Source organism: Balaenoptera physalus, assembly GCF_965194825.1.
Source record: "Balaenoptera physalus genome assembly, chromosome: 9".
NCBI lineage: Eukaryota > Metazoa > Chordata > Mammalia > Artiodactyla > Balaenopteridae > Balaenoptera > Balaenoptera physalus.
Genome location: NC_138888.1, coordinates 15,953,609 through 16,522,339, shown reverse-complemented (window position 1 = coordinate 16,522,339; position 568,731 = coordinate 15,953,609). Strand labels below are relative to the sequence as shown.

General features: G+C 41.9%; 11 protein-coding genes and 3 long non-coding RNA genes across 31 annotated transcripts; 5 read left to right on the top strand and 9 right to left on the bottom strand.

Moving 5' to 3' along the window:
• Positions 1 to 32,217: 32,217 nt before the first annotated feature.
• ZC3H12D (zinc finger CCCH-type containing 12D) lies at positions 32,218 to 58,791 on the bottom strand. The gene is made up of 5 exons (XM_082474774.1): positions 57,767 to 58,791; positions 46,068 to 46,207; positions 41,295 to 41,529; positions 38,224 to 38,330; positions 32,218 to 37,097 (listed from the first exon to the last, which is right to left on the bottom strand). The coding sequence occupies exons 1-5, from the start codon at positions 58,069 to 58,071 to the stop codon at positions 36,397 to 36,399; spliced, it is 1,488 nt and encodes a 495-aa protein (XP_082330900.1). The 5' UTR covers positions 58,072 to 58,791; the 3' UTR covers positions 32,218 to 36,396.
• A 25,070-nt stretch (positions 58,792 to 83,861) lies between these two features.
• On the bottom strand, positions 83,862 to 115,887 carry PPIL4 (peptidylprolyl isomerase like 4). 2 transcript variants are annotated; one of them, XM_082474773.1, is made up of 13 exons: positions 115,688 to 115,887; positions 110,908 to 110,975; positions 110,756 to 110,820; positions 110,240 to 110,357; positions 109,498 to 109,640; positions 108,895 to 108,991; positions 108,043 to 108,159; positions 103,579 to 103,703; positions 102,026 to 102,092; positions 97,194 to 97,305; positions 94,614 to 94,710; positions 89,677 to 89,824; positions 83,862 to 84,302 (listed from the first exon to the last, which is right to left on the bottom strand). In XM_082474773.1, exons 1-13 carry the CDS (start codon positions 115,755 to 115,757, stop codon positions 84,051 to 84,053), a joined length of 1,479 nt encoding a protein of 492 aa, XP_082330899.1. In that variant the 5' UTR covers positions 115,758 to 115,887; the 3' UTR covers positions 83,862 to 84,050. The 2 variants fall into 2 exon arrangements, with proteins under 2 accessions (XP_082330899.1, XP_082330898.1); XM_082474772.1 differs by having other exon boundaries at positions 110,228 to 110,357; positions 115,688 to 115,835.
• Positions 115,888 to 126,609: 10,722 nt separating this feature from the next.
• Positions 126,610 to 144,712, top strand: GINM1 (glycosylated integral membrane protein 1). Its single transcript, XM_082474916.1, has 8 exons — positions 126,610 to 126,789; positions 131,256 to 131,315; positions 131,487 to 131,583; positions 136,932 to 137,083; positions 137,621 to 137,777; positions 138,321 to 138,454; positions 139,857 to 140,020; positions 144,317 to 144,712. Exons 1-8 carry the CDS (start codon positions 126,670 to 126,672, stop codon positions 144,426 to 144,428), a joined length of 996 nt encoding a protein of 331 aa, XP_082331042.1. The 5' UTR covers positions 126,610 to 126,669; the 3' UTR covers positions 144,429 to 144,712.
• Positions 144,713 to 144,852: 140 nt separating this feature from the next.
• Positions 144,853 to 180,971, bottom strand: KATNA1 (katanin catalytic subunit A1). The gene is made up of 11 exons (XM_082474775.1): positions 180,831 to 180,971; positions 175,351 to 175,525; positions 173,791 to 173,948; positions 167,881 to 168,061; positions 157,626 to 157,747; positions 155,600 to 155,705; positions 154,286 to 154,444; positions 148,924 to 149,050; positions 148,277 to 148,411; positions 147,773 to 147,899; positions 144,853 to 147,282 (listed from the first exon to the last, which is right to left on the bottom strand). Exons 2-11 carry the CDS (start codon positions 175,510 to 175,512, stop codon positions 147,084 to 147,086), a joined length of 1,476 nt encoding a protein of 491 aa, XP_082330901.1. The 5' UTR covers positions 175,513 to 175,525; positions 180,831 to 180,971; the 3' UTR covers positions 144,853 to 147,083.
• An 8,771-nt stretch (positions 180,972 to 189,742) lies between these two features.
• On the bottom strand, positions 189,743 to 237,231 carry LATS1 (large tumor suppressor kinase 1). Its single transcript, XM_082474498.1, has 8 exons — positions 237,093 to 237,231; positions 223,352 to 223,825; positions 218,910 to 219,057; positions 212,191 to 213,704; positions 209,109 to 209,691; positions 206,482 to 206,664; positions 206,173 to 206,279; positions 189,743 to 193,428 (listed from the first exon to the last, which is right to left on the bottom strand). Exons 2-8 carry the CDS (start codon positions 223,691 to 223,693, stop codon positions 192,919 to 192,921), a joined length of 3,387 nt encoding a protein of 1,128 aa, XP_082330624.1. The 5' UTR covers positions 223,694 to 223,825; positions 237,093 to 237,231; the 3' UTR covers positions 189,743 to 192,918.
• A 130-nt stretch (positions 237,232 to 237,361) lies between these two features.
• LOC309666924 lies at positions 237,362 to 242,981 on the top strand. Its single transcript, XR_014267345.1, has 3 exons — positions 237,362 to 237,526; positions 237,633 to 237,757; positions 242,761 to 242,981. It is a non-coding gene; the product is annotated as an uncharacterized lncRNA (long non-coding RNA).
• Positions 242,957 to 255,132, bottom strand: NUP43 (nucleoporin 43). Of its 4 annotated transcripts, XR_014267297.1 has the most exons (9): positions 254,945 to 255,132; positions 254,510 to 254,632; positions 253,779 to 253,856; positions 251,943 to 252,123; positions 250,512 to 250,647; positions 249,329 to 249,480; positions 247,185 to 247,307; positions 245,952 to 246,259; positions 244,144 to 244,244 (listed from the first exon to the last, which is right to left on the bottom strand). XR_014267297.1 is itself a non-coding variant. In XM_082474854.1 (8 exons), exons 1-8 carry the CDS (start codon positions 255,062 to 255,064, stop codon positions 244,015 to 244,017), a joined length of 1,143 nt encoding a protein of 380 aa, XP_082330980.1. In that variant the 5' UTR covers positions 255,065 to 255,130; the 3' UTR covers positions 242,957 to 244,014. The 4 variants fall into 4 exon arrangements, 3 of the variants coding, with proteins under 3 accessions (XP_082330980.1, XP_082330979.1, XP_082330981.1); XM_082474854.1 differs by lacking the exon at positions 245,952 to 246,259 and having other exon boundaries at positions 242,957 to 244,244; positions 254,945 to 255,130; XM_082474853.1 differs by lacking the exon at positions 244,144 to 244,244 and having other exon boundaries at positions 244,251 to 246,259.
• A 2,289-nt stretch (positions 255,133 to 257,421) lies between these two features.
• PCMT1 (protein-L-isoaspartate (D-aspartate) O-methyltransferase) lies at positions 257,422 to 306,024 on the top strand. 5 transcript variants are annotated; one of them, XM_082474880.1, is made up of 10 exons: positions 257,428 to 257,671; positions 275,853 to 275,957; positions 277,178 to 277,209; positions 288,637 to 288,741; positions 290,574 to 290,694; positions 292,733 to 292,818; positions 297,079 to 297,248; positions 303,550 to 303,693; positions 304,628 to 304,708; positions 305,220 to 306,024. In XM_082474880.1, exons 1-9 carry the CDS (start codon positions 257,443 to 257,445, stop codon positions 304,653 to 304,655), a joined length of 1,020 nt encoding a protein of 339 aa, XP_082331006.1. In that variant the 5' UTR covers positions 257,428 to 257,442; the 3' UTR covers positions 304,656 to 304,708; positions 305,220 to 306,024. The 5 variants fall into 5 exon arrangements, with proteins under 5 accessions (XP_082331009.1, XP_082331005.1, XP_082331006.1 ...); XM_082474881.1 differs by lacking the exon at positions 303,550 to 303,693; XM_082474883.1 differs by lacking the exons at positions 303,550 to 303,693; positions 304,628 to 304,708 and having other exon boundaries at positions 257,422 to 257,671; positions 297,079 to 297,295.
• On the bottom strand, positions 283,227 to 284,789 carry LOC309666842 (intraflagellar transport protein 46 homolog). The gene has a single exon (XM_082474933.1). The coding sequence runs from the start codon at positions 284,537 to 284,539 to the stop codon at positions 283,634 to 283,636; it is 906 nt and encodes a 301-aa protein (XP_082331059.1). The 5' UTR covers positions 284,540 to 284,789; the 3' UTR covers positions 283,227 to 283,633.
• LRP11 (LDL receptor related protein 11) lies at positions 292,831 to 357,162 on the bottom strand. Of its 9 annotated transcripts, none has more exons than XM_082474769.1 (8): positions 356,388 to 357,162; positions 350,538 to 350,695; positions 337,264 to 337,405; positions 332,800 to 332,925; positions 331,736 to 331,942; positions 315,306 to 315,401; positions 314,656 to 314,724; positions 292,831 to 295,216 (listed from the first exon to the last, which is right to left on the bottom strand). In XM_082474769.1, the coding sequence occupies exons 1-7, from the start codon at positions 357,016 to 357,018 to the stop codon at positions 314,675 to 314,677; spliced, it is 1,410 nt and encodes a 469-aa protein (XP_082330895.1). In that variant the 5' UTR covers positions 357,019 to 357,162; the 3' UTR covers positions 292,831 to 295,216; positions 314,656 to 314,674. The 9 variants fall into 9 exon arrangements, with proteins under 9 accessions (XP_082330895.1, XP_082330891.1, XP_082330893.1 ...); XM_082474767.1 differs by lacking the exon at positions 292,831 to 295,216 and adding an exon at positions 299,502 to 301,178; XM_082474763.1 differs by lacking the exons at positions 292,831 to 295,216; positions 314,656 to 314,724 and adding exons at positions 309,405 to 311,197; positions 314,570 to 314,603.
• LOC309666986 lies at positions 332,932 to 346,214 on the top strand. Its single transcript, XR_014267450.1, has 2 exons — positions 332,932 to 335,925; positions 338,797 to 346,214. It is a non-coding gene; the product is annotated as an uncharacterized lncRNA (long non-coding RNA).
• A 4,418-nt stretch (positions 357,163 to 361,580) lies between the features above and the next one.
• LOC309666926 lies at positions 361,581 to 364,793 on the bottom strand. Its single transcript, XR_014267350.1, has 2 exons — positions 364,675 to 364,793; positions 361,581 to 364,284 (listed from the first exon to the last, which is right to left on the bottom strand). It is a non-coding gene; the product is annotated as an uncharacterized lncRNA (long non-coding RNA).
• Positions 364,794 to 364,824: 31 nt separating this feature from the next.
• Positions 364,825 to 369,728, bottom strand: LOC309666920 (retinoic acid early transcript 1E-like). The gene is given in 6 exon segments (XM_082475058.1): positions 364,825 to 365,613; positions 365,616 to 365,750; positions 366,007 to 366,096; positions 366,099 to 366,269; positions 366,879 to 367,059; positions 368,179 to 369,728. Coding segments are annotated over 6 exon segments (750 nt in total). The 5' UTR covers positions 368,206 to 369,728; the 3' UTR covers positions 364,825 to 365,467.
• Positions 369,729 to 432,969: 63,241 nt separating this feature from the next.
• Positions 432,970 to 519,484, top strand: PPP1R14C (protein phosphatase 1 regulatory inhibitor subunit 14C). 2 transcript variants are annotated; one of them, XM_082474996.1, is made up of 5 exons: positions 432,970 to 433,857; positions 498,787 to 498,870; positions 500,243 to 500,275; positions 514,414 to 514,518; positions 517,932 to 519,484. In XM_082474996.1, the coding sequence occupies exons 1-4, from the start codon at positions 433,552 to 433,554 to the stop codon at positions 514,495 to 514,497; spliced, it is 507 nt and encodes a 168-aa protein (XP_082331122.1). In that variant the 5' UTR covers positions 432,970 to 433,551; the 3' UTR covers positions 514,498 to 514,518; positions 517,932 to 519,484. The 2 variants fall into 2 exon arrangements, with proteins under 2 accessions (XP_082331122.1, XP_082331123.1); XM_082474997.1 differs by lacking the exon at positions 514,414 to 514,518 and having other exon boundaries at positions 433,018 to 433,857.
• Positions 519,485 to 568,731: the final 49,247 nt, after the last annotated feature.

The following is a 568,731-nucleotide window of genomic DNA, read 5'->3' as shown; positions in this document are numbered from 1 at the left end:
TCAACAGTATTAATGAACAGAATGGTAAGTTTACTATTTATTTCTCTGAATTGGTATAGGGACATCTCAGTCGATCAGAATTTGGTATTTCAGTCACTGTAATTCTTTCCCTCTTTTAAAGTCAAAAGGTTGATTGTTTTGCAAAGGTTACAAAGCTGACCTGAAGATCAAGTGTGTTTATATTTCTCTTGCATGTCCAGCTCTCTAAAGAATGTACGTTTTATGATGGAGAATAGCAAATTATTTCTCTAGGAAAATAAACACTTTCTTCAAAGGACTTAGTCCAGTGTTTGCACATCTGCATATTTGTTTTAAGCCTAAAATTGACCCAAGGTCCACTTCATTCTAGCCTCTGTTTACAGATCCCCTTCTTTTACCTCTTTTTTTCCCCCCCCCCCCTTCTGAGGGCAGAAATACATCTCTCCTCTGATCCCAACTGCATTCGGCCCTCCATATCTGCAGGTTCTACATCTTCGGATTTAAGCAACCACAGATCAAAAATACTCAGGAAGGGACTTCCCTGGTGGTCCAGTGGTTAAGAATCCTCCTTCCAAAGCCACGGTTTGATCCCTGATCAGGGAACTAAGATCCCACATGCCGCAGGGCAACTAAGCCCACACGCTGCAACTACTGAGCCCACGCATTCTGGAGCCCGTGTGCCACAACCAGAGAGAAACCCACGTACCGCAATGAGCCCACGCACTGCAATGAAAGATCCCGCACGCCACAAGGAAGATCCTGTGTGCCGCAACTAAGACCCAACGCAGCCAAATAAATAAATAAATGTTGGGGAAAAAATACTCGGGAAAAAAATTCCAAAAACTTCCAAAAAGCAAAACTTGAATTTGCTGTGCACCAGCAGCTATTTACATTGTATTAGGTATTATAAGTAGTCTAGAGATCATATAAAGCATAAAAAATACTACACCTTTTTATATAAGGTACTTGAACATCCTTGGATTTTGAATATCTTGGGGGCGGTCCTGGAACCAATCCCCCGTGAATACCAAGGGACGACTTACATAGTAAAACCATTACAACTTACCAATCTACATTCCAAAAATGCTTATTGATCCTCATAGCATAGTGAATAAATACTGTGGTATCTTCAACGTGGCAATGCTTTCCAGAGAGTTTAAAAACAAAAAAGCTGGGCTTCCCTGGTGGCGCAGTGGTTAAGAATCTGCCTGCCAATGCAGGGGACATGGGTTCGAGCCCTGGTCCGGGAAGATCCCACATGCCGCGGAACAACTAAGCCCGTGTGCCACAACTACTGAAGCCTGCGCGCCTAGAGCCTGTGCTCCACAAGAGAAGCCACCGCAATGAGAAGCCTGCACACTACAACGAAGAGTAGCCCCTGCTCGTCGCAACCAGAGAAAAGCCCACGTGCAACAATGAAGACCCAAAAGCAGCCAAAAATAAATAAATAAATAAATAAAATTGAAAAAAGCTCCCTCCCACCTATGAAACCACCATTAGTTCCTAGTAGGCTCAGTGCCTTTCGCACTGTGATCTAATTGGTTCTGCCTCTGGCTTCTTCCTCTCACCTTGCACCTGCAGCTAGATTGAAGAGAGAACATCATCTCCATGCTCTCTTCAGAAACCTCTACTGTTTCCCCATTGCTGACTGGGCTTAACTTGTACAATTCTGTCGTCTTTTCAGGATGGTTTGTTACTTTCCAACAGAATACTCTTCCAGCTAAATTGGCCTCATCATTTCCCTGAAGAGATCTTGCACCGCCCCACATCACCCCAATGTACTTTTGTCCATCCCATTTCCCCTGTCTCTACTTAAGTTTAACCTTTCAAGCATCAGGTCAAGGGTCAAGGTTGTGAGAACTTTCCAAACTGCACCTTCTCATGGCACTTGCTATATTTTCTGCCCATTTGGCATTCACTGCTACTTTGACCTCTCCATTTACATCCTGACAGGGCAGGTATTGTTACCCACCCCCTTTGTGTCCTCACAGTAAATACCCTATGTACAGCAAGAAGTCAATAATTGTTGATGGTGGTAATGATTCTTGAGGACCAAGTTAATCTCTAACATTTAATTCCAAGTTAATCAGTGGGTACAGCCATTTTGAACTTGATATGTATTTTCTCATAGGACCAATATCATAAGTGATAGGTTCCCAGGCCAGATCACTAATTAACTGGAATGCTTTGCATTTGAAATACTGAAATAAGGTGCAGTACTATTGGGGTAAGTAAATTAACAATGAAATTAAGTGAAAATGTTTCAAATCTCTTACGTGCGTTTCTGGAAGAGGGTGGAGAATTAGAGACCTTTGTGGATATTCTGGAAGATTCAGAAATTTGGCATTTGAAATTGAGTCTCCTGATTCTGTTACATCTGATTTCACTTTAGAGCTTTAATTTTGCCTTTTTCTTAAGTAAAGATGCTTGCGTGGCTTGTTCTTAAACATAACGAGGATCGATTTTTTTTTAATTCACAATTGAAGCAGAGAAGGACATGAGAGAATATTTTTCCTGAGAAAACTGGTCTAGAGAAGAGGAAAGAAAGAAGAAAGTGGAATGTGAAATGTGAAATAACTCCTCCCCTTTCCCAAGAAGGGGGTGGAAAGACAGGCTTCCGACTAAAGGAACAATAGCAGAGAGCAGGGACTAGGTGTATATTTGTGACTCAGGCATGTATAACCAAGACACTGCCTGTGTGATGGGCACCATGAAACAAGGGTACATTTTATTACACGAATTGGCTTGAAGTCATAATGACTATCTTTTGGGGTTTTAATAGAATTATTTCACAAACCCTTTCACTGAAGCACCAGATTCAGTATCCCAGAGCATAATTACATTACTATCGAATGGTAAAAACATACAGCAAAGTTTTTTAAACTTGTCACTGTATTTCTTTATCAACCACAATCTTATTCTTTTCTACTGTTCACAACCATTAACGTACCATAGTTGAAGGCACTGACTTCACATTACATGAAACAAATGGCCTCCACATACCAAGACAAATGAAATAAAGAATAAGCAGGACTCGCTAAAAACCTTCGGCCAACTGGCATTTTTTTCCTCTGAGCACATGTGCTCTGACATCTACGTTCGCTACAGTGCAGAAATCTTGAGACCTCCTTGAGTTGTATGAAGCTTTCGTTTTTCATGGCATTTTTTACATAGTCATGAGTCCACAAGTAAAAGGATTTTGTTATTATATTGAGTCATTGGGTTCTATTTTCTCAGGTTTCTACAAGGATACAGAGGAAAAAATGCCCTTCTGTTCTCAAAGAATACAATTCAGTAACCCTTCAGCTTTCTCCTCTAGACAGAATAACGACCTTCAGTCTTTCCTCATACACTCTGTTTTCCTTTCCTAAGGCCCCAGCTTCCTCTACCACGCTTTATGAATTATAATTGGACATAGAACCTTTGGCATCTTTATTCATTCAGAAAATGGGCTTAGGGCTTCCCTGGTGGTGCAGTGGTTAAGAATCCGCCTGCCAATGCAGGGGACACGGGTTCGAGCCCTGGTCCGGGAAGATCCCACATGCTGCGGAGCAACTAAGCCCATGCACCACAGCTACTGAGCCTGCGCTCTAAAGCCTGCGAGCCACAACTACTGAAGCCCACGCTCCTAGAGCCCGTGGTCTGCGATGAGAAGCCACTGTAATGAGAAGCCCGTGCACCACAATGAAGAGCAACCCCTGCTTGCCGCAACTAGAGAAAGCCCACGCACAGCAACGAAGACCCAATGCAGCCAAAACTTAATTAATTAATAATTAATTGATTGATTAAAATAAGAAAGAAAATGGGCTTAATGCTTGTTTTCTGGCACTTGTATGTCCTGTGCTTTTGGCTACACGTTTGGGGTATGTGGGAGGTTTCCTCCTGTGGCGTTTGTCACACAGCTCTCTGCCTATGCTCTTCAGGGTGATTTCATGGACTCAGTTGACCTTAGAATTGTGCTACCCAGTTACTCACTCCGGTTTTTGCGTTTGTTACATTTTGTTTTCTTAATCCATCAGTGCTTTTACTTCACGGCTACTGACTTTATGCTGTTGTGGTTTTTTTGTTTTGTTTTTTGGGGTTTTTTTGGCTGTGCCACGTGCCCCAACCAAGGATTGAACCCAGGCCACTGCAGTGAAAGCACGAAGTCCTAACCACTTGACTGCAGGGAATTCCCTATGCTGTTTTTATAGAAGCTTTTCTTTTCTAATGTTTTAAAGTATTTAAACTTTAATTTCTCTTTCAGTGTTAACCATCCATCCAAAATTAATCCTTTTCTACGTACTGAGCATTTTCTCAGTAGGTTTGTCTGTGACTCACCAGGAGACGAGCAGAATGGGGTGGGGATTCTTAGCCTCAGGACCAACCGTGACTCAGTCCTTGATAACATCTTGGAACATCTCTACTCGGCACGTCCTCAGACTACACAGTTCACCTGAGAGCCCAAGAACACCTTTCCTGGCTTGATAATGAGATGCCCAGGAGATTATCTACCTCATATTCCACTTCCCTGTTTCTCTTTAACAGGTAATCACGTTGATCTGACAAGGTTTGCTTCTTCGGCAGATGAATTGGGCAGTGTGTAATTTTCAAAATATGATTAACACCTGCTTTTTACTACGTTAGGCACTGTTCCAAATGCTTTACAAATATTAACTCATGCGATCCTCATAACAACCCAAAGAGGTAGAGGATATGATATTCCCATTTACAAAAGAAGAAGTGAAGCAGAGAGGTTAAGTAACTCTCCCAAGGTCACACAGCTAATAGGACCAAAATTAAAAACCGAGCAGTCTGACTCCACTCATGCTTTTAACCACTACAGTGAGCTACCTTCAGGCTCTCCTGAGGGGCTTGCAGATGGATTTTTATTGCTACTTATTCCAAGGTAGCTATAGTAAGTGATCAGCTCTCAGTCTCTGGAATCTTCTTTCCATCTGAGGAGACATTTTGCATTTCAATTTTTGCTACTCCTCCTTCCGCTAGCCTTCCTAGTCTTACTCCTGCGAGTGAGGACAGGGTCTCTTGTTCTGTTCACCACTATGTACCTGCTCCCCATGTGGGCCTGGCACATTGAGGTGCATAACAAATTTTAAGTTACCTGATAAATTTGGTGACCTAGTATAACTTTATTTTTCTATCATTTTCCCCCAAATGCTTCTCAATATCACATTCCTCCCATAGGCCAAGCATTGTGTTAGATGACATGGCAGATACAGTCACCGCCTTAGAGCTTACAAAAGGGAAATCAGTACAGTCAGTCCTTGTTATTCTTGGAATTCCATAAAATTTGTGAATTTGTCTACTCACTATAGTCATTCATGGACATGCACAGACCGATGAAAATTTTGAGTTTCCTGACACTCAGGCTCAGGTCAGACAGACAAGGTGAGGACCCTGCCTTTTTGTTTCAGCTCTCCTACTATAAACACCTGTCCTTTTTTATGGTCTATTTAGTGCCATAGTTTTTGCATTTTTGTGCTTTTTATTGGTGATTTTGCTGTTTACGATGACCCCCAAGCATAGTGCTGAAGTGCTGTCTAGTGTTCCTGAGTTCAGGAAGCCCAGGATGTGCCTAAGGAGAAGAGACGGTGTGTCAGGTTAAGCCTCGTTCAGGCGTGAGTCATGGTGCTGCCGGGGAGGTCAAAGTCAATGAGTCAAGAGTACCTATGAAACACACATAGAAACAAGGTCATGTATTACTTGGTTGATGAAAACGTTGTGACCAGAGGCTCATGGGAACATAACCCTGTATTTCCCTAGGAGTAGGAGTTTAGTATTCACTAACACAGTGTTTGTGGAGACTTTACAGAACACAACTACCATAAATAACAAGAATCGACTATAATTATAAGGCAAGTGCTGTACAGAGGGGTACAAAGTTCAGTAATGGGAGAGATGACTTCTAACGGTTGAGTCAGAGACAACTTATGAAAGGGAGGCATTTGAAATGGGACTCACGGTAAGCAGGAATCTGACAGAGGTGGGAAGACATTCCAGGTGCGGGAAACAGTGTGAGCCCCAGTGGAGTCTAGAAGCTACAGGGGCTGTGCAGAGATCTGCAGGGAACCTCGCTTGGCTGAAAGGTGAGCACAGGTTGGGAAGAAAAGACAGGAAAGGTAATTTGGACCATTCTGTGGAGGATGATTGAGAGTGTGCTTAATTTAATAGGCAATAATGAACCATGGAAGGTTTTGGGGGTAACTTGCCCAAGGAAATGAAAACAGGGGTCCACATAGCAAGTTTACTCATTATAGCCCCAAACTGCAAACAACCCACATGCCCATCAGTAGGTGAAGGGACTAACAGATGTGGTCTATATATACATTGGAGCACTACTCAGGATTAAAAAGGAACAAATACTGATACAACAACATAGACGAATCTCACATGCATTATGCTGAGTGAAAGAAGCCAGACAGAGGAGTACATTCTGTATGATTTCATTATTGTGAAATTACAGAAACAGCAAAGCTAATCTATAGTGACAGAAAACAGAGCAGTGGGATAGAATTCACTGAAAAGGGCACAAGGGAACCTTTGGGGTGATGGATGTGTTTGTATCTTGATTGTGGCAAAGTTACATGGGTGTATCCATTTGTCGAAACTCATTTAAAAATGGGAATTTTTGTATAAAAATTACACAATTTATGTGAGTGTACTTTATTGTATTAAAACAGTACATATTAAAATAAACTAATAAATTTAATCTTAAAAGAAACTTTAGGGGAGGAAACATCTGTTTTAATACCTTGGGGGGAAAGCTGATGAACAAACACCCATGAGAAAGACAAATAAGGGGAAAAGCAGAAACACAAAACAAGTTGCCAGCTAGGTGCCCTCTTAGTAATTATCAGCTATAAGGTGGAACCTTGTCACATCTGAAGTTTAAAGACTCACAGACATCATCCTATGTGAGAATTTCAATTATCTATACTGTCACTAACTTGTATCTTACTTACAAGTACATAGTAGTAGTGTATATAGGAATTCCTGTGAAAGCTATCACCACTGTCTATCAGATAACCAATATACCTGGTCAGTTTTCTTCTCAAACCATTGACTGAATTAATGCTAAGCAAGATGAGGTCAACCTGTGCTGAGGAGCATTGTGTCGTCGTCTGTTCTAGGGAGCTCAGCGTGAGATCAGTGGCCACGAGGACGCTGTGAAAGTGGCCAGGGGAACTCTGCCACATGTACACCGAGATCAGTGCTGTCCGAGGACTTTGAGTCCTCAGGTCCTTCCAGAGGATCATTCTTCGTGAGGGAGGGAGGAGCTGCCTTGTCCTGGCGGTGCTCACTTGCGTGCACCCACCACTGCATGTTCCATAAAGGGACACAGCATCAGCACCCCAAGGACACAGCCTCTGGCCTTCTGGCAGCTGGAATTCTGCAGCACAAACAGATGTTCTTCAGGGAGCGACCCGTGTTAAGCTTTCCCAGTTTTGACTGCCTTTTTCCTAAACTATTTGTTTAATTCTAGTAATTCTCTTGTATATAAAATTAGCATCTCTGGTTACACTCACTATGTAACATTTTATGCTGACAAATCCCGAACAACTATCAGATGCTTCTGCTTTCCAGAGTTAAACCTTGATTTAGAAATTTCATTTCTTTTTTATTCGTTCAAAAAATGCAGTCCTATGTGCCAAGCACTCTTCTGGTCCTGGGGACACAGACTCGGCGTTACAGTTACCACGGTGCCCGCCTGTCCCCCGGGACCTCTCACAGCCCGGGACTGCCTGTCACGTGCCTTCTCTGTATGTTGCCCAGTTGCTTTGAGAGTGGTCTTGTCATATTTTGGTTTCAGGTTCTCCCATTAGTAGCATGTGCTCAAATTCAAGAGAATACATTTCTAGTAGTTTTGGGGGATTTTTGGGTTTTTCTGTTTTGTTTTGTTCTGGCTGAGCCTCAGGGCATGCGAGATCTTAGTTCCCCAAGGAGGGATCGAACCCACGCCCCCTGCAGTGGAAGCGACACCAGGGAAGTCCCGAGAATACATTTCTAAATGTGAGCAACCATTTCTTTTACTGAAGAACGATAAACTGTGATACTTTCCTGGCTTCTGCTTCTGTGATATAGTGGAGAACCTCACTTGTCAAGACGTGTTGCAAAATGCTCCAAAAATTAGCTGTTAGTCTCTTCAGAGCGGGTCTCGGTTGTCATATTGTTGAGGCGGGTGGAGAGGAAAACGGGCAAGTGAGCAGCTCTGGGGTCACTGCTCCCGAAAGGCTGGAAAGTGTCGCTCTGACCCTACACTCGTTTGTCTCTTCATGTGCGGTCTGCTCAGCAGCAGCTGATTCTAAGTTGGATGGATTCCTAAATCTCACATCGTTTTTTGTTCGTTTCTCACTGTCTTTAAATGTTTCCTTTAATAAGGAAGGGAGAGTGGAGGGTCTCTCAGAAAGATGATGCCCTTCCCCCTTAAGCGCCATGCTGGGGAGGGCACAGCGCACGTGTGGCTTCTCCCCTTGGGCTCCCCTTTCTCGCTTTCTAAGCACATCATGAGGACGTCTTCCATCAGCTGAGCCCTGTGTGGCACGGCTCCTAACTGCTGAATAAACAGAATAGAAGTCAAGCAGAAGAAAAGCACGAATACACACAGAGGCATAATTACACGGGAACGTTTTTAAGTTTAAAACATTGCTCACTCGGAAAAAACTTTAGAGAGAGGAGTTTAAGCTGTTTTCAGTTTTCCCTTCAGAAATATTTTCTGACAGGGTTGATATTTCCATAGTTCAAAAGAAACTTTTCGAGCAGAGGATTAAAGTTTTGATTAATTCCAAAAGACAGCACAAACGTGGTAGCGGCCTTCAAAAGCACCTATGATGCTGATCATAGGAAACGGGTATCAAGCAGAGGAAGCAAAGACTCCACGGAGGGGTCTAGACGCGAGCAGAGCAGCCAGCACCCAGGACCTCGATGCTGTCACCTCCAGCTCCATCTCAGAAGGGGCTGTTTGAAAATCCACGTGAAGCCATCACCTCTACTGCCTGAGAACAAAGTCCTTCCCACAGTGAGCCTTCACCCACCACCTGTGTTGGCTGGGTTAGGGCATTTATCCCTAAGTCCCATCCCTACCCCTCTTCACAAATCATTCACGGGAAAAACACAGGAGCTGCCACAACGTGAGCACAAATTTAGTTCACGGCTCATCGAGAGAAACAGCAACAGAGCCAGGGGAACAGGAGAGCCCCCAGGAGGGGCTTCTACTCCGGTGGCTCCTCAACGCCAGGCTTCACGCTGTTCCCAATCCACGCTGATTCCTTCAGCGATCTGGAGCAAACAAAAAAATGAGAACAATATGCTGCATTTTCATAGCTGATTTTGTTTTAAAGGCTACCTTTTGTTCTAAACATTTTTAAACTTCTTTGTAGACCCTTAACCCCTTGAGAAAATGTCCCAGCAGTAGAGCTTTTAAATCCAAAAAGCCTCTCTATGGGACTTCCTTGGTGGTGCAGTGGTTAAGAATCTGCCTGCCAATGCAAGGGACACGGGTTCGGGCCCTGGTCCGGGAAGATCCCACATGCCGCGGAGCAACGAAGCCCACAACTACTGGGCCTGCACGCCTAGAGCCCGTGCTCTGCAACAAGAGAAGCCCCCGCTCGCCGCAACTAGAGAAAGCCCGCGTGCAGCAACGAAGACCTAACGCAGCCAAAAATTAATTAATTAATTAATTTTTTAAAAAAGTTTTTTTAAAGAGCCTCTCTGTGAGTTCACACCCTCCAAGAAGCCGACCCGAGGCGAGGCGAGATTAGAGATGCAAGAGATGGGGGAGGGGAGGGCGGCAGAGCACGGCGTGGCCTGAGCCCTGGGAAGCGGGGAGGAAGGACAGGGCCGACAAACTCGGGCCGCAGCACAGATCTAAGGAAGTTCCAGCCGGGGCGGTGGGGAGCCCTGAGCAGTGGCGGCCTGTCAGAAGAGCCCATGCCTTCATGTCCTGGTACCCCCTGGGCTCCGTCAGTGGCTGGAAACAGCCTCGGCGCAGATGCGGCGACGGATCCGCCGGGACAGCGGCTGGGGCCTCGGTCGCAGCGGGGCGTCTGGGCAGCTCACGTTCACGGCTGTCACGGTTCAGCCACGCGCCTCACGGACCGACTTTACCTCTTCACGTGCGTCTGGGCAGCAGCGCCTCCAAAGTTTCCGTGGGCCTCTTGCTAAGGAGGGAGGCTGGCGGTCACCCTCCTGCTCCTGTCACTGCACTTGATCTGGGGGCCACGTCGGGGGCTCACCCCGCCCTCTTCCACTACCAGTTCCCAGTTCCCCTCACCCTCAGCCTTCCCCTCAGCAGGCCTTTGGGGTGTCCCTGGTGTAACCCAGACCTCCTGGCCTGAGGGCGCTGAGTCCCGGCAAGCACAGCCTGCACAGCCCCGGGGCTGCCAGGGTCTACGAAGAGCCACGCTGAGGCGGGGAGCAGGAGGTGACCACACCGGTCACCCGGGCCCCACACACGTTCCTCCCGGTCCCCACGATCGTGATCGTGGCCCCTCACGTGCTGGGCACTGGACACGAGGGCGAAAGTGCCACAACAGTCCCTGTAGTTCAGTGGGACTTGCTGTGTACTCTAGCAAGAAGGCACCCCCTTTCTGGGCTAGGACCTGCGACCCTGCAGGGCCCGAAGTTGGGGAACGAGAAGCACACAGTCCCCCAGTGGGTCATCGGTGGTCATGGTCATTTGTGCACTTCTGTTCCACCACTTGCTTCCTAGCCCCAAGGACTCTTACTGGGGACACAGTCCCACAATAGAGATTTCTGACTCCATGCCCGAACTGCTCTCTGAAGGGTGGCACCTCTCCTTTTCTGAATGTTACTGCTAAGCTGGGGCTGCAGCTGTGCTGGTGGCCACTTCGGTGCTCCACGAGGCCAGCGTTCCTGGCTGCTGCAGTACGCGATATGACCAACATCTCATGATCGAGGACACGCTCCTGCACCTCGTTCACCGTGAAGAGCATCCCCTGGCCTTACAGCGTGCTGTGTGGGATTCTGTGCCCATGGATAAGGCATTCAGGAGGCCCCCAGATAGTGGTGCTGGCTGAAGCTCTGTGGGCAGGAAAGGCAAACCCACACCAAGAACAGGTATCTACTCTGATGAGGAAGAACTGATGGCCCTTCCAGAACAGAAGGGGCCAAGTGTAGTTGACGTGCTCCCAAGAGGTTGGCGGTGGTCCTTTGAGGAAGACTACCACATCAGGGGCTCAGCACTGGCCTCCAGGGGCCTGAAGTAGAGAGAGTGGACTTAGAGTCCATATTAGGTATGTATTAATACGTAGCCTCCCTCACTGTCACCATGGCCGCTGCATTTGTGCACCCATCATGCCAGTTCCAGGAGGTCAATGACAAAGTTTGACCGATGTCAACTGGCTAAGTCATTTTGTCTACTTGGTTGTTCAGTGCCTTTTCCATAGTGATGCTTTCTGATGGACATAATGTATGATAACTTCTCATTTCATGCCTCCCCCATATGTCCATCACATGGTCTAACCCCACCTCCTTGTCTCCCATCTTCCAATCTTTTTTATTTCAAGCCCCTGATCAGACATCCAGGCATTGGCCACTGCCCAGGGTGATGTATAGTCTCACCTTAGGCCGTGTCTCCTTCCACTGAAAGTGGGTGGCCAGGTGTACTGCTCACAGTTCCACACCTTGGGAAGATTTTCCCTCTCCACTGTCTTTCAAGGCACTCCTGAGCGTAGCTGTAATGCAGCCACCGTACATTTGCCGCTTGTACCCACATACCGATGAACCCATCCATTAACCAAGGTTGGGTCTTTTCCTCCTGGTCATATAGGACCCCCCGGCTTAAGGCCATAAGTGTGAGCTGGGGAAATGACACTGGTGGTGATATGGGTTCCGGCTACCTGCTCATGTAGCCCACCTGTGCCATCTGGCCTAGCTTAGGCTTGATTCTGGATGGACCATTTCCATCTTACAATGGACTGATGGTGGGTCCATTCAACTTTATGACTTGATGAGTCATATGATAGGACCCATAATGGACAGTCCTGCATGGTCACTTGGCACCCCATGATCAAGGCCCAGTAACATACGAGGAACTACTTCCCAAAACAACTGCATAGCATGGCCTTGTTCCAAATTTCTAGGGTCTGTGCTGTGATTCTCCCACTCGAGGGGTCTCCATAAGCTCTACCCTGCATCTTCTTTCACCACTGACACCTTCAACACCATAGGGTCTGATGGATATTATGGGCCAAGCAGCCTGGGCCAGCTACAAAACTGTTTCCTGCTCCCAACCCCACGCAAAGCTGACAAACTTTCATGTCACCTGGTATATGGGCTGGAGGTGTGGAATGTGTTGCTTCCAGAAGCCAAAGAGACCCATCAGGCATTGAGTTTTCTTCTCTCTGATGGACAATGCAAGATACAGTAATTTGTCTTTTATTTTGAAGGAGACATCTGGGCATGCCCCCGACCACTGGACCTCTGAAAACATCACTGAAGTGGTTGGTCCCTAAATCTTCATAGGGTTTATCGTCCACCTCTAGTGAGCGTATGTCTTACCAAGCCCTCTGCTTACTAGTCACCTCTTGCTCTCCTATCTGATCAGCATACCATCAATGTGACTGATGGGTCAGTGTGATGTTCCATGGGCAGTTCAGGCACTCCAGCTCTCTTTGGACTAGATCACGACAGAAGGCAGGAGAGTTAACATAGCCCTGAGGCAAAACTGTAAATGAATTTGCTGTCCATCCAACGTGAATGCACTGTTTCTCGTCTTCTTTTCTAATTGGAATAGAAAAGAATGCATTTGCCAGAGCCTCCAAACGCCTGGGTATTGTCCTTCCCGTATACAGTCACCTAACTGGCCACAGGTCCCTCCAGGGAGAGGCTGGGGGGTCATCACAGTGCGCATTTGCCACGGTGTTACAGGGTCCTTCTTCCTAAGGACGTGGCCACTCATCAGGTAATGGGTTCCAGACCTGAAAATAGACTCTGGTCCAGAAACGGAGGAGAGGATCATGACTTTATTTGGGTAAGTTCCCTTAGCTTTCCGCTCTTCCAGCCTTGCCTTGCTCTGGTTGTAGATGTTAAGCAGTGCCCCTGTTGGCTCCCCATCTACTTGGCCTCAAGGGTCACCATGCTCTAATGACCATCCCCATGACTCTTGCTGGTCAAGCCCCCTCCCATCTTGCTGTAAAATCATTGTAGCCTCCAGTTTCTGGTAGCTAAGCACTGCCACCCAGTCTTTACTACTTCATGGGGGTGGGAAATGGATATTAACGAGCCCTGCTCTGTGCCATCCCTTTTACCATCAACCCTGGGCTGCAGCAGAAAGCCACCGCTGAACTTCCTGGTGATGCTGGGTCCCTCTCCCCCATGTGTTCCTGATGGCCCCGTCTGGAACCTCTCTGTGGGTCTTCGGCCTCACATAGGATAAGCTTTCCAGTGTGGCCATTCCCCTCAGTCTCTGTTCCTTCCTTCACCATCTGTTGGGGCAGCTCAGGCCTTTTCACCTCACTCAGTGTTGGCTGCCACACTTTGGGCTTCTAACGGCCACCTCAGCAGGAGTCTGTCCCTCTTCTGGAGACCTTGCCAGGGTGTTAAACCCCATGTCTGATAAAGTGCCCCAAATCGATGCATTCTTGCTTATCCAATCTTATATTCTAGCCTCTTTGATGAAGCCCCTCAAAATCCAATCCCAGAGAGACTCCCCTGGCTCCTGCCCACACGTGCTTGCTGATTCTCCCAGCACCTTTGGAATATAATCATCTTCCTCCCTGATCAGGAACAGTCTATGTACAGCCAAATTATGCTGGAATTGAACCCTAGTTGTCAGCCTGGCGGCCAGGAGAGGAGATGAGGGCAGCTCCTGAGGGGACTCCTGCCGCCCTGCAGGACCGTGGCCTCTGTAGTGTCTTTCCAGCACAGGGAAGGGCCATCTTACAGGGGAGGGGCCACTTCCACAAGCTCTGAGGGCTTGGGAGAGGGGGCAGCAGGGGGGTCTGCAGAGCCGACATCCTCGGAGACATCCATCCACATGTCCCCATCACATGCTCATGCGTCATGTTTTCCCAGCCAAGGCAAAGACCTTAGCAGCCTGACAGACCTGCCTTGACGGAGTATTTAAACAGCTCTGAAGTTCTGAGTCTATCAGGTCCTCCATCCACTCTTCAGCTGTGTCAGTTCTTCTACTGCAGGAGGTAAAAGCCTCTTTACCAAGAGGCCTCACACCCAGCCTTTAACTGCTCATTAAGGGCATAATAATAGTAGTAAGTATTTATTATCCCTCTGCGGGGCCTTAAGGCAGCTTAGCAGTTACCAAAAGCTCCACTCCTGTAGACGTTGTTTTCCCGTCTTCACGCTGGAAGGATAATTGCCACCACCGGGACCTTTTCCTTGGATCACCACTGATGAAATCTTTAGCAACCGGGCTGCCACGGTGTGTCAGGGGCCCACGTACCACTCAGAACGGCGCCTCCTCGCCCTGGGCAGTGAGGCAGCCAGTGGGCAATCCCCCCCTCGTCTCCTGGGACCCCTCCTGGCACCACTTGTGTTGCTTCAGCTTCCCACTGAAGTGGATACCAAGATGGGTTAGATGTGTGAGATGTGCTGGGGGAAACACCAGGGTAAAGGAGAAAGGAGCAATGCAGACCTCACCGTGTGTGTGTGTGTGCGCGTGTGTGTGTGTGTGCATGTGTGTGTGCGTGTGTGTGTGTGTGTGTGTGTGAGAGAGAGAGAGCAGGAAGGAGGATGGAGTGGGGAAGGTGCGGAGCTCAGACTGCAGGTGACTCTAAGGCAGCTGGACCAGGCCAAGGGAGTGCCTGAAGGAATTAGTCCACCAAGGAGCCCTGATCCCTCAGGAAGGGGTCTGAGCGAGCGCTCCTGCCCTGTGCCCCGCCCCGTGTCATTGGCTGGGGCAGCTCTTAGGAAAAGTGGCCTCAGCACAGACGCAGCGGGGGATCCAGAGAGAAAAGCTGGGTCTGTCCGTCAGCCCAGTCGTCGGCCCGCAGAGAGAGCTCGGAGGGCTGCGTCCCCGCGGCTGTCACAGCAAAAGCCCCTCCCCCCACCGCGAGCTCCGAGGATGACAACTCCCAGGGAAGTTCCCACGGCTCCCGGAGGGGACCTCCTCCCGGCCAGCGGGGAGCGAGGCCATTCCCCAAGGAGCCGGCCAACTGCAGTACGTCAGAGAAAGACAAGCGCCAGACAATCCCACTTACGGGTGCAATCTGAGAAAGCCGAACTCAGAAACAGAGTAGAGTGTGGTTCCAAGCCGCGCAGGTGGGGAATGGGGAGATGTCGGTCGAAGGGCACAAACGTCCAGCTATTAAGACGAATACGTTCTGGGGCTCTATGCACAGCATGGTGACTGAAGCTTACAATACTGTATTATATACTTGAAAGTTGCCAAAAGAGAAGATCTTAAATGTTCTCACCACACAAAAAAAAAAAGTAAATAGGTGAGATGATGGGGGTGATAATTAACCCTATTGCGGTCATCACTTCACAGTACACTCACTGTGTACTGTGTACAGTACACTTCAATGTGATCGAATCATCACATTGTGCACCTTAAACTTACACAGTGTTATAATATCTCAGTAAACCTGGTCGGGGGGAAACCTGAGCAGGTCAGCAAAGCCACACTTTTTCAGGCTCTCTTGGTCCAGTATTAATAATGCAGTAGCACGCTTTGGGTTTTTTCTCTTGTGAAGGCTCAAGTGCACATGAGATTTAATTACACTCTGAGAAAGGCCTTCCTTAGGTGGAAGGAAGGGAGTACGGAGATGTTTAGCCACACACAGCACTGGGGGGGCCTCAGACAGCTCTGGTGCAAGCGTTCATCATTGTATGCAGTTTTCTTTTTTCTTTTCTTTTGGCCACGCCTCATGGCTCTTGGGATCTTAGTTCCCCAACCAGCGATCAAACGTGGGCCCTCGGCAGTGAAAAGTGCAGAGTCCTAATCACTGGACCGCCAGGGAATTCCCTATATGCATTTATAAATCTCATGATAGCTTGCAGCCTTGATATATATAGAAACTGTATCTTCTCCTCCCAAGTCTTACCCGTTTTTATCCAACAGGGGCTTGAGGAGATGGGGCAGACGTGGCAGGAGTTGAATGGGGGAAGGGAGAGTGGAAAGATCTAGCACCTGTGCGTCCAGCGCCTTGTCTTCGCGCCAATGAGACCACTGGGGTCCCGGGACCCAAGAGGATGTGCAAGGACCCGGGAGCAGAGAGGCTGCTGGGGGCACGTCGATCAGGCTCACAGGGCTTCCCTGAAGGGACCCTGAAGCCCCACACTCTTCTGGGCTTGGAGAGTTTCAGGAGTTGGGAGAGGAGGTCGGGCACGAGTGGAGAAAACTGTGCCTCAGACGCCCTGAGGCAGGAAAGAGCCTGGCACATCTGAGGGACTAAGAAAAGGCCAGGCAGCTGGTGTCCAGAGAGATGAAGGGGCGTGGCCGGAACGGAGGCCGCAGTGGCTGGTGCAGGTCTGAGGCCACCTTATGAGTCTTGGGCTTTGAGAAGCGGGGGGTTGTTAAACAGAGTGGATGCCTGGTCAGGGCTGCCTTTTCTAGAAGTTTGCTCTGGCAGCAAGTGCAGAGAATAGACTGGAGAGGGCAGGAGGCTATTGTGGGGGCAAAGGTCACGAGCAGGCAACTCACAGAGGAGGAAATGTACAAGGGGAGTGACACTAAGCCTCCCTTGTAAACAGGAAAGTGCAAATCAAAACCGCAGTGAAATGTGATTCACACCCATCAAGTCAGCAGCAGTGGAAAAGCTGTCAATACCTTTTTGGTGAGAATGTGGGAAAACAAGCCCTCAAACCCTGCAACAGGACAATTTAGCAGAACCTAATGAGGTTGCAGATGTGTTCTGTCAGCAGTTCTACTTGTAGGGAGGTGCCCTGTGGACACCATCTGCATATGAGAGAAGGTGAGTGTGAGAACATTTATTAAAACATGGTTTGTAATGCAAAAAGGGCGGGGGGTGGTAACTTAATGTCCACCAATACGGGAACAGATGTGTAAGTTCATACCGTGGAATCTACACAGCAATTAGAATGAACTGGAGCCACACATGCTAACAGAGCTACATCTCAAAATATAATATTAAGTGAAAAAACCAAGTTGCAGGCAGAAGGATTATGTGGCATTTGGTATCACTTATATAACACTTCAAATGCATAATACCCTGTATTTGCAGACTTACATGTATGATGGAAGTATAAAAATAGAAGGGAGGCCACCAGCTGTAGAACACTGGTTACCGCTGGGGAGAGAAGATGGGTGACAGCATTTAGAGTCATAAAGAGAGTTTCAACTATATCTCGTATTCTCATTCTTTTAAAAATGTGATGCATTTAATGGCTAATGTTAGCATTTATTAAGTCTGAGTAGTAGGTTGCATAGTTGTATAACATAACTTTTTTTTTTAATTTATTTATTCATTTATTTTTGGCTGCGTTGGTCTTCATTGCTGCACGCTGGCTTTCTCTAGATGCAGCCAGCGTGGGCTTCTCTTGTTGCAGAGCATGGGCTCTAGGCCCATGCTTCAGTAGTTGTGGAGCACGGGCTCAGTAGCTGCGCGGCATGTGGGATCTTCCCAGACCAGGTCTTGAGCCCGTGTGCCCTGCATTGGCAGGCGGATTCTCACCCACTGCGCCACCAGGGAAGTCCCAACATAACATTTTATATGTTGAAAATTCTTTATTAAGAAAGTTGGGGAGGGGGGAATGATTCAAGTAATCCAGGAGAGAATTCACAGGAACAATCACAGTGGAGATGAAGAAGGGGCAGGTAGGAAGCAGAATGGACTGGCTCTTTGATAGCATAAAGTGGAGAAGGAAGTTGGTCAAGGATGTCCCCCAGCTTCTGGCCGGGGCAGCCAGGTGGACAGTGGAGAACATGGAAAGAGGCGGGTGTGCGAGGAGGGCAGATGGCCGAACAGGGAACACAGCTAAAGGGGATTTGAGGGGCGAGTCATGACATCAGATGTGAGTGTGCTGTGTCCCAGGCACCCGTGAGTCATCCAAATAGAGCTGTCAGGGGGCAGTTGAAGCCCAAGGTGTGTTCTAGGCTGGAAAGGCAGCTACTTGTCAGTGAGGATCAAGCCCGGAGTAAGACCGCCAACAGAAGGGCTGTCGAGTGAGAAAAGGACAGTCTGACCAGTACTCCTGCCCATCACGGTCAGGCAGAGCAGGAGAAGGGGTGGGGTAATGAAGTGCAGGGTCCCCGGGGTAGATCTGCACGCCTTTTTGGAAAGCAATTGGGCAATAGGCATCAGAGACCTTAAACTATGTGTTACTTTGCTTGCGCCTAGTGATTCTACTTGGTGTAAATTCTGGAACCGTGAAAGAGCTTTATGCCAAAGATATTTCTATTCATAATAGCAAAAGAGAGGAATAAATAATGTGCAATAAATTAAGTAAATTATAGTCTCTCCACTGCAAAAAATAGGTAGTTCTAACAGATGATGTTTACAAAGTTCGTAATAAGAGGAAGAAATGCTCATGTTATAATATTATAGGAAAAAAACAGGATTTTAAATTATATCTGGAGAATGATCTCAGCTGTACACCTGCAAACAAACAACAGCAACAAAAACTTATATATTAAAAGCATATGAGAAGGAAATACACCAAAATGTTACGTGGTTGATTTGATATTTTTCCTCGTCATTTTTCTGTATCTCCTGTGTCTTCTATAGTGAATATGTATCTCCTTAACAGCGGAATACACATACACATTATTTTCCCAAGGAGAGCTGGTGTTAGGAGTTGCACTCAAGGTGTGGTGTCTGCATTGTCTGGTAAAGTGAGGAGGGGCACAGCCCCCTGCTTATGAGAAGGAGCACGAAACAGAAGAACCTGGGGTGGTGGTTGCTCCGGCTGCCATGTGACTTTTCACTGCGTCATGGTCTGGGTTCAGCTGCCTTTTTATGTCTCCCCAGGAAAAACAAGAGTCTTTATCGCATTTCCGGAAGGGCCCATGCCAGGGAAGAGAACACAGGAGATAAACCCGGAGCAGCATCACGGGTTGGCCGGCACCAGGCACGCAGCTGGACTTTGTGTAGGACAGCAGCCATGAGGCACGTGTGGCTATTTACATTTATAATTAAATTGAGCAAATTAAGTAAAATTTAAAATTCACTTCCTCGGTCACACTAGCCACATTTCAAATGCTCAATAGCCACACATGGGTAGTAACTACTCTCTTAGAGCGGAACATTTCCATCACTGCTGAAACTGCTACTGGTCCGCACTAATGGAGAAAATGAACGGGCTTTTCCCATATGCAAAGATGGCTTTGATAAATTATCAAAGAAATGCACATTAACAGATTAAAGGGGAAAATTGAATCATCTCAGTAGATGCAAACAAAGTATTCGGGGAATTCAAGATTTATTCATACAAAAATAAATACACCAAGAAGAGACTATGGGAAAATGGAAAGAAAAAAGAATTCATTTATAATAATAATAAAGACTACAAGGTGTCCAGGAATAATTTCAATAACATATGCACCCACACCTTTGCAGAGAAAATTGCAAATTATTACTAAAGGAAATAAAAGACAACCTAAAGAAATCTAGATATATGCCATGTTCCTAAATGGAAAGATTCAGTATTATAAAGATGTCAATTCTCCATGAACTAATAATCTATAAATCTATAAATTCAAAGCAATTCTAATAATATTTCCAGTAAGGATTTTTGTGGGACTTGACAACCTGATCTTAACATTTATCCAGAACAATTAAGGACCAGAGATAGCTAAGACACTCCTGAAGAAAAAAGAAAAAATGAGAAAAGAGACTTGCCCTACCATTTATTCATTCATTCATTCAACAAATACTTATTGAACACCTACTATGTGCTATAGCTTTAGATGCTGGGAATATGACAGTTAACAAAAAGGTCACTGATCCCTGCCCTTGTAGAGCTTAGTAACATTCCAAATGTCAAGACTTGCTCTAAAGCTGTAATGATGGAGATGGTGTGTACAGGCACAGGTGCAGACAAATAGAATAGAGAGCCCAGAAACAGAAACTTGACATGGACTGTGGTTTGATAGAGGAAAAAGACATCCACATGGAGAAAAAAATTCCTCACCACATACAAAAACCGATTATAGGTGGATTAAAGACCTAAAGTGAAATGTAAAATTTTTTAAATTTTAGAAGAAAATATAGAAAGATATTTTGGTGACCTTGGGGTAGGGAAATATTTCTTATAAGATGTGGAAATGTTGATAAATTTGACTACATAAAAATTTACAACTTTTGTCCGACAGAAGTCCCTAGAGTTGAAATAAGCCACAGATTGGGAGAAGATATTTCCAAAGCATGTAACTGAAAAAGAATAATTATCCAGTATATATAAGAGACTGCTACACAGCAATAGGAAAAGACAGTACTTTAGAAGATGAGCAAAGAATATGAATAGGCAATTTACGGAAGAGGAAATGCAAAAAGCCAATAAACACTGAAAGATAGAAGTTAGGAAAATGCAAATTAAAACAACAAAATAATTACACAAATCAGATTGGCAAAGAAAGGAACAAAATTAAAGAAAATAATATGGCCAAAGAAGAAGTCGAGGGCTTCCCTGGTGATGCAGTGGTTAAAACTCTGCCTGCCAATGCAGGGGACATGGGTTCGAGCCCTGGTCCAGGAAGATCCCACATGCCGCGGAGCAACTGAGCCCGTGCGCCACAACTACTGAGCCTGCGCTCTAGAGCCCACAAGCCACAACTACTGAGCCCACACACCGCAACTACTGAAGCCTGTGCACCTAGAGCCCTTGCTCTGCAACAAGAGACACCACCGCAGTGAGAAGCCCATGCACTGCAACGAAGAGTAGCCCCCGCTCACCGCAACTAGAGAAAAGCCTGCGTGCAGCAACGAAGACCCAATGCAGCCAAAAATTAATTATTTTTTAAAAAAACAAAACCATTATGTTTTTAATGGTTTCATTAAAAAAAAGTCTACACACCATTGGTAAGAGTGTAAATTGATTCAAACACACGAGGCACGATAAAGCAAAAGTTGGGAAGTGAAATACACATGCCCGTGGCCTTTGCAATTCCACTCTTCAAGGGAGAAGCTGTCTTGCACGTGAGCACAAAGAGACCTGTGTAAGAATAATCATTACACAGAAAGTAGTTAGTAGTTGCCTGGCTGGCCTGGGACTGGAAATTAATGGTAAATGGGCATGGGGCCTTATTGGGATGATAGTGAAATGTTTGAAACCTGGATTGTGGAAATGGTTGCACAACTTGGTAAATTTACTAACAATCATTAAATTGTATACTTAAAGTGGATAAACTATATGGTATGCAAGTTATACTTGAATAAAGTTGTTTTAAAATTGTCATTGCAGCCTTATCTGCAATGAGTAAAAAATTGAAAACAGCCAATAATTTTACAAATTGATTGCTGTAGAGATTCACGTGAATACAATAAAGTGGTCCAAGTAAATAAGCCAGAGCTACTTATATCAACATGAATAAACCTCCAAAATGAAAAATAATGGTTGAGGTAGTAAAAGCAACTTGCAAAACAATACACATAGTGTGAATGGTAACATTTACTTAAAAATTGAAAACACCCAGAACGATACTATATAATCTTTATGAGTACATATAAATACAGTGATGGCATAGAAATACACAGGAATGAAAAACACCAAATTCAAGATAGTATTATCTCTGGAGAGCCAGCAATGGAGATTCAACTGTATCAGCAATGTTTCATTTCTTTAAAACAAACACTGAAACAAACATGGCAAGATGTTACAGTTCAATTCAAATGTTTCTCATAATAGTCTCTGCAATTTTCTGTATATTCAAAATAGTTTACTATGAATTTAAAAATACAATATAAAAGGCTTCCCTGGTGGCGCAGTGGTTGAGAATCTGCCTGCCAATGCAGGGAACACGGGTTCGAGCCCTGGTCTGGGAGGATCCCACATGCCGTGGAGCAACTAAGCCCACCTGTGCTCCACAAGAAGAGAGGCCGCGATAGTGAGAGGCCCGCGCACGGCGATGAAGAGTAGCCCCCGCTTGCCGCAACTGGAGAAAGCCCTCACACAGAAATGAAGACCCAACACAGCCATAAATAAATAAATAAATAACAAATACTTAAAATATATATATATATATAAATATATTTTATTTGCCTGTCCTGATGTTCGTGATACCCACAGCTCTTACATCTTCCACTAACAAGGAGCTGTAACTGCCAGAGCGCAAGTGTAGTGAGTTTTACCTATATTCTATAAAGGCTGTCCACCGTTTACTGGTTACTGGCCTCAGACCGGGCACTGCTAGATGGTTAAAGCTGGAGCACTGTCAAGCGCCTGGAGTCCAGGTCAGTACAAGTTGTGTGCAACAGGGACACCTAATGGTCAGAGAAGGTACTTACCTGCGCTCTTGGGTCTGAAGGGCTGGGTAGCAACAGGCCAACGCTACCAGCTGTATTTGGAGGCCTGTTCTTCCGGCAGCTAAGTAAAACAGAACGAAGGATTCCGGATTGGAGTGGATTACAGTTGGTCAGCTCCCTTCTCAGCCGAAGCAGATGAACACACCCCAGAAGACCTAAACTAATTCGGAGAATTTCGATGGTGCTTTTCCTCTCCTTCCAGGAGCTGAGCCAAGCCCTAAGTCCTGAAGAAGCTTTCTTCTGGCATCCTCGACAACACCAAGGCAGCGTCTGGAGCCCTTTGAAAATAATGTCTTAAACCCACATGTGAAGTGAGCTTTGAGGGGAAGAAATGTTTCTGTAGTCGGGGAGGAAAGACTGCATGGGGTAGGGACGTGTACTTTTATCCATTTCAAAGCAAGCTGGTTTGTGATGTTACATAAATGGGGAGGAAGTAGTTTTCAAAAATCATGGAGTGTCAGGGCCACACAAGACCCTGGAGCTCATGTTACCAGCTCCCCACAGACAGTGGATGTCTTGAAATGTCTGAGAATGTACATGTGACCAAGAACAGAAGTAACTCAATAACACTAGTATTTCTAGCACTACACGAAGGACCAGTGACCTGTGTGTTCCCCCAGACAATACAGTCAGATGCGCCAGCCTTTCTCCTTCCACAGCCACTTATAAATCCTCTAAGTCTGCACAGTAACAGGCCACAAACAAAACTGACTGCTTCTTTGCTTTGACATTGAAATCATCACCAGCCTGAGCCTTTCAAAATTACTAAAAATCAACATCTTCATTTGAAGGTCGTTAAGTAATTAGTGCAGGGAGAGAGCTAAATTCATCAGTATAATAAAGGTTCTCCAGAGAAATAGGACCCATAGGAGAGAGAGGAAGGGAGAGAAAGAGAGAGAGGTTTATTATACAGAATCAGCTCCCACTATTATGGAGGTGGGCAAGCCCCAAGATCTGTAGGGTGAGTCAGCAAGCTGGAGACACAGAAGAGCTGATGATTTAGTCCCAGTCTGAGTCCGAAGGCCTGAGGGGAGTAGTTCCTGTCCAAAGGCCAATAAGCTTAAAACCCAGGAAGAGCCGATGTTTCAGTCAGAAGGCTGTCCAGCAGGAAGAACCAGGGGGAGGGCCAGCCTTTTATTCTTTCTAGGCCTTCGCCTGATTAGATGAAACCCACCCTTCCTGGGGAGGGCACTCTGCTTTACTCAGTCTCCAATTCAAATGTTAATCTCATCCCGAAGCACCCTCACAGACACACCCAGAATACTATCTGACCAAACATCTGGGCACCCTGTGGCCCAGTCAAGTTGATACATAAATGAACCATCACAATCAGTAAGAGTTCACCCCCCGGAGGATGAGGGTAGGAGCTGAGGGAGGCAAGTGCCCACTGCCCCACAGGTGCCCTGGCCAAGGGCCTGATTCCCTACGGTCCAGCTTCTTGTTGTTTTCTGTTCCTGGAAAATGGGTTGCCAGGCTTGTATCAAAACCCTCCTCTTTCCCTTCTCCAGGACACATTCCGGTCATTGTGGATATCGGAGCACAGGAGGGTGAAAGCCAATTCCTGTAGCATTTCCGGAGTCTTTTGACCTGGCAGTTTGCCTCAGGGGTCACGGATTTGTGAGGAGCTGGGGTGACCAGCTCTCTGGTTTGCCCAGGACTGAGGTGTTTCCTGGGGACGTGGGGCTTTCGGTGCTAAAACTGGAGCAGTCCTGGGCAAGCTGGATGACTGTCACCCAAGGAGCCCTGCCTTGCCTGAGGGCTTTCAAGTGGCTCCAGGTTCTTTGGCTCCTTTGGTTTAGATACCTTGTCAACCCTGGACACACAGAAGCGTCCAATGGTCTCGTGGTCAAGCGACTCTGAGAGCGGGGTCAGCTGCAACTTTGGACCCCAGATGTTTTCTTGATGGTGCAATAGTGATGGATGTGTGGTGGCTGCTTCAAGTCACTGCTTGATGTGCAGTCCTTGATACTGTGATGGGGCAAAGCCCTGCCCACAGCCCACAGCCAGGCTCAGGTTATTGCCAGCGAAGTGCCCACTCCTGGATGAGACTGGGCTGTGCCTGTCTCAGATCCCAGACAGGCTGCCACCACTTACTTATCTGGGAAGCATGGGGCAGTCGGTTCCTTGCAGATGCAACTTTAACAGGAACCCTGAGATGTTAGACGCAGAAGGGACCCAGGATCTCTTACAACCAAATATTTCCATGTGGTCCCTGCCCCACTGAGAGATGCAGGAAGATTCGGGATGTTACTCAGACCAGCTTTCTTTCTTTTCCTTTTCTTTTCACTTTGTAACAGCTTTAATGAGGTATAATACACAGGCCATACAATTCACCCATTTAAAGTGTATAACTCAAGGTTTTTAGTACATTCACAGAGTTGTACAACCAACACCATGATCTAATTTAGAACCTTCTCATCAGCCTGAAAGGAAAGCCTGTACCCTTTAGTGATTATCCCCTTACTTCTCCCAACAACGCCCCGTTCCCCAGCCCTAGGCAACCACTAATCTACTTTCCATCTTTATAGAAATACCTTTAGTTACATAACTCTTTCATGTGTACTGGAAAGAATGTAGCTAACATATAAACCCAGGACTTCACAGATACTGCTGCTTGGAAAATGCTAGATAGAAATGGGTAGGTATAAAAACACAAAAATAAACTCCAAATGGATTAAAGAACTAAATGTAAGACCGGATACTGTAAAACCCTTACAGGAAAACATAGGCAGAACACTCTTTGACATAAATCGCAGCAATATCTTTTCCAATCCATCTCCCAGAGTAATGAAAATAAAAACAAAATTAATGGGGCTTCCCTGGTGGTGCAGTGGTTAAGAGTCCGCCTGCCAATGCAGGGGACATGGGTTCAAGCCCTGGTCCAGGAAGATCCCACATGCCGTTGAGCAACTAAGCCCGTGCGCCACAACTACTGAGCCTGCACTCTAGAGCCCGTGAGCCACAACTACTGAAGTCCGGGCGCCTAGAGTCCGTGCTCCACAACAAGAGAAGCCACCTCTATGAGAAGCCCGCGCACCGCAACAAAGAGTAGCCCCGGCTCACCGCAAATAGAGAAAGCCCGCGCTGCAACGAAGACCCAACGCAGCCAAAAATTAATAAATAAATAAACAAACAAACAAAAATAAACCACTGGGACCTAATTAAACTCAAAAAGTTTTGCACAGCAAAGGAAACTGTAAACAAAATGAAAAGACAACCCACAGAATGGGAGAAAATATTTGCAAATGATGCTACTGACAAGGGATTAATCTCCAAAATTTACGGACAGCTCATGCAGCTCAATATCAAAAAAATATAAAAAAAAAATCAAAAAATGGGCAGAAGACCTAAACAAACATTTCTCCAAAGAAGACATACAGATGGCCAAGAGGCACATGAAAAGATGCTCAACATCACTAATTAGTAGAGAAATGCAAATCAAAGCTGCAATGAGATATCACCACACACCAGTCAGAATGGCCATCATCAAAAAAATCCACAAACAGTAAATGCTAGAGAGGGTGTGGAGAAACTGGAACCCTCCTACACTGTTGGTGGGAATGTAAATTGGTACAACCACTGTGAAGAACAGTATGGAAATTCCTTAAAAAACCAAAAAAAGAGCTAACATATGATCCAGCAATTCCACTCTTGGCATATATCCAGAGAAAAACATTGTTCGAAAGGATACATGAACCCCAATGTTCATTGCAGCTCTATTTGCAATAGCCAAGACATGGAAGTAACATAAATGTCCATTGACAGAGAAATGGATAAAGAAGATGTGGCACATATATACAATGGACTGTTAGCCATAAAAAGAATGAAATAATGCCACTTGCAGCAACATGAATGGACCTGAGATTATCATACTAAGTGTAGTAAGTCAGACGGGGAAAGACAAATATCATATGATATCTCTTATAGGCAGAATCTAAAAAAATAAGAAAAAAGAAAAAAACAACACAAATGAACTTATTTACAAAACAGAAACAGACTCAGACTTAGAGAATGAACTTGCAGTTACCAGGAGGGAAGCGGCAGGGGGTGGAGAGGGTATAGTATAGATTGGGAGCTCTGCATTGACATGTACACACTGCTACATTTAAAATAAAATGCCTTTCCATGAAAAAGAAAGTATGAGAATAAAAAATAAGAGATTAAAAAAATGGGTAGGAAAATGTAAAATAGATAGCTAGTGGGAAGCAGCCGCATAGCACAGGGAGATCAGCTCGGTGCTTTGTGACCACCTAGAGGGGTGGGATAGGGAGGGTGGGAGGGAGATGCAAGAGGGAGGGGATATGGGGATATATGTATACGTATAGCTGATTCACTTTGTTATAAAGCAGAAACTAACACACCATTGTAAAGCAATTATACTCCAGTAAAGATGTTAAAAAAAAAAAATGGGTAGGTGTAAAATCAAGTAAGGAGAAATGCCAAGTAAACACTAGTACTGGTACTCCAGCGAATGGACAGAACTGGGAAGCTGGTATTTTCTCATGCTTTCTCCTTTTCTGCTGTCACTTTCTCCTTTCCCTGATGCTCCCATTTTTCAGCTGTTCCTGGAGCACTTATTTAAGAAGCTGCCTGTGCCCCACGTTCCTTGTCTTTCCACCAAATCTCCTCCAGGGCATTTCAGTGCTGGGCCTGAAATGAGAAGGGCTGCCACCTTCAGGAACTTACCCCCCTCCACCAAGGCGTCCATGAAGGGCCAGAGAAAAAGGCCCTGGATAGCAGAGAAGGGACTGGATGGGGGTCAGGAGAGCGGTCCAGCAGCCCAGCCACAAGGGGACCTACCTGGAGGAGGGGGCCCTGGGAACAGCCAGGACAGGGCCCTGTGCTCCACAGAAGGCCCGGCAGCCCTGCGGTCTCTCCACAGGCCGCCCCCCACGTGCCCCTGAGCCTTAGATGGACCCACTTCATTCAATGGGGATACACAGGGCAGGGGCCCCTCCTGCTGGACTCTGTGCAGGATAGAGAGGTGACGGGGTGACGCTGGGACCCAACTCACAAGACTCGCAGTGAAAGCCAGTCCACATCAGACCCTCCAGAATTAGTTCTTTTGGGAACACGTTTCTATGCAGTTTTTGTTTTTCTTCTAAAGAGTTTTACCAAAATATAATTAACATACTACAAACCGCACATATTTAAAGTGTACAATTGATGAATGTTGGCATCTGTATACACCCACGAAACCATCACTGCAATCAAGATGATGACGTATCCATGGGCCCCAAGTTTCCTCGTGCCCTCCCTCCTCCCCCTCCCCACTCCCTTATCTCCAGGTAAAGTTGCATCTGCTATCTGGCACTAGAAATCAGATTACATTTTCTAGAGTTCTACACAAATGCTATCATACATTATGTACTCTTGTGTGATGCGCTTCTGTCACAGCCTCATTTGAGATTCATTCATGTTGCACATACCAGGAGTTCATTCCTTTCCCCCTGCTTAGTGGCATTCCACCACATGGTTATGCTACAAATTGCTTATTCAGTCACCTGGTTATGGGCATTCAGGTTGATTCCAGTGTTTGACTATGACAAATAAAAGCTGGTATAAAAATTTATGTGAAAGTCTTCATATGGATATATACTTTCATGTCTCTGGGGTAAATACCTAGGAGTGAAGCGGCTGGATCACATGGCAGGTGAGTGTTTAACTTTTTAAAAAACTGCCAAACTGTTTTACAAAGTGGTTGTACCATTTTATTGATGGTACATTCCACCAACAGTGACTCAGTTGCAGTTCCTCCACATCCTTGCCAACACTTGATATGGTCTATCTTTTTTATTTTAGTTGTTCTAATAGGTGTGTAGCGGTATCCCATTGTGGTTTTAATTTGCATTTTCCTAACGACTAATTATGTTGAGCATATTTTCACGTGCTTATTAGCCATCTATACATCTTTGGTGAAGTGTCTTATTCAATATTTTTATTGGTCTGTTTGTTTTATTATTGAGTTTCAAGAGTTCTTTATATTGTCTGGACACAAGTTATTTAGCAGGTACATGTTTTGCAAGTGTTTTCTCTTAGTCTATGGCTTATCTTTTCATTCTCTTAATAGATCTTTCGAAGAGCAGTCCAGTTTACCAATATTTTCTTTTATGGCTCATGCTTTTGTATCTAAGAAATCTTTGTCTTAAAGGTCAAAAAGATGTCTCTGTGTTTTTATAGACATGAAACTAGAAGTTTTATAGTCTTAGGTTTTACATGTGGGTCTACGGCCCATTTTGACTTAATTTTTGTATATGGCACAAGTTCAAAAAATGATCTCAGTTTGAGTTTTTGTTTTGATTTGGTTTGTACATGGACGTTCAATTGCTCTAACACCATTTGTTTAAAAAACTATCCTTTCTCCACTGAATTGCCTTTGCACCTTTGTCAACAATCAGCTGTCCTAAACAGGGTTTCGTTTTGTTTTGTTTTCTGTTCTGTTCTCTGGAGCTGTTTGGAGCCTCCCTTAAATCACAGGGGGTGGCAGCCCCGCACCAGGAGCAATTTGGTCTTTGCTACCTGTTGTCCAGCCCTCGTCAAGCCTCCGACCCCAGCTCTCTTCACTCCTTCAGTGAGAACAACGCAGTTTTCCACATGACCGTCCGTCCCCGTGATGAAAGTGGTCACTGACTTAAGCAAACTGCTGCAGCCACACGGTGGGCCCCTATGAAGCCCCCTCCCGCCTTCCTGAAGCTTCTGTCCACTCTTTATGGCCTCCATGTCCCCAGAGGTCCCAGCAGACAGCCATGCTTTCTCCTTCACAAAGAAGAGAACTATTGGTCCCTGCCCGGAAGGGTCCTGGGGCCGAAAGCTCCCCTGGGCCTTGAGCGAGCCTCCCAGGAAGGCAGTCCCTGGGAGTTTCCTTCCAGCTCCATCCTGACGGGAAAGCACCACGTCTGGTCCACCAGCCGCAATGGCTCCAGCACAGCCCTCACCTACAGGCCCCAGGAAGGAGGCCCGAGCCACCAGAGTCCATGGGCACCACAGGCCCTGGCTGTGCTCCCAGACTCTGTAATGAGCTGACCCATCAGAATCAATACAAAGTCGTGTGGCTCAGCTCCCGGAGAGGAAAGAGCAGGTGTGGAAGACGCCGGGGACGAAGTGGGGCTGCAGGTGAGATGCACGGTGAGATGCACCGCACTGGGAATCTCCTCGGGGGCTTCTGCAAAGGGGTTAAATGCCGGAGACTATGAGTGACGTGGTCCAGGGAGTCCAAAGGATAACTGCCTCTCCATATGAGATATGAGGCTGAGCTCCGACCAGGGTGTGAGCCCTGAGGGCAGGGGCCACGCGGTCAGGTCCTGGGGGCAGAAGAGCTAGGGAACCCTTCTTGGCACTGCAGCTCCTAAACCACTCTTGGTAAACAAGCAAAGGGAAATTTCCTCAGGGGCCCAGGCAGGGACTTGCCAACAAATCAAAGGTCAGCAGAGCCACAAATCAACCGTATTTGCACCAAATAGTTTGTGAAGAGCTATTTTAAAAATGCCTTGGCCAGAAAAATTCCCTGGAGCTGAATCAACTCAAAGAACACAAACAGAGAATGGGAAACGTCCATCTTCCTCCTCCCCCAGGCGATCAGCTGGACAGTGAGAGCTGCCCCCTTTCCCCCGCAGTCGCAAGATCCCAGATGCAAGTGTCCGTGGCCCAGGGTGCCGAAAGGTCTTCATGCAACAGCCACTGCAGCCGGCAGACATAGAGCTTGGGCGGGGCCTGCCCAGATCCTTCAGCCTTCCCGGGATCCAGGGCCTGCACGAGATGCTCTGGCCGTGGACCCAGCGTGAGGCTGTGCTCACCCGGACTGTGACGTCACTGACATCAGCCAGGTGTGACCCGGGCCCTAGCCCATGAGGATCCGCTTTCCCTTAAATATGCACGCAGGTATGGAAAGAGGTCTGGAAGGATCTACACCTTGGTATTATCAGATGTCAATTCAAGATGCCTGAATTTTCTGAATCTTCTATAATGAATGTGTATTTTTATTATTTTTTTTAAAGGCAGCATTGTTTAGCAAGAAATTGTTTTCTTGTTACCAAAGTTATTAGCTATAGAAGATTTAGAAAACTATAGCGACCAAAAAGGGGAGAGGGTCACCTGTAATCATAATCCCCCCACCCGGATATATTCTCTTGAACTTCTAGTCAATTTCCTTTGGTTCTTTTCTATAAATATAATATGCATTTTTTACACAAAAAAGAGAGATCATGTGGTGCATTCTTTTTATAATCCACTTTTCTACTTCATAATGTATGCTCAACATTTTCTATGTCATCAACGTCCTCCTACGATACCATTTCAGTGGCTTACAGTATTCTATTAAATGGATGCACCATGCTTCGTTTAATTCATTCCTCCCACTGAGGTTTTCAATCAACAAACATTTCTCTCTAAGCCACTGCAGGCAAATTGTCATAGTGCTGTTCTACAAATATGCCTACCATATGCAGACATACAATAGAATTGCATTTTCCTGCCCCTGGGGAGTTAGGTGTCGTCATGTCACTCGTTTTGGCCAATGAAACGTGAGCAGTGATGAGCCTGGGAGGAGTTCTAAGCGGCTGTGCCCATTTGAGAGCAGTCTGTGCGCGCACAGCCCCAGCCAGCCTGCAGCGGACCCAGAGGGCAGTGGGGAAACGAGCTCTGTGGTCTTAGCCATTGGGATTAGAGACCGTTTTCTTTCTGTAACGTAACCTCTCTGGCCTCGACTGCCTGGCCTCAGGGCTGATGGAGAGACAAGGTTAAAGACAGAGCCCCAACCCTCCAAGTGTGTGTGGTCTTGTTGGGGACGTCCAGCCTGAATACAAGGAGAGAGTTCAATGATGAGCCTCCAATCACCATTCAGAGCCAGGGCACCGTGGAGCAGACGGGACACGTCCAGACCCTGAAAGGACAGCAGGACGCCATCTGGGCAGAAGGTGCTGGGACGCCGGGCAGGCTTTGCGGAGGAAGCACGAAGGCTGGGGAGGTTTGCGGGCAGGGGTGGGGGGCAAGAGGTCAAGGGCAGTGGGAGAGCAAAGGCGTCATGGTCGAGCAAAACACGGCGCCCAGAGGACTGCTGAGCAGGTGATTTCGTGTGAAGCAGGGCTTCTGAGCAAATGGGGGCTAAAAACAGTCAGAGAGAGAGAAAAGGGCCTGTTTGGGAGAAATCACTGCTGCGAGGAGAGACGTTCCCATTCTTCCTTTGGAGAAAAAATGCCTCCATAACCTGCCTTATCAGGAATGGCATCGGTGAAACTGAACTTTGGAGGTTTAATAGGGCTTGTTTTAGTCAAGCATGCACTTGATTTGAAGACAAGAGTAAGGTGACTTCAGATAAAGTCAAACCTATTGTGGTTTTCAAATCCTGTTTGAGTAATCTCTCCCCACAGCTACAGGCGCTGCCCACACTTTCCATCGTATCAGTCAGCCAGTCCGTGTCTCTCAGCATCAGTCAATCCACCAATCATTGTCAGTCAGCCAGTCAGTGTCTATCAGTCAGCCAGTCAATCTCTTAATCAGTATCTGTCAGTCAGTGAGCCAGTCAGCGTCTGTCAGTCAGTCAGCTAGTCAATAAGTACAGCATTCAGCTGGTTTCTGAGTGCCGTGCCCATTTGCCTCTATCTACCCAGCACCTTTCCTGTTTCTGGCATGGGGATAGGTGTGTCGTTCCTCCACGAGGACACATAGGTGATGTTGTTTCCCCAGGAATTCAGCACAGAGTAATTCCCCAGCGGGGTCAGGCCCGCAGCCCCTCATTTTCAGCCTGGCTGCCAGCTGCTAGGCTGAGCTGCCATGATCCCGAGGCTTCCTGAGGGCATCAGCTCGGAAGTGACTGAAAGGGAACCAGGTCACCTTTGACTCTGGGGAGGCACTTCCCCCCCTGCGGGGGTTTTGGAGGCTTCTCACCTAAGTGCTCATCTGGCCGCAGTCCCAGGACTGGCAAGATGAACACAGTGATACCTCGGGTGCTGTAGCAGCGGGGCCTCCCAACTTCCTCCCACAGAAAGCTCTGCTGTCTGCTGTCTGTGGATGTGACTAAGGGGGAAGTGAATAAACACAGCAGCTCCTTTCTCGGGTGCAGCCAGTGATGGGGGTGGAGGAGGGTGGGGATGTCCTAAGTCCTGGTGCACAGGGACCTTCCCCAGTGACAGACCCCCTGTGTTCCCCATTTTCTTGCTTGTAGAAAAAGCTTTAGTCTCCTAGGCCTTCCCTGAGTTCCAAAGAACAGACCCAAGCAGTTAATGATTAGAGAAATAAAAAAGCAGAAACAAAGGAAAAGCAGTCAAGCAAAAAAGTAATAATAACCTAAATAATAGGCCAGCCACAAAAGAATCACAAGACTCCGAGTTTCTCCTTGAGGGATATAGATAAACTTCTGACTCACATTTTTAGTTGTTTTTACAGAAGCTAGGACCCCACCAAGTGAAAACTGCTGACCACAAACACGTAGACCCTAGACTGGTTGGAACAGAAGGTTGATGATTGAGATTACTGAAACATCACACTGTTACCTCACCACCAACTAATCAAAAAACTGTCCATGTATTGCGCAACCCTCAGCCCTGATGTTGCCTTTTAAAACCCTTGCCTGAAAGCCATTGGGGAGTTCAGGTCTTTTGAGCACCAGCTGCCCATTCTCCTTGCCTGGCTCCATGCAATAAATGCTGTACTTTCCTTCTCCACAGCCCAGTGTCAGTAGATTGGCTTTGCTGTACATGGGGCATTTGTTTTGTCTACCTGGACACTGTCCCCGCTTCTTTGAGGGAAGCACCTACCATCCCCAACTCCCTACAAACTACCTGGGTTCAGGTGTGAGCTGATAATCAGTGTGTGCCTGAGACCCAGTGAACCAATGGTAGAAGCTCAGAGCAACTGGTTGGGATGGACACGTGATCCAAGCCAGGCCAATCAGAATTCTTCCCAGGATTTTTCTGAGGCTGCCTCTTGAGTCCTTTAGCCAGAAGGATATGTGCCTGTCTGCCAACAGAATGGCTTTCACAGTGTAGTGAAAATCTTAAGGGAGAGAATAATGGCACATATAGAAGAAAACAGATGAGAGAGTCCTGACAGGGTTCAAGCCCCTAAATTCAGTCAACCCCACAGCTGCCTCCATCCTGGCCTCCTGCCATTTGGCTTGTGAGCCTTGCTTGTAAAAAGCCACCTTGCCTGATACAAATGAGCATGCCTGCTGCCCTGTCAGAGCCACCCCTACGTACATCTGGTACTCACTTGGAAGTGGCCAATCCAGTGTGCAGTTTGCCCAATCCCCCCGACTTCTCCTCTTCAGTCTCTTGCATCAGAGCTGGGCACTTAGAAGGGCCCCATGCTTGTTTCAATGCTCAGTTGTCAACGTCTTGAAATTCTTTATCACTTTTGAACAAGGAGCCCTGCTATTTGATTTTACATAGGGCCCCACGAGTTAATTTTGCACAGGGTCCTGGCTCCATGCGTTCCCTCATGGTGGGATTTGCGATTCCACTTTGTTGCTCCAGTTCCCAGGGCCCCCTCCCCCATCACCCACTCCTTAATAACCCTTCCACTCACTCCCTCCCCTGTGCTCTTCTCTCCCACAGGAGGTTTTTTTCCCAGAGGCAGGGAGCCATACCCGTGCCAGCTGGGAGTTGTCTATTTGCTCCCCATCTGAGCTCTGTGTAAAATCCTGAGAGCAGGGATTCACTTGATCTGGAACAATGCCGACATGAGTGGCTTCTCTTGCTTCTAGCCCTCAACCCCCAACGTTCTGCAATTGTGTCTCAAACCACCTTCCAGAGGCCTCTGAGAAAGCTACACCACATAGTAAACAGCAGCCCAGCACTGGGAGCCTCAGATCTGAGTGACGGAGGACTCCGCCTGTGTCCTTGGGTACAGCCCGCTGAACATCCAGCAAAGGCACGTCCTTGTCTTGGGCTTTGCTGCTTCTCCTGGAAAAGGTGAATTCCAGCCCTCTCCCCACCTCGCCCAAGGGGGCAATAACACTGAATAAAGCAGCCATAACCTCAGCCTTCACACCCACAATATTTAACGTGAGAAAACTGCCCTGGGGGGGAAAAGCTGACACAAGAGAAACTGACATACAATTTGACAATGGAGAGTCCAGGTGTGGGTAAAAGTGATTCATTTTTGGAGCACAGTAATAGTTATGCAACTAGGAACATTTCATTCACCCCCCATCCCATTCATGTTTTGTGTCACAAAGACATACCAAGACTTTGGAAAAAATTCCAAAGGGGTTTACATTGAAATGTGCTGTTTCTTCACTTGTTTTTGAGCTTGTCTTAATCACAGTGCACCAAATAAAACAGCTTTACAGCTTACTCAAACTCAAACTTGTCCTCAAAGGAAGCAGTTTAAACATTTCCCACTGTAAATCAGCAATGCAACGATTCCAAGTCAGGACACAGACCCAAGAGACAAAAGCAGCTCTAACATAAAGCTTGTCTTGTCAAAGGAAAAAAAACCCACAACACCATGAGGGAAATCCAATTTGCCTAGAAAGAGTGGGTCTTCTTCAGGACTCCAGTCCCAAAATATTAAGATACAATTGTGGGTGTTGTCTTTGGGGAAAATGGTGAGGAAGAGATCTGACCTAAGCCACACTAAGAATCTGGTTTAAAAAGATGAAAGGGCTCACAGGGGACACAAGGTCTCTGTATCTCCAAAGGAAGCATTTACCCCATTGAAGGGGGCAGGAGCAGATTCTCCAGGGGGGCGCACTGGGCTGTGCCAGCCATGCCCACAGGGAGCGCTTGCCAGTCTGCAGGAGGCTTGCCTGGGTTGGGAGCTGGTTTTCCACTGGGAGGTACCTCACACTCTCCTCATGAACAAACCAGCCAAGATCTGTGAGCTGGACTCATAACCCTGAGTGAATGGGTGGACGCCACCCAGAGATGCCAGGGCCCCTGAGGACTCGGGGCCCGCGTCCTGGCAGCACTGGCTCATCTCTTGTCCTTTGCAAATGAGTGGGCCCCTTCCCCCCAAAGTGCAAAGCAGAAGTTAGCTAGGAGAAACAGCCATGGTCGAAGGTGGCGAGAAACCTCCCTGACTGAGGCCCATGCCAGCTCTGACCAACCCCCCAGAGGTTTCCGAGCAGAAGTCCTGACTCACAGGGCTTGCGCTCAGCTGTGAAGGGTAGCTCAGAAGGCTTGGCCAGTACAGGGCCTGGGCTGGAAACTGCCGTGATGGACGGCTGAAAAGCAGGGACGCTTAGCCCTGAGTCAAGGGGTGTGTGTGTGTGTGTGTGTGCCATGTGCCTGTGTGTGTGGTGTGCGTGTGTGAAGGGTGTGAGGGCCCCGGGTCAGGTGCCCCTGCCACACCCCCACAGACCAGCCCAGCCACGTAATCTCGGAGTGACAAGTGGAGCCCACACTTGGAGGCTAGAACTCTGGGTTCCCCTCAAGAGGTTAGAAACAGCTCATGTGAAAACCTCCTGATGCCAACATCTGCACCGGCCAACTGACTACCTATTTCAAACGTGATTTGATGTAATGAAATTCAAGGCCATTTACCGGTTTTCCACCTTTTGGCCATGGCCCACATTCAGTTCACATGGCTGCCAAGGGTATACAGGCACACCCGTAGCTAACAAAGGAGAGTTTCCCACTTAGCCTGATTATGTGGCGTGTGTCTCTCTTCCACTCTATTTCGGGTGTCACCCACTAAATTGATCTTGGGACCCACTTGTGGCCCCCAGTCGCAGCTGGACCAAAATAGCCATGGAGCGTTCTGGACGAACCCTTGGAGCCCTAGTGGGCCTTTGTAGTCTTCAGGCACGAGAAATCACTCCCTCTACGGAAGGCAACCTTATTCTGCAGAACATGGACCTCCAGCAGCAGCCCCTGTGTGGTCAGGGAAGGTCACCAAGTGCCACCGTGGGCACCGCAGAGGGTGAGGAAGCTGGCCTCCTCCAGGGGACGGACCATCTTTAAAGGAAAGGGGGCTCCACAGGGTGGGCCAGCCCAGGTGCAGGCTGACCACGGCCACCAGCCCGGTGGGGTCGCAAGGCAAGACAGGGACATCTCATGCGGTGGCCTCGACGAGCTCCTCAGGGCTTCCCCACGGGCGCCCCGGACCTTTGGAATCTCTGGATGAGGAGCACGAGCCTGGCGATGTCGGAGAGCTCGGGGAACAGGGCCATGACGCTGTCCACGTGGTGGGGCGGGAAGGTGCTGCAGAGCACGGTGCGCGCCCTGGCGCGCGAGTCCGCCTCGGGGCCGGCAGGCTGGGGCACGGACCCCAAAGCCCCCCCGGGGTCGTCTTCATCCCAACGCGACCCCACCCAGGCCGAGCGGCCCGGGAGCCAGCCGGCCCCTGGAGGAAGGGCCCACGGGTCGGCGGGCTGCCGGCGCGGGGGGCGCCGGTCACTCTGCGGGGCGCCGGGGCGGTACCCACCCCGTAGGCCCGGCGGGCTCCGGGGGCTCTGGAGGCCGGGCGGCGCTGGCGGGGACGGCGCGGGGCCGGGCGCCACCCAGTCGGGACAGGGCGGCCTGGGCGCGCGGCCGCAGCCGGGGCCCCGAGGGGGCGCCCGGAGGGGCCCCGGGTCGTCGCTGAGGACGAGCCGCGAGAAGCCGCCTGCGAGAGTCGCCACGTCGGCCGCCCGCGCGCTCCCCCGCTGCGCCTCCTCGCCGCCCGCGCCCCGCCAGGCCAGCGTTTGCGCGCGGAGCTCATCGGCCACGGCCAGCTGCGCGTGGTGCGGCCTCTCCGGGTGGTAGAACTTGCACTTGATGCCGTAGGTGCATTTCTTGCCTGGAAGGGGCGGGCAGGGGGGAGAGGGCTCCTGGTGAGAGATCTTGGGTGGGGAGGCCCGGTGTGGTCCGGGCAGTGCCCGCCCCGCGTGGCCTTTCTCGTTGGAGATTCCTCCGGGAAGGCCCCCGGGCCTGCTGCAGACTTGTCAGGTTTGGGGCGGGACGAGGTGGGGAGAAGTGCCCTGGGGCGCAGACAGGACGAATGAGGGTACAGCACCCTACTCCTCGTGGTATTTTCCACTGGACATGGTACCCCAGTGTTACCCACCCAGCGCAGGGGGAGTGTTGTCTGGAAGTTCCCATGACCAGGGACTGAGACCAATCCACTTCCCCAGAGACGCTGTGGATCGGGCCAACCTAGTGGCGGGGGGTTGGGAGTGGGTGCTCATGACATAGGATTGTGCCTCCAGTGCTGACTCAGTTTCCCCCATTGTCCACATCCCTTGGGCTAATCATTGCCCTCCCCTTACAGACTGTTTTAACAGAGGTGATCAAATAATTTATCATCCAAACCAGGGCCCTTCTGAGAGTGGAAGGGAGCAGGATGGGCCACCTGAATGTGTGTGTGATCACCTTAATTCTAACAAGAAATGACTCTGAATATCACTTACGGCATCTTAAACTTCTATAGGCACAATAAACGAGGCCTGGGGACCTTAAATAACTTGCCCAAAGCAAGCTAGTGAAAGAGCTGGCTAGAAGGCTGGTGTCCCTGGAGGGCTCTGGGATAGAATCCTTAATTCTTAATGGATAGCACCAACCAAAGTCCCTAAGGGTAGGTAGGGGTTTAGGTAAGACTGTGGGGCAGGATGTGGGCACAAGGTGCCAGGGGAGGGGCTGAGAAAGGAGCACATGGGGTGCACACAGCATCCCTGCTCCCTGGATGTGGCTTTGCTGTGTGTGACCCCTGCATCCAGCCCTCACAAACCGCATGCAACAGGGGTCCAGGATGGCAGTTCATCATTACAATAACCCTGTCAGGAAACTGCCATCCAGAGAGGTTAAGTTACCTCCCCAGGGTCACACAGCTGATTAAGGGCAGAACCCGGGCTAGAACCGAGGCTGCTGACCACCCAGCCAGCGCTTCTGACCTGAACAGGGCCCACTAGGCGTGGGGCGCTACCCACCATAGGGGCAGTGTTGCCAGGACGGCTCTGGAGGCTTTGGCTTCCTGCTCAGGAAGTTGCTCAGGGTGGGTCCCCGACGGCCCAGGGGGTCATCAGGAGGCATGAACCTGGAAAACAAGCACAGGGGAGTGACTGCAAGGCCCACAGAGACTCGCCGCTGGCCCTGTGCGGGGAGTGAGCCGAGCCGCCTGGGAAGGGAAGGGCAGCACCAGGACTCCTTCCGTCCAGGACTCTTTCTCCCACCCAGGGGTTGTCACAGCGTGTTAGAGCAGCACAACCTTCCTCCACACTGACCCGCACAGAGCACAGCACTGACACATCCCAGGACAGCAGCCCCTGGGCCTTGTCCAGGTTTTTCTCCTGCTGAGTCAGCAATGCCAGAATCACTTAGCAACTCCTGGAAACATGCAGGCTCCGGGCTTCACACCAGACCTGCTTAATCAGAACCTCAAGTTGTTCAGGAATCTGCATTTTAACAACTTCCCAGGTCATTTTTATCCACTAAAGTTGAAGCATAATTGCACTAGGTCTCCCCTGGGACCTAGTCTGAAAGCGACTCTAAGCTGCATTCCAATGTCCTCAACAGAAGGCTGGAGACCTCCAGGGGGCCCGGGGGGGGCCTCTCTGGTCCTGGGAGCTCCATTTCTCCTGTGTTGCCCCACAGCTCTGGGCCTCTCAGGTTGGGGATGAAAATTAACAAGAGTTCAAACCGCCAGCTGGTGGGTCAGGGAAGAAGCGGATCCGGGTGCAGCCCGCACGCAGGTGCGGCGGCACACACAGCCCCCCGGGTTCAGTGCAGGCTCCACCCTCCTCCGCAAACCATGGGCGGGGGTCACTTTGTCACTCCCTGACACCACCCTGCCGCCCGCCTGCCCCTTCCCTTCCCTGGCATTGGTCTGAGGAGGAAGGGAATGCATCCTCGATGCCCGCAGCTCAAAAGGGAAAACAACATTCCTCAGAAGGAAAACTCCCTCCTTCAGCACAATCCACTTTTCGTGTGAATACTTTTGTTCCCAGGAGGCACTTCCAGATCATACAAAGGTTGCACTAGAGAGGGGTGGATTCTAATCGGGGGCTTGTTTTTACGGGCTGGTTTCCCGCTTAACGTGAAGGGTCACGCTGGGGTCCCACCGTGCAGACCACATCCACCAGGCCGGCCCGAGCTGGGTGATCCCTGGTCCCGCGTAGCCTCCGTGGCTCCGATCCCAGCTACGCAGCCGGCTTCTCAGAGTTGGGCCCCGACCAAGAATCTGGGGAGCCACCCACTGCAGTTATTAAAAGTTCCCAAAGGCTTCACCTCCTGCTCTTTCCCGGGCCTCACAGCCGGGAGCTGGGCCAAGAGGGCCCTATGGACGTGCCCTGGGCACGGGGCGAGCGTCCTTGCCCACAGGCAGGCGGCAGGCTCTGCCCTCTGGCAGTCGGGGGACCTTCGGGCAGGCCCTGAGCAGAGGCCAGTGTGTCAAGAGGACTTGGCCTGGACCCCAGGCTGTCACCAGGTCAGAGGCGGCCATGATCCATCAGACCTCAGTGAGGATTTTCTGGATCCGATGGTGCCAGCCTTGCCAGATTCCTCCGGGCCCAAGCCAGAGAGAGGGAGCCACCAGCCTTGCGAATGTGGAAATGACCATGGGGGATACTGCGGGGTAGCTGCTGTGACCATGCGCCCTGGGGCTTAGGAGGGTGCCTCTGTCTCCTTGCCTGTGGGCCAAGGGGTAGTGGGGGCAGCAGTAGCCCCCAGAGGCACATGTCCTGGCCTGGCCTGAGGATAACCGCTACCTCGAGGGGTACAGTTCTCTCTGGTCCTCACGACCATCTCAGAGGTAAGTGTGACTAATCCAAGGGCAGATTATTCAAGGTGAAGGACATTCAGCCCAGTGAGGTTGAGAGCTTTCCTCTCCACACACAGCCAGTAAATGGCAGAACCTCAGTTTGAAACCTCATCTACTGCTTCTGTGTGTGTGGTAGCTCTTTCCACCACACACACAGCCCCGCAGGCTCCAGGGTCAGGAGCTGGTCCGCCGTGTGCAGGTGGCCTGATATAGCGGCCACGTGGCCTCTCTCTCCCCATCTTCCCTACCCCAGGGCTGCAGCCATTTACACTCACTCACTCAGTAACCTACAACTAGTCATTGGGTGCCTTTAATGCGCCAGGCTGGCTGGAGCTGTGGCAGATAAGACACATACAGTCCCTGCCCTCACGGAGTTGGGGAGCTTGTCCCAAACCGCATTCCTAAAAGCCAGTGAGAGAGCCCAGAATGAGGACCGAGCTATCATGCCTGGAACGGAAATTGGAATGGGAGTGATGTCCCAGCCTGCTGTGCCCTCCCCATCTTGTCCCACCCTGTGGCCATGCCCACCTTGCCAGGCTCTGCAGCATGCCTGAGGACGCCTGCAGTGGACCAGCCATCGCGTCCTCCCCACCTCAGCTCCGTCTAGCTCCGCCCTCACCCAGCACCTGCTAACTGGTCTGTGCTCTGTGACCCTGACTTCGTCCTCCTTCCACTGTAGCTGGTTGGTCCAGGGGGGACCTGACCCAGGAGAAACGCCCTAGGGGACAGATGAACCAACCAGATTCTCTTGAAAGTGTCAACCAAGACGTATTAAGACAGAGACAGTTCCAAGATCTTTACAGCCCCAAAGAAAAGGTGATGTCGCCCACTCCCATCCGTCATTCAAAACTTTGAAAAAAAAACAGACAGAAGCATAAAATAAGTGAAAGGGAGTACAACAAAGTTCAGGTTCACCCCATGATGACAGTTCCAGCACTCTTATTTGAACTGTTAAATTCTTCTAAAATAAAAACAAAAGCAAGGTCCCCCCAAGGCCATGTCAGGCAGCTGGGTGCTGGCTCAGCTGGATGTGGGCGTGGGAAGAGAAAGGTCACAGGGCAGTTGGGACAAAACAGTCCCGTGGGGGAAATCTGGTCACGAAAGAGAGGAGACAGAGGGCCACCCGGGGAAGGGGCGCGGGCGGCCCGGGGCTGGGGGGCTCTGAGCCCGTGACTAAGCCCCGCGGGGCCCCGTCACCGCCCCGCCCCCTACCCGCCCCGGGACCCCGCGGGCCACACGCACCGGTCATTGACGAAGGAGAACATGAGCAGCCTCTGCTCGATGAACCACTTCCACTCGGGGTTCTCGCTCTGCAGGTCGCGGTAGTTGTCGTTGGAGACGATGACCCCGTCCTGCTCGTAGGCCACCTTCACGATGTAGCGGTCGTCGTAGCAGACCACGCGCTTGCCGCTCACCTTGCGGGATGGCGTGTACACCAGCACCGCCTGCCTCTCCAGCTCCTCCAGCACGTGCTGCTCTGGGGGCCGCAGGGCGGGGACCGCATGAGGCGCTTTCTCGGACGGACTCTCCACCCCCAGAGCCATCCTAAAATCCGGAGCAGCCCCGGCAGCTCAGGGCTCCTCTCTGGTCAGCTCGCCCCTCCCACCCGTCCCCGTCCCCGCTACGCCTCCCTCCCCCTACTCCCCCTTCCCCTACACCCCTCCCCCCTCTCCCCCCTCCCCCTCTCCCCTACGGCCCAGCCCAGCAGGCAAAGAGCAGGGTGGTCTCGAGAGGAATTTGCCAGCAGCCTGAGGTCAAGTGGGCTCTTGGCTTCTGTCCTGCCTGCGTCATGACAGGAGTCCCGAGGATGGTGCCGGCCAGGGAGACACACTTTGGAAGAGTGAAGCCACAGCTCTCGTCCTTGTGATGGTTACCTGCCCCGTGCCCCTACCATGCCCCGTGCCCCTACCGCGGTAGACACAGAGGCCTTCTTCTGGAGAAAGACATCCCTGTTTTAACTAGAATCCCGGCACTTAGGAATTACTAGGAGCCCTGCATCCACCTGGAAGAGTCCCGCCGGGGCCCTTAGCGGAGAACCACTGACCCCCCCCCCATGACACAGGAGTCTGCTGGGACACCTTCAGGACGGAGCAGCCCACAACTGACAGTTCTGAGGGACACAAGAATGTCACGCAGAGAGGCCGGGATTAGGAATCTGCAGCCTGCATTCCGGTCTTAGCTCCAGCTCTCGGGTTTTTCACCCCTCTCCGAACAGCAGGTTTCGCACTTATAAGATGAGGAAGATGACTCCTACACCTGCCTCACAGCATCTGTGGGGCGACTGGACCGGCGCCTGTGGGGCGAGCCCCCAAGAAGCCTGGGAGGAGGGAGTGTGTCCCGGGAGCTTCAGATGTTACAGGGTCTCTTAACAGGAGCTAAAATCTGCATCCCTGGACGGCCTACTCTTTGATCTTAGTTTTGCCTTTGGAGACAAAAGAATTCCCTTCCGCAGGAAACAGTTACTCCACATGTGGAAGATTATTAGCATATTCGCCCCTCATGTCTCAGTCCTTTCCTATATGACATGGTTCCCAGACTTTTTTAAAGTGCATAATGCAGGTATGGTACAAAGAATCATTTTTTTAAAATGCCGTGTGTGTGGTGATCATTTTGTCATGTATAAAAATATCGAATTGAGACAGGAAGGAAGGGGGCAGGGCACAACCATTGAAAGAATGACACAACCATTAAGAAGAACAGGATACGACAAAAACTGGTTAGAACCTACTAGGCGCAAGATGGCAGAAGATTAGACTTCCCTAGACCTTGAGCCTCATTATGCCCTTATTGTAATGCATTAGCTAAATGAAACTATGACAGGCACCATGACAGTTCCAAGGCTAACCATAAAAGGCCAAAAAGTAGGGGTGCCCCAATTCCTAGAAACCCCTGCCCCTTCTCCAAGACAGAATATTCCTCCCACTCGTTAGCCCAGCCCATGAAAACTAACCACTCCATATTGCAGGGCCGGCTCTCACCCTCTGAGATGGCCCACACTCTGTCTATGGAGTGTGTAGCTCTCTAAATAAACCTGCTTTCACTTTACTATGGTTCACTCTAGAATTCTTTCCTGCCCAAAGCCAAGGACCCTCACTTGGTAGTCTGTCCCAGGGACTCATTCAAGACCTGGGACATGACTATCCTCTTGTGCCCCATTTTTCCTGCAATAGAATCACTATGTTGTACATCTGAAATTAATACAATACTGTAAGTCAATTATACTTCAATTTAAAATTATAATTCATTAGTTAAATGCCATGTGTGCAGCACTCCCTTTGAGAAACAGAACACGGCCCATGCTTTGAAGTCCCCATTGCCCCTCGAAGTTTGCATCTCCCTCCACTCCCTTTAAGATAACCCAATTTTGAGAACTTTGTGTTTATAATTCCCTTGCTTTTATTTTTTTAAATGCATATATATGTACCCTTCAAAAGGACAATTTCCAATGTGATTATGAGCCTCCAGACTTCACAAATGGAATCATCTTGCACATATTCTTGGGCAAATTCTTTCCTCGTTGAACATTGTGTGCGTGAGGTTTGGCCATGTCATGACTGTCAGTTTTGCACAGAAGTCTCCTGGTACAGAAGGACAAGGGTTTCCCGAGGGTCTGTCTTAAGGAGTGATAGTGCTGAGTTGTAGGGAAAGGCACTTTACAAGGTAGTGCTGCATTATTTTCCAAAGTAGTTATATCAAGTTACTACCCAACACAGCGTCTAAGGCAACCTTGCCAGCACTTGGCATTTGCAGGTTTTTAAATTTTTCCCAATCTGGTGGGTGTAAAGTGGCCTCTTGTTGTGATTTTATTTTGCATTTCTCTGGTTACTAATACAACTGAGCATCTCTTCATATGTTTATTGGCCATTTGTGTTTTCTCTTCTGTCAAAGGCCTATTCATGCCTTAGCACATTTTTCTATATATTTGTCCCTTGCCTTGGTCTTATTAATTTGGATAAGTTCCCTATAAATTCCAACAGGAATCCTTCATCAGGGATATGTGATATATGGCCTCTCCCAGGTTGAGGCTTGTCTTTTCGTTTTCTTGTTTTTGTGGTATCCGTTAATGAACGGAAGCTTTTATTGTAATGTAGGCAAATTTATGACTCTTTCCGCTGTCTCTCTGCATTTGTTGTGGCTTGTTTAAAAATTCTTCCCTACCCCAAAGTGAATTCCCTACTCTTTACCCATTATGTATCGCACAATATATATTGCACAATATTGCACAGCTGTTGAAAGCCACCATTCTCCATGTTCAGACCATAAAGAATAATCTGGGACAACTGGTCCATGATGAACCCCCCTCCTTCTCATAATCCCATTGAAAGAGAAGGGAAGCAGTACAGAAGGGGTAGGGAATCCATAAACACATTAAAAATGGGCTTGGGGACAGCAGCAAACCCAGGATTTTGACAAATTTTAGGAAGACAGAAAGCAGGTAGGATCAGAGACTTCCCTGGCGGTCCAATGGTTAAGACTCCATGCTTCCAATGCAGGGGGTTCGGGTTTGATCCCTGGTCGGTGAACTAAGATCCCACATGCCACGTGGCAAAAAAAAAAAAAAAAAATGCAAGAAAGCAGCTAGGATCATATTGATCCTACAGTACAAAGGGAACCACAGCCCAGAATGTGCATGGAGGCTGAAGAGGAGGTGGAGCCGTTGCCTGCAAAGTCCCAGCGCTCTCCAGCAGGAGTGGAGAGTCAGCAGAAGTCGGATTATTAACTGAAGGGCTACCATGGGGCAGCTGCACCCACCCTTTCCGGTCCCTATCACTGTATGGGAAGTGAAGATATAACTAGGAAGGAGGAGGTTCCCATGTGGCCTTTGACCTCCTAAAGTAAAACCATCATCCTCGTGGCACTGGAACGTGTAGTGGGCAGAGGCGTCCAGCTGCCTGCCTGCCTGCTCTGAGCAGGGTGTGCTGAAGTGACCTCTCCTGCTCAGCACATGCAATGGTCAGCCCTACCTTTTAGGGAAAGATCCAAATGCCAGGAGAGGAAGCCCATGGCAACTGCACAGGTATGTATTTAACCAATCTGGTTCTTTGTTCACAAGTAAACACTGACAAGCAAAGGATCACCAGACTTTTGAGAAGAAGATTTAACAGCACAAAGAGAGAGAAAGAGAGAGATGAACAAAGAGAACTGACCCCAGAAAAAAATAAATATGATTCATGGAACTTCAGAGAACTTTTTAAAAGTCTGTATTAGTATAGGAATAGTCAAGAAGATACCGTATCTGTAAAACAAGAATAGCGTTTTACTTAAAAAATAGAATCAGAAAGAGAAGAAGAAGCAATTGGTAACCACTGATAGAACTGAAAACAAAACCAACAACTTTTGGTTAAAAGGCTGGAAGAAAAAAGTCAATGAAACCTGCCAGGATCACGAAGAGGTTGGCCCCAACATTGCTGACTTGGCTGAGATGATACCAACAATGGCTCAGCATGTGACTTCTTCTTACAAGAAAGTCAAACAAACAAAAACCCCTGTTTATTTAAACCACCTGTTCTATTATTTGTAGCTGAAAATATTCCTAGCTGATACAAGGATTAAAAATAAAGAATTCCCTGGGTCTCGGTTTCCTTTGTTTTTTTTTAAATGAAGAGATTGAACTAGATATTCAGTTAATAAATATCACTGGACCGAATGGATGCCTCTTTCAGTTCCTGTATTCTACTAGAGGTGGGATGCAGACCCAATCTTTCTGCAGAGTGTTAAAAGTTATAAGATACTATTATTTTTGGAACTTAATCTTTCACACTAAAAGACTAAATACTTTGTTTATTTATCTATCAACAACTATTTATTGGGCACCTGCTATACGCCAGCTGTTACGCTAGGTGACAGGGCTCTGGCAGGGAACAGTCATTGTCAGTGCTTTCATGGAGCTCATAGTCCAGTGAGGAAGACAGACATTATCAAACGAAGGTAAGCAGATAATTGACTGTAATTTTCAGGAGTACTATGGAGGAAAGGTGTACAGTACCTCTTGAGAATGTACCTGCTCCAGCATACCTCTAATCGGGGTATCAGATCTTGGTGGTTCTTTCCTCCAGGAGGGGACAAAAACTTTGATGTAGGTGTGTCCTCTGTCCCTGAACCAGTCCACAGCCAGCTGGATTCCCCGGCAAGAGAAGGCTTCTTTATTTCCATGACTACAATGAGAAAACAAAGACATCTGCAGAGAAACAGAAAGGGTTCCTCAAGAGTGATTTTTCCTGGGAATAGCCTGGATCATAGTCTCATAATCAAAGGGAATCAGGCAAATCTGCATTTTGAAAATAGGTCATTCTTTGCACAAAATATATCCCTTAATTGGAACCAATTAGCTTGTGATAATATGTAGAGGGTCTCGGGCTCCAAGGGGAGTGCATTCCAAGGATTAATGGACAAGATCCTCTTATTAACTGAAGCTAATATGGATCAAGAGAGGGTTGTCAATGTGATATTGGTCTTTGCAAGTCCAAGTAAGGAGGCCAATGTGCCCCACAAATTCCACTGTAATCAGCCATCAAAGGAGGCAGGAAGGAAAGAGTAGTGTGAGAGGAGGCTCAAGACCAGGCAGGGGGACTTCCCTGGTGGTCCAGTGGCTAAGACTCCGTGCTCCCAATGCAGGAGGCCCAGGTTCGATCCCTAGTCAGGGAACTGGATCCCACATGTTGCAACTAAGGATCCCACATGTCGCAACGAAGATCTCGCATGCTACAATTAAGAGCCAGAGCAGCCAAATACATAAAGAGAATAAATAAATATTAAAAAAAAAAAAAGACCAGGCAGGGTCTTAGGAGCTAGAAGATCTGTCTAGCTCCTAAGAAGAACGAGAAGCCGTAGAAGGATTTTAGGATTTTAAGACTGGGGATATATGTGATGTGATGAGATGTGATCTGATGTATGTTTCAGAGTTCAACCTAGCAGCACAGAGGACAATAAGTTGGAAGGATCCAGAGTAGGGGGGACACCAGTTAAGAAGCAGTTGTAGTCATCAAAGCAAAACCTGATGGTGACCTGGACCCAGCTGGCGGTGGTGAAGAGTAGGTGAACTTGAGAGATAGTTAGAAGGTAGTACCTCCAGAATGCGGTGATTGACTGGGTACAGGGGTGATAGGGAAAAAGGCATTGAGGAGGCTTCTGACTTGTATAAGGGGATGGAGGGCTCCCTGAGACAGACCCTGTTTGGGAGGAAGACAGGATTTAGAGAAAAAGATCCTGAGTTTGGTCGTGGACACATGGTGAGTTGGGAGGAGCCTTGGTGACCTCTAAGTGGAAATATTAAATAAACTTTTATTAAGGGTGTTGATACATATTGCTAAATTATCTTATGGAGAGATTGTACCAACTCACATTCCCACCAGTGGTGTATTAAGAGTACTGCGTCATTTCAACAGTTTGGTAATTTTATTGGCAAATAATGAAATCTTGCTTTAATTTGCATTTTTTGATTACTAATGAGATTGAACGTTAAAAAAAATATGTTCATTAGCTATTGTTTTTTCTCTGTGAATTTTCTATTCATGTTCTTCGCTTATTTTTCTATTGCATATCTTTGGGGATGTCTGTTTTTTCTTTTACTTGTAAAAACATTTACCTATTAATGATATTAAGCTTTTGTCATATTATTGTCAATGTTTTTTCTAGTTTTGTTGGACATGTAATTTTACAATTCTTGATATGCAGAAGTTTCAGATTTTTACATATTTAAGCGTACCAATCTTTTTCTTTGCAGTTTCTTTTTTTTTTAACTAAGTTTAGAACATTATTACTGATTCAAGGATATGATAATCAACTTTGTTTTCTTTAGTTTTATGACTGTTTCTCATATTTATCTTTTTAGTATTTTAGAATTTGTTTTGTGGTAGAATGTAACATGCAGCTCTAAGCAATTTTTTTCTTTCAAAGTAGATAGTTGGTTTCTGTACACAATTGATTGAATAACCCAATTTCGTTCCCATTGACTGGTGGCCCTTTCTTCATCTTATATTACTTTCTTATGTAGTCAAGGGTCTATTTCTGGGGCATTTCTTCTCCAATGGTTTGTAGTTTTTGTTCTCAAGTAATACATTGTTTTAATTATTACAGCAATAATACTACTTTTATATCTTCTTTTCCTACAGTTAATACCCCTTATTTCTAATTCAGTATTTTTAGTTAGACTAGGATTTTTTTTAGAAGAGTATTTAATAAAAATGGTAATAGTAAAAAAAACCACAGAAAATAAAAGAAGCCACCTGCCAATGCAGGTGACACAGGTTTGATCCCTGGCTCGGGAAGATCCCACATACCGCGGAGCAACTAAGCCCGTGTACCACAACTACTGAGCCTGTGCTCTAGAGCCCGTGAGCCACAACTACTGAGCCCATGTGCCACAACTACTGAAGCCCGTGCGCCTAGAGCTTGAGCTCTGCAACAAGAGAAGCCCCCGCTCTCTGCAACTAGAGACAGCTCGCGCGCAGCAACAAAGACCCAATACAGACAAAAACGAAAACAAATAAATAAATAAATTTATTTTAAAAAAAAATCAATGGGGCCGTCTGTGGTAAAAAGGAAGAGGAAATGGAAAGCTAGCCCCTTTGGCAGAAGTTGCAAAACAAGGAGACGGAGGGAGAATGAGGAGCCACTCACAGAGTGCTTACCCTGCCCCCCAGGCCTGCCCCACTCGCTGAGCCACGAGGGGACAGGAGGGCTGGAAACCCCGCGGTGGATGTGAACGGGAGGCTGAAGACTTGTCTCTCAGCACAGCCTGGGCCTGTCGCAAGCCTCTCAGGGAAATCCTGGTTTCAGCGGGTGCAGCCTCCCGCAGGGCTGCAGGGCTACCGTGGAGGAAAGTGGCGGATAGGTGAACCGGAAGCGACACCCCTGGATCCCTTGCTTCCCCAGGCCTGGAGGATTTTGCGCAGCCTGGGCATGGACAGCACTTTAAGCCAGCATGGTTCCCCAAAAGGCCAAATGGGACCAATGACCCTCTCTGTAGACCATTCCGGAAGCCAGGCCAGCCCATTCCTCTGCAGAGGAACCCAGTGAGGGTCCCAGACTGCTCTCCCAGACAACACCAGGTCTCAAAAGCCTCCAGATGCCATTTGGGAGAGGAGCAGGGGAAGGGAGAGGAAACACGAAGCCTGAGTCCTCCAGAAGACAGAAGACGCTGAGCTACCACAGACGGGCAAGTGTAAAGTTTGCTCCTTCCCACTACCTAAAAGGTGGCAAAGAGATTTCATCTATCATAGAAAATAAGGCCTGTGTTCTGTGCACATTGCAGCAGTGATGTGAACATCTGATGATACCCACACTCCCACCCCGCCCCCGAGCACGGGTATCTCTTGGCCGCAGCAAAGTCTGCCCACAGTCCGTTCTCAAGAAAACATATCATTGCCACAATTCTTTTAAAATTTGTTTCTCTGGCGTGCCCTGTGGCATGCGGGATGCAGGATCTCAGTTCCCCGACCAGGGATAGAACCCGGGCCCCCTGCACTGCAAGCGTGGAGTCTTAACCACTGGACCACCAGGGAAGTCCCTAAAATTTGTTTCTTGATTGCTCTCTTTTCTGTGACCACCTATCTGTCTTTAACTGTTCAAAAGCCAGCTTTCCATCCCTGATGCCTCCGATGGGTGTGTGACTTGGGGCAGGGGTGGGGGTGTAAGTCACACACCCATCAGAGGCATCAGGCACCCAGTTCCTGTGAGTGGGCAATGGTGAGCGGGGTGACAGTTTCCAGAGACTCTGGACGCAAGTGGAGGGGAGGCGGTTGGAGGTGCAGAGATTCAGGAAGAGAAGAGCTGAGGAACGGGGCCACCATCAGCTTCATGCAGCAGAAACTGGCCCCACGGCCTCTCGGGTACAAGACTCCAAGACGGCAGACCCACAACCAAGAGGCTCCAAAGGACAGATGCGTACCCCCCAGACCAGTGGAAGATGGAGGGAGTGTACATCTGCCCATCAGCGCAGCTGGTATCTTCCCTCTCTCCCTCAGAGGTGCCCTCTCTCTTCCAGCCTGAATTCCAGGCACAAGGAGGTCGGGGACTGGCCCTGAGAACCCCTAAGTTGGTCTCTCTGCAGTGGAGGATTTTTCATTCAGGTCCACCATTTTGCGCACACTCTACCCCAGCCTCATGAGCCTTCTGGTCTCTAGAAATGTGAAGATTATCTATGTTCAGTCCTTGCCATGTCTCTTTGTACCAACCTCAAAACCCCATTATGGCTGCCGTAGTCCTGGCCACGGAAAGCCCTGAGCAAAGGCAGGGTTGATGCCACAAGCAGGGGTCACCTCCTCACCACGTGGGGCTCTGTTTCTAGGAGATGGCAGAGCTCTCAGTCAGGTAACAAAGCTCAGCAGTCACCCTGGAAGCCCACACCCCACGTACAAATGGGAAGTACATTAGCCAGAGGCACCCCTTCCCCTGGGCTTCTCCTCCACTCGCTCAGCATCCAGCTGTGAACATCTCTGTCAGCAGGGCGCTGTGCTGGGGCCTGGGGAGCAGTGAACGAGGCAGACCTCACGCCAGCTGCTTGGAGCTCATTCTTAACAGAGTCCTGTGTATCTGACCACTTTGCACATGTGCCTAATTTAATCATTGCAAGAAGCCCTTGAGGAAGTGACCTTGGCCCCATTTCACCCTTGAGGAAACTAAAGCAAAGCCATGTGCTGGCTCGCTGATCTCGCAGCAGATCTCAGAGCCTAATCTGTTGGGCTGCAAACTCTTCCTTCCCATCTGCATTTATTCCTGCCCCTCTCCAGTCTCTGCTCCTGGGAGCCAGACAGCAGCTCCTTCGGAGCAAAAATTACCACCTGTCCACAACACTGTAAATCAACTGTGCTCCAATCAAAATTCTAAAAAACATTACCAGCTGTTAAAATGCTCGAGCTAGGGGAGGGACCATAGCACTTATTAACAGCCACTGAGAACCAGTTTATCAGGCAGCGAGCTGAGCGCCAGGCCCTGGGAAAAGGAAACAGGAGCGGTAGGATTTGAACAAAGGGAGGTGGTAACGGAAGTGGGTAGGTACCTGAGGCAAATTCTGCCTGCCTGACGAGTGTCAGCCTGGGCAGCCGCCATCAGCGCGTAGCCATTTACACTGACTGACAATCTAAGTGAACAGCCCTGTATCACTAACTGTTGCCCAAGAAGTGTCTGCAGAAACCAGCAGACAGTCTTATGAAGAGCGAGGTGGTGGTTTGGGGGTGGGACGAAAGGAAAGACAAGCGGTGATTCCTTTGGGGTGTGAGATGTAAAGGCCCAACACTGATTGACGCTGTTTCTTATTTGGGGTTAAACTGCAAACACTCTGAACCTGGAGTTTCTAGCCCTTCCACCAAGAGATCTCAGCTCAGGTCGGCGGGGAGATAGGGGGTGACCTCTGAGAGAGGGTACTCCCTCATCTCATAAAAGGAGAAATGGGTGCAGACTTAGGTAGGACTTAGGTAGACTTAGGTAGGAAGAGACTTAGGTAGGAAGCCAAGGTCAACGTTGGCTGGAGTCCATTCAGAGGCTGAGAAGCAGGCTGGACCCCCGGCCCAGGAGTGTGCCCCCTACACCCACTGAGAGGGGCCTGATGAAAACCTCCCGTTGCCAGCCTCAGCTCTCTCATCACTGAAGATTTGTTTCTGCAGAATACGTCAGATTCTGTTAAGGTTTTTAAGAGTTTAAAAAGGTAAACAACAACAAGTCAAACAAAAAACCCCGTACACCCCCAAATCAGGAAACACTCAAATGAAACCCTTGTCAAGGCCAGTAAGAGGATGTGAAATTATCGGGTGGTTTTTCCCCAGGCTGAAAGCCTTCAACTCACTCCTTTCCTAAATTTGCCTACAGAACATACACCACTGGTCTTGTCAGTACGTGTGTGTATTTGTGAGTTTGCCAGGCAAGAAAATGTTGGCAAGAGTTGGCAGCGAGAAACAACATTCTTCCCAAACACCACGGTGCAGCTGGTCACATGCTTTCAACGAAAGTCACCTTTTTAAAACCTTCTGGACGTTTTTCTTAAGGCCAAGCGACTCCAGTGCTCAGCTCACAGCTTCCTCTCTCCTGCACATACACACATGCACGTAGACGTACGCACACACCCCTGAAGGTGTAGGGACTGTGCCTGAAAATCCGTCTCTGTGCTGCTGGTCAAGCAGAGCCACCATTCAATGCACATGTGACCTTCTGAGGGTTCCCAGCAGGCTGGCAGCTGCAGGAGGGGAATCCTGGCCCCTGGTGAGGGAGAGGGGTCTAGCGTGTCCTGTCTGCAGCGGGCACGTCTGGAGCTCATCGTGCCTGGGGAGGACTTTGGGCAGCACAGGCAGGCTCTGGCCCCGGAATAAAAGTCTATGGGGTCAGGGTCTCCCGATCTGAGACCAAAGATACACGGAATTAGCAGCCCAAAGATACACGGTGCTGGGGAAATGGAAAGAGCACTGAATCCAGAGCCTGGCACTTATTGCTCTGGGACCTTTGGCAAGTTACTTACTCTCTCTAAACCTCTGCAGAAGAAGAGACATTCCTTTATAAGAAGAATGCATTTATTTCTTTCACACATGCATAAAATAATCACCCTGAATCCTAGAATGTTAGAGATGAAAAACTACATAAGATTATTATTATTCAGTCCAACCTCTTAACTGTATAAACAGGGCTCAAAAAAAAGTCAGGTGACTCTATTTACAATAGCCAGGTCATGGAAGTAACCTAAATGCCCATCGAAAGGCGAATGGATAAAGAAGATGTGGTACATATATACAATGGAATATTACTCAGCCATATAAAGGAACGAAATTGGGTCATTTGTAGAGACGTGGATGGACCTAGAGACTGTCATACAGAGTGAAGTAAGTCAGAAAGAGAGAAACAAATATCGTATAGTAACGCAAACATGTGGAACCTAGAAAAATGGTACAGATGAACCGGTCTGCATGGCAGAAATAGAGACACAGATGTAGAGAACAAACGTATGGACACCAAGGGGGGAAAGCGGGGTGAGGGGTGTAGTGGGATGAGCTGGGAGATTGGGATTGACATGTATACACTGATGTGTATAAAACATATAACTAATAAGAACCTGCTGTATAAAAAAATTAAATTTAATTTAAAAAAAATTTTTTTTAAAAAGGTCAGGTGACTCACGCAGAGATCACACAGTAGGTAAGCTGAGGAGCTACAGCTGTACCATCCATTATGTAGACACTCACCACATGTGGCTATTTACACTTCAAGTTAATTCAAAAGAAATAAAATTGGAAATTCAGCTCCTCTGCCACACCAGCCACGTTTCCAGTGCTTGGCAGCCCCACGTAGCAAGCGGCCACCATATGGACCACCATAATGCGGGTAAAGAACTTTCCATCTTCACAGGGAGCTGCTCTATTGGGCAGCCCTAGGCTAGAGGTCAGAACTCAGATCTTTGGACTCTAAGCCCTATGTTCTGTCCCCTGCTTCTGACCTCCCTAGCTTCCTACGTGAAATACAAGGATTTCAGCAAAACTACGGACAAGCATGAGGTCCGCTTCCCAGGTCCCCATTTACACGCCTGCCACTGCAACTTAGAATTCACATTGAAGTTGACCCACCACTTAGGAAATGATAAATGAAGCCATTGCTCCTGCTTGTAAGAACCAAATAGACTCCTTTTGTCGTTACAGCGAGGAGATGGGAGGTTTTGGGAATTGGGTGGTACGGTCCTTTTGAAATGACTTGAACAGGATGTGTGCTCCGAACAAATACATTCCCACTTATTTTAAAAAGCAGTTGGCCAGTGACCCTCACTGCCGATCTCCAGAGAACAGCCACCCCAGGCCTACTGGGTTGAGCCACTACAAATAGACTTGGGCTACACATTCTGAGGCTCTGGGGAGAGGAGCCCATGGAAACTTCTAGAGTGATGGCATGGTCAGAGCACAAGGATGGAGGCCAGGGTCTGATGGAGCCAGTGTTGACCTTGGCCAAGCCCATCTAGGCCCTTCCTGTGCTTTTTCTTCTCTCAACTCAGATGGTCAGAGGCAAGGACAGATGACCCCCTCTCACATTCTCTGTGCTAATGGAGAGGCTTAGCACCCTCCCGTAAAGCATGACATTATCTATAACTGCTCATTCTACATCAGTGGTTCTTTACATTTTGGGGATCACAGACCTTCTAAGTAGCTATTGGAAGCTGTGGATCTTCTCCCAAGGGAACCAATATATGTATACAGGTTCCACTTTTTGTAAATCATTTCAGGCCACTGCTGGCTTTGAAGATGGAAGGGGCTATGAGCCAAGGAAGGCAGGTGGTCTCCAGAAGCTGGAAAAGGCAATAAAACATATCCCCTAGAGCTTCCAGAAAGGAACACAGCTCTGCCAACACCTTGATTTCAACCCAGGGAGACCCAGGCCAGACTTCTGACCTCCAGAACTACAAGACAATACATTTGTGTTGTTTTAAGTCACTACATTTGTGTGGTAATTTTGATATAGCAGCAATAGAAACTAATACAGATTTTTTTGGTCTTTAAAGATCCACTGAAACACAACTTCCCAAAGATAATGAGAAAAAAAAAACATGGCTGAAAAGTCAGGCTCTTGTTCTCTGTGAGCAAAGGCAGACACAGTCCCAGGCTCCAGGGGACAAAGCCACAGTCGGCAAGTCGGCAAGAGGCACCCTATAGGATGCTGCTGCCAACAGAAGACACGCTTCTCACCTGCTCAGGGCAGAAAGGACACGCATCCCACCTGTCTCAGGCTCCTCCCCACTCCTTCCAGGACCAGACGGCACAGGAAGCAGCAGCATCTTCAGAAACAGAGAACGGCAATGCCTGCGATACTACAAAACCTCAGCGAAGGAGAGTTTTCAGAAACCATGTTTCTGAGGTTGACTGAGTTTTGAGGTCAGCAGATGACACGTAGACACCGTGCTGGGTTTCAGTCATCCGGCCCCTCTAAAGGTGCGTCCCACACTGGGAGGGACTGTGTCCTTTACAGACGAGGATCTGGCAGAGCCTGAGGTCAAGGGTCCTCCTGAAACTCTGGTGGGAGGACACGGGAGGTGTTATCGTAGGAGAAGGAGCGGGGCTGGAGCTGAACATCAGACCCCAACTCTCTCCCAGACGTGCCTTTGAACAAATTAAGTCCCACCATCAGGAAGCTGTGAAACTTCTCTTTTTGTTCCCCACTAAGGGGATGCAGGGGGGCAGGGGAGGGGATGTCTGTGTGTATGTGCATATATGTACGTACACACCCTGAGAACACACACAACTACATGTGTCCTAGGTATCTGAGGTGGTTTTTAGGCAGCACAAGTCTGAAAGAATTAATGTTCTGACACATTCTTCATAATAAGCCTGAGAGATGGTTTCCATTTGTAACCCACAGACTAATTACAATCGTAGGAGGTGAGGGCCGGGTGGGACTAAATGGATTTACCCAGAACACGTCTAGGTCATGTGCAAATAGAGGACGTGGTTTAAATGTGAATTCCAAGCAGCAACAGAGACTTTCATCAAAAGAAAATCCTCCACCACCACCCTATTGTAGCCATTCCTAAAAAACGTCTGGTCCCTAGGGCCTCCCTGGTGGTCCAGCGGCTAAGACTCTGCGCTCCTAGTGCAGGGGGCCTGGTTTCGATCGCTAGTCGGGGAACTAGATCCCACATGCCACAACTGGGAGTTGGCATGCCGCAACTAAGAAGATCCCACACGCCAGAACACACGCGGCAACGAAGATCCTGCGTGCCGCAGCTGAGACCTAGTGCAGCCAAATAAATAAATAAATAGTAATAAAAAAAAAAAAGTCTGGTCCCCAAAGAGAGAATGCTTTCCTGTAGCACCTGAAGTAGTTGTTTTACCCTGCAGCCATTCTGCTCTTTTGATCTGATATCGGAGAGCTCATATAATCTTAGGACTTGAAAGGTCTTCGATTTAAGCAATATCATCTTACTTTAAATGTAAGCCAGAGATTTCCTTGGTGGTCCAGTGGTTAAGATTTTGCCTTCCAATGCAGGGGGTGCGGGTTCGATCCCTGGTAAGGGAGCTAAGATCTCACATGCCTCACAGCCAAAAAACCAAAACGTAAAACAGAAGGAATATTGTAACAAATTCAATAAAGACTTTAAAAATGGTCCATATCGAAAAAATCTTTACATGTAACCACATCTTTCTACTGATGTCTAGAGGAAGAGATGCCTCATCCAGACCAGGCAGAGGCCAGGCCCCTTCTCAGAACCCAGCAGACTTTCTTCCTAGGACGCTCAGAACCTACTGGATTCTTTAAAATCCCTTTAACTCCCCCAGAGATCTTGAATTAAGCAGGATTTCAGAGTCTCACCTATCTGGTGCCTACACAGAGCATGTGTGAGATTGCTTTAGAGACCGAAGGACCAGCTCCTAGGCCCCAGGGAAAAGGCAGGGCTCCATTGCCTATTGACATAATCAAGCCCAGGGAGACTTGGCTGGCTAAAGCTTGAATGAACGCTTGAATGAACTTGTCCTACACACCAAGCAGGGCATATTGGAACTGCCCCCAAGCCTGGGCCGTCTTGAGCTAACCTTTCCACATTTCTGTCCTGCAGCGCCCAATCCAAAGTGAGCCCAGGGACTTCCCTGGTGGCGCAGTGATTAAGACGCCACGCCCCCAGTGCAAAGGGGGCCAGGTTCGATCCCTGGTCAGGGAACTAGATCCCACATGCATGCCGCAACTAAGGAGCCTACCTGCTGCAACTAAGACCCGGTGCAACCAAATAATAAATAAATAATTTTTTTTTTTTAATTTAAAAACAAACAAACAAAAAAAACGAGCCCAAATTTTCAGGGAAAACCACTCGGCCTGTCAGCCAAAGAAAACCCTGTTGACACATTCGGCGCCGATAACACTGCTCTTCTCCATCCACCGTGGCTCAGCTTTTGGAAAGGGACGTGCGTCTATTTGTAGTTGTGAGTGACCGACTTCCTATGGCTCTGCCCTTTGCTGGGCTGCAGCTAAGCCAAGCAGTAAAATAATGTGCTTGTTTGGTCAAAGCCTCCTCCGTGCCCAGTGGGGAGTGTGGGTGAGGCTGCAGAGCTTCTCTCTCAGCTGAACTTGGCCTCTCCAGGAAAGATGAGGCGGGGCGCGAAGCTCTCATCACCGAAACACACAGAGATGCCAATACACCAGTATAACACGGCCTCTGCAGCTCAGGGGCCACAAGCACACCTCCCGCACCCAGCTAGGGAGCCACTCCACCAGCAGGGCCGCCACCAGCACGGCTCACAACCCCCAGCAGAGGGCTTCCAGCACGGTTCAAGTATTACGTTTTCCCATCTGCTTCTCATAACCTTGAGGGAAGTAGAAGAGCTCTCTCTTGACCTGGGTCACAGAGGAGGAAACTTGAGATACCCCGGCTTTCCCAGAGTCACACAGCTGGTCAGGGACAGACTCCAGACAGGAAGCTGTGTTCACCAAGGCCCAGCTCTAGGCTCCTCCCCGATTATCCCTGAGTCAGTACCATAAAAGCTGCCGTTTGTTGAACACTTACTTTGTGTCAGCACTGCCCTAGGCATTTCTGTGCACTCCAGTTCTTACAATTACCTTCTACGGAGGTTGTAGACCAACGTTACAGGTGGAGGAAGTGAGGCCCAGAGGGGTTAACTGACTTAGTGAAGGCCACACAGCTACTGAGGGATGGAATGGGGATTCCAAGCCCCATCCATGGGCTCCAAAGCTCCTCGGACCGACCCACCGGGAAGAGGGGCAGTTCTCCCCACCCGCGGCTAGGGGACGAAGAAAGCTACCTCATTGCCACGTTGCTGCCATCGATCACTATGGGTCGCAAGGAACTGGCTGGGCCTCCTCTGTCCTCTTCCGGGTCCGCCCCCAGCCCGCGCTGGGCAGAGTCGGGGGTCCCACAGGAGCCCCTGGGAACAAGCAGGGGCGCGGCGCTGCCCTCGTGGGCGCTGGGCCGGCTGCCCGTCTGGATCAGCTCCTGCAGCACGTCGTTGACCAGGGCGTCCTCGCCCAGCTTGCCCAGCACCCTGACCACGTCCTCCCGGCCGTAGCCCAGCTTCTGGAAGAACTCCATCTTGCTCGAGCGCTCCATGCTGTGCCAGCTGGGCCCCCGCGAGGGTCCTGCCGCCGGCCTCCTCCCGGCAGAGCCCTACCGGCATGAGCTAGAGAGAAAAGGCATCCATCAGGTGTTTCCTGGGCAGAGGAGGTGAATTACGTGTGCTCTCTCCCCCCGCTTCTCTGTCAGGAAGTCACGTCGGGGCCTGGTCCCCTGAGGGGTCTCAGTGGCTCAGTGTGGTTGAGGGGCTGAGATGCAATCACGGTGCCTGTACTAGTGGCTCTCCCAGGCCTTCACCCCGCTCCTGGTGCCCACGAGGGGGCCAGAGGGACCCAGAGCAGCTGAGCGGGCCACCCAGCCCTGGGGACATTTGTGCACAGGCCAAGGAAATGTTTTTGAGGCTCTGCTATGGCTGAATTGTTTCCCTCACCAAATTCATATGTTGAAGCCCATCCCCCAGCCCCTCAGTATGTGACTATTTGGAGATAGGTCTTTAAAGAGGTGATTACGGTAAAAGGAGGTCAGTGGAGTGGGCCCTAATCCATCCAATAAGACTGGTGTCCATATAAGAAGAGGAGATTTGGACACAGTTGGGTACAGAGGGAAGGCCATGCGAAAGCACCAGGGAAAAAAGGCCATCTACCAGCTAAGGAGAGAGGCCTCAGAAGAAACCAGCCCCACTGACACTGTGATCTCAGGCTTCTGGCCACCTGAACTGCACGGAGGTGATGATGATGATAATAATAATAATAATAATAATAATAATAATAATAATAATAATAATAATAATAAAAAATTAAAATTTTTAAAATATACCTATAAAGTCATCCCTTGGTATTGGGGGCGGGGGGCAGGCTCCAGGACCCCTGCAGATACCAAACTCTGTGGATGCTCAAGTCCCTTATATAACGTGCCTTAGTATTTGCATACAACCTAAGCATATCCACCGGCGTAGTTTAAAGCCTCTCTAGATTACTTATAATACCTAATGCAATGTAAGGCTCTGTAAATAGTTGCCAGGGCGTGGGAAATTTAAGTTTTGCTTGAATGGCCCAGGTCTCAGGCTTTGGGAACTCTTTGAGTTTGGTTAGCTGTGCAGGGGGAACAGGGGTTAGCCACGACAGAGGAAGCAGCAGCAGGTGCAGACGCCCCCTTCCTCCGTGGGTCAGTCTTGTCCCTCAGCCAGGCCCCACCAGGCCAGCAAGGGGGACAGGTAGCGGGACAGCTTCTCCAGGGCCAGAGCTGGTGAGGGGCTCAGCCTTCCAGGGCCTGGGTCTGGGAAATTTCTGGGATTTTTTTTCGAATATTTTGAATCCACCATTGGTTGCATTCGAGGATATGGAGGGCCGATTGTATACATGTTATATGTACATAAAATAAATACCAAGTCTGTGGTGTTTTGTCATGGCAGGCCTGGCAAACTAATACAGCTCCTTGGCTTAAACAGGGGAAAACGTCCCTTGCTGAATTCTATTCCCAGAAACACAACGCTCTGACCTAAAGTCAGCTCTGTGCACTGGCACAGCTTTCCCTAGCAATTAACTCAGATGGTACTGAACCTCTAAAATAGAAGGTCCTAACCCAAATTTGATCGTTTCCACTCAGCCGTCACTGCCTGGCCTACACCTTTGGGGTAGTGTTGGGCAGTGGGCTGCAGCCTGACAGACGTTTACAAGAAAAAGATGACTCAGCCAAAGGGAACATTCTGGACAGACTGGGTCCCTCTCTCTTTTCTACTCACAGAGACCTACATCTTTCAGAAAACCTTTTAAAATATAGAAATAATCATGAAAATATATTGACTGTGAAAAATTGAAGTGATGTAGAAGTATAGCAAATAAAAAGATATAAAGTCTCTTCATACATATCCCAAATCCCACTTGTCTCTCCTGTCTCCTTCTAGAGTTTTTTCTATGCATTTACTTGCATATCTAATAGGTACACACATATACTGTTTAAGGGAGGTTGTTTTCACATAAATAGTATCATTCTGGACTTATTGTTTAGCAACTTACTTTTCTTACTAAAAAGGCATTTTGGAAATCTTTCCCTGCCGGTTTACCTGTTCTGCTGCCCACCGTGACCCCAGCATTTAGAACAGTGCCTGGCACAGCTGAATCTCAATGCATATTTGTTGAATGAATGAATGAATGAATGGTGCTTATCCATATGCCAAATGATGGAAATTTAGACGGTCTTCGATTTTTCCCTGTTACACGTCATGCTCAGCGCACATCCACACACATCTATCATTTCACCTCATCCTCTTCTCAGCATTACAGGTCCTTTACCCTCAGTTCCTAGTCTCCTGTTGGAATCCTCTGCAACATTCTCTCTTCTGGGTTCACAATATGGCCGCCCCTTCTCCTGCAGGGTCTCTTCCTGTAGTGCTGGAACCCCAGCAGGACTCACAATGCCTGGGGCTGGCAGGTCGAGGGCATTTGTAAGCCAGCCTCCTGGATGGAGAGGTCTCTGCTGCAGCCTCCACTTGTCAGCTCCCACCCACCTGGCCCACTGACTGCTGCAACACCAAAACTGCCCCCAAGGTCACCGTGACATCCTAACTGCCAAATCCAACAGCACCTTCACGCTCCTCGCCTTAGGCAAACTCTCTGCGACTTTTGACTCTGTGGACCACTCCCTTCCTTGTGATTTTTAAATCCAAAATTTTTGGACCATCTCCTTCTTGAAACCCTCTTCTCCCTTAGGTTGTACAACTTGGCCTGGGTCTCCTCCTAATTCTTTCCAGCTCTTTCCTTAGCCTCTGCTCCCTTGTTCAATGTCAGGGCCCTGCCCAGGCCATCTTCCCTCCCCCTCATGCCCTCCACCAGCCCCTAGATCAATGAGCGCACAACTGCACTTCTGGCTCAGACCTCTTGCTAAGCACCAGGCACACATAGCTGTAAATCTAGGAGATAAATGCCCTGCAGGCTATTCGATAAAGTGCTATGGGAACTCAGAATGCTGTCACTCACCAGACTTCTGCTGAGCCCGCTTCAGTGGTTCTCAAAGTGGGGTCCTGGGGGAGCCCAAGACCCTTTCAGGGAGTCTTTAAGGTAAAAATTATTTCCATAATAATGCTTAGGTGTAATTTGGGTTTTTTTCACTCTCATCCTCTCATGAGCGTACCATGAAGTATCCCAGAGGCTACGTGTCATTGTGATATTGTGACAGCTTGAATGTGGAAGCAGATATGAGAAGCAAGTGGTCTTCTATTAAGCTGGCTATTAAAGAGATTTGCAAAAATGTAAATCAGTGCCAGTCTTCTTACAAAGTTTGGGGGTTTTGGAAAATAGAGTTCTTTTTCATAAAATACATCATTTATATTAATATAATTGGTTTATTCTGATTGTAAAATAAATGAATATTTTTAAATTTCATAGTTTTAGTTTCTAATAAGGTACATATGCATAGATAGCTATAGCCCACATAAGCAAAATTTCTTTGGGGTCCTTAAGAGTGGATGTCAAACCCTTCAGCATGAGAGGCAAGGCCCCTCACAACGGCTGCACCCCTTTCTCCAGTCTCGACGGCCACGTACCTCTAGTCCGGTCTCACCTTTTCCCTGACCAGTGGCCAGTCCTTTCCTCTCAGGAAGGTTGTTCCCTTGGGCCGGGGTCCAGCTTTGGCCCAATGTCCACGGAGGAAGGGGACACTCACCCGCCCGGCAGGCCAGCCTCACAGCAGGGATTGTTCACTGTCTCTGAAAGACCCTGGTCTCTCCGGCCTGGAGGCCTCCCCTCGGGGTCTTCCCACTGCGGAGCGCCTGCCCCTCCTCCACCAGACCGAACCCCACTGTCACCTCCTCCGAGAAACCTTCCCAGTCCTGATGGCCCCAGTCGCTCCCACCTCCACCCCTCCCTGCTTACGCCTGCTCTGTAGCACTTATTTGGGTTTGGAAGAGAGAGAGAAGGGAGGCTTGAGAGGACGGGTGGAAGAAAGAAAAGGGGGAGGGAACACAAACGAGAGAAAAGGAAAGAGAAGAAAGACAGTACAGGCAACACGAACGTAAAAGTTTGTATTCACATTGTTCTTCGTTTCCACGTCGCTTTCTTGTAGAGACTCTTACTTGAACTTCCCATCATCCCTGGTGGTTAGACAGGGTAGGTAAAAGTACTCCCTTCTCACAGATGAAGAAACTGAGGTTCAGAGTGGTACAGAGTAAAGGCTATACAGCTACTAAATGGCAGAGATTGACCATAAGTAGATGCCCAAAATAATGGGTTGCTTTGAGTTGTGTTCAGGACGGAGGCAACACCTTGCCATCACAGAAATGGAAAAACCAAAATATGACTGCGTCAGGTGACTCCTCTTGGGTCACCAAGTAACAGCTACGGGGAGAGTCCACATTTGTTTTGTGACTTTGCGTGCTGGTATGACAGAAACATGAACAATTTCAAACCGAAAAAACTTGGCCCTTCCACCTGGGGCGGGGGAGAGGGAGTGGGACCTTGACCTTGGCAGCTCCCCACAGAACCCTCAAGTTTCAACAGGGCTCCCTTTCTGAGCAGACTTCTGAAAGGCCGCGTGTGGGACAGGAGGGCTGTTTTTACACGAAATTAACTGAAAGAATTCACCTACTTCAGAGGCTTGTTTTCCCCCCTTGAGACTTTAAAATAACTTCGTTTCCTCATAAAATTTCCAAATAAGGGAGAACACGGGGGTGGGAGGCTGCTCTCCGCAGCCTCAGGTCACAACCCTCCCCCTTCAGCTGTGACGGTCTTTGAGCTGCACCACTGCCAGCAGCTACTTTTTCCTTTCTATTTTTAAGACCTGAAAGTATGAACAATTTCATCTTAGTTTTCTTCCTCAATCTTGACTGGAAGTCACAAACAGCACAGATGATTAGCAACACTTTGAGAATCTTCCCAAGTCTCCTGAGCTCTGACAACGGTCAGTGTGACACGCTGCTCTGTGCTCGGTGTCAAGGCTGCGGAGGTGGGTTCAGGCCCTGACAGAACAGCAGGAAAGGAAGGGAGGGGTCCCTCACAAGTGGAACAGCGGGGGTCAGATCAGGTCTTCTAGAATCAGCCAATCCAGAGGGAGGGGCTCTGGGCCAAAAAGGCTGTAACCTCTGGCTGGAAGAGCCCCTAAGGAAAAAACTAAATGAGAAACAGAAGAATGAGCAAATGAGAGGGTGAGAGCTGTAGAGAAACGGCAGCTCACGTGGGCACTGTATTTTCTAGTTACAAGTGCCTGCTGGTATGTCACCTTTGGGAAATCCCAAAGTCCCTGGGACGTGGAAAGAGTTCCTCACGTTGCAGGTGGCAAGACTGAGGGAAAGAGAAATTTTGATGGTGTACCCAGGATCCCACAGCTAATGGATGGGAGAGACTAGACTCCCAAGGGCGTCCCAATTCCCGCCAGAGGGTGCAGTCCAGGGCCGCTCGGCGGCCACAGAGCAGGGCCAGCCCTCATTCAACACATGACACTGACCCCCAAGTCCGTTCCTGGGTCGCCTTTGCCAGCTCCAGGGAAACCTACCACAGACACCCATCAGAAGTCGCCCGCCACGCTGAGGAGAAAGTTCTACACAGAGCGCCCGCTGAACTTTTCTGGTTCAGCTCAGATCTAGAGGCCCTCAGGGAGGCTGTCAGAGCTTGAGGAAGTCACAGAGAGGCAAAGACTTCAGCCCATGAGATTTGCGGTTTGCGTCTGGCCTTTTTTTTTTTAAACGGAATTATAATTTTTTTAAATTGTGGCAAAATAGTCAAAATACAAAATTTACCATTTTAACGATTTTTAAGAGTGCATTTCAGCAGCATTAAGCAACCATCACCACCATCCATCTCCAGAGCTTTTTCATCTTCCAAACTGGAAAGTTTCTCCCCATTAAACACAAGTCCCCACCCCCTCCCTTAACCCCTGGTAACCACGGTTCTACTTTGTGTCTTTATGAATTTGACCACTCCAGGTACTTCATCTAAGTGGAATCATACAGTATTTGTCCTTCTGTGACTGGCTTATCTCATTTGTCATAATGCCTTCAAGGTTCATCCATGTTGTAGCAGGTGTCAGAATTTCCTTCCTTTCTAAGGAAGGAAATAATAGTACTCCATTGTGCGTATATAGCACATTGTGTTTATCCATTCATCCATCCACTCAAGCAACCCAAGTGGCACTTGGGCTGCTGCCACGTTTTGGCTGTTGTGAATAGTGTAGCTATGAGCCTGGGGGGACTGGCTTGGCCTTTCGTTTTCCCCTCAAACGTGTCTCCTGCTCTTGTGTGCTGTCGTAGTTTACTTCGGGTGTACACACAAGTAGTTACAGTCCTGATGGGTATCCCAGGGCAACTCTGAAGCAAAGTTTAAAACAGAACCCTCTACTAAATGCCACTCCCAGACGCAAGAGGGAGGGGATATGGGGATATATGTATATGTATAGCGGATTCACTTTGTGATACAGCAGAAACTAACACAACATTGTAAAGCAATTATACTCCAATAAAGATGTTAAAAAAAAAAATGCCACTCCCAACCTATTCACGTGCCAGGTGTTGGCACTCCCACCTTGGCAACGTCTGGCCCTGGAGAAGAGGTCATATCTTAAGGTTCATGGCCAAGCATTCTAATGGCTCCAGGGAACTGGCCAAAATTACATTCACTGACATCAGGTGAAGACTTATTTCCATGTCCTCATAGGCCTTCTTGAAGCCCACAGTGTCATCCTCTAGAGGAGACGGCATTTGGGGCCACTGCCAAACGTTCCTGATCTGCCAGGAAACTAGACACCTGCCCAAAAACATCTAGTCTAGAAGATACTTTCAAGAGCACGGAGACAGGTTTCAGATGTGCCTGAGAGCTCTAGCCCTTCTGAGTTCATAAAATTAAAACATCTTCAAGGACCACAGCAAGAGTTTTTACTTAAACTGAAGAGTTTCCTCTCATTAATCTTTCTCCCACAAAAGCCCTCTTTTTTAAAAATAATAACAGAAATCTTACTGAGAATTTTTTTATGTGCTAGACATGGTGCTCACGCTTGACAAATTCTCATTCAGTCCTATGACAACCCTTCAAGGGAGGTACACAAAAGCCCTCTTGACATTAACTACAATTTTGCTAGAATGAGCAAGATTTCACCCAAAGGAAATTAAAGATGCTTACCTAATTTTTTTCCGCTGAGCTCTCAGAGTAATTGAAGGAGATGATATTGCTAGGATGCCACGCATCCAAGAACTGCCCTCCATCCTGCCCCCGCTTCCCCGTGCGCTCTCTCTCCTCCCGCCCCTGGACCTGAGTCTGACAGCGTCTGTCACACTGAAGGATGGCCAGGGGACATGCACTCACCAGCAGGGCGTGTCGAGGGCCCTCACAGTGTACGCTATGCTCCCCTCAGCACTGGTCACACGCTGTCCTCCCAGCTGGCCAGGTGTCCCGGAGGCCCGGGGAACCACTTCAGGCCAAAGCTCCACTTCCTTTCACCAGAGTCACGTTCAGCTGCAAAGGTAGTTTTGCTTTGCACTTAAAACAAAAAAAAAAAAAAAGAAGGAAAGGAAGAAAGCAATCAGATGAGGTAGGGAGATAAAGCCTGCGCCTCAGCATGAGTCACTGAATCAAAGTTCAACAACCACATGCAAAACGCGCTCTGTGAGGGCAGGGCTGGCCACAGACAAAAGCATGAGCTCTCTGGCCTCCGACAGTGGACACAGCTGCTCCCACTCATGCCTCCAGAGGAGAAGAGCATCTGAACCTAGATGCTCCTTACGAGGGTGTGTGCTCACAACTTCACAAACAAAACTACAGCATGCAGGAGCCAAGAGGGAGGGGGCAGGGCAGGGAGACAACAGACATGGCTGTGGAGACTCGGTGCAGGGGGGTGTGGGCAAGTCCCTGCCATCACAGGGGTCCCTGGCAGGTCACAAAGTCCTTCCAGCTCGAGGATCAGGGCCCTGGCCTCTGTTGGGGATTATATGGCCCTGGGCTCCCCTCTCTGCAGCCCTGTATGGGGTGTGCAGCCGCTTCTCTCTCACTGTGGCAGGAGGAGCCCGACCCTGGACACTGTGACCCCAGCGTCCTGCAGCCCAGCTTGCTGCAGCCTCAACGGGTACAGGCAACAGACCCCGAGCTCTGTGGTTATTTCCTGCATTGGAGGATGCCCATCAGGGGTCAGAATAAGAGGAAGGAACACAATCAAATCCCACGGCAGCCCACCTGCCAGCAAATGACAATGCCCCTAAAGTGACTTGTCCAGAAATACACAGTCAGCCAGATGGTCAAGCTGAGTTTAGATCCTGGGAGTTGGTGCTGAGGAAATGAAGTCACAAGTTACCAGACTTTTGCTGCTTTTCTTTATTTATTCCCCATCTGTCTCCCACAGAAGATTGGACGCAGTCTGGAATATTAAAGTACCTATAGAATGGATCATATAAATTAAAAAAAAGTACAATCAGGGGAGGGGAGGGATAAATTAGGAGTTTGGGACTAACATCAACACACTACTATATATAAAATAGATAACCAACAAGGACCTACTGTATAGCACAGGGAATATACTCAATATTTTGTAATAACCTGTAAGGGAAAAGAATCTGAAATATATATATATATATATATGACCGAGTCACTTCGTTGAACACCTGAAGCTAACACAACATTGTAAATCAACTATACTCCAATTTTTTTTAAATGATGAAAATTCATAAAATAAAAAATAATAAAAAATAAAAGAATAAAAGTACAATCAGAAATCATTCAAAGAAAAAAAGAACATGTACTAGAAACTGGATGAAAATAGTCACTTCATTTGAACACTAATCATAGTTTTGAAATTTTGGGCACAATGGAGTTTCTAAAAACAACTGCCATTTGTTCAGCCCCTGCAGTATATTTGCTAACTTTCCATCAAAGTTTCCTAATTCCCACAATAGCTCTACGCATAGGAATTATTATTCCCATTTTTGAGATGAGGTCATCAGGGTTGAGGAAGGGTAACTAAACTGCCCAAGTTCACTCAGTAAGTGGTTGAGTCAGGATTGAAACCCAGGGCCATCAGGCTCCAAAATACACTCTTTCTTTTTTTTTTTTTTTAATTTAGGCTGCGCCAGGTCTTAGTTGCAGGATCTTCATTGAGGCATGTTTAGTTGCCGCATGAGGGATCTTTAGTTGGGGCATGCGGACTCTTAGTTGCCACATGTATGTGGTATCTAGTTCCCCAACCAGGGATCGAACCCAGGCCCCCTGCATTGGGAGCGCAGATTCTTACCCACTGGACCACCAGGGAAATCCCCAAAATACACTCTTTACATGGTCATGTGTAGCCTCTCAGCTCCCACACCCCTAGTAAAGCATGCACGGTTTTCAAGAGAAGTAAATATTTTCCTGGTACTGAATTTTAGGAGCAATCTAAGTCCTTATGTTAAGTAACATATCAGACAATATCTTCAGCTCAAGTCCCGTAGAAGAGGCATGGGCCGTCAAATGCCCCTTCTTCACTGGAAGCCGCCGTCAAAGCGGAGTTGTCACACCTCAACTCAGGAGAGGGTTTTTGTGGGGAAGTGACCTAACGTCGTCCAAGAGCCTTGTTCTCTGACTGTCTAGCCGAATAAAGCTATAGAACTCAGAGCCACACACTGCGAAGGGCTCCTTGGACCATCTCTCCCAAATACTGGGTTCTGAGCCACAATATTTTTACGTACAGAATAGAAACCCATCGAGGAAGGAATTCTCTGCGGAGATTGTCAAGTGCCACCATGCTGTGAACTTAATAAAAGATGAACCTGGGCGGTGAAACTTATGAATCCTGATCTGTAGCAACCCCAGGTGAGTGGCACCTCTGCACAGGACAGGCACCACAGTGGCCAGCAGCAAACGGTTTCGCCGAAAAGATGCCTGAATCTGCTCAACTACCAGACAAGTTAAGTATTTGGCAGAGATCCTAGAATTCTGTGTCTGAAATCCTGGAGATGTTATGTAGACCAGAAAAATTATTACTTAGCTGGCTTCCTAAGAAAAGAGCCACCATCTGGTGACTTTACATAACATAATCTGATTTAAAGAAACCTCACCTTGATTCCTCTACAGCTAAAATGACTTAGCTGCCACCACTCTGAGAAGCCAAAAGATTTGCACCACTGTTTAGATTATTTCTCCCCAGTTGTAACTTGCCAGAGGTTACCATTTTAGGTACTGTATCACTCACCCCAAACTAGACTCTGTCTACGATAGACTGAAAAGAGGACAGCAGCTTCCCACGTGCAGAGGTAACTGGGTCCATGTCTACACGTCTCTAAAGCTATTAGGCTTGGAGAACAGTGGCACACTTCCTTCTTTTGCTCTGTTTAAGATTGGCACTGAGTCTGCCCTGAGGCTATTTTTTCTGCACTCTGGCCCTTGTGGTAAGAGACAGAGGTCTGTACTTTCAGGAAGCAGCCTGGAGGTGTTGAGACAGTGTTCCTAAATGTGGGGTACAGACCCTCCCCAGGGAGGAACACACGAACGCGCGGGCAGATGGCATGGGCTGTTTCAGTGGTTCCCGGACCCTGGGAGCCTGCGGATGGACCCAGGGCAGGACCCCTGGCTTGGCTACCTCCCGTCTATGTATAGTATAGCATCAGTGAGCACCAAGAACAGTCTTTTATCGTATGATCTGTTTTCTCGGTGAGCTGCAACAGGGTGCAGCTGTTTGTAGCTAGGGCGCGCAAAGGCTCAGCACTGCGGGAGGTCACCCAGCTTCCTCCCCAGAGACTGCCCCGCTGGCAGCGCGTGGGAGTTCTTGTTTCTCTGTCACCCCACAAACGTTTGAGGCTGTGAGACTTTTTGCTTCTTGCCAACCTGATGTGTGAGAAATGGTATGTCACTTCTCATGGTTATTTTAACTTTTATTTCCCTGATTACTAGTGAACTTGAGGATTTTTTCATATGTTCATGGAGAGTACAGTTTTCTTCTTTTTTCCCTCTATTGCCCATTTTCCTACCGTGTAGTCTTTTCCTTATTAATTGGTATTAACCTTCATATATTCTTCCTACTAATCCTTTATCTTTTGTATATGTTTTGTATATGTATATCTTTTGTAACTTTCAGCTCCCAGTCAAATGCTTGTCTTTTTAGCTTTGTTCATGATGCTTTGGGGCCTGCAGATATTTTTCCTTTCATGTAGTCAAATCTACTGGCTTTTCCTTCATCATTTGTGCTTCTTGAATCTTGTTTAAGAAATCCTTCCTTGTCCTGAGATTGTAAAGATATTTTCCTATATTGTCTCTAAAGTTGTAAGTTTCTATTTTTTATAATCAGATCTTTTATCATGATCTGGATTTTTTTTTTTTTTACAAATTGTATGAGAAAAGCCCTAAGCTTATCAGGATACGCAGTTTGGTGTCATGAACTTGAAGTCAGGCTGCTCTGCCACTTACTAGCTGTGTGACCTTGAGCAAATTATTCAACCTCCCTGTGCCTCCATTTCCTCATATGTAAAATGGGGATAATAATTACACCTATCTCACAAGGATATCCTGATAATTAAATTAATTAATGCACATAGAGTGCTTAGAACAGTGCTTGGCATAGAGTAAGTGCTTAATAGTTAGCTGTTATTATCATGAGCACAAATTTTAATGAAGATAGGATTACCAGAACTTAGGATGGCAAAGTCTAGCACCCAGGGGACACCACAAAACTGTCAGAGGGTTACAGAGACAAGTAGAAGAACCCTCTGGGTCATCAACAGGGAAGTGTACATCCACTATCCACCCAGAAGCAAGTGGGGAAGCCGCTGTCATTGTTCTATTGCTTAGCCAATAATCTAACCTCAGTTGTTATTGGCTTAGCCCAATAATCTAATTTAAAACAATTGTGCATGTAAAACAATTTTTGTTATTAAATAAAATCTATGTGTCACTTTCTTTGAGTTCCACCTGAGATGTTACCATAAACAATTGCAGGGATCAAGGCAATAAAAACACTGCTAAAAAAAAAAAAAAAACTGCTAAATTCATTTCAGTTTCATTTCACACCACGCACCGGGCTGAGAACATAAACACCAGCTAAACAGTTTCTGCCCCCTGAGTGACATGATTGTCAACAAAGAATGACAGAGACACTGTCAATGTTAGTGTGAAGCAGAGTTAGACTAAAGCAACCTCGGCACCATTGATGTCATGGGCTGGATAATTCTTTGCTGTGGGTGCTGCCCTGTGCAGGGTAGGACGTTCATCTGGCCTCTACCCACTAGATACCAGCAGCACAACCCTCCACATGGTGACAACTAAAAATGGGCCCAGACATTGTCAAGTGTCCCCTGGGGGGTAAAATCGCCCCTGATTCAGAACTGCTGGACAAGAGGTTCCATCAAGGAGGAAGTACTGACTGCGTGAGGGGCAGAGGAGGCCTTGCGGGGGAGAGGGTGGCTTGCTTGACTTTGAAGGATAGGCCAGAGTGTCCCGAGAGAAGGCTGGGTTCTCTGGGATATTCCAGATGGAGGGAAATCTAGGCAGAGGCTCAGAGGAAAAAGAAGCATGACCAGCTCCCTGTGGCTGAGGCTCGGGCTCAAGGGGAAACAACTCAGCTCAGGAAAAACTTAACAAGCTTTTTTTTTTTTTTTTTTTTAGGAAGCATTTTCATTTTTAAAAATACAATTAATTGAATCATTAATATGTTCTTTCACCCATGGGTTGTTTTGTCGTGATTTCCATTTCTGGGCCGTCATGAAGCTACCAGGTTGGGAAAACCAAGTGTATCAGAGTACCCGAAGTTATCAAGAGAAGAGCCTGGCCTTTCAAAGGTCCTCTAATCTTTGAAGCATCTCAGACCTTCTTACCAACCAGAAGTAAGAAAAGTAACGGTTTTCCAGGGCACTGTCCAACTGACCCTACTCTTTCTCCAACTTTGGTTACCGAATTCGTTGCCCTATTGTTTAGTGTCTGAGTTGCTGACTGAGGGCCCGAATGCCTTTGTGTTTGGTCCTGGAGACAGTCTCTACTTAGATCGTGAGATTGCATCTATGTAATTATAATAAGTTGGCATTTTGGAAAAGCTCCCTAAAGCTGCTGCAACCACAGTTTCAGTTTCAGTTGACTCTGGGGAACCCACCTTTTCTGGAGTCCGTAGTTCTCTCACAAAAAAGCCTTGAGGGAAATATGAGATGGTCTAACACTCTAGCCATTGCAAGGAAGAGAGACCGTGAATCAAAAGGTGTGAGGTCTATGGGAAACAGGTAGAGGAACCCAGGTTAAGGGCATAGAATGAGTGACGGTACATGTGTTAAGATAAAGCATTACTGGGCTTCCCTGGTGGCGCAGTGGTTGAGAATCTGCCTGCCAATGCAGGGGACACGGGTTCGAGCCCTGCTCTGTGAAGATCCCACATGCCGCGGAGCAACTGGGCCCATGAGCCACAACTACTGAGCCTGCGCGTCTGGAGCCTGTGCTCCGCAACAGGAGAGGCCACGAGAGTGAGAGGCCCGCGCACCGCGATGAAGAGTGGCCCCCACTCGCCACAACTAGAGAAAGCCCTCGCACAGAAACAAAGACCCAACATAGCCAAAAATAAATAAATAAATAAATAAATTTATTTAAAAAAAGATAAAGCATTACTCTGGGGCTAATGACAGCAGATATAAGTGGTCACATTTGAACACCTGCAGCACATTCTACGTCTAGAAACTTGGGCTCTAAGGCTCAGCTCCGTATTCTCTTAACAGCATCTTTTCTGGCCTCTGGCCAAAGTGCTGCAGAGGCTTTTCTTGAACTTTGCAACACCTCACTCCTTGCCGTGGGTTGAATTGTGCCCCGCCCCAAAAGATATGTTCAAGTCCTCACCTCCAATATCTGTGAACGTGACTTTACTTGGACATAGGGTCTTTGCAGATGTAATCAAGCTAAGATGATGTTGCACTGGATGAGGGCGGCCGCTACATCCAGTGACTAGTGTCTTTATAAGAGAAAAGATCTGGATACAGAGACACAGAAGAGCTGCAGGGAGGAAGGCCAGGGGAAGAGAAGCAGAGATTGGAGTGATGCAGCTGTAAGCACCAGAAGCTAGGAAGAGGCAAGTTAAGATTCTTCCCTAGGTCCTTCAAAGGGAGCACGGCCCGGCTGACACTTTGACTTTGGACTTCTAGCCTCCAGAACTGTGAGAATCAACCTCTGCTGTTTTAAGCCACCCAGTTGGTGGTAATGTGTAATGGCAGCCCTAGGAAACGAATACACCCCTTAACCCCCAAAACGCCTCCCCTCGGGGCTCTTAGCCGCGGTAACCACTGACTAAGCTAAGCACACCCCTCCTGTGTAGCGGGAAGAGTTGAGTCCTTGTGCCCAAGGGCTGGCTGGCCGGCCGAGGAGCGGCTGTCTGCACATGATGCAGCAAGGCCTGTGCCTACACACGCTGGGGCTGTGCAGCGAGAAGACATCTAGACAAGCCTGAAGATCAAGCAGGTTTTACGGGGAGGCCTGTCACATTCTTTCCCATAAGCATACGCTAGGGGAAAAGGCCATGAATGTGTGTCTTTGGTTAATTTTCAGAGAATGAGTAGTAGATAATTATCAACATAATAATGAAACACCACTTATGCTAAAGTTAAAAACACATTACTGCCATCTGCTGAGATTGCAGAATCTGTGGGCTGGTTTCCCACTGAGGGGAGGCACTCTCCTGCGTGTCAGATGTGCAGAGATGAATCTGACAAGGTGCCTGTTCTCAGGACGATTCCAGGCTAGCCCTGCGCACACGTCCCACCAACGCAGTACAAAGTGAGCACGCCTCAGCCAGGGGGTCTCCGTTCCGACCCTACACCATCTCAAGGTTTTACTAAAAGCATGTCCATCTACCACCGTTCCAAAGATATTTGAATTGTTTTCTATAATGCCCAATGAGTGATTATGTCGCCAAGATAGTATGACTTTTACAAATTTTATTAGGTGGCCCATTCCACGATCTGCACCAACTTGGGTATCAAACACAGAAGGCATCAGCATATATACATCGTCTCCCCTGGGGAGCCTGCTTTGATGTAAATCTGGATTGGGGGCTGTGTGTCAATAGACGACAAATGAATCATATGCAGTGCCATCTGAGGAAATCGGTGCCAACCCTTGAGTAACTGTACACAACTCCCAGAGTAACTTTTTCAACTATCCCAGTGTCGCTTCCTTTGTTAGGAATATGTTCCACTTTTCCACTGCCTGGCAAATCAAGTCCAAGCTTCCCAGTTTTGCATTCAGCTCACTCCCTTCCCTAATCTCCTCCCGCCTTTCCATGCTCTCTGCTTCACAGCCCTCTGCTTTAGTCAGACCACCATATTACTCTCCCTCCACCTCTTGCCTTTTGACTTGTTTTCTGACTTGGAATCCCAAGCTCTCTCCACCAGATCACACTGCCTGGAGGAAACAAAATTAAACAAATTTTTTCTCTTTTTCAGGAACCAGAGGTCATTGTGGTCTTTTTCTAGGTTCACGACAACAAAGAGGCACTTTTCTAACTTCTCATTTTATGTAAGCTCTCTTACTCGTAAGTTACCATATTTTCGATTCTTTATGTATCTTGAGCATCCTAGTGTCCTAGGTAAAATAAATAATAGCAATACAACCTTGTAATTGCACATAAAACATCTCTCATAAACTCTGCCCATTCAATGCACAAGGAATAGGAGAGGAAGCAAAGATAAAATTAAACCTAATTAGCAGTCCTGGGTGGGTAAGATAGGGTAAGAACAAAGAGTGTCCCATTAGAAGGAATAATTGAGGTTACTTGCTTTTTAAAAAGGGCAATTTTGAAAATTAAGGGGATCTCCATATTCTATCATTTAACAACAGGAAGCACAAGCTTCTCTAAAATTTCCCATCAAAACATGGTTTCATAGCAACAGCTACTGAAAGGTAAGTCTTCTGTGATTTCGATTTTACTATCTATACTGCATTCTTTGTGACTCCATCTAGGTGGGTAAGAAATGTCATATTCGAGATTAAACATTTTTTATGATGAGTGGAAAACACAGGTATGAAATATATCTTTCAGTAATAAAAAGCAACCAATTTACTAAAAGACGTTTGTGAAAGTATGGACCTATTTAAAGTTTCTCTTCTTTTAGCCTTTAATAGTTCTGATCAAAATCTTTGAAAATTCAACTGGTAAGGGAGATCAAACCTGAAACTTTACAGCAAAGTTACAAGGAATGAGCAATTTTGTCCCAAAATAACTATTTCTTTCCTCTTAAAGATAAAAATATATACCTATGGCTCACTTTTTTTTTTTTTAAGCAAAAGTACGATATTACTGGAGCCTGGTTTTAAGAGTTCACCTAAAACCTAGAGAAGCAAAACAGAAGAAGCAGGAAACATGGTCACTTTACCCTACATGTTAGTAATAGTAATATAGCACCATGGCTGCCCTGTATCTAGTCAAGGTGACTTGATGGACACTGTAATTAGAGGTCATCACCATTAAAAACACTTTCTGATTAATAGGACTCAGTGTCTCCATACATACAACTTTGTTAAAACTAGAGTCTTTCATACCTAAGATACCAGCTATTGCAATTAAGGATAGTTTTTCCTTAAAACAATAGGTTCAGAAATTTTTACTACTTTTATTCTTCCCACTGAACCTATTGAATTCAAGTTTTAGTTATCAGTAAGTTATTTCTTCTCATGACTCCTGTCACAGTCAACCATCATTTCTCTCTTGCTCATTCATCTTTCAAACCACATTTTAGAATCTTCTGCGTGGACAATACTTATTTTTCTATATTCAGGGTGATAGTTTCTTATGTAATGGCATTACAGTTTTCTCCTATTGGTGGCTAAGGATTCTGTATGCTAGTGGAGAGACGTCTGCGCTTAGCAGTGTGGTGGACTGGGTATTCTGAGCTGCAAGCACTCGCATTCCCCTCTCCCTACTCCCTGTAAAACAGCCACATGCCAGAGAAATCCAGATAAGTTACAGCAGTCGTACTTTAAACGCGTTGATGAGATTGTAAGACAGTTGGGGAAACTCCTCAAGATCAAAAATATGTGAACAAAATGGTAAGCAAACCACCAGCCCTTGATGTAGAGCTTTGGGGACTAACAGCCTCAGGCCACAGTGATGACAGACATTGATGAAGACTAGGCTTTAGGCTTGAAAGAAAGTTCAGGAACTGAATCTAAGATTTTCACATGAAGCCAGGAGATTAGAAGAGCTCACCATCAGAGAAGGACTAGGCGAGAAAGAAAAAAAAAAAATCTGCAGGCATCATCCCAGCTCTGCAATGATGGAGATGGGGAGAGATCCTAATAATAGACTTATCTTCCCTAATATTTTGTAACCTCTCACTATATTCTGTGGTTCAAAAGTACACTATGTATGCACATGGAAATAGTATGCCAAGAAATTAAAATGGCCCCAGGTGAGAGCATCACCTGGAGCCTAAAAAACAAACATAAATCTTCTTTGGAGAAAAGCATCCTCAATTTAGATACCTTGGGAGTCCCAAATTATGTATCCCCCATTTAAAAAAAAATCAGAAACACACGAAATAATCCACTATGCACAAGTTAGCAGAAAAGAACTAAAGATTCAAATTCTCAAAAAATTTAGATATTGGAATTGTCAAAAACACAATATTAAGTAACCATGGGAATAAAACAGAATGGAAATAAATAAGCAAGGAAAATTTTAAATAACCATACAGGCCTTTCTCACCTTCTGGGATGGCCCACACTCTGTCTGTGGAATGTGTTTCTCTCTAAATAAATCCACTTCTTACCTATCAAAATAAATAAATAAAAATAACCATACAAATTTGAAAAAGAAGTAAATGGGACTTCTAAAAATGAATCACTGAAATCAAAAATTCGTTGGATGGATTAAATAGCCGATTAGGTTTATAGGAAGAAAGAAAGAATGAGTGACCTGGAATATAGACCTGAAGAAATTATTCAGAAAACACCATATGGAAAATGAGAGTTAAGATTCAAAGAACCGAATGAGAAGGTTTAACAAAAAACTGATTGGAATTGCAAAAAGAAAGAATAGAACGAATAGAGGAGAGGCAATATTGTGGTAGAGAAGTTTCCAGAATGGTGAAAAGTATGAAGCCATCAAACATAGAAATTATATACCAAGAATGATAAATAAAACAAATCCATTCCTAGACACATCATAGTCAAACTCTAGAATACCGAAGACAAAGAAAAACCTTTAAAAGCTGCCAGAGCCTTTTCAACAAATCATGCTGGAGTGAGTGGATATCCGTAAGAGAACCTCAACCTAAGTATTACATCTTACTCAAAAATTAACTCAAAATGGATCACAGACTTCAATTTTAAAACTACAAAGCTTTTAGAAAAAGAAAGGTAGGAGAAAAACTTCAGGATCCAGGGCTAGACAATTCTTATTCTTGACACCAAAAGCACGGTCCATAAAAGGAAAAATTGATAAACTGAACTTGAATAAAACTAAAATCTTTTGTTCTGCAAAGACCTTGTTAACAGGATGAAAAAACAAGCAATACGCTGGGAGAAAGTATTTGCAAACAACATACCCAACAAAGACCTCTTATCTAGAATATACAAAGAACTCTCAAAACTTAAAAGTAAAAAAATCCAATTAGAAATTGGCAAAAAACCATGAAGAGACACTTCACCAAAGGGGATATATGAAGATGACAAAATGAGTACATGAAAAGATGTTCAACATCGTTAGCAATTAGGGTAATGCAAATTAAAACCACAGTGAGATATCATTATACATCTACCAGATGGCTAAAATAAAACATAGTGAAAACACCAAATAGGCAATGATGCAGAGAAACTGGATCACCTATACACTGGAAATGTAAAATGGTATGACCACTCTGGAAAACAGTTTAGCAGTTTCTTAAAAATTTATGCAAGCAATTACTATATGATTCAGCAATTGCACTCCTGGGCATTTACCCAAGAGAAATGAAGATTCCTGTTCACACAAAAATCAATAGCAGCTTTATCCATTATAGCCCCAAACTGTGAATAACCTACTGTCCTTCAGTGGGTGAATGGTTAAACTGTGGTACATCCGTAACAGGAAACACTACTGGCCATAAAAACAAATTAACTATTGATACATGCAACAACCTGTAAGAATCTCTGGAGAATTAGGCTGAATGACACAGAAGCCAATCTCAAAGGGATACACACTATGCAATTCCATTTATGCAAAATTCTTGACATGACAAAATTACAGAAATTGAAAACAGATTAATTGGTTGCCAGAGGTTAAGGAGGTACTAGGAGAGGCAGGGCAATGGGTGTGGCTATAAAAGGGCAACTGGAGGGACCCTTGTAGTAATGGGAATATTCTGCATCTTCACTGTGTCAGTGTCGATATCCTGGTTGTGATATTGTACTACAGTTGTTTGGTTTTTTTGTTTGTTTGTTTGCTTTTTGGCTGTGTTGTGAGGCATGTGGGATCTTAGTTCCCTGACCAGGGACCGAACCTGTGCCCCCTGCAGTGGAACCACGGAGTCTTAACGACTGGACTGTCGGGGAAGTCCATGTACTACAGTTTTACAAGATGTTACCATTGGGAGAAACTGAGTGAAGGGTACAAGCGTCTCTGTTTATTTCTTACAATTGCATGTGAATCTACAACATGAAAAGTTTAATAACAACAAATGTAACAATGTTAAAGCATTTCTTTAGAAATGGTTGAATATGCTTCTTAAATGTGATTATAGACCACTATAATTGTTGACATTCTTTTTAGAAGTTGTGAAATGTTACAACTTATGCTTATGTAGATGCAATCTTCTCAGTGCAGTTCAATAAAGATTATTTATACTAACTATAACAACAACAACAATAGCAACAAAAGCAACCAGAAAGAAAAGACACATTACCTCCAAGGTAATGACATTAGGAATAATAATGGGCTTCTCCACAGCAATAATGAAAGATAGTAGACCATCTTCAAAGTGCTGAGAAAAAAATAACTGTCCACTTAAAATTGTGTATGTAGAAAATCAACTTTAAAGAACATAGGTGAACTAAAAACATTTTTGATAAGCAGAAACTAAGGGTTCACCATCAATAGACTGTCACTGAAGAAGTATCAAATGTCGTGTTTCAGAAAGAAGGACAATTACATCCTATGTGGAAGATCTGAGATGCAAGAAGAATGGTGAGTAAAGAAATGATTAACACATGGGTAAATCTAACAATCACCTGTATAAAAAGAGTAATAACAATAAGGTCTAATTTCTAAGGTTAAAAACCACAAGCTTAGACTAAAATACTGGAGGATTATAGCACAAAAATTGGAAGAGGGGTGATTGAAACTTAAAGATTTCTAAGATCTTCAATTAGAGAGGAAGGTGAAGATATTACCGTTACATTTTAAGTATGGATGGTAAATTCAGAAGCAATTTCCCAAAACAAAGAAGATGAGGGGGAGGAGGGTAGATTTTATTTATTTATTTATTTATTTATTTCTGGCTGCTTTGAGTCTTCGTTGCTGCACGTGGGCTGTCTCTAGTTGCGGCGAGCAGTGGCTACGCTTCATTGTGGTGTGCGGGCTTCTCATTGCGGTGGCTTCGCTTGTTGCAGAGCACGGGCTCTAGGCGTGCGGGCTTCAGTAGTTGTGGCTCGTGGGCTCTAGAGTGCAGGCTCAGTAGTTGTGACGCACGAGCTTAGTTGCTCCGCGGAATGTGGGATCTTTCCGGACTGGGGCTCGAAACCATGTCCCCTGTATTGGCAGGCAGATTCTTAACCACTGCGCCACCAGGAAGTCCCTAGATTTTCTTTTTTTAATGTTTTAAATTAATCCAAAGGAAAATGAAGGGAAAACAAAAACCAAAAAAAAAAAGCACAAAATAAGGTGATAGGAATAAATCCAAATATATCAGTAAATAATCAGGACTAAACTCATCAGTTAAGGTTAAAATTAGATTAAATATAATCCAATTTGCTATATGCTGTTTCTGGGACACACTAAAACATCAGGACCAAGTAAGACAAAATTAAAAGGGTAGTAAAAATTCTACTAGGTGTACTGTGAGCATCTTCATGTTAATAAATTTAAAACTTCAATGAAAATGACACATTCACAGAAAGATGTAGTAACAAGAATGACTGAACTTTTTTTTAAATTTTTTTATACAGCAGGTTATTAGTTATCTATTTTATACATATTAGTGTATATATGTCAACCCCAATTTGACTAAACTCTTGAGAGAAACAGAAAGGCTAACAATTCTATAATCATTGAAATCTAATCATCAGTTAAATTTTCTCACAAAAGAAATACAAATGTCAGACAATTTTATAGGCACCCTCTATCCAATATTCAAGGAAGAGATATTTAAATCTTTCTCTTCTATTTCAATAGAAAAAAAAAGAGAGATAACAGTCACTAACTTATTCTATAACATGGACATCAAATCCAGACAAGAGCAACACAAAAAAGGAAGATTACAGGCCAGTTTTATCACGGTACTAGAAATTTTAGCCAGCAAGCACTATAAGAACACCACTATCACTTATTGTCCACATAAAAGACCCAGGAGGACTTCCCTGGTGGTCCAGTGGTTAAGACTCCATGCTTCCAGTGCAGGGGGTGGGTGCAGGTTCCCTCCCTGATCAGGGAACTAAGATCCCACATGCCACAAGGCATGGCCAAAAAAACAAGAAAACCCTATAAATTTTAAATATAAGACTTTTAGCAAAACGGCTGGATACAAGAGGAGTAGTCAAAAATAAAACTTCTTAGGTCAGGAAACAGAAAAAAAATGTTTTAAGGTATCATTTGTAATAGAACATAAAAGATAAAGAAGCTAGGACATCCCTGGTGGCGCAGTGGTTAAGAATCCGCCTGCCAACGCAGGGGCATGGGTTCGAGCCCTGGTCCGGGAAGATCCCACATGCCTCAGAGCAACTAAGCCTGTGTGCCACAACTACTGAGCCTGCGCTCTAGAGCCCATGAGCCACAACTACTGAAGCCCGCGTGCCACAACTACTGAGCCTGCACTCTAGAGCCCACGAGCCACAACTATTGAAGCCCGCACGCCTAGAGCCCGTGCTCCGCAGCAAAGAGAAGCCACCACAATGAGAAGCCTGCACACCGCGTGGAAGAAAAGCCCCCACTCGCCGCAACTAGAGAAAGCCCACGTGCAGCAGCGAAGACCCAACACAGCCAAAAATAAATACATAAAAAAAAATACATAAATAAACAAGATAAATAAAATAACTCTTCTAAAACAAAAAAGGATAAGGAAGCTAGGAGTAAATCTAACAAAAGATGCTCAAAAGCTTTAAAAGGAAACTTCTAAGAACTATATGGAGGGGTATGCTATCTTTATGAATAGGAAGTTTATGAAGATGTTTCCACAAACTAATCTACTTTTGATTGCAAATGCAGCTGAAGTCCCAACAGAATTTTTTGGGAAACCTAACAAGTTGGTTCCAAAATTGCACAGAAAAAAAGAGCCATGGTATACCTAATGCAACAGATGGGGGGTGGTTACTTAAATATCAAGACTTCCTATAAAGCCACAGAAATGTAGATGTTTAGTATTAGTGCTGGAATAAACAATGAACCAATGGAGTAGAGAGCCCATGAAACAAAACCCACATATATATAGAAACTTACATGACAGATCAATGGGGAATAGATGAACCATTCATAATAGATTTTGGACAGTTGGTTGTATCCCTAAGTGGAAAAAAAAAGTGAATTTTAATTCCTATTATCACACCATACACATACACACATACAATTCAATATGGATTAAAGTCAAATGTAAAAAACAAAGCTTTATAACCTTTAGAATATGGGAGAATATCTTTATTAAGGACTTCTTAAACAAAATACAAAAAGCACAAAACACACAGGGAAAGACTAATAAATTTGACATTAAACTTAAAAATTTCTGTCTAAAATGCATAACCTAATTTCAATCAAACATCAAGACTTAACTTACAGTTTACAGAAAGTAGAGAGGATGGAGGACACCATGAAGATACTGTCGAATAATTCCAGAATGTGGAATATTCTACAAAACAACTGGCCTGAACTCTTCAAAAAGTCAATGTCATAAAAAAAATTTTAAAAAACATGTGGTTGGGGTGGATGGATGGGTAGGAAACTCTTTTAGATTAAGAGAATAAAATGACAAAAACAATATGCAGTGCATGAAGCTTGGTTGAGTCTGGGTTTAAAAACAAACCAACACATAAAAATGACATCCTTGGGACAATGGGAGAAATTTGAGTATATACTATATATTACATATTATGAGATTACTGTTTTTTTCAATGTGATAATAGTACTGTGGTGATATAGGACACTTGCTTTTTAGAAAATGCATGATGAAATACTGAAAGGTGAAATATCATGTTTTCAATTTACTTTCAAATTGTTCAACAACAAAATGTTACTGTTTAATTTGGATGGAATATGTATGGATGTTCGTTATGTTTCTGTGTTGCTACACATGTATGAAACTTTTCATACTAAAAAGTTGAGGGAAAAAAGTTGGGGGAAATTTACAACTTGTGCCCTCCCAAGGGTATCAATAGGTGAAAAAATAACCACAAACTGAGAGAAAATGTTTACAACATATAATAGTAAAAATGGACTAGTATCCACAATCTATTTTTTTTAACTCCTTAAAGAAATATATAAGAAAAAGGCAACAACGTAATATAAAATAGGCAAAAGACATGAAATAAGCTTTTCACAGAGAGCAATCAGGAATGAATATAATATACGTGAAAAGCAGCTCAACCTTGTTAGAATTTAGGAAATGCACATTCAAACAATGAGACTCCCAGTCTGGCCAAAATGGAGTAGTAACAGGGGCAGGATTTCCCTTCCCCATATTAAACAACAAAACACCCGTACAAAATATGTACAATAAAGTTTTTCAGACATTGGACAACCATGCAGGACAGTGGCTCTTGAGACGAGAACAAACAGGGAAAGTCCTACCACTGCCCAAGCTTAATGCAGGGAGAGCCTGGGCATGTCCCTGGATAGAGCATTTAGGGGAGCCAAGGTAAAATCTGTAGGGTAGAGTATTAGAGAGAGGAGCTACAGAGGGAGGATTCCAGATCTACAGAGAGTTCCCCTGAGGCTTCGGCTAATCAGTGTATGCACTTCAGAAAACTACCCCAAGGTGGGAAAGAACCAGAAAAAAATAAGTGGCAAAATTCAAGTTCATACAGGGCTCAGAATAGTTCTCGTTCTCAATAGCCAGAGTGGAGAAATCTCATAGTAAACCATGCATAAGGAAGATTATTCAGAAGGGTATTATCTCAGTAGTGAGCCAAATTAGCCTAGATTAAAGGCTGTTCTGGTCCTATCTCCTTAAGTATAAAAGCAAGCTATGAAAGGATCAAATTATTTCTAAATAACTATGTCCCAGAACAAAACTCAACATATTTAAAGGAATACAAAAAGCTCCAGCACCCAACTGTGTAAAATCCAAAAATTATCAGGCATGCAAAGAAGGAAATTACAACCCAATAATGAGGGGGGAAAAAAATCAATCAATAGCAACAGACAAGAAATGACAGATGACAGAATGGTCAAGTACATTAAAACAGTAATTATAAATATATGTCAGATGTGCCAAAAACTAGAGGAAAGCAGTAGTCTGGAAGGAGAGACATGGAAGATATAAAAAAGAACCAATTGGAACTTCTAAAGATTAAAAATATAATGTATGAGGTAAAAAATACACTGGACAGGATTGACAAGAGATTAGATACTTCAGGAGAAAAGATTAATGAACTTGAGGACATAGCAATGGAAACCAATCTGGAACACAGAAAAATAAATAAATAAATAAAAAGACTTAAAGAAAAAATAAAACAAAACAGAGCATCAGAGTGCTAAGAGACAGTTTCAAGTAGCCTAACATACAATTAGAGTCCCAGAGGGAAAGAAATGAAGGACAGAGACAGAAAAAAAAATGAAAAAGCCTCTAAAATTCCAAATTTGATGAAAACCATAAATCTACAGGTAAAGAGCTCCAGCAGAAGAAACATGCAGGGGGGAAAAAAAAACTACACCAAGCACATCATAATCAAAGTGCTTAAGAGCAGTGATCAAGGAAAACCTTAAAAGCAACTAAAGAAAAAGAAAAAGAAAAAAAAAAGTTTCACAAAGAAGAACAAATGTAAGAGTAATAGAAGTCTTCTTGCTGCAAACTACAATAATATACCACTTAACAGCCACTGGATTGGCAAAATTAAAAAGTCTGAAATTAAGAAGTATTAGAAATGCTGTGAAACTAAGGTAATTCATATAGTGCTGGTAGGGATATGATTGGTACAGCCACTGCAGAATATAACTTGGCATTATCTTATAAAGATGAAGATATCCATATCACATGACCAAGCAAATCACTCCTAGATAAAGAATGTTCATAGCAGCATTGTTTGCAATAGCAGAAACAAACCCCAAACATCCATCAACAGAAGAATGGATAAATTATGGTCTATTCATAATATAGCAATAAAAATGAATGACTTTCAAAAAACACTAAGCTGAAAAAAGCAAGTCACAGAAGTAAACGTACTTTATACCATTTATATAAAATTCAAAAACATACAAAACTTAACATTTCATTTAAGGATACATACATATGTTGTAAAACTATAATAACAAGCAAGAGAATGACAAACACAAAATACAGAATAATAATTATTTGAGGAGAGGGCGCTTTTAAAATGCCAGTAATATTCATTTCCTAAGCTGGCCAATGGGTACATGGCAGGTATTTATTATTCTTTATATCTTATATATACACGTTTGTGTATTTTTGTAGGCATGAAATACTTCATTAAAAATAAAGACTGAAAAATATGAAAGACTTTAAAAATGAAGACTACTATTTATGTATAACAATAAAATTAGTGTAAAAAAGTATACAAAGAAAATGTTCAATTCTTTATTTCTTTCCGTGCCCTGTACAATCAGTATTAATCTAAAAGGGCCATAATCCTACTGTGAAAAAAAAATAACAGGCAGTGTCTTTAACTGCTTTGACACAAAATCTGAATGTCTGGTACTCGAAGTTATACAAGAGCAAATATGTTAGCCACTCATGTCTGATTCTTCAACTTTCATCTGTACTTAGATTTTTCTTTATCTTTGGACTTCTTGGGACTCCTGCTTCGTTCTCTCTTTTTACTCCTTTCTCTTTCATAGGGATCTGTCTGGTATTTGGATTTGTGACTATTACTATAGTGGCCATCCCTTTCTCGAGATCGGCTACGACTTCGGTTTTGAGGTCGGTCTCTCTTTTCACTCTTTTGCTTCTCCCAACAACTTTCCTCTTCTTCATAGTGACCAAAGCCCATTTCCCTGTAGATATCCTGTCAAAGGAATAAAGAGAGAGGTATAAGTGAATCAGTAAAATAATCATTTTGTACACACTATCAACAAAACTTAGACAGGTCCTCCATTAGCAAGCAGTTTTAACAGCTCAAATTTGAACGCTACCACTAAGGCCAAGAATCTTGTAAGTTAAAAAGCAAAAATAATTCAGAAAAAGATTTAACCATTTTCTCATCGATCTCATTATTCTGTACTTACTATTTCAGCTGAACTGAAAGATCAGATCCAAAAACAAGGAACTGAAATAGCCCAATTGAAATAAGAAGTCTTTAGGGTGAAATTGCAATACCAAGAATTCTGGTTATGTGCGGTCACATTTCCACCTCCCCCCTCTCCACTCCCCAGAAATGTGGTTCCATCGCTGATCTACAATGAAACTACTAAAATCCCCATAAGAATCCTATAAAGAAGACATCATTTAAATAACATAGCCAGAAGACGTTTTAGACAGGTCAGTCAGCCTAAAGAGGAGAGGAAACAGATTCTGAATACTTGGGTCTGAGCAATTATTATTATTTTTTTTAATTTATTTATTTATTTTTGGCTGTGTTGGGTCTTCGTTTCTGTGCGAGGGCTTTCTCCAGTTGTGGCGAGTGGGGGCCACTCTTCATTGCGGTGCGCGGGCCTCTCACTATCGCGGCCTCTCCTGTTGCGGAGCACGGGCTCCAGACGTGCAGCTGAGCAATTACTTTTCAAGTATTTTTTTGTAACAGCTCCTCTCTAAATCTCTAAATAAACTTTCTGGTTTAGATTAAGCTGATAAATGTTTTTATTAAAATCATTATTGACATATTTCTTTAAAGTGAGTTAACAAACACTGAAATAATTCATTGCCCCAAAGACAACCAAGTGGGTACATTTAGTTCTATTCTCAGTAACTAAGGAGCAGTAGTAACGTTTCCATACAAAAAAGGGCTAGTTACAACACAACAATTCTATCTCTGCTCGTGTCTTATCCCTGATTAAAATGAGTACCTCCGCAAGTGGCTGAAATCTAAAGACACCAGAGCCAATGCTCTTTCAAGAATAGTTCATAAAATTCAACTTTTTTAAAAGATTTCTCAACAGAAAGGCAAAATTCTAAGGACTGAACTCCCAAGTGCCCAACTCTATCGCCTTAGACATTATTATAGTAGATGTAAATATCAAGGTTTAAAATCCAAGTGATGAATACCCAAGGTGAAGGACTGGGTTTTAAGCAAATGATTCGCAATTACTCCACATACTCTCTAGATACTGTACATTACGCCTGGCACAGAGATTGCAGTGAAATCTCTGTGAAAACAGACCTAACACGATTGTTATGCTCCACAGTGTTTGTGGAACACCTCACTATAAACTGACTCATCATTTCCCACACAAGACCAATAGTTCTTGTCATTCTGTAAGAGTCCTGGAGGTAGAAAATGAGTAGGTAGTTCAGCTTAACCTTTTATCAACTATTTTTGAGCAAAATGTGACATCCCTAGATAAAAGAATTTTTTGTGCTTCCTGTAACATACACAAAGTGTAAATATCTATGTACTATTCTGACTGTACACCTAGTACTTATTTCTGTACTGGTTGAGGCAATAAACTTTTTAAATGGAGAGACTGTTTTAGCTGATGTATAATCCTATAAAGTCTTCAGCACATTATTATACAAACAGGCACTTAAATGCTTTGAGTGTTTAAAATAAGAGAGAGAAAAGATTATGCAGTATTTAATTCTTTGAAAAAATTGAGTAAGCTGAAAATCTGAAATGGACTGAAACCTTAAAAACCTCTCCTACTTGGCACAGTTTTCAAAGCTACGCAAGCTTTGAAGTCGGGCAGCTCTAGGTTCACATGGTCTTTGCCATTCAGGAGATGTGTCAAACAAGAAATGCTCTTGAGGTTAGAGTCATCAGGGAAGGTTTCACAGAGAAGTTATAACGGACTTGAGATGAGCCTCAAAGGATGAGTGGCTTAGGGCTTGGAATGGCTTCAAGAAGGCTGATGCAAGGAGTGTAAGTGAAAACTGAAAAGCAAGGAAGAATGAGTACTGTATGTACGAAGGAGAAAAGTTTAGGCAGCTGGATGAAGCCATATTAGAACAGATCTAAGTATGTGCTTGCACAGTGCTAAGTGCTTTTGGAGTACAATATTATCCTCCTTCCAGATATAAGGAAACTGAGACTCAGGAGATCCCCATAGGTTGGAGATAATTATTTGATTGATCAGTAACTCTACATATAAAATTGAAAAGGGGGTGGTATAGAGTAATGAAAAAAATAATACCACATCCAACTGAATTAAAATAAATGTTAAACTTCCAGTCCTCCCACTAAACTATAAGGCCCATGGGCTTGTGGGGTCAGGACCTTCATATCTAACGTGAGGGAAACGAATCACATGAGCTCTAAGTCCTTTCCAGTATGGACTTTTAAAAATTCTATTTGTTCTACACATTTAAGACATAAGACAAGATGATTAAACAAACAAGCAGTTGAAAAAAAGAAAAAGAACACCATAAAATGGCCAATTTAAGGCACTCAACGTAACCGAGCCAATAATTTCATGTTTAGTAGTCAAAAAATTAAAAAATCAACCAAAAACTGTCCTTGCTGAGGTCTCTGGGAGTAAATCAGAGGTTTAGTTACATCTAAATCACTAAAATAATATTAAATGATTAAAATGACAACAAAAACAGAGTCCCAAATTATAAGAATACTGAACACCTATGAAATCCACAGAGGAAGACAGGCAAGTAGCCTGAGGACTTCTCAGCCAGGCAGCCCACGGCTGAGTACTCATTTCCTGTAACCCCAGTAAAACTCAAACCTCAAGAACACAGTAACCATCTCTGGAATTAAGACATGTGGTGGGAAAATTAAACAGAGATTTCGAAATTGAACAGTAAGGCTGTCATTCAATAAAAAACAAAGCACTTGAAGAAGTAAGTTAAAACATTCTTAGGAAACTAAGCTCACCAAGCAAAACACCACCAAACAGGAAAATTTGAGCTATACCTGAAAATTACCTAGCACTGAAAATTCCCTTTAACGATTACATTTTTGAGATTAAAATCAAAAGGATAAAAAGCAGAATAACAGAAAAAAACCGGGCCCACTAAAATCTTAAAAATGGATGCTATTTTATTAGAAAGAAGAGAAAATTAGTACAGCTATATTATTAAATCAAAGTACAAAATCAGAAACAATTGCTTTAATACACTTCGAAGGGAGAGATAAAGTTAGAATATTATTGCAGAAAGAGAAAGACATCTGCTACTGCTACTGTAAAGTTTTCAGTAATCAAACAGCAAGATAAAAAAGATTCACAAAAAGGCAGGGGTGCAAGGGTGGGAACCACAGACTTAAAATGCAGCCAGTCTTTGGAGTTTTTTAAGACGTCTGACCATCTCAAAGACACCAATGTGTGTTTCGGGCCCAAACTCATCGAGGAATCCACGTACGAGCGCAGGCTGAGGAGCTGTAGCTAACTGGGGGGACTAAGGGGTTTTAGGGGGAAACCTGCTGAACAGTCACAGAAGTGTGGTACAGCCACCATTCAAAAAGCTGTTGGGGTGATCTTCGGCTAAATTAGTAGAGTATAAAAACTAAGAGGGAGATGTTCCTATTGGATGACACTGGAATATTATACTATGAGACAAATTATATTAGAATTAACAACTGGAGTTAGGAAGGAAAACTGCTGACAGGAATATATTCCAGGTAAGAAGATTTAGAAAAGAAACTGACAGAAATATATTCCAAGGAAGAGGAACAGCAGTAAGGGTACAAGTGCAAATTTAAATTGTGGTTCCATTACTTATTAGCTGTGTAAAACCACTGGCAAGTGGCTGAACCTCTTTATTCTTTACTTTCTTTGCTGTGAATGGAGACAATAGTATCCACCTCGCATTATAAGGACACCAGAGATGTTACTATTACTGATTCATGTGAGAATTACTTGAAGGATTGACAAGGATGTAACTTAAAAACTGAGGGCAGGGCATAAATGATGGGACTCTTTAAGTAGTAAAAGGGCTATGGAAAGAAGAGAGATTAGATCTCTGCTGGATGACAGCAAGGAGTAGGAAGATTGGCTGTCTAGAAAACAGGGTGCTAAGAATATATATAAAATATGCATTTGCTAAAAATTTTTAAAATGAAGAATAAACCATAAAACACATAAAACGGTTACCTTTGGGGAAAGAAGAAAAGGGGGAAAGGACAAGGATGGAAGCTAGGTTTTCTATATGTACCATTTTGTAGATTTTACTTTGGATTACAATTAATTTTTAAAATTACGAAACAAAAGAAAAAATTTTAAGCTATCCTTAAACATCAAAAAGAACAAGTTAATTGAAATATGGATCCAGTTAATGGCCTTACCAGAGAGAAATTATTCCAAGTGATTTAAAACACGATTTGACTGTAAAAATAATAGTAAGAGCCAGTGTAGAAAATGTGTGCACACACATTTTTTTTTTTTCACTTAATCTTAACATGCCTGGACAATAAATATTACCTCGATTTCACAGAGGAGGAAACTGTGGCTCAAGAAAGTTAAATAATTTGATGAGGTCACATCAATGATTAGCAATGTAGAAATCTAAACCTAGCTTTTCTGACAGCAAATCCTTTACTTTGCCAATCACACTACATCTCTCCATCTCAGTGTCTTTGCTTAACATTCTCACCGTCTTGAGTCCCCTCTGCCAACTGAAAGCCTCCTCGTCTACCAGGGCCCAGGTTCAAGTGTCCTTACGTGGCAAAAACCATAGCAAGGGAATATAACGTAATCTGCTTTTCATTTAACTGAGAGCCAAAATGCAGGCTGGAAATGATTTCTTCTCTTTATAATTAATTTTCTTTGGGGAATTTTTATTATCATTGCCTTAGAAAATGTATTGTTCAGGAAAGCTCTGGGGATGATCAAGCTAATTATTAGTGCTGCTTTTATTTCATATATACCATATGGAAGGGCATAAACGTTTTTCAGGTCCTAAAACCTCAAGAGCTGTAAGTGCCGTAGGTAACACTTGGTGATAAATTAACACGATCCATTAGAAGAACTTTTTTACCATAACCACACTTGTTTTTGATGGGAATAAGTGAGTGTCCACAGGTATGAAAATCACTCTTGCTTCACAATGTGGAACTATATGATATATTAAGTTATTTCAAAAACAATCTTTTATAATCTGTTATATATATTCTTGAAAATTACAGTCCATTACCCTAGTGAAGCCATTCTACATCTTAAGAGTTAGAAACACATCCATCCCTGATCAGGACTATACCCTTATCTCCTAAATTAAGATGTAATTTACAAAGGGATGAAATATTTATTTCTCTACAGCTAAGTCTGAACATCAGTCAGTACCTGATTTGTATTTTTGACTGGCATATAGTCCTCATCTTCTTTTTCTTCAGAGCAGTGGCGGGTTTTCTTCTTGTGTTTTTTACTTGTGTGTGAGTAACTTGACTTTGAGTCTTCTGCCTGCTCATCTAGTATAAGATCATATTTTGCACTGCAGCAGCTAGTTAAGGACAAACGTGAGAACTGACACCGGTAATACATCAAAGCATAAGAATCTGGTAAACAATGGAGGCCATGAGGTTAAAGATAACTTTTTAAAGCAAGAAGCATCTCAGAAGCATAGAGTATATTTCTAAAACAAAACTAATTCACATTTTACTTCATTAGACAGTCAGGAAAAATGGAAAGAACACTTGTCTTAAATAAACGGTTATAAATTGGTAAGTGGGCCAAAAATATAGAGAGTAAAAAAAAAAAGAAAACTATAAGTAGCATAAAAAATAAGGAAGCATATTTGTCAATAATGAAAAACTTAAACTTAGAAAATGAGGCACATTTTTAACTAGAAAAAATTAAGACATTATAAACCCCAATGCCAGAGAAGCTGTACAGATGAAAAAGACACTCGTGTGACTCTTCTTTTGAGTGTAAATTAGTTCAGTCCTATAGGAGAAAATTTAGCAATGCATATCAATAGTTATCATGTTTAAATTCAAATAAGAATTTATAAAAAATAAAATAACAGTAAGTTAAATGAACACAAGCACAGCTGTCCCTCATTATCCACAGGGGATTTGCTCCAGGATCCCCTGAGGATACCAAAAGCTGCAGATGCTCAAGTCCTTTATATAAATGGCATGGTGTTTGCATATAACCTACACACATCCTCCTTCATACTTCAAATCATCTCATTACTTAAAAACTTAACACAATGTAAATGCTATGTAAACAGCTGTAAATACAACATAAATGCTAGTAAATAGCTGCCTGCACGGCAAATTGAAGTTTTGCTTTTTGGAACTTTCTGGAATATTTTTCCTGAATATTTTCCATCTACATGGATGCAGAACCTGCAGATACAGAGGGCCTATTGTATACATAACAGGATTATTTTTTTTTTAGGATTATTTTTAATAACAGAAACTAAGAACAATAAACAGCCTAGTAATAAAGATATACTTAAATACATCAGGGTATTTCAACTGATATATTACTGTAAAGGAAGTTATCAACAATGACAAATGAATGCTATTAAATAACCTGGAAGGGTGTTTATAAAAAATTAAAAGTGGAAAAAGCTTGAAGCAAAAACTGTATATACCACACAGTGATTATAACTTTATAAAGCTTTATAAAAGATCAAGGCTTGAGAGGAACAAGGAGAAATAAAAAGTATCATTTGCCTAGGCGGTAGAACTATGAGTGAATCATTTTTAAATTTCACATAAATGTTATAAAAATTGTAATAATGTATGTTTCAATTCAGAAATAAGTGTTTAATATACTATGTCTTAGAATAAGAGAAAATGTAAGACTATTAGACCCTCTTCTAAAAATAATCTTAAACTCTAAAACAGATTCTGAGGAAGGCTGACAAGGACTAGAACAGTGGTTTTCAAAAGAAAGACTAGGAGGAAGCCCAAAACGCACAGCTATTTTAGTGGCGTGTGGGACTAGAGTAACAGTAGACACACTTCCCTCAGGACTAGGGTTTCACATGCCACAGCTCTACGCTTCCTCAGCGATGTCTCATGCAGTAGGAAAACGCTGCAACTTCTGGCTCTTCACAAGACGGCTAAGGACAGCTAATCAGCCTGTACCATCCTATTATTACTCCACTATCTCCAACTTCTTTTCTCCTTTATACCATGTTGCAGTGTTTCCACAGTACCTTCTGGATGGTCTCCTTCTCCAGATACAAATTCAACAGTCCTTGCCTATGATTTCACCTCAGTGTTTGCTCTACACATGCTGCTCCCTGGCCAAAGTGCTTCAGAGTGGGCTTCCCTGGTGGCGCGGTGGTTAAGAATCCGCCTGCCAATGCACGGGACACGGATTCGAGCCCTGGTCTGGGAAGATCCCACATGCCGCGGACCAATTGGGCCCGTGTGCCACAACTACTGAGCCTGCACTCTAGAGCCCATGAGGCACAACTACTGAAGCCCGCGCGCCTAGAGCCCGCGCTCCACAACAAGAGAAGCCACCGCGATGAGAAGCCCGTGCACTGCAACGAAGAGTAGCCCCCGCTCGCTGCAACTAGAGAAAGCCCGCACGCAGCAACGAAGACCCAATGCAGCCAAAAATAAATAAATAAATAAATAAATATTTAAAATAATAATAAACTATTTTGAAAAAGTGCTTCGGAGCTTCAGAGTGTTTCAAACTACTGATCATAATCCATCAATGGGGTGTAAAATCCAGTTAGTGGGTCACCAAAAGCCAGCATTTTAAAATAACATAGACTAGAAAATAGAGTACATGGCATCTAATGAAAATATTATTTTATAACACTGTTGTTTCAATTATGTGTGTGTGTGTGTGTGTGTGTGTGTGACAATGATTATACTTGGACTGTACTGAGTCAAGATGTAAACTGTATTTAATGGATCACAGATAAAGAAAATATTGATAATATCCCACCTCAGCCCTCCTCTCCCGCCCTATTCAAGCTGTAGCTTTAATGTCACTACTTATAGTATTACTTGAGGATCCTCTGACCCCTTACCTCTATTATGAGTCCCATATCCCACAAATGCACTTCTCTGCAACACTCTAGACATATTTAATTAATGGTGATTATTTAATGTCTGTTCTTAATGTCTTTAAGGTCCAGGGGCTACATTTCATTGCGAAACTTCACTGGGCATGTAACAGATGCCAAATGACATCAGCTGATTACTTGGAATACCACCAAGACACTTGCGGTATCTCTTCCTTCCTTGCTCATCCACTATCTTCTATTCACCACTACAATCAAGACTTTTAGAAGATGTCAAATCTCTCCAAAATCCTACTTTGTGATCTCCCTGTCCTCTTTTCCCCAATTACTTCCCTGAGGTCTAGTGCAGCCAAGTTAAACTTCTCTCTTCTACTTCTGTTTTTGAATCTTATTAATAGTTTAACAGCACCTTCTCTCTCATGACCTATAAAGTACATCCCATGTCTTTCTAATTGACTTATCTGTACTTAGATTATCATCAGAATCCCCTTTCTTCACCATGGTAATAATGTATGTGAAAATATATATATATGTGCTACATATGAAGACATATGTTCTGTCCCTCTGTAATTGTACCTATAATTTGTAGATTACAAATGACTTGCTAAAATGAAACCTATCAATTACCAGGAATGTAAAGATCATCCTACTGGGTCAGATTCATGAATTCCTTTCTCTTGTTCAGTATGCTGTTTGTGAATAATGAATAGTGGTTTGCACCAGGACATGCCTGTCTTCTCCATCAACTTCAAAAGGTTAAAAGCAGCACTGTTCAATACTAGCCATGGGTAGTGGTTTAAATTTAAATTAATTAAAATTAAACAAGTTTTAAAATCCAGTTCCTCAGTCCATTTCACACGCTCGATAACCACATGTGGTTAGCAGCCATACTGGACAGTGGAGACACAGCACATTTCTATCACTGCAGGAAGTCCCCTTATACAGCACTGGCCTACAGACTGATTCTCAAACACACCGAGTTCCTTTCTTAACTCTCAGTAATCTATCATCTTGAATTTAAAACACTTTAATACTAGGTATCCTTCCTTTTCAGCCTGAACACCCGCTATGCGGGGAAGATGCCTCCTTCTACTTTATACTCCACAGCTGACCTTCCTTTCATTTGTCCTACACACTTCCCTTCTTCCACTTGCAGTTTCTAGTGGTTGGCCTCAATTTAATTTCAAAGATTTGGTGAATAAATCTCAAGTGTATTCCATCCACACCTTTTATGATTCTAAGATTTCAATCATACCCCCTCTAATGCCCACGTTTTCAGACCAATCTTAGTTTACTGTTTGGTTTGTCTGTATGTGAAAGCCTCTTTTCATGCTGATTATGTCAGTATACTCCAGACTTTATCCAACTCTAACACCTTACAATGCTTTGTGCATTAGACAGCCAATACAATAAAAAATATTTAACAGGTCAACCTGATATTCATCTTTCCTGATGAATACTTGGAAAAAAAATGTCTATATAGTATGGGTAAACAGAATCCCTAAAACACCAACAGAAACTAGGAAACAAGAAACTACTTACGAGAAAGAATCACAAAAGAAATAACCTTTGCCATGTATGGAGTGATAGATTTATAATGAGAATATCAATGAACAAACTAAAATGACATAATATGAAAAGTATATTTCATTGCTTCTTATTTGTCTCAGCCTAAAACTTGAAAGAATCTATAAACTAAAGGGTCAAGTCAATGGATTTCTTTTTAATCCTATAAAAGTCAACTTTTGTACACAATAGGAGCCCAATAAATATTTGCTGCTAGACTGACAATGTATTATGCAGAAAGAAGCAATCTAATAACGTAAAACAACAACAGGATTTTGTTATCTACATATTCACCAACTCCAAAGAAGTTAAACATATAAGAAGGGTTAACACAAAGCGTTTAGCTTAGCTATAACAAAGAAATTTCTGACTATGAGAAATTTAAAACATTAAGATTATATATAGAAAATACAACTCTTACCTGCAGATCTTCTGAGAATAAGAGATAACCTTAACCTAAGTGTAGGGAGGTAAAAGAATTAAGCTCAAAACTTCTTTCAACCTTAACTCTCTCCATACAATAGAGAATATACTGAAAAAGCAAAGTATACATATGTAAAATGGTGAAAAGAGGTAACAATCAACTAAGTGATTTCTTCACAAACCATCTGGATTCAGGAACTTGTCTTCTATAGCCTTTTTATAAGGTATCACACTCTAATCTCCAGATTGGACGGTCAATACATATTGACCAACTGGTTCTTGTGAAGGATACTCCTGTTTGGGCTTTACTTTATCTTTCAGAACCAGATTAGATGTTTTATCCTGTTCCTTTTCATATTCCTTGAAATCACTCTTGGTGTATTTCCCACCTATTTAAAAAAAGAAGAAACAGCCTAGTAAGAAAATCACCTGATTCATCAAGAACAATAATTATTTTATAAGAGGTATAATATATAAGAACTATTTTATAAGTGGCATATATATCAGGGGATAGAAAAAGGCTGAGAAGAAAACAAAAGAATCATAGTAATTCATTCTCCACCACTATTTTAACTGAAATCAGATATCCATTTTGCTAGGTAGCCAGATGCTGCCCCCTAATGACATACATGAATATTACAACACCAAACTTCCAAATCCTAAATTACGCAGTGAATACAATCACTGGAAAATAATTCAGGGTTCAAGTACAGCCATTAAGTCTATGAGAACATTAGGCCCAAAGGAAATTGAGGGCTTGGGACCTGTGTCTGAGATCTGAGAGGCTTATAAGCATCAAAGACAAGATGAATCTATTTGGCAATTCCAGAAGCTCTGTAAAGGAAAAGGGCCAGTAGGCCAAGTTTCATATAAATGTGAAACAGACAACTGTAAGAGTTAAAATACTGGTAACTGTAACAAACAGGCACCATTTCATCACTGAAAAATATGTGCCATGTGCCTGCCATTAGAAGTCTCACTATGGATGAAGCAGTTATGGTATATTGTCGAAGGAGCAACAGATCAAAGTGAGAAGTTTTGGATTCAAATCTTGACTCTAGTGGGAGGTCCTAGGTAGGACACTTCAATTCTCTGAAAGTCATTCTCTTCATTTAGGAACTGAAAATAATATCAACATTTCACAATGCTGTTGGAATCATTAAACAAGGCTATAAGGAAAAGTACTTAGCACTGTGAATGGTACACAAGATATGTTCAATTTTTTTAAATGTTAATCCATAATATACAGAATTATCTCAGGAACTTCCCTGGTGGCACAGTGGTTAAGAATCCACCTGCCGGGCTTCCCTGGTGGTGCAGTGGTTAAGAATCTGCCTGCCAATGCAGAGGACACGGGTTCAAGCCCTGGTCTGGGAAGTTTCCACATGCCGCGGAGCAACTAAGCCCGTGCGCCTCAACTACTGAGCCTGCGCTCTAGAGCCCGCGAGCCACAACTACTGAGCCTGCGTGCCACAGCTACTGAAGCCCGTGCACCTAGAGCCCATGCTCAACAAGAAAAGTCACTGCAATGAGAAGCCCATGCACCGCATCAAAGAGTAGCCCCCGCTCTCCGCAACTAGAGAAAAGCCCGCGCGCAACAAGATCCAATGCTGCCAAATAAATAAATAAATTTATAAAAAATAAATAAATAAAAACACTGCATCAGCAATCAAAAACCCGTAGTATTTCAGTATACACAGATTCAACCTTAAGTTTGTTACGCTACCACTAGCAGAAATTTATTTGACATATATATGCATATGTAGGATATGTCATATGTGTATACACAGATCTTTTCAATTTTGTACCATATGACAACTAAAACAAACAAACTTTATAAAAAAGAATTTTTTAAAAAAATTTATTTGTTTTTGGCTGCGTTGGGTCTTTGTTGATGTGCACGGGCTTTCTCTAGTTGTGGCGAGCAGGAGCTACTCTTTGTTGCGGTGCGCGGGCTTCTCATCCCGGTGGCTTCTCTTTTTGCAGAGCACGGGCTCTAGGCACATGGGCGTCAGTAGTTGTGGCACACGGGCTTAGCTGCTCTGCAGCATGTGGAATCTTCCCAGACCACGGCTCAAACCCACGTCCCCTGCACTGGCAGGTGGATTCTTAACCACTGCGCCACCAGGGAAGCCCCAGAAAAAAGAATTTTTAAGAGTTTTGCATCTAGAAGAGCCAAACCACCAAATGATAATTACTTTGGAAACATGTTATGTCTGCAATGGGTAATTATAAGTGATTTATAATACAGTCAAACATAGAAAATATATTCATCATCAGTTTAAAATACACCTATACATCAGATAGAGAAGGACAAATATCATATGATATCACTTATATGTGGAATCTAAAAAAATAGTACAAATGAACTTATTTACAAAATAGAAATAGAGTTACAGATGCAGAAAACAACCTTATGGTTAACAGGGGGATGGGCGAGTGAGATAAATGGGGAGATTGGGCTTGACATATACACACTACTATATACAAAATAGATAACTAATAAGGACCTACTATATAGCACAGGGAACACTACTCAATACTCTGTAATGACCTACATGGGAAAAGAATCTAAAAAAGAATAGATATATGTATATGTATAACTGACTCACTTTGCTGTGTACCTGAAACTAACACAACATTGTAAATCAATTATACTTCAGTAAAAATTAAAAAATTAAAAAAATACAAATACACACACTCACACACACATACCCCCATCTTATATACTAGATAGCAGCTAGGTAAAATCAAATAGCAGGAGTTACATCACTGAACATTTCTAGTTAACAGCACTGTCAAAAGAGATACACACACACACACACACACGATGCAAAGCAGAACAGAAACAAAGGAAGATGAACCAACATACCTTTTCCTTTCCATTTAACCTTTGCAACAGACTGGCTAAAGTCCACATGTATTCTTCTGTCATCTATAAGTACATTGTCCATCTTGAAGAACGCTTTCTCACAATCTTCTTCCTGATAGTAATTATAAAAACTCAAGCATAAATCTTTATAGAAAAGATTTCTGCAGCTAGAACAAATACTGAAAATACAAAAAGTTTCTTGTTACTAAAACTAAAATTTGAATACTTACTATGCACCAAATGCTGTTAAATGCTTTGCATCTATCATCTCAATTAACTCTGATAACAACCTTCTGAGGTATTACCTATTATTACCTCCATTTTCTCAAAGAGAAAACAGAGGTTTAGAGCGGTATAGAAGTTGCTAAAGGGCACACAGTTGGCAAGGGCGAGAGCCAGGATTTGAACCGAGGCAGTCTGATTGCAGTGCACATACATATACTTACCAACTGTGTTATACAAATCCATAATTCCTTTTACTCAAAACCCAAAAATATCCTGAAAACTGTTTTTATAAATTTGGTGTTAAAATCCACGTGACAGCAAAACCTAATGGAAGGATAAACCTTAACTTATTCTACTTAGTATGAATATTCATTTGTTTTCACAGCAGAAGTATTTCTGTGATTATGGAATGCTGACCCAGAAGTGTGCCACGTAACCCAGAGATATGTGTGTTGCACACACACACACACACACAAACACGCAGTATTACATTTCTAAATTCTGAAAAAGTCTGCAATGGGAACAGCTATTCCCAAGGGTTTTGGATAATGGATTGTGGGCCTATGATACCAAGGTCTATGTTACATAAGAATTCTTGTCAGTAACTTCGCAAGCCCTACATCCCCATTTCTGACATCTGAAGACTAGAAATGACACATTTCAATCCAGCACTGATCAATTTTCTCCTAGGTCCCTGGAAACTTATTTTTTGGTCTGTTCACAACTCAACTAGAAACAATCCAAAGAGAAGCAGATAAAAGAACTAGTTATAATCATATTTATTTACAATGTATGTCAAGAATTAAATGGAACATAAACTCCAAGGGACAAAACTTTATTCATCTTTGAATCTACATCATTTAGACCATCATCTGGCACATGGTAGGCAATCAGTGCATGTTTGATAAATCTGACTGATGACCCTTAGGCAGGCATAATTCCATCACTGTGCCATTTCCCCAAAGAGAAAGTTCTCAGATACTTTTTTTCAGGAGGATAATATTTGCAAATACTCAATTTACTTATACCTAAACAACAGTTAAGGAATCTCTTCAAAATTTAGATTAAACACATTGTAAATCAACTACACTTCAATTAAAAATTATAAAAAACACATGGAAATGCATGCAAAGGACAAAAATATCCAAGAAAATCTTTAAGAAGAACAAAGTTGGAGGACTCACACTACCGATATCAAGACATTATAAAGCTGTAGTAATTCACACAACTTGAGAGTGGTGCAAGGACACACAAACAGACCAGTGCAACGGTGCGGCACCCAGAAACAGACTTTACACATGTGGACACCTGATTCATGACAAAGCTGGTACTGAAGAGCTATGCGAATGGGTCAACCTTTTTAACGAATTTTGCTGGGTCACCTGGCTATCTTATGCAAGAAAAATGAAATTTAACACGACACACATAATATACAAAAATCAAATTTCAGATCTAAATGGGAAAGATAATTTCACAACAGAGCTTCTAAAGATAGCATAGAGAATATTTTCATGACTTCAGGTAGGCAAACATCTTTAAAAATAGGCAATAAGGAAGAAAAGCTGACAAGCTGAACTAAAAATTAGAAATTTCTGCTTATCAAAAGACACCATTAAGAACGGGAAAAAGGTAATCCACTGAGCAGCAGATACTTGCAATACATACAACCAAAAAAGAGTTTGTACCCAGAAAGTACAAAGAATTCTTACAAATCAATAAAAAGGCACAAACACCCAATCCCAAAGTGGCCAAGTCTTGAACAGGTATTTCATTTTTATAAAGGACGTTTAAATGGCAATAAACATATGAAAAGGGGCTCAATCAGGAAAATGCAAAATAAAACCACAATAAGATACCACTACACACCCACCAGAGTGGATAAAATTTAAAAGACAGACCATACCAAGAGTTGGTGAAGCTACAGAATAATAGGGACTCCCATACATTGCTAGTGGAAGTGAAAATTAGGATAATCCCTTTGGAAAGCTGACTGGAATTATCTCCTGAAGCTACGCCTACCCTATGACGCAGCAATTCCCTCTTGGATAAATACCCAACAAAAATGCATACATTTGTACACTGAAAGACATGACAGAAATGGTTTAGAGCAGCACCATTCATAGTAGCCAAAACTGGGAAAGACCCAAATGTCCATCAACAGCAGACTGGAAATCTAAATAATGTTATATATGCGCAATGAAATACCATATGGCAATGAAAATTTACATACACACAATAAAATACTATATGTCAGTGAAAATTTACATACACACATAAAATACCATATTTCCAATGAAAATTAACAAAAAAGTTAAAAGCTACATGCAGTAACGAACAAATCTTGCAAATGTTAACACTGAGCAAAAGAAGCTAGACACCAAAACCACACATTGTGTGTACACTGATATGAAGTTTAAAATTAGACAAAATCTATATCAGAAGTAGCATCAATGGGGAAGTTTGCGGAAGGGGACACAGGTGGGGCCTCTGGGATTCCGGTAATTTTTTTTCTGCTGGCATTTTATTTCTTGACCTGGGTGGTGATTTACATGGGTGTATTAACTGTGATTAATTCATCAAGCTGTTCACTCATGAGCTGCACGTTTTCGGCATGTATTTCATTCCTCAGTTTTAAAAAAATTTTGATCAGATTATCCAAAGCATAGAGAACTTGCATAACATGCAAAAAAGACTCAGCGATGGATACTTACAAAGAGGCTACCGCTCAGGAGAATTATGAAGCAGAATAACGTAGCTTAATCTAATTTTCAAGAAAAGAGAAAGGCTACAAAAGATTCACCTCAGGGACTTCCCCAGTGGCACGGTGGTTAAGAATATGCCTGCCAATGCAGGGGACACGGGTTTGATTCCTGGTCCAGGAAGATCCCACGTGCCACGGAGCAACTAAGCCTGTGCGCCACAACTACTGAGCCCGTGTGCCACAACTACTGAAGCCCATGTGCCTAGAGCCCGTGCTCTGCAATAAGAGAAGCCACCGCAATGAGAAGCCCGTGCACCACAACGAAGAGTAGCCCCCGCTCGCCGCAATTAGAGAAAGCCCGCGCTCAGCAACTAAGACCCAACGCAGCCAAAAATAAATAAATAAATAAAAGGTTCACTTCAAAAACTGAAATGTTGAATCATGATAAAGAATCCATAGATTCTAGAACCACTCTATGCTCTAAAGTTGACCTGAACTATGTATTCATGGCAAATGGTATACCTGCAGAAGATATTAGTCTATCTGCCATAAACAAAATGAAATTATGTTTGTAAGCAAATAAACAATATAATCTATGCTCAGTGATGGAATAACACTGTCAAGTTGACAAAAAGTATTCATAGAAAACTAAAGGTAGAGATCTCCTTTCTGCTGACACCAATGTACCTTGTAAATATTATGTCTGGTACACCTGACACAGTGTCTAGGTATAATGTGTTATGTGTCTGTCTTCCTCAACCCTCCATTATTCATCTTGTACCCCTAGGCCCTACTGCAGTGCCTGAAATATAAAAGGTGTTCAAAAAGTACTTTGGAATAACTATAACTTAGAATGAGCTACTATTGGACATACTTCAGTCCAAAGCTGCAAAAAGAAATAACATAGCCTAGCAAAATGGCTAAAAACATTGGGAACAGCATCAGACATACCTAAGTTCAAATCCTAAGAGCAAATACAAGCTTTTGTATTTATTTATCAGATGAAGAAAAGTGCAAAGAAGAAATAGAATTAATACAAATGTTCCTAGTCACTGTATAAGTCACATTTAAATTTGATGGGTTTTTTTTTAAAGAATTACAATGAATTTATGAGTATTAACAACATTTTAAATCTGAACAATTTTATAAATATGGGTGGTAGTTAATATTTGTTATATAAAATGTTAATTGAGTTAGTAACTATTTCTTTGAAAATAAAACAGCAGGACAGAAGGCTATGACATTCACTAGGTACATGATTTTAAACAAGTCACACTACCACTGTGTGTCTCAGTTTACTTATTTGGAGAAGGAGGACAGTACCTATCTCAGAGTTGTGAGGATTAAATGCAGGTCAAATAGCACAATACTTGCTTAAAGAAAATTACTTGAGTAACATAAGCTATCATTCCTATTACAGATCTAGAAAGTGCCATCTAATCTCATACTCAAGTTTTACTTATAAGGAAGATAATGCGTAGAAAGAAGAATTCTAAATAAACTGCCAAATATCATAGAATAGTTGGTCAGTGACAGAGCTGAAATTAATATCTAGATCATAACACCCAGGTTGGTTCTCTTTCTATTACTCAATTATTATATCTACCTAAATAGCACTGAAAAATTGTTTATAGAATGTGAAGAACTTTATCTAAAACTTTAAAATTTTAAAGATACATTCATGTAGGTTGAAACTGAACCTAAAGTAAAGATACGTACATTAACATTGATAGATGTTAAATTTATCCCCTATTTGAATATAACAAAGTTATTTTTCTTGGGTGCCTAAAGAAAGGGCAAACTAATTTTCTAATCTTAGAGACCAGAAAAAGTTCTATACATTTTCACACTTTAATACCATAGAACAAAAAAAATACAAATTTAATATATCTATATTATGACCTACTTTTTCAAATTCAATAAAAGCATAACACAGGGATTCTCCAGTCTTCCAATCCCGGATAACTTCACAACTGAAACAAAGTTTGGAAAAAAGTGACTTTAAAGAAAAAGCATTCACTCTTACTCTTCAAAAGTAAAAAACAAAATAAGCCAAAGTTAAATTCACAGAACTATATTTCTCCAAATTTCTTCAATAATAATTATTTTTTTAAAAATAGTTCACCAGTCTAGAAACTAAATTATCTAGATTCTACTATAAATGCCCTATCTAGGCCTACAATCCAAAATTCCCAAAACACTGAAGGAAGAATAGATAAAAATATTTAATTTTCCTTTGGCAAAGGGAAATTACTGCTAAAAATCCTTTTAAATTGTAATTTATTTCTAGTCCAAATGCAGATGAATTACAGATTATCTAATGTCACTGTAGAATAATGCACACACATTCATACATATACACATGTTTAGTAAACTTACGATTTGGGATTTTTGAATTTTAATATAAACCAAGCTCAAATGTAATCGCATATGTCTAGCTATTACACAGAACTAATCCATCTTAACCAAGTGAAAGGGCCAATAAGGTGGAATTTAAAGCACCTGGCTTAATCATTTTTCCTCATGTATCTCAAGTCTCATTTTAAACACATGAAATGAAACAGGGATATAAAACATTGTGAGAGAAAGGAAAAGTAATCACATTATAGCATATGGTTCAGCTGTTACAATATTTAAGTATACATTAAAATGTAAATATTGAACAAAGATCTAACCAAAATTATGATACAACCAAAGTAGTAGGCAGGGAGAATGAAGAGGGCAGGATAGAAATAGAGGTGAATCCGCATCTTCCTTAGCAAGAAGTTAGAATATAATGTCTCCAATTTAAAAATAAGAAGTAGCAGTATAGGAAATATTTTTATAAAGATGATATAAGTGAGTAGAGGAATAAAGTCAGGTAGTCTTTTAAAGAAAGATTTTTCTTTCAATAGAAGAATAAAGAATGGCTTCATAGAAGAAAAAACATGAAATGAAAGGAAATTCTAAACTTAAAATATTTTTTAATCAATTACAAAATATTCCCCTTTCTCATAGAAACACTAGCTTCATAAACTTTTGCATTAATAATACAAGGAAAATTAACCAAAAGAAAAATTTTAGAAAACTTAGATTCAAATTAATTTTGACATAGGTTGCTGGTAATTCTAGGGAGAATTTAAATGAGATAGATATTTAAAATATTAAAGAAGAATACTACAGAACTAGACTGAAACTGTTCCATTCACTTCCTGTTTTAGAGTTGAAAATGTCTGTGCTGGGAGTGAGAGAATCACTCAATGTATAATGCATACACACACATTACAATATATACACACACATATATCTACGCATACACATTTACATACATGTTTTTCTTCCCTACTGTCCAACAGACTCATCTGTAAAACTCACCCGTATAAAATTCACCTAGAGTTCACAGACTCATCAAAAATGTTATTAGAAAACCACCAACTAATACCTAGTTTTTCTAAATCTTTCACTAATTCTAGAGACTACCTTCTTATTGGCCCAAATCTTGAGAATATTATCTCCAGATCTTCATCTGTGGTCACTGGGTTCAATTTACACACAAAGAGCACATTTTCTGGAGGTTTAATATCTGCATCAGGTAGGTCTCCCACCTAAATGATAAATAAACAAGAATATAAATCAACTCCTTTATTTAATTCGCATTCTAAACATCCCGTATTTAGCCCACAATGCTGATTCCCTGAAATATCTAAATTTACATTATAAACTACAGGCTCAGGAAAAGAAATCTTAAAGATTTCAAAATTCAAAACTCCATGCTTCCTGGCAGTAACAATATTAATAGCCAAAATATTTATCCGACCCCTACTTTGTGTGAAGACCATGTTTGGCACTTCATATACATTACTGCCAATTCTTAAAACAACCATGCAATTTCCATTTTACTTTTCCATGAGTAAAGTAAAATTCATAACGGTTAAATAACTAACTTGCCCAGGGCCACACAGTTGTAAGCAACAGAGTTGGGATTTGAACCCAGGTCTACCTGGCTTCAAAGTCCCAATTTTATCTCCGCTTTTTCTTTCTTCAAGTATTTAATATATTTTTGAAAGAATTGATGTAAAGTATATCTAAGTTATGAAGCATGAAAATAAAAACACCCATGATGCCACCAACTAGCTTAAGAACTAAAATGTCCCCTGATTCCATTATCCCTCTGCCTCTCTCACCACAAATGAGTCTTTTGGTTTTCCTTTCTGGCCATTCCCTTACAGATCTTTATAGAGTTTTGCCACATAAGTATACACCCCTAAGTAACATACTGTTTAGTTTTACTTGTTTTTAAACTTTTGAAAAATACTGTCATGCTGAATCTAGCCTTCGGCAATAAGTAATGCCCAATTCTTCTCCACATTATTGCTCAGTATGGAACACCAACAATTCCTGGATAGTGTTTCTAGCTTTTTAATCTCACCCTCACTATCATCTTCTACTTCAGTCAAACCAAAGTCAACTTCATGGTCAACTACTGTGCTGAGCTGAGCCTACCACTTCCTACTAAAGAACTAGAGAGGGTGACAGTAAGAGAAAACCATGATATGATGATGGTGTTGTTTTCCTTGTGGGAAAAGTATGTTTACCATGAGCCTTTAGATGGGGAAACAATATTCCTTCATACATATATTCAAAAACTCTCAGAGATGATTTCAGGTAAGATTACCATATAAAGTGTTTCCTCTTGGATAAACACATTAAAAAAGAGAGAGAGAAATCTTGGAAATCATAAACAGTAAGAAGCAACTGAGCCAGTAAGATCTGCTCAGTGTCTCTGAAGTCTATCAAAAGATAGCAATAACCTATGCCCAATAAGCAGCATTACAACATATATGGGGAAGAGCAAATCAGTAAAAATCCCAAAAGGCACCTATAATGGCAGAAATACATCTAAAGGAAGCACAAATGAGAAAAAAAGTTAATGAGTTAAAAAAGAACTTGTTATACTACTTAGTCAAAGATAACTTTAAAATACTACAAGGAAATTTAAAATATTCATAACAGCTATGAAGGTCAAAACAATATTGCAAAACACTAGCTGAATTACCATTACATTATACACAAATAAAGAAAAACCGATGTTCTTAAAAAATAGAGGAAACTTGTTAATTGTGAGAATTGAAAGGACACAGGATCACGTAATGGAACAGCTAAAATCCAAAACACTGACAACACCAAGTGCTGACAAGGATGTAGGACAACAGGAAGTCTCATTCTTGCTGGTGTGAATGCAAAATGGTAATTCAATTTGGAAGAGAATTTGGCCGTTTCTTACAAAGCTAAACCATAAAATCCAGCAATTGTGCTCCTAGGTATTTACTCAAACGAGTTAAAAATTATGTCCACACGAAATTCTACACACAAATGTTTATAGCAGCTTTATTCATATTTGCCAAAACTTGGAAGCAACCAAGATATTTAATAGGTGAACAGATAAACAAACTGTGGTAGACCCATATGAAATATTATGTAACAATCAAGAGAAATGAGCTATTAAGCCATGAAAAGACATGGAGGAACCTTAAGTATACACTGCTAAGTGAAAGAAGCCAATCTGAAAAGGCTACACACTGTATGATTACAATTATATGACATTCTGGAAAAGGCAAAACTATGCAGACAGTAAAAAAAAGATACTGGTTGCCAGGAGTTAGGGGGATGAACAGGTGGAGCACAGAAGACTTTCAAGGCAGTGAAACTATTCTGTACAATACATGGCATTTGTCAACACAAAGAGTGAATCCTAATGTAAATTATGGATTTTAGTTAATAATAATTTATCAATATTGGCTCACCAACTGTAACAAATGTACCACACTAATGCGAGATGCTAATTAAAAAGGTAAACTGTTGGGGAGGGTGAAGGGAGTACATAGGAACTCTCTGTACTTCTTGTTCAATTTTTCTGTAAATCTAAAACTATTCTATAAAATAAGTTCTATTTATTAAAAACAAAACAAGAAAAGGAATCCACAAGTCCATATTGATAATGAATATATGATAAGTAGCGATAATAAAGGAGTGCTCTTCCTTACAACAGAAGGCAGGCTGACAAGTGTGGAAAAAATGGCGGAGTTGGGAAATCACCACTTTGCACCCATCAGAGTCAAGATTGGTTCAAGCAATAGTCATGGATGGCTAAGAAATCCAGAGGGACAGTTTGACAAGGAATAAGATATCTGAAGGTCTCAAAGTGCCTTGCTACAGATGGCTTATTAGTTGCAAGGGGAAAACAGAAACTATGCAGTGGAGACCCCAGACAATGGATTACCTTGACCAGGTGATCAAAATGAACACCTCCCAATGAGAGGCAGATGGATATTATCCACCTCCAGATGTGACATCTGAGAAGGATACAACGTCACCTATGTAGTACTCTGGCTATGGGTGTATATATAACCTGAATCTTAATCACAAGGCAACAGCAGATAAACCTAAATTGAAGAATATTCTACAAAATAAATGACCTGTATTCTTCAAAAATGTTAATGTAATGAAAAACAAGGCAAGTTAAGGAATTCTTCCAGATTAAAGAGATTAGAGCAACATGACAACTAAATGCAACAGATGATCGATCATGAGCTGGATTCTAGACTGGCAGGAAAAAAAAAGCTATAAAGGATATTACTGAAGTAACTGACAAAACTGGAATGTAGACTGTAATTTCTATCAATTTTAAAGTTCATGATTTTGATATCTGTACTATGAATATGTAGGATAATATTGCTGCTCTTAGGAAATACACACTAATGAAAGAGAAAAGATATCTGCACCGCAATTTCAAATGGTCCCCCCAAAATAGTATGTGTGTATGTGCATGTATAATCAGAGACAGAGTGGGAGAGGAGAGAGAGAGTGAATGATCAAAGCAGATGTGGCAAAATGTTAAAAATGGGTGAATCTGGGTAAAAGGTATATAGAAGTTGTCTGTGTTATTATTTGTAATTTTTCTGTAAATTTGAAATTATCTGAAAATAAAAAGTTTAAAGAATGTTAACCCCTCTTATTCTGGCATAAACTTTCTATACTTTGTTGATGAAAGCTCTGATGATAAGCTAATGTTCTTTCCCTTATAAGTCACTGACTCTTGCTGCCCAGGTGCTCAAAGGATTTTTCTTTTAAGTCCAGTAATTTTCTTAGAATTTGTCTTGGTGTTGGCTATTCTGGGTCAATATTCTCAGATAACACAGTGTGCTCATTAAACTGTGCATTTTTAATTTTTTTTTAATTCAGTAAAGTTTTCTTGAATTATAGTCTTTAGTATTTGTTCCTTCAGACTAGTGATGCTAATACAAATTATAAAACAGGTAATGAACCTGAAAGCTCTACTATATAAAATAATGATAGTAATAAAAACTTAATTATTATCTATCCATTCCAATATTATTGACAACCTACTACGTGAAAGGTATACCTATTCCACAAAAATAAGAAATGGAAAAAATGCCTAGTAGGTCAACTAATCATGTACTGAATAACTGTTCCCCAAACGACTTCATATTGCTAGTAATACAGAAAAGAGTATACTTTAGAGTGTTCAATTTCTGCCCAGGTTTTATCCTGTACTTAGTATTCTACTATTTAATCTCAATACTTGAGATGTACAAAGAATTATTCTCTAATATACTTAAAATTCAGTCCAAGAAACTCTTTAAAAATGAGATGAGTATAAACAACTGAAATCCAATTAATATTTGTAAGCTGGATATCTATTTCCCATTTTTTTAAAAAGGCACTTGGCACTATATTAATAGTGGAATCAAATTTGTTTACTTTCACGTGTGTTATTATGTCATACAAAATTTAATCCAGAAAAAAACTCTTAGCTAAATTTTTTAATACTTTAAAAACTATCAAAAAGTCAGAAATAAACTCACAATGAATATGTATTAAATATACTGCTGAACAACTATTTGAAAAAAGTAATTATCTTACCATTTCTAGTAGAATAGCTTGAGTTTTGGCCTCTTTTTCTGCCTTTATTTCTTCTACTTCTTCAGCCGATCTTCCTTTGAAATCATCAATTTCTTCATCTGCTCCTATTCGACCACTCTGTAAGGCAGAAGTTACTCATATATATATTTAAAGAATAGAAAAATCTAAGAAACATGAGAGACATTATGCTTTATTCTTAGTTCCATCAAATGTGTTAGAACATTTGTTTCACAAATGTGAAACAAACTTACCTCTGAAAATTGATTTAGATGAATTCAATAATACTAGCCAGACTAGGCATCTAATTTATTCTTAAATCAAAATAAACATTTGTATAGGAACTATCTGGTATCCAACTAAGTGCTGAATACAGAAGATAAATGGTCTTAGAAATTAAGCATTAAATCCCAACTATAAAGATAAATTCAGCTTTGAGGAAGCCTCATACGCAGAAATTTTTACCTTAGATCTGAGGGAAAAAGTCACATGCCACAGAAATTTCTGGGTTCTAGCCTGGCTCAAAAGTATCCCCAGTTGAAAAGTTCCTTCACAAGCTGATAATTTAATTTAGCCTTAAAGCTACACTCCTATCTAGAGTTAAGATATAAGAGAAATATTTCCCCAAGGTATTCATATAAGCTTCCAGAGCTAAGGAAAGAATATTAGGGAAATAAAAAGATAGGTAGAAAAATGAGTATCTCCCTGGAAGAGAAAAAGAACTCTAAACTTGTCCTAGTATTATTGATCAAGCAAGATAATCATTCTGAAGAAATAAGTTTTAATAAGGTAAAAAGCAAATTTTATGCAAAACATTAATATGTATGTACATTCAATCACAAGAAGACTCCTTACCTCTAGTTGTTCCCTTGTAGGTTCTGGCGATCGATCAGGAATTGATAGATCAGGAGGATCATCAAATGGATCATCTAAAATCACTGTATGATTTATCCTCACAAAATAAATCCAAGTCAAATGTTACATTTATGCCATTTCAGAATCCATGTTTTACTTTGTATAAAAATTATAACAAATATCTTAAGTATCTCTAACACCAAAAAAAAACCATAAGCTCTTAAATTTTATTGCACAAGAATATTACTAGTGTACACTTTCACAATTAGTGTTACTGTTTTTGATTGTTTGATATTATATATTATATTTATTACTCTGTATTACACTAAGATGTAATATAAATGACTAAATCTTAGTAATTTTGTCAAATCTCTCAACAATCTGCATTTTTTAAAAGCTAAAGGATTAATAATTCCTCCCAACATAAGCATTTATAATTAATACAAGTATTTTTTTAAATAAAGGTATTCTCTATTATAAAGATTCTTATAGTCACATTTTAGAATTATCCAAAAACCAGTCCTACATATGCCATCCCCATTACCTGTCAAACATCACATATAAAACATTCTAGTACATTTCAATAGTAAACTGTAACCATACCTGATATCTTGATATGGTACAAAGTCCTTATCAACAAAGGTCTCATTAATTTTCTTAATTATGTCCATGCCTTCTGTCACCTCACCAAACACTGTATGAACACCATCAAGGTAATCTAGATTATCTCCTGTTGTAATAAGAAACTATATAGAAAGACATAGAATAAATACAAATACATATATAATTCAAACTGAAATCAGTTACAAAAGACTACATTAATTGCATGAATTCTCACCTACTTGTCACTACTACTAAGTATAAGGCACAAAGCTTAAACATAAAATATCAATAAATACAGATGCTCTGATTGTTTAAAATACTTGAACAAACCAAATCTCAGTTTTTTCACATGTAAACTGTGAGGAAACAAAAGCATCTACTCCAATGGGGCTGTTGTGACAATGAATGAAAGGTGCTCAACATGACCTGTTTTGAAATAAGTAATAAACACTGAAAGGAAACGGGCCACACTGTGAACAGTGATATTCCATGAATGGTGGGATTGTAGGTAATGTTATTTTCATCTTTGTGCTTTTCTGTATTTTCTAAATTCCTCCCAATGGACATGTTTTACTTTTAAAGGAACAAAATAATAAGGATTTTTTTAACATAGGAAAAAATAGTGTCATGTTTTTCTTCTAACAAATATCTTTGATTGAAATTCTCTCATTACTAGATAGTTTACAAAGATAATTTTGTGGGTTCCCTCCAGCAAAACTCATCTCCTCACCCATTTCCTAACCTGAGATCCATGCTGATCACTGCCATTGTTCACCATGGACACAGTGCCCTTCTTCCTGTGCTTAATTCTTGGCACTTTTTCAGCATCGAAAAAGCTTGCTTGATCACCATACAGTTGACTAAAAATACATATAATAAGGTTATAAAATATAAGTATACTCAACATGAAATATAAAACTACTAGGGTTACATATAGGGCGCTAGGGTTAACAGATAAGGTTACCATTTGTTTTTGGTTTTTTTCGGCTGCACGCATGGCTTGCGGGATGGAACCCGTGCCACCTGCAGTGAAAGGGCAGAGTCTTAACCACTGGACCGCCAGGGAAGTCCCAGGTTACCATTTCTTTATAGAAATGCCACTATGATTCAAAATATTCCTTTTATTTGCTATAGACATTTATGGAACTTGGGGAAAATCTATATTTGAACCGTATTTTAAAATGCAGACTGAAATATGCTACTTAACATTGTTAAAAGGTAATTCTATTTTTACTCATTTGAAAATAAAAGAACTTACCCAAAAACTGACTCTCCTCCACGGCCAGTCCCTGTAGGATCACCAGTCTGTATGATAAAATCCCTCTATAATATATAGGATACTTTGTTAATTCAGAGAGCTTGCTAGATAGTTCCAATGACAAAGAACATGACTAATATCCACCAACTCACCTGTACATTGTGAATAAGGCAATAATTGTAATATTTTATTTTGCACAACTTCAGGAAATTCAAGCAAGCTGAAAGAAAGTAAATAGTAAATTTATCACAGTAGTTTACAAATATATTTTTAACCACATAAAAGCACAGTTAGTATAGTTTAATTTCTAAACTACCATACAGAAACTTCCTCCCCAAATGGTCAAATGTCCAAAGCCATTGAAAAAGGTAGTAATCCTAGAAAAAGGCAATATGTTTTAAATTATCACCTTATTCTCTTTTTCTTTTGATTTCTTGGGCATCTGAACTATATAGAAAACTGAAACTTATCTGGGATAAGCAATCACTTGTTGATGAATTGATTTTTTGTAAGAGGAAAAAAAAAAACTAAAGAGGACTCTATGATTGGAAAGGATCTAGCAGAGTATCTGAAAATGGGTACAGATTTATTTATATTAGAGAAAACAAAATATCTGGGACCATTTTTTTCACAATGATTAAATAGCCCTTCACAAAAATCCATATACTTATCATGTACCATGTTTTTTAAATAAATTCACTCATTTATCCAATAAACACTGATTGAGAATCTTCTAAGTACCTGTCACTGTTGTTAGGTCAAATGCCATTAAATCTTGATCTCTGCCCTTAACAAGTTTATAGACTAGTTGTAGAGAAACATGCTAACAACTTCTCAAGGCACTAAGCTAGAAACCAAACAGACAGAAAGACATATGAGGCGGTCCCTGCCCTCAAGGAGCTTACACTAAACTAGGGTCCTTACACCTGAACACAAATAGTTACAATAGTGGGCACACCTGATAATACCATCTGTGCACTTAAATGGTACAAAGTTTAAAAGTGGTTTTAAATATGCCACACAAGTTGAAAAGAGATTGTTTCTGGCTGGGGAAATGAGAAGACCTCCTGGAGGCTTAAGGGAACATTAAAAGAACTGGATTGGCAGAGAGTAGAGAGTGGGCATTTCAAGCTGGGAAGACATTATGAAATACCCTGGAAGTGGGAATTTAAATGTTTTGGGGAGGGTCCAGGAGACTAGTCTAACTTCTATAACTTCTCCAGTGACACAGAGGAATAGAGGATTAAAAAGCTGGAGAGGTAAGATGGAGCCAAGTTATTGCAGGGTCTTGAATATCAGGCTTTTGATCATTTTTCTAGAAAAAAAAATGTATTCCTGGAGTTACTGTTAAACATATAGGAATAGTCCTTTAACTAGAAAACAAAAATAATGAATCTAAGTAGTGATCAACAATGGTTGCCAAAATCTTTAGGTGAAAAGCTAATGGGAACACTATAACAGATATATCAGGTAGACAGACCTGAACCACTAACCAATTTTAACAACACAAAAAGATCCAACCAGACATCAAGTGCCTCCTGAATGTGATGCAGTTGGAAGTACAGTCTACCTGATATGAAATATTCTTGCCAAAAACATTAAACCTGAATCTGATCAAGGCTCTGGATCTAAGTAGAAATTCATGAGAAATAGAAGGGACAGAAGAATATATTAAAAGACACAACAGGGATAAAATCAGTCAAATCCAAAATTAAAAAAATTCTACAAATGACCCAGATTCTTTCTCAAAAATTTTTCAGGGAAAAAAGGGGGGCGGGGGGAACTTACAGATTAAAAGATATTTATGAGATGTATCAACCAATATAATATATGGACCTTCTTACAAGACTAGACTAAACACACTCTTATCATACAATCCAGCAATCATATTCCTTTGCATTTACCCAAAGGATTTGGAAACGGGTCTATGCAAAAACTTGCACACGGATGTTTATAGCAGCTTTATTCATAACTGCCAAAATTTGGAAGCAATCAAGATGTCCTTCAGTAAGTGAATGGATAAATAATCTGTGGTACAACCAGACAATGAAATATTATTCAAGGCAAAAAGAATTGAGATATCAAGCCATGAAAAGACAGGGGAGCCTAAAATGCATTACTCAGTGAAAAAAGTCAATCTGAAAAGGCTACGTACTGTATGGTTCCATCTGTGTAACCTTCTGGAAAAAGCAAAACTATGGAGACAATGAAAGATAAGTGGTTGCCAGGAGATGTGGGGGAGGGGAATGAACAGGCAGAGCACAGAGGATTTTTAGGGCAGTGAAATTACTCTGTATGATACTGTAATGGTGGATACATGTCACTATACATTTGTCCAAAGCCACAGAATGCACACCACCGAGAGTGTACCCCAACATAAATAATGGACTTTGGGTGATAATGATGTGTCAATATAGGTTCATCAAATGTACCACTGTAGTAATAAATGTAAAGTATGTACAATGTTACATGGTAGAAACATTACAAATGTATTACAAATGTACCATTCTGGTGGGAGGTACTGACAATGGCAGAGGCCTGTGCACTGGGGGTAGGGGGGATATGGGAAATCTCTGTACCTTCACCTCAGTTTTGCTATGAACCTTAAAGTGCTTTAAAAAAATAAAGTCTTAATTTTAAAATGGGGTGGGGGAGAACCTATAGATTAAAAAATATTTAAGAGGGACTTCCCTGGTGGTCCAGTGGTTAAGACTCCGCGCTTCCAATGCAGGGGGTGCGGGTTCCATCCCTGGCGGGGGAACTAAGATCCCGCAAGCCGTGGGGTGCGACAAAAAAAAAAAAAAAAAATTTAAAAATTTAAACATCCAGTGGAATGGGGCTATAAATGAAACATTTCACAACTGTTAAACGAAGCTGATCATCAGCACATGAGGTTCATTTACATGATTCTACTTCTGTATATGTTTCAAGTTTTCTATAATAAAAAGTTTTTTAAAAAAAGAAAGAAAAAGAAGGGAGAGAAGGAGGGAGGAAAAAAGAAAAATAAGTCTGGATATATTTACTATAAATTGATAAGTAGTTACATATAGAAGTAGATATCCAATCACATGCTTACAAATATATACAAATAGGGTGGACTTATGTTTTTAGTGTCCCAAGCTATCTTTGCAGAAACACTGCTTGGCCATTTTGTCTGTGTTAATTAGGTGACATAACCCTACCTCCCCTTTAGTCTCTCATAGTTCTACGGAAAAGGCCCACTCACTTGCCAGGTGCTGCTCCACATGGAGAGTGTCAAACTCAAAGGAAAGCAAATCCAAAAGATGAAAAATACAATTCCCTATAAAATCCTGTGTACCCCCTGGTCCTGCCATCCTTAAAGCTTACCCCAGTAACATGAGGCAATCAACTGTTTTCTTTAAGCCAGTTTGTGTTGAGTTTCTATCACTTGCACAAAGAGTCCTAATACAACACATATATTTGCATTACTCAATATAATGAACCTTTGGTGTATGCCCTCAAAGTGTCAGGCACTGCACTAGGTGCTCAGGATATAGAGATAATTAAGGCACAATCCCTATTCTCTTAGAGTTTACATTCTTGAGAGGAGACCAAGACTTGCAAATAATTCCAGGCAAATAGGTAAATCTATAACAAAATATGTACTGTGATTTATAAAAAACCTGAGACAGAACACAAGAAACCAATCGAACTCTGCTTAGGGACACTGGAGAGTTTCACAGAAGAGATCATGCTTGATCTGAAAGTTGAATAATAAGCAGGAACTTTGCCAAAAGGACAACAGTGGAGAGAAATGTGGGGTAGAGACAACAGTATGAGAAAGGCATAGAGGTATGGTTGAGTGTTGAGGGGTGGAGATAACAGCGTGGGATAAAGTGTAGCACGTAAGGAGGGACTCATGGTACCCTATTGCAGCTTGTTTCATCTTCTTTCATAGACTGCATTCCATGGGGGCAGGACCCTGGTTGTAACTAAACTCTCCTGGTCTCCAGCTTCTCCCCAGTCTGAAACATTCTCCACACTGCTACTTATTATCGTCCTAAAACAAGAAGTTTGCCATGCCTCCATCCTGCTCTTAAACCCTTCAAAGACTCTGGGCTTCAGTAGGGTACACAAGGCTATTCACGACCTGACCTCACCTAAAAACGTATACAACCAGACTCGCAGTCTGCCATTCCACGGCCAAGCCACGCGGATCTACTTTCTATTTCCAGAAAATTCCAAGCAAACAAGAAAACCCTCGCTCCCACTCATCTTTCAAAGAGCTAGTTCAAGTGCTCTCAATTCTTTGCTAGCTTTGCTTCTCCCCGCCCCCTTCCAAAATTACACCCTCCTCTGGTTTCCATGGCAACTTACACATTCTTCCACTACAACGCTTAAGAAATTAAATGGGTTGCGGCGCCTATTTCCCCCAATGGAAAATTAGAGTCTCAAGGACAAGAGGCCCATCCCACGGCTTGGCACAAAGTCTCGCATAGTGAGCGATCAATGAGTGTTTGCTAAGGTTGGGTGCACACCTCCGGACAGCCCTTCCTCCAACCACGAGGGATGCCCACACTCACGGCTCCAAGCCCATCCTCCCTGCTTTCATCAGGATATACTGATTGCACACCAAGGAGTACTGCTTGAGTTCCTCTGACTAGTGAAAAGCAGTAAAGCCGCAAAAGCTATGGGCATTGTATATGCTGCATTACACACACACACACACACACACACACACACACACGCATTTAATAACCACAAGCACCCGCCACCCGGACCCAGCACCAGATGCGGAGAAGGGCTGCTCCTCAAAAAAACTTTTCAACCAAGGCCCGCTAATAAAACAGCGCAGTCGCGGGCACCATCAGCCCAGAAGCTCCAACCAGTCCACGCGGACCGGGCAGAAAAGGCAAAGTGGGGAAAGCAGATAGCTGCCCGGCAGAGAGGTGAGCGGGGCACGGGCCTCACCGCGCGGCCGCTCCTCCGTGTACAAGTCGATGACGACGTCGCCCAAGGTGGTCTCCAGCAGAACCGCCATGGCGCCCGCTCCTCCTCCGCAACAAGCCCCAGGGGTGACAGGCGCAGCCCGACGTCAACTACGCCAAGCGTCACCCTCGGCGCGACGCCTTTTACGTCACCCCTCCGGCGACAACGCCCCCTTCCGGGAGGCTCCTTTGGGCGGGTCTGGTCGGTGCCCCGCCTCGCCCGGCTGTCGGGCGGTGCCGTGGGTCCCGCCCATGGCGCGGCCCTTTTGAAAATCGTCCTTAGCCCTTGGCGACTGGCGTGGAAGCCTGTCACTCAAAGGGGCTTCTGTGAAGGATTTGTGCCCCTTTTGTGTCCATCCGAAGAATGGGGGGCTTCCCTGGTGGCGCAGTGGTTGAGAGTCCGCCTGCCAATATAGGCCATACGGGTTCGAGCCCTGGTCTGGGAGGATCCCGCATGCCGCGGAGCAACTAGGCCCGTGCGCCACAGCTGCTGGGCCTGCACTCTAGAGCCCGTGAGCCACAGCTACTGAGCCCGTGAGCCACAGCTACTGAGCCCGCGTGCCACAACTACTGAGCCCGCGAGCCACAGCTACTGAGGCCCGCGTGCCTAGGGCCCGCGTGCCTAGAGCCCGTGCTCCGCAACGGGAAAGGCCGCCGCAGCGAGAAGCCCACACACCGCAAGAGTGGCCCCTGCTCGCCACAACTAGAGAAAGCCCGCACGCAGCAACAAAGACCCAATGCAGCCAAAAATAAATAAAATAAATAAATTTATAAAAAAAAAAATGGGGCGCTCTTGCACTGTTGGTGGGAATGTAAACTGATACAGCCACTATGGAGAACAGTATGGTGGTGCCTTAAAAAACTAAAAATAGAGTTACCATACCACCCAGCAATCCCACTACTGGGCATATATCCTGAGAAAACCATAATTCAAAGAGAGTCATGTACCACAATGTTCATTGCAGCTCTATTTACAATAGCCAGGACATGGAAGCACCCTAAGTGTCCATCAACAGACGAATGGATAGAGAAGATGCGGCACATATATACAATGGAATATTAGCCATAAAAAGGAACGAAATGGAGTTATGTGTAGTGAGGTGGATGGACCTAGAGTCTGTCATACAGAGTGAAGTAAGTCAGAAAGAGAAAAACAAATATCATATGCTAACACATATATAATGGAATCTAAAAAAAAAAAAAAAAAACAGGTTCTGAAGAACCTCGGTGCAGGACAGGAATAAAGACGCGCAGACATAGTGTAGAGAATGGATTTGAGGACACGGGGAGGGGGAAGGGTAAGCTGAGACGAAGTGAGAGAGTGGCATGGACATATAGACACTACCAAATGTAAAATAGATAGGTAGTGGGAAGCAGCTGCATAGCACAGGGAGATCAGCTCGGTGCTTTGTGTCCCCCTAGAGGGGTGGGATAGGGAGGGTGGGAGGGAGACGCAAGAGGAAGGGGATATGGGGATATATGTATATGTGTAGCTGATTCACTTTGTTATACAGCAGCAACTAACACAACAATGTAAAGCAATTATACTCCAATAAAGATGTTAAAAAAAAAAAAAGAATGGGGCGGACCTTTCTTTAATGCTCCCCTTCGCCGCAGGGGGAGCGGGGGGGGGGGGGGGTGGGGGGGCCACCATGGCGCCACCTTCCCTTGCCCTGTTGGGACAACTACTCGGAGTTTCCTAGTTGGCCTCTTTTTATCTCCCAGAATCAGAAACTTTAGGCCTTAAAGGTAGAATTTGCTACCCAGAAAGATGGTTAACAGAGAGTTCTTTCCTGGCTAATTGTGTCTAGGGAAAAGACTATACCTGTTACAGCAGCAGATGGTGGGTGGGTCCTTAGTGCAACAAGCTAAAGATGGTAGGCTTCAGCCTGTATCTCTACTGGTTTTATCAGTACTCTTGATGAAATAAGAGAAAACAATTTTAAGGCAAGACAAAGAAGTTCAAGATCAATGATTGTAATAGTGTAACTCTAAATGTGAGGAGAAGCAACAAGAGGGAACATTTCCTGGACCATAAGGGACTAGTAAGACAGGCGGTCTAGAGGCTTTGGGCTACTGTTAACAGGGTCTAGTACAGTAATAGCACATTGAGTGGCCTAGCAACGAAATCCTCGCTTGACCTGGGAATGAGCATTCCTAGCACCCTGGGATAAATTTGTCATGAAATGCCTCGCAAACCTTGGTTGAAATTAAGACCTAAAGGGAAGGGATTGTAAAATAAAAAATGTTGCCCACCATCCAGTTATACAAGAATCAAGTCATTAGCTGCTGCAGTCACTGGCCTATAATACACCTTGAAAGGAATTCAGGGCAAAGATCAGGATGAGGCACTTTGTGCTCTGGGAAAACTGACAGAAGTGGCCCTCAGTTAGATATTTTCAGGAGAAAATTTCATGAACCCGGTTTCTTGCATCTTCTCACACTTAGAAAAGCACTAAAACCGTTAACTAAGATATTGTTCCTCTCAAATAGCAGTAACCTACTAAGGTGATTGATTTCATGTACCCCTTCACCAAAATCACATATATACTGGCCTCCGCCTTTACCTCTTCAGAACAGTTCTCAGAGTTCTCTGAGAGACTATCTCCCAGGTTATAATCCTCAGGTTGGCTCAAATAAAATTTTCCATTTATTTCATAGGTTGACTATTAATTTTTTCATTGACACTCTAACTTAGAAGACTTATGAAGTCTTGTTAGAGACAAAACTACTTTTGTCTTCCTTTGAGGGTTTCCATGAAAAGTTTATTCCCCAAACTCTCCTGGTCAAGCTGACCGCTCTTTTTTATGTCATTTTATACACACTTATAACCTCCTGTAACTTCATTTCTTTTTTTTTTTTTAATGGCTGTGTTGGGTCTTCGTTTCTGTGCAAGGGCTTCTCTAGTTGTGGCAAGCGGGGGCCACTCTTCATCGCGGTGCGCGGGCCTCTCACTATCTCAGCCTCTCTTGTTGCGGAGCACAGGCTCCAGACGCGCAGGCTCAGTAATTGTGGCTCACGGGCCCAACTGCTCCGCGGCATGTGGGATCTTCCCAGACTAGGGCTCGAACCCGTGTCCCCTGCATTAGCAGGCAGACTCTCAACCACTGCGCCACCAGGGAAGCCCTCCAGTAACTTCATTTCTGACTAAAAACCAAAGTTTCTGTAGTCTACAAGGCCTTACATGATATTCTGCCACCCCTCTTCCTGTCTTTTCTCTTAGTCCCATGAAGTCACACTAACCTTTGCTATTCTTTGAACAATATGGGGCAGGGGGTGGGGTGAGGGGTTCTGCCTGAGGCCCTTTGCATTGCTGTCCCATCTGGTTGGAACCCTCTTTCTCCAGTTACTTGCATAGCTCTCTTTCACCTCCTTTAGGTCCCTTGCTCATATGTCACCTCTCAGTGAGCCCTTCCCTGACCACTATAATTAAAGTTAACCTGGGACTTCCCTGATGGTCCAGTGGTTAAGACTCTGCACTTCCACTGCAGGGGGCACGGGTTCGATCCCTGATTGGGGAAGCTAAGATCCCACATGCCTCCTGCTGCGGCCAAAAAAAAAAGTTAACCCCACATACGTACACTTTTATTTTTCTACATAGTGCTTTTTACCATCTAACATGCTAGTTAGGAATTTGTTTATATTTGTATGTTGTTACTAGAATGTCAGCTCTAGAGGGAGAGCCAATTTTGTCTGTTTTGTTTACTGCTCTATCCTTAGTGCCTATGACAGCCTGCCACATAATAGGTGAATAATTATTTATTGAATGAATGAATATTGGCAATTAATTAAAGAAATGCAAATTAAAATAACAATGAAATTGTTGATGGAAATGTAAAATAGTACAGTCACTTTGGAAGAGAGTTTGGCATTTTCTTACAAAGCAAAACATTACCTTACCATGAATTCAAGCAATCACTCACCTAGGTATTTACCCAAATAAGTGGAGTCTTATATCCACACAAAAACCTGCACACAAATGTTTATAGCAGCTTAATTCATACCTGCCAAAATTCAGGAGCAACTGAGACATTTTTTAATAGATGAATGAATAAACAAACTGGTTTAACAAGGTGGAATAAACATCCATACGATGGAATATTATTTAAAGATCAAAAGAAATGAGCTAGCAAGCCATGAAAAGACATGGCAGACCTTAAATACATATTGGTAAGTGAAAGAAGCCAGTGTGAAAAAGCTACATACTGTGTAATTCCAACTATATGACAACTACTCCTTTTCTGATAAAGGAAAACTATGTAAACAGTAGAAAGATCAGTGGTTGCCAAGTTTCTGGCAGAATGAGGGAGAGATGAGTAGTTGAAACACAGGGATTTTTAGGGCAGTGAAACTATTTTGTATGATGCTATAATGGTGGATATTATGTATTTGCCAAACCCTGAATAACTGTATGACACAAAGAGTGAACCCTATTATAAACTATGGACTTTAGTTAATAATAGTGTATGAATATTGGTTTATCAGTTGTAACAAATGTACCAGACTAATTCAATATGTTAATAATAGGGGAAACTGGGAGATGGAGGAGAGGGTATATAGGAACTCCCCATAATTTCTCCTCAATTATTCTTTAAACCTTAAGTTGCTCTAAAAAAAAGTGTGTATACAGAAAAAGAGATTTACCATTTTTCAACTTTTACTTAAGTGATTCAAAAGATAAACAGTCCTAAATATTAAATTTTACATATATACCACTTAACATATTTTATGGTTACATTTTCCATGATTATCTCTAAATACTGAGTCCCCTGAGATAGTCAGCTTCCACTCCTATCCAACGCCACTCATATAAAAACCTTAACCTTACTATAGCAGGGGCTTAGATCCAGGGGCTTTTGAGAACATTTTGGTTGGCTGGAAAGCAGGACATTCCGCCCTCTCTGGAAGCCATCTTCACCTGTTTCTTCATCTGCCTGTCCTTGTCAAAGACTTTAATTGCTTTCTTCTTTTTTTTTTTGCCATTTTATTTTTTAAATTTAATTTAATTTATTTTTTTATACTGCAGGTTCTTATTAGTCATCAATTTTATATACATCAGTGTATACGTGTCAATCCCAATCTCCCAGTTCATCCCATCACCCCCTCCCTCCCACTTTCCCCCCTTGGTGTCCATACGTTTGTTCTCTTCATCTGTGTCTCTATTTCTGCCTTGCAAACCAGTTCATCTGTACCATTTTTCTGGGTTCCACATATATGTGTTACTATATGATATTTGTTTTTCTCTTTCTGACTTATTTCAGTCTGTAGGACAGTCTCTAGATCCATCCACGTCTCAACAAATGACCCAATTTCGTTCCTTTTTATGGCTGAGTAATATTCCATTGTATATATGTACCACATCTTCTTTATCCATTCGTCTGTCGATGAGCATTTAGGTTGCTTCCATGACTAACTGCTCTTTCTTTATTGTGATTATTTTAGCATGACCTTTTCAGTAGATATTGGTATAATGTTTTGAAATGTGGGTTTTATTATTACTCACACATGGTGAGGACAACAGATCCCAAGAGGAGAGGGGACACACCATGCCGTGAAGGACCACATGGGAAAGCACCAGGGTAGGTCAGGAGGCAGAAGGAGCAAGAAGAAAGCATAGACTGAAGTCTTTACTGTGGTTTCTATGGAGAAGGCAAGATAAGGCAGCATAAGCAGGATTAGCATTGGCTGGTTTGAATAATTTCAGTGGGCTCTGGGGTTTGGAGGCTATCTCTAGTGTTCTGGTACTTGGCCCTGGGATGATTAGGGCAGAGAAATATTGCCTCCTGGAGTTTAATAAAAGCCTGATACTGGAGGTGATTTGGAGTATACGCTCTGGATTGGTTGGTTTACATATGAAAGGCAGGCTCACAGGGGAGCAGTTTACTGACTCTAGAAATTAGCTTAGCCCTAGGAGTCTCTCTTGGGTCAGCCAGGCCCCAGACAACAGAGCATCCAGAATACAGAAAATAAGAAAATGTAGTTAGGGCTTCCCTGGTGGCGCAGTGGTTAAGAATCCGCCTGCCAATGCAGGGGACAGGGGTTCGATCCCTGGTCCGAGAGGATCCCACGTGCCGCAGAGCAACTGAGCCCGTGTGCCACAGCTGCTGAGCCTGTGCTCTGGAGCCCGTGAGCCACTGAGCCTGTGTGCCGCAACTACTGAAGCCCATGTGCCTAGATCCCGTGCTCCACAACGAGGGGGGCCGCCGCAATGAGAAGCCCACGCGCCGCAATAAAGAGTGGCCCCTGCTCGCCGCAACTAGAGAAAGCCTGCGTGCAGCAACGAAGACCCAACACAGCCAAAAATAAATAAATAAAATAAATTTTAAAAAAAAGAAAATATAGTTAATACTTATAGATTATGAAGTTGCCCATAATTTTGCCACCAAATGAGGTAGAAGATGATAAAGTGCGGCTCCTGTGTTCTAGGGACTCAAATAGAGTGAAGCTTGACTCAAAAGATGAAAATGCACTCCCAAACACTGGAAGCCCAATGAAGGCAGAGAAAAGACATCCTGCAATCTGTTTCTGCTTCCACATGGAGGCCCCTTCCATTCCTAAAAAAGTCTTAAAAGTTCAAAGAAGACAAATAAAAATGCAGGCTTTTGCTTCCCGGGTGTCTGTACATAGCTTGTCTTTGTATCAGAGCACTCTCCTGTGTTCTGCTTTAACAGACAACAGCTGTATGAGGAAGACAGTGTAAATAGAATACAAATTAAACTGGATCTCTATGGCCTAGGTTTTGTACATACAGAAACTGTATGGTATTTAAATTATTGTTTGTCTCTAATGATGTATGCAGTTTCTTGAAAAACAAACCCCAAAAAAAGTCTTAAAAAATGCAGGCTTACCACAAAACATTACCTACTTAGCTGTGTTACTGAATATAAAATCATCCCTAAATAGGCTCTCAAAATGATTTCTACCTCCACCATTGAATTCTTCCTGCAATATTTATCACAGATGTCCTATATTTTTGAAATCGCATAGTATTTTTAAATATTTTGGATGTTTATTTTAATCTTTTATTTCCAGAATTTTTATCAGAATACAAATCAAACACTGATTTACAACTAATTTAACATCCTTGGACACAGATGTCTCTGCATGTTTTCAGGTTGTTGGAATCAGTTAGCTGGGGGAGCAGAAAGCAGGGACGGCCTCTTTGTCCTGGGGCCCCTCTGGCTACAGTTGTGGTGGAGAAAGAGGCAAAGATCTCCCACAATTTCCTGTTTCTTCATTTCTCTCAACCCAGATCATGTTCTTAGAAAGTCAATTGAACAGAACACTTTGTAATAATCTCTATAAACATATAACAACAAAGAAAATTATGACTTTTACTTTTTAAAAATCTTCTATGAACCAATAGAATGTATTAATTCAGAATACCAGGGTTAAAAACCACAGCTCCATCACTTAGTATCCTGTAACTCAGGGCAAAAAGCTTAATCTCTATAAATGCACAGAGAATAAGGGTACAGTAAAAGCAGTTTTAAAATATCTTAGGAGAAAAATAAGATAAAATGTGTAAATGGCTCTGGAGATGTAAAAGGAATATCTTTCTTGATTTCCTTTTTATCATCTCCTGGGGGTCTTCAGGAAGTTCAAAAATGTGTAGTTGAGTAACTCTGGAAAATAATGGAGTAGATAGACTGTGTTGCAATAGAAATGCAGTGACTCACTCTCTCCCAGAAATTGGAAACAGATACAGATTATGTCCCAGACTTCTCTTTGGTGCCAAGCCTGCTTTTGGATTACAGAAAAAGAGGAATTCAACTTTTGAGTGTGAGAATAATAAAAACAATGGGATCAGTAGTTTTTGCTTTTTTTTGCCACACCTTGCCAGCATGCAGGTTCCCTGACCAGGGATCAAACCTGTGCCCCCTACAATGGGAGGGTGAAGTCTTAACCACTGTACTGCCAGGGAAGTCCCTAGGATCAGTTGTTGAAAAAGGAAATACCTCAAAGTTTGGAGTCAAAGAGTACTATTTTGCATGAAAATAGAGATGTATTTTTTATACCTCATATAGTTATCTATGTATTAAATTTTTTAAACAATATCTTCTGCTATACGAAAGATTATCTTCAAGAAACTTAAAGCATGTAATGTACGTAGAAATACATTGGGTTTCTATAGCCAAACTGAACTCTTTTGGAGACAAACAAGTGTAAGAATAATGGATGGTCAAAGGGGAGGGCTCTGTGAGTGACATATAGACTACGTCACTCACCTTCCCCAACTAGTCTTTCTTTCAAATGTATTTTGGAAACTTATACATATATTACTAATTCAAATTACACAGATCCACATATGTCATATGTTCTGACCATTAGATTCGATTTGGTTATTTATTTATTTATTTAGGCTGCACCATGTCTTAGTTGCGGCATGCGGACTCTTAGTTGTGGCATGCATGTGGGATCTAGTTCCCCAACCAGGGATTGAACCCTGGCCCCCTGCATTGGGAGCGCAGAGACTTACCCACTGGACTACCAGGGAAGTCCCAGGTTCGATTTGTTTTTAATCCCAGAGGTCTGAAACAATGAAAAGGCCAGTGGTTGCAGTTGGAACCCACCAGTGGGTGAGGCTTCATTGCAGAAACCACTTGCCAGTTAATAATGTTGTTGGGTATCTCATCGTAGGCAAGGAATTAGTTGAATGACTGTAGTTTACCATACAACAATTTTGGCCAAAGATTTTGTGGTTTACCCTAGCTAAAAACGCAGGCATGGGGGGAGGGGTTGATAAAAGAGGAAGAGGAGCTAAGAGAGAAACAGATTTCTTTTTCATGTCAAAAGTTTTATTTTTTTTACTATTTTTTTTCAAAAGTTTTATTTTAAAGAAAGACTGTTTCTTACTCTCCCTGAATGGCAACATCTCCAAGTTCTTCTCAATCAATATGCAATCCTGTTAACCTGAAATGTCTGAATTCTTGGCATTTTCTGTGTTAACCTTAAAAATAAGCCAGTTACTTTACCAGCAAAATGAGTTTTTCAGGAATAGCAGAGCAACTGCAGTAAGGGACATGAAAACTAGATGAACCATAGGTTAAGTTGGAGGACAAAGGAGAGGGACTTGCTTTTATAGAGGAAAGGGGGGAGGTTAAGATGGACTGTTTTGAGTAGAAATCCATTGGAAGAGGGCAGGAGTTCAAACTTCTCATTGGCTGAATGTGGCAGTTTCTCATTGGCAGGCTACTGCTGGGTAAAGATAAAATCTTCCTTCTGCTGGAGTATTTCAGTAAGCCTCTTCCTTTTGGACATGCATGGTACCTCTCTCTTTCTGCTTGGGGTCTGCAGACCAAGGAGTGATCATGCATGAGAGTTCCCCCTCCAGTCCTTCCAGATTTCATTTTATTTTATTTTTAACTTTTAAATTTAATTTTATCATTTTTCTTCCAATTTTATTGAGATATCATTGACATATAACACTGTATAAGTTTAAGGTGTACAGCATAATGATTTGACTTACATACATCATGAAGTGATTCTCACAGTAAGTTTAATGAATATCCATCATCTCATATGTATACAAAATTAAAGAAATAGAAAAAAAATTTTTTTTCTTGTAATGAGAACTCCTAGGATTTACTCTCTTAACAACTTTCGTATATAACATACAGCAGTGTTGCCTATATTTATCATGTTTTACATTACATCCCTAGTACTTATTTATCTTATAACTTACTTATCTTATAACTGGATGTTGTACCTTTTAACTGCCTACATCCTATTCTCCCTCCCTCCATCTTCCAGACTTCCTTTTTTAAAAAAATTAACTTATTTTATTTAGGCTGCGATGTGTCTCCGTTGCTGCGCGCGGGCTTTCTGTAGTTGCAGCGAGCGGGGACTACTCTTCGTTGTGGTGCGCAGGCTTCTCATTGTGGTGGTTTCTCTTGTTGCGGAGCACGGGTTCTGGGCACGCGGGCTTCAGTAGTTGTGGCTCGCGGGCTCTAGAGCGCAGGCTCAGTAGTTGTGACTTAGTTGCTCCGCGGCATGTGGGATCCTCCCGGCCAGGGCTCGAACCCGTGTCCCCTGCATTGGCAGGCGGATTCTTAACCACTGCGTCACCAAGGAAGCGCCAGACTTTATTTTAAATGGGGTTTCTTTCATTTCATTTCACATTTGCTTTAGAGGGTTTCATCAAAAAAAAAAAAAATTTTTTTTAATCTGAAAGAGGGAAGAAAATCTATCATCTTCAATTTATAGATTAATAAGCTCACTAGAAAAGTCCTGAGAGCCCAGGTGGCCTGGCTTCCAGTGGAGTGTTGCTCCCTCGCGTCTCCAGCGATCCGCTGAGTGCTGAACTTAATGCGGGGTTGATCCTCAACCTTGTCACAGTAAATCACTGGGGAACTTTAAAAACTACCAGTGCCCAAGCGGCTGCCCAGACTAAGTAAATCAGAAACTCAGGTGTCCCGGAAGATACCAGACTCAGTAATTTTTAAAAGTGCTCAGGCAATTCCCAAGTGCAACAAAGGTGAGAAGTACCGATTTAATGAATCTGCCCCTCTAAACATGATATACCTTATTTTCATGTACAACAGTGTTCTGATACATTACCATTATTTTCACTTTGTAGATATATGTAAACATATACACACAGAGACATACCTATGTACACATACAGTATATACTAATTCAAAAGTAATGGCAATGAAAATGTTTACACTCTTTTAGTTGAGGAAACTCTCTCCAAATTAGAGTGCCGGTCTAATGACGAAATCAGACCTTCTGTTGACTTGACCCCGCCCCCGAACGTTGTTTCGCGGCTCCGAGGCCTAGACCTCCGCAGCTCTCGGAGCCTTCCGGGTCCCGCCCCGCCCTCTCCCCGCCCCCGCCCCGCCCCTCCAATCCCCTCCCCTCCGAAAGGCCCCGCCCCTCGGGCCAGCTTGGCCCTCGCCTCCCAGCCGCCCCCCCACCCCCCCCAACGCCTGCCGCCCGCCGCCCGCCGCTGGCCTGTCCAAGATGGAGGGCGCTCCGCCGGCGCCGCTCGCCCTCCGGCTGCTCATCGTCGCGGCCCTGCCAGTCACCGGGTGGCTGACGACGGGCACCTTTGAGCCGCCGCTGTTGCCCCGAGCCCCGAAGGTAGGGCACGGCGGACGCGGCTCTGCCGGGATCCTCGGGAGAAGCCGGGACCGGGGACGTGGGACTGCGGCGTCCCCATCGACGCCTCCCACCTCCGGCGGGCCGGCCGTGGGCTGGGGGCCGGGCCCCCAAAGCGGGAGTGGGGAGAAGCAGCCAAGGAAATGGAGGCGGCAGGGGATGGGGGAGGCGAGAGAGCAAAAGAGGCTCTTCCGTGTGAGGTTCAGCGCGGCGCAGCGAAACCGATTGTTGCGGCAGCCCAGGCAGTTGCAGTCCTGATGGGGGTGTGCCGTCGAAAGTAGCGGATCACTAGCGATCTCAGCCTTTTGTAATGGCGCCTTCAGAGCCGGGCTCTGGGGCGAGGCAGTGTTAAGTGCTGGGGAAACGTGGAAGTTGCTCCGTTGAGAGCGAGCGCGAGCGTTTCCAGGCCACCTGTCTGCTCCGGCCGGCGGCGGGAAGGAATGCCTTCTCCCGGCGCGCAGGGCTCCGGGTGCACGCCAGCCGGGTCGCTGGGCCGGAGAGGGAGGGAGGCTGAAGGCCAACGCTGACCCCGACGTCGTCCCTTTGGCGGGAGTTGTTAGAGGAGTGGATCTTCGAGCGCGGTGGAACCAGCCGCACCAGCATGCCCTGGGAACCTGGCAGAAACGGGCTAATCAGAAGCTCTAGGGTAGGGGCCCAGCACTCTGTTGCAGCAAGCCCTCCAGGTGATTCCGAGGTCGGCTAAAGTTTGGGAACCACTGCATGCTTGTCCTGAAGGGTGGCTGGTTCTTATTGCTTTGGCCGGGTGGAATTAACCAGTATTTGCCTTTCATTAATTCAATGTGTGGTAGGGAAACGTCTGAAGAGTTTAAAATGAGATTTTCCCAGAATGAAGAGAAACGACATAGGTGCGCCTTTTCTTACTATATAAGACTTGAATGCTCAAAATTCAGGGGTGAGTGACACCATAAATGTCACTTTTTTACTTTCAGTGTTTGAGAGTTACGACGTTACCCTTCCTGGGTAGAATAATAGCATATCTTAGTTTCAGTTCTCTTGGGACATTCCAAGAAACCACAGCATCCCAAGCTCTAAGAACCACTTATATCTGAAGTACGTGGACCACAGTTGCAGCTGTTCAAAAATATGGATGTGAGATCAAGAGACCAAATAAAAATGAAATAATTCCTAGAGTTCTGGAAATAGAGACATTGTTTTTCCCTTTTCCAGATTTTAAAGATTCATGATAGTTATTTATGAACCCGAAAGACGTTTGAGTCTGTTCCTATAATATGAAAAAACTACATTTATACTGCAAGCTGAAAATACACCACACCGTGGGGCTCTTAGTGAGTTCATCATTTCAGTTCTCCTTATGACTTCTTTCTACTTTTGGAAAGTCTAGATCTACACTCAGAATTTCATAGGTTAAGTGAATGCTGTGCAACTAGAAGGAGAATCTCATTCCTTGGAAAGGTGTATATGGGAAACTGAGGCCTCTTGATCTAAAAATTTTTCAGTTTTATTGTGAAAAATTTGAAATGTACAGAACATTTGAAAGAATTTTACAGTGGTCATGCATATTTGATAGGAGCTGTCCAGTTGACCTTTGTGCAGTGATTCTGCTCTCTCCATTACAGTAGCCACTAGACTACTGTGGTTACTGAGTATTTGAAATGTGGCCAGTGTGACTGAGGAACTGAGTTTTTAAAATGTTATTTAGTTTTAATTAACTTAAATGTAAATAGCCATATGTGGTTAGTGGGTACCATATTGAATAATGCCAAATTAGACTACCATTTATGTTTTACTATACTTGCTTTATCACACATCTGTTCATTTGTTCATCTTTGTATCCAGCCTGACCTAACTGTAAGAAAACTGGTTGAAGTCAGGAAAATTCTCCCTGTATCTCTTCAGTGACTCAGATTTATTGTGTTATAAGCATTTTTCTGTTGTTTTTTAAAAAATAAATTTATTTATTTATTTTTGGCTGTGTTGGGTCTTCGTTGCTGAGCGCGGGCTTTCTCTTGTTGCGGTGAGCGGGGGCTACTCTTTGTTGCGGTGCACGGGCTTCTCATTGCGGTGGCTTCTCTTGTTGTGGAGCACGGGCTCTAGGTGCGCGGGCTTCAGTAGTTGTGGCACGCGGGGTCAGTAGTTGTGGCTCGCGGGCTCTAGAGCGGAGGCTCAGTTGTTGTGGTGCACGGGCTTAGCTGCTCCGCACCATGTGGGATCTTCCCAGACCAGGGCTCGAACCCGTGTCCCCTGCATTGGCAGGCGGATTCTTAACCACTGTGCCACCAGGGAAGTCCCGCATTTTATGTTTTGTTTACATATGTAGTTGTCAGAAGTTGAGGTTACACAGATTGTGAAATAAAAAAAAAATTGGGAAAAAAATTGTTACAAAGATTGTGAAATAAAAAAAATTTACGGTGCATTCTTCTAATATTAAAATGACTTGGTCACCAAAGAGAGGGAGGCACCCAGAGGACACTTACTTTCTTATATGTGTAAATATTTATTTCATGTATTTCCCTCAGACTTATTTTAAACCGGGTATCTATTACCTTTGTCCTTAGGAAGCCATTTTATTCCAGATGGGCATTTGTGAGTGAAGGAATTAGAGGAGAATTGAAAATGAGTGGGGAGAAACTTCAGTTCTGCCACTCACTTTTTAAGCATATACTGCCCTGGCTGACAAGCCTGAACTTCCAGTTCAGTCAGAGGCTCTCAGGAAGAACGAGAAATATGACCTGGCTCTGAACTTTGGGTCTGGAGGCAGTAAGGGATGAGAGTTTCCCCTGATATGAAATCATTCAAGAGGATCAAAAGGAATTTGACTGAAGTTAGTTCTCTGGAAAATATAGTGTGCTATACAGTCTGTTAATTGTCTTTTACAAACTGCATATTTCTACTGGGCAAATGATGTACGTAGGTGCAATAAATTACTCACAATATAGTGTATGTTCTCTACTGAAAGGCAGAAGCTATAAAAAGGTTTCTCAGAACACCATGAGTGGAGGGTAATCTCTGGGCTGTTAGAAGAACACTAGTCTACAGTTTTCAAACAGATCCTCTAGTTTGAAAAGAGGAATGAATTCTTGGCTGGAATTTGGGCATAAAACAATACAGCCACCAACTTGATGATTTATTGAATGTTAGTTTGTTCTAGAGATGAGTTTATTTGTTCTAGCCCACACTTAATTCTAGATAAGGGTGGGCCAGGAGAAAGCCAGGCTGGATCTGAGGAATCACTAGTCCTAAAGCTTCCTGGGCTCCTATGGGAGTTGGGAAGTGTACCAAAGTCATCCTGAATAGATGGTATGAACTTACATTTTAGAATCCTGTTCCTCAGGTTGTCCCAGGAATCAAGCCAATCTCATAAAATCACTCAGTCTTAGTCTCTCATTTGTTAGAAATACATGAAGTATTGGAGTTGCTCACAGTGCCAAGAAATACACTTGTATATTGGTTTGATGTTTAGAATAATTTTTGTCTTTTCAAAATTAAGAATACCCTCACAAAGAAAGTATTTAAGAGGAGTCTTGTTTTTATTCTAGGATAACAACGTCTGTCTGTGAATACACTTAGGAAAGAATTTGATTTACAGATAACAAATTATAGTTCCTGTTACCCTGATTACTTAGAATAGTGCTTTCTTGTCTGTAGTAAGCATGTTATGACTAAACTTAAATATTTGAGTAGAGTGCTTTTGAGCATACCTTGAGAGGCACTGAAACTGATTGTGCACTGAAAGTCCTTGCCCATGGGCACTAGGGGACACATGTAAGGAGGGTTAGAGCAACTTTGTACATGAAAACAATAGAGTTGGAAACATTTCAAATGTCCACTGATAGGGAACAGTTAAGTAAATCGGTAACAATTTGATGGCATATTACACAATGCTGTAAATAAATGTCTACAGCTGCATATGTAACAATTTTAAATGAAAGAAGTTCCAGAAGAATACATTATAATATTATTCCACTCATATAAAGTTCAGGAACAGATAAAACTAAACAATATGTTGTTTAGAGAGAGATAATACAGGTAGTTAAACTATAAAGAAAAGCAAGAAATGTTAACATAGAAGACAATATAGGGATTCCTTCTGAGGGGCATGAGGGGAATGTGACAGAAAAGGTCATGCAGGGGACTTCTAAAGTGTGGATGACATTCTAGTTTTTAACCTAGGTAGTAAGTATTTGAGTGTTAATCTTTTCTTTTAAACTCTATATTTGCATTTTATATGCTCAGATATGTGATATATTTCATAATTAAGTGGAAAAGTATATAGTTTATAAAAAATTGGAATTGTGAAGGGTATTTAAAAGGCTGTAAGGATGAAATTGATGAGTTTTTAAAAGTGTTCTTTTAATGTTGCCATAAGTGATCATACAGTAAGTATAACTGAGGGGAGAAGAAAAAGAACTGAGTTATTCTCAGTTTGTGAAACGCATACCTGCCCAATTTGTATATTTGTTTTGCAGGACAGCATCAGAATTAATGTAACTACCCTGAAAGATGATGGGGAGGTATCTAAAGAACAGGTTTGTCTCTTTTGGTTATGTTTTTATTATATCACTTAGCTAAGTATCATGCAGCCTATTTTATTTTTTTATCTATATATCCAGTTTAGTTAGATAATGTATTTTTGACATGAAGAGTTTGTCATCATTTGTAAACCATTGGAATTAATGTATATGCTGCTTTATTTTAAGGTTGTTCTTAACATAACCTATGAGAGTGGACAGGTATATGTAAATGACTTCCCTGTAAATAGTGGTGTAACCCGAATAAGCTGTCAGACTTTGATAGGTAAGTACTGCTAAATTACTTCTGTAATTGTTCTGTTTTTAATAATACTAAATTAGTGAAACACAATTCTTTGATGTTATATATTTCCATTTCAAATTAATACTACACATCATTACTAGAGTATATAATAACACTTGTGTGTACTCTTTTCCTACTTTATATTGGTTATTTCTGGCATATTCACATTTTCTCTGTCATGAGATTGGTATTGCTTGGAACTTCATGTCTGGTAGGTTGGTAACAATGTAAGAATGTGCCTGGAGGTAGTAAATGGAGATTTACAAGCAAGAGGCAAAATCTTCAGAGGAGTGCTTATCACAGTTGTAAAAAATAAAGAGAAAAGTGAATTGTCTGTCTGATTCTTCCACCTTTATGTCCATATAATGTTTTCCTTTTTATTAAAAAAATTTTTTTTGTTTTCCTTTTTAACCTTTTAAAATCTTGAGTTGTTTAAAGACAGGCAAATATGTTACCTTGGAATGTGCCATTATTTGAATGAAATAAAGGATATGAAAAATTTGTATAGTATTCCTATTACCTGTTTTAATATATGCATTTGAGACAGTAAATGTTTCTCTGAGCAGTTGTATCCTATACTTAATTCATTATATATCTTTATTATCATTCCATTCATGGTGTTTTCTAATTATTTACAGTGATATTTCCTTATCCTGTGGGTCATTTTGAAGTATATTGCTTAATTTTCAAACATTTTGGGATTTTTTTTTTTTTTTTTTTTTTTTTTTTTTACTGATTCCATCTCTATCATCAGAGATATAATCTGTATAATTTTAACCCTTTGAAGTTAGAGACTTGCTGTATGGCTTAGCAGATGGTCAGTGTTAGTAAATGTTGCTTTCTGTGTGTACTTGAAAGAAAGTTAATTATGTAATTAGTTGGATATGATGTTCTATGTATGTCAGGTCAAATTTGTTAATCGTGTTCAATCTTTTATGGAATTACTGATTTTTTTGTTTATTTCTTTGCTTGCCCTATCAATTACTGAGAATGGTATGTTAAATCTCCACTATGTATATTTGTCTGTTCTTTCAGTTTTGTCAGTTTTTGCTTTATATATTGTGACACAATATTACTGAATCCATACATATTTAGAGCTGTTATGTCTTCCTGGTGAATCCACTCATTTATCATTATAATATGTCCTTATTTATCTCTAGTGATGTTCTTGCCTTAAAATCAGCTTTATCTGTATTATTTTACCAATAACTGCTTTTTGGCCAGGCATGGGGGAGGGATATGGATTGCTTTGCAGTATCTTTCCATTTTCTTTGAGTCTTCCTGGGTCCTTATAATTGAGGCGAATGTCTTACAAGCAGCATACACTTGTGGTTTCTTTCTTTCTTTCTTTTTTTTTTAATTCAGGCTGTCAATCTGTCTTTAGTTGGAATTTTGATTTATTTACATTAATGTAATAACTGATATATTTGGATTTAGATCTTCTCTCTTATTTGTTTCCTATTTGTGTCTCACCTGTTCTGTTTCTTTTTCTTCTCTTTTTGCCCTCTTCTGGTTTATTTACTTTTTGTTTCATTGTTCCCCTCTATCTTGTTGGTCTTCATATTATTTTACTATGGTTACCCTTGAGATCAGTAAACTAGTACTTTTATCATTTCCCAACCAATGTAGGACCATTAGAACATGTAAAGTCCATTGATTCCCTTTATGCTTTTTTAAATTTTATTTTTATTTTTTTGGCTGTGCCACGTGGCTTGCAGGATCTTAGTTCCCTGACCAGGGATTGAACCCAGGCCACAGCAGTAAAAGCACTGAATCCTAACCACTGGACCACCAGGGAATTCCCCCCTTTTTGCTTTTGTGTTGCTATTGTCATGCATTTTAACTCTTTGGGTTCTTAAACACTAAGCAACATAACTATACTTAATGGTTTTCTGTAGTCCAGTATTCATTTATGTTCACCCTCACAGTTACCCTTTCCATTGTTCTTCATTCCTTCCTGAATATCAGTGTTCCCCTCTGGGGTTATTTTCCCTCTGCCTAAAGAATTCCCCTTAGTATTTTTTTAGTGCAGATTTGAGTGTCTGTTTGTGTGTTTATATTTTTACATGTTTTCTAGTGGTTCTCAGTGAGAGAGTTGGTGTACTACAAGCTAATCCATCATAGCTAGGAAAAGAAGTGCCATTACTGGCTTGAATAATATTCCACTGATGCTGTATTTATTAGGAATTTGACATGGAGTGCAATCTGGCTGCTTTACTTGTTATAGTCATCTTTCTAGTCATCCCAGTTGCATAGAGTTTATTTCCTTGAAAGTGGAAGTAAAAGCCTATCTTATCAGTTGCAAGAATCTTTAAAACATTAAATGCAACTACAACAAAAAGTCTTCTATCCTTAATTATTCAAAAAAAAATTTCTTCTTTGTAGATATATTAGTTATACTGCTGTGTAACAATTAACCCCCAACTTAGTAGTCTGTGTCAGTATTACCTCCTAGTTCTTGCAGGTCAAGAATCTGAGCTTGGCTTAGCTGGGTTCTCTGGCTCTGGCACGACTGGCAAGGCCCGCTTCCTACCTCACTCACATGGTTGTTGACAGGATGTAGTTGCTTGTGAACTGTTGGACTGAGGCCTCCATTCCTCACAAGATGTTAGCTGGAGGCCTCCCTCATTTCCATGCCACGTGGCCTCTCTGTAGAGCATCTCACAACGTGGCAGCTGGCTTTATCAGTGAGAGTACGAGAGAGAGTGTCAGGGAGAGAGTGCCGGCAAGACACAAGTCACAGTCTTTTATAATCTAATCACACAAGTGACGTTCCAGCACTTTTGCTGTATTCTGTTTGTTAGAAACAAGTTACTAGGTCCAGCCCACACTCAGCAGGAGGCAGTTACACAGGGGCGTGAACATCAGAAGGCAAGGGTCATTGAGAGCCATTTTGGAAAGCTGTCTGCCTCAGTAGGGCAAGTCAGCATATGGAGGGCTTTTGTCGTTGTTAGTTTTATTCTACGGCAGCAGTACCCGATTTGGAGTCTGAAGAGTCCCTGCTTTGAGGTATTTATATGACTGCATTTTCTCATGCGTTCAATCTGTGTCCTAGCGTGCTGGCCTTTGGGCATACAGCTAGGCTGTGACTCCTACTGTTCCATGAGGGAGACTGACGGGTAAATAGTGAAAACACTGGCGTGGACCACGAGAGAAGGGAAGTTTTCCAGTTAGGAGCCTCAGAGGATGTGAGCGAAGTTAGGCAGACTAGAGGGAGGGCACACTGTAACGAGCCTGAAGAAGGAGGACCAGGCAGAGACCCACCAAAGAGGTCACAGGGGTGCTGCTGAAGGCGTTTGCGCAAGGAGACTGTATAATCAAAACCATGTCATGGTAAGATTAATCTGGTGCTGTTGTGTGAATGGTTTGAAGGGGGGAGGGATTACTGAAGGGGAGAATAGGTAAGTATCGTAATAGTAAGTAGCTAATGAACTAGACATTGGGTGGGGAGGTAGGTGGAGACGGAAAGGACAAATATAAGAGATACTTTGGAATGGTCCAAAGGAAGCAACTGACTGGATACAGAGGAGGAGGGTGAAGAAGTCAAAGGTAACCTAGTAATTCCTGTCCTTGGTAGGTTGGAGAAGGGTGGGTTTATTAACAGAAACAGAGAAGTCAAGGAAGAACAGGTTTGTGAACTTAGATTGAGACCAAGGGTTAGGCCACTTGTTTCTCAATCAAAATACCTGTACCTGTTTAAAAAATTACAAATGTTAGTCTATACCGCCCAGAGATTTTGATTTATTAAGATTAGAGTGAGGCTCTGGCATCTATACTCTTCCCAGGTGATTCTGATGCATAGTTAGGATTTAGAACCACTAGACCAGGTGTCTGAACATTATTGACAAGTTATGATAGGATATTTACTTTAAATTATGTATTTATAATTCTGGGTGGAATCACTGATTCACAAAGGCTATAGAACAATAAACTTGATGCATTCTCTCAAAGAACTCAGCCTAGTTGAGGAGACAGGTTTCTAAACTAAGAGCTACACTGCGAGAAAGTTAGTGCTTAAAAAAAAAAAGGCATGAACTCAGCATTGTAGGGATATGGTATCTAGAACTACCCAAGTAGGAGTTTATTAAAAATGTATGGGAGGAGAGTGAATAATGGAGAGCATTCTATAACTTTTTTTGTTTAATTTATTTATTTTATTTATTTATGTTTGGCTGTGTTGGGTCTTCGTTGCTGCGCGCGGGCTTTTCTCTAGTTGCGGCGAGCGGGGGCTCCTCTTCGTTGCGGTGCGCGGGCTTCGCGCTGCAGTGGCTTCTCTTGTTGCAGAGCACGGGCTCTAGGCGCCCGGGCTTCAGGAGTTGTGGCTCGTGGGCTCTGGAGCGCAGGCTCAGTAGTTGTGGCGCACAGGCTTAGTTGCTCCGCAGCATGTGGGATCTTTCCGGACCAGGGCTCGAACCCGTGTCCCCTGTATTGGCAGGCGGATTCTTAACCACTGCGCCACCAGGGAAGCCCATGGAGAGCGTTCTAGGTCAAGGGAACAGCTCTACAAAGGCACAGCATCACTTTAAACAGCTGGATATGCATGCAGAATATCCATCTGGGTTCCTTTTTGGCAAGTAATTCTCCGACAATAACATTTGAGGAACAGAAGCAAAATGCTTCTTTTGCGGCAGTTTTGTTGGTTTCTGTTGATTTATCTTTTTCTATCTTTTTCACTTTCTTGGCTTTATAAGCCAGCTGCAACTGCCACACCCCGTCACTGCCAGTGTGGGGCGGGGTTTCTCAGCTAGAGAGGAGCAGGGCCGGTAGATGATCCTACCCCATCGTCCATTAGTGGAGACTCATTAAGGGCTCTCGCACCCTCTTCCCCATTCCTGACCTCTCCAACAGTAACGAGTCGCTTACTGGAGACAGGATTGAGAAAAAGCCTCAAGTGTCCTTACTGCTTGGGCCCCTTCTGTCACTGGATTTTGTGAACGAATGAATGGATGGATGAACGTGCTCACTTTGCTAAAACATGGGATTGTCTGTGTCTTCCGGCCTGCTTTGTAAATAGTTAACGCCTTGTCGGTTCCTCATTGACAGTCTATATAAAAGAATAGGAAGGGTGTGGCTAGTGTGGAGTTCGGTACAAAATCTAAAGGCCATCAAGCATTTTCCCTTTTTCAAATGAGTATAAGGATTGTAAGGATTTGTCAAGTTGTCTTTGTTTTCATAGATCTGAAACATCAATATAAGGTCAGAGATGAAGAAAGGCAAGGATACTGGTATACAACTGTCTCGTTCCATGTAAATGTCATCAAAATAATCAAATTCAGTAACTGATTTGGTGGCAATTTTTGTTCAAAGCTGTCACTACTTTTTTTTTATAGTGAAGAATGAAAATATGGAAAATTTGGAGGAAAAAGGATATTCTGGAATTGTCAGTGTAAGGATTTTAGTTCATGAGTGGCCTATGACATCTGGTTCCAGTTTGCGACTAATTGTCGTTCAAGAAGAGGTAGTAGAGATTGATGGAAAACAAGTAAGATAGTATGCTTACTAATTGAGAATTAAATTATAAAGATTTGTGCTCAGTGTTATGCATGTGTTCAGTTATTTTATTATTTATTTCTGACTTAATAAGGAAAAAAGTTACGTTAGTGTTGCGTGTATCCAATCACTCAGAATTTTTTACTTGTTTAGCATTTGAAGTCTTAATTTTAAAAAAGATCATATTCATACATATTTATATCACTTTAAAATATTGTAAATATCATTAAACAGAGCAAGTAAGTGAAGAGATTGAATTTGGTTCGCAGCTCTGCTGCCGTTTCCTCTGGCTAAGTCTCTCTGAGTCAATGAAATGGAACTGAGAGCGAGCCTCTAATAGTCAGCACCCAGGAATGTGATTAAAGTTGCAAATTAAATGCCTTAAAGTGGGGGGGAAAGAAGGAGGAATTGTGTGTGACTAGGACAAGGTTTTTAGTTTCAGAAATCAGGGAGGAAAATTCAATTTTAGTTTCTTACCAGGTTGTGCCATTATTTAAAATAAAGAGTAATTGCTTATATTTTCTCATAGGCTCAACAGAAGGACGTTACTGAAATAGATATTTTAGTTAAGAATCAGGGAATACTCAGACATTCAAACTACACCCTGCCTTTGGAAGAAAGCATGCTGTACTCGATTTCCCGAGACAGTGACATTTTGTTTACCCTTCCCAACCTCTCCAAAAAAGGTACTTTAAAAGACCATTATTTAAAGTGTTAGGGAAATTATTTCTTTAGTTGGTAACTTTTTAATCATAATTAATATGTTTCGAAGTAAGCTTCTTTTAAAAATGCTTTATAACATGTATTGCTTTATATATCCATTTGAGGACTTTGCAGAATGTGATCAATGCTGATTACAGAGTGACGTTTTGCTGTAATCATCTATCTACTCTTACTCTGGGTAATCATCACAAAATACATAATAAGAATGTCGTTCACTTAAGTGCATTTAGAGGAAGAAGTATCCATTTTTCCCACTGAAACACAGAACTTTAAAAAATTTGACTTTCTATGTGACAGAATCATAACTGCTGTAGCTCCCTTTTAACTATCTAAATTTGGGGTTCCTTTCTGGCATTTAAAGCTAAACAATCAAATGTTTGTTTTTCTCCCATGGAAAAATGTATGTTCTTGCTATCTGAAATGTTATTGGTATAGTAGTCTTAGGACTAGTGGGAGAGACACCAGCATATGCCTAGCACTTTGGTAACCTGGCTCTTCCTTCTCAGGAGAAAGTGTTAGTTCATTGCAGACCACCAGCCAGTATCTTATCAGGAATGTGGAAACCACTGTAAATGAAGACGCTTTACCTGGCAAATTACCTGAAACTCCTCTCAGAGCAGAGCCTCCATCTTCGTATAAGGTAAATCAGGCGTTTGGGGTTCTCTTTATATGTACTACAAGCATTTATGGTTATGGTAAAGAAAATAAATATCAGCATTTAAAATGAGGTGGAAACCATGAGGATTGGATCCATGGGATATTGTTAATAATGAACTCATCACTGTTTTAATGTGATATTTTTAGGTATTCCTGTCTTCCTTTTCAAGTTTCACTTAGTAATGTAGTCAGATAATGATGATTAAGGCATTGGATTTCATTTTGTTTGGGATCTTCCCTTTCAGAATCTTTCTCATGTCCCCATTTGTCTGTTTATTCTGTGACTTCTAACACAAACACACATGCATGGTCCCCTCAGGACCGTGTACAGTGACTAAGCACGCTTGGTTAAGAGTGTACTTTCTGGAATCAGACTGCCTAGGTTTGAATCCTGCTTCTGCCACTTGCTAGTTGTATCATCTTGGACAAGCTCCTAGCCTCTCTAACCTTTTCCTTTATCCGTACAGCAAAGGTCCGTAAAGTGAGGCCTTTCTCGTCAGGTTGTTGTGAGGACTGAAATAAGATGGGTGCAAATGTAAATACGCATTGACACCTGTTAAGGACTTGTATATTCTGAGTGACATTATACTGCTGACTGGGAAGATATTCTGGGTTCAGAGAGAGTATCCTGGAATCTCTCTCTATGTTAGCTAGGCCCCTCGCTGGGAATAATTTACATTTAAATGAGCAGGATCTGTGGTTAGTCGAAATGGATTCCAAAGATGATTCTTTGAAGAGGTTCTCACTGAAGGTTAGGACTGCTTACGTGGGGTTGCTGGAGAAATCTAGGTCGCTTTGTGCTGCCTGAACCCTAGCGCCCTCACTGTCTGCCCCGTCTCCTTCAGAGCAAGGAAGCCCAAGGACAGAGTCTTCAGAGCCCATGCCATCAGAGCACACCTGAGTTTCTTGTCACTGTTTTAAGTACAGAAGTAGGTTTTGTGCACAGTGAATGCCCCGTCTGTTTCAAAAGCGACTGATATGTTTGTCTCTCTCTCCTTCTCTTGTCCTCCAAATATTGGAAACACATAGTTGACGGGTCCATTTTATGTAAGTGGACTAGCCTTCTTCTTGTCAATTAGCAATTATTTTCACTCGGTTTACAGTTAGACAGCAGTGTAAATAATTGTAAAGTATAGCAACATTTCTGTGCCTGTTTGGCATAATTTTTTAAATTGTAAATAACTTTGAGGTACATTTAAAAATAAAATGCACCCACTTAAAATGTACAGTTAGATAAGTTTTGACAAGTGTAGACACCCATGTAACCACCACCACAGTCAAGGTATATAATGTTATCATCACCCAAAACTAGAACATAATTTTTAAAGTTTCTTAGAGCTCAAATGAAACTTGCATATCTAATCAAAACCCTTTTTTTTTTAAAGGTGATGTGTCAGTGGATGGAAAAGTTCAGAAAAGATCTGTGCAGGTTCTGGTGTAGTGTTTTCCCAGTATTCTTTATGTTTTTGAATGTCATGGTGGTTGGAATTATAGGAGCAGTTATAGTAATAACCATCTTAAAGGTGCTTTTCCCAGTTTGTGAATACAAGTAAGTATTTCTTATTTTGGATCAATTTTAGTATTTTTAATGATTAAAAAATAGTTGTATTTACTATATTTTGGAGTGGGAAATATAAAAATTAGGAAGGATAAGAGAAGTGGGAGGGAAAATAACATCTTTTTTTTCTAGCCCATCTTTCAACTTTAGCAAAATTAAAAGACATTTATTAGATACATATTATGATCAAGACACTTGTCTTGGGAATTCATATGTGGATGGGACAAACTCTGCTGTGTAAGAACTTAGTTTATTAGAGAGAGAAAGGAAACAAATCTCTGTAATGGAAAATGGCAATGTGTATAATAAGAAAGAAATGAAACAAGAGGGCTTCACTATTTTCAACCCCAAAGTATCAATTTAAAATGAAGTAAATTTTTGAAGACTAAGGGGATATTCACGGCAGCACTGCTTGTAACAAAAAACAAAAGCAAAAGAGGAAACCTCTGAACTGTTTATTGGTGGAGGTTGATAGCTAATGGTTCACACATGCAGTGGGATTCTTTGCGGCTTATAAAAGGAAGAAGTCCAAGATGTATTAGATGGGGAAAAAAGTTGTCTAATGGTATCATCCAATTTGGGTAAAAGAAAAGTAGTACGTGTATATGTATATAAATGCACAGAAGATTTCCAGAATGACAAGGGAGATGTTATGTCTAATAAGTGAGAATGAGAGCAGGAGTGGAGAGACCTTCACTCTTTCCCCTTCTGTACAGCTTAATTTTTTTTTTAACTGTAAGAAATTATTTTATAAATTTAAAAATGAATTTATTGTTGGCATTTTTACAAGTTAAATAACTAGTCATTTTAGTCATCTTACTAGAAGTAAATCTCAATAGAGATGACAACAATTTTTTTTTTTTTAATTTTTATTTATTTTATTTTTGGCTGCACTGGGTCTTCCTTGCTGCGCGCGAGCTTTTCTCTGGTTGCGGTGAGCGGGGGCCACTCCTCATTGCTGTATGCAGGCTTCTCATTGCTGTGGCTTCTCTTGTTGCAGAGCACGGGCTCTAGGCGCGCGGTCTTCAGTAGTTGTGGCACACGGGCTCAGTAGTTGTGGCTTGCGGGCTCTAGAGCACAGGCTCAGTAGTTGTGGCGCACGGGCTTAGTTGCTCTGCGGCATGTGGGATCTTCCCGGACGAGGGATCGAGCCCATGTCCCCTGCATTGGCAGGCGGATTCTTAACCACTGTGCCACCAGGGAAGCCCGATGACCGCAATTTTTGGCTTAGCTAAATTACATTGGACTATGTGGAGAAGACCACAGGATTTATATTTTTAAAAAAAGACACAATTTAAACATTTGCTTTTTTTCCACTTGCTTGTCAAGAGGTCTTCAAAATTTCCATTTCTTCATGTGTAACACTGAACTAATGCCTCCCTTAAAGGATTGTTAGAGGTCAAAGTCATAATACAAGCAGAGCAACTGAGAGTAAAGAAATATTAGTGCACCTCCCACCTTTTAGTTTGTGTTTCCCCTGGAGGATTCCCATTTCCCATTTCTTTCTGATAATGAAAATTCTATAACTTAATAGTTTCTTCCTTTTTCCTTTGACTGCCAGGAAGCTCAGAACTTTTTTTTGATCTTTATTATGCAAATCTACATAGAAAACAGTGTTGTAAATTTTTTAATTGTTCTTTTACCAAATGTTTTATTTATCATGGGCTCCTCTGTGTGAAAAAATGCAATGTAAAATTAAAAACCGAATTTTCAATATACTTTATCATTGGCAATTGTACTGAGGATTCTTTCTGGTAGTAGAAATTTTATCAATACAGAAAGTTAAAAGTACCTTTTCACTTCCCTGTTCTTTAATTCTTGTATCTAGAGGTAGTAATTGTTAACTCTTTGGGTATGCATCTTTTATCCAAATTCTGTGTATTGATGTCATTGTATACTAGATAATTATAATTGTTTATCAATCTAGACTCTTAACTGTCCCACAAATTGTATTACTCACTTATAACAGAGGTTCCCAGACTTTCTTGGTTCATAGCACTCAGTGTGTCAGGAATTTTTTCTTGGTGCCCTTACCTAGGCCAGAAAAAAAATTGAAAGAAAAAATATTTTTTATTTCTTAACTTACTAATGGGATTGTGTACCTACAGGGCACTACACAATACTCACATCTTAGAATCAGATTGGACACTGCCACCCTTATTTCCCATTCAACATTAGTTTTTTGTACTGTATTTGCTTTTTATCACAATAACTGCCCAAAATCCAGCTTTGCAAAGATGAGACTTTGTTGAAAAAAGAATGTGTAGTACAATCTAATGTTAAAATCGTGAACTACCCTCAAGCTAGTATTACACATGAAGTCTTGAATTTTATTTTTTAACTTTTTATTTTGTATTGGAGTGTAGCCGATTAACAATGTTGTGGTAGTTTCAGGTGCACAGCAAAGCGACTCATCCATACATATACACGTATCCATTCTCCCCCAGACTCCCCTCCCATCCAGGCTGCCACATAGCATTGAGCACAGTTCCCTGTGCTGTACAGTAGGTCCTTGTTGGTTATTCTTTTTAAATATAGCAGTGTGTACATGTCAATCCCAAACTCCCTAACTGTGCCTTCCCTCCACCCTTCCCCCCTGGTAACCATAAGTTCTTTCTCTAAGTCTGTGAGTCCGTTTCTGTTTTGTAAATACGTTCATTTGTATCATTTCTTTTTTGATTCCGCATATAAGTGATATCATACGAATTTTCTCTTTCTCTGTCTGAAGAAGTCTTGAAATTTTTAAATATTCTGTAGCACCTCTGTGAGCCATGCCAGGGGTCTCAGTGCAGTTTGGTAACCATGGGCTTAAGATCTTTTCCTATCAATACATATATGGACTTACTCTTTTTATGGCTGCATAGTGTTTCACAGTATGGGTATGCCATAATATAACCATTCCTCCATTAGACATTTAGGTAATTTCCAATTTCATGTCACTTCCAATAATGCTGTAGTGTATATTCTTAAATGTTCATATATCTCTTTGCACATGTATATTTATGTAGGATAGAGTCCTAAAAGGTGAAATTACTGGGTCAGAGTATATGTATTTAACATCTTCTCAACACCTGATAGCAATCTTTTTTGCTTTTTATACTGTGGACAAAAATCTCATTTTAATTTCCATTTTCTTCTTACTACCATCTTTACTAGTCTAGGTCTAGCTAAGTCTAGCATCTTTGTGATGCTTAGCTGTGTATATTTCTCCTGTGACAAGCCTATTTAGAACCTTTGCCCATTTTTCAGTTGTATTGCCTTTTGTAATCATTAACATGTAGGACTCCTTTGTCTTATACATACATAATATGTATTGCAGATATATGTATATTTTTAAATCCCAGACTATGATTTGTCTTTTGCTTTTATTTATGGTATTCCGTGTCATACAGAAATTTTAAATTTGGGCTCAGGGCAATTCATGTTTTCCCCTTATGGCTTCTAGGATTTAATTTTTTCTCAAATAGACCTTTCCCATCTTAAAATTACATTGTTTTCTTAAAACTTAGTTTTTACCATCACTTTTGTGTATTGTTTGAGCTAGTTGATTTTGCTTCCCAGAGAGGCCATTGTTCTATTGCCCGTTGACTTGGAATATTACCATATTATGAACAAATTCCCATGTACGTTAGTCTTGTTTCTGAACTTTCTTCTTCCACTGATCTACTTGTCTATTCCTGTGCCAGTAGCATGGTTTTAATTTAATAAATAGTGTTTTAATAAATTCTCTGCTAGCTGGTTAGGGCAACTGTCTCTTCTCTGCATTGTTCTTTTTTAAAAAAATGTCACAGCTATTCTTGCAGTTTCTCCCTTGTGAACTTCAGAATCAGCTTGTTCAGGTCTATAAGCAACTAACTTCTGTTTACATTCTGATTAGGGTAATACTGAGCTTGCAATACAGGGTTTTGGATCCAATCCAAAGATCTCCCTGGTCAGGTACTTTAGTAGCAGGAGAAATGCTGTCTAAAGATCTAAGGTTGCGTTCCACTGGAGTACTGTTTAGAAAGATGCTTGGGCCTAGTCTTTTTGCCCAACTTGTGCAAATCTAGGACTCTGTCTGCCCTGGAGATCTGTAACTTAGCCTGTCATCTCCTACAGTACCAGGTAAAGAACTTCCTCTTATTCCTTTCTGTTCCCTCAGTCAGTTTGGTTAAAGTGAACTTTGGACTTAGGATTTATATAACCATCATAAACTAAATAAAATGAAGCAAAATTACCTCAGGTATATATTTAATTATAACCTCGAAGTAACCCTATCTTACTTTAATTTTAATTTTTATATTTCAGAGGAATTCTTCAGTTGGATAAAGTGAATGTTATGCCTGTGACAGCTGTCAACTTATATCCAGATGGTACTGAGAAAACAGCAGAAAACCCTGAAGATAAAACATGTGTTTAATACACCATCTCAAATCATGGACTCAGAATTAGTCTATTGGTTCAAATTTGCCACTTGAATATAATTTTCTTTAAATCGTTAGGAATCAGTTTGTACAGTAAAGAAATTGCTAAACTCCTAAAACTGCCTAAAACTTGACTTTTAAAGTGATAGTTAAAGTTCACCTGATTAATGGGTCTGGCTGTTCAGATGGTGAGTTATTCAAGAAAATTTAAACGAAATGGAAGAGAAGATGTGAAGAAACTTTGAAACTACCAAAAAGAAAAAAAAAAGGCAAGACAAAATGCCATGTGCCAATACTTTTCAAGGTGCCTTTGTTAATGAAATTATATACACTTAATTGCTATAATATATAAGACTTTATGAAAAGCACTTTATGAAATTCTAATTTAAAAGCTCAAGAACTTAACACTTATTTTTTTATTGAGTACAATGTGCCTTAATATTAAGTATGTGACTCAGTATAAAATCACTGAAGTATATCATGATTTAATTGTATCCTGTACCAAGACTACTTACCTTGAATGAACCAGGATTTTAAAATAGTGACATGTTCTCACTCTAAAAATAAATTTTTTTGAAGAAAAAAGTACAATCTTTTTGGAATAAAAACTGTGCCCATGTGAGAGTTACTTATATATAATAGCTGCTTTCACATAACACTGGCTGAAACCAAGGCTCACATCAGTTAATGAGTCCATCAATGTCACGGAATTACAACGTGACTTTGCTCTTGTGGTTCTAAATATAATCTTATTTACCCTACAATAGTGTTTAACCATCACCCAAATTGATGTATATTTTACAATGTGATCTAGGACATATAATACTTATTAAAATTCTTCTTTTGATTGCAACCCATCATTTAAAACACATTATTCAAAAAAGAAATGACTGGTTTTTAAGACCAACCACCTTAGATTTTGGCTAAATATGTGTGGAGGAAAGATGAAGGTAGTAAAGGAGTGATGATTCATTCTGCCTGGCTTTTTTTTTTTTTTAATATTTATTTTTGGCTGTGTTGGGTCTTCGTTGCTGTGCGCAGGCTTTCTCTAGTTGCGGTCAGTGGGGGCTACTCTTCGTTGTGGGCTTCTTATTGTGGTGGCTCCTCTTGTTGCAGAGCACAGGCTCTAGGTGTGCGGGCAGTAGTTGTGGCTCCTGGGCTTAGTTGCTCCACGGCATGTGGGATCTTCCCAGACCAGGGCTCGAACCCGTGTCCCCTGCATTGGCAGGCGGATTCTTTTTCTTTTTTAAATTATTTTATTGTTGGCTGCATTGGGTCTTCGTTGCTGCACGTGGGTTTTCTCTTGTTGCGGTGAGCAGGGGCTACTCTTCATTGCGGTGCGTGGGCTTCTCATTGCGGTGGCTTCTCTTGTTGTGGAGCACGGGCTCTAGGCACACGGACTCACGTGGGATCTTCGCGGACCAGGGCTCGAACCCGTGTCCCCTGTATTGGCAGGCGGATTCTTAACCACTGCGCCACCAGGGAAGTCCGGCAGGAGGATTCTTAACCACTGTGCCACCAGGGAAGTCCTGCCTAGCTGTTTTTAATAAGGAATAACAGCCCTGTAATGTGCTATCTCCATATTATAGATGAATAAATAATAGTATGCGGTTTACAATTTGATCCTCAAGTCACCCAGCTGGTAACACTTTATTTTTTTATGTCCTCCTCACTCTCTCAGTTGCTAAAAATCACCAGTTCTAACTTTAAATGATGACAGGGTCTTATTTCATCCATTAAGCATAAGCTTGAAGATTCTAGTGAGAACAATGTAGGAGGCTTTTGTTGGAGAGTGTAGACTTTGCAGTCAGCAATTCCCATCCTGACTTCTCTCCTTACCTGTGAGGCTGTTTTCTATGGTTGGGACACCACAGTAAGTGTTTTTTTTTATAAGTAATTATAAATAAAATCTTACCTAAATTTTATACCATTAACCTTTATTTCATTTATTAACTTTTACTTCCACCATTAACTATTACATATTTTATTTATGCTTTGTATCCATGAGTGACGGGTTAATGAGTTTCATTGGAGTACAGAGAGCAGCACAGGCTTAAAAGTACCTACTTGCCTACAGTGCAGCCTCTTACACAGGCAGAATAAAGTCAGGCAGGCAAGGTTTTATATAGATGTATATTGTTTTTTCATTTTAAATGCACAGTAAAATGAAGGGCCTTTAAAGCTCTCTCAGGACGAGGAGGGAAGTTACCATAACACCACGCAGGAAGGAAAGCACACTGGGTGTGGTTCATGCATCAAATGGCTACTTGTATAAAAATGTTCAGGAATTTTCAGCTATCCACTGGCACCTGTGGAGCTAGAGCCAGTCTTATTCTTTAGAAGGAACAGTGGCCGCAGGCAGTGGAAGAGAAGATGGTATACTTAGATGTACATATAAGACAGTTTTCCAAGCTAAGTAATAGCATCTGTGCTGCAACATATGTTGTCAGTGAAAGAGAAATACAGTAATGCTAAAGTAAAACAAATTTGCTTGTAACTTTAAAAAATCTCCTTTATTCAGAATCATACTTTTTTTTCACTCTTACCATTATGAAAATTTAAAAAAATATAGCGCTTGGTGCAATGAAATACTACTTTTAATTATTATTCAAACACTTAATGCAGGTTTCTCACAGTTTACATGTGAGAATTTAGCATGATCCAAACTCAAATATCCACTTCTCATATCTTTCAATGTCTGCAGCAGATACTGACTTAGAAACCTTTTTTAAAGCCATTTCAAAATCCTCCATAGTTGTAGGCATGTGCATTTCTTCTCTTGAAAGATTTCTGATTTCTTCTGGGGTCAAACCTTCAATACGCCTTCTCATTGCCATCAAGGATGCATCCCTAGGTTTTAAATTTAAAAAGCAAAAACAAAAAACCACAAAATGATGTTTTGGTTGAATAAAAACGTGTAAACAAAAGAATTTTTCAATGCGTATGTTATTCTGTAATTATCTTATTACATATACATATGTAGTACTGCACAGAATCCAGTACTGGACTATAAGGCCTGTTCTTGAGTTGTTTTTTTAGCAGTTGAATCTGAGCAAAAAGCCCAAGAAGAATTAAAAGGATATAATAAGATAGCAATTAAATTTTATTAAAAGTGTACCATAATATAAAGAATAAGCATCACAGAGACAGGAGAGAAGCTGTTAGCTAACACTAACTTAATACCAAAACTTGTGTCTCTGACTAGATTATAATGTGGGTCTTTATTCTTCATCTATCTTAATTCAGCATAAAAACTTCATAATAGAAGTTTATACCCACAAAAACCTATGCTTCAAAAAACAAAGAAAAAAACCACCTATGCTTCCAAAATAATTCATACCTGCACACGTTGGTAATGTCCGCACCTGAATAACCTTCCATGTTTTCTGCTATACTTGCAAGGTCAACATCATCAGCCAATTCCAGCTCACGCAGACTTATTCGTAATAGCTCCTCCCTGCCTTTTGCTATTGGTAGAAGCAAATTTAAAAATATAAGCCTTCAACATAAACAATGTTTTATTTTTCTCCAGTCTAATTTGAGAAGTTGTTTTCCAATTCTTAGAGCTTATTTGCTTAAAAAATTTAAGACCTATTCTTATTGTATTTACTCTTAAATTTTAATTAATTAATTAATTTTTATTTTTTAAAATTGAAGTATTTCATTGAATTTTAAATTTCCTAGTATCAAGGCTTTAGTCTCCAGATATAGCCAAACCAGTTAAAATAAGGAAAGACATCCTACATTTGTCTTTTAAAGGAAAGTTAATTAATACCAAATTTTAAAATTTCTAAGCAAAACTACCTAAGAGTTAACATGACCTTTCTGATTCAAATAAAGATACCTGATGGTAATGGAATATAGATTCTTTTTTCAAGCCGTCGTCTTAAAGCCTCATCAATATCCCAGGGAAAATTAGTAGCTGCCAGAACCATAACCATTTTGGAAGGGTCATCATTTTCAGAAGCACCTCCAACACCTTGAGGAAGGATAAGAACACAGTAAAAAAATAAAAAACAAAGCTCAGCTACTTAGAGATCATCAAATATTTAGCACAACATTAAAAGCAGGGTAATCATCAAGCCTCCCTAAGACTTATAAAGCTAACTGGTACGTATGTGAATTTGTGGTCCAAGGAAAATGAGTTTTTGCAGTGTGCAAAAAATAGGACTCAAAATAGATTTGATCAAAAGACTAGTTCAGCACAACTACATAGCAATTTAAAAACTTCTTCAAAACCATACATATCCCTCTCTAAGGCCAGTTAATCGGCATCTGTTTCAATTTCATGGCTAAAAATGAGATCAGTGTGTATGGCCGAGGGTGTCCTGTGAATACACAGCCATAACTGCTGGTGTGTCACCACTGTCAGTGCCCCCAGTTTACCGCTGGCAATCTCCAGGACCTGCTGGCCAGCCCCGCGTCACTGGGGCTGTGTGGGTCAGCACTGTGAGTGGGGCTCGCTCAGCTCACGCACAGACACTCGCATACCGTCCATCTGAATCAGCAGCTCGGCTTTCACCCTTCTGCTTGCCTCGTGCTCTTCGGAAGTCCCTCTGCGGCTACAAATGGAATCTATCTCGTCGATAAATATGGTGGCTGGAGAGTAAAATCGAGCCTAAAGGGAGAAGCCATGCAACACGAGGTTTTTATTTCATGGAAAAGTCATCTATAGTTTAGCAATTAGAAAAGAGCCGTGGAGCCTGCCACCCTGTGCCTCGCACCCCCTTTGCCTAAGACTGGGGAGAGAGGATAGAATGGGAACAGCTAAGATATAGCTTCCAGTATAGACCTATCATACACTTAAATCTTACGTGGCAATTTTTTATACTCTTCAATACTATAACTGATTATATTCAACATGTATTTGTTTATGAGTCATGTAAATACAGGATTATCCTGTACACTACAATAATATGGACAACAATGGTGGGAAGACATTTACAGATACTGACAAGTGTTCTAAAGTTCTAGAAAAATTTTTGTTAAAGAGAACCATTACCTTAAATAAAATCACATAGATTCCCTCTAAGGGATTCTAATTAAATTGCCATTTTTCATTTGACTAATACAAGTACAGCTGACCCTTGAACAACTCGGGTTTGAACCGCATGGGTCCACTCGTATGTGGATATTTTTCCATAGTAAATACTACGGTACTACACAGTCTGTGGTTGGTTGAACCGAAGGATGTAGAGGAACCGTGGATACAGAGGGCTCACTGTAAGTTATATGCAGATTAACCTTCACGTTGTTCAAGGGTCAACTGATTTTTATCCTCTTAAGTTGTCAATTAGAGGTCAATTTAATGGCCTCAGTTTTTTTTTTTTGAGATAAAATTCATATACCATAAAATTCACCACTTAAACCATTTTAAAGTGACAATTCAGTATTTAGTATATTAACAATGTTGTGCAACCATCATCACTATCAAATTCCAGAACATTTTCACTGCCCTCCAAAAATAACCCATACTTCCCTCCCCCTAGCCCCTGGTAATCACAAATCTATTTTCTGTCTTTATGCATTTACCTATTCTGGACATTTCAAATAAATGGGATCATACAATATGTGGCCTTTTGTGTCTGCCTTCTTTCATTTAACATGTTTTCAATGTTTATCTATATTGTAGCATGTACAGTACTTCACTCTTTTTTTTGTCTGCATTGGGTCTTCGTTGCTGTGTGCAGGCTTTCTCTAGTTGCAGACAGCGGGGTCTACTCTTTGTTGCGGCACACAGGCTTCTCATTGCAGTGGCTTCTCTTGTTGCAGAGCATGGACTCTAGGCGCGCAGGCTTCAGTAGTTGTGGCATGCAGGCTCAGTAGTTGTGGCTCGCGGGCTCTAGAGTGCAGGCTCAGTAGTTGTGGCACACGGGCTTAGTTGCTCCGCGGCATGTGGGATCTTCCCGGACCAGGGATCGAACCCATGTCCCCTGCATTGGCAGGCGGATTCTTAACCACTGCGCCACCAGAAGTCCCAGTACTTCATTTTTCTTTATGGCTGAATTATATCCCCCAAGTTTATTTTTGTACCTTAAATGCATTTCTTCCCCAAACCAAAGGACAGGGAAGATTGATCCATTAACTAATAGATCTAGTCAAGTATTATCTAGTAAACAGCTATGTAAGACTCAATAGTTATCACCTGTTTCTTAAGGAGACTGAAGAGGCATTTAATTTTATTTACTTATTGTTCTTTTTGTTTTTAGTAGACTTTTTTTTAATTGGAGTAGAGTTGATAAGAAGCATTTTATTATAGTAACTAATGTTTATTGTTAATCATTTTTTAAGCAAAACATCCAAACTTACAGAATCATTGCACAAGAAAGCTTGAACGTAAATGATGGCAAAGATTTCTCAAAACAGAGCTTAAGTGATCAAACAGCATTTTAAAGGTTCTTCTAAAAATGGAAGTCCACAATAGCAAGTGAACATTACAGATTTGAACACGCAATTGTACTGAGTCCATCAATTCTTTGGACCATGAGGTTATAATTCAGTATCCTCTAAGAGGCGATTAACTGTGTTGAAAGCACAGTGCTTCCAAAGTATAGATTCAGTTTTAGTCTGTTCACTTGGAAAATCCTAATCGTTAAATCTCACTTTCTTTTCTAGTTAAAAACTTGAATTCTAAGTCATCTATTGCCTCCAAAGGGATAGTAAGATAATAATAATAATAATAATAATAATAATAATAATAATAATAATAATAATAATGGATAATAATACACTTTTAAAAATTTATTTATTTTATTTATTTATTTTTGGCTGTGTTGGGTCTTTGTTGCTGTGTGCGGGCTGTCTCTAGTTGTGGTGAGCAGGGGCTACTCTTCGTTGCAGTCCACGGGCTTATTGTGGTGGCTTCTCTTGTTGCAGAGCATGGGCTCTAGGCACGCAGGCTTCAGTAGTTGTGGCATGCAGGCTCAGTAGTTGTGGCATGCAGGCTCAGTAGTTGTGGTGCAAGGGCTTAGTTGCTCCCCGGCATGTGGGATCTTCCCGGACCAGGGATCGAACCCATGTCCCCTGCATTGGCAGGCAGATTCTTAACCAAGAGCCCTACTAATACATTTTTAATAAGGTATTCCTACTTGGAACTTAGGTACTGTGTACAAAAAATTTTGTACTTTCTTTTCAAGAAACAGACAGAAGGAGAAAAAAAAAAACTGGATGGAGGGAAAGAAAGTAAAAAGCAAACATGCAAGAAAATTTATAACTGAAATTCTAGCCAGCAACCATCTACCAACAGAACCAACAACAAAAATTAAATTTCAAGCAAAAATTACTAGACTGAGTCTTCCCAAATACTGAGGGTGTGTAGAAAGGTCTGACTTAAAGCAGAGGCTATGTGACACATTTAAAATTGGCTTTGGATGACCTGAGAAAGTAATGTAGAGAGACTTGGAGAGGAAACCAATTGTTTCTGCCTGCACAGCACGACTCCTTCTGATAAGAGAAGCTCTCTTTTTCATTTGTAAATCATCTCTTTTTCATTCTTATTCCATTACTTCAAGAGAGGCCAACTCTGCTGGAGTCCCAGAAGGGTCCAGGCATAAGCATGTGACTCAAAAGAGACCAAACATTAATCTCTGGAATTTTGCTGGAGCAACTGAGATTGTTGTTCATTTGATTAGATTTCTGACACTTGAAAATGAAAGTTCCTGACAATACAACAAAAACTATACAATTAAGTTTTTATATGTGTTTGTTACCATGTCACGTGAAAAACCCTGGACAGACTTTTATAATATTTAAGTGGCCTTATTCAAAATACAGGCCCTGAGGAATGCTCACTTTGAGATTCGGGGGGAGGGGCACTCAAAGAGAGAGGCAGTCATCTGTAGTCAAAACCAAGATTTGAGAGGCAGTACAATTTTCCTTGAGAAAGTCCATATGATGAACAGAAGAAAATCAAGGTGGTTTCAAATGAGCCATAACCAAAATTCAGACAGGCAGAAGCTCCAATCTGCAGGCACTGGTTTGCGACTGAGCCGCTGCTCAAGTGGGCAACTCAAAGTAGCACGCTCCAGATAAGCCAGGATTTATTTAAAGATGGTTAAGGTTTTCCTAGGCAATACCAGGGAAGCCAGTAAAAAAGTTGTTTGATATATTTTTATAAACCGCAGTATACAAAAATATTGCAAATTACCACTTTGTAAGAGGCTTTCCCTCATAGAAGAAAATAGTCCTTTCTCCTTAATATAAAATCCTACATTAAAAAAAAATATCAAATAACTCTTAAACAGTAACAGTTAATATTTATGAGTCCTTATGAGTCAGGCTCTGTATTAAGCAGTTTACATGTATTGGCTGATTTCACCCTCCAAACATTACAGAGGTAGGTCCTAAATTATTGTCCTCCTCTTATAGATAAAGCGACTGAGGGACAGGAGAGGAATTTTCCCACAGTTAGCCATCTAGGAAAGTGACAGAAGTGGGATCTAAACCCAGGCCACCTGACTCTGAAGATGCCACACTTAGCCATTCACCCTATTTACTTTTTTTTTTTTTTTCTTTTTTGGCATGCGGGATATCTTAGTTCCCCAACCAGGGTTTGAACCTGTGCCCCCTGCAGTGGGAGCGTGGAGTCTTAACCACTGGACCATCAGGGAAGTCCCCATTCACCCTATTTAGCTTACATTTTTTTCTTAATAAAATTTTAAAAATATTTATTTATTTATTATTTATTTTGGCTGCTCTGGGTCTTAGTTGCGGCATGCAGACTTATTAGTTGCGGCATGCATGTGGGATCTAGTTCCCCGACCAGGGATCGAACCTGGGCCCCCGGCACTGGGAGCGCGGAGTCTTACCCACTGGACCACCAGGGAAGTCCCCTAGCTTACATTTTAAAAAAGCCTAGTTATTCTGGAATACTGACAATATAATTTTACCCCTGAAGCAAATAGCAAGCTAATTTTTCAAAATGATCTAAGAGGTTCTCCATTAGATTCCTACTGTGGGATGGACTATTAATAGTCCATAAGAACCTGTCAGAATTTACATCCTGCCTTATGAATTATCGAAGCTGGAGGAGAAAGAAAATGGGAACTGAAACAGGAAGAAGCCTTTACAGAAAACAAGATAACATGAAATTGTGAGGGGTTTTGTTTGTTTTATTCTCAGCCTAGGAAGGAAGATCTGGTATAATATTAGCATGGTCACCTAAGGTTTTGTCCACCATGACCAGGAATGTAAATCTTTTTCACTATCTATATAATAAACATAACTCTGTCCTCATGCATATAACTACACAATTTCTTAAATGAGGTAAGACGGAAATAGTAAGTGAAACTTAAAGTCTGAAGTCTAAAAAGCTGTTGAATTCAACCTAAACACTCAACCAGAACTTGAATTACATTTCTTCTTCTGATACTCAGATGAGTGGCAGTGGAAGAAGGAAAAAGAAACTCAAAGAAGCGAAGAACTTAATCCAAAGACTGGTTAATTAAACTCAGGGTATTTGATATAGTTAATAGACTGGAGGTATCTCAGTTCCATATCTACTTATGATTTTCACCTTTTCTCATTATTGTTCTAATACTGCATTTACTATAACTAAACCTGATTTAAAAACCCTAATAATTTCACATTCCTATAGCAGATCAGTAATGCAGATCCCGTAACATGAGCATGTCCATAAGCTAACAGAGACAGCCCTTCCTCCAGAGAAAAGGAGTCAGAGAGAAAAGCAAGTTATTCATGTTAGTAATGAATAAAAATTTTCTACCTTCAAGAGCACAGGAATGACACTCTGGGCACAAAAGTATCCTGCCTAGCGATTCTACGCGCTGTAGTTACAACTCACTTTCTCCCCTTCTAGAGGCAAAGAATCATTAGGGTTGGCTCAAGCATTCACCATTTCGAACAGAAGACGAACAAGCTTCTCAGACTCTCCTCTGTATTTGGAAGTCAGAGTTGATGAAGAGACATTGAAGAACGTTGTCTTGCATTCAGTAGCTACTGCTTTAGCAAGGAGGGTCTTTCCTGTGCCAGGTGGGCCAACCATCAACACTCCCTGTTGGGAATATAATAGCATCAGCGAAGGATTTATGTGCCATTGTTCTAATTCACAAGAATTCCATTACTAAGGATCAATTTTCAACCAACTTACACATAATATTAAGTAAAAGACAAAGATAGAAGGATACTTTATCACAAATTTACTTTTTCCATTACAAAAGTAGGGTAACTACACATTATTAAAAAATTGGAACTAAGAGATGAGAAAAAATATAATCAATATTATAGTACTGATATAATATCATACCCTAACACAGGTACCATTAGTATCTGGATATATTTCCTGCTAGTCTTTTTGCTCAAATTAGTTGTTTGGTTTTTTTTTTACATAGCTGTATGTCTATAATTTTGTATCTTGCTTATCACTTAACCTTTCAAGAATTTTTAAAAATAAGTACAGAGTTAGCCATTAGCACATTTCCCAAATCCAAGACTTTTTTGGACAGTCTCTTTTCATATCAGCACATGACTTTTAAAAAGTACTCATTAGATACAGATATACCTTATTAATTTCTTAAGAACAATTCCAAGAAATACAGATATAAGTTCTGCAACACAACACGTAAAATGGAGTATTTTTGCATTAGGTGACCTGTTCATATTTGCAAATATAAGCTCATTATAAATCTGCTATGTGTCCAACTTTCCAAATACCACATTGTACCTATTCCTTTTCTTTTAGTAAATTTATTTATTCATTCATTCATTCATTTATTTATGCTGCGTTGGGTCTTTGTTGCTGTGTGCGGGCTTCTCATTGCGGTGGCTTCTCTTGTTGCAGAGCACAGGCTCTAGGTGCGCAGGCTTCCGTAGTAGTGGCACGTGGGCTCAGTAGTTATGGCACATGGGCTTAGTTGCTCCGCAGCATGTGGGATCCTCCCGGACCAGGGCTCGAACCCATGTCCCCTGCATTGGCAGGCGGAGTCTTAACCGCTGTGCCACCAGGGAAGTCCTGTACCTATTTCTTATTCTGGAAACCTTGCAGTAGCTCTTGGTCTAAACAAAGTTCTGAATAACACAACATAGTTTAAAATTTTCTTTACCTGCTCTACTTTCTCCTCCCACTTCCCCCAACACAGATAAATATTGGCTTTCTATAGCAATGCACTTGCCATTTGCTTTGATAATGCCGTTATAGTAATACACTTACTTTCCATGGTCTCCTAATGCCTTTGAAGAATTCTGGCATCCACATTGGTAACACCACAGCTTCCTTAAGCAACTTTTTAGCTTCTACTAAATCAGCAATATCATCCCTGAAAGAGAAGATATTTTATCAACAACCTTAGATCACATATTTAACTCTATGTAGTCATTCTTGAGAATCGCTGAAAGCACATGATCTGACGTTGCTGACCGAATGCTAAGCTTCTTCCTAGGCACTAGTGAACTAACACACTGTGACGAGGCCTGCCACACCAACCAGTATATAGAAAGAGCACAATCTGAATCTTCAATTCTTTTTTAATTTTTAAAAATATTTATTTATTTATTTGGCCGCATCAGGTCTTAGTTGCGGCACGTGGGATCTTCATTGCCGTGTGCGGGATCTTCAGTTGCAGCAGGCGGGATCCAGTTCCCGACCAGGGATCGTACTCGAGCCCCCTGCATTGGGAGCGCAGAGTCTTAGCCACTGGACCACCAGGGAAGTCCCTGAATCTTCAATTCTTGGGAGTAATGATTTTCAGCTTGGTGAATGAGAACACAGGTCTACAGGCCTACAATTTAAGTATTATTATGCCATCTCATTTTAAACTTCTGCTCTTAAAATGCTCATTCCATAAATTCCATGATTTAGAAACAATGAGCCCGTTAAAAAAACCCATAAAGAATAAAAAGGGCATAAAGCAGACACAGGTTGCGAAACTGCTGCTTTGCCCCCAACCCTATCAAGAGGTAGACACCAAGATTAAAGAGTATCATAGAGATTGCCGTGACGTCATCTCCAACCACTGGAACACTACTACTACTACAACAACCGGTACACGTGGCATGATAATATATTACGATATATGACATGATAATATGTTTTAAAATATCCCTCAAAACTATACCTAAAAATAATTAAAGTTTTAACAAAAAACATATAACAGAATGTACCTAACTTTGTGGGAAAGGGAGATTTATAACTCACTGTGATAAATTACAGTTCTTTGATTAGATATAATATTTATTTTTATTTTTTTAATTGAAGTATAGTTGATTTACAATGTTGTATTAGTTTCAGGTGTACAGCAGGGTGATTCAGTTAGACATACAACTATATATATATTTTTTAATTAATTTATTTTATTTATTTATTTCTTATTTATGGCTGTGTTGGGTCTTCGTTTCTGTGCGAGGGCTTTCTCCAGTTGTGGCAAGTGTGGGCCACTCTTCATCGCGGTGCGCGGGCCTCTCACTATCGCGGCCTCTCTTGTTGCGGAGCACAGGCTCCAGACGCGCAGGCTCAGTAACTGTGGCTCACGGGCCTAGTTGCTCCGCGGCATGTGGGATCTTCCCAGACCAGGGCTCGAACCCCATGTCCCCTGCATTGGCAGGCAGACTCTCAACCACTGCGCCACCAGGGAAGCCCTATATCTATTTTTTTTTTTTTCAGATTCTTTTCCCTTAGGTTATTCCAAAGGGATTCTTTTCCCTTTAGGTTATTACAAAATATTAAGTATAATTCCCTATGCTATACAGTAGGTCCTTGTTGGTTATCTATTTTATATATAGCAGTGTGTATATGTTAATCCCAAACTCCTAATCTACCCCTTAGATATAACAGTAACAAAGTTAAGAACCACTGCTCTAATAGGATATAAAAGCAACATATACTGTATAAACCTAAAGATAACAAGCAATACACGTGCATAAGAATGACTGCCATTTTACCACTGGGACATTACCATGTCCCAAAAAGAAGATGTAATTTCTGTGATCTTGTTCCCATTCTGTATGTAGAATTTTTAATTCAATAAAAATTTTATTATTATTTATTTTATTAAATTAAAAAATCTCAGACAAAAACTGGTACAGCCTGAACCAAAGTCAAGTTTTTCATTATGTGTCATGCTCACATTGTATGTCCTCAGGTTCTATCCTCAAGGACTGATCTTCAGTACATGCCCACATTTGTTCCATTTTCTGTTCCAAAAAGCAACATCCAATTATTTTGTTGTGATATAACTTACCATCGAACATTGGGATTCTGAGAAATTATATCTCTTTCCAAAGCTTCTACTAAGTCCTTATCGTATCCAGTACTATCAAATTTATTTGTCTCTGGTTCTGTAACTGCAGCAGGTGATTTGTTCTACACAAATAGAGAGAAAAAACAAGAGCTTTTGATTGACTCAAAAATTATATTTTGTTTCTATGAGTCAGAAACAAAGATTGGACTCAAGCGACATTTTTTAAAAAGCTAATGTAATAGTACAAGTAATAAGGACAGAATCAAAGACTATAAGTCATCCTACATCAACATCAGAGTTTCATACTGAATTTTTATTTTTACATAAAAAGTATGACAACGGTATTAAAGAAAAATAAAAATATTATGCATATGAACTGACAATAGTAAAAATTAATATCGAGATAAACTGTAGTCCCTAGTGAATATTAGATATGTATGGCATTTAACTCAAAGCTTTAGAAGAGATAAGGTTATAGACAGATGGTTTATTTAGCTAAGATTATGGGTCAATCTTTAACACGTACTCGGTCCCCACTGATGCTCCCAAAACATCCCTTTTCACTATTCCCACATCCCTCCAAAAGACACCTCAGTCCTTCAGAGAGATTTTCCCTCCCACCCTCTGTGATGACAGTCATTAGGGCCGCAAGCTGCACACTAAAGCACTCCAAGGCACACCAGCGAACTCACAGGGCACTGCGGGATTTTTCAGGTTTTTGAGGGAAGTACAAAAACACCTGTTTGAACATGGGGTGAACTACCAGCTCGAGGTAGTTCACAGTTTCTACGTTAAGACTGCTGCATTCCTTTCAATAATCCCATATTTTTTGTGAAGCTGGATTTTTGGCAGCTGCTGTGATAAAACATATACTGGGAAAAATCAATGTGGAAGAGGAATGACAGTGGAATGTCCACTATGACTCCAAGGTCTGAGAAACTGTACAGTGTCCAAAAGGTGTTGTTGGGACATAAACAGTTGTTTTAACCAAATTTCAAATGGATGGGTATTCTTTTTGTCCTAGAGGTGCTGTGAAAAAACTGCTGAGACAGTCGTGAATTTTATAAGCCAAGAAAATTTATGAAACTTTATATTGGTGTAAATAATCATTTACTTGGTCTTGTACTAGGATTGTTACCCCATCTCCAAAATTCATAACATTTTTTTGCCCATAACATGATGATTTCTTTGTCACTGGTGCTGTCTAAAGTCAGTACTAATGTCTAGACTTAACCAATATTTATGATATTCAAAGTCTTACAATAGATGACCAAATAAGTGCCTGTCTCACAATGTACATGTTTAGTATCCAATAGGAATATTAAAGATTCAAGGAAGGTGTTGTATAACCTTTAGAAGAGGAGGTTATCTTTTCTTCTAAGTATTTATGAAGTTGTTATTCATTCACAGATACTTACCAAGAATCTATTCTGTACGAGCAGCTGCGGGGGATAGAAAGAAGACACTGTTCCTGACTATTAGAAACTTAAACTGCAAGCCCAGGGAAACACAGATATAAGGCACTTTATATCAACAGTTCTCACCTTATTTTCTCCCATAGAACACAGTGCTGAGGGAATGTTTGCAGACAAAGCAAAACAAATTTCAGATAGGCAGAAAGGAGAAACAATTCTATAATAGGTCGGCCAAGGGGAGCTATGGAATTTCAAATTTTGACATTTCTAAGGGAAAATACTAACAACTACCAGGAGGTAAAAGAAAGCAGTAGAGAGGTTAAAAAGAATGTAGACTCCTTTTTGGTGCTCAAAATAAATTTGACATAAATTTGACAACTTCGACAAAATGGATCACTATTTGAAAAACACAAACCACCACAACTCAACTATTATGAAAAAGATCATTTAAACAGCCCTTCAACTTCTAGGGAAATTGAATTCATAATTTTAAAACTTCCAAAAAAGATATCCAAGCCCAGATGGTTTCACTGGAAAATTTTATCTGACATTTAAACAAGAACTACCAATTCTACACAATCTCTTCCAGAAGACAGAATGAACATTTTTCAATTCATTTTATGAAGCTACCATTACTGTGATACCAAAATCAAAGAGAGCTAAAAAAAAAAACAAAAAAATTATAGACCAATATCCCTCATAAATATAGATGCATAAATCCTTAACAAAATATTACCAAATAGAATTCAGTAAGATATAAAGAGAATTATATACCATGACCAAGTGAGGTTTATTCCAAGGATGCAAGGCTAGTTCAAAATTCAAACAATAAATAAATCAATATAATCCACATAATAACAGGCAAAGAAGGAAAACTACACAATCATGCAACAGATGCCAAAAAGCACGTGACAGAACTCAACATCCATTCAGGATAAAGGGGAATTTCTTCAACTTGGTAAGAAGCACACAAAAAAATTCTACAGCTAACATTATATTTAATGATGAAACACTGAATGCTTTTCCTACTAAGATCAGGATGTCCACTTTCATCACACTTATTCAACATAGTGCTAGAAGTTGTAGCCAGTGTAACAGAGCAAGAAAAGGACATATACACATACAAATCCAAAAGGAAGAAATAAAACTGTTCTATTTCAGATGGCATAATGTTTACCCAGAGAATTCCAAGGAATCTACAAAAATTCTCCTAGAATTAATAAATGACTTCAGCAAGGTGGCAGGATACTAAATATTCATAACAAGTCAATTTTATCATTAGGGAAATGCAAATCAAAACCTCAGTGAGATACTAGTTCACACCATTTGGATGGCTATTACAAAACTAAAACAAACTAACTAACAAAAAAAACCACACACAGAAAATAACAAGTGTTGGCAGGGACTTCCCTGGTGGGTTAAGAGTCTGCCTGCCAATGCAGGATACACGGATTCGATCCCTGGTCTGGGAAGATCCCACATGCCATGGGGCAACTGAGCCTGCGCTCTAGAGCCCACAAGCCACAACTACTGAGCCTGCGTGCCACAACTACTGAAGCCCACGCGCCTAGAGCCCATGCTCCGCAACAAGAGAAGCCACTGCAATGAGAAGCCCGCACACCACAACAAAGAGTAGCCCCTGCTCTCTGCAACTAGAGAAAGCCCGCGCACAGCAGCGAAGACCCAACGCAGCCATAAATAAATAAATTTATTTAAAAAAAAAAAGAAAATAACAAGTGTTGGCAAAGATTTGGAGAAATTGGAACCTTGTGCACTGTTAGTAGAAATGTAAAATGATGCAGCCACTGTGGAAAAGTTTGGTGATTCCTCAAAAAATTAAAAATAGAATTATACACAAATACTTCTGTATATGAATATATATATATATATATACACATATATATCTCCAAAAGACTTGAAAGCAGGGTCTTGAAGAGACATTTACATACCCATGACATAGAAGCATTATTTACAATAGCCAAAAGGTGGAAGCAACCAAAGTGTCCTTCGATGGATGACTGGATAAACAAAATATGGTATATACATGCACTGGAATATTAGCCTTAAAAAGGAATGAAATTCTGACACATGCTATCAAATGGATGAACCCTGAAGACATTATGCTAAGTAGAAAAAGCCAGTCACAAAAGAACAAATACTGTATGATTCCACTCATATGAGGTACTTAGAGGAATCAAACTCATAGAGACAGAAAGTAGAATAGTGGTTGCCAGGGGCTGTGGGCAGGGGGAAGGAACAGGGAATGTGATATTATGATTTATAATGAGAAATACATACTTAGTTTTAGTCTTATTCCTGGCATATAACCCCTAAAACCCTTATGACTTCCTAACTGATAAGAGCAATGGAAGCATCTTTTGTTACAATATTCAGTTTTTGTTCCTAGCTCCTGAAATAGATCCAGAGCAGTAAAGGTAAAGAGGTGTTTTTTGTTATTCATAACAAGCCCCTTCAACTCAACCTGAGTTTACGTTAATGAGGTGATTTTTGGAAAGCCCCTAGTTAATCACAGGATGGGGACTGTTGCCAGGGGAACCAAACTTGTGATTAGAGGGCTGGAACTTACAGTGCTACCACACAACCTCTGGGGAGAAAGAGAGGTTGGAGGGTCAATGAATCACCAATGGCCAATGATTTAATCAATCATACCCACGTAATGAAGCCTCCACAAAAGCCCAAAAGGATAGGGTTTGGTGAACATGCGGAGGTGCTAGGAGGGTGGCGTGTCTGGAGAAGGCAAGGAAGCTCTGCGTCCCTTCCCACATACCTTGCCCTGGGCTTCTCTTCCATCTAGCTGTTGCTGAATTGCATCCTTTGTAATAAACTGGTAATCTAGTAAGAAAACTGTTTTCCTGAGTTCTGTGAGCTGCTCTAGCAAATTATCAAACCCAAGGGGGGAGTTTTGGTAACCTCTGATTTATACCAGTTGGTCAGAAGCACAGGTGACAAGCTGGACTTGCAACTGGCATGTGATGTGGGGGCACCCTGTGCAACTGAACTCTTAACCTGTGGATCTGATGCCAGTTGAGTTACACTGTAGGACACACAACTGGTGTCAAAGAACTGCTTGATGTGGAAAAAAATTCCTACACATTTGGAGTACAGAAATGTTTTGTAAGTAGCAAGCAGAAAGAAAAACAGAGTTTTCCTTATCAGGGAGTTATTGTTTAACGGGCACAGAGTTTCAGTTTTGCAAAATTAAAAACGTTCTGTGGATGTATGGTGGTGATAGTTCCACAACAATGTGAATGTACTCAATTGCACTTTAAGAACTGCATACTTAAAGATGGCTAAAATGGTAAATTTTACGTTATACATATTTAAACCACAATTTAAAAAAATTTTTTAAGTCACTTGTATTTCTATATACTAGCAATAAATATGTGGATACTGAAATAAAAAATACAATACCACTTATACAATCACTTAGAAAAGTGAAATACTTAGGTTTAAAATCTAACAAAATATATGCAAGAGCTGTATGCTGAAAACTACACAATGCTGATGAAAGAAATCAAAGACCTAAAGGAGATAACATGTTCATGGAATGGAACACTCAATGTAACAAAGATCTCAATTTCCCCCAAACTGATACATAGGTTTAACATAATTCCTATCAAAATATCAGCAAGATTCTTTGTAGATGTAGAAAAGCTGCTTCCAAAATTTACATGAAAAAAAGGAACTAGAACAGCTAAAATAACTTTGAAAAGGAAGAATAAAATGGGATGAATTAGTCTACCCAATTTCAAGCTTACTATATATATAACACAGTATATAACTATAGTAACCAAGACTGTGTGGAGTATTGGTTGAGAGACAGATACATATATCAATGAAACTTAATAGAGAGCCCATAAACAGACCCACACAAATATGCCCAAATAATTTTTGAGCAAGGTGTAAAAAATTTATTTTACTGAAGTATATTTACAATGTTGTATTAATTTCTGCTGTACAGTACAGTGACTCAGTTATATATATATATACACATTCTTTTTCATATTTTTTCCCTATAGTTTATCACAGGATATTGAATGTAGTTCCCTGTGCTATAACAAATCCTTTTCAACAAATGGTGCTGGAGCAATTGAACATGCATAGGCAAAAAATGAACCTTGACCTAAGTCTCACACGTTACACGAACATCAACTCAAAATAGATCATGGACTTAGATGTAAAACATAAAATTATAAAACTTTTAAGAAAAAAATAAAAAAATTTTGGGATCTAGGGCTAGGCAAAGAATTACAAACTTGACACCAAAAGCGTAACTTATAAAAGGAAATGTTGGACTTTATCAAAATTAAAATCTTTTGCCTTGTGAAAGATCCTGCTAAAACAATGAAAAGACAAGCTACACACTTAAAGAAAATATCTGCAAAATACATAACTGACAAAGGACTAGTCTCTAGACTATATAAAGAACTCTCAAAACTCAAGACTAAAAAAAAATTCATTTGCATAATGGGTAATAGACTTGAGAGACATTTCACTGAAGACACTTGTTTCTGTGCTCTTATTTCCTTTTCTTTAGTCATTTGTACAGCTACTATTTAGAGGAACAGACCAACTCAACATTGAAAGATTGTTAGGATACATTCATAATCGAAAAGAACAGGCTACTTTATGATTCCGGTTACAGTAAAAAAAAAAAAAAAAAAATCACGCAATAGAGAAGGATTAAAAACATATACCATGAGATTAACAGAACTCTGGGTGGGTAAGAATGTGAGTCTGAGTTTTTTTTTTTTTCACTTGCTCTATTTTCTGATTTTCTAAGTGAATGGGTAACAAAAGGTTTTAAATAGGAAAAAAAAAAATCTATTCATTCTTTATGACTTCATGGCTTTATCTCTTCCATGAAGCTTTCTAACTACTACCTTCTCCTTCTAAGAATTCTGCTATTTTTAGTCACTAGCTACTACCAGTTTAGCATCTAATTGTTCTATAATTGTTTGAAATATATTATTCTGATCTCCCCAAATGTAACTTTCTCAACACTGGGCATATATTACCAACAAAGACACACTGGCTGATTTGGGAAGAAAATCTATTCTATACACTTGTTCTTTGGCTGTCAAGTCCTGAGGATTTTAGCACGTAAGTCATGTCTACACTCAGCAAAGACACAGATAAGATCTCCTCTTAATGTAGCTGATTTTATGTTTATTTATTATACTTTGTCCTTTTGCCCTATTCTTGAAACAGTAGAGAATCAAAGGGTGATGGAAACACTGTATGTTTTAAACTGAAGGCTAACATACTTCCATTGGTAAATAAGAACTTTTTTTTCAAGTGAGCCTCCTTCTGGGGAATTTATTTTTATTCTACTTTTAACCTAATAATTCTACCTTTGCATTTAGATAAATTAAAGAGCATTTTCAATGTAGTCATCAACCTCTAAGATATTTCATTAAAATTTAAAAAAATGCAATGGTGAAACTGTTTAAGTCAATAGCATATATAACAAAAATCTCAGTTACCTGGAATGTTTGGGAAACAATAGCTAACATTTATTAAGCACACATTAGGTAGAAAAAAAAGTTATCTTGGGGCTTCCCTGGTGGCGCAGTGGTTAAGAATCCGCCTGCCAATGCAGCTGACACGGGTTCGAGCCCTGGTCCGGGAAGATCCCACATGCCGCAGAGCAACTAAGCGCATGTGCCACAACTACTGAGGTTGTGCTCTAGAGCCTGTGAGACACAACTACTGAAGCCTGCGTGCCTAGAGCCCGTGCTCCACAACAAGAGAAGCCACCGCAATGAGGAAGCCTGCACACCACAACGAAGAGCAGTCCCCGCTCGACGCCAACTAGAGACAGCCCGCGTGCAGCAATGAAGACCCAACACAGCCCAAAATAAATAAATAAAATAAATTTTTAAAAAAAGTTATTTTATTTATCCTACAAAAACTCTATAAGACAGGTGCTAAAGTAATTTTACATATGAGGGGATAAAATTTAGAAAGACCAAGTAGCTTATGGTAATACATCCAGAAACAGCAGGGATGGCGCTTAAATACAAGTCTACCTGATTCCAAAGCCCATACTCTTAATCACTATGCTATATTTTTGAAAAGCTTTATATCTTCCTGTTTTAACAAGCAAATCATATTAATTCAATTTAATTTATCTTGGACAACTGATTTGCTGATTATAGTACCTCAGGTTCTACACATCAATTCTCAGGGTATAAAAGTACAGATACAACATGAAAAAGGTATAGGACATTGAGCTCTACAAACCACAGATGGTTAAAAGGCTTACAACCCAAACCCTAGATGATAGGCGAGGGCAACCCTGGTATTGATAATACTGCATGAGGCCAGAGGCATTAGCCACCTTCCCCATACCCTTCCTTGTTTCAGGAACTACGATAGAACTGCTGTTGCTGAAAGTACAGAAATACGGGACTACAGAACGATGGTGAGAGGGACTCAAGGGAACTGACTATCCAGAAGTACAATGGCAAATGACCTCCAGAAACGGGGAGGACGGGGAATAAAGGTGATGACACAAAATCAAGAGCTAAATGCACATGTGTATCTATATCGACAAGGAAGGTTATATTTAAAGGTGTGGCTTGGCTGGTTACTGGATGAGGTTCTCAAGCAGAATTACAAAGTTAGACTGCAAATTTAGGAAAAAGATCTTGAAGTACGGGCTGATATGATGTTTTGAAAAGGACTGAATGGGCAGCACTGGGGGCTTTACATTTGCTATAACCCAGTTTTCACTCTGCCCAGGTGGTGTGGAGGGGTCCTTTTGGTACAACAAGCCAACAAGTGAGCCTGTACTTTACCATTTCATAGACTAGGTATGTGCCTGGGGCAAGGGACTGGGGAGGTGGAAGTAGAGAGGACAGAAACTAGGTTCTCAGAGTCCCATATGCTTCTTACTACAAGAGAGCACAGGCCCTCAAATGTTAATTGGTACTGAGATATTGGTTTATAAGTCTCATTCCTCACTAACAGGAACCAGGGTTTCCTGGAGAAATGGGGTAAATACACGAAGAGCCTGGAACATCCTATTTTGCCAGAAAATGAGGAAATGCTCAGAGAATGGTGAGTACGTGTCAAAAAGACTTAAGATCCAGCTTCAAGGGTCTCCCACTCCTCAAATCTTGGACAATTTAGGCATCAAAAAGATAGTAATAGATTTTAATTCACTGAATAAGAGTCCACCAGTCCATACTGATAAAATTAAATAAAGGGGAAGAGATAGAGCTTTTTCTTACAGTTCAATGTCAAGTAATTAATGTAGAAGAGATAATAGCATTAGAAAATGATTTTTCAATTATCAGAGGAATAACTGCTTCAGGCAAGAATCACTGGATGCTAAAGCAAGTAACTGAAACTTTAATGAGAAATACGATATTTATATAACCTCAAAGTATCTCCCCACAAACTACTATAAAGGGAAAAAGAGTAACTGTATAGTGGAGAGACTTGGCAGACACCACCCTAACCAAGTGATCCAATGTATCACAAGTAATAGAACAAATAAACATGTTGTGCCTCCTTATATGACACACTGAGAAGAACAAAACTTCACTTCAGTGGTATTCCTGCCAAAAATGCACAACCTTAAATCTAATCATGAGGAAACATCAGGCAAATCCAAACTGAGGAACATTCTACAAAATAACTCTTAAAAAAGTCAGGCCAAAAAAGATAAAGGCAGAGGAAATGTTCACATTAAAAGAGACTAAAGAGGGCTTCCCTGGTGGCACAGTGGTTAAGAATCCGCCTGCCAATGCAGGGGACATGGTTTGAGCCCTGGTCCGGGAAGATCCCATGTGCTGCCGAGCAACTAAGCCTGTGCGTCACAACTACTGAGCCTGCGCTCTAGAGCCCGCGGGCCACAACTATTGAGCCCGCATGCCACAACTACTGAGCCTGTGCCTAGAGCCCGTGCTCCGCAACAAGAGAAGCCACCGCAATGAGAAGCCCACGCACTGCAACGAAGAGTAGCCCCTGCTCACTGTAACTAGAGAAAACCCGCATGCAACGACAAAGACCCAATGCAGCCAAAAAGAAATAAAATAAATAAATTAAAAAAAATACAAAAATAAAAAATAAAAGAGACTAAAGAAACATGACAACCAAATGCAATGTATGCTTCTATATTAGGTCCTGGCATGGGGAGGGGGGTGGGGGGGGAAAGCTATAAATGACATTATTGGAATAACTGGCAAAAATTTATAAAGGTCTGTGTTTTAGATAACAGTACTGTATCAATGTAAAATTTATGATTTTTGATCACTACATTGTTTTTATGTGAAGCCATGTCCTAGTATTTAGGAAATTCACTCTAAAATATCTAAGGGTAAAAGGGCATGACTTCTGCAACTTACTCTCAGTGCTTCAGGAAAAATAAAATATATACAGAGAGTAAATGATAAAGCAAAAGGGACATAATATTAATAACTAGTAAAACTGGGTAAAGAATATATGGAAGTTCTTTTTTATTTCTTTCATTTATTTTTTTATACAGCAGGTTCTTATTAGTCATCCATTTTATACACATCAGTGTATACATGTCAATCCCAATCTCCCAATTCATCACACTGGAAGTTCTTTATACCATTCTTGTAACTTGTTTGCAAGTATGAAATTATATCAAGATAGAAAATTACAAAAAACAACCAAAAATATCTGTTGAATAGTGAGTAGGAAAAATCCTAGCCTAGGTGGGGTGTGACTATGGTTTTATTAGAGTAGCAGATTTAATTACTAAAAATTATTAAAATTTGTACAGTCTTCATTTTTAAGGTTAATAAATAACTTTTTCACTTATGAAAATCAGTAACATTTACCTTTTCCTCTCTTCCTTTATTCTGTTCTTTCTTTTCCCGACAACGAACAGCTTTCCCTCTGTCATTGTGAAGACTGTGTGCGGACGGACGGTGAACTCTGACAGTTGTACCTGGACGGTTACTCTGTGGTTTAGGGTCACTGTACTGAGACGACTGGCGTTTTCTAGGTCCTGGTGAGGGTCTAATCAAACACAAGATCATGAAAATCATAATCAACTCTTGGAGTTGGTCCACATATAGATGAACACACATAGTGTGTAAGTTAGTTTATGAACTAAAGAAGCAAAGGCAACAACTGAACACAAGATAGAACTGAATAAACTTGAGGTCACTGAAATCTAAGGTCTAGCATTTAAACCGGACATAGCTGTCTGTGGTGCAGTATGGTTATATGGTAGAAATAATAGAAGTCAAGTGAGCATCACCTCTCTTTTAAAAGGAAATAGCTATTGTATATCAAGGATAGATGAAAAATTAGTCTGATTCTTGGAAACTGAAGAGAGAACAATAATCAGAGAAGGGAGTTTTATCGAAAGAGCAAGAACAAAGCACAGGTGTAGAATTCACATTTATGTACTGATATATGCGCGATTTGGTACCATTTTATTTAGAATGTATCACAGTTCTGTTTTAATTAATAAAATTTAATCATTTTCCCATTTAAAAAAAGCTGACATAAGCACTGGCTATGGACAGTTCCCAGAACTCACGCATGGTGCTTCACCTTTATGGAGGTCACTTCATCTTTGTTTCTGCGGCAGGGTTTAGACCTCTCAAATATCTATTAGGCTCCTACTACACTTCTAGACTTGGTTGGGGCCAGTAAAATAAGCAATAAAAAAGGCAGGGGAGTCCTATCCTCAAATATCTCAAATATAGTTAAGAAAGAAGAAGATACATAAGACTAGGCAAGTATACTAGCAAGTGTGAAAGAGATCTAGTACTGTGGCAGTGGGAATGGCCTCCTGAAGACAAAGTAAATTGGACCTGGAAACACAGAAGTTGACCTAAACAAGATGGTACAATTGCAGACAAGAAAATCAGTGAAGAAAAGCAAAGAAAGCAAGATGAGCTTAATCTATGTAAAGGTTATAAAGATACTAACTGTAAAGACAATGGTAAACATTAAAACATGATACTGAACAGATAAGGTGGTTCAGTAAGTAGATCTAAATACTGCCAGTTCAAGAGGCTTGGTTTTCAGCTGACTGCCACCGAAAAGGTTTTAGAAAGATCAGTCTAATAATAAATCAGATACACTGATGAAGGAAACACAAAAAGCAGGGAGATGTTATCAAGGCATGAGATGAGGGCCTAGCTCAAGGAGCAACGATAAAAATCTAAGAGACACTATGAAAAAAGATACTCCTAGATGTGAAAGGTTGAGAATGAGAATTTGGGAGGATGATAACACCAAACCAATATATCTGTGAAAGGAATGATGAGGGTTCAATTTTGGATTTAGAAACTTGGATAGCCAAGTAGGGATACTGCTTTAAAATATATATTTATTTTTCCTCTTAAGAAAAATAATATAAAATAGACACTGAATTATAATAAAGTATAAAGAATTTGAAAAAGTCACCTTAACCCCACTATCCAGAGTTAACCACTTAACATATTAGTTTATTTTCTTATGGTTGCCTTTCATTTAAACAAAATTGGGACCATTATATACACATATGCTCATATTTTTCTCTACTCATTATATCACGAGGCATTGCCGGTATTCGTTCCTCTATCATCACCTCATAAATGACTTTTAATGGCTAGCTGGCAGTCAGTCACATAAAATGTGTCACACTTTATCCACTTTTTTTTTTTTTTTTTTTGGCCGCACCTTGTGGCTTGCACAATCTTAGTTCCCTGACCAGGGATGGAACCCATGCTCCCTGCAGTGGAAGCATGGAGTCCTAACCACTGGACCGCCAGGGAGGTCCCTTTATCCATTTCTTACTGCTATTCATTCATCCGAAAAATAATTTACTGAACTACTGACAGGCACTACTCTGCATTTAAGGTAAAAAAAATTTTTAAATAACTTTAATAAAAGCCTTTACTCTCACAGGCTCACATTCAAGTGTGTGTGTGGGCAGAGGGGGTTTCAATGAAGAAATAAACAGTACATCAGATGATGCTAAATGCTATCTAAGAAAATAAAGAATGGTAGGGTCTACGGAATAATATAGGTAGGGTGATCAGAGACGGCCTTTCTGAGGTGACATTTAAGTAAAGACCTGAAAGAAATGAGAGAACAAGCCATCAAACATGTGAGTTGAAGGAAAGGCAAGTGCAGAGAACTGAAGCACTTGTGTTTGACTTGTTCAAGAAGGCAGAGGGACAGAACTGTAAGAACTTAGGTCACAGAGGTAGCAGGGAACCAGATCTCACAGGGTGGCACTGAGGGACATACTGAAAACTTTGGGTTTTATTCAGTGAGATGAGAAGATGTTTGAGGGACATCAGCTGACTTTTAAAAGACATTTTAAAAGAATCATACCAAAAAGTTTTATTCTATTTCTAATCTTTCCTCTAAAAGGCTTCAATGAACTCCTGTACAAACATATTTGTGCACAGCACTAGAAGAATGCTGGATCAGTTAAATCTGTTCTTCAAATGGGATTAAAATTTAGGCGATGTCAAGGTTAGAATCACCACCAGAGTTGAAAGAATAAGCTCTCTTAAGCATGAGTACAAATTAAGACCAACAGAAAAATAAAGAGTTTTGAGGGATATTCAGTTGAGGAAGCAAGTAAAATAAATTACAGGAAGAAATAGAAAGATGCAGCAAATAAAGTCAAAGAGGAGAACTTTGTAGTTAATAGTAATCCAGGGCATTTAAAATCATAGACAGAAAAAAATATTGAAGAAAAGCCAGAAGCAATAAGGAGGGACACTAGGGTTCATCATCATAGACTTTTCAAGAGGAAAGACTCATTTAACTCAACTTTCCATTACCCCTAAGAGAGAACCCTCCTGCCTCCACATATTAGATTGTGGCAAACAAACAGTTCATTAAATTTGAAATCAACTGAATAATCACTGGGCACATCTATTCATTGGAAAGTTCTTACCAGTAATTGATAAAGGAGTTACAGGGCTGTTATAGACTGAATGTTTGTACCCCTCCAAAATTCATTATGTTGAATTCCTAAACCCCAATGTGATCGTTTGAAGTAAGGGAGTAATTAAAGTTAAATAAGAGTAAAAGGGTGGGGTCTATCTCAGAATTAGTGTCCTTATGAAGAGACACCAGAAAGCTTGCTGCCCCCTCTGCCATGGGAGGACACAGAGAAGACGAAGTCGTCTGCTCAGGAAGAGTCCTCACCAGGAACCAAACTGGCTGGCACCTTAGTCTTGCCCTTGCTGGCCTTCAGAACTGCGAGAAATGAGTTCCTGTTGCTTAAGCCACCCAGTCTGTGGTATTTTGTTATGGCAGCCAGAGTAGACTAATACAAGGGCCAAATGATGATTCTCCAGAAGGAGGAAAAAAAAAGAAAGTAGGAGTAAGACATATTCATAGGTAAAATAAAAAACACAACTTGACTCATCTATTATTAGTTCTACTTTTGAAATTAAGAAAAAGTAATCATAAATGTGGAAAAATATTCATTTTATTTATAACAACAAAAAAGGGGAGGACTTCCCTGGTGGCGCAGTGGTTAAGAATCTGCCTGCCAACGCAGGGGACACAGGTTAGATCCCTGGTCTGGGAAGATCCCACATGCCACGGAACAACTAGGCCTGTGAGCCACAACTACTGAGCCTGCGCTCTAGAGCCTGAGAGCCACAACTACTGAGCCCGCATGTCCTAGGGCCCGTGCTCCACAACAACAGAAGCCACCGCAATGAGAAGCCCACACATCGCAACGAGGAGTAGCCCCCGCTCGCCGCAACTAGAGAAAGCCTGTGTGCAGCAATGAAGACCCAACGTGGCCAAAAATAAATAAAATTTAAAAAAAAAAGAGGAAACAATGAATAAGAGCATGGTTAACTATGTAGGTTATATCCCTCAAAAGACTAGCAAACAACCCTTTAAAAGCAGCAGAGAATAAGGTCTAAGATGGCTTATAAATTATCAACGTTTACAATATAAAGAGCAAATTACTTAACCTATCTAAGCTTAAGTGTCCTTATCAGAAATTGGGGCTAAAAGTTTAGTACCTACCTTCTAAGACTGTTTTGCATGTATTACATGTATAGCAATTAACACGGTATTTGGTAAGTGTATGATAATTGTTGTCTACTTTTAGGATTTTTAAGAAAAACAGGGTACAAGGTTCTATATTATGGATATAGCACAACTACAACTATGAAAATAAACAATGCATAAAAGGCTAGAAGTTGCACTAGGATGACTCTAGGATTTCCCCCCTACTTTTATGCATTTTCCTACTTGTCTTTAATGAGCCTATTGCTGTACTTTTTTTTTTATTTTTAGTGAATTCTAAAATAAAACAGAAAATATACATAAAAGTACTTTGAGTAAGGGTAAAATTTAGTAAATATTCAGAAGGTATCAGAGTCAATAATAGAACATTAGTACTTTTATCTGGAGCTGAAGAAAATCAAAGTGGCTAAGAAACAATCAATACCCATCAGTTAATTTTAAACTGGAGGGGGAACACTTTGGTATGGTACTTCTCGAAGTGTGATCCATTGACCACCTGTATCAGAATCACCTGAAGACTTCTGGGCTCCACCTGCTATTACACCAGATTCTCTGGGAGTGAAGCCCCGGAATCCACATTCTGAATGAGTATCCCAGGAGATCTTTATGTATGCTAGAGTTTGGGAATGACTGGTATGGCAGAGTGCCAGCTTTGTAATCAAACATATCTGGGTTCGAATCCTAGCTCCACCAGTTATTACCTTTGTGATAATGGGAAAAAGTTACTTAACTTCCCTCTACCTCAGCTATCTTACCTGAAACACAGAGAAAATATGACTTATTTGGAAGGCTTATTGTAAGAAATAAATAAAGTAACATGTGTATCCTATATTAGCGCTCAGAACTCCGTGAGCACTCAATATCTAGCACCTATCATAAAATACAATTGAGAATTAACAGTTATAATGACAGAATCTTAAACACCTGAAAAACACCTGAGCAATGTTTTAATGCAAGGTTCTCAAACTGGTTAAGGGACAAAGAACCTGAAAGTCAGTGTTCTTTGTACAATTCTATTTTACACTAATGTATTTAAACCCACAATATAAACTAGGAAATCTGTTATGTGAGTAAAATAGATAAATGACACCCACTTGCACACCTGTCAGTTAAAAAATATGCAGTGGAACTAAGCATAATTGGCTCTTTTGCATTTCAGTAAATATCAACTTTCACTAATTGTTCATTTGCTGGCACCAGGTAATAGGAAGCTGGGGATAAAAATACCAGAGAAAAACCTATAATTGAGAACATTTTATCTTTTCTTTTTTTCTGTGAACTAAAAAGCCCATTTTTAAATTTTAGCAGCAGTATAGCTTGATAAATAGCAGTATTCTGTGATAGCTTTTTGAGAACCACTGCTTTAGTCTAATTCCCTCACTTTACATAACAAAAAGCTGAGCTCTAGAAAGGTTATGTGATTTTCCCAGAGCTACAAATAATAATACAGACCTAGAGCCTAGATATTTCAATCTCCATCCCCATATTCCTTCCATAAGATAACAGTGCCTCCACTACTTTAAGCTCATTCACAAAAGCATATTTTTGGTCTATGTCTACCTAAATTTAATTTACTGAAATGAGGCAGAGTTACATGATATACAATTTAAGAGTTACAAAAGGTATTCAGTAAAAAACCCTCTCCCATTCCTGTCTCTCAGTCCCCAGTTCTCTTCCTAGGTAGAACCAATGCTATCAGTTTTCTGTGCCAGTGTGTTTCTTAAAGGGTCTCCACTTACCTTCGTTCAACAGGTACAGGCAGGGACCAGACTTCTCCCTCGGATGCTGGAAGCTCATGCTGTGCAGCTTTTAATGGAGTGCTGTCTAGTTTAAAGCCTTCTAGTGTTTTCATGATATCCTTAACGTGTTTAGCTTCCACATTTATTTCCTGCCAAACCTGATTTCAAAGGAGAATATGGCTCTTTAAATCTCTGTAACTAATAAATCACTGCCAAGATTAAGTTGGGCCATTTATTAAAGATGTCAGAAGCCTCCATTTTGACATCAGATATCCAGGAAACCATACCAAAATATTCTGTTGAAATTTTAATAATGGTTCATGAATTCTTTACTTCTAATTGCAAAATTAATTCTGATAAAATGAATTAAGTATCCTGGCTACTTAAGCCATCATGACTGACTTATGGTTCTTATTCAAAGTGCATAACAAATTTAAAAGTTAGCTGTAACTTCAAAGTTTGGTAAAAACAATACTTTTGCAAGTTGCGCTTTGATGGTTCTTATGCTACTTAATTGACTTTAAAAATGCTGAACAGAATCCACTAATTTCATAACTCACTAATCGACTGCATCCCACAGTTTGAAAAACAAAGCTTCAGAGGATAAATGGCTCAATCCACACACAACCAATATATTTTTTTAAAAAGCAGTCTTGATTCAATTTTAAAACTATATATATATATACACACACACACACACACACACACACACACACACATATATATGAAATACTGAAATGAAGTTAGTAATATTTGGTTTTAAAACTAAATGATTTAAATATCCTTCTAAAAAAGCTTAGACTTTTTAAGTAAAAGCTGCTGGCCTAAGAACAAAAGGTCTTAAAAGTCTTTCAGTGACAAATTTAAGACTCTTTATGAAATAAAGTGTTTTCCCCTTCTAATGTAAAATATGCAGAGGCAGACTTAAGGAAAGAGTTAAGTTCAAAGAGGTAGAATATTTCTCTCTTTTAAAGAAATTTAGGACAAATATGGAATACTATGAAAAAAGCAGTTTAGTAGAATCTGAGGGATAATACTCTACCTAGAAGACCAGCACAAAAAGACTATTAATTTCTATAATATTTCTCTCCTGTGACATTGTTGAACCCTATTATAAATGCCATATTCAATTGGACCTGTTTATAGTTTCTACCTATAAACTTTTACTGGTCCTCAGTGACTAAAGTTCCTCACGTGGGATGCAAGTATGGTCTGCTTTATGATGTTCTATAGAGAATATGGTACTTGTGAGATTCAGGTGTCATCTGCAGTTTCAACAATAGCTTAATAAAGTCAATTCTAATTTTACCAGGTAAAAATGTGATCTAGAAAAAAATTTCAAAACCATTACTATTAGATTCCAAAAATTAGAATAACTGAGTAGAACTCATCATACTGATGATGGCGAATATGGACTAATATAATAATCAAGTTTTAAGAAACATTACATACAAATCCACGTAATAAATTATACACTCTTAATGTATAGCTGCAAAAGCACTACCTATTTACATCTGAGTATTTTAAACCATTAAAACAAACATCAGTCATGATTCTTACCTGTTGCCATTTCTGCTGGAGGTATGTATCTTTGACTGAGTATAGATACTTGTTCATTTGATCAAGAACTCCCTGATAATAGACCATTGCAGAGTCATAATTTCCCAGCAATGCATATTCACGGGCCAATTTTACATTCTCACTAATCATAAGAAGACTCATGCTCAATTATAAGCTAAAAAAGAAAGAAACATTTAATATTACCTCTTAAAAATAAGTACTACAAAGAGTTTTTTAAAAGTATACTTTCCAAGGATCCCTGAAGACGCTCACAATGTACTTTCCATCTCTATACATTTGTTCATGCTAATTTCCACTCCTTCAAAGAAATTTCTCAGTTCCCACAGTCAAACCCTATCTATGTGTCTAAACCCCACTCAGATGGCAATTCTCCCAGTATGTCAACCTTCTGAACTTCCCAGTTCAAAATAAGCCCTCCCCCTTCTAAAGTCCCCTGGCACTTTACTGGGGCCTTCATCTCAAGGCACTTGTCTACCTTGAACCTCTAAGTTCTTTTAGAGCAGGATTTACAGAGGAAAGGTCTGAGATGGTAACTTCAGTGTGTGACGTACAAGTCTTATTGAACATCTGCAGAACAAATGTAGAATGTTAGATCATTTTTTGGAGGGCACTGTGACACAGCAGAAAACACACGTGTTTTGAGGTTAGAAGAATCTTGGTTAGAACTGTAATTCTGCCACCTTTGTCAAGCCCCTTAACTTTAATGAGCCTTAGTTTTTAAATCTGTAATTGGGATAGTAACTATTTCCAAGAGTTGCACTAGAAGGAATAAATGGCTATTTAGAGTACCTACCGTAGTACTTGGCAAAGAGTAGGTCTTCAATAAATGCTAAACGCATCTTCCCTGAAACTTTCCATATACAAGAACTAAGCACAGTCTTTGTACTTAGTAGGATGTGGATATATGGATATGGGGTTTTTATAGGTGGGTTTTTACCCACCCTCTAGACAGAAGCTAATTCCAATCACATAAAAATCGGCCCAGAAAACAAGGGGAAAACTGATCAACTTTTTATGAGGTGAGAATCACCTCAATTTCAAAACTAATTAAGAGCAATAAAAAGTCCATTTCACTTATGAACATGATGTGGTAATCTTAAATAAAAGATTAGCTAACTAAAAAAAAGAAAAAAAACGATTAGCTAACTAACAATGTATCAGTGCGCATACACACACACACACACACACACACACACACACACACACACACTCCATGACCAAGAAGGTTTATCCCAGGAATGCAATTATAATCTAAGTTGAGAAAATCCATCCTTGTAATTCCTCACACTAACGGACAAAAGAACTTCATACAAAAATGGGTAGCGCATAAAGGCATAAAGTGTAATTCATGGAAGGGAAAACCCAAACGGTTAACAAGTACAGATAATAGTAATAGAAGAATGCAATGAGAGACCCCTTTTACATTTACCAGATTAAAAAAATTAATAAATCCAATAATACTAAGTATTGGCAATTATTTGGGAAAAAGGACATTCTCACATACAATGTGTGGGCATAAACTGGTATAATCATTTTGGAGAACAATCTGGCAGTACTTAGAGAAATTATGTATGCATATATCCTATCACCCTGCAACCCTACTTTTCTGTAAATATTCCAGAGGAAATTTCACACAGATCCACAAAGGGACTTGTTTTTGGATGTTAATGACAGAACTGTTTGAGAAATCAATAGTTGGAAGTAATCTATCTATTCCCTGCTAAGAAAATAGATAAGGAAATATGGTGGATTACTACGTAGCAGATGGAAGCAATGAACAAAATTTGCAAATAGCAACATGGATAGGTCATCAAAATACAGGGTTGGGTATAAAAAATACTTAGACATAGAACAAGGTCTAAATGCCAAGATCATTTTATAAACTTAAAATTATGCTATATTTATTGGGTTGGCCAAAAAGTTTGTTCGGGTTTTTCCCTAAGATGTCATGGAACCTGTACGAACTTTTTGGCCAACCCGATATATATGGTGAATAAAACACTCTTTTTTAAAGGACACATACACACCTAAGAATACATATTAAATATATTACAGTGTCTGTGGAGGGTGAGATAGGGAATTATGAATGAAAACAGAGGATGAAGGGTAGGGGAGCAACCAAAAATAAACACAACAAAAGAAGGGCCTTATATCCATCAGTGATCACAGAGAGCCTGTACGGTGGCTCTCAATGACCTCTGCTTCCTGGTGTCCATACCCTTGTGTAATCATCTCCCCTTGAATGTGAGCTTGTAACAAATGGAATATACAAAAATAATGGAACATCATTTCTGAGATTAGACTGGGACTTCCACCTCGCTTACTGTCTTTTGCTCTCTCGTTGGACTACTCTAAGGGAAAACCAGCTACCATGCTGTGAGCTGCCCAGTGCAGAGGCCCACATGGCAAAGAACTGATGGAGGCCCTCAGTCCAACAGTCAGAGGAACTGAATCCTGCCAACGACCATGTGAGGGAGGCAGGAAGCTGGATCCTCCCTCAGCTGACCCTTGAGATAAATGCAGCCCTGACTGATACCCTGACTACAGCCTGTGCAAGACCCTGAATCAGAAGCACCTAGCCAAGCTATGCCCAGAGCCTGACCAAAGAAACCGTGAGACAATAAATGTTTGTTGTTTTAAGCCATTAAGTTTTCGGGTAATTTGTCATGAAGCAATACAGCTATGAACTGAGGTCTGTAAGTAATTCAAGACTGAGCATCTGAGGTCCAAAAGAAAAGGAAAAAAAAATCCCATGACTGAAAAGCATGACCACTGAAAATATTCCATCTTAATAAGAGCTCTGTGGTCAGGGACCAAGGCTCTCTGTTATTTTATGGATATATCCCCAGCACCTAGAACCATGCTCCTTTCACACATCAGATACTCAGTAAATCTTTGAATGAATGAATACTGTCAGGTTTTGTCTAACTACTAAGATTTCTTACCTTTGTCCAGTTTCTGACCCTCAGCACTCTCACACTGCTTGATCCTCAACTCATCCCTACCAGAGCTGTGTGCCTGCTTTTGCTCTGAAGCTGTATATGCCCTACAGTGACACTCGTCTGAGCAATAATGTTAGAAGGGTACAGCTGCAGCTGGCTGCTGGCAGTGTATCGCTGATCTGGATAAGCAGAGACAGCAAGACTCTAACGTCTTTTCCATCTCTCTCTCTTTTCCTTAACAGACTCCCTCCAGATCTTTCTTCCCTTCCCCCAACTAAAAAAAAAAATCTAAATTAAGTTGTTACTTATATATAGGTTGTCCTTTTGTATTTCTGAGGGCCAGGGCTCAATGTTCCAAAATTCACAGAAGTCACTCCAGGCCTTCTTTGAAGGTTCCGTGTTATGGCTACTTCTTTCTAGTCAGATAAAATTCCTGAGGAGCCAATGAATTGACATTTTCTAACAAACAAATGTAAAGTCAATCCAAGGCCACGTTAAAAATGACCTGAAAAATTCTTGGTTATCAAAGAAACGATGTGTTTACTGAAAATGTATCAAAATACCATGCAATGACTAAATGTTAGAAAAAAAACAATTTTTCCTATTCTTTTAGTATCATTCTTCTTCTCAAATGAATGTCAACACTGTAAATTTATGAGATTCTTCAATTTTCAAGAATATATCTTTATCATTGCCAAAATTACACTTTAGGAAGACAGAATTTGGGTCTACCTGACACAATATCTGGCAGTACTTGAAGAAATGAATATATGTGAAGAAAAGCCTGTAGACCAAATTTTAACCACAGTGAACTGTAAACACTGCCTGTTGGTTCAGTTAATAGAACAAAAATGAGGTTATAAAATTATAAAAAATGAGACTGTCCAAAAACACACTGTTGGTTTTTAAAGAGAGATTGTTAAAGAGAAAAATAAACATAAGCATAGGTGGTGCATGCTTTATCTCACAGCAAGCTTTTCCTTTACATGATCCTTCCTATCAGAACCACCCTTTTGCTTAAGTGTACTATTTATTTATTTTAATGACTAAATTCATTCATTTAAACTAAGTAAGATGCAACATGAAATTTTAATTCAAATAACAGAGTCAAAATTTTTTTAAACACTAAAAACTCAATATTACAGCAAAATTTCTAGCAAACAATGTGATGCTGTGTGGTCCACAAAGAGTATCTTTTTAACCAATCAAACAGCTAAAAAACAAACAATCCAGAACCATTGTTGTAAACAGAAATTCAACATTGTTTTTAATACAGTAAATTCTACAAGATTCTCTAATCCTTAGTATTTGTCAGAATTGTGATACCAGTTTCAAAATAAGATGCAGATATCCGTTGTAGACTATATAATATGCCTAATACTGAATCTATAAAATGTAAAAAGGTCTTGAATAACCAATGCCATAAAGGAGCTTTATATAGCTTTTCATAGTCTAAGAATGTTGGAAAGTTGATTGGCACTGCATTTTTTTTTTTTTTTAAGATATGAAACAAGTCACAAGTTATTAATACTAATACAAGACAAAGAGTTTTGCCACTATTTCTTTGTGTGAGAACTCACTGATTACAAAAACCATCTCCTTTGGAAAAGAAAATAAGGCTGCACACTGTGATATTTAGGCCTGTATGAACATCACAAGAATCTTTCTTGATACCTTGGTGTTCTAGCATTGTGACTATGGGGCAAAGATTTATCTCACACATTCTAAAACGTTAGGAATGTCCTCAGCAGTATCTAAAGGTCTGATTTCAAAGAGGAAGACAAATGAGTGCTTTCAAGAGAGCAGCAATGTTAGTAACTGATATAAAAGTTAGTAACTGATATAAAATTGGCACTTCGCTGTTAAAAGAGAAAATTATTTTTGAGTAAATAAGGGCCTGAGACTCTCCACTGCAAGGCATTAAGGATCCACGTTCATCGCTAACTTCATCACCATATAATATACAGTATGAAACAAAGTTTCGAGGGATAACGTTTTGGAAAGGTATCAACTCTAAACAAAAAGGGCCATAGCCTCCCAGAGGACGCCCGGCTCCAGAATAAACTAAATAAGAAATAACATCCTCAACAATAGCACACCTACCTAACAAAACATAAGAAACGAAGCTGCATCCCCAAAGTCAAGGCTTTGGGTTTTTTTTTTTAGGGTAGAGGGTTTCGGGCGGGGGTGTGGACGAATTCGGGAGAGGACCAGTCAAAAAAGCGAGGAAATAAAAACAGGTTCTCTCGGCCGGAGACTTCTCTAAGGAGACAGGCCTAGAGTGGGATCGGCAGGAGCCCCCAGAAGTCTCCGGCCGGACAGGACTCCTCCGGTAGGGGGACCTTCACCCGAGCCACAGGTGTCAGCGACAACAGCAAGGACCTAGGACCTCGGCGCAGGCACCGGCAAGTTCACAGCAGAATGCGCAGTGGGATCGCATCACAGGCTCCCGAATCCCTCGCCGACCCGGCCACGTGGGTCGGGGATCCCCAGGAGACCGAGAGAGCCAACACTCACCTGTGTCTCCGAGGCTCCTCGGGAAGCCGCCCAGCGGCAGGCGGAGCGGGAGGGCCGAGCGGGGCTCCGGGCAGCGAGGAAGGAGGGCCCTGCCCTGTCCTGCCCCAACCACCGTGTTTTGCGCTCACGGACCCAGCACTGCCTGGTCCAACCGTCACCAGCCTCAGGGCGCTGCTTCCACTCGCCGAGAATTTGAAGGCAAACCCGCCAGGGTCACTTCCGGTGCTGGGGGGAAACCTCGGTGACTCCGGCGCAAGCGGAGCTATGCCCTGAGAGCGAGGACGCCGGGCGGCGTGCGCGCGCCGGACGCCGGCTGGGCGGGGTCGACGGAGGTGGGGCGGGGCCGACGTTGGAGGGGCGGGGCCGGCGGGGCGCGCCTGCGCAGTCCCGCGCCAAGCCTCCCGCGCGGAGTGGGCAGAGGCGGATAGTAATGACTCAAATTAGAGTTACCATCTCGTGTTCCTCAATATGTGTTTTGCAGTGCTTCCTCACTTTTCCTCCCACTTGATTTTCATCACTCTCTTCAGAGGTTAGGAGGTCAGAGTGTCTATTTTACAGGTGAGTGTCAAGGGTCAAACAATTCGTTTGTGACATATCCTGTTTTAGAACCAAATACTCAGAATTTGGCTGAGGCGCTTGTCACGACATAACATGAATAAAATAGAGAATGGGTAAACAAAGGTATTCGGACACAATGATGGTGGAATTTTATATTCTTGATTTTTTTGGTCAACGTTTTAATGCAACCAGACAACAAAAGTATATTCCACGATGTACAGAAACATACGTACCCGACAGTACTAGTGGCCATGCTTCCTCCAGGATCTCCATCCTCTATTTCCACCTAAGGTGGCATAGAGGCACTTAAGACACGTTATCCTTTAGGAGTGCATGGTAATTAAAATTCTGATTTTAAAGCATCCCATTAAATTTAACACAGACTTATCTAAAGGCAATTCAAGGGAAATACATCCATTCAGTCCACAGATGTTTACTGAGCAACTAATACATGCCAGACAGCGTTGTAGGCATTGGGTAAACGGTCAACAAAATAGAATGTTTCATGAAGCTGAAAGTCTTGTAAAATTCTCAACTAAGTAGAAAATAATAGTTTTGCTATGATGGATTTGAACTTAATTGTGATGTAAAGTATAATTAGTATAGGAAAGTATAATTAGTATAGCTTTTTGAAATGAAAAAACAATTCAGGGAGGTACAGGTTAATTACCCTAGTTAGACTGAATCAACCTTCATTTTTTATATGAGTGAAAAGGTATGTTGAATTATAAAAGCAATTTATAGTCTAAAAGCTTCTCAAAGGGCACAAAATAAATACATATTACATGACTCCATTTATATGAAATTCTAGAACAGGCAAAAGTAGTCGACAGTAACAGAAAGGTGGTCAGTGTTTGCTTGAGGCTGGATTGGGGGTTGGGAGAAGTGAGGGGAAGGACTAGACGGCAAGAAGGCATGCGGTAATGTTTTGAGGTGATGGAAATGTTCTATATCTCAATTATAGTGGTTAAGCAGGTGTATATGTTTATTAAAACATTGAACAGTGCACATAAAATGGATGCATTTTATTGTACATAATTTATACCTCAATGAAGTTAATTTTTAAAATTAAAAAACCTCCAAACAGTGGCTTACATTTACTACTTCTGTCTCTTCACTAGTTGTACTAGTCTAGGAAGACTAGGGTACCCTGTAGTAACCTCTATAAATTGAAGAGGTTTCAAACGCCAGGAATTTTTTTCTTCTCATTTACTCTATATGTTCACGGTAGAGTGGATGCAGGCACTGGGACCCTGGACAGTGGAAAAAAGAAAATGTGATAACTTGCATAACTTCTGCCTGGACACGAGACGTGCCACTTCTGTCCACATTTCATTGGCCAGAGCAAGTCATGTGGCCAAGCCTGATTTCAAAGAGATGGGACATTGAGCTCTACAGTGTGCCCTGAAGGAAAAACAGAATATTTGTGTACCGCCCTCATGACTACTACACTAGTCATTTCTTCTTTTACAGTGTGGCTTCTACAACCACCATCCCTCTAAAATGATTGCGTCCAAACTGGGACTCAGAAAAATTGGAGATCATTTTTTCTGGTGAATGGTGACAGTAATTTGGCAGGATCATAGGACACATACCGGGAAGTTAATGAAAAGTAGGTAAAAAGGTAGGTGCCAGTAAAGAGTTTAAATTTTGTTCAACAGGCACAAAGGAGCCATTGAAGGTATTCAAATGAAGGCATAATTTAGACAGGAAATAGGAAGATTGATTTGGCAACTGTAAGTAGAAGGGTTTGGAGGGGAGAGAGAATAGATTGGGCGACTCTTGCAAGAAATGTTGTGACTCCTGGAATTACACAGGAGGGAACGACATGCAGACCATTTCTCGACATTATGTATTTGCTGTCTTTCTTGCCCCAGTAGGTAAACTTTAATGAAGTTAGATACTTCCTCCATTTGACTAGGGCAATGTCTAGCATATTGCAGACATTAATTAGATATTTGTAGAATAAATACATTAAATCTGTAAAAAAAAAGTATTTGGAGACACTTTTTACATTTCATCACAGAAATCTAAAAGGACTTTCAGGACTAGTTTCACTCACCTGGTTTATTGCAACTGGCAGTCCTCCTCTACCTCCTTCAAAAATTTGAGCCATCTCTTGGGATACAGAGTATGTATAAAACTAGAAAATTCTAACCATGATTAAGAATCTGCTAAAAAAAAAAAAAAAGGAGAGGGAGTTCTTTGGTGGCCTAGTGCTTAGGATTCCAGGCTTTCACTGCTGTGGCCCAGGTTAAGTCCCTGGTCGGGGAACTGAGATCCTGCAAGCCACGGATCAGAATCTGCTGAATTTTTAGATTATGTCACAGTATTTGCAGCAACAAACTTGAGACAGATCCCCAGTGCTGTTCACTAACCTTATGCACATTCTTCCTAAATAATAGCTTCTGTCACAGACCTGCTACTCCCAGATTGCTGAATGCCATAGGAAAAAAAAAATCACACCACCTTGAAGATTGATGCACCACAACTGCATGATGTCTAACCCACCTGAAACATATTTTTCTGCATGTCCCACCTCAGTTATCTCTCTTACTCTTCACATTAGTTATTTCAGACTTTTACCACTGTCCTCATGCCAGCCACATACCCCTTTCTGCCCTTTCAGCAAATCACTATGTCTCCATCTTCAGAGAAAATAGAAGCTATCAGGTTGAAATTCCCTCAACTTGCTCACTGAGGCAGAGACTGCCATCTGCCCACCAAATACACATTATCCTTGGTAACAGAACCTAGCTTGATTAAATTGGGCTGCCTGGAATAAGGACTACATTTTCCAGACTCTCATGCAGTTAGGTGTGGCCGTGGATCTAACTTTTGGCCAGTGGATGTGTTATATAGAACTTTTAGGAAGGTACCTTACAGGGAGAAGCCCTGAAAATCCCCCTTCCAGTCACATCATCCCCTCCTCTCACCAGGTTAGAACAGGGAAAAAAAATGGATCGAGTATAAGCAGCCAACTACTGACCATAAATGACCTTTAGGATTTAAGCCATGTGATGAAGATAGCAGAACTGAACAGACGAAGTGTGGACTGACCTTGTGGAGCTGTTATACCAGGTGTGGACTGCCAACTCCAGATACTGTCTGTCTAAGCAGTCGTTGTTTTGGGTTTCATATGCAGCATAACCTAATCCCAATACTTTGACCCTCCAACTTAACAAATGTCTCTACTTGACTCTTGCCCTTCGGTTTTGCCTCCTATCTCAAAGAAAGTGTATCTTCCTTTGTCTAAGCCCCATTCCTCCACTTGAACTTAAAGATTTTATTTTTTATTTCCATTTTATGAATTTATATTTGGATAGGCAATGCATTTACATGGTTCAAATGCAAATGATACAAAAGCTTATATAGTGGGAAGTCTTTCTACTATTCTTGCTACCTTAGAAAGCCAGTTCCCATCCCCAGAGACAGTAACATCAAACTCGTTAACTACCTTCCAGAGATACTTTTATTATACATGCAATTAAATAATGCAATTTATTGGACCTCTCATGAGCTTTCTATAATTTGCCAGTTTATGTCTTCAATCAAGGAAAATTTCCTTTTGGTAATTTCTTATAGCTTCTATTTTCTTGTTGGGATTGCCTATTTGTACATTTATGAGAATGTTTTTCTTTACATCGTCACGCATAGTTATAAGAGCCATTGTAATATCTTTGCCAATTCCAGATGTTGGAAATAAGATCTTGGGGTGAACCTCCACTGATTGTGTTTTCTCTTGAGACTAGGTCATATTTTTATATTTCTTTGTATGCCAGGTAAGTTTGGATTGTATCATGGATGTTGGATTTATTACGTTACACTCTGGATTCTGGGACATGCCTCTGGAGGTGTTTCGTTTGCTTGGTTAAGAAAGCAATTAACTTGGTTTGATTCTCTTTCTGTTGGGCAGCATCTCAAATGTCAGTTTAGTTCTTTGATTCTTAGGATGCTTGGATTCCTCCCCACACATATGTGATTCGTGATTCAGCTAGAGATTTGGGCCATTCTCAGGCAAGATATCATAAAAATGAGACACTCATCTAATGCCATTCCTCTCTCCCAAGTGTTGACTTCCACCCAGAACCTGCCTGCTCTTGGTTCCACTTCTGCATCTTTAGTTTTTTTTCCCCCTGAATTTATAGTTGTTACATATGATAAAGTCAATCCATCAGGAGCTTACTTGGTTATACTAGAAGCAGAATCTAGAATTCTCTTTCAAGTATGTCATTTGGTTGACAGTTGGATAATAAACTTGAAGGACCAGAATGAAGTCAAAGACTCCAGTTAGGAAGTTACTACAATAATTCAGTCAAGAGTTGATGAGGGCCTTCACCAGTCAGAATGGCCATCATCAAAAAATCTACAAACAATAAATACTGGAGAGGGTGTGGAGAAAAGGGAACCCTCTTGCACTGTTGGTGGGAATGTAAATTGATACAGTCACTATGGAGAACAGTATGGAGGGTCCTTAAAAAGCTAAAAATAGAACTACCATACCACCCAGCAATCCCACTACTGGGCATATACCCTGAGAAAACCATAATTCAAAAAGAGTCATGTACCACAATGTTCACTGCAGCTCTATTTACAATAGCCAGGTCATGGAAGCAAACTAAGTGTCCATCGACAGATGAATGGATAAAGAAGATGTGGCACATATATACAATGGAATATTACTCAGCCATAAAAAGAAACGAAATTGAGTTATTTGCAGTGAGGTGGATGGACCTAGAGACTGTCATACAGAGTGAAGTAAGTCAGAAAGAGAAAAACAAATACCGTATGCTAACACATATATACGGAATCTAAAAAAAAAAAAAAAAAAAGGCTCTGAAGAATCTAGGGGCAGGAGAGGAATAAAGATGCAGATGTAGGGAATGGACTTGAGGACACAGGGAGGGGGAAGGGTAAGCTGGGACGAAGTGAGAGTGGCATGGACATATATACACTACCAAATGTAAAATAGAGAGCTAGTGGGAAGCAGTTGCACAGCACAGGGAGATCAGCTCGGTGCTTTGTGTCCCCCTAGAGGGGTGGGATAGGGAGGGTGGGAGGGAGACACAAGAGGGAGGTGATATGGGGATATATGTATACATATAGCTGATTCACTTTGTTATACAGCAGAAATCAACACACCATTGTAAAGCAATTATACTCCCAATAAAGATGTTTAAAAAAAAAAGTGTTGATGAGGGCCTTAACCTAATTAGTTTAACCAAACAGTGGGGATGAAGATGATGAATTAGAGAAAAATGCACTAGGTAAATAACCGAATTTCATGAATCATTGCATGGGAGATAGACAAAGTATAAAATGACCTCAAATTGTTTTGCAAATCAGATTATACACTAACACAAAGTACACGTTAGTTGGGGTACAAGTTCAGCAACAGTAACAAATGGTATATATATATATATGAATTTTTTTTCCTTTTAGTATTCTGCAGTTGGACAGACAGCCCTGCTTCAAGCCATCTTTCAGGTAGCCAGGTTTTATTCATTTTGTTAATCCACCATCACTAGGGTATTTTCCTAGATTTTATGGGTCAACATAAAGTCATGATTCTATGTTCCATCCTGTGGGAAGAGGGAAGAAGCAAGTGAAGGGCAAGCAATATCAACTTTAAGTGTATGAAGTAGAATTTGCATATATCACATCTGCTTATATCCCAGTGGCCAAAACCTAGTCATGTGGCCACAACTAATTACAAGGCAATATGAGAAACATGGGCTCTAGTGGGACAGTTGAAACATGAACAGGGATGGGGGCTCTATTAGTAAAAGGAAAACTGAGAGATTGGAAGCTGGAGAACAAGAGCAGCCTGTGTCATTAGTCAGCCCCTCTGGGAGTTAGGAACTCTTGAGAATCCCCCTTTTCACTACAGAACAAATTTAACCCTCCTCCAGGGAAAACAACTCAAAGCCCCACCCAGATTGTGAATCCACCAAAATGTCCAGGATCTCTGGGTGACTTTATGGAAGGGAGAAGGAAAGACTGGATACTTGGGAGGACAATAACTGCCTATGTTTCAAACATAAATTTGACATCCTCCCTTTAGCCTTCACACAAAAGCAGATACATTTTCTGTGTATTTGCCTTTGGCATAACAAGGTATGGTCACAATTTCAAGCATGCCAAACATGGATCCAAAATGCAGTAAAATGAGAGGGCTAATGAGCTAGACAGAGGGTTCCACAATGGCACCCGTCAGCACCAGGGTCCACGCAGTAGAACAAGCTCCAAAGAATGGCTGCCACCAGTGTCTGTGTTCCCAGGGTGAGCCGCAGCTGCCTCCCACCTCAACAGGAGGCTCTCCAGGACCAGCAGTGTATGTCCACCATTCAATTGTCTGCTAGAACATGGTGTGGAAGTCACGGAAAAGTAGCTTGGGCAAAGAAAGAAATTAAATTGTGATGCAGGTCTGCTGAAACCACAGCTAACCTGGCTGAGAGCTCCTGGATGATGATGATGACATATGAAGGCAAACACACTGTATTAGAGACATTTTCTCTGGGAACATATCATCAGAGCTACAGAATTAAAAGGGAACTTGGATTCCATGGAGTCCTTATCACTTCTCACCCACCAAAAATATGCTAACTAAAAGGACAAATAAATACATTAATTGGAAATCTTAAAAAAATGCAGTAAAATGAATCATAAGCATAATGCAGTTTGCATCAGCTATACAACAGCCTCACGTAGACCAAATATAATTTTACAAGTGGCACTTCCCTGTTGGTCCAGTGGTTAAGACTCCGCACTCCCAATGCAGGGGGCCTGGGTTCGAGCCCTGGTCAGGGAACTAGATCCGGCATGCCGCAACTAAGAGCCAGCGCAGCCAAATAAATAAATATTAAAAAAAATTTTTTTACAAGTAAGCGCGAACAAGAGGATAAAAGGAGACCTAAGAATGATGGTAGGGACTTCCCTGGGGGCACAGTGGTTAAGAATTTGCCTGCCAATGCAGGGGACACGGGTTTGAGCCCTGGTCTGGGAAGATCTCACATGCTCCGGAGCAACTAAGCCTGTGTGCCACAACTGCTGAGCCCATGCGCCACAACTACTGAAGCCCTTGCACCTAGAGCCCGTGCTCCGCAACAAGAGAAGCCACTACAATGAGAAGCATGCGTACCGCAATGAAGAGTAGCCCCTGCTCGCTGCAACTAGAGAAAGCCCAGGCGCAGCAACGAAGACCCAACGCAGCCAAAAATAAATTAAAAAAAAAAAGAATGATGGTAATGCTTGAAAAAGGGGGAGAAAAAACCCTAAATATTTGTTCATCTTTGTAAAGTTGATTTAAGATGTAACATCAACATATATACTTTATTTGGTAGGCAGTTCATGTGATAAAGTGAAAAGATTGTAAATAAAAAGAGATTAGCTAATAACTTCACATATTAAAAAATTACTAACTGGGCTCAAATGATACTAAATGCAGAGTTTAATAATTAAAAAAGGTTTAAATCTGTGATCTAAAGGGAGCCTTTAACATGAAATATTTATTGTACTTATACTGGACAAAACGAAAACATTTTACTGGGCTACACTAACTCTACTCAGTTTGCCTTAATTTAAGTAGGGATTATCATTAGCTATATATGCTTTAGTTTCAAAGCATCACATTTTTTTTTTAAAGAACTTTAGTACTTTTTTATTTTTTATCTTTGGCTGCGTTGGGTCTTTGTTGCTGCGCGTGGGCTTTCTTCTAGTTGCGGTGAGCGGGGTCTACTCTTCGTTGTGGTGCGCGGGCCTCTCATTGAGGTGGCTTCTCTTGTTGCGGAGCATGGGCTCTAGGCACGTGGGCTTCAGTAGTTGCAGCATGTGGGCTCAGTAGTTGCAGCATGCAGGCCCTAGCATGCGCGGGCTTCAGTAGTTGAGGTGCGCAGGCTCTAGGGCGTGTGGGCTTCAGTAGTTGTGGTGCATGGGCTTAGTTGCTCTGCAGCATGTGGGATCTTCCCGGACCAGGGATGGAACCTGTGTCCCATGCATTGGCAAGCAGATTCTTAACCACTGTGCCACCAGGGAAGTCCTCAAATTTTTAATCATAAATTTTCTCTGAGAATAAAAAGATTAAATTTTTGAATTAAAAAATCAACTTACTTAACTAAGCAGCCTAAAAGTCAGCTTTCCACACATAATTTAAAGATTTGAATTTTGCTTTTTTTTTATTATGATCCCAGCAAATGTTACACTAGAGAAAATGATTGGGGAAATACAAATAGATTCATTAAGAACACAGGCTGATTATTCATATCTACTACATTCAGAAGTATGCAAAACAATTTAGTTATATTGCAATGCTGTAACTCCTTTTCCTAACAAAGCATTATTTTATAAAACTGTAGTGTTGTATTGATTCAATTTTAATACAAAATACTTATATACATAATACAATATAAAAGTAAACTGTGGTATAGTGCCTTCACAAAGGGATCTATTAAGGCGCTTTACAAATACACCATTATGTTGACCCAAATTACTTTTTGTTTTAGATTAAAACAAACAGGCTAAATGTTTCACTTTAAATACCAAAGGGATTTTTGTTTATTTTTGTTTATTAAAGAAAAATTTCTAAAGTACCTTAGGTAACAGCAGCAGCAATATCTAAAAATCCTCCCACTGTATCCTCTAATTTCAACATATTATTAAGTCAGAAGAAAACATTTCCACTCACAGTTTTGCACTTTGCAACAGCAGAAGGTAATAACTTTTTAAAAAAGTCAATCTCAAAGTGACTTCTTAGTCATACATTCTATAGTTTCTATTACAAATAAGGTAGAAAAGATACAGCAACAGGGCCTGCCTTAGGACGTCACTGGACAATACATAACTGTATCTACAATTACATAATTATAGAACACATTTCATAAATACCACTGATATGCATAAAAGGGGTGAGTATAAGAAAGACAGCAAGTTTTTTTTTTTAATGAGTGGGAAAATTATTTTAAAAAGAAAACATGAATGATCAATGTTTTCACTCCATTTCAATTGACAGCATATAGATTTTTGACATCGTTCTCATCTTTTTGGTCAGGAAGCACCAGATTCTATACTGGAAGATCTGGATATAGTTTGGGAATAAGACAGCTAATAAGTAGATCCAAACTGCTAAAAATGCAGATACTAAAGGCTTGTACACTGCTTCAGATAAACACAAAAAGCTTATACTGTCAGAGGAAATTTAAAAGAATACAAAATTTGTAGTGTCTGTTACATTTGAGGAATAAGGGCAACACAGATTTTGGGGGGAGGGAGGAGAAGACAGCACCTTAGTTTTCCTACAATGTAAATGTAACAAAGTTGGTTTTGTTCTGTATTGCACCATAGTCCAGAAATAAAACAACTAAATGGAAATTTCAATAAATCTGACTGAGAAAGCCTGAAGAACAAGGGGGATAACTTAAAAATTTGAGTACTGAGCTAGAAAGTTCTTGAACTAATTTGTTTTGCATAGAATTTTACAGGACTAATCAAACGTTCCATGAAGCGAAGACTGCCATCTTATATAGTGCATTTTCCTACAATCCTCTGAGTAGAAGTCCTTCAGAAATATTTCTTTATTAAGCTTGTAACAAGCCAAAAATGTATTTCAGTGCCCTCAAAAGGGTGTGTTTAAAATGTCTTGGTGCTGTACCAGCAAGAGAGGCGGTCCTAAGGATATCTTATCACATGGTACAGACCTTTCACACCATAAATTATCAGTGTTTATACAAGATGTGCTAATCTGAGTACTAATTAGTAAACTTACAGCAAAGTTCCTAGTTTAATATATCAGTGTTCTTGCAGGACAGAGATCCCTAACCAAGAGTTTGTGACAGGTTTCAACACATCCAAAATCCCTAAACTGCATGCAACATTTTATGCGTATGTGTTGATGTGCATTTTTCTGGGAAGAGAGGCCACAGCTTTCATCAGATTCTCGGAAGGACCAATGACTCCCAAAGACCTACCATTACATAGTGGGTAATGCACTGGTTTACAAGCTGAGAAGGCCAACTATAGAAAGGCCACCTATGGAAAGGAGGGAAGTGTGAGCTAGTAAATCTTTTTTGCTCTCCCCAATTCAACCAGAACAACTTTGCCTTTAATTTTACTTGCATACATGATTCCATTAGCTTTTATTTGAAGAAAGCTGTAAGTCTGAAAAATCACTAAAATTCTGCTTCTTCTCCACAAATATTGTTTTGATAAAACAATTCCCTATCAGTGGAGCTTCAGGAAATAAAATACAAATTTTACTAATGTGAGAATAGAGCCCTTTCCCCCTTCCTAAAAGTTAAGCTAAATGTATTTTGGTATGAAACCACAAGTTGTCCTTATACCTAAGTATTATATATAATAGTAATGCTGAAAAACATACTGTTTAACCTTAATAAGTTAGGAGGTTTTGAATTTTCTACTAAGACCACTATGTATTTTTTCCTAATTACTAATGGCCACCTTAATTAGGAGTTAAATAATAATTTTTTTCACCAATTAATCTCTGCCCATAGGTAAAATATTGCCAAATAGCCACGTTTTCTTTTGCCAGTAACAATCTGTGTATGCATCTCTGTTCTGAAAGAGGAAAACTATAACATTACTGATGACATAATCAAAACTGTCACTATATAGAAAAAGTACTTTTCTAGTAAGTACCCACAAATAATTTCTAATTAAAGTTTCATATGAAGCTGAAAATAATCTCTCTGCTTAGGATGTGGAACTTTTTTTAAAATTTCAAAGTAAAAATATGAAAGATCTTATTAGCTTTTAGTATTGAAATTTTTAATTTATGGCAGCTTTGTTCCCTTTAAAAACTGAAAGCAGCATTAAAAATACCAAAAGAAAAATGGTAGTGCTTTGCTTCTTTCAAAGCCAGTAATTTTCTGAGATATGTTAGAAAATTAAATATCCCACAGATGGGAAAAGAAGATAAACTGCACTGTTTTTCATTTGGGTGAGCATACTGTTTCAACCTTGTATTTCTTAGTTACAAAATGTGAATTATACAGATTATCGTTAGCACGGGAACACTCACCACCATGATGGCTTCATTTCTATAGCTTATTTTTTTCCAAAAACAAATTATGGGGGAAGAAAAAAAAAACACCTCCGTAAATGTGGGGTATATTTCATATTTGGTTAAAGCAAGATAAAACTAAAACTGTCTTTCAAAAAATTTTCAAAAATTCTTGTTTTTTAAAAAATTATTTAGCATATGTACAAATAGATATCAGGCTTCTCCTTTTAAACAAAGCACTATTTTTTATTTTAAGTACTTTAAGTACCAAGAACTGACTATAATATTCAGCTCATAATTTACTTTATAACAATTTTTTTCTAAATTACTGATTAAAAAGGCTGGAATAAATTAACATTTCAAAAGGATTTCCCATAATTTAGGAACATAAAAAATTGTACACAGAGCACACATACATAGCTCTGTTACATTTGCATAATTTTACTCTCAGAGCTTCAAAAACCCCTGCGTTTTAGGCCTTTTTGCAAAGCCTCATTACAATTATTTCCTAGTGTGTTAAACATACACTAGGTCACGATTTTTGATCTCTGAGCCTGTGTGCTGATCATCTTCATCTGACTGTTGCTCTGAGCCTTGTGAATTAATATATTCATATTCAATAGGCTTTGGATAATTATATGGGTAGCCATTGTCATCAAAAAACCTCCGAAAGGTAAATTCATAGAAAGCATGTTCAGGGTGCTTTCCATTTTTATACCATCCGTTCAGAGTGTCATTTACATTTTCTTCTTCATTATCATCACTCCGTAACTTATCAGGATCAACAGGATCAAAATTTGATGTATCTGTTGGGTGTGTGATTTTAGGAATGTATGAAGCAGACTGCTGTCTCAGGTCACTGGAAAAATCAATTGTTTTAAAAAACGGATGAGCTTTTATTTCATCAGCACCATTCTTGCCTAAGCGATCTTCTGGTCCTCTGCAGAGTTTAATAATAAGATCAGAGGCTTCAGGACTCAGTTTAGCTTGCGGTGGGATATGAAGAGATGTTTGCCAGTTGATAACCTTTAAGGAAGATTTTTAAAAATTAGAAGGAAAGAAATAAATAAGAAAAACAAAAATTTCCTCCAAGTTTCACATGAAAAAATCTTACTGGACTATTAGTGTTTTCTTAAAATAAATTGCATGGTATTTCACCTTCCTTACCTCTTTATTTTACTTTATTTTTTTGGCCGTGCTGCACAGCTCGTGGGATCTTAGATTCCCCCATCAGGGATTGAACCCAGGCCCTTGGCAGTGGAAGTGTGAGTCCTAACCACTGGATCGCCAGGGAATTCCCTCACCTTCCTCACCTTTAATAATGAATCAGTGGGAAATAACCTTTCTTTCCATTCCCTCCTCTCCAGGCAACTTATACTCATATTACATGACTCACTGTAAGTTTTAGCTCCCCTGTTAAGACCTTCAACCTATGGTAGAGATGACTTTCTACTGTGCCTCCCCAGTTCTATATATTTCCTTGTAGCATAATATCTCTAATACTTTGTGGTATCTATTTATGTTTGTGTCCTACTACAGTATAAAATTTCGTAAGGCTATAGACCATGTTTTGTCTTTGCATTTCTCAGTGTTTGGCAAATTGCCTGGCACATAATTAATAGATATTCAATAAACACTTATTCTTGTTTTGAATAAAGTGGAATGAGGGAGGGAGGGAGGAAGGAAGGGAGGGAGAGAAGGAAGGGGTAGGTCTTCATAAATATTTGTTAAATAGACCAGCGAGAGTGGATTAACCAAGATGGCGGAGTAGAAGGACGTGCTCTCACTCCCTCTTGCGAGAGCACCAGAATCAAAACTGGCTGCTGGACAATCATTGACAGGAAGAACCTGGACTTCACCAAGGAGGATACCCCACATCCAAGGACAGAGGAGAAGCCACAGTGAGACGGTAGGAGGGGCGCAATCAGAGTAAAATCAAATCCCATAACTGCTGGGTGGGTGACTCACAGACTGGCGAACATTTATACCACAGAAGTCCACCCACTGGAGTGAAGGTTCTGAGCCCCACGTCAGGCTTCCCAACCTGGGGGTCCGGCTACGGGAGAAGGAACTCCTAGAGAATCAGACTTTGAAGCCTAGTGGGAATTGATTGCAGGACTGTGACAGGACTGGGGGAAACAGAGACCCCACTCTTGGAGGGCACACACAAAGTAATGTGTGCATCGGGACCCAGGGGAAGGAGCAGTGACCCTGGGGGAGACTGAACCAGACCTACCTGCTGGTGTTGGGGGGGTCTCCTGCAGAGGCGAGTGGTGGCTCTGTTTCACCGGGGGGATAAGGACACTGGCAGCCGAGGTTCTGGGAAGTTCTCCTTGCCTTGAGCCCTCCCAGAGTCTGCCATTAACCCCACCAAAGAGCACGGGTAGGCTCCAGTGTTCGGTTGCCTCAGGCAAAACAACCAACAGGGAGGGAACCCAGCCCCACCCATCAACAGTCAAGTGGATTAAGGTTTTACTGAGCTCTGACCGCCACAGCAACAGTCAGCTCTACCCACCACCAGAGCCTACCATCAAGCCTCTTAGATAGCCTCAACCACCAGAGGGCAGAGAGCAGAAGCAAGAAAAACTACAATCCTGCAGCCTGCGGACCAAAAACCACAGTTACAGAAAGATAGAGAAGATGAAAAGGCAGAGGGCTATATACCAGATTAAGGAACAAGAAAAAACCCCAGAAAAACAACTAAATGAAGTGGAGATAGGCAACCTTCCAGAGAAAGAATTCAGAATAATGATAGTGAAGATGATCCAGGACCTCGGAATAAGAATGGAGGCAAAGATTGAGAAGATGCAAGAAATGATTAACAAAGACCTAGAAGAATTAAAGAACAAACAAACAGAGATGACCAATACAATAACTGAAATGAAAACTACACTAGAAGGAATCAATAGCAGAATAACTGAGGCAGAAGAACGGATAAGTGACCTGGAAGACAGAATGGTGGAATTCACTGCTGCGGAACAGACTAAAGAAAAAAGAATGAAAAGAAATGAAGACAGCCTAAGAGACCTCTGGGACAACATTAAACGCAACAACATTCGCATTATAGGGGTCCCAGAAGGAGAAGAGAGAGAGAAAGGACCAGAGAAAATATTTGAAGAGATTATAGTTGAAAACTTCCCTAACATGGGAAAGGAGATAGCCACCCAAGTCCAGGAAGCGCAGAGAGTCCCATACAGAATAAACCCAAGGAGAAACACGCCGAGACACACAGTAATCAAAGTGGCAAAAATTAAAGACAAAGAAAAATTATTGAAAGCAGCAAGGGAAAAACGACAAATAACATACAAGGGAACTCCCATAAGGTTAACAGCTGATTTCTCAGCAGAAACTCTGCAAGCCAGAAGGGAGTGGCATGATATACTTAAAGTGATGAAAGGGAAGAACCTACAACCAAGATTACTATACCCGGCAAGGATCTCATTTAGATTTGATGGAGAAATCAAAAGCTTTACAGACAAGCAAAAGCTAAGAGAATTCAGCACCACCAAACCAGCTCTACAACAAATGCTAAAGGAACTTCTCTAAGTGGGAAACACAAGAGAAGAAAAGGACCTACAAAAACAAACCCAAAACAATTAAGAAAATGGTCATAGGAACATACATATCGATAATTACCTTAAACGTGAATGGATTAAACGCCCCAACCAAAAGACATAGACTGGCTGAATGGATACAAAAACAGGACCCATATATATGCTGTCTACAAGAGACCCACTTTAGACCTAGGGACACATACAGACTGAAAGTGAGGGGGATGGAAAAAGATATTCCATGCAAATGGAAATCAAAAGAAAGCTGGAGTAGCTATACTCATATCAGATAAAATAGACTTTAAAATAAAGAATGTTACAAGAGACAAGGAAGGACACTACATAATGATCCAGGGATCAATCCAAGAAGAAGATATAACAATTATAAATATATATGCACCCAACATAGGAGCACCTCAATACATAAGGCAACTGCTAACAGCTATAAAAGAGGAAATCGACAGTAACACAATAATAGTGGGGGACTTTAACACTTCACTTACACCAATGGACAGATCATCCAAAATGAAAATAAATAAGGAAACAGAAGCTTTAAATGACACAATAGACCAGATAGATTTAATTGATATATATAGGACATTCCATCCAAAAACAGCAGATTACACGTTCTTCTCAAGTGCGCACAGAACATTCTCCAGGATAGATCACATCTTGGGTCACAAATCAAGCCTCAGTAAATTTAAGAAAATTGAAATCATACCAAGCATCTTTTCTGACCACAACGCTATGAGATTAGAAATGAATTACAGGGAAAAAACCGTAAAAAAGACAAACACATGGAGGCTAAACAATACGTTACTAAATAACCAAAAGATCACTGAAGAAATCAAAGAGGAAATAAAAAAATACCTAGAGACAAATGACAATGAAAACACGACGACCCAAAACCTATGGGATGCAGCAAAAGCGGTTCTAAGAGGGAAGTTTATAGCTATACAAGCCTACCTAAAGAAACAAGAAAAATCTCAAGTAAACAATCTAACCTTACACCTAAAGAAACTAGAGAAAGAAGAACAAACAAAACCCAAAGTTAGCAGAAGGAAAGAAATCATAAAGATCAGAGCAGAAATAAATGAGATAGAAACAAAGAAAACAATAGCAAAGATCAATAAAACTAAAAGTTGGTTCTTTGAGAAGATAAACAAAATTGATAAGCCATTAGCCAGACTCATCAAGAAAAAGAGGAGAGGACTCAAATCAATAAAATCAGAAATGAAAAAGGAGAAGTTACAACAGACACTGCAGAAATACAAAACATCCTAAGAGACTACTATAAGCAACTTTATGCCAATAAAATGGACAACCTGGAAGAAATGGACAAATTCTTAGAAAGGTATAACCTTCCAAGACTGAATCAGGAAGAAACAGAAAATATGAACAGACCAATCACAAGTAATGAAATTGAAACTGTGATTAAAAATCTTCCAACAAACAAAAGTCCAGGACCAGATGGCTTCACAGGTGAATTCTATCAAACATTTAGAGAAGAGCTAACACCCATCCTTCTCAAACTCTTCCAAAAAATTGCAGAGGAAGGAACACTCCCAAACTCATTCTATGAGGCCACCATCACCCTGATACCAAAACCAGACAAAGACACTACAAAAAAAGAAAATTACAGACCAATATCACTGATGAATATAGATGCAAAAATCCTCAACAAAATACTAGCAAACAGAATCCAACAACACATTAAAAGGATCATACACCACGATCAAGTGGGATTTATCCCAGGGATGCAAGGATTCTTCAATATACGCAAATCAATCAATGTGATACACCATATTAACAAATTGAAGAAGAAAAACCATATGATCATCTCAATAGATGCAGAAAAAGCTTTTGACAAAATTCAACACCCATTTATGATAAAAACTCTCCAGAAAGTGGGCATAGAGGGAACCTACCTCAACATAATAAAGGCCATATATGACAAACCCACAGCAAACATCATTCTCAATGGTGAAAAACTGAAAGCATTTCCTCTAAGATCAGGAACGAGACAAGGATGTCCACTCTCACCACTATTATTCAACATAGTTCTGGAAGTCCTAGCCATGGCAATCAGAGAAGAAAAAGAAATAAAAGGAATACAAATTGGAAAAGAGGAAGTAAAACTGTCACTGTTTGCGGATGACATGATACTATACATAGAGAATCCTAAAACTGCCACCAGAAAACTGCTAGAGCTAATTAATGAATATGGTAAAGTTGCAGGATACAAAATTAATGCACAGAAAACTCTTGCATTCTTATACACTAATGATGAAAAATCTGAAAGAGAAATTATGGAAACACTCCCATTTACCATTGCAACAAAAAGAATAAAATACCTAGGAATAAACCTACCTAGGGAGACAAAAGACCTGTATGCAGAAAACTATAAGACACTGATGAAGGAAATTAAAGATGATACCAACAGATGGAGAGATATACCATGTTCTTGGATTGGAAGAATCAACATTGTGAAAATGAGTATACTACCCAAAGCAATCTACAGATTCAATGCAATCCCTATCAAATTACCAATGGCATTTTTTACGGAGCTAGAACAAATCATCTTAAAATTTGTATGGAGACACAAAAGACCCCGAATAGCCAAAGCAGTCTTGAGGCAAAAAAATGGAGCTGGAGGAATCAGACTCCCTGACTTCAGACTATACTACAAAGCTACAGTAATCAAGACAATATGGTACTGGCACAAAAACAGAAACATAGATCAATGGAACAAGATAGAAAGCCCAGAGATTAACCCACGCACCTATGGTCAACTAATCTATGACAAAGGAGGCAAAGATATACAATGGAGAAAAGACAGTCTCTTCAATAAGTGGTGCTGGGAAAACTGGACAGCTACATGTAAAAGAATGAAATTAGAATACTCCCTAACACCATACACAAAAATAAACTCAAAATGGATTAGAGACCTAAATATAAGACTGGACACTATAAAACTCTTAGAGGAAAACATAGGAAGAACACTCTTTGACATAAATCACAGCAAGATCTTTTTTGATCCACCTCCTAGAGTAATGGAAATAAAAACAAAAATAAACAAGTGGGACCTAATGAAACTTCAAAGCTTTTGCACAGCAAAGGAAACCATAAACAAGATGAAAAGACAACCCTCAGAATGGGAGAAAATATTTGCAAATGAATCAACGGACAAAGGATTAATCTCCAAAATATATAAACAGCTCATTCAGCTCAATATCAAAGAAACAAACACCCCAATCCAAAAATGGGCAGAAGACCTAAATAGACATTTCTCCAAAGAAGACATACAGACGGCCACGAAGCACATGAAAAGCTGCTCAACATCAGTAATTATTAGAGAAATGCAAATCAAAACTACAATGAGGTATCACCTCACTCCTGTTAGAATGGGGATCATCAGAAACTCTACAAACAACAAATGCTGGAGAGGGTGTGGAGAAAAGGGAACCCTCTTGCACTGTTGGTGGGAATGTAAATTGATACAGCCACTATGGAGAACAATATGGAGGTTCCTTAAAAAACTAAAAATAGAATTACCATATGACCCAGCAATCCCACTACTGGGCATATACCCAGAGAAAACCATAATTCAAAAAGACACATGCACCCGAATGTTCATTGCAGCACTATTTACAATAGCCAGGTCATGGAAGCAACCTAAATGCCCATCAACAGACGAATGGATAAAGAAGATGTGGTACATATATACAATGGAATATTACTCAGCCATAAAAAGGAACGAAATTGAGTCATTTGTTGAGACGTGGATGGATCTAGAGACTGTCATACAGAGTGAAGTAAGTCAGAAAGAGAAAAACAAATATCATATATTAATGCATGTATGTGGAACCTAGAAAAATGGTACAGATGAGCCAGTTTGCAGGGCAGAAGTTGAGACACAGATGTAGAGAATGGACATATGGACACCAAGGGGGGAAAACTGCGGTGAGGTGGGGATGGTGGTGTGCTGAATTGGGCGATTGGGATTGACATGTATACACTGATATGTATAAAATTGATGCCTAATAAGAACCTGCAGTATAAAAAAACAAACAAAACAACTAATACTAAACTTTCATTGGGTTATTTGTATGGAAATATGTTAATATAAATGTTTCAGACATTACATGAAATTCCTAAAAATCTTATATTTGTATTTGTATGGAAATATGTATGGAAATATGTTAATATAAAGGTTTCAGACATTACATGAAATTTCTAAAAATCTTATATTTGTATTTGTATGGAAATATGTATGGAAATATGTTAATATAAATGTTTCAGACATTACATGAAATTTCTAAAAATCTTATATGTTCTGGTATAATGTTATAAGTAATAATCCTAGTTATTACTTTAAAATGTATATCTCAGAAGTAACTAATTTTCTTGTCAACTGCATTATTATGAACTTTCATCAAATCTTTTACCGTGGTCATTTTTAAGTCTTTTGTCATTTACAGACAGTTCTGGGTGTACTCTGATGATTTTGCAAATATGTTCCTATAAAAGGGTTTCATCTTCAAGAAATTCATGGAAAAGACTCTGACAAGTACAGGTTTCTGGTAACTGACTGTACTGCTGAACTGAATGAATAAGCATTTTCAGAACTCTGATGAAAAACTGATGAACTCATAAAAGTGCTAACAAAAGATCAAGATGAAAAAAAACAATTAATTACATGGGACTGAGTGAACTGATGAGGATGAGTATAATTTTTGTGACTTTCTGTCTGAATTAAAAAAAAAAAAAATCCCACAAGGACTCAGAGGCAAAGAATATACAAATCAATTTTCACTGCAAAGTAAAGGAGCTGTTACAGTGGAGGATTACTGGACTGAATGTCAATATTATGACATAGTATGAGTGTGTTTCATGTTTGGTAATTGCAATCATTGTTGCTTTTGTTGTGGTCATCCATGTACAATGCTTGGTGTCAGTCTATTTATCTCTTGTAAAAATAAAATACAGTGTGTGTGTGTGAAAAAAAAAAAAAAAAAATTTGTTAAATAAATGAATAAATGAACTTCATTCTTCCTTATTCATATATGAGCTTATCAGTGCTGTGTAGGGAAGAAAATTAAACCCCCTCTTCAATAACCAAAGTAAAAACTCAATGGACCCTTTTGGCCTCGGCGTGTGACTCGCCTCAGTCCAGTTCGAGATGCTGACAAACAGGGCTGGTGCTTGAAAGCTTTTTGAGGAGATCACATGTATTTGAACATGTTATGATTGATATATACAGAGTAGAGGTTTTTGCTTACTGTCCCTTTCATGGTGGTAGCAGGGGAGAACTTCTGAAAAGGTGCCAAATATCTGCAAGAACATATATCTGCCCCATAGAGAATTTCTGTAAAATTCAATTCCATTTAAACTATTTAAAATCATTTTTCTGCCAAGCAGCCCCAGCCTGAAGCTCAACATAGTAACTAGACTAGCTATCCTAGCAATACAACTATCTTAAGACAACTTTGTCAGCTGCTTTTATTTACAAAGGTTAGTTCTAAATCCCATTCTTTTGACTATTCTAAATATTGTATGTTTCAAAGTATCCTTTTAAAAACTTGTTTTGGGCTTCCCTGGTGGTGCAGCGGTTGAGAATCCACCTGCCAATGCAGGGGACATGGGTTCGAGCCCTGGTCTGGGAAGATCCCAGAGTTGCCGCGGAGCAACTGGGCCCGTGAGCCACAACTACTGAGTCTGCGCGTCTGGAGCCTGTGCTCCGCAACAAGAGAGGCCGCGACAGTGAGAGGCCCGCGCACCGCCATGAAGAGTGGCCCCCGCTCGCCGCAACTAGAGAAAGCCCTTGCACAGAAACGAAGACCCAACACAGCCAAAAATAAATAAATTAATTAAAAAAAAAAAAAAACAGCACTCCCACAGGGATTGCCTTTAAAAAAAAAAACTTGTTTTTTTGTGCTTACAATTTTTTCTATAATAGATTATTTTGATGATTAAATTTGACCCCTTTGACAGAAGATGGACCAGTGGATTCCTAAGGGTCAGGGAGGAGTTTGCGCATAGGGTTTTGGGCGGGGGGCAGGTGTTGAAGAACTGTTCTACACTTTGATTATGGTGGTGATTGCATTTGTTAAATTTCGGAGTGAGTTTTACTGAATGTAAATTCAACGTGAATAAACATCACTTTAAAAACTTAAACAAACAAAAAACAAAAACAAAAACTCAATGGATGGGCTCAACAGCAGAATGGAGATGTCAGAGGAACGAATCAGTGAACTTAAAGAAAACTCGATAGAAATGATACAATCTGAACAACAGAGAGACAAAAAGAGTTTGAAAATATGAGAACCTCAGTAACCTGTGGGACTATACCAAAAGGTCTAACGTTGGTGTCAGAGTTCCAAAAGGAAAAAATATGTGGTACAGAAAAAATATTTGAAGAAATGATGGCTGAAGATTCTCCAAATCTGATAAAAGACAAACCTGTAAATTCAAGATGCTGTTTGATGTCAAGAGACACCAAACAGGATAAGCCCTAAGAAATCCATGCCCAGACAAATCATAATTACAACACTGAAAGCTAAAGAAAATTTCTTGTAAGTAGCCAGTGAAAAATGATACATTACTTGAGGGAACAATGATTTGAATTACTGTAGATTTCTCATCAGAAAACTATGGAGGACAGAAGGAAGTGGATACATTTTAAAGTGCTGCAAGAACTGAAAGCCAGACTTCTATTACCAAGTGAAAATATCCTAAGGAAGGTGAAATAAAGACATTCTTAGATGAAGGAAAACTAAAATAATCTGCTGTAAGCAAACCTGCTCTAAAATATTTGCTAAATGAAGTTCTTCAGACAGAAGGGATTGATATAGAAAGAATCGTAAAACATCAGGAATGCAGGAAAGCAAGGAAAATGCTATCTGGGTAAATACAAATGACTATTCTCATCTTGAGTTCTTTAAAATAAGTTGATGGTTGAAAACAAAAACTGTAACGTTGGATGAGGCTTTTTTTTTTTTTTGATGTGGACCATTTTTAAAGTCTTTATTGAATTTGTTACAATATTGCTTCTGTTTCATGTTTTGGTTTTTATTTTGGCCAGGAGGCGTGTGGGATCTTAGCTGCCCATGCTTTGGAAGGTGAAGTCTTAAACACTGGACCACCAGGGAAGTTCTGGATGAGGTTTTAAATGTATGTAGATGTGATGTATAAAAAACTAAGACACAAAGGGTAGAGAATGAAGGGGCCTATATGGTAGTAAGGTTCTACACTGAACGTTTAGTGGTAAGATACTGATTCTAAGTAGACAATGAAAATTTAGTATGTATCTTGTAATCACTAGAGCAACCTCTAACAGAACTATATAAAGAGATAATAGTCAAAAACACAGTAGAGTGAGATCTCATGGAAAATGGCAAATAGGAAGCCTCAGTGGTCAGTCCCTCCACAAAAACAATCATTAAACTGAGGAAAAAAAAAATTCAACTCTCATCATAATCAACCATTTTGGTACTCTGGAATCTGACTAGACCCTAAGAGCAACGAGGGGAGTGCTTCACGAAGGGAAAAGCTGCTACAACTTGGTAAGATAGCAGTGAGCATGAACCAACTACCATTCTCCATCCTCAGCCCCACTGTGGTTATGGAGAGGGCAGCCCATTTTCCTGGAACGGTTGTATGGTGCCAAGGTAGGCAGTAAGGACTTTGCCTTCCAAAAATTTGAGGTTGTGCATTTTGGTTGGTCTTGGTGATTCCCTGAGGGACCAGCCCAGAGGCCTGCCTTTCTTTTGACCCTCTCAGGAATACTTAAAGAGAGAGACATGCTTTTCTTTTCTGATACAGACATTTAAGGAAATCTCTATCAAGTCACTGGATTAGGCTGTTTTTCTTTAAGTTTTGAGACTTCTTAAATAGTCTAGAGATAAGCCTGCTGTTGGGTATGTGACCTGCAAGTATTTTCTCCCAAACTGTAGCTTGTCTTTTCATTGTTTGACTATGTCTTTGGCAGACTGAAAGTTTTTAATTTTTGATGAAGTCCAAATTCTCAACCTTTTCTTTAATGAACCATGATTTTGATGTCATTTCTAAGAACTCTTCACCTAAGCCCAGGCCATAGAGATTTTCTCCTACATTTTCTTTTAAAAGTATAGCCTTTATATTTTATCTAGATCTATGACTTATTTTGAGGTAATCTTTGTGTAAGGTGTGAGGTTTATGTTGAGTCAGTATTTTTTGTATATGGCTGACCAATCTTTCCATCACCATTTGTTGAAATACTATCCTTTCTCCATTTGTACCTTTGTCAAAGAACAAATGGCCATATTTGTGTGGTCCTATTTCCCCATTCACTATCCTGTTCCATTATCTGTGTGTGTATCCTCTTGCCAATATCATACTGTCTGGACTACTGTAACTTCATAGTAAGTCTTAAAATCAAGTAGTTGTTTCCTCAAACTTTGTCCTTCTTTTAAAAAACTGTTTTTGTGGGACTTCCCTGGTGGCGCAGTAGTTAAGAATCTGCCTGCCAATGCAGGGGACATGGGAAGATCCCAAATGCCGCGGAGCAACTAAGCCCTGTGCGCCACAACTACTGAGCCTGCGCTCTAGAGCCCGTGAGCCACAGCTACTGAAGCCCGCGTGCCTAGAGCCTGTGCTCCGCAACAAGAGAAGCCACCACAATGAGATGCCCACGCACCGCAACAAAGACCCAACACAGCCAAAAATAAATAAATAAATAATAAATTTATTTTAAAAAACCTGTTTTGTTATCAGTTTCTTTGTCTACCCATATGAATTTTAGAATTGGCTCACCTATACCTACAAAAATTCCTGCTGGGAATTTTTATTGGATTTTAGTGAAATCTGTAGATTAGTTTTGGGGGAACTGATAGCTTTACTATGTTGAGTCTTCCAATCCATCAACACGGTATGATTCTCCATTTATTAAGATCTTGGTTTTTTCCATCAGAGTCTGTAACTTTTAGCATTCAGATCTTGTTCATGTTCTATTAGATTTATACCTAATAGAATTATAGGTATAATATGACCCAATATTATACCTAAGTATTTCATTTTGGGGAAGCTACTGTAAATGGTATTGTTTTAAAATTTCAGTTTCCATTTGTTCATTGCTTGACTATAGAAATACAATTGATTTTTACATAGTACCCTTATATCCTACAACCTTGCTAAACTCACTTATTAGTTCTTTGGAGTTTTTCACAGATTCCCTGGGATTTTCAGTATAGAAAATTATGTCATCTGTGAATAAAGCAAGTTTTTATTTCTTTCTAATCTTTATGCCTTTAATTTTTTTTGTTGCTGTATTACGCTGGCTAAGACTTCCAGAACTTTGTTGAATAAGACTCATTAGAATAGACATCCTTGCCTTGTTCTTGAAATTAGGGAGAAAGCATCCAATTTTTTACACACACAGCACCCACACAAATATGTATGTATTTATACATATGCATATACTTACATATATATATATATATAAAAATGAAGGAAAAATAAAGACACTTTCAAACAAATCTGACACAAACTGAGAGAATGCATTACCAGTAGACCTGTAATAAAAGAAATTCTAAAAGAAGTTTTAAATATAATGTATTAAATGCAATGACAGAAGTTGTAACTTGAGGAGAGCATCATAGAAAAGAGGATATCTTAAGACATTCTCAGAGAATGATTAATATGACCAGGAGTGAACCAGAAAGGGGGGAAGGTTGTGAAACATGGGAGAGAAAGAAGGACATTCCAGACAGAGGGAATGGTATGAACAAAGGAACTGAGGACAAATTTGGACTTTAACCCACAGACAAGGCCACTAAAGAGTTTTTTAATGGGACAATTTATGGTCAAAATTGTGAGCAGCTTTTCATTTAAGTGCCAGGGAGATACAGACATTTGTTAGTAGTTTGGGGCTAGAATGTGCATGAAAGGAAACAAAGCCATCAGCCAGTAGTAAGAGTAAACTGGAATACATCTTCAAAAGGTACTAAAAACGTCTATGAGAATGAAATATTGAATGTAGTGTATGAGTGAGGAAGGATATGAGTATGGTAACAGTGATATGATGGAGATAAGAGTTCACTCATGGAATTTTAGTGGGTTCCTGTATCCTTACAAGTTCTTTCTTTAATTCTAGATTAAGATGCTCAAAGTAAAGGACTGATAAAGGTGTATGGTATTGGGACTTCATAACAATTCTTTTGGTATAGATTCTATACCTTACCTTCACTTGTGTTTCAAATGGTGTTTGTGCCAAGAAAGGAGGTTGTCCCACCAACATTTCAAAAAGAATGACACCAACACTCCACCAGTCACATAACTGTGTATAGCCTAAAATAAGATACCAAAGTTATGGTTATTCACAAGCACTTTTTAAAAAGTGCTCAGAATTAATACAATCAAAATTAATATTAAATCACCAATTTATACTGTAAAGTTAATACTTTTATTATAAGCCTGAAACGAGCCATATTCTAACGTAAGTTTCAGCTGGTCTAAAGGCACACTGAGATTTATGAAACAAACGTTTTACCTGTTCGTAACAACACTTCAGGCGCAATATAATTGGGAGTCCCAACCAAAGAATGTGCAAGACACCGCTGGTGCTGGCGTGCAGCTCTCCGCTCTAGTGGCTTCAGTCTATCTCCGCATCGACAGTTAGAGGGGTCACCCCATTCGTTACTGAAATCCATGCTATCTTGCCGTGGATGGTCACCTGTATAGTAAATAAATAAATAAACAAAAGCAACAAGAACAAGAGTAAACCTAGTCTGTTTAACCTTTTGACGTCATAGTTTAGAGTTAACTACGCTTCCCCTTGTTGACAAGCTGAGATGCAATGTATGGCAAATCACTGATGGTGTTTATTAATAATTAGAGCCTGCACTCTTGAAATATCAATAGGACAAGTTTTACACTAAGAAAGATAAGCCTAAGATGCAGTAATTTACTCAAGTGATGACAGTAAAAATCACTGAGTAGGTAGGATTGAGAATTTGGTACTCAGACTGCTCTGCAATACTACTCTGGACAAAGTTTCAAACAAATTAGATTTGTGTTTCATTCATTCAGCAAATGACAACGATAATAATAAAGACACTATTCTTCTCTCAGGCAGCTTCTCTGTAGGGGAGAAATACAACAAACAAATACATATATAACAAACAGTGATGCATTCCATACAGAGAGTCAACATGGGGTGGTGATACGGCAAATTTCTAGAGTGGCTTGGGAAGACCAACTGAGGTGACATTTGTAAAAAAAAAATAAGAGGAACTCAAACATTTGAAAACCAGAGCAAGGCATCCTACACAATCACAACAGTACCAGAGAGAAGACCAGTGTGGTTAGTAAGGGGGAGAATGGTAGGAAATGGAGCAGGAGCCAGTGCACAAGGGTGTTGCAAGCAAAAGAAATGGTCTGCTTTTTCCTCGAAGTACAGTGGGAAGATACTGGAGAGTTTGAAGCAAGAGAATGAAAAGGTCTGATAAATGTTTAAAAAAGAAAACTTTAACTGCTGTATAGAGAACAGATTATAGGGAGGACAAGGGTGAAAAAGAGATCAGGTAAGAGGCTATTACAGTTAAGTTTGGACTGTAATATGTAATGGTAATAGTGCACATGGAGAAAAGTGAACAGATTGAAGGTATATTTAGATATATTTAGAGGTGGAGTAAGCAGGACTTACTGAGGGATTAGATGTGGAGGGTATGGAAAAAGAATCAAGGATGGGTGGTGGTAGTACAATTTACTAAAAGGGAGGGGGAACAAATATGGAGGGGGAGAAATTAAGAGTTGTTTATTGGCAATGTTAAGTTTGAAAGGTCTATTAGGAATCCTTGTGAAAGGGAGAGGCTGTTTCTGAAGAGAGAAATTTGCAAGTCATTGATGTAGAGCTAGTAATTAAAGCCATGACTGGATGAAATCATCTAGGAAAAAAAATATTTGAAATTAACCTGACTGTAATAATCATCTAGGATGTTTGATTAAAATACAATTTCTACCCTCAGTGGAGATTTTCAATCAGAAGACTGGAATAGAGCCTAAGAATCATATTTGTAAGATGAACCCCAAGTAATTCAGGTGAATCTGGGGAGACATTAAATTATGTTAAGCTGAATATTAAAGTAGGTTCAGGATCTACTCCTAGTAGTATCTCAGTTCTATCCATTTAATGTCTATCTACTTGTGTCCACAAGAAGCACTGGAGGCCAGTTATACTCACCTCAGAGGATTGCTGTAAGCATTAGATCAGAAAATACGTAAAGCACCTAGTCATAGTAAGTATTCAGCGAATGTTAGATTGACTTACACTTCCGTTAGTGCTTGGAGGGATCTTGGTGAGGCAGTGTGGTATAGAAGAAATAACATGGGCCCTGTAAGCAGACAAACCTGAGTTCAAAGCCTAGCCCTTACACTTATTTTCTGTCTGACCATGGGCAAGTTTCTTATTCTAACTTAGCCTCAGTTTCTTCACGCTGCCTCACAATGACGTTGTGAAGATTAAACAGAATCATGTACACAAAGTGTTTAAGGTTAAACAAGTTGTATAACAGTCATACAACAGAAGCCTAAACAGTCGTGAAAATAAATGTTATGTGCAGGAACACAGATGAACCTCAAACAAATAAAGGAAGTCAACACAGAAGACTACATATAGAATGATTACATTTAAATAAAGGTTCAAGAGTAGGCAAAATGAAATAATAAATGATTTAGGGATATACACATATGTGATAAGAGTGTAGAGAAAAGTAAAGAACTGATTATAGAGTTCTGAAATACTCCTATGGAAGAAAGAAAAGGAAGTGGTTGTTTAGGGTCTTCAAAAGTACTAATAATCTAGTTCTTAAGCTGAATGGTGGGTATGGGGCTTCATTTAAAAATTATTTTCAAATTGTTATTTGTCTGACATATTTCAAATTAATAAAATGTAAAGAGATTAACTCAAAAATGTTAATGATATTTAGAAATAATTAATTCTAGCACACTCTTTCATTTTATAAATCTAAGTGTCTAAAGGATTCACCCACATTTATCCAGTGGAGTCAAGACCTGACCCAGGACTTCTGGCTCCCATCCAGGGATAATACCATCTTATATTTTATTGCATTATAAATCATATGAATATGTCCAAACAAATTTTATGATTTTACTCACCACTCTGATAGTACTTAGAATCATGCGTCCATCTGAAGCCAGTGCAGAGGCCGAAGTCAGTCAATTTAATATGACCATCACGATCAATCAAAATGTTATCAGGTTTAATATCTCTATGAATAAAACCCATTTTATGAACACTTTCGACCGCACAGGTAAGTTCTGCTATGTAGAATCGTGCCAGATTTTCTGGAAAGATGCCCATTCTAATTAATAGGCTCATCATATCACCCCCAGGAATATAGTCCATTACAAAGTATAAATTGTCCTTGTCTTGGAATGAATAATAAAGACGAACTACCCATTCGTTGTCAGCTTCAGCCAGGATATCTCTCTCAGCTTTAACATGAGCAACTTGATTTCGAAGCAGAACATCTTTCTTTCGAAGAGTTTTTGTTGCATACAAAGCCTTAGTATCTACTTTTCTTGCTAGGCAGACTTCACCAAATGCTCCTATTCCTAATGTCTTTATCTTCACAAACATAGACTTGTCCATTTTAGCCCTCTTAAGACGGATGTAATTAGACTCTTTTTGGCAAAGCATCTTTCTCATTTGATCTTGGGCATCTTGAGATAATCCAACCTAGGCAAATAAACTAAATATTAAATGAGGAATTATCTTCTATACTGAATATTAAGAAATCGCTTGGAAAAAATTCAGGCATATATTTAAAGGTTAAATGCATAATAATTTTTAATAAAGCATGTTAGAAATCTAGAATATACTTCAGAGAAAATTAATTATCAAAAGTGCAGCATAAGAAATAGTTAACAGGATACACAAGGTGAGTGTATATGCAGAGTCTGCTGTAGAGAGCAAGGAGAAGATGATATCAATGGTCAGCTTTCTACTCTTCTCTAACGCACTCAAAAAACATGTTCCCAGTGTGCAGTAGCCAAACATGTTAACATGCACCCTCATCTATCTCTCCATGCATATTCATCCCAAACTACGTAATCAGATTGCTTTCATCATATGCATCTCTTTGTGGAATGCCTATGCCTCAAATAGTCTTCTTCTCATTTTATCCTTCATGAAAAGAAATTCTTCCACTCCAGGTTCATTTATTCTAAAAAACTGATGTATTAAGAACAAAAGAATGTCTTTCCTAACCTAACCACTCATTAATAGTCAGTCTTTCCTTTTATCTTTCTCAGGGCATTAGAGTAAGGGTAGGACTCACAGCCACCACTAACGCAAAATGCAAAGGGTATGTCCTACCTTATTTAAAAGGGACAACTTTTTTGATTACAAGGTATCTTTTAGATATTTTGGAATGTTTCAAACAATAGTCGGTGTGACTTATGAAGATACCAAAAAAACAGATAAAAACAAAAACCAACGTCTAAGTAGACATGGAATACCTGGATTCAGAAGGAATGAATAGTTCATTTTTGACTAGTTAATGAAGAATTAACTTAAGAATTTAAATAGAAAAGGAATTTGATTTGAAAAGTAGAGCATAATTCTAGAAATGCAAGACTAAGTAAAATATAGCAACCTCATGCTTCTGTTAGGATGCGCGTTTGCATGCAAAATCTTTTAAGGGTGGCATGCCAGACTTAGTACAGAACTATTTCTCTAAAAATCTTACTTGCCTACACAGTAATGGAGGCTACAGAAGTCAGCAAAGCTTCCAACACCATAAAAGTTTAAATCAGCTATTAGTGAAAGTGAAGAGGAAAAAGGAAAAATAAACTAAGAAAATACATACAGACAGACTTTAGTAAGAAATCCTAAGAGCTAAATATGGATAAGTCATACAGGTTATCATGGTATTTCTCACCTCACAAAATTCAATTTATAGCAGGAGTAACTATACTGTGAAATCAGATTTAGAAAAATCATTTTAAAAGAATGGCTCTCTCAAGTTTCATAAGGAAGTTTAACACAAATTTAAGCCTCTTGGCTTTTGAGCACTAGATGTAAGATTAGGAGCCAAACCTTTGAACTGTAAACATAGGATAAAAATAATAATGAGAGTACCACCGTAATATCTAGTGAAGAGACCTACATGGAATCAACAACAGACATTAATCTAAAGTGTTTAATTATTCTGATCTCCTTTTTAGTAGTTTGATTTAATAATTTCAACATATTTTTCTAGTACATTATAAAAATAAAATTAGAAGGGGAAATATCTGAAAGGAGATGTGTCTGACACTTTCTAATAAGACCAATCTGATGAATAAGCCCCCAAGCCCAAAAACTACTGTAAATAAAAATGTTTCATAAGTTTATCAAGAGATGGGACCCAGATATTTCTAGCTTATTTTAAAATGTAAGATAATGTGTAAACTCTAGGGAAAAAACCCTTGCTCCAATTTCCATTAAAGGGATTATGCATACCTAAACTACACACTGTAAACTGTGTTTTTCTTAATTTATTACAACTTTATTATAAAAAATTCTGAGTAAATCATGAAATGCTAAAATAAAATGGTATAATCAAAAATACTTAATGTTTACTGACTTTTAAATAATTGATAATATATTTAGGATAAAAAGAAAGAAAAATACTGGACCACAGTATTTTAAAATAAACAACAAGCAAATACATAATCAAGTATAAAAATGGACATTTTAAAAGGTTTTATACTCAGCTGTAAAAAAGAATGAAATAATGCCATTTGCAGCAACATGGATAGACCTAGAGATTGTCACACTGAGTGAAGTAAGTCAGACAGAGAAAGACAAATATCATATGATATTGCTTATATGTGGAATCTAAAAAAAAAATGGTACAAATGGACTTATTTACAAAACAGAAATAGAGTCACAGATGTAGAAAACAAACTGATGGTTACCAGGGGGGTAAGGAGGGGGGAGGGATAAATTAGGAGATTGGGATTGACATATACACACTACTATATATTAAACAGATAACTAATAAGGACCTACTGTATAGCACAGAACTCTACTCAATATTCTGTAATGGCCTATATGGGAAAAGAATCTAAAAAAGAGTGGATATATGTATATGTATAACTGACTCACTTTGCTGTACACCTGAAACTAACACAACATTGTAAATCAACTATACTCCAATAAAAATAAGAAGTTTTTAAAAAGAGGTTTTACCCGCATCATTTCGTTCTCTAATTGTTTTTTACGATGTAGACGCTGCTGATGAGATTTGAGTACATTTTCTACATGTTGCTCCATAAAGAATTTAAATGCCTGAGGAGAATAACTTTGGATACGAGATTCCCTTCGCTCTTCATCTTTCTTGTTTTTCCTAACGGTGATAGGTGAAGTGGTAATCTGTTTCTTTTCTTTATCTCCATTATCAACATTTTCATAACTTTTCTCACTCTCATCTTCCTTGGGCAAGCTCGGCTGTTCCTCTTTGCTAGATTTATTGATTGATTCATATGGAGGAACAGATGGGTTTTGGTGTAGCAGATGTTTGGGATAAGGTGGTGGTGGACCTTGATAGTTTGGAGCTTCAGCAACAGGCGGCATAACGGTCATATTTGAAGTGGTACCCTCAGAAAAAGGACCAGGTTGAACAGTTTGAATTGGCTGTGGTATCCAAGAAGGGTGTGTAGGTGCTAAAGCAGTCTGCAGCTCTGGTTTCAATACACGTATACTTTTCACAGGCTGTTGAATGGGAGCTGGTGTAATAGCAGTGACTGTTGTAGCCGAAGGCTGAGAATTAGCAGAATGACTTGTTCTATTTCCTAATGGGTTATTAAAAGAATTTGACCTCACTGGTATGTTAGGTTGCCATGTAGGGATTTCATGTCCACTGCTCGGGGATGACTGGGCAGGAGCAGAAGATGACTGAGGCCAAGTTGTTTGCAGTCCAGGTACATTAATGTTATAAAGTTCCATGTTATGACTATTTCTGTTTGGCACCATCATAGATTGAGGAATATTCCCATTTGTGTATGATGAAGGAGCAGCAGGTCCTCCTGTTTGTAAAGCAGAAGGGCTTTGTCCGTTAGCTGGGGTCAGAGGATATGGAGGGGGTGGCTGCCGATTCACAGCGCCAGCAGGGACAACATTTTGGTGTATCATAAAATCAGTCTGGCCACTACCATTCTGAATTCCAGGTCTCCCTGGTGGAAAGTTAAATTTGTTAGCACTCTGCATGATGATTGGTTGCCTGCCAACAGGAACAGAATTAATGCCTCTCTGTCCCTGATTAGGAGGATTCATTGGGGACGTGTTAAGAGGTGGTGGAGGATAGCCCTCCTGCCAGGCTCCAGGTGGAACAGGAGAGATGCGGGAGATTACGTATTCCATGTTCCCAGAATAGCGCTTTGTTTGAGAGTTTGGTTCCCATGATGGGGGAGGTGGAGTTGTACCTCTTGGCGGGGGAGTCTGGCCTCTTGGAGGTGGTGGAGGAGTGACACTCCTGACTTGAGGAGGTGGGGGGGGGTTCACTCTCTGTCCGTTGCTAGGGTGAGCTTGAGTAAATGCTGTTATACCAGATCCTGACAAAGGTCTTCCTACATCTGTCTGTGAGTTGGGACTTTCAGAACGATAGGCCACACTTTCTCCTAGTGGTGGGCCATGTCTCTGAGGAACTAAGGATTCTTTAGAACCTTTCCAGCTTTGTTTGCGGTTAACTGATTGTTGCACACTCCCTATGGGAATAAAACAAAAACAAACAAAAAAAAACATGTTTTTTTAACCTCTTACTTTCGAAAAATTTAGCTTGGAATTCTAACACTACTAAACGATAATTCTCTTTCAAGAATCACAAAAATCAAATTTGAGTATGTGCTTTTATTTTACCTTTTAAAGTTTTATTTATTTTTGACTAGGTAACACATTCTCATAGCTCAAAATTCAAGCGGTACAAAAGGACACCCACCCCGTCCCTTAGGCAACCAATGTCACTGAAGGTAACCAATGTCATCAGTAAGATACTTTAGGAATACACAGGTAAATAGTACTAGAAAAGGGAAAGGGAACCCTCCTACACTGTTGGTGGGAATGTAAATTGGTGCAGCCACTGTGGAGAACAGTATGGAGGTTCATCAAAAAAACTAAAAATAGAGTTGCCATATGATCCAGCAACCCCACTCCTGGGCATATATCTAGACAAAACTATAATTTGAAAAGATACATGCATCCCTATGTTCACAGCAGCACTATTTACAATAGCCAAGACATGGAAACAACCTAAATGTCCACTGACAGATGAATGGATAAAGAAGATGTGGTATATATATATATTTTTATATATATATATATATATATATAATACACACACACACACACACACACACAAATAGAATATTACTCAGCCATAAAGAAGAATGAAATAATGCCATTAGTGGCTACATGGATGCGACCACAGATTATCATACTAAGTGAAGTAAGTCAGAAAAAGAAAGATAAATACCATATGATATCACTTATATGTGGAACCTAAAATATGACACAAATTAACTTACCTAAAAAACAGAAACAGACTCAGACATAAAGGACAGATCTGTGGTTGCCAAGGGTGGGTGGGCGGGGGGAGGCGGGGAAGGCTTGGATTGGGAGGTTGGGATGAGCAGACGCAAACTATTATATACAGAATGGATAAAAAACAAGGTCCTACTGTAGAGCACAGGGAACTCATATTCAGTATCCTGTAATAAACCATAATGGAAAAGAATATGTATATGCATAACTGTATCACTTTGTTGTACATCAGAAACTAACACTGTAAATCAACTACACTTAAATTAAAAAAAAAAGTATACCTCCTATATATGCTATTGTGCCTGGGTCTTTTCATTAAAAAAATTGAAGATTCTGTAGTAGTACATAAAGTGTTTCTTTACCTTTAAAAAATGTTATTACAGTTTTTCACTGTATGGATGTACCCAAATTTACTTAATCAGTTTCCCTAGTGATGGCTGATAAGGTTGTTTCCAGTCTTTTGTTTTACCCCTCCCCCACAAAAAGCAATGAAGAATTTTGTACAGATACCATTTCATATATAATGTTAAGTAGACAAATTATTAGAAATGGCATTATTGAGCCAAAGGATGTGTCCATTTGTAATTTTGATAGATACAACACTAATTTTAAATACATTTCAGTATGGCTTTTAAAACAAGAAAAGGCAGTAGGGGATAACTAGCTGAACACTAAATAAGGTAGAGATTTTACAAAGTCTCTATTTAATGGAATTTCCAAATAAATTAAACAGGCAAGAAAACATATGATACCAAAAAAAATGAAGTATTTAAAATAGTCTGGTCACTAAGAAAAGTATAATACATTTAAAAAATATATATAAAATACATTCGTATAAGATACGATACATATAAATAATACATTCCAGAAGGATTAAACATTTAAATGTTAAAGATGAAACCACACAAGTACTAGGAGAAAACCAGTGAACATTCGATAATATTGGGGTACCTCTTTATACCTCCTGGGAAGGTCTTCCCAAGTATGACAAAGGTAGAGAACATACAGTAATAGACTGATAGATTTAAATACATAAAACACTTAGCACCATTCAAAACAAAACAAGAAGCACCCACAAATTTGAAAGTTCAACATCATCCTGGGAGAAAATACATTTAATAACACATGAAAAAAACTTGGTAAATATTCAGAATGTACAGTTTAACATTCTATTGCATCTAGGCTGGGCAGCATCTTGGGTCTATGACTTCAGGGAAAGTCATCACTCTGGGCAAGCTAGACAAGTCCTCTGACCACAGGCTCAGTCTCACCTTCCTCGGATAGTCAGCTGAGGCCAAATGCACGAAGTCACTCTTCCAGCTTTTACCAGTTAAGACGAAATCTCTGCAACTCTCAAGTATACTGCCATGCCTACTGCTCTGCACCTCCCATAAAGTTCTCTGTGTTCTTCCACTTCCTAAACCCTCCCACTGTTGCCCTCTAGACATGCTCTGTTCTATAACTAGCAAATGCTTCTCGATCACTAACCTCTGCTCCAAGCTTTCCCCCCATGTCCTTAAAGCTGGTTATCGTCTGCTGACATTACTTTCCTTTCAGTCCTGTGTAATCAAGGTTTTCTTTAAAAATAAACTGGGCTAAAAGGTGGAACTCCACTTCTTTGCTCTCCATTTGTGTTTCTAGATCATTGTTATTTCTGCAAACTGTTTTTAAAAAGCCAGTTCTTTGGAAGCTCATGCTATCTGTGGGAGGCCACATTCATTCCTCTAATGGTCACCCAATGAACACCTACTTGCTCGCCCTCATTCACCCATAACTTTGGCATTCTACCCTAAGCCCTGACAACATTCTATAACTTCAACATCCACATGGACGAACCATCCATCACCCTGGTTCCGGGTTCAATCCCTGGTCAGGGAACTAGGATCCCACAAGCCGCGCGGTGTGGCAAAAAAAAAAAAAGAAGCGAAAACTGGATAAGAATTTTGAAGTACCAAGTTAGAATCCTGAACAAGTTCTGCAAAATAATGGGACATCCTCACTTGGATAACCCAATGAACCTAACTAAACCTTATGTCTAAAACCAGACTTATGATCTTTCTCCACCAAATCCTGTCCTCCCTTAGCGTTCCCTTTCATAATGTGAGGTATCACCATCCATTTTTATACACCAAAAGCCTAAGAGTCATCCCACTCCATTATCACCCACCATATGCAATCTACTGCCATGTCCTTGTCAATTTTACTCCTCCTATCTCTTTCTTATTTCATTCAATTTTCTCCACCACCATCTCCCTAGTCCAAATTACCTTCATTTCCTGTGAATTGTATTTCTTATCAAGTCTATCCAGACACCCTCCTTTGCTCTCTCTAATCCGTTCTCATCCATTGCAGCTATCTTTCTGAAACACAAAGTTAATCAAGTCATTACCCTGCTTGAAATGTTTCCATAACTTCCTGCTGCTCTTAGGATAAAATCAATAGACAGTCCTGCATAGTCAGGCCCCTATGCACTTCTCCATTCATATCTTATACTCTTGTTTTCAGCGTTCTAGCCACTTTCATTTCTTCGAATGTGACATCAAAACCTGCCAAACAAGCCATGCATAGGAACACGCTTCCTCATGAAACCCATCCCCATTAACCCTTGTCTTTCTTCAGATATCAGCTCTAGTATCAGTTTCACAGGAAGGTTTTCTCTGATCTCCTTGATCAGGTCAAAAATCCCTCTATTATATAAGTACATAGTACCACATAACTGTCCCCTCTTCATTCACACTTACATAGTTGTAATTCTACATGTATTTGTGTATCTGAGCTCCCTTACTAGAATCTCAACTCCACAAAAGGGCAAGAACTTTATATCCAATGCCAAGCAAAGGGCCTGAAATAGTGGTTGATCAAGAAAAATTTGCTGAATGAAAATATGAAAAAATTAGGCCTCTTACAAATCAATTGAAAAAGACAAATACAAGATTAAGAACGAATTAAAATGTCAATTTAAAAATAATCAATAAACAAATGTTTAAAAGCTCACCAGTGATCAAAGAAATGTGAATGTAAAATTATCGTATTTTCACAACCATTAAATATACAAAAAGGATAATACCTAGGATTTACAAATATAGGCATTCTCATATTAAACTGATTGGGACAAAATAAGTTGGTAACACCTTTCTGGTCAGCAATACAGGCATACCTCGGATGGAGATGGTTGTGGATTGGGTTCCAGACCAGTGCAGTAAGGTGAATATTGCAATAAGGTAAGTCATGTGAATTTTTTGGTTTCTCAGTGCAGATAAAAGTTATGTTTATGTTTTATATATATATGTATATATGCACATATATATACTATCGTCTAATAAGTGGGCAATAGCATTATATCTAAAAAACAATGTACATACCTTATTAAAAAATACTTTATTGCTAAAACAATGCTAACCATCATCTGAGCCTTCAGCAAGTCATAATCTTTACTGGTGGAGGGTTTGAAATATTTTGATAATTATCAAAATATGACACAGAGACATGAAGTGAGCAAATGCTGTTTGAAAAATGGCACCGACAGACTTGCTTGACGCAGGATTGCCACAAACCTTCAATTTGTAAGAACTGAAATATCTGCAAAGTGCAATAAAGTGAAGCACAATAATATGAGGTATGCCTATGAGAAAAACGTTTTGCAAGTCTTTGAAAATTTACTTTTACCAAATCATCAGGAATGTACAAAGATTTAGGTACAAGGGAATTTACTGCAGTGCTGTCCATAATGGCAAAAAAAAAAAAAAGAAAAAAAAAGGAAACAAGGCAAATGTCAAAAAATGAGACTGGTTAAATAACATATGTGATAAGTCTACCTTACTGTAGCTAAGTATTCTGTAGGCCATTTAATAACAAGGAAAGTTATACATGGTATACTAAGTGAATAAAGTAGGTTTTAGTATGACCCCATTTTTTGCTTAATCAATAAGAATCTAAATACGCACATATAAACCCACTCCAGTTTTTGACTGAGAAACAAAACATACCAAAATCTTGTGGATATTAATAGCGGTGTTTTCTTTTCGCTTATTTACTTTCTAAATATTCTATGATGAACATGTTTTACAATTAGATTATATACATAAAAAAGGAATAGTCTGAGTTATATTTATGGTTAAAAAGAAAAATATTTCAGTTGCATTATAAGCAATCAAGCAGTTCTCAACCTAGACTGCTGTTTATCAGAATTACCTACGGAACTTTAGGGCCCCATCTGCAAATTCATTTTGGTGTAACACTATAATGTTATTTTTCTAGCTTGAGGCTTTCACTTACCGTGATGCTTTTAACAATTTCTAAGACAAAACATTTTATATACTGAAATATTTTTAAGTATTATAAAACAAGAGACTAGGAAAACTTTGATTAATCACCTGGCTTTACGTTGGCATTAAGAGGCCTGGCAGCTGCTGCAGCCATCTGTTCCCGTCGAGGATCTTGGTAACTCATTTTACTAATGAATTCAATTGCAGCTTCGATACTTCTGTTATTAGTTTTCTGAAGAGCTTGTATAACCATATCCTGGTATGAAGTTTAAAAACAGAAATAAAATTTAAATCTTATAATTAGTAAGAAGGAAACAACACTATAACTTCCATTGGAGAAATTCATAATTTTGAAGAACAAGGCCCCAAGCCAAAATATTAATGTCCTGTTTGTAAAACTACTTTGGGGGGAAGGGCAAGATAAGGGTAGGGGATTAAGAGGTACAAACTACTATGTATAAAATAAATAAGCTACAAGGATATACTGTACAGCACAGTAAAACAATAAAAATCCATATAATCTCAAATTACTAAAGAAAACAAACCCTCAAATCCTTCAAATGTTTCTTTAATATTTTCACCTTTATGTAATGTATTACTGTTTTCTTCTAGGGTTTTTTCCCAGATACAATCGTAACAACATGCTTCTGAATTTCTCATTCTTAATTTCATTCTTATATAAACAAACAGAGACTATCAGATTATTAAAAAGGTATCAATCAACATACTGAAAACCACTCTTTCGTACTGTTAAAGTATTTTATTAAGCATCTTTATCATTGTGTTTACTAGTAAAAGAGCTATGTAGTTCTGGTTCCTACCTTCTTAGAGTTTACATTTTCAGAGAATTTTATTTATGAGGACACAAATATAGGACAAATGGTAGAGGAAAAACACTCAGACTTTATATGATTATTTGATGAAGACTTTAGGAGGCTACATGGTATGATAGAAAAAACACGGAGTTTGGAATCGAATGGAACCAAAGAGGTTGAGTTCCGGCAGCCCTGCATTACTATGCTTTGTCTGTCATGCTTAGAAGCAAAAATACACTCCAGTGATTGGAGATTTATGTGCCCCACTTTAGAACTGTGTGAACTCTGGTAACGTATTTAACATTTCAGAGCTCAGTTTCTTCATCTGTAATACACTCAGAGTCGATGTGAGGATTAATCAAGGAAACGTGTAAAAGCACGGAGCCTGGAGCTCAGAAACGGGTTGTCCTCCTGCTCTGTTCCGTGTCCTTCATTTTATATGTAAACATAAATTATACACTAACATGCAAAAAGTATACTGACACACATTTTTCAAGAGGGAGGCAGCTTCTTACTTGCCCTAGAGGATTTAGTATTTCAAACAATATTTTTAAATGAGAAATGGCTTAATAAGACTAACGGGTGACCAGGCTATTGATAGATGATCCTCTTACTCAAAATGACTGGTGATGACTGAGGCCAAGCAAAAAAAGGCTGCGGCAGAGACTTGTTGCCTACTCAAGACCTAGTCTCCTTTTTTTAGAAAAAGTTACTAGTATTTTTTTGAAAGAAGTTTTCCTTATAGCTACAGCGGCCACATGAAAATTCTGACCAATGAGACAAAAACCAAGGATTTCTGGAAGAATGTTGCTATCCCTGATTCCTGTACCCTGTTTCCTAGACAATAGATATGACACCTGTGCTAGAGCATGTTGCCATCAAGAAGGAAAATTCAAGAGATTCGTTAAGAGTTGTAGTTTGATATTTTTAAGAGACTGAACCGATGCTAGCTATATAAACTGAGTCACTATTTTGTTTAAAGCATGATTATTTGGATTTTCATTAAAAGCAACCAAACTCAATCCTTAACTGATAAAAAGGTACAGTGTGGTCACATTTTATGCCAATCAGACTTTGCAAATTTGTAGTGAGATACAAAGGATTAGTAAGTCTCACTTTATGTGCAAATTTAAAATAATACAAATCATCCAAATTACAATTCACCAGGGAGCGCTTAACTTTAAAAGCGGTTAAAGCAAGTGAACTGTACTGCACTTACGCTACTACCACACGGCAGTGCTATCTCAGCTGGGAAGAAAACTGACACCCACCGTTCCTTTTCAACACTGTAGGAACCATATCGTTAAATGCACTAGAAGTTCAGCCTGTGATTTTGGTGGTGATTATGCTGGCTTTTATTTTTTAATTTTATTGCTATATGTTAAAATATCTTTTACACCGGTAACAATATCAACCAAGGGTTCCTTAAGTGGGGGTCTTGGCGCCAGTGTGAAAAAGAGCACCCTTAAATCAGTAACTTTGGAATAGAAGTCCTATGTGCTCAGAACACGTTACCATGCTTTTGTTCTTCACGCTTAGAAACAAAAATACACCCCAGGGATTACAGCTTTATGTGCCCCAAGAACGCATCAATCCTTAATTTTTAACGTTTAGTCCTACGAGGAAATTAATCTTGAAATATTTAAGGTTTTAATTCTATAGAGTACCAGAAACATTCTCAAAAAATTGCAACTGCCGTGAACTTGGCATACTTAAAGGAATAGATTAGAGTTTATGAAATGATAAAAATAATGAAGTGAAAGGAATTCCCTGGTGGTCCAGTGGTTAGGACTGTGCGCTTCCACTGCCGAGGACCCGGGTTCAATCCCTGGTCAGGGAACTAAAATCCCATAAGCTGCGTGGTGTGGCAAAAAAAAAAAAAAAAAAAGCAAAAACTAGATAAGAATTTTGAAGTACCAAGTTAGGATCTTAAACAAATTCTGCAACATAATGGGAAGCTACCAGAATGAGTGATTCAGGAGGTAGAAGAAGTAAATTGCCATATTCTTTATATCACCGTGAGTATAAATAATACCATTCCTTCGTTATTTGGATAAATGAGGATTGATAAATGTCTAAATGCTTTTAGTAAAGCAACCTCGCTTAAGGGGCTATTAATGTCATAAGGTAAACAATTTTGAAATGTGTGATTGCAGTAAAGCTAACATATCTTTGTAATGCAAAGCAATTATTGTTATTATTGCCAACAGATAAAGAACAGGGCACTGACCAATGTCTTACACTTCTTAAAACTGTTTACATTAGAAAAAATTTTTAAGTTCCTTAAAGGTATAGACCATCTTTGGTATGATTCCCTATCCTGACTGACGGGTTCACACACAGTAAGAGCTCCATAAATACATATTTACTGATGTGATTTATCTGACATACACATTACCACTTAAGGGCCTTTACAGCCATGTGATTTTCTAAACTCCCTTTCCCTAGCAGTATGTAAGAGGAAAGAATAAGACCAATGATTCAGCCTTCTCTTTATTCTTTGCCTTTTGGCTAAAGGATTAGGAAGAAAGTACTCTAAGAGACTCTCCATTCAAGCCATTTCCTTAATCCTCCAACTACTAACCAGGAAAACATCCCAGGATCTCTCCTCCTCCCCCACCCCCATATATTTTCTGGTGCAAATCCAATACATTTAGAACACTTAAATATAAAATTAATAAGAAATAATATTAATCAAGTGAAGAGAATGGGCCAGAAAGAATACTTTTTTTTCTTCCTAGTTTAGTTATAAATTTCCCTTTTCAAATCCATTACTATAATGCATACTTCGGTTCTCATTTTTAAAATTAAATACAGAGATATCTGAAACCATGGTCACTAAAATATTAACAAGGTGAAGGAATTTTAAGGGTAGTTATTTTTGTGTAGTGGAGCTAATTTTTAGTTTCTTCCTTACACGGTTTAATTTTTAACTGGGAATAGATATTACTTTTATAGTAAGGAAAAAAGTTACTATCATTTTGAAAGAAAATGTAATCAATGCTTGATTATTCACATTTAGTTACAATTTCCATGGCCAATTTTTACCTAAAATGATTTCTGCTATCTAAAATATTCATCTAAACTATGTAATCATGGAAAATAAATTTTATTAGTAACCTAAGCAAAATGGATATGATTAAATAATAAACAGACTATGAAAACCTTCAAAATGAGTTCTAAAAGTAAATATTAAAGACTTAGCATAATTGACATGAACTGAAATTTCACCAAAAAAACTTGAAATTCTTGGAGACTGATCAACAAGTAAATTTTTAGTTTTTGTGAAGTTAAGCTTTGAGTCTGAGAGGTCTGTGAGCGCAAGTGCTGAATGATGTCTCTGGCCCTCTTCCTTCTCTGTAGTATAAGCTTAAACTTCATCCCCTTAGGGCCCTTATTTCTACAACAGCCACTCGGCTCACCAGGGAAACTACCGCACACAGACAGATGTCCTTGCCCTGCCCTCACTTGTGGCTTCCCTCACCTGCACTTCCACTCTGACTTCATGACTTGACTTTTTAAATCTCAGAACCACAGAGAAAGCTAAAGAAATAATAACTATTTTGTTTTAATAATTAATGAAACTGTAAACAACATTCTTTGCTGATAGAATATACAAATTTCTATACATGGTTAAATTCTCTCAAAGGAAACATCTGGGCGGGAGGTCACCTAAAAAGTGCTATGTAGCGTAAGGTAAGAAAAATCCTTTCTTTTGTTTTTAAAAATTCTTACCTCATCAAATCCAGCAGCTTGCAAGTCTTGAAGCATTTGTGGATTAACTTCTGAAGTACTTCGACTTGTTTCATTTGCAAATGGTTGTAGAGAGTTTCGGATTTCGAGCAAGGCTTTATGGTGCATCCCGAACTTGGGTGGATTCCTGACTTGTCGCGGATCTTCAGCTGACATTTTACTCAGGTTATGCTCGGCCTTAGCAGCATCGGAGGGTTTGGATAAATTCCTAAGGGATTCCCGAATTTCCTGCAGCATTTGTCGGCTGCTGCCAGTGTAGTTACTGGCAGGAAAGGTCTTAGGCCTCATTTGTCTATATCCTTCTGGCTTTTCACTCCTCTTCATGAAAACATCTATATATATAACTCACACAAAAGACTTCTTTAAGAGCTACTTGATAGATTCAGAGCTTTCCCTTGAGCAAAACTGAAAAAGATCCTTTGTAGAAGTCCCCAGGAATGTTAAAATTTTTACGATCTAAATAAAAGAAAAAATAAACAAAGCTATAAAGTGACTGATAAAGCAGTACCATGTATAGTAGTCAGACACCCCCTTAATCGCGGGGTATACCTTCTAAGACCACCAGTGGATGCCTGAAACCTCGGATAGTACCCAACCCTATATATACAGTAGACCCCTGAACAACATGGGTTTGAACTGCATGGGTCTATTTATATGTGGATTTTTTTCAACAAATAGTTGAAAAAACGGTACAACGCGACCTGGAGGTTGGTTGAACCCGAGGATGCAGAACGGAAGGCTGACTGTAAAGTTATCTCCGCCAGTTTTCGACTGCACAGAGGGCTGGCACTCCAACCCCCAAATTGTTCTAGGGTCAACTGTACTATGTCTTTTCCTTTACATACATATTTATGACAAAGTTTAATTTATTAATTAGGCACAGTAAAAGATTAGCAACTAACTAATAATAAAATAGAACAATTATGGGAATTCGCTGGCAGTCCAGTGGTTAGAACTCCATACTCTCACTGCCAAGGGCCCCGAGTTCAATCCCTGGTCAGGGAACTAAGATCCCACAAGCCTTGCGGCCAAAAGAAAAAGAAAAAAAGAACAATTATAACCACATACTGTAATAAAAGTTATGTGAACATAATTTCTCTCTCAAAATATCTTACTGTATAAATGTAATGCTTTTTCCATCTTAATTAAGCACTTATCATATACTGTGGCCGTAACTTTTACAGTTTGAGGTGTGACAGCAAAACTAGCACAAATTTCTTTTTCCTTCTACACAATTTCATGTATAGAAGATTCGTTCTTACCGTAGATCTTAAAACCTTGGCACACTATTTTTTTTTCTTATTAAATCAAGAACTTTCACCCTTTCACTTTAAGGAAGCACCTTACGGCCTCTCTTTGGCATATCCGAATTGCCAGCATCACTACTCTTGTGCCTCGGGGCCATTATTAAGTAAAACATGAGCTGCTTGAACACAAGCACTGCAATATCATGACAGTCAATCTGATAACCCAGGCGGCTGCTGAGTGACTAATGAGAGGGATACACTGGACAAAGGGATGACTTACTTCCTCGGTGGGATGGAGCCAGATGGCATAAGATTTCATCCATGCTACTCAGAACGATACACAACTTAAAACTTGTGAATTATTTCTGGAATTTTCCATTTAATATTTTCAGACCACAAGTAACCATGGGTAACTGAAACCTTGGAAGGCAAAACCACGGATAAGGGAAGACTACTGTATTAGGGGGAAAAAACTCCACTGATTTATAAGTTAAAAGACTTAGGGTTATAGTTCTGGCTCCATTAAGGATTACTGTATAGTCAGGACATGCTAGTTGTGCCTATTTCCTAATCTACAAAATTACCTCAAGTACTGGTTATGACGATAAAAAATAATTTTAAGAGTGCTTTAGTAAGCATATAAAGTACAGCTGACCCTTGAACAACACGGGGGTTTGGGGCACCGACCCACCACACAGTGGAAAATCTGGGTGTAACTTATAATCGGTCCTCTGTACCCTCAGTTCCAGGTCTGTGGATCCTGTGGTACAGTAGTATTTACTATTCAAAAATCCACGTATAAATGGACCCGCACAGTTCAAACCCGCGATGTTCAAGGGTCAACCGTATATACAAATGTAAGGGATTTCTAGTGAACAATACAATGGGTAACCTCCCATTATTATCTTCATCTAGTGGCTACAATTTTAGGTTTTACTACCAGACTTCAAGTATACGATTGCTTTAAAAGAAAGGGAACTGCCGCTTTAAAAAGGTTTTAAAATCACTAGTCCAGAAGATACCTTTATGCTTCAAAAACAGATGCTTGGATTTATTTCCCAAACTGTGGACCGGGACTCTAGAGACAGTAAGCTTATTAACAACAGGGTGAGGAAAGCACCTCTAAGGACTTGTCTAATTCGTTACTTAATGCATGAATGGCTTCTACAATGCACTGGAGCAACAGTCACCTAAAATCTACTTAAATATCCCCACTGACAGGGAAATCACTAACTCAAGAAAGCCATTCCATTTGTGATCTGCAACAACTGTTAGAAATGTTCTATGTGGAACACCATGAAATCTCACTCAGTGCATATTCAGAGCCTGTTACAGGCTGGTGCTAAACAACTTTGTCTGCATTCTTACCAATCATCATGTAATGTGACTGGTGATTACACTTAATGAGACTAGAAATAGGTGATAATTAGCAATGTTTCCTATCCCCATGGTTCCAGTTACAAACTGTTTCACCCACTCTCTGAACCTCAGTTTTCTCAGCTACAAAGGAGAGACAATAAACCTGTGTTACCTCCTCAAAAACCCTTTCCCTGGTTACCTAATTATTCTGTTTTATTTTCTTGTTAATACTTACCACTATCTAAAATTATCTTACTTGTTTACTTGTTGTCAACCTCCCCTCACTGAAATAAAAGCTCCATAAAAGTACAGGACCTTATTTGTCTCATAAACACTGTCTACCACCTATATCAGAGCCTGGCACATACTGAGTGCTCGATAAGTATACATGTTAAACAAATGAAATAAACAGGTCTCCTAAACATCCCAGTTCCTTTAACTGTTCTCCAATTCTTGTCATTCTTGTCATGCTCTTCTGGACACACTCTAGTTTGTAAAAATCCTACTGGTGCTAGAAAAGCACAGCACTTGTAATGAAAAAACAAACAAAAAATATTCAAGTATTTGTTCTGTTAATTATTAGCAATGTGAACTTGGGCATTTAATTCTCTCAAAAATTGCCTCCTGAGGCATAAAATGGTTAGAGTAAGAAGGTTTACCTTATGGCTTGAACAAGGATTAAGAGGAACAACCCAATACAACTAAAGGAATATACACACAAATGTTTAAAAATGTAGAATGCTCCTGGCAATACCATCTATAAGAGCAAATATAGACGTCATCAATCTAGATGCTCATCAGTAATTGTGTATTTATAGTACATCTATATAACGTGATGAAGCAGATGTTAAAAAGACTGATGCAGTTCATGAACAGATACCCATAATATTCTTTAATATTCTTAAGCAAAAAAGGCAAATTTCAAAACACTTTGTATAAAATAAAAGCCAATTTCTATTCTAAAATTAGATTACTGTGATGGAGAACCTAATATATAGCAAAGGGAACTCTACTCAATGCTCTGTGGTGACCTAAATGTAAAGGAAATCTAAAAAAGAGTGGATATGTGTATACGTATGACTGATTCACTTGGCTGTACAGAAACTAACACAAACGTTGTAAAGCAACTATACTCCAATAAAAATTAAAAAAAAAAGAAAAAGAACAGGAGGGCTGCATCCGCCCCAAAGGCAATGCAGCCCAGGATAAGAGCCAGGTCAGTTTCAAAAAAAGATTATCATGATGGTTGTACAGCTCTGTAAACATACAAAAAAAAACCAAAAAAACCCACTGAATTACGCACTTTAAATGAGCAAACTTTATGGTATATAAATTGTATTATACAGCTGTTAAAAATAAACCTTTTTTATTTTTAAAAATTATATTTATGGATATTAATTACATATATACACATACATGAATATTTGCAGAACGCCTGAGACAGGATGAAGTCCTGAAGCAGACCACTAGAGGCACAGTTTCCTGATGACTTCACCTCAATAATCAGTACTTTTGTGGTACAATTGCTAAATTAGTTATGAATCAATCAAATTCTACTGGACAAGCAGCCCACATTTCTCCATTTTGTAAAAACAAAAATAATGAACTTTGTCACTGTTATGTCTGTCTACAACATGACCCAATCTACTGATAATTATTTCATAAATGAAATTCGGACTGATACATCTTGTGCTTTTATGAAGAAAGCTGGTCTCTAATGATAAGCATTTTTTCCCCTAAGCCTTCCCAGAATATTAATAGCTTACTAATGAACTTTTCTAGGTTTAACACTTAGCTCACCAGTCTAAAGTTGCAGAATCAACTCTCTACCCTTTCTAAAAGGGAAGATATTTTCCGCTTCCAGTTCTAGAACCTATCATTTCTCCATCATCAAGGATTAACAACAGTGGTTGTGCAATGTCACATGTCAGTTCTCTCAGTATCTGGTTTGCATTTAATTTATAGCATCTAGGCAATCCTTTAATATCTCACTTATTTTGGGTTTCAACTCCAAGTTAGCCATCATTTTTTTTTGGGGGGCCGGGCAGTGTGGCATAAGGGATCTTAGTCCCCCGATCGAACCTGCGCCCCCTGCAGTGGAAGTGCAGAGTCTTAGCCACTGGACCACCAGGGAAGTCCCTAGCCATCATTTTATTTATTTTTCTTTTAATTTTTAAATTTTTAAAAAATTTATTTGTTTATTTATTTATTTTTGGCTGCTCTGGGTCTTCGTTGCTGCGTGCGGGCTCTCTCTAGTTGCAGTGAGCAGGGGCTACTCTTTGTTGCAGTGCACGTGCTTCTCATTGTGGTGGCTTCTCTTGTTGCGGAGCATGGGCTCTAGGCGCACGGGCTTCAGTAGTTGTGGCACGAGGGCTTCAGTAGTTGTGGCTCGGGCTCTAGAGTGCAGGCTCAGTAGTTGTGGTGCACGGGCTTAGTTGCTCCGCGGCACGTGGGATCTTCCCGGACCAGGGCTCGAACCTGTGTCCCCTGCATTGGCAGGCAGATTCTTAACCGCTGCGCCACCAGGGAAGCCCCCTAGCCATCATTTTATTATTATATTATTTTACCACTTCCAAGATCATTCTCCTTGATAGAGAAGAAAAACCAAAGTAAGCATAGTTTTGCTTCTCTCTGTCAAGATACTACATTTGTTTTCCATCCCCCTAAAACAGAAACTGGTAAACAGCAGGCAGTGCAAAAATATCTGTTAAACTAATAAATGTAGGTGACTTATTCCTTCTTCTTACTCTTAAGAAAATATAATCTTGTTTTTTTTCTAATTATAAAAAGATGGACCTTACTGAAAAATTCAAATATTATGTAATTATGTAAAGTAGAAGTCCCTCATAAGTCCCTCCTTCAACAGAGAGAAAATCACTGTAGTAGGATGAATAATGACATCCCAAAAGATTACCACTTCCAAATCCCTGGAATCTGAAAATGTTATCTTATTTGGAAAAAGGGACTTTGCAGATGTCATTAAGGAATTTGAAATGGGGAGATTATCAACAAGTATCCAGTTGAGCAGTACATGCATGAGAGGCGGGGGAGATTTCATACACAGAATAGGAGGAGGCAATGTGACCATGGAGGCAGAGACTAGAGGGTGCAGCCAGAAGCTAAGGAATGCTGGCAGCCAAAAGAAAGATGGAAATGGCAAGGAACTGCCTTTCTCCTAGAACCTCCTAAGGGAGAGTGAGTGGCCTCGCCAACAACGATTTTGGGCCAGTGATACTGATTTTAGAATTCTAGCCTCCAGAACTGTATGAGAATACATTTATGTTGTTTTAAGCCTTCAATTTTGTAGTAATTTGTTACATAAGGCACAAAAAACTAATACAATCACTATTAATACTGCATATTCTAACATACATTACTCTTAATCAAAATGGGATCATAACACACAAAATATGATGTCATTCTTTTACATTATCATGTGACTTTACAAGAAGAGAATGTCATGTTGACCAAACTTATCTGACCAAAGAACTTTTTCCCCCAGAGCATTTTATGAGATTCATGCTCTATGTAATATACTTTAGAGAATGCTGGACCAGCGAGATTCACTCTAGTCCTATATTCTATAACTCTGTACTTTGACTAACATTCCTAACATCCAAGTGAGTGCACAATGGGCACAGAAATGACTGAGTTCTGGGATACGTGTAATAATGTGTTTTAGGTTTAAATAAATGATTAGTTTACACTTAGCTCTTTCATATACACGTAGAAATACTTGTGAATAATATATGATGCCTGGTATTTCAAAATAATTTGGTTTGTGATGAAGTGGCTGGAGATTTGGATGAGGCAAAAGTGATAAACTGATGATTGTTGTAGCCGGGTGATGGGTACATGAGAGTTCACTGTACTATTCCCTTTACTTCTGTGTATGCTTGAGTTTTCCAAAACCAAAAGTGAAAAAATAAAGAAAAGGAAGTGACTATAGCGCTCTGTATCTTGGAATGGTTCTGCTACAAATTATTTATTTATTTATTTTTACATCTTTATTGGAATATAATTGCTTTACAATGTTGTGTTAGTTTCTGCTGTATAACAAAGTGAATCAGCTGTATGTATACATATATCTCCATATCCCCTCCCTCTTGAGCCTCCCTCCCACCCTCCCTATCCCACCCCTCCAGGGGGATACAAAGCACCAAGCTGATCTCCCTGTGCTATGCAGCTGCTTCCCACTAGCTACCTATTTTACATTTGGTAGTGTATATATGTCAATGCTACTCTCTTACTTTGTCCCAGCTTCCCCTCCCCACTTTACAAATTTTTCTTATTCAAATACAAAGTACACTAAAACACACAGGATTTCTTTAAAGAAACCATTACTTCTATGTAACAATATTGTTTCAACATTAGCTTTTCAAGGGAAATAACAGAAACATTATGCTTAAATGTTCATTTCAATTGTAATATGATCTGCATCACCTGATTTCAGAAATGGTGAAATGGAGGAAATGTGGCATGTCTATCCAATTGCTTTTGACTAATACCTGTGGCAGAGACTACACTAACATACTGCCCTCTATTTCCCAGCTAGTTGCCAAAGCCCCGCTAGTAGGTATCTGTAATGTGTGTCCATTCTGGGACAAGGCAGTTAAAAGCCACTGCGCTTCTCCATCTGTCACTTTCCTGCTTCAATGACAATCCAGGTCACATTTTGAGATGGTAACTTCACATTATAGGGGACTGTGGGTCCCTAAGCCAATGGATGGCTTACTAACCACCCCCATTGGGCTGTGTGTGAGCAAGATAAGAAATCTCTGTTGTGTTAAGTCATTGATATTTTGGGATTTGTTACCACAAAACAGCCTAATATTATCGTGGCAATAAAGACCATCAAAACAAGCAGAGTCTATTTATTCAGAGCTTGCTATTGGAAGGGAGTTGGCCACCGTCATTCGTGTTTAGCAGAGACTCAAAGGCAGGCAGGGAAGCAGAAAAAGACTTCAGGTATGCTCTAATTGTAGGCTGCTGCCATGAGGAAGCTGGAGGCCAGCTAACTAGAAGTGGGACATCCTATGTGATTGTTTTGGGAAGCATATTTGGTTTTCTCTGGTTGGTCCTGAGAGAAGCTGGCATCTACTGACCAAGACGTGACTGTTTGGGACTATTGCTACTAAGACTGTGGGTCAGAGTTCTACTTTCATATATGATCTAGCCATTGTCTATTTGTATACGTAGTCTCTCATTACCCTAATACAGAAATTGGTACCTAGAAGTGAGGTGCCGCTATAACATAAACCTAATATGGTATTGGCCAAGAGGTCAGGTTGAGGGCTTCAAGGCAACTGATACTGGAAGCTGGAAAAATGGAGAACCATGTTTCACAGTGGCAAAATATTTGATAAAGTGGTTTGCCTGTTATAACTTACAAGGTAACAAAGAGCCCACTGAACTTGTAGTTCTATGACAAGAGTTTAGAAAAGAGAATCTTAGAAGTATATGCTGGCTGCTATTGGCTATTTGGCAAAGCAATATAAATAAATGACAAGGTCATGAAAAAAAGCAGCTTATTTGCAAACAAAAATAGAAAGGGACAGAAAGGGTTCAGAAATTTAAAGTCTTGCAGAACTGGAAAAGCAGCTTGCTTTTAGACCCCAACATGAAGAGATAGGATTAAAAGATTCTGAGCACAGGTGCCCACTGAAACCTCTTGGCTGATTAAAGTACCTCAGTGGTTTAAAACAACAACAAAAACCAACATTAAGGGTATGGCCTTCCCTCAAATAACCAACTGAGAAGCAAAATGGGAGTTTTCAAATCTTTGGATGAGGTTACTAACACGTGAACTTTGGTTATGGTTACTGACACATGCAACTGACTGGAATTATACACATCAGAAGCTTTCTAAATTGAGGAAACTGTCTGTCAAAAAAATTTTTTTTTGAAAAACCACTCAAGCTCAAACTAAAAAACCCTTCAACTATTCAAAATTTAAAACCCTTGGGCTCTCAACTTCTATGAGCAGTAACTTAGTCAAGAAAGATTTGCACCTTCCAAAGAGGGACTATTCCCCCAAAGCTGACACTTCATAGGTGACCAAGGATGATAAAGGAAAAAGGACTCCCAGGAGGTTCTTGGAGAGCAAAGGCCAACAGTTAACAAAAAACAATGGATGAGGAGTTCCTCCCAGATAATTGAATCAAGGTCCAGTCAAGGAATCTCCCCTTCCTCCAGCGCTGGTTGCTTTCACAACATCTGCCTATGGTGGTTTAAAAATTATTTTATCAGCAATTGCTATTTCCCATTCTTCTCCTTTTCTAACAGTAGTGCTTATTATGCCCTCCTGTCCCTGTTTTACTATTGTGTAATGTGGTGAGTGAGAGGGAGACAGACAGCGAAGATAACTTCACAGGTCTCTGGGCCAAGAGGAGCTATATCCGGACCTGATGAAGAGAGTACTGGACATATGGACCACAGGACCTGTGAATCTAGCTACTGCTGCTTAGGGCCCAACATGCTAGCAAAAGAATAACATAATACTATGAATGTCTTCCTAGGACAGAAAGTATAGTGTTTTCTTGATTCTCAGATACATGCTTTTCCACATTTTAACATTTCTGAAACTGAGTATATCTTAAAATCAGTATTAAAAGGAATTTGCCAGCTCCAAAGTGGAGTTCTGAAATAGCAGACAACACACATAGCTAACTTGACCATAAATAAAAGGCCAAATTTCCTTGTCACTTCAATTGTATTATTTTCACTGGCAGCACCACGTGGTTGAATCTAGACCCTTGATTAATGCTCAAAGTGTCTTCAAAAAGATTCCACTATGATGTAGCATTATGTACTCAGAAACTGTCATATAATAGACAATGCAGGACTTCCCTGGTGGCACAGTGGTTAGGAATCCGCCTCCCAGTGCAGGGGACGCAGGTTCGATCCCTGGTCCAGGAGGATCCCACATGCTGCGGAGCGACTAAGCCCGCAAGCCACAACTCCTGAGGCCGCGTGCCTAGAGCCCATGCTCCACAAGAGAAGCCACCGCAATGAGAAGCCTGCACACCACAACAAAGAGTAACTCCCGCTTGCCACAACTAGAGAAAGCATGCGCTCAGCAACAAAGACCCAACGCAGCCAAAAAAAAAGACAATGCAATTAAAGGCATAAACAATTGCCAAATTTAGGTGAGATCACAGAATTTTCAAAGGTAACAATCTTCTATGACGTACAAGCACTCAAATACCTGTCAAACCTTTTGAGTTACCTTCAGAAGAAGCTGTTTAATTTCTAACAATAACTAACTCAACTCAGTAAAAAAAACCAAAACTAAGAGTTTAAGCAAAAGGAAAGGAAGACAAAACTCCAGTATTCTTCGATATGCCTCAAAATTATATACTCAATCAAAAAGACAATAAAGAGGTTCAAGATAATTAGCTGGGGTTATGAAAAGCAGCACGTCACCATGATGCTATGTGTTAACTAACCAAAGCCCAAAGTAAATCAGAAGAATTCTAGATTCTGAATGTGAATAACCGAGACTCAAAAAAATTGAATGGTGTACAATTGAATGGATAAATGTATTCTATTGAAGGTTAGTTAAAAACCGTGTTTATTTTCTTTCCCCTGAAAAATTGTTACTAAATAGATTGCTTGTTTTAGACTTAATGGTGTCTTGGAACTGAGGAAATATGACAATTCAACCTCATCTTTTTAAAATAACTGTACATTGAATTACATCATGTAGATGTATCATAACTTATCTATCCCCTACTGATGGTCCTTTAGGTTATTTCCAATTTTTGCTATTATAAATAATGTTCTAAACACTGATAACTTCAATTGTATTGGTAATATTCTAGTTCTGAGGATAGGTGGTAAGTTCATGGATGTTCATTTTACTATGCTTCATAGCTTACATGTATACACATATTCCTTGTACATATAAAAATTAGTTAATAAAAACTGTGGCAATAAAAATTCTTGTGCTGGGACTTCCACTACAGGCGGCACGGGTTCAATCCCTGGTCAGGGAACTAAGATCCCGCATACTGCACGGTGGTATAGCCAAAAATAAATAACTAACTAAATAATAAAGTGTATAATTCAATGGTTTTTAGTATATTTACAGAGTTGTAACCATTTAAACAATCTATTAAAAAAAAAATTCTTGTGCACCCATTATTGAGCATTTCCCTTAAGATAAATTCCGAGAAGTGGAATTGCTGGGTCGAAGAGAATGCATATTTAAAATTCTGATACTTATTGTCAGGTTGTCTTCGAGAAAGGTATACTAATTTACAATCCCTCCAACAAGGTATGGTTGACACTGGCATTAACAAATGTGAAACTGATATGTGAAAACTAATAAGCAAAGAGAATTTTTAGAAGAACTCTTTAACCCTAAACAGCTTACCTCTTTAACCCATGCTACACTGGTGCCAGATGAGTCTTCCTAATACACAGTTCTGATCATGTTACCTCCCTACTCCAGAACCCTCAATGATTCCTTTAACTTAGTAGTTAAAGTCAGAGATCTGGGTCAAAGAGCAGGGTACAAATGCCAGTTCTACCAGTAACTACAATAGCTTTGTGATCTCGGCAAGCTGTGCCTCAGTTCCTTCATCTTCAAATGTGGGCAATAACAGTCCTTTTTAAATAGCATTATTTTAAGCATTAAATAAGTTTAATACATGTCAAATGTTTAGAATAAGTGCCTGACTCAATAAATGTTAGTTATTATCTTCTTACTCTTTCCACTAGCTTACCCAGATTCTAACCAAGCCAAATTACTTGCTCTCAGCTAATGTACTTTGTGCTTCTCTGCTTTCATGTTCTTACTCTTCTTGTTCACTACTCTTGGAAGAGCCCCTGCCGTATTTCTTCTTGTAGAAATTATACCCAACTTTAAGGTCCCATTCAAATGCTTCCTTCCTGAAGTTTCCATTGAACTGGTAGTTGTTATCCTCCTCTGAACTCCAAATGCACTTTGCACAGTCAAATAAAACTTATTTTTCCTACTAGATCACAGATTGACAGAGCATAGGTGTCTTGGGGATATATATAGATATAGATAGATAGATATGTATATCTATCTATATATATGTATATCTACCTATATATATATATATATATAATTTCAGATGAGAAAATGGATCCAGAGAGGTCATGTGGCCTGCCTAAGATCATTTAGCCATCTCAACATCACGCTAGGAATGGACTCGACACATCCTGAACCAGCCCAGGGCTCTTTTTATCATACCTACATCTTGAGTTTTCCTAAGGGATTATAGCTACTCACATTCTTTGAAGAGATACTTAAACTGGTTAGACTGAAAAGACAAAACCTCCATTTCTTAGAAAGTTCAGACCTTCATCAAATGTGCAAATGTGAGTCCAAACAAATATCACTGATATCTTGTCCAGCTTAGAAGAAAAACAGATCCCATTACAATAGAAGATTTCAAAGTGTTACCTTAGGTTGAATTAGGTTTATAAGAAAGATGGCCTGTCTCAAAGCTTTGACTAAATCAGTCATGAGAATAGCAACAGTAATATGTACTGTCTTAGCACCATAGTCTTAGTTGTTCATACAGCAATATTCAAGAATCTCTGCATACTGATGACATCTTCTCCAATTCAGTTTCTAAGAATTAACTTATCAAAAGTGAAAACAATCACTGTATTTTATCTTCATGCTGAAAAATGACTGCCATTTCTACTTGATAAAAATGTTGATCAATGATTAAATAACTTTTGCGGTCTACAAAAATCCCACACTAATCTAAATATAACAACTAGAACAAAAACTAAATAACCAGAGCTGAAACTGTTCCAAGACTACATTTACGTAGAGTAACAAGGAGAAGCATTAAAAACAAAAACTCAACCTATAGAAGGATATCCACACATGATAGCAAAAATATGTAGCAGAAGTATTTTATTATTTGCTTTTGAAGAGTGGCAAGTCATATTTAATAAATATTCAGGCATAGAAAAAAATGCGCCTTCCCTGGCGTGTACCATGATCTAGTTTCTTGCAGGAGCAGCCGATCAGAGGAACACAATGCTACTTCTTTTACTGTTAAATCAGTCAAATTCCTCCACTGCCTTAGGGAATCAACTAGCTCATTTTACCTGTCTGTCAACTTATTAAAGAAATAACCTGAGTTAAATCACAAACGTAGACACCTTAGCAGAGAACATTCATTCCAATTATAATGTCCTACCGTTTCTTCCACATGGAGGAAATTTGATAAAAAATTCTTAATCCTCAATATATAATCCATAAAGGCCGGACAAGCTTCACGATTCAAATTCATTTCCCTAACCGGAGCGAAACAATATTATTTGTGCGAGATTATACTTATTTCTCACTAGATTTATGAATAACTTCTACATGACGATATATTTTGAGTAATATTAACACATGGGTCAACAGACATTAAATTTTCTTCCCTTAAAGAACTTACAGTTGGAGAGAATGGGGTTAAATCAAGTCACCTAGAGTCATTCTTTGTGATACAAATTCTTTTTGAAGTTATAATAAACAATGTCTCCTAATTTCCTTTCCTTCCTTTTCTGTATTTACATACACACGCCTACTCCACAGAGATCCCTCCATCTCTCCCACCCCTTCCAGCTATGAACAGTACCCTATGTACAGTGGACTGTAAGTAGAGATTCCCAGAATTTCTTCAAGGTATATCCAGCATCGGGTCCCTCTGGGATGAAAGAACTGCGGCTCTGTTAACTGCGAATTTCCTTCAGAACCACCTTTCGCTTTTCCCTCCTTCCTGAGCACCGCTGACCCGTGCGTGTTGGGGATAAGGGTGGAGATGCGAGGGAGTCCGCGCAGGGCCTCCGGCGACACCGGCTCTTCCTAGCCCAACCTGAACCTCCAAGGCCGCAAAGCCCGGGGCTCTTCCTCCAGCCCCGGACGCGGCCAACCCTCGCTTCCCCAGGGCAGGGCTCCGCTCAGGTCCGTGCAACCAGCCAAATCGGGCCCGCACCGGGCCGGCCCGGCCCGCCCGTCCGTAGCAGCCCCTGGACCCCCGCCAGCGGGGATGGGCGTGGGCCCCGGCGGCCACCGCCCCGCCAACTCCGGCTCGTGAGGAGAGAGTGCGCCCCACCCGCTACGCCAGCCTCGGACCTACCTGCAGGGGAGAGCGGGGCTCCTGGACAGCGGCCACGGGCCCGCGGGCGGGCGCCGAGGCGGCCGGAGCCCGTCCCGGGGACTCCAAGTATCCCCGGTGGGGCAGGGCGGGCAGAGACGCCGGGGGACTGCCGCGGGCCAGCGCGGCCCGTCGCAGGGGTCGCGGGGACCTGGCTCTCCCCTTAGCACCAGGCCGCCGCCGCCGCCGCCATTTTGCCTTCCACTCGGTGTCGCCGCCGCCGCACTCCGCTGCAGGTTTCCCGGATGTGGGCATTTCCCGGCGTCGCTTGCGCGGGGGCCGAGGACTGGGGGCTTCGGCCCGCCCGGCGACGGGGAGCGAGCGCGCCGCCTGCGGCCTCCCGCTTTCCGCAGTCGCCCGCTTCTCTGCGTGTCTGCGAGCGTCGCCCCGCGTCGCCCCTGCCTTGCGCTGCTCAGGTGACTCGCCCCGGCTGGTGGCGTCAGGTTCCCCCCCTCCCAAGCCCACTCATTTATTTCATTGTCTCTCTCTTTTCAATTGAACTCTTTCTATGGACGAATATAGAATAAAAGATGCGCATCTGGAGAAGTTGAATTCTCAGAACCTTGCTGTGGACATCGGGATTCGGGATTTCTAGAGGCTTTGAAATAAATTGATTTTTGCTTAGCACTCTTTCCCCGAGTAAATCCGTAAGTATTTTCTGAATCAGCCAGATTAATATATTCTCGAACCAGGACAGATTAGGGAGTTTAGAGATTTTTAATCTGTCAGCCGAATCGGTAGAAGAGGAAGTCCTTATTGCCGTAATTGGGATAACGGTGACCGCGAAAAGAGGCTTTATTTTTTGTTAGATTGAATTAGAAGTTTGGGACGGGATCAGTGGTTGTATGATGTTTAAAGGTCCCGCCCACCCATTGTAAAGAGCGCCTTTGCCAATTCTGCCTCTAGAAAATATATACACTTAGTATTTTCAAATATCTCATCATTTTTTACTAGAGACTGTTTTTTTTAAGACTTTTTTTCTGATGTTGAATTAGTTGCTGGCTACTGTATCCAGAAGTTCAAATGTGAAAACCTGTTAAAAGATTACATTCCACGACCACTTGGTTGAAAATCTGTATTCCACAATCACAGAGTCTGTAGAAGACATGGCCCAAAGTGGCTGACTTAATAGCTCTAGGTCTTAACTTTCTTCAGCTGGAGAACTAAGTAACCTGCAGGGTATCTTTCAGCCTCAAAATTAATATGCATGATATGAATCTAATATGTTCACAGGCCTGCTTGTCCTTTCTAGATGGATTATGTATCAGGAAGAGCAGACTGCCGCCTAAACCTTGTCACCTCTGTCACCAACCCTCAGAGCTGCTTTACTTAAGCTCTTCATCTCTCTAAACCTAAAGATGGGTATCTCCAAAAACTACTGTCTTCAGGAGAATTCCTAGATAATTCAAGGACCTCAGTGAATTGCTCTATATATTAAGAGGTTTACTCCTGTGAAGTAGGGGGAGAAAAGAGCAGGGAAAGGAGAGAAGGAATGTTCAGGATAGAAGAACCAACCAACAAGATAAAACGTGGCTGAGACTGGGAGTGGGTGGAGGTGAAAGACCAGGAAAATGCCTACTAAGGGTGCTGATGTCTAAGAATGGCAATACCTGCCATTGTGTTTGAAGGTCTTTGTGTCGCTGTGATGGAAAACCGTTGGTCCAGCTTCAGCCTATTCAACTCTTCAGTGCTTCATGGAAGAGGGGTATTTTGATTTTGTTGTAGTTGTGTGGTTTCTGTTTTGTAAGTATAGTTGAGTTACAATATTGTGTTAGCTTCAGGGATACAGCAAAGTGATTCAGTTCTAAATATATATATTTTTCATATTATTTTCCATTATAGGTTATTACAAGATACTGAATGTAGTTCCACGTGCTGTACCGCAAATCCTTGTTGCTTGTCTATTTTATGTATAGTAGGTTGTCTCATTTTGTTTTTATCAACAGATGTAAGGGGCAAGTCTCATGCTTGGATGACTGTAGGAACAGAGGCAGCACACGTGGAAAAAGTTTGGAGAGCACTGTGGTCCTGAGAACACAGGCTCTCCCAGGAATTCATACTATCTTAGGGGAAGGCTCTAAACTATGAGCAGCCCACACTTTGGAGAGAATTGTGTTCCACCTCCTTGAGAGTGGAGAATCTACATAAATTATTTGGAATTCTGAGCAGATTTGTCTCTCATCCATGTTTTTCAAACATTTATTCTTGTCAGTGTGGACTCATGGATGTTTATTTAATAGTTTGGGTATTTCTTGTTTTTGAGCAAATTGTTCCAGCTTTGGCTATTGGAGCTCTTCCAGTTAGCTTGTGTGTCCCTATAACATACACCCATCATTGTTTTTTTTTTTTTAACTTTCTTCCTTTCTGGGACTACAAAATGCTCCAAACTATCCGGTTTATTTCCTGCCCCTCCAAGGAGCCTTGGTTCCTTTCACTGGAGAATGGTATTAGAAACCAAACCTGGCTTCTTGGTGTGCTCATTGCTACTGGGGAATCCTTGCTTGTAGGATCTCTCTGGCTAATAAGTTGATTCCATACTATGCAGGAGTAATATCTGGGTTTTGATTTGTTGCAGCTAGTATTTTCAGTCTAGTATTAATTACAGTTTAGCTTCTTATAACCATGGTCTGTACAAAAATTGTTTTGACAGTTGATGCATGTCTGATGGCTATGTTAGGCTGGTCTGTCAGCTACTGTTCCCCCAAAGTCCAGTTAGTCATGACAGTTTGGAATTGACCATCAGTTTATTTTTAATTAATTAAGGTTTATTACCTGATCAGCTAGATTCTGGTCATTCTACTTCTCCCCTCTCACCCCCACCCCCTTTGTGGTTTTCTCCCTCTACTAATATAGTGAAATGTTGTAATTGTTTTGATGCTAAGATGACTGTAGTCTAGGCTGTTAGTTATTTAATTATTCTGTGTTGCCACTTAACATTAATTGTGGTTCAGAATGATACCAATGAAATAGTTTAAATAGTTGCATATCATAGTTTGGCTCTCCCCAGGTTACATTATCTGTAAAACAAGGGCACCGCTACTGCTTCAGACCATCTAATTAGTCTGAGCTAGATATCATAGATACCATAAGTTTAAATGAAGGCTTGATATAAACTGTACACTAATGAACTTAGTATGCTTCTTAGACAAGATTCTAAAATGGACTATTAAAAGGATGTTTCCACAATACTGTGAAATAGAAGTGTTATTCACAAAGGACAAGGAATTTTTCAATTATGCCAAAATTTTGATAGGATGATAGCTGTAGCACAGGTGTTTTCTCACAATAGCCTTATGAACAAGATAAATGTGGCAGAGTGTCAATAAGTTAGGTTGGTTTATAAATATTTCAACAACTGTAGCCAAATACCAATGATTCGTATGTCACTGATAATTGGGAAGTGGGCCTAAGTCCATTTAACCTATCTCCTTACCAATGGGATGAGGGTGTAGAGAGCACGCTGGGCAATTCTGAAAACGATCAGCTTCTACAGAAAAGATTCAAAGGTGATTGTTAGCTCTTTCCTAAAGTGAAACAAAATTTGTCTTCTTAAACAGGAAGGATGGACCTATAGTAAGAATCAAAATCATCGGCATTAACTCAAGAATAGGGAGGTATAGTTTAGGGAGTATCAGGTGTGAAAGTTAAGGGTTTAAGTTAAACTAGTCAGCAGTCAATTGAACAAATATCAGAATAGGTAAAATAAGCTGAGACAGCATTAAAAAGGAATATCGTACCCAGAACCAGGATGGTAGATTTCTGTCATACTCTCAGCAAAGCAGACACCACTGGAAAAGTATTCATTTTGAAAGTCACACTTTAATGATGGCCTTTTTATTTTTTAAAGGGAAAACAAAATTGTGAGTTTAGTTCAATTCAGGCTAATTCAGGGCTTACTATGTATCAGATACTGTGTTAAACATTGTTAATACAACACTCAGACATGGGCCTTGTTCTTGAACTTGTGGTCCAGTAGAGGGAGACAGGCTGCTTAGCAAATGGCTGTAAGCACAATATAAGCTCTGCACAATGGGCTTTTGATGCACAGTACAATTTAGCCCAGACTGTCAGAGGCCAGGGAGAGCTTTCTTGAGAAAATGACACCTAAGAGGAGTCCGGAAAGGTACGGAGGATTTAGCCAAGAAGGGCAAGAAAGGTGGGGGAGGGAACCTTGCCCACAAGAAACCACTGAAGGGATTTTAAAAGTTTACCCCAAAGAAGCTACAATACGTAGTTCTGAATATTTGAATATATGATGAAAAGAATTAAATTTGCTTTTTGTGGCTCCTAAGAAGACAAATGGAAGCAAAGTTCAGTTCAGTATGTGAAAATTCATTTGTTTAGTTGAACCTTATAGTAAAAAGCACCCAAAGGACTGCAAATTCGGTAAAATGACTGGTGTTTGGTTCCATCTCATAGGTTCACATGATCATTTCATTAACCCACAATAATATGATTCTACCTTTTTTTATAGGATTGTTTTGGATCCCACTCACACACTAAAACCCTGCCATAATGCAATATCAATTACAGCTGTCCAAACAAGGAGGCTACATTGGGAAATGGGACACTGTTATCATGGTATATTTTCAAGTAGAGGTTGGATGACAATTTGTTGGGAATGCTGTGGAAGTGTTGATTAAATTTAGGTTGGAGATGCCCTCCAAGATATCTTTCACCTCTGAGATCCTACAGCCCTCAAAGGAAATTCTATTTGATAGTTTCATGAATAAAAGCAGTGAGAATTAACAAATTCATAAATTAGGGTTTTATTTATACCACCTCAATCTTATGTTTCTTATTAAGTCTGGCAGAACTCTTCAATTGATAGAAAATGTAACACTATTCAAATGTACTTCCTTCTACTTATGGTTACAAATACCCTTAAATCAAATCAAAGCTTCAGACTTGTTTCCATTCCAAGCTAGTATGATAAGCCTGTATGTCTGGTTCCCTCCCTCTACCAATTATTTACTGTAATGATCAAGGGAAATTGTATACATTGCTGCTGGAGACTGAGAAGGGTGCTAACAACGTACATGTAACCTTCAAACTTTTCAGCAGCAGATAATACAGATCGAAGCAGAGGCACAACAAGTTTGCCATTCACTGTACACGGAAAATGTGTCACCTGGGAGCTAGGGTCTTCCAGGGATGAGATCAACTCTGGACCACTCAAAGCAAAGATGTTAGCCTGCTGAGTAGAATGGGAGGATGCCTGTACCGGGTGAAGAGAGGGACACTGTAGCTTAGGCTGCAGCAAGACATTCACACAAAGGGAAATATAAAGTCAGAAGAAAATTCTTAGCTATATTTTTATTATTGAATTCATGTGTTGACTGCTAGAGAATGTGCATCTACAAATATAACATGTATACTTCATTTTTACAGAAAAACTATATACATTGATGGATAGAAGACAGTATGAAAAGAATTCTCTCTTTGAGATTAAGTACTTAAAATTTTCTTTTGACTGTCTTTTCTACAGTGAATGACTTTTGTAATAACAGAAAGTTTTAAAAATTAGCCCCAGCAATAAAACTATAAACAGATTAAGAACTCCTATCAGCAACATTTTCTTTCCTTCTCTGATTCTTTGGAATTCAAAGTTACTAATTATCTTCAGTCGATTTTTTTTTTTTTTTTTTAGGCTGTGCTGTGCAGCATGTGGGATCTTAGTTCCCCGACCAGGGATCGAACCTGTGCCCCCTGCATTAACCACTGGACCGCGAGGAAAGTCCATTCAGTCAAATATTTTTGAGCCAAATATATATAAAACAGCAGATGCATATATGTATTCCATTTTTAAATGTGAACAAAAAAACAAAATCCAAAAAACCCTGAGGTAAGGCAGCATAAAAAAATTGCAAATATTTATTGGGACGGAAAGACAAAACTTCATAGTAATTATTGTTGGAATTATAAAGTAAATAAACATACACTTCAGTTGTGTAATAGGAGTGATTTGTCATTAAGGTCTTAACAGTTCAATAATGCATTTAATTTAACAAACTTAAGAAAGACAATATCATAAAATTGTCTAAAAACACTGCATGTTAGGTCATCATTAACATTAAAAATAAAGATGGCAAAACTCTATTCTCCTACCACATCATCATACTAGTCTCTGCATGTTACCTATCAAATTTTAGTTTGTAAGTCAGCTCATTATCAATGTCAAATCCTATTTTATTGCACAATGTCCAATTCAGCAATTTTCAACTACGTTGTAAAACTAAATAAAAGCAAAAATCCTTAGGAAAAATGTACTTGCCTTTTTTCAAGAGAAATAAAGTTGGGTCTAAGGAGTTGACAGTTCTGTTCAAACCCATTCTAATAAAGGAAACTGTCAAAACATTTTCACCTTTAAAAAAATTTGAACACTACAAAAATTTTGCCATTTTTGTTCTCAATTCTTTCTGAAAAAAGTTTACAAAAATTATTAAGGAAATAAAATGTGGAAGAACTGAAGAAAATACTTGTAGTAAAAAGAATAAATACTAGCTAAGGCCACCAGGGAGGGGTATACTCCACATACCGTGGATAAAAAGGATAGGAACCCATTGGTGGTTTGACATTTTCGAGCCCTACAACATCGAAAATGAAGAGTTGGTTCCATGAGCTGTCCAGAACTGTTCTGAAGGCAGTGCATTTATCAGCACAAGGATCCCTCTGATGTTCTTCCACACGGTCCAATTCTTTTGCCATCAGTCATTCATCAGACTCTAGCTACTAACAGAAGAATATTCAACTAACAAAAGCTGAAACTGGGCATCAAAATTAACAATAATTTATGGATGCTTCCCCTGCAAATTTCACATTTTCCAATAATAAAAATTTGCATAGAGAAGCTGGAATTTGAAAGGCTATAACTGTGTGTTTTACATGAAATCTTTTAGTATCTTCATGAAAAAAGTTGTCTAGTAACATAAATTGCTTCTGCATCAGTTCCACAAACAAGACAAGGACCTAAAACATCCAAACTGTTCACAGACAAAGTTCTGTTGGGAAGCAAGCTTGTGATTTCAATACGGTCTTTGGTAGGATCAGTGATGAGCCAGGAGCTTATAAGAGATTGATGAACATTAGCTTGGTTACTAATGCTGTGAGACAAAAAAGTACTATTTCTTCCTCCTGGGAAAAGAAAAGAAAAGGTGAAAACTTCTTTCAAGACTAATTTTATCCTAGTAAACATCTGAAATTCTAATACTTAAAGAAGGTGATGATATATATTGGTTTTAATTCTCAAGAATAACTGGCTGATAATTCCATTATAACACATCACCATTTTTGACTAAAGGCTTAGTCAGTGATATTAAATACTCAAATTTCCATGGGATAATATGGCTATCAAACTTGAAATCTTTGGCAAAGCACAAGATTCATTTTGACCCTGTCTTCCTGTTTATTCTTTAATGGAAAGTCTCAGAAATGTACCAAAATGCCTAGAAGACAAGTAGAATAAATGTAGATAATATATGGAAATCTAAGTTCTTAGGTAATCAAAAAATGAAAATTTCTGGATGTATTTCTAGAAGAATATTTCTAAAAATATATTTATATCTATATGTCTAAACATATAATCAACTTGCTTTAGATCTCCCTTTATTCTTCGCCTTTATTTCAGGTAAATGTTCTTAAAAGTAGAATTTAAGAACACTACCAGATTATAAACTTTTATGTCTGACAGTGCTCTGCATTTAATACAGGATTAAGTGGGGCAGAAGCAGTATATTTCAGTTTTAGCCTTCATTTGAAATTTTCTTTCAACTTTCTGCCAGATCAAATAAAGACAGATTTCATGTACTCAATAAATGGCTGAGTACCTACTATATGCCAGGCTGTGTGCTAAGTGCTGGGAATACAAGGCAAAGTCCCTCATATCTTGAAGCTTAAAGATTAGTGAGTTTAAATCTTGCTGATTCTTAAAGCCCAGCTCAACTTCCTTCTCTAAGAAGCCTCTGAAGATGACTCTAGTTCATGCTTCTCTTTTCATTCCTGGAACCCTCAGCACTTATATGCACCACTAATAACGTACTACCTTGTAACATTTCTTATATGATTTAACTTTGCATGCCCCCTTCTCCATAACTAAATTAAGTATTTCTTAAGAGCAGGTTGTATAGATTATATTTATTTTACCTTTTCACAGTGTCTAATATTGTTCCTTGTGATACTAGGCACAGAATATAGTAATGGCTCTTTCCAGTCTAACCAAGGTTCTTCAAACAGTAAAATCTCAAATGCAAGATAGTGGGGGTAGGGGAAGAAGAAATAAAAAACCAAGTGCTTAGCTAATCCTTATTATTTATTAGAAACTAATAAAATTCTTAGTTTCTCCATACATGAAGTTATTAGCATAGACGTGCCACATGCTCTACACATGCCATACTTCTCCAGAATTTTTCTGGAGACGTTTTAGATTTTTCCTTCTTAGTTTTTGTTTACCTTTTACTGCTCCTATATTTTATATTACTCTTGAATACTGTGAAAATTAACATTAGAACCACTGTGCTAAGTCTCCTCCCTGGTCTCCCTGCTTCTGCTTTTTCCATCCCTCTCCCCAGTCTATTTTCTACACAGTCGCCTAAATGATTCTTTGGAAACGTAAGACAGATCACCACACTCCCCTGCTCAAAATTCCCCAGTGGCTTTCTGTCACATTCAGAATAGAACCTGAAGCCCTTATCCCAGTCTGTAAAGTCCTGCCCCGCAACTCCTGCTACCTCCTCGCACTCCCGGCCTGCTGAATTGCAGCCACACTGGCCTCCTTGCTGTTCTGTCTCAGGCCCTTGGAATTTGCTGTTTCCTCTACCTGGCATGCGTTCCTGTGACTCGTACCTCCACTTCCTCAGGTCTCTGCTCAAATGTTCTCCCTGCCAAGCGGCCCCTCCTCCACTAATTCTTCATCCTCCTGTTCTCTTCACTCTTCTTCATAGGCATCAGGGTATTTGGTCCAGATCTTTTCCTTCTTGCTGTCGTCTCCTTTCCTACTTTGCTGTGCTCTACTATGTATTGCAGGGACAAACTCCTTTTTCCAGGCTCCCTTGCCATCTGCCTTCCAGGCAGACCCTGCCCATGGGAGGTACTCCAGTGGGTGACTGGAAGGCAGATGGGGTGGGGTTGGGGAAGGAAAAGGCTCCAGGTTCCTGGCAACGACAACACAGGCAGTAATTCCAGCCCCAGCTGAGGTGGCACCTTTTCTGCTGATCCGGGACCAACCTGGACAGCACTTCCAACAGTACAGCAGAGGTATTAACAACTGTTGATTTCTGGGCATTCCTCTTTTTTTGCTATTTGCTCTTCCAGCATCCCTCCCATTCCCTTTTGTTCTTCTAGCCCTTCTAACACACGTGAAACCGATTCCTTCTAAATCCAGGGTAGTTTCTGTTTTTCTGATTGGACTTTTACTGAGACATTATCTATTTTACTTACTGTCTACTGGAATATTTGCTCTATGTGCCTCGAGGCTTTTCTGCTCACTGTCATGGGCTCTAACACCTAGAAGAGTGCCTAGCACGTGGTAGGCACTTGATAAACATTTGCTGAATGAATGAACAAATAAACTTTTGAACCACAGACAAACTCAAAAACAAGAAGCTGAGAAAGTGCAAAAAACAGAAATAAAAATACCTCTTGATTTTAAGTGTATAGTTTCTGGCTGACCTTTACTTACCTCTGTCTTTAATCAGGAGATAGGGCCTTTTAGTCTGAGGAGAAACCAGTACCTTAATACATAAAAGATCAACTTTTGTCTTGCCATACACCCTTGACAATGTAGTATAAGAGAGCTGTCAATGCCTATCCTATGGCATGAGGGCCCACAACAACGTACTCACAAACAAGACCCCTGGCTGTCCGCAGTTAGCCAGCTAACAGCATTTCTAGTCATCAGCAGTAGAGTGGTCAGTAGCTGACAGTCAGATTTCAAGCCCTGTGATACTAGAATTTACCCTGAGGCCAGAGAATGGAAACATTTTGTCATTCCTTAATGTTAAAAATATGAGAATTTCTAATATGGTATTTAAAAATGTAATAAAATTACACACAAGAATCTTCATTAAAACTTTTTACCTTGGTAAAAGAGTGATGATTTCTCAGGTACATCTGTGGAGGCATCCCAATGCCAGAGAGATCCATCTTCAGAACAAGTAAATAGATGATCTGGGTTGGATGGGTGAAAGTGAACTTCCCACACTAAAAGATAAGAACCAAGAAGCTTATTCTTGTGTAGATTAGTTGAACAGACATCAAAACCCTGTCTCTAGGCATCACCTTCCATTAACCTCCATCACACACCTTCAAACTCCAAGCCTGTGATAAAAATCAAAGGCTTCAGGATCAAAGAAAAGACATAACTCTCCAAATGGCTAAAACATGTAGATAAGATAAAGAAGTCAAGTAAATCTACTTGTGTATTGGGCCAGCAAATGAATGAAAATAAATGCTAGTCATTTGACCTATTACAATTTTTTTATGGAAAAGTATGACAATGGAATAATTCTGAAAAGATTTTTTGAAAATTGTTAAGTTCTCTTATTTTTCAAATCCTGTGTCATTAACACATGAAGGTTATATTATTGGAAAGAGAGAGAAGACCATAAAAGTAGAATACAAATGAATTTCTAAGAGACATAGTCCAATTTTGGCTCATGCCAAGACTCTGGATACTTCTGGCCTGTATCACAGAAATAGCAACTAGCTCCCAGCAAACCAAAACCTGGAAATGCTCCAAAAATCTGGATCCGGTTTTAGATGAAAGACTTAAGAAGCCAGCTTGGAACTGGGGACTCCTCAAGCTCTAAACTTTAAGGGAACTTTGTGTGCCAACAGATATCTGGGAGCCAAGGACTGCCCAGGACTCCTTAGGAAGACAGCTGCAGCGTGAAGGTAAAACAGTAGTCTGTGAACAAGGGTTTCGTGATTCTGGGTTAGGTAACCTTAGAGAGGCAGCATAGAAGGTACTCAGAGTGTAGCATAAAAAGTGCAAGGCACATGTTTGCAAGCTGGCATTTTCATTCTGACAGTTACCACAATTCAACATGCCGCAAAACAAAAAGGTCACCTTCCTCCGGAAAGGAATGTATGCTGGGTGAGTCCCTGTGTAAAGTAACATTCATACTGTTTCATTAAAACAAAGTAAAACAAAACAGCCTATAGAGCCATTAGCAGACTGTCCAAATCTAGATTCTTATATATTTATATACTTTCAAATTAGAAAACAAACCTCTATAAAACATCTTATTTCTAGCCAAGAGTCAAGATGAATTCAAAATACACTACAAGCCACTACGCTTTTGCGTTTTGCTGAACAATACAGGCTGGCGTTTAAAAATGGGCTGGTGAGAAGAGATCTGAAAGTTTGTAATTCTAACTACCACTAGGTTAGCAACAACAGACTCTAAGGGCACACCTATTCCTTTTTATTCTTTTTTCCTGGACATAGCCATACCTGGAAGAGGGAAAAAATTTCTATTTGCTTCTTAAATATAATCTTAAAAATCATTTATCTTTCCAAAGTATTAATAATGTGAAACAAACTTAGAAGTTGCAATACTGGTATAATGTTTGCTCTTTTATAGTTTTATTGAAGCATTAATACCAACTTCTCTTAAGTCAGAATTTAAAACTATAATCCACCCTGACATGTGGTGATAAAATGAAAAATTTCTGTTCAGCCAAAAAATCTCCACCAAAATCAAATGACAAACATTAAAAACAAGGCAAGAGCCTGTATCTTTTGTTCTTGTTAAAAGAAAAAAAGAAAAAGGTACAATAATAAATTGAAGAACACACAGATTAGCAAATATAAAAAATAAAAGCCTGCATTTGCATGGGAAAAGTGCATTCTCACATACTGGGTGTGGCAATATAAACTCGTATTATTTTTACGTAGAACAATTTGACAACATGAATCACAGCTTTAAAATTATGCAAACTTTTGGACTCATCATTTCTATTTCTAAAAAACTATCCTAAGAAAAGAAGCACATAAAGATGAATATGTAAGGATAATCACTATGGTTTTGTGTATAATAATCAAACATGTTAAAGAATGTAAATTTCAAATAAAAAGGGATTAGTTAATTATTACAAATTTATACAATTCAGTCAAAAACTCTGCTGTAGAATGATCCACAGGTATCATTATGGACAGCTGCTTATAATACACTGTACAGCTCACCCACCAAAAACTTATGTATCACCACAATACTCACTTTCAGCTTCATGAGCCTTCAGTAGAGACACGGGCATTGTACCTTGTCTAACATCCCAAATACTTAACATTCCATCCTGACCACCGGTAGCTACAACATGCTGCTGGTTGGGATGTCTATCAACACAGTGGAGTGGCACTCGGTCACCAGTCCTTTAATGGGAGATACAATGACTTCACACAGTTGTAAAGTATAATTTATCTTTGAATAACCTATGAAACCTGTTTCTTTCCCGTAACTAAACGATAATTTTGTGGCTGGAGCTACTGGCTAAACTTAAATCATGTCAAAAAACTGACGTTAAATATATCTCTAAATATTAAAATTTTGAGGGGGAATTAAAGGCCAGAGTTATTCATTCTCTCTTCAATTTGGACACATAAGGAGCAAGATAATTTGATGGTAAGATATGCAAAACATTTCCATTTCTTGGCTTTTTAAAAATATTATATATCAACTAAACAGCATATTCCTTACTTCTACTCTACCTTATTTAATGCTTAGTTTATATAACTTTTTTTCCAGCTTGACACATGCTGTTTTCTAATCAGAGAAGAGAAGATTGCACACATAGAAAGGGGATTTCTGCTCAGAAAAAATATCTTGGATTGTATTTTTCTCCCGATCACATCTAGAGTATATAATTAGTAGAAGAGAATATTCTATTAATATATTAATAGAATATTCCCACTATTAATAGAATCATTGGATGAGCAAAAAGAAATTCCCCATTAAATAACAAACTTCAAAGAGATTAATATAAACTTCTGAATCAATACAACAAATATTTACCAAACGCAGCATGGTACTATCAAGCCCATCCAATTATACAGCTGACCCTTGAACAACATGGGTCCACTTACATATGAGTACTTCTCCATAGTAAATATACAGTGCTACATGATCCGAGGTTGGTTGAGTCTGGGGATGTGGAACCTCTGATACAGAGGATTCCATGTATATGGAGGGCTGACTGTAAGTTATACAGGGATTTTCGGGTGTACAGAGGGTCAGTGACTCCAACCCCCCACATTGTGCAAGGGTCAACTGTATTTGCTTTATCAAATTTAGTCAGAGATTATTCTCTTAACATGCAATTAAAATACAATATGGTTTAAAGTCAGTTGCTATAAACAGTCAAGCAAATTTGCTTCACGCTACTGAAATTACAAATCAAACTTACAGTGATAATATCTGAGAGGGCTCATTTCCTTGTTGTCTAAAATCCCATATTTTTAACTGTCCAATTGAATTTACTGTAAGAATCTCAGGAGTTCGAAGGAAGGTTACAGCATGGAGTGTACTGCTATCTGCATTGTCTACAAACGAAGAAGACAGCATTGTGTGTTAACAGGTCCCCCTTTTCCATGAAAATTTTACACTGCATTCCCTCCATTGATTGAAATATTACAAATGAAATTTTAAATAAGTCACAGTTTAATTTCTATAGAAAAATGCAGTAATATATACATGTTAAAATGGATTCTCCTTTAATAGAAAAATTATATCACTCACAGGACATCTGAACTGTGTTCCAAACAGAGGGCTAAGTTTTCACTTATTTCTCTATTTCCACTTTAGGTTGTTAACCTCCATTTCTGAGACAGCTGTTCAGGTTCCTTTATATCCAATTTTATTTCCCTCTACTGCTTAACCCAGAACCCCCATTCTATTGAGCCAAACACCATTGCTTCCTACAGAGCTCATTCTGACCTATATTATTCCGCTGACTTATCTCAAATCTATTCATCTTTATCCTCATCAGCTCCCTCCTCCTCCATGAAGTCCTTCCTGGTTGCTTTACCTGTCTTTTTCCTTTTCATAGTGTGTTTAAACTTATACCACTTAATTTACTATACACTTAAATTGTTTTGTGACCCTCCTCCAAACTGCCACCAGGCAGTGGTCCCTAAAAGCTAAACAAATAGGGTTCCTCAGAACTAAACATCATAACAACACAAAAAAAAGATTCATGGGCTCAATCCAGACGTTCTGATTTAGGAGGTCTATGGTGATGGGCTGTTAAAAATCTCCTCAGGCAAGTCTGTGCAAAGTATGGTTGAGAACTACTACACTAGAATAATTCTTCTAAAGCATGACTGGCGGTACATCACCCCTTTGCTCAAAAACTTTCAATGGCTCCATAGTTGCCCACCTAACAAAACGTAACCTCTACGGCTGTGCATTAGATTCTTCACAACCTGACCGCAATTTACCTTTCTTGTTTTATTTCTTACTTCTCCTATACAAATATCTAAAGTCAGGTCAAACTACACTTTCTGTCATTCTCTGAATGGCCTTACCCTGCCTCCATGCTGTTCCCTTTATCTGGTGTGCCACCTTTTAGTATTATTTATGGTTTGGAACCTAGATTAAATGGATTGCCACCTGCCCCTCAATTCTTTATCTGATAATCCCCTCTGACTCTCCTCTCCACAAATTTCTTTTTCTTCTAGTCACTCCTTCATACAGGCCTTATCAACATACTGTCTTGATAAAGGGATCCTGCTTTGTTTATTTTTAAATCCCTCAAACACCTAGCATTGCATTTACTTAGCACATGGTAGCTGCTCAATTACTATGCAATAGACCAAAGAAATAGGATTTTTCTTACCTATAGTTCTTATAGCTTCCTTGTGATCAGCTCGGAAGAGATTTATTCGACCATCTTCTCCAACTGTGACAATTTCTGGGTTGCTGCACACAACACCCGTGCATGGCGCACTGCTGCAGGAAGGACTGCCCGGACCCGTGTGGTGATGAGCTGCTGTCCACTGCTGGCTGACTGACAGAGTCTACGTGTCACAGATGAGGCTATGATTAATCAAAGCAAAGCTCCAAAACACTACAGCTTTCCCAAATAAAACTGTGTCTCACACCTTTCTAGAAACATAGTAACTCTTTTCCCTTTGTATTTCCAAGCATTAAGGTCTAGAAACTACTTCTATTAAAGCTCTGTATATACCGGATTAGATTCAAAAGAAACACTTTTTAATAACATCCCAAACTTATCTCAAACTAAAGAAATGGTTTTTAGGTATCAGGTAATTATGTGTTCAAAGGCAACTCTAAATTCTTAAGGGAACTGGCCTACATTTAAGAGAAAATCTCTGTAGTGCTTTCCAAATGACTCCATTAAGAAAAACAGGGGCTTCCCTGGTGGCGCAGTGGTTGAGAGTCTGCCTGCCGATGCAGGGGACACGGGTTCGAGCCCTGGTCTGGCAGGATCCCACATGCCACGAAGCAACTAGGCCCGTGAGCCACAACTACTGAGCCTGTGCGTCTGGAACCTGTGCTCCGCAACAAGAGAGGCCGCGATAGTGAGAGGCCCGCGCACCGCGATGAAGAGTGGCCCCCACTTGCTGCAACTGGAGAAAGCCCTCGCACATAAACAAACACCCAACTCAGCCAAAAATAAATAAATAAATAAATTTATAAAAAAAAGAAAAAAGAAAAATAGGACTTCCTTGGTGGCACAGTGGTTAAGAATCCACCTGCCAATGCAGAGGACACGGGTTCGAGCCCTGGTCCGGGAAGATCCCACATGCCGCAGAGCTACTAAGCCCATGCGCCACAACTACTGAGCCTGCGCTCTAGAGCCCGAGAGCCACAACTACTGAACCCACGTGCTGCAACTACTGGAGCCCGTGCTCCGCAACAAGAGAAGCCACCACAATGAGAAGCCTGCACACCGCAAAGAAAGAGTAGCCCCCGCTCGCCGCAACTAGAGAAAGCCCGCACGCAGCAACAAAGACCCAACGCTGCCAAAAAAAGAAATAAATAAAAAATAAAAGCATTGATGAAATAAACAGTAAAAAAAAAAGAAAAATATGTAACTAGATCTGGCTCTTGTATTTACTAGGCATGCCTATTAGTAAGATGACCTTTATTAATCCCCAAACTTAAATAAGCATTCTCCTCTAGCAACTTAAAACTTTTACTTCAAGTGGGGCTATTTTAAAGGACTGCCCTTACCACTATGCTCTGAAGATCAGCAGTCAGGCTTTGGCACACACAAGAAAGGCGTTGTAAAAAATGTCAAGCCTTCATATAGTATATCCTCTCTTTCAATTGAAACTTAGGTTCTATCTAAAGCAAAGTAGCTGTTCCTGTTCTCTCTCATGATGCTTGAGCTAGAAAGTGCTCTTTCTTTCTTCAAAAGACCAGACTAGGATCTTAAAAGAGAATTACAGGAAAAGTACTTGCCAGAATACCATATTGTTAGATCTAACCTAAGAGAATATAAGAGATACCCAATTTGAATGAAGGTTCACACAAACGTGGTTCTAGAATTAATCTACTAAAAGATGGGTAATACAATGATTTTTCCCCTCCATGTTTTAAGACTATAAAAGCTTTATTATTTGTGTCATTATTAAGTACAGTCTTCTTTAAACCTTCCTAAAAACAATTAAAATGCAAATTGAGATTTCAAACAAAAGTTCTTTACCTGGTTATTCGGATGGTGAAGGAACACTGTTACACATCCTGTTGATGAAGCAGCTACAATTCTTTCCTGGTCAAAAAACTAAGTAGAAGATTCTTGCTTGTTATAGATTCATAAATATTAGCAGGGAGGAAGCCATTTGTTTGACTCAATTAGTAGTATAACAATTTTAAAATGCAAAGAGCCTATAAATGCTAAGCAAATAAAATGTGAGAGTCAAAATTCCATTCCCACCACTTAACTACCAGCTTTGAGACCCTGGACAAGTTAAGTTCTCTAAGGCTTGGTAAACTTGCAAAACAGATAACTAATCCCTGCTAGGCTGTTATGAGAACTCAAAAAGCAAAAACATGTAAAGTGCCTTGCACAGTATTTGTCACATAGTACATGCTCCAAAGATCTTAGTCTCAGTGTTCTCATTAAGACAGAGATAACAGTACTTGATTCAACAAGCATGCGATGAGAATGAAATTAACTTATGTAAACGGTGCTTGGCACATAGTAGATGGTCAATTAGGCAAACAAACAAGCTAGGATTAATTCCACATCCCCTTCCCCAGTCCTGATTCTGCCATTAAGCAGCTATATGATGTTGGCAAATCATAACCTATAGGGGACTCAGTTTCTTGTAAACCTGGGGTGAGACTAGACAAACTTTAAGGTCCTTTACATCTCTAAATGTAAAGATCACTCTGTTTTTTTAAAGTTAGTTTTTGGATATTACACAGACTTACTTGTAAATCCATTACATCACCATGGTGTCTGATATCACACAATAACTGATGGTCTCCTTCAAATCCTCCATCAGAGTCCAAGTTCCCAAAATCTCCAATAGACCACAGTGAAACATAATTTTCCTGTAAAGCAGAAAATGTTATCTTGAGATGAAATATATGTCAAACTCTCCGAAATTAAAATTTGCACTGCCTTCAATCAACCTTGCTTTAAAAGCATCCCAGGCAAATGGAATGATAATCATTAAAAAACAGGAGATACGGGGCCATCGATGGCTCTGAGGTACAAGGCAACCGAGCCTGAGACGTGCATTCGGGGGACAGAGAAGGGCGAGAGGAGCCAGAAGGCAAGAGGGTTCGCGCGCCGGCGGCCGGGGTCGCGCTTCCAGGAGGGAAGGAGAAGGCAGAGGCTTCCCGGGCCGGGAGCGGGGGTACCTCATTGTCCCAAGAGCCCGTGGCGAAAGTCTCCGTGGTCTGCAGGCTCCCCGGAGGTACCGGTCGCCAGCGGGTCTTGCTGATTTTCTGTGACACAAACTTAGCATAAATTTCTTCCATGCCGAAAGCAACCACGCCAGGGGCAGCAAGAGGCACAGCGCGCGCCACTCAGTCCCGCCCCTTCCTGCTGAGCCCTGATTGGAACAGACCGTACGAGGGACGGTGGCTGCAGAGAGCCAATTCTCCTCTGTCGGCAGTGCGGGAACGAACCACCAACCCTCAAGTGGGAGGAAGTTGGGACGCCCTGCCCCACCCAGGAGGCTCTGAACCCAGGCAAGGGTGTTGCCGGTTCTTGTGCTGTAGGACCTGCTCCTAATCTGCAAAATCGGTATAGGAACACCGAGACAATACATTTGTGCAATAACTTTGCAATGTAAGACAAATTTAAGAGCAAAAACAAAACAAAATCAATGCAAGAGAAACGACCTAGTAGCCACACCTAAGCATTGTCTTGCATTTCACCGCGCATAGAAAATATTCAAAATTCTCCTGGAAGTACGTCCATCAACGTACCAATTTGTTATTCAAAACCTCTCCCTCCCCGTCCCCCAAACAAATCCTTTTCTTCAACGTTGTTAATACACACTGTCAGAAACTGGAGTTGCAATTCTGAGGACCCCAGTTCTAATTTGGACTCCCATTGCCTGTGTGACCATCCTCAATTCATTTATGTATATAATTAAGAATGATTTTTAATTGTAACGTCGACAGCTCAGGAATCAGAGCCTTAGGTTCCTTCGTGTTTTTGATTAGACCTATGATACACCCTCCCCCCCTTTTAAAAAAATTCCTGTCTCTCAGAATCCTGTCCCTCCTTCAAGGACCAGTTCTTTCCTCTATCTTTTCCTCTTACTCCAGCCCATGATGATCTAAATAAACATGTCCCTTAATGTCTAGACCACTAATAGCACTTATATTTTGCCCCCTGTTGCTAATTTTCTTTTGATGCAAATCTCCCCACTTTGAATGTAAATCTTATTACATACAGGAGGTATGACTTATTCATCTTAAAAAAAAAACCTCCTTTATACTATATTCATAACTGTGTTGGTTGTTTCTTTAAAAGGGGCCATGATTTTGTTTCTAACTGATATTGGCAGTCCTACTTCCTAGCCACAGCTAATGGAAGCACCTCATGGAAATGCAGTCCATCTAGGTCAGCTTTAGAGAGAGTTATCAGGTTCTTAATTGAAAATTGACTGGTGTCGTTTTGTTTTGTTTTTAACCGGAAGACTATTAGGAAACTGCAGAGAGATGAAATAGAAAATTATTAGTCCCAAACTGACAATTTTATTCCCAATATTGAAGTAAAGAATACTGTTTCATTTATTATCGCAGAACACAGGGAAATAGTTAATATATAAGTATATTTAGGATTGGAAGTAGACTAGATACCACATTTGCTAAGGTGTGGTTAGAATATGAAAATTGTTGCTGACGCAGTAGCATCGATGTCTTGACATAGCTTTGTTTCCTTCCTTAAAAGTTTATTGGACTAAATGTGAATGGATTCTTCCAGTCTCAGTTCTGATCAGGAGTCAGCAAGTTGGATGCTACAGGCAATGTTCCTTGTCAGCTTCTCACTCAATGTCTTGCACAGCTGATAGCAACAAACCTGGTGTCCAGTCTAACGGTGGAATTTGTGAGGCTTAAATAGCTGAAAACGCACACTTGTGTTGGGCGAATAACACATTCGCCATAGGATACTGTAGTATTTTTAACCAAGTGCGCTGTCCTAAGGAGCAAAGGATTCCCCACGCTCCACCCCCCCACCCCAGGTCTCGGTATTCTTCCACTCTCTGAATTTGTGCTTTAGAGTGGAGAACAAATCAGGGTCCCGAAGTCTCTGCTAACGAAACACTAACGTACTTGTCACAAGCCAGAGGCTGGAGTACTCGGGTTAGAGAAGACCTTTGCCCTCCAGTTCTATTAAGATTATTGAGGCTCCACCATAGGGAGCTCTGTCTCCAACCGACCTAAATATTAGTCATTCATTGGGTTGGGTGAGGCAGGACGAAGGAAGCCCACCGTCTAACAATCTGAACAGTTATAGGAGCAGACCCGTCGCTCTCAACAGCTAATCTAGCTGCGACTGCGAAGCCACCGGCAGCAGCGGAACGAGATCCGCCCTGCCATCCCGCCACCGCGCTCGGTGACCAGAGCCGCAGCGAGGCTCGCCACCGACCGCGCCAGGGCCCACCCCGCCTGACCGCAGGACAAACTCAGCAAGGAGGCGTTGCGCAGCCCGAGGCCTCAGAAAGGCCACTCAGAGGTGGCGGTGGCGGTGGCGCTGACTCAGCGGGACCAACCCGCCAGTCCCGGGCGGCCGCAGCGGCCCCTCGCGCGGGCTGCAGGGCGTGAGGCCACCCCCGCCTCCTGCCCCACCCGGCCGCACCCGAGTCCGCGCGGCGTCATAAAGCGCATGCGTGCCGCGGGGGATGCCGGGAGCGCGCAGTGGCGGCAGCGGCGGCGACGGCAGTAGGAGCGGCAGCTACAGCGGGGACGCGAGTGGGGCGGTGACCGTGTGGGAGGTGGTCTCACTCTTGGGGAAGCTGCTGGGCACTGTCGCCGCGCTGAAGGTAGTTCTGTACCTGCTCCGGGTGTGCTTAGCGATGGCCTGGAAATCCGGCGGCGCCAGCCACTCGGAGCTAATCCACAACCTCCGCAGTAAGTGCCACCCCCGCCCGGTGTGGGGCAACTGGGGAAGGCCAGGCCTGGATCGGATCCCCTGGGCCTTTCGGAACGTTCCGTCTACCCCCGTGCCTGCTGGAGGGCTTCGGCGCACGGTTGCACCAGCGGTCCGGAACGGCAAGCGCTGGCGATTGCCTCCCCCGGGACCTGTCACTCATCGGCGACGTGCACAGGAACCAGAGAGAAAGAGCCAGGGGCCGCTGCTAGTGGGGCAGGGGCAGGCGTCTCCCCGCGGGCCTGGGGAAGGGGGCGCGGCACAGGTGGTGGGCTGTCACTCGAGTCCGCCACCTCCCTGTCCGGGTCCGGCGGGCGAGGGGCGTGCCTTGGGGAGTGGGATGTTGGCCAGGGCTCGTAGAGACTGGGCTGGAACTGAGGGGACCCCCCTTCGACCCCCGCGTCTTCTCACTTCCTCCTCTGTCATATCAGTCGACCTAGCTGCAAGCTTTCTCCCCTGTTCTGCCTCCCCCGCCCTTCGTTTTTTCCTCTGGCGGGAGATGCCACCGTCTGATACTGGCGAGGGGAGGGAGAGGGAGATGAGAGTAATGTTATTGCGGATGCTGGGAGAAATTTCTGGGGCGGCTGTCCAGTGGAAAGCTTCGTGGGGGGCGGAGGAAGAGATAACTAGGGGATGCTCTTCCTGAGGGACAGCGTATTTCAGGAGCCTTTAGAGGTCCTGGGATCCAGCAAACGATTGTGTGTGTGGAATGTTCTAACTTTTTTCAGGGCTACCATATGCTTTAAAAGCCTTGTATGGAAGTTTCTTTACACCATTATCTTTAGTTATTGTATTCCTGCCTCTGATGATAATTTTAGGGTGGGACGAGTGCTGTGTCACTTTCTTGTTTTAAATCGAAATGTAGTGTCGCCGTCTGGTCGGGAGACCAGAAGGACCGCAGTCCATCATACTTTCACTCTGGTCAGAATTTATAGCACCCTTCTGTGCCACTGACTTTGCAAATAATCACAATCCTGCCACGTGACTTTTTTTTTTAAATTTTTGGCTGTGTTGGGTCTTCGTTTCTGTGCGAGGGCTTTCTCCAGTTGCGGCAAGCGGGGGCCACTCTTCATCGCGGTGCGCGGGCCTCTCACCATCGCGGCCTCTCTTGTTTGGGGGCACGGACTCCAGACGCGCAGGCTCAGTAGTGGTGGCTCACGGGCCCAGTTGCTCCGCGGCACGTGGGATCTTCCCGGACCAGGGCTCGAACCCGTGTTCCCTGCATTGGCAGGCAGACTCTCAACCACTGCGCCACCAGGGAAGCCCTACGTGATATTTTTAATTGTTAAGGATGATTTAGCTTTTCACGTGTTTGTCATGTTTCCTAATTCGATTTGTAACCTCCTTGAGGGCTGGGGCTTTTTTTTTTTTTTTTAAGCATCTTTGAATCCTCTCAAACAACTTAATAATCATTCCTTTTTTCATAAATGCCAATTAAATGTATATTATATGCTTGGATCTATACTAGGAATACCAAGATTAGTGAGAGAAATAAATAACATTGGCTGGCACATGGTTAGTATTAATACCTAATATTAGTCATTTGACTGTTTTTTTTAAACAGTATTTAAAACTTGTTTCCTTAGCGTTTAGTAATGAATGTTTAGATTTAAAAATCCTGTCAAGCATTGCCAGTATTCACTTTATGGAAGGATATTTGATTGGAAGTGGAAATTTATGTGCTGAGACAATATTAAGTGTGATTTAGGTTCCCACGGATCGAGCAGAAGCTCAATATGTTGTAAATATTTTAATAAAATTTCTTAAAATGATCTAGTGCCTGCTAGTACAGGATACACACCTGAAACATTCTGTACTTGAATTGTGATTAAGTAATTTTCCACCGGTAGGTTATCGCAGTAGACACTTGGCTGTGGCAGAAACTGTAATCAATCAGGCTCTTAAAGTCTCTCCTTTCTGGGCCAAATTTGTAGTCAGCCAAAACTAGATCTTTTCCCAGTGGTTTTATAGTTACTTTAATGTATTGCATTACTATTCTTAGTTGAAATTTCTAAGGATGTTTTCCTATCAGAAAATTTAATGAGAAATATTTAACATACATGGATGTTGATATTGTGGATATTTCATTTTATACTAGATCTGTGATTGGTAAGAGGAAATGAGTGCTCAAATTGTTTAGCCTCTTTTGTAACACTTGTGCAACTTTAGTTTCAACTTCTTGCTGAATTGATTGTAGCCAATAGATTTCATTTTTATTAGTTTGTTACAACAGTAATGTTTGCTCATGGGAAAATTTCAGTTGGCACAAATTGAAAATTTCTCACTCTTTACAGGTTATTCCACCCTTGTGTATTCTTCCTAACTTAAAGACTTCTAACTAAATCTTTAGAAAAAGATTAAAATGTGATTATGCTGATATTGAAGTGAAAAAGGGTCTGCAAATTGGAAGAGGAAGCAAATTACAGTTTTAATGGGTTTTTTTAACGAAATGAAGTTCACGATTGGTTTCATTTTAATATTACTATAATAATTTTATTGAAAATACCTACTGAGGTTTTTCTAAGATGTAATAGAAATATGATTGTTTATGATTTCATACTTGAGATATCATTTACAGATTGCCTTAGACTCTAATGGTACATCTCATAATATCTCATAGCTTATGTTGTGATGATAAATGCTCCTAAGTGACTGAGAACAGTGGTCTAAAACTTGAGCATGCTTCAAAATCTCCTGGATCATCTGGAGAGCTTGTTAAAACAAATTAAGACAGATTGCTGGGGCTCTTGGTAATTTGTATTTCTAACAAGTTCCTAAGTAATATGCTCCTGCTGGTCTGGGGACCACACTTGAGAATCACTGACATAGAGAACTGAAAATTACAAGATTAAACCCTGCCAGTGTTTCAGCTGAATCAGTTTTATGCTTTAAAATAAAATTTTAGGAAAAAAGTCTGTAGCAGTCCTGCCCAACAGAGCTGCTTGTAATGTCTGTATCTGTGCTGTTCAATACCATAGCCACCAGCTACATGGGGCATTGAGCATTTGAAATGTGGTTAGCACAACTGAGGAACTGGATTTTTGTGTTATTTAAATTAAATTTAACCACTAGCCACATGTTGGACATTACAGGTGTTTAGAAATGAAAAGTATTATTTTATAATTATAGGCTGATAAGGTACTCATGAAACAAATTAACTTAATTCAAAACAACTGTGAGCCTATTTAGTCCAGGGAATGGGACAATTCAAGTAATGTTTATATTAGAGTTTATTTTCTACTTTTGTTGGGATAATTTCACACCATGGTAAAAGGAAAAGAAGGGGGCAGGAGTGGATGAGCTTGAGAGAGGTGGTCTCCTAGAGCAGGGATGTCCAAACCAGAGTGTTTGTGGAAGGTTAACTCTTAACAGACTTCAAATGCTGCACTGGCCACTTAAAACAAAGCTAACAATTGTTCTTTTACCTATTTTATTTTTGTAAAAAAAAATTCAGTCCACTACCCTAATCCATCAGTTATTTCTACTTATATTTCCTTTGCATCCTTGACTGTGTCATTTTGCATGTATAATGTATATAGAGTTTGTCAAATCAATCAACTGATATTTGACTATCTTCTATATGCAGGACACTGGGGATACAGCAATGAGAAACAAACATCTATTTTCTCTTGTAGCTTACTTCTTGTGGGAGCAGACAAATAAAATATATGTCACATGATAAGTGGCAAAGTAAGGAAGGAGGATAGGGAGTATGGCGTAGTAGATTGGCAGTTGTAGGCAAGAAGACCTCACTAAGGTGTCATTTGAGTTAAGATTTGGTGAAGGGGAAGAAATTCAAGCCATGCAGGTAGAGCTGGGGAACAGGCATTCTAGACAGAGAAAATAGAACGTGCTAGATTTGGATTTGCGGTGTAGGAGAAAGACTGCAGTCAAGGATATGACACTAAGGTTTTAGACCTGGACAATGGGAATGATTTGCCATTTTCTGAGTTGGAAATAAGTGAGTGAGCAGCAGGGATTTTGCGGGGGTGGGGGGATGCAAGGAAGTGTGGGAGAGCAGGGGTTTATTTGGGGAGATGTTTGGTTTGAGTTGCTTATAAGACATTAAAGTGGAGACCTTCAGCAGGCACTTAAATTTGTAAGAATTATGATAATTTATAGCTTTTGTATCCTTATTTATCTCTGCAAATAAATTGAAATTATTCTTATTCTATTTAGAGTGTCAGTTCTTATCAACTAGTAGCATAAATAGTGGAACAGAGAATAGCCTATTAGTTTTATCATGTGCATTCATGGGCCAAATTAGCCAGGTAATAAAATCCTAAGTGACTTTTTTTCAGAAATTTGGGCTTCATTTAGAATCCAGAAAATACTTCCTCATTTTAACTTATATCAAGTCAGTCTTATGGGTATATACTAGTAAGTAAACTTACAGTGCATTGAATAAGATTTAATAGGTAAGATTTTGAGGGAGAATTTTAATATCAATGTGTCTACTTAAATTTAACTAAAATTAAAAATTCAGTTCCTCAGTCATACCAACCACATTTCAAGAGCTCAGTAGCCACACGAGGCTAGTGGCTAACCTGCTGGACAGTGCAGATGTAGAACATTTCCTTTATCATAAGAAGTTCTATTGGGCAGCACTAAATCTACATAATAGGTTGTATTACATTCTATTCAATGTGATCTTAGTTCCATTGTGCTGTTCCACATATTTTTATTAGTGTTGCATTTAGTTCTGGCCAACATGCTTTAAGCGTAGCAGTGAAAAACCGAAGATTATCAGACAAGAGTGGTCAAGATGACAAGAGCATCAGCATTTTATATGATGATTTGATGAGATAGAGGTTGTTTGATTTAGCAATGAGAGAGTTACGGAGAGCAGTAGTGTTTAAATACTTGAAGGAAATCATGTAGTAGAGGGTAAAACCAGGACAAATGGGAGGCACGTTTTGGCTCATTATAAGGAAGTATTCACAAAGCTATCCTAACAGTCAAAGATTTGTCTTTGAAAAGTGGTGTTTTCTGTCACTGGATATGTTGAAGCAAAGAATGGTTGACCATTTCACTGTAAGGGATATTGTGGAAGAGATTTGTCATCTGCTTTCACTGTATACTAGACCTCTCAGGAGCCTTCCATATCCAAGATTCTGTCAGTTTAATCACATCATGGTTTACATGAAATCACCTGTGGGGTATGTATGTTGGGGGTGGGTGGGTGTGTGTGTTTTAGGAGAGAGCCACAGAAGTTAACATTTGGTTACCTATATTTTAGAGTTTTGCATAACATTTTAGTTTGTCAGAGACGTGAGGAGTGCAAGGAACATCCTCTTTTGAGAAAGTGTCAAGATAGTTAATTACATGTATTTATTAAGACTGATAATGGTTTAGAGAAAGGTGTATTTTTTTAAATTAATTTTTATTGGAGTATAGTTGCTTTACCAATGTTGTGTTAGTTTCTACTGTACAGCAGAGTGAATTGGCTATATGTATACATATATCCCCTCTTTTTTGGATTTCCTTCCTATTTAGGTCACCACAGAGCATTGAGTAGAGTTCCCTGATCTATACAGTAGGTTCTCATTAGTTATCTATTTTATTTTATTTTATTTATATATTAGTTTTGGCTGTGTTGGGTCTTCGTTGCTGCGCGTGGGCTTTCTCTAGATGCGGTGAGCGGGGACTACTCTTCGTTGCGGTGCGCGGGCTTCTCATTGCAGTGGCTTCTCTTGTTGCGGAGCATGGGCTCTAGGTGTGCGGGTTTCAGTAGTTGTGGCTCACGGGCTTCAGTAGTTATGGCTCGCGGGCTCTAGAGCGCAGGCTCAGTAGTTGTGTCGCACAGGGTTAGTTGCTCCGCAGCATGTGCTATCTTCCTGGACCAGGGCTCGAACCCATGTCGCCTGCATTGGCAGGCGGATTCTTAACCACTGAGCCACCAGGGAAGCCCATAGTTATCTATTTTATACATAGTATCAATAGTGTATATATGTCAATCCCAATCTCCCAATTCATCACCACCACCACCCCCCGAGAAAGATGTATTTTTGAATAATCTCTGGTCTTAGATGATATGCTTTATCATAACTTGATATCACTTAAAATTCTTCTTTGATTATAGTGTGAATTTAAAACTAATCCCTTTCAGATTTTCTGTATGGAGAGTGTCTCAGGCTCCACTTACCCCTTATCACGCCTAATCATTCTAGATGGGAAATAAAAGGGGACCATTTTGTTCATTTCTTACTGTTTTCCCTGGCATTTTGTTAGTGGAGGAGAAATAGAGAGTAGATGATTAACAACCGTTCAAGTCATAAAACTATATAATTATGTAATATTTCTTTTATTGAGATGTAACTTTGTAACAAGTTACTTACAGAAATTTAGAGAATGTTTCCACATGACTTGAAATCCATCTGCAGCTTATTTTCTTACCTGTGTTTTCAGTGCTTCATACCAGCACAGGATCTCTTCGTTCTCCATCTCTGCCAGGATTGCTTCTAGTCTTCTATTCTCCCAGATCAAAAGTCTTGGAATAGTTATTGATTCTTTCAGACTGTCCCCAGATTAACTCAACAGTTATTACAAATACCTTTCATAGTCATGCCTTTCACTGTATTTCCATTGATGCTATCCTAGCCTAGGTTCTTAGCTGTCACTTGGAGTGATATGCCTTCAAGTGTCTGATTGGTCATCACACTTTCAATTTCTCTCCCCTCAGGTTCATTCTACACATTATACTGATTGTCCTAGTGTACTGCTTTCTGTTATGTCTCTTTTCTGCCTAGACTTCTGTTGCTTACTGTATCAATTGTAAACACCTCTCGCTTAGCTTTCAGGCCTTTTAAGGGTCTTCTACAACCTGTTGCCATACTCCAACTCCAATCCTGTTCTTCAGACTGATCTCATTTTACTCCTCAGATACCTTGTGTTTTAGGGTACCTGTTCGTCTGCTCTAATAAAGACCAAAATAACAAGGCTTAAACAAAATGAAAGTTTCTGTTTCCTATAACAATCCAAGTATAAGCAGATCAGAACTAATATGGTGGTTCTGTGGTCTTGAGGACCTGGGCTCCTTCTTTCTTGTTGTGCTTCCTAAAGTCTTTCCCTCATCTACACAGTTGAAGATAGTTTACCTCCATCATTTCCATATTCCAGCTGGTGGGGAGAAAAATGGGGAAAGGAGAAAACGCGCATTCCTTTTATGGGCATTATCTGAAGTAGCATGCATAATTTCCGCCTGTGTTCTCACTGAGAAGAACTTAACCATAAGGCTACACATAACTACAGAGAGGCTAGATAATGCACCCAGTTCTACCACTGTGAAAGAAAAGGAGCCCCTGGGGCTTCCCTGGTGGTGCAGTGGTTAAGAATCTGCCTGCCAATGCAGGGGACACGGGTTCGAGCCCAGGTCCGGGAAGATCCCACATGCCACAGAGCAACTAAGCCTGTGCGCCACAACTACTGAGCCTGCACTCTAGAGCCTGCGAGCCACGACTACTGAAGCCCACGCGTCTAGAGCCCGTGCTCCGTAACAAGAGAAGCCACCGCAACAAAGAGTAGTCCCCGCTCCCCGCAACTAGAGAAATCCTGCACGCAGCAACGAAGACCCAATGCAGCCAAAAATAAGTAAATAAAATAAATAAATTAAAAGAAAAGAAAAGGAGTCCCTGCCACATCTTACATCTTGCTCACTAGAGCAAATACACATTGTATATACATCTCTTTAGGTACTATCCATCTGTGATAACAAGGTTAGGAGAATTAAGATTAATTTTTAGTCGAGTAACCATGTGTACATGTTTAAAAGATAAAATAATACAGAAGGGTTTATAATGAAAAATAACAGTTGCTTGCCCTGCTCCTCCCCGCTCCCAGACTGAATACTGCCTCGAGTGAATACTTTTAACTGCATATTTGGGTCTTCTGGTGATTGTCTTCAGTCTCTAAAGCATATGCTTAAACTGCTATTTCTTTATCAACTTTAGACATCATCTACTGACTTCCTGCCAAGATGCATGAGTATTTACACCCTCTAAACTTACTCCCTTCCCCACATATAGTTATACCGTAATTTTTCCTTCCTCTTTTGTGGTTACCTTTGTAACTTTGAGTAATATACTTTAACCTCAATTTTTTGTTCCATAATTTATAAACTGACACTATCCCTTAACCCTTCCACTTTGTAAGAAAGGATACTCATTTTCCAACTTATTAGGGGCTCTTTTATATTGTCAGAGTTGATAGCATTTCATTTTGTTCTGAGCAGTAAATAAATCTACTGCACTTTGTTGATTTTTGTGTTGAAAATTAATAACCATCATCACAAACATTAATGACTGGGTCAACACTTTGCTGAGCTACGTAGCATGCAAGAGTTTATTCCCTGCTCTTTGTTTCTAATATCACAGTCTCCTCTAGTATTGAGGAGGAATAGTCAAATGTTTCTCCTTTTTTTTTTTTTTTTTTTGGCCGCGTGGCTTGTGAATCTTGATTCCCTGACCAGGGATTGAAAGCAGTGAAAAGCATCAAGTCCTAACCACTGGACCACCAGGGAATTCCTTGTTTTTCCTTTTTTTACACTTCATCAGTTGCTTGAAATCATGTCACAGTTTAGTATTCTTCTTATCTAAATCATGACTCTTGTATAGTATTTTTGTCTTTTTCCTGGAATTTATCTCCCTCTTCACCCTTCCCACTCCTCAGGTTGAGAAGAGGAACAGATACCTTCTTAACGTGGCTCTAATTTTTTCAAGTTTTTTAAATTATTTGGTTTATAGCTTGGATTCTATTGCATTCTCCTTTCTGAATTCTGCTAACTTCTCATTTGGATCCATTGCATATTTGGATCAACATTAGCCATTATTATAATTATTTAATTAGGGTCCTTGGTCCCTAGGGTGCAGGAAAATTGGGCATGGGTAGTTTTAAAACTGTTCACTAATTCAGAAAGCCTAACGGTAATTGCATGTTTACTCAAAATTAGGCTATACACGCAAAGTGAAATGGTAAATTACTTTGCTGTTTGCTAGAAATATTTCAGGGCACTGGCAATTGTATATGTCAGATTGTCAAAAATGGGAAAATGATTTAATAACTTAGTAAATGTAGCTTGCTTTAGGCATCTTTCAAAATATGGAATCCTGGGAAAAAGCAAATAATAAGAACCTTGTAGTGAAAATTTTGGAAACCACCCAATAATGGTCTAAGGAAGCTTTATCCTGAGCTTTATGTGTTCCACTTCTTAATAAATGACTGGTGACATGCTTTTAAAACTATTTAGGGTTTTTTTAGTAAATTCTGTGTCCCTCTGTAGAGTAAGAAATCAGCCAAAGAAACTCACATGAGTTTGGTAGATGTATATTATCTAGCTTAAGGGAAGTAATCTCTTTAATTTACTTTATTTTTAGAATGTGCCTATAGCAATATGTTTGATTTTAGATGTCACAAATATTCAACTAGAGAAGAATGAGTAAGTGAATATGATGGTAATTGGATGTATTGAGTGAGGCTGCTTAACCTGAAAAAGATAAGGCTTGAAATGGTCATGATATGTTCAGGTGTGTAAAAAGTGTTGGTTGGATAGAAAATTCAGTATATTCTTTGTGACTGCAGAGCGTAGCACTAAGGGTTTATATAAGTGAGTTATAAAGAGGGAGATTTCCTCTTAATACAGGGAAGTGTTCTGATAATTAGTATGGTCGGAATGTGCAAAGGGCTGTTCCACATCACTGCAACTCTTCAAGTAGAGATCATGGTACCAATTTATGAAGAAGTTAGACTTGATGACCCTTCTGACCTTGAGAGTCTATGAATCACCCCTCTGGAATTTGAATTGAATTCAGGGCAAATGAACCACTCAAGAAGTATTTTGGGAAATGAATTAGTAGAAGTCACTAAGCTATTTGAATATGGTAGTAGCAGTACAGTGAACTGGTCAACAGGAGTCTAACATCTCAATTTGAATGGCCCTACCCCTTATTTGCTTTGTGATCTGGAACAGCTTAGTCTTTCTGAACTCAATTTTCTTATCTGTAAGATGGAGTAATAATAGTGCTTACTTTATAGGATTGTTAGAGACAGCATAAGATTGTTTCATAGTTCCTAAGTTCGTACCTCAAAAGATAGTGTATGTAATGTGCTTAGGATTTTGTCTGGCACATGGTAAATATTTAGTAAATGATATCTCTCTTTTTTTTTGAATTTACTTATTTATTTATTTATTTTTGGCTGCGTTGGGTCTTTGTTGCTGCGCGCGGGCTTTCTCTAGTTGCGGCGAGCGGGGACTACTCTTCGTTGCGGTGCGAGGGCTTCTCATTGCATTGGCTTCTCTTGTTGAGGAGCACGGGTTCTAGGCGCGCGGACTTCATTAAGTGTGGCTCACGGGCTCTAGAGCGCAGGCTCAGTAGTTGTGGCTCACAGGCTCTAGAGCACAGGCTCAGTAGCTGTGATGCACGGGCTTAGTTGCTCTGCGGCATGTGGGATCCTCCTCTACCAGGGATCGAACCCGTGTCCCCTGCATTGGCAGGCGGATTCTTAACCACTGCACCACCAGGGAAGTCCGATATCTCTCTTATTACGCTGCTTTTAAAACTTTTTAAAAAATGCTTTCACTGTTTTATTTTAATGATCTTTACAGGTAGCTTACCTAAGCTTATTTGTGTAGAAACAGTACTTTCTATTTAGGTTAATTAATCCAAAGTTTATAATATTTTCAAATGGACAGATGATTTATTAATATAACCTAGTCTGTGACTATTTAAGTGTTTCTGTAGTTGGTATGCCTTGTTTGCTGATTTTTTAAAATATTCTTTTGTTATTTGGAGAGTCTGTATTTATACCTTTTATAGTGTCCTTAAACCACCTTTTCTTAACTATTTACTGTCTGGTCGGTCAGTATTAAGTGGTATCCTTTGATTCCTCCTGTCACCTATATGACTCAATGATCTAATTCTACTTTCCGCTTTTTTTCCTCTTCCCATTGTTTTTAGTTGCCTTCTTTCTATTTTGTCAGAACAAATAACGTTTAAGTATTATTATTCCACTGATGTCTTTACCCTTCTAGTTTTTTTAAAAAAATAGTTTAAAAAACTATTAACTATTTAAAAAATAGTATAAAATAATTTAAAAAGAGTTAAAAACAGATTTTATTCAGAAACTATTGCAGTAGGGGAAAAGAGACCGCAGTATAAAACTGGGCTCAGTTCCCAATACAGCATGAACAAGTGGGGATTTATAGCCTAGGAGCAGGGTGGGCGTCAGCGGATGGAAAATTACTAAGAGGAAACATCAGGGGTAATGGGGGATTCTGGCTAAAATAACTTGACAGGATTCTTGCTGAAGGCAGACCAATCCACCCTTTTAATTTTAGTCTTTGCTCTAAAATTGGTTATGTGTCCTTTTCTGATGTATCCCTGGTAATCTCTTGGTTAGATGAAGCACAGCTTCTACAAGATTCCTTAGGAAGGGCTTGTGTGTACAGCATTCCCTGAGTTCTTGCACATTCAAGACTTTTTTTTCCTATAACCTTGATATTTGAAGAACAGTTTTGGCTGCGTATAAAATCCTTGGCTTACACTTTTAAAAAATCAGCTTTATTGAGATATAATTTATGTAAAAACGCACCAGTTTCAGGAGTATGATTTGAAAATTTTGACAAATGTAGGTGTGTAACCACCACCCTAATGACGTAAAACAGGGGTGAGCAAACTACATCCCACAGGCCAAATCTGGCCTGCTGCCTGTTTTTAGAAATGAAGATTTATTTGAACACAGCCACAGCCATTCATTTATGTCTCGTGTGTGGCTGTTCTTGCACTTCAATGGCAGAGTCTCGTAGTTGCAACAGAGACTCTACGACCTGCAAAGCCTAAAATATTTACTGTTTGGATCTTAACAGAAGTTTGCTGATCTCTGATACAGAACATTTCTTTCACCCACAAAGTTTTCTCGTGCCCCTTTGCAATTAGTCTCCTCCCTTCACCCCTGACTCCTAGCAACTGCAGACTGGCCTTCTGACACTATGGTTTTGACTTTTCGGGAATTTAATATTAGATGGACTCATATAGTGTAAAATCTCCTGGCTTCTTTCACTGAGATTAGTGCTCTTGAGATTTGTTCATGTTGTTGGGTATATCAATAGTTTGCTCCTTTTTAATTGTTAACTTGCACTTTCTTTCCTTGAATTTCTTGAAAACTCTGCTGCTTCATTCTTGCTTTGCTTTGAACGTTGCTCTTAAGAAAGCTAATGGTTGCCTTTTTTTTAAACTCTTATTAGGTAATTTGATATTTTTGGCCTTGAGACTTGACATTTTTTCCCTTGTTTTAGTCTGATAGTTTTCTATTTTTTAATTTTTGGCCATGCCTCACGGCTTGTGAGATCTTAGTTCCCCGACCAGGGATCGAACCCAGGCCCCCTGCAGTGAAAGCGCCAAGTCCTAACCACTGGACCCCCCCAGCTGAAATGTTTTTTTTTTTTTAATTTATTTATTTATTTATTTTTTGGCTGTGTTGGGTCTTCGTTTCTGTGTGAGGGCTTTCTCTAGTTGTGGCAAGCGGGGGCCACTCTTCATCGCGGTGCGCAGGCCTCTCACTATCGCGGCCTCTCTTGTTGCAGAGCACAGGCTCCAGACGCGCAGGCTCAGTAATAGTGGCTCACAGGCCCAGTTGCTCCGCGGCATATGGGATCTTCCCAGACCAGGGCCTGAACCCGTGTCTCCTGCATTGGCAGGCAGATTCTCAACCACTGCGCCACCAGGGAAGCCCTGAAATGTTTTGATTTGCATATTGGTTTCTTTTTTTTTTTTTTAAGTTTATTCCCTTTCTCACAGTGTTCCTTTTTTTTAATTAATTAACTAATTAATTTATTTATTTTTGGCTGCGTTGGGTCTTTGTTGCTGCGCGCGGGCTTTCTCTAGTTGCAGCGAGCAGGGACTACTCTTCGTTGTGGTGCGCGGGCTTCTCATTGCAGTGACTTCTCTTGTTGCGGAGCACAGGCTCTAGGGCGTGCGGACTTCGGTAGTTGTGGTGCGTGTAGGCTTCAGTAGCTGTGGCTTGTGGGCTTCAGTAGATGTGGCTCGCAGGCTCTAAAGCGCAGGCTCAGTAGTTGTGGTGCACAGGTTTAGTTGCTCTGCAGCATGTGGGATCTTCCCGGACCAGGGCTGGAACCTGTGTCTCCTGCATTGACAGGTGGATTCTTTTTTTTTTTTTTTTTTCAAATGGTCATTTTGCTTTAATCTCTAGCCTACAGAGGTAGTTCACGTTTTTTTTTCTTTTTTCCTTTAACATCTTTATTGGAGTATAATTGCTTTACAATGTTGTGTTAGTTTCTGCTGTATAACAAAGTGAATCAGCTATATGCGTACGTATATCCCCATATTCCCTCCCTCTTGCATCTCCCTCCTACCCTCCTTACCCCACCCTTCTAGGTGGTCTCAAAGCACCGAGCTGATCTCCCTGTGCTATGCAGCTGCTTCCCACTAGCTATCTATTTTACATTTGGTAGTGTATATATGTCAGTGTTACTCTCTCACTTCGTCCCAGTTTACCCTTCCCACCCCTGATGTGTCCTCAAGTCCATTCTCTACATCTGTGTCTTTATTCCTGTCGGCAGGTAGATTTCTAACCACTGTGCCACCAGGAAGCCCCGCGTATTGTTTTCTTTTTACACTTTTTATAGTAGCTTTGACTGGAGTTTTTGTTTGTTTGTTTGTTTTTCTTTTTCCTATTTTTAGGCATTTTGTGGACACAGTTCAAGAGCACTTGTCAGTATAGTGACTTGCAGTTTCTTTAATGGATAATGATATTGGTAATAGTGGTGAGAAAAGGGGGGGAGTTGGCATATCTTGTTGCTCTTCTGTTTCTGTAGGATCCTTAATTTTCTTCCTTCTTTCCCTTCATTGTCATATCAAGAGGCACCATCCTTTCCCTGCCTGTATGATTCTCCCCCAGAAGCAGTGCTTCTTGTGTTTGCCACCCCTGGTCCCACTAAATTTTTTTAAAAAATAGCTTTACTAAAGTACAGTTCCATACCATATAATTCACTAATTTAAATTGTAAAATTTGGTGGTTTTGGATATATTTACAGATATGTGCAACCGCTACCATGGTCATGTAATATTTTCATCACCTCAAAAAGTTACCCTGTTTTGCCCTCCTATTCCCCCAACCATAAGCAACCACTAATCTATTTTCTTTCTCTATAGATTTGCCTATTCTGGAAATTTCATTAAATAGAATCATATAATATATGATCTTTTGTGACTGAGTTTTTTCACTTAGCATAATGTTTTCAAGGTTCATCTACTTAATAGGATGCATGAATCAGTACTTCATTCTTTTTTATGACCTAATAATATTCCATTGTATGGATATATACCACATTTTGTTTATCTGTTCATCAGTTGATGGACATTTGGGTTGTTTCCACTTTTTGGGTATTATGAATAATGCTGCTGTGAACATTTGTATACAAGTTTTTGTATAGACATACGTTTTCACTTCTCTTGGGTATACACATATGAGTAGAATTGCTAGGTCCTATGGTAATTCTCTGTTTAACCATTTGAAGAACTGCCAGACTGTTTTTCAAAGTGGCTGCACCATTTTACATTCCTACTTGCAGTGCATAAGGGTCTGATTTCTTCACATTCTTGCCAACACTTGTTATTATCTGACAGTTTGATTATAGCCATCCTAGTGGGTATGAAATGGTATCTCATTGTGGTTTTAATTTGCATTTCCCTGATGACTAATGATGTCCAGCATCTTTTTATGTGCTTATTGGCTATTTGTATATCTTCTTTGGAGAAATGTCTGTTCAGATTGTTTGCACATTTTAAAATTGAGTTATTTGTCCTTTTACATTGAAGTATAAGAGTTCTTTATATATTCTAGATAAAAGTCCTTTTTCAGTTGTATGATTTACAAATTATTTTTCTCTCGTTCTGTGAGTTACCTTTTTCTTGATAATGTCCTTTGAAGCACAAAAATGTTTAATTTTGCTGAAATCCAATTTATCCATTTTTTTTTCTCTTATTGCTCATGCTTTTGGTGTCATATCTAAGGACCCACTGCCAAATCCAAGGTCATGAAGACTTACCCCAGTATTTTCTTCTATGATTTTTATTATTTTAGTTCTATGTTTAGATCTTTGATCCATTTTGAGGTAATTTTTGTATTTGATATGAGGTAAAGATTGAACTTTATTCTTTTCGTGTGGCTATCCAGTTGTCCCAGCAGCATTTGTTGAAAAAGACTGTTCTTTCGCCATTGAATGGTATTGGGACCTTTGTTAACCTACTGAAGTTTAAGTTCCTTCCTTGTAGCCAGTACAGTGAACTTCTAAGTCCCAGACCTGTGTTCACTATTTTAGTACTTAGTGTTGTATTTTCTCTTTCTGGGAATAATTTTGTCTGTGCTTCATCTGCATTCCCTACTTCCTTCTACTTAGTCTTTTAAACTTCAGTCCCTACCTTTGCTTTCTGTACCCACAGGCTTGCAGCAATAGCAGAAGCTTTGTTGGAATGTGTTGTTTATTTTTCTACTGATAAGTAATATGAAGTCTGGATATTCTCTATCTCCTAGTAATGTGAAGGCATGGGTCATGTGTGGTTTTGTTTATGACCCTTCTTGATCTTAGGTTTAGGTGTTTTTTGAATGGCTATGTGGAGAAATTCAGATTCTGGTGGCCACCATTACCCTCTAGAACCTGGAGGCTCCACAGTTGATGAATACGTTAAATTCATTTGCATAAATATTTTAAACTCCTCATGATGCTTAAGTCTCATTTTAAAATAGCTGTGGCAACCTACTGAATGGGAGAAGATATTTGCAAATCATATATTTGATAAAGGGTTAATATCCCAAGTATATACAACTCAATAGCAAAAAAAATCAAACAATCCCATTAAACAAATGGGAAGAGGATCTAAATAGACATTTTTCCAAAGAAGACATACAGAATGCCAACAAGTACATGAAAAGATGCTCAACATCATTAATCATCAGGGAAATGCAAATCATAAACCACAATGAGGTACTGTCAGCTCATACCTGTTAAAATGGCTGTTCTCAAAAAGACAAGAAATAACAAGTGTTTACAAGATTATGAAGAAAAGGGAACCCTGGTGCACTACTGGTGGGAATATAAATTGTTGCAGCCACTACAGAAAACTGTGTATGGAGGTTCCTAAAAAAATTAAAAATACAGCTACCATATGATCCAGCAATTCCATTTCTGCATATTTATCCAAAGAAAACAAAAACACTGATTTGAAAAGATATATGCACCCCCATGTTCATTGCAGTATCATTTACCATAGCTAAGCTATGGAAACAACCTAAATGTCCATCCATGGATGAATAGATATTGATGCTGTGATGTATATATACAGTGGAGTATTATTCATCCATAAGGAATAATGAAATCTTGTCATTTGTAACATGGATGGACCTTGAGGCTATTATGCGAAAGGAAATAAGTCAGACAGAGAAAGACAAATACTGTATGATCTGACTTACATGTGGAATCTAAAAAAATAAACAAAAAACCAAGCTCATAGATACAGAGAACAGATTAGTGGCTGCTAGAGGCACGTGGGGTGCAAAATGGGTGAAGGTGGTCAAAAGATACAAACTTCTAGTTATAAAATAAATGTCATGGGAATGTACAGTATGGTGACTATAGTTAATAATACTCTGTTGCATATGTGAAGGTTACTGAGAGAGTACATCTTAAAAATTCTCAGCACAAGAAAAAAAATTCTGTAACTGTATGGTAATAGATGTTAACTTATTGTGGTGATCATTTTCTAACATACACAAATATTGAATCATTATGTTGTATACCTGAAACTAATATAATGTTGTATGTCAATTATATCTCAATTTAAAAAAAAGAAATCTGAAAAAAAAAGTTGTTCATAGTGTAGCCAAATTAAGCAAAGCATGTTTTGATTAAAAAAATTTATTTCTGGATCGTTAAAGTCAAGTTGATACATTTAATCTTACAGATTTTAGAGCTGTAAGGACAAGAACTGTGCTATTTTGTTTATTATCACCCTAAGTATGTAGCACCGTGTCTGGTATGTATTAGACAGACAGTAAACTTACTGAGTGAGTTAATAAGGCCTTTATTGAATAATTACTGTGTGCATGGTTAATAAGGGTTATTGAAGTTTAACATATTATATTTAATCTTAAAGAATTGATAGTTGGGGGAGCAAATACATACAGTCAACCTTCTATACCCATGGATTCTATCTCCATGGATTCAACCCACTGTGTATTGAAAATATTTGAAGAAAAAAAATTTCCATAGAATTTCAAAAAGCAAAATTTGAATTTGCCACATGTTTGGCAACTATTTACATAGCGTTTACATTGTATTAGGTGTTATAAGTAGTCTAACCATGATTTAAAGTATATGGGAGGAGATGCGTAGGTTATATGCAAAAACTATGCAATTTTATATAAGATACTTGAGCATCCACAAATTTTGGTATCTGCTGGGGTTCTGGAACCAACCCCCTATGGACACTGAGGGAAGACCATATTGACCTTGCTTTCCTTCTTGACAAATTTGTTTCTCTTGGGCTCTGTAACAGTATATCTGCTTGATTTTCATCTACCTCTGTGGCTGCTCCTTGTCATAATCTTTGAAGGCTCTACTTCCTTTGCATTTCTCCTAAATGTACACTTTTGTGTATTCTTACCTGGCCACTTCAGTTCACTTCCATTGCTTTAGTTGCCATCTGTACAACTAGTAATTTATATCTCTGTTGTAGGTTTTTCTCCTGCGCCCCAGATCCATTTGTCCAACTGACCGCTGTGTATCTCCATGTGTATGGTCCATAGCTCCTAACTGAATAAATAACTTGTCCTTTTTCTCCTTAGCTCTGATCCTTGTCTAGGATTTCGCAAATCAGTATATGACATCAACATTTCAACCATTACCCCCTTCCCACCTCCAAATGTAGTCAGTCAGGTATACATTACCTACTAAATATAACTCAGATCCTTCTACTTTTCTTCATCCTTACTTTCATTATGAAAGACCAGGTTGTGATTACCTGAGCCATTGCAACAACTTTCAGTTTTGCTCTCTTCCAATCTAGTCTCTACAGTGTAGCCAGAATAATTATTCTAAAATATGTCTGATGATGCCACTTCCAGCTTAAAATATTGCCTCATTCATTTCAGAAAATGGAATCATCAAGACAGATAAAGTATTTGAAGTAATGCTGGCCACAGACCGCTCTCACTATGCAAAATGTAACCCTTATATGGATTCTCCACAATCAATAGGTAAGCTTTGGATTTCTGAAAACGTCACAAATTTTACTCATTTACTCGGTAATCTTTGTAAGTAAAAATAGGCTGGGACCCAGATGTGTATCTAGTACCTTGCTAATTTGAGTTTTATGCCTTAGTAAGTTTCATAATCCCAAACTCATCCAGTTTAATAAAATGATGTTATATATGAAGTGTCTTTTCTATTTTCTTAAACGATACATATAAGAATTCTATAAAAATACTCTTAAAACATACTTTAAATGAAAACTTACAGTTTAAGCTATGTGCTGACTTTTCTTTAGGGTCTTCAGTGTTGACTAAGGTTGGTTTTTGCCTTAGCATCAATTTTAAAAATCAGTATTAAAGGGAATGTGTAACTAAATTATTACTGACTTCTCTGCTTCACTTGCCCTGAATTTTTTGGTTTGTGCTTGTTTTTAGAAAGTTCCATATTTAACTCCTTCTCCTGAAGCAGGTTTTGCTGAACTGCTGAGCCTTGGCAGTGGGCGCCTTTGAGGCTTAGAAGTGCCTCAGGATTCTGTGGGCCAGCTGCTGTGCTGCCTTCTTTTGAAGCACTTTAACAGTCAGCAGAGAAGATCCTGGGGAGCTTCTGAACCCCGAAGGCACCTGCTACCACCGCTCAGTGAAAATTGCTTCAGACGCAGAAGCAGGTAAATAAGTTTTGAGAAAGCAACACTGGAAGAAAAAACTAAAAGCTAAAAATGGAGAAAAGATTGTTTTAATTAACATTAGTTGATAGTGTAAAGAGTAAATTGAAGTAGCTTATTAGTCTCTTAAGCTGCTCTGATTGCCAGTTTTAGTTTTTTTTAAGGTGCCAAAAATATGAAGCCCTTTAATTTTGCAAGGATTTTGCATACTCTATGATATATGGAAGCTTATTTTCTTTTTATAAATCTAAAGAAAAAACATCATAAAATATCAACTCAACTTAATGAAAGTCTTCCTTAACTAACTATATGGGAGAAGAAATTTTTGGAAATTGTGGGACTGTTGTTCTGGGCATGCTAGCCTTTGGCATGATTATATTTTCTAATTTTAACTGTGCATGACAGCACTGTAAAGTATAAAATAAGAGTTTTATTTCTTGAGATCATAAAAGTGAAAATAATTATTATGAAAAACAACTTATGGATGTTAGAAAAGGAATTACATGGAGCATTTCATATGTTTTTACAGCTGAATGTATCAGTAGTTCTCTTCTTCTTCTGCAGGGTTCCAAGCAACAATCAGCGCTCCACACATGGTGAGTTAACTTTGGTCGTTTGGGTACAAATGGATCGCAGTTTTCCTCTAAGAGTGCTTTCTTCAGTAAAAACGGTTTAAAGAACATTTTTAACTTTTAATTATATGAGTTTTATCATCTATGAATTATGTAAATTGGTAATGAATTAATAAGAATAATCTTATTCTTAATACAAGATGTGTAGAAGGAACTCTTTTTGGTAGAAACTCACTAAGTTTTTGGTGGTTGTCATTAGTATCTAATCGTGTAAAAATTGTATATAAAAAAATTGGCTATAAAAGGTTATTTACTTAGAGGTGAGTTAATTAAGGGAGAGAATATTTTAAAAATATAATAGACATATTAAAGAAATCTCAAGTTGAATAATGTTTCATATTTTATTTGGATAATTCATTAGGGACTGGTCACGTATAGCAGTTATGAAGCTGTATAACTCTGAGAAGGACCTGTTTTAAGTTACTTAGCACTTTTAATCTGTTGCGAATTTTCTTGGGTTTTAAATGTCAGTTATTTGAATCAGTACTCTATTGGTTTTTGGTGAAAAGAACAATAGCTTTTCTGATTCTCTGAAAGTATTTGGGGTTGGAGAAACTCTTATTTAAACTTAAAGCCTTCTTTATACTAAAATAAATTCTACATGTATATTCACAGTGAACTAATAATTTTATTCAAAGAAAAAAATGGGCAATGTATTTATAAATATTTAATAAAAATGACTTTTTAAACATAACAAAAGACCTAGAAGCCATTAAAAAACCTGATATATTCAATATTTTGAAACAATAAAATCTTGGATTTCTGTAGATGGAAAATATAAGCAAAATCAAAAGAGGAAAAACTGAGGGAAATATTTGAAATACATATGACAGTATACGGCAAATCTCCGTATATTTACATATATGGAATATATATATACACATGTGTATGTGTGTATCCTATATATTAAGAAGTAAAATACTACTAAGCCCAAAAGGAAGTGGGTAAAGTACAAGAATGTAGTTCATAGAAAAAGAAATACAAATGACATTGGCATTTAAACAAATGAAAAGATGTCATCTTCACTTATATTTAGTAAATTGCAAATTAGCACTACAATAAAGTACCATTTTTCTCCTATCATCAGAAATCAAAAGTTTATTACTTTGTATTAGAAAAGGGAAACTGACAGTTAAATTATTTTTTTGGTTGGGAAAGTAAATTGATAGTGTTTTTGGAAGGCAATTTGGCAATAGCTAAAACATGTGAGATGAATATACCTTAGACTCTCCAGTTTTATTTCAAGATATTTATCCCATAAAATATTTGCACAAGTACAAAATAACTGAGGATATTTATTGGTACATTATTTATAATAAAAAATTAACAGTAATCACTAATAGTCCACTAATAGTGGATGGTTAATAAATTATAGTAGATTCATACAGTGAAATACTGTGAAGTGAAATGAATAAAGTTCTGTAAATACGAATATGGCAAGATCTTCAAGAAACATCATAAAAGTAGAGTGCAGAAGAGTATTTAGAGTTTTTCTTTTAGTTATGGAGTAGGAGTGGTTTTTGTACGCATTACCTAGTCAAAGAAATTAATGATTAACAAAAAAATTGTAGTCTTAAGATCCCTGAATACAGTTTGAAGTGCTACTTAAAAAGAAAAATGTATATGGAAGTATTCGTTTAATCATAAAAGTTATTTTAGAGAATTGGTACCCAACATGTTTGGGAAATTGCCTGGAGGGGTGTTTTTCAGCTAAATGGGAAACACTGCATGAAATTTTTCTTTTCTCTGAAGTGTGGTGCTGAGTGTCCAATTCACCACCAAATGAGACATGGCGCTAACTCCACAGCAAATGGTGCATTTTTAAACAAAAATAATAGCTTTATTAAGATGTAATTTATCCCTTTTTAGTATACAGTTCTGTGGTTTTTAGTCTGTTCAGAGTTGTACAAACATTACCACTATCTCATTTCAAAACATTTTCATCACCTCAGAAAGGACCCCTATACCTGTTTAGCAGTCAGTTCCCATCCCTCATTCTTCAGGTCCTGGCAACTACTGACCTGCTTTTTGTTTCTATGTCATTCTGGACATTTCACATAAATGGAATAATACAATATGTGGCCTTTTATGACTGCTTTTTATATTCTGCACAATATTTTCAAGGTTTATCTATGTTGTAGCAGGCTTCAGTATTTCATTTCTTTTTATTGCCAAATAATATTGCATTGTATGGATATACCACATTTTGTTTACTCATTCATCAGTTGATGGACATCTGGGTTCCTCCCACTTTCTAGCTACTATGAATATACTATGAACATTAGTTTACAGGTTTTTGTGTGCATATGTTTTCAGTTCTCTTGGGTATATACTTGGGAGTGGAATCTGCTGGGTCATATGGTAATTCTGTGTTTAACATTCCGAGGAACCGCCAAACTATTTTCCAAAGTGGCTGCACCATTGTACAACCCTGCCAGCAATGTATGAGGTTTCCAATTTCTCTACTTCCTTCTCAACACTTGTTATTGTATGTTTTATTTATTTTATCCATCCTGGTAGCTATGAAGTGGTATCTCATTGTGGTTTTGATTTGCATTTCCCCAGTGATAATGATGTTGAGCATCTTTTCACGTGCTTATTGACCATTTCTATATCTGCATTTAATGAACCTCAAAGTCACAGGTTTGGAAGTACCTACAACCCTGGAATATTTTCCAAAGTCTTACTTACAGAAAAATGTGAAATGATGTCCTGGTAGCAGTGAACATATTTAGCATCCAGATATTGAACCCCAAATTCCATTTCTTGCTAAAAGAGACTAGAGCTTCATGGAAAAGTGACTAAATTCCAGAAAGTGAAGAAGTACTCAGAGGCTAATGGGGTAATGTCAGGAGGACATAGGAGCAGGTTTAAAGAGACTCCCAGAAGCCAAACTGGGGACAATTTGAGAATCAAAAAATGGTAGATAGTGAAGATAATGGATTATAACACAGTGAATTCAGAAACAAAAATCTCTGAGTCCATAGGGATTTAAAAAAAAAATAGCAAGATGGGAAAAAAATGAAAAACAGAAGAATACCAATTAAGTGTGGAAATAATAATAGAATTTTAAAAATCAGTTCTTTGTAATTATCAGTGTAATAATTGAATTAAGCAAAGATCATCAATTAATCTAAAACCATTAAGAGGAAAGTTGTTGGGGAACAAAAATATCCATGTAGTCTCAAATTATTATTCGACGTATTACTTGTTAATTACAAAGAGAAAAATATGCCTTGAAAATAGAGTGATCTAGTGGTTACCACATTTACTGAGTGGTTGAGCTTGGCCAGTCCAGTAGTGAGATGGTCCAGTGTTATGTGCATCCTGATGTGATGCAATAGGAGGTGCCCTGCAAGCCCTGTGTGGTGTTCTTGCTCAAGTTCTTTGATCTAAATCTAACCATGAGGAAATTGACACATCTAGAATGTTTGTGGTATTTTGTAGGACAACTGGACAGGTCTGTTAAAAGGAGTCAGTGTTCTGATAGACAAAGGAAAGTGGTGGATGGAACAGAGTTGGGGGAGACTATTCTAGATTGGCACATGCAGTGCATGAACTTTGAATGGATTGGTGGGGGGAACAGCTGTAAAGGAGGTTTGGGAGACAAATGAGGAAATTTGAGTGTGGTGTTTATGTTGGATGACACTAAATTAATGAGTTTCTTGAGTGTGGTAATGGTGATGTGGTTGCAAAGGCGGATGTCCTAGTTTGGTTTTTTGGCAGATGCGTGCTGAAGTGTTTAGGAGTGTAGTATTATGATGTCCGCAGCATATTTTCAGATGGCTTGGTAACATAGTATGGCACAGTATAAATAATTGGTGACTGTATGAGGAGAAAAGGATGTTCACTGTATTTTCTGTGGGTTTGAAATTTCTCATAATTATAAAAATGAACTTTTAAAAAACTTAATTTTTAGATTTAGAGATGAGCCTGGATTATCCAGAAGAATATTAGCTGTAGTGATAAAAGCATGTAAAAAGCTAATAATTGTGATTGAAGGCCTTGACATTTTAAATCTGAATGGGACTTTAATAATAACTTAGCATACCCCTCTTTAAAAAAACAAATCTTATGCAAATGTAGTACTGAAAAAACATTCCTGAATTTCTTTTGGAATTAAGTTGGGACAGTACTGCCTATAGATTAGGGATTGGCACCTTAAAGAAGTCCCTTCTAGTCCTTTCATTTTTTGGACTCAGGAAAGCCCAGGTGTTACAGGAGTTATTTTGCTTCTTTGATTACTTCATACAAATATGATACTTGTTATTTTATTAATGGAAATTATTAAACTTTCAGGGGATACTGATCATTTTAAAAAATCCAATGAAAGCTTCTTCCTGAAAAAAGTTCACGAACTCTCTCTTATTAGAGACTCCATTCTTCGGGCTAAGCCTCTTGTCTAAGAATAATAGCTTTGACTAAATAAAATGTCCCCAGTAGTTTCCTCAGTAAAAGTTAATCCAATGTGTCTCATAGAAACCTCATTAACTAACACTTTCTTGTTCCACTGGTTGATGTTCATAATGATGATTCAGAGATAGTATTCCACTGTATCATTTTGAAGCATCAAAGAAAGATAAGGTTAGTCAGATATTTTTAAAATTTTTGAAACAATCTCAAACTTATGGGAAAGTTGCAAGGACACTGTCACGAACCTTTCTTTACTCCTTTTGAGAGTTAGTTGCTGAAATGATGCCCCATCACTCTTGAATACTTGAGGGTGTAGTGTATTTCCTACAATGGACATCCTGCTATACAACCACAACATAACCATCAAAACCAGGACATGAACACTGACACATTACTACCATCTAATCTTCAGACTCCTTTTCAGTTTTTCCAGTTGTCCCTATGATGTCCTTGATAGCAGAAGGATCCAGTGCTGAACCACTGCTCTTTTAGTCTCCTTCGATCTGAACCAGATCCTCAGCCTTTCTTTGACTTTCATGGCCTTGACTCTTTTGAAGAAGTCAGGCCAGTTATTTTGTTGATGTCCTTCAGTTTGGGTTGTCTAGCGTTTCCTCATGATTCCATTCAGGTTATGCCTCTTTGGTGGGAAGATCACAGAAGTGATGCTGGGTTTTCATTACATGGTATCACAATACAATTTTGATTTGTCCCATTACTGATGTTGTTCACTTGATTAAGGTGGTGTCTGCCAGCCTTCTCCGCTGTAGAGTTACTGTTTTTGGCTTTTGTAATTAATAATTATTTTGTGAGGGGCTACTTTGAGATTCTGTGTCTGTTCCCTATTTATTTATTTATATCAGTATGCATGGTTTCCTGTCTTTTCCCTTTCCGTATTTAACTTCTAACAGTGAAAAACATGGTTCCTTTTTCCTTGATATATTTATTTATTTGGTCAATCCGACTGTATATAGCCAATTTCCCGCTGCTGTCACTTTCTCCCCCGACCCTTCTCATACCACCCCATCCTCCATCATTTATGTCTGACACCTGGCACTGGTCCACTGTGTTGTGCAGAAATCCTCCTCGTCTAGCTTGGATTCTGACTCCTGTTTGGATCTGCTTCCCTGTGTGAACACAGATGCCCTCCTCATCCTGCTTGGGCTCTGACACTTCTAACTGGACACTGCAGCTACTCTCTCTGCCACCTGGGTATGGGCAACTACCTTACTCAGCCCAACTTAATGGCTTTAGGATCGACTTGTTCAGAAAGGGAATGGAAGGGACAGGATACCAGGAGAAAAGGGAAAGGAAGGTAGTAACCAGAATTTTTTGATTAACCAAGTCATTTTGTTCTCTAACCAAGCAAAAGAGGGAAGCCACTGATTATTTGACAGTTATATGCAAGATTTCCTAAGAGAGAGTTTTTCCAAAAATACACTAAATGGAAGTAAAAGATCAATTAACTGTTAATTTTACCTTCACAAATGACTTTGAAGTATCTTAAAGAATAGCAGCATCAGGTCATTGAGCTGTAATGGTTGAATTTTCATTAATGTGAATATTATACCTTTTTTTTTTTTTTTGAAAGATAAGAGCATTTTATTTGTAAAATCTTTGCCAACTAACTTTAAGAATGAAAGAAAATAATTCTATTGTTATCTCAAAAGAACATCTGTTAAGCCTTCCTCCCAACCTGAGCATCCTGGGATCCCAGGAATTCCAGTGCTTCTAACTCACATCCCCACAGTGGTGTAGATGCATAATTAATTTCCATGGGAAGGAACTCTGACACAGGCATTAGCCATTTAACGACCATGGGCAGTGCTTTCTGGCAGAGAGGGCAGTAAGATGTGCGCTGTCTCCGAATCAAGCTGTGAGGCAGGCAAGGCCGCCAGGTGGCTGACAATGATCCCTCCTTCTCAGATGGGGCAGAGAAGCCAGCTCAGCCTTGAAACAGAGTGACATGGGAGGTGTCTCAGCTGAAGGTTAATGTCTCTGCGTCTCCTGCTTGGGAGGTGGAGTTGGATGGAGGGGTGAATGCTTTCTTGCCTTCAGCTAGAGCTTTAAAATGCTGTGAGTTCTTGAATTCCGAGTAGAGGGAAAAGAGCAGATGGAGAGACTGAATCCGACTCTTGTAGATGGGGATGTCTAGGATGGCACAGATCATGTCTATGTACTCTGCCAGGCTGCAATCAATCTCTGCTGTGGGCAGGCTCACCTTTCCCAAAAGCTCTTCAGACTCTGGAGACCATTCCTGCATCAGCATGTCAATATCGGGCATAGGCCTGGTGTAGTGCACAGTCGCAGGGGGCTTGGAACGGTGTAATTCAGAGATGCTCTCAATCCATGTGTCAATGGCTTTGGGATTCTTTTCTGCATCTTCCAGGCTCTTTACTTTCATATGTTGTGTGACGTTGTGTTGTTTGGAATTCTCTGTTAACCAAAGTGAGAGCACTGTAGGGTCCGACTGCTTTGTAGAAGGCTCATCCAGTACCAGTAGGCCAAGGCTGTCCGTCTTTCCATCAGGACGTGGAACCTTTAAGAATGCATCAATATCCCCGACAGCTGGGATAAAATCAGGAATGAAAGGTTTCAGTTTGTGGTCCAGGTCAATCAACTGAGGTGTATACCTACTGATGTACTGGAAGAGTTCCTTAATCTCAGGAGAAGCTGGCAAATGCTCATAATCTGCAGGATCATAGGCCCCTTCCAGAGGGGCCCCGTGCCCTTCATCATCGTCGTCGTCGTCGTCGTCAGAATCAGTTTCAGATGAGTCATCGTCGTCGTTTTCACTGAAGCCCCGCTGAGGCGTGAGCTGCGAGGTCTTCTTTTTCTCCTTGTTATTCTCCTCTTCGTACTCATCACTGCTGTTGTCAGCCATAGTCTTGTTAGGAAGATGGTGGAACGACGAAGTCCTCTGTGTCCTGTGGTTGGAGCATAAATACTCGCAACCTCTTCAGAGTCGTCAATCTCTAGACGCTCATCATATGTCTGGTTTTCAATGATCTTGGTCTGTAGCCCCTCTGAATCCGTCTCCTCTATGTGGAAAGAACCCCAGCCTAGGGCTGGGGTCTCACTTCAATCTCAGGCCAGGCCACTTCAACTTGGAAGAAGGCCAAGTGCTTCTACTCGGAGCAACCGGCCTGTTGTCAGTCGCTAAGCAAAAAAAAAAAAAAAAAAAAAGCTATACCTTTTATTCATAAATCCTTTAGCATTTATAACGTGCTTTCATACTTCATCACTTTTGTTCACAATGGTACTGCTATGGAGAAGGCAGAATAGGAACAACTTTTTTCTCTCCATTTTAATGTTGTGGAAACTGAGGAACAATGAGCTAAAAATAATTTCCAAAGTCAAGGGGTAATAAATGCAGAACCAATAGAATCCAGTACTTTGAACACTTAATCCAGGATTCTTTTTCATAGTACTAGTGGTTTCCACTCATTAGGCAAGAAGCTCTTTGCAAAAGAATCTATATGAAAAATTGAAAATTTTAGTTATTTCTCTGTTACCCTTTTCCCAAACACACCAACCACTGGTCTACATTTGTGTGTTACTCCTAAAGGGGTTCTGTGGAACCTTAATGACTTTCTGGAACATGGTCTGAAAATCCTCGGATTATATGAGGCTACATCTATTAATGGCCTTCTCCCCTTTTTACGTTAATTGTGGGAAAAGATAACCTTAACGTCTTTTCTTTTTAACTTTTTAATATGGAAAATTTTCAACACCACACATGCAAGTAGAATAATATAATGAACGCTCAAGTAGCCATCACCCAACTTCAGTAATTACCAACAATTTGCTAATCTTGTCTTATATAATTGTTTCTCTTTTGCTGAAATATTTTAAAGCAATCCCAAACCTAATATTATTTTACCCCTAAATAGTATAAATCTGAAAGACTTAAAAGCACAACTACAATACCATATCATGACTAGCAATGTTCCTTAGTATTATCTTATATTTAGTCCGTGTTCAAACTTTGCCAGGTGTTTCAGAAAATTCTTTTACAGCTGATTTGTTTAAATCAGGATCCAAACAAGAGCCTTACATTGCACCTTTTTAGTCTTTTTTAGTCTTTTTAGTCTTTTTTAATTTTAACAGTCCCCCTTTTTAAAATGCCATTTATTAATTGACAAAATTTGTTCATTTATCCTATAGAATTTCCCATATTCTGAACTTGGTTAAATGTTTCCTAGCGGTGTTTAACTTGTTCCTTTTTTTTTCTTTTCAAGAAAACTCCTTAATGATTCTTCTGTTCATCACATCAGGAGGTACATAAATGTCTGATTCTCCACTTTTAGTGATTGGAATAAATAGTATTTTCAAAAAATTTTTATTAAATTATAATATACACACAATAAAGTGCACGCATCTTAAGTGTACAGCTTGATGAATGTTTACGTGTGTATGTGTATGTAACCACTACCCAGATCAAGATGCAGAACATTTCCTGCACCCCAAAAGGCTCCCTCAGTCAGAAAGGCCTCTTTTCTTAGTCAACCTCTATCCTCAAGGTAACCAGTATTCTAGCTTTTATCACCTAAGTTAGTTTTCCAGAATAGGGAGTTTCCATTCTATCCTCCATTTTGAATGTTAGCTGTTTCTGATGATTAAAAAAAAATTTTTTTTTAATTTTGGCATAATTTCAGACTTACAGAAATGTTCTAAGAATAGTACAAATGATTCCCGTATACTTTTTACCCATATTCCCCAAATGTTATCATTTTACTTCATTTGCTTTATCATTTATTCTTTCTCTCTCCTCCCTCTCTCCCTTCCCCCATATATATATATATATATATACACATATATATATATATACATATATATATATATACATATATATATATTTCCTTTTTCATGAACTCTTTAGGAGTAATTTGCATGCAGAATGCTCTTTACCTTTAAAACTAGGACTTTCACTTAAATAACCACAGTGCAGTTGTCCAAATCAGGAAATTAACATTGATTAAACACTTAGCCAATTTACAGACCTTAGATTTCATCAGTTGTTCTAATAATGTCTTTTATAGGAAAAGAAAGTTGCAGATGAGGAGTTTCATTCAACTGCCTTGTCTTTTTAATCTGGAACAATCCCTCAGTCTTTTCTTTTATGGTCTTGAAAATGTTTATGAATGTTATAGGCCAGTTATTTTATAGAATGCCTCTCAATTTAGGTTTGTCTAATGTTTCTCTTGATTAGATATGAGTTATGCATTTTTGCCTGGAATATCCCAGAAGTGATGTATTTTAGCAGATGTCATGTGATGTCAGAGTGTCCCATTATTGGTGATATTAACTTTAATCATCTGACTGAGGTCGTGTCAATCAGGTTTCTCCACCAAGAAACTTCTGAACTCCATTGTAAAGTTACTACTTTTCCCTTTTGTAATTAATAAGTGTCTGGGGCAAACACTTTGAGAGTATGTAAGTATCTTGTTACTCTTCAAATGATAATACACTAGTTTTAGCATCCATTTGTGATTTTTTGCCTCAATCAGTTATTACTGAAATGGTTGCCAAATGGCAGTTTTCTAAGTTCATCATTTCATCTATATTTAATAACAGTTGAGGGCTTCCCTGGGGGCGCAGTGGTTGAGAGTCTGCCTGCCAATGCAGGGGACACGGGTTCGAGCCCTGGTCTGGGAAGATCCCACATGCCGCGGAGCAACTGGGCCCGTGAGCCACAATTACTGAGCCTGCACGTCTGGAGCCTGTGCTCCGCAACAAGAGAGGCCGCGATAGTGAGAAGCCCGCGCACCGCGATGAGGAGTGGCCCCCGCTTGCCGCAACTGGAGAAAGCCCTCGCACAGAAACGAAGACCCAACACAGCCAAAAATAAATGAATTAATTAATTAATTAAAAAAACAAAACAAAACAAAAAAAACCCCTAACTTAAAAAAAACAAAACAAAAACAGTTGAGAACAGTTTCTCCTTATTCTCCATTTATGTATGTATGGAAGGATGTATTTACTTACTGTCACTATGGATTCATGGATATGTATTTTTATCAACCAAGATCTGATAGTGAATGTGCTTATTGCTACTGGATCTGATGATTTTTAATAATGAATATACCAGGCATTTAAGGACAGCTTTTGAGATAACATTTATTAATTCTAACCTCATATTTTGGAAAAGCACTAAAATGTAAGTTTATAAAGAGGATGGAGTAGAGAAGGCTTTATTTCTTGGTTTGGTCCAATGTATAACCAACATGATTTTATTTGATTTGTCGTTTATATATACTGTAAATATAAAAATATATATCGTTTGGCCCCCTTAATTCCACTTGGAGGAATTTGTCCTATAGATATACTTCATAAGATTATTAAAAAGGTTATTACATTATCTTACAGGTACACCTTTTAAGATTATTTTATCTCTTTTGTTATAGAAGATTGAAGCTAACTTAAATATCTCTCATCAGGTATATTTATTACTACAGTACATTCATACAAAAATATACTCTTCAGCCTTAAAAAAGAGTGAACACACTTTAAATAGTGATAAGGAAGCTCCTTCAAGGTATAATAAATTTATAAATGCATATGTATTTGCTTATATATGCATGAAGTGAATATGTTTGGAAGAAATCACTAGAAACTGGTAACATTGGTTGCCTTTAGGGAGTGAGACTGGAGATAGGGGTGAGATGCAGACTTTTCACTGTAAATCTTTTTGTAGCTTTTGACTTTGAATTAATTAAATTTAAAAAATTCGCACACTGGAGATCTAAAATTACTGAACACTTTATCTAAAACACAAGAATTTTAATCAAACAAGAATTTTCTTATATGTAATTCCTGTGTAGATATAAGTATATAATATGTTATGTTTTCATTGTTTTGGTAGATGACAATAGTAGAAAAATTGGTGACAAGTTAGCAACTTTTTTTGTATGCCATGGTATATATACTTTATAGAGTCTTGAAAAAAAAATGAATACTTGCTTTGTTTTCTTTTGGCAGCATGCATATGCACTAGAACTTCTATTTGATCAATTGCATGAAGGAGCTAAAGCTCTTGATGTAGGATCTGGAAGTGGAATCCTTACTGCATGTTTTGCACGTATGGTAAGAGCTTTATTTACCATTCTGGCCCCAACAGAAGCATATTATATGATTTGGCTGTGTATTGTTTTCACTAGCAGTTTTCGAAGGTTTTCTATGTTCCTTTTTAAATTCTATTAAGATAGCAGTTAGAATATGTATCACTTAGGATTTCTTTTTGTTGTTGTTGAAGTGACAGAACACTCAAAGTGGCAGAACTTGAAGGGAATTTATTTGGTTTATATCATGGAAAAGTCTAGAGGTATATCTGACTTCTTGTATGGCTGGATTCAGAAGAAGATCAAATGTTGTTATGGACAATGGGTTTCTCTCTGGTTCTTGGTTTGACTTTGCTTTCCTCCACATGTTGGCTTCATTTTCAGATATGCTCTTCTCTGTGATCACAAAGTGGCAACCAGTAGCTCCCAAACTTCAGTCTTCCAAGTACTCTTCTGGCAGAACAAAATACAGCCTGATTTCCAAACACTCCTACAGGTTTATTTGGGATTGAAGGAGAGCTTTTTTTACATTAAGAAAAATGCTCTTATAAAAATGCGTTGTTTGTTATACTTCAGATTTTATCATCAGAGGCTTATCTGGTAAATGACTACCCAGAGTGTAAGTCTGGAGGCCCACTCAAGCACCTTGAAGTCAAGGTTTATCTGTGTTCAGATAATCAAATCAGGTTGATTATGAAAAATCTTGTACCTGTAGGCCAGCTTGGAAGGGTATGGTTTAGTTAAGTTAGGATTTATGGATCCTTTAGGACTAGAATCCATTTAATTTGCTATGAATATATAATTGGCAGACTACTGGAATGTAAGCTCCAGAGAGGTGGGAATTTTGTCTGATTTTTTTTCATTGATGTATCCTAAGCATCCAGAACAGTGCCAGGCACACAATAAGGATTCAGATATTTCTTTTCAGTTGCTTGACTTGTTTTGTACAAGTTAAACACTCACTGCTGGGATGTAACCATATACTAGATATGGTATTTAATTAATGACTTGTTCTCTATACTTGACATGTTTATGGTTTCAGAGGCATAATCATTTTTTAAAATATCATTAGATTTCTGAGTTATCTTTTTGAAAATGATACTAATCAGTGTTTTTCACACATTTACCATGTGTTAGTCTGTGTTCTCAGTGCTTTTCCTGTATTCTCTTATTTACTCCTCACATGATTTATGAGGTATGTACCCCCTTCCTCCTCATTTTACAGTTGAGGAACCTGATGGATGGAATAACTTGTCAAGGTTATACAGTTGTAAGTAAGTGGTGAAACCTAGATGTGAACACAGGTGGTCTGACTTCAGAGTCTTTATTGTGTTAAATTTGTTTTACCATTAATATTTATACTTGGGGCCTTATGTATTTTTATATTTCCCACATGTGGCAGTAGAATCAGGTATAGAAATCCCTATAAAAAAATTTTTTTATGTAACATTTTAATATTTAAAATCACACTTTTAAATGGAATTTAAATAAAAAATGGTTGCACTAATAAGTACCATTTAATATTGGTAGCTAAGTCCCACTTCAAGATCCTGGATTTAAAAATTAGAAATTGAAGAAAGCTATCATTTTTCTTAGTATTACAAGTTTTTATAATTTATTCTAGCTTCTTAATTACTGAAATATCATTATTCATTTGAGGGTTATAGTTGAGAAAGTTGTATTCGCCAAATAATTTATAATAAACTGAGTGTTTAACAATCTAGTTGGAGGCTTAAGCTGTTTATTTGTCCTGATTTCTCATTGCAGAATATGACTTTGGATAAAGAAATACTTTAATGACGCTTTAGAAAAATAAACTTAGACCAGTGAACTATTGAATTATTCTTTCACTTCCAGGTTGGACCTAGTGGAAAAGTCATAGGAATTGACCACATTAAAGAGCTCGTAGACGACTCAGTAAATAATGTCAGAAAGGATGATCCAATGCTTTTGTCTTCAGGGAGAGTGCAACTGGTTGGTAAGTATCAGAAAACTTTTAAAATTTCCTCTCTGGAGAATTTTTATTTTCAGAAAAATCCCATGCAAGCTAAATAATACTCAGAGCTAATTATTGCACTTTTTTTTACATTCACTTTTAAGTACTAAGCAAGAAAAAGCAATTACTCTAAAATGTTACACTGGTTCTACCTTGACCATGGGTGACATGACTTAACTATTTCAGAAAATGCCATGTTGAGTTCTTTCTTCATTGCTTTTTAAGAAGTAGTATCAAAGTAACAAGTGTCGAATATAAAAAATTTAAACAGTGCAGAGATGTGTAAGATAAAAAAGCCCCTCTTCTTCCTCCTGAAGTTTTTTAGACATATAAATGTACATATGAATAAACTGCACACACACATGGTTTTTAAATTGACTCATACTCTACATATTGTCCTTTAGGTTGCTTTTTTCCATTCAGCAGTATGCATGGACACATTTCCATGTGAGCACATTTTATTTTGTGAAAAATAACAGACATCAAAATATGCATAAAACATAAATGTGAAGCTTAACAAACACCTGTTTAATCACCACACTGATCAAGAAATGGAACATTGGGCTTCCCTGGTGGCGCAGTGGTTAAGAACCCGCCTGCCAATGCAGGGGACACGGGTTCGAGCCCTGGTCTGGGAAGATACCACATGCCGCGGAGCAACTGGGCCCATGAGCCACAACTACTGAGCCTGCGCATCTGGAGTCTGTGCTCCACAACAAGAGAGGCTACGACAGTGAGAGGCCCGCACACTGCGATGAAGAGTGGCCCCCGCTCGCTGCAACTAGAGAAAGCCCTCGCACAGAAACAAAGACCCAACACAGCCATAAATAAATAAATAAATTTTAAAAAAAGAAATGGAACATTATTAGTACCTGGAAAGTTCTCTGCTTGCTTTTTCCTCATCATGACTACCTCCCTTTTCCCTAGTGGTAACTAGTATTATTACTTTTATGCATTTACTACCTAATTGCATTTCCATAAGTGATGTTTAATTTAATCTTGAACTTCAGCTAAATGGAACCATACAGTATATATTCTATGATGAATGACTTCTTTTATTCATTATTATGTCTGTAAGATTCATCCTTCTTTTTGCATATAGTGCATTTTTATTGCTGTATAGCATTCTGTTGTAGGAACATTACCAGAATTTGTTCATTAATGCTACTGTAGATGGATATTTTGGGTTGTTTCTGATTTGGAGATATATTCACAATGTACGTAAGTCCAGATGCTTACATACACTCATCATACAAGCACTCATTTCTGTAGGTGTGTTGTTACAGTTCATAGAGTGACCAAAGATACTGCAAAAACTGTTTTTTGAAGTGACTGAACCAACTTACATTCCCAACAGTAATGTATCAGGGTTCCTATTGCTTCACATCTCTACCAGTACTTGGTATTATTAGATTTTTCTTTTTGCCCACTTAATGTATGGCAGTATCTCTGTGATTTTAATTTTGTATTTTCCTATTAATCAGTGAGGTTGAACACTATTTCATATGTTTGGCCATTTGGATTTCCTCTTTTGTGAAATGCCTATTCAGATATTGAGTTACGTATATTTTTCTTTGATTTGTAGGACTTCTATAGACTAGCCCTGTGTCTATATTATCAATCTCTTCTCCCACTCTGTGAACTGCCTTTTCACTCTCATACTGTACTTTTTTGATAAATAGAAATTCTTAATTTTAATGTAGTCAGACTTACCACTTTTTTTCTGGTGCTTTTTGTATCCTGTTTAAGGTACTCTGAAATCATGAAGATATGTCCTTATATTAGTTCTCAGAAGCACTATCATTTTAACTTTTCACATTTAGACCTTTGATCTTTGTGACGTTCATTTTTGTGTATGTGTGAGGTAGGGGTCCAAGTATCTATTTTTTCTTTGAATATCCAGTTGTCCCAGCATCATTTATCTAAAAATCTATCCTTTCCCTGCTTTAAATCTCCTATAATTCTTCACACTGGGTAGTTCTGTCTGAACAGATTTTTAAAGCATTTTTTTTTCTTTCAGTGGGGGATGGAAGAATGGGATATGCCGAAGAAGCCCCTTATGATGGTATTCATGTAGGAGCTGCAGCCCCAGTTGTGCCTCAGGCAGTGAGTTGGGTTTTTTCTGTGTTTGTATGCTTTATTCAACTAAAGCTCTTAAAAATTTATAGGAAATGACTTCTATTGACGTTCGAAATATCATCTATGTTACGTTGTGCTTTTTTTTTCTTTTTGGTTGACAGTTATGCTCAACTTTTTAAAAATTGAAACGCTGTGCATTTTAGTTGCAGTTAGTAGGCAGTTTTTTTTCATATGCAGACAGTTGTATAAATGACATGAAAATTGCTAAGCCCCAGCTCATGGCTGTCTTATTTAAAGCACTGTTTGATTCGGCTAAGAACTAGTACACCAATAGAATTGGGACAGTCCCTCTGTAGTTCATGATCTGATAATCACTTGGTGTATTGTTAAATACCAGAATGTGCAAGACTATGTTAGGTGCATGGGTAAGACCAGCAAGTATTTGTCATACATTTATCCTCACAAACCTTATGTTCTAGAAAAGCTGTGTCATACATGTATCAGCGTATGATAGACATTGAAGGGAAAAGAAAACATGTACTGTAGGAGTTCAAGGGGGGGAGAGTATGTTGCATAGAATAGTCAAGGAGACTTCTTATAGGAATGGAATTTGGACTGAATCTTAAAGACTAGTAGGGTTTGCATAGTTGCAGTGAGAGGGAAGGATATTCCAGAAGTATATATTACGTAGTCAAGGAAATATTTAAGTACAAAATTGAGTTTTCGTTTTAGTAAGACTCTGATAAACTTATGTCAGCCCAAATATTCCTTGGCTTAGGTTTCTATTACATGTGATTTTTTCATAGTTCTTGACTAGATGGCAAGGAGCTAAAAGTGACACTGTCTCTTCTGCCCAGTCTCATCTACTCCCCAACCTGCAAGTGGTTTTTTTTGTGTGTTTACACAGTTATGAGAAGCTGAAAGTTAGGGGATTTGTTCTGGTCACTGACTTGTTATTCATTGGCTGAATGACCTTAGGAAAATCAACTGTTTTCTCTGACCCTGTTATCTGTTTGAAAAAAAGACCAAACCAGTGGTTTTAACATATTTTAATTGAAGTATTAACATGATGTAGAAAGGTGTACAAGTCATAAGTGAATAACGTAATGAATTTTCATATATGAACACATGATCAGTAGATTTTTTAACTTTTTAAACTTTTTTTTTTTTTTTTTTTTAAATATTGGCAGCCTAGTAGGAACAACTGAAATCTGAAACAGAACTGTGTTTAAATGAAAGGTCTTGGGTACAGGGCTCATCTTCCCCACTAAGACCGTAAGATGATCTCGAAGGGTATTTCTGGCTTTAGCTCAGAATGAATTTGAACATTTGTAGTAGCACTTGGAAGTATTGTTGGGTGGGGAGGCTCTTTACATCTGATCAAATTTGAAGATAGGCATGCTGAAGGGGCTTTCCAGTTTTAAGAGAATAAAGATGTTTATGCCTCCTTTGGATATCACCCCAAAACAACTAGAAAAACAAGAAACGGAAACACGAACTCCATATTCAGTTATCTAGGAGATTATACCTTCAATCCTGAACTCTACAGTGTGTGAAGACAGAAAGCAGTTAGAGTAATAACTGACCTGGAAGGGTGAAGGAAGTTGAACCAAAGAGACTGCAGAGAGGGGTATCAATGCAGAAGCAGTTTGCTCTGCAGAACTCAGAAAAAGCTTAGAAATTGGAGGCATCAGGACCTTGGAAACCAGAGATGACGCTTTGGCCTGAAAAGAGGGGCTGCTACTTGAAATTCTTTATGAGGAACAGTTAGCCCTAAGCCCTAAGAAAATTTCTGAGAACTGAAAGACATGATTCTATAGTTTGAAAAGATCTATTGAGTGCCTAGTACCATGAATTAAAAAAAAAAAAAAAAAGAAAGCCACAATATCACCATGAAATTTCAGAATGTTACAGATAAAGAGAATATTCCAAAAGTTTCCAGAAAAACAAAATAGATAATCCGTTTAAGGGTCAGTAATCAGAAAGGCATCAGACTATAGAAAAGCAACATTAGAATGAACAAGTCAGAGGCAAACCATCACAATTCTGAATTGAAAATGATTTCCAATCTTGAATTCTATACCCACACATATCACTAAATACATAGAATAAAGATAATTTTAGATTTGCCCATCTCAATCTCTGTCTTTAAAAATATTCCACATACTGTTTCACAGAATACTTCTGGAGGAATTGCTTTAATTATATCATCAAAAAATGAGGGTGTAGAGAGACATAGGAAAAACCGAAAAGAAGCAGCCATGGTATCTAGGAAAGTAGGACATCTTGTTCAAGAGAGAGGTGGTAAGAGTTCCCAGGATTCCAGGATTATTGCAAAGGAAGTCCCAGTATGAACGCTATGCAGCAGGCCTGGAGAATAACCCGTCCAGATTTAGAGCAGAGGAGGAAGGTACTAGAAGGGAGCCTACCAAAAAAGAAAAAAGAGCAGTTAAAAAAAAAAAAAAAAAAAAAAAGGAAGGCAGGCACTAATTAGATAGATTTGACTGTGTGAAAATTTCATTAAGAAGCTGGGAGGGTACCAAGATTTAGAAACAGTTGCAAAGAAAATTAAGTGAATGAAAAAAGAAAAACCTTCAGTTTTTAACTGCAGGGAAAACAGCTATTATATAAGAAAGGAAACAATCATTGGGTACCTCTTGGCTCAGCTGCAAATTACATTTACACAGTCATAACTGAAAATGGTTTTAATAAAAAATTATGATATTGGTTGGATTGGGGGAAAGGAGCAGAATACAGTTGGCCCTCTGTATCTGAGGGTTCCACATTCAAGGATTCAACCAATCATGGATCGAAATACTCAGAAAAAAAAATTTCAGAAAGTTCCAAAAAGCAAAACTTGAATTTGTCACACCTGGTATTTACATGGTATTAGCATTGTATTAGGTATAATAAGTAATCTAGAGATGATTTAAAGTATATGGGATATATAGGTTATATGCAAATATTATACCATTTTATATAAGGAACTTGAGTGTCTGTGGATTTTGGTATCAGAAGTAAGGTCCTGGAACCAATCCCCCTTGGATACTGAGGAACAGCTGTTTATGTATGGGAGCTTAGTCCTCATCTAGCATATGATTTGAAATAAAAAAGGAAATATTATACAGCATGGTGACCAAAGTTACTAATACTATACCATATAATTGAAAGTTGCTAAGAGAGTAAACCTTAAAAGTTCTCATCACAAGAAAAAAAATTGTAACTATGTGTGATAATGGATGTTAATTAAACTTATTGTGGTGATCATTTCACATTATATACATATATCAGATCTTTATGTTGTACACCTAAAATTAATACAATATTTATATGCCAATTATATTTCAGTTAAAAAAAATAAAAGACATGCTTTAGAAGTAAGCACTACAAAAGAAGACAGCTAAAAGGATTTAAAATGAGTGGATTTAGGGAGCAAGATTGGAGTAGGGGGAAGAAGTCTGCTATTTTTTCATTAAAAACCTTGACATTTAGAAAAATTAAAAGGGAAAAAATAAGGTAGACTTGCTGACAACAAAAATTTTAATTAAAGACACCCTTCCCTGGGATAATACTATCCAAAGTTAGGTTTCTTCCTTACTGTTTTTGAACAGTGGTCACCTGTCAGGCTACATTCAAATTGTGACATGCGGCTTAAAAATGTTCTGACTAGAGGGGCTTTCACTGAGTAGTCTTGGTTCTTCATTGACAGGGTGTCCTCGTTCTGATGCTGCAGAGACTCCAGCCCTACCTTCCTTCGTCATGTCATGGTGCCAGTAATCCTAAGTTCAGTCATAAAACCAAGGTTCCCTTATTTTTGGTTCAGTGATGCCTTAAATTCTTAGATAGGATAGGGATTCCTTGCTGATTTTCTACACTTCCCCTCCTCCCCTCCAAACTATAAAGATTCAAAATAGGCATACAGGAATTGAAATTTCCTGATTTGCCTTTGACCTTCCCAAGAGGATAGTCCTACATTATGTGGTTCAACTCAAAACATTTTGAGCACTGCAGTTGTACCAGGTACTGTGTTAGATGCTAAGGGCACAAAGATGAATAAGACACAGTCCCTGTCGTCAGAGCATTTGTACTGTAAGTAGGGAAGGTCAGTAGGTAAATGAGTGAGTGGGTAATTGAGTAACAGGTTTAACAATGGAAGTCTGTATGTACTAAATAAAGTACATTTCTGCTTTCTGCCCATGGACACTGAAAGTTGTGTATAGTGATATAAAATGACTATTAACATCAAATCTATAGCTTGGTGTGTATGTGCTTTTCTTTTTCTTTTAGCTAATAGACCAGTTAAAGCCTGGTGGAAGATTGATATTGCCAGTTGGTCCTGCAGGTGGAAACCAGATGTTGGAGCAGTATGACAAGCTACAAGATGGCAGTGTCAAAATGAAACCTCTGATGGGAGTGATATACGTGCCTTTAACAGATAAAGAAAAGCAGTGGTCCAGGTGGAAGTGATTTTATCTTCTGCTCTTTCTTCTTCCACACATGCAAGGTGAAAGGGTGTGGATTTTAAGAGATTAGACTACAAGAGCCGCTTTTTTGGTTGTCACCTTTCTGCTGCTCCATTTTAACATCAGAAATTCACTACATTAAAAACGTAGAAAAATTTTGCATGGTCTGTCCTTCTTTTGATTTAACTCATCTTTGGGAAAGGGGGGTGAGACTTGGTTGGCACAAAGGTGTTTTTCTTTTTAAAGAGGCTTTCAGCCACACTTTCTAAAATTATTTTAGTATCAGCCACCCTGTTTCTATATTTGCAACTCGTTTTTATAGCTGCTGTACGGTCATGGAAACAAAGGCTGTCATCTGAAGGGAAGGGGTCATCATTTCCTGCCCCACTTCATCTCTATTATAAAGAGAAAGAAGGGAAAAGATACTCTTGTCCCAGTTTTCAAAGGTGTCAGAATCCCAGAGAGGACATTCTCCCTCTCAGCTTGATTTCTCTCTTTCAATCAGGTTCATAGACGTCTGACAACCTGTGCCTGTTTTACATTCCACTCTTGTTTCAGAACCACTATAAGGAAGAAACTCACCATTTTATAGAACAGGCTGGCCAATTTTTAATCTACTCTAAGTTCCCGGAGAGGGGAGGGGATTCTGTACGTGAGTGCCCAGGTCTCACACACCTTCCCAAAGGGCCAGCAGCATGCAGCATAATCTTCAGTACAGCATGGCTCGTTTTAACGCCCACTTTTGTCTCTATGTCTCAACATAATCTGGGTATTTCGTTTGAAGCCAAGATTTCTCTTTTTCCTCTCTTCCTTCTTTCCCTTCCCACTCTCTCCAGTGGGAGGGAGTGAGATCAGTAAGTAAGAGTGACATTAGCCAAGACTACTTGAAATTAAATGCCAAAATAAGAAAGGCCTTACTGCTTCCTTGTTTTAGAATCTACTTTTATTTGACAGAGGTACTTATTTTAAGATGATTTCTTAATAAGTAAACTGGTGATTATAGGTTTAATAGACCTCTCAGTTTTGTTTTCTGGAAAGAGGAAAGGCACCTTTTGAATGAATGGTAATGGCAAAAGTGGTAATGACTCTAACTCAGTTTGTTCAAAACTGAGTTTTACTTTTGACTAATTTTGATTGCCCATTTGTGGGATACCTTACTAGGAATTGCATTTTAATTCTTCACCTAATGTAGTTATAGCTATTTTCTTTGAATTCTACCTGGAGCACTGCCACTTCTTTAAAAAAAAAAAAGTTTTAAAAAGCTATCAGTCTTGTCAATTAGAATCAGATATAGTTACGAAGTTCATTTTGCTTCTATTGTGGTTATATAACTACATAATTGTATGATTGCTGCTGTATAAAAGGGGCAAACATATCACTGAAATTACTGAAATTTGGTATCAAGTAAGAGTTCAGATTTTCATTAATAAGTTTAAAATTTCTCCTTTTATACACATTATTAGTACCATAATTTAATGATGAAGGAATTACAAAAAGGATTTTTGTTTTTATAACCAGAGGCGGATTTAGCTTGAAGCTAATGAAACTCAAGCTTCAGGGCCCTCACTTGCTTTGGGTCCTTCATGGCCTTATACCAAATTTTATATGCGTAGTCTTATTTTTAGTCTACCTTTTTTTTTCCTTCATAAAGAGGTTCCCCCCTTACCCAATTATATAAGCTTCAGGCTTCCACACACCTGTATTTTACCCTTGATAAGACTAAACTATTTGTATTAAATTTAGAATAATTTTTAAATCTATGGACAATTGTTCAATCATTTACCAAATATTTAAATATATATATACACTTGGTTTTCTTTTTGGCCTTCAACTTTTTAAAACATTGAGCAATTTTACATGTATGCATCATTGGAAAGTTTTCTCTAGTTGTACTAGGAGGACTTTCTAATTTTTTCTATTGCAAATTTTCTGTTTGTTCAAACACGTTTTCCTATATCCAAAGATGTAGTTCTAATTACAGAGATAATCAGTTACTTAGTTGTAAATCATGAAGTTTAAAGAATATGAAGGTAAAACAAAATCTGGAAACGAAATTGGAAAAAAACAACTGCCACATTAAAAAATAAATTTGTACTGAAAGAAATTACTAGAAAATAGGATGTTTGCAAGGGTAAAACATCAACGGTTAACTTAAAATCTTAAGAGACTATTAATCTGCTATTTCTGTTTGTGTTCATAAACTATCAGTCAAGGTCACAGGCAGGAAACAGAAAGTGTGCTCAGCTAGGATTTTGAAGTGATTTTAATGAAGGGACTATTCAAAGAAATATGGGAAAGGTTATGGGAACCAGTAAAGAATGTGACATTCCCAGGGACCAGGGGTTCCCAGGGTGATAGTAGGAAGCTATTACCACTCTAGACCTAAAGGTAAGGAAACAATTTTACTGGAACCCACTGAGAGCAGGGACAGCAGAAGCGGGGGTGGGGTGTGGTCACTGACAGGAGCTGTAGCAATAGAGGGAAGCAGCTACTCCCACATCTATGAATCACCTCAATTTTCTCTCCTCCCGCCCTCTTCTCTCTGCCAGGGCATCGTATGGGGCAGACTTAACTGGAAGTCAGAGAGGAAGAGGCCCTGTGCCAGATGTAGTCTGAAGTCAGCTCTCACCACCTCTTTCCTTCCCCTTTCCTCCCATGCAGCAAATACCTCTGCTGCTTTTTATTTTTTTTTAATTAACTAATTAATTTATTTATTTTTGGCCACGTTGGGTCTTCGTTGCTGCGTGCTGGCTTTCTCCAGTTGCGGTGAGCAGGGGCTACTCTTCATTGCGGTGCGTGAGCTTCTCATTGTGGTGGCTTCTCTTGTTGCAGTGCACTGGCTCTAGGCACGAGGGCTTCACTAGTTGGGGCACGTGGGCTCAGTAGTTGTGGCTCGTGGGCTCTAGAGCGCAGGCTCAGTAGTTGTGGCGCACGGGCTTAGTTGTTCTGCGGCATGTGGGATCTTCCCGGACCAGGGATCAAACCTGTGTCCCCTGCATTGGCAGGCGGATTCTTAACCACTGCACCACCAGGGAAGTCCCCCTCTGCTTCTTTTTAAATTTAGGTGTGGAATAGATTTGAGAGGACATCTAGTTTTTGTGTGCCCTATTTCTATCCCCGTCAGGCTAATCTATGCTTAAACTGTTCTAGACAGGAAAAAAAAAGAAAAAAGCCTTTATTTTAAATTGCCTTTGGAAAAGCAATATCTAATACTTTTCTTTGGCAATTTGTTCTGTTGTTAAATTTGTTAAATATTTTTCAGTGTGAGGACCTTCTTAATACATCATTAATTCAACAAGTGTGTGCGTGCCCACTATGTAGGCACTGCTTTAAGGCCAGGAATATACAGCTGTGAATTTGAAACTGACCATTCTCATGGAACTAACAGTCAAGTAGAGGATCCAAAAAAAATCCAAAGACAAGACAAGTAGGCAATTAGAGTGTGGTGTGTTGACTCTGCCTTGAGGGTGGTAGGGAGTGACTGTTTAAGCCAGGCAGTGAAGCAATCAGAATTCCATTTCAGAAAGATAATTCTGGCAGTGGGGTAGAGAGTAGATTGGAAAGGGACAAAACTAGGGTCAGAAATAGGAGGTACCCGTAGCAAGTCAGGGGTACAGTGATGGTGGCCTGAATTAAGGCAGTGGTGGTAAGGATAGAATGTGGTTAAAAAGCGTTGCTTACATTTTCTCAGCTCACATGAGAATTATGTAAAAAGCTCCCTAGTCAGTTTCTTGCCAGGCTAGATGATTTCTGTTCTTTCAGATTTTCTTCAGGATTAATTCAAGAACTCATCCTAGTGCTTTCTTACGAACATTCTCTTGTTTCTCACCAGCTTTCCATCCTTCTCTAACTGAGGCATCCAGAGCTAGTTGGAGTGCTCTGTGAGAGTGAGATCCAATCTTTTCTTGGAAGGTGTGATAGAAACTAGATGGAAAAAAAAAGAGAACTTAGTGGGCATGCTGAATTCTAGTGCCAAATAAAGCCCAAAACTTGAATGTAGACTTTTGTCCCTTTATACTTGGAAAAATGTTCCTTGTGATTTTGGTGGATTAATAAAAGGGGAGAGAATGTCAGAGAGATAGGCTATAGACTTAGAATCTGTGGTATTATGTTCAAGACTATGGATATGTAATAGTTGTATTAGTTGCTTTGTAAACTTAATGAGTTTTAAATTTGTATTTTATTTTATACAAGTATATTTATTTTATATATCTAGAAATCAACATTTTGTTAATCTTCTGGTAAGTTTTATTTTATTTTTGTTTTTAATAGCCACAAGAGTCAGAGGAATAAGTCCATCTCTGGTTTGTGAAACTGAGGAATGTTTCAGGGTTCTCATTCCATAAGTACTCTGTCTATCGATGTCTTCTTAAAGTGCCATGTACACATGAAAAAAATGTTATGAATTGACTGGCATTTCTAGGATTGACAGTTTAGGTCCTAGGATATCCAGCTGATCCTGTGTTCCATATTGTTCTATACTGTCCCTTTTTAATTTCTTTACATATGTTATAGCATTATGATATATTTTGCATCCTTAAAGGCAGGAATATATTCTGTTGCTTTTGGAATTCTTTTTATGTCTCTCATAATGCTTTGTACAAAGTTAATTGTACAAAGCTTTTATTACCTCAAGAAGCCCATTAATTAGAAAATATTCATGGATTTTGATTGTTACTTCCTGGTAGTACATATTTTCAGTTGTTCTTGATAAAGAATATATAATACTAAATGTTAGTAACTTAGAGTTATTAACCTAATAATTAAATTATGTATAATTACTTATTATACAATAAAGTAACAAATATATACAGTTATTAATCTAATGAAATATTAGCACATATATACAATTTTAAAGAGCCTTTTTAGAAATTTAGGATGTACTATTTTTTACTGTAAATGATCTATGCATGTAAGTCAGATAAAGAAAAATATGGTTATGTAGAATTTTAAATATTAGGAAAAATTAATAAGGTTAATGGATTTTGGAGTCTTAGGATGTGACAAGGTTATACTTGCCATGGCAGCAAATTTTTGGTTTTCCTTGGCACCCTAAATGTTACAAACTCAGGTCTGTAAACTTGATTTCTTTTCCTTTTTTTTGGAGGGAGGTGCTATAAATAGCCTTCTATTTGTTTTCAATACTGTTCCTGACTACCAAAGTAATATATATGCATTGTAAAAATAGGAAAAAAATACAAAGAATAAAAGTCACCCATAATCCCAGAATCTAGAGATAACCTCTTATTAACATTTTGTAGATTTTTTCTTCTTTTATCCATAGATCTGTATAAATCTCTTTTGTAATCCTGAGATCATATGGTAGCATTATTTTGTAATCTCTTTTTATTTAATAAAATGTCATCAACATTGTCCCACATCATTAAACATTTTTTAACAATATGATCTTTTCCAGTTATATTGAGATATAATTGACATATAGCATTGTATTAGTTTTAGGTGTACAACATAGTGATTTGATAGATGTATATATTGCAAAATGATCACCACAGTAAGTTTAGATCTTACATCCAAGTCTTGAATCCATTTTGAGTTAATTTTTTTGTGTGTGGTATAAGATAGGGGTCCAGTTTCATTCTTTTTCATGTGGCTGTCCAGTTTTCCCAACACCATTTATTGAAGAGACTGTTTCTCCATTGTATATTCTTGGCTCCTTAATTAATGGACCATATATGCATGGGTTTATTTCTTTGTTCCATTGGTCTCTGTGTCTGTTTTTATGCCAAATACCATACTGTTTTGATTACCATAGCTTTGTAATATAGTTGGAAATCAGGACGTGTGATGCCTCCAGTCTTGTTGTTCTTTCTAAAGATTGCTTTGGCTATTTGGAGTCTCTTGTGGTTCTATACAAGTTTTAGGATTGTTCTATTTCTGTGAAAAATGTCATTGGAATTTTGATAGGGATTATATTGAATCAGTAGATTGCTTTCGGCGGTATGGATATTTTAACAACATTAATTCTTACAATCCATGAGTACGGAATATATTTACACTTATTTGTATCATCTTCAGTGTCTTTCATTAACTTTCTATAGTTTTCAGTGTACAACTCTTTCACCTCTTTGGTTAAATTTATTTCTAGATATTTTATTCTTTTTAATATAATTGTAAATAAGATTGTTTTCTTAATTTTTCTTTTGATAGTTTATTATTAGTATATAGAAACAGCTAATTTTAGTTAGTTGTCATCTGCAAAGAGAGACAGTTTTACCTCTTTCTTTCAGATTTTGATGCCTTTTATTTCTTTTTCTTGCCTAATTGCTCTGGCTAGGATTTCCAGTACTATGTTGAATAAAAGTGGCGAGAGTGGGCATCCTTGTCTTGTTCCTGATTTTAGAGGAAAAGCTCTCAGCTTTTCACCGTTGAATATGATGTTAGCTGTGAGCTTGTCATATGTGGCCTTTATTATGTTGAGGTACGTTCCCTCTATACCCAGGTTGTTGAGAGTTTTTATCCTTTTCCCTTTTCAAAAAAAATTTTAAATGGAGAGGATATGTACTGTATTGCTGGGCAATAAGGATATTTATTGACAAAATCCTTAATGCCTTGCAACAGGTAAATAAAATGTAAAATTATTAAAAAACAACAATAGTATCTTTAATCCATATTTTAAAAAGCACAAGTGAATTTAATTTATGAATAGAGCACTTTGCAAGTGAACTCTTTGAAGATTAAGTACTTTAATGCTTGCATGAATTTAAGTAAAAGCTGTTTTATGAGAATTACAGTACTTAAATTATTTGGAAGACTATATTAAGAGGAACAAGAACTGATAACTTATCATTTAACAGATAATCCAGTGCTGTATGACAAACACAGCTTATGGGAGAAGTCATTTTAAAAATATTTTCTTGCACAATTCATAAATTCATATTTTATAAAAAATACTGTACTGGCCAATAATCCCTTAATTCACCGACCTGGGAAATTTTAGCTCTTTATTTACCTTCCCTTCAAATTTATTTTAACAGCTTTTTAAAAACTTAAAAAATTTTATTATAGACAAGTTGCAAGAATAGTACAAAGAGCTCCTGAATCTCTTCATCCTATTAACATTTTTCCACATTCCTTTTCACTCCCTCTTTCTCTATATATATACATACATGTAACATTTTTTCCTAAGTCATTTGAGATTTAGTTGCAAACATCATACTTCTTTACCCCTAAAGTACTTGAATCTTTAACAATGTTTTTTTTTTTTTAACTCAGATTACCCTCAAATAAGAAGCTTTTAGGCTTTTCTGGTAGCTTTATTTTTTCACTTTTAACAGCTTTATTGAGGTATAATTTATATACCATACAATTTATTTTAGACTGCATTTTTATTCCTTCCTTCCTCTCACTGGCAGTTGCTGGTACAGTGCTGCACCTGGCTGAGCGAATGGTTTCTTTTGGAGCTGATAAAGCTGCCTTATGAAATCAGCTGACAGGTATATTATACCTACAGATGATGCGTTTTCTCACAAAGAGTTTGGGTTGAGATTGACCCACTCGACAATTGCTAACAGATACCCTAAACAAAAGACTAAATTTTTGTCCAATTTTGTGAATGTAGCTGTAAAGAATTATCTGAACTCTAAATACTCGTTATTATTTTACAATAAATAGTATTAGCAAGATCCTGGATCTAAAAGTTATCATTTCTCTGAATATTTGGTCTTGAAGGAAGAAAGTTACTTTTGAATTAAAAAATAAAGAATTCAGGTCCTTTAGTTTTCATTCTTCGTTCTGGAGTAGCACAAAGGATGTCTGAAATGGCTGATTTCCATTTTTGCTTTGACTTGGATCATTTGCTCAGTTTTGTTTTTGTTTTTGTTTTTAATAATGCTTGGGGATCAGTGTATTCTTACTGATTTATTAGTTGTATCTAAATTATTAGAAAGCCAAGTTTTGTAATATGTAACTCCTACTTACATATTTCTCTCCTTTTCTCCCCCCCAGGGACGAACTGTAAAAGCAACATCAGCTTGACCAGTATATAATATTACAGTGGATTGCTCATCTCAGTCCTCAAAGCTTTTGAAAATCAACAGCATCACAGCTTGTTTTGGACTTTCTTACACTATTTTCAGCATGAAAATGTGTGGTTTTGTGGGGTTTCTAATTCTTCAAAGAGGCACAGAAGCCAAATTGGTAGAAGAAAGATGCAAATATAAATTTGTGTATTATTACTTTAACATGCCCACGTTTTACTTTAAATGTTAAAAGAAAGGGTTCTGCAAAATGGAAAACACAGTTTGTGAATTGATTTTTGAGGAGTGGTTTTTCTTTTCTTAGACACTTAATTCTGTTCAGATGTTAATTTATCAGATTGCTTTTGTGCATCAGGTAACACCACCATTCATAAGTTAAGATTCTTGGTTTTTGGGTGTATGTTAGATGCTACTAAGAAAATAGAGATGAGCTTCCTTTTTAAAGCTTTTGATGTGGTGTCATAGAATAGCATGTTGTAGATACAATCGGCTGCTTTGTTACCTTAAAACTAAGCATTTGTAAATATTAAAACTTAAGAAGATGACAGGTGATGTCCCTTAAAACACTCAGCTGTTCAGATTGGACATAACTGACATAGTTCTTCCTTTCTCTCTTTAAAAATTCTAGGAGACTTGTAGCTCAGTATTGTTTTCCTGTTTCTGATTTGCTGCTCATAATGTACATGGATTTAACATGCTGTGTAAGCTGCGTCCTAGTCACTGAACAGTTGATGCAGTGCTGCTTTGCCAAATAAAGTTAAAAGTGAAAGGCATTGGCGGTGTTTGAACATAGAAGAATCGCGTGTCCACCAGGTGCACAATGCCAAGATCACAGAGAAAAGGTGGTTTCTCTGATGCTCCATTTTGTGAAATCTGAGCAGGTTAAGAGCATTAATCTAACTGTACATTTGTGCAATGTGACTGCGTTTCTCAAGGACAAGAGCTACACCTCATTTACTATTGTTCTTTGCTTAACACAGGGCCTCTTGTAGATGTACAATAAGTGCTGAATGAATGAAAGAATGAATGAATGCACTGACTTAATGTCAAGAAAGAACAGGGTTGAGGATAAATTTACCAAAACCCATCCATTACCTATAAATAGATTTATTAATATAACGACTGTAAAATGAGTTTCTAAGAAGGCAGTAACACTTTGGAATCTTGCTTAAATGTTGTGATTTTATACCTTTATATTAGGATCTTAGTTTTTCTAAGGGTTCTAGAACTTGAAGAGATATAAGCTCTAGAGCTAGCAGAACTAGCACTCCCAGCAAAGCCCTTCCCTCTGCTGTGTGCAAGTGTGTATGATTCCGGCAAATAGATCCTTAGTGAGGGGATAAGGCACCTCTCCCCACATCTTAAGTTAAAGTCTTAAATATTACTTCTTTGAAAATGGCTTTTAAAAAATTATGCATGCATGTTTTTACCAGTGTCTCTTCTTGGGCAGGGTCTTAGGTACAGGAAACTTGCATTAGTTGGTGGCCAAAACTTGTGAATTTGTTGCTGGCTTCAGTTTGCTGTTGTTACTGTTGCTTCTGGACTCAGGCCATGAACGCTTTTGATCCAGGACTCTGTCATTTGCGGGCGGTAGTTTCAAACATCAAGTATTCTTTAGGACTTTAAATTAATTCTTCAACTTATTCACTAGTCTGTATCCTTCCTAGCCATTATCAACATTTTACTCTATGTAAGTCCCTTTTTTAGGTCTTGGGGATAGAAAAAGGCCCTTACTCTCAAGAAGTTTGCAGTCTGGTTGAGGGGACAGTTTATAAATCTGATAAGACAAACTAAGTGGCATCTGATTGGTACAGACAAATGCTATGCCAAGCATTGCTCTTGGACTTTAAACTTTTTGAATTAAAATTTTTAGGGACTTCCCTGGCGGTCTAGTGGTTGAGACTCCACGCTTCCACTGCAGGGGGCACGGGTTTGACCCCTGGTCAGGGAACTAAGATCCTGCATGCTGCGTGGCGTGGCAAAAAAAAAAAAAAAATTTTTTTTTTAAATGTTAAATAAAGAGGAATGGATTTTAGGGGAGCATCAATAAATGGGTAAAGATGGAAATAATGAATTTAATTCTATCTATGAACTTTTCTCTTGAAAAGAATTGAATTAATATATGTTCTGGTCAGAGAGAAGAAATGTCTCTTTAATCTTTAGTATTCATAATTTCTAAAATATTTTAGCATTTCATTTTTCCTTATTAGAAGGACTTCTTTACATAATATGAAGGACAACAATAAAAACATGTTTAAAAGTTCCAGCCTAGCGAGGTCCTGTTGAAACAAGGTGATTTTTACAGATTTGATTTTATTAAAGCCAAATCAAGCTCTCAATTAAGAATTAAATTAAGAATTCTATTTTCTAACGAGGGCTTCAACCCTTTCCCAAGTAGTATTTAAAAATGACATTTGGGTTAAAAGTATACATTAACATTGTACAAATATTTTAAATCCCATTGCCCTAATTTTTGAAATCTGCGTTGTTCAAAAAAAAAAAGTTGATTACACTTTTAAATTGACTACAAGCTACTTATACTAAAGCATCTTAAAAATTCAATGTATTTTAAAATACAATAACATTTTAAAATAATAATACTCATGAATTCTTTGAAGGTATTCTTGGCATCTGATTGTCAGCAAGGAATAAAGGTCCTTTAATTTTGTTTCGTTAGAGAGGTAGCCATTTCTGATTTTCAGCTAAACGTTAACAAATTTTCTAATAGTTTGGTATAGCACTAAAATAACTCATGACTATGGTAATTGAAAACTAGTATTGCAAATGAAATAACAAATATGGGTTATTTTTTAAATGTTCTAAATGGGTTCAAAAGGCTAATAACTTAGGTAAGTAGTAAAATTCTTTCAGGGTATAAATCATTTCCTACAGCTTACTGTGTTCTTAAAGAACTATATTCAGTAAAACAAACAAGTTCTAATCAGCTTTCAGTTTCCTGTCTCAATTTCTCCTACCACTTTCCAGGAAGATGACAATATTTTGTCCCTGTTGTACTGAAAGGGTGGTCCAAATAGAGTGCCACTAAAAAATCCTGCTTGAAGACAACTGGCTGGCCCATGGGGCCCAAGGAAGTTTGTGTTTATGAATTATAATGTACTAAAAAGGAAAAAAAGTCTGATAATTTCCTTTTGTTTAACCCTTCTCATATCATCGCTACAGCGGTAGTTGCTGGTTCCCCACTTTAGGCTTTATCTTTTTAACTGACTTTGTGTTGCTGGGGCCAGGACTCTGAGAAGTGCTCCCTCGCCTTAGTGCCGGAGTGCTGTGCTGGGCCAGTGAAACCCTCCCCTCTTCCTCATTCTCTCTTTCCCTTTTCCTGTTCTTCTCTTCCCTTTCCCTCCTTTCCTTTCCTTTTTCTTTCTTAACGTGAGAGGAAGTTCTACGGCTGCTGGGTCTCAAGAACTCATTCTCACTTGGGTGGAGTGTGCCAGCAGGATGGGCATCACAGGATAACACTTGTGGCCAAAGGGCAGGTGACGGCAATACTGAGGGCACCTTGAGCATAAGAGGCAGCAGTCCAAGGGCCTAGGGCAGCTGAGGACGTTTGTATTTGAATTCCATGCCCTGAACACTTTTTACTGTGCCCTTTAAAGGACTGCATCACACTGAGTAATTTGTTTTGCCAGCATTATTTGTTTATTTTAATTTTTAGGTGATCATCCTGTCAGGATTTTGCCTAGAAATTACCTTATGGATCAAAGAGCCTGCAGAATTTCCCTGTTAACACTATTGTATCAGTTTTAAATCAATAGTAAAAAGGATATTTTCTAGGGAAAAAGACCTATGCTGCCACTGTCCGGCATCACGAGAGAGGATGTACAGTAAGTACATCACTAGCCCAGGAAAAAATCCAAATTCAAAATTCCAAGTATGGTTTCTACTGAATGTGTCACTTTTGCACCATCATGAAGTAAAAAAAAAAAAGTAAGTCGAAGCAACGTAAGCCAGGGACCATCTGTACTAGCAGCTATGATTATATTAAAAGTTGTAAGAAAGGCTTAGGAATATAATAAAATTTATTAAAGAATATTGTACACATAGATATGGGACATCTTTTATCAAGTGTTTCAACACCATAGCAATACTAAATTGTGTTTAGTTTCTTCATGTATAAAAGATGTGCTGAAAGATGCATGCCTCATCAGTTTTCATTTTATTGGATATGGCTATAGGTGACATCCTTCTATATAAAAACAAACTGCACAGCATCACATATAGAGTACAGACATCTTAAGTTCATTCACACAGTCATTTCTCTAAACTCCTTAAGGAGAAACTTAAATCTTTGCTCAATTCTAAAATTCATGCTTGAGTTTCTTAGGAAATAAAAATAACCAATTTCTTTGTTTTCCTAGAACTAGCTATCATTTGTTAATGTATATCTCTGACCAAAATTAAGTCTTTGCTAAAGGAACAGCTTACATCAGGTCCAGTCTAAAAATAGTTTTCTAGAGGGTTTTCAAGTATTTTAAAAGATTTGCCACTTATGGTAAAAAAAACAAAAAACCTATTATGTGAATAGGAACATCACATCATACATTCCTCTCAGTACAATAATTTCTAGAATGTGCATAGTCCCAGCATTAAGCAATGGTGGAAATAATATGCCTTTAAAATCCTACAGATTAAAAGGTAAAAGATGCTAAGCTAGACGCTGGTTTTCTGTAAAGATGAATTTGTGCAAAACCCCCTTATGCTCTGGGAGTACATAAGCCTGGCACTAGCTGTGTGCACATTATAACATTTTAGAGCATTAAATAAATAACGGAAAAACTGCATCACTCCACTGAATGGAAGAACCGCTGATACTTAAACACGTGACATTTTTACAAAAGCTGTACCCAGAAATCCATTCAGTGTTCTGTTTTTCAATTTGAATGCAGTTTTTTTCTTCCATCAACACATACTAATGCTGAAAACCAGTGACTATATAAATGAGCTGCTGTGTTCTGGACCATCGAGCAGTGTTGAGCAGATACAAGAACTAATCATCCTCCTTGCTCATTTTTCCCTCAGCTAGGTTTCTGTTAAAATTTTTGACCTGCCAGGTTCTCTGCTTCCATGACCATGTTAGAGCTATTTGTAATTCAAAGTCTGAGTCACTCTCCTTTTGGAGAATGAAGGAGCCACCTACATGACACGATGTCAGGCATTGGGAAGAACTCATATTCACCTTCCCTAGGCCTTATTGACCTGTTCATTAGGTTTATAACTTAGATATTCCTGCCGTGGATAACATCTCATTGAAGATGTACACTCACTTGAGCTCCATCCTCAGAAATAGGTTTTGAAGAGGAGAAGAAAAAGGAGAACACTGGAAGCTTAAAGTGAGAAATGGGAGGGCCACAGGACAAGGGAAGTGGGGTGGTATAAAGTGCCAATGGCTGGCTTCTAGAAAGTAAAGAGTTAACACTGCCTTTCTCAGGAACCTCTAGAGACTCTGAATTTTCTGCCTTGGCTAATTGCAAATTTCTGTTTTTAGGGATAGCTTATGTAAATCAGAATTAGATTTGTAAAAGTCTTTAATCATATGGACTCCTCTCTAAATTTCAAAATATTTCACATACTTCCCAAGGAAAATCAATAAATAAAAACAAAGGTTTAGTATTTGCAGAATCTTCAGCGTTTTCAGTAGTTTCCTTAGTTAAACAGAAGAGGTTAAAACCAAAACAAAACAAAAAACAGAAGAGGTTATAAATATCAGAACCCAAAATATATACAAATTATAAGTGAAACATGTCCTTGCCCTCAGCTATTTAAATTACACTTATTATAGATACATCCCATTTATGAGGTAGTCAGACTCCTCAGATGTAATGGGACGAGCCTTTTTAAGTTTCTGTTTCACCAGCCGTAGTCGACAAGCAACCATGAGAAGCAGCAAAGCAGTGATAGCCAAACCCAGGGCCAGGGGTAGCACTGCACCTGTGCAAAGGTTGGAAATGAACAGGGTAGGTCAGTGGTTAATACCAATAACAGCCACAATCCACTATATGATAAGCACTGTGCATGCACTGTTTTATTTAATCTGAACAACTCAAGTAGGTACTTATATTACCTCCCTTTTGCAGATTAACTGAGGTGCAGAAAGATTAAGTAATTGGCCTAAGAGCACATAGCTTGTAAGTTGCAGGTCTAGGTCTCAAACGAAGAGTTCCTTAAAACCAAATTGTGTACCCGGTTCCTATAAAATTTATATGCCATCAGCGGGTACAAACGTTGCAGTCAGATTACCCTTATATCCAACTGTAATAGACATTCTGTAAATAGACAACTGTAAAGACATTGTGACCATAGGAAATATCTTCATTGCAGTCATAGCTTACATCTATGGATTCATACATGATCATTCACCATTAAAATAAGTATGGACTAACTCCTGATTTTTTGCTCTGGTTAGGGCTTTAAGAAATTTTTGTTTCCTAAATCCAGAGAACCTACTCTCAGCCAGTAGAACCATTATTGAAAACTTGAGGAAAAAAAATCTCTAGTTCTCCTTCATAGGTTTTCTTCCCTGTGGGATTGATCCTAGACACCTAGACTAAAAGCAGCTTTTACTCCTCCTTCAGGAGTCTGGAAGGAACAGTGTGTACCCCAGATCAGTCTTTCTTTCTTATCAAGCTCAGCAGGGTCTATTCTTAGTCTGATCTGCTCTGTAGTCAGGCCAGGCTTGGAGATGATATGGTGGAACTATTTTTAGCTACAGGGGTCTTGCCAACTGGTCGAACTACAGGAGCAAAAACCTCCATTGCATAAGCTGATTTCATAACATTTTCTTTCATTTACTTATTCATTTTGCATAAATTAACAGCCATGTGCCTGACACTGGTAATCAAAGATAATAAAGAGCGCTTTATAGATTAAGTAATTTAATTCTCACAACCACCATATGAGTTTGTACTTTTATTATCCCCATTTTACAAATGAGGGAACTAAGCATTGAGAATTAAGTGACTTGATTTCTCTCAGTATGGAAGAGTCAGGATATGGCCCCAGACAGTACTGTTCCAGAACTACTATGGTATACCACTTCTCCAAAAGTTAAATGAGATTGTTTTTTAATGACTTCAAGTCTGGGTAGACAGACATTTACATGAAAAGATACAATAAAGTATTACAGTTACTATGGTAGAATTATATACAAAGTACAGATATAAAAAAGGAGTGGTCCATGTATCTCGTTCCTAGGATTTTTGCTCGAGTGACTTAGATGTATGATGGAGCTTGCTTGGGGTGGGTGAGGGAGATTATTTTTCGACAGTTTCAAATTGAGATGCCGACAGCCAACCCAGGTAGAATTTTCTCTAGGCTCTTCGATGATTTGGGCCTGAACATGTGGGGACCTTCAGCGTTAAGGTGATGGTTGCAGGGACGAAAGTGGGTGAGACCGCCAGAGAGGAAGGGAGAAGGGGGCCAGGGACAAGGCCCCAGGGAGCACCAACATTTCAGAGGGCGGACAAGGAGGAGAACCAAGGCACACAGGAAGAGCCAGGTCAGAGAAATGGTCAGCAACCAACAGAGAAGGGAGTCCTGGAAGCAGAGGGACGAGGCTATTTCAAGAGGAAAGTGGTCAGCAGAATCAAATCCTAAGGAGAGGTCAAATGAGGTGAAGCCTGGAGAGGCCGCTGCACTTAGCAACTGGGAATTCATTTACAGGGAGATTGAAGGCTGAGGGATGCTGTTTTGTTTTTTATATGTTTTTAGAGATCTGAATGCGTCTAGGGGAATGAACCAGTAGAGATTATAAACACTGGGAGTTAATAAATGATGGAGAAACAGACGAGGAGATAAGGAGCTGCATCAAGGTCAGGGGGAGAGACTGACCTTGGAAAGAGGGGACACCTTTTCCTTCAAGTGCTGGAGGAAAAGAAGAGAGGGTGGGTACCGACAGGTGTTTACATTTGGGGATAAGTAACTGATGAAGTTCACTCCTAATAGCTTTGATTTTTTGAGCTTAAAACCAGTCCCAGGTATAGCTGGCCTTCTCTCCAAGACAAGAGGGCCTGGAGCTGAGTACATACTAATGGCATTTCAACCTCTGGTTTATTTGTGGAATCCTAGGTAAAACTCCTGAAGAAGATTCTCAGGAACAGTCTGAGAGTTCAGTCTGGGTTCAGGAGGGTGGGATGAGGAAGTTGCATTAGTGACTCTTGGTACAAGACAGTCTTTTGGGTGAGGCCAGTATTCCCATAGAGAATTATGAAAGATAAAAATCTGTGGTAAGCCAACAGTCTATAATTTGATTCTAGAGCTGGCACATACATTCCAGTTTCCTAATGGCGACCTTGAGGAAAGAAGTTTTGAAAGGGCTAAGTTTGGACCTGAGGGTGCCAGTTCCCCCTGCATCTTCCTGTACTAGCCACAGAAGATGGATATGTTACAAAGGAATTGGGCAAAAAAAGAGACTTTGGTCAACCCCCAAAGAAACCCTGGGAACCCCAAACCATTGCTTACCAACTGGAACCCAATACCCAGCCCCAGTTCTGCTTGTTCAGGGTAGGAAAATGATTAGAGGCTGCCCTTCTAAGTGCGCGCAACTTGTTAAAAACACCAGCATTTAGGCTGCAGGGGAAGAGAGCTGTGGCTGAAGACCCCAGTCCCAAGTCTGGGGCTCAGAGGTAGCTATGGCAACAATAAAACCGCATACAATCTAGGGGAATTTTCTGTTTGCCAAAGTCAGATATGAGGTTGCTGAACTGTCAAATCTGATTCCTGATTAATGCTTTGATGACAAAGAAGATGAAGTCTCCCATAAAGTACTTGCTAGGATACTGAAAATTATTCTTGACTTTTAAATACTCAGTTGGCATAGTTTCTTCAGTGTTTTTAGTTTAGGTAATTTGAGATTTAAAATTTCCCAACCCCTTCTAAAACACATCACGATAGTTTTCTTAGAAACCAGCTAAGGGGATGAATTCGGCATTCTGTTCCTAAAACTGGGAGTGACACTCAAATATGTAACAATTAGGACAGGCACCGGGCAATCAGAACTGAGGCTCTCTGGATACATCTGGGCATGGGGGTAAGGGGCAGGCCCGGTTCTCTCTGTATGTCGACAGGGGATGGGTGTTTTTATTCAAACATCCTGGGACAGGCTAAGTCCAGCAGGCCAGCAGCCTGGGCAGCATCTAGGTGCTTGATACCTGGGTTATTTTAGCCATCTATTATTTAAGAAGACTACTTCTAGGGTAAAAAGAAAGTTTTCTCAATGTTTAGATCCATAGCTTAATAATCATATTTTGTTCTCCTAAATTTTCTTTTACTAATTAGCTTGTGAGATTTAGGATTAAAACTTACCTTTCTACAGGACTATCTTGAAAGTATTTTCCTTCTAGTTAAAAATAACCAAAATTATGAAATTACAGTATTCTTCTTCCACTTACTAAATATCCCCTGTACCACCTACACCCTTTCCCCATTCCTGTTGTCTTCCGTCTTTGTCACTGGAGCACCTGGGGAGAGAATTGGGTACTCTAAGACCTCTGCCCTTGTTGATCACAAATAACAATCACAATAGCCATCATTTATATGGCTTATTGCATGAGCCAAGCAATATGCTAAATGCTCTATAATGACTGTCCCATTTATTCTCCCTAACAGCTCTGTGAGGCAGGTATAGTTATTATGTTCATCGACCAATGAGGAAATTGAGATCCAGAGAGAGAAGATAACCTACCCAAGGTCATCGAGTTAGTGATGGATGAAGGATTTGAACCTTGGCATCTGGTTCTTAACCACTATGTCCTGAGTATCACTCGTTCCACACAATGTTACACCTGGAAGGGACTGTAGTGATTATCCAGTCCAATCAACTTATAGAAGAGGAAGCTGAGGTCCAGAGATGTGAAGATACTAGTTCAAGAGTCCCAGGATGAAGTATGATATAGGAGATGAGAATATACTAGTTCTTCTGACCTATAGATCCCTGTTCTTATCATAAACTCTTGCAGATTCATCTAATAACCTCAGCTACAGGATATGTGGTTCTGTAAATGTTTCTACCCTGCAATGAATTTCCAAGGTAAACGTTTACCTGCTTCTGGGGCTGGGTGTTCCCCTCCTCCTCGATTGCTCTTTGACTCAAAAATATAATTTTCCTCTTTTCTGTGCTTCCCTGAGGAACCACTATCTGTGGAAAATAAATAAAACATATTGAAGGTACATCAGAAACTTCAGGGAACAGACAAGAAAACAGATCCTTATTTATTTATTTATTTATTTATTTATTTTATTTTTTTTTTATATGGCCTTTATTATGTTGAGGTATGTTCCCTCTATGCCCACTTTCTGGAGAGTTTTTATCATAAATGGGTGTTGAATTTTGTCAAAAGCTTTTTCTGCATCTATTGAGATGATCATATGGTTTTTCTTCTTCAATTTGTTAATATGGTGTATCACACTGATTGATTTGCGTATATTGAAGAATCCTTGCATCCCTGGGATAAATCCCACTTGATCGTGGTGTATGATCCTTTTAATGTGTTGTTGGATTCTGTTTGCTAGTATTTTGTTGAGAATTTTTGCATCTATATTCATCAGTGATATTGGTCTGTAATTTTCTTTTTTTGTAGTGTCTTTGTCTGGTTTTGGTATCAGCGTGATGGTGGCCTCATAGAATGAGTTTGGGAGTGTTCCTTCCTCTGCAATTTTTTGGAAGAGTTTGAGAAGGATGGGTGTTAGCTCTTCTCTAAATGTTTGATAGAATTCACCTGTGAAGCCATCTGGTCCTGGACTTTTGTTTGTTGGAAGATTTTTAATCACAGTTTCAATTTCATTACTTGTGATTGGTCTGTTCATATTTTCTGTTTCTTCCTGATTCAGTCTTGGAAGGTTATACCTTTCTAAGAATTTGTCCATTTCTTCCAGGTTGTCCATTTTATTGGCATAGAGTTGCTTGTAGTAGTCTCTTAGGATGCTTTGTATTTCTGCAGTGTCTGTTGTAACTTCTCCTTTTTCATTTCTGATTTTATTGATTTGAGTCCTCTCCCTCTTTTTCTTGATGAGTCTGGCTAATGGTTTATCAATTTTGTTTATCTTCTCAAAGAACCAGCTTTTAGTTTTATTGATCTTTGCTACTGTTTTCTTTGTTTCTATTTCATTTATTTCTGCTCTGATCTTTATGATTTCTTTCCTTCTGCTAACTTTGGGTTTTGTTTGTTCTTCTTTCTCTAGTTTCTTTAGGTGTAAGGTTAGATTGTTTACTTGAGATTTTTCTTGTTTCTTTAGGTAGGCTTGTATAGCTATAAACTTCCCTCTTAGAACCGCTTTTGCTGCATCCCATAGGTTTTGGGTCGTCGTGTTTTCATTGTCATTTGTCTCTAGGTATTTTTTTATTTCCTCTTTTATTTCTTCAGTGATCTTTTGGTTATTTAGTAACGTATTGTTTAGCCTCCATGTGTTTGTCTTTTTTACGTTTTTTTCCCTGTAATTCATTTCTAATCTCATAGCGTTGTGGTCAGAAAAGATGCTTGGTATGATTTCAATTTTCTTAAATTTACTGAGGCTTGATTTGTGACCCAAGATGTGATCTATCCTGGAGAATGTTCCGTGCGCACTTGAGAAAAATGTGTAATCTGCTGTTTTTGGATGGAATGTCCTATATATATCAATGAAATCTATCTGGTCTATTGTGTCATTTAAAGCTTCTGTTTCCTTATTTATTTTCATTTTGGATGATCTGTCCATTGGTGTAAGTGAAGTGTTAAAGTCCCCCACTATTATTGTGTTACTGTCGGTTTCCTCTTTTATAGCTGTTAGCAGTTGCCTTATGTGTTGAGGTGCTCCTATGTTGGGTGCATATATATTTATAATTGTTATATCTTCTTCTTGGATTGATCCCTGGATCATTATGTAGTGTCCTTCCTTGTCTCTTGTAACATTCTTTATTTTAAAGTCTATTTTATCTGATATGAGTATAGCTACTCCAGCTTTCTTTTGATTTCCATTTGCATGGAATATCTTTTTCCATCCCCTCACTTTCAGTCTGTATGTGTCCCTAGGTCTAAAGTGGGTCTCTTGTAGACAGCATATATATGGGTCCTGTTTTTGTATCCATTCAGCCAGTCTATGTCTTTTGGTTGGGGCGTTTAATCCATTCACGTTTAAGGTAATTATCGATATGTATGTTCCTATGACCATTTTCTTAATTGTTTTGGGTTTGTTTTTGTAGGTCCTTTTCTTCTCTTGTGTTTCCCACTTAGAGAAGTTCCTTTAGCATTTGTTGTAGAGCTGGTTTGGTGGTGCTGAATTCTCTTAGCTTTTTTTTTTTTTTTTTTTTTTAAACTGATTAGTTAAGCCTTTGGCTTGCCGTTTTTTATTCTTTGTTTTTTTTTTTTAAATTAATTAATTAATTAATGGTTGTGTTGGGTCTGTGCGAGGGCTTCCTCTAGTTGTGGCAAGTGGGGTCCACTCTTCATCGCGGTGCGCGGGCCTCTCACTATCGCGGCCTCTCTTGTTGGGGAGCACAGGCTCCAGACGCGCAGGCTCAGTAGTTGTGGCTCACGGGCCTAGTCGCTCCACGGCATGTGGGATCTTCCCAGACCAGGGCTCGAACCCGTGTCCCCTGCATTGGCAGGCAGATTCTCAACCACTGCGCCACCAGGGAAGCCCCTCTCTTAGCTTTTGCTTGTCTGTAAAGCTTTTGATTTCTCCATCAAATCTAAATGAGATCCTTGCCGGGTAGAGTAATCTTGGTTGTAGGTTCTTCCCTTTCATCACTTTAAGTATATCATGCCACTCCCTTCTGGCTTGCAGAGTTTCTGCTGAGAAATCAGCTGTTAACCTTATGGGAGTTCCCTTGTATGTTATTTGTCGTTTATCCCTTGCTGCTTTCAATAATTTTTCTTTGTCTTTAATTTTTGCCAGTTTGATTACTATGTGTCTCGGCGTGTTTCTCCTTGGGTTTATTCTGTATGGGACTCTCTGCGCTTCCTGGACTTGGGTGGCTATCTCCTTTCCCATGTTAGGGAAGTTTTCGACTATAATCTCTTCAAATATTTTCTCTGGTCCTTTCTCTCTCTCTTCTCCTTCTGGGACCCCTATAATGCGAATGTTGTTGCGTTTAATGTTGTCCCAGAGGTCTCTTAGGCTGTCTTCATTTCTGTTCATTCTTTTTTCTTTAGTCTGTTCCGCAGCAGTGAATTCCACCATTCTGTCTTCCAGGTCACTTATCCGTTCTTCTGCCTCAGTTATTCTGCTATTGATTCCTTCTAGTGTAGTTTTCATTTCAGTTATTGTATTGGTCATCTCTGTTTGTTTGTTCTTTAATTCTTCTAGGTCTTTGTTAATCATTTCTTGCATCTTCTCAATCTTTGCCTCCATTCTTATTCCGAGGTCCTGGATCATCTTCACTATCATTATTCTGAATTCTTTCTCTGGAAGGTTGCCTATCTCCACTTCATTTAGTTGTTTTTCTGGGGTTTTTTCTTGTTCCTTCATCTGGTATATAGCCCTCTGCCTTTTCATCTTCTCTATCTTTCTGTAACTGTGGTTTTTGGTCCGCAGGCTGCAGGATTGTAGTTTTTCTTGCTTCTGCTCTCTGCCCTCTGGTGGTTGAGGCTATCTAAGAGGCTTGATGGTAGGCTCTGGTGGTGGGTAGAGCTGACTGTTGCTGTCCTTATTTATTTTTTAAGGATGGACTTAAAATCACTGGACAGAGATGGGGGAAAAAGCACACTGTCCCAGAACTCCCTCCCCGACCCAGAGAAGGAAGGAAAGACTTCAGCTAGAGAAGTCAAGGGTAGTCTTGGACTTTATACCATGGAATGCAGAAACAGTCCAGAAACGTTTTTCTTTAGAAAATGAACGGTGAGCATACACAAGGCACTCAGACATGCTACTTCACTTTCTTACCTCAACGCTGCTTGGCAGGCATTAATAGCTGCATTTTTTTCTGGTCAGACTCAGAGAGGTTCAGCACTTACCCGGGTTCATTCAAGTAGTCAGTGGATCATAGGGCTGAGATTTAAACTCAGGTGTGTCTAACTGCTTGTTGGTGGAAACCAGCACTTCTGATTTAATGACAGGCTGTTAACTGTTTAACTGTTCTATTCAGTTATACTACTGAGAGCAAATATAAAGAAAGACCAAATCTCAGGATTTTTATCTCAGGTTCTGATGAGCCATGGCTGTGTCATTCTACTATTTGCCATCTAGGAATTCATAGCATTTGTGTGCTTATTATATTGACAGTATGGTAATTAAGGAGTTACCCTCAGGCTGTAGTTTAATTTCAAGTGAGATTTTTGCAAAATATGTTGCTTAATGGAAATGAACTGGAAATGATCTGCTGACATGAGGAATTTTATGAAGAAACAAACAAAAAAATTAAAGCTTCTTTACTCATTTGGCATCAACAGAAATGTTCATAACACCTGCAACTAAAATAAGACTATTCAAAAGTAGTACCTAAAATTCCTTGGTAATTTGTAATAAGAAGTATACATGAATTCACTAAGGATCACAAAATCAACTGCAAAATGGAAAACTGCGAAGTTATTCCAGATACCTACTAGAGCCAGAAAAAGCAATGATTTAAAATGATCATTGCAGTCACGTGTTAATGCTGTTAAACAGGAGGGGCTGTCAATACCTTTATTTCATTAAGGCATCATTAATGCTCCTTTTCACTCAGCCCTTCATGCTATCAGTCACCACAGCAAGCAAACCTCTTTTCTGCCTCTGGGCCGCACGCAGCCTTAGGTCTCCACCACCTATGCCTCGGGAACTGCCAGAGCCTCCTCCCTGGCCTTTCTGCTTTCAGACATTCCTACTGGAGTGTGTCTGCAAAGGCTACTCATCCCACTCACTCAGCATCAGTGCAGTTAGATCAGCCCATGTTTGCCTCTCTCGGCCAAGGCCACAGGTTCACTGCATTCTACTGTGCCTCTAAAAGACCATGCGTGCCAGCCTAAATATAGCCAATAATTTGGGCTTCCTTCGTAAACTCGAGCCCAACGAGGAGAGAGATGAGTAAGGCATAAGCAATTTCCTGTACGCTAGAGAACCAGATGTATCTTTCAAATTGAATTCTACCCTTGTCTACTTTACTGTAGTGGTGGAAACCCCACTCCCTCCCAAACAGGGAGGGGAGGAAAAAGAAGAGGAACATCCAGGGTGAGACTGTAAAAGAAGACAGTGACCATCGAGGAACCAAAGGGGAAAGAGACAGCCAGGTAACTGCTATTAGTGGCTGGGCTTCTCAGTCCATGAAGGAAAGTGATTGTCACCTGAGGCTGTGGATACCTGTGTCCCAGTAAGATGGGGACAGGGAATATTGAATCTAAATGACAGGGCTGCTGTAGCACTGGGGCCATAGTAAAGTTAGGCTCTTGTCCACATGGCAAGGTGTTTTCAACACCTTCGGATTTTGTGGACCAATGAAAATTCCAAGTAATTTTGGGGGCCAATTTAGGGTTGTCAATTTTTAATTTTGCCAAGTAAAGACATGAAAAGAAATGACCATTTACTAAGGCTATCACCTTCACTTCATTGTAAAGTAAGGATATGTCTAAAAGCCCAAATCATGAAGGATTTAATACATAAAAAGGACAGTTCTTTAAACTGAATAAATTTAGCCTTATAAAAAACTCATTACATTGTGCTTACTTTTCTCCTTTTGTCACGGGTGGATGAAAGCTTTATCATGGATGGTACTACTGTTCCTTCTCAGCTAGCTTTGGGTACTGAAGTCGCTAAATTCTGTTACTATCCTTTTTGACTCAGCCTGTGCAAGAACCCTTGGTCAAATCGTCAAGGCTCTCCATGTTGCCTTCTCTTCCCGACAAGCACTCATCAGTTTGGGCAGCTGGGGTACCCTGCTTAAGCAATTTTCATTCCCAATTCCATGTGCTCACGCCATGAATTGAAACCTTGGCTTTCCACTTATTCAGGTTCTTTCTACCCATACCTTGGAGCATGACTGAACGCCTACAACCATCACAAAGCCAGGGCTGACCTGTCCCCTAGGCGCAATGGGCACAGAGCTCAGAGCCCATGGTACTTTTACTTTTAGGGGCCCACAAAAAGGTTTTAATTTCTTTTCTTTCCTTTTTTTTTTTTTTTTGGCCACGATGCGAGGCTTGCAGGATCTTAGTTCCCTGACCAGGTACTGAAGCCAGGCCACGGCAGTGAAAGTGCCGAGTTCTAACCATTGGATCGCCAGGGAATTCCCTTTAATTTCTTTTAAAATCACAAAAACCAGGAAAGTCCCTGGTAGTCCAGTGGTTAGGACTCTGCACTTTCACTGCCAAGGGCAGTGCAGCCAAAAAAAAAAAAAAAAAAGAAAATCACAAAAAACAGGAATATAATAATAATAAATATATAATAGTGAATCCAGCCGGTGTCATATTCATCTCTATACCAACACAGTAATTTTACACACACACACACACACACATACATATACGTATATATGTGTGTGTGTGTTTATATATATATATATATATTTTTTTTTTAAATGGAGGAAGGGGCCCATGAAGTGCCTAGGGCCCAGAAAGTCATAGTACAGCTCTACAAGTAGCCAACCCAACTACTCCAGTGCTCATGGATCTCTTTCTTCTGTGTTTCTAATGCCCTAACAGAAAGTACATACAAGCAGGGCTCAATGGCGCTGTAGCTGCTTCCTGGCTCTGTAGCTAAGAGAGAAGGTCCTCGAGCACACAGCAAGGCTTGCTGCACAAGCCGTCCTCCCGCTGGGGCTGGTATTAGACTGCTAAGTTAAATCCTGGCTTCATCATTTACTAGCTGTGTGACCTTGTCTGAGGTCTGAAACCCTCTGTGCCTCACTGTCTTCATCTAAAGATGTGGATAACGATATGAACACGTCACTAGGTTGCTGTAAAGACCACAGGAGTGCGCAGTGACAGGCACTCAGTGAGTACTGTCACCAGTGATAAATTTGGAAGTGGAAAGATCACATGGCTGAGAACTCATGTCTAATTTTTTAAAAATAATGGGCCAGAAATAAAAACACCAATATGGGGCTTCCCTGGTGGCGCAGTGGTTGAGAATCTTCCTGCCAATGCAGGGGACATGGGTTCGAGCCCTGGTCTGGGAAGATCCCGCATGCCGCGGAGCACCTGGGCCCGTGAGCCACAACTACTGAGCCTGCGCGTCTGGAGCCTGTGCTCCGCAACAAGAGAGGCCGCGATGGTGAGAGGCCCGCGCACCGCGATGAAGAGTGGTCCCCACTTGCCGCAACTGGAGAAAGCCCTCGCACAGAAACGAAGACTCAACACGGTCATAAATAAATAAATAGAAGAACGTGAATTTCTAAAAAAAAAAAAAAAAATACTTTAAAAAAAAAAAAAAAAAAACACCAATATGTACCAGTCTCCAATTCTTTTCAGAAGATTAACTGGCTTGTCTTTCATCCAATGGAAAAATATAAAATACAATCATACCCCGAATATATTATGGGTTCAGTTCCAGACTACTGCAATAAACTGAGTCACATGAATTTTTTGGTTTCCTAGTGCATATAAAAGTTGTTTTTACACTATACTGTAGTCTATTAAGTGTACGAAAGCACATGTCTAAAAAATCAATGTACATACCTTAATAAAAAATACTTTATTGCTAAAAAATGCTAACCATCACCTGAGCCTTCAGTGAGTCGAAATCTTTTTGTGATAGTAACATCAAGATCACTGGCCGTATATACAGATGGCCAAGAGGCACATGAAAAGATGCTCAACATCGTTAATTATTAGAGAAATGCAAATCAAAACTACAATGAGGTACCAACTCACACCAGTCAGAATAGCCAACAAATAACAAATGCTGGAGAGGGTGTGGAGAAAAGGGAACCCTCCTACACTGTTGGTAGGAATGTAAGTTGGTGCAGCCACTATGGAAAACACTCTGGAGGTTCCTCAGAAAACTAAAAATAGAATTACCATATGATCCAGCAATCCCACTCCTGGGCATATATCCGGACAAAACTACAATTCAAAAAGATACATGCACCCCTATGTTCATAGCAGCACTATTCACAGTAGCCAAGACATGGAAGCAACGTATATGTCCATCGACAGATGAATGGATAAAGAAGATGTAGTACATATATACAATGGAATACTACTCAGCCATAAAAAAGAACAAAATAATGCCATTTGCAGCAACACGGATGCAACTAGAGATTATCACACTAAGTGAAGTAAGTCAGAAAGAGAAAGACAAATACCATATGATATTAGTTATATGTAGAATCTAAAATATGACACAAATGAACCTGTCTACGAAACAGGAAGAGAATCACGGACATAGAGAAAAGACTGGTGGTTGCCGAGGGGGAGGGGTTGGGGGAGGGATGGAGTGGGAGGTTGGGGTGAGCACATGTAAGCTCTTATATATATTGATAGAATGGATAAAAAGGTCCTACTGTATAGCACAGAGAACAATATTCAATATCCTATGATAAACCATAATAGAAAAGAATATTAAAAAAAAGAATGTATTTATATGCATAACTGAGTCACTTTGCTGTATAGCAGAAGTTAACACAACATTGTAAATCAACTGTACTTCAACTAAAAAAAAAGGATCACTGGTCACAGATCACCATAAATATAATAATAATGACAAAAAAAGTTTGAAATATTGCAAGAGTTACCAGAACGTGACACAGAGACACCAAGTAAGCAAATGCTGTTGGAAAAATGGCACCAATAAACTTACTCAACGCAAAGTTGCCATGAACCATCAATTTGTACAAAATGCTGTATCTGCAAAGTGCAACAAAACGAGGTATGCCTATAACTGCATTCACAATTTCCCCCCTCTGTCTCTTTCCAATGGAGATGAGAGATCGTTCATCTTAATTCTGGAGAGGAACTCAGGACTGGGACCACCCCTACACTGTTTCCATTTTTGATTTGAATTAACGGTCTTATAGGCTTGTAGTTCTCTTGCCACTGGACTTGAATGTTCTAGCAAAAATTCATATAGCGCTAGCAGTTACTGAGAGACATAAATTATATTTACACATAATATCTCATGCAATCTTTGTAGCAACACTGTGAGAAGATATTATCCTCTTACAGGTAAGGAAATGAAGTTCAGTGATGTTAATTACCTGGTTGCTAATTCAGTGGTACTAGAATTAGAACCCAGGACTGATCCAAAGCAGGAGCTTTTCCACTGAACCATACTGCTCTCAAAGTCACAGCTCTGAGAACTGATAGTCGATACCATATTTATTTACTCATATCTTAGCAAACTAATACTCAAATCTAGGCAAAATCACAAATTTACATTTCCTTAGGAAGGTCTGGGACAAGGCTCTACTAGGGATGCAGTAGAGAAATAGGTTAATTGTTCTTGGAAAGGAGACCTTGCCTTGGAGATGGGTTCATTTAAAAAACTATACAAGTTCATTTTGAATCTTCAGTTGTCACATTTGAAAAGTATTTTCTTAAATGTCTTCATTCCCTGGGGAGAGAAAGCCAGTGATACAGGATCTGGGAGAGATCAGGTATTAGGGAGAGGGCAGTGCACACAGGAGACTTCAGAAGACACAACCGTCATGGACTCTAGAATTTCCTAGGGGACTTTCCCTGCCCTCTTGGTATTTGAAATGTGAATTTCTGTTTTCTACATTTTTGAAGGAACTGACCATAATTTCCCAGACTGCCTGATTCAGTCTTCCTAGACATCAGCATATGGAATGGCACAGAAAAATGCCTCACCTCCATACATCCTATCATAGGCTCTAACCAACGCAGCAGTCAGAACAAAACAAGAAAATTCCATCATTTACTTATGCAAATAATCCATTTTGGTAATGATCCTTTTAGAAGGGTTAGGAAATTATTTTTCCCCTCTTCTGAATGATCTATTGTGTTATGTTTATCATGCATAGCTACGCATTCACAGAGAGAGCTGGAAGCTGGATGGAAGTTATTTTAATTTCATTTTCAGTCACCATAGAACAGGCAGGCATGTTCCAGAGGGAAGTTGGAAAACCAACAGGGAAAGTGGCTACCATATGGGCCTGCCTTCCAGAATGTTCTATAGCTTCCTGTGACCCCTGCCAACTAACACAGACCACAGAATTGTCCTTTCTCACTATTCACTGGTAGACCACACTGCATGTGTGCAAAACAGGTAAGAGGAAGCTCTCTTCAGGAAATGCTCTGGATTGTCCTAGGACGAGATCACAGCTAACCAGTGACAGCTGGTCTGCTCATACTGGAAATGTTATTTAGGCCTCATTATAGTCATAAAACTCATTGGCATTCTCTTTGCTCGTTTTCATATTGTTTGTACTAGGCAGCCTTGAAAAAGCCTCTACAGCTTGCCAAAGATTAGTTTAAAGGAGTTCCAAGTTCATTCTTGGAGGCAGGCTAAGAAAACTATCAGTGTTTACGAACATATTTGTATTTGGCTGGAGGGTAATATTTTAATCCTAGCAGAATGCTGCAGGTATTCAACTAACTTCTAGATAAAATAAACCATGTCATTTTGTTTAAAACCAAGTGGTTCCTTGGGACTGACCCAAGTGGGTCAGATGTCACAAAATAGAATTTACTGTATAAACCATCTATAGATTTCAAATAATAAAATTATGTAGTCCCCACTACAGTGACCAAAGCTTTTAGACTGATACCTCGTAGAAGGTAGGAGGTGCCTTTTCCAAGACCAATATTTCTCTCAGTGCCCCAGAATACTTGGGTATGCTTAAAGGCATCTGCTGATTATAGCTCATTAGATGACATTGTCCAAAGAAGTGAGTAGGTCAACGAAAGAGGACGACTCCCTTCAAAATAAGTTTGTGGAAATAACCATCTGATTATCTTCATTTGTGATAAGTACATTTCCTTTAACTGGATTTCCATTCATTTGAGAATCCAGTTGATTCCTGCCACCATGTTGGAACATAATAGACTATTCAGCTGTGCTGCTTAATAGGCTTCAACACATTCAAACCACCTTCCCAGAAGTGTTGCTATATAGTTTCAAAATGGTTTCTCAATTAGAATAAAGATAGTTCAACGGAATGAAAATATGAAATACGGGGCATGTGAAAAAATTCCTTTAAATATCCTTTGTGAGAATGTCCTCTCTGAATAAAATACTTTCCATAGTAACGCAAAGGTAGAAGTTGCTCGCTCATTACCTCCAGAGATAAGGCAAACAGCGAGGCTTTGGCATATTTAGCATGGGAATCCGAGAAAGTGCAGGCAGAAACCCTCACCTCTATACAGAACGTTGTGCGTTCTACTAAGTCCATGCCTTAATCTGGATCCTTAAAGAATTTGGCTAACCTGCTGGGCTGAACATGAATTCTCATTTCGAAAACAAAAACAAACAAACAAAAAAGCAGATTCAGTGTGAATGTGGATACACTGCCACTTTTCTAGCACTCTGCAGAGCTGGAAACCAGATTTCTTTCCTTCGGCTGGGTCAGATACAAGGGGACAGACAGCCTTTGAATGGATGACTTGGGCCATGCAGGCAACAGGCCCTGCAACTGCAACCATCTTCAACAGCACAGCCGCTGTGCTATTGCATCCCAAGCAAGCGCAAGCCCCGCTGCGACGCTGTGATCCGCTCCGACGATTCTAAGAGGCCGGAGTGTGTGTTCACTGGTGGAACTGAATATTCGCACACACCCTTAACTTCATCCTTAGTAACATGCTTGGGATAAATTCCCAAGGGCAGGATAATTGGGTCAAGGCATACATACAAAGCTTCAGAAACTGCCCTCTGGAAGACTATACTAATTTGAATCCCACCAAAAGTATGTGAGACTTGTTTCTCTGTACTCTTTTCTTTAAAGACTTTTTTTTAAAGGTCAAGTCTTATTTATTTATTTATGGCTGCGTTGGGTCTTCGTTGCTGCGCGTGGGCCTTCTCTAGTTGCAGTGAGCGGGGTCCACTCTTCACTGCAGTGGGCGGGCCTCTCATTGTGGTGGCTTCTCTTGTTGCACAGCACGGGCTCTAGACGTGCGGGCCTCAGTAGCTGTGGCACACGGGCTCAGCAGTTGTGGTGCATGGGCCCAGTTGCTCCACAGCGTGTGGGATCCTCCCGGACCAGGGCTCGAACCCGTGTCCCCTGCATTGGCAGGCAGATTCTTAACCACTGCGCCATCAGGGAAGTCCCGTACTCTTTCCTTTTTTTAAAAATATTTATTGGCTGCATCCGGTCTTAGTTGCACACATGGTATCTTTTATTGCAGCGCATGGGCTCTTCATTGCAGTGCGCGGGCTTCTCTCTAGTTGTGGCTCGTGGGCTCAGTGGCCCCGTAGCATGTGGGATCTTAGTTCTCTGACCAGGGATCAAACCGGCATCCCCTGCATTGCAAGATGGATTCTTAACCACTGGACCACCAGTATCTCCCTCTCTGTACTCTTATAAGCATTATTATTATGTTTTCGCCTTTGCCAATGTGATACATGAAAAACTGCATCTCATTACTTTCTGTACACATTATTAGTATTAATCTTAGTATCTCTTTAGCGTCTCTTCAATGAATTAAGTGTTATTTATCCTCACAAGTCTGCGGGGGAAGGAGGCAGCAGAAAAATTAACTTGTTCATATTTACTGTACTAGCTGATGATCCTTGTAAAACTCAGGCATAGGTCACAAACAATAATGCATTTTTAAGTCTACTATGTTATGCTGAATATAACATAATTTCAAATCACATGAAATTGGAGGCTGGGGATTCCAGTCTGGTGGTCTCAGGGATAACAGAAGAGGAGGGAGAAGGGGGATGCTGTCCAAACAGAAACCACGTGTTGTGGGAGCCCTTTCTAACACTTTCAAGGTTCTATTCTTTCCTTCCCACTTTCTTTACCCTGGACTTTATTTTTTTTTTATGTAATATTTTAGCTGTGCTGCGCAGCATGCGGGATCTTAGTTCCCCGAACAGGGATCAAACCCGTGCCCCCTGCAGTGGAAGTGCAGAGTCCTAATCACTGGACCGCCAGGGAATTCCCACCCTGGACTTTCAAAATTTGTGTTTTTGATGGACATTTAATAACGTATAAAAATACTCATAAGTGAGAAAAATAAAAGTTTTGTAAAAATAATATTCTAATTTTGTTAAAAGTGAATAAATGTATGTGTGTATGTATATAAGTAAAAGTAACTGGAAGAAAATGCAACAAAATGTTAATGGTGAGTTTTGCTAGATGATTTAAATTTTCTTCTTTATAGTTTTCTATATTTTCCAAATTTTCTACAGTAAATACATATTACTTTAGTGATTAGGAAAAATAATACACAGTATAAATAGTAACTGGATATTAATCTCTTTGCATCTGTGAAACTCCATTCTTTACATCTTCATAGCCCAAGTCAAAGGCTTATTATCAAAAAGAACAAAAATAGAGATGCAGGGACTTCCCTGGCGGTCCAGTGGTTAGGACTTCGCACGTCCACTGCAGGGGGCACGGGTTTGATCTCTGGTCGGGGAACTAAGATCCCGCATGCTGCTGCGCCATGTGGCAAGGCCAAAAAATTTTTTAAAAAATAGAAATGCAAAAATATTTTAGATTGGGTGTCAACTATCATTAACTGGTGGTGGCAGCCTGGAGCATTATTTGCAAAAGGGTTCTGAGGCTGAGTCCTCAACCCCCAGGAGATAAAGCTGGGATCACAGGGCAATATCTAGCACGGACAAGGGCTAATGGAGGCACGCGTGAGCGTCAGGCTTTTCATATTCCCCAAAACAGATACCAGGCTAGAAGGGCCTTAGGGGTCATCTGGTTGAAGCTTTTATTAACTGATGAGGAAACTGAGGTCCAGAGACATGAAGCAACTACTCAGGGTTCTAAAGGCAGAGCCATGACTAGAACCTAACAAAGGAGACTGGCCTTTGGTCTCCACTCTGCCTTCAGCTAATTCATTCAAGTTCATGTGTGCCTCTCGTCCACAGTGACGGAGCAAGAGTTCACCCATTGTGGCCTCCAAGAACTCAGTTCTCTCTGTCAACTTCATCCCTGCTGCCCAAAACACCTGGTCTCCCCTTACTCTGTTTCTTAGGTGACTGTCTTCTCCATACAAACATTCCATATGGAGAAAATGGATTCAAACAAATCCCAAGGTTTGGAAGGAGTGGCAAAATTCTCCCATTAGGTGGCAGTACCAGCAAGGAATAAACAAAAGCAGGCATCCGAAGGGCACTTAAACTAAACTGTCTGAAAGAAAAGCCTTTTGTAGGATATTTTGTAGACATATTTGTATCGAAGCACTTTAAAATCTACAAAGTCCGGGGGTGTGGTGGTGGTGGTGTGATGAATTGGGTGATTGGGATTGACATGTATACACTGATGTGTATAAAATTGATGACTAATAAGAACCTGCTGTATTAAAAAAAAAAAAAATTATTCAAGTCATCCAATGATGGAATGACCCAGTTGATTGTATGACTGATTTGACCAATAACAGAGTGATGTGAGTAACAAAGAGATCTGTAAGTCATTTTATTTATAGGAAATTTTTAAATTCTAAGAACTACTCTGAAGACTGATCATGAAGTTATCTTGCTTACTTGGTGAATTTAGATCTATTTTTAACAAATCACAAACCTGTAGAGTGATAGTACACATTCTGAGGGCTTTAAAAAGATCTTTCTTATGTGATTATTTAGGTGATTTTTCCCTTTACTTATTGAATGTTTGTATGTGCATCTGTATGTTGTATGTGCATCTGTATGTGAGCATGCACATGTGTTGGGAAATATAAGTAAGAATTTAATACATTTATTTTACAGGAAGCTTTGAAGAGACAGAGCATCTCAAGTTTTCAATTTCTAACATAAATACATTTTATAGATAATATATTGTTTCAGGGAGTAGAACAGATATTCTTCTTTGGTGATTACTTATTGATTTTCTTTTGTCTATAACAATTTAAAGTACTTTATTGCTTACATTTAAATAATTGCTAAATCAATAGTAAGTTATACAACCATATAGTGGATATATGTATAGAGATATTATCCAGAATACATGCCCTGGTCAGAATGGAGACTTGTAGAAATACTCACTTTAGATGACTCTTATAAGAGCAGAAATGTGAATAAAGAAAATTATCTTACATTTCATCCTCAATGCTCAATTTTTACAAGTCATTTTTGTGATCTAACTTTTAAATAGGACAACCTAAGGCAATTGTATTTTTTTCAAATTTTATAATGGATAACATTCATGGTCAAATTTTGAGATAGAGAATTAGTAATGTTAATGATGAGTCCTGACTCTGGTATTGACCTGTTTCTTTTTGAAAATTATTTGACCTTTCTGACTTTCAAAATTCAAAATAGAAATATGTCTGTTTTTGACCACATCATGATATGTAATTTAAATCAAACAAGACAAAATGCCTTGAGAACATAATATATATAGGAATGAAAATGTCTACTACTTGAGTGTTTTTAGAGTATCCTTCCTGATTTGGACAGAAACAGAATAGTTCCTAAAGAACAGAAATATCAGACCATATCTGATGGCTTTTCTTCCTTTTTATGTTTATGTGCATTTCATCTCTTTGAAAATCCCAGTGACTCTGATTCTTATTTTTCTCAGTGACTTTTATGCACAATAAAGGATGCTCTTTGTAAAGTGTGAAAAAAAATTTAAAAATTAAAAAAAAAATCTACAAAGTAGATAAACAAAAGATTGGAAGGAAATATACCAAAATATTAAAAGTTGTTATCAATAAAGGGGTGGTATTTTAAGTCATTTCCTTTTTAATTATTTGCAAACTCTGTATCTTCTATAATGAACAAAAAAGTTTCATAAAGTAGTCATTGAAATAGTGACAGATTATTTCAGTAAAATGTATGCAGAGTTTGAGTACTGAAAGACATTCACAAAAGCATACAGAAATGTGATAATCTATATTCTGTCTCCTATGTCATACAATCATGCAAATATAAATGTGTAAAAAATTTTTAAACAATAGAATCCTGTAATGCTTTAGGAGCATGCATGTATTTTAAAATATTATTAGCCATATTTTTAAAAAAGCAAAAGATGATAGATTTAGTTAAATTGGAGGCATAATACTGAGATACTAGCACATGCAACCATTTCAACATAATACAATATTTTCTTCACATTCACTTGCTTGGTGTGAAGAGGATTTACATAAATAGGTAGGGGTTATGCTGCTTCGCCTCAAAATAACCTAAAATTTAACACTTAGGGCGTTAGTTTCCTTAACATAGGTGTTGAAACTTTTAAACTCTAACTTATTTACAAATAAATGTATTGATACCTCTGGAGTATGTATATATGTACGTATGTATGAACGTATTTGGTAGGTGTTCCTTACTATAAATAATCAGAGAAAATGTCAAGTTTTTTTTCTTTTTGGCCAAATTCTTCATTTTAACTCCGTCCTTTCTTTTAAGATATTTCCTTAACACTCTTCAAATAGAACCTTATTTTGAGCCAAGTGTCATTATAGAAAATGAGACTCTTTGTGAAAATCTGCCTCAAGTCCTTACCTGGTATCCCAGGATCAATGAGACTCTCTGGTCCCCAAGAGGCGGAATGATTCCTCTTTTCCGTGGTTGATGACGCAGGTGGCTGTTTTGGGGCGGTGGCTTTCTGGGACTTTTCCCGCAAGGAGCCCCTGCCTGCATCTTTGCTTGGTCCGGTGGGTCTAGGCTGTGCCATAGCCGTGTGGGTCACCATCTTGCGGTCAAGGCTCACTGAGGGTGAAAGAGCTACTATCAGTTGTTGGGTTTCTTTTCTGAACTTTAGCTAAACTTTAGCTAAACCACTAAATTTGCAGTAGATTTAAAGTCATGGACATTTGGGAATGATAACCTATTCATCTACGATATATCAGAGCCCCATAAAAAACTATTTGTTCTTGTTTTCAAATGAGTTATCAGGTCTCTTCTAATAATTAGCTTTCTGAAAGTTCACATAAAGAGACAAAGACACAACTTAAACCTAAGGTTTTGAGATTCGTCATCCTTGCTCAAACCAGTACTTTATTAAACTTTCCACAGCTCTTCTTCGTTTCTTGCGGTGAGCGTTTATATACACGGCATTATAAGACTGATTTACAGCTCTGACTAACCACACCCTCATGTCATAAATTTTCTAAAAAATCTATCAAAAGAAAACGTTAGCTCATTTCAGTTTTTTTTTTTTTTTTCGTTTTGTTTTGTTTTGGCCGTGCAGCATGTGAGATCTTAGTTCCCTGACCAGGGTTTGAACCCACACCCCCTGCATGGGAAGCACCGCATCCTAACCACTGGACCACCAGGGAAGTCCCTCATTTCAGTTTTTAAAAAAGCATATGCTAAACAGCATTTTTAGGATGGGGAAGAATCTTTTAGAAAATTGAAAAGAATCTCTTAAAAACGTTAAGTAATATCAAAATTTGACATTTGTAACTTGCATTAAAGACATAGTAAATGCTCATTTAATTTAAGGCATAGCTCATTCACATGAAGTTATACCTGAAACAAGGCAGAAAAAGAGCACTACTGAGTTTGCATTTATTGTGACAATACAGACATCCCTTCTACCCCAAAATGTGATGCAGTCAACTCACGATTTTGACAGAAAGCTTCATCAGACCCATCAGGACACTGCTCCACTCCATCGCAAGCCAGCGTGATGTCAATGCAACAGCCGTCATCACAAAAGAAGTGGTAGCGTGAGCAAACATTCGAGCATCCTGTTCGTAAACAAGTCTCAAGTCACAGGAGTGCAGGAAAGAAAGACTTCCACCGTGTCAAGATTAACAGAGACTACACATATAATGAAATGCATTTGGATAAAGAGATGCAGATAATGAGGGAACACCTAACAGTCTGTGCTGGAGCAATAGGTTCTGGGAAGGTTAGGGGGTTTCTTCTTGACCTTCCTGACTTAATTCTTAGGAATCACCATGGACTCTTTGTCTTTTTTTTTTTTTTCCAGCTTATTTATTTATTATTACTATTTTTAAACATCTTTATTGGAGTATAATTGCTTTACAATGGTGTGTTAGTTTCTGCTTTATAACAAAGTGAATCAGCTATATGTATACATACATCCCCATATCTCCTCCCTCTTGCGTCTCCCTCCCACCCTCCCTATCCCACCCCTCTAGGTGGTCACAAAGCACCAAGCTGATCTCCCTGTGCTATGTGGCTGCTTCCCACTAGCTATCTATTTTACATTTGGTAGTGTATATATGTCCATGACACTCTCTCACTTCATCCCAGCTCACCCTTCCCCCTCCCCGGCTCTTCGTCTTAGGACCCTTCTCTAAGCCAATGATACTTAAGAGGTGAGAACAGAGAAGCAGCAGCTCTGGTCTTCCCCATCCAGCCCTGAGTTTCCTCCCTCAGGTGACCCACTCTGCATTCATTCATTCGTCCATCAGCTCCTCAGCAGGCCACCTAATACCGGTTCACCCCTTGCACAGTACTTGGCTGGCTGACTGTGTTTTATCAGAGACACCACTTTCTACGCACTATTCTTGCATTCACGTTTCCTAAGTAATAATTTTTACTGAGATCCACTTTCTACTATTGAACCCTGTTTGCTGGCCATCATAGATCCATGGTGCTGTAAAGAATAAACAGAATCTTTAGCTACTAGCTGGTGAGAATTTATTTTCTACAAATAATGAAATTCCCTTCGTTTGGGGGCTCTTAAGAGTTTTTAACCCTCAGAGCTACATGTATTTTCTTGAAAGGCATTCCCTGCACCCCCCAACTCCAGATTAAGCCAACTTTACTTTACAGTTGTTAGCTACATAACAACTGCTGACACTAGTGATGTAGACTAAAGGTATCAGGCTAAAAGTAGGTCTTAAGAATTCTGTAATTCTCCAGGGACAGATGGACTAGACAATTGTCTCAGCTCATGGGAGAGTGGTACCTGATGATATTTCTGAGACAAATGGCTGAGCATAGTATACACGCCCAAGAGAGTCTTGGAAACGTTCTACTGGAAAGAAGTTCAATTAAAATGCTGGGAGAGGAGTCCATCTGGGTGGAAGGCAATTCGAAGATACCTTGATTATGGAGGAAGAAGAGGTAAAGAAAAGAAATGGTGGCAGAAAGAAGAGGATGCAGGAAACCAGCAGTTATGGCTGAGAACTTGGGCCTAGAAAGGAGAATCTGCTTCGGACACAGGGAAGGGGTTGGGAGGAAAAGTAAAGGGAAACTCTGTGGACACCAAGCAGGATACAGCCTCTGCTTACATTTCTTAAACTCATGACATGAAAATCCTAACTATCTCGAGGCTTTCCTTACTCCTTGGTAGTTTTGGAGCTAGATCCATATTAGTAATTTACCCATCTATTTCTAGATTAGTGGTCTCCAAACCTTTTTGACTATACTTATCTCCAATCTATAAATCATATGCATGTGCCACCATATTAACATATTATACATCTTATAAAATAGATTGAAAATTTAAAGAAGATTAAAAATTAATAAAAATATAAGTTCTGGGGCTTCCCTGGTGGCGCAGTGGTTAAGAATCCGCCTGCCAATGCAGGGGACACAGGTTCGAGCCCTGGTCCGGGAAGATCCCACATGCCGCCGAGCAACTAAGCCCGTGCATCACAACTACTGAGCCTGTGCTCCAGAGCCCACGAGCCACAACTACTGAGCCCACGTGCTGCAACTACTGAAGCCTGCATGCCTAAAGCCCGTGCTCCGCAACAAGAGAAGCCACCGCATTGAGAAGCCCATGCACTGCAATGAAGAGTAGCCCCCGCTCACCGCAACTAGAGAAGGCCATGCGCAGCAACGAAGACCCAATGCAGCCAAAAATAAATAATTAATTAAAATATATAAGTTCTGGTATTTTCTTTTCTGTCTTAAAAATGTCTTGACTGTCTGTTTGGGATTCTCTATGGACACCACACATCTGGATCATCTTAGAGGTGTTTGTTGGCTTGTTCTGTGAACAGGTTATTTTTTGCAAAGCTGGAAAACATGCAGCCTCTATATCCAAAACTGAACCAACTTATCACAGAAGCAGGGGTATGTGCTTGTCTGTTTACCCCAGAAAGTGTCACCCTTGGTTATCATGAAAGCTAGTCATTAACTACAAGATCCGTATATATAATAGAGGGAACAGAAACCCTCTCAATCCCCACCTCTTGTTTTCCATGTGTCGATGTAGTATCTTATTAACTTTAATTCATAGTTGGTTATTCCAGTCTAACCAGTGAGTGATTCCAGACAGCAGTTAATACAATAGCATTCTTTTTATTTTCTGTAAAGTTACATACGTAAGACCTATACCCAACTGGCCTTTCAGTAACCAAAGGTGAATCACATCACTCACTCTCTGCATCTTCAAATACACTATATCGTCATCTTGAGAAAGGCCGGAAATGTACAACTGGCAACTGGCCTTGGGAGCCCCAGAAAACTGGCCTGAGTAAGTAAACCAGAGCAACAGGCAGCTGGTGAGGTGTCAGCCCTTTGCCTCCATTAGCTCAGGCCGTTTCTCCCTCCGATGCACCTCAGTTGTACAAAAACAACCCTTTTCTAATTTCTGCAGGGGTGACAGCTTCCCAGGAGCACTTTTGTCCCAGAACCAGCAGCTGACTTGGTCCTCGCCCAGGGAGCCCTGTTCCCGGGGGCACAGCCCTCGGGGCCCGGGAGTTTTCCACTGCTGATGATTTCAGCTGTTTGCAGCGGCCCTGGCACATGGTCAGCTTTCCAAGGTATGTTCTGGGTAACTGGCTCTTCTGTGCAGCTGCAATGAATCAGCAAGCAGGCACTGCCTGAATGTGGGCTGTGCTGCAGGGCTGGCTCACTCCCCGTGGCTGACTCACGCTGCTGCGGTGAGTGGACTGGAGTTCGGGGTCTGGCCTGCCCATTGGCGGTCACCCCTCCTTCCTCATGGTCAGCTTAAACCTTGGCTGGACGGGAGTCAGCCAACCTAATTGTGAATGTTCCTAATGCGCTGTACCCTTGTGGAAGGCAAATTATCAAGGTGGCGGAGTTCTTAGGATTCTAAAGTCTCCTTCCTCATGTCCAATATGCACACTGACCCATGTCTTTGATGGAAGATCAGTCAAAGTACAAGTAAATCCAATCTTTTTATTCTTACTCTCCCGACTGCTGGCTTGATTACCATCCAAATACTGAGCAATCAAGGATGTAGGAGACAGGCTACAAGTCTGCCAGAGCCACGGCTAGTGGAGGGTCCCCACACATGGCCGGGGATCAGGTCTGTGGAGCGCAGTACCCACGCCCACTGCCTTGCACACAGTTCCCGTTCACTGCGGATGCTGGGAAGGTATCCGCTGACCGAGTGACAGGACCCTCACACACACACTATCTCAGCACTTCTCCAGAGTGAATTGGGGGGGGCTCCCTCGGCCATACCCCTGTATCTTTAGTGCTGCTGAGTTCCATATAAGTTTTTTTTTTAACTTGATGAGCTAATCTTAGAAATGTAGATGTTTGGGAAAGTAAGAAACAGGTAAATGAGAGAAATGAGTTTACATTGGGCAACAGAAGGTGAGAAGCATTATATATATGTCGAGCTATGTTATTAACGTATCTGTGCATCTGTGTAAAGTGTCCATGAAAGTTTTTAAACAGTCCTTTTAAATTGACACATGCACTGCATATATTTTAACTTGTTTTAAATGTACTCCTTGGCTGCATTCTTTGAACATACATATCAAATAGACCACCCTCCTTTAAACAAGATCCTCTTCTGGAAAAGCCAGATGTCTTTTACGAAACTGAGTCACGGAAAGATGGAGCATCTCTCGGGTCCCGTGGCTCACACAGCCTACTCTCAACCCCTGGGGTGTGGAGTGCTACCCCACCCCAGTTCAGCAGTCTCACTTAGCCCAAAATATAATGCAGCCTATTTTTGCAATCATATTTTTAGTAAAGATTTCCCCATTCAACAACAGCCAAAATAAAATGAAAGGGCTCCTGTAATGCACAGTCAGAATATAAAATGCCAATTTAGTACCATCCTTCCATCGATAACCCGGTTTCTGTTGGCCACTGTGAATGTGAGGGAAGGACTTTCTTCTCACCTCCTGTGGAGAAGACCACGGGAAGCACGGTCACCGAGACGTTGTCAGAGCTCCTCTGCCCAGCAGTGTCCATCACCGTCAGCTGAAAGGTGTATGTCCCTTCCTGTAGGTGGGACAGCTTCAGGGTTCCGGACTGAGGCACCTGATACCCAAACAGGAAACATCGTATTTAGTTAAGAACCTGAGGCACAGAGTCCAGCATCATCCTGAACTGGAAATCGGTGTCATCCTTGGAGCAGTCCCATGACCCACTTCTCCACTCCTGGTCCAAGGTTGCAGAATACTAATCACACACAATTCTGGCAGATTGGTCAGAAGACTTGAGCTCCGGTGGGACTGGGGTCTGACACCCCCTTTCTCCTGGAAACTTCCCCTCTCACGCCCATCCACATGGTTGCATTGGAAGGGTCAGTTATGACCTCTCCTTTGGCCACGGGGGTGCCAGGCTAAGCTGAGGGGAGCCGGTGGCCGTGCAGGTGCTAAAGCATGGATCTGCCTAAGTGGAGGTGGCAGGGCGGGCTCTCACTTTCTCCACCTCTGGCTCAGAATCAGGCAGGCTGTGCAAGGTGGCAGCTATGCGACAGGTGACACCACTGTTTATCGCTTCTTGGCACTTAAGACAGGAATGCCTGGGAACATGGGAGCAGATGATGACCACACTGGAGCGTGCTGACGTGAAGCCCTGCAGCCTTGAGCAGGGTGGTGTGAGAGAGCAGCTCTGTCCTCTGTCCCAGCTGGTCTGCCAGAACATAGACCTAAGACTGCCGAAGGCCAGCAGCCTTGGGGTTTGCTGCCCTGGATGTATGAGAGGAGAGGGTAGATTGTAGGACTGAGTCAGAGTAGGGATTTAAGGTGGGTGCGACAGGGGGATGCTGAGTGTGGCCATAGGAGTGAGGCTGAGATGAAGTTAATGGAGATTTTAAGAGACCAGGGAAGCCTTGAGGCTGGAGGCTGGGGGGGCCATCCACACAAGACACATCCTCACCCAGGCCCCGGTCACATCTCTGGGAAGGCGAGTGAGGTATTGGGCTTCTGGGTGTCAACACTCAGCATGCCAGTGTCAAACTAAACCTCTGCGCGCCGAGCCTTCCCTGGGAAGCCTCTTTCCAACGCTGGGGCTGGAAGGACGGAGCATCCCTCGTCTAAGGGGCCAGTCCCTCCACCTGGGCTTTGGATGCCTCCCTCTAGCCTTCCTAGGTACCTCTTCTCTGATGCAGGAAACACCGTATCCAGATCCAGACCATGGTAATCACCTTCAACATCTTGGGTGCACTCAAATTTAGGTCTTTTCAAATTAAATATCCCCTCCCTGGTGCCTTTTTTTTGGGGGGGGGGGAGTTGGTTGATGATCTTTATTAAATGGCCACTCTGGTCGTCCTTATTCACTTGGCAGAATTAATATGGTTTCCAATGAGCCAAATTTCCACCTGGCCCTTGTGGGGCAAAAGCACTCTAACAAGTATAGCCGAGGTGTGTAGAAGTTTGTCTCAAAAACTTTTTAAGATAAATAGAGTTTGAAAAATCTGCTTATAGGGGAAGGATAGCTCTGTCAGATTTTGCAGCTCAGCTATCGATGGGTGTAATGACGATCAACTGTCTCGATGGGAAAGCTCTGAGAGCTGCTGGATTTGGACACCAACAGAAAAGGGAGATGCTGACAACTGCTGACAGAGAATGGATCTTGCCCAAAGGGCCTCGGAAGAGGGCTTTGCGTTCGGCACCGCCACATCTGCAGGCCTTGCCTCTAGGAGCAGAAACTAAGTACAGTAACTTACTACCAAGGTCTTTGTTTGAGGCTTATTTTGGTAACTGAGAAAGTCAATAAGATCCTATTAATCTCCTGTGAAATTTCTTCTACAAAAGCTCCCCTCCCCTTCTTCTGCAGTAATTTGTTTAAAGCTTTTGCTGTTTCACCTTAAGTCTCCCAGAGCCAGTGAGAAAAGGAAGTAAACACTTTGATTTTTGGATTTCGTCATTTCAAGATATTTTTTTCCCTCTGTGTTTTTACTTCCTGGATGCAGAAAACTCTTTCAGGTTTTGAAGCCATAAGAGATAAAACATTAATCTGATTTGATTTTTTAATCCCTTTCATAACACAGCTTGGCATGTCCTTTTTTTTTTTTTAAATTGAGGTATAGTTGATTTACAATTTCAGGTTAAGTTTCAGGTGTACAACATAGTGACTCTACTAATTTTTAAAGGTTATACTCCATTTATAGTTATTATAAAATGTTGGGTATATTCCCTGTGCTGTACCATATATCCTTGTAGCTTATTTATTTCATACATAGTAATTTGTACTTTTAATTCTCTGGCCCTTTATAGTTTAGTTATTTGGCTAACAAAGGCTATCTTTCCTCAAAATCAGATACTAGAATATATAGAACTGTAAGAGGGACGTTTTCCCTTCAAGCACCCAGGTCATCTTTCTGAACATCTCACATTTATATGACACTGGAAAGGATTTAAAGTATTTTACAAACATTTCCCAAGTGTCAGGATAAAAAATACACACACACACACACACACACACACACACATAAATGTATATGCAACATACCCAATTTGTAACTTGGAGAGAGATATTACCTTTAATAAAACAAAGAGCTTCTAATCTCTGCCCAAGATCTCCTATTCAGCAGTAACAGAGCCTTTGATGGCTGGCCTCTGGGTAAATCAATGTATAACTCACTCAGCTATTCTGGCTCAACTGCACCTCCCTAAAATAGTAATTTAGTGGCGAGGAGTACACGTTTGGGTTTATTTATATACCACACACACACATACATACATGATTATTATATATACTGAGTTACAAAATGAGTACTGCCTATTCCCCTACCCACACAGTTGCTTCTAAAGTATATAAGGCATTGGGCATGTGTCAGTTACAAAGTATTGACAAGATAACGTGGTACAAAATATTTCAGTAAGAAACTCCATTGAACCAATGAACCCAAACGCATTCTAGCCTTCTGCCTCGTGTCAACTAATCCAACCTGCAAAACCGGATGAGAGCTCTATAGTGATTTGAAGGCCATTACGATTCTTGTTATAATCCAACGCCATCTCCCTGCACACACACAGAGTGAAGGAGACACACGGGGCAGCTGTCCTGATCAGCAGAGGCCAGAACATAAACTGGCACCACAACTGTCTAGAAACTTCAGGTGAACATGCTTCGGTTCTGTTCTTCAGTTATATGTTCCTTTTTCTATTTACTTTTCATCATGAATATGACCCAAAGTTCCATAAAAAAGAAGCAAAATGAATTCAACTGTCTGTACTTTCCTAGTTATATATGCTCAAATGAATGCAGTTAGATCATAGTCACAAAAAACTCTGATGTGCCCATCTTTCCCAATTGTGCAGGAAGGTGATTTTAAGAGCGTTTCCTCAAGAGTTGGGGATTTCTCTTATCCTCACCAGAGGAGGATCATTCTCAAAAGAACAGAACCAAAAAGGCAGTAATTAAGACAGAATTACATTGCTTATCTTGAGGTTTCAGGAATCAAAGGGAGAAATATTTTTGGACTGGGGTTTTTCTCCTACTTTTCAAATTCTCTCAAAATGTTATGTAAATCGTGCTCCACTTATAAAACTAGCCATGATTAGAAGCCTCTAGAAGTAGAGTACAGAGAGGAAAAAGGAACTTATTCTTCCTGTTACAACACAATTTTACCTCTGTGTTATTCATTTTTTTTTCTTTTTCATTATGCATTTCTTTTTTTAATAAATTTATTTATTTTATTTATTTATTATCTTTGGCTGAGTTGAGTCTTCGTTGCTGTGTACGGGCTTTCTCTAGTTGCAGCGAGCGAGGGCTATTCTTTGTTGCGGTGCATGGGCTTCTCATTGCAGTGGCTTCTCTTGTTGCGGAGCACGGGCTCTAGGCATGCAGGCTTCAGTAGTTGTGGCTCACAGTCTTCAGTAGTTGTGGCGCACGGGCTTCGTTGCTCCGCGGCATGTGGGATCTTCCCGGACCAGGGCTTGAACCTGGGTCCCCTGCATTGGCAAGTGGATTCTTAACCACTGCGCCACCAGGGAAGTCCTATTCCTCTTCTTACCTCCAGCAGTCTTAGAACCTAAGTTCTAAGACTAGAAACTTAGTGAATATTTGATGAATGAATGAACGAAAGAGTGAACAGAATGGCAAATAACATAAAAGAAGATGAGAGAGAGCTGGAACAAGAGCAGAGAAAGAGAGTAACACTAAAGTTCCCATCCTTCCCACCAAGAGCAGGACGTTCCCTGAGAGCGTGAGCCAATCTTCTTGCACCTGGCCATATGCAGTTTCTACAGACAAAAGATCAGCACTGCTGCCCTCTTGCTTCTTCTCCTACTGCCCTTCCCTTCTTTCCAAACCAAGGAAGTTTGTAGAAGTATGTTATTGCACAGACCACTGGGCAAATGGGCAACTGTCCTCCAGGGAAAGCCATACCTGATTCTCATTTTAAAAGGATACTGATTTTCATGGTCCTAGGTTACTGTAATCAGAGGATATACATTGAACTTGAAAGCCCTCACACGTGTTCAAAATTTTTGCACTATAGAATGTGAATCTTTTCAATCCGAAATTTTCACGTCAATATAATTATGAGTCCTACTGTCAAAATATTAAGAGTACAGAGACATGTACCACAGGGCTCGCATCTGCAAAGTCTTCTCTGATGTTCCTCAGCTAGATTATAATCTCTCCCTCCCTCTGAATTCCAGGGGCACTTTATCTACATTCTCTTTTGGCCTTGCCACCTTCTATTTGGTATTATTGTTATTTTAGGGGCACATCTAATCTCCTCAATGGGAGGCAGCTCCCTGAGGGCAAAATACCCTACAAATCCTTCGTAGGGCCTTACTCCCTTGCTCCTTGCCAGTAGAAGGCTCTCATAATTTTTGTTTGTTTATATACAAATGAGTAAATTTATTCTGACTGTAGTTCAGTTAAACTATTGGTCAAAGAGACCCCACAAATAGTTTATATCCCAAGATGTTTAGAATTAGCTACAATAGTTACCTCTCCACAAGTGCTCATTCTGTGCTGTGCAATGTGCTAAGCACTTTACTTGCATTTTCCCATTTTAACCCCCAGTGGAACACTCTCAGGTAGTATTATTTTCTTTACAACTGAGGAAGCTGAGGCTTAAAGAATGAAGTAATTTTCCCAAGTTCACCCCACGAGGGAATTGGCAAAACTGGGTTTGAACCCAGGCCATATGATTCCAAATTCCATGCTCGTAGCCACTGTAGAATTCTACCTCCGAGTTAGCAGAGCTCTAGGCCTTCCAGGTCCTTATTCCAAGAATCATTTCCTAGAAAGCACTGAGTCACAGCTTATACACAAACCAGCTAGCTGTTGTGGTCTGAAAAAGCAAGATACTTCCTCATACACACACACAAAGTCCTTCAAAACCTCTAAAAGCGCTTCTCCCACCCACATCCTCACCCCACTACCCACCCCCAAATACAAGTGCCAGGACCTTTGAAGGGACAGTGACAGGAAGTCAGGTTTAAACCCAAGGGGACCTGGAAGCCCAGATCGACTGCAGATTCCTGTGATGCCGGAAGCCTATTGTGCTATAAATTTATTGTCTGGGAAGCTGAGTGTTTCTGAACAGGAAAAAGACTTCAAAGCTTCTGTTGCTATTGGAATAGAGCTTTCACAACTCAATTTACTTAGATTTATTTTTCATGAGGTACGTACTTTTTTTTCCCAGGGAGATTATTTTTCATCATTTCCTTATAAGTGTTTTCTTAAAGAAAAAAATGCAGTTAAACATTCAAGGCCCTGAGCTATTGCGTAAAAGGAATTCATGCTTAAAGGGCAGTCTACATCAAGGCTCACGGTTAATTCTGAAACACAACTGGTATGAATTATTCATCTATTATGCTCTCATGTGTCTTCCTGCTTAATTGGAGCAGTAAGTCCTAGGATTTGCTGTTGTTTTTTTTTTTCCTGACTAATAACACCCTTCATTCTTTTTTCTTTATACTTTTTTTTTTTAAATTATTTTTATTTATTTATTTGGCTGCGTTGGGTCTTCGTTGCGGTGCGTGGGCTTCTCATTGTGGTGGCTTCTCTTGTTGCGGAGCACGGGCTCTAGGCGCGTGGGCTCAGTAGTTGTGGCTTGCGGGCTCTAGAGTGCAGGCTCAGTAGTTGCGGCACACGGCCTTAGTTGCTCCGCAGCATATGGGATCTTCCTGGACCACAGCTCGAACCCGCATCCCCTGCACTGGTAGGCGGATTCTTAACCATGGCACCACCAGGGAAGTCCACACCCTTCACTCTTGAAGCAAGATACAAAGAAATACTTAAGGCCACAACGGAATATTCATTCGTATGCACCAACTTTTTTTTTTTTTTTCCAAAATAAATTTATTTATTTATTTTTGGCTGCATTGGGTCTTCGTTGCTGTGTGCGGGCTTTCTCTAGTCGCGGTCTTCGTTGCGGCGTGTGGGCTTCTCATTGCGGTGGCTTCTCTTGTTTCGGAGCACGGTCTCTAGGCGCGCTGGCTTCAGTAGTTGTGGCGTACGGGCTTAGTTGCTCCGTGGCATGTGGCATCTTCCCGGACCAGGGCTCGAACCCACGTCCCCTGCATTGGCAGGCGGATTCTTAACCACTGCGCCACCAGAGAAGCCCCATATGCACTAACTTATCCCCAGATATTACTCAGGAAATTTGCAGCCTTGATAATCTTCTGTGTCTCAAAAATGTTCTGTGGGCTGCCATAACTTTTTTGTCCTTTATTCAAAGCTTCAGGTGAATAAAATAACTGACGGGCAGTGATGCAGGTGAAATTTTGCAGAGGTTCAGATTTGTTTTGGTGCCCTGGGGTATGGTGTTTTTTTGCTTCTCCTGCTCTCCTTCTGCTCTCACCTCCGGGAAACAACTAGACCCTCTGGTTTTTCAGTGTCAAAAAAATACATTTTTTTAAAAAGTCCTTTTTTTGACTCAGACCAGACTCTGAAGGGTTTCCTCTGTAGGCACTGGGGGAGTGAGGGTTTTTTCCCTATTAAAGGCCTTCTGGGCACTGGGGAGCACATGGATAAGTATTTGGGGTTTGGGGTTCCTTGGGAGAATCTTTAAGAGAACATTACCCAGGCACCAACATAGCCCGCCTGGGTGCAAGACAAGGCTACCAGGGACCGCATGGACACCATCAAAGGAAAGATGATCTCAGAATAAACTGAATGATAACGTACTTTTTTACTGTTTACTATGTGCTGCTCACTGTTCCAGGGGTCTTATTTGCATTACCTCCTTTTATCCCAGTAATAACACCCTGAGAGGAGGGCTTTGGTTATTCCCATCTTGCACAGAGGAGGCGGTGAAGCGAGGATTCAAAAACCAAAGCAAAGTAGAAGCTGTGCTGGAAGAATTACCTATTTGATCTCTTTCATTCACTGTTAAACTGACTCACTGAGGGAGGAAGGAAATAGTTGAAATGTGATACGAAGCTTTCTCACTTATCATTTTTCTTCCTTTTTAAAATTTACAAACAGTCTACACCCTCCCTCCTCCACCCCACCCCGTGGCCTCGAATATCTAGGATAAATTTTATTGAAGGAATTTACATTTTGTTTTCATGAAGACTAGATATTGTCCAGTAGCCAAGAAAAAATAATAGGTGACATGTGTCTAGGATCTCCCTTGATGAGATGCAAAGTCACTGTTAGACAACACTTAGCAGCTCTTCCTAACATCAGTATGAGGCCAGAGTGTGGAAAAATGTTGTCCTGCCCACGTTGCTAGGAAGGATGATAAAAATTTGAGGCTTAGAAGGGCACTTTTTGAAAGGTTAGCAAAATAGTCAATCACTTTTTTAAAAAAGGAACCAATCAATTTAGCAAGTATTATTAGAATCCTAGTGAGTACAAAGTACAGTTCTAGGCTTTAGGAGAGAAAGGGAAAAAATATCAAGAAAGGAAGAAAGAAAGAAGAGAGGGAGGAGGAAGGAAAGAAGGAAGAGAGGAATGGGAGAAGGAAGTGAGGCGCAAGAGGAGGGAAAGAGGCGGCGGGGGTCGGGGGGAGAAATCCTGACAGCATCCCAGACAACTGAAATCCCTTTTCCACCCATCACTCAGTCCCCCGCTGAAAATAATTCTAAAGAAATCCTTCATAATCCTTATAAATTCTGTTGTGATATTATAAATTTTACATGTATCTTTGACCTGTTATCAACAAACACAGGTGAAAAACAGGAGACAGATGCAGTTAGCCTTTAATCTTCAAAGATCACCGTAGGTACTTTGTGTATTGGTTAAATAACCTGGCTGCCTTGAAAATCCTGCTTACTAAATTTTTATAAAGTCTTTCAATACGTTTTTTAATCATCTCCTTAACGTATATGATTCTTTCATTTTGTAGGCATTTTCAGTATTGACCCAAATTATATCCAGGGAAACTGACTGAGGAGGAGTAAATGACAAAATATCTCCTACGTAAGACAGAAGGCAGTTTGAAATTCAACATTGGTTTTGCGTTCTCTTTCCCTATGACAAAAAGCCAATATTCTTCTTTCTATTTATGTTCCTTGCCCAGAAAACCTTTTCTCTAAGGCTCAGTTTTAATATACTATGTTAATGCGTTGAGGGTGGTCTAAAAATGAGACTAATGGGGAGACGAAATATAGACCATCCAGTCTCGTGGAACTTGGGTTTTATCAAGGACTCATGTTTCTGTTTGCTCAAGACAGTCTCAGTTTATCTCTGTGGTTCTGGTGTAATTATTAATACCACCTCCTCTCACTCCCAAACATGTTTCAGTGTGGATGATAATACACCTATCTGTTTTTAAAAATTAAGTGTGTACAGCAGGCACACCAATGTGCAACTGGTTTTAAGTTAATAATGAAGTTATTGGTGTAAACAATATCCATCCTTTAGTAAGCTTCCATTACACATGGTATTCTAAAACAGTTTAGTTAAATTTTCCACATCTGATGAATGGAAATCAATCGACAGATTTATGAATTTCAAATCTCCCTGAACGTCCTCATACTCTGTTATCACGTTCCTAAATGTCATATTTTACATTCTGACTTCAGATTTAAATGTATTATGTTATGAAACTCAGTGACATCTAATGGACTACCTGAAAAATGTGTCTTCTTACATTTAAGAATGTATTATAGATTAATACCCAGTTAAACAGATGTAGAATATCCTGTTAGAGGGCAGAAAATATATGACTTTAAAATCAGAACCTCTTGGGAATGCCCTGGTGGTCCAGTAGTTAGGACTCGGCGCTTTCACTCGGAGGCCCGGGTTCAGTCTCTGGTTGGCGAGCTAAGACAGAGCAAGCTGCTGGGTGTGGCCAAAAAAAAAAAAAAAAAATCAGAACCTCTTGGTTCTGACCAATCATCTCTCTTATTCATTTTCTTCATAAATGAGGAAACCAAGTCAGAACATGAGCTTTCCCATATGTTTAGTCGATTTAAAGTGCTTGGTACTGGGACTTCCCTGGCGGTCCAGTGGCTAAGGCTCTGCGCTGCCAATGCAGGGGGTGCAGGTTAGATCCCTGGTCTGGGAACTAAGATCCCACATGCCATGCGGCCAAAAAATTTAAAAAAAAAAAGTGCTTAGTACAGTACTGGACACACACTAGATGCTAAAGAAGGTTAGCAATTAATTTTATCATAATTAAGCTGGCAGCGTAATTCCTCTTAGGGTGAGAACCTCATTGATTTTTGTTTTTTGAATACCTGATGGGTCATTTGGATGTGAAAGGATAGTCCTACAACCTGGTCTTAAAGTATCCCAAAACAAAGGGAGGGCTGACTATTCTACCACCAAAGATGAGAGGAGGGGGTGAGGACCCTGCAGACAGTGGAGAAAAGGGGAGAGGAGAGGGGAGGGCTCAAGAAGGGGTTGGGATAGGCACTCAGCGGAAAGCCTGACCAATGAGAGTTGAGTTAACTTTGGGGGCATTCATGAATGTACACCATTATAAGACAGTTGCAGTTTGATAGCAAATGACTCCTCTATTGCAGACTTTGTCACTTAGATGTTGGCTTTATAGCTTTAGGTCTATCTGCCATCGCCGTTATACACTTGGCTGGGGAATTAGTCCACACTTTCCTCCTTTTTTTTTTTCCCCTCGGCCCCGCCAGTCGGCATGCAGGATCTTAGTTCCTCCGACCCGACCAAGGATCGAACTCCTGCCCCCTGAAGTGGAAGTGCGGAGTCTTAACCACTGGACCACCAGGGAAGTCCCACACATTTTCCTCTTGATGGCATCATAGTCAGCCCTAAAAGTCTATAAGAAATGCCTAATCTTGTTACTTCTTTATAAATATCTTCAATAAAATAAATACTGAATCATCAGCATTATTTTTATTCAGCATTTATATACATAATTCATTGTTTACAGAGTAAAGCCTTTAGTAGCAACTATGAAAAGCTAGATGATAATAGAGACAGATTTGCAGCTGCCTGAACAAATATATCCCATGAGTGCCAATTAATTGTCAGTGTCATCTCAAGGGAACTCTCATAGCAGGCTGACCAATGGCTTGCCCATGCACCTTTCCTGATCAATCTTAGTTCTCAGAGATTTCAGTAAAGATACATTAATTCTGCAGCTGACACAATGCACAGAAGAATAATAAATATGATGGATGACACTCAAAGTTCAAAATTATTTCTGTTGTAGCTGAAAACCCAAACACTGAGATATAAAAAGGGTAAACATAAAGTCTTGCACTCAGGTTCAGTAAATCAATTATACAAACACAGGATGGGGGGGAGGCCATCAGGACAGCAGTTCATGTAGAAAGATGAAGCAGGTTTTAGGTGATCCTGCTAATGGAAAACTCAGCATGAACCTATGGTGTGAAGCAGCTACTAAAATAGTTTATGTAAATGAATCTTCATTAATAGAAGTGAGACAATGTCTGGATCACAGGATGTAACACTCTGTGTCAGGAAGAACCACGGTTTATGCATGGGTTTCAATTAAGGGTGTCAGATTTTAAGAAGGGCATGGATGAATCTGAGAAAATCCAAAAAAGGCTGGATGGTGGACAGTCTAAAAATCAATTCATATGAGGAACATCTGAAAGAATTGAGAGTGTTTAGTTCTGAGAAGACCATCCCAAGTGGTGACATTCATTTAAAAAAAAAAACCAAAAACCTTTAATGGCTGATACACAGAAAAAAAGATGTGTTCAGTGCTTTTCCAAAAAGAAGATTCAACACCAATGCATAGAAGTAACACCCCACTGGCCCAACAATTAGAGCTGATTAATGATGTCATGCGACGTGATGTGAAATAATGAGATTTCATCTCTGGAAATACCAGGCAGAGACTGGATGACCACTGGAAGGGATGTGAAAGCAGGAGCTCTTGTATGGATAGGAGGCTGGGTAAGATGCTGATCGAGGGTCTGGTCCAGTTCTAAGACTGTCTAATCGTTGGGTAAGTCAGTGTGTTTAAATTAGTCTTGAGGGACTAGCTGATTATCATTCTTGCCTTTGTCCCAAGAAGACAGAAGTCAGTGCTTCCGCACGGAGGGAAAAGCCTGTGAAGACATAGGCAGGAGAAGACAGCCAACTACAAGCCAAGGAGGGAGGCCTTAGAAGAAACCAACCCTGCTGCCACCTTGATCTTGGACTTCTAGCCTCCAGAACTGTGAGAAATTTCTGTTGTTTAAGCCACCCAGTCTGTGGTACTTTGTTATGGCAGCCCTGGCAAACCAACACAGATTTTCCCCACCTCCTCTGACTGAAGTGATTTGGATGAAGTTTATCTGCCTAAGCCAGGAAATACTACAAAGGGTCCTGGCAGGGTTAATAAAAAGCCACTTTCCTCACGACTCAAGACTCCCTGTGTTGATACAGCAATTCCACTTCCGGGTATTTATCCAAAGGAAATAAAAACACTAATCCGAAAAGATATATGCACTCCCATGTTCAATGCAGCCTTATTTACAATAGCCAAGATATGGCAACAACCTAAATGTCTATCAACGGATCAATGGATAAAGAAAATATGGTGTGTAAAGAGAAGGAAATCTTGCCATTTGCAACAGCATGGATGACCATGAGGGCATTATGCTAAGTGAAATAAGCCAGACAGAGAAAGACAAATACTGTATGATCTTATGCTTATTATGGAATCTAAGAAAACAAAAATACCCAAAAAAACCGAGCTCATAGGTACAGAGAACAGATTGGTGGTTGTCAGAGGCATGGGGTAAGGGACAGGTGAAAGAGGTCAAAAGTTACAAATTTCCAGTTATAAAATAAATAAGTCATGGGATATGATGTACAGCATGGTGATGACAGTTAATAACACTGTTTTGTATATTTGAAAGTTGCTAAGAGAGTAGATCTTAACAGTTCTCATCACAAGAAAAAAAACTGTAACTCTGTGTGGTGACAGATGTGGACTAGACTTACTCTGGTGATCACGTCACCATATGTACATATATCAAGTCACTGTGCTGTACACCTGAAACTCACATAATGTTACATGTCAATTGTATCTTAATTGTGTACAGGCAGCCACTGGGTAAGTGGCACATTCCCATCGGCAGCAATTCCAGCCCAGATAAGCCTGATGAAAATCAGTGAGGAGCGCTTGAATAGGAGCCCTTGACTCCAAACCCCACCTCACTTAATTAACTCAACTATCTCAGGCAGGCCTAACGCGAGGTAAGATGGTTGCTTTCTGGATCATGTGAAGAGTAAGTTCATTCTATTGTTATTTTCCTCTTTATGTTCCTTTGTATTTTTCAAATTTCCTACTTGGATTTTAACTCAAAAAAGAAGACAGAAAAAAATTTTTTAAAGTAATCTGAGTCAACAAAACAAAGCATGAGTCTTTTTCCTTGAAGCATTTTTGTGTTCTGGAGGAGTCAACAAAAAAGCAGCAAGAACGAGGGTAGGCTTCAAACCACATGGTCAGGGAATTCCCTGGTGGTCCAGTGGTTAGGACTCCATGCACTCACTGCCGAGGGCCCAGGTTCGATCCCTGGTTGGGGAACTAAGATCCCACAAGCCACGAGGCTCAGCCAAAAAATAAATAAATAAAAAAAAATAAAACACATGGTCAGGATCACTGTTTACTCAGTAGAAAAGTAAATTCATATAGTAACATTTTTTTTCAACAATCATTCTTATGCTTTCTCCATTTTACACTTCTGCCAACTTACAGACACTTGGGGAACATAAGTAGAAAGACCACTGATGGTCTAATGAAACTAATGAAAGTTTCTAATGAAACTAAAACTAATGAAACATTAGTTTTCATCACAATTACGACATGAATTACCTTCATGTCCACTGACGGGTCACCCTGCAGCAGTGTCCACTCATACTGGACGATGGCGTGGTCATCTGTGCTCTCACGGCCATCCAGAATCACTCCATCTGTGGGCAGGTGCAAAACAACATCTTGCCCGGCCTTGCTAAGTGGAGGCTCGTCCTTTTCTGTGAAAGAAAATAAATAATTCACAAGACATATGTTCCCTATTTTTTTTCTAACTTATTAAGAGAGGTAACTTGTTTGCTAGAATAGATGTAGTCCAGCAAAGAACTGCCAAGAGGATGTAGAGCAACTGAAAGTTATTTTCTTATTTTCATTGTAATGTAATAAATTAAATTTGGAAAGTTAAGGCAAGTTCTTGGAGTCACATAAAACTCACATAGAAATTTTCTAGAATCCAATTTTTCATCTAGGAAAACACAAGAGGTTCACAGCTTCTAACTAGTTTTTATAAGAGAAGCCAGCACAGAGTTTGAGATATCCTAAAATAGCGAACGAGTATGTATTTACCTTTTGTTCTTCATGGTACTAAATTTAAGGCTCACTGTGTTCACTAAATATTAATATGTGACTGACAGCTGCTCCAGTGGTGACTGATAGAAGCCATTAGATATAGAAAATATTTCTAAGAGCAGAATTGTGAATATTTTAATGGATTTAAGCATCTTATAAGTAAGCTTACGCAAATGCACATATATTTTAAAGAAACTTAGTAATTTAGCTGGGAAAAAAACCCTAGAGGTTTTTGTAATACATCTTTTTTGGCATCCACTATTTCCTCCCTCCTCCAGCTCCAAAACTTGGTCCAAATTCTGGCCTGGACTTCCTTAGCTTATTCTGAATGATGTTGCTAAGACATTGCTCTCTTTCTGCGCAGTCGAAGTTGTCTCCCAAGTAAACTTCTAAGGACCAATCCAGATGTCCAGTGCCTGAGGTTTGGGGCTAGCAGCAATCCTATTAGCTTCTCATTAGGCAACAAAGGGTGGTTACTGCAGCTGGAAGGACTCTTCCGGAATGTTAACCTGATTGGGTCATTGCCTTGCTTCAGGGGACGTTCAGAGACCTACCTGACCTACCTGTGTAGCTCTATCTTCTCATCTATCGTTCCTCTCAACGCCCAGCAACAGAGGACATGAGGGGCTTGCGGGTCTTAGAGCTGTGGCTTTTCTGAATGAGAATGCTTCTGCGAGCCTCCACGAGAGATGACTTTTTTTTTTCATGAGCTAGTTTACAAGGAATAAGCACACTTGCTATTGCCAAAGGGTACATGTGTCCACTGAGAAGATGAGTCCCATTTTTAGTCATTTAAAACAATGAGGACTAGTAACTGAATTAAATAAGCCACATAAGCAACCCCTGCCTTAGAAGACATTTGATCTGCTTTTTTCCGCCTGAGCAAAGATCCAGTGCCTGTTGACTTTATGCTGCTCCTCCCAGGTAAGGAGAGAGATGACAACTGCATTAATAATAGGCCCTTTTATAGTTTTATTGAGTATTTCCTTTGCTTCTGGAAGGTTCATCACTTTCCACACAATGTTTTACCACTTTATAATTCTGGAACCTTTTTTTTTTTTTGGCTGCGCTGTGCAGCTGGTGGATCTTAGTTCCCTGACCAGGGATTGAACCCATGGCCTCTGCAGCAAAAGCACAGAGTCTTAACCACTGGACAACCAGAGAAGTCCCATAATTCTGGAATCCTATAATTCAGCAGTAATACATTATAATTAGCAGCTATTTGCTTTAAAATTTATGTTAAAATACCATTTTAAGAAAACAAACTAAAATACACCTATCTGATATAAACAGCAGTGATACTAATAATATATTTTTAGGCCCTCAAAGATTTTTTTTTAAACGTTGCTTTTAATTTTTTTTTCTGACCTTCCACTAAGGTTTCACACTCTCTTCTCTTTTTTAAATTTTTTAATTAAAAAAAATTTTTTTGGCTGCGCCGTGCAGCATGTAGGATCTTAGTTCCCCGATCAGGGATTGAACCTGCGCCCCTGCAGTGGGAGTGCGGAATCCTGACCACTGGACCGCCAGTGAAGTCCTAGGCCCTCAAAGATTTAACCAAGAAAGATTTAAGATGGAAAAATCAGGTAAGCTCTGAAATATCCCATATACTATAAAACTAATTAATCCTGGCCCTCCTGGAAGAAAAAAATAATCGCGTTAGTCATTTATTGATACTTTTCTTTAGGTAAGCTTAAAAGATATGATTTATGAACACAGTGAAATCCTCATATCCTCTAAACTGGTCATTGTATTTGAAATAATAGAGCTGTATTTCCTCCTCAGTTCAAGTCCAGGCAAAGCTGGCTTAAGCCAGAAACAGGTCGTAAAAATAAACAAATGACAACGAGAAGAGGAAAGGAGTGTGCTATCATTCAAAAAATTTGACTTGCCGATGAAGAACAAGATTAAACGTAACTTGGAATTTTTGTTATAAAAATGTAACAAGCCAATGTTAAGTACTATGGAAACACTGATTTCTTTTGAACACTAAGCACACTTGGTAAGATCCGCAGAGGCGAACTAAAACTCATACCAATTTTGATGGAGCATATCAAGGCGGCATTTTATACAGAGAAGTATACCGTTAGCTACGCTGATTTACAACACGCTGCTCCGACCAACGCCTTAACGACAAGGAAGAGGTCTGGCATCTGGGTCTTGCTGCGTGGGTGCAAATGATACAGCCGAGGCTGAGGATATGGAAGTAGGGCCAGACTAAGGGAAGAGGCTTAGATACTACAGGTCAAAATCCATCTTGAGTTTTCTGTTGGCTTTTGTGGTCTTTTTTTCTTCCATTGTGTGTTTTTCTCAATTGCAACACGTTAGGAAAAAATGATTCACAACCCCAATATGATTATCATCATTTCTGGTGTGTACTCTTTGTCTTTCTCCATCTGAGCTGCTGATCATAATAACTAATAGTTACCATTTCTTGGGTGATTTCTTTGTACCAGGCACCATGCTTAGTGTTTCGAGCCGTAAAGTCACTCAACTTTCACAAGGCTCTGAGGTAGTGTTGTCATCTGCGTCATACTCATGAGGAAACCAGGGTCAGATTGGCTAACCTAGTTGCCTAAGACCACACAAGTGATAAGTTTGTCAGTTCAGATGTCAGCCCAGATCTGTCAAACTGAAAGGCTCTGTCCTTCCCACTATACTTTGGGGGCACTGGATGTGTATTCTGGTTACAGTAAGTATAAAGTTACATCCTGAATTTAACCTACTAATTTATTTTCTATTTTTGATATTTATTCATATATCCTACCATTGCCTGTGTCACTACATAAACTTCACAGTTGTCATTTTGATTCCCTAACCTCTACTACTGGACATTTTATTTTGTTACCAATTTTTTTCACCATCATAAATGATGCTATAATAAACTTTTTTGCTCATACTTTTTCTTTAGCATGGATCATTTTCCTAAAAAAATGCCACCTTTATAATTCACAAAGCACGTCCACCCTTGATCGTCATGACAGCCCGGCTGGAAGGCAAGGCAAGCACTCAAGTCCTAAGAGGATGAGCAGGGACCCTCAGGTAGAAGAGCTGGCTCTCAAACCCAGGTTTCAGGACCTCAAGTCCCCAGCCCTGACCTTTGCATGCAACTGCAGGCAGATTCTGTCATTTCAACACACCTCTCTAAGCGTCCTCCACTCCTTCGCACATTCTTCCATGATCCCCTGAGGCCACCTCGTCAGTCCCACCCTGGAAACCCAACCAAGGGCATCTCTGCTTCCAGGTGGCCCGATGCTGCTGGAGAAAAACATGCCAGCTGACCCAGAACACAGCTCATAACGCACAGCTCCACAACTTAGGTGCTATGAGACCCTCGGGCAGGTTACTTTCTCTCACCAAGCCTTCCAGTACGCTGGGGATTATGAAAGAACCTAGATTTGGGGTGCTGTGAGGACAGAGTGAGTTCACTTGTCTAAGGAGCTTGTTAATAGTGCTTCCCATCAAACAATAAAGATCAGCAACAAACAGGGCTGATGGGGTCCGCTATAAACGTGTGCTGTCCCATCCCACCCGGCCCTCCACCATTTCTTCATGCTCTTCTTATTCACCTCAAATGCACCCCTAACAAATTCTCTGCAAGAGCTTCTCTAAACCATTTTCATGCTCCTTTAGCCTTAAACTACACATGCTCACAAGATTCAGAAACACAAAAAACACTCAAGAAGGAAAAACTTAGTCTCAGAAGCACAGAGAACTTCAGGAGGTTAAGAATCTGGGCAGGGAAAACACAGGACATTTGGGTAGGGTAACGTTTGCCCTACCTGCAGACAGCTTCTTGGCGCACTGGGCTAAGAAGCACCCTTCCATGTGTCCATACTACTGGAGATCCAAAGAACTGTGAGCAAGGCAGTTCTTTTCCAGAATAAGGACCAAGCCCAGTGGTCATCTGTGTGTACCTCTGAACATCCACAAAACTGAATTCCTAGACAAACTTGCCCCAGGGAAGGGAAGGCCAAAAAAACCAAGTAGAAGAAAAAAATGATTCAGAAACTTCTACAGTAAACTAAAGTTTCTTTCCCCCATGGGCATATTCTTTCCTTTTTTAATGTCCTTTTGGTTTCCCCTGGCTTATAAGAAAGCTCTCCTTGGCAATGTTGGTTTCTTCCAGATGTGCAGTGAGAAAAAGGGAAAGGGATTTTGTTTCTTCGGTGCTGGGATCTTTGAGTCCCTGCTTGGGCAGAGGACGCATGTGTGTGTAACACCCACGGGCGGGCTCAGAGATGCTGGTAAGGGTCCAGGTGAAAGTGCCTCCTGCCTCCACTTCAGGGAGAAAACTTTGGGGTCCTTCCCAGTGTCTGCCTCAAGGCTGAGCAGCTGCAGGGTGAACTTTGATGTTTATTCCCCTGGAGGTGGGAAGGGAGGTGGGCCATTGTGGACACAGATTTCCAGACCCTTCTCTTTGGACCTGAAGGTCATGAAGACTCCAGAGGCTACGCCCCTCTAATCTTGCTATGGTTTCACTCTTGTGTTATCATAAAACAAACAGCAACAGAGTGCAATCAAACACACTGAGCCAACCACAGGCAGGCCCAATCAAGGTTTTATTCCCTCAGGGACCTTAATGTCCAACTGCTACAATTTTTTCCCCCCCCCGTTTGGGTCTTCTCATTCTGAGCATCCCCAGAAAGTAAAACTATCAAATGAAAAGCATCACTTTTAGCTCCTTTTCAAAAGAGAGGTGCCTTAAACTTTGTTTTCAACAAATCAAGTCCCTTCTTTTCCCTCTTTAAAAAAGAGAACCATAGTTCATGGGAATCAGTTGGACCCACTTCAAAATAACCTGACACATTTCCCTTCCTATTTTTATCTGATGAAAGCAACTTTAGGTGGAATCATGAATCCTGAGAGCCAAGCTAGGAAATAAGGGTGCGCTATGAGCAATCCGGCAGCTAATTAGATTTTGCTCTTGTAATTACCTGACACACACCATGCCTTCCTTATAAGAACCTCTGAGATTAAAATAGATTTTTTTCCCCCTGAACTTTTCTCCTCCATTAAATCGAATTTCTGTGAATCTTTTCAGATAAGCATTCCTCCCTAAGCTTAGAAAAATTCCACAAGCAGCCCATCGTGCCCGCTTCTGATCAATCTACTGGGGTTTCTCAGAAACCATCCCTAGGACTGGGAAATCAAAGCCACTCTTCTGGATGCCCGCAACTAAGTTACATTAATTTGGATCCAGGGTGTTTCATTTCTGACTTGACTGAGAAGGGCCCAGCGGCCCTGCCTAGGCGGGTCTCCCAGATGCAGCCACCAACAGGTGCAAGGGCAGCGACAGCAGGACCCAAGCGGCCCGGCCCCGGCCTCCAGGGGCGTGCTTACCCGGCCGCGGCGAGGCCCGGGCGGTGGCCGGGGCGCCAGCTTCCAGGCCTTCCTGCTCGCCCTCTCGGGCGCGGCTGAGGCTGTAGCTGCTGTAGCCGCGGTGCAGTGCGAACTTGCAGACGCTGCGGCCGCGCGCGGTGCAGTTGAAGAGGTAGCAGCCGAGCGCGGCGGCCCGGGGCGCGGGCCGGCGGGGCAGCTCCACCACGGCCACGGAGCAGCGCGGCTCGAGGCAGCAGGCCTCCAGGCACTGCCGCCAGTCCCGCACGGCAGCCGGCGCGCTCAGGAAGCTGGCGCCGGCCGCGATGGAGTCCTTGGTGCGGATGATGGCGTCCGGCATGGCGCTGTAGCCGCCGCCGCCGCCTGGGCAGCCTTCCTGGGGGCCGCCGCCCGCGCGCAGTTCCAGCTCCAGCGCCTCCTGCGGCCGTTCCTGCTGCAGCTGCCGGCGGAACTCCTCCAGCAGCTGCTCCACTCCCGAGAGCTGCGCGTGCAGCTCGGACAGCGGCGCGGAGGGCGACCCCACCGCGCGGCCGCTGGGCAGCCACAAGCACAGCAGCAGCAGCCCGCGCAGCGCCGGGAGCCGTGGCGGCGGCCTGAGCCCGGAGCCCGCGCTCTCCCGGGCGGCGGAGGCCATGCCGGTCGGCGGCGGAGGAAGCGAGCCGAAGCGGGGCCGCAGAGAGCGAGGGAGGCGGGGGAGCTAGGCCCCAGCGCCTCAAAGCCTGGCCTCCCCGGGGCCCAGCTGCGCCCCCGAGGCCGCGGGCGCTCGGTCGCCGGCAGGCGCCGCAGCAGCTGGAGGCATTGCCGGCCCGGCCCGGCCCCGCTCCTCGTCCTTTCCCGGGGCTTCTGGGCGCCCCGGCTACTCTCTGCCCCGAGCCGCCGCGAGCTCCGCGAGGATGAGGCGGCCTGAACGAGGATCACCAGCCGGGGATGAAAAGCGGCCGCGGGGGCGGGGCGCGTCAAGCCCCGCCCAGGCCCGCCCCGCCCGGCCCCCCCTTCGCTCGCAGGGACCCCGCCCACACCCGCCCGTTTTGCAGACCCGGAAAGTATCCTGGTAGTGGGGTAGCGGTCCCTGAGCTGGGCTCTGCGCCCGGGGCCCTCCGCATCTGCGCGGGGCTCGTGTCTAAGCGCGCCAGGCTTTATTAACCAGCCGGACCTGCTCAGTTGTCAGCTCCAAGGGATACGGACACCTGGGGAGAAGGGGAGGAGGAGTCTCCACAAATCCGTGTGACCTCAGGGCCGGCTCTAGCGAAGGGACATGCTCAACTGGGGAACCACCAGGCACCATGTTCAGTCCTTCACCTCCGGCGCCCCTGATTGTTTCCATCTTAGGTCCCCAAAATGCACTTGGGTAACAGAAGGCGGGCAGTGCTGTGGGAAAATACACAACTAGTAGTCCCATTCACTCAGTTTTCCACAAACTTAACTAGAAATCTGAACACAGTCGCTTATGGGGACCTGATGAGTTCACTCTACAGCGTGAGCAGAGGCCTTCAGCTGAGGTCTTGTAAGATCTAGAGGAATCGTGTTTTACGTGACTTAATAAGGTATACGAAAACGTCCAATCCAGGGAAGGCTGCACCTGAGAGTTCTAGCTACCCGTGAGCAGCTTCTGCATCTTGTTTATTTCTGGGTCTGCTTCTATTGATTCGTTTTCCTCACGATTATGAATCACATTTCCTTCTTTTTAGCACATCCAGAATTTTTTTTTTTTTTAGAAACTTGAACATTGTGAATTTTACATTTAAAAATGTCTGTAATTTGTAGGAGGGTAAGAATAAATAACTGGATTGGAAAATGGCAGTCTCTCCTGTACCTTTTATTTTCACAGATGACGTTTAGGAACCCATTGTTTTCAGGTCCAGAACAGAGTAGGAGGTGAAATTAGAAAGTAAAAATAGAAAAAAAAAATAATCTAGTATTTCTTGCCATTCCACGAAAAGGAGAAATTTTAAAGTTTCTGTGGGTGAAACTTTAAAATTTCTGGGTGGGTATTGCTTTTTTTGCAAAAGCAATAGCTGGAAACACCCTGAATCTACACAAGTGAGAGCTGGTTAAATAAATTTTGGTATAATCATGCTGTGGAATACTTTGCATTGTGTATCTCCCAGATACATCATTAAGTGACACACGGAAGAGGCAGCAATGTATGCACAGTGGAATCCCATTTGTTAAAAATATATACTCTCCTTCCTTTTTTTAAGGGAAAATTGCATTTCTATAACCTATATTAAGTTTGTTTTTCTATTTATGGTGGGAAATACATATGTTTGAAAACCACAATGGAAGGAAAGACTGATTTGCAGGTACCCCTATTTTAGAAACTATTATACATATGCAAACAGGGATTGCAAAGGAAACAGTGAAAAGAGTTCTGGCAAAGATGGACAGTGTAGTAAGGTAATGGAGAATGTAAAATACAACCGATTGTGTTTAACAACTAAAGAAATTTTAAGTGTTATTTACTTGCTAATTTTTAAAAGATATTAAAAATTTTATCCAATCTAGCTTAGGGATGAGAGAAAAGGTGACCAGAAAAAACATTTCCAGGGGAGGGGTAAATTAGAAGTATGGGATTAACAGATACAAACTACTATATATATATATAAAATAAATAAGCAACAGGAATTTACTCTATAGCACAGGGAACTATATTCAATATCTTGTAATAACCTATAATGGAAAGTAATCTGAAAAACCATATATATAAAAAACTAAATATAAATATATATACATTATATATAACTACATATACATTATATATATATAATGTATATATAGCTTTTCAGATTATTTTCCATTATAGGTTATTGTATGTTATATAAATATATATATACTTAACTGAATCACTTTGCTGTACATCTGAAACTAATACAATATTGTAAGTCAACTCTACTTCAATTAAAAAAAATATTTCCAGGGCTTCCCTGGTGGTGCAGTGGTTGAGAATCTGCCTGCCAATGCAGGGGACACGGGTTCGAGCCCTGGTCTGGGAAGATCCCACATGCCACGGAGCAACTAGGCCCGTGAGCCACAATTACTGAGCCTGCGCGTCTGGAGCCTGTGCTCCGCAGCAAGAGAGGCCGCGATAGTGAGAGGCCCGCGCACCGCGATGAAGAGTGGCCCCCGCTCGCCACAACTAGAGAAAGCCCTCGCACAGAAAGGAAGACCCAACACAGCCATAAATAAATAAATTAATTAAAAAAAAAAATTTCCAGAGTTCCCTGGTGGCCTAGTGGTTAGTAACCCGTGCTTTCACTGCCGTGGCCCGTGTCCAAACCCTGGTCAGTAACTGAGATCCCACAAGCCACGTGGCACAACCAATAAAAAAAAAAAATTCCTATGTCTCTTTTATGTTGAGCTCAGAGTTTCCATTTAAAATGTAAGCTATTACGTATACATGCTACTATATATAAAATAGATAAACAACAAGGACCTACTGTACAGCACAGGGAACTCTACTCAATATTTTGTAATAATCTATACGGTATATAGATTGGTATATGGTATATATACATATAATCTATATGGTATATAGATTGGTATATGGTATATATACATATATATATAATACATAACTGAATCACTTATTCAGTGATTCACCTAAAACTAACAAAACATTGTAAATCAACTATACTTCAATAAAATTTTTAATTAAAAAAATAAAATATAAGCTACTATTAGCACAAAGAAACAGTGCATGTGTTACCATGTGCATATTTAGTATTTTAAAATATGATATTTATAATAATGTATTTCAAGTCCACCAAGAAGAAAAAGCACCAAGGTGAATAAAGAAAAAAAAATAGTGAAGGAAAGGAAATCAGAATTTCTGTAAAGGGAGAGATTTGGGGTTCTCTAGTCAGAAGAGGGAGTAGAAGGCTTCTCTCTGGGGGTTCATGGAGATTTTAAAAGTAACTGAAGCCTTCCCCAATCAATGAAGAGAACTGATATTGGTTGAGCATCTTCTGGGTACCAAGTGCTTTGCAAATGTGATCTCACTTTTTCCTCACTGCTTAGTGAGAGTGTCCTGCTTCTCTCTCTGAGCGACTGACGAGGAAACTGAGGTTAAGGGAGGCTGCCAACTTACCCAGGTCACAATCAGAAAGGAGTGGTGAGGGGAGGGATGGGCACCTCTGACTGTGGCTCGGTTTTTATTTCAGTAAAATGGTTATTTACTTTGCAGCTCTGGAAGACAGTATGACATGTAATGTGGGTAGGAAGTGAAGTCACTGTTGCGGATGAGTGCGGGTGAGCACCAGCAGAGAGAGTGAAGTTGGGGATGATTCAGGGAGAAATCTCTCTGGACACCCTGGAAGCTCCGGATGGGCCCAGTGGAGCAGCTGTGACAGGTCAAGCCGCAGCCTGACTGCGCCCAGCTCGCCTGGCCGATGGCGCCCTCTGACATTGGCTTGGGGTACGCAGCTCCTCTTGGTCTTAGGGGAGAGAACAGTGGCTAGAAGCCAAGGCCCTCAGCTATTAGGGGCACAAGTGACTCACACCAGTTGTGTGTTGCTTCCTGTTGGTGTCTCAAAGCTGAGGCAACCTGGGTCAGATCATGACATGGTTGGCCCGTTCCAAGTCTCTCCACATCTCAGACCACACCCCACAGCTCCTTGGAAGGAGCTCAGCTGAGCTGGGAGATGTTCCAGCTGATTAAAGCGACAAGCCTAAAATGAAAGAGTTAAGCCTTTGATCATTTACTGTGAGAGCACAGCCAGAGTCTGAACCCAGAGGCAGTGCCAACTCCTCTATTCCATTTTCCCCAATGGAATGGCCTGTGTAGGGTCGCCTCACTGTTCAGAGACCAGAGTGAAAGGCTCCAGCAGCTTTATGGACCCTGAGGTGGAGGCAGGGGAAGGACTCGGAGGAGAGAGACCTGGGTCTGAGTCAGAGGGGGGACAAGGGTCTTCAAGGTTTCTCCGTCCTCTTCATTTAAGGAGGCCTCAGCAGAAGCACCAGAAGAGAACCTTGGCCCAGGGCCTGGGAAAATAAGACCTAGGAAGGAGGGCTCTGGGGCTGGGAGTGTGAATATTCGAAGAGCATGACGGGCATGGGCCCTGAGAGAGACTGCAGTGCCCTGCTGTCACCAGTCCGGGGTGGGGAGGGCAGCTCTCCACGTGAGGCTGTAAGGCCGGCCAGAGAGATCACAGAGGTTTTCAGCCCAGAGCCGGACTCTTCACCTCTTCAGGGAGTCACTTCTTTTGTTTTCCCATCACCTCTCTGTTCACTGACTTGTACCATCTTTCTCTTCCATTCCACCAGGAGTTAATTCCAGTCCCTGCCAAAAGTTTTTTTTTTTTTTTAATATTATTTACTGGGGCTTCCCTGGTGGTGCAGTGGTTGAGAGTCTGCCTGCCAATGCAGGGGACACGGGTTCGAGCCCTGGTCTGGGAAGATCCCACATGCCGCGGAGCGACTGGGCCCGTGAGCCACAACTGCTGAGCCTGCGCGTCTGGAGCCTGTGCTCCGCAGCAAGAGAGGCCGTGATAGTGAGAGGCCCGCGCACTGCGATGAAGAGTGGCCCCCACTTGCCGCAGCTGGAGAAAGCCCTCGCACAGAAACGAAGACCCAACACGGCCAAAAATAAATAAATAAATAAAATAAAAATTTAAAAATATATATACTATTTCTTTATTTATTTATTTGGCTGCGCTGGGTCTTAGTTGCGGCCCATGGGATCTTTGTTGCTGCGTGCAGGCTCTTAGTTGCGGCATGCGGGACCTAGTTCCCTGACCAGGGATCGAACCTGCGCCCCCTGAATTGGCAGCGCGGAGTCTTCACCACTGGACCACCATGGAAGTCCCCGCTGCCAAAAGTTTTGGGAGTTCAGGCAAAGTATCAGTCACACAATCTCCTCCCCTTTCTCAGGCTCTGAAGACCAGGGAGACCTACTGGGGAACCCACACCAGGAACAGGGATCTTCCAGCTTTAGGTAAGGTCCCAGGCTCACATTTTCAGTTCCCTGTTGTAGGCACTCTTGAGCTGTCCCCACTCTTCCCTACCCTACCAACCCAGCTCAGCCGTGGACACCCACATCATCATCATCTTAGCGTCACCTCTCTCCGGAGCCAGTCCTGCTGTCAACTGGTTCACTCAGAGCCCTGTAGGAGGGGTCAGGAAAGAGGCTCGCTGCCAAGAATGCAGCACCAGGGATGAGCCAGGAACTGTGGACACCCTTAACATTTTTTGTGTGTGTGATAAAATATGCATAACAGAATTTACCATCTTAGCTATTTTTAAGTATACAGTTCAGTGATATTAAATACATTCACATTGCTGTGCAATCATTACCCCCATCCTTCTCCATAGATCTTATCACTGTAAAATTGTAACTCTGTACCCATTAAACATTAACTCCCATTTCCCCCTCCCCTTAACCCCTGGAAACAACCTTTCTATTTTCATAAAATCTATTTTATGATTTTGTCTACTCTCAAATTTCATGAAGTTCAATTTGTCTATTTTCTTCTTTTGTTGCCTGCGTCTTTGGTGTCATGTCCAAGAAATCATAGACAAGTCGAATGTCGTGAAGCTTTTGTCCTATGTTTTTTTTACTTATATGAGTAGTATATCTCCTATAAGTGGAATCACACAGTATTTGTCTTTTTGTGACTGGCTTATTTCACTTAGCAGAATGTCCTCAAGGTTCATCCCTGTTGTAGCATGTCAGAATTTTCTTCTTCTTTTCTTTTTTTTTAGAATCTTTTTCTTTTTAGGGCTGAAAAATATTCCATTGTGTCTACATAACACATTATTCTTATTCATTCATCCATCAGTGGACACTTGGGTTGCTGCCACATTTTACCTATTGTGAATAATGCTGCTATGAACATAGGTGTACAGATATCTCTTTGAGACCCTGCTTTCAATTCTTTTCGGTACATACCCAGAAGTGGAATTGCTGGATCATATGGCAATTCTAGTTTTAATTTTTTGAAGAACTGCCATATTGTTTTCCATAGCAGCTATATCATTTTACATCCCCATCAAAAAATGCACCAAGTTTCCAATTTCTCCACAACCTCGTTATGTTCTTTGCTATTTTCTCTTTTTTTAATGGAAGCCATCCTAATGGGTGTGAGGGGGAATCTCACTGCAGTTTTGATTTCTATTTCCCTAATGATTAGTGATGTTGAGCAATTTTCATGTGCCTATGGTATATCTTCTTTGGAGAAATGTCTGTTCAAGTCTTTTGCCCATTTTTCAATCAGCTTGTTTGTGTTTTTGTTGTTGAGTTTTAGGAGTTTTCTATATATTCTGGATAGTAATCCCTTATCAGATATATGATTCACAAACATTTCCTCCCTTTCAGTGGGTTGCCTTTTTACTCTTTCGATACTGTCTTTCCATGTGCAAAATTTTTAAATTTCATGAAGTTCAGTTTATCTATTTTCTTCTTTTGTTGCCTGCGTCTTTGGTGTCATGTCCAAGAAATCATAGCCAAATCGAATATCGTGAAGCTTTTGTCCTATGTTTTCTTCTAAGATTTTATAGTTTTAGGTCTTATATTTAAGTCTTTTGTCCATTCTGAATGAATTTTTGTGTACTGTGTTAGGTAACGGTCCAATACAACTGGGCACACAGAGCTCTCTTTTATTTCAGGTGCTGATCCTCCCTTTGACGGGAAGGCCTATGAGACACAGTGGAGAGGCTCCTCCCAAAGGTACAGGAAGGTGGTTGGACACGTTTCCTTTCCGCTTAACTCCTGCAGTAAGAGCTCATCAACAGCCATGGAAAGCAAGGGGTTCTTTACCTTCTTGGTAAACCCACCTCTGAGTAGAAGATAATATACTAGATCAGCAGCCAGACTGTCATCAAGGGTCAGTTTTTTCCAACAAGGGTTAGTCTAACATTTCCACCTTCTCCTGGTCCAGGGAAGAAACATCAGATGATGGAACGGCTGTTAGAACATCAGGTAAACTGTTGAACTAAATCACTCTATCATCAGAGGATGGGGGAACCCTGGGTACCATCTCAGCAAGACAACAACCCCCCCCAGCCTTTTGAGATCTTAGACCCTGCCCGCCCCCTCCCCCCACAGGAGTGGATGCCTGGTTTCCCCTCCCCTCACTGCACTGTTCTGCTGCCCATACCAGCCTCTTCTACCCCAACAGCCGAGTCATCCCCAGCCCTACTGGGAACTGCGGGGGCCCAAGACTGAGAAAGTGCAGCATTTCTAGGTAGAGATGGGTCAGTGGGCAGGCGCTTGGGTGAGACCCGTGGCTCACCTCTCCCAAGTCCTTACCAGAACATGACAGGCCCAGGAGCCAGAGGCCAGCCTGATTCTCACCTGCTGTGGTCCCTGATTTCTTCATAGGTTACATGACGACGAAGCCAATTAGGACGAAGCAGGTGAAAATCAATGGGATGGTCCACTCAATTAATTGGATGGATGCAGACTGGTCATTATCCGGGGCATTTAATGGTGGTTCCAAAACAAACAATAAAGCAAAAGCCGTGTGAAACCTAAGAGTACACCTTCCTCAGCAGCTACTGTCCCCAGACAGCACATGTCCCCCCCGCAAAGTTACTGACCCATTATGTGAAACCACTGGGGTAGGAAGATGAACAGGGGTTGTGCCCTGCCCTCACGGAGCTCACATTACTGCTGAGGGAGACAGCACGTGTCCATCTGATCATCATGCAGGTGGCCCTGTTTACTGTGGGGAGTCCTTTTTGAGGAGGACACATCTGGGGGTGCTGAACTCTGTCTGGGGAGGGGGTGAGGGCTTCGTTAAGTGACATCTGAGCTGGTTAAAGGATCACTACAACAGGAAGGAGAGAAGGCCTGGAAGCACAATATGTATACAGATCTGGGGACCATCTAGCAGTGCCGGGGGACTGGGTCATTGGTTAACGGGGAAGGAGGCTCCTTCCTGTGCTGAGGGAGGTGGGCTAGGAGAGGAGGATGCTGGGAAATCCTATGCTATGCCCGTCACTGATTCTCCAGACAGGAAGTCCACCAAGAGATCAATCACTCCATCCATCCACCATATTTTCAATCACACACACATATGTGCTCACATCCACACAGGGAAGGCACTAGACATTTGAAGAGAGCTACCGTCTCCTCCACAGCCTGCTCAGTTACCCGTGGGCTCTGGTTCCAGCATGTTCTCCCAGTGTGCTAGGAATTCTCTAAACCAGTGACTGCAGTCTCCCGTTGAGATCTTCCTAAAACACTCTGCCACTTCCTGGTTCTCCCACTCCTCCTTGATCCCTGTGGCTCAGGATTGATGACTGTCCAGTTCACGTTCATCGCGTCAAGGAGGGCTGTGTGTCTGTTGATGCTGAAGTCCAAGGATGCACCAGTGCATCGCTCTGCTTCGCGCTGACAACACAGCTTGACCTGCAGGGTGGGCGGATCTGTGCCCCTACACAAAGAAGCATCCTGGACTGTCCACAGCCCGTCCTCCTCCCGTAGCTCAAGTGTGTCTCTGCACATCTAGAGGCCTGTGCGCTTCTGTCCGTGACTTGCCCTCTCCTGCCCATCAGGTCCACCAGGTCTCTCAGGTTGGACCGTGTTCCGTTCTTTCACACGAAGCTCCTTCCCTGCACATGCTCTGCTCCTTCCCCTCTCTTGCTGACTGTCTCCAGCTACCCACCCCCTTCCCGTACTTACCCCTGGTCTCCCTTTTGTCCAGTGTGATGACAGGCAGGACCATCCTGAGCTCTCGCCCCACTTCTCCCAGCATTTGGCTCATTCTGTCTATGCTTTGGTGGCATTTACCTCCTCCCCCAGGAGACCCAAAGGTTTGACCTTGCTTCTGTCACTGTCATACTGGAGGAAAGGCTTTGTGTCCACTGAGCCCTGGACTTCACACCAGGGCTGCCCAGGTCTGGACTGAGATCCGACAGTGAGGTCGAGGCAGAGAGAGTGAGCATCCACGAGAGAAAAACACAGGTGTGTCCCCGGAGACTCCCCATGAGGGGCCTGGCTGCAGAGGGAGGGGCCTCCATCCCAGACCCCCTCCATCTGCTGCGTCCTTAGTCCTGCCTCACCTTTAACTGTCTGAGGTTTAATTAAACACTTTGATGCCACCATGGACCCCTTGGGTGCACATAGGAGGATTTATCTGACAAATTTTTTTAGCGTCATGTACCAACTGTTGAGGTACCAAAAATACAAGACAGTGTCTGTACTCCAGGGACTTAAAATCTATCTGAACAGACAGGACTTTCAAAAAGGGGAAAAAGACACCATAGGATGACACATGCCACATTGATGATGGGTCCCGGGTCATCAGGAAAGGCTTCCCGGAGTAGGAGGTGGGACTTGGCAGGAGAGGGAGAGCTGCCATACGAGCACAGGTCAGGCACCCTGCCTTAGGCTGGGGTCCCCACACCTCCGGGGCAGCCAGTCCAGCTAAACCACACCCTCACCATCCTAAGAGCACTGTGGACAGGTGCCTACCACTGTGGAGCCCTTTCCATTCCTGCCCGCCTCCCATCCTGCCCCTCCCCAGCCAGGTCTCCAGATCCCAGGACACTCACTGCCCAGAGTCTTCCTGGGTTCTATCAGCAGCAGTATCAGCAAAAGAAGACCTGTAGTGTGAGCCAGCAACACTCCTCCCGGCAGTTTTAGGAGAGTAACCCGCAAAAGGTAGCCTGGCGTGTATCTGTACCTCCACCCCTGAGCACCGCCCAAAGTCTTTAGTCCAAGACTGAGGAAGCCCTATTGAAAAACAATGCAAAGAACAACTACACCAAGGGAGCATTTTGCAAGTATTCGAAATGTAATTCTTCATATTTTTTTAAGTGATGATATTTAAAAAAAAAAATTTTTCACTTTAAGGACTTCCCTGGTGGCGCAGTGGTTAAGAATCCGCCTGCCAATCTAGGGAACACGGGTTCGAGCCCTGGTCCGGGAAGATCCCACATGCCACACAGCAACTAAGCCCCAGCGCCACAACTACTGAAGCCCGTGCGCCTAGAGCCCGTGCTCCGCAACAAGAGAAGCCACCACAATGAGAAGCCCGCGAACCTCAACGAAGAGTAGCCCCCGCTCGCCACAACTAGAGAAAGCCCGTGCGCAGCAACGAAGACCCAACGCAGCCAAAACTAAATAAATAAATAAATATTTAAAAAATTCACTTTAAATGACCTACCCCCCTTCACCCGCCCCAAAAAACCCCGTTTTGTGGCGTGAGCAAAACTGCTGGGGGTTATGATCTCCTCTTCCCTCATTCCACCAACCACTTCCTCTCTAACCTTCCAACGAACTTCCTCTCCCCTTCTCCCCGCTGCCTCTTTTGCCTCCCTTTCCCATCTCTCCCTTCCTCGTCCCACATTTTCTCCCACCTCCAGTCTCCATCCTAACCTCTCCAACTTTCTCTTTAACGATTAAGATTCACTCTCACCAAGTGCACCCCAGTGTTAATCAAGCTAGCTGCAGGCAGAGCGCACCTGGTCTATCACCGAAGGCGGGTGCGCAATAGAGTCCAACCGTCCTGTTGGAGCCGAGACTCGAGAAAAGCTGGGACGTTATCACTAGCTTCTGTTCTTTGCACGTTGCAAACTCCTCCAAGGCCACTGGAGGAGCAAGCTCAGAGCAAGGGTGTAGGAATTTCATTCCTTTCTTATCAACCAGCAGCCCCCAACCTCTCCCGCCTGGCAGTTCCCCTCGTCCTCCGCGTCTCTCCCCTCACCCCACCCTCTTCGCCCCGGCCATCCCCCGCGCGGTTGGCTAAACACAGCGGTCTCAGGGGTGGTGGCTTGGGGATGGCGGGATAGGACTGAACCCTTGGGGGACCCGCCGTGGGCTCCACTAGCCGCGCACTCCTTCCCTTCTCACCCGTCTCCGGGGCCGAGCGCCTGCCATCGGTGGGGCGCGGTCCTCGCCTGCCCGGTCCACCCAACGCTGCTTTCCCAGCTTGAGGCTGTCGCTGTTTGCAAGCACAAGAGAAGTTCCGAAAACTCTCTCCTCGGGGTTTTCAGTTTGAATCCCTCAGTCTTCTCTCGAATGTCTGTCTCCCCGACGTCCCGCCGCCCCGGCTCGGCCAGAGCTCGGCCGGCTGCGTCCCGAGCGGCGTCGGGGGGAGCGGGACCCGCCGCGGCTACAAAGAGGAGCCCGGGCCGAGGTCCCGCGCTCCGGGGAGGCTCGCGGGGCCGGGAACAAACAGCCTCTGGGCGACGTGGGAGCACCCGGGCCGCGGAGCCGGGTGAGTGAGGTCTCTGCGCCGAGAAGGGACGGGGACGCGGGGCGACCACGAGCTTCCTTCCTCTTGCCAACCTGGGCGGGATTTGGGGACCCGGGACTGGAGACCGAGAGCTACTTCTCGCCAATTACTCTCCACGAGCAGCTCAGGGAGAACAGGTTACAACTTCACTGCGCGTTTCCCACGGAAGCCAGCTGACTTCCGGGTCGGCTCCGCCCCATTTCCTAGAACTCCGGCCCCGCCCCCCACGCTTCCTAATCAGACGTTCCTCCCCACCCACCTGGCAGCGGCCACAGGGCAGTCGTTCTTGGGTGGCGTTCATTGAAAGTCCAGCTAAATAAATAGATACAATAAATAAATAAAAGTGCATGGCACCGGACATCTAATTTATTCTTCCGACTGCCCCTCCCCGCTTTCGGTTCCATGAATCTCACCGCCCTTCTAGGTCGTCTGTGATCAAGGCCAGGACAAGTCAGAGGGGGCAGGGCACCACCCACTCTCTCTAGCAACATTCCCTCCCTGCTCGTCATCCACAGTGGTCCCCACATTCATCTTGAACCTCCAGGGTCCCAGGCGCACGGGTCTTCCCCGGCACACGCGCACCCCTCACTTCGCACTGACGCTGTGTATTGGTTCGATGCAAGAATGATGTAAGATACGTCAGAGTGTCGTCTCACCGGCTGTGGTTCATCAGCACTTTTTAGCTCATCTGCCGTGGGGCTCCGCTGGTGACTTGTCATGAGAACATGTGGAGAAGCCACCATGGCAAAGGGACAGTTCGACTATAAATACCGAGAATTTGCGAGGAGTATCCCAGAGTTCCAGTCTGGGCAAAAGCTACCCTTTGGTGATCTAGCTTTTCCTTAAATTGTCTGTTTCCATGAGAAATCTAGCAGAATCAGTGGTTCTGCTTTCACTCTTCCTCCATGTTATGTAATGTTTTGCTATTTGTATATATTGTGAAATGAAAACCATAACCGTTTAGGTAACAACCATCACCACACGTAGTTAAAATTGTTTTTCCTTTTGGTGAAAACTTCTGAGATCTACTCTCTTAGCACTTTTCAAATATATTGATACAATCCAGTTGTCCCTCGGTATCCACTGGGGATTGGTTCCAGGACCCACCTGGGATACCAAAATCCTCTGGTGCTCAGGTTCCATAGGCAGCCCTCAGTATCCGCGATTCCTCGATTCCTCGTTGGAGTATTCAACCAAGCCCGGACTCAACCAATGGCAGATGGAGTAGTACTGTATTTATTGAAAACAATCCGAGTTAAAGTGGTCCCACAAAGTTCAAACCTGTGTTGTTCAGGGGTCAACTGTACAGTCTGATTAACTATACTCACCATGCTGTACATTACATCCACAGGACTTATTTATTTTATAGCTGGAAGTTTGTCCTTTTTACTGTCTTCACCCCTTTCTCACATCCTCCCCAATCCCCACCACTGACAATCACCACCACTATGTTCTATCTATGAGTTTTTTTTAAAAATTCTTTTTTGGTTCCACAATCACGATAATACGATATTTGTCTTTCTCTTTCTGGTTTCTTTCGCTTGACCTAATGCCCTCAAGGTCCTTCCATATTGTCACAAATGACAAGATTTCCTTCTCTGTTATGGAGGAATCCTATTCTGTTATGTGAATATATATATCACTTTCGTTCACCATGCATCCATCAGTGGACACTAGGTTGCTGTAAGTAGTGCTGCTCTCACCCAAATTTGCCTGTTGCTCATGCCTTGTGTTCTGCTGTCTCCACACCACCCCCACATGGGCCCCTCCCAAAGGGAGAAGCTGGCTTGCCTCAGGCCTGATTTTGCAAAATCCCTTTCAGCATCAACAGGCCATAAAACTTGGTGTGGGCTTCTGTCCTTTCCCACAGGCTTTTGACGGTTTTGAGGAGTTATCAGAACTCAAAGCTGAGCTTGCCTAAGTAACTGTTTTCAAGCAGTATGAAACCTTCGTCCTGGTTAATTTTATGTGTCAACTTGACTAAGCTAAGGGATACCCTTAGAGCTGGTAAAACATGATTTCTGGGTTTGTCTGTGAGGGTGTTTCTGGAAGACATTAGCATTAGAATCTTCACAGAGAGAGAGAGTTGTTCTGTATGTAGTTGTACTTGAGGTGTGTTCATGGGAAAGGGGAGCTCAGGGCTTCCTATTCGGCCATCTTGATCTTGCTTTTGTATGATCGATGATCTTTGATGTTACCCCAGTAGTTGTTTTGGGGAGCCAGGAACTGTGCCCATATCAGATGGCAAACTTAAGCGATATATGTTGGGTGTGTTCTGACTGCTCCACTGACCTTCCCTTCCCTCATCTCTCTCCCTCTCCTCGGACCTCCTGAGTCCCTGAGACACAACAATATTGAAATTAGGCCAATTAATAACCTTACAGTAGCCTCTCAGTGTCCAAGTGAAAGGGAGAATCATGCGTCTCTCACTTTAAATCCAAAGGTAGAAATGGTTAAGCTTTTGAAGAAGGCATGTCAAAAGCCAAGGCAGGCCAGCAGCTAGGCCTCTTGTGCCAGTCAGTCAAGTTGTGACTGCAAAGGAAAAGTTCTTAAAGCAAATCAAAAGTGCTACTCCAGTGACCACACAAATGATAAGAAAGCAAAGCAGCCTTACTGCTGGTACGAAAAAAGTTTTACTGGTCTGAATAGAAGATCAAACGAGCCACAACATTGCCTTAAGCCAAAGTCTAATCCAGAACAAAGCCCTAACTCTCCTCAATTCTATGAAGGCTGAGGGAGGTGAAGAAGCTGCAGAAGAAAAGTGTGAAGCTGGCAGAGGTTGGTTCATGAGGTTGAAGGAACGAAGCCCTCTCCATCACATAAAAGTGCAGAGTGAAGCAGCAAGGACTGATGTCAATTTGCAGACGTAGAGAATGGACTTGAGGACACGAGGAGGGGGAAGGGTAAGCTGGGACGAAGTGAGAGAGTGGCATGGACATATATACACTACCAAATGGAAAATAGCTAGTGGGAAGCAGCCGCATAGCACAGGGAGATCAGCTCGGTGCTTTGTGTCCCCCTAGAGGGGTGGGATAGGGAGGGTGGGAGGGAGACGCAAGAGGGAGGGGATATGGGGATATATGTGTACGTATAGCTGATTCACTTTGTTATAAAGCAGAAACTAACACACCATTGTAAAGCAATTATACTCCGATAAAGATGTTAAAATAAATAAATAAATAAATAAAATGCTGTCAATTATATGAATGTGTAAGGGTATCCCAGTGTTTTTTTTTTGTCATGTTGGTTATTTGGGATATGTTCAGTCTCTTCACAGGCTTACTCACCATCTGTGAACTACTCAAGCATTTGCCCAAAACTTAGGAGAGTTTAACTTACTCTTATTTATTTGTAGGAGTTCATTATTTATTCTGAATATGATCCTCTACCCATGGGGAAATAAAACAACTTTTCGAAGTAGACGTGTTTGTGCTGTGAAGACTGACTTCTCCCTGGAGAAAGGGAGGTCAAGGCGGAGGAATCACAGGAGAGTCACCACTGAGGGGGACGGGGATCTGGGCACAATCGAAAGAAATCTCATTGTTTAAATTCCAGAATATACATTTGCATCCAGGGTATGTGGATAATGTCTGAGACAGACAGCTGGACTGCATGTTACTTTAAGAGCAATCCTTGCATTCTCTGTTTCCACAAGAAATGTAGCAGAATCACCGGTTATATTTAATCCTATAACATGGAGAATGGTGAAATGCCATGAATTCTCTCCTGGATTATAAAACAGAAATCTGAAGTAATTAAGTTTTTTGCAATAAAGAGATATTGATTTAAATATCAGTATAGTGTAATAAATTACTAAGGGAAACAGTCATAAATAAAATTTTGTTCTTTTTTTTTAATTCGAGTATAATTGCTTTACAATGCTGTGTTAGTTTGTGCTGTACAATGAAGTGAATAAGCTATATGTATACATATGTCCCTTCCCTCCTGGACCTCCCCTCCCCGCCGCCTCCCCGCCATCCCACCCCTCTAGGTCATCACAGAGCACCAAGCTGATCTCCCTGTACTATAAAGCAGGTTCCCACTAGCTAGCTATTTTATACATGGTCGTGGATGTCAATCCCAATCTCCCGATTCATCCCACCCTCCCCTTCCCCCCTGTGTCCGCACGTCTGTTCTCTACCTCTGCATTTCTATTCCTGCCCTGCAAATAGGTTCATCTGTACCATTTTTCTAGATTCCACATATATGCGTTAATATACGACATTTATTTTTCTCTTTCTGACTTACTTCACTCTGGTGATAATACACTGAGGTTGCTTCTCTGGACATAGAAAGAATCCCTGAAGTCCTGTAATAGCAGATGATATTTTTCTTGCAATATCATCATTTGCAAGAACGAGGTCACGACGCAGAGAAGAGTCTGAGTTTTCCCAAACTAGAAGAAGTTGGAAAGTGTCCTGTTTGTGGAGATTTCTTGTTCAAGCAGTTGAACGTTTCAGTGCAGGGATTCCATCACTTAGCACCAAGAGAAAGTGGCAAAATATGTTCGAAAAGAAAAGATGCTGAGTAAGATGTTCACCAGATGTGATAAAGGCCACGAGATGGTGCTTCTGCCGTGTCATCGGGATGGGACGGCAGACTCGGGATTCATAGGGTCTGATCTCCTGGGGTCTAAGGCAGGAACAGCAGGAGATCAAAGGTGGCCAAGCAAAGGCCAAGTGCCTGAGGGAGACAGAGCACCTGTCTGAAGGCTTTGGAGCACCGTCAGCCTTCAGAAAAGAAACAGGTGTTGGTCCACAGGGCGGAGGCAATCCTTCCTGGGGCTGCCCCTCCCCAGTCCCTCCCCACCTCCAGCCCCGCCCTCACTGAGGGGCATGTATGTCCTCCGCCCCCCACCCCCACCCTGGGTCCGGCAGCTTGTTCTCACCTCTTTCCTTTCCTGCATCACAGTCAGCCCCAGGCCCTGCTACCACCTACTTAGGCTCAAGACTGAAGCCAGTAAGGACTCAATCTGCTCACTTTACTCAGGTCCTGATCCTCCCTGAAGGAGGGCCTAAAGGACCCAGTGGCAGTTCCCGTGGAAGAGGGGCCTTGCGTCCTCATGGCCTTGGGGAGGGCTGCAGGCAAACCTCCTTCTTTTCCCTCCTCTCCAGGCCTCTTAGCCAGCAGCACACCCAGCTCTCAGTATGAGGGTCCCGGCTGCACTCCATCTCTTCCTGGGAGCGTCCACCCCAGCTCAGTCCCACCCATCTCCCGAGTCACCTCTGCTCTAGGCAGGGGCCGCTCAGTGACTGGGGCTCTGGGGTCCGCAGGAGGCTGGGGCCACGTGTGAGCAACGGGCTGAGCCAGAATTCCCACCGCTCCGCGGAGCACCGGCCCCTCCTAGTTCTGTCCTGCACGGTCTCTACTGTTGGCCTTGTGTCTTGCCTGCTGTGACCCAAGCGACTTCCTGTGAGAACAGGCCTTTGGAGTTGGGTCTGCAAAGGCCTTCCCGCCCCTTCCTCCTGGGCTGAGACCCCGGCCCCTCTCCTCTTAGCCCCCTGGATGCGTCCCCTTTGCTTTGACGCATCACGTGGAGCCGCCATGCTGCTCTCACCCAATGTGAGTCCTGCCCACACTGTGTGCGCCTGCTGTCCCCTCACCACCTACCACTGGGCCCTGCCAAACCGGTGTCCGTGTTGAGTCAGGCAGACTTTGCTAAACTCTTTTATCAGCAACAGGCCCTCAGCCTTCGTGGGGGCCTCTCCCCCTTCCCACTGTCATCTGACAGTGAGGAGCTATCGGAACTCAGGGCTGAGCTCGTCCGAGTGATTGCTCTCGAGCGATATGAGGTCTTATTCACCTGGCTTCATTTCCAGCGTGAGGAGGTTCAGTGAGGGGCAGGGGCTGGGCTGGGATTCACCTTCTCCCATCCTCACACCAGGCCAGGCGCCCCTTCCTTCCCTGTGAATTCCTCCCTCAGTGCCTGTTCTTGTAGACGACTCCGCGCAGGATGCCAGTTGTGACGGACCAGGAGAGGACGACGGGGAGGATCCAGGCGATGGGCTTGATGGCTGTGGCCCTGGACTGGGCTTGGGGGCCCGTGGTGGGTGATGCCGCAAGGACAGGAAGAGCGAAAGCCCTTGTCCAGACCCCAAACTGAGGAGATCCCGCCTTAGCCCCCCGGCCCAGGTTCCCCTACTACGCATGCCGTTCTCTTTCACCACGTGGCGGTCCCCGTGACAGGTCCTGAGGGGACATGGGGGGAAGGGATGAGCCATGTCCCCACGGGACTCAGACAGCTAATGGGGGAGCAAGGGTTCCAATATAGCCACTCACTCCTGCTGTGACAGAGGAGGAGGTGACACATGAGGATGGGAACAGAGAAGTCCTCTCACGAGCTGACGTTTGAGGTGCTATTGACAGATTTCCAGAAATGGAATAGGTGAGATTTAAAAAAAGATTCTGGAAAGAGGGAACAGTACGAAATACATCTCTGAAATCAGAATGATGCCCTCATGTTTGGGGTCAGCAAGAATCCATGTTAAATGGTCCCAAGACCTGTGCACTGAGGCAGGTGTCAGGAGGTGGGAAGAGGAAGGGAGGATGGTAGAACATGCCCGGGGCCATTGTTCTCCCAGGAAGAACCCACCTCGGATGGATCACTTTCCCAAACACAAACACACACACACACAGGGGTGGGTCCATGTCCCCTTGAGAGGACTGCCACTTCCTCCTCCTCTTCTCACTTACCCCTTGTCTTCAACATTTTCTCCCAGTGCACCAAGAAATCCTGAAGCCAGGCCCTACCGTCTCCCATGGAGGTCTTCTTGAAGAACTTGGTCACAGCTCTGTCACTCTCCCACTTCCCTTTCATCCGTCTGCTTCCAGAACGAACCACTGTCCACTGTCCATTCTCTGAATCAAAGAGGAGCCACATCCGTCCGTTGAAGCCAAACTTCCAGGATCCACTGGTGCGTCCATCGTCTTCACACCTCACGTCATCCTGCCCTGCGGGGTGACAGGGTCTGCCCCAACGTGGGAAGGAGCTCAGTCCCTGGGCTTGACAAATTCTTTGCCCCCACCTGTGTCTGCCTCCCCTGCGCCCAGCTAATCTGGCCCTGTTCTCTCCTCCAACGTCTGCTCTTTCCACTGGTCTACTAGGGAAGGACCAATGTCCAACTTTATTTTATTTTTTACCCCCAAACAATGAATGCAGCTAAGTCCCCAGTCTGCTCCTCCTGCACTTGGACTTTCTAACTCACCCCTGGCCGTGTGTTTCTCCAGGGTAACATCAGGCAGCTGCTCCTTGAGCAAGTCCCCGACATCTTTGAGTGTTTCCATGTGCCCTTGTTCAGGCCTTTGTGGCTTTCACCTCTTCACCCAGGGGACTCATGGATTGGATCTTAGTGCCACCACAATCATAGGAGAGAAAAACCTTTCCATCCACCTGGCCTTGAACCACACACCATGGTTGTCCAGGTCTGGGCTTAGGATGGACGGTGAAGTTGTAGCAAAGAGAGTGAACATCTGTGAAGGAAAAACACAGGTGAGGTTGGGGGTGGGAGAGAAGGACCCATATCCCCCCTTTACCGCAGTTATGGGACAGCAAAGTAAATCTGTAGGCCTGGGCTGGCAGAGCAAGGACTGCCCCGCTGGTTCCTCCCCCTCACCATATAGGCAGTGCCCCTCCCTTCCTTGAGGAGAAGGAGGAGGCCCCGCCTGGCAGAAATCACACATCCTGGATATGTCCCCTTGTCCACCAGGTCAGTACCCGGCATCAGTCAACACGTAACCTTTCCAGAGACGTGCCAGGCTGCTATGCGGGAAAAGCCTAGAGGCAGAGGATTGTCAGAATCTAGCTCAGTGTCCTGCGGGGAGATGGAGAATGTGTGGGGCTGCTCCCGAGGAAGCAGGATCCCAGTGGGGGTGGATGAGCACAGAACCCAAAGCTGGAGAAGGGAGCTTACAATTACGGGGCAGAGGAGTCAGCAAGGCCTGGGGAGATGCTGCTAATCTGTTACCTGGCCCACATTGCATGAAAGAGAAAATCCAGAACTTCCAAGGCGTGTGGTAGAGGAGGGGATCAAAAGGCTCAGGGAGGTGAAGCTGCCAGGGCGGACGTGGTAGGAAAGGGCAGAAAAGTGTTCAGTCCACCCCACTTGGTGGGAAAGCCTGAAGGACTCTGTCGAGCCTGTGAGGAAAGCACGGATGAGAAGCATCTCCAACAGCTCAAGGATGGCTCTTGCTGAAGGTCAGGAATGGGGGCAGGAGATGGTGTTCCCAATCGGCTTCCAGTTGTACTAGAGATGGAAAATGTGGAAATAGCAGATGCCAGGTGAGGGTGGTCTGAGTCAGGAGCAAAGCAGGTGCAATGGTCAAAGAGATTAAAGGGTCCCAATGCCAGCCAGGGCCTGACTGCAGACAGTGTGAGGCTGGCTAATAGCACAGAGCAATCCTAGAGGCGAACAGATGGGCGGCCAACCCGGATACCAACTGCTTGACTGAAAGAAATGAAACAGAGAGAAACAAACACAAGGCTGGATGATCAGAAGGCTGAAAGCAGCCATCCCAACGAAACATCCGATCCTTGCCCAGTTTCCAGAACTGAGCCGGTTGTCAGACCCAAGGAGGGTCCTTTCATCACCACAGCAAGTGCCGAAGTCCTTCGGGCCTTTCCCATCTTTTGAAGCCACATGGACATTGACTCGGGTAAGTGGACCCTGGGAAGCAGAGGCTCCTGCCACGTTCATATGGGCCTAGTTTGTGACCAACATCGTGCCCCAGATCTGAAGCATCATCTTGGCTCCCCCTGTTGTTGAAGTGATGCATGAGGGCCAGGTAAAGGATAGACATCTCTCCCAGGTCCTGCTTACAGGGGTGTCACTGGGTCTACAGATCCAACACAGTGCTCATTTCATATGCATTGGATTTGCAACAAGAATGGAAAATCTTTGTAGTCAGTAAATTACCGTGGGGTGAGGGCTACCATAGCAGTGATTTCCAAGTTCAAACTTCTGACACTGCCTCCTCATTCCCCAAATAGTATGTGTAAAACAATATCATATCCTGGAGGAAATGACAGAGATGAGTACCAACCTACAACCTCTCTGAGGCTGCAGGGATGTGGTCCCCATTCTATCTCCATTTAATTGCCAGTGTGACACATAGATTTTCTGGAATGGTACATATGAAATATTTCAGGCTTTGCAGACCATAGGTCTCTGTTGCAACTGCTGTGCTAGCACAAAAGCAGTCACAGACAATTGGTGAATGATGAGTGTGGCTGGACCTGCTTCTTGGGCAGATAACCCAGCGGAACCTATGACATTAGAGGTGTCTGTGGTAGGAAAAGTGCTGCATGCAGTATATGGCATTTCCATTTGGATGCCCACAACACAGACCCCTTGTGTCCTGAAGCACGGCCATGCCACTTGCAGTGGGGGAAACCACACCATTTAAAAGTGGCTCCTGGTATGGTTCTGGGGCCTGGTAGAGATGAGGCCTCTGGTCATAGGATGTCAAATGACCTTGCAACCCAGAGGTGTCCATTGTGATCTGGGCTCCTCAGCCACTACTCATTAGGTCAGATGGGCTCAGTGGTCATAAGATAGAAATGATTCATCCCAATTGCTATGAGCGGGGCTCCAGGGAAAAAATAAGCTGCACCAGCAGGTGGTCCAGACCCCATACCAGAAATGCTGCACTACCACTCACCCTCTGGTCACACCTTTGGTCATGAATTGTCTCTCCTGGCACCTTGGACCAGGAAGGCACTCTACAGCACACCCACGCCCTTAGCACATTCACTCCACCCAGAAGCCACAGCCAGGATAAGGCTCTTCAAACCCAGGCTGAGGACCTCCTCAGTAGGTTCACTGGCGGCGTGGCACCCATATCTGGGAAACTATATACCCTAAATCTGGGGTTGGCAAACTAGGACGGTGGCACATCTGGCCCCCCATTTGTTTGCGTGTTGTCTTTGGCTGCTTTTGCATTACAAAGATGGAGGTGGGTACAGAGACAGATACCAAAGGGTCTGCAAAGGTGAACATATTCATTATCTTCTGTTTACAGGAAAAGTTTGCAGAGTCTTTTCTAAATCAATAACCGTTATGATGTTTGTGTCCCCAGCAGGGGAATATATGGGTCTCGGACCAAAAGGTAGAAGTGGCGGGGTGCCCTTCCTCACCCTCATTCCCTGTGTCATACTTCGGGAAACTCTGCTTCCCCATCACGCCTACTTTAGGAACTGTGGGCTTTACTTTTCAGTTTAGGAACTGAATGTGTCTTCAGGCAAGGGGATAAGATGCCAGCGTTTGGGGAAGTGAGCTCCGGGGCTGCACCTGCGGTTTCCCACTGGTAAAGTTCAAGGGCAGAAGCAGTGGTGTGGAGAAGGGCTTGTGCGAGCAGATCAGATGGGGGTGTGTGTGTGTGCTTTTCAGGGTGTTTCTGGGAACCGTGGGGTGGGACTGCCTTGTCGTTCCCTGCACGGCTCAGGGGCTCCCACTTCCCGAGGGGCAGGCTGGGGCCTGGGGGGCTGCAGCAGTATTTCCTGCCACACACTCTTCCCCTCTTCTCCCCGCTCCACATCCCCTCCTCCACACATCATTTTTTGCCAGATTTCTCTTATCTGGCCTCGGCCTTGACCAGAGGGTGACAACCAGCCCCTGAGAATTTTCCGAGGAGGAAGACCCTGAGGAGGGGAATGAGTAGGGGGCGGGGAAACCACCCTGCAAGAAGGGTTCCCAAACCCACGCAGGCGGGGTGCACCACCATCCCAGTCCTAGGTCGTAATGCATTCCCAGTCCCGACACTCTAAGGAACTGGATTCTCTCAGTGATCTACATGAGGTGGGAAGCTGATTCCTCCCAAGGCCTCTGGCCACGAGCCCAGCTCTTCCACACTTGATTTCAGTCTTGTGAGGACCAGAGCAGAGAAACTAAGGAGCCAGCTCAGGCTTCTGTCCTACAGATAAGAAGTGTGTGAAAGTAAGTGTGTGTTGATTTAAGCAGTTGAGTTTGTGATGATGTGTTATGGCAGAAATAGAGAACTAATACACACACCTTCCCACTTAAATGAAAATTTGTCTGGATATAAAATGCTAGGCCCAAAGCTCTTTTCCTTCAATACTTTGGAGATAAAGCTCCTTGGTCCTCCAGGATTGCTGTTGAGACTGCTGCCTATCTGTTTCCTTCTTACTTCTGCGGTTGCTCTGGGTTCATTTGGGGGAGGGAGCTGGAAGGCTGTGCTCACTGCCAGCTCTGACCAGTGATTTTGTGCTGTACTAGGCTGCCATCTAGTCTTGTGGAGGTGGGGGAAGGTTTTAAAACCTTTTTCAACCAATAGATCAATAGATGCACTCATAGGTGTGACAAGTTCATTGTTCTTCTTTTGTTCAGCTATTGTTAGTCTTCTCTCTTTCCATCTTTTATGTAAATCAATTATTGAGGTATAATTTACAGACAGTACTCCCCTTCTTTTTGAATACAGGTAGCTTAAAGTCCTTTATCTTTGGGAGTATATTAGAAACATGTAGGCATTTGGCAAAATTATAAGGCATGTTCCCAGACTATGGAGGTAAAAGCAGATGAATGATACTATTTCAGCCATGAATCATCTTACCCACCTATAAATTCTATAGAGAATCATATTTCCAAGCAGTACTATTTTCAGGTTTGCAGAAGTGAAAAAGCTAGTGATTTTTCTCAGTGAACATGCTTGAGCTTTTAAACAAACTGAATGCCAAAACTAGGTGAAGTCACCTCTACTTACTATCATTTTTATAGTTTATGAATTTCATAAAGTTAGCCCACATAATACTAGATTTATTACAAGTATGATAGATATTTTAAATGAAATACCCAATCCCTTTTAGTTATTGGAAACACATATTAATTCTATACTTTAAAAAATAAATAGCCACAGCCACTGGTGACAACATGGATGGACCTAGATGGTATTATGCTAAGTGAAATAAGTCAGACAAAGACAAATATTGTATGATTTCATTTACATGTGGAATTGAAAAAACAAAACAAACATAACAGAAACAGAGTCATAGATACAAAGAACAAACATATGGTTGCCACAGGGTGTGGAAGCATGAAAGAAGTAGGGGAGGGAGATTAAGAGGTACAAACCTGCAGTTACAAAACAAATGAGTCAAGGGTATGAAAAGTACAGTGTGGGGAATATAGTCAGTAGTAATGTAACATCTTTGTATGGCGACAGATGGTAACGACCTAACGACTTATGGTGATGATCATTTTGAAATATATAGAAATATTCAATTACTATGTTGTGCACCAGGAACAAACATAGTGTTGTAGGTCAGTTATATTTGAAAAACAAACAAAATAACAAACTCATAGAAAAAGAGATCAGATTTGCGGTTACAAGAGGAAGGGGATGGGAAAATGGGGAGGGGAAAGGAGAGGGGGAATTGAATGAAGTTGGCCAAAAGGTACAAACTTCCAGTTATAAGTAAGTACCAGGGATGTAATGTACAACATGATAAATATAATTAACACCACCATATGTTATATGTTAAAGTTGTTGGACTTCCCTGGTGGCTCAGTGGTTAAGAATCCGCCTGCCAATGCAGGGGACACGGGTTTGAGCCCTGGTCCAGGAAGATCCCACATGCTGCAGAGCAACTAAGCCAGTGCGCCACACCTACTGAGCCTGCACTCTAGAGCCCAAGAGCCGTAACTACTGAAGCCCGCGCGCCTAGAGCCTGTGCTCTGCAACAAGAGAAACCACCGCAATGAGAAGCCCACGCACTGCAATGAAGAGTAGCCCCTGCTCACTGCAACTAGAGAAAGCCCCTGCACAGCAACAAAGACCCAATGCAGCCAATAAATTTATTTAAAACAGAAAGTTGTTAAGAGAGTAAATCCTGAGAATTCCCATCACAAGTAAAAAATATATTTTTCTTTTTTTCTTTTGTATCTAAATGAGATGATGTGTTTTCACTAAACTTATTGTGGTCATCATTTTATGGTATTGTAAGTCAAAGCATTATGCTGTACACCTTAAACTTACACATTGCTGTATGTCAGTTATATCTCAATAAAACTGGAAGAAAAAATAAAGAGGTTAACTCACTAAAAAAATATTGATAATTAAATAAAAAATAGCCACATTGTAGAAAACAGCATCCGCTAAAAGCTGAACTCAGCTGAATTAATCAGATATTACTAGATAGTTTTAGGACTCTCACAGAAGCTTAATGAATAATTTAAAATAGTTCAAAATGCATTTTTCGAGTATATCTGAACAGTGAATTATAGTAACACTTTGCCTTTGAGGAGAAATCATTAATTTTGTATTTAACATACAGAGTTGCACCATAGGAAAACATGTTAAGTCAGGAGAAGTGTACCTTTAAGAGTACAAATAAGCAATGCAAATACATATTACCAGAGTTACCTCATGGGATGCTTAGACATTCCCTTGCAATATGAGCATTCTTCTGCCTAGAAGCTGCATAATTGACTGTCAGCTCTAGTGGGCAGATACCACATGACACAGTAACAGCAGAGCAAGAAAATCACAATTTTTTTCTGCTAGAAATCAAATGATTTCAAATCTTTGGCGAAACATTTTGGTTAAAGCCCCTCCTCTCCCTAATGAACTAACAAACAAGGAACAAGGAATAAACAAGGAATAGCAACAAAGACGAACAACATTTAAACCTCTGATTTCTGCAATAATGGATGAAAATTGTCAACAGAAAGAAGTAATATTTATCTGGGAAGAAAAAGGTGTATGGCCATAAAATGGGAAGCTAGTAATACACACTTTTCATGAAAATGTTTTGCTTTATTAGCAGGCATGTGCTAAATGTTTTTTAAAATTTATTTATTTATTTTTGACAGCATTGGGTCTTTGTTGCTACACGCGGGCTTCCTCTAGTTGCGGCGAGTGGGGGCTTCTCTTTGTTGCAGAGCACGGGCTCCAGTAGTTGTGGCTCACGGGCTCAGTAGTTGTGGTGCACAGTCTCAGTAGTTGTGGCTGTTGGGATCTAGAGCGCAGGCTCAGTAGTTGTGGCACATGGGCTTAGTTGCTCCGCGGCATGTGGGATCTTCCTGGACTAGGGCTTGAACCCGTGTCTCCTGCATTGGCAGGTGGATTCTTAACCGCTGTGCCACCAGGGAAGCCCCATGTGCTAAGCATTTAATTACCCTTGTATTTAACTAATAAGATAATAATTTTGTTTTCCATTTTTTTCTGAGTTTTTTTCGTGTATATTACAAGACATTTTTCTCTTATTTTTTCCCACAATATTGAATGCTTAAAAAATTTGCTCCTGTCAGAGAATGCCATCCATTTAAATTACTATGAAAATATTTCTTAACTCTTCATAAAAATAAACCTTATCTCAAAGGAATGTACTTGATTTCTCAAAGACTCCTTCGAAAGATTCCTTTTACCCAAGGTAACTTGAATTCTCCCTTACCTCTCTCTCTTTTGGTGAGGGCTGGGTCCTGGTCTTCATTCTGAGCCATAAGATTCATCTTTGCGATTATAATGCTTAGCTTCTCTGCGTCCCCTCCTGGAAAACATTAAGCTGGTCACTGGCACTTCATGTCTGAGTTTACTGCAAGTAATGCTCATTTTCTCACAAAACCAGGTTTACTCATTTGTTCCATAGCCATTGGTGGGAAAGAGAATGGATTGGGTTGCAGCGTGAACAATCAAGACATGCCCTGGAACAGAAGAGGAGAAAGAGAAGAAAGATGAAAGAAGAGGACGAAGCTTGAAATAGAATCCTATAAGTCATAAACAGGTTTTAGGTGGTGCACTGCTGTTACTCATGTGAAGAACACTTGCCCAGGAGTTCTTTGAGTGGTTTAATGCCATCTCCATGGGCTCTCTCCAGTGTGGGGGGAATCTTCCCTTGATATTTCTTGAAGACATTGTCTAAGATTTTCTCTCAGAGCTTAGGATTTGGTGGGGGAGTGGGGGTGGAAAGGAGTCTTTTCTATTTTCTATTTTGCTGTGAATTTCCCAGGAGGGAAAGAACCCAGAAAGCTACCTGCTCAGATGGGGAGAAGGGAAGATGGAAACATATAGAGAAACATCTAATGTTTATGTTGCTACAGTAAAGTCCACTCAGCGGACACAGGTCAGATTAGATTTTATTCTCTTGAAGTTTAAGCTGGATAAGAACACATGAGAACCATTCACTGCTGCCCTTCCTATGTGTTCTAACTGGGTAAGATTCACGTTGAATTATCCATCTTTAACTGAGAGATGGGATATTTTAGTTTTCGAGTTTGGGCTCTGAGTCTCCAAAGCAAGAGGGACAGGTAACTTCTCTCTTAAAGCACAGCTGAGTTTACATGAGAGGGAAACTTATGAGGACCAAACCTGAAAAGAGAATTGAAAGGCAGAGTGGTAAGCCAAGGGGGAACACTGTGGAAAGGCAGGGAAGGCAGGTGGAGGTTGCTGGCCTCAGGATGCTAGGGGTTTAGATTCTACTCCTATTCAGGGACCTGAGACCAGCCTATGGGCTCTATCAAGGTGAGGAGTTGGAACTGTGACACCATATGAAGCTGAGACAGAGTGAAAAGATGAATTAGAAAAAGCAAAACTTCAGGGGCACAGACAGACAACAATAAAAAGAGACAGCAGGCACACTTCTCTGTCTTGGCCTGGGTGCTCTGCGTAAAAACAAAGATAAGAAACTCTCCCCTGAGAATTAATAACTATAGGCTGTCCTTGACTGGCTTTAAGGTTAGAAGTTACTCTGCCTGACCCATTCAGGGATCTCCAAGCCACAAAGTTAACATAAAAATGATTCCTGCTAGTAGAGATCCATCTGTGTCTAGCAGAATCAAGCGTAATACTCCTCCGGAAGAGCACAGTCTCAGGTAGGCTGTTGACATTTCCCATAGATAAAGCCTGGCCAGAGAAAATCTCATGGTTTAAGCTTACAGAACACATCAAGAGTCAAACCACAATAAGTGAAACAAACCAATCCAACACAGTAGGAGCTACAGATATTAGAACTATCACTAAAACTGGAATATATATATTTAAATCATAAAGGCATACAGGAAAGAATAAAAATCATTGCAAATAATGAGACACTATCAAAATAACCAGTTATCTTTCAATAGAACCAAACAGAACATCTAGCAATGAAAAATATTTTTGCTAAAATTAAAAACTCAACACACTGATGAACCAGCATATTAGACAAAGCAGGATAGAGATTCACTGAACTGAATGATTGAGCTGAAGAAATCAATCAAAATTCAGCAGAGAGTTTCATTCTGAAATGGAGAGAAAGGTATAACGATATGCATATACAATGGGAAGTCTCAACCCACATCTAATAGGACTTCCAAAAGCCGAGGAGAAAGAAAATGAGAGGGAATTTTCAAAGAGCTAATGGCTAAGAATTTTCCAGATTTTATGAAAGACATTAGTTCTCAGTTTCTGGAAGCAACAAATCCCAAGTAGGATATATAAAAATAAATTCATTATTAGGTACATTGTAGTGAAATTGCAAAATATCTTCAAGATCTTAAGAGAGAAAAACTTACAGGAGAAAAAATTTAAAAGCAACTATTGATAAAATATAGATTATCTTTTATGAAAAGACAAACTGACAAGAGACTTCTGGTCAGTTTTGAAAAATTATCAACCATTATGTCTTCAAATATGACCTCTCTGTTTTCTTTTACCTCTCCCTTTAGGATTCAAGTGAAATGTGGGGTAAACCTCACTGTGTCTGCTTTGTCTCCTACTCTTTCTTCTGTATTTCTCCACCCTTTGGACTTTCTGTACCTGATTCCAGATAATTTCTTCTGATTTACCTTCTAGTTGACCAATTCTCTCTTCAGACATGTGTGACCTGCTATTAGACACATCTATTGAATTCTTAATTTTAGTTATTCAATTCTACATTTATAGATTATTCCACACATCAAGTATCCAAGTATTATTCCACATAGCAAGTATAATTTCTAGTTCTCTATTGAAATTTTCCATCTTTTTTTTAGCTCCTTAAACATACTAAGTATAGTTAATTTAAAATTCCTGCCTGATAATTCTAAAATCTAAAGCTGTAAGATCTCATTTGGGAGTTACTAGCCACATTTGGCTCCTTGAGCATGTGAAATATGCCTAGTCTGAACTGAGATGCACTGTAGGTGTAATATGCACACCAGATTCGAAGATCTAGCATAAAAAATGTCAAATATCCCATTATGAATTTTATATTGATTACATATTGAAATAATAATTTAGGTTAAATAAAAACTTGAATTAAAATATTCTGAGTTAAAATATTAAAAAAATTAGTTTCACTTGTTTCTTTTTACTTTTTCACTGTGGTTACTAGAAAATTTAAAAATTAAAATGTGACTCACGGGACTTCCCTGGTGGTGCAGTGGTTAAGAATCTGCCTGCCAATACAGGGAACACTGGTTCGAGCCCTGGTCCGGGAAGATCCCACATGCCATGGAACAACTAAGCCCGTGTGCAACAAATACTGAGCCTGTGCTCTGGAGCCCGGGAGACACAACTACTGAGCCCGCATTCCACAACTACTGAAGCCCATGCGCCTAGAGCCTGTGCTCCGCAACAAGAGAAGCCACTGCAATGAGAAGCCCGTGCACCTCAACGAAGAGTAGCCCCCGCTCACCGCAACTAGAGAAAGCCTGCACGTGGCAACGAAGACCCAATGCAGCCAAAAATAAAATACATAAATAAATAAATTAAAAAAAACTGTGACTCACATTTGTGGGTTCCATTATAGTTCTTCTAGAGCACTGGTCTAGACCCTCTCTGTGCTTTTCTGCTTCTACTGTATATTTCTCATTCTTGCTGTCTAATCTCCTCATATGCTTGCTTTGTTTGTCTGTGTGCTGGGTACTGCATTTTTTAAATTGCTGTTGAAAGAATTAGAAGTCTAAGATGATAATTCTTTCCTCCAGAAATAACTTTCATTTGCTTTTATCAGGCACTTGGTAACTATCAATCAAGAATCACTTTCGTTACACTGCAGGAGTTAAGATACTTTTGGCCATGCAGAAGATTTGAAGGGGGCCTGCAGTCTGTTTGAGGGCTGGTTACCTGCCACTGACCTTTGCACCTAGGGTGCAGTCCCTCAGGACCTCTACCCAAAGAGCAGGGAGCTTACCAGGGCCCGTACCCTTCGCAGGCCCTGGACTTCAGTATGTGTTTGCTTTGCCCCATGAAGTTGTCCAAAGCCTGCATAAGGCACCAAGACAGAAAGATTGCTTCTAGCATCAAAAAGCTGCTGATTCTATTATCATATCACTACAGCCACAATTTGAAAGCCACCAAGAACAGGAAACGACCATACTCAGGAAGTCACCGCAATCAGAAGCTACAGCTGCTACTGTGGGCTCTTAGAACCACACTGCGCAGCCTGTGGTCCGCGCAAATGGATGCCACATGCCACAGGCCCTGCTCTCAACGCTTCAAGGCCAGTGAACAGAGCCCAGAACCTCTGCTAATGCTGCTGCAGAAAAACCGAATGTCTTCGCAACTGGGCTTGCCAGCCGGAGCAGCAGAAGCCTGGCATTGTGCTCCAATCCTGCCGCGTTGGATTGACAGAAGCTAAATCACATCCAGGACTCTGGCTGGGAAGGAGTCTGAGAAATGCAGTTTTTAGTTTCTCTGTCTCCTTAGTACAGAAAGGTACACTTGAAAGAGGATGGAATGAATGCTAGGTGCCTGTTTCCTCTATACACCCCGGGTAGATAAATTTATGATGGTTTCTTTTTTTTTTTGGTATTGCTTAATGAGTTCAATGAGCTGTTATAAGGCAAAGACCCCTGTATCCACCGTCCAGCTTAAGAAACAGAATTTTGTGGCCACCCCAACAGCTCTATCAGTGTCCCATCCCAAAGTAACCATCTCCTTCCCCCCAAAGTAACCACCACCTTGTTGGCACCCAAGTGCCAACGTTCTTAGACACTATAGTTTAGAGTCACTCGTTAAAAAAAAAAAACTATGTCTTCCAAATCCATTTCAATTCATAGGTTTCCCCTTCACTTGTTTCTCTCTCTCTTTTTTTTCATTCTAAAATATGATACTATTTATTTAAAATTTTAAGATATTCAAAATAATTCTGTATTTTGCTTATTGATATATCATATGTACATAAGTACACACATATCCGTCTATATACCTCTGTATCTGCAACTATGTATACAATTTCTATAAAGGCAGTAAGATCAGTTGTGACTTCAAGCATGGTTTCTGGAATCGTGCTGCCTGGTTTAAAAACCTGTATTTGTGTGACATGGAGTACACCCATTTCCACACTCTCTCTCTCAAACTTCTATTTCTCTGTCTGTAAAATAGGTATACCGATAGTATCTACTTCCAAACAATGCTGTGGGGCTCATAAGATAAAGCCTGTAATAGACCTCATGATAAGTACTTAGAAAATTTTAACTCTTTTCATCATATGGTGGTGAAAGATCTAGGGGCTAACCCTCATTATGTCACCTTGGCAAGTCTCTTAATTTCTCTGAGTCTTGATTTCTTTGTCTTTCAGATGATGATGTTGTCTTACATGCTCTGTAAGGTGAGTTTCTGAGCTAACAATCTCCAAGTCCATGACTGGAGAAAGTGAGGCACTGAAAAAAGTTATTACTTGGCATACTAATCAAGTAGGTTGCAGAATTTGGCACCTAGACATTCTAATTTTTAATTTCTTTTTTTTCCCCACAAAGTCTTATAATTAGTTTAGTGCTATATGCTACTTAAGAGAAACATGATGATAAAACTACCACCATGAAGCACATTTAAACAGGACTTGGAGGCCAATGACTTTAGTTGCTAAAATCAAGAATAACACCAGAGGGCACTTGAGTTAAAGAGTGAGGTGGAAGAAAGCAAAGCTAAATATTGACAGTCTTTTTAGGGGGTGAGAAAAAAGTGAGAGCAAGATGCCTGTGGTGAAAGTAGTAGGATGTTAGTCTTCCATAAAAACCAAGTGAAAAATGTTATTTAATTTCATCTTAACCTCTGGATGTGCATGACGTGGGAGAGTGGTTGTGTAGTTATTTTACCCTCATCTGGATTGTTGACATAAAGCTTAAAGGGTCACAGTAATAAAACAAAAACAAGTAACAAAGACAAAACACTTCGTAGATAGACTCATCCACCAGAGGGCAGACAGCAGAAGCAAGAAGAACTACAATCCTGCAGCCTATGGAATGAAAACCATATTCACAGAAAGATAGACAAAATGAAAAGTCAGAGGACTATGTATCAGATGAAGGAACAAGATAAAACCCCAGAAAAGCAACTAAATGAAGTGGAGATAGGCAACCTTCCAGAAAAAGAATTCAGAATAATGATAGTGAAGATGATCCAGGACCTCGGAAAAAGAATGGAGGCAAAGATCGAGAAGATGCAAGAAGTGTTTAACAAAGACCTAGAAGAATGAAAGAACAAACAGAGAGGAACAATACGATAACTGAAATGAAAAATACACTAGAAGGAATCAATAGCAGAATAACTGAGGCAGAAGAATGGATAAGCGACCTGAAAGAATGGTGGAATTCACTGCCATGGAACAGAATAAAGATAAAAGAATGAAACGAAATGAAGACAGCCTAAGAGACCTCTGGGACAACATTAAACGCAACAACATTTGCATTATAGGGGTCCCAGAAGGAGAAGAGAGAGAAAAAGGACCCAAGAAAATATTTGAAGAGATTATAGTCAAAAACTTCCCTAACATGGGAAAGGAAATAGCCACCCAAGTCCAGGAAGTGCAGAGAGTCCCAGGCAGGATAAACCCAAGGAGAAACATGCTGAGACACATAGTAATCAAACTGATAAAAATTAAAGACAAATTATTAAAAGCAACAAGGGAAAAATGACAAAAAACATACAAGAGAACTCCCATAAGGTCAACAGCTGATTTCTCAGCAGAAACTCTACAAGCCAGAAGGGAGTGTCACGATATATTTAAAGTGATGAAAGGGAAAAACCTACAACCAAGATTACTCTATCCAGCAAGGATCTCATTCAGATTCGATGGAGAAATCAAAAGCTTTACAGACAAGCAAAAGCTAAGAGAATCCAGCACCACCAAACCAGCTCTACAACAAACGCTAAAGGAACGTCTCTAAGTGGGAAACACAAGAGAAGAAAAGGACCTACAAAAACAAACCCAAAACAGTTAAGAAAATGGTAATAGGGAACATACATATTGATAATTACCTTAAATGTGAATGGATTAAATGTTCCAACCAAAAGACACAGACTTGCTGAATGGATACAAAAACAAGACCCATATATATGCTGTCTACAAGAGACCCACTTCAGACCTAGGGACACATACAGACTGAAAGTGGGGATGGAAAAAGATAGTCCATGCAAATGGAAATCAAAAGAAGGCTGGAGTAACAATACTCATATCAGATAAAATAGACTTTAAAATAAAGAATGTTACAAGAGACAAGCAAGGACACTACATAATGATCAAGGGATCAATCCAAGAGTAAGATATAACAATTATAAATATATACGCACCCAACATAGGAGCACCTCAATACATAAGGCAACTGCTAACAGCTGTAAAAGAGGAAATTGACAGTAACATGTAAAAAGAATTAGAATACTCCGTAACACCATACACAAAAATAAACTCAAAATGGATTCGAGACCTAAATGTAAGACCAGACACTATAAAACTCTTAGAGGAAAACATAGGAAGAACACTCTATGACATAAATCACAGCAAGATCTTTTTTGATCCACCTCCTAGAGTAATGGAAATAAAAACAGAAATAAACAAATGGGACCTAATGAAACTTAAAAGCTTTTGCACAGCAAAGGAAACCACAAACAAGACGAAAAGACAACCCTCAGAATGGGAGAAAATATTTGCAAACGAATCAACGGACAAAGGATTAATCTCCAAAATATACAAACAGTTCATGCAGCTCAATATTAAAGAAACAAACACCCCAATCCAAAAATGGGCAGAAGACCTAAATAGACATTTCTCCAAAGAAGACATACAGATGGCCAAGACGCACAGGAAAAGCTGCTCAACATCACTAATTATTAGAGAAATGCAAATCAAAACTACAATGAGGTATCACCTCACACCAGTTAGAATGGGCATCATCAGAAAATCTACAAACAACAAATGCTGGAGAGAGTGTGGAGAAAAGGGAACCCTCTTGCACTGTTGGTGGAAATGTTAATTGATACAGCCACTATGGAGAACAGTATGGAGGTTCCTTAAAAAACTAAAAATAGGACTACCATACAATCCAGCAATCCCACTACTGGGCATTTACCCTGAGAAAACCATAATTCAAAAAGACACATGCGGGCTTCCCTGGTGGCGCAGTGGTTGAGAATCTGCCTGCCAGTGCAGGGGACACGGGTTTGAGCCCTAGTCTGGGAGGATCCCACATGCCGTGGAGCAACTAGGCCCGTGAGCCACAATTACTGAGCCTGTGCGTCTGGAGCCTGTGCTCTGCAACGGGGGAGGCCGTGACAGTGACAGGCCCGCGCACCGCGATGAAGAGTGGCCCCCGCTTGCCGCAACTAGAGAAAGCCCTCGCACAGAAACGAAGACCCAACACAGCCAAAACTAACTAACTAACTAACTAACTAAATAATAAAAATAAAAGGAATTCCTTTAAAAAAAAAAAAAAAAAAAGACACATGCACCCCAATGTTCATTGCAGCACTATTTACAATAGCCAGGTCATGGAAGCAACCTAAATGCCCATCGACAGACGAATGGATAAAGAAGATGTGGTACATATATACAATGGAATATTACTCAGCCATAAAAAGAAATGAAACTGAGTCATTTGTTGAGACGTGGATGGATCTATAGACTCTCATACAGAGTGAAGTAAGTCAGAAAGAGAAAAACAAATATCGTATATTAACGCATATACGTGGAACCTAGAAAAATGGTACAGATGAACCGGTTTGCAGGGCAGAAGTTGAGACACAGATGTAGAGAACAAACATATGGACACCAAGGGGGGAAAGCCGTGGGGTGGTGGGGGGGTGGTGTGATGAATTGGGAGATTGGGATTGACAAGTATACACTGACGTGTATAAAGTTGATGACTCATAAGAACCTGCTGTATAAAAAAATAAATAAAATAAAATTCAAAAAAAAAAAAAAAGGGTTGAAAGTGGGCTTACCATGAGCCATTCTAATTTCAGGCGAGTGTACTTGAATGCTGTTTTGTCTGCAAGGTCTGTGGTTCGTGACTCATCAATTTGCCTCCACTGCCAAGTTTTGTTTTGTTCCTTGGTTACGGACTTTCTCCTAATTCTGGTCCATAGAAGCTAGAAATTCACACCCAGGCCCCTAGGAAGAGTAAGAGCAAGATGGAATCTCCGTCAATCCTTCCCCCCACTGCTGGGAACCCAGATCTGCTGGCGTGTAAGCCCTGGGAGTGTGGGATGCTGTCAGGCCCCGTGCTCCGCCTTGCTCTTAATCCTCTCAGAAATTTCATTAGGTTCGGGTGTGCCTTCTCTCATTTTATAAAGACATTGAGGAGTACAGAAGTTAAGTGTCTTATTCGTGTGTCCTTCAATCTTCAATGCCTCCGCCCAATTCTGGCTAGTGAACTCCTGCCCCTCCCTTACCACCCAGCTCTGTGTCACCTTCTCCAGGAGCCCTGAAGTTTAGGTACCCCTCCTGGTTCTCCTGTGATGTGGCACATGTGGTTTTCTCTCTTCCCTCCGCAGTATTTGTGCCTCTGACTCCTGAGATGGATTGAGAGATTAGGAGCTGTGCGTATGTGACTCGTGAAATCTGTGAATAAATGAGTGAAATCAGTGTATGAATGAATAAATAATATTTTAAGATACTAAGTCCCCAGATGAGAACTTCATTCTGGCTTATGTGTCCCTGGAATTTCTTATCCAGTTTCCCTCTTCACAGCTATTAACAGCCTTGGCCCCGTCCCAGCTGGCAGGGGTTCAACTATCACCGAGATAATATTTAGAAACTTGTTTTGACCCTGCTGGCTCCAACCCAATCAACCCTTTTGAAGTTGTTGCTCAACCTTGTATCTCCTTGATGGAGCAGGGTCTTGTGAAGAAACACACGGTTTGTTTAGGAATAGGCCAGTTTAAAGCAGCTTATCTGTTGGCAATTGTCTTTCCTTTAACCATAATTAATTTCATACTAATTAACTCTCTGTGCTTTTTAGAGAGACAGAGAATGCTCTGCAGGTCATGCTGGTCTCAGAGAAGATTTTGATGGCACCCAAGAGTTCTCTCCTTGTGTGGGATAAAATAACTGTGGCTGGAACGGAACCTCTTCTAGAAAGGCTGATATACATCCTTACACACAGGACTTGGTTTGCAAGGTCCGTTACGGCAGTAAAGTGACCCCTCACTGGCTGCAGTCAGGCCAGGGAGAGAAGAGCACAGCTATGCCTCTGAGACCTTACCTGTTAGCAGTGACCAGGAGGGCACATGCTGCGGAAGAGACAGGGACATGCTTTTTTTAATATATATATAAATTTATTTATTTTATTTATTTATTTTTGGCTGCGTTGGGTCTCTGTTGCTGCGCGTGGGTTTTCTCTAGTTGCTGCGAGCAGGGGGCTACTCTTCGTTGCGGTGCGTGGGCTTCTCACTGCGGTGGCTTCTCTTGTTGCGGAGCAAGGGTTCTAGGTGCACAGGCTTCAGTAGTTGTGGCACACAGGCTCAGTAGTTGTGGCTCGCGGGCTCTAGAGTGCAGGCTCGGTAGTTGCGGTACACACACGGGCTTAGCTGCTCCGCGGCATGTGGGATCTTCCCGGACCAGGGCTCGAACCCGTGTCCCCTGTATTGGCAGGCGGATTCTTAACCCCTGAGCCACCAGGGAAGCCCCACTTTAATGCTTTTGAGTTATGGGCTCCTTCTGATCTCAAACTTGGACCATTCTACGTGAAAGTGTTATTTTATCACCCATGTCATGGCTGCACCTCTGTCAGGACAAGAGGCTGATGACCTGACAGCTAAGTAACTGGAATACAAGTTCACCTAGGTCTGTTAGAAGGTCACACAGAGCCATTTCTAAGTGTCCCCCAAAGAGCTTGCCCCCGGCATCTCTTTGAGTTGTTTGGGATATACGATGTGCTGATGCTTGTCCTTGCCAAGCGACCATTGTCCACTCCCCGAATCAGGACTGGGACACAGAACTGGTTCACTTCACCTTCTGGCTCCTGCCGTGTGCCAGGCTTTGAGGTCAGGATGTTATTGACATGCATCCCTATCTTTAACGCATACAGGTAGATGGGGCCCTAGTTCCAAATCTCTGTGATTACAGATATAACAGGCAAGGGCAATAGATGGGGAGGAAACAGTGTAAAACATGGCTTCCTTAGAGACGCCCGCTCTGATTCCCGGCACACGGTTGAATCTCCCGGTTACAAGCGTGTACCTCATTACCTTGTACTAGACGTGGACTCCGTGGGGGTAGGGACCATGTCTGTCCTGCTCAGCACTGTATTTCCAGCACTCAGCACAGTGGCTAGCACACCTTAGGTGCTTAATGTTTGCTTCATTCCTGCTCCGTGTTCCTAGGAAAGAGCCACCACCCGCTTCCCTCTGCCCCACGGTACTGTGAACAGTTGAGACTTAGAAGAAATCTTTGAAAGACTGCTCTTCGTTTGGTTGGTATTTCTTACTTTACCTTCCTCTACTTTCTGATTGGAGTGAATTTATGGGTGACAGGGCACTTACCAGCTGGTCTAAGTTAGGAATCACGATTCATTCAACAAATATTTAGTGAACATCCTTGGCATTAAAGATGCAGTGTGGGAGCCACAGCAGAAAGTACAAGATGTGCGAGCCACAGGCTCTGCCTTCAAGGAGCTTGTTTTTAGTAAATAAATAACACAGGTAACATCAACAACTAGAGTGCAGTCAGAACCTTGTTGAAATCACATCTGAGGGACAGAAATGCTGCACGGGGGAGGGAGAGGTGAAGTGGGAATTGGAGGATAAGAGATGTGATGGGGCAGGGGTTCCTGCCAGAGTGAAGACACGATACCAGCAGGCACGGGGTGTCTGGGGAAGAGCTTGTAACAGCTGCTGCAGGAAAGTGATGGAAGGTGAACTTGGAAAAGGAGATCAGGGCCATACTTGGGGAGCACCGAATACCACATCTAAAAGTTTCCAAAGGTGAAATATCTTCCATAGGCGGCCCTCTAGGCAGTGGTAGGGCAGGGATTTCAACTCGTGTTTGGTCTGACTCCAAAGCATGTGTACATGTATATATACCTGTGTACACTGAGGCATGCATTAGTCTGATTCACTAAGTATTTTTGAATTAGGAGAAAAGTGGTAGAACTTTCAGGAACTTTCAATGTCAGCTAGATTTATAAAGCAAAATTTTCCTAAATGTCTAATGCAAAAGGCCTACAGCCCATTGGTCTGCTCAGAAGGAGGGTCTGTGGTTTTTCTCACGCAGCAGCATGAGAAATCTAAATGAAAAAAAATTGCAGAGCTGGCTCTTTTTTTTACTTGTAGAGTGTTTAAATTTCAAATATTTTTTTTTTTAGTGGGGGTTGGGAGAGGGAAAGGAATGGAATAGTTTGCTTTCTGTAGGAGTGACGGAGGAATAAGGAAGAAAGGGCCTCCTATCCCACAATCCTGCATGTTTGTTGAGCTGCTTTATGGGTGTTATGAATTACACCCCTGGGAAGAACCAGCTGGGGACCAAATTCCCATTGGTGGAATTGTTTCTCATCGAAAGCAAGTTCCAGGCTCTAAAATGACATGCAAATGGACTTTTGAATGCAACCTGTCTATAAGCTGAGGTTGTAATAATAATGATAATGATTTTGGATTCAAATCAAAATTTTAAATCTTGATGAAATATTTTTTTAAAGTAAACAACCCATTTATTTATTTATTTGGTTGCACCAGGTCTTATTTGCAGCAAGTGTGCTCCTTAGTTGCAGCTCATGGGCTCCTTAGTTGTGGCATGCATGTGGGATCTAGTTCCCCAACCAGGGATTGAACCCAGGCCCCCTACATTGGGAGTGCAGAGTCTTAGCCACTGTGCCACCAGGGAAGTCCCTTGATTAAATATTTATAAACAAAATGTATAGTTGGCAAGAACATTTAATAAATGGGTATGTCTGACGATGAAAAGCTAATGGCCTGACTGGGTTGAGAGAAAGGATGAATCGATACACTTTTCTAGCTCCAAAACAAATTAAATTAAAACCTGTCACCACCTGAAATGACTCTCTTCCTGCCAAATTCCTGATGTTCTTTTTATTAGGTAAGCTTTGTTTGTCCTGATACAGTGCCTCTTATGTATTCCACCTTCCATGTAGCAAGTTGGGTGGTAACAAATTAATTCCTGCTATATACAGGTGGGGCAGTGAAAGGACACCAGTGTCAGAAGAGGTGGGTTGGTTCCTTTTCTCTCTTGATCACTACTGCTGGCGGACCTTGGACAAGTCACTTGACCTCTACAAGTCAAGTTTGCTCATCTGGATATGAAATGAGGGAATGGAGCAAGGCTTCTTCATGCTCTGAAAGTGATTCCATGTATAAAGCTAAGTTTTGTTTTGTTTTGTTTTTAAATTACTGGGCTGCTGTGTTTTTTTAAAAATGTATTTATTTTATTTATTTTATTTTTGGCTGTGTTGGGTGTTCGTTGCTGCTCGTGGGCTTTCTCTAGTTGCAGCGAGCGGGGGCTACTCTTTGTAGCCGTGCGCAGGCTTCTCATTGCAGTGGCTTCTCTTGTTGCAGAGCACGGGCTCTAGGCATGCGGGCTTCAGTAGCTGTGGCACGTGGGCTCAGTAGTTGTGGCATGTGGGCTCTAGAGCGCAGGCTCAGCAGTTGTGGCGCATGGGCTTAGTTGCTCCGCGGCATGTGGGATCTTCACGGACCAGGGCTCTATCCCGTGTCCCCTGCATTGGCAGGCGGATTCTTAACCACTGTGCCACCAGGGAAGCCCTAAAGCTAAGTTTTATAGTAGAGCTTCTCTGAAGATGATTTATAAAATTATTGTTCAATGAGTGATTTTTTTCATCTCTATATTGTCATTATCAGAAATAAGTCATTGTTGATCTTTAAAGTCTGGGTTTTATTTTATATTTTTATATTGTTAAAAATTGTTTTTAAAAAGTCACTTGAGTGGCAATGGATATTCAATAACAATTGTGATTTTTTTGTTTTCTTTGTATTTCCTTTCTGATATGCAACTGGCCAGTTATTTGATTTCCAGTAGAAAACTTAGGGGAGAATGTAAGCATGAACATGGCATCTTGGAATTAAGAAATGTTGATAAGTATATAAAGTATTATCTTTTTAAATTTAAAAGTTAGGACTTCTGAGAAAAAAGTGGTCTAGACTATCTTAAGAAGGGAAGAAATATTTTACCCCACTACAATGTGTGTTTAGGAATAACTATGCTGTTTCTCCAATTCAAATTTGAGCTGCCATTCATTTTTATCAAACTACTTTCCATCTTCAGAAAGAAACAAACCTTGACATTGTGAGTTTTTTAAAAGTTTATTTTTGTGCCTTTTTTTTTTTTTTTTCTGTGAACATGTTTACATCATTCCAGGCTGGTGGGGAGGGAGGCATAAATTCACTCTTCTTACAGGACCACCCCTCTGTTCATGTGCGAATGGATGAGAATGTACACATGGTCATCTGGGATTAAGCGAAATTTCTCTTGTAATGTGTTAGCTGCACTAACTATCCACAGTGAGACCCTGTATGACATATCCAGAGCAGAAGGAAAAGAAATACCGAAAGGATACACTTTTTTAGAGCGTATGTATCAGGACAAACCACTGAAAGCTCCGTGGAGAGAGTGAATCTAGTTTAAGGAGGCAAGATTCTGCCCCGGCTCCACTGTTTGTAGGGAGGGGGCATGTCCGGGGAAATCTATACGGGATCTGCCTTCGAACTGAGCCGAGAAGAGTGAGGTAGAAGCTTCAGTGCCTTTCTGCTTTCCATCCTTCCCTCCCACAGCCATGTCTCTCATTCACAAAGCCAAACTCCTGTTTGGGCAGCTGTTCCCATGGTCGCCAGTTGGTTCTTGCGTTGCAGGTTGGTCAGGAAACATTGTTTACTCCGTTTCTTAGGTGAGGACACAGACATGGAAAGGTGGAGTGGCGGGCCCAGGGACATATTGGTTAGTAAGGGACCTTGGATTTGAACCCAAATCACTTGATGTCCAATGAAGTGCTCTCTCTGCATTCCTTGTTACTTCTGAAGCAAATTCTCAGACTACAACCTGCACTGATTTGCTGCCTTTCCATTATTAAACTTCCAGCAGAGTGTTAACATCTTTGGTGACCTGGTGGTTTAGAACCGTTCAGGGACTATGAAAATCTTACATTTTGTGGCCATAGGAAAGCACTCACTCTAGCAAAGAGCGGGTGAAGTGTCACGATGTGTCAACCAGCTTATGCTTCTCAGAGGCGGGTCAGTGTCTGGGCTGTTTGCAGGAATCTGGTAGACTTAGTGAGCCGGGGTCATCAGCGGTGGTGGGGCCGGAAGGGGAGGGGAGAGAAGAGAGTTAAAGTTATGGGACACAAACACCGTGCTCCCTTAAGCATCATAGTGAGAGGAGTGGACCAATAAGGGCAGAGGGTCTCTCTTCCAGCTCCCTGGCTTGTGGCCTGAGTCTGCTGCCTGCACGCTTCCGCCTGGGATTCTGACTCGGATGGAGTGGCCACACACAGGGAGAGTCGGGGATTACTCAACAGCAGCTGCGTGGAGCAAGGCCCAGTGGGCCTCCTTAATGGCTTCCTAAGCAGAAGACTCCTGGGGTGATCCTGGCTGGGTCTTGCTTGGCCTGGTTCCTGCAGTTTGCAGGCCTGGATCTCCAGCCCTGCCCTCTATCCTGAGAGACTTTCTTTCAACAGACTCTTTCTGCTAAAGATGGTTTCTGTTGTTTGCAGTTGAAAACCCAACTGATGCAGCCAGTAAGAGGTAGAATCAGGATTAGAACTAGGTCTGTGAAATACCCATTATTTATTCTTCTATACCCAAAAAAGGGATTGGAATCTGAGTGACTGCCCAATCTTGTCGTTTAAGCCTTCATGGGAAATAGGTTTACAAGTAGAGCAGTGATCAACTAGATCAATAAGTGGTCACACACACACACACATATATTCACGCACACACATATATATTCACACACAAGTTTAAATTGATTGGCAAGTTTTCATGAAAAATTGCTGAAGCTTTATGATGCTGGCGTTTCCAAAGGAGGGGAGCAGATGTAACATCCACTGGGTGGTGGTGAGCATAAGAGGTGATGAGTGGGCTACAGAAGTGATGTATTGGTTACGAACAGGTTTGGGAGTCAGACAGATTTGATTTCAGTCCTAGGTCTACTAACTATTTAATATACCTTTGTGTCCTTGGAAAAGTTATTTATCTTCTTTGGACCTCAGTTTCCTTATCTGTAAAATGGGGATAATAATACTCATTTCACAGAGGTCCAAAGCAGCCCAAATAAGGCACCTCACACAGTGCTTGACACATGGTGAGTGCTTAGTAGATGGGAGTTATTTTTATTTAATTATATTGCCTAGGTTATTTCTCACAGCAATACTGAATTTGTCCTTTCTTGAATAAGTTTAGGAATCTTACGTGTTGGCATATCCTCTTACCCTGTTCTAGAAGGGGACTGTGGGAGTGGGTGAGGAGAGGGTGAGATGAGGAGGAAACCACACAGCTCCTTATAAAAGTTCTGTCTGAGCCTAAGCTGTCATGTGGGGTGTCTGTTTTCAGGTTCGTGATTGAACTGTTAGTCAACAGTTAACTTGACCTATTCATTTGATCTGCCATAATACTCAAGACAAATTTGGACTTAAAAGAGGCTGTTGTAAACCAAGGACCCTCAGCATCTTAGGATAAACCATGATGAAATTCCCTTGGATTGGGTTAGCCATGTCATTCCTGGGGTCCTGACATTCAGGGGCACGAAACACTGAAGCAAGGCCCACAGCTCTGAGCATCCCCCCGAGCTCCAGATCCCGGGGAGTCTCCTTGCCCTGGAGATGCTCCTTGTCCCGGGGATGCTCCTTGTCCTGGGGATGCTCCTCGTCCTGGGGATGCTCCTTGTCCTGGAGATGCTCCTTGTCCCGGGGATGCTCCTTGTCCCGGGGATGCTCCTTGTCCCGGGGATGTTCCTTGTCCTGGGATGCTCCTTGTCCCGGGGATGGTCCTTGTCCTTGGGACGCTCCTTGTCCCGGGGATGCTCCTTGTCCCGGGGATGCTCCTTGTCCTGGGGATGCTCCTTGTCCTGGGGACGGTCCTTGTCCTTGGGACGCTCCTTGTCCCGGGGATGCTCCTTGTCCCGGGGATGCTCCTTGTCCCGGGGATGTTCCTTGTCCTGGGATGCTCCTTGTCCTGGGGATGTTCCTTGTCCTGGGGATGCTCCTTGTCCTGGAGATGCTCCTTGTCCTGGGGATGCTCCTTGTCCCGGGGATGCTCCTTGTCCTGGGGATGCTCCTTGTCCTGGGGATGCTCCTTGTCCCGGGGATGGTCCTTGTCCTTGGGACGCTCCTTGTCCCGGGGATGCTCCTTGTCCCGGGGATGCTCCTTGTCCTGGGGATGTGCCTTGTCCTGGGGTTGCTCCTTGTCCTGGGGATGTTCCTTGTCCCAGGGATGCTCCTTGTCCTGGGGATGCTCCTTGTCCCGGGGATGGTCCTTGTCCTTGGGACGCTCCTTGTCCCGGGGATGCTCCTTGTCCCGGGGATGCTCCTTGTCCTGGGGATGTGCCTTGTCCTGGGGTTGCTCCTTGTCCCGGGGATGTTCCTTGTCCCAGGGATGTGCCTTGTCCCGGGGTTGCTCCTTGTCCCGGGGATGTTCCTTGTCCCGGGGATGCTCCTTGTTCCGGGGATGCTCCTTGTCCCGGGGATGTTCCTTGTCCTGGGGATGCTCCTTGTCCTGGGGATGTTCCTTGTCCTGGAGATGCTCCTTGCCCTGGGGATGCTCCTTGTCCCGGAGATGCTCCTTGTCCTGGGGATGTTCCTTGTCCTGGGGATGCTCCTTGTCCTGGGGATGTTCCTTGTCCCGGGGATGCTCCTTGTCCTGGGGATGCTCCTTGTCCTGGGGATGTTCCTTGTCCTGGGGATGCTCCTTGTCCCGGGGATGCTCCTTGTCCTGGGGATGCTCCTTGTCCTGGGGACGGTCCTTGTCCTTGGGACGCTCCTTGTCCCGGGGATGCTCCGTGTCCCGGGGATACTCCTTGTCCCGGGGATACTCCTTGTCCCGGGGATGTTCCTTGTCCTGGGATGCTCCTTGTCCTGGGGATGCTCCTTGTCCTGGGGATGCTCCTTGTCCTGGGGAGGCTGCTCATCTTGTTCAGTGGGAACCACAGGAAGGTTTTGAGTGGCATCAGTCCAGAGCAACCCACTTCACCAGCAAAGTGATGATGGCAACCATATCCACTTAGAAAATAAGTCAATCAAATCATGTTCATTAATGAAAACCTAATAGTAATCTACATTGTATTCTATTACAGGAGGTCACATGTATGAAAAAATCTTTGTCCATCTGCTTAGCAAATAACATGTACTAAGGGAATGTTAAGTTCTCTTCTCCCTTTCTTAGACAAACTCTTTTGGTGGCTTGTAACAATTTGTCATCTGAATTAGCTTATATAATTCTCACAATGATTTTAAGAGAGGTGTGTTGTTTTTAATCTCTGCTTTCCAGAGATGGACATCTGGAATTTGGAAAGAATTCTTCTAGGAGTGTGCTGTCTGGGAACAGTAAAGCAGGGGTTCAAACCCAAATCTTTTGCCATCAGCCTTATATTCATTCATTCCGCATTTGTGGATCATCTACCGTGTGCCTGGAGTGGCGCTGGACACCGGGGATCCGTGTCTTGGCCGTGGTCCTTGCCTGCAAGGAACTCACGCTGGTCAGGAAGAGTCTTTCCTTTTGGCCGTCCTGTCTGAGATCGCACCATTTTTTTTCTGGCTCTAATTAATGATCCATTCATATCCCAAGGCCAGAGGATGAATGGCTATATTCAGGTTTCCAGTTTATGGTAATTTTCTTTGGAAACCAACCAGTTTCGTGTCTCCATTTCAATCTGCCCACACACTTCACAGTTAAACTGTCAAAAATGATGTGGAATGTGGAAATATTTCTCACAAGGTCCCAAAGGGAGCCAGTGACACCCTAACTCTCTTCAGTCTGGGAAACAGGGAGGCAGATGCCCCAAAGTCTACACATGGCCAACTGTTGTGTTTTTTTGTTTGAGTTTGTTTTATTATTATTATTTTATTTTTAAATTTTTTTCATTGCAGTAAAGTTGATCTACAATGTCCTGTTAGTCTCAGGTGTACAGCAAAGTGATTCAGTTTTATATATATGTCTTTTTTTCAGATTCTTTTCCATAATAAGTTATTACAAAACACTGAATACAGTCCCTTGTGCCAAAGAGGCGGTCCCTGTTTCTTCCATCATGTATACATAGCAGTGTGTATCTGTTAATTCCAAACTCCTAATTTATCCCTTCCTCACCCATCTCCCCTTTAATAACCATAAGTTTGTTTTCTATGTCTGTGAGTCTCTTTCTGTTCTGTAAATAAGTTCATTTGTATCATATTTGTAAAGATTGCACATATAAGTGATATCATATGGTATTTGTCTTTCTCTGTCTGACTTACTTCAATTAGTATGATAATTTCTAAGTCCATCTGTGTTGCTGCAAATGGCATTATTTCATTCTTTTTTACAGCTAAGTAATATTTCATTTTATATATAAAATAAAATATTATATATATATATATATATATATATATATATATATATATATATACCCCACATCTGCTTTATCCATTCATCTGTCGATGAACATTTAGGTTGCTTCCATGTCTTGGCTATTGTAAATAGTGCTGCTATGAACATTGGGGTGCGTGTGTCTTTTCAAATTAGAATTTTCATCTTTTCCAGATATATGCCCAGGAGTAGGCTTGCTGGATCATATAGCAACTCTATTTTTAGATTTTAAGGACCCTCCATACTGTTTACCATAGTGGCTGCACCAATTTACATTCTCACCAACAGTGTAGGAGGGTTTCCTTCTCTTCACACCCTCTCCAGCATTTATTGTTTGTAGACTTTTTGATCATGGCCATTCTGACTGGTGTGAGGTGGTACCTCACTGTAGTTTTGATTTACGTTTCTTTAATAATTAGCAATGTTGAACATTTTTCATGTGCCTATTGGCCACCTGCATGTCTTCTTTGGAGAAATGTCTATTTAGGTCTTCTGCCCATTTTTTGATTGGGTTGTTTGTTTTTTTTTATATTGAGCTGTATGAGCTATTTGTATATTTTGGAAATAATCCCTTGTCAGTCACATTGTTTGCAAATATTTTCTCCCATTCCATAGGTTGTCTTTTTGTGTTGTTTATGGTTTCCTTTGCTGTGTAAAAGCTTTTAAGTTTAATTAGGTCCCATTTGTTTATTTTTGCTTTTATTTCCATTATTCTAGGAGATAGATCCAAAAATATATTGCTGTAATTTATGTCAAAGAGTATTGTGCCTATGTTTTCCTCTAGGAGTTTTATAGTATCTGGTCTCACATTTAGGTCTTTAATCCATTTTGAGTTTATTTTTCTATATGGTGTTAGAGAATGTTCTTATTTTTCTATTAAGACAAAGCTGGGTTTGGTGCTTACCCTGGAGAGAAAGACAGCTACTTCATCCAAGGCTTGCTAGCATCTCAGAAGGGTAGGGCAAAGCTGGGTTGTTTATTGAGACTTTGAAGTCTAGTTTAATGCACGTCTTTCAATGCTGTGCTCCATTAGGACTGTGTTATTGTTTTAAAACTCGAGAATTAGTGCCTTGAGAGGAAAAGGCTTAGAAAGCCCTTGTAAGGTTTGGGGCTATTGTCCAGGCCTTCCTATGACCACATGACGACACCACGAATCCTGAGAAGTCTATGGAATGTATGGACTGAGACACCGGTGACCTGTACGTGAGCGCATGTGGCCACTTCGATTTTTCTTAGTTCACTGCCACTTCCCAGTTTAGTCCAGGGACAAATCCTTCTTTTCTCACCACCCTCCACAAGGCGGAACTTCCTGGGAGCAGCATATACATGACACAGTAATAATCGTAACAATCATACTAATCCCAGTATTCCACATTTACTTGAGCACCATATACATGACAAAATCATAATCATACCAATCACGGTAATAATAATAGCCAACATTTATTTACCCCTGACTATGTGCAGGCAGCTGAGCTAAGCACTTTAGATGGATTCCTGTTACTAAGGCCCATAACAATGCTGTGAGCTGGGTGCTGTTTTATTCTTGGATAATGAAACTTACCGAGGTTAAATCACTGGGATAAGGTGCACAGTAGAGTTGGAGCCAGAATTCAAACCAAGGCTGTTGGAGCCCAAAGCCTTCTTGCTCTTAGGTATTATGCTATTGAAGCTCTCTCTCCTTTTAAAATGTATTGTTCCTACGACGAATTTTTCTAAAACAACGTCCAAATGTTTGCTCACAGGGGAGAAGACTGACTCTCACCATATAGAACCCCTCTCTCCTTTCAACCTGGCAGGAAGTGTAGCCTTTAATCCACATTTCAGGGGTGAAGTGAGCCTCCCGTTCTCAGGGGTGGAGGCTGCCCCCCTTTTGTGCTGTTCTGCCTGGTTTCCTGGTTTCCCTGGAAGCCTTCCAGGTAAAGAACGGTTTCCCCAGTAACTGACAGCCCACCCACTGGCCCCTCTGCCAGAGTGAATTGATCGCTTTGTGACTCTTGGTTTCTTAAAGGTGTTTCTTTGGAATAGTCCCAACTGCTTTGACACATGTTCTGACAAATTAGTGGTTGAAGAGGACACTTCCTTGGGCTAGAAGGAATGAATATTCAAATAAATAAGAGAAAACCGTCAGCATAGACGGCGGCTGCTGTCGAGTGGGAGGACTTTTGAGCAACTGGTTCCTTTGTTTCCTGGGCTTTGGAAAGATACAGCTAATTGCTCCTGACAGATGGAATTCTACTAGTTTAAAAAGCTTCCTAGAGAAGGAGATTCCACTGTTCTCTGTAACTGGTATGTAACAGTTGGGTAAATATTTCTAATAGTGAATGGCATTTCCCCACCTGGCAATCTGGAATTCATTTCTAATTACGTTTCCTCAGGTAGAAATGGACAAAGCCTTGCCCACTTGATAGAGGGGGGTCGCACCTGTGCTGCTTTATTGTCTTAGGAACATGGGCTGCGGTGGAGGAAAGGACTCGCTGGCTTTCATGGAAGGGTGAAGGGTGAAGGGCATAAGGCTTACTTATCCCTTCACTCTTATGCTCAAGCTCAGAAGCGGAGCTTAAGTCCTAGAGATCAGGGACCACGACCGTACAACTTCCGGAATCTCTGTAAATGTACTGTGTTTGTTTAGCTAGTGCCTATTTTCCCATCTTGAGAACACTTTTAAAGAAAGGCTTCCTGGGCAGCAAAAAGAGGAGGAGGGAGGTAGCAGGGGGATGGTTGAATTGACTTAGGAAACTGGGGGAGAACAGCCCTGGGGCAGGGTGGGAGGGGCTGCTCTGTCAGGAGAGGATGCAGTCTGAGTCTTGGCCACCTCAACTGGCAAAGAGATTAAAGCGTGGGGAGCGATTTGGGGCCTCAGAAAGGATGGTGACATTGAGCAGTAGAAAGACCCCATTAAAGAAAATATGTGCAAACGAATCAACGGACAAAGGATTGTCCTCCAAAATATATAAACAGCTCATGCAGCTCAATATTAAAAAAACAAACAACCCAACCCAAAAATGGGCAGAAGACCTAAATAGACATTTCTCCAAAGAAGACATACAGATGGCCAAGAAGCACATGAAAAGCTGATAAGGACCTGCTGTGTTAAATAAATAAATTAAATTAAATTAAAAAAAAAAAAAAAAAGAAAGACCCCATTAGAACTGATATGAATCTTACCAGGGTCTTTAACACATTTGTAAACTATTAATAAAGTTCATGGCATCCTGACATAGCCCTGGTAAAATCACACCTCCTCCTGAGTGGTGGCTTTTTCATTCCTCGTATTTTTGTCTGTTCTAGTCAAAGATTGTTATTTTATATGGAAGGAACAAACTGGAGGAAGAAGGAACAGATTTCTTGGAACAAGTGGACTTTAAAGGAGGAGCTTTGGGGACAGAAGCTTTCAATTTAGAAGGCAGGCAACAACAAATAAATAAGCAAAACAAACTAAGAAAGAAGGAAAAAGAAGTAGTAAAGAGAGAACCCAGATACATTACTCCAATATCACGTGTCTTATCACATGCAATGACTTTACAGTCTCCCATTTATTCAATAAATATTTATTAAATACTCTACCATGATGAGGAACTACAACGTTTGCTCTGGAGGAAACAGACACGAACTAGACTTGGAGAACCCAGGGTCTGTTAGGGGAACTGAATTATGTAATATAGGTAGATGGTAATAAGTAAAAGATGGAAATCCAGAGCCGGTGCCATGGGGCTCAGAGAAGGTGAGATCTAGCTCAGCTGGGACAGTACAGGAAAAGCTTGGGGAGAAGGAAGCCTGAGAACTAGGACTTGAAGAATGGCAGGTGGGATTTGGTCTTGGACCAGGGCACAGAATGAGGCAGCGCAGGGCCCAATAAGAGGAGAATGTGTGAGCTAAAGGAGGCCTGACGTGGACTGGGAGAAAATTGTGTTTGGAGGAAGTTCAGAGCCAAGACGTGGAGGTTCTTGGATTCCTTTATGGTCAGTTGGGAGTCATTGGCAGCCCTGGGCTTGTCAGTAGATGGCTGGAGGAAGTGGTGTGCAGACCGTGGGTGATGAGCTGGTCTAAGGTGGCTGCAAAGCCCCTCTCCTGCTTACTGAAAATGATGACGTTGTCTGGAACCAGGCACCGTTAACCTGCTTCAGGCTGCAGTGGCTGCTGCTGTGGGAAAAGAGCTACGAGTGAGAAAGAAGTTATAATAGTCAAGGATGTTGCAAGGCAGTTCTGTGTGAAGGTAAATGATGAATTCTTCTGCTCCCATCAACAGTTTCTCAGTTGTGATTTACTCTGAATCCTGCTAGCCCCAGCTCATGCTTCACTCTCTTTTCATTTGGAAGGTGAACAACCCCATTGCCCATGAAGCTTAGGGAATTGCCTGGCAGCGCGTACACTTTAAACATACACAAATAGTTCCTGATATTGGGATGGCAGCTTTGCCACCCCAATCACCCTGACTTTCCACCCTGAGGATTTCTAAAGAACTAAGCGAAGAGATTTTCAGTAAATATGTGGAAAAAATACAACCCCAGATCATCGTGATCAAATCATCTGATCACTGAAGTGTTATTCCCTCCCACCCCCGCTGACCTCACCCCCGCCATCCCAGGTGAGCCGTCCTGTAGCTACAATAAATTCTATCCAGCAGCTGAATATGTGTGTACCTTACGGCGGTTCAGCATGCTATCATCTTATACTCATTTTGAGGAGGGGTGGGCAACACGTGTATTAGGACTGTGGTCAACCAGCCTGGGTCCCTGGCTGACGGCACCAGCTGAGCTCCCAGCGGGTAGCCAGCTCAAACTAACCATGTGACAAGCCACAGCATTAAAAAGCATTGCTGATTCTTCATAGAAATTCCCAGACATTTGGTGGCATCTGGCCAGTATCTATGCATCATAGGGAAAAGATTCAGCTCATCATTTTTTGATAACACTACAGCTATTTACTTCTTTTTTTTTTTTTAATTTATTTATTTTATTTATTTATTTTTGGTTGTGTTGGGTCTTCGTTTCTGTGCGAGGGCTTTCTCCAGTTGCGGCAAGTGGGGGCCACTCTTCATCATGGTGCGCGGGCCTCTCACTGTTGCGGCCTCTCTTGCTGCGGAGCACAGGCTCCAGACGCGCAGGCTCAGTAGTTGTGGCTCACAGGCCTAGTTGCTCCGCGGCATGTGGGATCTTCCCAGACCAGGGCTCGAACCCGTGTCCCCTGCATTAGCAGGCAGATTCTCAACCACTGTGCCATCAGGGAAGCCCACAGCTATTTACTTCTGACCTTTTATGAGCCTACCCCATGGAAGGGAGCCTCTCTCTCACTATTCCTTAATCTAATTTCCCTTTCATAACCTGAAATTATCCTGTTTGTTTTTGTTCTGTTTTGGGTTTTTTTGGCTGCATTGGGTCTTCGTTGCTGCGCGCGGGCTTTCTCTAGTTGCGGCGAGCGGGGGCTACTCTTCGTTGCAGTGTGTGGGTTTCTCATTGCGGTGGCTTCTCCTGTTGCGGAGTATGGGCTCTAGGTGTGCGGGCTTCAGTAGTTGTGTCACATGGGCTCAGTAGTTGTGGAACACGGGCTTAGTTGCGGCACACAGGCTTAGTTGCTCCGCGGCATGTGGGATCTTCCCAGACCAGGGCTCGAAACTGTGTCCCCTGCATTGGCAGGCAGATTCTCAACCACTGCGCCACCAGGGAAGTCCCTGTTTATTTGTTTGCTTCTTGGTTATCTGTCTGTCCTCGTGAGAATCCACTGGTCCATCTGCTCCTGCTGTGTTCATGCCTGGAACAGTGGGGAACCTACACTTTCCTTCCATTTGTTGCGTCAGGCCCTCTGCATGCCCCTCCTTGGGTCTGACCTCCAAGTGTGAACAGTCTTCATCAGCCCGCTTGCCCGTCATCTTATGTTAAACGTTAAATAATGTAGAAGCCAGAGGTAGGGCCTGCTTAAATAAGTGCTCATTAAAATGTGTGTTCATAGGTAAAAGCACTTGCCTTTTCACTCATACCCTTTGACACTGGCTTATAATATAGTTACATAGAAGTCTCAGTCTTTAAAGAAGGATTAATTGACTTAGGAATTCTGAATTCTGAAGTACGTTTCATCTTGTTTTCTAATTTTATGCTACTTCTCGGGGCTTTCCTGGTGGCGCAGTGGTTAAGAATCTGTCTGCCAATGCAGGGGACATGGGTTCGAGCCCTGGTCTGGGAAGATCCCACATGCTGTAGAGCAACTAAGCCCGTGAGCCACAATTACTGAGCCTGCGCTCTAGAGCCCGCGAGCCACGACTACTGAGCCCATGTGCTGCAACTACTGAAGCCTGTGTGCCTAGAGCCCGTGCTCCGCAACAAGAGAAGCGACCACAGGGAGAAGCCTGGCACCACAACGAAGAGTAGCCCCTGCTCGCCGCAACTAGAGAAAGCCCGCACATAGCAACAAAGACCCAACACAGCCAAAAATTAATTAATTCATTAATTAATTAATATTTTTTAAAATAAATAAATAAATAAATTTATGCTACTTCTCAATGACACGGGAAGGCAAGTAGACAAACACGTCTCTTTTAGCCAAAGACCATCAGAAACTCATCTATAGTTGAGTGGATTGAGTTTTTTACTCATTGCAGTGGGGAAGGACGCACTCCATGGAGAATCAAGGGCAAGGTTAAGAGGGTGTGAGAAAGGAATGATAGGATTTGGGCTTGTGTTCAGCGCTATCAGGGAGAGTTTGAGGGAGGATAGTTTTGCATCACATTGGATGCTGTCAGGAAATGGGGAAATTCTATGGTTGGGTATCTTAATAATTCTTATCTAGAAGGTAGAACAGAGGAGGCTAGAGCTGTGGTTGGTAAAGAAACAGCCTCCACTCATTAGCCAGGACAGGGAGATGTTGGTCATTTTTGTCTAAGCAACGTGGTGGGTACACAGAAGTATCTGTCGAATGAAAGACTGTGACCTTTCTGTCACCAAGGGGTCCTGACATGTCTCCCGCTGCCCAGAAGTCCTCTCTGTGCATCCTCAGACAGGTCAGGGCCCAGGCCAGGGCTGGCTGGTGGTCAGTCTCCTTGCTCCTGGGTTACTACCTTACCTGCTTCTTTCCCAAAGGGCCAATGGCTGGAGCCTCACAGGTAGGCCCCCAGAATATGTGATTACCTGGGTCCTATTTCCAGAGACTTTGTGGCAGCTGCTGACCCTTAGTATGAGAGGAAAGAAGAAATTGACAGAGAAAGAAAACTAAAGCTTAGATGATTATTGTGAACAAGACAAAGTGAAGGAAAAGGGGAGTCTATTTACTGTATCAGTGAATAGTGATTGGAATATTAGATGCACAAACTCCTGAAAATGACTGGAGATACCTTAACATTCTATAAAGTGGGTCATTAGGCAGTATGTATTGAATTGGTTTCCTGATAAATACATTCTGAAATCATGAGTGTTAGAATATAAAATTGAAAACAAACCATGTTGTTGACTCTGCTGGAAGGAATTTGACCTAGGTTATAAAAACTGTCAGGATGGGCTAGTACTGCATACTCCCCAAAGTACGTCATTTTCTTTGCTTTTCCCTCTTAGGTGAATATTTAAAATCAGGTTGATTGTTTTATTTCTTTACTTGCTCATTTCCATTGTGTCTTAGCTTGGGTTCTGCAGAAAGAAGAGGCTGAATAAAAGTCTTATTTATGTATGAGGATTTTACTGGGGAGTGTGATCCCAGGGAAAGGAGGAAGGTTGTATTATTGAGTTGCTGGCAGCAGTGGTCACTGATTCCTTGATCATGTGGGACCACCTGAGGAGCCATATGAAATGCATCTCAGAACTGTCCATCAGGGGAAGAAAGGGGAAAGGACTGTCCATTAACTTCTCTTCCCTGTAGATCATAGGTTTATCCTGTAAGTTGTTAACTCTCCCATCTTCCAGACTGGAGATGTGCAGGCACCATGGGTTCCTGAGGCATCCCACCCTGTAGTGTCAACAAAGAGGTTCTGGCTTGGGTGGTGAGAGCCTTGAGGTGTAGGTGAAACAAACTAAGCTGTCCCAGAGCTGGTACCCCTGTGCAGGCTGAAATAAGAGATAAGTGAGGTGGAGGGGATCCAAAATGGTAAATAAGAGATGGTGAAGCAGTGACACCACACCCGGTTATTTTTTGGGTCAATATAGCGATAGAAAATGAAAGTATTTAGACCTTGGCCTCAGCCTTGGTTTGGGATTTTTCCTAGTAGAGATCTTAGTAGAGGATGGTCTTCTCAATATAACTGTTCAAAGCTAGGAAAGAGAATGCAAAGTTTCAGTTGTATGAAGATTTACCAGCAGGCCTCACTTTTGAATGCCGTCCAGTAGTGCTTTGCAAGGCATGTATTCCCCCCAAGAGATCCTATCTATACTCTAGATATCTGTATGATTCCCAACTCTATATTTCCATCTCAGCCTCTCTTCTGAGCTGAGGGTCCATTTATTTTATTACCTTTAAGAATTCTTCCAATAAGCATTTCCAATATAACCTATCCAAGACAGAAATCAACACTGAAATCTTCCCCTCTTGCCTTCTCTGTCTTACAAATGGAACCCACAGGGTCAGAAAACGGGGCGGGAGTCACCTCTCACTCTTCCCTTTCCTCCCCACAGTTCACCAGATATGAAATCCTGTCAACTCTACCTCCTTCTAATCTTCTAGTCTGTCCTCTCTTTTCTGTTCACTGGGGTGGCTTAGTTCAGGCCTTCATCTCCTCTTGCCTGGGTTGCAGCCACAAAAGGCCTCCTAACTTGTTACCCTGCCTTTGGTCTTCTCTTCCGCCAATCCTCGGAGGAGACTTCACTGACTGCCCAGAGACTAGGGGATGACATGAGAAGTCAATGGTCTGGTGATTCTCAACCTACAAAATAAAGAAGTTGTCTAGGTGGGACCTGAGGCTTTTCTATCAATTCACAAAATTGCTCTTCCCATTTTGGACTCCAAGTCCATCAGTAACTGTGATGGGATTTCTGCTCCTCTTTCCTGCCGTGGTTTACCCACCTGTAATCTTCCGGGAGCTGGGCTCTTAGACACTCAGTACTGTTCTTAACCTCCCACAAGCAAGTGTTTATGACATGCTGCAGCTGTGGCTGCATTTATGTATTCAGTGGTTGGAGGTCTGGGGGTGACTTTGGACCTACAACACAGAATCTTCACACAAATACCACAGGAAGGTGCATGTCAAGAAGACAGTCACTTTTCCAGCAGGGCCTTCCTGACTCATAACCCAGCCTTGGTTTCCTGTCTCACTTGCTGGTTAGGGAGAAAAAAAAGATGATTTTTGTCAGACTGCCTGGGAGAAGAGGGAAAAGTTAATTGAGTGCCTATTGGAAAGCATTGTTTGAAAGTTTGAAAACTGCTGACCTAGAATAGCCCTGTACTTTATAACATATAAACTATCCCCTAATGTTGTAGTAATAAAGATTTCCCATGGGCCAGCCATGTTCAGTCTCGTGAGAGGCATTGTGACAGACTTAAAACATGTAAGATGTATCCCTCTCAAAATGTAGGAGGCAACTTATATGCATGGACCATTAGTACAAGGTCAGAGAACCAAGTACTGAATTGTATGGGGCAGAGATGGAGGCTGTTAGAGAAGATTTTACAACATCCTGAAGAGCCAAGAATGGAAAAAAATCTATGAAGGAACCACCTGGGCCTTATATTGTATTTTAGAACTGCAGCTCACAACATATCCAGTGTATTTGTTTGGTTTTCATAAAATAGTATGGTGAGAACTTGATTGGGGTTTCACTGAAAGTTTGTAAGGCACCTTTTCTTTTAATTCTAGTTACTGGTTATTTTTCTGTGATGATGAAACATGGATATGAAGAGAGAAAAATTCAATCATCTGTCTGTTTTTTGCTTACTTTGTAGGACTGAATTTTAAACTGTTCTTTTAAATGTTGGCAGCATGTAGACTGAAACATGGCAAATGTTAAGAGATTCTAATCACGGTTAATGAAAGCTGTAAGGAAATAATCATGGACATGTTGCCTTCTGTCAGTGTTTACTGTATGACATGGAGATTAATTTTATTTTAATTAGGATCATCACTGTGGCCACCATTTCTTTAATGAATGCCAGGTTAAATCCATTACTTACTTCACAGCTGTGAATGGGTTCCATTCTTTGTTAATATTTGCATATTCCAGAGGTCAGATTTTTTCTTTCTTTATGGAAGAGGAATTTTTCCTTTAGTTTCATGTTTAGGATATTTAACTTGTTGGTTCCGAACTGAACAGAAATAACAGTTATGATTGCTGCTTCTCAAGCTGAACGGACTCATTTGACTTAGGGTAAAACTTTCCAACATCTAACAAAAGTAATATATTCTTAAGACATACCTTAGATGATTCCTTCAGTTGGGACAAACTCAACACATCTGTTATGGGCTGAATTGTGTCCCCTCAAATTCAAATGTTGAAGCCCTAATCCTCAGTAGTTCAAAATGTGATAATCTAGAGATAGACTTTAAAGAGGTGATTAAGTTAAAATGAGACCATTAGGCTTAGCTTTTATCCAACCTGACTGGTGTCCTTGCAGGAAGAGGAAATTTGGGTACACAAAGAGACACCAGGGATGGGCACAGAGGAAAGACCATGTGAGGACCAGTGAGAAGGCAGCCATCTGTAAGCCAAGGAGAAAGGCCTCTGGAAAAATCAAACCTACTGACACTTTGATCTTGGACTTCTAGCCTCCATAACTGTGAGAAAATGAATTCCTGTTGTGTAAGACATCCAATCTTTGGTATGGCAGCCCTAGCAAACTCATACAAACTAATGCAACATCCAAAGCCAAATTTATTATTTCCCTGTTCAAAACCATTCATTCTGCGGCAGAGGCATTTACTGCTCACTGAATATCCATGTAATTCTACCTGAAAGACCTGCCTACCCGCAGTCAGGAGGGGCCGTACACTAGCTCTGGTCTGTGGGCATCTACAATCTTATCCCCTGTCCCAGTGACCAAGGAGGCTATTGTTCCAGACGGTGGGGTTTCCATCAGGTCCCTGGGAGACTGAGTGGAGTGAAACCTCCCCCCATCCAATGGAGGGTATGTCTCCTAGGTGAGAAATAATTCATTACTGCATTAAGCCTGGGATTTGGAGGGTTTAGTTTGTTTCTTCAGCTTAACATTATCATGAGCAGTACCATCCCCAACCTCTTAGTTCACCTGGAAGTGTAAACTTAGCCACATATTTGCACTCGTAATTTCATAGTTTCACATCTGACTGATTATTAGTCCTTTCCATTCTACTTTTGCAACATTCCACAGACCTGCCCCTCCTTTCCATTCACAGAGCTGCCATAGTTATCTCCCTAAACAAATGATAACGATGGTGACAGTGGTGGTGATGATGATGGAGGAACACTGCTCCAGGCACTGTCCTAGTGCTTTCCATACACGAAGTCCTTTATTCTCATAACCTATGAAGTAGGTACCATTATCATCCCCTTTTTCCAATGAAGAAATTGAGATACAGGGAGTTTAAGTAACTTGTTCAAGTTCACACAGCTAGTAAGCATTGGCAGAGCTGGGATTTGCGCTTGGTAATATGGTTTCCATTGCTTTCAAGTAAAGTCACGGCATTAACAACCCTTCCCGTTCTAGTCCCAGCGTACCCTCTTCATCTCTTCTCCCATCAAGGACAACCCTCTACTCCTGACCACTGCCAACCCTTCACTCCAGTTACAGTCTAGATTATTTCTGTTCTCTAAACAAATCCTGCATTTGCCAGCCTCTGTTTCATTGCTCAAGCTCTTCTATCCGAATTGCTCTGCTGTCCATTCTCTTTCCCCCTTGGTCCTGCCTATCAACATCTTGTGTATCCTGCAATGCCCCATTTGTTTGCCACCTCTTCCGGGGAGCCTTCCTTAAGTCATCTTCATTCAGCACTCCCGTAATCCCTTGCCTCTACTTCCCTGAAGGCACTCATGTTTCACTTATTTATGTGTGTCTATTTCTCTCTCTAAAGTATAAGCTCCCTGAGCACTGGGACCGTATTTTCTTCGTCTTTAGATCTCCTCTGCAAGCAATGAGCACGGTACACACACACACACACACAATCTTTGGGTTATAAAACTTTTTTTTTTAATTAATTTATTTTATTTATTTATGTTTGGCTGTGTTCAGTCTTCGTTGCTGTGTGCGGGCTTTCTCTAGTTGCAATGAGCAGGGGCTACTCTTCGTTGCGGTGTGCGGGCTTCTCATTGTGGTGGCTTCTCTTGCTGCAGAGCATGGGCTCTAGGCACACGGGCTTCAGTAGTTGTGGTACGTGGGCTCAGTAGTTGTGGCTCGTGGGCTCTAGAGCACAGGCTCAGTAGCCGTGGTGCACAGGCTTAGTTGCTCTGTGGCATGTGGGATCTTCTCGGACCAGGGCTCGAACCCGTGTCTCCTGCATTGGCAGGAGGATTCTTAACCACTGGGAAGCCCTGGGTTATAAATCTTGAATGCAATTAAGAGAAAGGAAAGTTTCCTTGAATGCTTTGCTACTTAACAAAAGATTATAGTGTTACCCCTTGTCACTTTGTCCACCATGGCTTAGGATTCCCAATCACACTGTGTGGAAGTGACTTTGTTAACATCAAAACATTTTGCTTCATCCTCTGTCTGTGCTCCTTTCTCTGAGTTTGATGCTCTCACTTCTTATCTGTGTCGTGTTAGCAAATTGTCCCTTTGGTCTTTATATTAGAACTGAATTTCACTGGGTTTCAATTATTTCTTGGCTTTGATTTATTGATTAAGAGCAGTCTTTTATCCTGGTGGCACTTTTCAAGCGTGTGGTAATACGTGTTCCAGTGAGTTGCAAGGAAAGAGAAGAATAGTGCCTCCTGCCGCTTTTCTTCCCCGCAGGTCTCACCTTCGAGCGTTTCATGAAGCCCTTAGTCCTCTTCTCTCAGGGGTGGGCAGAAAGTTGAAAGGAAAGTGGAGTTCAGTCACGTCTGCCACAGGTATTTCTGGTTCAAATGCAGGACAGATTGGAAACTTGAACACAATTGGATTTTCTGAGGATTTCAGTTCTCATTTTCCCCAAGAATGTATTTGTGTTTGTCGTCTTCTTACACAGACATGAATTTTCCCTGGTATGGCATCTATTCCCCAGGATGGCCCCCAGTAATCCTCACCTCCTGCTAGGCATGCTTTTGTCTTGTCCCCTCCCACACTAAATAGGGGAGCAATCCTATGTAAACAGTGGGCTATTGCAGAAAGGATGGGGTGTGTCTTCCAACACTAAATTATAAAAGGCATTGTGGCTTCCACCATGAGGCTATGGAGAGGTCCTTGTGGCAGTGAATGGGGCCTCGTGCCAACAGCCGGCACCAACGACAGCCGTGTGAGTGAATCATCTTGAAGGAGATGCTCTATCTTCAGCCAAGCCTTGGGATGTTCGCAGCCCCAGCTTTAACTCATGAGGGACTGGAGCTGGGTCAGCCCAGCCAAGCTGCTCCCCAAGTCCTGACCTACAGAATCTATGTGAGATGATAAATGTTTATATTTGCTTTAAGCCGCCTAGCTTGGAGGTAATTGTTTGTGCAGCAATAAACAATATACATGGCACATGAAATTTCATTTTCCTGGTTCTTTGAGAGTCCACTATCTCATGTTTTCAGTTCTAATAATATTTTTGGCGATATATAGAGTATGACTCTGTGGTTGAAGTGAAAGTCAATGGTATAAAGAAAACCCACCATGGTTTGGTCAAATGCTCAGCCTAGGGAGATTGCCTGTTTCCTGCTTCGGTTGCGCCTGGACCCCAGGAATGGCCCCAAGACATGCTCCCCTTACTTGTTTCACCCCCCAAGCTCCTCTGCTCCCTGCTCCTGGCCCCCTGGCCCCTTCTCACAGGTGCTCTGCCCTCAGGACTCAGAGACATCCACCGACACCCAGGACAACCTGGACCTCCACGCCCCTTCCATCTGCCAGCATCCCCACGGCCCTGATGGGGATGCCGTGACTTTGAACTTTGTGAAATATTTTCTTCGTCGACCCCAGAAGGAGCGACGGCATGCTTAGACAAGGATGCAAGCGCATAATCACAGAAGAGGCCAGATCTTTTTTTGGCAACTGGAAGAAAGAGCTGAAGGCGGTGAAGTCTGCATTTCACTGGGGGAGAGAACGTGAGTCATTCATTACTTCAACAGAACAAACCAGCCCCAGACACAGATGACCCCTTTACCTTTATGAGCAAGTAAAACCACCAAAGGTAACTTGCACAAGCCGGAACCTCAGCTACCGACATGACGGAGTACCTCTTTGCCAAAGACACCTGGAGACATCCACAACTGGAGTCCAGTCATGGGCTTGAAAAAAGGTGGCCTTGCCCACTCCCGTCTGTTTCAGAAGGGGCCTCCGGCCGTCTGGGGCTATCTACACTGCCTGCCTGAGACACTGAACACTTCCCCCTCCTCCCCATCTTCCTCCCTCTACCCTCCTCCTTCTCTACCCTCTTCCACACGGGCACAATGATAAAGTCCATCTTTACCATTCTAAACAGGGCGTTTAAGGCACTTCATTATTTAATGGAAATTCTGCATTGCTTTAGAGGCCAGGAGTATGGAAAACATTTGTAAAATTCTGTGAGGATGAATTCTCAAAACTGAAGCAAATATATATTAAGTGTATACATGTTTCCTGTAAAATGTTTAAGAACACAAGTCATCTCTAACAAATATTTGCCACGGACCCATACAATTTAGAGAGAAGTGGAAGTTAAAATCTACATGGTTAATGTATTCAGTGTTCAAAACCATACTGGATAATTTAGGCAAGAAAATATACTTCATCTGCTTTGATTACATCTGCAAGACACTGTAGCTGCCAAATTTCCAGTTGGCTCCATATCTCACGGAGAGATTGTTTTGAAAGATATTCTCAATAATTCCTGCTTTAGGGACACACACAACCCCTGCCACTGCCCACCTCAAATCACTTAGGGTTTTCATCTACTGATGCTCAAGCTCTGAACAGGTCAAACCTGGCTAAGCGCCCACTGACAGTGGGCTTGGTGGTCTGAGGCAATCCTGACAATTTAGCGGAGCCCCCAGGGCCTAAGGGAAGACAGATGATTCTGGTCCTTTCAGGCCTCTTTGGAAGCTCAGGCATTTCCTGAGGATCCCGGTCAACTCCAGGCCTGCCTATGAGGGCAGGGTCAGCTGTTTGCCCCTCCAGCTCCTGCCCTCTCGTCCCCCCTTGCCCAGGGCTGGCCCACTCAGACCGGCTCCAGGTAACACAGCACATTCTGGGATGGAATGGTGTCCGACTGCCTTTTCCTAGTCACGATGTCAATCAGGTGCTTTACACGGTTCCCCCCACCCACCCACCCATAGCCAACAAGAGCTATTGCGTTACTGAAACTTCCTGGGAACGTGGAATTCATCAAACAGAAACCCACAAAGAGAAGTATGAACAAATTCTACAAGTGTTTGCTCCCTTCAGGGCTGCCAGGGCAGGAAAGCACTTTTTGCTTCTTGCTCTCGGAGAGACTCTGGGGGCCGCCCGACCAGCTGCCCGTAAGTCACAATCATGAGTCTCGTGTGGAAATGTCTGGAAGGGAATGCTGTTCTCCAGGAGGACAATCCACCAACCAGGGCCAAAAGGCCATTATCGTGAGCAGTGCTCTGATGAGGCTGGGCGCCAGCCTGGCCAGCTCTGCGGTGGCGGGCTTGTGTCGTGGTCTCCCTCCTACGGGCCTCTCTCCTCTGCCACATCCTCTCCAGTTTCCTCGCCCTCTCCTCTCATTGCCCCTGTTCCACTGGCCACACCCTTCTCACCACTGGCCCCCAACTACCAGGCCAGCTGGCTTCATCTCAGGCCAGCCTCCCCTGCCCTGGTAAGACACCCCAGGCTTCACCTCCTCACCTTCTCCTCCAGGCTTGTAACCTGATAAGGTCCTGCCCACTCATGCCCCAGTCAGAGACCGCGGCACTTTCCTAAGCCTCCTCTGCTTTTGCGGGAGCACACGTACATCCTACGACGCTCTGTGTGCACGAGTGTAACACTCCCACCTCTGTAACGCAGTGGTGACTGTCCGGGGAGAAAGCGCAGCCTTAAGGAGGGGACATGGTCATGGGCAGGTTGCTTGCACAGTTTTCTTAAATTTTTATTTAGTTGTCAACATTTTAAAATTAGGAGAATTCACATTTAAAAAATTGTATTTCTAGATTCTTTTGAAAAATTGAAGACGTGGCCATATGGGTCCTGAGTAGATCTTGGGGGACTGAAGAATGTACATGAATTTAATATGCAAATGGAGCTGCTGTACTCCCTTCCCAGGGCCCTGAGGGCTGCGGGTCGGGGAAGGTCTTGCTGGTGCAGATGAGGTGCCACCAGGTCCCTGGGTAATTAGTGCCTGGTGAGAATTTGCAGGAATTCAGAGTCAGGATTCTCTGCTCAGAACCTGTGTGTCTGGCATCAAAAGAAGGTAAGTGACAAACTTGCACCTGAATAAACATGGTTTCACAATGATGCTGATGTCAACACTTCTAACCAATCAGAGGCTGTATTGCTCAGGAAGCTCCTCAGAGGTCAAGGAAAATCAGCTCTGGGGAGGCGGAGGGTGGGTACGGGTGGTGGGCTGGAGCTCAGGACTGGCCTCAGGGGCTGTGACCTGTGCAGTCACGCAGGGCCCGTGCTTGGAAGGGCTGCACGGCTGGTTTAATACTCTGCGGATGTTGTCTTGAAATTAATGATAATATTTGAACCAGGGTCCCACAGTTTCACTTTCACTAAGCAATCTCCCCAAATTACATAGCCAGTCCCGGCAGAGCTTAACCAAAACAGGAACCCCACCTCACCAAGGGGATATTTTTCAGCTGAGATGTTTTAAAGAGACTTGAAATGTTGATGGATGCCCGTAGCTCTGGTGTTCTGAGCAGAGAGTGATTTTGTGTAATACTGGCCTAATCAGTGAAAATAGAGAATCCAGTCAATAGATGATAGGGCTTCCCGGAGAATGTGGGAACAACTTAACACACTCTTAAACGAGCAGAAGACTACTGCTGTTTCAAGGAGGGTGAAGTTAACATCTTTTCTGCTTTAAGAAATTTTGCAGACTGTTGGATGGGTGGACCCAAGACAGCTAGGACCACATGTGGCGTAATGCTGGTGGGAAGCTGCAATGCCTCCCTGCCTTCACGTGCAAGTAAATGCTTTGGAAACCTCTAGAGAGTAATCTACTTGGTGTCGTCGTACGAACGCGGGTTGGAAAAGAATTCCCAGACACAAGGCAGAATGTAAAGAAGACAGAATTTATTAGAGGGAAGGGTCGCTGCCAGAACAGAGGGCCGACTTCCTAGTAGTCTGGGAGAGTCGAGCCCGAACATGTGCTATTGATCAGTTTTTATAACCAGAAAACAAAGGAATGGTCCGAGGTGAAAATTTCGTTTACTGACTGGTTGAGGCACATATAACTTCCTTCTATAGCGTGGGAGTGGGACAGGGCAGACGCCTTTCCTTATTTGGGACAGGTCCCCTCGCCCAGGTGGGCGTCGCCGAGGTGGGCTCAGGAATTTCATAACCATCTCAACTTGGTGGGGAGGGCAAGTAAGAGTCCGGTAGGGGGTGTAACGCTGGCATTTTTTCAGGCAGGGTTGTCCTTTGTCCTTGAAGCACCATTGTCCTTGGACAGCACACTCGGGGTTGCTACTTTCCTTCCTAAGGAGTGCACATAAATATCAGGGTACCGCAGCATTAACTCAGCCAAACTATTTCAGAATTTAAACCTCCCAAATGGAATATTTCTGCAAGTGTATTATATTAGAGTCTTTTGCTAAATATGCTGGTTCGTACATGGACCTTAAGAGCAATTAAAAAGTGAATTGAGGGAATTCCCTGGCGGTCCAGTGATTAGGACTCTGCACTTTTCACTGCCGAGGGCCCGGGTTTGATCCCTGGTTGGGGAACTAAGATCCTGCAAACCATGTGGTACGGCCAAAAAAAAAAGAAAGTGAATTGATAAGTTGTTATGGGTTGAATTGTGTCCTCTCCAAGACATTTGTTGAAGTCCTAACCCCCAGTACCTCAGAATGTGATCTTATTTAGAAATAGGGTCATTTTGGACGTAGTTAGTTAAGACGAGGTCACACTGGAGTTGGGGGACCCTTAATCTACTGTGACTGGTGTCCTTATAAGGAGAGGAGAGGACACAGACACACAGGGACACGAGGCAGCCATGCGGTAATGACGAAGGCAGAGGTGAAGTGCCACAGCTGCTGGACGGCGAGTGTCAAGGCTTGGTGGCCATCCCAGCACTGGGGAGAGGCCCAGACGGCCGCTTCCCTGCAGATGGCACAGGGCCTGTGGCTCTGTGACTCTTGCTTTTGGACTTCTCCCCTGGAACTGTGAGAGAATACATTTCTGCTGTTTCAAGCCACCCAGTTTGTGGTATTTTTTTTACAGCAGCCCTAGGAAACTAACCTAGAATATCTAGGTATTCTTCAATTATGTATTTTTTTCTTTTTGGGTAAATCTAGTTCTTCCTAGATGTCTAGATTTAGAATTTTAAAAAAAGAGGCACTCCATGTTTTTTTTGATATCTGGATCTCATTTTAAGCTCTGCAAATGTTGGCCTCATAAGTAAACCTCGGTATTTTTAGTGTGTGCTGTACTGCTTAGTACTATAATACTAAGAGGTGATTCTAGTCTATGAGTATTACATTAAAATAAGTAGCTGCCATGAATGAGTGTGTAACTATTATAGTGAATATGCAGGAATCCTCGAATGTAATCACGGGTAGCGGCATTTTTGTCTCTCCTTGTCCTTAAGTTTCCCTGTGGGCCTGGTCCTGTCTTTGTTCAAGGTGAAAGAACGAGAAGCTTTTCTGATTATTTGCAGTTTTTCTGGTCACTTTCAGTTAACCAGTCCCAACCTAGTAATTAATATGCTCAGGCTGGTATAATATAAAAGCTTGAACTTTCTCTAAAGCTTCCTTCTTCCTTCCTGTTCATCCATCCAGGATTAATATGTGAGCACAGAATGAACTTCTGTGGTGGTGGAGCTGGTACACATTTTGGGCCTTTCCCATAGCAGTGAGCTACTCTAACGAACACACTCTGCGTTACTGGTACAGAAGCAGGTGCATAAGCAAAGCGTGCAGCTCGCAGGCCAGGTGGAAATAAGTGCTGCATAAAATCCATGCATGATATTTATTTCCCAGAAGAGTGATGCACTGATTAAAGTTTTTCTGAATCGCTTCAAGATATCATTTAATGCTAGTAAAGATAGGCGAACTAGCTACAGTCTGGGACGTGTCCTGGGGGTGGTCTAAGGAGTCTGCAAATAAACATGATCCATATATTACCTTGGCCACATCAGGTAAATTATCCTCACCAGCAGAACTCCCTCATTCCCATTCTAATTTCTCATGTGCGCTCAGAAAATTTACTAAAACCTCCAGGAGTTTGGCAAAAGGAAGTCATCAGTCTTGACCTTGCAAACGGAATCATCGCTGCCGTCCTCTTGCTCGTCTGTTTAAAATTTAATTTCAATTCTGGCTATTCTAACCATGTCCAGGGGGAATTGTGGCATCGGGAGAAAGAGTTATTTAAGCAAACAAATAGTTCAGCTTTTAAAATAGGCTAAAGGAATTTATTTACAAACACTAGCATTCCTCCTTCGGAAGACAAGCCAGAACCCTAGGTCCTACCCAATGAATACACCGTGATTCACACCTTGGTCATAGGGTGTTATGGCTGAAAGGATTCTCTTTACCTGCCTGACTCGGGGGAGAGAGAGTTGAGTAAGCGCGAGCTTCCGGAGCCTGAACAGCACTTTATAGCGGAGGCTGTGCAGTGTCCGAATCTCAGGTTGGAGGAACGCGAGTGGGCCGTGACCCGGAAGAGCTTTCCCGGTAGCGGCTCAGTGGTGTTTCTTCGTCTCAGTGTGATGGCCAGATGTGGCACTCGCATGCAGTGGCTACTTCATAAATGTGTGCTGGAGGAATGACTCCTAATGAGAGGCTGCACTGTGTAGGGGGCTACACTGGCTGGCTCTGCCCCTTACTTGCTGTGTGACTTCGGCAAGTTACTTAGCCTCTCTGTTTCCATTGCCTCATCTGCCGAATGATGAGTCGTGAGGATTAAACAGTTAGTAGATGTAAAAGAAGTGATTATGATAGTAGTTGGCATTTAGTAGGGTTCTATAAGTGTTGCTATTGTTATTACAGTAGAAGTATGAATATTCTCCTTGAATATTGACTTTCAGAATGTTGAAGTGGTTCTCAGCATTTCTCTCTTAATAAGCTCAGTAGAAGAGTATAGAAGCGTTACAGCATATCAAGATGATATTTTCATGTCCAAATAGCATTTGGTATGTAAATATCTTTTTTTTTTTTAATTAACATATGTAGTCATGTACTTATTCATTCAACTTACTGTTTGCTAATCCCCTGCTAGGTACTAGGGAAGCCAAGCTAGTACGGTAAGCCAGATCATTCTTTGTTTTTCTTCCGAGATTTTATAATCTAAATCCTGTTGGTTAAAAACCATTTTTTTCCCAGTCTCATAAAATTTCCGAAACTACTTTGACTTTATATCTTAAATATTTACACTTACATAAGCTGGTCCTGTCTTGCAGGACCCTTTTGCAGCATTCTTTGGCTTACTAACAAAGCTTCCATTGATGAAGAAATCAACTGACATTCAGTGTATTTGTATAAAAATAAATAATTCCACTTTTGAAAAAAAGATCAGATTTATTTGAAACAGACATTTGAAAAAAGTTCTAAATGTGTTATTTTGTATTCATTTCCCTTTTCTCCCCCATAAAGTGAAAAACAGATAATGTTTCAACATAGTAGGAGAGTGGGGGACTGTGGGAGCTGATAACTAGAATGTGGGTGGTGCCTCCAGCAAGGCTGGCACTAGGCTGACATGAGGTGTCACTCCCTCTTCTGGGTACGGACAACACTAGTGCCTGACGGTGTTCTCCCTTGTAGAACCTGGACACCGCCTCACAGCCCAACTCCAAGCAGAGCGCCAAGTGGCCCCCCAGCAGCAATATGAACTGCCATTTGAGATGAAACGTATTTTCACCCCGAGTCTGCGGTTAGCAGCCAGGTACACGCTTAAGGCACTGTATTAGTACCTAGCATTGTGGTAACACAGTACTACAAACTGGGTGGCATAAACAACAGAAATGTATTCTCTCCCAGCTCTGGAGGCTCCAAGTCCAACCATCAAGGTGTGGCAGGGCCATGCTCTCTCTGAAGGCTCTGGGTGAGGATGCTTCCTTGCCCCTTCTAGCTTCTGGTGGTTCCTGGCATTCCTTGGTTTTATAGGTGCAATCCTGAGATCTTTGCCTGTGTCCTCACATGACGTCCTCTGGCTCTCTTCACACTGTCTTCCTCTGTGTATGTCTGTGCCGCTGTGTCTCCTTTCCTCTTAGAAGGACACCAATCATGTTGGACTAGGGTCCCACACTACTTCAGTATGATTTCATCCATTACCTCTGCAATGATCTTATTTCCAAATTAAGTCACATCTGAGGTTCTAAGAAGGACGAGAATTTGGGGGGTGGGGACACTATTCAACCTAGTACAGGCTCTTTGCCTTCTGGATTATCACACAGCCAGTTTATTCCCATCAGTAGTTGCTGCCTTGGTCCTGGAGGATAAGAAAGTGGGCTGACTGTGGGAGGGAGGAGTGGGACACATGACAGAAGAAAGGCCGTGAGAGGCTCTGTCCGCCAGCAAAGGGTAGCGATGGCGGACAGGGCACTTGGAATATGCACCTGGGGAAGGTGGGGACCTGAAAACTAGGAAAAGGAATACATTTCCTCCACTCACAGCTTGTTTCACAGCTGGAACCGACCTACAACAGCATATCCCAGGATTAGCAACTGCAGACGGCCCAGCTAAGCCCCCATGGATGGGGTCCGGCTTGTTCCTTGCCCAGCCTGACTGATTTTACAGGACAAAATAGAGGATACAGCACAGTTGGTAAGTTAGATTCTGACCCTGTTTCCCAGAAAGTCTCCACATTTCTTGGTGCACTAGAATCATGAATTTACTAGAAGTTTTATTTTCGAAAAGGATGGCCGCGGTCACAATCGCAGTACTGCGACATCTACGGTGACAGATTTGGAAGTACCTTGAGGCTTATCTTCATTTATTATGCTCTGCAGCAGTTCTGGGCTTTTCTGTACAGAACCTCTTTCTAAGGGTTCAAACAGCCAAAGGGCATCTGTGGAATTTTTAATAATTTTCTCTCTCTGTGGGTTGGGCAGTGGGGACAGAGGAGGGTAATGCCACTTATTACTTATTCTACAGCTTATTGCCTTGCAGTCTGTACTGAGGACATGATGCACACTTACCGCTTGCATAGTTTTCTGGGCTGTAGCATTTTGCTGTACCATGACATACAATGTTATAATTGGGTCTGTTTTTCAAACATGATGTATGCAAGATAGTGCAATAGATTTTTCTGTTATCTTAAATGTGAAAGCTGGAAAGAAATACCATTCTCTACTTTTAAACATATTATGTTTCCTAGGATCAACATAATTCTCTACCTAGGGTTCTGACAGACCATACTCCTTCAGTTTAAAATTTTTTTTCCAGTTAGGTAATTAGATTTCTTAGTGATATGATAAATTTACTTATTTATACAATTATACAACTATACCTGATCCTTTTATTATTCTATAATTGAGATGTTTTTGTCTGTCCATGAAGATCCACTCTTTTTATATTTCAAAACAGTTGCCAAGTTGCATCACCAGTTTTGAATTGCACAATGAAATTCACACTGTGACTGAACAGCCATTTCTGACATATTTGGTTAAGCGCTTATGGAGGATTGGTGATGATGATTCTGAGGGTTTTGTGAAGCAAAGCCAGAGAGAATAGTTAAGAGTGGGAAAGAACAGAAGAAGGCTGAGAACAGAAGGCAGTGTTTGGAGAGTCACATTGTTATACTTAAGATGGTCCCCAAATGGTCCTGGGTGGTGGCCCTCCTCCCCAGCTGCACCGTGGATCCACCCGGGAACTTTTAGCACAATGTCCAGGGCTGACCCCCAGAGACTTTGACTTAATTGGTGTGGACTTTGACCAGCATCAGATTTGCATCCCATGTGTCAGGGAACAGGGGACTGCACATCTAGCAGACGCCATGTAGAACTGCCAATTGATATCAGAATATCTTAGTTCTCAGAGTAGAGCAGGGAAAAGGAAAAACTGTCTTCGTCATTTAAAAACAAAACTTGGCTGCTCCAAATTTGGAACCAGACTGGAGATCTCTGTGTGGAGTGGGCTTATGGTCCTATGAGGGCTCCTGTCCCCTGAGGCTCTCTCACAATGACCCTGGGTTCCACCAAGCCAAGCTCCAATGGAAGAAAAAGGGATGCTGGGCGTCTGTAACTCCGTGGCTCTGCCCTAAGCTCACAACCCTGCCTTAAAGATCCTGCACAGAATTGAGAGGAGGCTGGAACTTTCAGGTAGGATCTTACTAATGACCAGTGCAGCAGATAAAAAATAAGATCCCAGCTCCACTACCTACAAAACTTCAGGGTGGAGGGAGGGGGGTCACTTCAACTCTCACAGCTTGGTTTCTTTATCTTTCAAATGAGTGGAATCATCAGCCTTGAAGGTAGGTAGTCTGCAGGGTTGGGGGCGGGAACTTAATGAGACAGCATTTATAATAAAGTGTCTGACACGTAGTAGGTGTCAGTGATGGGGAGCTTTTAGTATTATAAGAAGACCCAAACTGTCGTAAACCTGCGTCATCTGCTCCAGATAAGACTAGCTCAGGACCCGCCAGCCTGGTTGTGGGCCCACTTCCCTGTGGAGGACACCTACGGGCATAGTTAAGTTTACACATCTCCACACGGTCTAATCACAAAGCCAGTGAAAACTCACTTCTCCCACCCTCCTCTGCAGCACCTAAGGAGCTCGCCTTCTCAGAAGGACCTTCTAGCTTTCCACTGGAAATTGACACTGGGAATGTCAGGCCCTTCATGGACACCCAGCCCCCTTTTCCCTGGGATGGAGCCCATTGTAACACAACACAACACAACACACAATACAACACAACACAATGCAGTGATCCCAACAGTCCTGAGAGACATATAGGAACAGGGATATGAATTTCTAAAGGAAGGATTCTCACGCCATCCTCCACAGCACATGGCGGGCAGGGTGCGGAGGCCAGGCAGCCTCCTCAGAAGGCGAACATCTTTCTGGGTCACTAGGATCAGCTCTCTTTTTAACAAAGATTTGCAGAGGAGGAAATTAAAACCAGCACCTCATTCTCTCAAGCTGGACGGCAATGCCCCGTTATTATTGCTGTTATTACCGCTATTAGAGTTGATAAGTCATTCACAATGACAACACAGGACCTTTAGCACAGAGTTTTTTGGAGAGTGGTCCCTGAGCTTGTGCCTGTTGGTGAACTGTTCTGTTGCTGGGCCGTGGCAAGACAGGTGCAGAATGTGAGAGTGGATGTTTAGAAAGTTTTAGAGACATTTGACATTGTCATGGGACCAGTACGGACTGGTGTCAGAGAGCAGGGTTTGGAGCAGTCTGAGTGCTGTCAGACTTGCTTGGTGAGTCGAAGGTGACACAAGCTGCAGATTAGTTGTGTCCTGCAGGACCACGCCTCGGTCCACGATGACCTGGTCCTTCACCACAGGTGGCCTGGGGTGGTGGCCTTTAGAATCATTCCTACTTTTGCAGATGAGAAAACAACCGCTCAGCTGAAGGCAGAGTCAGGTAAGGGGAGAGTTGGAATCACAATCTGATTTCACACCTGATTCTTGAGCCACTATCTCCTAACAGCCTCAAACCAACAAGGTGTTGAAAAGCTGAAACTAAATACTGGTGAAAAAGGTGTGTGGGGCCTTGGGAGAGCAGAGGGACAGTTATTTCCTTTGTTTACTGTGGAAACTAAGTGAAAACCCAGGAGCATCTCTGTAGAGGAGAGAAGTGTGATTTCCTTTGATTTAAAAGAACAACCACCTCCAGATTGAGCCTATACTGAGGAGAGATGAGAGAGACCTGTATTTCTGTGTATTTATATTGGAGAATCAAGGTCCAGGAGGTGAGACCCAGAGATGATCCCGGAGGGGATAAGGGGTCAGCCTGGCACCATGGGGAGCTGGGAGGGGGGTTGTAGGCACAGGCAAAAGTAGCAGGAGCGTTCTGTGTTTGGGAACTCCACGTTCAGCGAGGTATTGGACAGAGTGAGGTGTGTACGAGTGTTCGGGTGGGATGCGGAGGGTTTGAACAGATGCTGGAGCAGAAAGCAAGGGCCAGAGCAAGAAAAGCCTGTGTGCAATGCTAAGTTGTTTGGACTTCAGCCTGAAGGGAATGGGGAATAGGGAGGGAATTTAAAGCATAGGATATTGATCACATTTGCTTTCAGAAATCTCCCTGTGGGAGTAGTATAGAGAGTGCACGGAAGGCAAAGCATGAAGACAAAGTAGGAGAGCATGGGAGAAGTCCACAGGACAGTGTGGGGACCAGAGGAGGAAGCAGGTTTGAGATCCAGACAAACTTGGGACCATTAGGATTTGCTTATTAATTGGACACGGTGGATAAGAGACTGAGGTAGATGGTTCTCAAGTTTCTAGATTGAACAGAGAAGTGAGTGAGTGGTGCTAAACAGTCCTGGCAAAGGGAAGCTAGGAAGTGAAGCAGGTCCGGCCTGGGAAGATGGTGATTTCATTTTGAATTTGTTAATTTGAGGTGACTTCAAGGCATCCACGTGGAGGTGCCAACCTCCACCTGTATGCAGTGGGTATAGGTGTTTACCTAAGTGAGCAGTGGGTATAGGTGTTTACCTCCATTTATTGGAACTTGTCAATGGGAACGCTAACTGAATCGTGCTGGGTAATGATTGGAGCAGGTTCCCTACGGAGATATTCTCCCACTGTTCTCTTCACATCCCTGGACATAGGATGTGCCTATGGTGATAATTTCTCTGCGACACTGTTGGACCTATAGTGAGTTCTCACTGCTATGTTTATGATCCCTTCACACATAACAGCAGGCACTGTTCTAGGTGCTTTTTCCCTAGTAACTCATTTTCCCTCAGAACAACCTGTGAGACAAGTGCTACTGATCATTTTATAGATGGAGAAATGGAGGCACAGAGAGGTTAAGTAACTCGCCAAGGTCACACAGTGCCTAAGTGGCAGAGGCCCGATTCAACCCAGGCACTTGGGATCTGGGGCTTGTGCTGGTAACCATCACCATATACTTGTCTTGAGGCTGGAGGCTCTACCAATCCCGGATGACCTTCGATCTTTACCATCCAGGCCCTCCACCATTTCCTGAGGGAGTGTGGAGGTGAGCAAAGGCCCATCTTCATGTCCAGAATATTTTTCTGTAGTTCTTTTGTGGCATTGCCAGGAGGATCACACGTATGTTCTGTATCAGCCATTTGGGGTCAAAATTGTTGACCAGAACACTTAACTTAAGAATGACAGAAAAAGAGTGCCAGGGAAATAAATAACCAGCCTGGAGTGTGCCATAAAGAGTGAGGAGAGCCAGGACTGGCCCTCGTAGGCATGGTTCTGGCCAGCAGCAGCGCTTTTCCAGTTCTGGGTTGCAACCCTTTAGTGGGTTTAGTAGATTGTGAACAGCATTCTTTAAAAATAATAAAACAGAACAGAATAGAATAGGACATGTCAGAGTGTATTACATGTAATATGGGTAAGTTATGTGTGTGGATTTCTATTTGGGTCATGCCAGAAATGTATTTCTTTTTTTTTTTTTTTTTTAAATATATACACCTGTTGGTCCCCAGCCTCATTATTTTGCATCCCAGAGTTTTGTTTTTTTTTTTTAAAGTATTTGTTTATTTATTTATTTATTTATTTATTTTTGGGTGTGTTGGGTCTTCGTTTCCGTGCGAGGGCTTTCTCTAGTTGCGGCAAGCTGGGGCCACCCTTCATTGCGGTGCGCGGGTCTCTCACTATCGCGGCCTCTCCCGTTGCGGAGCACAGGCTCCAGACGCGCAGGCTCAGTAATTGTGGCCCACGGGCCTAGCCGCTCCGCGGCATGTGGGATCTTCCCAGACCAGGGCTCGAACCCGTGTCCCTTGCATTGGCAGGCAGATTCTCAACCACTGCGCCACCAGGGAAGCCCCAGAAATGTATTTCTTATTGTGGTTTGTGGTAAAAAAATCTTACTGTGCTGACCATCCACGACCAAAACCATATCCACTGTACTGTTTTGCCTTCTAATGAATTGAGATGGGTGTATATTTGTGTACTTTAACTATAAACGTATTTGCACGCGTGGGCACTAAAGGTGATGTACCTGTAGATCTGAAGCTCGGACCAGGAATCCGCTGGAGGTCATGATTTGGGCAGTCTGTGGCAGGTAGATGGTAGGTTGTCAAACTGGAATCTTCATCAGGAGACAAAGTTACCTGGAGTGAGCATGTGAATTAACAAAGAGGAGCTGACAGTAGAACCCTGGAGAACTGCTTACCTTTAAGGCGGAGATGTAGGAAAAGGAGTTCGTTGGAATCACTGTGATGGAATAGACAGAGGTGGGAGCAGAACCAGGAGGGTGTTGGCAAAGAGAGGTTCAAGATTGTCAGATGTGGCAGGAGGTCAAGGCAGATAAGAGCTGAAAAAGCACAGACTGAATTGAGCAACATGGAGTTCGGGGGGAGACCTCGGTTGGCGGTGGTGGCAGCGGCACTGCAGAGTGCGGAGCGTGAGAGGGGAAGACAGAGACCTGGGGGAATGGACCACTCTTCGAGAACACTGGACGGTGAAAGGGGAAGGGCAGGAGGCCTTTGGCTGGACAGGGGATAACTGGCTCCTCTCGAAACAAATTTGACCTTAGTTTTACAGAAAGAGACAAACTATTCCGCAGGCTAGGCTTACAAGAAGGCGCAGGATACTTAATCTTTGTTAGACGGGAAGAGCTGAAGCTGTGGATTTCCTCCCCTGCTTTTCATCATCCCTGAACAGTCAGGTAAGAATTTCTGTTAATTGCCGTGACAAAATTTTAGAATTGTGACAGTGACTGTTATTGGCTGTGGTTATTTATGCAAGTAGTGGCTAAGTTTATTTTGGAATTATGATTCCAAATTGTAGTACGTGATACAATCAAAGGCCCAGAATTAGGAAGGAAAAAAAGAGGGGTGGCAGCGGGGTGGGGAGAAGAAACAGTAGCCAGAGGAAAACTACACTGAGATACTGCTAACAACGTCGCTGCTCTCACGCCATAAAGAATAATGAAATAATGGACTGTATTCTGCAAACTGAAAATACTGTGAGCAACTGATAGAATCCTCAGATGATAGAAGCTCATCTCTTGTGCTCTAGAAAACTCTCAGACCATTTAATTCACTAAAAACTATTCATTGTTTTAGATTAACTACCATTTTAAAAAACTTGTTTGCAGTAGAAATGAAGGGGTTTGCCCTGGAAAAATTTACATTTTAACCTTAGAGATGAGAAGTATTTTCGGTTTTGCTGAATTTAAATATTCATCTGTGTAAATGGTTTCTGGCCTGAGAATAATTCCCTTGTTCCCAAATATTTTGTCTTCAGTATTTGAAATCTGCAAAAATCGTAATTCTATTCTCCGTCAAGATTTGAACACTGAGTTTTGATTATTCAAACACTAAGTTGTGTGTGTGTGTGTATTTGTGGCAAGAGTGGGGCTGTGGAGTTCACTTCAAATGTAAATTATATCCTGGGTGGAGCTATTGGATTTATAGGAAGAGGGACTTGTTTACTTCAACTCATAATTCCAAGTCAAGGTGACACATTTGGGTATCTGAAGGTCAGTGTACCCCTGCAAAGAGCCTGACTCTTCCCTGGCTATTTTTCTACAAGTTAGGATGCCTAAAACTCTAAATTTCTTCTTATATGTACTTAGTACTTGTCATTTTTGTAGTCATATAAGTGAAAGCTGAATTTTAAGCATAAAGGAAGAAATCTTATGCAGTGAGAAAAAACTGACACAAGAAATTCTCAGAAAGAACTTTGTGAATTTCTATAAATCCTTTGAAGTTATAATTGAATGACTGAATTCATTGTCCAAAGACTCAAAGTAAGGAGTTGGAATTTTCCACTCTTTGCCACACTCCTGGAAACCAGGCACAGTTTTCAAAATAATTGGTATGGCCAGTCCCCAACACCAGAACGAGGCCAAGATTTTATATAGTTTCTCCTTCATTAACTACAATTTTAGCTGTTTTTTGGTTTTGAATGAAATTCTCCTGGTTAGTCCAGCTGGTTAAAGCTGGTACTAGGTAACTTGGATAAGCACCGGATGTCTAGAGGGGGTGATGTGGAGAACTGTCACACATCTCTAGGAGTGGGCTTCCCTGGTGGCGCAGTGGTTAAGAATCTGCCTGCCAATGCAGGGGACACGGGTTCAAGTCCTGGTCCGGGAAGATCCCACATGCCACGGAGCAACTAAGCCCATGTGCCACAACTACTGAGCCCACGCACCACAACTACTGAAGCCCGCACGCCTAGAGCCCGTGCTCTGCAACAAGAGAAGCCACCCCAGCGAGAAGCCCGCTCACCGCAATGAAGAGTAGCCCCCGCTCGCCGCAACTAGAGAAAGTGCGTGCGCAGCCACGCAGACCCAACGCAGCCAAAAATAAGTAAATAAATAAATTTATTAAACAAAAAAAATCTCTAGGAGCCAATCAGGGTAGTTTTGTCTCCCTTCTCCATGAAAAGTTGGGTGGGAAACCTACCACCTTAAGGACAGCTGGCCTCTTCCAGGGGGCAGGGGTTTTTAGCCTTGAGCCCCTCTAATTACAAGAAGAGTCCAAGACGGACACCAGCCACCTTATTTCACACAATCCCCACTAGATCTTTCCTTTCACTCTTCAAGGCCAGACCTGTCCCGATGATGAACATTAGGCATGGAACACTTGGGAAAATCCCTTCTCAGTCATGTTCTGGCTGGAAAACCCCAAGTGAAGGAATAAAGCACAAACACAAATCTGGATAGAGCAGACCAGGGCACCAGCCAGAAGAGTCAGGACAAAGCTGCTGGCTACTTTTATTTTCAGTGTCTTTATAGCTGTGAGTCTAGGAGCCCACCCAGAATCCTCTCCATCATAGAAAGTGTTCAGAGGAAATTGACTTGATTCTTTATCTCTGAGAAACTTATTTGAGTAGCTGCCAGTAACCTTTACCAGGTTTTTAAAAAGTTCATAAAAGCTACTACTTGTGTTTGAACATCTTTGTGGTTTCTTTCAGTTGCCTGAACAGGAATGTATTGTTATGTACAACAGAAACATATTAGTGTCTCCCTATAATTTTACACACACACGCATGCAGTTTTCTGTTTAGAACTTTCCTCCCCATCTCCTTGCCCTAAACCGCATAATAAGCTCATTCATTTGTAACCCTTCTTGGCTGCCTGATGGTTTAAAAGTAGCCAGTCAGTGCTGTTACTTTACTAGCTTCAAAGACGTTGTTTGGAAATGGTATTAAGAAAGCTGGCGATGCAGGGAATACAATACTAGAAATGTAAGACCAGTAACCAGCACTGACTCTTAGAGAAATATTTGCTGTCAGGATATCCCCAGTTCCTTGCCCAAGAGACATCAAGCCTTCTGCCCTTTAGATACAAAGATATCTGAATGCACTGTCTTTGAGGTAACAAGACACTGTAAGGGGGGAAAAACTGGTCTGAAGAGAATGTCTCAGGCGCGGTGGATTGCCTGATTGCACAAACATCGCCTCGTCAGTTTTTCTCACTCTCCGAGAGAGGAAGTGGCACGGAACGGGTGTTTGGAGCGGCGGCGTGGGCCCGGGAGGGGAGGAGACACCGCCCCGCCCTCAGAGGAGGCGGCAGGGAGAGGGAAACCTCTGCGAGGAACCTGCGCCTCGGCCCCTTCCCGCGTCCCCTGCCCCAGGCGGTCGCCAGCGCAGTCCCCGGCAGCGCCGGCCGAGGCGGCGGGAGAAGCGCAATCCCCGTGTCCTGGGGGGCAGCACACGGTCACCCGCGCAGAGGACCATCCCTGGCCCCAGACCCACGCCGGTCGCCCGTGCGTGTCTGCGCGCCCACACTCCCACGCCCCGGGCCCGCTGCCTGCCGGGCGCCGGATCCGCCTCCGGGGCTGGCCCCAGAGGGTCCTCGGCGGCGTCCCTGAGGCTGCGGCCCCCGCCCCTCCCTCCTCTCCGCCCTCCCCCGCCCGCGCTCCTCCCGGTCGCCGCGGCTCCTCCTCCAGACCTCCCCGCCAGCCGGCGGCGGCGCGGAGCAGGTGCTGACGAAGCCCGCGCATGCCGCTGCCCGGCCCGAGGCGGTAGCGGCGCCGGGCGCTCCGCCCGCCCCTCCTCTGGGCCGCATTCAGTCTACGGTGCGCGAGGGGACATGTCGGTGGCGACGGGCAGCAGTGAGGCGGCCGGCGGGGCCGGCGGCGGCGGCGGCGCGCGGGTTTTCTTCCAGAGCCCCCTGGGCGGCGCCGGCGGCAGCCCGGGCTCGAGCAGCGGTTCGGGCTCCTCCCGGGAGGACTCGGCGCCCGTGGCCACGGCGTCCGCTGCCGGGCACGTTCAGCAGCAGCAGCGGCGCCACCAGCAGGGAAAAGTGACAGTGAAATACGATCGCAAGGAGCTTCGGAGGCGGCTCGTGGTGGAGGAGTGGATCGTGGAGCAGCTGGTACAGCTTTACGGCTGCGAGGTACCTGGGCGCGGGGCCGGGAGGGTCGGGGGCCTCGCTGGCCCCGCTGCGCAAACACAGGAATTCTCCAGGGCTCTGGCTCCCAGGCGCGCACCGCCCTGGCTCCTGGGGACCCAGGGCTGGGAGCGAGGCGCAGCGTGTTCTCTCTCCAGAGTGCCCTCTGGTGCCGGGGCGCAGCGATGGGGACGCCCCTCCTGGGTTCATTTGCTGGGTTCCCGGAGAGCTGGGGGCCCCCTTGATGGCCGTGCCGAGGGCTGGGTCTTGCTCGGCGCGCTGCGTTTCTGCCAGCCCTGGGCTCTTCTCGGCTCCAGCTGCAGCTCCCCGAAGTGAGGCTCGGAGGGGATCACCCCGGCTGCGCGCAAACCCACGGGAACAGCGCTCACTGCTGGGACCCTGGCAGACCCGGTTTTTGTGGAGGGGGAGCAGGGAAAAGACTGAAAGCTGCTTAACGGAGAGGAGAGGTTCTGGGGATCTTAGAGACCACCTCGGTTTCTGAAATATACAACAAAATCATAAGCTGAACGCTTTCCCTTTTCCAGCCAGCCCCGACGCACGTCCCCATAATTCGGCCTTGCATTACCAAAGCTGCACACGTTGGGCTTTGTTGAAGCAGCTTTCTTTCTTCCTGCCCCGTTTCAGTTACTCCCGTTGACGGGCGGAGAATGAGAGCCCTGGGCAACCTGGAAGGGTGCCTGGGTGGAAGGAAAGGAGCCTGCGGGTAGTGTGCGGGATGCCCGGAATCGCCCAGCTCCCCCTCCGCCGCGATATTTACTTCCCACAGTTCAGGGGCTAAGCTTATACGCAAATCCGACTGCCGCGTCAGGAGAAATAGTTGATGTAAGGAGAAATGTTTAGAATAAGCTGTAACAAAAGTATGGCAGAGGGCTTCCCTGGTGGCGCAGTGGTTAAGAATCCGCCTGCCAATGCAGGGGACATGGGTTCGAGCCCTGGTCCGGGAAGATCCCACATGCCGCAGAGCAACTAAGCCTGTGCGCCACAACTACTGAGCCTGTGTTCTAGAGCCTGCAAAACACAACTACTGAAGCCCACGCGCCTAGAGCCTGTGCTCCGCAACAATCCACCGCAACGTAATGAAGAGTAGGCCCCGCTCGCCGCAACTAGAGAAAACCCATGCACAGCAACGAAGACCAATGCAGCCAATAAATAAATAAGTAATAAATTAAAAAAAAAAAAGTATGGCAGAAAAATGACCGAAGCCAAAATGATCGCCCATGAGAGTCTTTAATAACAGTATTTGTAAATGAAGTATTCTACTTTTCCTAAGGGAGTGGAGTTTGGAAAGGGTGGAAGAATGAAGAGGGTTAATAATTAAGGATATGGTTTCTAAGTTGAAGCTAGGTTTGTGTCTATAGGGCTGTTACCCTCTTCAGCAAAAATGAAAGCCAGATGAACCCACTGGCTTTTCCTCTGGTTTAGATTTCACACATTTTATGGCCTATTGTGAATACATATTTTCCTTAACATTCTCATTGCGCAAGGAAACAGCATTCTCATTACAGACTCCTGATGAATGATTGTGATATAGTGAAGCTTGACTATATGACTAATGGGCTTGTAAAAATATATTGTTTCTCCAGCCCAGCTCTTATAAAAAACCATTTTAATTGCATAAATAAAACTGGCCAAAATAGGAAGTGTTTATGGGGTTTTCTTAAAATAGGAAGTTGGCAAAACTCTTTAAAGAAACAATATATTTGATTTAGATGGGATTACTGTGGGATGGATGGATGTGCTGAGTCTGGCCTCTGTAGAATCCAATTACTTTTCACTTATTTCATACTGGTCTTTATACTGCATTTTGGGTTTGGAGAAGATTTGGGTTAATAGAGAAACTGTTGTTGAAATTAACAGTGATTTAGCAATGTTCTTTTTACGGGAGACTAAATAGATGTAGCTTGGGAAAGAGTTCCAGCCTCTCAGCAGGTTGGCAAATCATATATTTTAAAGGTTCTTCTGAATAATTGGAAAAAAATGAAAGAGTGAATACTCACTGTATTAAACATGTAGGTTAGGTACCTATTTTAAAGGGTAAATATGACCTTGAATCTTTTCCTTGTACTTCTCCCATTTCAGACCTCAACGTATAGCAAACAGCTAGAGAGTTGAGAGGTTTTGTGGTGAAATGACACAAGATGCTATAGGCTGCCTGCATGTCATTAAAATGGGGCAGATATTCCTCTTCAAGTTGTTCTGTCATTTTAGGTTGAAGAAATGTAAGTCACTGAAAGGGTTGTTGGCAATTTGTAAATACTATATTGATGCTACACCTTCGTTGAATAATAAGAAGCCTGTGGACTAATAAGTAGCCACGTAAGGGATTGTCTTCTGCCATCTATTTTTCCACTGGTAGGGCTCTATTTTTAGCTTCATTTCTCTGGTCTGGTAGCCTTTCCTTGCTGATAGCTTCAAGTATTTCAGCCTCTGGTTTGTGAATCGAGAAGGACCTGCCTGGCTTGTAGCTGTGAATCTCATGAATATGAAGGTTAGGAAATGTCCTTTTTACAGTTAAAATTGGTAATGTCTCCAAATGTTTAGTCCGTGAAATTGACACGGAAAGCCAGCTTGCCAGACTTCGAACCAGCCAGAGGCCTGAGCTATCTGCCAGGTTGGGGGTCTTCCAGATGAACATGTATCTAATTTCAGAAGAACTTGCATCAGGCAGGTCAGCAGTTAGATGACTTGTCCTTTTCAGAATAGAAAATAGTGGTCTTTTAGAGTGGCATAAAGTATGATATTTAAAATTAGAAAGGAGTGGGAGAGAAGAAATACACAGAATAACTTCCTGGCTATGGTGTTATCTAGAAGTTTGCAGTGGCCAATCGGTTTTATACAGAGAATAATACAAAGACAGAATTTATGGAGTACTTACATTATGCACTGCGTGTTGTTCCAGGCACTGATTCATTTAGTCATTACAACAACCCATATGAAGAGAGTGCTGTTATCATCTCTGTTTTACAGATGAGGAAACTGAGACACAGAGGGATTAAGAGGCTTTCCCAAGTTCACATAGCCGGTGAATGTCACTGGGTGAGGTGGGGTAAGAACCCAGCAGTGTGGCTCTGGTCCATGTTCTAAGCACCAAGCCTGCTTATAACTCTGCAGGGTCCTGTGCAAGAGAACAGATGGAGGCCCTTGTGTAGCATGTGTCTAAATGTTTAAATGTTATGAATCAAGCTAATGAGCATTTATATATATTCTATCCTCCTACCTTGGCAAAGATATCTTCATAATGGCCTGGAAAGCTAGGCTTGAACTTTGAATTCTCAGATTTCCCAGAGCTCAGAGCTGGTTGGGAGAATCTTCCCCTGGGCCAGGACCTGCTTCCCTTGGTTCTTCACCTGTGATACGTTCAGTGAGGTAAAGGGCATCGTGTCTACTTGCATGTCCAGTCTGTCCACACCCTCTGCCACCCCCTAACTATGCCTCTGGCCCCAACCAGTGGCAAAGTCCCCCTTTGGGAGGCCAGACCTGAAAGGAGCCTGTTCATGCCCTGGAAGTGTCCTGGTATTTGATCCGGGAATTCCGGGGACTCAGAGTATAGCCTAAAACCAGATTGAGGGATACTGGCTCTGGATGGGTAAGTCCACCTGGTCCCAGGACCTCTGCAGGAAGATGAGTGGGGCCCAGGGCTGTGGCCCCTCCTACACAGTCTAAGGGTGGTATTGTTAAACACCACATCGTACATACAGCAGAAACTAACACAGCATTGTAAAGCAGCTATACTCCAATAAAAATTTAAAAAAACCCCACATCATACAGCCTTGTGGATATGTAAATAAGTGTCTTTATAGATTCTAAAATGATTATTTACGTTTATAGTTATTTTCCATTTCATCTTCTTGTACAGGTAGTTACATTTTCACCTAGGAATTTGCTTATAACAGAACTGCTAGGTTAAATCTACATCCACATGTAAGAATTTCTGTTTTAAGACATTTTCATATCTCTCCCAAACCCTGATAGTTTTTAAGAGCATTTGATATCTGGCATAGTGTCTACTTTGACGAGTATTGCAAGAGGACTTAACTGGATAAGTCATGTCAATTTTTCCCATCTTGCCCAGCATCAAGATAACATCTGTACTTCCAGTTTTGCAGTTTGATTTGCTTTGGAAGTAAAAGCCTGTTGTTAACCTCAGATGACTGAAACGCCTGCAGCAGCCTAGCCGTGAACAGACTTGTACACTGAGGGTATCTCCTGGGTTATCCTGAATGTCCATTTAGAGTGGCTTTCCTTTTGCTGCAGCTGTCTGCATTTTAAAAAGTGGTTTCTGGCACATTACACTTTTTCATCTTCCCTTACTCCCTACCATCCTCATTCTGTAAGTCAGTGGTTCTCAAATTTTTTTGATTGTGGCCCTAGAAAGAAACACTCTTGCTCTCTGATACATACACTGACACGTGGATGGATGAAAACAGAGATTCACAAAGCGCCGCTTAATGTTACCATGTACGTGAAAGACAAATTACAAAGTTCATATAAAATATGACTTTATTAATGTTGAAATACAATATTCTGTTCTATTTAATTTACCAGAATTGCTGGTTGTGACCCTCTAAATTGATTTCATAACACATTTTGGGGTTGTAACCTGCCATTAAAAAAATACTGTCCCGAAGGGAAAAAGCTTGAACATATATAAGATAATTAGGTAAAATTTATTGAGTGCTTTCTGTGTATCAGGTATGGTTCATGGAATCCTAGTAACAACCTCTGATATTCCCATTTCATGGATGTGGAAACTGAGGCACAGAGAAGTCAAGAAGTTGCCCCAGGCCCCTCAGCTGGGACACAGCAGAGCAGGGCTGTGTCCAGAAAGTCAGATATACTTTAATCACTGCTTCTTGAGGTGGGGCAGTGCCTGGCACCTTCTTGAATCCCTGTAGGTTGCCTACTCCCCTGATGCAGCTGTTGTAACTTCTGAGTTGACTGATGTTGCATGTAGGGGGACACCAGTGTCTGTGGGTTTGTTCTTTGATCAGGCCTCCTGTTTTTAGTTCAGGTCCTTGCTTTGTTCTCGATTCCTACTCTGCAACTCCAAATTAGCGTGCTTTGCTGCTTTGTTAGTCCCTCAGCTGGAAGGTGGAACGTGCTGTCTGGAAGATGGTTTGTGGATTATGTGGTGAATCCCCATTTGTGTAGGTATTTGAGAATGAATAGACTTTTAAACCAAACTGCTTAAAAAAAAAAACCTCCAATGTTCATTGCAGCTCTATTTACAATAGCCAGGACATGGAAGCAATCTAAATGTCCATCGACAGATGAATGGATAAAGAAGATGTGGCACATATATACAATGGAATATTACTCAGCCATAAAAAGAAATGAAATGGAGGTATTTGTAATGAGGTGGATGGAGTTAGAGTCTGTCATACAGAGTGAAGTAAGTCAGAAAGAGAAAAACAAATACAGTATGCTAACACATATATACGGAATCTAAGGGAAAAAAAAAAAAAAAAAAAAAGGCCATGAAGAACCTAGTGGCAAGACGGGAATAAAGACACAGACCTACTAGAGAATGGACTTGAGGATATGGGGAGGGGGTGGGGTGAGATGTGACAGGGTAAGAGAGTGTCATGGACATATATACACTATCAAATGTAAAATAGATAACTAGTGGGAAGCAGCCGCATAGCACAGGGAGATCAGCTCGGTGCTTTGTGACCACCTAGAGGGATGGGATGGGGAGGGTGGGAGGGAGGGAGATGCAAGAGGGAAGAGAAATGGGAACATATTGTATATGTATAACTGATTCACTTTGTTATAAAGCAGAAGCTAACACACCATTGTAAGGCAATTATACTTCAATAAAGATGTTAAAAAAAAAAAAAAAAACCTCCATAAACTCAATCTGTAAAATATTAAGGAATGAATTAAACATGTTAAAAGTCCATGAATAAAAGAATTCTAAATTGCCAAAGGATGAAATGAAAACTGTACTTAACAGGTTTCCCTTTGGAACAATGGTTAGGGAAATTTGGTGTGGAGGCAGTGATTAAAAGAGTAAATGCTTCGAAGCGAGGTGAACCTGAAAGGTACATTGGCCCCAGCATTTAGTACTGCTTAGAGACTGGGCAAGTTCCTTAACCTCTCTGAGCCCCACTGCGTTTCCCCCTGCGTTTAAGGGAATAGTCCTGGCCCCTTTGTGGTGTTGTTATGAGGACCAAATGGGTCAGACCGTGGAGCTGGACCTTAGTCGGTGTTGTAGTTTGAATCATAACCAGCCACTAACTGTTGGTCGTTCTCTGTGATGTGGGAGAGCAGGAGGGGGGGAGAAAAAAGAAGTATTCATACCTATTTGGTGGTAGAGTTTGGAGACGGATGTGGGGTCAGAGGCGCTGGTGTATTTTTGAACTTGAACATGGGCAAATATTCGCTCTATCATTCCCTTTTTTCCTAGAGCCTTCCTCATTCTGGAAGTTCCTGTGGATTTTCATATATGTGGAGAGAAGTTAGGCATCAACAATTTGAAGGCAGGATTGGTCTTAATCTTCTTTGTCTGTGTTCCTTGTAGGGCACAGTTCTTCGGCCCTTAAGCATTTATTTGAGTGAATGAAAAAGGGTCAACCTTCCGAAAACCTTTTAAAAGTCATTGATCTTTTAGTACCGGCTTATTTGGTGGTGCTCCGTTATCATACTCAGGGCTATGGAAAAAATCTGATCCAGGGTTTTGTTACAATCATCTATATCAAGCTCTTGCATCATTACTGTTTTATTTCAGCATTTTTGGATATACACCTACCTCCATTGACCTATTTGCTCAAAACAGGAATTTCAAGGCAGTAGTCGCAGCTAATTGATTTTTAAGCTTAGACTGAGAGAATTCTTTTGAAAATTGAATCTTCCTCATGTCTCTCGTCCACTCTTTTCCTTTGCTTCTACTGTTCCCCTCGCCACACTAGCCTACCTGCCCTTCTCATCTCTGACACCTGTTTGCTTCCAGTATCTTCCGTTTTTCTCTCACCTTTGAAACAACCTGGCTTCATAGGGTACCCTTGCCCAGCGCATAGTCTCCTCAAAGACATCATTTCTTTCTAGATGGAGGGAACAACTGAGTCTGTTTCATTTTCCATGTGATGTGTGCACCATGTGCATAATTGCATTTTGTAGTTTACTCTCTTGTCTCCCGTTTCCTGCACTTGTCAATTTCAAACCTTCACCTGTCTTTTAAAAAATTGTTATTATTATTATTTTTTATTTTGTTTTTGGCTACGTTGGGTCTTTGTTGCTGCGCACGGGCTTTCTCTAGTTGCGGTGAGTGGGGGCTACTCTTCGATGCGGTACACGGGCTTCTCACTGCGGTGGCTTCTCTTGTTGCGGAGCCCGAGCTCTAGGCACGCGGGCTTCAGTAGTTCTCACTGCCACCGCTTTAGTCCAGCACCGTATAATTTCTCACCTGCATTATGGAAGAGACACTTTGGTCTCATGTCCCTCAAATTACTGCTACTACTGGCACTAGTACTACTACCAGCCCTCCACTACTGCTGCTGTTATTACTACTTCTGCGACTCAAGTAGCTCTCGGTCGAGGGCCAGGTGATTTATACATTTTATCTCCTCCAATCGATCCTGACAGCAACTTTATGAGGTGGGCGGTATTATCTTAATTTCTTCTCGTTATAGAGGAAGAAACCGAGGTCAGAGAAGTTGTTCCTTGTCCTCGTCCAAGGTCACGCTGACTCCCAAAGTCACATAGCCTCGATGCTACCATCGCTCCCAGCAGCTGCATTTATTAAGTTCTTACTGCACAACCCGTCCTTCCTGAGCCCTCGTTCATTCCCTGCAGTAACTCTGCAAGGGAGGTAGAGAGACTGAGGCACAGAGAGCTTGAGCGACAGGTCCCAGTCAGAGGTCACGTCACTCTCAAGCGGCAGAGGCCGGAGCGAAGCCCCGTCTCTGGTTCCTGGGCTGGGGTCTTCTCCTCTGGTCCTTCATCTCCAGCTCTCCCTCACCACGGGAGCTTAAGAGCCCCCTCCACACGGCCGGCTGGAGTGTTTCTAAAATCCTGACCGGATCTAGTCCCTCCCCACAGCCTTCAGGATACGGCCTGAGACAAGGCTCAGGGCTCTGCTGCCGCCCCCTCTCTGGGCTCATCTCCTTCCCCCACCCCACCCTTGCTTCTTCAGTTATCAACCGAGATCCTAGTGCAGGTCAGGCAGGAACCCCTTCCCGTTTGTCTCTCTCTACCAGAATCACCTCTCCCTCCCTCCTCCTGTGCCTCACCTGCCTACCTCTTACCTGTTCTCCTCCAGGAAGCCTCTGTCACAGGTGTCGTCACTGGCAGGCTGGTTGATAGGCCTTTGCTGGCTTGTGCTCACCCCTGTCTCGGCACCTTTCTGTGATCCTGTCTCCTGCAGCTTCTGAGGGCAAAATCTTGTGGTCCCTGCAGCCCCGGTGGCCTCTTGCATCCTGGCTGCACTCAGGGGTCCAGGACCTGGCTGTCAAGTGAGTGACGCAGAAACTGGTCCCCTAGACCAGATGGCAGCATCTTCCGGTGCTGTGCATTTCAGAAATACATACCCCAAATTAATTGCATTAATGTAATTTGGCTCTGCCTCTATTAAAAATCTGCTCTTCATGGGACTTCCTTGGCAGTCCAGTGGTTAAGACCCCGAGCTTCCACTGCAGGGAGCGCGGGTTTGGGGAACTAAGATCCCGCATGCTGCACGCGGTGCGGCCAAAGGGGGGAAAAAAAAATCTGCTCTTCTATCGTTGACCTGAAGTTTCGGTTCTTTTTCATGCTTAGGAATTATATACATGTGGTGTTTTGAAACTGTGAACTAAAAGGACATTATGATGGAATAAGGCACAGATGCCCGGGTGATGAAAGTCTTCAAAGGAAGTAATCACACATTACTGCCATTCTTCTCTGTAATTTTAGCTTTTCAGTATGTACAAGAATATTATTTTGTTTGCCCAGTAATCGTTCATTTCTTTGCAAGTGGAGATGCTTGCTGTGCTGGCAAGGGGTGAGGGCTTTTCCGTTAGGAGATAAGATTCAGAGCAACAAGCTCGCACAGGTCTTGATAGAACAAGGGATGAAAGCCAGGATTCCTGCCTCTGCTTAAAAGTTTGGGCCAATAAATTCTCACCAGGTTTTTCTTAGTCACCACTGGCATTTTGGAAATCTGTTCCACTGCGTAAAAGCTTAGAAAAAAGAAGAGACCAGAGTGTGAATGAGTCTGTAAAGCATCACTTTATGGTTGAGGAAAAAATGATCACAGAAGGGCTTTTCCTTTTTGAAAGAATCCTTAGGTCAAACTGTGGAAAGACCTGTGGAGGGAAGGAATATTCATTCATTCCAACAGACATTTACATAGACGGGGAAAGAGGAATAAGATGCCTTTATCCATTTAAACTGTGTGAGAGAAAAAGAGAAAGTAAAGGAACCCTTCCTGTTATAGGGGCAGAATGGAGGTGCCCATATGATTGGAAGCCCTTTGAGGGTGGCAACTATTTCCTGTTCACGGTTGTATTAGTGTTTTCAATACATTTATTTACCACATAGTGGTTGTGTATTTCTTCCTTTACCCAAAGCCTGTTTTCGGGAAGGGTTATCTTAAATTCATTGACATTATAATGTAAATGACTAAAAACACTTTATCGTTCATGTTAATAGGAAGTAAGGTCTTAAGTAAGAGAAAGTCATCACTTAATAGCTGAACTTCAGGAGTGAATACACAGGGCAGGCTGTATCATTTGTGGGCTGGGAGACCACGTTGGCATCTATGATATCTATGACTCGAAACGTGTTCCCAGTATGATGTGGTGGGAAGGGTCCTGGCCTCTGTTCTAGCAGGGCTGCCGCTTACCAGCCACATGACCTTGGCAAGTCATTTTCATGATAGGTTTTTGTTTTCAGGTTTTCTTTCCTCATCTGAAAAAAAAAAAAAAAAAAAGAGGGAAGTCTAGGGCTTTCAAGCTCTGATCTTTATAGAGATTCTATAATAAAGCTGACCGTGCATTGGAGAAAATGAGATTTATTAAAGAGAGGGTGATATTTAAAGCAGTAATAGAGGGTCTTTCCTCTCAAGGCAAACCTGAGACAATTAGACTAGTTCACCAAAGGATCATCTGATTTACGTAGTCATTTCAGTAGCTAAAGTGAGTGTCTCCAACCTTCCCTTGCATGATGTCTTATGTGATGCCACTTGGACGGGAAGGATCCGGCTGAGAAGCCTTTTTAAAAAAATCCTCTTTCCCCCTCCAGCACTTCCTCCCCACTGTTGATTTCCAAGTGAAATTTGAAATCTAACAGTGCAGATACTCAGAGCTACCCTATCTGCCTATTTTTTTTTTTTTTTTGCATTTAATTGGGTTAACCTTTAAGAAGAGCTGGCATATTTGACTTAAAGCTTTTAGGCATATAAGTTATAATATTGCCTGTTGGAGGCCTTTCCTGTTATTATTTGTCCATTATCTTGGCAGCTCATAATTAACTAATGGTGGTATTTATTTTAACTTGAGGAAGATTTGTGTTGAGATATAAAACGAGCATCTGAGAGAGAAAAGTGCAGCCGCTTTAGCAAATAAATTTGTAAAAAGGCAAAGAGTACAAATTAGCCTAAATAAGAGTCTGAATAAATCTGTACTAAACAAATTAATTTTCACTGGGGAATTTATTCCTGGAATGTCACTTTATACTTAGTTTTAGAACATGATGGGATAGAAAAAAGAAAGTAAGATTTTTCATAGGCAGTTCCGGTAGGAAGTGAAAAGCAGAATTGATTGATCTTTATAATATTTGCTTATTTTGTTTCATGATAGAATCCAGAAAGCACCATCTGATAATCCCATTCATCCACACAAAAGCTCTGTGATGTAAGTAGTTATCCTATTTTTAAAATGTGAAAATTGAGACTCAGAGGGGCTTAGTAACATGCCCATGTTGAAACTGCCAGTAAGAAGAGAAGGAAGGCTCAGAGTTGGAAACAGCTCTTGGAAACCATAAACATCAGTTTCACCTTCACCCCCTGATCATTTCCTTGTATTCTAGCATTTTTGACTGATACACTGGGCAAGCCTTTTCTGCTTAACTTATTTGACATATTTTCAAATATACTGCATCTTAGTTGAACAATTTACAGTATTCTGTTATTTTTTAGATGAACTATTTACAGGATTCAGCTGTTTCTTTAGAAAAATTCAAATCTATTAGTTCTCAAGTATACATCACAGTTGAGTGTGCTACTTATTTCTGATTGCCAGGTTTGCATGAGCAGTTATTATTGGAGTTCTTATGTTCTCTATTTAGCCACTTAGATGGAATTTTGAGGTAAAAAGTTGGAAACTCACTTTAAATTAGCCATTTTATCCTACATGTTTGAAAGTACCAAATATTACCTTTGACATGGTTGAAGTAAAGAAATAATGCTTCTTCAAAATGAAATGTGAAAAACCCTTAACAACATCCTTTGCTTCTGCCTAAGGATGTTTTTGTCCTGAGCTGCTATGGTCAACCATCTATTAATATCTTTTATGTTTTCTATGTCAGTAGTACAACTGACAGAGCTGCTTCATTCGTTTCTGCAAATGTTAATGGAATCAAATCTGTTTCAAGCCAAGCAGGTAAGATGTTGAGTTTTCAGATTGGTGAAGATAGCTTTTCTCCTTAGTTCTTATGAGCTAATACTCCACATAACAATTCTAATTAGTCAACTGGTTTTTCTCCTGTTTGTGATGGGGTGTGGAAGCTCTCTAACAAGTCGGAAGAAAGTGAGTCATTGATTTGGTGCTAAAACATGATTATGCTTGCTATAATGAAAACACTACAAATATTACAACTAAAAAAAATAACATGTACTATCTCTGGTAGACAAGGGCCTTTTGTTAAGCTAAAATATTCCATTTCTTCATCAAACCCCAGATGGTTCAGTATTTAGTAAGCTTATACCAGAAGCAGTTTATATGGATGGATGTTTAGGTAGTGAAAGTGTGTGTGTGTGTGTTTGTGGGGTGTGTGTGTGTGTGTGTATCTAGGTAAACAGACGGACCATCACCCAAACTAGCCTGAGACTTTAAAAGCATTTAGTTGCAAGTCACGTCTCAAACTTCTGCAACATTCCCATGTTAAACTTCAGAGAGGGATAGTGGGCTGCATTTAATATGTGGAACATCCTTGGGTTGAGTTAACTCATTGCTCTGAAGAAGAAGAAAATGAGTAACTAGTTTATTTATCCTTGACACCTTACTATAAATTGCCTTGCATAAAGCAATTTAAAACAATCAAGGAGGGCAAAGAATGAGATACAGAGAACATATAAAACAGTAAAGTGAAATCCAAATTCTCAAGCCAGTCGTTATGACTAAGACACTGACCCCCTCGGCTGCCTCCGCCGATGCAAGGCCGACCTCTGAGCAGTCCTGGAGGGCGTGAGTGTGGACCTGGCCTTCCTCCCAAGGAATTCAGGCTATCTTTTCCATTTCACTAATCAAAACAAACTGAAAAGTTTTTAGAGACGGCTTCTTACTGGTGATAGGAAATAGGTTGTCTCATCTCAAGATCCCTACTGGTAGGGATCACGGCTCTTTTTCTATCCTTTATGCCCGGATGCAGGGCATGGAGTTCTAAGATAGCCCCTCTCACCTCCCTGGGGTAGGAGTGGGCGTGGTCTTCCAGAAGGAGGAGGAAGGCTCCCCCGACCCGCCTTTATTTGCAGACTGGGTGTGAGCCGTCATCCTCGGCTTCTTTTAATTTCCCCCTTTAAATGATAGAGCCCTCACGGGGATGTTTTGAGGATTAATAAGGTTAAAAATCATCCCAGGAAAAGTCAAGGATACTTACGAAAGTACTACTAGCAACATCTGTGATCTTTTTTTCCATAGTTAATTCTGCCTTGTTAATACACAGATTCAAATGAAAGGTACGTCCATTGGTCAAAAAGAGAGAAGGGGCTTTTGGAGTTTTTTTATTTTGAATAATTTTTGGCGGAGTTTACACCTTGATTGAGAATTTTGGTCACACACCAGGTTTTGTGGATATAGAATAATCTAGTTAGTGTCCCAATGAAAAGTCTTCTTGTTGGGTTGCTTCAAGAAAATTACCTTTTTAATTCAAGAGAATTATCACATTTGAGTTAAGTGATAATGGATAACGTGCATTCTGGATACAAATTGTTTTCATAGGATGTCTTTGTGCTTAGAAAAAAGACTGCAAAGATATAATAAAAAGTGCTTTTTAGTATCATTACGGGTAATTTTAAGTTTATTTATGCTTTGTACAATGAATGTGTATTCCTTTTATAAGAGAAATCTAAGTTATTTAGAAAAAGAGGTGGGGGTGGGTATCCTGCTCTGTTGTCATCGTAAGAAAAGGCTTCCTATCTCTTCCATGATCAAGCTCTCTCCTGTCACAGGGCTTGATAATGTTCAGAGCGACTTTTGGGGTATTTTGCCTTCTCTTCTCAGGCAGTTTTTTTTTTTTTAATTGCAAACAATTAAGGGGAAAATGAGCAAACAAGTGTGTTCATATTAAATTCTTTCCATTTTCAGAATAACTAGTGATAAGGCTTTTGGAAATTAGGGTGTCTTTATGTTTTTGGGTGGAAAGACCATCTGTGGAGAGGATGGTGCTACCAACCATGGGACAGAAGGAAGTTTAGAAGGAAGATGGGATTACCCTTTACCTTCTCTGAGGAGCCCATCCCCATCCTCCTACTCAAAAGGGGCTTTCTTCTTCATCTTCAGCCTTTCCTTCAAGAGTCATAGAGCTGTACACTTAAGATCTGTGCATTTCATGGTATGTAAATAGTGCCTGAATAAAGTCCTAGACACACAGACACAAGACTCTCTCTCCCTGTTTCCTCCTCTCTTTGCCCAGATCTAACAGGGAGCTTGTCTATACCTTTTGTCCGCATTTTATCACCTTCTCCTCCCCCGCAGCCCACTGCTGTGTCGCTGTCTCTCCTCTCCACCTAGAGGGCTTATGCCCTTCAGGTTGCTGAGACCCTCGTGCCCATCTCAGTTCTCGTCTTTCGTGCTCTCAGCAGTGTTTTTTTGTTTCTTTTTTAATAAATTTATTTATCTCAGACCATAGTTGGAATCCTGGGCATTTTCTCTCTTCTTTTTTTTTTTTTTTGAATTTTTGAATTTTATTTTATTTATTTTTTTATACACCAGGTTCTTTTTAGTTATCCATTTTATACATATTAGTGTATATATGTCAATCCCAATCTCCCAGTTCATCCCACCACACCCCCCCCACCAGTGTTTGCCCTGCTTTCTGAAGCCACGCTATCCATTATCCATCCATCAGCCATCTTGCCCTCCGTCCATCCTCCCATCAGCCATTGTGCCGTCGATCTGTCCCTGTCTCCAATACCCATCCATCAGTCCTTGCAACCACTTTCTGTTGGGCCCACTTACTTTTTTTTTTAACAAATAAACTTTATTTTTTTAGATGGCTTTAGATTTACAGAAAAATTGCAAAGACTGTACTCTATGTACTCTGTGACCAGTTTTACCTATTAGCAGCACCTTAAATTACTATGGTAAATTTGTTACAATTCATGGACCAATATTGATACATTATTTTAACGAAAATCCACACTTTATTTAGCTTCCTTAGTTTTTATCCAGGGTCTTTTTTCTGTTCCAGGGTTCTGTCCAAGATACCGCGTTACATTTAGTTGTCATGTCTCCTTAGACTCCTTGGCTATGACAGTTTTTTAGGCTCTCCTTGTTTTTCATAACCTTGACAGTTGTGTGAAGTACTGTTAGGTATTTTGTAGAAATGCCCTGCAAATGGGATTTGTCTGATGTTTTTCTCATAATTAAACTGGGATTATGGGTTTTTGGGAGTAAGGCCACAGAGATAAAGGGCAGTTCTCATCACATCCTGTCAAGGGGCATCCTATCAGCAGGACTTATCACTGTTGATGTTGGCCTTGACCACCTGGCAGGCATGGCGTCTGTCAAGTTCCTTCACAGTAAAGTTACTCCCTCTCCCGCTTTCCATACTGTATTCTTTGGAAGGAAATCACTATGTGCAGTCCATACCTAAGGAATGGGGAGTTAATGCTCCAACTCCATATATTTCTATATGATTTATGTGGAATTCTTCTGCATGGGACATTTGTCTCCTCTCCCCCATTTGTTTATTTAGTCAATAATTTATTTAAATCAGTATGGACTTGTGGATATTTATTATGTACTTTGGGTTAAAATTCAATGCTGCTGTATTTATTTGTTGCTCGAATTGTTTCAACTTTGGGAGCTATTTCAGTTAGCTCCTTTGTATGTTTGACGTACTCCCATCATTGTGTGTGTGTGTGTGTGTGTGTGTGTGTGTGTGTGTGTGTGTGTTTAATACTTCCTTACTTTCTGGCGCTACAAGGTGTTCCAGGTTCATCTTGTATATTTTTTGCCCCAGGCATAGAATCAGCCATTTCTCCAAGGAGATCTGGTTCCTTTTATTGGAGAATGGTATCAGAAACCAAGACATGGATGCTAGGTGTGTTTGTGGCTACTGGGGTGTCATTGTTTCTAGGGTCTGTCAGCTGTCAGAGTAAGGAAATGTATGTATGTATACTAACCTGTGTATATACATATATCTGTAAATATTTCTGTATGTAGCCATCAGTATTAAGTGAAACATGAGTTCAAGATGATGTCTCCAGCTCTAATCCATTACCACCTGGATTATTCTAGCCTCTTTCTCTTGCCCATCTGTAAATTCTCACTCCATCAGTAAGAAACCTGAGGTTCCCACCACCTGCCATCCATTCACTTAATTGTTCGATTGTGGCATACAGGTACAGCAGCATTGGAATTAACCCATACCCCTGTGGGAAACAACTTGATCAACTAGAGTGCTTATGCGCAATTCACTTGCATTTAGTCTTACAGACTCTATTTCCCGTTACTTAGGTCAGCACCTTTTCCCCATACATCCTTCAGTGAGGTTGTTTCATACATTTGTAATATAGTCAGATTGTTTTATCACATTCTGCATTCCATTTTGGGATCCCCCAATCTCTTAAATGATTTTTTAAAAATTTGCATACCCAAGACGTATTCTTTGTGCTGTAAAGTTCATGTGCCTTGACAAACACATGATGTCACGTATCCACCCTTACAGTATCATATAGAATAGTTTCATCACGCTAAAAAAAACCTCCTGTGCTTTACTCATTCAACCTTCCCTACTTCCCCCTGAGCCCCTGACAACCACTGATTTTTTTACCATTGCCATAGTTTTGCCTTTTCTAGAATGTCATACAATTGGAACCATGTAATATGTAGCCTTTTTATAGACTGTCTTCTTTCACTTAGCAACATGCATTTAAGATTCATCTATGTCTTTTCATCACTTGATAGCTCATTTCTTTTTATAGCTGAATAATATTCCATTGTTTATTGGCATGTACCACAATTTGTCCATCCAGCTATTGAAGGACATCTTGGTTGCTTCCAGTTTTGGGGCAATTATAAATAAACCTGGCATAAACATTTGCACACAGGCTCTTGTGTGGTTATAAATTTCAAATCATTTGGGTAAATATGACAGATGTACTTTTAAGTGCTAGGGGTATGGTGCTAGGGAAACAGCAGTGAACCAGAGAGGGGGTCCCTGTGCTCTGAAAGCAGATACACACGAGTAAAACAGAATGGTTTCAGCTTGTGAGAAGTGCTGTGAAAGAAATAAAACAGACGAATGGAAGAAAGTATGAATGACTGTGCCTAGGTTGCTGGACCAGGTACGGCCTCTCTGAGGAAGTTCGTTTCATTTGAACCAGGACCTACGTGGTGAGAAATGACACCAGCTGTGCGAAGACGGGAGAGGATGAGCTTTCTCCCAGTGGGCTCAGTTAATGCTGAGACCCCAAGGCAGGATGGACCTTGACATGGTCAAGGGACTAGGGACAGAAAAAAATGTGAGCTGAGATCATGAGTGAGAGTATTTTTTTAAAAAAACTTTTTCCTGTAGTATGGCATACAGAGAACACAAATCCTAAGTGTGCGGGTTGATGAATTGTCTCGAATTGAACCCACCGCGTAACCACCGTCCAGATCAAGAAAGGGAACGTTGCTAGCACCACAGGAGTCCCTGCTGTGCCCTCTTTCCATCATTAGCGTCACCCCCACCACCCCTGCCTGCAAGGTAATCTGGTTGCCTTTTAAAATAACTTTTATGTCTGTTTCTTTTGTTCAACATTGTGTGAGATGCACCCAAGTCGTTGCATGCCATTGAGGTTTGTCCGTTTTAGTTGCCATATAGTGTTCCATGTATGAATACATCACAATTGCTTTTAATCTGTTCTGCTTTCGGTGGGCATTGGGGAGGTTTCCAGTTTGGGATTATTCTGAAGTGAGCTGCTGTGAACATTATTGCACGTGTCTTTTGGTGAACATATGTCTGCATTTTTGTTGGGCTGCATACATAGTGGAGAAATTGCTGGCTTATAGGGTATACATATGTTCAGCTTTGCTAGATATTCCCAGACAATTTTCCAAAGTCGCTATAGTGACTTACATTCCCACTACAGTATCTGAAAGTTCCAGTTGTTTCACATCCTTGCCAACACTTGGTATTTTCTCTTTCACTTTAACCATCTGTTAGGTATATATTGTTGTTGCATTGTGGTTTTAATTTGCATTCATCGTGAAGTTCAGTCCTCTTTCATGTTTATTGGCCCGCTGGGTATCTTCTTCGTGAGGTGACTGTTCAACTCCTTTGCCCATTAAAAAATAAAACTTTGGGTTGGGTTGTCTGTCTTACTGAGTTTTGTATATCCTGGATGCTAATCTTTTATACATCCTAGATATCAGTCATTTGTCAGAAATATATATTGTATGTATTTTCTCCCACTTTGTGAGTTGCCTTTTTTACTCTTTTAATGTTTAAGTGTTTTTAGATGAACAGAAGTTCTTAATGTTAATATTGTCCAGTTTACCAGGTTTTTTTCTTAAGAGTTAGTGCCTTTTGCATCCTGTCTAAAAAATCTTTGTCTGCTCCAAGCTCATGAAGGTGTTCTCCAATGTTATCTTTTGGACCCTTCATTGTTTTACCTTTTATAATTAGATCTGTGATCTATCTGAAATTGACGTCTGTGTATGGTATACTGCAGGGATCAAGATTCATTTTTTTCCCGTGGGGACATCCAGTTGACCCAGCACTATTCATTGAAAAGATCATCCTCTTCCCCACTGTGCGGTAGTCACAAAACAGAGGACCTTGTATGTATGGGTCTATTATAGATTCTGTTGGGTGTGTTTTCATGCTGGACGGGACCTTCCCGTCGTGCTCACTGTACTGCATCTCCAGGTCCTGGCACAATGGCCCATGCCCTGTAAATGGTCAGTAGGTATTAGCTAGTTGATGATCAGGTCTGAACTTGCCTTTTTGGCAAGAGTACGTAAAATCCCTAGGTTCAGGCTCAAAGAAAAGATACTCAGATTTCATTTTAGAGAAGACTTTGCTGACTACTTAATTAAATTTCTTCAACAGGCCCAAATATGGTTTTGGAAAAGCCCTGCTGGCCACAGTCCTAGGGAAAGTCAGTTAACTTCAGACGAGTCGGTAGGGCCGCGTGTATTCAACCATCCAGTCAGCCACTCAATAAATATCTGTTAAGGGCCTACTATGTGCCAGGTGTAAAGTAGAACTGTGAAACAATGGGATTCTTTCCAGAGTTTCTGTTTTTCTTATTTATTTATTTGTTTATTTATTTATTATATCCTTATTGGAGTTTAGTTGCTTTACAATGTTGTGTTAGTTTCTGCTGTACAACAAAGGGATCAGCTATATGTATACATATATCCCCATATCCCCTCCCTATTGCGTCTCCCTCCCACCCTCCCTATCCCACCCCTCTAGGTGGTCACAAAGCACCGAGCTGACCTCCCTGTGCTATGCGGCTGCTTCCCACTAGCTATCGGTTTTACATTTGGTAGTGTATATATGTCCATGCCACTCTCTCACTTCATCCCAGCTTCCCCTTCCCCCTCCCCGTGTCCTCAAGTCCATTCTCTACGTCTGCATCTTTATTTCTGTCCTGCCACTAGGTTTATCAGTACCGTTTTTTTAGATTCCATATATATGCGTTAGCATGCGGTATTTGTTTTTCTCTTTCTGACTTACTTCCAGAGTTTCTAATTTTGATTTTAGAACATTTGTTGTTTCTTTCTTTACAAGTTAAACGTTCAGTGCAAGGAGGGTACTTTTTGGAATTTTCTTCTGTTTTCGGGGATAGCTTTGTTGTTCTATTATAGTTACTTAAAAATTTTGTGTGACAGTCTGGGTAAACAGGCAACAAGCCTAAGAATTAGAGCTTTTATGTTGCTATCAGAATATTTTAAAACAAAACCCTACAAAAGAAAAGAGATTAAACATTTTTTTTTAAAAGCACATTATTTCATCCAGTGAATTTAGTGAGTAGTGAAATACTTTTTTTATTTTCAGAATTTAGTGCTAGCCCAAAGACCACATTCAGAGGAATAGAGACGTGCATTTTCAGGAGGTTGGCCTTGTGCCTAGGAGAAGAGTCGGTGTTGTTACCTCTGATTGCACTGTAAGTGGGTCTCATGTTGGTGCCGCCCCTCGTACCTGTCCGTTGCGGGACCTGTCAGTTGATGGCTTCTCCGTGGCTGCCATCTTGCTCCGTGTTGCTAGGGCTCTATTCATGTCCCAGGGCCCCGCTCCTTGCCTCTCTCCAGGGATGTGAATGAGGAGGGCTGGGTTGGGCAGATGCCCTAAGCTGGAGCCAGCCCCCAGCATTAGCTGCTGGAAGGTGGGGTTGCTCCCGCCAGCACTTCCTTGCCCACTGTTGCCTGTTTCTGGTGGTTTCCAGCCGCTCAGAGCCCTTTGTTCACACTGGGAGAGGCAGCCCTGGAGCTGGGCCATGTCCGGTTCTGCCCTCTGCCTCGGGAAAGGGACAGAGACTGGCAAGAGAACAGGGTTTCCTTCCTTCGACTGTCACTTACATGCAGGACTTTGATTCACTTTCTTATTTAGTGAATGTTGGCCCTTTATTTTCTCTCTCTCTTTTTTTTTTAGTTTGTCTCAATTGAATGTTTTTATATGCTGAGTCAAACCTCACCTATCCAGAGGTCACTCATTTGGAACACAGAGAAGAACCTAAAAGAAAGCAGAAAGGGTAACTTTGGGAGCTGAAGGAGCTGTCCTGGAGTGTCTGTTCTTTCTTTCTTGGAGAGGGCCTGAGGCTTTGGGGAGAGCTTATTTCCTCCTACTTTAGCCATGGTTCTAACAAGCTTGATTTCCTGTCTTCTTAGTTCATTCTGATTTAGAAGCCACAAAGTAGGCTGCTAGATATAAGTACGGGGAGAACATCTTCAAGAGGGCTGACAGCCTGACAGTAGGGGGTTGACAGGGAATCTATAAAAAGCTCAGGAGATCGGAGCCATCTTCGCAGAAGACAAAGAGCTCGACTCGTGTCAGTGGCCTGGAGGGTTGCAATGCAGCGCAGTAGGACGTCTGACCTGAGGTATTAAGAGAATATTCAGTTCTGTTGGTAACCTCTGCTTCAGAAGGCAGGCACATTTAGAGGAAATTTCAGAAAAAAAATTGTAAATATTGGTTATCTGGAATAATTTGCTTACACATAAAGAGCCATTATTTTCTTCAGAATACTAAATAGATAAAACAATTCTTTCTCTCTCTCTGTCTTCCCATCTCTCCTCCTCCTCTCTCCCTTCTTCCTCTGCTCCCCCCTCTTGCTTTCTTCCTGCCCTTTCTCTCTCCCTTTCCCCTCCCCACTCTCCTCCCCTGTCTCCCTCCTCCCACCTCCCCATCTCCCCCCTCCCACCTCCTCATCTCCCTCCTCCCACCTCCCCACCTCCCCATCTCCCCTTACTGCTTTCTCTGCCCTTGCACTTTCTCTGCTCTCTCCCCATCACCTTCCCCTCCCCAACACAATACAGTTTCCCATTTGCATTGTCTTTGAAGGACACAGGTGTCCAATGGGTTGATGGTAAATGTATAACAACCAGCTCTCAGAAGAAAACTCCCTTGATTTACAGCATTTGCCCATGTCCTTGGTGTAAACACTCCCTCCATGGTCGATTTCAGGCTACCATTGTGAAGTCACGAACTCAGAGCAGGGAATTCACCTCAAGAGCGTAGATAATAGTGAAATTAATAAAATCATTAGAAAGTGATGAGTTTTGAATATTTACTAACTTTGTTTTAAATATAATTAATTTACTTGTATGTCTATAAAATTTAATTTTTAATAATGATTGTTTACTAGCTGTCTTGTAAAATTCCTGAAAACCTACCAGTTGTCTCTGGTGAGCTGGTATAAGCCAGCTCCAGCACCCCATTGCACATACCTAACTCCTTAGAGCTGAGGGATAGCGTGTAACCTTATTTGACCATAACAACAAACTAAACTCTGTGAAAGAATCCCAGAAGCTCAGATCTAATAGAGACCCTAGAGATCATCTATTCCGCCCTCTCTGCCTGACACATTAATTCCATCTACAGTTGGGTAAAAGGATATTCTAGGGCTTCCGCTGCTCAGATTTCTCACGTCCCTGTACAGAACCCATAACTGACATACACATTTGAAAGTTAAGGGACTTTCTTCAGGCTCCAAACCAGGACAGGAGTTTAATCTCTTTCTCCTGTTGCTCTCTAATTTCACTCTTATGGAAACAACCCGATTCCTGATTTCATAATTTAGCATAAGATATATTTTATTTGTAAGGATTAATTTAAAGACCACCAAACCATGTCATTAAGTAAAATCAACGAATGTTTCTTAGCATTTTTTATATGGTAGGTGTTCAGAATCTCTCTTGTGTTTTACTGAAGAATTTACTGATTCATCACTCATGTTTTAGAGGATATTCATTATATAGGTTTTTTTTTTTTAAAGCTATTTTAATTCTTTCTTTCTTTCTTTCTTTCTTTCTTTCTTTATGGCTGTGTTGGGTCTTCGTTTCTGTGCGAGGGCTTTCTCTAGTTGTGGCAAGCGGGGGCCACTCTTCATCGCGGTGCGCGGGCCTCTCACTATCGCGGCCTCTCTTGTTGCGGAGCAGAGGCTCCAGACGCGCAGGCTCAGTAATTGTGGCTCACGGGCCCAGTCGCTCCGCGGCATGTGGGATCCTCCCAGACCAGGGCTCGAACCCGCGTCCCCTGCATTGGCAGGCAGACTCTCAACCACCGCGCCACCAGGGAAGCCTAGGTTTTATTTAACCTATATATGTTCATTATATGGTATATTCACTCACAGATATATATATATATGATACATATATTTTGTATACATATATATTCAGTCTATGCTACTTTCAACATTCAGAACTGATGGTTCAAGTTGTATAGGTAGGAAATATTTGATTCTCTCAGGCCAGTGAGACTAGACAACTTTCTAGAAGATCTCTCTAACCCTGGGGTGTTGGTGCTTTTGTGAGATGGTGAAGCTCTTTTGTGAAAGTGCATTTCTGTGTGTGTTTGGCAATGCAGCAGACCAGACATGGCCTTCTGTACGAGGCCGCACGGAGTGGTGGGGAGAACCGTTGCAGAGCAAGGCTTGCCGCAGAGCAAGGCAGACCTGAGTTATGGAGAGCCGCTGCTAGGGATATATTTTCCTTAAGAAGCCTTGGTGTATTATGGGCCTCAAAACAGAAGCTTCTTGGTCTGAAGATAAAGTTCTTTGGAAATGCTATCTGACTCCGCTCCTGCTGGGCAAAGTTGCTGGAACAGGAAGCAGCGTGCGTGTAGGGAGGTGCTCTACGTATAACCGGGCTGGGGAGGTGGCTTCATGATGAGGACCGTGAACGTGGTGACTGGAGAGGATAGTCCGGCCATCCCACGTCCCTGAGAGGCCAGATTTGTCCAGATCTGACTGAGGACCTTAAGTTCTTAAACACACCAGTCTCTCTGCTCAGATTTAAGATGGCCCAGTATTCCCCTTCCCCAAACCCTCCTTCTCCCTCGTTTAGGATCCTATCCATCCTCCGAAACCCGACTCAGATCTCCTCTCCATGATGTTTTTCATTTTAGGCAGAAATCAATCAGCTTACCCAGCACTTCTTAGCACATTTATAAGTCAATTAAAAATAAATGTGATAGCATCATCACTCAGCTGGCTCTTCCCATATGCTGCCTGTGGTTTCTTATGTGTATGTGTCTTATCTTCCTAATTCTTCTGTAAGCTCCTAGAGGGTAGGAACTTTGGTTTATAGTATGTTGCGTCCTCCGAAAAGTCCAGCAGATGTTCCCTGTTTAATGGATGTGGGCACGAGGTCACGCTCTCCCATGTCAGGCTTGCGTATCTCCTTGGTCTCCCAGCAACCGTATTGCTGTCTAAGTTGGTCAATCAACTCATTACCTGAACTCCAAACCAGTACTTGCCGTGGCTTCCCTCTTTTTTATTGATGATGTGATGACTCGCCCAAAAAGACCTGGAGGTTTTTTTTTGTTTTTGAAATAATTTTGGATTTACAGGAGAATTGCAAAGATAGTATTCAGTTTTCCCATATCCCCATTCACCCAGCTTCCTCTAATGCCAACATCTTATCATCTGGTCCATGTATCAAAACTCAGAAATCAACATCAGTACAATACTGTTAGCTAAACTACAGTCTTTATTCAGATTTCCTTGTTGTTGTTGTTTTTTTCCCACTAATGTCCTTTTTCTCTTCCAGGACCTAATCTAGAATATCCCAGTGCATTTAGTGGCGTTTGTTCTTGACGCCTTCTCTCCTGGCCCAGCCATTCTTGGAGCCACCTGATCTGGCCCCTTACACCTGCCCTTCTTTCCCATTCCTGGGGCAAGTGCCTGGATGCAGCTTCAGCCCCTTATCACTCGCATGTGGACCCTGGCCCATTATTATCAGACTCCTGCCCCCAATTCTCCCACCTGCTTGTGAGATGCCCAGAGATGCCAGGTGAACCGTCATAAAGTGACTCTTCCCAGGCGGCTCAGATCTGTCCCTGAGTGAAAGCTGAGCTCTCCACAGCCTCCTTTCTCACCTTCCAGCTTCATCTGGCACCACATTCCAGCTTTGACTTCGGCCTCTTCTGCAGAGAAGAGGCAGCCTCCCTAACACCACTTCATGTCTCACAATGACTGACCTTGACTCCTACTGTGCGCCAGGAACTGTGCTAAGCTCCTGAGATGCTTTATCTTAGTCTTCAGGACAGTACCTATGAGAGGGGACCAATGAGGAATCTGAGGCACAGAGAAGGTTAAGTAACTAACTGCCCACAGTCCCACAGCTAGTATGTGGTTGAGCAGGGGTTTGGACAGGGGCTGTCTGAGTCAGGACCTTAAGTTCTTAAACACACCAGTCTATCGTCTCAAATTTAAGACGGGCCAATATTACCCTTCCTCACACCCTCCCTCTCTCTCTCAGTTAGGCTCCTATCCATCCTCCGAAGCCCAACTCAGATTCCACCTCCACGATGTTTTTCACTTTAGGCTGAAATCAATCAGCTTACACAGCACGTCTTAGTATTTATAAATCAATTGAAAATAAATGCTAAGGCATTGCTCAGCTGGCACTTCCCGTATGCTGCCTGTGGTGTGGTTTCTTATGTGTACGTGTTTTGTTTTCTTAATTCATCTGTAAACTCCTAGAGGGTAGGAACTTCGGTTTATAGTATATTGTGTCCTCCGAAAAGTCCAGCAGATGTTCCCTGTTTGATAAATGTGTTTTAATAAGTAAGTGTGATTTCCTGGGACGTCATGTGATAATAAATAATGAAGAGTGTGTCTTTTTTGGTCTCATTCTACTTGAAGCATACTATGAGTGGCTTGAATGTTGCTACTGGTGCTGCTATGGCTTCTAATCCCTGCTGAGCAAATAATAAAACCCAAACAACAGTTAGCCTTCCCCATATTAACCCTTTATCCTCTTAACAAACCTATGAGGTGGGTGCTGTCACTGGTCCCATTTAAAAAGGTGGAAACCAGACACAGAGAGGTTCAGTAACTTACCGAGGGCTGCAGAGAGGCAGGTGGGGCAGGAAGGATTGTTCCCCATGGGTCTCTTGGATCTGATTCAGTGGGGTCCTTGCCTGCAGAGGTCACAGACGGATACGGAACCCACCTTCTCTTTTTGTGAAATCAGAGTGGTCATTTACTAAGGATACAGAACTTTGACACATTGAGTATATTTTGGAGAAAGTGAGTTCGTTAATATTGAGTCTTTATAAGTATTTAACTCCTCGCCCTTTATGACTGCTCAGTAATTTCCTTTGTAAAATATTACTTCAACAATAAAAAGCACAAATAAAGGTGAGCTCCCTAGCTTGGCGCTTGTGAGGGCATTTCTCACTGCAAGGAAGTTGCTCTATTTCCTGGGTGGTGGTTTGGTTCCCCCAGGACAAAGGTAGGTAATTACCAGAACTCTTACTTTGTGTGGTTTGTCTGTTCCAACGCTTAATCATATTACAGCGTACGACCCTGTGTTGCAGGATAACCATAACACAGGGCTTTTGACTCTGCTAAGTTCCAGGCTGGTGTTTATCTCAGCAGAATCGGTTGAAGCGAAACTCGGATGTCATACTACAGGTGTGTTTTGGGAAGTGCAGTTTGTACCACAGGTTCAGAAAATACCTGTGGCATTTTTAACCACCATTTGGTTTGCTGCAGTGGGTCCTGAACTTTCTGAAGTTCTCTGTTTGGTAACAAGATTTCTAAACCAGCAACACCTAAGTCTCAAGTTACTCTAAGAAAGAAGAATTCAAAACTCCACTGGGAGTATTTGGAACTCTGGCCTGACATGGTCTGTGGGTTTTTTTTTTTTCCCCCTTTCTTGTGAGTTTATCCTTTGATTGGTTACCTGGTTTGGGGGTGGGGAGGGAGAAGTTCTCATGACTGGGGGACACAGGAGGCTTGTTGATGGTCACCACTAGGCAAGGGAGTGTGGGCTTGGGGGCAGAGCCCGTGTGATGCTTGCAGCCGTCCAGCTGGCTAGTCTGGAAAGGCCACCCTGGAGGCCGTCTCTGTCTCGAAGGGACACTCATGGCCTCCTTGAGTTACAAAGCCAGGAATGGCTCCTAAAAATCAAGCTTGAAGCAGGATGCTTATGGTACAATTTGTGTCTGACGCCCTTGGGGCAATTACCTCTTGTTTTGTTTCCTGTTTCGAGGCAATATCTTTGGGTTTAAACTGAACTTTCTCCTTGATTGCAAGTCTTAATGCCAAAGGGATGACAGAAAAACAACATCCTGTTTCTGTCTGTGCTGACACTTAAAGTACCAAATAAGTTCAAGCTCAATAAATGTGAGAACTGCCTTAGTTCATCTGAAGGAATTGTTCTCTAATTCACGCTCTGCCTCTTTATATGGGCATTTCGGTGGATCCGTGGGTTAGTGTGTTGGGAACCAGCAGAGCTTTTACGATCATCTTCAACTAGTCCACATTCAAACAAATCCCTTTCAGGTCATAGAAGCGAGATTTTTCTTTTAAGCTGTTCTCGGGGGTGAGGCCCGTGTCAGGCAGGTCCCCGCCATTGCGCAGATGTCTGGGTTCAGCAGAGGACTTGGAGGAGTGACTGAATCAGGAGAATCCTGTTCACTGTTGGGGGGACCCTGTGGGTGAGGCGGTGGGTTTTATACTGACTGATGAGGCCCCTCAGGGAAGTGGGACGAAAGATCTGCAGGCACAGCCAATTATTTAAGGCAGGTGCCCCCGGGCAAGTGACCTGGCCTTGCCCTGTGTGTCAGCTGGCCTGTCTCTCTACCTTCTGGCTTCCCGAGTTCATGACTCCATGTCCTGTTTGCTGCCTTCCTGTTACCAGAAATTCTAATATCCGTGTTCCCAGCCTGCAAACTGGGCCCTAGTTCGCGACAGGTGACTTGCTGGGTGGTTTTGCTGTAGATGCTCTGGGCCCTGTATTGTCCTCTGTACACAGTTAAGCCCAGTCTCAACAGGCAGCAGAGAGAATGCAGGCCTTTCCCCTGCTCTGTGGGCTGGCCAAGAGGGAAGGGGCGTCTGCTTCAGGAGAAGCATCCCAACTGTTCCAGAGGAACAAAGACACACCACTCTGTACCTGTCACTTCTGTGAAGGGATCTGGGGAGAAGAGATGGAAAATGAAGTGACAGCTTGGGCCCAGGTATGGGTCTCACTTAGTGGGGCTTTCAGGCCAAGTCTATATTGGGAAGGGAACTACCTCGGCAGATAAGAAGTGAAAATCCTTGCCAGTGTGACCGAGGACTGGACCCTGTGTGTTGACAACAAAGAAGGGGAACAGGGTCATGTGAGGTGTATCCGAGGGGCTGTGGAGATGCGGTGATTCCACCGCAGGGATGGGGTGGCCACCCCTGCCGTTCCCTTCTCCTTTCCATTCTGCACGCCTGTCTTCCTCTCCCATGGACGGAGGCAGGGGACCGATGGGGGAGAGTTACTTTAATTGGGCCAGTTGGTCCTGCATCAGAACCCAGCGGCCAGGGCTGCCCAGTGATCCTCCCAGCGAGTAGACGGGACAGACCTCATCGCCAAGGCCCTGTCTCGGGCGAGGAAGATGGGCTTCTTTGCTGTCTGTGTCCTTCTTTGCACTTAGCCCTGGCCGTGGAACAAACACTGTTCAGTTGCTCATTGGTTTAATGTTTTGCCTCGATCATGAACACGCTTTCCCCACATGGCTGTGGGCTGTGACGTCATTTCCCAGCGGGCTTCGTGTGTGTGTCCTGGCACCCGGGGCCCCTCACCACCACCCACAGTTTCCCTGAGGAGGCTTCCTCGTCCGTCTGCGTCCCGGGATCAGGGGCTGGCACCACACTGGAAAGGCGTGTGGTGACCTGTCTCGGGCCCACCTGGGAGCAGTAGTGGGAGGCCTGGCGAAGGGTCTGGTCTGTCTGATAACCCAGCCCGTGCGGGAGGCTGGAGAAAACCCCAAGTGTGGGCAGAGGGGCGTGTTGGGGGCCACGAGGATGGTGGAAGTCCTGTGGGGGCTGAGAGGGAGGGAGGGGCAAGACCAGCTGGAGGGTCTCAGGAGACTCCGGGCTCTGATTGGAGGGGAAGGGGGTTACAGCAGGTGAAGATTTGTTGTTCTCCTTTTATGCCCGGCCAGCCGTTGAAGTTCAGTGCTTCATGTTAGTAAATTGATGATTGATGTAGAGACCTGCTGGAAAAGTATCTCAACCCAAGCAATGACTGTGTGTCTGAGCAAAGCACAGTCATAGACGCATTACCACAACGGCTTGGTTTCCACTTGCCTTTTTTGGAATCAGAGTTACACCTGGCTTTCAAAATAGTCGTGGTGCTACAAAACACTGTATCAGGAACACTGAAGAGGCTCTCTATGCTGTTGGTTGCTGTGTTACCACGTCTAATCCGAGATGAAGAGCCGGCAGACTCTGACCCGGCGTGAGCAGATACGGAGGCACGTAGGCGTGCTCCCCGAGATGGGGGTTTACAAATCTCACAGCCGACTCATTTCTTCATCCCCAGAGAAGGAGGGAAGATGAGATCCGTGCTCCTCTTGGATGCCACAGACACAGCAAGCTCTCCAGGGAAGGCCAGCCAGCGGTGCTTGTTAGCTTTCTAGACTCTCTGTCACTGTGAGTGCAGAAGTCCTTTTCAAAGCTCTGTTCTACTTCCTAAATTACCCTCCCAGCCCACTTCCTCTTGGGAGGAAGGGAGGCCTGTGGTGTCAGCGGTCCTGAGAGTGGGTCCAGTGTGGGGAAGCCTGGGGAGAGGCACAGGGAGGGAAGAGACTTCCAGCCCCAGAGGCCTTCCTCCTCACAGTGACGGGAACGGCCCCCCGGGGCCGAGGGTCCCAGTAAGTGTCCGGACTTGGGGGCCTGTCTTTTAAGGGGAAGCTAATCCAGCAGATTTGCCCTTAATTAGAATCTGAATCCCCAAATACGCATCTCATGTTAAAACTCTATTGTTGGTTCTTGAGCTATTAAAATAATGGCCATTATTCAGGATGATGATGTTATATATGTTCGATGAAACATCCTTCTGATTATTTTTTAGTGTGGTTGTGATGAAACTGAAGGATAATAGCATGCAAAGATGAGTGAGGAAGAGGAAAGTTTGAGTAGCAACTGTGCCACATAGTGACTGTGCGACCTTGGGGAAATTACTTAGCCTTTCTGTTCCTCGGTTTCCTCATCTGTAAAATTGGGGGTCACGAAAGGGAGATTGTGAGATTGAATTGAGGTGATCCAGGTGATAAAGCATTTAGCTCGGTGTCTGGTAGATACTAGGCTCTTGGTAAATGTTAGCTATTTTAATGTTTGAGGCAGAATAGTGTAGACTGATGCAAGGCTCCGGTTGTGTGACTGTGGACAAGTAACTGAACCTCTTTCTCTGAGCCTCAGTTTCTTCATTTGTAAAATGGGGAGATTAGTTCACCTATATGAAAAGGCTGTCACAAGAGCGACCATGATAGTGTTTGGGGAAAGTGCTTTCACGAAATATAAGTACTTTGGACTGTCATACGTGGTAGTTTTTTATTTCTCCAGCATTGCATAAAGAACTCTACACATGTAGATAAATCTTGAGAGCTCCTCAGTTTGCCTTTGCTTGTTTTCTCTGATGTAAACGTTGTCACAGCCATACAAGTGATGCTTTAAGCGTGGGTCTGGAGGACCTCCCTGGGGTCACTTCAGTGGGAGTCACAGGAGAAGCCATTTGTGTGAGCTCCTTGAGCACATGTGATGTGGAGATCAGAGTGACACCAGGGTGATTTTGCAGAGATTTAGGACTATCACCAAACAGTGTGATGGGGGAAGGGGTGGGTGAGTGTGAAAACTGCAGGTTTGAACTTGAAGGAAGCCTGGGTGTGGTTTTTACTGCTGGATGCTAATCCTGAACCGTATCATCAGGTTTCAGAGGGGCTCTGCTTGAAATAAGAAATGACTCAGTTGGGACTTCCCTGGTGGCGCAGTGGTTAAGAATCCGCCTGCCAATGCAGGAGACACGGGTTCAAGCCCTGGTCCGGGAAGATCCCGCATGCCGCGGAGCAGCTAAGCCTGTGCGCCACAACTACTGAGCCTGCGCTCTAGATCCTGCGAGCCACAGCTACTGAGCCCTCGTGCCACAGCTACTGAAGCCCAGAGCCCACGCTCCGCAAGAGAAGCCACCGCAATGAGAAGCCTGCGCACCACAACGAAGAGTAGCCCCTGCTCACCGCAACTAGAGAAAGCCCGCGCACAGCAACGAAGACCCAACGCAGCCAAATATAAATAAATAAATAAATAATTTTTTAAAAAAAGCAGTGACTTAGTGCCAGTCTGCATCGTCACTAGAAAAATTAATGTCCATGTGCTTATCGCAGTGCATCTGAAATAAGGACAGTCAGAGTTTAGGTTTATTTGGGTGAGAGCGAGGTAGGCAAACTATAGCTTCTCCCTTAGGAACTAATGGTCAGAGTTAAATTTAGTAGTAAATGATATATATCTTTTTTAAGGTGAAATCAACTAAGCTGTCTTCAGAAGTGCAATTTTTCTTCACTCTGCTTCCTTGTCTATTTTTCTGTAAGGGGCTGACTGCTTCTGGTGAGGCTGGCAGTTGAGGAGATAGTCTTTTTTTTTTTTTTTTAACATCTTTATTGGAGTATAATTGCTTTACAATGGTGTGTCAGTTTCTGCTTTATAACAAAGTGAATCAGTTATACATATACATATGTCTCCATATCTCTTCCCTCTTGCGTCTCCCTCCCTCCCACCCTCCCTATCCCACCCCTCTAGGTGTTCACAAAGCACCGAGCTGATCTCCCTGTGCTATGCGGTTGCTTCCCACTAGCTATCTATTTTACATTTGGTAGTGTATATATGTCCATGCCACTCTCTCACTTTGTCACAGCTTACCCGTCCCCCTCCCCGTGTCCTCAAGTCCATTCTCTAGTAGGTCTGTGTCTTTATTCCCGTCTTGCCCCTAGGTTCTTCATGACCTTTTTTTTTTTTTTTTCCTTAGATTCCATATATATGTATTAGCATACGGTATTTGTTTTTCTCTTTCTGACTTACTTCACTCTGTATGACAGACTCTAGGAGATGGTCTTGATAAGGATTGCCCAGCCCGGTGGGGAATCAGCTCCTCACCTGGAGTTAGCATTTGAGGGTCCTTTTCAGGGAGGGGAGGCGCCGGTGGGTATTTTCCCTTCCTTTCTGCTTTAGGATTCAGATTGTCCTTAGAGGAGAAATGTTAACAGTATGGTAGAACCTTTAAAAAATCTTGTCTTGAATATTTAACTGTTAGTTATTCATGTTCTTCTCTGTTATGCCAGCTCTTCACTTTTACTGCTTCCTGTTTCCCCAGGTGTCACACTTCTCAAATTAAAAAAAGGTCTCTTACACATAATGGTTTTCTTGCTTATACCTTAATTAGGGAAAATGTCACATAGGAGCCTAGACTTCTTGTTTCTAAACATAATAAGGTGCTTTGTCCTTTGCCTTAATTGTAGCACACTGGAGAGAGAGGTTGCTCACAGTCTGTGTGAGCCATCCACCTGACAAACATGGCACACTTTGTGGGTATCTTTGTTAAGATTTTTCATTAATGTGATGATTTATTTATTTATTTATTAAAATTTATTTATTTTTGGCTGCATTGGGTCTTCGTTGCTGCTTGCGGGCTTTCTCTAGTTGCGGTGAGCGGGGGCTGCTCTTCGTTGTGGTGCGCGGGCTTCTCATTGCGGTGGCTTCTCTCGTTGCAGAGCACGGGCTCTAGGCGCGTGGGCTTCAGTAGTTGTGGCTCGCGGGCTCAGTAGTTGTGGCTCACAGGCTCTAGAGCGCAGGCTCAGTAGTTGTGGTGCATGGGCTTAGTTGCTCCGTGGCATGTGGGATCTTCCCAGACCAGGGATCGAACCCGTGTCCCCCATTGGCAGGCGGATTCTTAACCACTGCGCCACCAGGGAAGTCCCGATGATTTAATTTTGATTTGGGTCTCTGACCGGTTTTCTTTTTCATTGCTCCTCTGATTTGAGACTTGAAATAAAATTACCTTGTGTGGTAAATGGTTTGTCTCTTTCTTCCTTTTCTTCCATAGCAGCTGCTAGATGAAGTGGGACATTGGATGCAGGGGTAGAATAAGAATCCGTTTTTTGGAAATGCTGAGCTTGATGTGGACTATACAGCTAACTAACTTGGGTGTCAACAATATTAAAGAAAAATAGAACTTAATCTTGTCATTGGATTAAATTGAACCATTTTTATCAAATGGTTAGGGTCAGTAACAGAAGCACTTTTAGTTCAGTATGGCCAAGGGCACATATTCAACATTCAGACCTGCTGGGTTTGAATCTGGCGTGGTCACTTCCAAGCTGTGTGCCTTGGGGCAAGTTACTTAGCCTCTGTTTGCTCAACTGTAAAATGAGGATAATAAAGGCGTATACCTACTTTATAGGGTCAGTGTGAGGATTAAATGAAATGATACAGATAAGGTGCACTGTACTGTCACCAAGTAAGCATGCTGTAACTCTAGAAATTCATAAATGCCCGTTTAAAGTGCAAATATTCTGCTGGCTTGTGGATTGTCTTTTTCATAATTGCTGTGGTAACTTAGACTTTCCGCATTTGAAAGGGAGTGATTTTTTAAAATGAATTATCTTGGACTCTTAGCAAGCAACTCTAGCTTAATGTTAGTCATAAATTTGAATTGAGTTTTCTATCGTACAGTTAGCTATAGAGTTATAAAAAGGAAAACAAATTGGTGAAATGGGTTTATAAATTCAACTTTATCTCCACAGAATGGAAATAGAATGAAAAATAGAATGTATTTTGTCTTAGGACTTCAGGGAAGTTCAGCGTTCAGAAAAATCCTTCCCAATGTCGTAGTACATGGAGAGTTATTGCAAACCTATGGCCGAACATCTGAGTGTTGTTTTCTACCTTTCTAAACTGGGAAGTTTCTTGAGATGAGTGAGTAAAACATAGAAAAGTTTCAGTGATTTATGTAAAATCTCACACTGATGCAAACATTAATAAGTCTTTATTTTAAACATCTGAGAAAAGCAGAGGAGACGTGCTATGGTGTAATGCTCTCCTTTTGACCGTTCACATATTCCTCAAGTTTTGAGTAGTCACTTCGGGTGTCAGGTCAGTGATCCGTCTGGCTTTTGAAGAAGAATTGGTTGTCAAAACTTGATGAGCAACTAAATCGGGCAGGTTAAATATCATTTTCTTCTTTGTCATAGATGGACTCAGAAGTTAATGTCTGGGCTCTCCATTGACTAATCTGCAGGTGTAGTCATGCATCTGAGTACAGTAAATGCTGCACCTGGTGAGCATGTATCCCAGGTAGCATGTGATGCTGTCACAGCAGGGGCTCAGCGCTGGGCCTGTCCCGTCTTTGAGCCGAGGTGGCACTTGTGTGGAGCACCGAGGGGCTGTCTTGCTCACGGACACGTCCTCCTGTTAGCAGGCAGGCTGCCTTCTCTTTGATGAGCACCTCCAGCCACCTCCAGGTACATATGGGTGCCTGTTTCTTCGTCCCCTTCCCCACTGCTCTCCCTTTATGGCCATGTGCTGTGATTCGCCATTGCTTGCAATTTGGGGGATATTACTTTTTAGGCATGTTTAGAGCTTCTCTTTGCCAAAGATATGGATATGTGACCCCTGGTTTCCCCGGGGGGTCCACACTCGCAGTTTGTCTGTTTTCTTCATTGGATAAAAGCCTCCTGGAGTTCAGCCACTGCATGGGCTCATTAACGATTGTATCCTTGAATGTACAATAAATAGTACCTTGCACGTGGCAGGAGCCCCAAAAGATTTGTGAATGAGTCAGCGAATGAATGAATTTATGTCTTTGAGCAAACCAAAGCTGGCACACGTGGCCTGGCTGAGATACAGTCAAGAGGTTTTGGTCTTGACTCATCCACCGGGGGAGGGAATGACTGATTCCCCCTTCTCGCCCTTGATTCCTTGGCTGGGCAGCCAGGACCTTCTCTCGGCTAACCATACCATCTGTTGTTAGATCTTGGCTATCACATTCTGTTACAGATCTTTCCCCCTTTTAATTTCATATTATTATGAAGATACCTAATTTCTAATGTCTGTATTCTCACATCCCTACCTCTCAGCTTAGCTGGGTTGCTTTGGGTGAGTTATTGACCTTCTTTCCTTATCACTTTCCTTATCCATGAAATGACAACTGTGGTTCTGCCCATCTGATAGGCTGGCTGTGAGGAGGAGAGGAGTTAATGGTGTGAAGTATCAATACTTAGAAAGTGCCTGGCAGTAGCCAGCTCTGATCACTAACAGTCACTCTCAGTGTCGTGTGCACATGCAGAGCTGTCTCCACTCAGGCCCTGGGCCATCTCTGCTTTACTCTTGCCCCTGCCAACTACCTCACTGGTTTCCGAACTTTGTTCACCCTGCCCTGGGGACACTCCTCATGGCCACCAGAGGAATTTTCCAGGTACAGTCCACTGTATCCCTAGCACTTAGCCCAGGGTCTGACAAGTAATGCATATCAATGAGTAACTGTTGATTGGACGGTGCTGAGGTTCCCTGCCTAGGCCCCTGCCAGGTGTGAGGCTCAGGGCCCCACAGTCTGAAGGCCTCTACGACTTAACAGATCTGCAGCCTCCTAGTCTGTAATAGGAAACTGATGATGATTTTTTATTACAACAATCAGTGACACATCAGCTCAGCGTTGTCAGTCAAGATCGGTTAGGTTATGTTGCCATCAGGCGTGACCCCAAATTTCAGTGGTCTGAAACAACAAAATCATAATTCTCACTCATGCCGTGTATCCCGTGTGGGCTGATGCGGGGGTTTCTACTCCTCATTGTCACTCAGGGGCCCAGGCCCATGGGGCTCCCTCTAGACACGTGTTTCCACCATTAGCAAAGCAGATCAAGTGGCGTGTGAGACACCCATGGGCTCTTAAAGCTTCTACCAGGAAGGGCACACAGCTCTTCCGCTCCCAGTTTATTGGCCAAAGCAAGTCAGTTGCCACACCTGACTTCAGAGGGAGCAGCAAAGCACAGACCCGCCCTGTACCTGGACGGAGCCACCAGAATGTTTGCAACCAGAGAGATTTTGCTGAAAAATGGAGTGTTACTGTCACTAAAGGGATCGTTCCCTGCCACGTCTCTGCCCTCCTATGAAATCATTATTTTATTTAGTCAAGGAGACAGATTCATCCCAGGAAGCTTAACAAATGGGGTTTTCCTTTTTGAGGGTCTTCCAAAGCCCCCCCGGAACAGTCTTCCCGTCCACGTTGAAGGAAATAACTGCTGTCTGTCTGAAGAGCACATGTCCTATGTAATCTAGAGCCGGGCCTCAAAGGGGAGTGTTTTACAAGAAAAGCCCCTCAGTTAACTCAGTTATTTTATCAGGCTGTTGCCAGGGGTTTATACAGCCTTGCATCCTGATGACTGAGTGGGCCTGTCATTGTATGGATAAGCTCCACAGCCAGTAAGCCTGCTTTGATCATCTCATAAATAACCCTTTGGGCGGGTAACCTGCCTGTGCCCAGCACTGTGCTGGGAGCTGGGGTGCGATGGTCATGTGGTTAATAAACACAACGATGGTGGCTTGAGAGGAGAAGCAGAGGGAAGTGTTGGGCTGAAGCATGAGGGGAGGGTCAGGCGGGTTGGGCCTCTCGCAGGTGCTGACCAGGAGGTGGAGTAGTCAGCAGTCAGCTAGCCTGCAGTGAAAGGCGGGGGGCACTTCAGGACATGCTCACAGGCCTACATCGCTGCCTCAGGCACAAAATGAAGCTGGTAGAGTCAGATCAGGAGAACCTTGTGGGCAAACTGAAGAGTCAGAATTTTGAGTTTAGTCCGACGCGGTGGAAGCAGGGGAGCGAGGTGTTCAGATTTGATTTTTTTAAAAGTTACTCTTGATTTTAGTCATAATTTTTTGTTTCCCATGCTTTACTTCTTGGTATGATTTATACTTCCACAACTAATGACTCTCCGCAAAATTTCTGTCGCAAACCTAAAGCTATATTTTACACTGAATAACCACATTTAAACTCATCTTTTCCAGTATTTTTCATTCACACAGAAAATTCAACAAAAAACCGAGGGAGAATATTATTCTCTCACATAGATTCAGTCACTGTGGAGAGAGATCTGTTTATTATCAGGGTTTATTCTCTCATTAGGTGATTGCTACCATTTGTTGTTTTGTCAAAATTTAACATTGTATGTGTGTGCTTAAAGCATTAAGTGTTTCTAATTTCAACAGATTACATACTTCTGGCTTTGCTGGTTTTATGGTGAGATAATCTATTTACTTGAATCTTTCTTCTTTTGGTAAGACCTTAATTAGACGGTCAGACAAATGTTTATCCAACACCTTCTAAAACTATAAGTTTTGTTTCTCAGTGTTTGAAGGCAGATCAGAATTTGGAGAAAACCCGTGCGGTTGCTGTGTGTAGACAGTGCCAAGGTCGAGAGAGAGTTAGGAGGCCAGAGGGGGCCTGTAGCCTGGACCAAGGGGGTGGGGCTCGGGGGAGGGGGTGGGTGCAGGTGCTCCTTGGAGGTGAGATTGACAGGACTTGCCAGTGGATGGGTGTCATGTCTAGCAGGAAGGCGACAGTGGTCATTTGCTCAGGGCAGCTGTCCTGCAGGGCAGGGGCACCAGGGTACTGAGAAGGGAGATCAAAAGATTGGTGGTGAACAGAACAAAGGGAGCTGCCTTTGTAGTAGGTATTTTCATTTCCCTTTGTTCACTCCCTAAATTCCCCCTCCTTTGAGTTATTTTTTCTGGATCTGACTGAAATCAATCCTTGAGAGGCAGTGCGATCCCTCTCCCCGCAAAGTGCCGGATAAAGACTGATACATTTAAAATGTTTGCGTCCACGCCTCATCCCTCACCTGCTGTGCTTCTTAACGTATTTCCTTCTGTTGACACAGTGCCAGCTCAGACGGAGGTCAGAATGCAATAGAGCAGATTGCAGTGTTCTTTCATGACTTAATTGACATCCTCGTCCCATTTTTCATGGTCACTGTTATTGGATTTGAGGGAGACTCTGGAGTCTTGATTTGATAAGGAAGACACCTGCGTGTCCCTGATTGAATTTGGCAGATGTTCTGGTCGCCTTGTGGAGGACTGAGGAAATACCCAAGTCTCATCCGCAATATGTTATCAAGCCATCTTTTTACCTTGGAGGGATTCTGGTGACGGCCAAGCTCATCATGTGGATGTTGATTGTTTTAGCTTTTCTTTAAGTGAGAACATTTGTCTGCCCTTACCTTCTAAGGCTGCTCCTATTTGGAAGCTTTAAAACCTTTCTTCAGACTGATATGGAATGTTTTATTATAAGCATACCTCTGGGTAGAGTTTGAAAGCCGTGGACATCTTAACACCGACAACTACGGTTTGGAATCTTAATCCTGGCTGGTTCTGTACTGAATCCCAACCCCCTTCTTCCTAGTCTTCTGAATCGATGGAGCCACACAGATCTGTTCTGGGTGGTAACCTCCCACTGCCCCCAGCACAGACCAACTCCTGGAAGGTGAAGGTCAATTAGGTCACTGCCCATCAAGGCCTTCCCGGCTCTTAGTCTGGCTTTGATTCTCCATCTCACTTGCAGGTTAAAGGAGGGAAAAGATGTTTTTGGTCAGATCACCTTTGGGTCAAGCTGCCTGGCGGAGGACAAATCATGGAACCTCTAGAAGCCTTCATTTCCTCACGTGTTATACTAGCACCTACAATTAGGTTGAGATGAGAGGTAATTCAACTCTTGATTGTAAAAGTCACAGGCACAATGCCTGGCACAGAGGTGTTGATAAATATTAGCTATTATTATTTTGAAAAACAGAGGACTGCCTTATTTAATTTTGCACTATTTGACCAGACCTACGCCTGTGCTTTGTGATGGTTTGTGTTTTACACAGATTTCTTAGAGAAAATAAACACGTAGGCTCTAAGTCACTGATTCATAGCTGATTTATGGTTCAGGACTTTGCCTTTTTACTACTAATCAGTGGATATAATAGTCTCTACTCTGGGGCTTTCCTGATTCTCAGAGGCTGTAGATCTGGTGGTTGCTAAGCGGTCTTCTGGACAGAGGCCAGTCGCCCTAAAAAGCTGCGTAATAAAATATTTTGAGCTCGGTAAACAAAGGCATCACTCAGATATGATAAAGAATTTGAATCAAGACGAATCTTTTCTCTGGCCTGGGTCCACCGTTGACTTCCTCAGATTTATAGAAGCTCTCATTGGTGAGCACTTACCATAAGGCCGGCACAGTGTTAAGCAAAAGATGTGCTATTTAATCCTTGAAACAGCCCAGTAAGGTAGGCTGTCTTATTCTTATTCCCATTTTTATGGACGAGGAAACGGAGCTGCAGAGGGGTTAGGTTGCACAGCCTATAAGTGGCAGGGCTGGGACCCAAACCCTGGTCTGCTCCGCTCTAGTGTCTATGTTCTGAAATACTGTTACGGCTTGAAGGTGCAGGTGATGTTGGGTTTGAGAATATTCCTTCGGGAGCAAATATTGAATGGAGGGTCAACAGCGTGCAAGGTGATGTGAGAGGTCCACTAAAAAGGAACCTGCTTTACTTGTGTTCAACCGTGGGTTCTGCCCCAGCACTACACCAAGGCCATTCTTGTCAGGGAGCGGTCACGTCCACGGTGCTCAGTCCAGTGGCCCATCTCACTTGCAGGATCTGATGCAGCTGATTGGCCCCTCCTCCTTAAAACTTGTTCTTCTATATCTGGCTTCCCAGGCACGACACTCTTCCCATTCCCTTTGCTGGTCCTCCCACATCTTTCTTTTTTTTTTTTCTTTAAACATCTTTATTGGAGTATAATTGCTTTACTGTGTTGTGTTAGCTTCTGCTGTATAACAAAGTGAATCAGTTATATGTATACGTATATCCCCATATCCCCTCCCTCTTATGTCTCCCTCCCACCTTCCTTATCCCACCCCTCTAGGTGGTCGCAAAGCACTGAGCTGATCTCCCTGTGCCGTGAAGCTGCTTCCCACTAGCTATCTATTTTACAGTTGGTAGTGTATATATGTCTGTGCCACTCTCTCATTTCGTCCCAGCTTACCCTTCCCCCTCCCCATGTCCTCAAGTCCATTCTCTACGTCTGTGTCTTTATTCCTGTCCTGCCCCTAGGTTCATCAGAACCATTTTTTTCTTTAGATTCCATGTATATGTGTTAGCATATGGTATTTGTTTTTCTCTTTCTGACTTACTTCACTCTGTATGACAAACTCTAGGTCCATCCACCTCACTACAAATAACTCAATTTCATTTCTTTTTATGGCTAAGTAATATTCCATTGTATATATGTGTCACATCTTCTTTATCTATTCATCGGTCGATGGACACTTGGGTTGCTTCCACATCCTGGCTATTGGAAATAGTGCTGCAATGAACATTGTGGTACATGACTCTTTTTGAATTATGGTTTTCTCAGGTTATATGCCCAGTAGTGGGATTGCTGGGTTGTATGGTAGTTCTATTTTTAGTTTTTTTAAGGAACCTCCATACTGTTCTCCATACTGGATGTACCAATTTAAATTCCCACCAGCAGTGCAAGAGGGATCCCTTTTCTCCACACCCTCTCCAGCATTTATTGTTTGTAGATTTTTTGATGATGGCCATTCTGACCAGTGTGAGGTGATACCTCATTTAGTTTTGATTTGCATTTCTCTAATGATTAGTGATGTTGAGCATCTTTTCATGTGTTTGTTGGCAATCTGTATATCTTCTTTGGAGAAATGTCTATTTAGGTTTTCTGCCCATTTTTGGATTGGGTTGTTTGTTTTTTTGATATTGAGCTGCATGAGCTGCTTGTATATTTTGAAGATTAATCCTTTGTAAGTTGCTTCATTTGCAAATATTTTCTCCCATTCTGAGGGTTGTCTTTTCGTCTTGTTTATGGTTTCCTTTGCTGTGCAAAAGCTTTGAAGTTTCATTAGGTCCCATTTGTTTATTCTTGTTTTTATTTCCATTTCTCTAGGAGGTGGGCCAAAAAGGATCTTGCTGTGATTTATGTCATAGAGTGTTCTGCCTATGTTTTCCTCTAAGAGTTTTATAGTGTCTGGTCTTACATTTAGGTCTTTAATCCATTTTGAGTTTATTTTTGTGTACGGTGTTAGGAAGTGTTCTAATTTCATTCTTGTACATGTAGCTGTCCAATTTTCCCAGCACCACTTATTGAAGAGACTGTCTTTTCTTCATTGTATACTCTTGCCTCCTTTATCAAAGATAAGGTGATCATATGTGTGTGGGTTTATCTCTGGGCTTTCTATCCTGTTCCATTGATCTATATTTCTGTTTTTGTGCCAGTACCATACTGTCTTGATTACTGTAGCTTTGTAGTATAGTCTGAAGTCCAGGATCCTGATTCCTTCAGCTCCGTTTTTCTTTCTCAAGACTGTTTTGGCTATTCAGGGTCTTTTGTGTTTCCATACAAATTGAGAAATTTTTTGTTCTAGTTCTGTGAAAAATGCCATTGAGAGGTTGATAGGGATTGCACTGAATCTGTAGATTGCTTTGGGTAGTATAGTCATTTTCATAGTGTTGATTCTTCCAATCCAAGAACATGGTATATCTCTCCATCTGTTTGTATCATCTTTAATTTCTTTCATCAGTGTCTTATAGTTTGTCTCCTTAGGTAGGTTTATTCCTAGGTATTTTATTCCTTTTGTTGCAGTGGTAAATGGGAGTGTTTCCGTAATTTCTCTTTCAGATGTTTCATCATTAGTGTATAGGAATGCAAGAGATTTCTGTGCATTAATTTTGTATCCTGCTACTTTACCAAATTCATGATTAGCTCTAGTAGTTTCCTGGTAGTATCTTTAGGATTCTCTATGTATAGTATCATGTCATCTGCAAACAGTGACAGCTTTACTTCTTCTTTTCCAATTTGGATTCCTTTTATTTCTTTTTCTTCTCTGATTGCTGTGGCTAAAACTTCCAAAACTATGTTGAATAACAGTGGTGAGAGTGGGCAACCTTGTCTTGTTCCTGATCTTAGAGGAAATGCTTTCAGTTTTTCACCATTGAGAACGATGTTGGCTGTGGGTTTGTCATATATGGCTTTTATTATGTTGAGGTAGGTTCCCTTTATGCCTGCTTTCTGGAGAGTTTTTATCATAAATGGGTGTTGAATTCTGTCAAAAGCTTTTTCTGCGTCTGTTGAGATGATCATATGGTTTTTCTCCTTCAGTTTGCTAATATGGTGTATCACATTGATTGATTTGCATATATTGAAGAATCCTTGCATTCCTGGGATAAACCCCACTTGATCGTGGTGTATGATCCTTTTAATGTGCTGCTGGATTCTGTTTGCTAGTATTTTGTTGAGGATTTTTGCATGTATGCTCATCAGAGATATTGGCCTGTAGTTTTTTTTGTGTGTGTGACATCATTGTCTGGTTTTGGTATCAGGGTGATGGTGGCCTCGTAGAATGAGTTTGGGAGTGTTCCTCCCTCTGCTATATTTTGGAAGAGTTTGAGCAGGATAGGTGTTAGCTCTTCTCTAAAGGTTTGATAGACTTCACCTGTGAAGCCATCCGGTCCTGGGCTTTTGTTTGTTGGAAGATTTTTAATCACAGTTTCAATTTCAGTCCTTGTGATTGGTCCATTTATATTTTCTGTTTCTTCCTGGTTCAGTCTTGGAAGGTTGTGCTTTTCTAAGAATTTGTCCATTTCTTCCAGGTTGTCCATTTTATTGGCATATAGTTGCTTGTAGTAACTCTCATGATCCTTTGTATTTCTGCAGTGTCAGTTGTTACTTCTCCTTTTTCATTTCTAATTCTGTTGATTTGAGTCTTCTCCCTCTTTTTCTTGATGAGTCTGGCTAATGGTTTATCAATTTTGTTTATCTTCTCAAAGAACCAGCTTTTCGTTTTATACATCTTTGCTATTGTTTCTTTCATTTCTTTTTCATTTATTTCTGATCTGATCTTTTATGATTTCTTTCCTTCTGCTAACTTTGGGTTTTTTCTGTTCTTCTTACTCTGATTGCGTTAGGTGTAAGGTTAGGTTGTTTGAGATTTTTCTTGTTCCTTGAGGTAGGATTGTATTGCTATAAACTTCCCTCTTAGAACTGCTTTTGCTGCATCCCATAGGTTTTGTGTTGTTGTGTTTTCCGTGTCATTTATTTCTAGGTATTTTTTTATTTCCTCTTTGATATCTTCAGGGATCTCTTTGTTATTTAGTAGCATATTGTTTAACCTCCATGTGTTTGTATTTTTTATAGTTTTTTTCCTGTAATTGATATCTAGTCTCATAGCATTGTGGTCGGAAAAGATACTTGATATGATTTCAATTTTCTTAAATTTACCGAGGCTTGATTTGTGATCCAAGATATGATCTACCCTGGAGAATGTTCCATGAGCACTTGAGAAGAAAGTGTATTCTGTTGTTTTTGGATGGAATGTCCCATAAATATCAATTAAATCTGTCTTGCTTAAAGTGTCATTTAAAGCTTGTGTTTCCTTATTTATTTTCATGTTGGATGATCTGTCCATTGGTGAAAGTGGGGTGTTAACGTCCCCTACTATTATTGTGTTACTGTTGATTTCCCTTTTTATGGCTGTTAGCATTTGCTTTATATATTGAGGTGCTCCTATGTTGGGTGCATTAATATTTACAATTGTTATATATTCTTCTTGGATTGATCCCTTGATCATTATGTAGTGTCCTTTGTCTCTTGTAATAGACTTTATTTTAAAGTCTATTTTGTCTGACATGACAATTGCTACTCCAGGTTTCTTTTGATTTCCATTTGCATGGAATATCTTTTTCCATCCCCTCACTTTCAGTCTGTATGTGTCCCTAGGTCTGAAGTGGGTCTCTTGTAGACAGCATATGTATGGGTCTTGTTTTTGTATCCATTCAGCCAGTCTGTGTCTTTTGGTTGGAGCATTTAATCCATTTACATTTAAGGTAATTATCGATATGTATGTTCCTATTACCATTTTCTTAATTGTTTTGGGTTCGTTTTTGTAGGTCTTTTCCTTCTCTTGTGTTTCCTGCCTAGAGAAATTCCTTTAGCATTTGTTGTAAAGCTGGTTTGGTGGTGCTGAATTCCCTTAACTTTTGCTTATCTTTAAGGCTTTTAATTTCTCCGTGGAATCTGAATGAGATCCTTGCTGGGTAGAGTAATCTGGTTGTAGGTTTTTCCCTTTCATCACTTTAAATATGTCCTGCCACACCCTTCTGGCTTGCAGAGTTTCTGCTGAAAGATCAGCTGTTAACCTTATGGGGATTCCCTTGTATGTTATTTGTTGCTTTTCTCTTGCTGCTTTTAATATTTTTTCTTTGTAGTTAATTGTTGATAGTTTGATTAATATGTGTCTCGGCATGTTTCTCTTTGGGTTTATCCTGTATGGTACTCTCTGTGCTTCCTGGACTTGATTGACTATTTCCTTTCCCATGTTAGGGAAGTTTTCAACTATAATCTCTTCAAATATTTTCTTAGACCCTTTCTTTTTCTCTTCTTCTTCTGGGACCCCTATACTTCGAATGTTGGTGCATTTAATGTTGTCCCAGAGGTTTCTGAGATTGTCCTCAATTCTTTTCATTCTTTTTTCTTTATTCTGCTCCCTGGCAGTTATTTCCACCATTTTATCTTCCAGCTCATTTATCCGTTCTTCTGCCTCAGTTATTCTGTTATTGATTCCTTCTAGAGTATTTTTATTTTCAGTAATTGTGTTGTTCATCACTGTTTGTTTGCTCTTTAGTTCTTCTAGATCCTTGTTAAATGTTTCTTGTATTTTCTCCATTCTGTTTCCAAGATTTTGTATCATGTTTACTATCATTACTCTGAATTCTTTTTCAGGTAGGTTGCCTATTTTGTCTTCATTTATTTGATCCTGTAGGTTTTTACCTTGCTCCTTTGTCTGTAACAAATTTTTTTGTCATTTCATTTTGTGGTTTTTTTTTTTTGATGGATGGTGCTGTATTCCTGTCTTACTGGTTATTTGGCCTGAGATGTCTAGCACTGGAGTTTGCAGAGAGTTGGATAGAGCTGGGTCTTGGTGCTGAGATGAGGACCTCTGGGAGGCCTCACTCTGATTGATATTCCCTGGGGTCTGAGGTTCTCTGTTAGTCCAGCAGTTTGGACTCAGAAGTTCCCACCACAGGAGCTCGGGCCCAGCCTCCGGCCTGGGAACCAAGATCCCGCAAGCTTCGTGGTGCAGTAAAAAAAAAAGGAAGAAAAAAAGGAGCAGTGTAATACCAAAGAATAAAAAACCAAATAAAATTAGACAGATAAAAAATATATTAGGAAAAATAAAACTATATTTGAAACAACTGCAACAAGGTAAAATAAAACCACAACAGAAAAAAGAAAAAAAAAAGGGTTGGGGGAGGAAACAAGCCAAAAGGAGAGATCACTAACAAAGTAAAAAGAATAAAATAAAATTAGAAAAATAAAAGATTTATTAGGAAAAATAAAAATATAAAAGAATCAACAACAATGAATCAACAAGGTAAAACAGGACCCCAATCCCGAAGAGGAAAAAAGAAAAGAAAAGAAAAAGCCTTGGCCATGGTGGAGTTTAGGCAGGGATGGGGTTTAGGGTGGGGTGGGACCTAGGCAGGTGGGGAGGTGACGTTTGAATGCAGGGTGGGGCCTAGGCGGGGCGACGTTCAAGCGTGGGGCGGGACCTCTGCTTAGGACCTGAGCAGAAGGGAAGAGGCGGCACGTGGATAGGAGGGCCTCCGGAGTGTGGAGTTCTGGAACTTGGAGGCAGGGCCCTGAGGAGGGTGTGTGGGTGGGGTTTAGGCCCAGCGCATTGGAGGGGGTCTCGGAGGGGGTCTCAGAGGGGGTCTCTGAGTGTAGAGGTGGGGCCTTGGGGGGGGTGTAGGGGCGGGGCTTGGGCTCTGTGCAGCAGGAGGGAGGCTCCGAGGGCAGAGGATTAGGCCCGGGAGCCCAAGAGGCTTCTCGGTGCCTAAGTGGACGGGGAAAGTGCTGGCCCCATTCCCTTCGCGGCCCTCCCCCACCGTCTCCCCCAGGGTCTCCCCTGTCCCCGCTGGACCCCTAACCGTGGGTGGGTCCCACTGGGTGTAGGAACTCCTCCCCTCCCCCAGCCACCCCTCAGGGGTGCCGGTCCTGTAGGCCCGGCCTTTACTTTTGCTCCCGCTTCCTTCCCTCCCGCTACCTCAGGACCCGCATGGCTGGAGGGGGCCTCGGTGGGCAGAGGATCAGGCCTGGGATCTCAGCAGGTTCCTGGGGGCCCAAGTGGGCAGGGGAAACCTGGTCACGCTCCCTTTTGATCCTCTCCCCTCCCAGTGGTTCCCCAGTTTCCCCCTTCGGGCGTGGGACCCCTTCCCATCCCCCAGCCGCCCCATGGGGTGCCAATCCCGTCCCACTTCTCCTCCCCCTGCACTCCCCACCACGGCCCACGTCCTACCTGGTTGCTGGGGGCTCCTCCCATCCCCTTAGGTGTCCGTGGTCCCCCACTGGTGCCTGGTAGGTTCCCTAGTTGTGAGGAGATGCGAATTCCGCTTCCTCCTAGTATGCCATCTTTACTCCCTGCCTTGTTATTTTTGTTGTGAGGATGTCCACATCTGAAGAATCGACAAATTCTCCCAGACTTTATGGTCTGGATTTCTTCAGGGAAGACCTTCCAAACACCCTCCCACGTCTTTCTAATTTCTACACATTAGAGGTCTCAAGGATTAGCCCTCAGACCTTTTCTTTTTTCTTTCTACATTCCATCTCTTGGGGGTTCTTATTTGGTTTCATAGCTTAAAATGTCATCTATACACTTGTGAATCCCAAATTTATGTCTCTAGCCTGGACCTGTCCATCAAACTTCATCTTTACATATCCAACAGCATCCTCTATATTTCCACTTAGATACCTAGAATGCAGCTGAGCCTCAGTACGTCCAGAACCAAGCTCTGATCTGTAGCTCCATCCCTCCCCCAACTGCTCTTCCAACCCATCTTGCTCATCTCAGAAATGGCAGCCCCATCCTAATGGTTCCTCAAGTCAGAAACCTTGGAGCCGTCCTCTCCTTGCATCTTGTATTCCAGCGGTCAGCAAATCCCATTGGCTCTACTTTCAAAGTATACCCAGAGTCTGACCACCTCTACCGTGATCTGTATCACCTACTTCTCTTGCCTGGATTATTTTAGCTCTACCTGTTCTCCTTGCTTCCTCCTTTGCCTCCTACCCCTTTATTCTCAACACAGGAGCTAGAGTGATCCTGTTACTGTAAGTCAAATCATGTGTATGTCTTTCCTCTGATCTACAGGGTCTGCATGATCTGACCCTCACCCCCACCCCGTTACCTCTCTGATCTTCCCCTTCTTTTCCCTTCACTGACTCTTCTCCCCACACTGGCCTGCTCTTCTCCTGAACAAGCCATGTGTGTTTCCTCTCCAGGGCTTTGCAACTTGCTGTTCCTCTGCCTGGAACATTCTTCCCCTGGACACCTGCATGTTTTACTCCCTCACCTCTTTCAGCACTTTACTCACAGTGAACCTTCCACAGTCAACATTTTTGGTATTGCAATACCTCAACCCCTCCTATATCCCTTTCTTGCTCTAATTTTCCTTATAGTACTTATCTCCATTTAACATTATTTTGCATACCTAAATAAGTTCCAAGAGGACAAGGATTTTGTCTAGTTTGTTTCCTACTCTATTCCTAGTACCTAGAACAATGCCTTGCATATAGTAGGCACTCAATAAATATCTGTGGAATGAATTTATCTGCCAAATGTTTACTTATGGTCACTATGCACAGAGAACGGTGCTTAGAATTGGGAGGGACACAAAAATAAATTAGACTGTATAATGCTCTCAGAGTGTTCTCAATAGCAGGACAGAAAAGACATGTGCATAACACCTATTTTTAGAATCATTATTTAAGTGCCATCCCAATATGAGGCTTTAAAAGAGAGCGATCTTACCCTGCCATCTGTTCTACAAGGAAGTGGTTTCAGGCACCAGAGTGGTGTTAAGCTGGGAATGAGGTGTAGATGGGGATGGAAGAGCGTTCCAAGTGTGGACGCCCATGTACGTGGAGGCGGGAGCTTTCAGACTCGATGTGCAGAATGAGTCACTTGGTTTGCAGTTCCATTTTGTCTGTTTCTAAGCTTCCTGTAGGAGATCGGCCCTGGAATATTCTGAGTGCTTGGTTCTCTTTCTGCATGTCTCCTCTCTTAATCTCTTGTTTAACTGCAAAGTAAAAATCATTTTTTTTGTGTAGGCTGCCACTGGACCACAGGTAGGGGCCAGGCCTTGATTCATGGAGAGAAAAGCTTGGAGGTTATCAAGTCCTCTGTTCCCCAAGCTTGCGGCCTATCAGAGTCATCAGTGGCGTTTTCTAAAGCCACTCCAGGCCTACTTCATCTGCATCTCCAGAGAAAGGGCCCAAGAATCAACATTGAAAAACAAAAGGAGACTACAGTCTGGAGGAGGGATGGCGCCCTCCATCAGCCTCTGCTGGGTCTTTCAGGTCTGGAATGGCCTTCCAGTGCAGCCCATTCTGGTTTTGAACAGCTGGGCTTGAGAATAGCTCATTCCCCGTTTCCTTCAACTGTCGTTCCTATGATGTGGCTCCTGACACCACTGTCCTAAGCCTCCTTACCCTGCCTCTCATCCAGTTCTCTGGCAGACATTCATTGAATGCCTGATGTGGGCATGGTTTTCTTAGCTCTTTTTCCCCCAAATCCCTTTTCCATTTTCATGACCCTTCTCTTATCCCAAGAAATGGTTACTCAACCGATCTGTAACCCTTCTGAGGATTCGGACACAGCTCGAGCCAAGATTTATCTTTGTATTGCACACCTCTGTTTGTTTTCTTTTTAAAGAATGTGCACAGAAGGATACAGTCAACAGGACTTCTAAGTGGTGTGTGTAACTTAGTGACGAGAACCAAATAATGTCCCACCATAATTTACATGTCAATTACAAATCATTCTTTTTCCGTTAATTAAAGGAAGAACTCTCTAGTTGTCTACCAAGTAACAGTTTATTATCCTAGGATGGTTTTTTAAATGTTATTTTGAAGGATGAAAAAATTTCTCATTTAAAGTATTTTACTTCGTATTGAGTTACATCGGCTTCTCCTCATTCTGACATTACTAACCCTTTTACTTAGTAAGAGGCTGGCTACTCTTGCTTCATTTCACCTTTAGCGCCAACAGTTCTGGCATTTGTTAACTTGATTAAAGGCCTGCCTTGGCCGACTACAAAATGTAAAAGATGCTCTTATAATTTGCTCCGTAATTTAAAACCCTGTTTCATTTATTTGAACTCCTTGGCAGTAGATGTTTTCTATTCTATAACATCTCAGTGAGTCAAGGGGAAATCCTCTTAAGTACTGATGCTTATTGAATTTAATTATTGATATGGAATTTAAAGGTGAGATTGAGCCAGTTCATAAATATAACAATTGATCCAAGAGGGTCTCTGTCTGGGTTGAATCAATCAACAAAGGCAAGAATTATAAAAAGAATGTATGCCCACTTTCTCTTTGGACTATCTTTACTTACATACCTAGAGCAGTTACTACTTACAGCCTCTCTTATATAACCTGCATGATTATCTTATCTCCAATTCTGGGTCAATTTCAAGAGGAAATTAAGTACCCATGCGATTATATGGCTTCCTCATTCTTAACTTGAATAGTCTAGAAAGTGTGTTTAATGGTAAAGCTTTAGGCCTAAGCATTTTATTTGGGAGAGGGTTTCATTTATTCACTCAATAAAAATTTCACTGTGCGGGTACGTGGGTTGGATACCATGTTATACATGAGGGTTACTAAAATAAACGAAGCACAGCCCCCGCCCTCCTGGAGCTCTGAGTTTGCTGGTGGAGACAGCAGATATACATCTTGATGAGTTTTAATGTGCTAGTGACCGTGATGAGATTTAATGTGCCAATGACTGCAGAGTGTGGGCGGCTGGAGACTCCAGGTGCTAACACAGTGTCCGGGTGTGGGCAGTGGTTGCCCTGAATGGCTTGCACCCCATCTCCTGATGCTCACTGGATACCGAGGGGAGAAGGCCCGAGACCCTTTGGCCTGGTCACTGGGCAGAAGAACCTGTGTCAGTGAGGGAGAAACGGGATTCTCCTGTCCTGTGTCATAGACTCTGAGGACTATAGTCCTAGTAGACCCTCCCTTTCCAAGTAGGAATAACAACAGGGTTTTCAGAAGGGAATCATCACAATATACTGTCGTTATGCCTGCTTAGTACTAGCTGGGCTGCTTCAAACAGCCTAGAGGCTGGTGAAGATTTATGGTCATGGGGGCAACTGGGCCATCATAAATCTTCAACCCTGCTTGCCTTTGTAACAGGGGAGTTAGCTTGTTGGTGCAAAGGCCCATCGGGACTCAGACTAAATCATTCAGGCAGTCACTCACAGATAATCACGGAGTGCCCACTAGGTGTGAGGCCTTCTGTTCCCCCATTTATGTCAACATTTAGCAGAGTAGGAGCAAGGCATCGGATTCTTGAATCTAATTTCTGTTCTAAGGACTTTTTTAAAAAAAATTGGTAAGGTGGTTTTGAGTGTATCATCTTCAATCCAAATTGTTCTCTGCTCAGGACAAAATAAATAAAGCTTTGGGGAAAGATCTGACCATTCAGCACCTTTCTGGGAATAAAAACGTAGTAAATGCAAGAAATTTGCCCCCCTTGTTATTTGTCACCATTTTTTTCCTTTGAAAAATAAATCTGTAGTTCAATCCGTTCATTTGTTAAAATGAAAAAGCATGGCACCCCTGCTCTTGTTCCATCTGCCAATATTTGTGATCTCAAATGAGTGTCTGTTCCAGTAGCAAAAGTCACAGATGGAGGTGAGGTGACAACCTGCTGCCTCACTAGTTGAAGCTTACTTTGTGACTGAATCAGAATAACAGAATTGGAGTTTTTGGGATTACTGGAATTGTATGTGACTTACCCAGGGTCTAAGTCACAAAGCTGTTATTGTAAAGGGGAAGCTCTATCATAATCAGGGCTGACAGCATTTATGGAAGACAGATGAGAATTCCCAGGTTTCAGGAAGGCCTGGGCGTCCTCCCCTTCCCTCCCTGCGGTGCCACATAAACCTAGTAACCTTCCATTCACCACTGACTAAGCCTTGAACTTCTTCTGCTTGCTTCACCCCTTTAGTTCCCAGACACGTAGCCTGGGGGAACGATTCAAACTCTGTCCTCGAAGGACTGCCGGGGGTTACAAGGATTATCAGCCGAACTTGCCTTCCTCCGGCCACATACAAGTGGAGGATGGGGGAGTATTTCTGTGGGAGAGAGGAAGTCAGGAGAGAGCCCAGGGTGAGACCTCAGCCCCACCTGAGAATTTAAACTGGACCCGCTGCAGGTTCAGTTCAGGTGAAGACTGCTTTCTATTCCCTGTCGTTTGTCTAGGAGGTTCCACTGTGGACCTCCTCTCACCAGCACCCGCTCCCAGAAGCTGCTCCAGCAGACCTGTGGCTCCGGAGGGCGCTTGGCTTGCGTGTAAAAGGCACCAAGTGTTTGAATTGAATTTGATGTTAACCCCGTCCCTGGGATCTGTGAAGTGAGGGAGAAGGGGGCCGGTGGCCCAAAAGTTAAAGGGCTGCTTTGTAGGTTGGCAGATTGCTGAATTCCAGGCTGTTATGGGATGTCTGGTGGTAGGTATCGCTTTCCAGTGTGGAAGCAATCTGCCTGTGACATCTGTCCCCTGACTGCCACGGTCGACGCGGAGGAGGCCCTGGGTTAGGCCCTGCTCTGGCTGCGCTGTTGTCAGATGGCCTCCGTCCCCCGTGGGAGGAGGGCAGCTCCTTGGTGAGGGTTGGTGGATGGCTCAGGTCCCCTGCCGCAGCTCCCTTTATCCTGGGCATTTTCCTGTGTTTAAGACCTGCACAATTACAAAAACTATGGAAGATGGCTTTTTGGGGACTCATTTCCAAAACAGAGGCCCCGGCAGGAGTTGGGAAACACTCAGGTGATCGCAGCAGTGCCATCTGTTTGCAGAGGGTCCTGAGCAGCAGCAGAGCAGCGGTGGCCTTGGGCCTGGAGAGAAGCTCCCGGGCCCCTGATTGGGTCGCGACAGGGCGGCCGGCTCCTGCTCACTTAGCTGAGCTTGGCTGCCGCGGCCAAGCAGCAGCGTGCCTTTGGGTAGCGGCCACCTGCCTCCGTCGGCATCCTCTGTGCACAGGTGTGGGCCTCCTGTGTTGTTCATGGTCTAGTCCTCAGCTCCCAGCCCCTGCCCAGCCCCTGGTAGGCAGCCGGTGCAGAATGAAGGTTTTTAAAGGGCTGTGGAAATCAGCCATCACGGACAAGGAAAGGCTTTTCCTTTTTTTGTTGGCGCTATCTTAGAAGACACTCAGAACCTCCTGAAGCAGTGGTTTGCAAGCTGTAATTGGCCTCAGTTCCCCTGGGCTCCGGTTACCTGTGGGGTTTCTGAGTTCCTCCCTACAAGTTAGGGTCCAGATGACCCTGAGGGGGGTGCCCAGGAATCTGCGTCTCCACAGGGGGCTTCGGGGGCAGGTATTCTATGCATCATGACTTGAGAAAGAAACCTTCAAGCTTCTAGCCGAGAAGTGCTCTGGAAAAATCTCTCCAAGTGGGGAATCAACAGTTGGAGAAGGGAGCTCTTGCCCACTCCCCCTGCTTTCATCGTGCACCTGGGGTTTCCCAACCTTTGATTTCTTTTGCCGTCCCACATTGAGTCTCCAAGGCACACTTTACAATTCTCTTCAAGTACACTTTAAATCTTCAGTGGCATGGTTGCAACCAGTTGACATTTTAAAAATTGAGTACTTTAGTAGGAGAACAATAATAAACAATTACCGGACATACATTTTAAAACCACGTAAGTTTCCAAATACCAGATCTTAAAGAAACTCGATTTTAGCCCCAGGAGACTTGGCGATACATCACAACCATCCCTCCTGCTGTCAGGGTCCTAATTACTTGCTTCTACAGAACAGTTGAGGTTTTTTTTTTCTCGGTAACCTTGAACCCTTCTCTACCCAAGTCTCCAGACTTAGGCTTATCCTCTGCACCCTAAGGAAATCCATCCAGTTCCAGCTTCCAGCCTGGGGAGCACTCCTTTCTCCCTGCTGAGTGGAGGGTAGTGGGGACTGGCCCAGCCCTTGGCTCCTGCCCTTTGGACAGTCCCCTCAGGTGCAGATGTAACAGGCTCAGAGAACAGCAATGTCTAAATCAAAAAACCTCCATAGGATTCGTAACAGGTGAGGCCCAGGCCTCCAGCTGGCGGTTTAGCATGTTCTCTGGAAATGGTTAGTCATTCCCAGACTTGCCCTAAAACCCTGAGTCCATTCGCTTCTGTCTCACAAAGGGTGTGGTCCATGGAAATTTAGAACTGCTTCCAGATTGCCGCGGGTGCCCCGGCTGCTTCTGATGTGCTGAGTGTCTGGAGGGCTCCCTGGCTGCCGGCCCCCCACCACTGACAGGGCTCCGCCATCCTCCCTCGCTGCTCCAGAAGTCACGGAAATCAAAGGGAGAGGGCTTTTCCCCAACAGTGCCTCATCCTGAAAGACGTAGAGCACGCATGTTGGCTCAGGTTGTCCGGGTTTGAAACTAAATCTATCAGCTCCATTGGTCAAGACCCTGACACACTCCATCTGTAAAATAGAGATGATAATAATACCCACCTCTGGGAATTGTTCACTCTTTAACTCAAAGAATGATTATCAAGGGTTTACTGTGTGCCAGGCCCTGTGCAAGGCGCTGCTCTATGGACTTGGAGTTTAGGGAGGGAGACCAACAGATGTAAATTTTATCTATTGGTAAGTGCACAAAGGAGAGATGCATGGTGTTAGGAACGCACTTTTTAGGGGTGGGGAGGGGGACCTCATTACAAGGGAGACCAAGGAAGTAATTGCTGAGCTAATGAGTATTGCATACCACATATGCACGCAGCATGTGCAAAGGCCCTGTGGAGGCCTAAGTGGGGAGCGTGAGGAGGAATTAAATGAGGCTGGAGAGGAGGCCAGGGGCCCAGCATCCAGAGCCTGGTAGACTGTGTTAAGAATTTGGGTTTTAAGAATGATGGGAAACCGCTAAAGGTTCTCAGCAGGGCAATGACAGATTTGTGTTCTCAAAGTTGGAAACTATTTGGAGGGACAATGAGAGTGGATGTGTGGAGGCCATTAAGAGAGTCCTGGAATAATTTAGGCAAGAGATGATTTAGCTTAGACTTGGGAGGTGGTAAAAGTGCAGGTTCAGGAGACAGTTAAGCCATGGAATTGATAGACTTGGTGATGATTTGATGGTGGGGACAGAGGGAGAGGAGGGGTCAGGGGGCAAGGTATCCTTGAATAGTCACATTGCCTACACAGAGTAAGCCCTCATTAAATGTAAATTATTATGCTAATTGTAAAGCAGCTCTCCCTTTGGTCTGCTGAGTTCTCACGGAAGCTCTCGTTAAGTGACTTTTAAGGGGGGACGAGAGGGCTGGCCTGTCTCCCCGAGACTGGTGTTTGACCAATGGCAGTTGGGCGCATGTACCCTCTGACACCGATGTGGCCCTTTCAGCATGGAGTCGAACCCTCCACTCAGGCCGAGCAGGCTGCTTTCAGTCTCCCCCAGGGTCCTCATCCTACACCCTCATCCTGGTCCGCGGTGGAGCTTAGAGCCTGGATGCACCTAAGTTGGCTGAATGTCATAGTTTGACTCACACTTGGGACCTTTTACACCTCCGTATACTGTAACAAGGATTCACGTGGCCATTAACGGGAGGGTCAGCCTCTCACATTGCTATGTGTTGTCACCACCAAACAGTAGTCTTTCTCTTTCTTTTTTAATCAATAGGCTTTTTTTTTTTTTTTTTAATAAATGTATTTATTTATTTATTTTTGGCTGCGTTGGGTCTTCGTTGCTGTGCGCGGGCTTTCTCTGGTTGCAGCGAGCGGGGGCCACTCTTCATCGCGGTGCGTGGGCTTCTCATTGTGGTGGCTTCTCTTGTTGCGGAGCACGGGCTCTAGGTGCGCGGGCTTTAGTAGTTGTGGCTCGCAGGATCTAGAGCGCAGGCTCAGTAGTTGTGGCACACGGGCTTAGTTGCTCCATGGCATATGGGATCTTCCCGGACCAGGGCTCGAACCCGTGTTCACTGCATTGGCAGGCAGATTCTTAACCACTGCGCCACCAGGGAAGCCCAATAGGCTTTATTTTAAGAACAGCTTTACATTAATAGAAAAACTGAGCGGAAAGTGCAGAACTCCCATACACCCCTCACAGTCCCCGCTCCTCCCTCTGTTTCCCCTGTGATTAACAACTGCTATCTAGTCTGGTATATTTGTTAAGCTGATGAGCCAATATTGTTACGTTATTATTAACTGAAGTCCATAGTTTACATTAGGGTTCACTCTGTGTGTTGCACATTCTGTGGGATTTGACAGTAATGACATGAATCCACCATGACAGTTTCATACAGAATGATTTCACTGCTCTAAAAATGCCCCGTGCTCCGCCCATTCATCCCTCCTTTCCTGTGAGCCTTTGACATCCACTGATCTTCTTACTGTCTCCATGGTTTTGCCTTTTCTAGAATGTCATACAGTATGACATACATATACAGTAGGTAGTCCTTTCAGATGGGCTTCTTTCACTTAGTGACATGCATGAAGGTTCCTCCACGTCTTCTCATGACTTGATAGCTCCTTTCACCAAGTCTTTCGAATTCCATCTGCACCGTGGCTACCGGTCTGCACCTGGAAGTTTCCATGTGGAAATCACAATTTCTTTTCGGTGCCTGGTGTCTCTTCCAAGTGGCATTTCCACATCATCTTCTCAGTCTTGGTCTTCTCTGCACCTGTCAGTCCTGAAGACATTTGGCTGATTTAGGAGCCTTCCCAAGATAGGAGCTGGAAAATGACTGGATTCAGTGTTCCATGTTCAGGGAATCTGATACCACGGTGACTCCATATTTCCATCGGAATGATCCAGTGAAAGTTTTGGTAGCTGGGAGTACTGCCTTCTCTAAGAATTGGGCTGTACCAGACGTTGAGTTTTTAATTGCCTTTGTGACACCCTGGGGGTAAGTTGAGGGTTTCCAGCCTAAGAAGTTTTGCTTGGTCCCTAAGCAGTTCTACTGCAAAGGTGAGTGTATACCATCTTCTATCAAAAGACATTCCTGGCCAGATCACTGAATGGATGGGAGGCGGGTCATAGCCAAGTGTGACTTCTTAGAGACAGGCTGCACGGCCATTGCCTCTTGCTCTCGTCTCCTTGGACGACACCAGCCCTGTCCTTTGGCACACTACTTTATTCTTCCCCAGTGTCCTCATTCGTTGCTGCAGTCCAGGACCAATTGGAGATCATTGCTGAGTTGCCTTGTTCGTATTATGTTTTGGAGCTGCCCACCCCTCCTGTCTTTTCATGGTGTCCTAATGTCTGTGTCCCCCACTCCCTCGGTACCCACTTGGGAGCTTACGTGTGGTGTTCCTCATGATGTAGGTGCTGCCATGGAGATCAGAGGGTCAGAGGCCAGGCACCGCTGTCAGGCAGCCCAGGGGGCATGGGGATGGTGGTTGTCCATCTGCTGTAGCTAGAGCCTTTCGGATGTCCCGTCCTCACTGTCCTCAGGTGTGCCGTGGCTAAGAAAGTTGTCCCTGCCATCCTTATGATCTGCCTTAGCCATCCCTTATTTTCAAATACCTTATTAGGAACAACCTCCCAGTTTTCTTGTCACTTTGCCATTGTTAGCAACCAGTTGTGCATCTTTAATGTTCAGATGCAGAAATGCAGAACCAAGTGTTATCGTTTCCAGAAAGCTCTGCATCTGGGGATTTTTGCTTACATTTTCTTTTTCTTTTTCTTTTTTTTCTCCTCTTAATCCTTATGTTTTTGAACAAGTTGTCAATGTGCTAGGTCTTTACTTATCATTTTCAGGCATCAGGAATGAAAGAGTTCTTGGAAGAGACATTTACATTGAACTTTATTTATTTATTTTTAAAGAGGAATGAAGTGATCAAAAGTGCCCAGTCAACTGAGCACCTTCGGAGGTCATGTTACCATTTGCTAGTTTGCACCACCTGGCCAGGCACCTTCAGGCCAGCTTCTTATCCAGCCCTGAGAATTACAGGTGTGGGAGATAGGGTTAGAGGGGAGTTATCTTGCCCCGCTCACGCCAGTTGTAAGGGGCAGGGACAGAATTTAAACCTGGGCTTGTCTCGCTCCAAACTCCGCGCACTGGGCCCACCACTATGTGTCCCCTGCCGGAGGGGTGTCATATGTGCTGAGAAGCAGAGCCGCCTGAGGCCTGTGTGGGAACATGCAGGTTCTGACCCAGATCTCCCTGGTGTCCTTTTATCACAGAAGGATGTGGCCTCATGAGCTACTGGGACCAAGGATGGGACATATAACCCTTTCTGCCCTGACTCTGAGTCCTTTTTTAAAAACCGTGTTTGGAGAGTTACGATTATCTCTCCAGAGACAATCATTTGTTCAAACGAATTGCTAAATGTTTTAGGAAGGGCAGAGATTTGGGGGTGGAGGAGGCCCACCCCGGCTGCCCTTGGAGGGGAGGCAGCGTGCATGGAGTTTGCCCTTTGAGGTTTGGATTAGCAGTGACCCAAATAAGAACAGAATACATTTTGTGCAGTCGCCCTGGTGTAAGCCAGTGTCATCTCTTACCCAGTTATTTCTGCGGCCTTGTCAGTGGTCCTGCCTATGCCCTCAGCCCTTTCTTCACAAAGCAGCCAGGGCGAGCCTTTGTAAAAGGTAAATCAGAGGGGATATGGGGATATATGTATACGTATAGCTGATTCACTTTGTTATACAGCAGAAACTAACACACCATTGTAAAGCAATTATACTCCAATAAAAATGTTAAAAAAAAAAAAAAGAAAGAAAATCAGATCACGCCATGACCTGCTCAGACCCCCAGAGGCTTCTGTCTCAGTCGGGGTCCAAGTCAGAGTCTTTACAGGGGCCCTACCCCAAGTCCACTGCAGTGACCCTGGGAACCTTGCTTCTCAGACTCAGCTGGGCACCTGCTCTGTTCCCCTTTGGTGCTCTTCCCTCAGATTTCAGCACGGTCCTTCTTCAGGTCTGTTCTTCAGATATTTCTCTCACTACTCTGACCACCCTATTAAAATTCCAGCCAGCGTATTAGTTCCTCTCCCTCTCCTCTGCTGTTTCTTCTTGAAAATATTTATCACCATTTGCTACATCGTATATTGTACTTAGGTGTTTATTGTCTGTCTTTCCCATCAGGGTTTTTTTTTTTTTTTAATAAATTTATTTATTTTATTTATTTATTTTTGGCTGCATTGGGTCTTCCTTGCTGTGCGCAGGCTTTCTCTACTTGTGGCGAGCGGGAGCTACTGTTTGTTGCCGTGAGCAGGCTTCTCATTGCAGTGGCTTCTCTTGTTGCAGAGCACGGGCTCTAGGCGTGCGGGCTTCAGTAGTTGTGGCACGTGGGCTCAGTAGTTGTGGCTCGAGGGCTCTAGAGCCCAGGCTCAGTAGTTGTGGCACACGGGCTTAGTTGCTCCGCGGCATGTGGGATCTTCCGGACCAGGGTTCGAACCTGTGTCCCCTGCATTGGCAGGCAGATTCTTAACCACTGCATCACCAGAGAAGCCCTCCCATCAGGGTTTAATCTCCGTGAGAGCAAGTATTTTTGTCACTTGTTCATTCTTTATCCCCGGCGTCTAGAAAGTTTCTGGAAGATAGCAGGTCCTCAATAAATAGATGTCACATGGATTTTCACGTGACCAGTAGTGTGGATCTTTATATCTCTGAGCTGGCATTTGTTTTATATTGTTGAGTGTTAGGGTGACAGTCCTCAACTGGGCTGCTGTGACACGAGGATGTGTCCTGAGTAATTGGTTCAATGATAATAGTGAAAGTACCAAATAAAGGTAGTGAACTATCAAAACATAAAACATATTCTGGGTGTTTGTAAAATAATGTCAGTATTGCTCACTGGTATCACAGTGTGTTTTCTTAAGCAGGAGGAAAGGGGGGCGCTCGGGACAGGGCATGCCCTGTGGCTTTTCTGCTTTCTGCTGCAGCCGTCATTTGTATGCTCTGATGCCCCAGAAATGAACCTTAGCTGTGGGGAGTGTGGTATAAAGGGGCGTCCAGACCTGCTCTCCTGGGCAGCAAGGACAGCAGCCTCTCTGCATACTATTTAAAGCATCCCTTCACTTCAGCATAGGATGAAGTTCAGTCTGGATATTTTAATCTTTTTAGAGGAGGAGTTTGGGGGATTTTGCTGTTTGAGCAAGCTTCAGCCTTTGAAGGTTATTTAGCTTCTAAAACAAGTGTGTATTAGGGACATGTTAGTAACATGGGATGGTACCATTCGCCAGTGTTGAAGTTGGAATGACCTCCAATTGTTTACCCCATTTTAGTTCCATTTAAGGCCTCTCCTGCCCCAGCCCCTCGAAGCGGCCCAGCAGATGTGTGCCCATCAGGCACCGGACCCCATGCCCGTATTTAAAATAGGCTCATCTCCTCTCTCTTCACTCAGCTTCCCAGCTCTTTAAGCCTCCCCCCCTCAGTCTTGATTTGTTTATGCCCTCTGGCCTTCATGGTCCACAGCTACAGATGACTTTCCTAGTTTATTTCTTTGTTTCACTGGAGCACTTCTTCCTGAAATGGGAGGTAAACATATAAGATATTAGGCCTGATGTGTCATAAAATGTCTATAGTTTTTCTCTAACTCTAGTCGACAGTCCGGGGGGACGTAGGCGTCCAGGTTGGAAATCGTTTCCCTTCAGGATTTTGGAATGATTGTTCCCTTGGCTTCCAGCTCACAGCGTTGCTGCTGGGAATCTTGGTGACGTTGATTCTCTGTCCTTCTGTGTGTGGCCTGTTTTCCTCCTGAAGGCTTCCCAGACCTCCGCTTCATCCCCATTGTTCTGATATTCCAAAGTGATGTGCATAGGGTAGGCTGGGCTCCCTTTTAAGCGGAAAAAATTTCTTGCAGATTCCAGGGCTGATTTAAAGGTTTAATACGATCATATTTAGATATGTACCACTTAAAACGAAAACTCTGTATGCTTATGGTTCTTCCGATTACAAAATCAAAATTGCAAATTAAACACAAAGTAACCAACCAACGGAACTCAGATGTCCAACGTGAATCACCTGGGACGGCTGATGTCATTCTTTCTGTGAGAGGAATTAGGTACAGTTGGGGGTAGCACAGAGTCCTTTGAGCGATGGCTTCGGGCTTCACTTGGTGTGAATAAGTCAGTCAGTTATGCATTAAAGCTACTCTTTGGCCTTTTTCTCATTAGGTCATTAAGCTAATTCTGCTTGATGATAAACACAGGGCTGATCTGATTATACAGAATGGTCATCCAGATGATTCTTAGAATAAATGCGCTTGCTTATAGAAATGTTTTTGGGTTGTCATTAAAATGAAAACATGAAATGTAAATATTTTCACAGAGAAAATAATACTACTCACATAGTCCCTGGGAGCTGGTGTGCCTCTGTTCTTCTTAGGTTTTTCCTACACCAGTTTCCCCGTAGGCCTGTGGAGGGGAGCCCTGGGGAGTGTGGGCTGTCAGAATAGGCCAGTGCCCCCCGACCCCGACCCCTGCTGCCCACGTTTCTCCCTCACTGCCACGGTGTTCACAGCACTCTAATCTCACGGTCCTTCACGTCCTGATCTTGGGGCAGAGAGGCAGAGAGCTGTGAGCCACTGTCACTTTCGGGGAGCCCCTAAGCTGTGTGTTGTGAAGCGTGAAAATCATCATCCACTTTCAAGCAGTTTTAGCATCAGCCTTCCTGCCCCCGTCACTGTTGTGGAGATCAGCGAGCATTTGTATTTTTTTAGCAGCTGACGCCACACTTGACGGGGTTCGTGGTGTGAATTCTCTGGCAAGTTGGAAGTGTGTGTGAGTGTGCATGTGTGTTTTCACCGCAGGCCGTCTGTTTCGGGAACACAATACTCGTTGCATCACTGCATCCTGGTGCCTGAGCCCAAGGTGGTCGCAGGCCCGGCTGAGGTCCTGCCTGCGCGGGGCTGTGCCTCTGGCCCTCGGCGCTACCATGTGTCCCTGTGCAGTGGCAGCGTGGGGTCCCCCTTCTGTATAGGGTCGGGGGGTGCTGGAGGTGGCTTCCCTCTGACCTGCCTGTTGGTTTGTGAGTGTCTTCGAGGTCCCAGGCGTGCTCTCTGTCACTGCATGTTTCTCCAAAATCTCACGGGCTCAAAACCTGCATCTTCTTTCTACCTTTCCCTTCTCCCTCCTCCAACATCCAGTTCATCTCCAAATTCCATCCCTTTTCCCTTCCTGTTTAAAATCACTGTTTAAAATCTTTCCATCCTTGCCACAGCTGGCATCCAGGCCCTGATACCTCCCACGGGATGACCACAGCCGCTTCTCAGCAGCCCCCCCTGCCCCCTCCTCGTTCCCAGGGCCCTGCTGCTGGGCCAGCTCTCCCAGCATTTCCCACCCTTGCTCTGGAGCCCTCATTGGCTACAGTCTCTGCAGGCTGAGGAGAAACTGGCAGCATGAAGGCTGATGGATTTTGTTTGTCTTTCACAATATTTTAAAGAATTGTAAACCAACTTAAAAAAAAAAAGATACTTTAACATTAAAAATCTGTATTTTCAGCTTTTCTGAAAACTTGGAAAATCTGGCAGCATAGAGCACATGTCCCTAAAAGGTTACAATAGTTGGAAATGGAGGGTTGTTTTGTTTTGTTTTTTGCTGCCTTTCCTTGGGGCATGCTTTCTCTTGTTTGCCGCACTCCTCACTACTCCTTATAGCACCCCACCTGCCTCAGCTCTCATTCTGGCTTTCATAGTCATTAATATTCATAGCCCAGAGCTGTCTGACCCCCAGGCCAGGGACCTTTCTACACCCTGTACTTAGAACAACCCTTGTATTTTGCCTTCTGTGTATACCATTCTGCCTCTTTTGGGTGTTCTCTCTCCCCCTCTAAACCTATCCAAATCCTGCCGTTCCACAAGGCCAGCTTACATGCTCTCTGCTCTGTGAAACCCTCCCCGCCTGCCCCAGGAGGAGGTTTTCCCCCTCCTTAATCATAAAGCCCTTTGGGTTTGTCTCTGTCTTTTGGTGCCGTTGGAGATCATTTGTTTCTGTGTTTCGGCTGCCCCTCCGGAGCAGGGCCTCACGGTGTTGATACTGTGCTCGTGTACGGTGGGTGCGCAGCGACACACAACCAGAAAGATGCACAGACATGGTCAAGGGCCTCGTTCTGTGGGTATCGACAGGAGGGTGAATATAGGGTGCTGTTAGCGGGTGACTTACCCCAGCCACTCCGAAGAGATTGTTTCGTTTTTGTCACCAGAGCCCCTGTTTGCAGATCTATTTTTAACGTGGGGAAATTCCCCAAACACAGCTAGATTCTGGCAAACCAGAGTAGGCTGTGGGTGTGGTCACTCCCTGGTAAGTGATCTGATCTATCACCAAGGTTGTTCAGTGATACTGCTTTATACAGACGATAGAGCTCAAGAGAACAATTTGAATTTGGACTATTGCTACACTCATTAAAAATATTTAATACCAAATATACACAGGATTCTATGCTTGATACTAGATCAGTCTTTTCTTCCTACATGTACCTCCATGGCCCCCATCTCTATGTCCTCAGTGGGGCTTTGGTTTCAGTATCGCCAACCTTCAGAACCCACCCTGCTCCACGCTCCTGGTACACGTGCTGAGCCTGACCTCCTCCTGGCCTCTGAGAGAAGTGGGTGGGGGTAATGAGAAACTCATAGGTTGGGAGAAAATGCTGATGTCTAGTGATTTGTTATAATTACTCAGCCAGTGAATACTTGTTTTGCATCAACCTTCCCACTTGCAAAGCCCAGGCCAGGGTTTCCCAGCCACATGCCCTTGGGGCATGGTAGTGACCTTGCGATGCTAGCTGTTTTCTTTATTCCTGTCAAGCTCCTTTGAGAGGGGAGGAGGCTCCCCTTTGTCTGGGCCAGAGGGTGAGTGGACTCAAGGGCCAGTCCTGTCCAGCGGTGTGAAAGGCCCTGTGTCTTCACTGGTGCAGCAGTCACTCGCCACGTGTGGCAGCTGAGCCCTGAAACGTGGTTAAGGTGACTCAGGAACTGGATTCTTAACTGTATTTCATCTTAGCGAATTTAAACTGAAATACAGCCCAGACCTCAAGGGTTGGGAAAACTGGGTCAGATGTGGTCAGCGCCTGCGGGAGAGCCCAGCGCAGTCGTGCTGAGAGGACACCTAATTGCAGATAGTGCTGCGTGGGTGCGACTCTGCTTTGCTATGCAAGTAAAAGCCTGTTTGACCAAATGTGGCGGGGCTTCAAAGCTGCACGATGTTTGCAGGGAAACCCACGGCTGTGCTGTTCTGACGGGGGCATTGTTCGCTTATTCTTTAAGTTCCTTTCAGAACAGCAGACACAGAGCTCCCCTTAGCTGTGATTACTTGAACAGTTTCTACAACCTGCTTCCTCTGCTTGATTTCATTAAACCGTGACATAAATACATACTTGGTGCCCAAACCACGTATAAATGCTGAACCCACATGACGGTTTTGGGGGAGGAGTCGGGGAACTTAGCGGGAGGCTGTATAGACTGTTACACAGATTGATACTTGTGGGTTTATCGCTTTTGCTTGGCTTTTCTTGAACAGAGTCAGCTGAAATCGGCTCTGGGTATTTTGACCTCACACGGTGGTTATTAAAGCCACGCCAAGCTGTGGACGTAGGTGAATTAATCTTGAGCCACATTTGCTAGAATACACACACAACGTGTGCCCGGCGCTGCTCCAGAGGCTGGATTGCCGTGGCTTCAGCATTCTTTGGCCTGGGGAGGGTCCACGTGGTCCATGCGTGATTTATCCACACTGTGGCTTCCCAGTTGCAATCTGTGTACATGGGCTGCCAGTTGTTCTGTAATCTAGTGAGTTTCTTTGTTGGTGTTTCAGTTCCCACTGGTGCTTTCACTGTGGAAAGTCTGGCAGACCCTTGAGAGCTGTACCACTATTGGTGGCTCCCCAAATGACTCCCCTCTCCCCCTGCAGTCTTACTTTCAGCCACAATTTCAAATATACACAAAATAGGAAGTCGGGCACAGGCAGCACTGGGGCAAGAGAATGCCAGGGTGGAGGGGACGCAGTCGCCAGGGAGGCTGGTACCCACACAGGGAAGCAGTGCTCAGCATCCTGACTGAACGGAGTACAGCCTTGGGATCCTCCAGCATCCTCCCCCCAATGGAGGCCACATCTGTACCCATCTCCCTGCTCTGCCCTGGAGAGGGCTTAAAAATGGCATCTCATTTGAAACAGCAGCTCTGTACCGGTCTGAGAGACAGGCTGGCTGGATGAAAGTGTGGGATGGATGGCTTCTAGTGAAGGAGGGGAAAGCCACAGAGCTCAGCCAGCTCTAAGCGGAGGGCAGTGATGCTGTGTTCACTGCCATATGTAGGTTGAGTCTCAGGGCCTGGTACGTACTGTCCAATATTCCTATAGGCAGATCACACTGCTACCCCTGTACGGTTTTCCTGACATCCTCGGAAGCCAGGTGATTATGTTTTAGTTTTATTCCTATCCCCACTCTCCAGTAAGAAGCGTTCTTTCCTAGTTCTAAGGTCATTTGAATTTTCTAAGGAGATATGCTTTTTTCCCCCCCCATTTTTTGTGAGTATTATTATTAAAAATTTTTAAAGAGATTTTAACCTTAATAAGACTAAGATGTTAGACTTGCCCCTCTGCTTTGGGTTCAGTTTTCCTTCTGCTTTATCTGGGCTTTCCAATATGGATTGCATATCTCACTGTAGTAAAGAAACAAAAGTCAGCACCCCTATTTACAAGGGTTTTAGGTGCTCTGTGTCAGGAACTTGGGGCAGAGACCAATATATATATTTCTTCTTCTTATTCACAGTGGTGTATAATATTCCTCCGTTTCCTGAAAACACTTGGGTCCTCACTTTTGTGTTGGAGCAGGAAAAAGAATGGTTGAGCACTATTAGTAAGTGCATTTTACTAGAAAGGAAGTTCTCAGAAAGTCAGCCTTGCCCCTGAGGACCAGACAACACAGCTGGCACAGAGCAGCTAAGCCCAGGTGTCTGCACAGGTGTCCCACACACAGGTTTCTCCCTGGCTTCTGCAGACACCCCTCGGCCATCCCTGTGGCTGGGACGAGTTGGCCTGCAGGTGACTCCTCATGGGAAGGGGAAATGCAAAATTACAGCCCTCTCCTAAATGCGATTTTCTCTCAGCGTTCTCAGAGATGTGGGGAAGATCAGGTAACAGACAGAATGAGAGGTAGCCAAGATCTACTGTGGGTTGGAGCTGCAGATTCCAAGTCAGTGAGGTCTATCACCGCATTGCAGCTGGACTTTCCTGCCCTCTGTTATGGATTGGATGTCTTTGGCGCAGGAATATGAAACTTGACTCACAATAATGGGGCTTTACTAGAATGTCGGTGGGCTTCAGAAGTGGTTTGACTCGGTGACTCGGTGACGTTATCCAGAACCCTCTTTCCGTATTTCTCCCCACTCTGCCCACCGTGAGTCAGGCTCTCCCTTCGTGGTTGCACGATTGTTGCCGGCAGTTTCTAGATTACAGGCTTCCTCAGCCGGCTCTCCAGCAGGGATGCTTCTATTGAAAGAGCTTCTGTTCCCAGAACCCCCATTGGTCTCGGTTGAGTCTGTAACTGGGTTGGGGTGATATTGACACAAGAGCCCTGCCTCAGAAATGCGTGGCACACTCAGGTTTTCCCAGACCCAGAACTAGGAAGGGAGATGCGGACCTCCCCCCCACCCCCCAAAAAAAGATCAGGGAAGGGTAGATGTTGGGTAGGAAACTGCAAGTCTCACTTCTCTTCCTATAATCTGCCAATCCCCCATTGCACATCAGAAGTGCAGTTTTTTTGCCAGAAAGTAGGAAATCGTCATCTTTGAAATAACATTACTTTCTACGCTTTGTGACTCTTAGGTCTCCTTTGCTCCCTACTCCTCCCTCTGTTCCTTTTCCCTCCTTCCCCTTCCCACCTCTTCTTCCATTTTTCTACTGTTTCCGCCTTTCTCTCTATCTCCTACTTCCCATTCCTTCTTCTTTTCCTCCCCTTCCTCCTAGTTGCTTCTTCCCCCCCTTAATTGTCAACGCATCTATGTAACTGAACTAAATTGGTTCAATACAATGTAGTATCTCACTAAATAGAATGCTTTCACATTTGCCCCCCAGGAAGAAGAAATGCCAGAAGTGGAAATTGACATTGATGAGCTTCTTGATGCAGACAGTGAAGAAGAGAGAGCTTTAAAATTACGGGTAAGCAGCATTCAAAATCTAGAACCTTTGATGGATGCTTGAATCCACTTGGGTATCCTGAGCGTGGCTTGCACTGATTCTGCCCTGGGGTGGCACTCGGGCAATGGCCGTTTGCAGAGAGAAAGCAATGGGATGCTGAGTATTCACCCTCACAAACTGCATCTCTGGTGATAAGGCAGGTCTTGACTATAGTCAGTTCTTAAAGCACCTTACAGATATGAGTTTCTCCAGCCTTAACTTCTTGGGAGAAAGATGGTTCTTTCTTTCTACTCTCCAAAGATCCGTTTGCCAGAGAAGGAAGTGATGTCCCATAGTTATATGAGAAGGAGAGGGGCTGAGCTAGAACTGGAGTATCTAAGCTCAGGCTTCTGGTCTTGCAGTAGTGGATTATATCATTCATGAAATTAATTTCTAGATAAGATTGTCTACAGTATAATTCTATTTAATAAAATATCCTTTACTGGAGTATGCTCACCTGATACAATGGATGTTGAGATGCCCCATGTCTCCTTTGTCCAGAGCAATAAAATATTTATTTCCCTTCCCAAAGGAAGTCAAATCTATCATTTTTAAATCTGCATTTGGGAGTTTCTAAAACCAATTAACCTTTGACCTGCCATTGTTCTTAATGTTTACTGATAATTACTGTTAATGGCTGTTAGTTATCACTGATGGCAAGTGATCACTAAAGGCAAGTAAAGGGCACATTTGAATGTGTTGAACGTGTTAATAATTGCTAGTGTCCCTTGAGTGGCGAACAGTCTCAGTTTAATGTTTATCTCTTGTTGGTAAATTTAGCTGGGAGAAGATAGCGTCCTAGTTTTGAAAGTTACAATACAAAAAACACAAAAACAAAAAACCAGGCGCCAGTTCTATAAAAAAATGTAATGACATAAAATTTTCTTCTTAAAAGTAAAAACTTGAAAGGGGCTTTGGCTGCCATCAGGTCAGCCCCTTTGGTTCCCAGGGGAGGACAACCAAAGCCTGCTGAGGTGTGACAGCCCACTTTGGGGTTAAGTCACAGCCAGACCCTCACTCTCCACGTCCAGTGTGATTGTCACCATCTCTTACAGGCTGTCTCAACTTAAGTGTATCCAGTTCATTATTAACCACACTGGCAGCCAGAAGGACGGGTATGTGTGTGTGCTTCTGTGTGTGTGTGTGTATTCTGAAGAGTGCAAGGCATTCGGGTACAACTTTTCGTATTTTCAGAGGACCAACAAATGCTGAAATAAAGTGTGGTTCTAGGTAGTCAATATGAAAAATTGATTTACCATGTTAAGAATAATACTATAAAGATGAAATGATTTTTGACTTCACTTTTAAAATGATACTGAATTTTAAAATAAAACTTCTGTGTATTTCATTCTAGGAAGCTCTCGTAGACTGCTACAAACCAACAGAGGTAAACAAATTACTTTTCCCAAATGCCGAGTTTGAATTGGTTTTTATTAAATCAATTTGTCTGTTTTTAAAGCTAAACCACAATAAATGGGGTGATTATGTGTATACTAAGTAGCCATTATTATCCATAAGTGAAGGGCATGTGTTTGTTTTTTAATTAATTAATTAATTAATTAATTTTTGTCTGCGTTGGGTCTTTGTTGCTGCGCGCGGGTTTTGTCTTGTTGCAGTGAGCGGGGTCTACTCTTGGTTGCGGTGCGCGGGCTTCTCATTGTCATGGCTTCTCTTGTTGCAGAGCACGGGCTCTAGGCGTGCGGGCTTCAGTAGTCGTGGCACGTGGGCTCAGTAGTTGTGGCTCGCGGGCTCTAGAGCACAGGCTCAGTAGTTGTGGCGCACAGGCTTAGTTGCTCCGGGGCATGTGGGATCTTCCCAGAGCAGGGATCGAACCCGTGTCCCCTGCATTGGCAGGCGGATTCCTAACCACTGCGCCACCAGGCAAGCCCTCACGTGTTTGAATAGTACTAACTTGCTTATTTGTAAACCTAAGCATGTCTGGTTCTGGAAGACTTAAAACTAATGGAATTGGGTGTGTTGCCTGCTTTTATATAAAAGCCAAACTTCAAAGGAAATTGTGAGAGGGTTTGGAATCATTTTAGTAAAAGTTTTAGATTTATAACTGGAGAATACATTCTATTAGGGTATAGGTATGTATTTTTTAAAAGCTTAAAGCTGATTCTGTCATTCATAATTGAGTGATTGCCTTTATTGGAAGGATAAATTTTATGCTTTGTTTGGATATTTGTCAAGCATTTAAGTATTAATGTAAAAAACAATAGATGTTAGTTTGATTAGACCAAAGCATTTAATGTATACTCTAATGACCAAAAGCATGAACAGTGTACAAATTAAGAATTTGATCAGTTATGAATATATTGGTAAAAGAGGTACTTTCAGTTTGTTCCTGTGATAAATCAGAGAAATTAGAAGATCCATCAGACGTTTTGTAGTCTATTTGCAATATCCAAGCAATGATGTTAGGACTTCTGTTTTTCTGAAGTGGTATAAATTACAAAGTGAGAGGAAACCATGCTTTTAAGAGTGTGTAAAATTTAAACGAGTGTGGGGTTTTAGGGTAATTTGGTTTGAGGTCAGTTACTTATTTGAGCTTTATTCTTACAATCTCCAGTTTTCCTTTATATTGATTACATTCTGTATTCATAGAGATTTTTAAATTTAAATTTGTTATTAAAATATATATTTTTTAATCAATGTAATACATATTCATAATTTTGAAAGCCAAAAATACTATTAGGCTTATGAAGAAAAAGTAGGAGTGTCTTTCCCACTCCTTAGTCCCCTTCCCTAGAGGTGTATATTTTATATTTACATACTATATTTATGTATTTTTATACACTAACAATTTTGGCTGTTTCTCTGCTATTTACTCTTTTATTCCTAAATATGCATTTACTACTTTTTTTTTCACTTCTTGACTTAAGAGGAAATATGATAGATCCCTCACTCTCCACACAATTCATTTCCCTCCATCCCCTCAATAAAGTTATAGAACAGTATTATTTTAAATCAGTAGTCAAGGTTCATAATATTATGATTTAAACAAATTTTTTCACTGCTAAGTCAAACAGTGAAATATGACCACTGCTCCTTTCTTGTATAGTCATTTGTTTTTCCTGGAGTTGATAACTACCTTGTCATTTATTTTTGTCCAGTACCTATTGATATTTTTTGTTAAACTCTCCAGAATCTTTGTCAAACTTGTAATATATTTTTTTGTATGCTCCAACATATAATTACTATCCCTCCATGCCAGGCTTTCTTCCTGGAGCCCCTATGCAACAATCTGGAGAAGTTATTCTCTGGGTTTACTGAGTAGCTACTGTCCTGAAAGTTCTGTTCAGATGCTTTGTTTCTTAAATCCCAGTCTTCCTCATTTTAGTTGGAGTACATCATCCAGTAGCTTTTTGAGAAAGGATGCATAAAAGGTAAATTTTTCCATCCTTGCATATATGAAAATGTATCTTGATCAATAGTTTGGATGGTGTAGAATTCTAGAATAAAATTCATTTTTAAAACTCAGTTTTAAAGGCAATATTCTACTGTTGTATTACTTCTGTTGTTAAGAAGTCTGATGCCTTTTCCATTCTCAGACCTTTGTAGGTGACCTATTCTTTTCCCTTTAGTTAACTTTTAGGATTATCTCCATATTTTGAAATTTTACAATGATATGCTCTAATGTGGGTCCTTTTCTATTCATATGCTGGGTACTTTGTAAGCTCTTTTATTTTTTAAATTTTATTGGAATATAGTTGCTTTACAATGTTGTGTTAATTTCTACTGTACAGCAAAATGAATCAGCTATACATATACATATATCCCCTCTATTTTGTATTTCCTTCCTATTTAGGTCACCACAGTGCATTAAATAGAGTTCCCTGTGCAATACAGTATGTTCTCATTAGTTATCTATTTTATAGATAGTATCAATTGTGTATATGTGTCAATCCCAATTTCCCAATTCCTCCCACCCTTGTAAACTCTTTCAGTCTGAAGATTTATGCCATTCAGTTCTTCAAAACTTGCCTTTTATTATTTATTACTTTTTCCCTCAGTGTTCTATATTTTGGCTCTCCTGTTATTTAGATGTTTTACCTTCTGGATGGGACCTCTAATTTCTTATCTTTTCCCTTCTGTTTTTCATCTCCTTGATCTTTTGTTCTACTTTCTGAGAGATTTCCCTGACTTTATCTTCTAGCCTTTTTACTGATATTTTAAAATTTCAGCTATCATATTTTTAATATCTAAGAACGCTTTTTTTTAATCACTGTCTACTATTTCATTTTAGTATTTCTTCTTATATTATGGATGCACTCATTTCTTTTTTTTTTCCTTTGAGAATATCAATCAAATGTTTTATTTTCTTTGTTTTTGTTTTCAAGATTATTCTGCCCTCTGCATTTTCTCAGAATCACCTTTTTTTCTGTCTGTTTTTGTCTGTCTTTAGTGATTCTGGGGTGTGTACCCATATTTGAATGTTAGGACCCAGTACACTGATTGGAATCTGTGTGAGCACAGCTTGTCCGTTGGTGGGTCTCACCATGGAGTGACCAGGTTGCAAATCAGATTTTTTTCAGCCTGTGTGTGTCTGGAGTAGGGGGATTCCTCATACTGTCACTATTTGAACATCTTTTTTTCTGGAGGTTTTTTTTGTTTGTTTTTTTGTTTTTTAAAGTTTGCTCCTGTTAACTCCTATCTCAGCGTTGATCATCCGATTTCAGCCTTTTTGGAAGTAAGGATGGGAAGGTGGCAGAAGACCTCACCATTTAATTCTTTGGGGACTAGAACTCCTTTATGTATAGTTAGTTGGGAAATTAATGTACAAGTTAAAACAATTAGGTATTTGGAGAGCAGTAGCAAATTGTTGTGAAGGGTTAGACAAGCTTAGTGGGATCGTACTCAGGAAAAGTGATGGATTATGCTGATGAATTAACACGTGATGAGGGGGTGGGGGATTGCTGCTGAGAGTAGATCCGGACTGGTGGGTATAGACGTGCCATTTACTCACTTTATCATTCTCTTTTTCTTCAGTTCTTCTGGGTGGAGAAGTTCATGTTTTGGTGTTTAGGTGAGAAAGGCTGGATATGCATGAGTCCCCCTCTCCCTCGAGGTTTTGCAGTGTCTAGGGAGAAAAATATTTACACTCATTCACAACAGTTAGATGAAATGCAAGGTCTTGTCCTCCTGGAACAAAAGCGTTCCTCATCCGGTCTCTGTAAGGAGGCTTATGAGATGAAAGGATATGGTATTTGAATGCTCTCAGAGTTCCAAAGGAAGAAAGAAGAAAAAAGCGCTGGAATCTACGAGTGAGCCTCTCGTGTTCCTTGTTTAGCTCATGGTTTCTAGGAATGGAAATGGTGTCAAATGCTGGGGAATTTCAGTCAAGCTCATTGATCTATTAAAGGATCATTTCAGAAAAGTTTGGGTAGTTTTGCCTTTGAGCTTACGTGCATAAGAAACAGATTTTACTGGCCCCTGGATTGTGATGATAAACGTAATAGCTTGTGTTTCCCCAGAGCTCTAGAGTTCAGATTGCGGGAACAAGCATTATCTTATTTAATCCTCACAACCATCACTTGAAGTAGAGAACTTGCGTACCTCGTCTAAGACCTCATAGCAGTGAGCAGAGAGGCCAGGGCTCAGCCCCGAGTTTCTGACACCTGATCTTGTGCTCTTTCTTTCCATCCTGCCAGTCTTCCTAAGCTGCTTGACTCGGCAAGACCTGTAGGACATTAAAGGACTTTGTCTTATCTCAGCTAAACGCCTAACAAATTAATGATGTTCTTTTTCAAGTCGTCTTCTCTGGAGGTGCTATTTTTTTGATCAAAAGAATTTTACATACAATTATTATGCCACTTTGAAGTTAGAAATGTAAGGAAGCCATCTTTGCTGACTCAGACACGTCTATTTATAGTCTCATTGCAGAGGCTGGGGTGGGGAGTGAGGGGTGGAGAGAAGGCTGGGCTTTGAATCAAGAGTCTTACACCAGCACCAGCACCAAACGTGTGTGACTTTAAGCAATTTTCTCAACCTCTCCGAGCCTCCATTTCCTCCTTTATAAAAATGGAGGTAATCATAACCACCTCCCTGGGTTTTAGTAAGGGCTGTTTGCAATGATAATTCTCTTAGTGATAAGAACAACAACAATGATAATAACAGCTCAGTCATTACTGAGCACATGCCAGGCACTGATCTAATCACATGTGTTAACTCATTTCACCTTCGCAACAGAGCTGTGAGGTTGCCGCTATGATCATCAGCTAGAGAATGTGAGACACAGAAGGCTGCATAATTTGCGTCAGGTGACATAGTAAATAAGTGGAGAAGTCAGGGTACATAGGAAAGCAAATAGCATGGAGCTTGACACTTGCTAGTTGAATCTGGTTCCATATGAGGCAGTGCTACTCCATTACATATGAAATACACAAAATGCCCAAATCCACGGGTAATGATACTCAATTTGAAGAGCAGACTTTAAAGAAGCTGCTGATTTCACAGAAGTGATATGGTTTGGGCATGTCACTTTCTGTCACAGACTTTGGGTCCATGGTTTCATCCTGTGTGGCTCCCTGGCTAATAAGAAAGGGACTCATGTGTCCCCATTTTGATTCATATTCCAAACTGTGGACCCTTGACATTTAAATCTTTCCTGACTGAGACCCTTTAGAAAACACAGCAGTATAATTGTGGCCACCACGCTAACAGATTAGTGATTAACTAGTAAGAATGGTGTTTTAATTTTTTCCCCTTGAGCAAATGCCATTTCTGATGTAGCTGATATTAAAATAGAGCTGATCTAAAGGTAGAAGAAGGATGTTTCTAGATAAAGCATGAAGAAAAGGAGTAATTTTGTTTTGGTTATTACTTGGATTTGAAGGATCCTAGTGGACATTGTAGAAATCAGGGAGAAGGATGTCGAGGCCAGCAGCTAGCCAGGCTAGAGAGGAGCTTCTTTTCTTATTTCTCACTCTTACTTTGCATGGTTTTCAAATCTCAGGATCACAGAGGAGCGCTTCCATTGTACTGGGATGGTGGACAGAAAAATGCATTTAATATGGGCTTGAGGGCATCTCTCTTACCATCTGTTAAGGGAATTGCCAGTCTTATCTGTGGACTTCTAGAAACCTCTTTTCATAGTTAAAGGTGGCTGTGCCATCGCTCTCTGATAAACATCAGATTTTTCTTTCTGATGTATTTCCTTTCTGTTATATGGAGGTCAAGGTACTACCTATCATCTTAGCAATCAAAGCCTGTAAATTGATAGGCATCAGAGCTTCACTCAGGATGACTCACTCTGTGAGTAGGTGGTGAAAGGCATCTTTGAATCCCAGTAGTCAGCTGGGTCACGGAAATGTCATGCCATGTGACGGTACAGAAGAAGGACGTCTAATTATTGTTTGCACAGAGTTTTCAAAAAGGCTGGCCTGCTCTGTTGTTCGTCCTGTGTTGGTGGTAGGAAGGCAGATTCTCCTTTGCTTTGGTGTCACAGTGACTGCATCTTACTTTTCTGACAGGCTTTGGTGATGGCCATTGTCACCTCATCCTACTCACATCAGTCCTCTATCCATTTAACATCTTAACCTGTCTTTTAAAATACTGTTCCGTTTATGTGTACATGGAAGTACTCCCAGCCCCTGATCACTGAGCTGACTGCAGCAGAGAGAAAATATAAGCTGGGAGAGGCTGGGTGAGTGACTGGAGGAGGCATGGCTTGGCATTTTATTATGTTCTCTTTATTCATTTGCTCAACAAATGTTTATTGAAATCTGTGTGCCCGTAACTAATCTAGGGACTTAGGGTAGTGAATATGTGATTGTTAAAAACAATCTCTTAGAAGGACACAGCCAACTATGGTGAGAATTTCAATGCTCAAAGAATATTAAAATAGGAATAAAAGGACAGAAATGCCAGGGTGTCAGCTTATCCCATGGTTCTCTAAGTTAGGAACCGGTTGCTTAATGGAGAGTGATTTTAGGGGATCTGTACTTTGCTAGAAAAAGCAGAAGAGGCAGGCTACATGCAGGGAAATCTTTTCATCTGGCTTCTCATGGGGTTTCCTCAAAAACGACAGCAGTTTTGGGCTGGGATGAGGAACAGAACTTGAATGTGAGATTAATGAGTTGAAATCTACCCTTTGAAAGCTGTCACCTTCAGAACGATGTTTCTGAAAAGTGAGAATTGGGAAATTACAAAGAAGGACCCAAATCAATGAGAATGATATTCTAGTGGTTGGAGCCATTGGTGATGAGAGCCTAATTATGTCTTAGTGTAATTAGACAGGTAAATAATAAAGAGTTGGGATTCATTAGCCAGAAACATGGGAAGCTTTACCTATGGCCCGAAGGATTTTAGTCCCAGTATGTCAGTTGCTCACACACGTTCATTAGGCCTCCCCTGACCAGGGAAAAAGAGCCAGGATGTGCTGGAGCTGGCATTTGGACACATTTTGAGTCGACATCCTGTGCTCTGTCTACTTCTCACTGCCTTTCTCTTAATTCTTACTAGGTGAGCACAAGCTCTACTTGGGAGTATTTATAAATCTGATTATGATTGTCTTTATTGAGGAAAATCAACCCTGAAATATTAGGAAAGCTTGCCAAAGACATGTAGTCACGGAGCAAAACTCGGCATTTATTTCCTGGTCTTATTCAGCACTCTGCAGTGTTAGGGGATGGGCCACAAGACCATCCTCACTTCTGACACCAGTTGCAAGTTCCAAGGTCCCCAAGACCATACTCATGTTTGACAATTTGCTAGAAGGACCCACAGAACTCACTGAAAGTTGTCATACTCACAGTTAAGTTTTATTACAGTGAAAGGCTATAGATTAAAATCAGCCAAGGGGAGAGATACTTGGGACAGAATCCAGGAAATTCAAATGCAGAGCCTCAGGCTGTTCTCTCCCAGTGGTGTCATGGACGGTGTTGATTCCCTCAGCCGTGATGTGTGTGTTATGTACAGAGTAGCCAATGAGGGAAGCTCACCTGAGCCTGGGGCTCCAGTGTTTTTATTGGGACCTGGTCACATAGACATGGTTGACTGTGCATGTAGCTAAGCTCAGTCTCCAGACCCTGGGGATATAGAGCTGATACCACATGACCTGAAGTCCCCCACCCCGCCCCGCCACCGAAATCACACTGTTAGACTCTCTTGCATGGCCCAAGGTCCCCGGGTAAAGACCAGACCTCCTTTAGGGCAAGGTTAAATTCTTTACTACATTCTTAGAAGCAGGATGACCATAAGAATAATGATAATGATGATGACAACAGTAATTGCAATAAAACATGAGGAAAGAAGAAAGAGATGCCATTATAGGAAGACCACATGCATCTTGCCTTTTTGGATGTTTCCCCCCTCCGACCTCCCCCCCAAGAAATTAATGATTGTTATTTTATAAAAGACTTGGTGGAGGAGGTACAGGCTTTAAAGGGCAGTGGACCTTTAAATGGTTGGCATTTTCCAGTGATTGATTGTGATTTTATGGCCTTTTCTTTTTCCATTAAATTCAGAATGAATGATCATGTTTTAAAAGCTCATCAACCCTATATTAAAAACAGCTTTACATTCTTTCGTGTTTAGACTTAAATGGACAGAAGAAAAAATATGAGTTAAAGACAATTTGACACATGACTTTTGGATTTCTATATCTTTAGCAAAGGGAGTCACAATCAAAGAAGCAAGTCTCAAACAGTTTAGAAATGGGTTTCTTTCATTTAGACAAGATTCATGTATTTGTAGTAAATAATATTGTTCTTCATTGATAATGGGACCCATGATGAAAGTAGTTTCCTTAGTGATTATAGAGTGGGAGATTATAATTTTGCCGAATTTACTCCATTGATTATTTACTGTGGTTGGATTACTTATGTGGACCTTATGTTGAGTGAATTGCAAGTGTACAGATTGTGAGAAACCCATTAGTAAGTGAAGGAAGAATTAAATGCCAGTAAGGTTGAATCTGGTGAGGGCAAATGAACTGTTCTGCTGTATATAAACCAAGGTTAGAATCTGGGTACAAAATAAATTAATCTAAGAGCAGTGGTCTGAACCTCTAAAATAGATTAATGCGACTGCTCTCACCAGCAGAACAAATTAATCTTTAATAGTGGATAGTCAAGAAAATAAACAGAATAATGTCAGTGGTTTTAAGTTGAAGGCGGGGGAACCAGGATGCAGTTAAGACCTTCAGGAATTCTTGTTGGCAGAAGTCATTATAAGCACAGCAGGCACAAACCCTCACCCAAAGCAGATTCATAAACCTCTTTTCAGATAATGAAAAACAGGATCAGTTCTGGTGTGCCCTGTCAGCAAACGAACCCCTCTAAAGACAAACCCTCTCCCTTCCCCCCGAAAAAGCGGGGGAAATGAAGTATTTCAGTGATGAGTGGTGATGGCACTTGTGGTGCTGAATAATGCCAGTGACTGCAGAGAGCAACTCCCAGCGTCACACAGGGATGGGGTCGCCCCCGAAGCTGTGTTCGTCAGGGCTGATTCACTGCGTGCCCCTTTGGCCTCCTGTGTGACCCCGATATTCAAGCCAATGACAGTTTACAGTGTGATTTTTAAATGCTTAGCCAGTTCTTCTGGTGAGGACATTTTACCATTTGGAACAGTTTTCAGGTGTTGCCATCACGTTTGAAAAGAGGTACGTACTACCTACCCTTCCATTGTTCTAACGTATCTAATCTTTGTTGGATCTAGAAATTCTTCTCATAGAGCCTGGTGACTCTAGTTCACGATACTGTATTGTATGTTTGAAAGTTGGTAAGAGGGTAGATCTTAAAAGTGTTCATCGTAAGAAAAAAATTGTAATTCTTTGTGGTGATGGGTGTTAACTAGACTTGCCGTCATGATTATTTCGCAGTATATACATATATTGAATCATTGCGTCGTACTCCTGAAACTAGTATAATGCTATATGTCCATTACATCTCAATTTAAAAAAAAAGAAATTCTTCTTTCTCCACCCGATCACTACTTGCCTGATTGCCATGTCATCTGTTGAATGTCAGGCTTTTTGGAAGAAGCGTCAGGTAGCTATGTAAAACGTGTGCGAGGTGACTTAATTTGCCGTCGTTTGGCAGTGAGGCTCAGGACCAGGAGCAGATGGGCCCTGTGAATGTGCAGTTTTAGGAAATGACTAGTGCATTGATTGGGGTGACAAAGAGGAGTCGCTGACCCCCATGGATCCCAGCCTTCAGAACCCTCCCCTGCTGTTTCTCTTCACCCCAGTCGGTACTCCGTGTAAGGGGTGGGTGGTATTTTTCTGGCAAGTAGGTAGAGCTTCCAGCGTTCTGCTGGGTGCCCTTATTCGGAGCTTGCATGATCTACACAATCACTGTGGTTGGTGGCACCATTCACCGAGCTGCGGTTTTAAGCATTTCTTTGGAAAGTCCTTTTGTCAGGAAATACTTCTAATCAAAGGGCTACCGCATAATATCCATTTATCTTGTTTATCTTTTCCAATGACTTGAAATGCTTGAAAGAAAACGAGTGCAGTTTAATCATGCACAGAGCAGCGACTTACAATGATACCCTGCTTTCTCCTTTTCCCCCTTTCCGTTGGACCCACCTTCCTTAAAGCAGAGCAGTGTCATGACTGAGTGTAACGGATGAATCACTTCACTTTGAGCGACCAGGGAAGGGTCCCTGACGCCTGCCTATGGAGTTAATTACAAAACGCGCGTCCATCTGCCGCCTCTGGCGCAGACCCCAGCAGGCAGGAGGGGGTGGCAGCTGAAAGCCACGGGGCCCAGGAGGGATCCGGGACAAGAGCTCAGAGAGAGTGTGGCCTCTGCGAGGCCACGCCCTGTGCCAGCGCCACACGGCCAAAACTCCAGAGCGAGGAGGGACCTTTGTGTTCTCATGATGCTGCCAGATCCCTTCAGAAGTGTACTTTGGCTTCTTTCTCTCTTAGGAGTCTCTCCGTAAATCAGGTGGCCGCATGTCATGTAAAGTCAGGTTTCCAGGGTCACTAGAAATGTTTCTTTTCTTTCTGTTGCTTCTTTGATCTCTTCTGTATGTGTGTGCGCGCGCGCATGCCTCCCTGACCCCCCCACCGCCAGCATCCTAGGCTCCGCTCTTCCCCAAGTGCTTCTCCTTTTCCCTAACTCCCCCAGGTGGCCTAATGTTCCAGTGCTGAAAGGAGAACCTCTAGATCCTTCCTCCATGGTAGCTGGAGCCAGTTGATACTTTGTACAATTCCACCCTCCCCCATTGATATACAAAGATTCTCGTGTTGCCTCTCTCTGCTACTTCACTTTAACGCCTCAGCTGTATGAATTAATTGCTTCATACACACATTTCTTTACTTTTCAAACCTTTGCCGAGCACCTCCTGTGTATTAAGCACCATGCTAGGAAGACAAAGAGGAGTTGGATCCTTGCAACCAAGTAGGGGTGACAAGTGTGCACATGGATTATCTCGCATGCTTTTTTTTTTTTTTTTTTATAAGTTTTTTTTTTTTTTTTAATTTTTATTTATTATTTTTGGCTGTGTTGGGTCTTCGTTTCTGTGCAAGGGCTTTCTCTATTTGCGGCGAGCGGGGGCCACTCTTCATCGCGGTGCGCGGGCCTCTCACCGTCTCGGCCTCTCTTGTTGCGGAGCACAGGCTCCAGACGCGCAGGCTCAGCAGGTGTGGCGCACGGGTCTAGCCGCTCCGCGGCATGTGGGATCTTCCCAGACCAGGGCTCGAACCCGCGTCCCCTGCATTGGCAGGCAGACTCCCAACCACTGCACCACCAGGGAAGGCCCTCGCATGCTTTTTAACTATATAAATGATACTTTGCAAGTTTTCTTCTTCAGCCTGCTTATTGGGCCCAACATGAGATTTCTGAGATTTGTCCATGTCGATACAGGAGGCTCTAGTTTATTCATTTTTATTGCATTCCTGTGCAGTAACATTTTAAAAAATGTGTATAGTCATCCTTATTATAATTCATGAATACATCGGAAACCGACATGGATCTCTTTAGTAAGACATCTAGATTCCCATGGGCATCTGCTTTCCACTCGTTAGAAAATCCTCCGTTATTAGAGAATGGTAAAAAAGGCCAATATCTCAGTGTCATTATGACAAGTCTTCACCTCATAGGAAACCTGAAAGGGTCGCTGGGCCTCCCAGGTCCTGAGACTATACTGTCTTAGCAGACCTGCCCACACTCAAGTGTCTTCTGGAATTCCTTATAAATTTCAGTGGGCATCTGGGCAACAGAACATTCTATTACTCTGCTGGCTTTTAAGGTGCGGTTCCAGGGTTAAATAATTGTGCCCAAACTTAACATTTGCAAACTGTCCAGGCTTATCTTCCAAAAATAGTGTATTACTCACTTTACCAACTCTCCTTGCCAAGTAAAGGACCCCAAAGCATTAAGTGTTAACTGCAAAGAAGTTAGGCGAGGCTGCTCTGCTCTCCCCAAATCAAGTTTTTTGGAATCCCAAGAGAATGCAAGTACTGCAAATGCAGGGCAATAGTCTTTCCCGAAAAAAAGCAATAACATTCTTATGTACTAATATACTATAATACACTTATCCTCTCTTCTGCTGATACTCACTTAGGCTGTCTTTATTCACAGACAACATGATTGTCTATGTAGAAAATCCAATAGAGTGTACAAAAAAGTTACTAGAACTAATAAGTGAGTTCAGCAAGCTTGCAGGATGCAAGATAAATATTTAAAAATCTATTGTATTTCTATATACTAGCAGCAAACAATAAAAAATTGAAATAAATGCACACCAGTCACAATAACATAAATATTAAATATTGAATACTTAGGAATAAATCTGACAGGAGATGTGTAATATTTGTACACTGAAGACCACAAAATGTTGCTTAAACCAGACTTAGATGGGTGTAGAGATACACCGTTTTCATGGGTGAGAAGATTCATTATTGTTAAGATGTCAGTTCTCTCCAAATTGATCTATAGATTTAATGCAGTCTCAGTGAGAACCCAGCAGGTTTTCATTGGTAGGCATTTACAAGCTAAATAATTCTAAAATTATTAAGGAAATTTATAGGACCTAGAATAGTTTTGAAAAAGATTAATAAATTTGGCTGATTAACATTACCTGATTTTAGGACTTCTTATAAAAATCTATACTTATCAAGACTGTGGTATTGGTGTAAGGACAGACACATAAACAGATCAATGACCCAGCCATTCCACTCCTAGGTATTTACCCAAAATAAATGGAAGCATATTTCATACAAAGACTTGTATGTGATGTTTCAGCAACTTTATCTGTAATAGCCCCAAACTGGGAATAACTCAAACTTCCATCAACAGGTGGATGGGTAAACAAATTGTGATACTTCTCTAAAGTGGAATGCCACTTGGCAGTAAAAAAGAAATGAACTATTAATACATGCAACAGTATCACTGAACCTCAAAATAATTATGCTGAGCTAAAGAAGCCAGACTAAAAAGTATATAGTGTTACAATTCTGTTTATAGAAAACTCAAGAAAAATGCAAACTAATCTATAGTGACAGAAAACAGATCAGTGTTTTCCTGGGGTAGGAGGAATAGGGGGAGGAGGGAAGGATTGCCAAGGGAAATGAAGAAACTGCTGGAGGTATTGGATAGGTCCATTATGTTCACTGTAGCGATGGTATGCTCATAGTAATTTTATACTTTAAATATGTCTAATTTATGGCATAACAATTATATTTTAATAAAGCTGTTTACAGAAAAGTCCCTGGAATCCTTTTAGTGTTGGGGGCTTCTATCCCAACCATTCTACTGAAACTTCTCTCCTCCAGGACACAGTGGCCCCTTTTCTTGCCTAATCCAATAGCTTTGTCTTTGACTGACTCAACCTCTCATCAGCAATTCCTTCTGTTGGCTTTAACCGCACACTTTCTTCACAATATTGTAAATCAACTATACTTCAATTTTAAAAAATTTTTAAACATTTTAAAAATAAAGTAAAACAGCACACTTTCTTGAGTTCTCCACTATCTCATTGGTTCTTCTTTTTAAGGTGTCTTTGCTGGCTCCAACTCTTTTGCCAGATCTCACTTGTTAGAGGGCCTCCGGCCTTGGTTTTGGCCTTTTCTTCCTCTCTATCTACACTTTCCTCCAAAGTGTTCTCATCTGGTTTTGTGATGCCAAGTATTGTCATCTTGTGCTGTTCGACAGAATTTTCCGAGATGATGGAAAAATCCTGTATCTGCATTGTCCGATATGGTAGCCACTAGATGTATATAGTTACTGAGTATTTGAAATGTGGCTACTGTGACCAACGAAGTGAATTTTAATTTTTATTTATTTTAATTAGTTTAAATTGAAATAGCCACATGTGGTTAGGGGCTGCTGTATTGAATAGCCTGGGTCTAGATCATTGTGTTTACAAACTATGGGTGGTAACCATTAAGTGGTCTTGACCTGTATTTTTTTCAAAATATGAAATAGAATAGAAAGTATCTTACATGTAGTAAAAGTTATGTTTTTACATAAAACTGTTGTTTCCTTCTTGCATCTCTGTGTACTAGGTTGCTATAACCATGGATAGATCACATAGAGATTTTTAGGGTTTTTTGTTTGTTTTTGTTTTTAGGTGAAAGCCACTGATCTAGATGCTGGTGATGCCCATATTTATGTCTTCAGCCATGAGCTGAGACCTGAAGTTACATTTATCTGACTTCTTGACATTTACCCTCAGGTACCTACTAGGCAACTCAAGTCTGTAAACTTGTTGTTTTTTCCCTCCAGTTATCCCCCGTCTCAGTAATCATCACCGCCCTTCTGCCAGTGTTCTGCTGAGGATCAGCGACCTTAATTTCCTTTTTTCCTGTTCCTGCTCCCTGCACCTGCTCCCACTTTCAGTCCAGCAGCAAGGTCTAGGCTCTGCCTCTGAAATGGATCTCCGATCTATACCCATTTATTTCCATTTTGGCTTCCGTGGACTTACTCTAAGCCACTGGCATCCCTTGTCTGGACCATTGCAACAGCTCCAAACTGATCTCTCTTTCACTCTTGTCTTCATAAAACTCATTCTCCGCATAGCAGCCAAAGGGGATCTTTGAAAACCCTAAACCAGACGATGTTGCTTCTCTACTTAAAGCCTCCAGTGGTCTCCCATTACACCGAGGATACTCCCTCGTGGCCTCCCTGTGGCCTACAAGGCCCTGATGAGCTAGCCCTCGCACCTCCAGCGTGGCGCCCGTCATGCTCACCTTGGCCTTTCTGCACCCGGAACACCCACGTCCTTGCTTGTTTCTCTGCGATGACTCTGCACACGTGCCATGACCCAGACCCCCAGATCTTCTTCAAGCTGGCTCTCTTTATTAATTCAAGTTTCAACTCAGAAGTCATTTCTTCAAAGGGGCAGTCCTTCTTTGGCTAAATTAGTGTCCCCAACCCAAGTCCGAGTGATCTGTTTTGGAAGTGAGTGACATATGTTGTTACTTATATAAAGTATTTTTGAGTAATATAAGCCAAGACCCATCAGTCAGTATTTTTGATTCGAGATCCTTGCATCTTCTTTGAGAATCATCTGTGATCAACGGAATCTTTCTGTGCAAGTGGTGTTATCAAGTTTCTCTCTGAAGAATCAATATTGGTCTTGTTATTTTTTAACTTAGCTGAGCATCTCATTATGCAAATTTATTGAATGGTTTAAAATATGTACAATACAGTTATATTAAGTTATGGACATATAAATTGCATTAATATAAAACTTAAAATTAGAGTTTTTCATTAATGTCAATATATCATAAATATAAGATGCATTATTTAAACTTTTTAATCACTGAGATTTATGTACAGCATGACCAGTTTTTGGAGAAAATTTGAATTTGATTTAAATGACCAAATCGCTTTTCTCTTGAAGAAGAAACGTCTGTAGCTTAGGGTACATTATTCCTTATGTGATTTTAGTCTTTATTTTTATAATGGTCTTTATGAAAAATATGTTATTAAAATAGTGCAGAAATATGACCAGAGTTAAGATAAATGGCAAGGTTTGTGGTTTTGACCTTTGCTTCAAAAAAAAAAAAAAAGAAAGGAAAGGAAAACTACACTCCAGTGCTGAAATTTTCACAGCAGTCATTTGAGTAAGAGATTGCAAAAACAATGAAATTAAAACTGTATGCTCAGTATCCTATGTATTGTTTAAACCACATGGTAAAGGGGGCAACAGGAAATGCATTTAACTTTACAAAATGAAAATTTAATATAAGTGGGGAAAATGTAAGTGGGGAAATTTGACATTATTTCATCCTAGAAAGTTCTTAAATTAGATAAAAGTAGTGTTCAGAAAACTAAAATAGGGTGTCATTTTACCTCCCGTGTATTCCATTGTGTCCAAGTTCAGAAACAGTGGTGATTAAAATGTTTATGTCCTTTGACCTACTACTGGATAGCTCTCCAAAGGGAATAATCCAAATTGCAGAGAGAGATTTATACACAAAGATGTTAATTGTGGCATTATTTATAATTTTGAAAAGCCAGGAACCAACCGAATATCCAGTGATGGAGGAATTAAGCAGACTGTAGAACATCCCTATAATAAAGGACCGTATAACCATTAAAATTAATTTTTAAAAAGACTAATGTTGTGGGAAAAAGCCTTGGCATAATGCTAAGTGAAAAAAAGATATATTTATACAGTATGATCTTAATTAGGTAAAAATAATTTCTGTTGAAGAAAATATGTTAATAGTGGTTCATTCTGAAGAATAATTGTTGCTGGTTTGTATTTTCCAGGTTTTCTAGAAAAAGCACATGTTACTTTTATAATAGCAAAAAGATTATTAAGAAAAGAAATCGTGGTGGCTAATAAAATACTAACTATTTAAGCATATTGTGTTTTAGAGCTGGAGAGAAGCACAGGGACCATTTAGTCTGGGTGCTATGCCTAGGGGTTGTAATTGGTAGGCGAGATTGTCTGAGAGCTGTTTTTCAGAGGCCGTAACGGAGAGGAAGGCTCCTTAGTGTTTTCGCTCTGGGATGCCCTTACTGTGCGCAGTTCTGTCGTGCACTGGCTGTCGTTTGCTGATCAGAAAGTCTGACTGGCTGTCAGCTTTGCTTCAACAAATATAAAAAAGGAGGACAAAGTAATTGTTATCTAATAAATGTGACATTTGGTAGGCAAAAACTTTAATACATGAGGCAACAATGAAAGATTGCTGAGGGTTTAAAGTGGGAAGCGTTCTAGGTTGTCATTTAATCTTTGGGGTTTCATCCATGAATAGTCACGACACCATTTTAGTGGGTCTCCCCCAGCATTACCTTTTAAACGAAATTAGAACAGAATAGGAACGATAGGGTGCATGGCATATAGTAAGTATTCATTCTTTAAATTCTTACTTCAGGTATGTTTTTGTATGTACTGGGCTGTAAATGTAAACGTGTCTGTTTTTCTTTTCAAACTGTGATTTGTAGCCAAATAAAGTCAAGAGACTCTTACTGTGATCTAGACCAGTGGTTCTCAGTAATATTCTGAGACCAGAAGCATAGGTGTCGCCTGGGAGCTAGTTAGAAATGCAAATTCTCAGGCCGCACCCCAGACCTACTGAGTCAGTAACTCTGGGAGTGGGCCCAGCACTCTTTGGTTTATATAATAAGGTCCCCCCCCCAACCGGTGATTCTGATGTGCACTCAAATTTGAAGACCACTGGTCTAGCCTTGCTATTTCAGGTGTGGTCCAGAGACTAACGCTGGCATCACTTGGCAGCCAGTTGGAAATGCAAAATCTTCAGCCCCAACCAGACCTACTCATTCAGAATCTACATGCTCCCCAGGTGATTTGTATGCACGGATTAAAGATTTAGTAAAGGTTGGGAGGAATTGATCTAAACCACATAGGCCTTCAGGGGCCAAGTGGTTAATGTCAGTGAGTAAAGGCAGCTTGGTTTTCTCTCTAAAGAGTACAACAGTGAGAAGGCAGGATGGTGTGAAGGTTAAGCATCTTCATTTGTTTAAAAATGTCCTATATTGTACCAGTTGAGTTAACACACCCAACTAAGCTCATCAACTAAGGTTAACTGCAGTTGACATCAATGACTTCAAGCAGATTTTAAACCCAAATTTTAATAGCATGACCCCCTCATATAACTTCTTCTGATCTCTTAGGAATTTATCAAGGAGCTGCTCTCCCGGGTAAGAGGCATGAGGAAACTGAGCCCCCCGCAGAAGAAGACTGTATAATTCCGGACCAGGTGGAACTCTCCTGGAGACCCATGAAGGGATTTCGACTTCACGAAGACTTTTATTAAAGAATAGTTGTCCTTATGAGCAACTTTTTTGGGGGTAGGGAGGGGTGGTATCTATTAGACATTTATTCAAGAACATTACTTTTTTTTGGTTGTTTTTAAAGGTTTTGTTGGTGTGATATTTTAATAGCAAAGACATCACCACTCTGGTTTCAGCCCAACCAGGGATTAACAAACCAGGCAGACATGCAGGGCTGGGCTGGGCCAGGCATCTTCTTGGAGAAACCAGATGTTTAGGGCCTAACTATACAGGGATGATGGTTTTCTTAGGCTTTTTTCTTAAGTTGTACATTTGACCCAGAGGTTGAATTTCTCGTGCTTGTATATATCTTCAGGCAACTAAGTTAACATGTTGATGTGAGTTTTATTTCACATTGATGGAATAAACTTGTGGTTGTCCTTTCATTGGAGGTCACGGCACGTATGTTTTCAAGAGGCCACTAGGTATTCTTTGTGTGAGTGCTGGAGACCTACAACATTCACTTTATGCACCAAAGTGAAAGAATTCAGTGTATCCGTTATTTTAATGAGCTACACTACAACAATGTGGAGTTGGTCAAGGGCTTAATTTATGGACTTTGTATTATTTTGTTAATCGGATGCTTTGCCAGGTTATGTACTTATTGCCTCATTTGTGGTATTATTCAAGTTTCCTGAACCCTTTCTTTGAATGTTTATTCAGATTTCTAGAGAAATGCCCATGCTACCTGAGTGGTGTTTTGCAGTGGAACAAGGAAGCGCCGTGTAGCAATTCATTCTCTGCTTTCAACCAAATACTGTGTTATTATTCTCTCTCCATGAAAGCAGGTCATAAGGAAGTGAGCAGATTAAGTTTCTTCCTCCTTAGAAGTAGATCTGGTCACTTCGGTGCCCGGGCAGCATCAGACCAGGGTGTAAAAGGGAGAAAGCCTCACCTCCTCTCAAGAAAGTGGATACAGGAGCATTTGCTGGTTTGGAAGCGTGGTGGAGATTTCATTTCTGGCTTCTCTCAGTGGCATATGGTTAGGACTCTGGCCCTGACTGTGCACCCTGATCCCTTTGCTTGGAGCGGAGCCTGGGATGCCTGCCCTGCCCCTCTCAGTTCTATACCAGCTCCTTGGAGAAGGATCAAAATGCAGATGGATGTGGGCGGGGTCAAAGGTCAGAGGAGAAACTCTTGCTTTCCTCCAGGAGGTCCCCACTGCGTCCCCACAGAAACCACGCATACTGTAAGGTGTCTCTAGGTGGCCCTGTCAGAGGACAGGGGTCAGGCATTTTATATCAAGGGTGCTCAGAACATATTTTATTTTTTAAAAGAACTATGTTTGTGAATTTTACGTACACTGGCAAGCTTTTGAAAATGTATTTAATTTTGTAATGTTTACCAATGATTTATTTACAAGCTATTTACGCAAATAAATGAAGCTGCTTACAGTTCTGCTTACGTGTTTGCCTTGGAAAGAACAACATTGACGTGATGATTTCACTTTGTCAGATGCTCTGCAGACAAGGGTACCAAGCACCTCTCTCTAGCTTTTCATTTTCAGGTCTTTGGTCATTTGATCCTAGACCTCCCCTGAGGTGTCTCCAGATCAGGCAGTGAAAACAAAGGGGCCGGGACACGTTCCCGGCTTGAGAAGGAAACAGAAAGTGACTCTGTGCCCTTGGCCCTGCCTGCCTCTCTCAGGCCATGCCCCTTGCATTTCACTAAAACTCCCTTTTGCCCATCTGGTGTAAATCCTCAAGATTTCAGATTAATCAGATACTCCAATTATTGTTAGAATCCCATGCACCCTGTGAGTACAGAAAAATGAGAATTTGCAGGACTTCTGTTAGGCTTGACCAGCCCAAGTTACGGTCTTCAGAGGAAATAAGAATGAACTTTTCCTCCAAAGGCCTCTGATGCTACCACATCACACATTGCCTGCCTTTCCTCCCTGCCCTTGCTCAGGGACTGGCATCCCCTGACTCCCCTGAGCGCTCAAGCCACAAGCTTGGACCTCCTCCTCGACCCCCCCATCCCGGTCCCAACACACCCTTAGTCTCTAAGCTCTTCCCCCACCAGTGCCACTCAGATCTGCCCCTGGTGGAATCTTGCCTTGATTCCTGCAACCACCTTGGAATTGGCTTCCCCCTGGCTGGTCTTACCTCCCTCTGAGCTGTTCTCCACCCAGTAGCCAGAATAATCGTTCCCAAAGACAGCTCTGATCACTCCACCCGCCTACTTAAAACCCAAACCCTTCTGACTTCCCTACAAGGAATTGGTCCCTGCCTCTCCAGCCTTCTCTTTTGGCCTTAGACTAATGTCCAGTCATATTGAATTCCTTGGGGTGTCTGGAAGGTTCTCTGTATTTTTTTCCTCCAAAGCTTTGCTAAAACTATTGCCTGGGTCTGGAACACCCTCTCCACCAACAGTCTCTATGGAGAGCTGGATTGGACCCCTCCTAAGTGTGTGCACAGCTTCGTGGCATGTCTCCACGGTATCACTACTGGCTATTCACCTGTTATCTCTTCTGTTCGACTCTAGGATCCTTGAGGTTAGAACCGGGTCTTATAAATCAAGCCCCTGGTGTTTGCCAATTGAATAAATATGATAAAAGATTCTTGAAGAAAACTCAACTGTTTCCTTCCCAGCTAGGAGAGTGGTTCTTAGACCTGAGTGTACGTTTGAATCACCTGGAAAGCTTTAAAAACAGCTGATGCCTAGACCCCAGTCCTGACCAACTTAATCAGAATTTGTAGGAGCAGAGCTTAGGCATTTTTTAAGGTCCCCAGGCTGAGCGGCCCTGGGCCACTGGGTCATTCTTATGTAGTCTGATGCACACATCTGATCACGTGGCATCCTGCTTGTGCTGTCACGGCAGGTGGCAGCTGTGACGTGAGCACATTAACTATTTCTCCTTGTGTTTTCTACTGGAGGGGAATGAAAGCACAGCCCTAGGGAAATGACTGCAAAGTATCCAACTTCTGGCCCACTGATCGCTCGAACACTGGGGAATCTAAGTTTAAACTTTACGGAGTGGTGTCCATTTACAACAATCATAATAATAGTTCCCGTTTCTTGATCATCGTGCTAAGTGCTTACCTGCCTTATCTCATCATTAATCTCATGAGGTGGGTTGCGTTATCCTCACTTTACAGATAAGAAAATCAGCTCAGAAAGGTTAAGCAGCTTACCTGAGGTCACACAGTTACAGAGCTGAGATTCAAACCCTTTGACCATTAGGCTTATCTGCCTCTTACAGGGGCTACCGTCAGTCCCATGCGCAGGAGTGAAAGCTGGGAACTCCATCTACAGTGAGCTGGGCCCCTGAGCTGGCGGGTGGGCGTGGGGAGGCTCTGTGGTCGGAGGGGGCCTCGGCCACCCGCCGGTTCTCTCTCAGTCCTGAGAACGAAGGGCTCCCGAGCCGCAGGGCAGCCAGGCTCTGTACTGCGGCCCCTCTGTTTCCGGGCTCTCATGCCTTCTCCCCTAACAAAAAGCTCCTGGGCTTGGCCTTAATGGAGCACCCTTTCATCAGGTTCCTGAGAGAACAAAATTAGGAGAAAGAGCAGCCCAGGGTAATGTGGTTTCCAATTCTTGTAACACACAGATATTTGATTTTCATTTACAACCTGGAGTCCCCGTGAAGGACTGTGTGCTGCGCGGAATCAGTTTATCAACAGTCGGGGAGTATGTGGTTACATCTGGCTCTTTCCAAGAAGACTGAATGGTTGGGAACATGAGCCCTCTTTGAGTCATGACTACCATTTCACGGAGGGGTACAGAGAAGGGGCCACAGCCAAGAGATAGCCAGCCAAGCACTAGGCCCACCCCTGGAGATGCAGGTTGGAGAGCATCTGGGAGATGATCTTGTCCCTTTCCACGGTCAGAAGTGGGAGCCAGATGTTTGCCCTGTGGCTTAGCGCTGCTCTGGGCATTGCTCCACGCCCAGCCCACTGGGATTGAGCTTGTCGTTCTTTTTGCTGCCCCTCGGGTGTTGTTACTCGGTGAGACGCCCAGGCCCAGAGCCACCTGTTCGTGTGACTGCTGATTGACACTCCCCCGCTCCCACCTCATTTTTGCTTCCGAGTCAAAGATGCTGGGGTTTCCCTCTGCTTCTGGAGGACCTTCCCTGAGTGTAGGCACTTTGCAGGAGCTTCCTCCCACCCCTCTCATCCCCCTCCTTTCACCCCTGCTTTGGGCACTAGCCTCAGGACCCTTTGATGGCTCAAATGGCTTAAGATGGCTTGGCGGGGAAGTACTGTGGGTCGGGAGGACCCCTTGTCTGTGGTCTGTCCAAAATCACAGAAGAACTCAGTGTATTTGGTAATTGGAACTTTGGGAAAGCCAGTTTCAAATTGGACACAGACAGGGGGTACTGGTGATTTTCCACATTGCTGTTTTCTTCTTCCTTGAATTTATTTCAACCCAAAGGATCCTGGAGAGTTACTACTGAGAGCTAGTGCCATTCCCTTTGGGATTCGGGATGGAACTAGCTATGTGTCTGTAATTTGCCTGTGAAAATCGAGTGGCTTCTGACAGTCTTCTGTGAGCAAGAAAGAACAATCCAGACTTCATGGAGTTCCCTTCCGCCCCGACTCAGACACAAGGGCTGGAAATGCCTCACTTCTTAAGGGTTCTGATGCCACTGTGGTGTTGCTTGCCTGGGGATGAATTGTTTGTGTAAGACTGGACTGTTCTCCGCCTCTCTCGGCTGTGTGCACGTTCCCACCACAGCACACCAGATGGGCACCTCAGTAGAGTACTGATAAGAGAACGACTGCAAATTAGGTCCTGGAAATCTGTTTTCCTGGTGCTTTTATTGGCTCCATTGAATAAATAAGGCCAGATTTATCTCTGATACATATTGCCTTTGACTTTAGGCTCTTCAAGTCGGGTGTATTAAATGACCTTGCTGGTTGGGGTTCACCTTGTTTTGGTGGATTCTAGAGGTAGGAAGTCCTATCAAACATGGGGATTTAAAAAAGGGCACTTTTAACGTTAGTGCTGTTGACTTGATCCCATTTATACACACACACACACACACACACACACACACACACACACACACACACACACACATATATATATAAATTCAGTGTTATCCTTGTAAGGAGACAATTCTACACAGGTCTCTCATGTTTCTGCATGTCTGTGGGCAGACATTAGTTATGGACAAATGTTTTCAATATGTTTGTATGTGCAGCAAACAGCCTTGGAGGATAGAGATTGTTTCTCCCTCTAAAGCAAAATGCACGTGAGCTTACTGCCCATTATAAAAGATGCAGGTTCCGGGGACTTCCTTGGTGGTCCAGTGGTTGAGACTCCACGCTTCCAATGTAGGGGGCGCGGGTTCCATCCCTGGTCGGGGAACTAAGATCCCATATGCTGCGTGGTGCAGCCAGAAAATAAAAAAATTTTTAAAAATAAAAAATAAAAATGCGAGTTCCTTAAGCTCAGCGTTCTTTCTCCTACAGTGCAACCCTCCGCAAGTGCAGTTGTCACCCAGCCTTCTTTGCAGCCCCCTGTGGGAATTGGGACTTACAAAATCACTGCCAAGAAATGCTGCTCCTCTGGATGCTGCTGTTGCTGTGAGTGATAAGCCGTCCTCTCTCTCTGATCCAGGAGTGTCTGGTCTTTGGTGCATCCATGGTGCTGGGACGGGCTAACTTGTCAGCTTGGAAGTAGGGTCGTCTCATACCCTACCCAAGTCTTGACAATGGTCAGTCTTCCTGGTCTCTTTGAGTATGATTTGCATCATTCTTGTAACTAGTAGATAATTTCTTGTGTTTAGACCCTAATCTGATCCATCATTTTCAACTCTACAGGGTCAGAAGTTTTCTTTAAAGAGATTTTATGCCTGGAAATGGGTGTTCTGTGGACAGAATTTACTTTCACTAAAGCTACGTTCTCTCTCCTCCTTGTTAGCAACAAAAGGGGGATGCCGCCTGGTGGAGATCAGGGAAAATGGGCTGATGGAAGAGCAACATACCTTTATTTATTTAGAAAAACGACACTCTAGAGTGAGGTAGAGAAGACAAGCAAATGGCAGTTCTTGCCTTGCATCGTTCTCTTTAAAATACGTGCCTAAATAATGAGTAGCATATTATCACCTGTCATCTTGATGTTCCCAAATTAAACTCCAAAAGCAGTTTAGTGAGCATAATTTATTTGCAGTATCACAGTCTACCCAGTGGTCACTGAACCCAGAAATAGCAAAGTGAGCTCATGGAATGAATATCTGGTGCTCCCAGATCGCAAGGTTATCCATATAAAGTGTAACCCCACACGCTCCTCTGGGTCACAAGTTGCCTGAGGGTAAGTGATTTACAGTTTGGTTTTCCTGTTGTTAGTACAATAGTAGGAAATCACTCCTGGTGTGGATTAGATTCTTAAAAGGGGTCATTGCTGACTCAAACCCCCTTTCTGAGCTATGGATTATGGGATAAATAAGACAATGCATCTTTTTTAAAAATGTATTTTTATAGCACTTAGCACAGCACCTCACTGTTTTTGGCTGTACTCCCAACATGGGTTACCAAAATATATAATTCCTAGTGTAGGCTTGTATCTCTTTAACAGACTGCTCCAAAGCCTTAGAGAATCACCTCTTTCTGAAATTAATGATGGGCGAGGAGTTGAATAAAACCTCCCAAACTGCTTTTTAAAAAAAAAAAAAAAAAAAAGCATAGTTGTTTGTTTGGGTTTTTTTTAAGCATAGTTGTTTGATTGGGTTTTCGTTTAAACTTATTTTTTGTTTCAAACGTGTGCTCCTTTTAGAGCTGAGAACTCCCTGCCTTAAGGAGGTCCTCAACATCTCCGAAACTTTGTAAGAGAGAGAGGGAGAGACCAGACTGAGATAGAGCCACACACAGAGCAGCAGAGAGAGATCATGTGCCAGGGAGAGAGAGAGAGAAAGAGTGCCAGAAAGGAGAGACACAAAGAGCAGCAGAGAGGTGGGAACATTTTGGGGAGGAGAAGGTCTAGGCTCTCCTCAGTTTCCCCAAATGTCCATACCTAGAACAGGTGAAGAACCAGGACCCCGAGCTCTGGAGACTGCAAGCCCTGCAGGAAGCCAGGGTTGCTGGTTGTCCCAGAAGAGCTGGGGTGAGCCCAGCCTCCCCTCCTGGGCCTCAGACCTCCCTGATGTCCTGGTCTCCTTCCTTCCCACCTCATCCTCAGAGGGAGGTTCTACTCTGCTGAATTCCTTCCACGTATATTAGCTTCTCCCCGAGATGCTGTTCCGAAGCAAGCATCAGTCCGCCCGGCAGGGAAGCCAGTGGGGCTGGTCCCGTCTCACTCACACACCGGCTCGTTCGGGAGGTGGGTTCCACGTCCCTTTCCTCTTCTGCTTCTTGTGGTGAGCTCCTCCCATAGGTTCTGAGGGTCACAAACCTTTGGTGTAGATTTACCTTGAACAGGCTCAGCTTCACAGGTCTGCTTCAGAGGCCAAAGCCCTTTGCCTAATCTGTGCACACCCGGGGCTGACAGAACACCTGGAGAAATACCTTTCCTCCTCCTCCCTCTCCTATCCCTTCTAGCATCTTGTTTAGGTCATCAAACAAGCAAATACGTGAAGGACAAGCATGTGAACAGTGGTGTGCAGTGCAGAGCAAGGAGTGGAAGAAAAGTCCACACTTTATCATCCTGTCCCTGGGAAAAAGAAAGGATAAGAATGATGCCCTGGCCCTCAACAAACCCCTTTTCTGTACATTCTTCTGTGGTTTCCTAGGTGCGCAAAGAAAGAAAGTTATTGTGTTATATTTGGGCCGGGAATTTAAATTCCATAAAGTATTTTATAACTTCTAGGAGGAAGCTCTTAATTGCTCTTTTTGTCCGTGTTTTATCATGAGTCTCATTTAATCCAAGGTGCTGCTTCGTAATTTATGATCTTTATGTGGAGGAAACGTGAAAGATACTTCATAAAGCCACTCTACAAGCAGGCTGCACATTTAATGTTCGGAACAGAAATTGCCCTTACTTAAGCAGTCGCCCACCCTTCCACCTCCCTGATATCAAGAATGACTCATCCATGTATAGGATGAACCAGACAAAGCAATACTTCTAATGAGCTGCAGACCCTGAAGGCAGAAACCCTTTAAGAGTTGAAACTCCCATTTTATTGCCAACAACAAATATCGAACTGAATGTTAATTCAGTGATGACCGTCTGGGGAAAAACGAGCAGAAATGAAGAGGTTTTAAACTGATAACCAATCATTAATCCAGTCAACTCCCTCAAATACTAACTTCATTACTAAGGGGGTCATTCTTTTTATGTTGTCAGAGTTTCAGTGAAAAGTCCTTGGGGGTTATTTATGAGTAATTGGGAAAGTACATGTTAATGTCTGCCATGGATATTTTATGACTAACTCTTCAGATCTTTATACGGGATTTGTTGAGTCTGGAAATTGCATTGGTTTTCCACCCAAGGCTTTGCAAGAGCTTTTATTTATTTATTTATTTATTGTTTTTTTGTTTGTTTGTTTTATTGGACTATAGCTGCTTTACACTGCTGTGTCATTTTCTGCTGTACAGCAAAGTGAATCAGTTATACGTATACATATATCCCCTGTTTTTTGGATTTCCTTCCCATTTAGATCACCACAGAGCACTGAGTAGAGTTCCCTGTGCTATACAGTAGGTTCTCATTATGCAAGAGCTTTTAAATTACCTGTAGTTGTCAGATGGGATTGTCTCCTCAGGAAAGTGGATGGAGCTTGCCCACCACCCTCTGCATATCAGGTTTTTAAAATAATGCTGCTGCCGCCTCTGGTCTCCCCTTTTCATTTTAAATGGTGGCCCTGAGGCCAAGCTATAGTGCCACTAATTTTATTTGTTTTTTTTAATTGAAGTATAGTTGATTAACGATTTTGTGTTAATTTCTGCTGTACAGCAAAGTGATTCAGTCATACATAGACATATATATACACATTCTTTTTTAAATTCTTTTCCATTATGAGTTATCACATGATATTGAATATAGTTCCCTTAGTGCCACTTATTTTACAAGAAAGACTCCTATAGGAAGCAAGCTTAGGTTGTTATGAGGGGTAGGGTAGGGTTAGCAGCACCTACTAGAAGAGTTTTCAGCAGCCACAGGGGGGCCCCTTGTCCCCTGCCCTCCTCCACATCACACCCTCCACCACATTCGTCAGAGACCCAACAATCAGACATTTGTTCTCCTTCATGTTAACCAGCACATACTCTTGGTAGGGATCTTAAACTTTAATCATCTTTGCTTTTGTCAGATTCCTTATTGAGGGGGAGGGTCTGGGTGTGTGAGGGCTGTGTATGGGCCATCACGTCTTTTGGCTCCCATCTTGTGATATAAGCCTCCCCAAACAAAGTAAGGGCATCTCTCATAACTAAAAGTTTTCAAATAGCAAAACTAAATATGCATTGAGGCAGGCCCTCCCTTGGTGCTAGATGAAGCAGTCTGTGATTCTGGTACATCGATCTGCATATTTCCACCACAGAAAATTACATGCAATACAAATATCATAGAGAAAGGTCTTGCTCAGAACAATACCCGAGGGGCCATGAGATTGAAGTTTGCAAGGGGGTGGATGGGGCAGGCGCGGTCTTCACTGTGATAAGGTCCACAGTGGGCCTCAAGTGGGCTCTAGGAGGTTGGCAGAGTGAAAAAAGCACTTGGATCTGTCACACCCCAGCCTGGGGTCTTTGGGCAACTGATTCTGTCTGGGCTTCTGTTTCCTCCTCTTAAAATTAAGAATATTTGCCTTAACTATCTTGTGGAGTAGAAGGATGCAAATGAACAATAAATGCAAAAGGTCGGGCATAGCATAAACATTAACCAGAAGCAGGGGAATTCCCTGGTGGTCCGGTGGTTAGGGCTCTGCACTCTCACTGCTAAGGGCCCACGTTCGATCCCTGGTCAGAGAACTAATATCCCGCAAGCCGCAAGGCACGGCCAAAAAAAAAAAAAACCCATCTACCAGAAGCAAGTAAGTATGGTAAGTATGTTCATCAGATCGGAAGCCTGAGTAGCTGCAAAGACATGGTGCCAATCAATCAATCAGTCAGTAGCACTGGGCTTGGAATCAGCCCCAGCTCTGCTGCTTACTATCTATGTGATTTCAGGTGCTGCCTTAAGTGTCTGCCTCTTGCTTTCTTTATCTGTAAAGTGGGAAAGCAACAGGATTAGAGTTTATATGTATATTAGCATATGTAAACATACAGCATCCTACTATTATATAATTAGAGAGATACTGCATGTAGTTATTTAGAATACTTTTCTTGCTCATTTTCAGTTTTAAAAATGATGATCTCTACCCTTAAGGCCCTTGCTTTTTCTCCTCCCTCTTCCTTCTTGATCTGTTCCCGTCGTTCATCTGATTCTGCTTGACCACAGGTGTGAAACCAGGGGGAGTTCAGTGGAGTTGACAGCACACCTTAAGTCTGCAAGGCCACCATCAGGAGTCTCTAGAAGCAAGACTGGAGCACCAGCCTGTGAGGGACAAGTGTCTGTACCCCACAGTTCTCAAGCTCTCCAATTCCATAGTTAGAAGCTTGGAGGACCTGAAAGAACTTTTGATTTGATCTTTGTTGTCTGTGTATTACACTTTCTACTCGTTAGTATTGAAATGTGTTTGTATCATTTCTCCCTCTTGGGGTCATACTTGGCTGTGGGTGGAGGTGGCCATTGAGTAAGTACCCTAGATCCAGTAGCCATCCCCATGGGGGAAAATTATGGGTAGGAAAATGGACCTCCATAGCTAAGTTTCAAAGAAGGAGAAATCTGTCTAACAAAGCACACATGTTTTTTTCCAGCATTTCTCGGGGCCAATGTTTTTTAAATCAAGGACAAGGCTATGGAAAATCATCTTTAATTAAACCTGCAGTCAGTCCCTCTAGGGCTTTGTACTGTGTTCACCTCTTAAATTATACACTCCAATTAGCAGAATCCTTTCCCCTCGCAGAATCCTTTCTCCTAGCCCCGAGGTTTTATTTGCAGGTCTCACCGTACTCTGGCAGCTCCAATCTGTTTCATTCTGTCTGGAAGCATCATCTGTACGATTTCTTCCCTGGCTGCCTTAGGCTTCATTCTTTTTCTCTCCCAGTGTGTCTTTGTTGTAAGCCCGGCTGAGACCACAGCCTGTTAAACCGCCCCACCCCTGCCTATCCCTACCCCACTGACTTTCACTCCTGGCTCTTCCCCAAATCAGTCTCCACCTGTCCATGTATTTAATAAAGATGTTGACCAGCACTCTTTGCTACTTTCAGAATGAAGCTTACAGAAGCTATGTTCCCTCCTTCAACCAGAAAAACCAAAGTGTAAAAGGAATTCCAGGGGAAGAAATGGAGGAACCTCCTTAATCAAGCATCAACCCAGTTGACATCACGCCCTAAAATGATTAGAAAAAGTCACTTGATATTTTAAATCTTCATCACTTGATAAATTAATCTAAAAACGGAACAGAGACTGTGCATTTTCTTTCATGTGATCCACATATTGACCCTAAAAGACTTCAGCTTCGGGCTTCCCTGGTGGCGCAGTCGTTGAGAGTCTGCCTGCAGGGGACACAGGTTCGAGCCCTGGTCTGGGAAGGTCCCACATGCCGCGGAGCGACTAGGCCCGTGAGCCACAATTGCTGAGCCTGCGCGTCTGGAGCCTGTGCTCCGCAACAAGAGAGGCCACGATAGGGAGAGGCCTGCGCACCACGATGAAGAGTGGCCCCCGCTTGCCGCAACTAGAGGAAGCCCTCGCACAGAAACGAAGACCCAACACAGCCAAAAATAAATAAATAAATAAATAAACTATACTCTCCACTCAAAAAAAAAAAAGACTTCAGCTTCTTGGAATATCTATTAAGAGCTATAAATTACTGAGCAGTAATTTTAAAAAGAAATTATTACAACAAAATATTTCTAGTGTACAAAAAAATCCAAGGAACAGTATCAAAATATCTATATCTGGGGAATCCCCTGGTGGTCCAGTGGTTAGGAATCCGCCTTCCAGTGGAGGGGACTCAGGTTCAATCCCTGGCTGGGGAACAAAGATCCCACGTGCTGCGGGGCAGCTAAGCCCTCACGCCTCAGCGAAGAGCCCGTGTGCTGTAACTAGGACCTGAAGCAGCCAAATAAATAAATTAAAAAAAAAATCTATATCTGTATCTATCTATATCCATGTAAATATCTGTATCTATTTATCACCTATTTATCTACTAGTCATAAGCTTAAGAAGGGAAACAGATAAAACTGAAGCCCTCTTTATACACCTCGCTGACCCTTCCCTCTCTCTCTGCAGCTGTAAATATGAACCTGAATTTGGTGTGTATCCTTGCCATGCATGTCTTCATACTTTCACTACTTATGTAGGATCCATAAACAATACTGCATTAAAAGCTTCATGTAAATAGCGTCGTATTCCATGGATCTGTCTGTAACCTGGTTTTTACATGTGAAAATTTCCTGTGTGATAATTTGGCCACTTCATTTATTCTACAGGAGGTGTCCATTCTCTCCTGGATGGATGTTTAGGCCCCGACTTTTAGTGATTATGAACAATGCTATGAAGGACTCGTCATTACAGGGGATCTATGTGTGTGACTGTCTTCACAGGTGAGTCTTAAAATGATCAGGTAAGTTTGGGAAACTCCAGAGCAAACTTTTCCTGTAAAGGGCCAGATCATAAAAATTTTCAGCCTTGTGGCCACAAAGCTTTTGACAGCCTCTGTCAATTCTCTCCCTACACCCCACCCTCCAAGCCAACTTCTTCACAATCCTGTAAAAATATAGAAACCATTCTTAATTTGAGGACTGTACACAGTACGCTGGCAGATTTGGCCAACTAGCTAGTGCATGGTCCTGCTCTGAGTACCACCGGGCTGAGGCTACCTGTGTCTCTGAACCTATTAGATACTGTCAAATGCTCCCGAGATGATTTTGGAGAGTCACAAAATCTGTCACCTCCCCTTTCTCCCTGATAGTCCATGACTCCCTCCCTCCCTCCCTCCCTCCCTCCCTTCCTTCCATCCAATATGCTGCTTGCACGTTTTATCATTTTTATGGGAACCTCTTGCTTGAACTCAGATTTTTTAAAAAAATAAATTTATTTATTTATTTTTGGCTGAGTGGGTCTTCATTGCTGTGCGTGGGCTTTCTCTAGTTGTGGCAAGCGGGGGCTATTCTTCATTGTGGTGCGCGGGCTTCTCATTGCAGTGGCTTCTCTTGTTGCGGAGCATGGGCTCTAGGCGTGCAGGCTCAGTAGTTGTGGCACATGGGCTCAGTAGTTGTGGCTTGCGGGCTCTAGAGCGCAGCCTCAGTAGTTGTGGAGCATGGGCTGAGTTGCTCCGCGGCATGTGGGATCTTCCCAGACCAGGGCTTGAACCCGTGTCCCCTGCATTGGCAGGCAGATTCTTAACCACTGCGCCACCAGGGAAGCCCTGAACTCAGATGTTTATCAATTACCTTTGAGGAGCGGAGTGCCAGAGTCACTCTTCTCCATAAAATTCTTACAGAATGAGGCTTATCCCACTTCTGGAAACCGATGTGTGGCCCAAGCAGGCGGTACAGTGTGGAAACGCTTCCTGCCTCTTGGAGCCAGAGCCCCAGAACAGATGCTGCTTGGGGACACGGGGCGGGCCAGGCAGTGTTCACTGGACGCATAGCCATAAATGTGCTTGGATTACTTGGCATCCTTAATGATGCATACTAATGAAGGCTTTTAATTTTTATGATTATCTAGGGAAGAAAACATATGGGGAATGGCGGTAATCCTGGAAGACAAAGATAACATTAACACAGAACAGTCTTGAAAATACAAAAGAAAAATATGACACGTCTTGAGGGCTGAGTGTGAAATCAATATTTGCAATGAAAAGTGTACGGTAAGGAGCTTTGAGAAAATGGAGAAATTCCAGACCACAGACTGCAGGGCTTCAAACAAGTTCACACCAGTCACACTTGACACGTTTTAAGTTCGAACTATGATATTAGAGGAATGGGTTGACTCTGTTGGATTTGAGAGGAAAGCATTTTGTTCTCAGAATTAATTCGTTGGCCTGGATAAAACCCGGAAGACCAGGGAAATACTCAGTGGCCCTGTGGCCCTACAGGTGTGGTGTCGTTTGGCTTTTGGTGTCATTGGCTTAAAGAGGAGTAAAGAGAAGGGCTTGGATGGAGGCTGCTCCCCAAACACCTGAGATGGTGACCGCTGAGCGCTCTGTAATGCAGGGGCGGAAGCACATGGAGTCACCAGGGGCTCCTGGAGGAACGCAGCTACACCAGCAGCTTGGCCTCCATGTTGTGTAGACGAGGAGGTAACTGCAGGGCGTCCCAGTGACAGGGGTGCTGCTGGGTGGTTTGGTGGCTGACTTGTCCACACCCTTCTGCATGCGGCACACAGGGTGCCTTGCTCGCAAGTACACTCACTGGGTTCCCCGGCACTCTGCGCCCCACGTCTCGTGCCCTTCCCACATGCAACCTACAAGGAGGCACCCCTCCCACGGGACACCGCTCCTAACCCTGCCAAAGGCTGTACATTTCCGAAGGCCTATTTCTGGCCCACTGGTGGGTCGAGGGGTTCCCTCCCCACCTGTCAAATCACAGGGGGCTGCTCAGCCGGAGCTCAGGGACATCCTGACCCAAGATCCCAAGGCTTCGGCCAGTAGTTTCACTGCACGGCTCGGAGCAGGCACTCTGCCTGTTGGTTTTTGTGGTCACGCTGTGACGGAGTCCAAGCTTGCTCTGCTCACCGCATGACCGGCCAGTAAATCAGGAGACGAGGTGTTGAAGCAAGGAATGTGACTTTATTCGGAAAGCTGGACCGAGGAGATGGCAGACTACTGTCTCCAAAACACCATCTCATCGGGGTTTGGATGCCAGTTTCTTTTATAGAACAGAGAGGGGGAGGAGGTGGGGAAGTAAAGTACAAAGGCCACAATCTTGCAAATATCCCCTGGAATGGCCAGCCTCGGGGTGGGGATGTGTTAATTTCTTCTTTCTTGCAGCCATTCACAGGTGGACAGGGTCAGGATACTTCCCTGAACAAAGGCACTTTGGTTTAACATTCAGGCAGAGGGGCGGGGTTCCCCGAGGCAGGCCATTATGTATAGACAGTATCCGTTTAGTGAACAAAAGCAATAGGAAGCAAAGGTTAAAGTAAAAGAAACAGGTCCAACATGGAGTCAGGATTGGCTCTTCCTTGTTACAACGTGTCTCCTAAGGAGATTGCAAGGTTGATGGAAAATACCTTCTTTCCTCTGTCTCCATGCCAACAGAGCTCACACAGGTCCTGCCTGCCTGCCTCTGTCCTCCCCGATGCCCCGCGGCATGTATTGATCACCTCCTGGCCCTGACTCGCCGTGACCTCCAGCTGGCTCGTCTTCATTCATTCCCTCTGACGCCAAGCACCGTCTTTTTATTGTCCCACTTTGAGGCCAGTTGTGCAAAGTTGGAAAGGAAAAGAAATAGTCATCTATCACCTGTAAGAAATATGCCTTTAGAATTTAATAACTGATACTGGTGTGGCATTTTGTTTAAAAAGTATTTTCATCTGTATTATTTGATGCTCATCACATCAACTCTATGAAATAGGTGAGGCAAATATTATTATTCAAAAAAATTTTTATTGTCACTTTATAAATAAGGAATTCAAAGCTTGAAGAGAATTTCTGAAGGTAATTTTTATGTCTTCCAGAAATTTCTGAAGTTTCCAGAGCTGGTATGTGATGGATCTGGGACTCATACCCAAATCTTCAACTCCTAATCTTGAGATTTTTTAACAAAACTATTGTTCCCTCAGGGTTCACCAGAGAAACAGAATCAATAGAATACACACATACATATACACATATGCATATATCGATACAAATGTGTATGTGTATATATGTGTGTGTATAAAATTTATTTTTTTAATTGCAGAATTATGTATTATCAATATAATATTATTTATTAATATTATTATTTATCAATATTATCATATTATTATTATCTTAAGGATTATTTTATGTGATTGTAGCAGCTGGCAAGTTTAAAACCTTTTGGGCAGACTGTCAGGCCAGAACTCAGATGAGAGTTAATGCTTCAGTTTTGGGGCAGAATTTCTCCGGGAAACTTCAGTTTTTGTTCCCAAAGTCTTGAACTGATTGAATGAGGCCCAGCCACACTATCGAGCTTAATCTCCTTATTTACTATCAACTGCTTTTAGAAATTACCCACATCTACAAAATACCTTCTCAGCAACACCTAGATTACTATTTGATGAAATCACTGGGTACCACAGTCTAGCCAAGTTGACACATAAAACTAAGCATCACAGCTATATCATAGAAATCCCCCTAGTATAAGTCTCAGTTTTGTGGTAAGCAGAAATAAGAGTTAGCACAGAGGGATGAAAATGAGATTGCGGATTTATGCACTGGCCTGTGTTCCATGGACGCTGTGCCCCCTGCAGGCAGGGTCTGCATCAAGTTTAGCTTTGCTTCCCCAGTGCCCAGAATGATGCCTGGTCATGGGAGGCCTTCAGTGAATACGGACTGAAGGGATCTTAGAGACGCTGATCACGGAATTAATTTTATCTTATAAAATTGGTGACTTCCAGGTCTTTCTAGCCATAAGAGATGTGCTCTGGTGCCTGACTGCCAAGGATCGAATCACAGCATTGCCGTTTACGAGCTGTACCACCTTAGGCAAGTAACTAAACCTGTCTGGCTGTCTTCCTCATTTGAAAAATGGGGGTGATAATTGTATTTACTATGTAAGGTTGTTGTGCAAGTTAAGTGAGTTAATACATGTGAAGGGCTCAACTCAGTGCCTGGCACATAGAAATAGCCAATAAATATTAGCTATTATTCCCATTATTATTTACACATCTATCCTAGACTCTTTTGCTTTGAGCCCCACATTCTTCACTTGTAGGAAGGCCAGAGTTCTACAAATTCTTCTTTCCTGAACAGTTCATAGATTCCTAGGTTACCACTGCTAATTGTGCACACTGGAAGCAGTATGCTATTTAATAATTTAAAAGATATTACCTTATGGGAGAGAGTCCCACCAAATTAAAATAATCAAGGATAGCTTAGTATATTAGTTTGCTAATATACTAGCAATATACTGCTAAGACAAAGTGCCGCAAACTGGGTGGCTTAAACAGAAATTTATACTCTCATTGTTCATTAGCTCAGAAGTTCAAGATCAAGGTTTTGGCAGGGTTGGTTTCTTCTGAGGGCTGCAGGGAGAATCTGTTCCATGTCTCTTTCCTAGGTTCTTGTAGCTTATGTCAGGTGTTCCTTGGCTTGTAGAAGGCTGGCTGCTCCCTGTGTCTTTACATGGTCATTGTCTTCTTTCTATGTGTGTCTGTCTCTATGTCCAATTTTCCCCTTCTTGTAAGGACACCAGTTATATTGGGTTAGGGTCTGTCCTAATGACTTCATCTTAACTTGATCATCTGCGAAGACCCTATTTCCAAATAAGATCATATTCACAGGTACTGGGGTTAGGATTTCAAGGTCTTTTGGAGGGGACACAAACCCATGACACCGAGCTTTCATACTGGGCCCAGTGAACTGTAAATAGCTTACACTCTGGCCTCAGGCAGTGCCCTTTAGCTGATGAGTAAATACCCAATTCCAAACAGCTCTGTGGTATGTGCTGAGGAACCCCAGCCAGAGTGATGTTGGGGGCCATTGTGCTGTTAACACTGTTATATTTTAACATCTTTTTTTTTGTATCTCACAATAAACACTCATTTAGTTGGTGGTTGTAGTGCTGAAAGATGGGTTGGAATGATTTAGAAATAAAAAGCTATGGTGGGGGCTTCCCTGGGAGCGCAGTGGTAGTGAAGTAGGTCACAAAGAGAAAGCCAAATACCACATGATATGACTTATATATGGAATCTAAAATATGACACAAATGAACCTGTCTACAAAACAGAAATAGACTCAGGGACATAGAGAACAGACTGGTGGTTGCCAAGGGGGAGGGAGAGGGGGAGGGGGGAGGGGGGGAGGAATGGAGTGGGAGATTGCGGTTAGCAGATGTAAGCTCATATATATGGAATGGATAAACAACAAGGTCCTACTAATAGCACAGAGAAATATATTCAGTATCCTATGATAAACCATAATGGACAAGAATATTAAAAAAAGAATGTATATATATGTATAACTGAATCACTTTGCTGCAGAGCAGAAATTAACACAACATTGTAAATCAACTATACTTCAATTAAAAAAAAAAAATACACAAAGGACTTGTTCCAAATCTCCCAGAAAGACAGGAGAACCCTTAATGATGGGAAAAGGTGAAATTGCACAATGTTAATTCATTCCCCTGGGTACTGTTTCTCCTTGAAGTGGAAATCAAATACTGAATAACCAGTTGTCCTGAGGCCTCCACCTTTTGAAGGTGATTGGCCAAAAATTAATTGTCCAATTGAAGTCGGTCCTGCTGTTAACTGAAGGTCAAGCCTGGCGGAGCTGGTCACTAAAGACAACCGTTGGTCAGCTGTTGGGAATAGTTCTCGGTGCAGCTGCTCCAGGCACTTACAGATTTTCACAAATATGCATACTGTTATCACCTTCCTTCCGACAAGACCAGACACTTCCCTTCCCGCTACGCCTGTCTCGTGGGGTACTAGCAGCCTTCTGTGAGAACAAGGCCCTGAGATGCTCGTGGGCACAGACATAACTGCTGGCAGGACAGGAAAGGGAGTCAGGTGGCGCCGTGCAGGTCTAAACAAGAGCCTGTCATGGGCTGGAAGTTCAACAGAGGATGATAGTAAGAGCTGCTGTTTTCTGGGGATCTACCATGTGCCAGTAGGCACTCAGCTATTCCATATAGTACTTCATTTAATCCTCTCAACATTCCTGTGAGGCTGGTAATACTATCCTGTTTTACAGATAAGAAAACTGAGGCTTGGGCTTCCCTGATAGCACAGTGGTTAAGAATCCGCCTACCAATGCAGGGAACATGGAATAGAGCCCTGGTCCGGGAAGATCCCACATGCTGCTGAGCAACTAAGCCCGTGCGCCACAACTACTGAGCCTGCACTCTAGAGCCCGTGAGCCACAACTACCGAGCCCACGTGCCACAACTACTGAGCCTGCGTGCCTAGAGCCCGTGCTCCACAGCAAGAGAAGCCACCGCAATGAAAAGCCTGTGCACCACAAAGAAGAGTAGCCCCGGCTCGCCGCAACTAGAGAAAGCTCACGAGCAGCAACAAAGACCCAGTGCAGCCAAAAATAAATAAATTAAATAAATTAATTAAAAAAAAAAAAGAAAACTGAGGCTCAGAGTGGTTAGAAACCTTGCCCAGGTATACAGCTAAAAGTAAGAGAGTCAGGAAGTTAGCCTAGTTGGTCTGACTTCAGAGCAAGGTCTTAACAGCATTTTAAAAACATCAAGGAGTTTACGGTCTAGAGGGAGAGACTGGCAAGCCCACAGGAACTATGGTAAGGAGTGTAATGGGGGCTGTGGGAACAGAGAGAAGGGACCCTGAATGGAGTCTTGGGGGGCATCATGGAAGCACTTCCAGAGTTGGGGGTCTGGCTATGTGTCCCCATGGCACCCTGTGATGGTTAATTTTATGTGTCAAGTTGGCTGGGCCACAGGAAAATTAGGTCAAACGTTATTCTGGGTGTTTCTGTGAAGGCGTTTTGGATGAGATTAACGTTTCAATGGGTAGAGCAACTAAAGCAGATTGCCCTCCCTGCTGTGGGTGAGCCTCATCCAGTCAGCTGAAGGCCTGAGTAGAACAAAAGAGCCGCCCCTCCCCCGAATGAGGGCGAATTCCTCCCGCCTTTGTGCCGGGACGTCAGATCGTTTTCTGCTCCTGGACTAGAATTGAAACTTCGTTTTGTCCTGGGTCTTCACCCTGCTGGCCTTTGGGCTGGAACTCCGCCACCGGTTGTCCTAGTACTCAAGCTTTTGGACGTGGATTGGAGCTAAACCATTGGCTCTCCTGGGTCTCAGCTTGACGACTCACCCTGCAGGGATTGAGACTTGGCCACCTTTGGGATCACACGAGCCAATTATTTATAATAAATCTCTATATCTCTATCTACACACACACACACAGTCTCTTGCCTACTGGCTCTGTTTCTCCAGAGAACCCTGAATACACACCCTGTTCTTATCCTGTCACACCGTCTCCTCCCAGCATCTTATCACTGCCTGTTTACTTATGTCCCTTCACTGGGCTATGAACCCTGGGTGGCAGGGACCAGGTCTGTGGGTTCCTTGCTGTACCCTCAGGGCCAGGTACCATCATGTAGGGAAGGAACTAGCAGAATGCCTGTGGGTTGACTGACCCACAGGATGAATGAGGTGCTGGGACCCGAAGGAGGAGCGGGAATGAGCCGGGACGAGGCGTCCGAGGTGGTGGGTTGGCGGCTGGAGAAGGATGTTCTAGCGGCGGTAATGGCACAGCTCAAGCATCTGGCCCGAGAACAGGCACCAGGAGTCTCGGACGTCAGTGATTTCAGCAGGGCTGGAGGCCGCAGTGCGAGGCCGGGAGGGGTGAAGCCGAGAGCCATGCACAAGGGGCTTCGCACATGTGCTGAGCAGTTTGGACTTTATCGGCAAAAGGAGCCATTGAAGAGTTTGAGGATTCGGAATCTATCTTGCAGTGTGACCTCGGCCAAGGTATTAACACCACCTGGGCCTGGGTTTTGCTGTTGTTTGTTCTGTTTGCTCCTTTTCATCGTTAGACGCATGAGGGAAACATCTGCCTCGAGAGGTTGTGAGGCTGCCGTGTGGTGCAGTGTGAGGGGGGGCCTGCCGAGGGGTCGGAAGCAGGCGGGGCCCCGCGTGCCTGCGCGGAGGGGTCCCACCTCCCCCTTGGCCCATGGATGCAACTGCACCACGACCTTCTGCTCTGAGGGGGGACGGTCAGCAGCCTGTGATGAATGAGTGTCCAGGGGCGTCAGAGAGCTACCGTGCCTGCCCTGAGTGCCCCACACGAAGGGAGTAATTTCTCTCTTGGGAGCATCTAGATGAATACATGGTGTCTAGAAGAGTCCCTGGGGAAGAATCACAGCAGCATGAGCGAGAGTCTCTGTGTTCAAAGCAAGGACCGTTGAGTTCCAAGTTTAAAAAACCCTTGGATCCATTTAAGGGCCAAGTACCTCCATGTGATGGTTTAGTATTTATGCATGCTCATAGAATATTCAGCGCAGCCACTGACGAGCCTTTTCATTGGTCAAATGTACGACCCTATATGGGGACATGTGGAAGGTGAGTAGGTTAAATAAATATTGCAAAGCCTTCCAAACCCGGTTTGCTCCCAGGTAAACTCTTGTTATAGCACTGGCTGGTTGTAACTATTGTTTCGTTTAGCCAAATGTAATGATCAATAAGGTCTTGAAGGGAAAAGGATATCAGAGTGATCCGTGGCACATAAGAGGTGCTCAATACAGATGAATGAATGCTTACACTCTCATCTGGAGATAAATAGGTGGAAATAAATATTACAAAGGCTTCCAAATCCTAGTTTGCTTCCAGGAGAAGGAGTTTGCTTTTCTGAGCTCAGTAGAGGAAGAGAGGCAGATCGGTTTTCCCAGCAGTGTGGTGGACAGGAAAGGATGGATAGGATTCTGTGTTGGGTACCAGGACGATGGAAATACAGTAAGTACTTAGGAAATGCCAGTGGTTTGCACCGCCTCAGCTGATGGGGGTTGTGAATGGTAGGCTGGGGTCATTATGAAGAACTTGGCCTTTATTGTCACACTCATGTGAGTATCAGGAGAATCCAACATGATTCATATCATCTGAACAGGCGCTCAGGAAGTCAAACAGGTACCAGCTAGGATGGAGATGCTACCCAAGGAAGACAGAAAAGCATTGTCTAGCCCAAGGGCAAAGTATTTTTTCCCTTCCCTCTTTCATGGGTAATACCCTCCCTTTCCCCCGTCTTTCTTGTCCCCTCTTCACTCTTTTTTTTTTTTAATAGTTTTTTTTTATTTATTTATTTATTTATTTATTTATTTTTGGTTGCGTTGAGTCTTCGTTTCTGTGCGAGGGCTTTCTCTAGTTGCGGCAAGTGGGGTCCACTCTTCATCGCGGTGCGCGGGCCTCTCGCTATCGCGGCCTCTCTTGTGCGGAGCACAGGCTCCAGACGCGCAGGCTCAGTAGTTGTGGCTCACGGGCCCAGTTGCTCTGCGGCATGTGGGATCTTCCCAGACCAGGGCTCGAACCCGTGTCCCCTGCATTGGCAGGCAGATTCTCAACCACTGCGCCACCAGGGAAGCCCCCCTCTTCACTCTTAAACTGAGTGTACCCCGCCCTCTGCTTCCTTGAATTCCTATTTGTGCTGATCTCACTTCAGGACAGCAAGGGTGAGGGCCGTGTGGATAAACAGGTGAATCACACAGCAGAGGCTGTTCACAAATCAAATGTATCTAGCGACTGCCACGTGCTTAGTGCCTAGTCCCGTGCTTATCCATAGCAGGATAAGCAGATGGGTGACCGTCACAAACTCTACAGACCCCACATGAGGAAGACTGAGCACAAAGCAGTGAGTGTGGCCCCCAAGTGCTGTAGGAATTCAGAGAAAGTAGGGATGAGTGAGGAGTCAGGTTTTGATGGGCAAAGAGGAACACTCAAGGTACGAGGGTTAAAATGAGCAGAGACGGCGAGGTGAGAAATCACGAGAACACCAACCTGGCTGGAGTGAAAGTGTTGAGCCCAGCAGGCAGGCAGACAACCAGAAAAGGAAGCAGGCTTTTGGAGAAGCCTAAGAGCAGTTAATAGCAGTGTTTCATTTAGGGGGCACGGAACCCCATTTTTGAAAGCTTATCTAACACTTGGTCTCTGTCTTCTCTGTTCCTCCATAACTCTAGTTCTCCTGTTATCCACTAACTGGTTGTATCATAACGTACCATTCGTAATTATTTTTGTTTATCCAAATGTAATTTTATCATCAATAAGGTCTTGAAGGGAAAGAATAGCAGAGTGATCCGTGGCACATAAGTGGTGCTCAAAACAGGTGACATAATGTCTATGCTCTCATCAGGTAGCACAGGGCCTGGCATATGGGACATTCAGCACATCTTTGCTGAAAGTCAGGGTTCAGTTGCAGATAACAAAGTCCACTGTAGTTACTTTGCTTAGAAAATTGTTGGAAGGGCTAAAGGCGTGGGATTTTAGGCTGGGTCCCCAGGAATGATTTTCAGGAGAACATGATTGCAGGACAAACCGGCCAAAGGTCTGGGAAATTCCATTTTTAATCCTTCAAAGTGACTGCAATATATGAAAGCTCTTAGAAGAAGGTTGGAATAGATAAAGAGCTACCAAGCTATCATCTCCACAGCACTGAGGAAGTATCTGAATATTCCTTTGTCCAGCATATGCCACTAAACATCAATGCCGGGAGTTGGCGAGAGGGGAAATTCTCATTGCTTCCTATTTTTAATATACTTACCTAGAAAGGTCTAAACACTTACCCTCTTCCCTGATCCCAATTTGTGCTTAAGCTCTCTGCAGTTTGGAGAAATGATTTGCTAAAGCAGGCTGGGGCAAGCTCCAAGAGAATTGCTGACAATGGTCGCTTTTATGGGCCAGAGACACAGAATCAGATGGGTCAGAGGCGGCCCATTCATCTCCCTTTCTTTCTCTTCTAATTTTGTTCCTGGACCCCTTAGCCAAGACTGGATGGCTAATGGTAGCTCTCATTATAGTTGAGGTTCCCAAATTCATAAGGAAGTTTCTGGAAGCCTGAATTTAACTGGTTTTATAAATGTGGCTGGGAGATACCTCACCAGTCTCTGCTTCCACATCTAACCCCCGGGCTGGGTGGGTTTGGGCATGTTCCTGAAGGAAGGCAGCTCTGCCCACGTGCAATACTTGACGCTGGATTCCAACTGCATGATTCACGGAAATGATGCACCGTGCCCGCCCTCCCCCACCCCCATGAAGCATCTGCCACTAAGTTAGTTCATTTGCATAGTACAGCCTATAGCTGTCCAAGCGCCAGGACAGTGTCTCCCCCTTCTTTCTGATTATAAAGGTAATAAAAGCTTGTGCTGGAACGTTAGAAAATACATCCAATAGGAAGAAAGGGAAACCTAATCTATAATTGTACCACACACTGTTTACCACACATTTTGGCACTTTTCCCGTCTTTTTTTTTTTTTTTTCGAAGTCACAGGATTTTAAAAGCAATCCAAGAAAACAAGTTAGTCTGTGCATATCTACCTACGTATAGCTGAGCAAGGTCTTCATCAGGTAGCTGGGGCTCGCTCCTCTTGTAGGGACATAACCAGGGAGACATCACCACCTCCCGTTGCAATATTCGCCACTCTGTCAGAAAAGTCTTTTTTTATAGTTAACTTAAAAAATTGGTGTGCTCATAGCCCATTTTCTCAGGCCCCCGGTGATAGATGACATTAGGCCCTCACTGTCTGGAAGATATGAAGAAAGCCCCACAACCTTCTTCGGACAACAAAAAAACTGCTCGGTAGAATTGTCAAGGGGCTGACAGATGTCTGGGGATGGGGGATATGTGAGGGGTGCATTGAATTAATAAGGGCTTTTGTTCTAGAAAGTGTGTGGACAAAGGCTGCACTAAATGGGCAGTATCTCCACAACTCCCTGGACATATGTTCTGACTCTGCTACTTAAGCATGTAGAAAGTTAGCAGATGGCTTTCCTTCTCTGCCATGGAACCCAACAGGCCGGGGCGTGTCCATCTAGTCTGCTGCAGCCCTCGCTCTGGAAAAGGAGTGTCTGTAGAGCAGCTGCAAGGGCATGATCCTTCGTAGGGGGCTCCCGGCAGGCCTGGCCCGTTGAGTGAGGGGTGGGCGAGAGCAAAGGCCAGTCTGGCCGGTTCCTGGTGGAGCAACCAGCCTTCACAGCAGCAGAAGTTCAGATTTGGGTTTGAAGTTAAATATAGCTTCACACACCTTCTAGAGTTGCACTTGGGTAGCTTAAAAGGGCAAATCAGTTGTAAAATGATTCAGGAGAAACACCATGTCCATTCAGGTTGCAGGGATGAATGGCCTTTTGATCTTTCAAGGAGAATGACCTGAAGTGAAATGACCCAGCTGTGGCAAGAAACAGTCACCTCGGCACTTTCCTTCTGTGTCCTTCCCTCAACCCGGATTCCTCCCCCAGCTTCTCCTTTTCATTGCTGACACATCAGAAGCATCCAGAATACATGGCGAGGGCTGGGAGAAATTAACTGGGAAAGAAAGAAAGCAAGCCAGGGGAGAGGAGAGGGCCTGGATGGGAGGTTTTCAGATCAGATTAGTGCTGCGAGCTTCAGCCTTTTCTGAAAGGAAGCGTAATCTTCCATCTGTTCCTGGTGATAAGCCAGTCCTGTATTGATGGTGGGACTTTGACAGAAACACATGGATCTGACAATGTTGCGTCCTCTTCCCACTCAATTGCAAGCAAGCTGAAAGCACTCTCCACACCCCAAATTAACCTGTGAAGAGAAGGTGTGATATTGTGAGTTATAATTAAAACAAGATGTGTATTTGGTCTTAGTCCCAGTTCCTGGCACAGAGCTGCTAAAACCCTTGGAATTTTTTCAAAGTGATGAGAATGATCAAGGTGACTTTTGTTATGTTAATGAAGCGACTTTTGGAAAGCCCCTAGGTCACCTAAGGAGGGGAGGTGGTTGCCGGGGGAACCAACGGGGTGATTAGAGGGTTCAACTTTCAGTCCTACCCCCTGATCTGGGAGGAGAGGAGGAGACTAGAGGTTGAGTCAATCAACAATGGCCAATGATTTAATCGATCATGCCTATATAATAAAGCCTCCATAAAAACGCAGAAGGACGGGTTCAGAGAGCTTTCAGGTGGGTGAACACGAGGAACTTTGGGGAGAGCGGAGCACCTGGAGAGGGCATGGAAGCGCTGAGCCCCTTCCCCATGCCTTGCGCTAAGCCTCTCTTGCATCTGGCTGTTCCTGATTTATAATACACCAGTGATCTAGTAAGTAAAATGTTTCTGAGTTCTGTGAGCCACTTTAACAAATGCATCGAAGCCAAGGAGGGGGGTCCTTGGAACCTCCGGTCTGTAGCTGGTCAGTCAGAAGCACAGGTGACAACCTGGGCTTGTGATTGGCATCTGAAGCAGGGTGAGGGGGCATTCCTATAGGACTGAGCTCTTAACCTGTGAGATCTGATGCTGTCTCCTGGTAGGTAGGGTCAGAATTGGGTTGAATTGTATAACACCCTGCTGGTGTGGGAGAATTTGTTGGTGGGGGGAATCCATACGACATGTACAGTCACACACATTAGATCTGAGTGCGCAATCATGAGAAGGCTAATAAACATGTTTGTTGTGCAGTAATTATAGTGCTTCCCAATCTTTTTCACCTCTCAAGATGCATTGAAAGAGATATTTGATGGCATAGTGCAGCAAACGGAGAAGCTGGCCTCTGAGGGATCAGACCTGTAACCCACCCCAGAAAACGGGGCATATTCTGAATTAATGAGCCCAGTCACGCTGCGTTATCTGGGGAGGAGAGGGCAGAGGGCGTTCAGCACAGAGCAGCTGGAAATTCTTCTAGAGACGGATGTTCACATGATTGATTCCTCTCCTCTTGCTCCCTTTGCCCCTCTTTGATTGATTGACTGGTTCTTTCTCTCATCAGAATCCGTCTTTGGAGATCTCACCTTCAGTTCTAGGAAAAAGGCCTGTGAAGCCACCACAAGGCAGCGTAAAAGGTAGGAAGAAGAGAGAAGAATGATCAAAGTATATTTATTGAAACATGTTTCTAAACCCCAGCATGTGGTGCATATTGGAATCGTCTGGAGTCTTCTTTGTAGATGCAACCTCCGACCTCATCCTCAGATTCCCTGTGGGAGGTCAGGAATCTTCCTTCTACCGTGCCCGTCGCGGGGGGGTGGGGGGGCCCTCAGGTCGCATTCTGGGAAACCTGCTCAAAATACTGTCCCTCCCCCTCCTTCCTTCCTTTATTAACTGCACGTCAGGATGATTAGAGTCACACTGTGTTTCTCTGGCCCATTTGGTGTTTACCTCCACCTCCCTTCAGTCCAGACTTAGGTACTTGTTTTTCAACACCAAGTAAGCATTTCTAACCTTTCTGTTTCCCAGAGGGCACTCAGCTTCAAAGCCGTACCTTGCAGGGTGAAAAGGTTTTCTGCAGCTTTGGCGTGGCTGCTCTCCCGGGAGAGTCAGGAGGGGCCGGGGCTGCTCCGAGGGGCGGGTGCACACGTGCTGCAAGGTGGTGTCAGCACCGACCTGCTTCTGCTCTTGAACTTGTCGGTTTGTGTGCATGAAGAAAATGACTACAGAGTGTACAGGGCCAAAGACTCTTTGAACTTGAAGTGATACCTAGGCTAAGAGCTGGGTGAGAAAACACAGAACATTATGAACACAGGCTTCAGGCCATCCCAAGGGAGCCTGCCATCCTACAGCTGAGTCGGGGAACGCTTCCCCTCTGATTAGTCTCTGAGGCCTGGCAGACGCTGGCTATCTGTCCAGCCAAATACTAGGGTGACCATATCATTTACTGTTCAGCCAGATGCTGTTGAGAGTGAAAAGGGTACTGTTATTTACAGGACAAAAATATATATGAGACTGTCCTGGGCACCCACCCTAATGCCCACTTCCTTAAGTAGAGGAACATGAAACCAAAGGTGTAAACTGATATAAATCCTGTGATTTCAGCCAGTTTGCTAATAGACGTCTACGTCTGACGTGTGCTTCCCAGCCTGGGACTCTGAGGTCCAGCCTTCACTGTACCTCTACCTGGCCAGTGAGCTTGGACGAGCCACTGGCCTTTGAGGCCTCGTCTCTTTCTCTGTAAAATGGGCCAGTTGTGCAGTCTCAGGGCTGATTAAGGAACGTGTGCTCTGGTTCCCTCCTCCTTTTCTTTGTTAACTCCTGTTCATCCCTCATTCTGCACCAACGTGTGAATGGCAGCACCTACGGTTATTGTTACTATTTCAAATCTCCTGTTTCAATATGCAAGCCACTAGATTACCAAATCAGAGACTATTTTAATTGTGGAGGTGTCGCTACTAGATTGAACCATACCCTTGGTTGTTTACATGTCACTTCCCTCAAGCGCATCCTAAGCCCCTTTCCAGGAGGCTGGGAGCTTAGAGCTTCCATCTAGTGTAACACCTTGCGTGGCTGCTCCGGAAGTGAGTTATAGCGACTGAATTGAGCTCATTCAGTCCTGGCAACAGTCATGAGGCTAAAAGAAGCTTTTTCTTAATGGTGGTAGGAGCCCAGAATCACCTCAGTTTAGAGTGATAAGGATTTTTCTGAGTTTCATCCTCCTGCCATCTGAGACAGCAACTGCTGTGGAAGGGAGGGGTGAGAAGCTGCAAACAAGGAAAATGGATGAACAGAGTAAGTCAAACTGCTTCACTAAGTCTCTGATGCAGAGAACCCTCCAAGCAGAGAGGTTGCTACCATCAGCCCCAGGAAACGGAGAGAAGACGCTTTAGGTCTGTAGTTTGCTAATGACTTGATAGGATTAAGTCTTTATTTAGAACCATCTTTTAAACAGAAGTGGCCAAACTATGGCCCGAAAGCTGAATTCATCCTATTTTTGCAGGGTCTTGGAGCTAAGAGTAGTTTTTCCACTTTTAAATGGTTGGGAAAAAAATCAAGAGAAGAATGACATGTTGTGGCATGTAAAAATGATCTGAAATTCAAATTTCAGTCTATTAATAAAGTTGTATTGGAACACAGCCACGCCCATTGGCCTAAAGTTGTCTAAGGCTGCTTCCTGCCATAGCTGCAGAGAAGTCGCCAAGAGCCCAAATGATGCCCTCATCCCCTTGCTCTGCTGCTCTGCTCGCTGTAAATCTGCGTTTGTAACTCGACAGCATTTGGGGAGCTGCCCCTACTGCTGTACTTGGGCATTTCCTTTTATTTCTTATTACCAGCTGTTCCAGAGACTTCAAACGACAGAGAACAAGAGGGTAGAAGTGAGTGACTCTGAAGCTCTGGGTTCTAACACAGTGTTGCTGAGGATGGATTTGCTAACAACTGTAGACCAGAGAATCCCACAACTTACCTCGGTTGTTTTAATTTTTAAACCTATGCTTACACTAAAGTGGGGTGGGGTGCATTTGAGATGGGGTGGAATTAAGCCATCCAACTGCACTAGGCTCACCTAGGAGTTGTTATTTACAGGCAGACCTCAGAGACATTTCGGATTCAGACAAAGGCAGTGAAGCAAGTATTGAACTCGAGTGAGCCACATAAGATTTTGGTTTCCAAGTGCATATAAATGTTTACGTTATACTGTAGTCTATTAAGCATGGAATAGCTTTATGTATAAAAAAATCAATGTACATGCCTCAGTTTAAAAACACCTTAATGCTAAAAAATGCCAAAAGAATTGCAATAGTGACATCAAAGATCACTAATGGCAGATCACCATAACAAATCTAATACTAATGAAAAAGTTTGAAATACCATGAGAATTACGAAAATGTGACAGAGACACAAAGTGAGCAAATGCCATGGGAAAAATGGCGCCAACTTGCTCGGTAGAGGGTTGCCACAAACCTTCAATTTGTAAAAAACGCAGTAAAGCGAAGCACAATAAAATGAGGTAGGCCTGTATTTATAGTTATATAACAGGTGCATAATATCCTTGATTTTGACTCTTGACCCGCAAAGCCTAAAATATTTACTACCTGGCCTTTCATAGAAAAAGTCTGCATACCACAGCTTTAATATTTTCTGTCTCTCCCTAGAGAAGTTCAGAATCCTGGCATTCTTTGGCTTCGCAGCTGAGCCAATCTCCACTCCAGTCTGATCTTGCCCGTCTTCCCACATGTACCCTGGGTTGTGGCCACAGCATTGACGTGCCCCCCTCAATTCCGTTCACCTTGCTGCCTGAACAAGGGCTGCTTCTTGGGCTACAGCATTCTCTCCCACGCTGACTGCTAGGTCAGAGAGGGCACCTCTTTCCCTGGCTTTCTGTTTCTATGAGAGTAATAATAACAGCTTACACTCATCGAGCACTTACTGTGTACCAGAGACTGCTCCACCCACTTTGCTGTAGGATCTAATTTAATCCTCTCCAGCCCACTGAGGTAGATTCTATTGCCGTCTCCATCTTACAGATCACAAAACTGAGACTCAGAGATGTTAAGCAACCTGCTAAAGTCACACAGGGAGAAAGTGGCAAACCCAGGCTTTGAGTTCAGACAGCCAAGCCCAAGCATCCGCGTGCTGAGTGCTTTGCCTTGAGCCTCTCTGGAAACATATCTGGCCTCTTGCAACCTTTTCTTGACCTTCCATGGAGGCCGCCTTAGTGACCAGATTTGGGGTCACAGCCAGTGGCCCATGGTTGGATGGGGCCAATCAAATAAATGCCTTCAGATCTTGGGGATTCAGTTTCCTCTCTTTGCGGTCCTGGGCAGCAGTGTTGGGTCAGGGGGTCTGCTCCGCAGTTCCCAAGTAGCTGACCCACTGTCTACACTTGGATGAAGGGCTGGGGTATATTGGCAGGGCCCACCTGTTTTTCTCTTTGATACTTTGGTTTTGACAAGTTTTAAATTTACAGAAAATCTAAGAAGATGGTTTAGAGAGGTCTGTGACTGTATTGTTTCCCCTATTATTAACATCTTACATTAGTATGATACATTTGTTACAATTAATGAACCCAGATTGATATATTCTTATTAACTGAAGTCCATCATTTATTTAGATTTCCTTAACTTTTACCTAATGTCCTTGTTCTGTTCTGATCCCATCCAGGACACCACGTTGCATTTTTTGGTCACGTCTCCTTAGGCTCCTCTTGGCTATGGCTGTTTTTCAGAGTTTCCTTATTTTTGATGACCTTGAAAGTTTTGAAGAGTACTCGTCAGGTAATTTGTAGAAAATTCCTCATTTGGAATTTGTCTGAAGTTTTTCTGATGATTAGACTGGAGTTACAGGTTTTGGGGAGGAAGACCTCGGAGGTAAAGTGTTACTCTCATCATATCATATCAAGGGCACTTGGTATCAACATGATTTACAACTGTCAATATTGACCTTGATCACCTGGCTGAGATAGCATCTGTCAGGTTTCTTTTTTTAAGTTTTTTAAAAAAAATTATTTATTTATTTATTTATTTATTTTTTGGCTGTGTTGGGTCTTCGTTTCTGTGCGAGGGCTTTCTCTAGTTGCGGCGAGTGGGCGCCACTCTTCATCGCGGTGCGCGGGCCTCTCACTATCGCGGCCTCTCACTATCGCGGCCTCTCTTGTTGCGTAGCACAGGCTCCAGACGCGCAGGCTCAGTAGTTGTGGCTCACGGGCCTAGTTGCTCAGCGGCATGTGGGATCTTCCCAGACCAGGGCTCGAACCCCTGTCCCCTGCATTGGCAGGCAGATTCTCAACCACTGCGCCACCAAGGAAGCCCCTGTCAGGTTTCCTCACTGTAAAGTTACTCTCTTTTGGACATGCTTTTTTGACCACATGTCTAAAGCCATGTTCTCCAATTGGCTTTCTCAGCAATAAAGCTGACGTTTTGACCTCCATTTGTCTACCTCTTGGATCTTGTTTCTCAACTGAAGAAGGGAGAAGGGAAAAAATAAATGAATATTATATATTGAACCCCTAAGACCTTAATACGATCAGTCTGGCAAAATACTGCTCATCCTTTAAGGCTCATCCAAGCATCACTTCCTCTTTGAAGCCTTCCCTGATCTCCCCAGGCAGAGTCAATGTGTCCTCCTAGGTGCCGCCACCACCTCCACCTACAACTCTTGTGGGACTTTCACTTCGCTGTGATGATTCATGCACCCTGTTGTTTCTTCCACAGGACTATCAGCCGCTCAAGGGCACTGGCCATGTTCTATGAATCTCTACATCCCCGAAACCCGGTTCAGAGTGGAATTTAGAAGACACTTAGTAAATAAATGTTTGCAGAATGAAGAACCATTCCCTCCAATTCTCCTATCAGTGAGAGTTGCCCGAATCCTCCAGGGTGGAGACTTAGTGGGACTCCTCTTGATGGTTTGAGGAAGCCATTGCTGAGAATCAGTACTATTCTCTTTACAGCTCCTTGGTAAGGAAACAGGGCTGCCTAGGTGGTACAGCTAGAATAACACATGGGTCCAGGACCTATGTTCTGTTTTTGACAGTTATTACTGAATGAGCTGCAGGAGGAAGGTAGTCTTCCCTGGGTATTAGGCTTTCTCTTGGTTGAGGTTTAAAAAAAAAAAATCTCAGAAAAGGAGTGTAGTCTTAGAAACTGATAAATATATAGTAATCATAATAATAGCTATCATTGTTGAGCAAATATGCTAAGCACCGTGTTAGGTGTTTCACACAAGTGATAGTTAATTCTTACACCTCTGTAAAGTAAATCATTGCCTGGGTCTTACCTGAAGTCATATGACTGGAGACTCAGAGAGGGAAAGCAATTTGTTCATGATCACACAACTATAAAGACCTGCACCTAAGTGGGTCTAATTCAAAGTTCACTCTATTTCTATTGATTCTTCATTGATTCCCTTCATGAACTTTCTGCTTCTCTTCATTTTCTGCTTCTGTAATTAGCTGAGTCTAAGAAAATGATATGAGAAAGGACAAAGTATTGGCCAACAGAACACAGCAGATGGACCAAGGTTCTGTTCTATTTTCAAAAATAAGACTCCATTTATGTCATTTTGCCCTAAAGAATGCTGACTCTAAACCATTTCTGTACATTTTACCCAAATCCTCACTGAGATAACTTACTGTGTTTTCTTGATTTTAAGATGCACATTTCCCCATATTTTAACATCCTCTAAAATTTGAATGTCTCTTCAATTGCATTCAACCTGGATTGAAATCAAGTTTCTTAAGAGGGGATCTTAGATTCTATTGATATTTAAAGCTGTCTCAGTCTGGGGGTCCTACCTGCTTGGGTTCAAATTCCCCAGGGAATATTTTTTCCCCACCTTCACTCAGTACAAGTTGAGACTTGAAAGTCTTCTGCTGTTTCTTTTTGTGGGGTGGATTTATTCTCATTTACCCCAAAACAGAAAGTGTAGCTTTGGTGGACTAGCTTTATTTGGAGAGTCTCCCAATATTGGCCATTTTTTCTTTCTTATTGCTACATAAAATAAAGATGTATCTTACAGTCAATGGTATTTAAGATCCAATTAAATACCATTATTTATCCAAATAAATGTGTGTTTACTGAGGTCTGATGTTCATTTCAAGCAGTGTGGACGCCAGTCTCCACGATGCCCTCCCTGCCCACCATGGTTCTTGCTCCTGATACCTACGCCCTTGTGAGTCACCTCTCACACTGAATAAGACTGACCTGTGCAGCCAACAGGATATTACGGAAATGACTGAGCATGACTTCCAATGCTGGGTCATAGAAGACCTTGCTGCTGCTGTCTTGTTCTCTTTTGGATCACTTATTTTGGAAGAAGCCAGCTGCCATGTTGTAAGGACACTAAGCAGTCCCATGGAGAGGTTGGTGCAAGGGGTGAGGAGCTTTGTCAACATTCATCACTAACTTGTCAGGCATGTGAGTGAGCCAACTTGAAAGAAGATCTTTCAGCCCTAGTCGAGCCTTCAGATGACTGCAGCCCTGGACTTGACTGTGACCTCATGAGAGACTCCAAGCGAGAACCACCCAGTTAAGTTACTTCCAGATTTGTGATTCACAGGAGCTGTGAGACTGTAAATGTGTATTAAGTCACCAAATTTTGGTGCAATTTACAACATAGCAATGACAACTAATATAAAAGCTAGAAAAATCTATTTTGAAACAAAAAGTTTTACTTTTCAAAAGCAGTTTTCAATTTTTTGTTTTCTAATGATCCCTTTTCCACATTAATGACAGAATTTCTATTATTTTCAGGATAACTGAGATTTAAATAAACTATGAATATTTGCTGTGTCTAACATAAAGGTAAAGACTTGCAAGTGACTTCATACTTTATACTGCACACTTTATGCTTCAAACTTCTTAGTTTCATTGAAGAGATTTTTCTTGTAGTACTATAAGGAGGGATAAAATATGTATTGCCTTTTTTTTTGAATGGGAAAGTATTGGTTGTATTATTTTTAATCCAGAAGGAATACTTTACTTGCAAAGATGTCCTTAATTACCCTAAAATGGCTTATTTTGAGGCACCAGCTCTTATATATTAAAGAGACCTTGCCAACCCCTGGTTGCTAGTCTCAGCTATGTATTTGGGGATACTGTGGCTCTGCCCTTTGGGCCTGCTGAACTTCCATTTTAATGAGCATTTAATCAACACATCCTTTGGGGAGCCTCTTGGTTTTTTATATCATTTTTGGAAAAAGCCAGTTTGTGTTGTCTTGTGCCCTAGACATTGACTACAGCTATTGAAATAACTGAATATTACTTTTCCTCTTTGATATTCAGTCGATTGTTTTAACCTGCATTTTGGTTATTACCATGGATTGTCACAAAAAGCCAGTGGTTTCTAAACTTTGTTGCTCATCAAAATCACCTTTGGAGGTTTTTGTTTTATTTTTTAAAATGTAGGTACTGGACCTCATGCCTGATTTTCTAACTTAGAATCTTCAGGAATGGGCCTTGGGAACTTGTATTTTTTTAGTTAACAAACTCTCCAGTTGATTCTTCTAGAATCATTCCAAAGTACCACTACCAGGTATGTTAGAATCCACTGGGTTTACTCCCTACCCTTCCTCCCCAGCCTCTAAGTCTACAGGGAAGAGAAGACACAGCATAGTATTGGCCAGAAGAAATCTTAGGGATCCGCTGCTCTGCAATCCCTCATTTTTCAGATGAGGGAACCCCTACTTCATGAGAGAAGTGAAGTGACTTGCTTTCTTGGGAGTTTTGGTTATCCCATTAAGCATTATGACAGTGTCATTGGAAATAAAAAGTTAGTAAAAACAGATACAACAATGATTTCTACAAATCTCTGTTCTAGGGAAGGGTTGTCATTTATCTTTAGGACACCAAAGCTTGCACATGACTTCATGATTGTTTTCATGAGATTTTCTAGTAATGAATATCTGTAGGAATAAAAATACATCTCATTTTTAGGTTGGGTAAAGAATTGGTTAGAATATTTTTAATCCAGAAGGAAATACATTACTTGCCTGGATGCAAAAATCTTAAAAAAAGAACCAACATTTTCTGTGTTACAAGTAGCAGAATTTCTGGGTTAGGGTCTCATAGCCTGGGAGAGAGGACGTACTTGGTAGGAACATGAAGATAAGTAGAAATCCATAGGATCCCTGTGAACATAGGCAGGCAGGAGCCCTGAAAGGAAGGAGCGCCTATGAGAAAGGCTCTATGGCGGGGGTGGCTGGGGAGATGAGGACTGTGGTGTCGAAAGCTCAATTTGATGTCATATGATCTGTGCTGTAATTCTCTCTCTATGATCCCAACCTTCACTAAACCGTCTTCTTGTGTTGGTGGTGCTTTGGGGAATGAAGGAAGAGGGACAGCATAGGGTGGAGTGATATTGCATGAGAACAGAGCATTCAGTGGAAAAGGAAGAGAAGGAGGAGGAGGAAAGAAAGTGAAGGGGGAAGGGACGGGAGTAGGGGGAGAGAGAGAAAGAGAAAGAGACAACACTGCAAGCAATGTAATCCCTCTGAGACTTCCAGGAGACCTGGGGGTACTGGGCTTCATAAAGAATGTGGCATGGACTCAAGGTTTTTTTTTTTTTCTTTTTTTTGGATGTTAAAGGAAAGAGTGACCTCTCAGAAGAAAGACTTGGGGACTGACATCCCAAGCAGACACTTGGATTGCATCGTAAGTTTTCTATGAAATGGAAGCCTTTCTATCACGCCACACACATTCCTGCCACATAGAAACCTCGGGTCCTGATGGACATTCCCTCCAGAGGCCGAGACTGCCCTCTTTCTCATATATCCAGCTGTTCTTTAGACACTGTCTCAGTGCTCCCCAAAGAATAAAGCCACAAGTACTCCATCATAAGGAAGACAGGTTTACAATAGCTGGGGCAAAAAGCTTAATGTAGCCCCCGAGAAAGAGCCAGGGTTGTCAAAGGAGAACTGAGGGCCACCCCACAGGTCTTCCCAGCCTTTGTATTCTGTGATTCTTAGGAAGAGAGGGGTCAAACCCTGGTTTTGTGCCATGATGAATAAAATGGCCTGGCTGGGTGTCAGCTGGCCTGCCAAATCTGGCAGCTGGCAAGGAAGAAACAGAGAACTTCCAAGGAACTAACTCAATTTGCATGTGTAATGTGTTCATATATGCTGTCTGCATATAGATTGTATAACATCCGTGACATACAGAGGAAGACTTAGGGTTCCTGGGGAAAAAAGGCTCAGAAATAGACATTTCTAGGGTAGCACAAGTCAGGATATAGATTCTGGTCTCACATGTGGGGTGATCTCAGCCACCAGAGGACATTTAAAAGGCAGGAAGGCACACATGAGGACAAAGGAAGTCATTCCCACAGTCAGGGCCCTGAAGATCAGGGAGGCAGGGGGTTGCCTGGCAACAGCAGAGAACTCAGAGGGATGCTGGGGGGATCATTTCTCATGGGGAAGCTGAGCCCTAAGGAACCAAATCCCATTTCACTGAAGCATTTGGTTGCACATAATGGGTTTGCCAACTCCTACTGTGGGCAAAATGTGATGACAAAAGCTCACAGCTAGGAGAAGAGAGGTGATGTGGTCCTGAATGCCTGCAGAAACAGCAAATAACGGATCCACTACTTTGTATGATTATTCCTACTGCAGGCCATCCCAAGAATCAGGCATTAGCTTCTCGTCTAAGATTCATCCCTGACAGTTCATGGTCACTTTCCCTCTCTGGGCCTTGCAGTCTCAGACTTTACAGGAAATGGACTGCCACCTGCCCCTGGTGTGGTGTTGTTTTGAGACCTGGTGTGAGGGCAAAAGAAAACTCACTGGATTATAAAAGATCTTGAGGATGGGACCATCACTTTTTAATTTCTATGTATTTTATAGGCTCCTAGCATTGAGTTTTTAACATAATAGGTCCTCAAAAAAAAATTCATTTTGTTGAGTAATCAGAAGCAGCTATATTTCCTTGGGGCTACATGGTATCTGGCCTTTTCAATTACACTGTGCCATTTTGCTTGGATGTTAAAGGCAGGGGTGAGCCCCAGGAGAAAGCCTTGGAATGTAATATCTCAATAGCAAACAGCTGGATTACATTATAAAATATTTTCTGTGAAATGGAAGAGTTGGAATCATAGCACAGGTGCACTTGTGTAGCTGGAGGAATCCAGATATGCCCTCACCCAGTGTATTTCTGCTGGTGGAATACTGAAGGGGTTAAATGGGATTCAATACTCCTGGTTGCTTCAAGTTTTATGGAAAAGGGAGTTTATTGTACTTCTGTGTGTCAGGTCAGATCTCCCCAGGATTATTTCATGGGAAAGAGAAGTTCTTCATTTCCTTAAAGCTTTGAGTTTTTGGATTGGGGAGAAGAGTAGAACTTTCCCCAATGCTGCTGACTGCTGGGCCTCTCCTGAGAAGAAATAGCAAACAAAGGACAGGAGGCCCTGTGGGAAGCATCCAACTTGGAACTGAGTGAGTGAGTCTGTGGGATTGGACGGGGACCCTAAGCTATTGTTGAGGGACCCTTGCGTTAAGCCTTCTAGTTTTTATTCCTAGTAGTGTGACCCAGCAACTTTTAAAAATCTCTCTCTTTTTTTTTTTCTTGTTTTACATTATAATTTCTTTCTCCTGCTAGATCTGAACCATTGAAAAAAAAGAGTGAGCATGTATCCTTTACATGCACCTGTGGTTTCTGAGTCTTGTGAAAAGTCTTTTTAAATGAAGCTAGAGCAAAAACAAAGATGCCACTCACTTCCTCCCCAAAGTGGACCAACTTCATCCCAGGACCCATACATGCCAGGATGCCCAGGCAGGGTCAGAGGTTAGCCTCAGGCAATTGAGCCAGATCCCCATCTTTGTTCATTCTGATGAGAGCAGAGAACTTCTCTAGTTTGTTGTTTTCTTTTGGGGTGATGGTGTTGTTGGTGGTGGCTGTCAATTTTGCGAGTTTGGAAATGGTTTTTCTAAGGTTTTCTCTGATCATTCTAGGTCTTGAGCTTCAAGAAAAGTTATGTAATGCTGACTTATGTAAAGCACACTTCTCTGGTTTTTTCTCCAAAAGGCTGACAGTACCATGTCTAAATTTATGAAAGCTGAATCTTATAAAGAACTAACTTATCTCTTTATAAAAACTAAATGTTGATTCTTTAAAATTACCTCAGAACATTCAGGTGCTTTTCCAAAGAAAAGAGAAAGTAGTAATAACATGGAAGGCCACTGGTCAGTCCTGGTAATCTACTGGTGAAATGGCAGAATCATTTCTAAATGTGTAGGGAGATGTAGCGGGTATGTGATCAAGCTGGTGAGTGAGCCAAGCACATTCAGAGGTGAGACTACTGAAATATTGCTGGGTCCCAAATAAATCCTAAAATCATGATATTGTTATTTCTATATTTTATTTTATTTTTTCAGGTTCACTGAAGTATAATTGACCAATAAAATTGTAATATGTTTAAAGTGTAAAACAGTGATTTGATATACATACATATTGTGTAAGGATTCCCACCACCGAGTGAATTAACACATCTATCATCTCACATATTAATCTTTTAAATTTTTTTGGTGAGAATACTTGAGTTCTACTCTCTTAGCAAATTTTAATTATACAATGCAGTGTTATCCATTAGAGTGGCCACGTTATACATTATATCCTCAGACCTTATTTATCTTATAACTGGAGGTTTGTACTCTTACCAGCCTCAGCTCATTTTCCCCTCTTTCAGCCCACAGTAACCACCATTCTACTCTGTGTTTCTATGAGTTCTACTTATTTAAAAATTTTTTATTTTTAGATTTTACATACATGATACCATGCAATATTTGTCTTTCTCTGTCTGCTAATTTCACTTACATTATGTGCTCCAGGTTCTCCCACGTTGTGGCAATTGGCAGGACTTCCTTCTTTTTTATGGCTGAGTAATATCACATTGTACATATGCACCACATTGTCTTTTTTTTTTCACATCTTTATTGGAGTATAATTGCTTTACAATATGTGTTAGTTTCTGCTTTATAACAAAGTGAATCAGCTATACGTATACACATATCCCCATATCCCCTCCCTCTTGCGTCTCCCTCCCACCCTCCCTATCCCACCCCTCTAGGTGGTCACAAAGCACCGAGCTGATCTCCCTGTGCTATGTGGCTGCTTCCCACTAGCTATATATTTTACATTCGGTAGTGTATATATGTCCATGCCACTCTCTCACTTCATCCCAGCTTCTCCTTCCCCCTCCCCGTGTCCTCAAGTTCATTCTCTATGTCTGCGTCTTTATTCCTGTCTGGTTCTTCAGAACCATTTTTTTTTTTTAGATTCCATATATATGTGTTAGCATACGGTATTTGTTTTTCTCTTTCTGACTTACTTCACTCTGTATGACAGACTCTAAGTCCATCCACCTCACTACAGATAATTCAGTTTCATTCTATCTTATGGCCAAGTAATATTCCATTGTATATATGTGCCACATCTTCTTTATCCATTCATCTGTCAGTGGACATTTAGGTTGCTTCCATGTCCTGGCTATTGTAAATAGTGCTGCAATGAACATTGTGGTACATGACTCTTTCTGAATTATGGTTTTCTCAGTATACGACTTTCTTAATCCATTCATCTGTCAGCAGACGCTTAGGTTGTTTTCACGTCTTGGTTATTGTGAATAGTGTTGCAATGAAAATGGAATTACAGATATCTTTTTAAGATAATTATTTCATTTCCTTTGGATATATATACAGAAGTGGGATTGCTGGATCCTAAGATAGTTCTAAATTTAATTTCTTGAAGAAATTCTATACTGTTTTCCATAATGGCTGCACCAGTTTACATTCCCACCAACAGTACACACCGTCTGCACCATGCCCCACGTCCTTGCCAGCATTTGTTATTTATCTTTTGATAATAGACATGCTAACAGGTATGAGGTGATATCATTGTGATTTTGATTGGCATTTTCTTGATGATTAGTGAGTCTGAGCACATTTTCATGTACCTGTTAGCCATTTGTATGTTTTCATTGAAAAAATATTTATTAAGATCCTTTGCCCATTTTTAAATTGGGCTGTTTGGTTTTTTGCTATTGAGTTGTATGAGTTCCTTGTCTATTTTGGATAACAACCCCTTATGGAATATGTGGTTTGCAAATATTTTCTCTCATTTCATAGGCTGACTTTTCATTTTGCTGATGGTTTTCTTTGCTGTGCAGAAGATTTTTAGTTTGATGTAGTTGTTTTGCTTTTGTTGCCTTTGGTTTTTGTGTCAAATCCAAAAAATCATTTCCAAGACCAATGTCAGGGACCTTACCTCTTATGTTTTACTCTAGGAGTTTTATGGTTTCAGGCCCTAAATTCAAGTCTTTAATCCATTTTGAGTTGCTTTTTGTATATGGTATAAAATGGGGGTCCAGTTTTATTCTTTTGCATGTGGATATCCAGTTTTACCAACACCATTTATGTCTTCCTCATTGTATATTCTTGGCTCCTTTGTTGAAAATTAATTAACCATATGTGCATGGGTTTATTTCTGGACTCTCTACTCTGTTCCATTGATTTTTATGTCTGTTTCTATGTCAATATCATACTGTTTTGATTCCTATAGCTTTGTAATATAGTTTGAAATCAGGAAGTGTGATGCCTTCAGCTTTGTTTTCTTTCTCAATATTGCTTTGGCTATTTGCAATCTTTTGAGGTTCTATATGAATTTTAGGATTTTTTTCTATTTCTATAAAAAATACCACTGGAATTTTGATAAAAACAGCATTGAATCTGTATATCTAGGTAGTATGGACATTTTAACAACATTAAATCTTCCAATCCATGACCATGGAATATCTTTCCATTTATTTGTGTCTTCAATTTTTTTCATCAATGTCTTATAGTTTTCAGTGTACAGATTTTTCACCTCCTTGATTAAATTTATTCCAAAGTATTTTATTCTTTTTGATACTATTGTAAATGGGATTGTTTTCTCAATTTTTCTTTCCAACAGTTTGTAGTTAGTGTATAGAAATGCTACTGATTTTTGTATATTGATTTTTGTATCCTACAACTTAGTGAAGTCATTTTTTAGTCCTAACAGTTTTTTTTATGGAGTCTTCAGAATTTTCTATATAATATCATGTCATCTGCAACAGAGACAATTTTACTTCTTCCCTTCTGATTTGGATGGCTTTTATTTCTGTTTCTTGCCTGATTGCTCTAGCTAGGACTTCCAGTGTTCTGGTGAGAGTGGGCAAATTTGTCTTATTCCTAATCTTGCAGGAAAAGATTTCAGCTTTTCACCACTGAGTATGATGTTAGCTGTAGGCTTGTCATATATGACTTTCTTATGTTGAGCTATGTTCCCGCTATACTCAATTTGTTGAGAGTTTTTAATCATGAAAAGATGTTGAATTTTGTCAGATGCTTTTTCTGTATCTATTGAAATAATATGATTTTTACGCTTTGTTTTGTTAATGTGGTATGTCGCACTTATTGATTTGTGGATGTTGAACTATTCTTTCATCCCAGAAGGATGTATGTAGCCTTTTAACATACTGTTGAATTCTGTTTGCTAATATGTTGTTCATGATTTTTGCATTTATGTTCATCAGTGTCCTGATGGACACTGTAGTGTCCCTGTCTGGTTTTGGTATCAGGGTAATGTTGGCCTCATACATATTTGATTTTTAGTTTCATACCATTGTGATTGGAAAATATTATTGACATGATTTCAATCTTCTCAAATGTATTAAGATTTGCTTTGTGGCCTAACATATGATCTATCCTGGAGAATGTTCCATGTGCTCTTGAGAAGAATGTGTATTATACTGCTGTTGGATGGTATATTCTGCGTATGTTTGTTAGGTTCATCTGGTCAAATATGTAGTTTAAATTCAATGTTTCCATGTTGATTTTCTGTCTGGATGATCTATCCATTGTTGCAAGTGGGGTATCAAAGTCTCCTACTATTGTTGTATCGCTGTTTATTGCCCCCTCAAATCTGTTAATATTTGCTTTATATATTTATGATGTGCTCCAATATTGGTGCATAAATATTTACAATGGTTACATCCTCTTGGGGAATTAACCCCTTTATCATTATATGTTGATCTTTCTGTCTCTGATTACAGTTTTTGTCTTAAAGTCTATTTTTAAAAAAATGTAAGTACAGCTACCACTACATTTTTTTAGTTTCCACTTGCATGGAATATCTTTTCCATCCCTTCACTTTGAGCCTATGTGTGTCCTTAAAGCTAAAATGGGTCTCTTTTAGGCAGCATACAGTTGGGTCTTTTTTTTTTTTTTTTAATCCATTCAGTTACTCTATGTCTTTTAATTGGTGAATTTAGTCCATTTACATTTAAACAAATTATTGATAGGTGTGGAAATACTATTGTTATCTTGTTAATTGCTTTCTGGCTCTTTTATAGTTCCTTTCCTCCTCTCTTGCTCTCTTCCTTTGTGCTTTGATGATATTCTGCAGTGGTATGCTTTGATTCCTTTCTCTGTGCAGATATCCTCTGTGTACCTGCTGTAGGTTCTTGCTTTGTGGTTACCATAAGGCTTACATAAAACATCTTATTGGGCTTCCCTGGTGGCGCAGTGGTTGAGAATCTGCCTGCCAATGCAGGGGACACGGGTTCGAGCCCTGGTCTGGGAAGATCCCACATGCCGTGGTGCAACTAGGCCTGTGAGCCACAACTACTGAGCCTGCGTGTCTGGAGCTTGTGCTCCACAACAAGAGAGACCATGATAGTGAGAGGCCCGTGCACCGCGATGAAGAGTGGCCCCCGCTTGCCGCAACTAGAGAAAGCCCTTGCACAGAAACGAAGACCCAACACAGCCAAAAATAAATAAATAAATAAATAAATAATAAATAATAAAAATAAAGGAATTCCTTTAAAAAAAAATCTTATGGTTATAACAGTCAGTATGCTCAAAAGCATATAAAAATTCTACATTTTTACACTCCCCTCCCACATTTTATGATTTGATGTCACAATTTACATCTTTTTTTATTGTGTGTCTATTAAAACATTATTGTAGTTATAGTTATTTTTAATACTTTGTCTTTCAATCTTTATATTAGATTATAAGTGACTTACCCACCACCATTATAATATTAGAGTATTCTGAATTTAACTATATATTCACCTTTACAAGAGAGTTTTATTTACTAAATTTGAAAATACACACTCCTAGGTATATACCCTACAGAAATGGTGCCCATGAACACAAAGAGATATGTAAAGAGTGATTATAGCACCATTATCTAGAAATTACCAACCATCATCAGTAGAATGAATAAATGATGACACATTCATATAGCGGAATCCTGAATGGCAGTTAAAATAAATCAATTATTGCTTTACCCCAAAAAGGTAAATAAATCTCACAAACATAATATGAAAAAGAAGTCAGAATCAAGGGAAATATGCCCAATTATCGTATATTATATCCAGTTTAAAGACAGGTAAAACTAAACATTAGTGTTAGAAGTCAAGATGGTGGTTGCCTCAAGGAGTGGGGTGTAACAGGGTGATGGCTGGGAGGTAGGGAGCTCAAGGGGATCTTCTGGACCACGGACAATTTTTTATGTACTCACCTGTGTGATGTTTCATGAGTGTTCACTTGGTACATATAGGAAATTCCAGGGGAAGATCTACCAGCTGGCTGCTTTCTGAAATGATTGCTTTTACTTTTCAGGTTTTTATGACTTCACTGTTTTTCTCACCTTTTTCTTGGGCTCACACCTTGGTGTGAGGGCTGATCTGTTTATAGCTATCACCTTTGGGATCAATTCTGGCGCTCTATGAAAAGATTTCTTGGGGTCCACAAGGACATGTGTGAATGATATAGACCATCCCAGACCCCTCCAGACCCCCCCAGTTAGGTCATCTGTACTGACAGCCCTCCACCCTCCACCCTCCACCCTCCTTGGGCCTGCAGGAGATCTAAAGTGATTTGGAATGAGAGCTAACTTGCTGTTGACAGTTATTAAGCTGTTCTCTTACTCTCCCTCCCCTGCCCCTTCCTCTCTTTGGGTTTTTGCAGTCCCTCAGAAGCGCTGGGAGACACATTTTGCAGGAGAATGTCTTTCTAGTCTCTCTTGATGCCAGTGACAACAAAGAAGCCACACAGCCTGCTCTGTGTTGTCTTGGAACAGAGCCCTTGGCCCTGTGGCCGACGGGGACAGGATAGCAGTGTTAGCACGGGATCTTTAGCTGTCACATCCAGAATGTCACCCACCACGTTGGGAGCTGGGAAAAGAGTCTTCCCTCACGCTCAATGTTGCTTTTGCTGTCATCTTTCTTGAACCCTTCTGTCATAATTCAACACAATTCACACTTTATGGTTGTGTGAGAGAAAAAGAAATTATTTTCTTTTTCTCATGGAGATCCTGAAGAGAGTAATTTCTGAGCCTCTGCCCGCTGACATGTTGAGAGAAGGCCGGTTTTGACGTGTCTGTGCTTTTCTTCTCTCTGCTAAATGCACATTTTGATCTGCTTACTGGGCAGCAGACAGGGAGGCCGGGAGGGAATCGCTGTGACCCTTGGAGGGAAGGAGAAGGACTGGGACTGCTATCTTAGATCAAGTTTTCATATCAGTTGCAAATGCCAGAAAGTTTCGAATAGATGCTAGAGATCCAACACCTCAAGAACAAGAATATGTTTGTCAGGGGGCTCTGCGAGGTTCCCTGACAACTGCTGTGGAATTTAGCCTTTTTAAAAAGAAAGTGAAAACTGGTGGAGAGTACCAGCTATGCTATTCCATCCCGTACCCACATCTCCCCCATGGCCGTCACTCTGAATATCTGGCCTTCTCCGTAATAGAAGTATTTCATACCCTGCTGCAGGAGTGGGTATTATCAGTAATATCCCTAGGCAACAGGCAAGAGCCAAGATCTAGGATTTGGACTCTAAGTCTCTTAAAAGTTTAACTAGTGTATCTGTTATCTACGGCTACATAACAAATGATCCCCAAACTAAGTGGTTTAGAGTAACAAATGTTTCTTATCTCACAGTCTCCGTGGGTCAGGGATCCAAAGGTGGTTTCTCTGGGTGGTTCCGTCTCAGGGTCTGTTGGGAGGTTGCAGCCCAGATGTTGGCCTGGGCTTCCTTGGGGCTGAGGATCTGATCGCGAGATGGCTCCCTGCAATGACTGTTGGCAAGAGGGGACAGCAATGGGGCTTTGATACTGAAAGAAGGCCTTCTAAGCCAAGGTGACTCTCTGCAGACCTTGTCAAGGGCCAGTGCAGGGCTCAGCATGGTGAAGCTAAACAAAGAAGAAAGTAGGCTGGTGAGTTGGTCCAGGGGGTGAGCAGGGGAAATGCAGGCAGCTGTGAGGGGGAAGATGAGGTGAATTTAGGTTAGACGATCCTGAAGAGCATTGTTACTGAGTTTCTGTCTTCTTGAGCCCAAAGAGGTCTCATTTAGAAGACTGAGCACACACCTGGGCAAGAAACTTGACAATCTGATGGAGAGGATGTCGAGTGTGATGAAAGGGCCTCAGCACCAGTGATCAGAGCTTGAGTCTGACCTGCTTCTCTACCATTCCCAGCTAATTACGGGACGAGTGAGGCTGAACCAGGTGTGAGTCACTGTCAGAAAGAGAGTTGAGTGAAAACGACTCATGAGAAAAGAGCTGGATTAAACAGTTCCTTTTTCTTTTCTACAAACTCCAGCACATTCCAGCTTTTATGCAGCAGACACATACCTGTGTGTTCCAGAGTAAAAATACCATGGAGGCACCGGTCATAAAATGTTAGCAGAGTCTTTCCTAGTATAGAATTTAGGATGATTCTCCTCCAACAATGCCACCTTAACAGAAACCAGGATTCTAGGAGGTTAACTGATGTCCTCAAGGCCACTGAGTTATGAGTGGCAAATCTGCTCCTGGACCCCTTTCTCTGACCCGCAGGCCAGTGCTCTATCACTTTACTGGAGAGATTCAATGTTTTACAAGACAATGAGCTGCCTCATCCCAATAGACCCAGTGGAAGTGCAGCACTCACCCACTCCCAGCTGCTACGCAGCTAGAAGCATCCTTTTATCAGCAGACCCGAAGGCAAGGAGATGGAGAGGGATTGTTTCGGCGGCTAATGGATTTCCCTACGCGTGACATCCCCAACCTTACCCCGCGTTGTGCCACGGGGCACAGTGGAAGCCTGCTAATACTGACAAACCCTTATGAAGGAAAAAATGATTTGTGCACAAAGCCTCTGCCTCAGGGCCTCTAGCAGCTTTGTGCAGCTGTCCCGACTCCCAGAAACTGGCCCTTCTGTGACGTCCGGGGCGCAGACAGCCCATGTATGTGCTTCCATTCCCTGTGGGCAACCTCAGAGCACCCTGATGGACTCCGTCGTTCCTAGGATAATCCATATTTTTACCTCCCCAGGTCTTTTAAGCCTTCACATGGGTGACGCAGAGACGCCGGGCTCTCCTCTGATGAGGCTGAGTTGATGGACATCACCAACATATTAGTGTTGGCTTTTCAGAATCACATTAAGATGTGCTCACGTCAAATCCGTCTGGATGGTGAATCATATGAATTAGCCACTTGCTTCTTGAGGGCTGAACCGGGAGAACAGAGGCTGCACGGAGCCAAGCGCTCACAACGAAGAGCTGCTCACAAGCAGCACTTGCTTTTCTGTGCTGTTCACCCGTCAGGGCTCCGGGTAGTTGGACATGGAGGGAAAGAAGTCAGTATATGCGGCTCCAGCTGGCGGGCCCCGCAGTTGTACCTGCAGGGTGGTGATGGCTTTATTTTACTATTATTATTTTTTAAACTTCTGGCCACATTGTGCAGCATGTGGGATCTTAGTTCCCCAGCCAGGGATCAAACCCACGCCCCTGCAGTGGAAGCGTAGCCTCTTAACCACTGGACTGCCAGGGAAGTCCCAGGGTGGTGATGGCTTTAGATGTTGGCATTTGTCCCTAGACCTTGGCCATGACTCACTTCTCACCCTCAAGCTAACATGCCTTAAAAGATGCTTATTGAGATAATGTGTGGTCCTGATTTAGTCTTCCACTCAGCTCTCTCCAGGAGGATGGCTATGATCATTTATTGCCCCTTCAGCCCAACAATTCATCACACTCTTCCCTGGTACGGCTGTGTCGGTCAGAGCACTGGGGTCTGCTCCTGGGCGGGGCGGGGGGATCAGCAGAGCATAAACCAGTGGCTCCAGCCCCTCCAGGGACAAAGATCAAAGCCAGCCACACGGATTTATTGCAAGTGAGAGGCTGAGTTTCACTCTGACACAGGGAAAAGCAGCAGGAATCAAGCAGTTAGGAAGTGATGCCGACTGCAATTACAGGGTGACAGTTCTGACTGATTCGACAGGCAGGGGTGTGCTAAATTTAGCCTGTGGCTTTACTGGTGTTGACTGGTAATATCCCAAGGAGGCAAGGTGCTAAGCACAGTTTCCAACAGCAGGGCCTCGTGTCGAGGGCGGAAAACAACAGGAAATGGGAAGCTCGTTGGGCCCAGCGAACAAGCAGAGCTGGGGGCTGATCGTAAGCAGGTCTCTGAGCTGGGATTGCCGGTGGCAGGCCAGCTGGAGCCTGTGGGGACCCACTTTCCCCTTCGCTGTGCCACCTGTGTGGTGTATGCCTACAACATGGCACATAAGGAGCCAGGCTATTTCTGGAACATTCCTATCATAATAAATTTCAGCTTCAACAGTTAAAAATAGATTTCTCTTTTTAAAATTAGACAAACCAGACTGATGGAAAAAATGTCAAAGGTTTCTAGAACAAGACACTCTACAGAAAGGGTCAGCAAACTGTGGTCCACAGGAGAGCAGCCCATTTTTGTAAATAGTTTTATTGAGACACGGCAGCAGCCACTAGTTTATGAATGATCCACGGCTGCTTTCAGGCCACCACGGAAGAGCTGGGCAGGTGCAACAGGAGACCCAGTGGCCCGCAAAGCCTGAAGCATTTGCTGTCTGGACTTTTAGGGAAGTTTTCTGACCCCTGCTCTGGAGCAATGGTCCCCGGGGCCAGCTCTTTTCAATACGGTTGACCCTTGAAAAACACGACTTTGAACTATGTGAGTCCGCTTATACACAGATTTTTTTCAATAAATACATTGGAAAATTTTTCAGAGACTTGCCACTATTTGAAAAAACTCGCAGACTAACTGTGTAGCCTAGAAGTATCAAAAAAATTAAGAAAAAGTTAGGTATGTCATGAATGGATAAAATATATGTAGATAATAGTCTATCCTTACATAGGCATATGGTGAGTGATACTTAATAAATTAATAATGTGTCAGTTTTTGTACTCTTTTATTACTTTGCTTTCAAAGAATTATATTGCCATACAGTATGCCTCTCTCTCTCTCATAATTGGAGAAACTGCAAATCAACCCATCATCACAGGTAAGTGGTTTTCAAAAAAATGTAACAATGTTTCTAATACTGTATTATAAATATGACTGTAATACTGTATGGCATGAAAATTTTATGACAATTCATTCATTATATTATAGGCCAGTCTATTGTGAAGCAATTGTATGGATTTCACTAGGTCACCATAAAGCAATCATATTGCTGCTTCTTCATTATCAGTGCATGAATTGTCATACTTGTAAATAAATATGAATTTCTTTTTCACATTATCTTTTCATTTTTGATGTCTAGTGTTAGTAACACTTATAACATCTACAGTGTTTTGTACCATAAGACAATATAGATGTAGGTACTGATGGGTGACTCATAAACAGATGATACAAATTTATAGTATGGATAAATACAGTACAGTACTGTAAATGTATTTTTCTCTTCCTTATGATTTCCTTAATAACATTGTCTTTTCTCTAGCTTATTTTATTGTAAGAATGCAGTATATAATACATGTACAAAATATGTGTTAATTGGTAAGGTTTCCAGTCAATGGCAGTCAATGTTTACATGTATGTTAAGCAGACCATTAGCGTCTTCTTTAAATGCAAAGTAACACGGAACACTGGAAAATATAACTCCTTCCAAAACTTGACTATTCCTGCACAGAATTTATGAGTAAAGCTATATATTTGTTTCCTTCTAGGAAACTATAGATTGCTGGGGACTTGCTTCAAAAATATCATCCAAGGTATACAGTTCAGAATCTACCACCAGCTCAGAGACTAGCCTCTGAGTGGATCTCAGATTCTCTGTGGCATGCACTTTTAATTCCAAACTCACGGCGGGTTTGGACACCCCCCACCTCCAGACATTCACTCAGGGGAGTTACAGGCAGAGTTGGGCCACTGGGCCTTTGTGGGCACTCTGATTTTATTACCCACATTGATGCCAAAGTCTTGGCTCTGTGCACACCGATGCCAAACAGAAATATGGAAACAGAGTTACAGAGGAGAAAGAAAGAGTGGCTTTATTTCTTTGCCAGGCAAAGAGGGAACACAGTAGGCTAGCGCCTCAAGAACTGTGCCCCCCTCCGCGGGGAATAAGGAGAGGTCTTATAGTTGGGGCTTGTGGTCAGGGGTATTCGATAAGGATCAAGGCAGTAACAGTCTTGGATTCTTCTGATGGGTTGGTGGTGAGGTAAGTAGGAGTCAGCATCATCAACCTTCAGGTCCGACTGGTCTGGGGTCTACGTGTCTGTGGGCAGCATACCGTTGTTAATCGTTAACTTCTCCCACCTGGAGAGGGTTTCAGCATCTGCAAAGTAGCTCAAATATATTGTTGTGTGTATCCGTTGATGGGGAAACAGGACTTTGCCCCAAGGCTACTCTTGACTGTTTGTTTCTCCCTGGTCTCACATCCCCTCCCTTCCCTAATTAACAACTGCTTGAATCTGCCCATTGGAACTCAGGGAAGGTCATGGTGGCTGAATGAAGGCTGTTTCCTGTAATCAAAGAAAGGGGGGAACACAGAAAGATTTTGTGCCCAGGAGCCCCACAGAGCTCTGCTCGGTATCAACATGAGTCCCTTAGACCATCAGTTTTCTTTAAAATTCTCTACTCTTCTTTTGTTGAGTAAAGAGCTTTCTTGCTTAAAGAAAACATTGAAGCCAGCAAGTGTGAACTGTTTATTAGGGAAAGAGATGTATGAGTTTCTCTCAGCCTAGATCTACTTCCTCAAGACTGTCTGTGATGGTTAATTTTACGTGTCAACTTGACTAGGCTACGATGCTCAGAGAGCTGGTAAAATATTATTTCTGGATGTGTCTGTGAGAGCGTTTCTAGAAGAAATGAACGTTTGATTCAGTAGATAGAGTAAAGAGATCCACCCTCAGCAATGTGGGTGGGCATCTTGCAATATGTCAGGCCTGAATGGAACAAAAAGGTGGAGGAAGAGCAAATGCTCTCTTTCTTCCTGGGCTGGAATGACCACCGTCTGCCCTTGGACATCGGAGCTCCCAGTTCTTGGGCCTTCAGACTCAGACTGAATGACACACCAGCTTTCCCGGGTCTCCAGCCTGCAGACAACAGATCTGGGGACTTGTCGACCTCCATATCTGTGTGAGCCAATGTCTACAATAAATACACACACATACACACACACACATATCCTATAGGTTCTGTTTCTCTGGAGAACTCTGACTAATATACTGTCCACACTCATTATATAAGGGAGGAAAAGGAATTTTCCCCCAACCCTTCTGAGTTCTTGGTTGAAACTCCTGTGATAAAAGACAGAATAACAAGAGAAAAACAAATAGAAGTTTATTAACATGTATACCGCCTATACACGGGAAGTACCCTGGGAGTAACCCCCCACGGTGGCTTAGCATTTAGACTTAAATATGATCTTAACAGGGAAAGGC

Bases quoted from the DNA above. Each gene is read 5' to 3' on its own strand.
- ZC3H12D (XM_082474774.1), bottom strand. From the start codon at position 58,071: ATGGAGCGCTCGAGCAAGATGGAGTTCTTCCAGAAGCTGGGCTACGGC. The intron at 41,530-46,067 runs GTATGCTGGAGC...TGCGGCCCCCAG, and splicing joins ATCTGATACCCCGATTAGAG to AGCAGCACGTGCTGGAGGAG. The intron at 38,331-41,294 runs GTGCGTGTGGCC...CTTGTTTTCCAG, and splicing joins TTCTCCTTCGTCAATGACCG to GTTCATGCCTCCTGATGACC.
- PPIL4 (XM_082474772.1), bottom strand. From the start codon at position 115,757: ATGGCGGTTCTGCTGGAGACCACCTTGGGCGACGTCGTCATCGACTTG. The intron at 108,160-108,894 runs GTAAGGAGTCTT...TCTGCCTTACAG, and splicing joins CTACAAGGGAACAACTAGAG to AGTGGTCGAATAGGAGCAGA. The intron at 89,825-94,613 runs GTATCCTTCACA...TAGCTGCTGCAG, and splicing joins AAAGTAAAGCCCAAACAGGA to TGCAAAATATGATCTTATAC.
- GINM1 (XM_082474916.1), top strand. From the start codon at position 126,670: ATGGAGGGCGCTCCGCCGGCGCCGCTCGCCCTCCGGCTGCTCATCGTC. The intron at 137,084-137,620 runs GTAAGATAGTAT...ATTTTCTCATAG, and splicing joins TAGAGATTGATGGAAAACAA to GCTCAACAGAAGGACGTTAC. The intron at 138,455-139,856 runs GTAAATCAGGCG...TTTTTTTTAAAG, and splicing joins AGCCTCCATCTTCGTATAAG to GTGATGTGTCAGTGGATGGA.
- KATNA1 (XM_082474775.1), bottom strand. From the start codon at position 175,512: ATGAGTCTTCTTATGATTAGTGAGAATGTAAAATTGGCCCGTGAATAT. The intron at 149,051-154,285 runs GTGAATGCTTGA...TTCTCCCTTTAG, and splicing joins TTCGTCTTCTGTTCGAAATG to GCTCGATTTTACTCTCCAGC. The intron at 147,283-147,772 runs GTATGAATTATT...TTTAAAACCTAG, and splicing joins GACATTACCAACGTGTGCAG to GGATGCATCCTTGATGGCAA.
- LATS1 (XM_082474498.1), bottom strand. From the start codon at position 223,693: ATGAAGAGGAGTGAAAAGCCAGAAGGATATAGACAAATGAGGCCTAAG. The intron at 209,692-212,190 runs GTAAAACCTCTT...TTATTTGCCTAG, and splicing joins TAGAGAACGAAATGATGCGG to GTTGGATTATCTCAAGATGC. The intron at 193,429-206,172 runs GTAAGGTATAGA...TCTTCCTTAAAG, and splicing joins CATTTGAAACACAAGTGAAG to GTTATCAACTGGCAAACATC.
- NUP43 (XM_082474853.1), bottom strand. From the start codon at position 255,064: ATGGAAGAAATTTATGCTAAGTTTGTGTCACAGAAAATCAGCAAGACC. The intron at 250,648-251,942 runs GTAAGAAAAATC...CTTCGTTTGTAG, and splicing joins GGAAGCTATAAGAACTATAG to ACAATGCAGATAGCAGTACA. The intron at 246,260-247,184 runs GTAAAAAGTTTT...TGTCGTTGCCAG, and splicing joins ATCATCACTCTTTTACCAAG to GAACCTGGAGCCTTTTCCTT.
- PCMT1 (XM_082474879.1), top strand. From the start codon at position 257,443: ATGCCGGGAGCGCGCAGTGGCGGCAGCGGCGGCGACGGCAGTAGGAGC. The intron at 257,672-275,852 runs GTAAGTGCCACC...CATTCATTTCAG, and splicing joins GCTAATCCACAACCTCCGCA to AAAATGGAATCATCAAGACA. The intron at 297,249-303,549 runs GTGGAAGTGATT...TGCTCTGGCTAG, and splicing joins AAAGAAAAGCAGTGGTCCAG to GATTTCCAGTACTATGTTGA.
- LOC309666842 (XM_082474933.1), bottom strand. From the start codon at position 284,539: ATGGCTGACAACAGCAGTGATGAGTACGAAGAGGAGAATAACAAGGAG.
- LRP11 (XM_082474762.1), bottom strand. From the start codon at position 357,018: ATGGCCTCCGCCGCCCGGGAGAGCGCGGGCTCCGGGCTCAGGCCGCCG. The intron at 337,406-350,537 runs GTAATTCATGTC...TTTGGGTATCAG, and splicing joins ACCCGTCAGTGGACATGAAG to GTGCCTCAGTCCGGAACCCT. The intron at 311,198-315,305 runs GTAAACGTTTAC...ACCTTTGCACAG, and splicing joins ACACCCAGCCCCAGAAGCAG to GTGCAGTGCTACCCCTGGCC.
- PPP1R14C (XM_082474996.1), top strand. From the start codon at position 433,552: ATGTCGGTGGCGACGGGCAGCAGTGAGGCGGCCGGCGGGGCCGGCGGC. The intron at 498,871-500,242 runs GTAAGCAGCATT...ATTTCATTCTAG, and splicing joins AGAGAGCTTTAAAATTACGG to GAAGCTCTCGTAGACTGCTA. The intron at 500,276-514,413 runs GTAAACAAATTA...TTTTGTTTTTAG, and splicing joins ACTGCTACAAACCAACAGAG to GTGAAAGCCACTGATCTAGA.